At 48.8% G+C, this 576,716-nt stretch overlaps 1 protein-coding gene and 1 pseudogene across 2 annotated transcripts; both read right to left on the reverse strand.

Annotated features, from left to right (window-relative positions):
* Window positions 1–112,895: 112,895 nt before the first annotated feature.
* GRIK3 (glutamate ionotropic receptor kainate type subunit 3) lies at window positions 112,896–347,112 on the reverse strand (the record flags this gene model as incomplete). The annotated part of the gene is made up of 16 exons (XM_079696534.1): window positions 112,896–113,090; window positions 115,332–115,582; window positions 116,108–116,330; window positions 126,676–126,893; window positions 129,233–129,351; window positions 135,227–135,450; window positions 150,660–150,863; window positions 159,290–159,403; window positions 162,708–162,815; window positions 168,151–168,294; window positions 169,014–169,187; window positions 180,113–180,166; window positions 182,548–182,729; window positions 189,901–190,158; window positions 200,804–200,980; window positions 346,998–347,112. The coding sequence occupies 16 exons, from the start codon at window positions 347,110–347,112 to the stop codon at window positions 112,896–112,898; spliced, it is 2,760 nt and encodes a 919-aa protein (XP_079552660.1).
* Window positions 347,113–498,117: 151,005 nt separating this feature from the next.
* Window positions 498,118–498,706, reverse strand: LOC307066937 (large ribosomal subunit protein eL18-like; annotated as a pseudogene). Its single transcript has one exon. The product of its transcript is annotated as a large ribosomal subunit protein eL18-like (transcript).
* Window positions 498,707–576,716: the final 78,010 nt, after the last annotated feature.

Below are 576,716 nucleotides of genomic sequence, written 5' to 3' on the forward strand. Positions count from 1 at the left end.
AGCTTGGTTCAAGTCTGTGGGAATTTGGACATGCGGCTTGAATCTATTCATGCTGCTGGTTCCTCACCAGTGAAATGGGCACAAGTGTAGCATCCCGCCCTGCTCACACAGGTGGTAGTTAGAGGGACCTAATTGTAAATGTGCAAAGTTTTGTTGATGTGCTTGTCATTCTTAAAGTTGTTGACCCACACGCTACACCAGGCTTTTGGAGACCACACAACACAGCTGTTAAGAATGTGTGTGGTCCTGACAGCTGGGAAGAGTTTGGCCCTTGGCTCTGTTACTTCCTCACTGCCTCACTCAGCCTCAGTTACCTGATTTATAACATGGGGGTCATGATAGTGCCTCCCTCCTGGTGTAGAGAAGCAACTGCTCTTTTCAAACTATAGCTGTGTACAGACTCTTTCAGCTTTTGGGAAAGAGGCATCATTTTGCTCCAGGGTAGATGGAGCAACACACCTTGATGTTTAGCAACAGAGCTTGATGGCTGTTTTCAGAGTGAAAATTGCCTGCCCCCCACCCCACCCAGGGCATGGACTCAATGGGCTGCGTGCCATGTTGCCCATTCCATTGTAGCGGATGCTGCAGGTGTCCTGCTCACGTGCCCGGCAGTCAGCGCCGTCCTTCTGTGGTCCCTTGACCCTCCAACTAAGGGCTTTCTCTTGCCTGGCCCTCCACCAGTAATGGGTGGAAGTTGGAGGCTAAATACGGCTTCTTTGAACTTTGGGTGGGCCACCTGTGAGACGTGTCCCACACCACCTCCCAGAGGTCCCCAGCAGGACTGAGCCGCAGGTGCTCAAGGTGGTAACCTACTCATCATGCTCTGTATTGGCCTCCTCCACACCCCGCCCCATTCCCATCTTCCCCATTCCCCTCCTTCCACTTCCTCCCAGATGAACTGCTTGCACCCAAATCCTCATCTCAGTTCTGCTTCTTGGTGAGCCCAGCTCCAGACATCCAAGATGATGAGTGCTTCCCCAGGATATAAGGGAGGAGATGTAAGGAGGGTTTTGAGAGACAGCGAGTCTGAACAACATGGCAAGAACCCATGGGCTTGAAGAGAAAGAGTGGCAATGAAACGTTACTGGGGATGGCTGAGGTTCAAGACCGTTAGCTCAGTTCTAAGTCATGTACTGTACTGTCTAACCATTGTCATTGCCCTCAGACCTGCAGTAAGACTCACTCATGTGGAACCACATTGTGCTCCTGGTTGCTTTGGGGAATCAAAGGAAAGGCTGCAGGGCTCTTGGGGTTAGCTCGGGGCGGAGAGAAGACTCTAGTGGCTGAGGCAAGACCCGGCTGAGATGGAGCATTCAGCGAGTGACATTCAGGAAAAATACAAGTCTCTGCAGGCATTGCTGGGGTTGCAGTGTTTCCTACCATAGGTGGGGTGTGAGCTGGGGCCATTTTACTTATACATTAAAAGATGGGTGAACCCCCAAGATTGGACAGGGTGGGGACGTCCAGGTGCCTGGCAACACGAGGTTATGTGTGTGAAGTCCCCAGCTGCAGTATTTTCCTTCCTGTCACAGGACCTTTGCACATGCTGTGCCCTCTGCTCAGAATGCCATTCACCCAACACTGGCCCTCCTTGCCTAGTTAATTCCTACATATCCTTTGAATCTCAGCCCAAGTATGGCTTTACTAAGGAAAATCCACCTCAATTCCAGGTTCCTTTCTTACAGGCTGTGTTCTTTCCTTCAAATTTCAACCTATGTTATTATGTGAATAACATCTTGTAGGCCAGTAAGCACTTTGAGGTGGGTATCATATTTGATTCCAACCCCACTACACACCCCACTGTACTGCCAGCATCAGCACAGCTGGCCCAGAGAAGGCGCTCACTAGATATTTGCTGAAGAAATAAGTGAAGATTTTTTTGCCCCAAAGTAAAGGGATAAACTTGGACCCCATCTATGAGATGACCCCTTAAGAGCCATCTCTCTGCCTTCTGCCTCCACGTGAATTACTTGCCTGCTTAAAATGCAAACAGTCCCATTTCCTGGCTCAGCTTTTCCCATTGTGACCAGGAGTAGTAATTATGTGAGGATGTCAGAATACATTACATGGACAAAAGGTAATGTGGAACACAAATTTAGAAAGTTGAAAGGTAAGTGTTCTTTTTTTTGCTTTCTCTCTTCCTCCCTCCCTCCTTTCCTCCTTTTCTTCCATCCTCCCTCTTTCCCTCTCTCTCTTCTTTCCTTTCTCCTGTAGGTTTTCTCCAAGTTTTCAAATGCTAATGAACATGGCGAATCTCCAGGAGGAAAGTTTCACTCTGCAGCAGGTCCCAAATGCACTTGATCCCAGAACTTATTTATTATTATTTTTTTTTAGTTTCTGCTTTATAACAAAGTGAATCAGTTATACATATACATCTGTTCCCATATCTCTTCCCTCTTGCGTCTCCCTCCCTCCCACCCTCCCTATCCCACCCCTCCAGGCGGTCACAAAGCACCGAGCTGATCTCCCTGTGCCATGCGGCTGCTTCCCACTAGCTATCTACCTTACGTTTGGTAGTGTATATATGTCCATGCCTCTCTCTCGCTTTGTCACAGCTTACCCTTCCCCCTCCCCCTATCCTCAAGTCCATTCTCAAGCAGGTCTGTGTCTTTATTCCCGTTTTACCCCTAGGTTCTTCATGACATTTTTTTTTTTAATTCCATATATATGTGTTAGCATACGGTATTTGTCTTTCTCTTTCTGACTTACTACACTCTGTATGACAGACTCTACGTCTATCCAGAACTTATTGATTCACCGATTGTGCGGAGCAAATATGGAATTTGCGTTTCACAGGAAATTCTTGGGGAAGTGCTGACTTACAGAGAAAAGTCCAAGTTTCTTAGCTTCATGTTTAAGGTCCTTGAAGACATGGGCCCTGCTCCTCTCGAGGCCCCCACACCTACTCTTTGCTCCAGCCATCCAGTGAAGAACTGTCTTCCCATCACCACACACTCTCTCATGCCTCCATTCCCTCTGTCGGGATGTATCAATAGGTAAACCTATTGTCTGCTGACTGAGCTCTTGCTCATCTTTCAAGGCCAAGACCAAGTATCACTTCCTCTGTGAAGCTCTTCTTGACCTTTCAGTTGTGTTCCCAGAGCTCCTGATATATCTTTTTACCAGGACTTGACTGTGAACTGCTGTCAGGAGCTATTGATGTGCCTCTTCTCCTTTTATACTCCCCAGGGTCAAGGTCAAAATCAGTTCTTATTCATGGCCATGTCCCCAGTGACGGACACAGGACCTATCACAGAGTGGGAGAGCATAAATATTGATTTGCTGATTAAGGGCATGAATGAGGGTTGAAGTGGAGATGTTTCTAGTCTTAAAAATCATAGTGAGAGAGACAGCCCAGCCTCCCTTGCCAAGATCTGCAGCGAAAATCTTCAGCCCTCCAACCTCGTCTTCTGCTTTCGTGGTTAACCCCATCCTGAGCGGCTAGAAGTGATATATGACATTCTGGTGGGTTTTTATTCTAAAAAATCTACGACCTCCTTGGCTTTCTTTATCTTACCAATAAAGAGTGCATGAGAGGATGAAGGATGGGGTGAACACGGGGAATGGGTGAGGCTCAGGGGTGGGTGCTGCACATGACATTTGCCCTTCTCAAGGTCATGGTCACTTGTGGGTTCTCATCTCACGTGGCCTCTCATGGACGCTGAACAGAGGTCCACTCTCTCCTTCTTGAAACACTGTCTCTTCTTGGCCTCCAGGACACCACATTCCAGCTCACTGGTCCTTCCCATTTCCTCTTGGGATCTCAGCCCTGGGCCTCTTCTCTACAGCTGTTTTCCCCTCAGGAGAGCTCATCGAAGCCACTGGCTTTAAGTTTCGTCTCTACGCTGTATCTCCCATCCCACCCTCGTCACTGAGATCTACACCTGTTTACCCAGAAGCTCCACCTGGATGGATAATAGGCATCCAATACTAACAAGGCCAAAGCAGGATCCTTGATTCTCCCTGCCCTCCAGTGTGTTTCTTCTCTAATCTCCCGTTTCAGAAAATGGCGCCATTATTCCCTTGGTTGCTCAAGCCAAAACCCTTCTGCAAGTCAACCTGCCAGTAAGTCTTGTTTATCCTATTCCTAAAAATGCCTACATATACCCCTTTCTGGCCATTTCCTCTGCAGTCATACCACCGTGATCTCTCATCTGGACCACTGCAACAACATCTGAACTGGTGTCTCCACTTTCTCACTTGCCCCCTACACGCCTTCCCATTGCCACCGACCAAACTTGTGAGGGTTATTAAAAGAGTAAGGGCTTTGGAGTCAGACAGATATGGCTTTATATCCTACTACATATTATCTGTGTGACCTTGGAGGAATGACTTAACTTCTCTGAGCCTCAACTTCTTGTCTGTGAAATAGGATTAAAGCAGTCAGCTTACTTTGGAGATGAGGTATCCCCAGGGTCTTCTTTCCCATGGTTAAAATGATGACATGGGACTATGGGGTAGACCCCTTGGATTTGATTTTACCAGGAAAACAAAATCAGACTAAACATCATGGAAGAATTGCATTTGGAACTATGCACGTGCTAAGTTTTGTGACCGTTATAATTGTATCTACTATGTAGCAATCCCTGTTTTCGGGGATTTACATACACCCATGTGTGACATTTAAAGCAACCCAATAAAACACACCCATGCAGGAGACTCAGAGTAGTTAAGTAACTTGTCCAAAGGCACATAGCTTGTAAATAGCAGGGCAACATTTTGAACCTTGGTTCCACTCCTTGACCCCAAAGAAGTCTATGCTCCCCCTTTGTGTGACTATATCAGCATAGATATAGCCTCACCCACATGGAAGTGGTCTCATTCAGGAGAGAGCTCCCTGCCTGGGAGTTGGCCTTGGGTTTGAGTCTAGGTTCTGCTGTTCAGAGAGGTTGCCTCAATTAAGCCACAAAATCTCTCAGAGTCTCTATTACCTTGTGAGAAAAAACCCCTCAAGACAATAGCAGTTACCGCATCAGGTGGTGTGAAATCAAATGCAATAATATTGTGTGCTAAAGTGATCTGTAAACTGCAAACACATGAATTATCTTTTCCTCCCTCAGTATTTGTGGTCAAGATGGATCCAGAGAGGCTGCTGTGCTCTGGGGGGCTCAATTCTACTTTTTGGAGTGCTCTCGGGCACCGGGAGTCACTACAGTGCCCCACTGTCTCAGCCTCCGCTCCTAGTGTTTTCTTAGCTCAGTTTCTCCCTCAGGCTCCTCAGACTTTGTCCTTGGCTCTGTCTTTACGTTCCACTCTTCTAGCTTCCTGGGAAACCTGCCTAAAGGTTCTCACTCGGAAGAAAACATCTGCATATCTAACTCCCAATTTGTATTACTATGTTATTCTCACCCCAGGGAAGGAGGGCGTGTTTTTAGCCCACATGTAATAGTAAGGGTTTTCTTGAGCTCCCACTTAAAAGAGATGAGTTTCTTTGGGGGATGGGGCTATGAGAGACTGTCTCTGTCCATACCTGTGCATTCTTCTACTTCCTAATTTGGGTCCTGTCATGCAGCCCCCAACCCATCCTGGGCCTGACGAGTTGAGCACCTGATGGCCTGTGGCCAGTAGGGGGCAGCAGAGGACAGCAGAGCACGAACTAGAAGGGGTGGGCAGAGAGGGCAGGTGGTTCTGCAGCTGCTGGGGGAGGGGCTGTGGGTGGGGCTGTGGGTGGACCGCTCTGGTCACTGGGTCTGCCCTGCTCCACGTCTCTAGGATGTATCCTCTGGAGTGGTCTGGAGTAGACAGTAAAGATGTGGGAACTGGCTTCAGAAGGCCGGTGGAGAGAACCCGGTGTCTGCTACAGTGTGATAGGATGCTGGTTGCAAGTGACAGAGACTCATTTGGAACCAGTTAAGGCAAAAAGGGGACTTTATTGACTCCCAGAACCTGGCTCTCAGGGACGATTGCAACTAGGAACCCAGAAGCCATCAGGACCATCCCCTTCCTCTCTCGGTTCTCTTTCTTGTGTGTGTTGGCTTTATTCTCTCTTTTTTTTTCAATTCTCCTGCAGCCTGGTCCTTCTAGGGACTGGAACCATGGCACCAGCAACTCCTGCCTTACATCTTCCCTGATTCACCATCTTCCTTTGGTTCTTATTGGACAAACCTCGGGGGAAGACTTTTCATTGTCCTGGCCTGGCTTATGCCCTCCCATGTGACGGGGGATGGGGTGGGGGAGGGTTGGGGGGAGTGGAGTCCTCTGATTGGTGGCCAGGACTGCACCGTGTGGGGAAAGGAGCTTTCTCCAGATGAAGGACTTTCTCTTAGGGAGGGATAGACTGGAGCTGAGCAGACAGGACACAGTATGTATCTACCACCACCTGCAGTGCTGTGTGTGAGACACTTTTCCCTTGGCACAACGGCACCAATCAATTTCTCAGATTTATGATCTGACCTTCAGGGCCCAGGTTAGCAGCTCTCACCCCCTTCCCTCCTTCCTAAATGAAAGGATAGCGTCCCAGGAGGACTGCAGCTTGTTTCTCCACCTTAAATTCTCCTCTCCTCTGGCTCCTTGGTGAAGATGGACTCAGGTGGGCGTGACGAAGGGGTCATCATGAGCTAGTGTCTGAACTGCAGGGCAGAAGAAGAGAGGAGGGGTCTGACCACCTCAATGAGGTCTCAATTAAGGTCAGCAAATAAAGGATCATTTCAAATATTCTGCCCAAGAGGCACGGTAAAGAGTGATTCTCTCTGTGCCTGGCATTTCCCGCTAGCCCCGAAAGCTAAGCAGGGGCTGGCTGGTGCTGTAATAAACGTCACCATTAGAGCATTATTAGTGGTGTCTTCTGACCTGCGGGGTCATATGGTGACATAGGAGACAGGGGGCTCCGTGGAGGCTTGAGAAGACGGTAACAGCATCCTGGATCCCCCCTGGAGGAGGTGGCAACAGGGACGGGGGCAGCGCACCACACGCACCTGGCGCAGGTGCTGCCGTGGATCCTGTGGTGGGGTGGGGGTCGGGAGACAGGACTGAGGGGATTGGCCAGACCTTGGGCAGTGTTCACCCAGATTCCTTACATATGTAAATTATCTGCCTGCACTGCGTTGTTTGACCCTGATGGTCTTTGGTCCCATTTTACAGTTGAGGAGACTGAGGCTGAGAGAAAGTGACTTGTTTAGATTCCTGAAGTTAGCCGGCAGAGCTAGGACTGGGACCCAGGGATCCTGATGCCCAGTCCAGAGGGTGGAACAGAGGCAGCTGGAACAGGGAAAGAGAAGGCAGCTGATGGGACACAGTCACAGACCTCGAGGCATGGAAGCCCATCCATAGGGCAGCAGGTAGCACTGAGTCTAGGCCCACAGGGTGCACAAGGGGAATTCTGTAAAGTGAGTCATGGGGGTTGCTGTACTGATCAGGCCCTGTTGCTGAATGCTGTTGGAGCAAATGGGTGTGTGTTGACTTTTCCCATGGAAGATGGGATTCCACTTTCTGGCACCTTCTGCAGGCCCAGACCTCCTCCTTAGCTTCCAGTCTGCATGGGCATACAGGACATCTCCATTCCGAGTCCACAGCCATCCTGACTCCCTAGATCTCCATCCCCAAACTGCTCCTTCTCCAGAGTCCACAGAGTTCTCCTTCTCCACAGTGACTAGGACCATCTAAGCATCACCATCATCATCATCATCATCAACTCCAGTGTCCCTCCTCCCCGCATCTGATCAATCTTCAAGTCCCCTGGACTCCTCTTCCTTAATGTCATTCAAATATGTCCTGGCACAGCTGCCATCCTGTGCCAGGTAACCCAGATCATGGAAGTTGGGATGGCTCCTCCAAGCACACTTCCTCCAGGGAGGTGGTGAGTCTCCGCTTGCCAGCGCTGAGGGTGAGGCATGAGGGGAGATGCACCCAGTGAGGGAGGGGACAGCAGACTTGGCATCCTTCGGGGAGGAGAAGCAGGCATGGAACAGAACTGTTGACAGACTCCGGGCTGCTATATTGGGAAGATTTGACAACACACACAAGGAGAGAGTGAGGGCGCGCTGACGGCTGGTGAGAGGCGTGGGGGCCGGCTGGGGACGTGCCGCCACCACCCACGCGGGAGGAAGTTGGGAACAGATTGCTTGGGACCAGTGCCAACCTCCTGAGGAGCTGTCTGCTCCCTCTCTCCTGGTTCTGGCACCTACTGGGCAATTGGGGAAGGGGCTGCCTGGTTGCAGCCAGGTTGGCCAGGAACACAGGCTGCACAGTGTGTGCCCTGAGATGGGAGCCTAGCTTTGCACAGAGGGCCACTCTGCTTTGGGCCTTGGTTCTCCCATCCCACCCCATCCCATCCTAACCCATCCAAAACCATCCAATCCTGATATCATCCTACACCTTTACATTCCCATCCCATCTCTTCCCTACCCCACCTCATCCTCTTTCCTATCTCCAAACCCTCCACCATCTTATCCTATCCCATACTCATCAGCACAGGACTTTTCTTCAAGTTTGTTTGTTTTTATCTCACCTTGAGTGGATGAGGAAATAAGAGAAGCAGTGGTTTTATTTGTTTATGGTGGAGGGCTGTGGCATTCATCATACTCTGCCCCCTGGGCTGGTTTGGAACCAACTAGTCAATAAGTCAGGAGTTGGGCAGATAGAGTCATGAGACTCTGAGAATGTGCCTTAGAAGTGTGGCCACCATTGGGGCCCCAAGGCCCCTTCTCCATGCCCACCCCCAGGGGCTGATATATATGTTCCCTGTTCCTTCTCCCCAACTCCCACCAGAGGAATCATTCCCTAGGGAGTCAACAGGCTGTGTAAATTCAGCAGCCCTGGGTACAAAGTAGGATTACACTTCTTGGCCACTCATGGTTCAGCAAGACCTGGCTGTGAAAGGAAAAATGTAAATGATTTTTAATTATCAGTCTACTCTCCCCTGTGCCCCAGCCCAGGTGATATAGAGGAGTTGAGAGAACAGTGATCAGACTCCCACATCACTGACAAGATCTTAGGAAGAAATAAGGAAAGGAGAAATAACCTCCTTTTGGAATGCCTGACGTGAGCCCTCAATTCACTGAGCATGTGCTGGTGGTCTGGGAAGGATGGAACCTGGTGGTCTTTAATTTCTCTAATGATTGAGAGGCAGCTCTGCACTTCCCCTTCCTCTTACTCCTACCCTGTCTCCTGGAGTCCTCTGAAATGGACTGGATCTGTTGTCCCTCCTAAGGCAGGGAGCGTGGGGGAAGACAATGCCCCCTTCGTCTCTTCCCCTCAGTGGAGAGCACTGGGGGGTATGTCTGTAAGGGGCCCAGAGCCTGGTAGGGCTGAGTCCACGCTGCCCTCCCTCCTCCCCGGGCTCCCTTTCCCTCCTTGCCTCAACTCCCTCCCTCATTCTCAAATGCCCCCAACGGGGTTTGGTCGGGGGCGGTTCTCACCCTTTGCCTGTGCTGGCTGGAATCTGGGCATGTTCATAATGGCTCGGTTCTCTGAGAAACTGCTGGTGGGGATTGGCGATCGCTCTCTTCCATGCGTGCGCCTGGGCACGCGTGTGCGCACACATTCATACATGCCTTGGCTTGGTGGGGGGAGTGCGATCTGTGAAGGCCCCTAAATGGACCAGTTAATAACATCTAGAAGCATCTGAACAATGTTTGAGGTTTGGCTCCGACCATTAGTATCTGCGTGGCCTTGGGCAAGTCCATTCACCTTGTGACCTCACCGAGGCCCCACTGCACGGTGGGGTGCCTATGAAGATGTGATTCTTGCTGGGAGTAACCAATGAGATCAGGGCCGAGCAGCAGCCCTGGAGAGCCAGGCTGGTTCTCTGCGATTGCCAGTGTCATCACCAACTGGCCATTTGCACCAGCCATCATCTCCAACATTCTGGAAGACACCTGAACAAGGTGCCCAGGACAAGGACAGGGCTTCTGGCTGGGGACATCATGGACGGTTTTGGTGAGAAACTCCTCCCACTGATTGGGCCCTGGAGAAGGGTCAGGATTTCAACAAGCAGAGATGAGGGTGGCCTGGAGGGCATTTCCTGGGAGAGCACATGCACACATGGAGGTTGGAGGGTTGGGGGGGTGCCACCTACTGGTAGATGTGTGTGTGTGTGTGTGTGTGTGTGTGTGTGTGTGCAACTCAGGAGAGGTCAGCAGCGTGAGTAGATTTGCAGAACCACGGGCATTTCAGGCTGGGGAGGATAGAGAGCTCAAATGGGCCAATTTGCCCTTTTTACAGTTGGGCAAGCTGAGGCTTGGAGGACAGGCAGGGGCATCAGTGTTGCAAAGGGAATTAGAGCAGCTCAGCACTGAGACCATGTCTCCAGGTTCCTCGAATTCTGGAGGGCTTGAATGTCCGGCTAAAGCCCTGGATTGATCTTGCTGCCCTGGAAGTCACTGTTGCCTTTTGAGTGGGGGAGTGTAGCTGACCGATTGGATTTCTTCCCCTTGAAGCTTTTTGCCACTTGGGTGATGTTGGGAGCTTTCAGCCAATGACATGGTCATGCCAGGGTCTGCCTGGCATTGTGCCACCTCAGTCTGGATGCTGGGCTGAGCCACCGGCCTGCATCCAAGATAGCAGGTTCCCAGCCTTGGCCACATGTTGGAGGCCCTGGTGAGCTGAACAAAGAAAAGGTGCCCAGCCCACTGGGTTCTCGGAAGCCGTCTCTACAGGTGGTTCTTTCAGAGCCACGCTGGTCTTCAGGTCTCCATGGGGAGACCACAAAGTCCCAGTCAAAGAAGGGGCTTGGGGAATGGGTTTTCCTGAGCAGAGCAGACTGGAAGCGTGACTTGTTACAGCTGTATTGCCATGGGAACACGACCGGGGCAGGGATGGGAAACACGTGTCACATGCCCCTGCCGGTCCCTCCCTGGTGCATGGCTCCAGTCACACCTTACTGACCTGTCGGAGGAGCCTCACCCTGTGGCTGATTCTAATGACACAGCGGGCCCCACCATCTCCATTTGCCTTGAATTCCTAAATCTCTGCCTGCGCGGTATGGTCGTTAGCCACTCTACATTAATATCTCCCACGTCCATCACTGCGGTGATGATGATCCTAGACTTGCCTGCTGTCTCACAGGCCAGGGGGTGTGAGGTGGGTCCCCGGGGCCTGGCTGTCCTACCCCAAGTGGGTGGGGAAAGGAGGGGGACAGGTCAGCTTGTTAGATCTAATTACCTGGCTGCTGGCAGTGGGCCTGAGCTCGGCCCACAGCGTAATCCTCTGCCTGCCTTTCCGCCATAATGAGCCTGCCCGCCACTGGCTGCCGCACGGCTAGATGGGACTGAGTTTAATTGCTACCCAAAATGTCAGCCCTTTCAAACCCACAGTATTTCATCACTTACCTTTAAAGAAGTGGGGGAAAAAAATCAATTTGGACCATGAGTTTTGGCAGCAAAGCCTGCAGAAAGGGCTGCCCAGTTCTTCAGGGGAGCTGTTCTTTTCATTAAAATAGCTATTTTTAAAACTCTCTCTCCCTCTCTCTCTCTCTCTTAACACGAGATGAAAAATCCCAGCCACAAGAAGAAACCCTTTTATGAGGGAATAATAATATAAAAAAAGAGTTTAAAAAAGTCCACTTCTAAAATGGGTTCCTTTTATTTAACCTCTCAAAGGTTAAAAAAAGAAAAGAAAAGGGTTTTATTCTCAAAGGGTTTTTACTGGTATGATCTCACTTCACCCTCACAGCAGCTTGGGGTGTTGGGGGAGGGCAGGTGTGTCACTGTCCCTATTTTATGGATGGAGGAATGCCCCGAGAGGTTGAAGGCTCTGCTGGGGGGCGGTTACACATCTATTCAGGGAGCAGGAAGGAGGAAACCCATGTTCTGCTCCCCAGACTGGTCTCTTCCTATGGGTCCATGTATCCTGTCCCCGGATCCACCCACCTCCCCAGTACAAGCAATTTACCTACTAGTCAGAAAGTAAAAGTAGGGGTCATTAACAAAAAACCCAGCAGCCCGTTAGGGTTGAACACTCATTTAACTCTCCGTGAGATCACAGCCATCTTTTCTTACCTAGGGAGAATTTCCCCCCTTTCCTTTAGAAGAAAGGAATGTAATTCTTTTGGAGATTACATTCCCTGGAAACTGGTTTCTTAAGCTGCCGCCTGAAGAAGTGTTCCAAAGTGTGCAGACTAATTAACCCCATTGTTCAGAATTAATCACCTCAGGAATATTTGGAGTCAACAAGTGTTGTATCAACTGGGCTCTTAATAAACCTAATAAAACAACTCAACATAAAGGCATATGAAGTAGACTTTTTTTTTTTTTTTTTGCGGTATGCGGGCCTCCCACTGTTGTGGCCTCTCCCGTTGCGGAGCACAGGCTCCAGACGCGCAGGCTCAGCGGCCATGGCTCACGGGCCCAGCCGCTCCGCGGCATATGGGATCCTCCCAGACTGGGGCACGAACCCGCATCCCCTGCATCGGCAGGCGGACTCTCAACCACTGCGCCACCAGGGAGGCCCTGAAGTAGACTTTTAAAACATTAGCATAGACCACCAGCCTCCCCAGAGCTCTCAGCAGCACAATCAATCTTAATTGACACTTTATTAGCACCAAGAATTGCCATCAATTTGGCGAATCCCCCCACGTTGCCTACTGAAATGATAGACGAAGTTGTTTTTTGGGGGGTTTTTTTGTTTTTGTTTTTTTTGCAGTACACGGGCCTCTCACTGTTGTGGCCTCTCCCGCTGCGGAGCATAGGCTCCGGACACGCAGGCTCAGCGGCCATGGCTCACAGGCCCAGCCGCTCCGCGGCATGTGGGATCTTCCCGGACCGGGACATGAACCCATGTCCCCTGCATCGGCAGGCGGACTCTCAACCACTGCGCCACCAGGGAAGCACCTCCCCCACCTTTTTTTAAAGGAAAAGGAGAGAAAAGGAGGGACTTGAAGTTTTTGGTGAAGGAAGACAGAAGAGAAATTGAATCAGAGCCCCAGAGTGGAAATGACAGTGACAGGGTCTAAAGCATCCTCCCCACTCCCTAGAATCCAGTGGAACAGGGGGTCTCTGCTATCATGTCCTTCAGGGTTGAGGAACTGTCACTGACACACAGTTCCAGCTGTCTGCCCTGACTGGGTTGACCAGCAGAAGTGTCACTGCAGTGTCTGGGGTGGGGAGTCAGGCACGGAAATGGGTGAATCAAGAAGAGGTGCTTGGGGCTTCCCTGGTGGCGCAGTGGTTGGGAGTCCGCCTGCTGATGCAGGAGACACGGGTTCGTGCCCCGGTCTGGGAGGATCCCACATGCCGCGGAGCGGCTGGGCCCGTGAGCCATGGCCGCTGAGCCTGCGCGTCCGGAGCCTGTGCTCCGCAACGGGAGAGGCCACAACAGTGAGAGGCCCACGTACCGCAAAAAAAAAAAAAAAAAAAAAAAAAAAAAAAAAAAAAAAAGAAGAGGTGCTTGGAGTCCTTGAGTTTTCGCTTCTTTTATGATGAAACATTTGCTTTCAAAGGTTGGGGACTGTTTCAAATCATGCATTCTCTAGTCCCTCATAATTTCTAACAATTTTGCCTTGAGTTTTGAGCTAAATGTTAGAGGGGTTCCAGATTCTCCTTAGTAATCTCAAATCAACCATGAGCCAGGGAATGAAGTCCTCTAGGGTTTTATTTCAAGGGACTTCCCACAATTTGGTTGTCCATCCTGGGTGTTTGTGAGCACTTTGACATCACTGCCCTCCCACACCGCCTCTTCCTCCTCTTTCTCCTTTTCTTTCTCTCCTTCCTCCTTTCTGTAATTCTGGGGGACACAGTTTTAGGGCTCAGCCCAGCTAGGCAAGGGGCCCCCACGCTTTCTGGAGTGGCTCTTGCTTGCTGAGAACAGCCAGAGAGGAAGAAGTCCTGGGAAGAACACAGTGCTGTCCCGAGAGGGCATGGATAGCTGCAGAATGTCCAGCCCATGGACAGAGAGTTGGAGAAATAGAGGGGAGGCAGCTCATGCTTGATTTGAGACTGACAGGGGAGTCTGGTGGCTCCTGTCATATGTCCCCAACTTGGATTAGAGCTCTCCATTGTGCAGCTCTGAGGTGCACAGGCTCTGGGGCCAGACAGCCTGGGTTTGAATCCTGGCTCTGCTGTGTCTTACCTATGTGATTTGCTGTGCCTCAGTTTTCTCATCTGTAAAATGAGACAATAATAGTGGCTCCTAAAAGGGTTGTAATAAAGATTGAGTAAATAAGCGTAAAGTTCTTAGAACTGAGCCTGCCACAGCATAAACACTATATAAGTGCTTTGCTCTTACCATTGAAAAGGACACCTGAAGAAAGCCATGGCTAACATTTATGGACCATTTGCTATGTGTTGTCATGAAAGCCTAGGGTGGAAAAAACTGTGAGAGAAATGAGTCAGCAGGCTCAGATACTCCAGATTGAGAAGAGGCTGCCCCAGAGTCTCCCACTAAATCATTGGTGCTCAGTGGATCCAGACCTACTGGGATCTGATGCCAGAGTGAGCTGAAGATCAGGAACAGGTCTAAGCACTTCACATGCATTGTCTCATTTCATCCTCACAGAATCTTAGATGGTCTGTACCATATTTACCCTTATTTTATGCACAAGGGAACTGAAACACAGAGGGGTTAAGTATTTTGCACAAGATCACACAGAGAGTAAGTGACAGAACTAGGGTTCAGGCTCAGACAGTCTGGCTCCAACACCTGTAACCTCAACCATTTAGCATGGTGCTAGTTGGGACTTGGTGCTTCAACTCCGGAAGCACATCAAAGAGCACAGCCACAACGGTTTCTCTAGAAATCATCCCAGAGCTCAAATTTGGGAGTAGAGGACACTAGGTCTTTCTCTGAAGGCCATTTAGATTGTCCTTCTAGAGTAAATGAACTCAAGGAAATCTTTCTACAAAGCATTGCATCAGTTTTGGTCAAGCAATTGATAGTCAGCACTTAGACTAATTTGGATCCCTGTGACGGGTGTGCAGGAAGACTTCTAGAGTGTCATTGCACTTTTCCTCAAGTGCACTTCCTTTGCTTTGCCCAGGCCATATGAACTTCCCCTACTGACACTCTTAGCATGACATTCCAAACCTTTGTCTCACTTCCTTTTGCCAGAGTATTTAGAGTGTCTAAAAGAGCTGGGGTGTAATGTTGTACGCTGCCAGTAGGTGTCATCATCCTATACATGGAATCCTCTACCCTGAGATTTCCTTAAATCTAGAATTTGAGTTCCGTAAAACAGTAATTTTTTTCCTAACCCATGCTCAGTGATGGGGCATACAAGAAGATGCTCCCTCACAATGGAAAATAAAAGAAGAGGAAGCATTTCACAGAGGAACGTGGTAACTGGCTCTGGATATGATTGGTCTAAGAACATCTAGTCTATCTGAGCAGGGATATGTCTGCCCAGTTGGATTACCCAGAGAGCTTTTAAAAATTAGACATGATGAAGATCATTTTAATTACCTCTGAATTTTTCTCAAGGCTCATTTTCTGGCTCCTACTCCCATAAAGACCCTACTCCTAGAAAATTTCTCTTTATCATTTCCTTGCTTTCTTGCTTTAAATATGATCCCTAAATGATATATCCCTAAATAATATATTGTTTAGTTTGACCCCAAAATAGTACAATTTAATGGTCCTTTCCAAATGCAAACCTGATCAATCAATGTAATACACCATACTAACAGAATAAAGAACAAAAGCTAAAAGATCATCTCAATAGACACAGAAAAAGCATTTGACAAAATCTAACACCCTTTCATAATAAAAAATGATCAACTAGGAATAGAAGAGATCTTTCTTAACTTGATAAAGAGTATCTATTAAAAACCCACAGCTAACTTCATACTTAATGTTGAGAGACTGTATATTTTCCCTCTAAGATCAGAAGCAAGACAAGGATGTCTGCTCTTACCACTTCTTTTTTTTTTTTTTTTTTTTTTTTTTTGCAGTACAAGGGCCTCTCACTGCTGTGGCCTCTCCCATTGTGGAGCACAGGCTCTGGACACGCAGGCCCAGCGGCCATGGCTCACTGGCCCAGCCGCTCTGCATCATGTGGGATCTTCCCGGACCGGGGCACGAACCTGTGTCCCCTGCACCGGCAGGCAGACTCTCAACCACTGTGCCACCAGGGAAGCCCATCTTACCTCTTCTATTCAGCATTGTGTGGAAGTTCTAGCCAGGGCAATTAGGTAAGAAAATGAAAAAATGAAACAAAAGGCATTCAGACTACAAAGACAGCTAGAAAAAAATAAAAGCATCTCTATATGCAGATGACATGATCTTATATGTAGAAAACCCTAAAGAATCCAAAGAAAAACTATTAGAGCAAGTAAATGAGTTCAGCAAAGTTGCATGATACAAAATCAGTATAAAAAATCAGTTGTATTTCTATGTAGTAGCAATGAGCAATCTGAAAATGAGATTAAGAAAATGATTCAGTTTACAATAGCATCAAAAAATACTTAGTAATGGCAACTGTCCGAATCTTCTACTCAATTTTTCTGTGAACCTAAGACCGCTCAAAAATAAAGTTTATTAATTAAAAAAAAAACTCAGTAGTAAATTTAACCTAGGAAGTGCAAGAGTTGTGCACTAAAACCTAAATAAATGAAATGAAATTCATGCATCGGAAGACATAATATTGTTAAGATGACATAACAAACCAAAGCAATCTACAGGTTCAATGCAGTTCCTATTAAAATTTCAACTGCCTTTCCCTCTTCCCTCCCTCTCTCCCTCCCTCCCTCTCTCCCTTCCTTCCTTCTTTCCTTTCTCAGAAATATATACACATCCTAAAATTCCAATGGAAATGCAAGGCACCCCAAATAATCAAAAACAGTCTTGAAAAAGAAGAACAAAGTTGGAGCAGTCAAAACACTGTGGTACTGGCATAAGGATAGACATATACATCAATGGAATAAAATTGAAAGTCCAGAAATAATCCCACTACATCTATTATTTTTGACAAGGGTGCCCAGATCATTCAAGGGGTAAGAATAATATATTCAATAAATGATGCTGGGACAACTGGTTATCCACATGTAAAAGGATAAATTTGGACCCCAATGCCACACAATATAAAAAATGAATTCACACTGAACCAAAGACCTAATTGTAAGCATTAAAACTATAAAATTCTTAGAAGGAAACCGAAGTGTAACTCTTAGCAACCTTGGATTAATGGTTTCTTAAATATGACACCAAAAGTAACAACAAAAGAAAAAATAGATAAACTAGACTTCAACAAATTAAAAACATTTCAACATCAAAGGACACTATCAAGAGAGTGAATAGACAACCTACAGAATGCGGGAAGATATGTAAATCACATATCTGATAAAGGCCTAGTATCCAGAATATATGGAGAACTCTTACAACTCAATAACAAAAAAGACAAACAATCCAATTTGAAAATAGGCAACGGATTTGCATAGACATTTCTCTAAAAAAGATATGCTAGTGACCAATAATGACATTAATAGATGCTTCACAATATTAGTCATTAGGGAAATGAAAATCAAAACCACAGTGAGATACCTCTTACACCCACTAGGATGGCTATATAAAAAACAAAATGGAAAATAACAAGTGTTGGCAAGCACATGGAGAAATTGGAACCCTCATGCATCACTGATGGGAATATGAAAGTGGTGTAGCCACTGTGGAAAACAGTTTGGCAGTTCCTCAAAAAGCTAAACAGAGCTGCCATATGACCCAGTAATTCCATTACTAGGTATAGACCCAAGAGAACTGAAAACATATTTTTCCACAAAAACTTGTACAGGAGTGTTCATAGCAGCAATACTCATAACAGCCCCAAAGTGGAGACCACCCAAATGTCCATCACCTGATGAGTGGATAAACAAAATATGGTCTATCCATGCTATGGGATAATCTTTGACCATAAATAGGGACAAAACATTGATATTGATACATGCTGCAACATGGATGAACTTTGAAAATATGCTAAGTGAAAGAAGAAGGATACATATTAACTGCTTCCACTTACATGAAATGCTCAGAATAGGTAAATTCATAGAGACAGAGAGTAAATTAGTGGTTGTCAGAGGATAGGAGGAGGGGGGAACTGGGAGTGACTGCTAATAGGTACAGGGTTTCTTTTTGGGATGATGGATGCATTCTGGAATCAGACAGTGATAATGTTTGAATAACACTGTGAATACATTAAGCACCACTGAATTACACATTTTAAAATGGTGAGCCTCATGTTATGTAAGTTTTACCTCAATAAAACAAAATTGCAAAAGAAAAGTGCAAATCTGACTGTGTTAGTCCCCAGCCTAAAACCTCTTCACTGGTTTCCTATCGTTCCTGAGGCCCACCTGAGCTGCTCTCTACCATCTCCTCGGCCTCATTTCAGGGCACCTGGCCCTTTCGCCTTTGGATGCCAGCTGTCTTTCCCTCAGTCCCTTAAGGGCACATGCCAAGTTTCCCACCTCCCTCGGGGCTTTTGCACAGACTGCTCCTTCTGCTTAAAAATTTCTTTTTTCACCCTCTGCATGTTACATGGAGCCTTCTAAGACCTTCCAAACCATGTCAAGGCTCACATAGTCCTTGTTCTTTTCCTTCTGAGCATTTGCCTCTATTTGTGAGTTTGTGTACACGCACACATGCACGCGCACACACATACACACACAGTTTATTTGACTAATGTCTCCCTTCCCCACCAGCCTCCGAGCCTTGTTCCCAAGTTGACCCCTGGTCCTGCCCAGCACACAGCTTCTGTGTTAAGCCTCGGTTGATTCCTTCTCCTGTGGATTCCAGGGCTTAACTTTACCAGCCTCTTGATCTTCTTGCTCTTCTTGCATCTCATTCCTCTAGCCCAGGGGTTCTCAATCCCGGCTGCCCACTTGTATTACTCAGCGAAGCTGTTTTTTAAAGAACCACGTCCAGGCTCCAGACAAACAATTGAATCAGAATCTCTGGGGGTGGGATCTGGGCAGGGAGATTTAAAAATCATTCTGCAGTCCCCATGTGTAGCCATGGTTGCTACAATCTCACTTCCCTCCCTGCTCAACTCAACTCAACCTGCACAGTTCCTGGGCACCTGTGAGGTGTCCAGTCCTGGGTGAATCCCTGGAGAACCTAGAGACCTAAGACATCATTCCTGGGGACAGCACACCTCCCTTCTGAGTTTTCCTCGGGGATTTTGAATACCAGTTACCACCAAGAAACAAAGTAAAGTGAAGAAAGCAGCAAAACATTTCTGAGCTCAAGGTCATTGCTGGAGATTCCTCAGCGTACGGCTGTGATGTCTCCCCCAGCCTCCACCTAGCTCCTTGACCTTGCCTCACTTTTGCCCATGGCTGGGGGCTTTTCCAATGTTCTTTTTGCATCAGGCCTGCTTGGGTAGGACAGAAAACCCCTGTGGGTGGCTTCAGATGTTCAAAGTCTAGGTTAATACACACTTGTAACTCTAGTCTGGTTCTGCCTTGGCAGGCTTCCATCTCACGCAGAAACCCCTCAGGAGTGGCTCCAAGTGTCCTGGGTTCCAAGTGGGAGGGGGGATTGAGGTAACAAGGGGGTTGAAAGCAGTTTGGGGTAGGTGTAGGGATTTTGTATTGAAGCTACCTTTGCCTAGAAAGCACACAACTTTAATTTAGGTTGTATATTACAGATCAAAACAACTGGCAAACATTTTATTAAGATGACTTGATTTATAATTTACACGAGGCTGATAACATCACTTACTCATATCTAAGAACATCGCTGTTATTATTTTTTCGCAGTAGCTCTGGAGGTGAGAAGTTGGTGAAAATGTCAATGGGGCCAAAGCTATCCCTTGGCACTGCCTCTGAAGAGACTTTTCTGATCTTCCTGAAAAATGCTCTGTTTGTCCTCTGAGCTTAAAATGAGAGGGATACTCACGTCCTTTAAAGTAAGGGTGTGGCTTTGGCACGGGAAGCAGGGAGCAAAGGGTTTTGGCCTCAGTTTCCACTCCGCTATCGACTTGCTGTGGGCCCTAAGGAAATTATCTCCTCAGTTTCTTCTTCTATAAAATGGGAAAAATAATAGAACCTACCTCAGATGGCTTTGGGGAGACTTAATGAGATAATACATGTAAAGAACTTAGCACAGCGCCTGATACAGAACAAACTCTCAAGAAATGTTATTACGGCCAGACGTGTAGGCTGTACATGGATGTGTTTATCTGTGTGCACATGTGTCTGAGGGCCAAGCATTGTATTTCTGGACCTCTCCCTCATGTACCATATCATCTAATATACACAATCTCATGAACAATTGAAGAAAAGTTAGGCATTGATATTTAAAACATGCTCTATATCGCTGATGATTTATGACGTGGGGCTGAAATTATTATTATTTTTTTTGGTCTGTGGAACAACCTGATGGCAAACATTTAATCAATGGACCCCTGTGCTTATTCCACATGTCTCTTGCAATGTCCACCCCCCTGACTGGCAGTTTTTGATGTACCTGGACCATTATGAGGTCAGGCCCCAGGCCTGGGTCTCTGAACTTGCTTTAGGGTTCCCACTGCTGCTGGGGATGTGAACAGTTTCTGGGGTGATGGAAGAGAGCGCTGGCAGAGGAGGGGGCTGTGTAACGAGGAAGATGGGAGCTTTGCAGCCAGGGAGACCTGGGTCTCCATTCCTGTTCCACCACTCCAAGCCACGCCGAGGGAACTGGAGATTAGCAAAATGCAGAGCCAGTGCCTAGCTCCCGGAGATACCCCACAAATGGTAGCAGCTATTACTGTTGCTGAGTTTTGCCCTGTTAGTAGCGTCAGGGAGCAAACTTTCCAAACATCACAAGGAGACAGTAGCCTCCTTTCCGTGCACTGAGGACCCGCCCTCCAAGCTCTGAGGGTTCGAGGCTCCAGAGGGAGACGCTGCAGATATTGATGGCAGAGAAGTGTCGCCTCAGGGCCTCGCTCCGGTCCTGCTCCCTGAGCCCTGCCCTTCTGGGATGGGACGCCACACCAGTCCTGCCACGGTGCAGGCGTTGCCCCGCTCCTCGTCCTTTTCAGCAGAAAAGAGGCAGGCTTTTCTCCAAAGGAACTCAGCTCAGTGCAAAGGAAATGATCCCGAAGAACCTCCTATAAAGGACACGAACCCCATCGTGGAGGCAGAATGGTAGAGGGACCCAAGCATAGACTCTGGAACTGGACTACCTCTTGGCTGGTTCTTAAGCTCTTTGAACCTCAGCTTCCTTGTCTGTAATATGGGGATCATCGTAGTACCTTACTTGGAAGATTACTGTGAGGCTTAGAAAGGTATTAAGTGCTTACTAAGTATTAGTTATAATTATTACAAAGCTCGAGGCCTTATGGAAGCAGTGCTGAGCTTTCTGGGCTCCAAATCTCCTCCTCCAAAGCCCCCACAAGAGACTGGGTGTTCCAGAGGGAAGGGTCCATGGTTCATTCATCTTTGAATTCCAAGCGCCCATCACAGCCTGCCACACAGCAGGTGCCCAATAAATAAGTGAGGTTAAGCCTCTAAACAATCCTATGGTATTGGGGTTGTGATTGCCACTTTACAGAGAAGGAACATGAGACTCACAGAGAAGGGACCTGCCTCCGGCACATGGGATGGCCAGTGAAGATCCTGGGTTCGACTCCAAGTCTCTTGCTCTTTGCTGTCGACCAGGAGGGTGATCCAGGTTTTCCCAGCTGGCTGGCCAGCTCCACCCCACCCTGAAGCATCTACCTTTTGTGACCACTCCTTGCTCTCGCCTGTGGAAAGGGCCTTGGCAGAGTGCAGCCCTACCCAGGGGCCCAGCGTGGCAGCTCCATATACAGCCTCAAAGGCAGCATCAGGGCAGGGAGTTAGCCTGGCGGAGGGAGAGGATGGGAGAGCACCTTCCCTTAGGGGTGTGGAGGCAGCCAATAGGATGGGGAGAAGGCAGAGGTGATAAGATGCAGACACAGACCTCTGGGAGGAAGGGGATATTCCTGACCCAGAGTGGCTTTCGTGTGTCTTTCATGATGTGTGGTGGCAGAGGGGGATGGGAGGTGGCTGGCAGGTGGCCCAGAGGTCCTGCATAGAAGCCTGGGAATCTGGGAGGGCGGGGATGGTGAGCAAAGCCTGCTGACCAACTACTGGACTGGTCAGAAAGGATGGTGGGCACTTCCTACAGAGGGGTGGCCTCAAGGCTCCTCTCTCTCAGAGGTCGCTGCCACAGCCAGGGGCTTGCAGTGCATCCTGCTGGCAACTACTTGTGTGGGCAGAGCGCTCACCCTGTCTTCTATGCCCAGAGACCTGCCCTTCAGGCAGGGCAGTGTGTGCCCTTGAAGACGGCCTTTTCTCTCCAGGAAAGAACCCGGGTGATCTCCACTGGCACCTCTGAGTGTGAATACGTGCACTGCCAGCTAAAGAGACAGCCTGGTGTAGGGAGGGGAACCTGGCCTGGGCGCTCTATCGCCAACCTGCTGTGTGACCTTGGATGGTCCCCTTCCTCTCTCTGGGCCTCAGTCTTCCCATCTGTAAAGTGGGGAGATTGCATTTGATGACCTCTGAGACCCCTCCTTGCTCTGACAGTGACTGTATCCAGTGGACGCCTAATCAATATTTGTTGAATAGATGAAGGAGTCAATGTGGTTCCAGGTTGGTGATAGGAATAGGCAGGAGATGAGTTTTTTTTTTTTTTTTTGGCTGCGTTGGGTCTTTGTTGTTGCGTGCGGGCTTTCTCTAGTTGTGGTGAGCGGGGGCTACTCTTCACTGCACTGCGCGGGCTTCTCATTGTGGTGGCTTCTCTTGTTGTGGAGCCCGGGCTCTAGGCACGAGGGCTTCAGTAGTTGTAGCACATGGGCTCAGTAGCTGTGGCTCGAGGGCTCTGGAGCGCAGCCTCAGTACTTGTGGCGCACGGGCTTAGTTGCTCTGCGGCATGTGGGATCTTCCCAGACCAGGGATCGAACCCATGTCCTCTGCACTGGCAGGCAGATTCTTAACCACTGCGCCACCAGGGAAGTCCCAGGAGATGACTTTTGAAAGACAAATGAAGCTGTTTTAACCTGCAGAGCTAACAAGAAGCAGTGAACATTTATTGGCTGCTTACTCTGCTCCTGACACTGTGCTAAGCCACCTGAAACTAACACAACACTGTTAATCAACTATACTCTAATATAAAATAAAAATTAAAAAAAATTTCCCATTCCGCATAAGATACACTTAACAATAAATGCTTAATAGGTAAAAAAATCTTCATGGCCCTCCAATGATATAGGCACCATTATTGTTTCCATTCCACAGATAAGAAAATTGAGGCACAGAGAGGTACCCAGCACAACCTCACCTGGCCAGAATGGTGATATGACTCAGGACCCTTTCAGCTGCTTGGGGCAGAAATGTAACTCTTACAGGCTTAAGGATAAAAGAGAGTGTACTGCTCCCATATACGTAAAGTCCAGGATGACCCGACCCAAGAGCCCAAATCACAATTTCAGGAATTCCCCTCTCCCCTGCTCTCTTCAACGTGGCTAGTGTCAGTGGGGATGCCCAATCCAAGAAGAAATATGGTGTAGACGTTAAAGCCCCCATTTCTGAAGTCTGTGTATCTGGATCAAACTCTGGCCTTGCTGTGTGGTCCTGGACAAATGAATCAGCCTCTTTGGCCTCAGTTTCCTTGCCTGTGAAATGGGGATAGGAGTCGTACTTACCTTGTGGGTTTGTTGTGCAGCTTAGATGAGTGTCAAGTGCTAGGAATAGGACTTGACAGTCAGTATGCACGCGCTGCTGTTTCTACCTTTAGAAATCCCCAGTGGGGTGAGAGCCCTCCCTACCCTCCAACCTGAAAAAGCCCCATGTTTGACTAATATTGGGCTGACTTGGGTTCTGTGCCGTCTCCTAAACCAATCCCTGTGGCTGGGGGAGGGGATATGCTAATTAGGCCTGGTCACAAGCCCACCCCTGAGCACAGAGAAGGCCCGTCTTCCCAATACCATGGACCAAGGGTGGCGGAGGGCTGACCTGCTAGAGGAAAATCAGAGCCTGTCACCAGAGGGGGAGTGGATGCTGAACAGGCACAAACCGATAGGTGACCATGGATGTAGCTGACCTGGGACATGAACCCAGGCAGTTCTCCTCCCAAGCATGCAAGCAAGGATTCTTTTTTTTTTTTTTTAAGGGGAATTTTCTATTTATTTAAAAAATTTAACTTATATACAGAAAAATTAACTTAAAACATTTCTGTTCAATTCTATGCATTTCAACACATGCATTGGGTCTTGGAACCATGCCACAAACAGGATACAGAACAATTCCAATACCACCAAGGATTCTTTCATGCTGGCCTGTTGTAATCAGTCTCTCTCCCACCCCAGCCCCTTGGTAACCATGAATCTCTTCTCTGTTCTTATAGTTTCACCTTTCCCAGAATGTTCTACAGATGGAATTATCAGCCTGGAATCTTTTGAGACTGGCTTCTTTCACTGAACATAATGCATTTGAGATGCATCCGTGGTGTTGTGTGTATCAATAGTTTGTTCCTGTTTATTACTGAGTAATATTCCATTGTATAGTTATACCACATTTTAAAAATCTATTTACCCATTAAAGGGCATCTGTGTTGTTTCTAGTTTTTGGTAATTATGAATAGTGCTGCTATAAACATCTGTGCACAAGATTTTCTGTGAAGTTTTCATTTCTTTGTAAATAAAGACTTGAAGTAAGGCTGCTGAGTCATATGATGAACTTTAAAAGAAACTGCAAGACTGTCCTCTGGGGTCGCTGTACCACTTCACATTCGTACCAGCGGTGTAGGAGAATCCCAGTTTCCCCACGTCCTTCCCATCACTTGGCAACTGCCAGTAGTCTCTATTCTTGCCATTCTAACAGATGTGCAACCCAAGTATGGAGTCTTAAACGAAAATTTTAATAAACGGTAGTTTTGGAAGTCAGAAAGGCTTGCTGGGGTGAGTAGGAGTCTAATCATTGCATCCCAGACGCTAGAACAGTTGGGGTGGGGATGGGGGATTCCTGTGAGTGTTTGAAGGAACTGCCTTAAGACAGGTTGGTGATGGACCTGGGAGAGCAGAACGGCTGTCAGGGCTATAAAGGCCCTCAGCCATCACCCCGTATTATCCTCCACTGTACCAGTGAGGAGACCGAGGTCTGGTTGCAAGGGGAGGGACTAGCCCAGTCACAGGACACGTAGTAGAGTCTCAATAAATGGGTGAACGACAAAAGGAACATTTTTTTTCCAGATTCCACTGGGGCTGGGATAGATAGCTGTGCTTGGGCTGGAGGTTGAAGGTGTACAGACTGATCTCTCTTGGGTCCTTTGAACTTGGTTCTTGGAGAGGGGCACGACTCAGAACCAGTTCTTTGTGGCATTGCCTGGCCCAAGGGGGGGCCCCGTGCTCACTCTCTAGGAAGGAGGGCAGGGTGTGGGGTTGGGATGGGTGGCAATTGTCCACTCTGCAGATATTCATTGAACTTGTTGCATGAAAAGTGGGCCATTTTCTTGCCTCTGTGTGACCATGGCTGACAGCCCTGGAGTCTTTGGGGACTCTGAATCCTCATGAAAGCCACTAGGCCGGGAAATCCAGGCTGTTGCTCCCCCAGAACTACAGCTGCACAGACGACTCCGCTCAGCCCTCCTGTTCCTGAACTTCAGAGAAAAGTATAGAGAATCAGGGCTGAGTGGATGGACCACTGCCCCAGGTTCTGGGGGCAAGTAGGGAAAGACCAACGATTACCTTGTGTTCCAGGCCAGAGTGTCTTGCCCCCCACCTCAGCTCCTACAGGTGTGGGAGTGCTTTCTGACGTGCATCTAAAGCACTCACAGGGGGAGTGGAGGGGAGGGCAGAGAAAACCCCTGTTCAAGAAACTCAGGGCTGTACACCTTGGTCAAGGAGGTGGGCCCCTGGCATCGATGACTGTAGCCACAGTGCCATCTCCTCACCCCACCTCTCACTCCCTGCTCTGCCACACACCTAGAATTCCACCATTAGGGCCACTCATTTGATTAAAGCTTTGACTCTGGAGGAGCCCTGTGAAACTGCACATATTACCTGGGGAGGGCAGGTCATTTCGTGTGGTTTGATTAAATTACCTGCTTCCACTTAGAGAGTACCTACGTATAAGAGAGGTGAGGGCTGATGAGTGGAGGGGGGAAGAGTAGAAGATGAATTGGTCTGAGCAAAAGGCGTGGTCCAGCCATGTCAGGAGGGTGTGCGTGTGTGGAGGGGTCAGGTGATCCAGGTGGGGAAGCAGACTGCCTGCAGGACCTCCAGGGCAGTGGCATGGGCTCTGGAGGAGGGCGAGGCAGGAATGGGCCTGAGGGATCCTTTTTGTCTGCTGTTTTCAGACTCACACACGCACCTGACGAAGTCTCTGTGCTCCCGAGACCTTCAGATGCTGCTCTGGGGCTGCCCTTCGGGGCTTCCGGCAGAGTCCTCTAGGACCCTGGCCGTACCCCCTTTACCTTCCCTCAGAGCAGACTGTACCTGAAACAGGAGCTTGTTTTGGAAGAAGTTGAGTCCGGCCTCTTGGCCTCTTTTTCCCACTGGCAACATCAAAGGTGACTGTGCCCCCTCCTCCCAGTGAATGCATTTTGGGCTGAGAAGATAGACTGTGACACAAGCAACGAGGACAACAACATCTTGACAGTGACAGCAACAAATGCCATTTTTTTTTTTTTTTTTTTTTGCGTTACGCGGGCCTCTCACTGTTGTGGCCTCTCCCGTTGCAGAGCACAGGCTCCGGACGTGCAGGCTCAGCGGCCATGGCTCACGGGCCCAGCCGCTCCGCGGCATGTGGGATCTTCGCGGACCGGGGCACGAACCCGTGTCCCCTGAATCAGCAGGCGGACTCCCAACCACTGCGCCACCAGGGAAGCCCAACAAATGCCATTTTTGAGTGCTTACTTCCCACCAGGCACTGGCTAGCACTTCACACCACTGCATGTGATCACCACAAAGACCCCATGAGTACCCCATTTTATAAATGAGGAGATGGAAGTGCGGCTCGTTCAGGGTCATGCGGTGAGTCTGGAAAGGATGGGGAATTCACATGCAGGTCTGTCTCACTCTAAGTGGATGCTCTTGCCTACTGCTCAAGGTCAAATGAAATGGCCCTTCATTCAGGTCAACAGGGGAACATGGCAGGAGGAGCCCCTGGGGGTCCTGGACCCCATTGGGTGGGGGATAGGAGATCTGAGTCATGATCCAGACTCTGCCCAGGGGAGTCTCCAGTCTGTCTGGGGGAGAAAGGGTGGCACTGATGAATATCCCTGGGGGGGCAGCCCCTGCCCTTGGCTGGCATTTACTGTGGGGCTTCCCTGCCTTGTCCTCGTCCCTGCCTCCTCCTCGTCCTCCTCGTTTATCCAAAATTTACTTGGCTGTAAATTTTCCCAACTCCGTGGCCAGCCAGCCCTGGCCCCGGCCTTGGTCAGTGGACGCTGCTGAGCTGACAACAGATTCGTCATGGGTGAGTCCTGAGCCAGCACAGCTGTCAGTGGGGAGAAGCGGCTCTGGGCCACGGCCCTGGCAAGTTTACCCTTGAACGTGACAGGTGCAGACAGAGACCTCAGAATGTGTGGCTCTTCCCTGTGAGTGACGGATGACAATGACTGGCTCCTTGAGTCTCTTCCCACTACCTGCTGCCAGAGGAGGTGAGCCTGGCTTGAGGAAAGCACAGTGGATGGCAGTACGCACCTGCTGTATGCCTTTGGGGCAACTTGATCGGTGGGCAGGACTGGGCATGGGTGGGGTGACCCTGGCCAGATTGGAAGAAGGGACGCGGTGGTTGGGAGCTTGATGTCCGTCGCTTCTCCACCCTCCTGACAGCCTGTGCCCCCTCTCTGCACAGGGCACGATATCAGGGCACAACTCATCGTACCTTCTCTCTGGCCTCCTTGCTTTCTTTCAACCGATTCATCCATCCAACAAACAGTTATGGAGCACCCATTATTTGCAGGCATACTGTCAGGTGCTGGGGAAAGAGCGGTGAAGAAGACCCCCAAGGTGCCCACCCTTATGGAGCCATGAGGGGGGGGCAGAAGCCAACAAACTCAATAAAGAAACAAGAAAAACCCCAGGGAGTGACGAGGGCTATGAAAGGAATTCAGATGGTGAGAGAGTGACCAAGGGGCCACTTTAGTGTAGGTGATCAGGAAAGTGTCTCTTAGGAGGTGAGGCTGAGTGATAAGACAGTGCTGGCCAGGTCCCATCTATGGGAAGAGCCCTAGGCAAAGGAACAGCTGGTGCAAAGCGCCTAAGGTGGGAGTGAGCTCAGAGCCCTCTAGGAGCAGAGACAGGCTGCCCTGTCTGGAGGGGAGCAGAGCGAGTGGTGGGGACATGGCAGACAAGGGAGGTTGGCAAGGCAGGTGAAGGGCTGATGCTTCTCTAAGTCAGCACGAGGAATCTGGCTTTGGTCCTAAGTGAGATGGGAAGCTATGGGGGTTTAAAGTAGGGGAGAGGCATGCTCTGATTTATGTTTTGAAGTGATGACTATGGTTTGTGAGAGCAGATGCCACATTTCTCCAGCTGCCAACACACACAGCCTGCCCGGAATATCCAGTGCTGTTTATCCTTGTGCCATTCTGACGATATCAAATGCATTGTGTCTAAGGTGATTTTAAATGCGTAAAGTTTTGTAGTAGCGTCATTATACCCAGACACATACCTCATGTGCATTTCTTTTTGAGACATGTGGGCAAGGTCCAATCTTACCCAAGGAAGATACAGAGCCTTGAGTAAAATTGGCACCATTACAAAACATCCCGAGTCCAACAGTTACAAAGCCTGCTCTTAATAAATTAAGTAAAGCAGGGAAGTTAAATGTAGGAGCCTTAAAAGCATGGGCCCGTTGGCCCAAAGGGATATTAACAGATTGGCATTTAAGCGTTGATATTTCTCAAGCTTTGAGCAGCATCGTAATTTAACACATGGTTTGGTGTGACAACATTTAGTGTGATATGTTAAATGTGAGATGAGCATGTCACATATAAAAGAGGGGAGGAGAGCTAGATGCTCAGAAAGGGAAGGGAGTATAGAAATCGAGAAAAGTGTATTAGAGCGTGATAGGGAAGAATTTAGAAACCCTGGAATTGAATTGCAAAGAAGAGTGTGAACTTGCGACTTTTACATTCTGCTCAAACACTGAAATAACCCAGGCTACCTCTGGGCTGATGCACCTGCCCCAGGTGTTGCGATATAATTGTGCAGCCCTAGTGACCATGGATTAGTCTTTCAAATCACTTTGTACCAAAAGGAAGCAGGGATTCCCTGAAGGATAAATGTGCTGGATCTTGAGGTGGAGATGTCTTGGTGTTGGAATGCAATGATGCTTTCAAAGATGCCTGCAGGAAAATCGGAATGTGCACAGAGGCCAGCTCAAAGAGAGACTCCTTTACCCCCTGTTAGGATACCCAAGCAGGGACAATCTGAGCATAACAATTGGTAATTATGGGCAAGTGACACAAACTAACCCCGTATAAGAGTAAGTACATGAGGTTACCAAAAAATGGAAATCAATAGGAAGGATGCCAGGGGAATGCACACAGTTTTAAATATGGTTCACAGAGGGATATGGATCAGGTCATATGGCCAGAGGTTCACACTTACATTGTGGCCAGGAATCAGGTCTCCAATCCAAATTTTTGTTGACTTATTCCAATGGTTTGCTTAAAGGGTGAGAATGCATGCAAATTGTGCTATTCTTTAGGATGTTTATTTGGTGGTGCTCAGGGTTTGTAATAAGCCAGGGGTGGAGTGTTGTGACCTGCAAGGCTTGTTTCAGTCACTTAGTGAGAACATACACACACTCAGACACACAACACCTGGATTCTGTCATTGTAGACTTTTGTGTGGCACGTCCACACTGTCTTTTGCCCAAACAGGTCTTTGCCACCAGAAAAAGGGTGTATATTGTACCAGAAAGAAATCAAAATGTCTTGAGAAAAGGTGAAGCAGAGGGATGGTATTATGCCCTGGCCAGGACAACCAGCAATCCAGAGCTGATTTCAGTCAACAGATCTGTTTGTGCATCTGTGTGTTTTCACCCTGTATGGGTAAAAATGTAAATTATTGCAAAGTTTAAAACTAGAGACATTTAATATATAATCCTGATTTTCAGTTTCTTTTGAAAAATGAGGAGATTTGGAAGTGCTGAGCTAGTATTTCCATTGTTATGGAAGGCTGGGGTTGAATAGGGGCTTCTCCTTCTAGGCCTAGCTGGCCACTCCAGCTAGCGCTAGTCCCTACCATTCCCTATTGTATATTGTTTAAATTACTTTCTTGAGCTCTGTAGACATTTAAGTTTTTGACCCCTGTTGGTGATATCAATCAACAACAATAATAAAGGGCCATTATTACTATTTTACAGGTAAGAAAACTGAGACCCATAGGGCTCAAGCAAATTGCCTTTAGGTCACAGGCTGTGGGAGGGACTGCTGGATAATTATCCTACCATCCATTCTCCTCTTCCTCATTGCTAACAGAGCCCTATTTTATTTGGGCTGGCAATGTGTCCAGGCAAAAGCGTATATTTCCCAGCTTCCTTTGTAGTTAGATGTGGCTGTGTGATTAAGTTCTGGCCAATGACATCTAGGCAGAGTGTTATAAGGACCACTAAAAAAAATCCTTAAAATGCAGGGGCAAGTCCTTTTTCTCTCACTTGTCCTCATTCCTGATGCCTGGAATGTAGATGTAATGGCTGGAGCTCTTTCAGGCATATTGGGCCTTGAAGAGACGTTGAGGATGAAAGCCATGTATGTCAAAACAGAAAGATAGGAAGTGGATTTTGTGATGAATGTGTAGATCCACCCTACCAGCCCCGACCCACATTCCATTAGATTTCCTTTATGATGGTTCTCTGTTTCTGTAGTTGATACAGAGGTGAGGCCAGGATGTATTCCCCCACCCAACCTTCCAGTCTGTGCTGCCGTAACAGCTTTCCATATTACCGGAAGCTGGCTTCCACACTCCCTCTTGGCCCTCTGGCATTGGACAAGCAATAGTAGCACATGCTTGGACTGGCTAATTAAGCAAGTGGCCACCTTCCAGTTCCACAGAAACTACAAGACGGACCCAAGCAAGGACAATCTGGGAGTTCCTTAGTCGGGGACTGCAGTTCCATGTGTCACCTCACTATAAGAACAGTAGCCTCTGAGTGTCCTCTCTGGGCTGCTCTCCAAGGCCAAATGACAGAGAAACAGTGCCTGTAACAATGACCAAATGGAGGGGGTTCTCAGGGAGGCCCCAAAATTCTGCCAAGGCTGTTACCAGCTGGAATCCGATTTTTACTCATGTGAAGGGTATTCCTGCAGTGACAAGTGTTTTTTCCATTCAAAGTAATGGATCTCTCTGGTTTGGGTGGTTGGGATTTATTTTGCCTTTGGAAAAGAGAACCCCACATGGTCAGATATTGAGACTTTTCTGGGGGCCATGAATGGATACAGCCTGGAAAATTCTCAGGGTTTGGTGCAAGCCTGTCCAATCTTAAAAACAATGATGATGATGATGATGATGGCCATTAAGCCATTTTTCTTCTTGCTTTCACTTCTTCAATAAATGGTCTAAACCCCTTCCCCCATTACAACCTCTTTCTTTTACTGCTTATCCCAATGGGAGCTGCTTCCACCCTGGTCACCCTCTGAGGACTATTCTGGTTAAAGTCATCAGCTGCCTCTTGTTACTAATTCAAAGACTTTTTAATTTTTTAATTTTTTTTTTTGCAGTACACGGGCCTCTCACTGTTGTGGCCTCTCCTGTTGCGGTGCACAGGCTCCGGACGCGCAGGCTCAGCAGCCATGGCTCACGGGCCCAGCCGCTCCGCGCCATGTGGGATCTTCCCGGACCGGGGCACGAACTCGTGTCCCCTGCATCGGCAGGCGGACTCTCAACCACTGTGCCACCAGGGAAGCCCTAAAGACTTTTTTAAAAAAAGCTTTGATTTGATTGAACCTCTCTCTGGAGTTTGATGCTATCAGTCACTTTTTCCTTAAAATATTCTACTCTTTTGACTTCCTGACAATATGATCTTTCGGTTTTCCCTCCACCTCTCAGACCAACGCTCCTTTGGTTTTTGTTCACCAATCCTTGTTTCCCGGAGGTCCATCTTTGGTCCCCAGCCTCCCCCTCCATCCCCTCTCCTCTCTCCTTCTCTTCCTCTCACCCCTTCCACTCTCCTACACTTATCTATCACTATTCGCCCATGATGCCTGTCTTAGGTCAAGTCATCAGAAACAGGCTCTAAGATGGAGAACTGCAGAGTTGAAGCCAGGGAGCCCAGACTTTTTGTCGCTGCAGTGAGCTGGCCCCGGGGAGGGGGCATGGCAGTGGGTGAGGTAGCCTCCTTCTAAAAGGCAATTCCTGAAGAACAGCCTAGTGAGGGCAGACAACAGCAATGTTCTCTGTCACTTGGGGAAGTGAGTGCCTCGGTCCTGAAGCGGGGGCAGTCTGGGCAGCATCACAGCATCCACGGTACAATCCCAAGTCTGAATTTATAGTCCTGATCTTTTTCTGTGCCAGTACCACGCTTACCTAGCCAACCACTGCCGAACGTACACACTCATATGGTACGGTTCCCCAAATGCCATGTGCTGCATCCACCATTGCCTCTCTCTGCCTAGCATGTGCTATCCGTGTCTATATTCATTAATTCCACATACGTTTCTTGAGCGCCCACTCTGCTGTGCCGGGACCTGGGCACTGGCCAGGGGCTTGCTGGAAGTTAGCTCTTGGGCCTGGAATCAACCTGCCAGGTCCAGGCAGGCTCATTGGGCCGCCCTGGCTGATGGAAGGCTGGGTAGCACGAAGCCCACCCAGGCAGAGCCACGCTCGCCTATTCTGGAAGCTCCTTGTAGCCAAGCAGTGGGATGTGAAGGGAAAAGGTAATCCCAGGGGGATGGGGCAGACAGGGGCTCAGATGACAGGCCAGATGTTTGGGGACTTTGGGGAAAGTGGAGCAGGACACCCCCAACCCCGTTTAACCCCCGCTTGGCTTCCTGGAAAACCCACATCCCAGCTCCCCTGCTGTGGGAATTGGCCTGTAGTCCCTGATGGCCCCGTGAAGTCAGAATCATACGCAGATCTTGTGCACATACATGTACGTGTCCACAAACAGACCTGTGCCCCTCGTGCACACACACAGGATCATGCCTCCAATTCCCCCACAGGCGTGCTGTGAGCACGTCCACGCTCCCCACGTACGTACACACATGGACAGGTGCGTCACAACTGCAGGCACAGCCACCGCCTAGGGTCCACACTCAACACCCTCACCCGCCGTGCTCATCTTCCCGCTGGCACACGCAGAGAGCACGCAGGCAGAGACTCTCCCGACATTCTCACGTGCTGGTGTGAGCTCACGCTGGGCACGCTAGTGTGGGAAGCCTGAGTGACAGATGTCAGGCCAGTCCACGACTTTGCTAGGCATCTGCTAAGTCCCTGAGGCAGGCCAGGGAGAATTGTGGCTCCGGGGCTGCATCGTCAGCCTCCAGAGGGGAGAGGTGAGCCTTTTCTCTTCTCTCCTTTTGGAGCCCGCCTTCTGGAGTGCCACGAATAAGTATTCAGCTCCCTTCCCTCCCCAGAGACCAAGCTGCTCTCTAAATACCAAGGCAGGAAAGTGGAGACTTCAAAAGGTCATAACCAAATATCTGGGAGGGTGGTATTTAGTGAGGAAGTGGCTCCTGGAGGGGGAACCTCAGACCCCAGCGGGGAGCCTTTGTTAACAGCCCCATTTGCTGCCCTGGGTCCTGGTTGCTGGACCCGGAGTGGGAGGCGTGGAGGAGCAGCAGACTCCATCCTCCAGGGCAGGGCTGCCTTGGAGCTGGGGGACAGACCTCCAAGGGCAGGAGTGGGCCATTTGGGGTCACGGTCAGCTCTGGGTGGGCAGGAATAGCAGCCCTTTAAGTGGAGATCCCGGGGATGGGGGGCCCAATGGAGGTCTCCACTTTTTTCTGAGGGGCACATGGGAGAAAGCAGGACGTCAGTCACCACCCCAGGACCATGGGGGCCTGGCAGGAGCCCCAAAGCCCATCGCTCTGCTTCCAGACTTAGGCAGAGAGGTTTCTGGGACAGAAGAGTATCTCTTCCCTTAGGGAATACTCCCCTTCCTCCCTCCTTTCTTTTTTAAATAGTTAAGGTGAAAAAAATGGAAAAAAAAAAAAAGATTACTTAACAGCTTGACAGCACAATTCCCCTTAAGGTCTTTGTTTAGGGAAATACCTTGATAAGCTGCTTGGGCGAGAAGGTGAGCTCCTGAGGGCAGGTGTTGGCAGGAGCCTAGGCAATAAGAAAAACAAATTGGCTATACTGTTCTGCAGAGAAGGTGAGAGGAATTCGTTTTTGTCCGGAGAGGAAAGGAGAGAGAAAGCCATGGGGCAGGGGCAGGGAGAGGCAGGGGAGAGTGGGAGGCCGGCCACGCTGGGTCTGCTGCTTCCCGCCCTCCACGTCCTGTCCCATCCCTCCTCCACCCTGCCCTGTGCGCTAGCCTTACCCCCACCAGCCTCCTCTGTCTCTGGCTTCTGGTTGGCTTTGGCCAATGGGAAGCCCTGACAGGAGATAAGGGGGGAGAGGAGAGAGGCTGGGGTATTTACTCCCTGGCTCCCTGCCTGCCTCTGCCTGAAGTCACAGGTGCTGTTGGGAGGCCCCGTCCACTATGGCTACACATACAGTCCTGCTTCTTTCTTCCCAGCTCAGCCAGACCTGTTTACTGGGGTGCTGGGAGGACTTCACTACAGCTGGAGTGAGACTTGGGGACAGGATGCTACTGTCTGCTTCTAGCTTGCGATCACCACAAACAGAGTGTAGAGATGGAATGTTGTGCCCCCCCCAATTCATACATTGAAGTCCTAACCCTCAGTGAGATGGTCTCAGGAGGTAGGGCCTTTGGGAAGTGACTAGGTCATGAGGGTGGAGCGCTTGTGAATGGGATTAGTGCCCTTATAAGGAGACCCCCCACCCCACCCCCCAGGGATCCTCGCCCCTTCTGTCATGTGAGGGTGAGGAGTTCTCAGTTTGCAAGCTGGAAGAGGGCCTTCGCCAGAACCCGACCACGCTGGCACCCTAATCTCGGACTTCCAGCCTCCAAAACTGAGAAATAAGTGCCTGTGGTTTATAAGCCACCCAGGCTGTGGTACTTTGTTGTAGCAGCCTGAGCTGACAAAGGCAGAGAGGAAGGGCTGGCGTAGATTAATGCTGACAGTGACTGGAACTACCACGCCCCCAAACCCCTGGTCTTCCCACTCCCCTTGGCCTCCCCACCCCCAGCAGCTCAGGACCAGGTGGACCTGCCAGGAAAGCTGAGGTGGGGTGGGGGTGGGGGAGAAGGGAACTATAGAAGCTATAACTTAAGGATGAATTTATTTTTCTGGCTCCTACAAGGCAGTGAGGAAGGGGGGAAAGGCAGAGGAAGGGACTTTCAGGACTAGTTTTTTTCCGATTGTGACGCATAATGCAATCAGATGACATTTAAATATTCATAAAAAAGGGTGCAGATGTGAGTGTGAGACTGGTGGGCCCGTGGGGGAGGGAGGGAGAGAGAGCGATTGGGATTCACATGCTGCATTGAATGGAACCACAAGATCTCAGAGTGAGAAAGGGCATTTGGGATCATTTAGTTTGACCTTTAACTGTTGCAGGAATTTCTTTATGGCATCCTGATTTGGGAGGAGGTTACCCTCCTCACCACAGATAGGAAGATTATACTAGCCTAAAGCAAGGTTTTCCATCTCTGGGCAACAATCCTGGCTACAGGGAATTTTTCCTTAGAGTGAGATAAAATCTCCATCACTACTTCCATTTGTACCACCCCTCCCACCTCCCCAGGGGTCCTAGCTCTGACCCCTGGGATCACTCAGGATGTGGCCACTCCAGGTGTCCCCTGGCAGCCCTCAGGGATCTTCAGCAAGTGACAGTGTCTTCCTAGCTCCATGCTAGGCAGTCCTCAGCTCCCTAGGCATTTGGCCAGAACTTTCTCGAGGTGCTGCCACAGAGACCTCAAGAGAGAGGCAGGGAGAGCTTGCATCTGATGATTTGTACCTGTACAGTCAAGGAGACTCGGTCCTTATGTCTGGAATCTGCCATCTAGCTGGAGAGAAGATCAAGTCTGGCTTTCGGGGGAACCAGAGAGGGAGTGGGGTGAAGCGAAGCAACACTAGTTTCAGAATCAGGAGAACTGGGTTCCTGATCCAGCCTGGATACTTCTGGCTGTGTGACCTGGAGGAAGTCACTTTACTTCTCTGAGCTTCAGTTCCTTCATCTGCAAGGGAGGGACACCTCTTTTACAAGGATTCCATGAGGATTAATGAGCTGGGAGAAACAGTTTCCCTGGCTGGATGGACTAGGACCCTCAGCTGAGTGGTGGGTTCTCTGGATCAACTCTTGAGGCAGAGGGAGGGGAGAGCCGTGACTTGAGGGCATTTGAGCATCTGGGGCCCATCCTTGGAAGCTCCAGTTGTGGCCAGTTTCAGTGATTGTTATGGAGAAGGCTTGGGGAGGGGCCAGCTTCACTTCTCAGTCATGTGGCTGGAGCACTGATGCATCTGCTCAGGGCTGGGCAGGAGGTCTTCGAGGTGGGGGCATTGGGCCCAGCTGTGTAGAGTGTAATAGATGGGACACAACCCAGAGCCATAGGATGTAGTTTTACTAGCCGCTGGCTTTGTGATCCTGGGTAAAAGTCCTAACTTCTCTGACCCTTAGTTTCTTCATCTGAAAATTATAGAAAACAAATAGCCAGAGCCTCTTGGGATGTTCTAAAGATGAGGGAGGCCTTGATCAACAGAGTTTAACAGGAAATGAACTTGAATGGGCGGGGCTTCTCAGAATATCAGGATTGGGAGGGTGGGATGGGAGCTCCCAAGAGCCACGCAGGGCCATGGGGGCTGAGGAGAGTGTCGACAGGGCATTGGCCTGGCCGGACTCAGCATCATCCCTCCCAACCTGAGCGCAGCAGAGGGAGAAACGGACCCTGTCCCATGCCATTAGAACCCAGGGTGGGATAGGACAGTAGTGCCGGAGCCTAGCTTCCCTCCCAGCGTGGGAATCCCCATGGCAGAGCCCAGCTGAGCTCCCAGGCTTAGACTTCTTGACAACGGGGGACTCACTGCCTCCCACAGTGGCCCAGGGCATTGCCAGCTGCTCAGCTGGGGATTGTTCCTCAGCTAGACTGCGGTCTTCTTTCTCCAAGGTCCCATCAGCTTCCCTGGCCGCAGACAGGCTTGGGAAGGCTTAAGAAGCTGCTACCCTTGGGGCTGCAGGAAGAGGCGATCACGTGACAGAGCAGCAAACAGCTGGAATGAAGGAAGGGTCATTGCCGGGTCCCTGAGTGGCCCTTCTGTTCCTGCTCAGCAGTCTTTCCACCTCTCCCGACTGCTCCAAACCCTCAGTGCTGCCCCAGGCTCTCGAGGCTGAGGCCCTTCCTTCCCCCTCCTGGAAGCATTCTTGGGACACAGCCTGCCACTCACTCCCCCTGCCACCCCACATGAGGAGCTGTTCCTCTCGCCGTTCTGTCAACTTCCATCTGCGCCCTTGACTCCATCCCTTCCACCTTCTCTCCTGGGACCTTTCTCCACGAGTAACTCCTCTCTCCCGGACTCACAACTTCTGCCTCCATACTGCTTTTCCCCCTTTAACCTATAAACCTACGGAAGGCTCTTCCATTGTAAAGATTAAGCCACCAAAGAGGCAAACAAACAAACATCAACAACAACACCCCTCTTGAGAGTCCTGGTGGCTCCTGTGGCTCTGACCCTGTCTCTCCTTCTTCCCTTGAAGCCAGGCTACCTATGTGGGTAGTCTTCTGCTTCCACAAAGACCTTTCCAAGGTCAACAGTGGCACCCCTGATGCTAGATCCTACGGTCACCCCTCAGTCCTTATATGGCCCGACAGCCTGCAGCCTTTGGGACTGAGGACCACATCCACTTTCTTGGGACACACTTTTGTCTCCAAAGGTACCACACTCTCCTGGTTCTCTGCCCATCACCTGACCCTAAGTTCTCAATCTCATCTTTCTCGTTAGGCTCTTCAGTATGGTTGATCCTCACGGATCTGCACTTGGCCTTCCTCCCTCTCCACTCTTTGGGTGACTACAATTGCCACCCATGTGCCGAGAACTCTTGAATCTCTATCTCCAGTCTGGCGTCTATCTTGTACACCAGACCTGCGTATCCCACTGCCCGCCGGCCATCTCTGTTGGGATGCCCTTCAAGCTCACCATGGCCAACACAGAGTTCACCATCTTCCTCTCCAGGGCTCTCTGTGTCAGGGAAAGTCAACTCTATCAACCCAGGCACCTGAGCCAGAAACCTGCGACCCCTCCCCTTACGTGGACTCCTTCATCTCTCTTCCTGTTCTGCTTCCATCCAATCGCTAGGTCCTGCCAGGTCTCCCTCCCAAATATCTCTGGAATCTGCCCCTCCCTTCCTGTTTGTGGACACCATCATTCTAGTCCCGGCCAGCAGTATCTCGTGCCTAGATGACTGACGCAGAGCCCTGTGGCGCCCCAGCTTCTAGTTCCCTGATCCCAGCAACGCCAGCCGCGCTCTGTCCCCGGGAGGAGATGAGGTGTCCACAGATGTCACTGATAGAGTTCTCTTGAACTTGGGACAGACCTGGAGTTCTGGTTCCTTGTGAATTGGGGCCTGGCTTTGGGGAGAAGAGATATGTGCACACGTGTGTGTGTGCGCGTATGGGTGTATTGTGTGTGCTTGCGTGTGTGCATTGCATGCATGTGTGCACCCATGCTGGATGAGGGATGATAAAGGAGGGGCTTCTATCCCCATGGTCCCCAGAAATGTTTCCCAAGAGCCTGTCTCCTGCCCGTCACCCGCCCACGTGGGAGAACAAAGCTCTTTCCAGCTGACTGCCGCCCGTGTTTGCTGAGACAAGAGTTGTACATCTCAATTTTTATCACATGAAAATGAAATAAAGAATGCTGGAATACATCCCGAAGAGACAGTACTGCAGAGAGCGGCTACTCTTTTGCTGTAGAGTCCCCTTGTCCCCTCTGTACTTCCCTGGAGAGCTGTCCCTGTTGAGATGTCAGCACTCTCTCTCTTTGGGGCTTTCAAAGAGGGTGTCGTGGCTCTTACATTTTAAAACACAGGGAGACTTAAATGCGCCACAGTGGCAGAAAAAGCAGCTCCGAATCGCGTTGAGTGTTTGCTGCCAGCTCGTGCTGCTCGCCTCCACAGTCCCGCCTCGATGTAGCTGCCTTGACTAGACAGAAGATGTTTTCCTTCTCAATTAGGAAAAATCCACAGCTTCGCGCCCCACATGGGAGGTGGCAGTGCTGGAATTAGCACTGGGGAGGGGTTGGGAGGAGAGGTAACAGAGGTGACAAATATCTCCCTTGGTCCTGGATTCAGCTCCAGCCTGGCCTAGACGAACATGCTAGCTTCCCTTTAGGTCTTTCCTTTCCTCCTTCCCGTCCACTGCTTTGTGTAATAAACATGAACTTGAGTCTTGTCCTGCTTTATGCCAGGCCCCTTGGTAGATCTGAGGACACAGAGGAATAAAATACTGTCCCTGCCCTGGGGGGAACTCGGAGCTAATCAAAGAGATGATGCAAACATAGATAAACCCAGACACCAGTTAGGCTCATCCTGTTCCTTAAAATCCAGGTCAGATGGATTCAACCTCCCGTTCAACAGACTGCAGGCTCAAAGCCTCCCAAGATTCTTGCACATGCTGGAGGGCTTCTCATATGGACCAGTTAGGAGCTCAGACTGTCCTGAGTTCAAATCCCAGCTCTACCCCCTGCTAGAGGGATCCACATTACTCAACTGCTTTGTGCCTCCGTTTCCACATCCTTAGAAGGCACATAGCAATAGGACCTACTTCCTAGGGTGGTTGTGAGAATTAAACGAGTTAGTTCAGTGCAATGCTTAGAGCAGAGCCTGGCACATCGTAAGCGCTACGGAAGATTAGCTCTTTATTCTCATTGTCATTTCTAGCCTTGAGCTCCTGCTTGCACGGAATTAATTGTTTGTGCATCTTCTCACCCCCCACTGCTGGTGCTGTCAGTTTCACCCTGAGTCCGCCCGGACACGGACCTCAATCTTTTCTTTTTATGTTCCATTAAACAAAATCAGCCTCACCCCTGAAACAAAGCACGGCTGGGCACACAAAGTCTCTGTGGGTAGCAGACATTTCCAGAGGATGGGGAGAAGAAGGGATTTATAGATTGCAAGAATGCCAGCAACATAAAAGCTCATCTTTGATATTTCCATTCCTAAAAGCCCCTCAGCCATTTCCACCACCTGAGGGGCAGCCTCCTGCTACATTGTTTTATTATTTTCCCCTTTGCTCTCTTCCTCTCCCCTACCTCGGAATTCCCACTTATTTCCCATGCAGAGCAGTTTAACTATCGCTTTTGCTTCCTTGTCTCTGGTGCTTCCCTCAGAGGAATTCTGGTGTCAGATGTTATATCAGTTAGGATATAACCAGCCAGGCAAAGAGACACCTCAGTAAACCTTTAGGACAGAAGGGACTTAATGCAGGGCATTGGTTACACAGATGAGGGATGGGTAGAGAAACCTAACAGCACCAGTGCAGGATACAGTGAAAGACATTCATTCCGGTAAAGAGCTGCTGTCCCAGACGCCCAAGAGTTCCCCCAGCCCCTTTATTACGTGCCCCCTATCATCCCATACTAAAGGATAACTAAAGGGTTAATTCTGGGCACAGCAGAGAGCCTCCAGGGTTCCCTCCAGGGCATCTTTCTGATTGGTCTGTGCCACTCCCAGTGAATGATTGTTCCCTGTTTGGGACTGAACCCCTCTTCTGGATGAATGGAGCCACAGCAGAAAGAGTGTGGAGCAACGTGAAGCTTCTGGGAGATCTGAAGCAAAGGAGGAAAAAAATTAGGTGTGGAAACTGGAAGATGGAGCAGAACGCAGTGAGACTGGAGGCAGGCAGGTCTTTAGGAGGCTGTAGTCAATAGTCCTGGGAAAATCCCATGGCTGGACCCCAGCTTGCTTCTCAGTCTCTCTGCTGGATGGTGTATAGCAGCCTCACACCCCATCCCCTACCGTCAAGGATGAGATCTGGGTGAGACACGGCCCATCTTTTTACAGATGGAAAAATGGAGGCCAGGGAGACAGAGCCTTGCCCGTGAGCAAGCAGGGATCAGTGCCGGGGCTCCTGAAGCCCTGCCGAGGCTCTCCCCGTCCTCGCCTTCCCCAGACCAGGATAGTAACACCAGTGCAGCAGAGTCAGCAGAAACAGGAGCTGAGAAGAGATGAGGACGCGAAGGTGAGCGTTACCTTCAGATGCCGCTCCAAGGGAGACAGCAGAAACTAATGAGATCTCTGCAGGACACGACAAAGCTGGGGGAGGCCTTTGAAGGACTGCAAAGGGAAGGCACAACTGAGCAGTAAAGGACACAGAGAGCCCCAGTTCCGTGATAGGAGGGGTGAGCCGCAATTAGTGGTGGTAAGAGCATTTACGGGGTGGGGTGGGGGGAGGCGCAGCCAAGGCTCTCTGAAAACAAACCCGAAACAAGGGCCTTGCCCTCTGCCTGTTGACCTCCACTCACCGTGTAAACGCACGGCCCGTGAGAGCTAAAGGCTGTCACACGGAGGAGGAACACCCAGTCCATCTGGGGTCAGTCGGGGCCAATCTGGTTCTCGTTTAAAAGTACCATATGCTAACACATATATATGGAGTTTAAGAAAAAAAAACAAAAAGTCATGAAGATCCTAGGGGTAAGACAGGAATAAAGACACACACCTACTTGAGAATGGACTTGAGGATATGGGGAGGGGGAAGGGTAAGCTGTGACAAAGAGAGAGAGAGGCATGGACATATATACACTACCAAACGTAAGGTAGATAGCTAGTGGGAAGCAGCCGCATAGCACAGGAAGATCAGCTCGGTGCTTTGTGACCGCCTGGAGGGGTGGGATAGGGAGGGTGGGAGGGAGGGAGACACAAGAGGGAAGAGATATGGGAACATATGTATATGTATGACTGATTCAGTTTGTTATAAAGCAGAAACTAATAAATAAATAAATAAATAAATAAATAAATAAATAAATAAATAAGAGTAACAGAAATGGGCTCCGGGCAAGTTAAGCAGAAGGGCATTGGCCGGAAGTCTTTGAGGTTCTCTGACTCAAGAGGGGACATGAGAACTGGCCTCAGGGACAGGAGGGGACTAAGAGTGATGGGTAGTCAGGCTGAAAGGAATGTGTGGCTCCGTCTGGCACAGTTTGGGGTGTGCAGCTGGGGTCAGGACTGACCGCCATTGTCCCCTCTGCCGTGACATCTCTCCGAGAGTCCCACGGGAGAGTGAGCAGGGGTCGCACGCCCGTTCCCTGGCTGTGCTGGCTTCAGGAGGAGGAAGAAAACTCATCTTCCAGACCAGAAGTCCATCACCTGGAATTTTCTCTTTGCCAAGTCAGTATTCAACGTGGGAGAGGTGCTCTCACTCTGCTTTCCAGCCCCCCAAAATCTGGGTGATTAGGAAATGGGTCTTGGGAAATCAAAACCCAACAAATACTCACTGTGCCTCTTATTTAGAAGACACTGAGGCCCAGAGAGGGGCGGTACCTGCCCACCGTCACGTAGTGACCTAGTGCCTCAGCCCTGCTAATGGTCTAAATACATGTCTCCTTTCCAAAGGTGTATGTATCTCAAATCAGAGGCTTCTGAGGGGGCACAGGGGGGTGCATGGCCCTGCAGACACCCTGGCACTGGTTCTGGTCCTCTCCTTCCCTCCTCTCCTGGTTTACCTGGAAGACGTCCTTTCTTCAGAGACTTGGCAGCTATGGCAGAATCTGCACCTTCCAGTGTGATGTCTTGGGTGGGCTGGGGGTGGTGGCAGCAGGGACACCCCACTGTGGAAACCATGGCCCCTTTGAGGTGGCTGCCCCTATGTTGCCTGGAATGAGCAGAGGGGAGAGCTGGGAGGGGAGTGGGGGGCACTGACTGTGTCCTTGGGCCTGCCTGGTTCCCTGGGGACCCCCCTCTATGCTGTGCTCCCTCTCCAGGTCTCAGGGCTTCTCTCCACCTGCCCTCTCACCCTCCCTCTTCTCCCAGGGACACAGTTTTTCATTTAAGCAGCAGCAATGTCCTCATGGCCAATCCTCTCTCCCCCTCTGCTTCCCTCTGGCAGCTCATCGCTGTACACTCTGCGGCCAGGACATATTTAAAAGAGAGAAACTTTAAAGTTTGGCAGAGCTTAAATGAAAGAAAACACACCCTCACTATTATCAAAGGTAGGAAAAGGGCCTCTGGGTCCTGGTGCAGAACTGTAGGCTTTCCCTCGTCTTGGAGCCAGGGAGAAAATCACGGAGGGTTTTTCTAATTCCTTACACGCTGACACCCTCACCACCCCTGCCTGTCACATGCAGGTTAATTAAACAGGAAGCCCCATCCTTTCCAAGGTGGCCAAGTGTTGGCCCAGCTCCCTGAGGACAAGATTCCTCCTCACAGGCATTCAGGTGGGGCTTAGGGGATCTGCAGGGTGGGAGGGAGGTGGGGATACTTCCATTTTAGCATTTAAGCCTCTCTTTGCAAGGAGGGATAGTGGGCTTGGAAGGAAGGAAGGAGGCAAGCTCAGCCTCCACCTGTAGGCTCCCAGGGCCTTGAGGAGGTCCTGGGAGGGGAGGAGCAGGCCCTCCTGGATAAGGATCTCCTGGGCTGAACCAGTCTCCCATGGGTCCTCCCTTATGCTCAGCTCTGTCAAGTGTGCTGCTGATGGGCGGTGAAAGAAGACCCTGGTTGAGTGGTTCACTCCATTTCTTCCTCTACCAACCAACTTCCCCTATCCTGGGGTGGGATGGGATGGAGGACAAAGACATTCATCATCACCGTGCTGAGCTATGGCACTTGGCCATGCTGTCAACAAAGCTTCCAGTTCTCCACTATGTTCCTCCCCTGTTGCTCTCCCACTCTCTCTCCTAGCCTCCCTCTCCTGGTTTCCGGCTCTTGGAGCACAGATCTTAGGCTCATCTTGGGTGAGCAACTCTAGAGCATCTGATATGGTGAGACGAGCCTGGGGCTGCCTCTTGCTCAGGTGTTGCCTCTCCCGGGAGAGTGCGAGGTGATTGGCCAGCCTGGCTCTGAATCAGGCAGAGGGACCCATGGGGCAATGTCCTGCTTCTTTCCTTGTCTTCTTTCCTGCCGGTGGTGAGATTTAGAGGGCAGGGATTTGGGATGCAAATGGGGCAGAAGGTGGCAAAGATACTGCCGGGCCTGTTCACTGTTGTCAGCCTCAGGCCGGCCTGGGATGCAGAGTGAGCCCCTGAGGTCCTCGTGGTCTAGCTGGGGTTTGGGGCTGGGGCCTCAGTGCTTGGGGAAGCCCCTCTGCAGCCCCTCTTGTCCAGCCTATGGTGGCAGCAGGCTGCTCGGGGCTCAGAGTTTGTGTCCCTGCAATCTGTCTGAAACATTTGCGCCTATTACACGAACACTTACTATATGCCGGGTTCAGTACTACGAGCTTCACTTTTCTCTCTCTTCTATTGAGATAAAATTCACACAACATTAAATTGTTTTAAAATGTACAGTACAGTGACATCACCTTTATTCCAAGATATTTCCTCACTCCAAAAGGAAACCCCATATCCATTAAGCAGTCACTCCCCAATCCCTGCACCTCTACCCCCACCCCAGCCCGTAGCAACCACTCGTCTGCTCTGTCTCTATGGTTTTATCTACTCTCTAGCTATTTCATAGAAATGAGTCATACGATATATGAGCTTTTGTGTCTGACTTTTTCAGCTCAGCATAATGTGTTCAAGGTTCATTCATATTGTAGCATAAATCATACTTCATTCATTTTTATGGCTGAATAATATTCCATTGTATGGATATACCACATTTTATTTATCCATTCATCAGTTGATGAACATTTGGGGTATTTCTACCTTTTGGCTATTGTGAATAGTGCTGGGTGTGCATGATTTTGTTTGAACTCCCATTTTCAATTTTTTTTGGGTACATAGCTTAGGATGGAATTGTGGGTCATATGGTAATTCTATGTTTAAATTTTTGAGGAACTGCCAAAATGTTTTCCACAGCAGCTACATCATTTTACATTCCTACCAATGGTGTGTGAGGATTCAGAGTTCTCCATATCCTTTTCACTTGTTACTTTCCTTTTTTTTTTTTTTTTTTTGCGATACACGGGCCTCTCACTGTTGTGGCCTCTCCCGCTGTGGAGCACAGGCTCCGAACGCGCAGGCTCAACGGCCATGGCTCACGGGCCCAGCCGCTCCGTGGCATGTGGGATCTTCCCAGACCGGGGCACAAACCCGTGTCCCCTGCATCGGCAGGCGGACTCTCAACCACTGCGCCACCAGGGAAGCCCTCCCTCTTTTTTTTTTTTTTTTTTTAAATGTCTTGCAAAGGAGGTCAAAAGAGACAAATTTTCAGTTACAAAATAAATAATCCAGGGGATGTAATGTACAACATGGTAACTATAGTTAATAAAACTGTATTGCACATTTGAAAGTTGCTCAGAGACATCTTAAAAGTCTTCATCACAAGAAAAAAAATTTCCTAACTCTGTGTGGTGACACATATTAACTGATCTTATTGTGGTGATCATTTCACAATATTTACAAATAGCGAATCATTATGTTGTACATGTGAAACTAACATCATGTTATAGGTCAATTATACCTCAGTAAAAATTTTAAAAAATTATAGCCATCCCAGAGGTGTGAAGGCTGTTGTCTCTTTTCTTCCTTACAGTAACCCCATCGCACAGCTGAGGAACTGGAGACTTGGAGAAGGTAAGTCAATGTGTTCAGGTCACACAGCTTGTAATGACCAAGTCAGGATTTCAACTCAAGTGTGCTGACTGCAAAACCAAGGCCCCTAATCGCAGGGCTACAGCATGTCACACCTTCTCTGACGGCTGACTCTGCCTTGGATGTAAGGAGTGATAGAAACCCAGAGTTCACAAGCTGAACTTGAGCAAGTGACTTAATGTCCCCAAACCTCAGTTTTTTCATCTGTCAAAGGGAAATGATGACGCCTGCTCCATCGGGTCCATGAAAACAGTCCATGGGTGGGAAGTGCTGCGTGGCTGAAAGGGATGACTCATTAGCTGAGGGTCCAGACCGTCATTCCAACACAACGGAGGCAGAGCTAAGTTAGAGCTTTTGATACATTGCCTCCTAGGCAGACAGACAGACAGTCAGACAGACACATAGGATCTTTTTTTTTTTTTTTTTTTGCGGTACATGGGCCTCTCACTGCTGTGGCCCCTCCCGCTGTGGAGCACAGGCTCCGGACGCGGAGGCTCAGCGGCCATGGCTCACAGGGCCCAGCTGCTCCAGGGCATGTGGGATCTTCCTGGACCGGGGCACGAACCTGTGTCCCCTGCATTGGCAGGCGGACTCCCAACCACTGCGCCACCAGGGAAGCCCCACATAGGATCTTTTGAAGGACATTGTTGAGATGTGGAGATATGGAAAAGCATTAGCATTAGTATTAGGGTGCAGACACTTTAGCCAAAATTAAGTATACATTTATATATTCTTTAATGTTATTTGAACGATAAAAGTAATCCATGTTTATTGTTGGAAACCAGGAAAATACAGAAAAGTATAAAGAAGAAAATTAAAATGATCCATGGTCCCAACATCTAGCAATAAACACTATTAACAATATACTGTGTTTCTTCTTAGCTTTTTCTCTTTAGGCAAATATGGAGCGTTCAGAGGGCTTCCCAGCTTATGCCTGAGCTGTGTCCAGCTCTGGAATCCAGCCATGTTCCAGCATTTCTGATGAGCTGGTGGCACAGGGCCATCACCATTTCTCCCGGGACTGAAGTGTCTCCTGGAAGAAAACTTACCCTGAGAGAAGAGACAGCTAGGCAGGGCCAGCTCAGCATCTGTGAACGCCAAGCCAGAAAGGGCTGGGTCTGAATACCAGCTCCACCAGTGGTAGGTGGGTGAACTTGGGCCCATTTCCCTGCTTCCTAATCTATAAGGTGGGGGATAATTGTGGTGTCCAAGTCATCAGTTGTGGAGAGAATGAAACAAGATAACAATACATGTAACAAGGTACAAACTTCCGGATATGTTTTCATATCCAGAAGTCACCAGCTATTTCTCTGGGTAGACAGAGAAATGGAACAGGGCTTCCTTGTTTGGGGAAGCTACTCAGAGTCTTCTTCTGAGTGATGCAAATATGAGGCCAGTGGGCCAACTTACTGAGAGGTAACAAGACCTTTTGGGGTGTATGTGGAGGGGTACACATGCATAATAAAAGAGCTGGGACCCTGGTTGCCCAGGTGGTGCTGGCAGTATTCAGACCTGCTGGTGGACAGGTGTCCACTGGGCAGGCAGGACCAGCCTTCAGCTGGGAGGGGCATCCTGTTTCTTTCTCTAGTGGTGTCTGGAAGTAAATTTGACCTCTTTTGACTCCGTGAGCACCTAGGACTTTTGAATAATTCAGAAGGGATGGGGACAGAGGTCTTAAGATGGAGTCACCAGATCCTATTATTAAGATTGATGGACACTTAAATAATTGGAAACATACTCACAGATGTGTCTGCCTTTGTACCGCCACCTGCTGAGCTGGTCAGGCTGGTTATAGACACCCTAAGTACTTAGAGTGCTTGGCACATAGAAGGCATGCAATGGACGATAGCTAGTTACAGAGCCTCGGGGCCATATGGGAGAGGTGAGGCTGCGCGTCTCGTGGGTTCTAACTCCGATTTTTCCCATGGCCCAGCCCCATGGACTTCTGTGTATGTACCTGGGAAGGAGGGAGGGGACTTCAGCAAAAATAGAAAGGACCATTTGACTAAAACCTCCATAAGACCTTGGAGACATAACAGCATTCCATCAGCACTCCAATGAGAGAGAGGAGTTTGGCCCACTTGCTGCCCCTCCCTTCTTCTGGGAAACTGCTTCATCCCCTGCTCCAACCCTGTGGGTCAAGTGGGAGCTACCAATCACAGGATTCAGCCTGGTAGCCACATGGGCCCAGCCAATCAGGAAACTTCCCTGAGAGTTTTAAATTGGAATTAAGGGAAAAGGGTCAATCTTTCTCTGAAGGTAAAAGCATGAGATGTGGTCCTTGGAATTATTGGAGACAACCTCTTCTACCCTGTGGGAGAGCTCAGCCTGAGTAGGAGAGAACAGAGTCCACACATCAAGAGAAGCAGAGGTGGCAAAAGTTTGGAGGGCAGTCACAGCCCTGGCTCTGGTCATTTCTGCCATCCAAGTACACCTCTCTGCTTCCCATGGTTTGGTCATGTGAACCCGTAAATTCTTCTTTTCATCTAGCTATTTCAACTTACAAGTCCCAAGTAGGTTTTGGTACAGATGACTTCAGTGCATTGACAGTGGATCTGGATGGAGATGTTGGAAGCCCATGGGAGGTAAAGGCGCCTGCTGAGAGGGGCAGTGTCCATCAAAGGTGGGGGTATCCTTGGGGAGTGGCAGAGACACCAGGAGAGAAGGTGGTGGTAGGGAAACAAGCCACAACTGGCAGAAGCAGCAGAAAGTTGGGGGTGGGTGGAAGTAAGAACGTGTTATATAACTGAACAGACTTGTGAAATTTATCACACGATCAATACAGTCTAGTGTTCTTTTTATTTTTACTTGACTTTACACCTTGAGCATCATCCCTTAAAATGAAATATGATTGGAAATGTGATTTTTAATGACCTCATAGCATTCCATCATATGACTCTAACATGATTTATTAGACAGATCCCCTAGTGTAGAGGACTGTAAGTGAATTATCTTCATTTTTTTGGTTAGTTTTTATTCTTTTGTTATTGTGTACGACACTGCTAGGAACCTCCTTGCAAATAGATCTTTGCGCACATCTCTAATTATTTCCTTAGGAGAAATTGTTATAAATGGAATTGTTTTATCAAAGGATATGGACATTTTACAGCCTTTGATCCATATAAATAAATTGCCTTACAGAATGGTTGTGACAATTCTCACTCCCCCCGTAGAGCAAAATAGTTTCCTTTCCTCTCAACCTTTGCCAACTCTAAGTACTGTGATTTTTTAAAAGCTTGTCTAAGATGACAAGCAAAATACGTTTCATTGTTTTAATTTGAATTTCTTTTATTACTAACGATGCTGAAAATTTTCAAATATTTATTTGCTGTTTGTAGTTTTCTATCATTTCATATTTATGTCATTTGCTCATTTTTCTAATGGGATTTTCAGATTTTCTTATGGATTTGTAAGAGTTATTCACTTTACCTGTTTCTTAGTTTCCTACTTTGTTGTTTGATTTTTAATTTTGTTTATGAGATTCTGATTTACATAATGGTTTCATTTTTATGTTTTCAGATTTGTCATTCTCTCCTTCTGTGTTTTCTTCTAAAAAACTGTGCTTAGAAATACCTTCCTCACTACAAAATCAGATAAATATTCACCCATATATTCTTCTGGTTCTTCTAAAATTTAGTAGTTTAAAGTTATTTGGAAATTGAGAATTTATTTTGATGAGGGGGAGATAAGGATCTAACTTTTTTCCCCTCCAAATAGTCAACCAGTTCCCCCAATGTCATGTGTTAACTAATCCATTCTTTTACCCCACATTTGAAAGGGCACCCACCTTATGACCCACTGCTAGGATCTGTTTCTAGGCTTTCTGTCAGATTCCTCTTGTTTATTTGACTATTCCTGGACTAGAGTGCAAATGAATTTGTTTTTTTGACCTAAAGCAAGAGTCCTTGTTTTACAATAGGGAAATTTAATCCAGTTGTATTTGTTGTCAAAATTGATCATGTAATTCTGCATTTTCATCTTGTTTTCTGCTTTTTTTTTTCTTTTTCCTGCTTTCTTTTGTCTGTCTTATCCACTGCAATTCTTCTGTTTACAGTAGTGCCTGGCAAAAAGTAGGAATTCAATAAATGCTTATTAAATTGAGGGATATTAAGTATATTTAGTATAAGATAAATGTGGCCATTTAAATAAGCAAAGAAAAGATAAGCAATGTTGAGTCAACTGGATCACCATCTAGAAAATAAATACGTGTAGGGCTTCCCTGGTGGCGCAGTGGTTGGGAGTCTGCCTGCCGATGCAGGGGACACGGGTTCGTGCCCCGGTCCGGGAAGATCCCACGTGCCGTGGAGCGGCTGGGCCCGTGAGCCATGGCCGCTGAGCCTCCGCGTCTGGAGCCTGTGCTCTGCAACGGGAGAGGCCACAACAGTGAGAGGCCCGCGTACTGACAAAAAAAAAAAAAAAAAAAAAAGAAAATAAATACGTGTAGACTCTTACCTCATATCACGCACAAAACCAAATTTCAGATAAATTAAAAACAGCCTTTAAAATAAACTAAACAATTATTAGGAAAAAATGTAGGAAGATATGTTTATAACAGTGAGATAGGTAAGATTCTCTTAAGAAAGATACAAACTGCAAGAGTCACAAAAGAAAAGGTTGATTATTCTAGTTATATCAGAATTTAAAGTTTCTATAAGACAAAAATACCTTATGCCAAACTAAGTAAAGCAATAGACTGGGAGAAATAGACTGGGGGCAATACATTTAATATCAGGATCTAGAAGCAGGTCTGTTAACTATTGACAATTTGGAGTTAAGATAAGTGTAAACAATATTTTGAGATACTTACAATAACTATAATCTGATATGAAAATACCTGATTTTTATGGGTGACAAGGTGCTAATTCTACAGTTGTTTGGCCTACCGTATTTGCCTCCTATTGCTGCTGTAACAAATGACCACAAACTTAGTTTTATTTTCTTACTTTATGGAGGTCAGAAGTCCAAACTTAATGTCAGTGGGCTAAAATCTAGGTGTTTGGGGACTGCTTTCCTTTTGGAGGCCCTGGGGGACAGACAATCCATTTCCTTGTCTTTTTCATCTTGTAGGAGCTGCCCACATTCCTTGGCTTGTGGCCCTGCATCACTGACATCATCTTCCCTCGGCACATCTCCTCTTACTCTACCTCTTCAGCTTCCCTCTTATAAGGATCCTTGTGATTACATTGGGCCCATTGGAATAATCCAGGGTAATCTCTCCATCTCAAGACCCTTGATTCAATCACTTCTGCAAAGTTCCTTTTGCCTTGTAAGGTGACATATTCACAGATTCCTGGAATTAAGACCTGGGCATCTTTGGGGGCCATTTTCCTGCTTACCATGCCTACATTTATAACCAAAGGAAATGCTAAATTTCAATTAAAGTTTAGTAAAAATAAAGATGCAACAATTTTTCACTCAAGTTCATAAAAGATCTTCTTGAATTCCTCCCATGAACCCTAGATCTACAGTATTGATATCTATTAACAAATTGCCATCCAGAAAGGTAGAGATTAAATTTACGCTCTTTTCAATAGGTTATTAAGGGTATCCATTTCCCTCAAGTTGTCACCTACACCAGGTTTTATCATTAAAAAAAAAAAAGAAAAGAAAGAAAGAAAAAGAAAGGAAAATAAGGAAGGAAAAAGGAAGAAAGGAAGAAAAGAAATCTCTGCCAAGTTGAAAGGGGAAAAACACATGTAAGAATTTGGCTCTATCTAGACATTATACTACCTTTTAATCTCAAAATCTGTTTGAAATTTTCACATGATATTTTGGTGCAGAGGTTGTCAAACTTTCTGAAAATGACTCAGTTACAAATATTTTATGCTTTCAGGCTATCTGATCGCTCTTGCAACTACTCAACCTTATCATTGTAACCTGGAAGAGCACAGAAATATGGAAACAAATGAGTGTGACAGTGTTGCAATAAAACTTTACTTACAAAATCAGGTGGAGGACCAGATTCGGCCCACAGGCCATAGCTTACCAACCCCTATTTTAGAGCAGCCATATATGTAATTTAAAATTTTCTGGTATCCATATTTAAAAAGTAAAAAGAAATAGATAAAATTAATATATTTTATTGGATTCAGCATATTCCAAACATTGTCATTTCAACATATAATAAACATAAAAATTATTGAGATACTATACAATATTTCATTTTGTAATATGTATTCAAACACTGGTGTGTATTTTACACTTTTAATGTATTTCAGTTCAGTCACATTTCAAGTGCTCAGTTGTTGTGTGGATAGTGACCCCTGCAGTGGACAGCATAGCCTTATAGTGCAAATCTAAGCCTGATTTTGTTTTTTGTTTGTAGGAACCAAATTTCTTTTCCATAAGCCTACTATGAGGATAATTTTTTTTTTTTTTTTTTTGAGGTACGCGGGCCTCTCACTGTTGTGGCCTCTCCCGTTGCGGAGCACAGGCTCCAGACGCACAGGCTCAGCGGCCATGGCTCACGGGCCCAGCTGCTCCGCGGCATGCGGGATCTTCCCGGACCGGAGCACGAACTCACATCCCCTGCATCGGCAGGTGGTCTCCCTACCACTGCGCCACCAGGGAAGCCTGAGGATAATTTTTTTATACTAAAAAACTAAATTTAATGAGGATATGTTTAGGCCTTAATTTTTTTTCAATATTTTTATCTGCCATTTAGTGATTCCTTTCAAACTGTAGACTCAGTTTTCTAACAGAACACATTTCATCTATTATACCTTTGATCATTTCTTTGGTTCTATTTTTGTATGTGTTTTAGAAACACTAATAATTTGTATATCAGATCTCAGTTATTTCCCTTCCTTATGTGTCATTTCTCTTTTACTTTTTAAATCCCTTTCTCCTTTTCTTAAAGTTTGTCCTTCACATCAGTGATTCCATTTTTCTGCCATTTTTTTTGTCTTCATAGGCTTCTAATGAAGCCTTAAGTTACGACTTACAATCTTTCCTTAACTAGCCCTCTTTACATCTGCCTGCCTCTTAACCAATTAGCTCCCTTTTCATCTAACCCTTTTGTTTTACTTACTTTCCCCCCATATAAAAATTCAATTTATTGAATGTATAAATGAGCTTATTCACTTAACCCTCTGTTGAAAACCTTTAAATATGATCTGTAAATTGTCTACTGTATTAGTCAGCTACTGCCACAATAATGCTATGTAACAAACCACCCCAAACACCATGATAAATCACAATAAGTATTTATTTTCCTGCTCACAAATCTGAAGGTTGACTGGGGTGTTTTGCTTGGGCTGTGGGCGTACATACTGACTAAGGTGGCTGTACTCCATATCTCATTCTGGGCCAGTGGCAACCTGGGACATGTTATTTTCATGATGGAAGTCAAAGCTCCCTGAGAGGCAAGAAGAAACACTGGATGACTCTTAAGGCCGAGGCTCAAAACTCACACACTGTCTCTTCTATCCACATTCCGTTGGCCAGAGCTTGTCATATGGCCGAGGTCAGAATCAGTTGAGCGGAGTGTTATCATTTCACTCTTTTTCGCTTGCTTTAAAGATCCAACTTATAAGACTACAACAATATACTACTATACTCCTATTAGAATGGCTAAAGTAAAAAAACCTGACAGTACAAGTGCCTATGAGGATGCAGAGAGACTGGGACTCTCCTACATCGCTGTTAGGAATGCAAAATGATACAGCACTTTGGAGACTGCTCAGCAGGTTCTGATAAAGTTAAACATACACCCACCCTATGACCCAGCAATTCTACTCCTAGATATTTACCCAAGAGAAATGAAAACTTACACTAAGTTAAAGAATACAGATTCAAAAGGCGACATACGGTTTCATTCCATTTATAGGACACACTGGAAAAGTTAAGATTATAGGGACAGAAAGCAGAGGGTCAATTTAAGAAAATGATTGAAAACGAAAGCTGAGGACTTTCTAAAAACACCTTCTGTTTCCTTTAGTAAATTATTTTCACAAGAGGCCTCTTTCATTAGTATATCGTGATATGACCACTTTTTTTTTTACATTACAACGTATTTCATAGCCTATATTGTTCGATTTTTCTCCTGTCTGGTTTTGAATGAAAAACATTTCTGTCTAAATCTAGTGTTTAACCATAATTAGAGAGAGTGTCTCCTCCTTGGTTCTTCTAATTTACCTGGTTGTAATTTTTCTATCTGATTTCAAACAAGGTCAGTCTTCAACACTGATTTTCTTGTCAGTCATGGCTGGGCCTGGCCCAGCTAGCACCTATGCAGGCTCTGCTGACACCAGGAACAATGTCTAAGGGATATCACCTGAGGTGCCAGGGGAGCAGATCCCAGGTTTAAGAGATGATGGGTGGTACACTTAGTGAGGCTGGAAAGAGAACTCCAGTGGGGAGAGGGGCCCAGGACACAGGGAACTCAGGCCTCCAGATGGCTAGGCTAGGTGACAACCTAGCCTGCAGACATTGTAGTGCCTGAGGGGACAGGGCTGAAGGAGTTCAGATAGGGACACCCCATCCCCTGGCCTTGCCCCAGAAAGGAGCCAGGAGTGTGGCAAAGGTGGGGCCAGGGGGGGTGTTATCCAGGCTTGCCAGTTCTTGGGTCCCCACTCTGCCCTATTTCCTCTTTAATTGAAACCCTCCTTGCCCTTCCTCATCAGCCCCAGCATGGGTCCTCAGCAGGCAGAGAGTGCATTCATCATTAGCAGATGTTTGCCTGAGAAGGCTGCATAACTCTGCAGAGATGAGCTCACCAAAGGCAGCTGATGGGCTGGGCTGCTGCTCCTGGCCTCCTCCACTGGTTCTTGAAATTATCTCTGGACAATCAGTGACTTCCTTCCAGCCTATGGTCTGCTCTGGGTGTGCAGGCAGCCTGCTGGTCTCCTTGGGCTGACCTTCGGCTTGGAGGCTGCCACGGTGTAGTGGCAGCATCAGGGCCCAGCCAGGGCAAGAGCAGGGCCTGCTGCCACCCATCCTCTCCCAGATATAGAGCCTCCGTCCAGCTGCAGCGGTGACTCCGTTACCCTGCACGCCACTCACTTTCCCAGATCAAGCCTCCAGCTTGGCCTGGCTGGCATGGGATCTTCTCCTAGGCTCAGCGGTCCTCTGTCAACTGTCCAGGAAGTGACTGGTCCTGGGAGGGGAAATGAGGACTGGGGTGGTGGGTCTTGAACCAAGGGAGGGAAAGGCACCTTTTTCCTTTGGGCCTTTTGTCAGTTGGGTCTGGATTGAGCTGAGCTGGCCTTTGCCTTGTGGAGACAGGAGGAAGCCAGGCAGAAAACATCCATTAAGGGGCCTTATGTGTGTGTGCCGAGCCTGTAGATTCAGCCTGTAGATTACTCTGTGTGGAGCTTCCCTTGCATATCCTTGAACCTTCAGTGGAGCCTCATTAAACATCATGGTCTGTTAATCCCAACACATACACACTACTATATATAAAACAGATAACCAACAAGGATCTACCGTATAGCGCAGGGAACTATACTCAGTATTTCGTAATAACCTGTAAGGGAAAAGAATCTGAAAAAGAATATGAATATATATATAATAAACTGAATCACTGTGCTGTACACCCGAGACTAACACGACATTGTAAATCAACTATACTTCAATAAAATAACAAGCAAACAGACAACAAAAAAACCCATCATGGTCTTGTCTCAGACGTGCTGGGGAAATGACAAAAGAGCCTCCTCCCTGTTTGGGACCGAGTGGTGAAGGGGAGGATGGGGACCTGCTTTTGCTGAGGCCTCTGTGTGAGTGTGGCTGGAAAGGAGGTTGGCACCCCCAGTAGGGGTGACAGGAGGTGGTGTTGCTGTTTGTGGAAGGGGATCAGGGGAAGATGATGGGGTGTGTTCCTGAAGAAATATTGGGCAGCACACTGGGGGCATTTTGGAGGTGGGCCAGGCTCTTGTGAGGGCAGGAGGTGCTGGATTGTCCAAGTTATAGTCATTTAAGAATGCCTGGGAACGTGACCTCCTTTTGCAGCATCCGGCTGAGGAGATGGGGACATTCCGGCTGCAGAGGCCGCTGTTTGCTTTGTGGAGTTTCAGGGTGGAGGTTGAACATGGGGTGGCTGGAGCATCTCCTTCAGTCTAGGGGTTGGGGGGGACTGGGAAGGCTGTGGTCTGAGTGGATCTCAGAAGGCACACTATCAGTGAACACCTTCGTTCAGAAGCCTTTGTGCCTTAGTCTATTTCTTTAGGACAAATTCCTAGAAGTGAAATTTCTGTGCCAAAGTGTAAGGGCATCAGTCAAAAGTCTTTTGGCTGTAGTAGCCGAAACCCCCTCAAGCTGGCTTATCAAGACTAAACAAGTGTGGGTGGGGGTTTTCTTGACTCACCTGTGATGGAAAAGCTCACGGGGTAGGGTAGGGTAGACACAGCTTCCATCCTGGTGGGATCAAGGACTCAATCAGTGTCATCGGGGCTCATTCTCATGCCCTTCACCTCTAGCTCAACTGTATCTCTGAACAGCCCATGGATGATCCAAGCTTATATTCTGCCCACTCAACCATCTGCATTAAAGGAGAATATCTCTCTCCTCTTTGGTCCACACAAATCCTCAGCTGAGTCTCATTGGACCAACTGGTGTCCCTGAATCAGGTACCAAGGCTGGGAGATGCAGTGCCTCAATTGGTCAGTCCTGGGTCACACACCTACTCCTGGAAACTGGAGTTGTTACTCACCCAAACCAGTGGGTGGAAAGTGAGGGAAGGGGGCTTCCCAAGGGAAAATGGGGATCCTCTTACCAAATGATGCTGCCCAGAAACCCCCATAGAGGGCTTCCCTGGTGGTGCAGTGGTTAAGAATCTGCCTGCCAATGAAGGGGACACGGGTTTGAGCCCTGGTCCAGGAGGATCCCACATGCCGTGGAGCAACTAAGCCCATGCACCACAACTACTGGGCCCGCATCCCACAACTACTGAAGCCCGTGCACCTAGAGCCCGTGCTCCGCAACAAGAGAAGCCACCGCAATGAGAAGCCTGCACGCTGCGACGAAGAGTAGTCCCCACTCGCCTCAACTAGAGAAAGCCCGCGCGCAGCAACGAAGACCCAACACAGCCAAAAATAAAAACAAACAAACAAATAAATAAATAAAAATAAAGAAACCCCCATAGATGTCCATTACTAGCAGGCACCTTGCCAACCCTCTCAATATTTCATCAGATTTTATCTTAAGCACCCACTCACAGGCTGTGGAGAAACTGTTAGAGCACAGGGTCAAGGAAGGTCAGAAATCCTTGAGAATCATCTGTCTGCTGTGCATGGATTGAAAACCACTGCAGGTCATGAGAGGCTAGGAGCTCTGGGTGAAGAGCAAGTCTCTGGGCTGGGCACCGTTCTAGGCCCAGGAGATTAAGAGCAAACCCCATGATTACTGCCTTCAGAGAGCTTCCATCCTGTGTGGGAACCACACGTGAAGAAATATCAGACGGTCAGAGTCAGCAGGTCACAGGGTGCCCTGAAAGCCAGAGGATGGGGTGGGGACAGAGGGGGATGAGCCTTGGCAGAGAATACTGGGCTTTGAGATTTGAAGGATGACTGGTAAAGACATGAGGGGCCTGAAGCGGGGTGTTCCAGATAAAAGAAGCAGCCCAAGCAAAGGTGTGGAGACCTGGGAGGGGAAAGAGCATTTAGTAACTTCAGGTGGATGTGTGTGGCTGGTGGGTTGATGTGGGGACAGGGATGCGGTGTGAAGAGGGATGGTGAGAGACAAGGCCAAGATAAAGGAAAACGATGGGGAGCGAGGCCCTGCCAAGGGGCTTGGACTTGATCTCGGGCAACACAAAGCCGGTAGAGAGTTCTGAGCAGAAAAGTGGTTCCCTCAGGCTTGTGTGGTCCAAGGTACCTGGGGCAGTGTCTCAGTCTGCTGGGGCTGCCATAACAAACACATAGAATGGGTGGCTCAACAACAGACTTTCATTTTTCGCAGTTCTGGAAACTAAGAAGTTCAAGATCAAGGTGCCAGCTAATCCAGTTTCTGATGATAGCCCTCTTCCTGGTTTGTAGGCAGCCACCCTCTCACTGTGTCCTTACATAGCCTTTCCCTGCTGCCTGTGCAAGGTCATCTTCTTATAAAGCCACTAATCCCATCATGAAGGCCCCACCCTCATGACCTTGTCTAACCCTATTCCCTCCCAAAGGCCCCATCTTCAAACACCATCACATTGGGGAATAGGGCTTCAACATATAAATTTTAGGGGGACACAAACATTCAGTTCGTAACAGGTGGTTTGGGTAGGCACGGAGGCAGGGGGAGGGACCAGATGACCTGTGGAGGGTGAAGGGTAATACAGACCACCCTCTGTCTTCCTCTCCCTCCTTCCCCCCTCCCTTTTCTTCTCTCCTCCCTTTTGTCTCTTTGGAGGATGGGGAGCTGCCTTCCCAGAAACAGAAGTTTATGGGGAAGTTTATCCCTGGCACAAGAGACATCTGACTCACTCCAGAAAGCCCAGGATAAAATAAATCTAATTAAATCTGTTACTGTTCACAGAGACTAGTTTTGTGGACAATTGACCTGTTTTATTTATTATGTAAACCATCATGAAACTCAAGCTCCATATTATTTATGCTAATGGAAGGGAATAGGTAATAAATCCCACGTGAGGTTGTTGGCAGACCAGATGGTGCCAGTGGCACTTGATGGCTTGTGCTGGAGGATCCCATGCCAGACATCACTCTCAACCCCAGGAGAAGGGTTGGGGGGATGCTAGGAGGGGTGGCACTGAGTCTTGGGGGCAGCCTCTTTCTCAGCAAATTGCAGAGTGCTAATGAGATGAGGAGGGCTTTCTGGATCACCTCCCTCATCTGTCTTCTTCTCCCTCTTGGAGGAAACTCCAATCTGTATTATGTCCCTTGGGGAGATTGGAATAAAAATAGATGGTGCCCCTCCTGTGTGCTACGTCCTACGTGATCACATTGGATTTCCACAACAACCATGAGAAGTAGGTCTCATTTATCCCATTTTATAGGTGAGAAAACTGAAGCTGGTGTTTGACCCTGGGTGTGTTTGACTTGTAAGACTCAGGTATTTCCAGGGTGCCATGGCCTTGGATAATACAGGTCCAGGAAGGAAGGAGAGACATGAGCTGAGAGAGGGGAGTGAGGAAGGGAGGAGGAGAGATGGAATGGGAGGATAGGGGAGGTCAGCAAGGGGAGGATGGGACGGGGACATTGGAAGAGGGGGCAGGGAGGAGGGGAGGAGAGCAAAGGGAGGCGGGAAGAGTAGAGGGGAAGGGGAGGAGAAGGGAGAAGGGCAAAAGGAGAGAAACAGAGGCAGAGGTACTTCTCTCTCCTCCTGAGAGCAAGCCAGCCCTAGATCTTGAGGGGAGGTGAGAGTTAGACAATGATGTGAGGGCAACAGCAGGGACAGCCCGTGAACAAGTGTGAACTGTTTCTAGTTATGGGGGCAGCTGCCTCTTAGAGAAATTGAAAAGCAGGGAGATTTATTTACAGCTGAAAGCTGAGAGCATCGTTGTCTCTTCAAAGAAAGGAAGAAAGGAACACAGTTCAGGAGGCAATGGGGAGGGTCTGAGTTTACAGGAGCCTTGCAAGTAGGTGGAGTCCGCTACCAGTCTGCAGCCGCTCTTCCCCAGCAACTCTGCCCCCTGCAGGTGACACCAGGCAGACACATCGCTTTCTTCTGCATGCCAGGTACGAATTCTGGTTTTTATTGCATCTTGGCCAAAGTGGTCAAAAGAGAGGAATTAAGTGGTTGGGTTTATTTTCAAAACAGATAAGGCACATTAGAGAAATGTAGAGAGAAATGCAATTAGATAGCAAAGGCAAGGGGACTACTGGGTGGCAGTGGCAAAGAGTTGGGACTTGCTGTGCGAACTTGGACAAGTTACTTAGCATCCATGAACCTTGGTTTTCTCAGGGGACAGCAATGCCCACCCCCAGGGCTGTTGATGAGGACTGAACAGGGCAAGGCATGTATCAGCCTGGAGCCTGGCACAGGGGAGGTGCTTGCTGAGCTCGGGCTCCCTGGGAGGCACACTCTGAGATGGGGTGTTGTGAGCAGGAAGTTTTTTGGGAGGAGTGGGGGTGGGAAGGATGCTGGTTTAGGCAGAGGAAGGGGTTGAATGGTGATGCAGTTGCAACAGGGCCTTAGCTCATGGGGGAGCCCTGGAGCTGGAATGGACCTATAGTACTGTGACCAACTGACCCAGTTTGCTCGGGATCTAGAGGGTTCCCAGGATGCAGGATTCTCAATGCTAAAACTGGAAAATCCCAGGCAAAATGGGACATATTGGTTATCCTATCCTGCAGAGTAGTCCTATCTATGGCACAGAGGCTGGACTTTTGTATCTCATTGGATGTGGGCTGCCTACAAGGAGAGGGCTTTGAGGCCAATTCCTGGAGAGGGACTCAGCTGTGAGCCGTCAGTTGCCAACCCTCCAGGCAGTGGGGGAATGAGTGTCTTGTTTTTGATAGTGGAATCTGGGCAGCACACCACAGTGTCCACGACAGTTTCTTGGTAAATGTGCATTCTCTGCTCACTGCCCATGATACAGATCAAGGTCATTATAAAAAGATTTCCTAAGGTATCACAACTGGGGTTAGCTGCTGCCATCTTTTAGGAGCTCAGAGAGGTCTCTAAACCCTCATCTTGGCTTGTTCAAAAGGTAAAATCTGTACCTTTCAGATTCTGCACCCCAAGGCCCCAGGAGGTCCGTATTACCTGGACAGTCTCTTGGAATGTCAGCTTGGGGCAGTACAATCATCAGATTCTTCAGCAGGAGAATTATCCCTATTTACCAATGAAGAAACTGAAGCCCTGAGAGGTTAAGAACTTGATAATGGTCACACAGCTGAGAGGTAGCAAGGCTGAGATACAAACGCAGGCAGTTTGCTTCTGGAACCTGTGCTCTTACCTGCTGTGCAAATGGCACCACTAGATCGAGATGGCCAAGTGAATCCAAACTTACTGTCTGTTCCTGCTGGCAGCTCTGTCCCTGCGTACTTTAATAAGAATAACGATACTAAAATTAATAATAGGTGCCATTTGCCAGATACTAATTCTGGGTCAGACACCATGTTACCTGCTTTATCTTTATCATGACTTTAACTATTTTCACACACCTATGAAGCAGTCATTTTATTATCCTCACTTTATAGACGTTTGTTACTTACCCTAGGTCCCAAAACTTACAGGGCAGTTCAGGTTACTTACTTCTGGGTAAAAGCCTCTCGCAGTTAGTGGCTTGAAACAATCACTGTTTTATTACATCTCACCATTTTGTGGGTGAGGCATTCAGGCAGGGCTTGGCTGGATGGTTCTTCTGCTCCACGTGGCACTGACTGGGGTCCCTCAGTGGTACTGAGCTGATTGCTGGACTGGTCCGGAGGGTCCACGATGGCTTTTCTCACGTGCCTGGTGCCTTAGTGGGCCCAGCTGGACCCCTTGCCTGCCTCTATAGTCTCAGGGCCTCCTTGTGTGTTCTTTCCAAGATGAGCAGTTAGACTTCTTACGAGGCAGCTCAGGACTCCAAGAGCAATTGTTCCAGGAGGGAGGAAGTGAAACCTGCCAAAGCCCTGGCCTGGAAACTTCCGATGTGTTCTATTGATCAGATCCATCACAGGGCTCACCCAGATACAAGGGGAGGAACTGACGAACACCCCAATGGAGGCACGTCAGAGAACTGACCGCCATCTAAATCTATCACAGGGAGCGAGCGGTCCATCTCCAAAGCCCTGGTGTTTAACTGGCTCCCACGTGCCTCTCTGCCTTCCTCTACGTGCTTCTCTTTTTCCTGTGATCGCCTCACTTCAGAACAAACCGCAACCAGCAAACTGCTCCTTGGCCTCAGATCTCCAAGAGTGGCCGCCAGCATAGAATTTCTTGGCCGTCTGAGCCCATCTCCGTAACAGCCTCCGCCCTTTTTCTCCCCCTTTTTGCCTGCCTTCCAGGCTGACACTGTAGGCCTCCAGCTTGCATGGCAACTCTGTCCTGAGTTGGCGTGTGTGCCTTGGCAGAGGTCTGGACAGACCCACGGGGCAGCACAGTGGGTCAGAGGAGAAACCTGCAAATAAGGGCTGCAGCCCTGTGGGTATGGTGGGAGTGGAGAGGTCAGTGCTGAGGCTGGTCTTGGGAAACTCAGCTCTGTCAGGTCATTGTCATCCCCCTGTGATCACTTTTCCAGGGCTCTTGTTGCCCTCAGGCTAAAGTCCTGCTTGATCTGATCCTGCCTACATCGCAGCCTTGTCCCTCAGCACTCTCCACCTGTGCTTTCCTCTCTGGCCATACTTCCCTTTATCTGGGAGGATATAGGAGTTGGAGCTACTGTAGCCATCTTGAAATTACTAGAGGCGTGGGAAGGGAGCTACCAGTGAGAAAGTGGAACTAGAGAGAGATATATGTACAGAAAGATGGGGGGAGAGTGAGAGAGTGAGAGAGAGAAGATATACCCTGGAGAATTGTTTGAGACTTGGATCAAACCATACCTGAAGCTTTATCAGGCTTACCCAACTCTTCAGACATGTGAACCAATGTACTCTCTATATGTTGAAGCCAGTTTTGGTTGGCATTTCTGTCATTTGAAACAAAAGAACCCCAGTGATGGTGGGTTTGCTGAGACAGCCTGGATATTCAGCCCTGGGCAATGGTAAGAGCATAGAGCACCTGGCTAGAAGGCCCGAACTCTTCAGTGCATAAACAGGGAAACTGAGGTCCAGAGGCGAGGTCACACATGCAAGGAGTGAGGTCTCTTGACTTTAGTCCAGTGGTCCTTCTACCACTGGAGACGCCTCAGCAGGGAGGAAATTCCAGACCTGGACCTGCCTCCTGAGGCCCCCACTGGTCAGCGCAGGAGGCTGGAGGGCCACAGGCTGAGGCCTGACTAAGCAGGGTGGACACCACACTCTCCTGGTTAGCTCACTGTATTCCATCCATACTGGCCTGCTCTGATTCTAGAATGTGCCAGCATTTTTGCATGAGGGCCTTTGCATATTCTGTTCCATCTGCGTGGAAAGCTTTTTCTACCCTCTTTCTCTTTGCTTTGTTATCCCTTTCTTATTTTTCAGGCCTCAGCTTAAATATCACTTTTCTCAGGGAAATCTATTCTTATCTGCCTTCAGTAGTTCAACAAATATTTATTGAGTCCCTAATAGATGTCAGCTACTTTTTTAGAGGCCCGTGGTGAAGGAGACCAATTGGAGTTTATATTACCTCTGAAGTGGAGGTGGGTGGGACACACACACACACACACACACAGATACACAGACATACATACACAGGTACACAGACATACACACATATACACACATACAGACACACACAGACACATACAGACAAATATGGACTCACACACAGAATATGCACATAGACACACAGACACACACAGACACACACACACACAAACTATGGAAGGAAATCAAACAGTACAGGTGATGGATGCCTGCGGAAGGGGATGAGGAATTTCAGGTCATCTGGTGAGAAGGTGACTCTCTGGAGGTTATATCTGAGCACAAACTTGAACCAAATGAAGGGATGGGCCACTGGGATCTAAAGGTGGAGAGTTCCACGTGAAAGAAGCAGCAGGCCTGGGTGGGGGGAGTTGGCTAGAACGTGAGGAACTCAGGGGGTGGAGAGCAGTGAGGGGCGGAGTGGCAGGGGGAGAGCTTCCAGGGATGCAGGTCAGGGAGGGCCTTTTAGGTCCCAGTAGGGACTTGGAGTTTTATTCGGTTTTGCAGTGAGAAACCACTGAGCGCCTTTTAGTGGAGGTGATCTGATGATCTGATCCCCATGTTTCAGGCCCCCTCTGGCTTCTGTGTGGTGGCAGAGCATGAAAGCAGGGAGGCAGGCAGGGGCCAGGCCAAGGGTCTGGCAGTTGTGGTGGTTTTTGGGACAGCAGCTGTCACGGTGGAGTCAGGGGTTGGATTCTGAAGGACATGGTTTCAAGGTAGAGTCCACAGGATTTGCCCATGAGCTGGATACAGGGTGTGAAAGAAAGCAGGTAGCGGTTCTGGCCTGAGCAACTGGGTAATGCGTATTGGGACGTGGAAGACTTGCGGAGATGGGTTTGGGGGCAAGCCCAAAAGATCAGGGATGGGGTTAGGGATAGACACACAGATTCGGCTGCCCTCAGTTTATAGATGGCATCTAGGGACACGACCTTGGGTGAGATCATCGAGGGAGAGAGGGTGGAGAGAGAATAAGAGAGGTCCAAGGCTGGAGCCCTGGGGCCCACCAGCATTTGGAGGTCAGGACTAGTAGGGGCTTGCGTTATTATACTGTTTCTAGAGCTGTCATAACAAAAGTACCACAAACTGCCTAAAACCACACAACATGCCCTCACAGTTCTAGAGGGCACAAATCTGAAATCAAGGTGTCTGTAGGGCCGTGTGCCTATCAGTGGGTTTTGGGGTGAATCCTTCCTTGCCTCTTCCAGCTTCTGGGGGCCCAGGCATTCCTTGGCTTGTGGCTGCATCGCTCCAATCTCTGCCTTCATCTTCATATGGCTGTCTCTTCTCTTCTGTCTCATCTAAGGACACTTGTCATTGGGTTTAGGGCCCACTGGATACTTCAGGATTATTTCATTTTGAGATTGTTAACTTAATTACATCTACAAAGATACTTTTTCCAAATAAGATCCCATTCACAGGTTCTAGAATGTGGGTACATTGTTTTGGGGGCCACCACTCAACCCATTACAGGGGTACAGGCACAGAGATGGGGGTTGTCAGATGGGTGGAGACCAGGTGAGAGTGATGTCCTAGAAGCAAGCAGAGAAGATGATTTGGGGGAAGGGGGCAGTGGTTGACCAGGTTCAACGCTGCAGAGAGGTCAAGATGAGGCCCAAGAACTGACCATTAGATTTGGCCCCATGGAGGTCAGCCAGGGCCCTGATACATGCTCACAAAGCAGCCCTCACTGTTCCTTCTTTCCAGGCCTGGAACTATAGAGTTATTTGTAAATACCTGCCTTTCCAGACTGAGACCCCCCCAAAGGGCAAGAATCTGTCTTGATTCCCAGGGCCTAGTGAGAGAGTTTCTGTAATCGTTTTTAATAGATTCCCAAGGTGGAGGCCAGAGCCCTGTTGGGAGGGACAGCGGGGCTGACACCCCAAGGGAGAGCTGGACCCAAGAAGCCAGATCACCATTTTGAACAATATCTGCCTATTTCCAACTCACCATCTGACCTATGGGACCTGCTCCCAGGGAGCTGAGAGTCAAGGGTGGCAGACTCTGAGGAATAGTCAAGGGGTATCTGGGGCTCCCCAGGGACGCAGACGATGGCTTTCCAAACTCCCCTGGAGTGAGGCTGGGGCTGCTAAGGTATGAGCAGAGATGGCATCTACCTGCCCACCTTGCCTCTCCAGGTGAGGGTAGAGATAATCACAGGCTCACTGGGACCCAGGGCAGGGGTGAACCCCCGAGGCACGAGGAATGGCTGGGGGGAGCTTGGAGGGCTCTGCAGAGCAAGTTACTGGCCAGCTTGGGGTTGGGGGCTGGGGTGTTATGGGTGCTCTGGCCTCTTCCTCTTTCTGGATGGAAATTCACCCTCAAATCCTTCCCTCGCACGTAGGGAGTGCCGCCCACCCTCTTCAGCCAAGGTGCCAAATGCTAATCCTGGTCTGGGCCTGGATAAGCTGCTGTTTAAATAGTCAGAGATTAGTTTTCAAATTGACAAATAAAGCCCATCTGGAGTGCTTGGAGCCGGGCCCCTCGAGGGTCTGGCCGAGCAAACCCAGTTTAATTAGCCCTGGTGCTCAGCCGGCGGGGGGCGGGGAAATATGGGGTGGGGTGGTAGCGGATCCTGGCTCAGCTGCTGGCCACTCTGAGGCAGCTGGGCTAGTCCCCATCTGTCTGTCCACCCCAGCCCTTCTCCCCACCATGCTGAGCCCTCGAGAGCTAAAGGGCAGCTATGGGGTGGAGAGAATTCACTCTGTCGCTCCCCGCAAAAAGGACAGACCGGAACCTCCTGCTTCTCCCCACTTCTTCTGGGGCTCCAGCTGCAGGGAACCACCTAAGGCCCCTTCACATGCCTCCCGGCTTCACCTGTGCCCGTGCCTGTGCGCACCTCTCCCTCCATTTATTCACTTATTCACGCTCCCATAGAGCCATGACTGAGCACCTACTGTTTGTCGGCCGCTGTTCTGGGCACAGAAGAGGTGAAGGCTCTACTACCTGGAGTTTTAGTCTGGAGGTGGGCAGCAGATATTGGTCAAATAATCACACAGAAGAATATTTCATCCTAGGCTATGGGATGTGCTCAGAGAGAAGAGGGTGAGGCCCTGATGTGGTTGGTGGGCTGAAGGGCCCAGAGCGGTCCGGAGACTCCTGAGGAAATGGCATCTGAGCTGACATTTGAAGGGTGAGGGGGAGTCCACCAGGTGAGGGGCAATGAGTTTGAGTGTGTGTGTGTGTGTGTGTGTGTGATTTCCAAGCAGAGGGAACACTGAGCACCGAGGAGGACAGTGCACCTGAAAGAAGGCCCCTGTGTCTAGGGATGCTGTGGGGCGTCAGGCCAACAGGAGGCAGGGCATCCATTTCAGTCTTGGATCACAGAACAGCGGGAAGCCCTCGGGCTTCAGTCAGGCTGTGTGATCAGTTCGCATGTTAAGAAGGCAGAACACTCTATGACATAAATCACAGCAAGATCCTTTTTGACCCACCTCCTAGAGAAATGGAAATAAAACCAAAAATAAACAAATGGGACCTAATGAAACTTAAAAGCTTTTGCACAACAAAGGAAACCATAAACAAGACCAAAAGACAACCCTCAGAATGGGAGAAAATATTTGCAAATGAAGCAACTGACAAAGGATTAATCTCCAAAATTTACAAGTAGCTCATGCAGCTCAGTAACAAAAAAACAAACAACCCAATCCAAAAATGGGCAGAAGACCTAAATAGACATTTCTCCAAAGAAGATATACAGATTGCCAACAAACACATGAAAGAATGCTCAACATCATTAATCATTAGAGAAATGCAAATCAAAACTACAATGGCATATCATCTCACACTGGTCAGAATGGCCGTCATCAAAAAATTTGAAACAATAAATGCTGGAGAGGGTGTGGAGAAAAGGGAACCCTCGTGCACTGTTGGTGGGAATGTAAATTGATACAGCCACTATGGAGAACAGTATGGAGGTTCCTTAAAAAACTAAAAATAGAACTACCATACGACCCAGCAATCCCACTACTGGGCATATACCCTGAGAAAACCATAATTCAGAGTCATGTACCAAAATGTTCATTGCAGCACTATTTACAATAGCCAGGACATGGAAGCAACCTAAGTGTCCATCGACAGATGAATGGATAAAGAAGATGTGGCACAAATACACAATGGAATATTATTCAGCCATAAAAAGAAACGAAATTGAGATATTTGTAGTGAGGTGGATGGACCTAGAGTCTGTCATACAGAGTGAAGTAAGTCAGAAAGAGAAAACCAAATACCGTATGCTAGCACATATATATGGAATCTAAGAAAAAAAAAAAAGGTCATGAAGAACCTAGGGGTAAGACGGGAATAAAGACACAGCCCTACTAGAGAATGGACTTGAGGACATGGGGAGGGGGAAGGGTAAGCTGTGACAAAGTGAGAGAGTGGCACGGACATATACACACTATCAAATGTAAAATAGATAGCTAGTGGGAAGCAACCGCATAGCACAGGGAGATTAGCTCAGTGGTTTGTGACCACCTAGAGGGGTGGGTTAGGGAGGGCGGGAGGGAGACACAAGAGGGAAGAGATATGGGAACACATGTATATGTATAACTGATTCACTTTGTTATAAAGCAGAAACTAACACACCATTGTAAAGCAATTATACTCCAACAAAGATGTTAAAAAAAAAAAAAAAAGAAGGAGCTCATTCAGGGCCAGCTTGGGGCTCCCCTCCTCTCTCCTCACTCACCACCGCTGCTGCCTGTTCCTACATCTAAGGCTCACCTTGCACTTGGTCCATCTGCTCAGGGCCCCCCTTTGGGCTATATAAATGTGTTGAATGAATGAACGAATGAACAAATGAATGAATGAATGAAGATTTGGCCCCCCCCAGGCTCCTCCTTTGGTCTTTAGAAGGGACCCTCTTTAACTCTCGGGCACCCTCTTCTCTGTGGCCTGTGTTTACAGCCAGTGGCTGGAGCCCTCCTGCCTCCCTGTGCCCAGATCAGAGATCCCAGACCTGGTGGTCCTTTGCGGGGAGGGTGTTGGGAATCCACAGACACGGCTCAGATTCCAATGACTGAAATTCTGTCAGGGGAACTGGGATTTTGCACCGAGTCATAATTCAGGCACTTTTCATTATAGTAGCTTAGAAATGTTAAATATAATAAGCTGCAATTCTCCAGAAGATACTGGAAAATCCTAGTCATGCCAAGGAAACAAGGAAACCCAGGTGGACCAGGGCATGAAGAGCCTGCTGTGAGTTTTCTCATTAATGATCATTTACTCCTCATTCATTTGTTTCTTTCTTTCAGGAGTCACAGAGAGATAAGGAGGACCTGGATGTTTAAAAAATAATTAGATGGAGGGGTAAGATGGCGGAAGAGTAAGACGCGGAGATCACCTTCCTCCTCACGGATACACCAGAAATACAGCTACACGTGGAACAACTCCTACAGAACACCTACTGAACGCTGGCAGAAGACCCCAGACCTCCCAAAAGGCAAGAAACTCCCCACATACCTGGGTAGGGCAAAGCGGAGAGATTCCCGCACAGAGGATCGGTGCCGAGCGGCACTCACCAGCCCGAGAGGCTTGTCTGCTCGCCCGCCGGGGCGGGCGGCGCTGGAAGCTGAGGCTCGGGCTTCGGTCAGAGCGCAGGGAGAGGACTGGGGCTGGCGGCGAGAACTCAGCCTGAAGGGGGCTAATGTGCCACAGCTAGCCGGGAGGGAGTCCGGGAAAACTCTGGAGCTGCCGAAGAGGCAAGAGACTTGTTCTTCCCTCTTGGTTTCCTGCTGCGCGAGGAGAGGGGATTAAGAGCGCTGCTTAAAGGGGCTCCACAGACGGGCGCGAGTCGCGACTGAAAGCGCGGAGCCCAGTGACGGGCGTGGGACGCTGGGGCTGCTGCTGCCGCCGCCAAGAAGCCCGTGTGCGAGCGCAGGTCACTGTCCACACCGCCCTTCCGGGAGCCTGAGCAGCCCGCCACTGCCGGGGTCCCGGGATCCAGGGGCGGCTTCCCTGGGAGAACGCACGGCGCGCCTCGGGCTGGTGCAACGTCACGCCGACCTCTGCCGCTGCAGGCTCGCCCCGCACTCCGTGCCCCTCCCTCCCGCCCGGCCTGAGTGAGCCAGAGTTCCCGAAGAGGCTGCTCCTTTAACCCTTTCCTGTCTGAGCGAAGAACAGACGCCCTCCGGCGACCTACACGCAGAGGCGGGGCCAAATCCAAAGCTGAGACCCGGGAGCTGTGAGAACAAAGAAGAGAAAGGGAAACCTCTCCCAGCAGCCTCAGAAGCAGCGGATTAAAGCTCCACAATCAACTTGATGTACCCTGCATCTGTGGAATACATGAATAGACAACAAATCATCCCAAATTGAGGAGCCAGGAGTCAGTACTGTGCCTCTGAGGTGGGAGAGCCAACTTCAGGACACTGGTCCACAAGAGACCTCCCAGCTCCACATAATATCAAACGGCGAAAATCTTCCAGAGATCTCCATCTCAACACCAGCACCCAGCTTCACTCAACGACCAGCAAGCTACAGTGCTGGACACCCTATGCCAAACAACTAGCAAGACAGGAACACAACGCCAGCCATTAGCAGAGAGGTGGCCTAAAATCATAAAAAGTCTGCAGACACCCCAAAACACACCACCAGACGTGGACCTGCCCACCAGAAAGACAAGATCCAGCCTCATCCACCAGAACACAGGCACTAGTCCCCTCGACCAGGAAACCTACACAACCCACTAAACCAACCTTAGCCACTGGGGACAGACACCAAAAACAACAGGAACTACGAACCTGCAGCCGGCAAAAAGGAGACCCCAAACACAGTAACATAAGCAAAATGAGAAGACAGAAAAACACACAGCAGGAGAAGGAGCAAGATAAAAACCCACCAGACCTAACAAATGAAGAGGTAATAGGCAGTCTATCTGAAAAAGAATTCAGAATAATGATAGTAAAGATGATCCAAAATCTTGGAAATAGAATAGACAAAATGCAAGAAACAGTTAACAAGGACCTAGTAGAACTAAAGATGAATCAAGCATCGATTAAAAACACAATAAATGAAATGAAAAATACTCTAGATGGGATCAATAGCAGAATAACTGAGGCAGAAGAACGGATAAGTGAGGTGGAAGATAAAATAGTGGAAATAACTAATGCAGAGCAAAATAAAGAGAAAAGAATGAAAAGAACAGAGGACAATATCAGAGACCTCTGGGACAACATTAAACGCACCAACATTCGAATTATAGGGGTTCCAGAAGAAGAAGAGAAAAAGAAAGGGACTGAGAAAATATTTGAAGAGATTATAGTTGAAAACTTCCCTAATATGGGAAAGGAAATAGTTAATCAAGTCCAAGAAGCACAGAGAGTCCCATACAGAATAAATCCAAGGAGAAATACGCCAAGACACATATTAATCAAACTGTCAAAAATTAAACACAAAGAAATCATATTAAAAGCAGCAAGGCAAAAACAACAAATAACACACAAGGGAATCCCCATCAGGATAACAGCTGATCTCTCAGCAGAAACTCTACAAGCCAGAAGGGAGTGGCAGGACATAATTAAAGTGATGAAGGAGAGAAACCTGCAACCAAGATTACTCTACCCAGCAAGGATCTCATTCAGATTTGATGGAGAAATTAAAACGTTTACAGACAAGCAAAAGCTGAGAGAGTTCAGCACCACCAAACCAGCTTTACAACAAATGCTAAAGGAACTTCTCTAGGCAAGAAACACAACAGAAGGAAAAGACCTACAATAACGAACCCAAAACAATTAAGAAAATGGGAATAGGAACATACATATCGATAATTACCTTAAATGTAAATGGACTAAACGCTCCCACCAAAAGACACAGATTGGCTGAATGGATACAAAAACAAGACCCATATATATGCTGTCTACAAGAGACCCACTTCAGACCTAGAGACACATACAGACTGAAAGTAAGGGGATGGAAAAAGATATTCCATGCAAATGGAAACCAAAAGAAAGCTGGAGTAGCAATTCTCATATCAGACAAAATAGACTTTAAAATAAAGACTACTAGAAGAGACAAAGAAGGACACTACATAATGATCAAGGGATCGATCCAAGAAGAAGATATAACAATTGTAAATATTTATGCACCCAACATAGGAGCACCTCAATACATAAGGCAAACACTAACAGCCATAAAAGGAGAAATCGACAGTAACACAATCATAGTAGGGGACTTTAACACCCCACTTTCACCAATGGACAGATCATCCAAAATGAAAATAAATAAGGAAACACAAGCTTTAAATGATACATTAAACAAGATGGACTTAATTGATATTTATAGGACATTCCATCCAAAAACAACAGAATACACATTTTTCTCAAGTGCTCATGGAACATTCTCCAGGATAGATCATATCTTGGGTCACAAATCAAGCCTTGGTAAATTTAAGAAAATTGAAATTGTATCAAGTATCTTTTCCGACCACAATGCTATGAGACTAGATATCAATTACAGGAAAAGAGCTATAAAAAATACAAACACATGGAGGCTAAACAATACATTACTTAATAACGAAGTGATCACTGAAGAAATCAAAGAGGAAATAAAAAAATACCTAGAAACAAATGACAATGGAGACACGACGACCCAAAACCTATGGGATGCAGCAAAAGCAGTTCTAAGAGGGAAGTTTATAGCAATACAATCCCACCTTAAGAAACAGGAAATATCTCGACTAAACAACCTAACCTTGCACCTAAAGCAATTAGAGAAAGAAGAACAAAAACATCCCAAAGTTAGCAGAAGGAAAGAAATCATAAAAATCAGATCAGAAATAAATGAAAAAGAAATGAAGGAAACAATAGCAAAGATCAATAAAACTAAAAGCTGGTTCTTTGAGAAGATAAACAAAATTGATAAACCATTAGCCAGACTCATCAAGAAAAAAAGGGAGAAGACTCAAATCAATAGAATTAGAAATGAAAAAGGAGAAGTAACAACTGACACTGCAGAAATACAAAAGATCGTGAGAGATTACTATAAGCAACTCTATGCCAATAAAATGGACAACCTGGAAGAAATGGACAAATTCTTAGAAATGCACAACCTGCCAAGACTGAATCAGGAAGAAATAGAACATATGAACAGACCAATCACAAGCACTGAAATTGAAACTGTGATAAAAAATCTTCCAACAAACAAAAGCCCAGGACCAGATGGCTTCACAGGCGAATTCTATCAAGCATTTAGAGAAGAGCTAACGCCTATCCTTCTCAAACTCTTCCAAAATATAGCAGAGGGAGGAACACTCCCAAACTCATTCTACGAGGCCACCATCACCTTGATACCAAAACCAGACAAGGATGTCACAAAGAAAGAAAACTACAGGCCAATATCACTGATGAACATAGATGCAAAAATCCTCAACAAAATACTAGCAAACAGAATCCAACAGCACATTAAAAGGATCATACACCATGATCAAGTGGGGTTTATCCCAGGAATGCAAGGATTCTTCAATATACGCAAATCAATCAACGTGATACACCATATTAACAAATTGAAGGAGAAAAACCATATGATCATCTCAATAGATGCAGAGAAAGCTTTCGACAAAATTCAACACCCATTCATGATAAAAACCCTGCAGAAAGTAGGCATAGAGGGAACTTTCCTCAACATAATAAAGGCCATATATGACAAACCCACAGCCAGCATCGTCCTCAATGGTGAAAAACTGAAACCATTTCCACTAAGATCAGGAACAAGACAAGGTTGCCCACTCTCACCACTCTTATTCAACATAGTTTTGGAAGTTTTAGCCACAGCAATCAGAGAAGAAAAGCAAATAAAAGGAATCCAAATTGGAAAAGAAGAAGTAAAGCTGTCACTGTTTGCAGATGACATGATACTATACATAGAGAATCCTAAAGATGCTACCAGAAAACTACTAGAGCTAATCAATGAATTTGGTAAAGTTGCAGGATACAAAATTAATGCACAGAAATCTCTGGCATTCCTATATACTAATGATGAAAAATCTGAAAGTGAAATCAAGGAAACACTCCCATTTACCATTGCAACAAAAAGAATAAAATATCTAGGAATAAACCTACCTAAGGAGACAAAAGACCTGTATGCAGAAAATTATAAGACACTGATGAAAGAAATTAAAGATGATACAAATAGATGGAGAGATGTACCATGTTCTTGGATTGGAAGAATCAACATTGTGAAAATGACTCTACTACCCAAAGCAATCTACAGATTCAATGCAATCCCTATCAAAATACCACTGGCATTTTTCACAGAACTAGAACAAAAAATTTCACAATTTGTATGGAAACACAAAAGACCCCGAATAGCCAAAGCAATCTTGAGAAAGAAAAATGGAGCTGGAGGAATCAGGCTCCCTGACTTCAGACTATACTACAAAGCTGCAGTAATCAAGACAGTATGGTACTGGCACAGAAACAGAAAGATAGATCAATGGAACAGGATAGAAAGCCCAGAGATAAACCCACGGACATATGGTCACCTTATCTTTGATAAAGGAGGCAGGAATGTACAGTGGAGAAAGGACAGTCTCTTCAATAAGTGGTGTTGGGAAAACTGGACAGGGACATGTAAAAGTATGAGATTCGATCACTCCCTAACACCATACACAAAAATAAGCTCAAAATGGATTAAAGACCTAAATGTAAGGCCAGACACTATCAAACTCTTAGAGGACAACATAGGCAGAACACTCTATGACATAAATCACAGCAAGATCCTTTTTGACCCACCTCCTAGAGAAATGGAAATAAAGACAAAAATAAACACATGGGACCTAATGAAACTTAAAAGCTTTTGCACAGCAAAGGAAACCATAAACAAGACCAAAAGACAACCCTCAGAATGGGAGAAAATATTTGCAAATGAAGCAACTGACAAAGGATTAATCTCCAAAATTTATAAGCAGCTCATGCAGCTCAATAACAAAAAAACAAACAACCCAATCCAAAAATGGGCAGAAGACCTAAATAGACATTTCTCCACAGAAGATATACAGACTGCCAACAAACACATGAAAGGATGCTCAACATCTTTACTAATTAGAGAAATGCAAAACAAAACTACAATGAGATATCATCTCACACCAGTCAGAATGGCCATCATCAAAAAATCTAGAAACAATAAATGCTGGAGAGGGTGTGGAAAAAAGGGAACACTCTTGCACTGCTGGTGGGAATGTGAATTGGTACAGCCACTATGGAGAACGGTATGGAGGTTCCTTAAAAAACTACAAATAGAACTACCATATGACCCTGCAATCCCACTACTGGGCATATACCCTGAGAAAACCATAATTCAAAAAGAGACATGTACCAAAATGTTCATAGCAGCCCTATTTACAATAGCCCGGAGATGGAAACAACCTAAGTGTCCATCATCGGATGAATGGGTAAAGAAGATGTGGCACATACATACAATGGAATATTACTCAGCCATAAAAAGAAATGAAATTGAACTATTTGTAATGAGGTGGATGGACCTAGAGTCTGTCATACAGAGTGAAGTTAGTCAGAAAGAGAAAGACAAATACTGTATGCTGACACATATATATGGAATTTAAGAAAAAAAAAGGTCATGAAGAACATAGGGGTAAGACAGGAATAAAGACACAGACCTACTAGAGAATGGACTTGAGGATATGGGGAGGGGGAAGGGTAAGCTGTGACAAAGTGAAAGAGCGGCATGGACATATATACACTACCAAACGTAAGGTAGATAGCTAGTGGGAAGCAGCCGCATAGCACAGGGAGATCAGCTCGGTGCTTTGTGACCGCCTGGAGGGGTGGGATAGGGAGGGTGGGAGGGAGACGCAAAAGGGAGGGGATATGGGAACATATGTATACATATAACTGATTAAATTTGTGATAAAAAAAAAAAAAAAAAAAAGCTTATGGAAAAAAATTAAAGATTGAGAAAGCTGTAAAAAAAAAAAAAAAAAAAATAATAATAATAATAATTAAAAGGCAGAAAACGCTAAAGTAGGAGAAATTGTACCCATTCCTTTCATTATTTTCTTCTACAGATTTGGAAAAGACAGACACTATCAGGGCAGTTCTGGCGAGAATCAGGTGGCACTCTCAGGTGTTTGCAAAGGTGTGGATGGGGCCTGGGGGCCATCGAGGTGGTGGCAGGGAGCTGCTGCCACTCCTGGTCCCCCAGAGGCCAGGGTGGGTAGTTTCCAGGTTGCAGAGAGGTTGGTTAACTCCGCAGGGGATGCAAACAGTAGCCAGAGTCTGGCTCGGACTTGGTCCCCTTTTTTTTTTTTTTTTTTTTTTTTTGCGATACGCGGGCCTCTCACTGTTGTGGCCTCTCCCGTTGCGGAGCACAGGCGCCGGACGCGCAGGCTCAGCGGCCACGGCTCACGGGCTCAGCCGCTCCGCGGCATGTGGGATCTTCCCGGACCGGGGCACGAACCCATGTCCCCTGCATCGGCAGGCGGACTCTCAACCACTGCGCCACCAGGGAAGCCCTTGGTCCCCTTTTTGATATCCTGAACTAGGACCCGGGCTCCGTGTGACAGGAGGACTGGAACCTGGGGGACACACTGGGTTGCTTTGTCCTTGAAGCCCCTAATTTTTCTCCTCCTGAGTTGGCTTCAAGTCCCAGAGGGCAGGAAGGTGGCTGGGGCTTGTTGGAAGGGTGTCATCCATGAGAATCACATCTGAAAACAGTCCCAGGCAGCAGCGGTGGTGAGTGAGGAGGGAGGAGGGGAGCCCCAAGCTGGCCCTGAATGAGCTCCTTCTTTTTTTTTTAACATCTTTATTGGAATGTAATTGCTTTACAATGGTGTGTTAGTTTCTGCTTTATAACAAAGTGAATCAGTTATACACATGTTCCCATATCTCTTCCCTCTTGCGTCTCCCTCCCTCCCACCCTCCCTAACCCACCCCTCTAGGTGGTCACAAACCACCAAGCTGATCTCCTGGGATGCCTACTGGGCCTGGATGCACACACACCCAGTTGATCAGGGCTCTGCTGTCCTTCAGGACACAGAGGGGAGGTGACCCATGAGCCGGAAAGGTGGCAGTTGGTACAACAAAAGCAGGGCCAGACTGGGCAGAAACCAGGGCTCCCTGACGGGTTTGCTTTCTGCCTGGTGATTACCCATTACCTCCCGTCAGTGCTGATAAACCGTTATCATGGAATTATCTGCCGCAGGCTCTGGCATCAGTATGAAATCCATTACTGTCCATCAAGCTCTGTGGCTAATGGCGGATCTGCACCAGGCGGGGCTTGGACAGATCCGTTATCTGTCTATTACCTCAGCAATCACTCCTCAGAATGGAATCTTGGATGGGAAATGACAAGAAGTTCCAGGATGTGTCATGCTGATGGGCAGCTGGTGGGTGGAGTATGGCAGGGAGGTGACCCTAGGGATCAGCCCTGATGCCAGCCCCTGAGCTGGAGGGAAGCCCTTCACTTGTGGCCTGGGAGCAGGTTCCAAGTACAGAGTCAGCAATCATGGTGGCAGATAGAAGGATGGACGGCCGGATGGCCTGATGGGTAGAGTCTGTGCTTTATTTATTTATTTATTTATTTATTTTGCGGTACGCGGGCCTCTCACTGCTGTGGCCTCTCCCGTTGCGGAGCACAGGCTCCGGACACGCAGGCTCAGCGGCCATGGCTCACGGGCCCAGCTGCTCCGCGGCATGTGGGATCCTCCCGGACCGGGGCACAAACCCATGTCCCCTGAATCGGCAGGCGGACTCTCAACCACTGCGCCACCAGGGAAGCCCTGTGCTTCATTTTGTTCCAATGGGCCCCTCTTCCTGGGCTGAGTGCCATCCTTGTCCAAGCTTAGGGATCCACAGCTATAGCAGCTGGTGTGAGTGTGGGCCCTAGGGTCAGAGAGATCTGGTTTGAAGGCCAGCTCCACACTTCCCTAACAGCATGGCCTCAGACAACTGATTTAAACACTCTCTGCCTGTATCTCCTCATCTATAAAATGGGGCTAATACTAGAATAATAACAGTTGGCTGACATTCTGTGATGCTGAGTGACCACACCACAATCCCCTATCTTGTCCTCTCTGTTTATGCCAGCCAGCGATGGCAGGGGCATATACTCATTAAGTGCGCGGCTGTGGAACCAGCCCAGGTTTAAATCCTGACACTGAGGCACGCTGCACACTGACCACGGGCCAAGCGCTTTGTCCCTCCACGCCTCCCATGCCCTATCTGTGAAGTAAGGCTCATGGTAAGTGCCTTGAGTGTCAGAGAGGGGATTCCACGAGACACCATCACCTCTCCTACTTCACTGCCTTTCTCTCCTCCTATGCTGCTCCAGCCCTACTGGCCTCCTCACTGTTCCTCAACCATGTCAAGTTCACACCCATCTCAGGGCATTTGCACTTGCCGTTCCCTCTGCCTGGAATGCCCTTCCCCAGATCTGCTTCAGCTGATGCAGATCTTCACCCCACATCACCATCTCTGTGAGGCCTTTCCCAGCCTCCTGATCTAAAATGATAAACGCCCCATCCTGCCTCCCTGTTTGTTTTCCTCCCAGCACCTGCTGCCACCTGACAGTCTATATTGGTAGGTACCAATTGTCTCACTCACTCCCTCTAGAATGGATGCTCCCTGAGAACAGGGAATTTTGTCTCTTTGGTTTGCTGCTGTTTCCCAGCATCCAGGACAGCATCTGGTTCATGGTAGGTGTTCACTAAATATAAATATAAATATGAAGGAATAAATGACGGATATAAACACACAGCACACAGGGAGCTATTGGAACTGCCAGCTTCTTGGTGACCCTTCTTTGTTCTCATATCTCCCAAATTTGATGTCATCTCCTCCCTCCTCCCTGTCCCCTGTCCAGGCCACTGGCATCCCTCTCTTCTGGGCTCCACCAGAATCTTCCTACTTCCCACTTTGCTTCCTCTTCTTGCCCCTACAGTCCATTGTCTACAGAGCAGTTGAAATAGATTTCTTAAAATGTGAATCAAGGTGTATTTTCCCCCTGATTAAAAGCCTCCAGTAGATTCTCATTGTAACTAGAATAGATTCCAACCCCTTCTAGGCCCTCCAAGCTCAAGCCCCGGCAACATTTCAAGTCCTCTCCTTCCTGTTCCCCCTCACACAGCCCTCCCACCGCACCAAGCCTTCTTCTGCCACTCTAATCCACTGGCTGTCCCCCACTCAGGGATGCTCTCCTGCCTGTGTCTTCTGCCTGGAATGCTCTCCCCCAAGATCCCTACATGGCTGGCTCTTTCCCATCCCTGGGTTTCTGTGTAGGATGACTTTTCCTGGGCACTCTGTTCAATCACTTTCTTATTTTCTTTATGGAGTTATCACTAACTGGAATTGTTTTACTTATTTGCTTTTTAAAATTGTCTCTCCCCCACCAAAATGTAATTCCTTCAAGGGGAGTGGCCAATTTATCTAGTTCATAGCTAGAACCCCAGTGCTCAAGAAATATTGGGTTATTGAAAGAAAGAATGAATGAAAGGAAGGAAGGAAGGAAGGAAAGAGGAAAGGAGGGAGGGAAGAAGAGAAGGGAAGAAGGATGGGAGGAAGATCTCATGATGGCTTTGGCATATGATCCACCCCAAGTCCTGTCATGTGAAACTGAATAAAGGAAACCTCATTCGAAATGGAGCCAGGAGGCCAGAAGGGGGAGCTCCCATGCACTACCACTCCAGTCAGAGACCCCAACAGGAAGAGATCTACCTTGCATTCCCAGCAGGAAGTGTCTCTACTTTACCACCCCAGCAGGAGGAAGAAAGATTTCTCCTCACCCAGCAACAAGCCCAGACAATGGGAACCACTGCAAGTCAGCCAATGGGAAGCCATCACCATCCTGAATTCTCACTTCCTCCAATGGACTTTCGTTCAAACACCCATCCCAACATTCTTGTTTTGTCTATAATGTAATGTTCCTCTCCTTTGTTTGCTGAACTTGCCTGTAGTTTTCGCTGTAGCATGCTTGTCCCTAATTGCAGTTCTCTGCTACATCCAAATAAACCCATTTTGCTGGTAAAATACTTGCCTGTTTTCAACTGCCACCATCCTGGGGGTCTCAGCGGCCATGTGGACAGGCTGTCCAGTACCATGTCCTCTCTGTCATAGGTGCCATACCTTACACTTCTTATCGCTTAAGTCATATGCAGCTTTGCAATCTTAACTGCTCTCTCTCTCTCTCTCTCTCTCCAACCTCTCATCCTTTCAGTGTCCTTTTAAGTTACTGGTGGAAGTGATTAGTTGTGTGATTCCAGGAAAGCCACGGAATCCCTCTGAGCCTCCATTTCCTCTCCTCTAACATGGGTTTACTGATCCTACCTTGCAGGGCTGCTGCGAGCACTATGTGTTGATGCACGTCAAGTGCTTAGCCCTGTGCCCGGCACTTAGTAGGTCTCCTACCTGTTGGCTCTCAATTCTGCTTCCTCCTCATTTCCCCTTTCCCCCATCCCTCTCTGGCCCCTCTTTTTTTCTGCTCAGCCTGAGACCAGGTAGGGAGCCACCTGCCCCGCCTACCTGTGCCTTTACCCCTTTCCAGTGTCCCACCTGCTTGGTAGGGTCCAGCCTTGCATGGATTCCTCCCTTCTTCTTTTCCACCCCTTTCACCCAGAAGCTCTGCCACCTGGATTAGACCACATGCCACGGCCCATGGCACCCTGCCGATTCGTGGTCCCAGATCTCCTTGGGGCTGCAGGGGTCAATCCCGGTTCCCGGTCTCCTCACTATGTTCCGTGGACCCTGCCCTGCACCGGCCCCTCACTCCATTCAGTCCAGCTCTCCGTCTGCTGGACTAGTTAACTGTTGGGTGAGCATTAGTTCATCTTCCTGTGTCTGTCCCTCCCCGGAACCCCCTCCCCAAACTCACCCTCCCCGTCCCGCCCCCATGGGTGAGGGGAGGCCCCTCCTTCTCAACACTCCTCTTGTCTTCAGGCCTCGGCCCAGCTCTTCCTCTCATCCCTCCCTGTGACTTTAGCGGCCCCCCCTCAAATGCTGTTGACCCCCACTCACCTGTCTTCAGCTCCAGCAAAACCACATTGTTGGTGGTGGCTTTGCACAGTGATCCCTCCCTCCACATGTTTGCGCACCGTGTTCGCACCCCTGCAGCCCTTCACCGGCTTCTATATGTGCCTCATGCATTGGCTCAGGCATCACCTCCTCTGCAGCAGGACTGGGCCCTTCTCCGTGTCCCAGCTCCCTGTCCTGGGCCACCCCATCCAGCCTAAACTGTGTAGTCCTTGCCTCCTTCCTCCTCTGTATCTGCCACTAGATTCACCTCCAAAACATACTTCCACTCCCCCCTTAACATTCCCACACATGCACACATGGACCCCCTTCCATATACTCTCTGTCTGTGTCTGTGTCTGTGTCTCTGTCTCTGTCGCTCTCTCTCTCTCTCACACACACACACACACACTCATAAGTGTATGAGATATTAATGGGAAAGTTTGGGGCATGGGACACCCCTCCCACAGGATGGAGAAGGTAGAGTCAAAGGCTGGCATTTCAGGGCCTTGGGATTCTGCCACCCTATAAGAGAAAGAAGCCTATACTGGCCCAGGAACCAGGAAGCACAAAGCCAGATGCTGGGGCTACGGGGACCAGTCTGATGGAGGAGGTTGCATCAGCGACAGGACCTGATGTAGTCATGGCCCCTGGTCTGGAAAGGGGGAAGATGAAGACATGGCTTGTCTCATGATAGCAGTGAGGAACTGGGGGCAGGATCTGGCCCCCAGCAAGGATACAGACATGGACTCTGAAGGTTTAAGGCATGTGATCAAGCAGGATGGCTGCAAGGATACAGACATGGACTCTGAAGGTTTAAGGCACGTGATCAAGCAGGATGGCTCAGACCCAGCAGAGAAGGCACAAAGTACTTGATGGGAAAACTGAGACCCAAGGACAAGCCTGGGGCAGGGTCAGCAGTGCAGGCCAGAGAATAGGTGCTCACTGAGCACTTTACATGGATTATCTCATCGGGTCCTCACAACAGTAGTTTGAGGCTTGCGCTATTGCTATCATCTCCATTTTGGAGATGCCAAAACTGAGAGCTAAGAGGTTGAGTAAGTTGTAGAGAGCTGAGATTGGAACCCAGACAGCCTGACTCCAGAGCTGGAATCTTTAACCACTTCATGCTCAGTGGCACACACATGTACCCAGAGGCACACACACATGCACATGTAAACCCAAGCACACACCCATGCCCGCCCCAGCCATGAGAGTTATTTTGGCCCTAATTCACCTTCGGTCTCTGTATCCCCTGAAGTGTCAAGTCAAATTCACTCATGGAAGCAGAGGAGAGACCTTGAATGGGGAGAAACTGGGGAGCAGCTATGCAGCCTACTGGCTTGGCCAGGCCCTGAGGAGACTCCCAAACCCAATTAAAATTTTATTAAAGACAATTGGATTAGACGCCTCTGCAGGAAAGGTTTACTTGACTTTAGCTGGGGGGCTTTATTCATTTTTCATTAATGTGTCTGATCACCTCTCAATCGTTGGCCCTTGGAGCTCTCATCTGGCTGGACACACACCCTGACTGCCTCTCTCCTACACCTCATTTCACCAGCCACCTGCTTCCTCTTCAGCACCTAGGACAGCGACTTGGCTCTCCGCTCCCCTAACCAGGAGAAAGGGTTGAACTCAGAAGAGGGGAGCTGGAGGGCAACAGGGCTGGACTCTCTTCACTGTCCCCCACCACCCTAACAAAGGTCCCTTCCCTTGAAGCAAGGAGGGAACTTCACATTCCTGTGCTCCTGCTACCTGTGGAGAAATGTGCTGTGCACTGACCATATCTCCTTTATTATTTCCCTCCTCTGGACCTCCGCGCTTGTGTTCCCTCTGCCTGAAATGTTCTTCCCCAGTTTTTTGCATGGCTCCTTCTCACCCTTCAGGTCTAATCTCAAATGTCATCACTTCAGAGAGACCCTCCCTGACAACCATACCTCAAGTGACCTTCCCAAGTTACTCTTTAGATAAGCACCCTGCTTATTTCTTTTATACCTTTTATCCAAGTGGAAATTCTATTGTTTTGCATTTATTGGATGAGTAACTAATCCTCACAACTCTGTAATGTTAATATCATATTATTCCCATTTTACTGATTAGGAAGTAGAGGCACAGAGAGGTTAAGTAACTTTCCAAAGTCACACAGCGGGTTGGTGGTGGAGCTGAGAGTAAACCAAAGTTCAATGAATGCAAAGACCCTGCTCTTTCATTGCTATTCCTCTGTTTAATAATTGTAGGGTCTTGAGATGACACACTTGCATGCACAACCTCATTCCAACACAGAGAACACTAAGAGTCCCTGGTGGGTGGGTGGGTAGGCCAGCAGGTCAGCCTCCATGCCCCTAGCCTGCTGACTCCTGCAAAGCAGAGGTCAGGCTATGGACCCAGACCTAGGAGGAGCAGCCATAGGCCACGTGTCCTCCAATCCCCAGCCCAGTGTGGCCAGGAGGTTTTGCCACATTCAACAGTAGTATACTCCCTCCTGCTGCATGTATTAATTTGGGGGTTTATAGAAAAATCCATACTATGTGAGTTATCCAGGGAGGCGGTCAGAGGGAGAGGCACAAAATCAATAGTGAGAGATTGTCCTATTTCACAGCTTCTGTAAACAGGGCTAGCCAGGCCACTCCAGGGTAGGTGCAGGCAGGCGAAGGTCAGTGGGCTGCTTCACCCTGTGTGGCCAGCACCTCTGGCTGCCAGCCCTGGGAGGCCCATTTCAGCGCCTGCTGAGACTGATTTGTATTCTCCCTCGTCACTGTCAAAGGGCTTGGTAAATATTTATTAACACTTCTCTGCAGGCGAGAGCGCCTTCTTGGCTGCAGCTCCTTGGGCATCAGACTGTGGCAGCGATGCTCCGTCCCACACCCCATGGCTTGCCTGTGTTAAACAGCAAGGGGGCCCCAGGCAGACCAGGAAATGAGGTCCCTGCCCAGGGGTGGAGCAGTGGCTTCATCATCAGGGAGTGCTGGTGAGGTTTCATAAAGAAGTGAAAGTTGTGGCTGGACCACCCCACCTGCTGGCTCCCTCCTTCCTCCTCAGCTCCCTTCCCTCCCATGTCTGGGCCACTTGACTTCATGTGCAGGCTCAGTCCTGCTTGTGGCCATATCTAGAATCAGAGGTTCTAGAGCAGTGCTGGCCAATAGAAGTATAATGTGAGACACAAATGCCAGCCACATATGTAATTAAAAATTTTCTAGTAGCCACATTAAAAAAGGTAAAAAGAAAGAGGTGAAATTAAGTTTGATAATCTTTAACCCAAATGGCATCATTTCAGTACATAATCAAAATTAAAAATTATTCATGAGACATTTTAAATTCTTTCCAGCACGCAGGTCTTTGAAACTGGGAGTGTACTTTACACTTGGTGCACATCTAAATCTGGGCTTATCACAATTCAAGTGCTTGACAGTCACATGCGCACTTCATATTGGATAGCTCAGTGTCTGGGATTCATGTCTCCGCCCAGTACCAGCATAAGGCCAAGCCCAGGGCGGCATCAGGCACTGAGCGGATGGCGTGGCAGTCATTAGGTGTTGCCCATCCAATGTTTCCAGTTCTCTTGGGCACAGGATAGGATTGTATTTGCCCAGCCCAGAGGGTAGAGGTGAACGCTTGACTCACTCTGACCAGTGAAGGTGAGTGGATGTGGAATGTGTGATTCCAGGAAGAAGCTTTATAAGCCAGTGTGATAGTCACCAAGCTCTCTTTTCCTCTGCCACAGAGACCAGCAATGCTCCAATGGCGGCTGCTCTGCCAACCTGAGTCTTAGAGTGAGAGGTCAATGACCGAGATGGTCTGTGATGAACCCATGGCACAAGCAAGAGTTAGATCTTTGTTATTTTTTATTTTTTATTTTTTTTGAGGTACGCTGGCCTCTCACTGTTGTGGCCTCTCCCCTTGCAGGGCACAGGCTCTGGACACGCAGGCCAGCGGCCATGGCTCACGGGCCCAGCCGCTTGCGGCAGTTGGGATCCTCCCTGACCGGGGCACGAACCCGCGTCCCCTGCATCGGCAGGCGGACTCTCAACCACTGCACCACCAGGGAAGCCCAAGATCTTTATTATTTTAAGCCCCTGAAATCCTGGAGTTGTTTGTTGCTGCAGTGCGACGTGGCCAGTCCTCGCTGGCATAGGTGGATGGTGGTACTTCATTCTCCATCGTTCAGTAATATCGAATGAGTGCTTCCTACAGCCAAGAGCCTGGGGATACCGTGGAGAAGCAGCCAGATAAGGACCTTCCCCTCAGGGCACTTCCCCTATAATGGGGATCCAGACATTAACAACAGTTTCTCAATTATGTGCCTAACTGGAATTGTGATGAGTGATCTGAAGAAGAGTGAGCTCTGAGAACACCTTACAAGGAAGCAGGGAAGGCTCCTCTGAGCAAGAGATGCCTGAGCTGGGCATTCAGGATGAGGGGGATTAGGTAGGTAAAGGGTCAGGGCGGAAGCACATTGGAGGCTGTGGGAACAACATGTGTGAGGTCCTTGAGGTGGGAAACATGTCAGGGAGAACCCTAGCCCCCTGTCTTCATGTTTGCAGGAGGAAGTGTCTACTGCAGGGAAAGTAACTGTGTTCTTCTGTCCCCTTGCTCCTCCCTGACCCTCCCTGAGGGAGGAGGAGAGACTCGTGTCTTTGGTGAGTTTAGGAGAGTGACTTTGCTCCATTCTGGCCTTTCCTTTCACCAGACTCACACAGGAGTCTGAGACTGAACATAGAAAGAAAGAGGGTGCTATCCTTCCCTCAAGCCTCAGCTGGCCCAGGGTTGGGGGTGGGTGATGGAGATCAGGGTGGAGGGGTGGGCATGGGGAATCCACAGCGGTGTAGAGAAGCAGCAAATCTGAGTGATGTTAGGAGGTGGAATTAGCAGGACCCGGTGGTGGACTGGGTGGAGGTAAGGGACAGAGAGGAGTTCAGAAGGCTCAGGGCCCTTGGCATCTTGGCCTTTCTCTGGAACTGGGCACACCTCTGAAAACCTGGGTCCTGCTTTGTTCCTGAGTAGCCTCAGAATTGTTCTTAATGCAGCTTCCAAGCAGCCAACACAATGGACTGTTAGCTCTTGAGCTGTGTCAGGCTTGCTTCTGAGCCTGGTGTGTAGGGTGGGTGTCAGGCATCTATGTTCCATATATACTGGGTGTGCCTTGCTCTGTCCACCTCTGGGCTTCTGAGCTGCCAACCCCAGGGTCCCAGGACCTCACAGCAGGTTGTAGATGTGTGAAGTGATATCTAACAAATGAGAAGATTCCAGAGTGGCTCTTGAACTACAGTGGGGCGTGCATAGGTGCTAAAGCTCAACCATTTTCTGCCTAGTGGGGCTCTAGCCCCTTCTCACTAATGACCACTATTTGCTAAGACCCCAGATGAGTGCACATCTGGAAAAGCCACATCTGTCCCTGGAACTTTAAGGGGATGGGATTTCCTTGAGTCCTTTGGATATTTCCCAACCAAAGTCATGCTGGGACTTGTGGGAGTCTGGATGCCTAGCACACCTGTGGAAGAACATCCAAGGCCAGACTAAAAGCTCGGTATTTACCATGAGCTATTTGTAATGTTCCTTCTGGAAGCAGCCCCCGGCCCATCACTAAGGAGGGGAGGGTGCTTCAATGGTGGGCTCCTACCCCATGGAAACTATCCCAGCCAATGGACGTGGCTGTGATGATTCTGAGCAGCCCTGGTGACCCCCGTGATGGCTGGAACTGAAGTGGCATGGATGTGCCCAGTGACTGCAGTCATGTGAAATGTGCAGAGTGGTCAAGGGAACTTGCAAAACAGAAGGTCTGGCTAGAAGGGATTAGAAACGATTTTCTCTCTTTACCTTTATTGTTTGGGGGGGGGGGGTTGGAGGAGCTATCATTTACCACCACTTGGGGTTCCAGGTAGAGGCGTTTCTGTTGGAACAACCCTCAGGACCTAGCTCTGTGCTTGCTCAGCCTCTGATCCCTTTGCGAAGAGGAGGAACCCCTTTGATTGGTGGTTTGGGAGAAGGCACTGAGCATGCTCAGCTCAGGCCCCTGCTCCCTGGGTTCCCTTTGCCTGCAGGGAGGTTTCTCCTGCTTATGGTGGGTGGGCTCTGCCCACAGAGGCAGGTCTGCAGTTGAGGGGAGGAAGTGCAATGCAGGGATTTCATCTTGACAGGGCCACGTGGCTCTTACACCTAAACCATGTTCTCCTATGTATTCATACTAAGGCTGGTACTCTGATCTCCACTTGTCTAATTCTGGTGGGAAGAGAAGGATGCCATTTATTGGGTTTTCTTAAGCATTATCAGTGTCAAAAAAATGTATCTTGTTAAAAAATTTAAAAAGGAAATGGATAATTTTTTTGTAAGTCAGGGGTTTTTTCAAAACATTTGGCCTCAGATCCAGTGCCCACTGGGCATTGTCCTTGACATTTCACTTAGGACACCCCACTGAATGCCAAGGATGCCTGGACCACCTTACAGTATGACTGGACATAATAAAAAATGGCTGAATGTGGTCAGGCCAGACCTGTCACCCAGCCAGCAGGGTGCCAGTCTGCATTCACTGCCACATGACCTGGGACAAGTCACCCCCACAAAAGTGTGGAGTGTGGGCTTTGGAGTCGCACAGACATGAAGCTGGAGCATGGCTTTCCCACTTACTGTGTGATCTTAGGAAAATCACTTGACCTCTCTGAGCCTCAGGTTCCTCATCTATCAAATGAGAGTAACAAGAATTTCTTCTCCAAGGGATCCCAGCATGCATCTCGTGGCGCTGGGCATGCTGCATGATGGGTGGTGACCTTCACCACTGGTACCAGAGGGGTCAGATGGACGGAGGTAACCCAGAGACATGGGCCGAAGGCAGTTCTGGAAGCTCCGGAAATGGGCTTCCTCCTCCTCCCCTGTCCTTTCTCTTCCTCATCTGCCTAATATTCTTTCAAAAACCCACCCCATTACCCACCAGAGAGACACAGGATATGCTCCACGAATAGTGTTCAACCTCCATACTCAGTGTTTTGGGCTAATTTCACGCCAACATGTCTTAGCATTTTGACACCACCAGATTGAGTCTCTTTATTTCGTTGCAGAATTGTGGGTTTTTCTCATAAAGTGTTTACTAGGTATGTAGAATGTAATCACAGTTTTATGAATAAGGACTAGATTATTTTAATGATTGCAGGTAATTTAAAACTTAAGGGCAATCACATTTCCCAGCCACCTTACGGTGCTTAAAAGCACGAGTGAGAGTTTCTGAAGGGCCGTGTCTTGCACGTCCACTCCGCTCCCCGGCCACATCCCTGCTCCAACCTGGTGTTACAGTTTTCTGATTATTGTAATTGATGACATTAGGATAAGGAAGCTGCACAGAATAATACAGGCACCTGTCATGCCAGAGTGGTTTCATTCATTGTTAAAGAAGTTCATAAAGCTGAAAGCAAGCATTGACGTGGGATAGAGTAGCACCAGGCATATTTCAGTCCTTTCTTAATTTGTAAATAAAATGATTATTTCCCAAAGCCTGCTTTAGCTGAGAAATTGCAATAAGCCCTGTATACCCCCTCCCTCCCTCTCTGTAGCCCTGGGAGTTACTCGCTGTCACTTCATCTTGGCAGGAAACACTTGCCCTGCTTATCCACAGCCAGCACCGGGCCCCCTGCCTTTCCCTGTCCTGAGGTCTCCATCCTTCTGCTTTACTTGTCTTTAGGTCTGCGCTCACCCTCTCTCTCGGGGTCCCCTCTCCCCTGTTTGGCTACAGAGCCGGTCTCTTTTGGGTCTGACCACTGACCACAGACACAGGGAACTAGAAGCTCTAGCACCGCAGACCCTCTCTTTAGAGGGCAACTGTAATCTCTATGGATTTCTGCTGTTCATTTTATAATTAAATATAATAACCATCATTTATGAAGGTTACAATGGGCAGGTCTGGTGTTCTATGGCACGTGAATTTTTCAATGTAATGCCTTACCTCGTGTTGAAGATTTCATTATTCCCATTCTATAGACAAGGACACTGTGGCTCCGAGAGGCTGGATTACCTGCCTAAGAAAGTACATTTTAGTTGGTGGTAGGGACAAGATTCAGCCCCATGTGTGGCTCTTCTTTGCTATAAAGTAGTTTTTCCTCAGAGCCACGAGGGAGGAAGAAAGGAGGGGTGAGCATGCTGGAAGGTATGGGTGCGGGGTACAGAGGGGTCAGGGTTTGGAGACAGTCCTGACTAATGGCTTTGGTTTTTCTGGGAACTTGGAGGCAGGTCTTTGGCTGAGCAAGAGAGAAGGAGTTAGTTAAGCGGTAGATTGGAGATTTTTGGAGAGCAGAGGGATTTTGAAATATGGAGGGAGGGGGAAGGTGGGAGGGTTTATTGATCAGAAGCACTTAGAAGGAATTGAGAACTGAGGTGAGGGTGATATCTGGGAATGAGGAGACACTCCAGGTCACACGGTTGTGGGGAGTTGGAATGCGGAGGGGGGATGGATGGTGGTGAGGAGAGGTGTGCAGCCACCTCTTGTTCATCACAGCAAGGGTGGCAGGAGCACGTGTCTCATGGGTCCAGCCCACTGACCCTAGGGGACCACACCCAGGCAGCTTCCCCTGCCCCCGCACTCCACCTCCCCAGTCCACCCAGGGCTGCATTCTGCAGGGTGATTCTGCAGATTCCCAGCTCAGGGACATGGTAAAGGCAAGACGACTTTCCTCTCATTCCTGCTAATTTGCTGCTTCTGCTTAAGCTCGTAAAAAGTTTCCTAGCAAAACCATTCTGGCCTGAGTTCCTGCTGGAGCCCGCTGAGCTGCTGTAATTAAGCTTTGATTAGCTAGCTATATATAAATTCCTTTTTGGAAGCCAGCATTGCCCTTGAAGGCTTCGGCAGAGCATTCGGTGCATGTGTGCCCCAGAACTTGGGTCAAGTTTCCCAGTGTTGGTGGTCAGTGAGCACATGGTCAGGGATGAGGGGGTGGGGGTGTTCTGCTCAGGCTGAGATGGGGACACGCAGGAAAAGACCCAGGCTGGCCCGGCCTCTCCGGAAGTGGGACAGTGGTGAGCTGTGGTTCTGGAAGCGGAGGATGTAAGTAGACACAGCCCCTCCAGAGGGCCTTCCTTGGCTTCCGTTTTAGAACTCCAAACAATAGGCCCTGGCCAAATGTATTTTTCTACCATCACAAGCTCGTTGCAAAGTTGGTTTTATGGATGCCCTAAACCTGCCTTTTAAATTATTGTCAAGTGTAATAAAATGGTAGAAAATCATCAATTTTCAAATCATCAATTTGCAAATGGGAGTAAAGTGAAAGTTAGTTACATGTCAGCGTGGGAACTGTGGTCCAGCTGTGTCTGTGATCGGAAAGAAGCCCTGAAAGGGGAACAGCTGTTTTCCGATGCAACGCAGGCTTAGATTTTATTCTCAGGAGGTGAAGAGGTGGAGAGCTGGGGCCCTGCATGTGTAAACTCACCCAGAGGCCAATGAGGAGGGAACGAGGGGTTCAGAATATTCCCCCGCCAAGGTCCCCAACTCCCAATCAGAATCTCGGCCCACCAACTTCCATCTAGGAGCCAAGATGGTCTAAGATGGTCTGGACTATGTAATGGGGACCTGGCAGTGGGGACCTCTAAGCGTTTAGCCACTGGCTCTCAAAAAGCCACAATACAACACAACAAAACAAACTGTGATATGCAGCGTTTGCCAGGTAACACGATGTAAATACTCCCACTTTCCAAGTACCAAGGTGATGTCACTGGAAATATGGTATTTCCAGATTCAATAGATGTAAATAATCTCTGGATCATAGATAATAGTAAAATAATCAAGATGTGATGGGTTTTGAGCATTTATTACACTAGTTTATAATAAAGTTTATTTAGTTGTACATTCACATCATTTAATTTTTCATAGCATCTGTGTTTATCAGCCAGCTTGAAAACTCTTGAAAAATTAACGATCTGCTCTCACCAGCAGGTTTGAGCCCGTGCCAGCACCCCACTGGGAACAGGTCTGGGCAGTCCTGCTAGGTTGCAAGGTCTACGAGGCAGGGCCACCTCTGCCTTGTTCACTGCTGGACCCTTGCCAAGGAGCTCAGCATTCGGCACTCAGTAAAAGTTTCTAGAATTTATGAATAACAGGTGGCAGGAAACGTCCCTTGCAATACTTTTTTCTGTGGCAGGACTGAATCAAAGCCAAAGAGCTCTTGCCTCCTACGCTCAGAGCTGCCGGGATGCCACATCCATCCCCTCCGCTGTCCCCTTACTCGCATCCTTGGCTGGGGTCTGCTCCCCCCAGGATAGCTAATGCCGTGGAGAGAGAGTGGACTTTGGAGCCAGACCATCTGGGCTCAGATCCTGACCCCAGCTCCTCCCTGCTGTGTGACCTTGAGCAGGTTATTTAAATCCACCCCCTCCCAGACACATCAGATAAATAGAAATAATCTCTTCCACCTTCAACAAATATTTATTGAGTACCTACTAGGTGCCAGGCACTGTCATAAATGCTGCAGACACTCCAGAGAACAGAGCACAAAAGAAGGCAGGCATGCACATTTAACAAGCATTTAGGAAGCATCATAAATTGTGATGCGTGCTGCAAGGGAAGAGGACATGGTTTATGAGAGAGGATGGCAGGGAGCACGATGTGGAGATGGGCAAAGGACCTCTAATGAGGAAGTGCCGTGTAGCATGGTAGGAGTTTGTCCAACGGCAAAGGGGAGAAAGAACATTCTAGGCACAGTGAGCAACCAAGACCCAGGTGGGAAAGAGTCCTTGGGAGGTGCAAAGGGGTGAGAAAGTGCCTGGCATACAGTAGGAGCTCAAAAAATGTGCCTTCCTTTCCCTCCTCCCCCCTCTGATTCTCCGTGGGTCTCAGGGAGCAGGACTGCAACTGTCCTGGATGAGAGGCACACACCCAGTCCCTGGGCACCAGCTGGAAGGGCCACAGAGGGGGGATGTCCCTGTGGGCTCAGGTCCCTCGGGCTGGGATGCGGAGTCTGGATCCCTGCCATCTGTCCACCCAGGGGGTCAGGCTGCAGCCCCAGGGAGCACCGCCAACTCACAGGTCCTGGGCAGGCTTTTACGGTGGGACTTTTAAGTCACCTGTCATTAGGGGCATTCATATGGCTCTGTGGTCTCTAGACCAAGAACATGTGTGCAGCCTTTTTGCTTTTATCCTGTGGACACCCCAGATCCAGTGACAGATCCCATTTCCTTCTGCTTTGGCCTGGAACCAAATTCCTTCTAGTACCTTATGGTTTGTATTTTCTATCCTGACCCCATGCTCTGAATGTGCTTGTTTTCATTTCCCCTTCCCTTGATATTTGTTTAATGTATCTATTGTTTTAAGGTGCCTTGGATTCTTGACTTGAATGTGGTAGGAGAAATTGGGTAGGGAAGGAAGGAAGGGAGGGAGGGAGGGAGGAAGGAAAGAAGGAAGGAAGGAGGGAAGAAAAAAGGAGGGAGGGGAGGAAAGGAGAAGAGAAGGGAGAGAGACTGAGAAAGGGAGACATAGGGAAAGAAGAGAGTTTATTGCAGTTCAGCTCAAGAACTGTCCAAGAAAAAGCCAAATACCTGGACCACATGGGCAGCTCCCCCCATCACCGACTGCAGGTGAAGCCTTTTCTGCACACTGGAGATGCTAGGCAGGACAAGAGACAGAAGAGTTCCCAGGTGCACAGATCCTACATCCTACTGTTCAGAGTGTCTTGAAGATACCCCAGCTTGTGGCAGTGAGTGCAGCAGAAGGTAGGTGTGTGCTGCCCCCGGATCCACAGGACCATCCCCCTGCACCCCAGCTGGCTGAGCACTCCTGGACCAGCAGCAGATTCTTTTTTTTGCACTACATGGGCCTCTCACTGTTGTGGCCTCTCCCGTTGCGGAGCACAGGCTCCGGACGCGCAGGCTCAGCAGCCACGGCTCACGGGCCCAGCCGCTCCGCGGCATGTGGAATCCTCCCGGACCGGAGCACGAACCCGTGTCCCCTGCATCAGCAGGCGGACTCTCAACCACTGCGCCACCAGGGAAGCCCCAGCAGCAGATTCTTGAGCAGACTGGCTGTCCCTGGTGCCAGGAGTCGGTGCGTGAGCAGAGACTGAAGCAGCCTAGGCCAGGTGTGGGAGTGATTACCTGTGCAGCCCCATCCACACCTGCCCTGTACCCTCCAAACCCACCTCTAATCTCTTGCCTTCTGAGGTTCACTTCCCAGGTCTGACCTGCCCCTGCTCACCCCAACTTCTCCACGCAACTTCTGGTCTTCAGGTGCCGACTGCCAGCCTCTCACCTCCTGAGCTTAGCTGGGACCTCCCCCTTCGGGACCTCCCCCAGGTGCCCTGTAGTCCAGCACAACCAGAGTGTGTCAATGGCTCTCAGTCCATTCTCCAAGGATGGATCGTGGGAGCAGGTGGAAGGGTCAGTGACTTTGGGGTGGCCCTGCCTTCCCAGGGTTTCCTGTGGTCCAGTGGCTGCATCCACATAACACCAGAGCAAGTGGCCCAAGAGGGAAAAGTTCAGCATTGTCATCAATCACGAGAAAAGAACTGGCTTATTTTGACTATATACTTGAATGAATTCAACCAAGTGGTCAGTAAGTATGGAACTGAATTGACCTGAAAAATCTAATATCCAAAATTACTGTATATGGAGGACTAATGGGTCTGACGTGTCAGTTACATTTTTCATCTAATTCCCATAACTATATCTGGGAGAAGTACTATTATTTCTCTCACATTACAGCTGGGGAAATTGAGGTTCAGAGAGGTCAAGGAACTTGCCCAAGGACACACAGCCGGAAGATGGTAAAGACAGGATTTAACCAACCAGTGTGGTCCAGCGCCCACATTATTAACCTCACTTTCAATTAGTTCCTCTCATTTGAGTCTCAGTTTCCCCAGTTGTAGAAGGGGGATAATGACAGTACCAACCTCACGGGCTGCCATGGTGGTGACTGTGGAATTTCTCCGGGGCTCTTGAAGTGCCGTCTAGTCAGGATGATGCTCTCTTGACCTCTGATGCCAGGCCCAAGCCTGGGCTGGGCACCAGTTGCCTCTGGGTCCTCAGTGACACTGCTTGGCTCGTCTTGCCTGGAACACGCCATTCCCACCTCCCACGGCCTCCTCTGGGTTTGCTTTCAAGGGCTGCTCTGAGCCTAGATGATGCTCCTTGTGAAATGTTTGTCTCTGAGCTCCGAGGAGCAGGGCTGCCTGCAGAATGAGAAGCGCGGCCCACTAACCGCCCTGTGCCCACAGTTCTGTGCACTCCTGCCACCCCTGCCACCCCTGCACCTTCTCAGAAATGTTCTTTAAGTGGCAGATGCCACTGATGTCTCCCTGGTACCAAAGGGCACCAGGAGTGCTCGTAGCCAACACCAGTGTCTGCCCTGAGATTCAGAGGCTGCCTCTCTGGTCCTGGAAAATGCAAATGCTTAGGGCAGAGCTCTTGAGGTGGGATGGAGTCAGATTCTAGATCAGATAGGGGTCCACTGACTGGCTAACATCTATGGACACCGAAGGGCCCCACCTTGCCAAAATTCCTCCCCCATCCCTGTCCTGATCCAGTGCCTAACATCCCCATATCAGTGCATTTATGGTGAAGGGCTCAGCTCCTGAAGGCAGATGAGAAAACAAATGTGGTACTAAAATGTGATGCAATTAGCAAAGCGGGACCTGGCTTCTTCTGGGTCCTCCCAGGACTGAAAATGCCCTGGGCCCCACTGACAGAGGCACTGAGGCAGGGTTCAGAGCACTGACCTTGAGTTAGAAGTAACCAAGGCCTAACCTGACTCTGCTTCCTACCAGCTGGTGACCTTGGGTCAAGTTCTATCTTAGAGGTGACGTCAGTGTTAAGTCTTAAGTCTTAAGATGCCTTCTTACCCATGAGGTTATGTTGGGAAACATAACCTCATGGGTAAGAAAGCATCTTAAGTCTTAAGACTTAACACTGACGTCACCTCTACGATAGAGCTCACGGTGGAATCCATCTCAGAGAGCAGTGAGAGGATGAAATAGGAGAGTGAGTGAACATCAAGGGCCGAGCACAGTGCCTGCCTCCAGCTAAGTGGCCAATGACAGGCGGAGATGCTGGAGACCCCTGGTCCAGGGCCCGCAAGTTCTCTCCTGCTGGCCCCAGACCCCCTCAGCCAAGACACGGTGGTCTATCAGCCTCTGCTCATTTCTCTTGGCTCCAACCCCAGCTCAGACCAAACCTTCCCGGTGGGACAGGGGCTTCTCAGTCATCCCAGCCCTTTTCTGAGCTTTCAGGTTGCCCTGTCCTCCGGCTTGGATCCCCCTCTCCTGTGCTTTCTTCATCTTTGGTTCAGCTCGAACCTGTACCCAATCTCCTTGCCCTTGTGCATCAGCTTCTGACTCAGTGCTGGGTTCTCAGCATCTCCTAGTGTCTGCATCTCCCACGCCCGGGTCCGGGGATGCGGAATTCACATTCCACCTGCCTGAGGCCTGGGAGCCCTGGACGCTGGTTTTCTTAGATGGAGACCTTGGGCATCAGAGCTAGAGAGCACCCCCATTCCGAGATCTTCAGGCTCAACCCTCTCGTTGTGCAGAGGGGCACACCGAGTGCCTGGACAGGGAGGGACATTCCCCAGGCCCTGCAAAGTGCTAGGGACAGTGCCGGAGCCTTGGCTTCCTCTGCTGAAGGCAGGAGGCATAGCTCTGGGGTTAGACAGGGAGGATACCTGAGTGGGCCCTAGAATTCCTGGAGAAACTTCCCAGGGAATTAAGGGCTCCGTTGACTCTTCGGGGCCCCCGTCTCCAATAACTCGCTCTCCTGGTGATCTAAGTAGGAAGCTCTGCCTTCATTATCCCAGTTAACGTGCAAGGAAATAAAAATATTTCACTCCTTTGACATGGTTTTTGTGCTGTTTTGCTTTTACAATCATTCCCTTTAGTGCGTTTAGTTTTAAGCTCCTCAAATCCTGTTTAAGTACATGGGGATAAGGTGTCCATGAATGAAGCAATAAATAGAGAAGTAGGAAGGGCTGTGAGTTTGCTCTTCTTCCCCTCTTTGCCTCCCTCTCTCCCTAAAGCTCATCCCAAATGCCCTGACCAAATGCCACACCAGCTATCGGACAGTCCCCCAGGCAGGGGATCAAAGTTCACCTGAGGCCTCATAACTCAGTGTCTGGGCAGGAGGCCCGTCTCACTGCTCAGCTGGGGTCAGCCCCAGGTCATGACCAGCTCCAGGCCAGCCGGGACCACCTTAGATCTCATTTCTTGGACTCCCACTTGATATCTGTCTTGGTCAGATTCTCTAGAAGCAGAGCTTGAGAGGGGGACTCGAGTGCCCATAATGTGTTGAGAGGATGCTCTCCAGAGAAGGGGGATGAGGAAGCAGGATAAGGCAGGGGCAAGGTCATGGTCTCAGCAGGAGTCTACCTTCATGCTGGTCCTACTGCCAAGCTCTGGAGCATAGATAGCACCATGGCGTCAGTCCCATCTTAAGGAAACAGGGAGGCCTTTTGTACATCCACATTGCAGATCACTGGTTGTGAGCTGCCCCAGGTGCTAGGAGACGGGAAACATAACCTCATGGGTGAGAAGGCATCTGAGAATGGAACGGCTGGGAGCCATTCCCAGCCAACACTCACAGAGACAGAGGAATGGGTGCACCATCCAGGCAAAGGTGATCCAGGTGGAGAACCTACTTTGCCCATTATTCTGGCCCAGCATCTCCATAACGGGCCTTTGTCTCCCTCTCTCTAGGCTTCCACTCACCCCTGATGGAGGTCTTTCTGTGGGCCAAGCCCTATGCTGAACATGTCACATCCATCTCACTGCGTTTTTACAAAAAGCTCATAGTCAGGGCTTCTGAGCACTTGTTTACCACGGAGGATCAGAGAGGTTGAACAACTATTCCAAGGTCACACAACTGTTGGGTAGCAGAACCAGGAGTCAAATCCAGTTTCCAGAGACTATACCGGCACTGTGTTCTGGCCCCTGTATTTGTCAGGCCTGCTGGATTCCACTTTGGGGAACCTTCATTGTCTCCTGCAGCCCAACACTTTAGCATCTTTTAACTAGTTTCCCCTCTGGGCCGCTGGCTCTACTTCACACATCATCTGCTCACTTCTGGCTTCTGGTTCCCTGCCCTTCACCCCAGGCAGCCTCACATATCTTCCCGCTGATCCTACCTCCACTACCTTCAGAGGCCTGAGTTCTGCCAGGAGCTGGAAGTATCTGACTTGCCCACAAATGACATAACACTGGGGAGGGATGTGGTTCTGCCCCCACTGTCTTTGCTGACACCTCCATCAACGTAGATCTTCCTAAAGACAGCAGACATTTATCCCTGGCAGTCAGAGGCACGCCTGTAATCAGATGCTGGAGGCCTGAATTCGGGATTGTCAACAAATTGACGAGGGCTCTTCAGTCAGTGGAAAAGGGACTGGGGAACGGGTTGGGGAGGGCTTCAGAAATAGCCTGTCCTCTGCAAGAATCGCCTCCCCCTGGGCCAGGGCTGGCCTTTGGCTGGAGGGGCACAGGGTGGCCTGAAGCACACATGACAGAAATGAGGGAGGGAATAGGAAAATCTTGGGGAGTAGGGCTGGCTCTGGGTCTAGGGAAACAAACTTGGATATGGACGCAGGAAAGGGAGAATAACAATTAAGGATGATGGAAGATATTACCGGTTTCCAGTTCTTTTCTCCATCCTGGGTACATGGGAGACACACTCCAACCCATGATGGCAGTTAGTCAGAATCTAGTTCTGGTTGTCCTAGTCTAGGAAATGTGAGAGGACTTAATACATGTTACTTCTAGGCTGAGGCAGTAAAAAGCACTCATATGATGCTTCAGTCCTTTTATTTCTTTGTGGAAGTGATAACAGAGAAGGTCTCATGTTGAGATGCTGGAGCCTCATGATGGAAGCAGCCTGGACCACCCATTTTCACAATGAAGGACAGTCATCCCAGATGGTTGCCAGCCATGGAGAAATAAATGTACATGGGAAATAAACAGAATTGTGTTAAGCCATCAAGACGTGGAACTGTTTGTTGTTGTAGCTTAACCTAGCCTAGCCTGACTAATTGCAGTTTCTTGTTCACCTACTGTGTGCCAAGGATTGTGGTAAGTGCTTTACATCATCTCACAAAATCCTTGCAACCCCACTTCCAGGAAGGACCTATTATTAACTACATTGTACAGATGAGGAAACTGAGGCTTAGAGGGATAAGTAACTTCCACAAGTTATCACACAGCTAGTAGGTGGCAGAGTTGGAAGGCAAGCCCAGATCTGTCTGATTCCAGAGCTGGAATTCTTAACACACAAATTCCAGAGAGGCCACCTTAGTTTTTCTGCCCTTATTGGGATCTAGGCACCAGGGCTTGGTAGGACCCAGGGGAGCATTTGAAAGCTGTCTCCAGAGAGTCCCAGACATTGGTGGAGTCCCTAAATGGTCAGTCAAGGGCCACAAGCACACTGTGCTCCCATGGAGCTCACAGTCTGGTGGGAACCAGCCGAGCAAAAGCGTGGACGTTAGAATGAGTGTTGTGTGTGAGTGTGTGTGTGTGTGCATGTGTGCGCATGCATGAGGGAGGGATGGGATGGGTTCAGTAAGGAGGCTGGACTGGCTAGGGGGACAGTGTGCTGATGGGGAGGGAGGAGATCGCATGGAATCCCCTGGGCTCCTACTGGGGAGGTGCTGGGTTTACTGGGGGCTATGAGTCTGCCCTCTACCCATCAATCCTTCCCAAGGGGACTCTGGTCTCCCTGACCTGTTGAGGAGACAGGGGACTGTATCAGTATACCTCTTCCTGCTTCTCAGGTTATAGAGTGGGGCTAATGACCCCAAGAAGCAGAGTGATGAACCCATTTGTGGATTGCGGTCCTATCTACACTCTCAGAAGGCAGTGAGCAGTGATATTTGGCTCAGTTCTGGCTTTTCTAGGGTCATGAATTGAGTCCTGAGCTGGGGATAGGATGGTAGGTAGAATAGAAAGAGGCTGACAGATGTGGGTTCAAATCCAGCTTTTACCACTTGTTCCTGAGCGACCTGAACACGTCTCTTTACTTCCAATGTCAGTATCTTCATCTGATAAATAAGAACCGCCACATTTCCCTTGAAGGCCACTTGTGAGGACTAAACGGCATGCAGTAAGCTTCTTTCCCTCCTTCCCCTCCCACCCTTTCAGAAATTCTTCCTCCAGCAGTCCCTGGATAACAGAGGCCAGGCCACAGCTCCCCTCTGGCTGGGGAGCTCTCCTCGGACCCTTCTCTGGACCCACAGAGGAGGCCTGCCCGAGAGGGCCGCCTGAGACCCAGCTGTGGGTGGCCCTGCCTTCATCCAGAAAGAAAAGATCAGCTTGAACCAAAAACTCCCCAACGGCTCCCAGCAGCGCGTCCCCGGAGGGAGTTTGCAGGCAGAGTAATGTATGGCTCCATTTTTAGATGTTGCCGAATTCCATTTGCCGGAGATCTGTGTTTTATTGCCGTATCAGTGTTTCTAAATTGCACTATATTTTCTTAGCTTGATGGGAATTTACAGCACCTGGATTGGAGCGAAATTGGGCTCTTCCCGCAGCTCGGAAATCACGGGGTCGATTGCTATGGCTGTTGCCTCCCCCTCGGACTGTTTCTGCTAATTATTCATATTAAGAAGAATCCGAATCTGAGAAAGGACGCCTAGGAGGCCCACTTGGCGAGATGTTCACGAAGGCTGGAAGGTCTGTGGCTGCTCCCTATGGAGACCCAGGCTGCCCAGGACAAGGCAGGAGGGCTGTGGTGTGGGGCACTGAGGCAGAGATGAATTCCAGGCTGGGGAGCAGCCAGCCTCGGGCCTGGCATGTCCTGGGGAGCACTAGACATTAGGTTGACAACCAGAGTAACAGGAGGTATAATGTTGCACTTTTGGATATCCCTTTAGTGGCCTCAAAGTACTTCCATGTCTTCCTAATTCTCCTGTGAGGAAAAGAGAACAGGGACCATCAACCGCGTTTTACAGGTGAGAAAACTGAGGGTGTAGGGGACCAAAGCACAAAGTAGAGCTGGGATTAGAACCCAGGACTGTCTGGCTCCAACCTGGTGTTTTCTCCCCTCCCCCCCACACTTTGTAGGGTTTGGTTCCCTCTCCATTTTCACACTGCCGACCTTGAAGGGGTGCTCTTGTTTACAGAGCCCTCGCTGTGTGACAGTCACCGAGTTGAAGTTTCCCGTCATCGTCTCATTTAACCCTCCTAGAGGTGGGTATGATGTAATCCATTTTACAGAGTAGCTTCAGGATGTTAAGCCACTTTTGCAAGGTCACACCGGGACTCCTAAGTGGCAAACCTGAGATTTAGCCCCAGGAATATCTAATTCCAAAGCCCGTCCTTAGCCACCTTGCTCCACTGTTCCCAGGAACACCAGCAAATCCAACTTCTGCTGATGCAGGAATGAGCGGCCCCAGCCATGGGGTGGGAAGCCTGGTGCATTCTGGGAGTCAGATGGTGCCTGTCTGGTACTGCCATTCAGCAGGCTGCGACTTACATGGGGAAAGCCAGGGTGCTCAGACTGCATCCTGCATTTGAAATTCACAGTTTCCCCAGCTCCAGCCTCCCAGGAAGCTGCAGTCCCACCCAGGGTGTCGGGCAGGGAGAGGAGGCAGTCACGAGGACCCAGCTGGGGACCGCAGGAAGTTCTGGCCTGTCCCTCTGGCAGGTCCTGGCAGTTTATCTCACTTGGCAGTGATCCTCCGTCTAAAAGCACGTCTGACGTTTTTGCAATAAAGTTAATGGACTTCTCCATCTTAGAGCAGCTGAATTCTCTTGGAGCAGATGTTGAGGGTTATGGATGCTCTAATTAGGAAGCTGCCTTTGGCACTGAGGGAAGGAGGGGAGTCTTTGTGACGTTGGCGGCCCCGTGAAGACCCCCTGCCAAACTGCTTTCCCGTAGCTTGCCAGAGCAGACCTGCTGCAGCAGAGAAGAGAGATGTTCCTCTCTGCCCCCACCTCCCACTTCCCTTCCAGCACCAACCTCACTTCCAGAACGGGCTGTGGGCTCCCCAGGTTGGGCCATGGACTCCGAAGTCTGAGCCACCACCAACAGGCTTTAGTGTTGCAATCAAATAAAACTTACACCCAAGTTCATCTGACACATTTATTGATGTGCATAATTGTTATTGGACTGCACTGCAATTAGGCATAAATGGTAGGTCGTTCCTGTGAGTGGCTGTAATTAGTAATTCTCGTTTTTGGCCCAATCAAGTTTGGATTTTTGTTTTTTTCTATAAGCATGGAAGTTCCCCAGTGTCTGTAAACAACATTGATTATTGACTGTTTTCTGAGTCACTCTCATTCATTTAGTCTTTCACTCATTTATCAAATCTTTCACATGGAGGTCCCAGCTGGAATGCCTCATTTTCATGGTGATGCTGGGTAATTGTGGGTGAGTTATTCTACTTCTCTTAGCCTCAGTTTCCACATCTGTGAAATGGGGACGATAGCCCCTAGCTCATAGGGTTATGGTGAGAGTTCTGTGAGATGAGGTATGCAAAGTGCTAAGCACTGTCCTAGGTCTAGAGTTGTCGCTCAAGTAGCTAGAATGTATTATTATTATTGTTATTATTATTAATGAGATCTTCTCCTGGAAAAGAAAGAGCGGAGCACCAAGAGCTCTTACCCTTTGGTCCTCAGATGAGAGGGTGATTCTGAGTGCAGAGGGGACCTATCCCTTGGACTTTGCAGGGGACTGGAGGTCAGGGTGATGCAAGAGGTCACAGAGCCAGTGACATTTGGGTTATGGCAACTGCTGTGACCTTATTCCCTCCACACCCCCTTCAGGTGAGTAGGGCTGGGAAACTTCTGATTTTTCACATCTTTCATCTCATCACTGCCCAGCTCAAAGGAAATATGGGGGTGAGTTAGACCACCTCGTAGAGGGAAGTGCCCACATAGGGCAGAAGGCTCTTATTAAATGCTTGACCTGCTCCTGTCCCTGAAGATGCCTTATCAGACTTGAGAGAGTTCCAGAGGCTGAATTAGGGAGAAGGAGGGGAAGCTGGCTCTCATGGTATACTAAAAGTAAAGGCTTTGGGCCAGAGGGACTGGACAGAGGACAGACATTCTCAGAGGAAAATTTCTCCACATCTAGGAGCCTTTGGACTCACTGGGGAAGACATGAGCTTCGCCAACACACCTCACTGGGAGAAAATGTGTGAGGGAGGCTCACAGGGCCAGGAGATAGTGAGGCACTGGAGGCTCCTTGAGCTGGGGAGGCAGATAGCCCTGGAGCGTGGGCAAGTAATTTGGCTTCTCTGAACCTCAGGCTGTTCATCTCTAAAATGGGGTCATAGCAGATGCTGTCCGTGTCTTACACATATCTCCTGCCCTTACCACTTCTGCACAAACCCCCCAATTTCCTACTGCCACCACCTGCATTGCTTTCCCTGAGGCTTTATCCTACCCCAGAGCCCACCTTGCACCTGTGGCATGCCAGAAGCACGTGGGATTGCCAACCTCCAGAGAGCAGCCTAGACCAAAGCTCTCTCCCCCTTGAATGGGAAATTGAGTTGCTTATTATATGCTGTTCCCAGAAGTCCCTGGGGGGATGGAGTCCCAGTTGCTTCCTATCTTTTCCCTTGCATCCTGCTGGGTACTGACAACTCTGTCTTCAAGGAGCTCCAGCTACTGAGGAATTGGGGACAGAGGCCTGGGCCAGGCTGAGCTGACACTTAGGTCTTTGGAAATAAAGGACCAGGGCCCTGCTATGACAGAGGCAGGACCTGGGGGCTTGTCTGGCAGGAAGTCCTGTGTTCCAGGGTGGGGCATCTGTTCCAGAAGCCATCTCCACAGGGCCTCCTCTTCCCAGATCCTGTCTGGAGGCTAAGGCAGGCACTAAATCCCCTAGGTGGAGCTGGCCCCAGCATAGGCCACCCTGCAGAAAGGCTTCATCAGCGGCCTCATTTGCATAAGATAATGAAACTGCAGTAAAAATAGTAAAAGAAAAAATGGCCTGGCAACTTTGTTTCCATAATGACAGATGCTTCTTAAACACTCAGCTTCTGTTTCCCAAGGAAGTGCCATCAGGGCCCCAGGGGAGCCTCCTGCCGTGGCCCAGCCTGATTCTTTAATGGCAACCTGCAGCTCCAGGCTTGCCTGGGCCCTGACCTCCTGCTGCTCCAAACTCACTCCAGATAGACTTGGGGGTGGGGGGAGGTGAGGGAGATGGGGAAACTGACAGAAGGGCAGAGAAGGACCCTCACAAATAGTAGTAAGCCTGATGTCTCACACTTAACTTGTGCTTTCATAGGAAGATTTTTCTTTTATTCTCACATGAGCTCCCTGAGGCAGTCAAAATGGGCATCCCCACAGCACAGGTGAGAAGCTAAGTCTTATGAGTGGTCCAAGGTCACCTGCTTAAATTAAGGGGGCAGAAGGGCCTTGAAGCTTGTCCCTGATTCTTTTTTTTTTTTGGAATTACTCCTTTATTTAGTGCCCTGGAGGTTTTTATACCCTGGGACTTTGCACATATTAAGATTCAGAAGAGGTGAAAAGTATACGTTTCTTTAAAGATGGGGAAGGGACCATAGGTGAAGGAGACTTCTTTTTCAGATTCTTTCTCAGGCAGTTCAGATTCAGGGAAGAATACAGATGGAAGTTTAAGATCTTCCAGTGGATTCCCTTGAAACTATCATGGCTTCCTTATTCACTGAAAAACCTTCATGATTCAGGCCAGAGTTTTAAGACCATTGCTCTCTAGCATTTAGCACAGTCCTGTGTTTGCTAAATACTCCAAAAGGAGTAAATGAGTGCCTATATTAATTAGAACCATGGAATGGAAGTGTTACTACTAGAATCCTTGGGCTGGTGAGTCGTCGTCATCAGGGTGGGTTGGCTTAACTCAAACAGTTACTCCATCCCATCGGACTGCTGTTCCTGATTCTGACATGAATGATCAGAGGCCCTTGCTACAGGAGATGGCAGGAGAGAGGGCATGTCCCTGACCTGGAGGCTGGTGGGGACCTGTGGGAAGTCAAAGCCAGCTCAACGGGTCTCAGACCTCTGTGCTCTGGAAAGGGTGAGACAACCAAGGTCAAAGGGAAGGGAGCCCTTGACATTGAGGGTGCAGTTATCAGGGATGGGACTTCCCCAGACCTAGAGGCCAAAAAGGAGCCTAACCAGAATCTGCTCCAGAACCATCTTGGCCTATCAGCTCCAAGCCACCAGGGCTTCATGACTGCCTGGGGAGCAGAAATGACAACCACCACAATAATGATGATGGTGATGAATAAAACAATGGAGGAGGGGCTTGTTCCACAGCTCAGAGGGAAATCTCTAGTCTAGTCCCACTTGGTTGGAGGTGGGGAGGTGCCTTGACACACCATCACCTTCCCTCTAAGTGTTCAGGGCCGAGCCCTGATTTCCTGATTCAATAAAAGAGGGCTTGGCCACGTGGGCTCTGAGCAAATTCTCAGGCTACAGATGGCTCTTCATTCGTGCAAGATGGCCAGGGGCGTCACCTGGCTGCTAAGGAAGCTGTCCTTATGGAGTCGCTGAGAAGGATGTCTAGCGGGGCGCATGTGCCCAGGTCTGTACTGGCCTCATGCAGGTAGAGAATGGGGTCCACTCCCTGGAATCGTCTGGGACTGGCAACCTGGGGGTCCCTCCACATCTGACTCCATTTCTGTCTGGCAATCCCTCCCCAGGTTCCTTCCTCCAGCCTGTGGGATCTTGGGCCTAACTTGGGAAGTGGTGGAGGGAGAATGGGATCCTATGTCCTTCCAGAGGCTTTGGGTCTTACACCAGAACCCAGATCTTTGAACTTAAAAACTGAGTATTTGACCATCTTTGATTTCTCTGTGCCTTTGCCACTCTAACTCTTGGAATATGGGGGAGGGGTCCAGTTATTTGTTACTTTCCCTCCATGATAAAAGCTGCCATCGGTTGAGCTGCACAGATGCAAGGCAGCTACAATGTCACTGAATCCCTACAACAACCCTCTGAGATGGGTCTTAGCCTCTCTTTTCTGCAGGCAAGAAAACTGAGGCTTGAAGAAGACACAGCAAGGGGCAGAGCCTAGCAAGTTCAACTCCTGCATCCCTGATTGTACTGCTTGGTGGGGCTTGTCATCAGGCCTAGAGAGGGGCCCTGAGTGATCTGGTGTCCCCTCCAGCCTAGATATTCTAGGGCTTGATGAGAGGGAGGAAGAGGGCAGTGCAGTGGTAGGACTGAATTAATAAGCATTTCCGATGAGGCGAGAGAAGGGTTAAAAGGGGGCGGGTCCAGCTCTGTCCTGCTGTTGAATGGGGTGGATGGGCCTGGGTCTTCAGAGCTTGGAGCAGGAGCGTCCCCTGAGGCCATGCAGCACACTGCTCCCCTCTAGGGCTTGGCTACTCACTGTGCGGGCGAAGGACCCGCAGCCCAGGCAGCACCTGGGAGCTTGTCAGCAGTGCAGACTCTCAGGCCTGTTCCAGACCCACTGAGCCAGAGCCTTAGGTTTAACAAGATCCCCGGGGCATGTGTATGCTTCAGTGTGAGAAGTGCGGGTCTAGAGCCAGTTCTCAGATACACCCCTTTGCTGAGAATGTCCCCATCCAGCGCCCTCTGCTGAAGGGGTGGCAGGTGATTTGGAATTGGGACATTTTCATATTAGGTCATTGCTGTTGGGCCCTGGAGCAGGGGGGACTTGAAACCAGATCTGGGGTGGCTATTTACTGCCATGAACAAGGAAAAGGGTGCGGGGGGCGGGGCGGGGAGAAAGAGAGAGAGAGAGAGAGAGAGAGAGAGAGAGAGAGAGAGGGAGAGAGAGGAGCTTGGTTGTGCTTCCAGCAGACCCCATATAATGAAGTCTCTTTGGCTCTGGTTGGAGAAGGTCTCTGTTCTTGCTGCAATGATCCCTGACTGAGGAACCTTCTTGAAGGTTCTTCTCCTGGGGGCTCAGTGCATTGGAACTAGGAGCCAGTGTCCTGGTGCCTGGAGATGGAAGGAGCACGAAGGGCATTGATCAAGGAGAGGCAGAGGCAGAAATAGCCCTGCTAACAGCAGCTGGGGACTGAGCCACACCAGCCACCTGGCTGTGCACCCCCCCACCCCCACCCGCCGCCAAGGCCTGGCCTCCTGATTGCCTTCCCCTCCCTTCTTTGCCATCCCTCCTTCAAGAGGCTTCAGAGAAGGGAGGAGCTTCACATCTTGAGGGGGAATGTCCTGGGAGGAGCAGAATGGAGAGTGGAGGGGGTCAAATAGCCCCTTTTTGTATTCCAGCTCTGCATGTGGAAAGCCACACTGACTAGCTGTGTGACTTTGGGCAAGTCCATTCACTTCTCTGATCCTTTGCTTCCTTAATTGTAAAATGGGATATAACAGTGTCTCCTTCAGAGGGTCGTTGTTCAGTCCGTGGGAAGTGCGTATGAAGTGCTGGCAGTGATACTTGGCTGGTACTGAGTGCCTGGTGAAGTGGGCTCCATTTCCTTCCTTGGGGCAGGAGCGAGGAGCGCCCCCTCTGTGGGCAGAGAGGCAGCACACCCTGCTCTTGGGGGTGGGAGAGAGGCAAGGCCCAGCATCACTTCCTTTTCTCCTACAGACAAAGCTGTGGAGAGAGAGAGCTCAGTGCCAGCCAAGTGGAGATGGGCCGCGAGGTAGAGTCGGGGGCTTCCCAGAGAGGCTGCCCGATCCAGACACAGAGCAGCCCCGCTATCCCAAGAGGCCTGGCTGACCCTGGTCCAGAGCCTAGAGTGTCACAGACAGGCTTCTGGGCCAGGCTCTGTGTCCCCCAAGGGAGGAGTCTTGCCTCACTGCTCACCACTCTATCCCCAGGGAGGGCTCAGCACATAGTAGGTGATAATTCTCCTTCTCCTCCTCCTTTTTCTTAATAAAAATTGCTGTCACTTGTTGGCTTACGATACACCCAGCCCTATACTAAGTACTTAACTTGCTTTTTCTCATTTAACCCTTACAACCACTCCACTCATGATCATGCATTTTATAGATGAGGAAACTGAGGCTCAGGGATGTGAAGCTGCTTGTTCAAGGTTATACACATAGTAGGTGGTAGAGCTGGGACTCAGACACAAGTTATTTAAGTCCTCAGATGATGGAATAGGGGGGTGCGTATTTTAGGAAGCCTGCCCAATCCATAGAGCTGTTTTTTGGAATTTTCCAGTCTTCTCAACTCTCTTAAAGCAAAGACTCTGAGTATCATGATTGTATTATGTGACCGCGCCCCCCCACCCCACCCGGCCACAGCTGATTGGACTATGATTATGATGATGTTGTACATAGGGAAGCATGGAAGTTTCTGGATGCAAATTAGTCTCTGCCAATGAAATCTGTTTGCATGAGATTTGGAAGGCAGAAGTGAGGCAGCGCCCCTCTTCCTTCCCCCTTACGGGCTGTTTCAGACATGGGACCATGAGGTTTTTCCAGCGGCATCACTACCGTTTCCTGGGTGATGACAAGCAATTGTGTTGGGGATCGTGGTGGCCTCAACTTCTTGATCCAGGCTTTCTGAACCCTGGATTGTAGCTCTGGTGTGTTTTGCCTCTTGGTTCTAGTACCAGTCTCAGAGGGGGCTGCTCCCCTGGTGGGTCACTTCTGTATTGTTCTGGGAGCCACTGGAGGCCCAGCATGGCCTTGCTCCCCCATCTTTCATTGGTTTTGTAAATATCCATATCCAATCCCTTCCTGCTTAAAATGTCCTGCCCTGAACCCTTTACTATGTGTACGGTTTCCATCTCCTGAGAGTAACTGACCGAGCGCTTTCTCATTTCCAGTTTGAAAAAGCTCAGGCAAGATCTCTGATTGGCCAAGTTTGGATAAGAGGCTCACCCAGCCTCCCCAACTGTCGCCAAAGGGACAGGGTCACATCAGGACCTGGCAGCTTCCAAGGCAGCTATGTGGATGGAGATGAGTTGGAGAGGAATGTGCCCAAGGGAAGACAGAGGTCAGATGATGTCAATATTGATGTCCCATGTCAATATCTGAAATGGGAACCAGGAGCCTGGGCTGGAGCCACCCACCTGCTTGTCACCAGGGTCCCTTGCCCAGGACAGAGTCAGCCCCGGGTGAATGGCACAACTCAACTGCCAGCACCCTCTGGTTCTGAAGAGAGAAGAGAAGCGGGAAACACATCTCAAGGGATCCCTGTTTTCTAGAAACATTTCTTTATTTAAAATTTAAAACCATATTACTTCATACAGCAAACTGTGCACTTTGATATATCACAGTGTCTTAAAAAGGAAAATAATCGGATTTGTTTGGAAATTTATTTACATCAGCCTAGAATGATTGGCAAGTAACACAGTTACTATGAAACCCAAATTGTTACAAAATGTTTACAAAAAACTATATTCATAGAAATTCTGCATGTCCACAAAGGGCATCCCCTGAATGGCCCAGAGACCAGTGTGTGGGAACCATGTTGAGTGGTAGTGGGAGGGGCGTCCAGGCACTCTGGTCTGGGTGGTGGGACAGTGGTCTCACACGGGGCTGTCTGGGGGCTCAGCTGAGGGGCTGGGAACCCAAGTCCCCATCATGGGAGGCCCAGCCAGGAAGCTGGCCCAGGCAGAGGTGGGCTGGGGGCTTGGAGCACAGTGGCATGGGGGCCCCTGGAGCCTCTGATTCCTGTCCTGGAGCCAGGACAGACCCTTCCTCAGGGCACTGGGCTCAGATGTGCTCTGGCCAGGGCCCCAGAGGCAGACCCAGAGTTAAGTGCAGACCAGTCTGATGCATGGGGCCGAAGCAGAGGGCAGGCCGTTGAGCACACGCAAGCCCACTCCAGACCTTTTCTCTCCTGCATGCTCTAGGAATGCTCTGACCTGTGATGCAACAGGACCACTAGCTAAAGGATTGGAATGGGGAGAACAGACAGATCCGAGCGGGGCAGGGGTGGAGGTCTGCGGGTGCTGCGGGGGCGGGAGGGCTGCAGGGGGAAGTGCAGCAGGGGAGAGAAGGCAGACAGACGGCATTGGGCTGTGCTCAGAGAGGAGTGCCTTCTTGGCTTCGCCTCTTTCACCCCATGTCACTGTTCTGCTCACATCTCTGGCTCCCCGGTCACTCCCTGACAGCTGACCTTGGGGTCAAATGGGGCTGGGGAGGGTGTCTGAGGTGGGACAAACTCTTGGCTGGAACTGATGGGTCTATAGCTGCTGGAGGCCTCAGTTTTGATCTGTAAAACAGAGACACACTGTGGGGTGATCTGAGGTCTGTTCTAGAAGACAGGGGAGGGGGATAAGGTCAATACCTAAGGGCACAGGGACATCAGACTGGCACGCTGGCAATGCCCAGGGGGCCATTCTCTTTAAAAAGGGTTTTCCTTAGCTGTGAGCTGTGCCTTTGCATGTGGTTGAGAATGTGAGGCAGAGGCCTTTGCCCCCTAGAATACTCCATTCTTCCAGGGTATTCCAGGGAGAGCCTGACACCTCCCTGCTGGCTGGGCAGGCAGGTATTGAGAGCTGGTCTGGGCAGTGGGCCCCTCCTTCCCAGCCCTTCAGCTCCCTGGCAACTGCCCTGGGACCAGAGCTGCCATATCGACTCAGGAGCCAAGTACTGGTGTGACGTTGCTCCCTAGACCCAGGTCCAGCTGTTCTGCCTCAGACCCTCTCAGATGCAGCCAAGGCCCCTGGGCCACTCCTGCCCATCCCCAGGAGGCACTGACTGTACATGGGCCATCTGCCAGCCCCTCTTCCTCAGGGTCTGCAGCTGTGATGTACGCAGGCCCATCCCTTCCCCCACGGGGCTCTCCGCAGCACCTGCCCCAGGTGGCGTCCATCCCAGACTCCGCAGCTGCAGCCCCCATCTCTCACCTGGTCCCCACCCATACTGGCTGGGTTATGTACACTCTGTGTGCAGACGTGCGGGGAAGGGTGTGTATACACGTGGGCTACAGGTCATATATACACTGTGCATATATATATACATACAGCATATATATATATATATCTTTTTACATTCATATATATAATGTATAGAACATTAACTTTCTATCAAAAACAGTTTTGTGACTTTCATGTATGGCCTCAGCGCTGAACTTCTAACTCCAGGGCAAAGCCAGGACTGGATTGAAGGCTCGACTCAAACTGGCCGGGGGACAGAGGGCAGGGCCCTTCTACTGTGGCAAGCAGCTGGGCCCGCTCCAGATGTGTCCACCCAGGCTGGGGTTGTTCCAGATGTGTCTATTCCAGAGGCCCGCCTACAGAGCTGGGCTCACTTCCTGCCATCTGTCCATGGGGCCGGGCCCATCTCAGATGTTAAAAGTCAATATAGCTGTTTGTCCAGACCGCAAGGCCCTTCCCAGCTGGTTATCCACACAGGACCACGGATGTGGGCCAGAGTGGGTCCTATTTCCAGATGTTTGCACAGAGAGCTGGGAAGGGCTCGGGGAGGGGTGGGCTTCACACTGAGTGATGAAGCAGCAGCGTCCAGCCCACATGCAGCAGGCCAGCAAGAAGATGGGGGGAGGGAGCTTCCCACTGTTCTGGGTGGGTGCGTGCCTGCGTCTGACTTCTGACTTCCTGGAGTTTAAGGAGGGGAGTGACTTCCAAGCATCTGGAGCCTTCACCCACCACTGCCACCCTCCTCCATCCTGGCCCGGACCTGCCCTCCACCGGTGCCCGGGGCCTTGCGGGGAGCCTGTGTGCTCAGCTAGCAGAGGCGGAGTCCTGGCTGCGGGGTGGTGGCTCCCACACTTCAGAGATTCAGAGTCAGCTCCTCAGCCAAGGGGGACTTACGCCTCTTGAGAGACACTCGAAGCCACCTGAATGGTGACAAAACTCTCAGGGTTTTCTTAACTGTCCATAGAAGAGAGACCAATACAGGTCAAGGGGAGAGAAATATGGAGCCCTCATGGCCCCAAACCCTATGGTCTTAGCGGGGTGTGTGTGTCTTCACTGATGCCCCTCAATATGGCCAGTTTGATCAGGCTGAGGGGAGGCACTGGCTTTTTGGGGTAGGGGATGAGGGTAGAAGGTAGGCGAGTCTTTTCTTCAGGGCCGGCAGGCGGGGCCAGACAGGGACGGTCCAGCACCTGCTCGGGCCGGTCTCATCTCTGCTCCACCCAAACCAGCGTTGATGCCTCCATCACTCCCAGCCACTGACCTCAGTGCTTCCACGTGGGCGTGCTCCCCCTGCCCACGTGCACCTGCTGCGGCTCAGATCCTCGTCCGCGGGCAGGTGGGCCTGAACTTTAATTCCACATGACCCGCCTTGCTGGGAATAACTCCCTGGCCCCCATCCCAAGATGCAGTGGCACCTTCAGTACCCCGGGAGAGAGAGAGCTCACATGTGGGCAGAAACAGGCTCTGCTGCATTCTGAACGCTGGGCTGGTCTCAGAGACAAACAGGTCATCGGGCAGAGCTTGGACATTATCCACACACACGGACATAAGGCTTGAATGGGAGGCGAGATCAGGCCGCGTGTCCTCCCATCTCTGTGTAGGACTCGAGAAATCATTTCAGCCCCTTTCGGGGGATTTCCCAAATTGAACTGTGCCTCTGATTTCCAGCATTCTCTCCTCCTTCTTGAAGCTCTTCCTACCCACTCCACCTCCTTGTCGCCCTTCCCATCACAGTCTATCTATGTGCACAGCCTCAGAAGAAATGACACATTCATGGCATGTCACACACAAAAGCACACACGTGTGTGTGATACGGACATGGATGTGGGCACGTGCTATGAAATTAGACCGGATAAAGAGAGTGGTTCATGTCTGTGGTTGGTGAGAAAAAATCGGCAAATACCTTCATCAGAATCTGCTTATCGGGCAACTGCCAAAAAAATGTCATTTTCCCTTCAAACGGGCCACTCTACCGAGAGCAAAGGAGTCACTGGCCGTGAGTCCCTGCAGTGTTTCGCCTCCACTTGGCCAGTCTCCCCGTGCCCATGCTTATGCAATCTCGGCAAATCTTTGTGACAATGATCTCTCCACGACAGAAGTGTTTGCAGACTCTGGTTCCCTGCCTTCCTGATTGTCCGTCTCTGCTCCTGCTGTGAGCTGGAACATATGCGTGCATTTGAACACACGTATGTGAGCACACTCACACACGAACGCCAGTCCCATGTGGCTTCTCACATACAACATGCATTGCCCTGTGCTACGTGTCTGTCTGGTTCCGCCCCCCACTGCACACACACATGCGCACGCACGCTCACACATGGACCCCTTGATGACATGGCTTCTCCATTTAAACATATTTGGCAATGTTTGCAGGTGTTATTCTGTTCTCCACCCTCTGCCATTTGGTGCACAAACGCACACACACACAAGCGTACACATTCACGTATGCATACATATGTATACTCACCAGAACCCCATTATGACATGGCTTCTCCTGTTTTTACATGTATGGGGTCCTGCTGCTTGTCCAGATCTTTGTCTCCCTCATCCCCAGTTCACACACATGCACACACACACACACGTCAGAACCCAAAGGATTCTCCTATTATTGCACGCCTGGACTCTGTTACCTGCCCTAGTTTGCTCTTCATGCCCAGCCCCCAAAGATGAGACATACAAAGATACACATATATGCGCGCGCACACACACACACACACACACACACTCCTACACCCAGGAGCTCACAACAGCATGGCTTTTCCTATCATGACGTGTGTTGGCTACGTGGTATGTCCAGCCCTCTTCTCCCACCTCCAGGGCACACAGCCTATTGGAGCCACTGTGATTCTGGGAACCAGTCGATTTGGCCCTGCAGCTCAGTTTGGAGGAGGGACGGTATTTGTCACAGGAGTCCACTGTGCTCTCCTGCTTTGGGAGTCCTGAGGGGAGTCAGAGATTACCCTTCACCCCAGCTGAGAAGGTTCTTGAGACCTAAATGTAGCTCTTCCCTAACCAGGGTCCCCAAGCAGAAACAGGAGAGTGGTGGAGGGGTATGGCTGGTATCTCCTGGTCCCTGTCCAGAGTCTCCAGGCCCCTTTCCCTTGCTCAAAGCCTGCCCTCTGCCCTTGGCCATGGGCAGCCCTGCTGGCCCCATCGTGTTCTCTTTAAGGACACTTTGTTCCTAATCCCCCCATATCTCATTCTTCTCCAAGAATCTTAGAGTCACAGACCTCTAGGGTATCTGTCACAGCTAGCTGGAACCCACAGATCACCTGGTCAACCCCTCACTGTACCTCATCTGCTACTACTTCTCTGCTGAACCCCCAAACCCCACAAGGTCCCAACTACACTGGACAAGAGACCAGGGGTCATAACGGCCTTTTGGCAAGTCCAGGAGGCCAGGTGTTCTTAAGGGCCCTTCTGGCTTTCCCCATCTACCCCAAAGTTAGCCTGTGCCATAGGACATGATCCTCTTTAGAGGAGGGGTAATGACGTTCACTTCAATCTAGGCTACTGTCCTCCTTCCATGATGACAGAAGAAGGTCAAGGTCAACTGGCCAGGAATGGGGAGCTGCTGAAGAGTAGATGGCAAAGAGCTCAAGCTCCCTAATGCCACCAGGGTTTAGAAAACAGCTTGGTAACCAGCAAAGTAAAATCTGCAGGCTCGAGGGCCTGAGGGATTTCCATGGAATCCACTGTTCCTCTGGGCTTCAAATATTGTCTCAGTCTCTAGGCATCCTTTGCAAGAGATTCAGGGGGTCTTCTTTCCTCTGGCCGGAATGCGGGGAAGAATCTGCTCTGACCACTCCTCCATTCCTAGAGACCTCCTAGAGGAGTAGGACCCATTGGGACATTGTCCAGAAGAATTCAAAATGGCGGTCTCTGTGCATCCTCCTCTCCCCCAGCCTACAAACTCCTCTTTTCCCCTATGGGGCTCTCTGCCTTCAACTTTGCCCAAGCAGGGGCTGCCATGGGTGGTGTCAAGTCCAGGAGATCAGGACCACATAAGCAGCCCCTGGCGGATGAAGTCTTCCTTCTACCCAGGCATGTGGGGTGGCCATCCCCATCTTCAGCTCCCATTGGCGGCCAAACTATAAGATCCTTAAGGTACCCAAGGTTTGTGTCTCTGGTCTCACAGTCAAGTTCCAGGAGGCCTGGGCTCATGGGGAAGGAGTGGCAATGTAAGAGCTGTTTCCCATTTTCTTTGGCCCCTGCAGGGCCATGGTAGAAACTTCTGACTGTAGAAGAGAGTCGAGGGGCAGATGAGTTTGGCCTGAGAGAGGCATGTGCTTCCTTTGGCCTTGGCTGTCTTGGCTGGCAGCTTTAGAAACCCACAGAAGAAACAAGAGGAGGGTGAAGCCTAAGCAGCTGGCCTGGGGGCCTGCTGGTTTCCTGGTAGGTAAGGGCAGAGGACTCCTGACCCAATAGGCAGGCAGCAGCTCTGGTCCCCAAACTCAGTATGGGGACTGGGGATGTTCCTTCCAGTCTCCTTTGCTTTCCTCCGCCCTGCCTGCAGGCCTGCGGTCCCCACCCCACATGTGCCTAGGGGAACACGGGGGCCAATGACGTGCTGCAGGTCATGCTGTCCTTGCCCGGAAGCCGGCGATCGTTGAACGTGTGCATGTTGATGACGGCGTCAGTCTTGACCATCATGGGAGGCTGCGGCTTGTGCTTGACCCGACGCTGGCAGGTAAGGGAGAAGCGGATCTCGTCGGCCATGGTACTGCAGAAGGAACGCTGGGGTGGGGGTACGGGGTGGGAGGGCAAGGGGCACATGGGTGAGGCCGACCCTGCAACTCCAGCCAACTCCTCCCCTTCCTCCCAGAGCCTGTGCTAAAGCTACCGGGTCTCCCTCACACGTTTACCCCACCTGCTTTCTGCCCCCTGTAAGGTGACTATTTTGAGTAGCAGCCTACAAAACATCACATCCTTGTTTGGAGTCTAAGGTGGTATCATCTTAGCCCCATTTTACTGATGAGCCAACTGTGGCTCTGATTGGCATGCACATTCATGTTTGAGGAATTTACCCACCTGACTTTTCTCCACTAGCTTCTGAAGGCAGGAACCAGCCAGTTTCATCCCTATGAGCCCAGCCCCCAGCTTTAGGCCTGGCTCAGAGTCAGTGCTTAAGAAACATTTGATGAATATACGGATAACCTTGCTGGAAGAGCTTCCAACTGAGGGGACGGGTCACTGCGCTCCCACTCAGGGAAGTTCAGGACATATTTCTCAACTGGGAGGCAGGTCCTGTAGGCCTGTGGGTGGCAGTGGCCTGTTCTGGCCTGGGTCCCTGTGGATATCCAAGAGGGACAGCTCAAGTGCAGCACTGCCCACAGGTAACTGATGACAGTGGCTCCTATGAGACCAGCTGCCAGAAGTTGTCCTGCAGCTTGTCGAGAAGGCAGTGGGGCTGTCAATGCCTCAATTTGCCCAGGAAGGCCCGGGCATCAGCACTCAGACAGTTTGTAGGTAGGCTGTGTGGTGAAGGGGAAGGGGGACCTGGCTTTGAATTCTGTCCCTGCCTCTTACCAGCTGTGTGACCTTGCCAAGTGTCCCCTTGCTTCCCCACTAAATGCAGACATCATCCCTCCTCGCCTCCCTTTCTTCATTCTGAGACTATTTACTGAGACCCACTCTGTGCCAAGCACTGTTCCAGGTGTTAGGCACACAGCAGTGAAAAAGACAGATAAGGTCCTAGCCCATGGTCTAGGAGCCCATGGTCTAATGATGGGACAGAAATAGATAATAAACATGTGAACAAATAATTTCAGAGAGGAATAACTATTATTAAGAGAATAAAGCAGTGAAATGGGATAGAGTGGGGTGGGGAGGGGGATAGGTGGGGAAGACTACTTGAGCTTCAGCTGAATGACCAAAAGACTCTAAGAATATGGAGCTCTGGGGGAAGAGCATTTCAGGTAGATGGAACAGCATGTGCAAAGGCCCTGAGGCAGAAATGTGCTTGGTTAAGGACTAAAAATGTGGCCAGTGTGTACGGAGCAGAGTTAAGTGAGGGGGGAGGGTGGGAAGGAGGAGGTTGGAGACGTGGGCAAGGACCAGATCTCATAGGCTTTTCAGTGGAATTTGGAGCTCATTCCAATTGTAATGTAATTCTAATGTAACCCAAAGAATTTGATTGTTATTTTTAGATGTATCATAATTTTTTAAACCATTCCCTATTATTGGACATTTAGGTTTTTTCACATTATAGTTAACACTTCAACAAACAACCTTGTCAATAAAATTGCACATGTCCTTGGCCACTTCCATTGGGTGCATTTCTTTGGGGTTTTTTTTGTTTCTTTTTTTTTTTTTTTTTTTTTTTTTTTTGCAGCACGCGGGCCTCTCCCGTTGTGGAGCACAGGCTCTGGACGCGCAGGCTCAGCGACGATGGCTCACGGGCCCAGCCGCTCCGCGGCATGTGGGATCTTCCCGGACTGGGGCATGAACCCGTGTCCCCTGCATCGGCAGGCGGACTCTCAACCACTGCGCCACCAGGGAAGCCCTGGTTAAACTTTTGATTATGGAAATTTCCAAATATATGCAGAAGTGGAGAGAAGAGTATAATGAACCCCTATGTAAGCATCACGAAGCTTCCACAATTACCCTGGAGGGGTTTATGCGAGGGAATGACATGGTTTGAATTAAGGTTTAAACAGGGCACTGGCTGCTGTATGGAGAGCAGCTGGCCGAGAGGAAAAGTGGAGGCAGGAAGGCCAGACTGGAGGCTGGTGCATGATCCAGCTGGAGAGGATGGGTGTGGCCTGGTGTGGAGCTGCAGTGAGGGGAAAACATGCCCAGAGTCAGTGCAGAGGTGGGGCTGGCAGGGCTTCCTGGTGGACTGGATTCAGACTGGGCTACGGTGGGGATGGGATCAGACAGCACCTTGCACCTGGCACATAGGGGGCTTGAAACCAGCGCAGACCCCGTTCCGTCTCCTTCCCTTCCCCGCGCAGGCCCCAGCTTCTGGGGGCTTACCTGCTCTCGCTCTGCTGTCTTGCGGAGCTTGTATACAAACTCGCCCACAGCCACCAGCACAGACAGGACCAGCCCGGCGGCCAGGACGATGAAGATGCCCCCAATCTTCTGGACGCCCAGGGCGCTGGCCTCTTTGTTTTCCTCCTCGGGACACCCGCTGCCCCGCCACCACTTCTCCTTCAGGACGTGCAGCTTGTCCTCCTCCTGCAGCTGCAGGATGGCGATGGTGATCTTGTCCCGGTACGGGGAGCCTGAGTGCGGGAGAGAGGAACCTGGCTGTCAGCAGCCTTTGGTCCATCTGTGCGCCCCTGTCAGTACCCTGGTGGGTGCCAGACACCATCACTGGGCCTCTCAGTATGCTCATCCAAAGGGGGACCCTAGTGCCAGGAGGCCCCTCTTGAAATCCACCTATGGTGTCTGGGTGGCAGGGTTCTGATTGGGGGTGGAGAGTCTTGCCCACGAATCCCTGTCTCCATAGGCCTGCGGCACATCTGGGCGGCATCAGCAGGGGTGAGGTCAGGGAGAGGAGGCATGATCTCTGAATTGACCCCCCCACCTTTGTGCCTGCCCAGGTCTCCTCTGCTCAGGCCAGGGCTGACCTCGCAAGGCTTGTGGCTCTACCTTTTTGCTTCTGGGCTGAGGATACGCTGCCTCTTAAGGCTCAGTGGGGTGACCTGGGAGGGGGAGCAGGAGGCCATGTGTGCGCGTGAGTGGATGTGGTGGTTTCGCTCACCCTGTGTCGCCCGCCACCCTCCCGCCTGCAGCCCCGTGCTCACCCATGGGCGTGCCGATGCCGTAGCCCTTGGAGTCGATGAGGCCCCCGATCTGGGTGAGGTTGCAGTTCCTCTGGGTGACGTACTCGATGGTGGTGGACTCCATGAGCAGCGCGTAGTCGGCTGTCAGCGTCCGCTGGATGCCCTCCTCATTGTTCTTCACCAGGGCCGAGGGCTTGCTGCTCATGAAGGCCCACATCTTCTCGAAGGTGGAGATCTTGGATTTCTGGGCCGTGGGGAGGGATGAGGGGTGGGGACGCACACACAGAGTTACTGATCACACGGGGATCAAGCACAGCTCACCCCTTAGCAGGGCCCGGCTCACTGAACTCTGTGCACAGTCCTCAGAGCGAGGGAGTGCGACCCACTGCTCAGATGTGGAAACTGAGGGCCTGGGAGGATAGGTCCCCAAACACACAGCTGCTGAGTCATAAAGCTGAGAGTCAAGCCAACCTACCCGAAAACCCTGGGCTCTTTGCCACGGCAAAGTATTTTTCAGGCTGTTCTTTTAAAAATTAATTTTCTCTCTCTAAGATTTATTAAACAATTAAACATGTGCAGGCCCTGTTCTAAGTGCTTTGCCTGTATTAACTCACTGATTCTTCCCAGCAATCATAGGGGCAGGTACTGTCATTAGCCCCATTTTACAGATGAGAAAATTGAGTTTAGCTGCGCCTCAATTTGCCTAATTTACTCAGACACAAAGTGGCAAAACCAGGCTTCTAACCCAGGCCATCTGGCTCCAGAGTCCATGCTCCTAACCACAGAGCTGCACTGCCTCGCAGAAACCACTGTGAGGGTGGGGGGAGGGGCAGGGGCTGATGAGGGCAAAGCTCGGTGGATTCTGGTCCCCCCATCCCACTTCAAGCAGGTCGCTCTATGTACCATGCTCCAGGGGAAGATTTGTCTCAGGCAAGTGTTCCTGTCTGTTCTCCTTCAAAACAGTAAAAGAGAAGCAGGGTGAGAATTGCAGAGAGGGGAGAAAAGTGGGGGCAGTCAGAGCAGGTGGTCCACAGACCCCCCTCAGCCTCTTGTTCCAGAGCGTCCTGGGCAGGATGCTGCTCAATGAATACGGAACCAGCATCCCTAAGATCAGCCCTGGTGGGTGGGCTGCTGTGCTTGCCCCGCCTGGCTGGGGAGACTCAGAGAGGGCCTGGGGCCAGGAGAGGGGGCCATGGTTCCATGTTTCTTGCTGCCTGAGGAGACTGGGCAGACCTGGGTGCATGCACTCATGAGATTTCTTGGGAACTTAGTGCCTGCTCCCAGCAGGGATCAGCCTTGCCTCCGCTGATCCCAGGGGAGCAGGTGGCTCTGCAGGCCTCATTGTCCCTGGCTGTTTCCAAGTCTGGCCGGGCCTGTTTGTGATATCAGCCTGTCTGACTGGCACCCGGCCCAGCTCCGGTGTGTGTGATGGCATGGGTGCGCTCAAACAGGCTGGCGCGGGGCTGCGGGCGGGGGGAGGAAATGTGACTGCCAGGAGTGGCGGGGGGAGGGGGCTGGGAGGAAAGTGGACCTTCTCCTCTCCAGGTGTTTCCTAGCGCTAAGGGCTGTCCCCTCCAAGACTGGCTGCTGGAGACCCAAGCACGCCTGGGAGAGGAGGGAGCCCCGGAGCAGCAGGCAGCACCCCACTCGAGATTCCACCTGAGCCCCAAATCTCTTGAGTGCCAGGGATGCCTCCTTTGGGCACGGGGCTTGAGGGCACCTTCATAGACGAGCAGCCACTCCCTTCCTGCAAATTTATCTGCCCCGAAGCTGAAGGCCTGGAAGGGCTCAGATGCCCAGAGCCCTCAGTGGGTTCCATCGCAGCAGCAAGCTGGCTCCCGCCCGCTCCTGCCGTCCTCAGCCTGTCCCACTATCAGCTCTTCCTGCTCCCCAGCTATTCCATCCTCCCATGGCTCCCAGATGCTCCCCCCCCCGCCCCACTTAGCTACTCTTGCCCTTAAGAACATTCCTGATGTCCAGCTCTTCTGACTCTCCAGACATTTCTTATTTTCTAGATAATTTCTGATATCCAGACTGCCTTCTCCAGCTTCTCCCTTAGGTCCATTCTCACTCTGCTACTTTTCCCGCCCTGATTCTCTACAGTCGGAAGCTTTGAACTGGCTTCAATGATCCCCATCCCTGGGATTCATGCCCTGGTGTGATCCCTTACCCTTGAGTGTGGGCTGGGCTCAGTGACTTGCTTTTAAACCCCGCCCCCAGGAGTGATGGGATTGTCATGCCTGAGATTACGTTACAAGAGACTGTGACTTCTGTCTTGCTTCTGCTCTCTCTGGCTCCTCTGGCTTGCTGCTCTGATGGAAGCTGGCTGCCATGCTGTGAGCTGCCCCACGGAGAGGCCCACATAGCAAGGAACAGAGGGCAGCCTCCAGCCGACAGTCAGTGGAGATGGAAACCCTCTGCCCAATAGCCCAGGGGGAACTGAATCCTGCCAACCACCATGTGAGTGAGCTTAGAAGCGGAGCCTGGAGATGACCACAGAGTTAGCCAGCACCCTGATCCCAGCCTGTGAGAGGCCCTGCACAGAGGACCCAGCTATGCCAAGCTCATTCCTGACCCACAGACTGTGAGATCATAGTGTTGTTGTTTTAAGACACTAAGTATGGGGTAATTTGTTATGCAGCTATAGGTAACTGATACACTCTCTTACACACCTACTGACACAAGCTACTTTTATTCCCAAGATCGTTGCTTTTTCAGATAATCAGTTCCAACTCTTCTTCTAATCAGGTTATCCAAGTCCAACCATCACTGCTTGGCAGGGACACATGGCCTCAGACACTCTGCTCTCTTGGTTATTGTAACTAAATACTGTTCTCCAATCAGTGATTTTAGCACCTCAGCTCCTTTTCCATCCCAGTCTCTCCTGCTTTCCAAATTCTCCTTCTACTAGAGGTGGGAATTAGGAGTGTATGAGGCCATCAGGGCTCCTTTTACATCTCCTAATGCATGCATGCATGCATGCATCCATCTATCCAGCCATCCATCTACCTATCCAGCCACCCACCCATCCTCTCATTCATCATGTTCATGTTCTCACCCATTCACTCACACACTATCTACACACTAATTCATTCAACTAACTATCCAACTATCCACCCAGCCTTTTACTTACCCATCCATCCATCCATCCATCCTTAAACCTCACCCATCTTACCCACTCATTCTCTGACACAACCAGCCATCAGTAGCTTGAAAATGAACCACACAGGGAGCCTTGTCCCACTCCTTCTGTCTCAGAAGAGGATGAGAACTTCTCCTCTTTCTGCAAACGCCTCCCTGCATCCTCTCCCCAACACCCCATTCCTTCTATACATAGGCCTGCCTGACATCAAAATATATGCTCTTCCCAGTAACACCCCCATCATAAATGGAGATAGAAATTTCCATTGGAGGCTGGCGAGGGAGAGGCTGGTATTGAGGCTGATGGGCTTTGAGGAGAGACACGTGAAAGCCTGAAGCAGGTGAAGGAATGGAATGGGGAAGATGGGTAAAGACACCAGAGAGCTTGGGCCAGTTAAGATGAGAAGTGATGATAAGGCGGGAAGCTGGCTGTGACGCTGATTTCAAGAGGTTCTGCTCTCCCAGCTCCAGTGTCAACTAATTCATTACCTTCATCACCTTTAGGCAGATGGGTCTGAAATCTTCTTCCCTAGAAGGCCACCCCCTGTGTTTGTCTCATATCTTGGGATCCCTATTTTCAACAAAACCCACTGATAGTTTCTGATTCCCCTTAGGTTCTGTCCTTGAGTGATTCTGTGATTCTGAGAACATCCCTGAAAAGCTTCCCTGTGCACCTCTGAGGCAGGGAGGGATACAGCCAGGGCCCCTCCTGGAATCTCAGTCCCCTCTCCTATCTTCCTGGGCCTGGTCACAAGATGCCTGAGTTCCGTCACTGGCCTGAGTTAGTTACCCCCCCAGGGAATGGAGTCTCACATACCTACGGCTCCAATGCCATTCTCCCTGTCCCAGCCCCAGTGGGAACCTTAATAAGCGTTGCTTCAGGGCCAGTCACCCAAATCAATTAATGGAATCGTTTGGAGCAGCCGATACAGGGCGACATGCCAGGACGGAGAGGATTTTTTTATCAGTGAATTTGGCAAGAAAGTCAGTTTCAGACTCACGACTTTCAATTCTAGCCTCCTCAAAGAAGTAAATTGATTTTCCCCAACCGAAGATATTTAATCTTGAGAATTTAACATTTCTGTACAAGAAAATGTATATAGGTATATATATATATGTATAAAAATATATATCAATTCCAAAGCGAGCTGAATCTCAGGGAATGTGTGTGGGGAGGCAATGTGATTCCATGTGAGACCTTGGGTATTTTCCATACTGGAAAAGAGACCTTTCTCCAGATCAACTGTCTTTCTTATCCCTGGATGTGGAGTCTTTGGCCTTATCAGATCCACGTACCTGAGCAGTTAATCATGTCTCTTGGGTTATTCTCATGGGGACCAGAAGGCTCCCTGAATCCCCTGCCTCTGCCCACCTCGCCAGGGCAGACTTGCTGATCCTCTGGCCCAGCAGCTGCCTCTGCTGTCTGCATGTGCCCCTGAGGCTTGCCTGTGCGGGGGCTGCAGGCTGGCCCCTGAAGGGAGAGTTAGGAGGTGAGGGCTGCAGACTGACCCTTGCAGGGGGTAGTCGGGAGGCGAAGGCTACAGGCTGGGGATGGTGGTGATGGGAGGGTTGGCTCCACTGCATGGACTCTGGTGTCACACCTAGCTGGGTTCAAATGCCAGCTCCTTCTGTGACCACAGGCAAGTGATGTCACATCTCTGAGCCTTACTTTCCACATGTGTAAAATGGGAATCAGCTTAGCACAGAGCCAGGTTCTTAGGAAGTGCTTGATAAGTGGCTAGCGTCATTCTCTGTCTTTAAGTCTCCTTTATTCTCTTTAAGGCTCAGTTTTCTCATCTAGAAATTGGGGATAATAATTTCTAGAGTGCAGAGTTTCTATAGAAACTAAATGACATAGTACTCAGTGGCAGAAAATTCCAGTGCTGAGACAGGCCAGGCAGAGTACTGTAAATAAGTAAAGACCGCTGAGTGGAGTTCTGATAAACTGGAGACGGCCGTCGCCTCTTGGCACCTGACAATCTCTCTTCAGCAGAGCCAGCTCAGTGATGCCCCTTCATCTTTCACATTTTCGAGAAGCTGGATATGTGAATTTTTTAAATGCAAAAATCTCCCCATTTTAAAATGCTGGCCACTAATTAAAAATATATAAGAAATGTGCGGCCCCTAAAATCCTATCTGTGGGCTGAACAGGGCTGTGTATCACCAAGAATAAACAATAAAAATAGTTAACATTTATTGTATGCATACTCTGTGTCAGGTATGGTTCTAAGTTTTCTATATAAATTATCCCATTTAATCATCTCAGTAATCACCTCTACAAGGGTGTGTGTGTGTGTGTGTGTGTGTGTGTGTGTGTGTGTGTGTATATACATATACTATGATTATACCCATTTCATAGGTGAGAAAACCGAGGCACAGAGAGGTCATCAGTAACTGAGTCATTTTCAATAACTTCCCATCATCCCTGGGCCTCCCCTGCCCCTTTTGCTGCCTTCTGCCTGCCTGCTCTGGGTCTCTTCTATTCTGAGGACCTCTGGGCTCCCCCTGAAGTGTTTAGCTCTGTGCAGAGGTAGACAGCCATCCTGTGATAGAGGCACCAATGTCCTCCACAAAGCCCCCAGGCCCAATCTGGAGGGACCTGGAAGAAGAGAGGTTCTCCAGGTGTCCACTGGCTGGAGCTTCTCCATGGGACTCCAGTTAAACCCTTGCCTCAGGAGGGGACTACATGGCAAAAGAAGAAAAGGGGCCAGCCGGCTTGCCCATCTTCTGGGTCAGCCAAACAGAGGGGCATCCAGAGGAGAAAGCCTTTGCCTTAAATGTACTGTGTGCCTAGCACTGGCCTAACTACCGTATATACAGTAGCTCATTGAATCTCCTTGCTAACTGCTGCATGGTGGGAATCAGTATCCATGTCATCCAGGTGAGCAAATTGAGGCTCAGAGAAGTGAAGTGACTTATCCAAGGTCACCCAGCACAGACAACAGCCAAGACTCAAGCCTGGTCTGTCTGACTCTGAGACTGATGTGACTTGACTGCGGCAGGCTGCACCACACTGAATTCTGCCTGGTCACTGCATTTCTGTCCTATCCTGCTTCTGCTTGAAAGCAGGGCTAAGGCTGTAACAGAGAGGCCAGCAGACAGGTCAGGAGAAACTGGGAGCTGAGCTTGGGAGCACCCTCCTGAGCCTTCCAGCCCAGGGAAGAGTCTGCTGAGCAGCTGGAAGGTAGGGAGATGGACTGGATGACCTCTCCAGGCACCTTCCAGGCTCAGTTGCTAGGATGGGGCAAAGCTGTGCAAGGGGTGGGGCTTGACGGTGCCGGGGACCTGGGGAGCCTGGAACTCTTGGTCCCCAGTTCTATCTCTTTCCTAAGCGGCTGTCACTCACACACAGTCCCTCCCACGTGTGATGTGTCTCTCCCACCCCAACACCAAAGAGGGCTAAATCCTTGGAGAAGCTGTCTTCTGACATTCTCTGCCTTCAAAGCTGCCCAGCCCTCCCCGCCAAGAACACACTTTCCTAACGTCCTCCTTTACATTTTGCCTACATATTTTTACAGCCAAACAACACTTTCAAAGGCCTCCTTTTTCTTCTCCTAATTAATTTTTAGCTTCCAAGACGGAGGGAGAACAACACAGGAGACATTGTTTGTGATGTTTGCTGCTCCCTGACAACTCTTCTAATGAAATTTCCTTTGGAATGATGGGCTGCCACTAGCCACGCGTCTCCCAGGCTACAGGGTTGGGGAGCGAGGGAGCTGGAGCCCCCCGAGAGACCGGCGTCTTGCTTCCTGCTGTTGTCGTCTTTGGATGGGAATGGGCTCTCTCCCTCGAGTGCTACTCTCAGCCAGGGGGGCTTTTTAAGACAGTTTGCAGCTTAATCAGGAAACATGCTAACTGCAGAAATGAAGTTCATTTGCCCTGTGCTCTGGAACCTTCAGGGGTGCTACCTGCTGGGTTCCTGTCCTCAGCATGGTCTCCTGTATTTGCTTTACTTGGCCTCTGCTGCCTTTTAATTCCATCCTTTAATCCAACAACGGCATCCACTCAACGTGAATTATTTAAGCAACTACGATGTGCCAGGATGGTTCTAGACTGGGGATATGGCTTCACTCTTCCCCAAGGAACTCCTGGACTGTGGCTGGCTCCTTAGAGAAGCAATATGGACACGGGGACAAAGAGCCCAGGCATTAGAGCCAGACTACTTGGATTCGAATCCCAGCGCTGCATTTCACCAGCTGTGTGACGTTAGGCAAGAAGTATGAACTCAGGTTACTTTCTGAGCCTTCCTTTCATCATGTGTTAAATGGAGGTGATAAAAATAGTCTCAACCTTCTAGGGATGTTATAAGGATGATAGGAGTGAATACAGGTAAAGTACTTGGAACGTTGCCTGGCGCACAGTAAGTGCTCAATAAATGTTACTATTATTTTGACTTTGCCAATGTCTCCTAGACATCCAATAGCAACCTCTGGAGCTGATTCCTGTTCAACCCTAGTGCCAGTCTTGCCGTGTACACTCACGGGTGGGAGAGAGGACCACCCCTCCAGGAGAAGACCCTGGAGCGGCTGCGGGAGAGGGCAGTGTGTGTGCAGACAAAGTATCTGACTGTACATCTGGCTCCATTGATCCTTGATCTGCTGTTTGATCACCCGCAACTCACCCAGCCCCTCTGGACCTCTGTTTCTCTAGGTTAAACTCAGGTGTCCTTCCAGCTCTAACTTGAAAGTGACCATAGGAGGCTACCCCCAGGCCCAGTGCAGGGGTGGGGAAGGGGGAGGGCTTGGGGAGGGAGGTATGACTAAGGAGGGTGGGCTGGGGGTGGGGCAGGGAGGAAGGAAGTTTGTCCAGGGACCTTCTAGGAGGGTCTTTTCTTCTAGCTCATCATCCGAGGTGGGGATAATGCATCCACACTCAGGTTCCTCTCTGCCTACCTAACAGTCCCACCGCGGCTGCTGAAGGAAGGGAGCCTAGGCAAGAGGGCTTTCATTTGAACTAAAGCAGGAGACAAGGTGGCCAGAGAGCAGGCGGAACTCATTGGTGATCAGGAGGGCAAGGAAGGGGAGTTGGCTCTGCAGAGGGATGTGGAGTTGCTGTTTCTGGCCAAAGGCCCTTGTGAGCCTGGGCCCTTAAGCCCCAGCATCCCAGCTGGGTGGCAGCATCTGTGTCCCTCCCCTGCCCTCCTCACTGCACCATTCGCAGGGAAGGTGGGTGAGGGTGGAGCGGGCTGCGGGAGGTGCTGCTTGATGCCGAGGACAGCAGCTCGGTGGGGAGCAGGGACCAGGCTCTTGGAAGCCAATCTGAGCATCTTAGCATGGAGGGAGGCAAGGGCATCCAATCAGTGGCAATGAGCCTGCACTGGGCTTATTTATGCTGCTTCCCTTTGATTGGGAGCCCTGCTTAGAGACGGGCTCATCTGTAATGCATGAGGGATGCTCTGGCACAAAGGGCTGGGCCATAGCCTGCGGATAGGCAGAAGCAGGCTCAGCACACACACACACACACACACACACACACACACACACACGCACATGCACACATGCCCATCCCCCCACTCACACTTACCTAAGCACACCTGTTGGGACATTTAAGCAGACAGACACGTGCACTCTCCACCTACATATCCATGTAGACACTGGCACACACCTGTAAACAATCATAGGCACATATCCACATGCCCAGATCACAGAGACACATGCACACATATGCTGGTCAGTACATATATGCAGACACACATGTCCAAGCATAAAGACACACAAGCACCCAGACAGGCTGACTCTTGTGCATGGGCACACGTGTGCACACATACATACATGAATGTGCATTCACACGTTATATACCGCTACATGCGCACGTGAAGGCATTCACATACTCACATACTTGCTCGCCCTCATGAATACATACACCGGGTCCCAGAGAGCCCCTAGTGTGCTTATGACAATGCTTTGTCTTCCCCACACTCTAAATACATGGTGGTGACCTTGTAGGAAGACCCAGTTTGCCAGAAGCAACATCCCAGAGGGGAGTCTGTTTCCTCTCTCTTTGCTCTTCACTAAGCAGCTGCTTCTACCCTTAAGAAGAGGCACAGGGGAGGCCAGGGCCGGGGGGAGTGCTACTGGGGCTCCATGCCCAGGAGGTAGAAGGCTTTCCCACCCAACCCCTTCTTTCTGTCCTTCCTCAGGCCCCACTGGAGGCTCAATCTATCACTCAGAGGCTTAGCCTGGAAGGAGGCAAGGGCTGGGGGATGGGGAACCAGGGCCCGGAGGAAAGCAAAACACCCCAGGCTTTCAGACTGATTGACAGCAATTGACTACTGAACAAATACATGAATGAATGGACCCATAACCACAGAATTCCCAGATCCTGACAGTTCCTGAGAAATCATTAGAGCAGTGGTCCTCAAAGGGTGGGCCCTGGACCAGCAGTCTCAGCCTCACCTGGGAACTCATTAGAAATGCACATTCTCAGGCCTCCAGGACCTACTGAATCAGTAACTTCAGGGGTGGGGCCCAGCAATCTGGGGGTTCCCCAAGCCTTCCAGGTGATTTGGACACATACTCAAGTCTGAGAACCGTGGCTCAGAACATGGGCTTTGGAGAAAGGTAGGCCTAGGCCAGCCTCGGGCTCCTTCAGCTGTGAGTTCTTGGACAACCCGCTTAATGCTCCAAGCCTTAGTTTCCACATGTGTAAAGTGGAAACAATTGCAGTACCTACTTCAGGGGATTTATCACGAAGATTAAATGAGACCAAGCACGGAGCACCTGGCCCACTGTGACCGCTCAGTGGTGGTAGCTGTAGTTATTATTACTTTAATTTCCAGAAGAACATTTACAGCTATTGACGGTCAGGGTCACTCAGTTTCCTAAACCCTCAGCTACTCTAGGAGAAGGTGAAAAAACAGTAAGGAACTAAGCCAACGGTTTACAAAACAGGAGGGTGCAGCCAAGTCATGGCCAGATCCCCATGAGAGCAGTAACCTGAGCAGCCAGACAGGGGCTTTACATGGACACCAGCATTCCACAAGTGTAATATGCTAAGGAATGCTTGTAAATGCTTGTTCAAGTTTTAAGCCTCCTTCCTTCCCCAGAGGATGCTCCCCCTGCTGCTCTCTCAGTGGTGGAGAGCTCACCCCAAGCCCAGGCCAGCCTCTTGGAAGTGGAGGCTGCTGAGACGCAAAGCCAAGGGCAGGGAGCCCCCTGGCCCCAGGGCCTGTTTGTGTGTCTGGGCCATGCTTCTCCTTCCCCCTTTTCCAGCCTCTTCTCTCCACCTGTCCTCCTCCGATGATTTAAGGAAACACAGCATATTCATGCTGCTTGTCTCAGGTATGGAAACTTCTAGGATTTGTGCTGGGACCAATCCAGATGGCCACATCACTACAGCTCCCCAAAGTCAACTGGTCCCAAACGGGAATGGGCGGAGCCCTGGGGATTTCTGGTCCTTTGGCTCTGTGTGGTTAGGGAAGGACAGTGAAGGGAGGGAGAAGGTCTCACCTTGAAGAAGGTCATGGTGGCCCCGTCCTTGACAGCCCCATACTCAATTTTGGTTTGCTTGGCCAGGTCATCGGCAGAGTCGATGGGCGATTCCATGCGCTCCACGGTCAGAAAGGCAGCCAGGTTGGCCGTATAGGAGGAGATGATGATCAGCGTGAAGAACCACCAGATGCCACCAATGATGCGCGTGGACAGGGCTTTGGGCATCAGTTCAGACCCTGGGAGGAGGGAGGAGGAGACTGATGGTCCCTGACAATGCTCAGACCAGGGTTGCTCTGGTCCCCTGGGACAGACTCCACTGACAATCTAGTAACAGCTGAGACCTCTTCCCCAGACCAGTGGTTATCAAAGTGTAGTTCCTGGACCATCAGCATCACCTGGGAACTTGTTAGAAATGCACATTCTCAGGCCCCACCCCAGGACCTAATGAATCAGTAGCTTAGTGGTGGGGCCCAGCAATCTGGGCTTTGATAAGCCCTCCAGGTGATCCTGATGCAGGCTAAAATTTAAGAACCACTGCTCGAGAAAAACATATGCACAACATTTCACAGGCTTGTCAGACCCTCTGATGCCTATCTGTGAACCACCTGTGTGGTCCCAGGTTCTGAACACCTGGAAGTCTTGAGTGAATCCTGCTCTTAGTTCTTCAGTTCTCTGTGTGATCATGTGCCAGACAACTTCCCTCTCTGGGACTCTGTAAAGCATCGTCCTTCCTCTGTCCCAACCTCACGCAAACACCACAATGCTGCTGTAATGATATAATTTGAGGAGGAACTGTGTTGGAAATACAAGTGGTATACAAATATAAGATTGCTATAGGATGCTTTGCAGGAGGAGAAAAATCAACATTTTTTGAAGCTCTTTGCCGAAATAGATCACTCCTCCTCCCCGACCTTGGGTGCCAAGCACAATTTGGCTGAAACCTTCTAACTGAAGTAATTAACTAGGTGGCTTTCAAGGGATTTAAATAGCAAGTGACTCCTGAACTTTCCACAATATTTGGACCTGCCATCTGAAAAGCGTCTGCTTTGATATGGATGAATTTTTTTCTCAAAGAAATCACTCAAGGGAGAGTTTTTCAAATACATAACTATTTTTCTCCCTCCTAATCAAAACCTTGTGGGGAATACATCAGGGGCCAGTGCTTTGAATAGCAGCAGGAGGTGAAAGGGAAGCTATTACTGCATTGAGGGGCCTCCAGGTCCTTCCCAACTGTCAGTGAACAAAGACGATGAATGAAGAAGCAAGGTGAGGCTTCAGGACACTCATTAATGGTGGGGACAGAAAGAGGCACTTCCCTCTAAAGCTGCCTGTCACTTCCCAGCTGCTGGAGACCACGCCCCCGCCTCCACCCCCAGCTTCAGCTGCCTGGCCCTCCCCCAAGCAAGGGGCTAGAGTTGCCCCCAAAGGGAGAATGACTTATTTTAAGTTGTTTGCTTGGTGAGCTCTGCCAGGCTCTGTTGGGTCCCTGACCTGGCCTCTGTCGTGGCTGGGAGTTCGCTCAGGTCAGGGTCCTTCATTCAAGTGCCCAGTGCAGGGCTTGGCATGTAGTGGGGACTCAGGAGACATGGAGATAACATCAGTCATTCATTCCTTTGGCATTTGCTAGTATGTATCTACTGAGGACCAGGGTTTGTGCTGGGCCTTGAGGATACATACAGATGAGTGAGGGACAGACATTCTTTGCCCCTTGGATCTCCTTCCCTCCCTGGTGCCCTCTGTGGGACCCTAACTCAGGCAGAGGCAATGAGCACTTGGCTCCTGGCCATCAGGGCTTGGGGGTGGGGTTCTTCTGGGGGTCTTTCCTGGCTGGGGTTCCCTCCCCCTGTGCTTGCCCTCCAGCCCCTGGTGTTCCTGCACTATGCTCCTTGCAGGTACTCTGCTTTCTGAGGTATTTGAGCAAGTGCAAATCTTTCCAAAAGATGGGCTACCAGCCGGGGGTAGGTGCAGTATCCCAACCCTCCCTCAAGAGGATGTAAGAAAAAATGGCGTCCTTCTGTGTTTACCAGCTCTGATGCACTGAGGCTAATGTCCCCACCTCAGACATGCCCTTTTCGACTACCAGGCTCCCCAGAGTCCAGTTCCCGCTACATTCTGAAGTTTTCATAGTCCATCTCTGTCCTCCAGCCCCATGGCCACTACCCCGGCTCAGGTATCATCATCTCATTCCTGCAGTAGCCTCCCACCCAGCCTCCCTGCCTCCAGTCTCCCCTCATCCTCAGCCCAACTTTGCTCGGCCAGATTCTGCGGTGGTGAGGCCATCGGTGGGGTTGGCCCCAGCAGACAAGATGCTGTATGTCCATTGCAGCTGGAGCAGGAGGGGCTGGGGATGAGCCCTGCATGCCACAGGTGGGCGTGGCTTATATGCTTCAGCCTCAGACCGTGAGCCGGTCCAGCCACAGTAGTGATGGAGCTTGGGGACCTGGGAAAGGGCACACACCTGAGCAACCAGGTGTCTCCAACCTTCTGAGGGCTTGGCAGGTCTGAGGCTGCCCTGGAGGGTGGGGCTGGCTCTGCTGACACTGGAGAGGAGGCTGCTTGGGGAGGGCACACATACCTTGCTGCATCAAGGACCCCATTCCAAACCAGAAGCTGTTCAGCAGCGTGAAGTTATTTTCTACCACCTCGGAGCCAGGGTTGCAGGGGTGAGCATCATACCACTCATAAGGGCTGAACCTGCAGCAGAAAGAGGGGGGTAATGAGGCGAGGCTACGGGGAGACGGGAGGGAAGGAGTGTCCAAGCCACACAAGCCGGCGGTTTAGCAATCAGTGATATGCCGACAACTTTAGCATCAATTCCCTCATCGTTCTGCTGGGAAGGCAGGGAATGGGAAACCAGGGCCAGTTTGCTTCTCGTTCTTTATTGTTAGTGCCCTTTTCTGGTGATAAAAGTAATTCAGCAGTATCTCTTAGAATTAAAAGTGCACATGCCCTTCAACCTAGCAATTCTGCAACTCAGTATCCATCCTAGAAAAAACACTCCCACAGGAGCACAAAGAGAAGTGTGTGAGGGTGTTTATCAAAGCATTGTTTGTAATAGCGAAAAACTGGAAACCTAAATGTCCTTCAATAGAGGAATGATTAAATAAACTATGCCACAATCGTACTTTGAAATATCACGCAACTGTTAGAAGAGATGTGCCAACAGGGAAAGATCTTCAACACATATTGTTTGGTTTTTTTTAAAAAAGTGATAAAAATAAGAACAATATGATCACATCTGTATAAATAGATTCCTGAACACATAGTTGCATACCTACTTATGTACATTTGTATATAAATGCATATAGAGTCTGGAAGGATCCATATCTAAAAAAAATCACTGTTTACCTCAGGAGGGGTTGTTAGAATGGCAGAAGAAATTTCATGGAAGCCTGTTGCTTTGTATGTATTACATGAATTTTGAAAAATGAGAACAGGCTTTTGAATTACTTGTATACTTTAAAAAACCTTAAAATGGAAAAATAGTAAAATACACTCTTCACAAAATAGTCAAACAGTACAGAATACAATGAGAAAGTGAAAGTACACCATGATCCCACGCCCTGGGAAAAACAATATGTTATATATTTTTTTCAGATTTTTCTCTCTGAATATGCAAATACATGCATGACAGGAAAAAATATTATTTAAAACTCCCCACTGCCTTCTAAGGAAGAGAAGTTCTGATAACTGGAGGGGTCTTTGTTTACTGTGTGAATTCCAGTTGAGGAATTGGAAATGTAAGCTGGAGGAAGCTGGAACACTCTGGAGAGATTGAGAGAAAGTCCCCACCAGGCTGGAGTGGCTGCAGTGACTGGGGTGACTGGAGTGGCTGGTGTGGGGTCAGATGCTGAGATGAGAGACCCGGAAGGAGAGACATGTCTGATAGAATTTTGTTTTGTTTTTTAAAGTGTGATGAGCTTTAAGTGTGATGTTGTGACTTTCCATCCCCCTTCTAAAAGCTTTAGTAAATTAAACATTGATCACCAATGCTCACATGAGAAGAATTTTGTTTTCACAAAGCAGGAAGATCCTCCAGATAGGAAATTGCAAAGTGAGCCTTCAAACCAAGATGGGGATTTTCAAAGTGAATGACCATGAGCTGGTTAGAGGCTCTAAAAATCCACAAGAAAGAGACAGAGGATGAAGAGAGTAGAGATGAGAGACTGTTGTGAGAAGGGTTTTAGAGAAAGCCTTTGGTGAGCTGTGTGTTCAGGGGCCCCTGCATTGAAGTCTAGGGAGAGTAGCTTCCACAGGGTGGCTGGGGGAGCTCGGGGGTGGCTCTGGAAGGAGCGGATGTGGTGGACACCACCTGGGAAGTCTGGAGGGCAGGGGTCGGGCTGACGCGTGCTTCTTAGGTGAGGCAGGAGGGTGAGTCCTTGCTGCACGGCACTGGTCTGCAGGCCCAGACATGGCCAGGGCTAAGGACGTTTCCCTGGACCAGATGGGCCCATGTAGAAGAGAGATCCTGCCCAGATCCACCTTGACTCCTATCCGAGAAGGGCGATGGGACTCCAACAGGGAGAAGCCATGGAGCAGGGGCTGCTAGAGGACAAGGTGCTGAGCGGGGGAGTGGGCCGACCAAGGAGGCACTGCCAAAGGGGGCCTACATGGGGGTGAGGGGAGAAGTCTGATCTGTGAATGAGGGTAGAAATGTTGAGGACTATACTGGACTCAGCCTTCTAACTTTTGAGTTGAAACAGTGTGTTTGTGCTTTAGAGAGAGACCTGGGGTTTCTGAGCTCTGGAAGCAAGCCAAAAGTGACAGGTCCTGGCAGAGCTCTCACTGGGGCAAAGAAATTCACCTCTGAACGCACTGGAAGGTGGGTGAGAGACAAAGTAAAGATGATTTCTGATGAACTCTCATGAGCCCTGCTTTTTTAATGTACACACACATATACAAAGTATATATATGATATATGTGATAATCTTTTAACACACAAACAAATCATATCATATATCATAATAGTGTCTTAGATCTTGGCTTTTCACTCAGTAAGTCACCAGCCTCTTTCCAGATCAGTCCTTCCTGATCCCCTTTATTCTCTATAACTAATTAATAGGTGTTTTTTAAATACATTTTTAAATTGAAGTATAATTTACAATGTCATGTTAGTTTCAGGTGTATAGCACAGTGATTCAATTCCATATATGTTCTTTTTCAGATTCTTTTCTATTATAAGTTATGACAAGCTACTGAGTACAGTCCCCTGTACTATACAGTAGGTCCTTGTTGTTTACCTATTTTATACACAGTAGTGTGTATGTGTTAACCCAAAACTCCTAATTTATCTCTCCCCCCCACCTCCCCACCATCCCCTTTGGTAACCCTAAGTGTGTTTTCTATGTCTGTGAGTCTATTTATGTTTTGTCAATAAGATCATTTGTATCATGTTTTTAGTCAATAGGTGTTTTTAACCATTCCTCTTTGATGGCACTTAGGCTGGCCCTATTTTCCACTGTGGTACACTCTGCTGAAAGAAACATCCTTGGCCACACTTCTGTGGGTACCTAGGCCAAAGGGCAGCCTTGTCTAGGGCTTTGCTGAGAAGCCTTTCTAGATTTGGGGGAACTGTAAAGTGGGGCTCAGTGGTGACTTTCAACAGGATAAATTCCCAGAGGTGGAATTGCTTACCATGATAAAAATAACTGGTCTCAAATGGGCCTCTTGGTTATCAAGTACTGTTATAGACCTGGGTCCTCACTACCCCTCGAGAGGCCGACAATGCAGCAGGCACCCACTTTACAGGTGGGGAGGTGGCTTGGAGCAGTCTAGGTGACTGCAATCTTGCAGTCAGTGGGTGGAAAGGCCCAGATTTGAACTCCAAGGCCACAGGAGGGAAGAGGAGTGGGATGGGTGCTGGAAGGTGCCACCAAAGTGAATGATGGATCTCGGATTTATGCCTTGTGGCTACAACGGGTTCTCTCAGTCTTGCAAGTAAGTCGGAGCTGGTAGAGGCTGACCTGGAGATACTCTGTGTCCCCTCGGGGGAGAAGGCTAAACACCGGCCCCTGGGTAGAAGGGCAGACAGAGCACTGACTGACCAGGACCATCTCTTCCCTGGCACTCTCATCTGTACTGGATTTGGCCGGAATGTGACTCCTGGGGGCTGGACTGGCGGCTCACCCTCAGCCCTACCTCTGGGGTCAGGCACTTAGGATCATCTCCTCGTCATGAGTGCCAACTGTCCTGCTCTCTTGTGGTGAGAAGCATCCGCCCTCCCTTCCTTTTTTCTCACTGAGCATGAAGCAGAATATCCTGGTGGCAGAGAAATGCCTTGGTCAATGCCTGGACCCTTGATGCTAGACAGGCACAGGTCAGGCCAGTTTTTAGGATGGACAGCACTGTGCCCTGCTGGAGCTGCCTGGAGGGGGCCTGGGCACCTGCCCACCCATCTCTTGGGCAGCTGTGTCCAGCTCTCTGGCAGCCAGCAAGGAGTGGTCCAAAGGACACAGGCCACATGGAAGGGAGGGCACAGAGGGCCACGTCCACAGTACAGACGTGCTGTGCTCGACCTCAACAGGATTGTAAAACATCAAATTAGTGGCTACTTATAAAAGCCATGAGGCTTCACATGAAAATCTGAACCTCTCTCTAAAATCATGAACCCCACAGCACTGGTCTGTATTCCTGTTTAGCACGGTCCGTTGGAGCTGAGTGGTAGTCCCCCTTTTCTCCACGTGTGTGCTCAAGTTTGCCTCAGTCCCCACTACTCCCTGCCGCCTACCACCCAGCCTGCTTCACTCCCTCATGCTTCCTGTGTGTGCCACCCCTGATTTAAAGTCGGGCAAGTCTTGGTTTGAAGCCTAACACTGCACGGAAAGGCTTTCTGACTTTGGGCAAAGACTTAACCCCTGTGAGCCTCAGTTTCTGCTTTTGTAGAGTGGAGATAATTGTACTGACCTCACAGGACTGCTGTAAGGATTTGACAGGATGGGTGTGAATTGTGTTGTCAGAGTGTTACACTGTGTGACAACTGTCCTACGATGCTGTTCATGGCTCTGTGGCCAAGACCCCTGTCCCTCTCCTCTCTCTCTGGCATCCTGTGTCATTCCAGCAGCTCCAGAAATCCCATCTCTTCCAGAAAGTCTTCCCAGCCTAACCTTGGGAGGGGGGCTCCTACCTGCCTGGCCAGGAGGTAGTGGGTGGGAAGGAGGTTTGGCTGCCAGCAGCTGATGAAAGGCCAGGAATTAGAGGGGGATGGGAGGCACATCAAATGAGCAAAGCTGATGCTGGAAAAGCTCCAGCTGTTTGCAAGGGGGTGGGAGCCAAGAGGCCGGCTGGAGCTGCTAAAATTATGGTGAGAGCTCTGGAGAATGGCTCCTGGCTTTCAAAGGCTTGTTAGACCATTAAAGACAAGAGGCTTAATGAAGGTCTCTCTGTGGCAGGCTGGGCTGCCGGCTGGGCGAGCAGGCAGGCAGCACCAGGCCTGCCGGCAGCAAAGAGCTTCGGAGGCAGGACAATTTCCTCTCTCACATCCTTCCCTTTGGTCTGTCTCTGTGTGGGAGGAGGGAGTGAAAAGAAGCAGGGCTGGGGGAAGGCTTTCAAAGAAGACTCAGGAGAGAAAAAGGCCGAAACACCAAGTCCTTGGATCTCAAACTGCTTCTCTGGAGAAGTCTCGCTTCACACCGTGTTAGAATTTAGAGAAAAAAGAACCAGGGCAGGGGCAGGGGCAGGGGCTGGGGCTGGAGCCTGGAGGCAGGAGGCAGGAGGCAGAGGGCCCAGGGCCCAGGAGCCACCAACTTGGGGCGGGAACAGAACACAGATGTCCAGGTGGCCAGAGATGTGGGTTGCAGATAAAACACTTGGTGACCTGAGTTCACTAGCCGGATGTGTCCCTAATTGCTAGGATGGCCTTGGCGAGTACTGAGCCTTTCTGAGTCCAGATGTCTCCCCTTCATGGGAGGCTGTGAGAATTAACTAAGATAATTGGCTGTAAAGCACAGAGCATGGTGCTTGGCACACAGACGGAGCTCAGTAAACACTGAGCTAAACCTGTTTCCTAGTGACCTCTCCCTACCACCCACCAGTAAGGATGTGCTGTGTCTTCCTCATGTGAACAACTAAATATACAAGGGTATTGCTAGTACATGTTAGAGGCAGGTATGTGCGTGTGCCAAGTTTCTGCATGTGTGCATGCGTGTGAGTTTATGTGGCATTGTTCCCCCTGCTGTTGTGGACTGGATGGACACAGTCTGTTTGCCAAGTTTCAAGCTACCTGCTGGGCCACCCAATGTGCCTGGGTCTGCTGTACTGGGTGCCTGGCCCAGGTGGTGCAGCCTTGGGCAGTGACTTAACCTCTCCTGCTCATAGGACCTGGGATACAACTGCTGCCTCTCAGAGTCATGGACGCAGACCAGGGTGAAGACTGGGGGATTCAAGCTCAGAGGCCATGGAATGATCCCTGAGGGATATGAAAGGATCTGAGCCTCACAGAGGGAGGCAGGAGCAGGTACAGCAGTGGCCTGAACCTGGGCCTTCTGTGCCCATTGCTGAGGATGGGGGGACCTGCCTGGCTCCCTGAGCCTCTAACCCTGGGCCAGACCTCTGGTCAAGGCAGTGCCCTTACCTGGCGATGACAAAGAGGACACAGCTGACACCCAGGTAGGCGAGGAGCACGTACATCCAGATGTCTGGGGACAAGGGGTTGAGGAAGGAGAAGACACTGGGGTTGGTGCCATTGGGCTTGCGATAGAGGATGCTCACACCGAGGGTCATGAAGGGCTTGGAGAAGTCGATGGCCTTCTCGCGGACGTGGGTGATGGTCAGGGGGGCCACAGCCAGATCTGCCTTCTGCAATGAGAGACAGACAGACTATGAGCAGAGCCTAAGACTAGCAGGGGACAGAACACCCCTTCTTGAAGGGAGGAGAGACGAGGCAGTGAAGTGGAGTCTGTTGCCTGAGCCCTGGATCACTTCACCACTCTTTAGTTTCAATATTTACTAACCCTTCTTCTGGGCCAGGCCATGCCCAGAGTGCTGGGAGACAATAATGAATGAGACCTAACCCCTGTTCTCCAAAAGCTCATGGCCTCGAGGAAGAGGACAGTGGTAGCAACATGCAGAGAATGGAACCCTATTGCAGCTGTAACCCATGTGGTCCATTCTCAAAATGGTGCCTTTCAAATACAGTTCAGCAATCTTCAAACATTTAAAAATAGCTGGTGTTCTTTCTTTGTGACTATCAAAGGTCATGAAAAGGACACAGAATCCACAGCAACCCTTATTTATATCTATTTCCCTCTCCTATCTACTTCTTGCACGCTTCACCCCATTTTGGATATTCTATATATCCTCAAAGCCCCAAAAACCAGTTGGGCAAAAATAATACTCTCTCTGGAGGGAAAGGGTGGGGAAGAAACTAAACAGGCAAATTCAGAGCCCTCTTTTTTTTTTTTTTTGCGGTACGCGGGCCTCTCACTGTTGTGGCCTCTCCCGTTGCGGAGCACAGGCTCCGGACGTGCAGGCTCAAGGGCCATGGCTCACGGGCCTAGCCGCTCCGCGGCATGTGGGCATTTCCCGGACTGGGGCACGAACCCATGTCCCCTGCATCGGCAGGTGGACTCTCAACCACTGTGCCACCAGGGAAGCCCCAGAGTCCTCTTTAATAGGAGAGGGGAGGCAAGAGAACAGAGCAGAGGAGGAAGGGAAGGGATTGGGGAAGAGGCTAGGGATGTCCATAAGTTGATCAATCTTAGCCCATCACAATTATAACAAGGGGAATAATTAAAGGTCTGTATCTCTGGTCTGAGCTTTTTCTGACTAAAAATCTACAATCTCTCATTCCCATCTTTGCAGGCTTTCCTCACTGCTCTCCTCTTGCACAAGGCCCCACTGAACTGCTTCCCGTTTACCACATTACCTTCTTGACCTCCGTGTTTTGCACACACTGTGCCCTGTTGAGAATGTCTCTTCCTGCTGTCTAACTCTCACCGCCTTCCATATTCCTTTGCATATGCTATGCCTTCCAAGAAGCCCTCCCTGATATCCTCCAATTAGAAACTCCCATGAAGCTTGCGCTGTCCCATGGTAAGGTCTTAACCTGCTCAGTTGAAATGGCAGTATGTGCAGCCATGTGTCTTTTTGTCATATCTGCCTATTTACCTGTGAGTTGCTAAGCGCAGTTGGGACTGTGGCTGATTCACTGCTTTGTTTCTCTACTCCCAAGCCCCATCTCAGCCTTTGCAATATTTGTTAACTAATAATGTGTCCCTCTGAGAGGCTGTGCCTTGGGCTCCTGTGGATATTTACATACCAGAATGTGAACCAAGTTATCACTTCCCTTCCTCGGGTGGGGCAGGACAGAAAGGGAGGCTGAGTCCTAAAGACCAGCACTAAAGACCCTTTTGCTAAGGGCGGCAGCTGCCTCTGAGAACCCCCTTCCAAACAATAGTCTCTAGGCAATCATCCACTGACTTGGTCCAGCTTAATTAATTAATTGAGTATTTAAACAATTAATTGTTTTGTGAGCTCCACTAAGCACTAGGGATATGCAGCTGAGCCAGACAGACATGGTTTCTGCCCTCCTGGGGCTTACAGTCTAGTAGGGCAGACAGACGTTAATCAAATTGTTTTCTAAGTGGTAGCTATTAACACATCTCTGACTTCACCAATCCTAGAATAGGAACCAGCAACCAAGTTGAAATGAAACTTCAAGACAGGGAGGACTGGTATGGGTAGAACCCCAGCTCCTAAATGACTCTGCAGGTGCTCCAGGCTGCGGGGCACTGGCACTGGCTGGGGGGCACTGGCACATAACCCCAATGTTTCTCCTTCTAATGTCAGCCCCCACGGCTGATTATTGAAACTAGGAGCCCAAGGATTCGGTGAATCTTAGAACCTGGGAAAGTCAGGGAGGAGGGGCCTATTACAAGGGATGTTTCATACTGGGACCTTCTTTTTGTAAGCTTCTAAATGTGTGAGTTGGAACTTGCCTAGCTTTGAAGGCAGAGGAAGAAGAAACAGGCAGCTGCTGCCACCCTCGCTCCCTGGAGCCCTCTCATTTCAGGGTGTGCACAAAGGAAAGCAACAAAAGGAGAGAGAACTGTCAGGGAAGGTGCAGGGGGACTAATGTGTATTTGCTCAAGACCTGCTGTGCACCAGTTGTGGGTACACGGGTGAGCAAGAGACCCAGTTCTGCTCTCATGGAGCTTCTGGTGAAGGGGGCCCCTGTTGGAGGCTGTGGATAGGACTCCAATTGGAGTGGGACATTCTGGAAGGTCCCTTTCAGTCCTGAACTTCTCAGATCCTCTATAATGTTGGCATGACATCATTCTAGAACTTGGCCTCCCCTAGCCCTGCCCCACATTGCTTTGGGAGGCTCTGTTCTGACTCCAGAGTCATCATCACTGTTCAGAATGCATTTGGAACTGGTCTCTGGGAATGGCTTCTGGGGCTTGGAGTGGATTCTTGGGAAGAACCTCAAGGTCAATGGTGGCAAACCTTCCTTCGGCTTTTGATGGCAGGTTGGATGACAATGTTAGTAACTGAGGGGTCAGTGTGTTTGCAGCCAATGCTTTTCCCACCAGGAGTGTTCCAGGAGTGGCGAGGAAGCCAACCACAGGGCCAGAGGCCCTCTTTCTTCCCCCAGATGGTTTCAGAACCTTCAGAATCTCCCCACCAGCCTTTCTGCTCTCAGGTTCTAACGGTGTTGGAAGGCACCTGTGCCTACAGGAGCAAGACAACTGGTCAACCTGACCTTCTTCACAGGAAGTTTTGATGTGTGTTCTCCCTTGGGCTTCAGGAAGGCTGGAGTTCTCCACTTTGGTTTTGGTTTAGGCAGGAAATACTACATTTCACCGTTGGTTATGAGTTCCCTTGAAAAAGGCCTTATTTTGTCTAACTTCCCTTGAAAGAGCTGAACAGATGTCAAGCCTTTGCTGTTTCAGTTCATTACTCAGAATGAAAGGCCCAGTCTTGGCAGGCTCTTCCCACTTGTGCAAGTTTTCTTTGAGGATGATTCATAAAATCATAGGCTGTCAGAGCTGGACAAGAGACCTTTAGCAACATCTATTCCAACCCGTATTATTTATGGAGGGAAACTGAAGCTCACAGAAGGTCCAAGGTCTTTGTTCTCATATTTACAGTAATCATGTCCTTGAACAAACCAAACCTCTGACTTGTGCAACACATTCATTGGTCTTATGGGTGATTTGTTAGCCCCTTCTGCCTCACTGGAGACCTTTCCATACCTTTAAAAAAAAAATAAACCTCTGGACCAGGTAGGACAGCTCTTCCAGGACACTACTTCATCCCTATAAGCAGCTTTCCAGTTACCAAGAATCTGTCAGGACCCGCCTGGCTCCAGCTGTGCTACTCTCCTCCATGCTTGCATAAGGTCATTTGGCACCATTTGCTTTACCACGTCTCCACAACCAGAAGTGAAGGCAAGAATGACTAGCTGCAGCTCCACATTTCTGCCCTTAGTATCCAGGCCCTTTGGCTGCTGGTCAGATGCTACAGCCTCATACCCCAGAGTGAAACCTGGCAAGCCTCAGCTTGCTACCTGTGTCTGGTGGCCCAGTTGGCACCTGCCTACTTGGATTCCCAAGTATGGTCTCCACCAGATTCCCCATCTATGTGCTCTGCCTCTTGGTTGGGGATCCCCCAGGGCATCTGCTTGCTGACTGTGACCTGCTATAGTTAAAAGAGTAAGAACTACTATCTTTCATAGATGCTTCTTATACGCCAAGCATTGCTAAGTGTACTACCTACATTACCTTATGCGACCCTCCCAGTAGCCCCATGAGGCACTATACATGATCTCCACATTCCAGGTGAGGGTACTGTGGCTCATCAGGCTAGGAGGTTTGGTCAAGCTGGTGAGTGGCCAGTGGCATTCGTGGTACAGTGATGAGCATAGCCACCTTCCAAGCTGGTGAGTGGCTGAGCCAGTACTTGGACTCAGTTCACTGTGACCTCAGACCCCGATGTTTTACCACTCTACCATACCAGCCATGTGCAGTGTGGGATGAATTGGGCACCCCCTCCCCAAATATGTTCAAGTCCTAACCCTGGGTACCTGTGAACGTGGCCTTATTTGGAAATAGGCTCCCCCGCTCACCGCCACCTGAAACAGTATTTTATTATTGCCACTGGGACTAAACAACCTTGGAGAAATTCCTGGGTAGCGTAACTGGGGCTGTGCCTAGGGAGGACACGCTTTCTCTATCTTCAGTGGGCGTGTCCACTTCCGCATAGATCTGTTTCTCCCTGACTCCCGCTGAGTGCCCCTAAAGCCATCAGTGTGCAAACACCCTCTCCTGAGTGTGCAGCCTTGTGGAAGGCTCCTGGCATGAGTCTGTTTTTTATTCAGACTCTCTGTGTCACCGTATTTCCCTCATATGTCCCCTAGCAACACTCCCCAAGTGGTTTAAAATTCCCCTAATACTACTGCATACCTATCAGAAGAGCCAAAAGAAAACAATGTTGATAATACCAAGTGGCGATAAGGATGCAAAGCAACTGGCTGCCTCATAGGCTGTGGGTGGATATGTAAAATGGTGCAGCCACTCAACGTTACTAGTTATTATAAGAGCATAGAACTCAGGAAGAGCTAGATGAAGAAGATACATAGGGAAAGTTATGCAGGAAAGGGTGCGGAGCTTCCATGCTTTCTCTCTTTCTCTGGGCGTGCCAATCTCCCCACATCTCCATGTGTCCACCAACCCAGAGGCTCTGGAAATTAGGTCTTTGTGGAAGTCATCAAGTTAAGATGAAGTCATACTGAATTAGGGTGAGCTCCAAATCCAATGACTAGTGTCCTTATAAGAAGAAGAGAGGACACACGGATATACACAGAGAAGGCCATGTGATGGGAGGCAGAGACTGAAGTGATGCCGCTTCGAGCCAAGGATGCCAAGGATTGCCAGCCACACTAGAAGCTAGGAGCGAGGCCTGGAACAGATGCTCCCTCCAAAGGGACCAACTCTGTGGACACCTTGACTTCTGATTTCTGGCTTCCAGAACTGAGAGAGAATAAATTTCTGTGTTTTTTGTTTGTTTGTTTGTTTTTTGTTTTTTTGCGGTACGCGGGCCTCTCACTGTTGTGGCCTCTCCCACTGCGGAGCACAGGCTCCGGACGTGCAGTCTCAGCGGCCTTGGTTCACGGGCCCAGCCGCTCCACGGCATGTGGGATCTTCCCGGACCGGGGCACGAACCCATGTCCCCTGCATCGGCAGGCGGACTCTCAACCACTGCGCCACCAGGGAAGCCCAAATTTCTGTGTTTTTAAGCCCCCTAGTTTGTGGTCATTTGTTGTGACAGCCCTAGGACACTCACACGTGCCACCTAGGACCCTGGGCAGGGTGCATGCAACTCCCTGCACCTCCCACTGCCAGCCCTGCCCCTGCACCTGTCCTATTCTGATAGGCAGGCTTTACGGTTGGGCCCACCCTGCCCTGCCTGAGCCCACGCTGCATTCCCAGAGACCTGAACTTGACTCTGGCTTCTGACCATGACTGCCTGGGTCTCCCCAGCATACACTTCACATCACCTGGTTAGGCTTGGGAGCCCTATGGCTGCAAGAACATGCTGATTCGCCCCAACTTCTCTCCAGGTCCTTGTACTTCTACTGCCAAAGCCACCCAAGAAACCTAGTCTCACTCTTGCCACATAGGCAGGACTTGTCCCCAGGGCTCTGTCTGCTGGCTCTCTGCCCACATCTCTGGTGTGGGGGATCCATGGAATTCACCTTCCAGTCTTTTCCCAAAGTGTTGTTTCTCCAACTGGAATCTTTCCTGATTCCCAACGCTGCTTAATATATGTCAAGGCTTTTCCCTCTGCCCTTCAGATAAAAAAATCTTATTATGGGTTCATTAAGCCATTCACGATCTACCTGGTGCTGTCTAATAGTACTTTCTGCAATGATGGAAATGTTCTGTACCTGCACTGTCCAATATGGTAGCCACTAGCCATATGTAGAACTTGAAATGTGGCTTGTATAACTGAGGAACTAAATTTCTACTTTGATTTCATTAATTTTAAATAAAGTAATTTAAATTAATTTAACCAATTGATTTTAATTAATTTAAGTTTAAATTTAAATAACCCCATGTGGCTGGTGGCTAGTGCATTGGGAAGTGCACATCTAGCCCTGCCTGCCTCTGCAGCCTTACCTCCCATCTTGTTTTCCCCTGGTTCTCTTCCTACTGGCTTCTTTCAGACCCTCCAGTCCATGCTCACCTCAGGACCTTTGCACGGTATTTTTCTCTACCTGGAACTTCTTCCTCTCTGAACTCTTTGTTGAGCTAATGCCTGCTTCTCCTTCAGATTTCAGCTCCAACATCAATTCCACAGACAAAATCCCCAGGTGAAATCAGGGATCCCTGGTGATGACTCTCACAGCACCAGGTATTTGCAGTCCTAGCACTGATCATATTTGTGATTTTAGAGGTATTGGGTGATTTCTCCCTCCACTGGCCCATAAGCTCATGAGAGCCGGGCCTGAGCCTGTGTCTTTTCACTATTGTATTCCCCCCCACCTAGCATAGTGTCTGGCTCACAGCTGGCCCTCGGTAGAGATTTGGGGACTGAATGAATGGGGTGTTGCTGGTTTAGGAGAGACACCCAGCAAGCGTGTCCTCAGAGCCAGCTGGTTGGGGCACCTGGCACTTTCTAAGGGGGCAAAGCCAGTCACAGACAGTATCTGCTGATGAACCCTGGCCTCTCGAAGCTTAAGAAAACACAGTGCCCCTTGAAAGGCCCTGGACATAAGCCTGGCAGCCAACGGCCTTAACAACCCACACATCTGAACAGAGGGGAAACGTGTGCTAGTAGATTCATGAGTGCCAGTCAGTTGGTAGTGTTGGTCAACTACCAACACCTGTGATTCACAAGCCAGCTTCCTGAGCTGATAGCAACCTCATGGCCTGATGGTGAGGAATGATGCCATGCCTTTCCCTGTCCTGGAGAACTGGTGATTCCTGAGTCCCAAAAGGCTCCAAGCTGTGTCTCTGTCCTCCAGGAAGGATGGGTGGGTCCTCCCTGCTTCATAGCCACAGGGCCCTGGGGATGGACGTCCCACGGCTCCATCTCCTGTCTCTGGGGGTTCTCTTTCCCCATCCCACAGGGCCCTGGGGATGGACGTCCCACGGCTCCATCTCCTGTCTCTGGGGGCTCTCTTTCCCCATCCCACAGGGCCCTGAAGATGGCATCTGCCCAGAGAGGCCCTGCCCAGCCAAGCCCAAGGAGCTGGGGGCAGGGAGCCCTCTCCCTCCACGGGCTGTGAGGTCCCAGTTGTACGTTCCCTTAGCCCCTGTGCTGGTCCTCAATGCCCTTACCACAGATGAATGTTGATCTATAAGTCATTGCTTAATATCTAGCTCTTCTGCTGGTATATAAGCTCTAGGAGGGCAGGGACTACATTTATTTCACTCACTGATGTATCTCCAGGATTAGCACAAAGGCAGGCAAAAAGAAGGGGCTCAGTAAAGTTGTGTTGGAAGACTGAGCATCAAAGTACCCCCAAGAGTCCTGATCAACCCTTACTCCAGCCTAACGGGCTGAGCTTTGGCCTCTGTTTCCCTGTTCAGCACCCCCATTCTTCCTGAGGTCACTATGACCCCTGCCAGTCTGCTGGGGTCCAGCCCAGCCTGCCTGTCTCTCACCAGCCTCGCTCCAGTGTTTGGACCCTGCACCCTGTGCCCTTGTCCTTGACGGGTACCCTTACTTATGACCTATCAGTGGTCCCTAGCATTCACTGATAGCCCTCACCAGTCCTCATGGCTCTCCTCAGGCAGGTCCTGGTGACATCTTCAGCTCCACAGCATCCTCAGTGGCAGCCCTGGGCGACCTGGCTGCTCTGGGGATGGGGCCATCTCTGCGGTCCATCTGTTTCCTCCACCCCAAGCCTGCCCCACTCCATCCGGGACTCTGTCCTGCCCCCCAGGTGAGCTCCCAGCATGCCTTGCTTTGAAGTGCCCTGTTCTAGGCTGGGAGAATGGACTTAGGCAGAGCCTTTCCTGGCCTTGTAAACAGGGGTTGGGTCCAATGCATATAGGCCAGAACCAAGGTCTGTTTCCTGGCTGGAAGGTGGGACACAGTGAGGTAATGGTGGCGTCTTAGAGACCAGGTCTTCCCGTCCCATCTGCCGGCCTACCTGGAGGCTGGGAGACCAGAGTGCACAGTCTCAAGGCCATGGCTGATGTTGGGTGACATCTTTCCAAGTCTATGTCCTCCTTCATCTGTCCCTCATGTACCATTTTCTGTTACCCGCCAGGGAGCCAGAAATGACCCAGACCCCTTCCCTGGATTTCTCTGAATGCTGATGGCCAGGAGGACAGGGAAGGCATTTCCCACCTCTCACAAGTCTCTAGGACCTTCCTCCAGGACTCCCCACTGGTTTCTGATGCGCAGGGCCTCTCAGCTCAGGCGCCAGTCTGCCAGCCAGGGAAGCTCTTTCACCCGGCCACACTCCTCTTGCGGAATAGTTACATCTATTCATACATTCATAGATTACTGCCTGCCTGTTTCCTCCACTAGAATGTAAGATCCTGAGGCTCAGGGAAGGGATCCTGACCATTTAGTTCACACTGTATCCACAGTGCCTAGCATGAGGCTTAACTGAACAAATTGAATGAACAAGTGAATCCCTTATCAGGGGGAGCATTGGCTGGATCCACGCTCTGAGGTTTAGACGAGATCACCCAGCGAGCCCTCCTTCAGGGCCTGGGGCACTGCAATTCTTTTGGAGGGTACCCTGAGTCACAGGTGGTGTCCACTGCTGTCCCACCAGCCGGCCAGCGCCACACTTAACAATCAGCACTGTAGCCACCGATAACCTCGGAGCAGCCCATATGTATCTAAAGACATGGGACAGGTGCTAGAAAATTCCTAAGTGCTGACAAAGGGGTCGTGTACCCGTGCTTCACACATAGGCTTCCTGAGCTAATGGATGCCCGGCAGTGAAACATGAAGCCCGTGGCTTTCCCAGGCCTGGGAGAATGGCCAGTTCCTGAGTCCCCACAGGGCTGTCTTTCAGGACAGCTCAGCTGGCGTTCCCCGCTTCATGGCACACTATGGGGGATGCATCACACCTCCATTCGCACCTCTGTAAGATCCCCCCTTCCCCACTCCCTGACTGTCCACAAGGCCGGCGTCCACCCAGGGTCTGCCCCGGCATGGTCCTACCAGCCTTGCAGGACCCCTGATGAGGGCAGAGACTTCAGCAACCTCGGCGACCCCACCCAGGTCGGTACCTCCATCTAAGCCCTGCATATCTTTTCCTCATTCTTCAAGTCTCAGCTCCAGAGTCACCTCTGCAGGGAAGCCTGAGTCAGTTCCCTGTTTTACACTCCCAAAGTCCCCTGTACATATTCCTCTTCGCAGCACCGATCAAAATTTTAATGAAATTTAACTTGGTTGATCCATTGCTTGTTCCCAGAGGGGCAGGAACCATGTTGACCTTGGTTGCTCCTATATCTCCAGTCACCGCCCTGGGTCTGGCCCGTCATTTGTGCTGGGCTCACCCCTCTCATGCACCAGGTCAGACCCTCTGGCCGTGACCAACCTCATGCAGGCACAAGCTGCCAGCATCTCACCTGCTGCCCACCTGGACACATCTTGTCCCCTTCTTTCCTGTCTCTCCTGCCCCGCTTCCCCCCATAACTTCCTGTGGACGCTGCTGCAGGGCCCTGATTGGCTCCCATGCCTGCCCTGTCAAACCCAGAAATGCATGAAAGTCAGGTGCCAGTGGATAAACCTGTTCCCCCTTTTCCCCTCACCCCGAGAGGTGGTCCTGAGACACACTTTGTCAGGCTTTTCTGGGGTGCAGACTTGGATTAGGAGCACTCAGTGGTGACCAGCTCAATGCTGCGTCCTCGTATCGGCTTTCCCTCCCCTCTGCTCCTCTTCCATGCCCTGACTCCCTGGCATCACCCCCCCAACCCACGCAGTAGTAGCGTCTGAGCCTCATCAGCCTCTGCCCTCCAGAAGCCCAGGCTGAGAGAGGGTTCCATAAAGCTTTGTGGAAAGAATGAAGGGATGATCCTCAGCGGGAGGGCCAGCTTGTTCCTGTTGCTTCCTCCAGCCTTGTTTCCCTCCAGTAACCCCCTCATCCCTGCAGCTCTGTTGCTGCCTTGCTCCTTGTCCTTTCTTGCACTGGTTATCTGGACCCTGACCTCCGGCCAGGCTCTTTCCAGGTCTTTCCCAGGCTAGTCTCTGCTTGCTGGGTCCCGGCAGCTGACAGCCCTGCAGTGAATCCCAATGTAGCCCAAGTCCTTCCTGCATCCCTCACCTGCTTACTTGGTCATCTTCAGGTAGATCCTAAGCTTCCCCAGAGCTCCTCAGTCATTGCTCTGGGCAACCTGGCTGCCCTGACAAGAGGCTACCTTTTCAGTCCATCTGCTTCCCTGCCCTCACCTGCCCTGTCCCATCCAGGCTTCTGACCTGCCCCAGGTGAGCTCCCAGCATGCCTTGCTTCAAAGTGCACTGGGCAGCCTGAAGGAGGTGGCTTGGCAGAGCCTTTCCTGGCCACCCAAACAGGGATTTGGGGCCCCTCCTAAGACCAATGCATGCTGACCAGAACTAAGATCTGGTTCTTGGTTGGAAGGCAGGGGACACAGTGCGTGACGGGGTCAGTCACGGCCTTGACACCAGACCCTCTGCTCGCACACCTTGGGCGGGAAGCTCAGTAGTCATGACCCCACAGCCGTGTCTCTGAGGATGGTGTGCAAGTCCACGTGCTCATTCATACATCCTTCATTCATCAATGCCTGCTCTGCGTGCCCAGCCCCACGCCAGGTGCGGGCAGCGCCAGCACAGTCCAAAGGCACTGTCTGTCTGGAAGAAGAGTCAGGAGGGGAAATGGGTCCTTGGAGCTGTGCCACCTTCTCTGCTCTGCTCTCAATGTTACACGGCGACAGAGAGGGACACCTGGGCAGTGCTACTTCTTTCACAGGGAAGGGAAGACACGCCAGGGCTAGCCATGACCGTTCCTTGTCTCAGCCATCTTGGTCCAGCCGCCTCCATGAGACAGGGAAACCACCTTACATGCTCCAGTGAGATGTAACAACTTCGAGATAAAAGAACGAATGGCTTAAGTGAGAGAGTGGCATGGACATATACACACTACCAAATGTAAAACAGATAGCTAGTGGGAAGCAGCCGCATAGCACAGGAAGATCCGCTCGGTGCTTTGTGACCACCTAGAGGGGTGGGATAGGGAGGGTGGGAGGGAGACACAAGAGGGAGGGGATATGGGGATATATGTATACATATAGCTGATTCACTTTGTTATACGGCAGAAACTAACACACCATTGTAAAGCAATTATACGCCAATGAAGATGTTAAAAAAAAAAAAAAAAATGAATGAATGGCTTCCTGTGGCCTGGAGGGCGTTCATCCTCGCCTCCCCCTCTCTGTTCACAGGCCTGGGAGAGCAGCCAGGACAGGACTCCTCGGCCTCCGAAAAGAAGGCTGCAAGAGGCCAGGCCAGGGGTGTTCAAGGAGCCCGTGTGGGGCCTGACCCTGTACCCCCAGGAGATCACACTCGTGCCAACTCGTGGATGCTGTTCCATCTTCGTCTCCCTCCGCCTCCCCACCTGCTGCTTGAGGCCCTGTGTCCATGCCTTCCCAGCAGCCTCTCCTCCTTTGGCCTCCATCACCCGTGCTCCCTGCCCCTCCTCCCTCCTCTCTGGCCTCGCGGGCTCCGGCATCTTGTTGAGGCCTCCTTTTCATCCCCTCCTCACACTTCCATGCCATTCAGGGTCCCACCCCAGGTCCTCCTCTCTTCTCTCCCCAGCAATCCCCGCCTCTGTTTCTGTCTGCATCCCAAGGTTCCCCCGAGGCTGTGTTCGTGACTCCAAGCCTCCACCTCCAGCCCTGCCACCTCCTCTGAGTGCCCAGCCATATGGCAGCCACCCCCTGAGACCCCAATCCCCACATGATGTCTGAACCTCTACCAAATCCTGTGGGGATGACCTCACCACCGCCCCAGCCATCCAAGCTAGAATGTCACAACTTGTCCTTGTTCCCTCCCTCCCTTCTCCTTGCCTCCTTCATGCCACCAATCACCAACCTCATCAATTCTACCGTCATGTCTCCATCCTATTCCATCTACTTTCCTCCTTTCTGACCACAACCTTTGGAGGCCACCATGCTCTCTTCCACCCAGGTTCCTGGCCTCCAGACTGGCCCCAGTTTAGCCCGGCAGCACAAGTCCCAATTTGATGTCACCCCCTTGCTCTGCATCTTTCAGCTGTGCCTTGTAGCTCACAGGATTAAAACCAAATTCCTCACTTTAGCACCCAAGGCTTTTCAAGGCTTGTCTCTTGCCCCCTTCTCCAGCAGCAGCGTGCCCTCTTGGCTTCAGGCTCTCCAGACTTAGGGCTCTGTCTCCATAATCCCTAGCAGGATCCCAGGCACGTGGTGCCAGAACAGAAGCTCTTGACGGTAGGTGTCAGGAAAGGCCCCCAGCGTAGAAAGGGGGTGATGCCTTGGATGTGCCTCAATCCCCCGTGAGTCTGGTCAATATGAGCCAGTTCCCTAGGCTCCAATTTGGATTCAGAGGAGCAAGGACTAGATCCCAGGTCACTGTGGCCCACCAGGGTGACCACGGCCAAGGGGCCAACTCTCCCACTGCCATCACGGCCACCCATGTGCATACTTTAGACGGGAGGAAATGATGAGGAGCAGGATAGCTCCCGTGTGCTGAGCATTTTGTGCTGTAGCTTATTAAATCTTCCCAAGAACCCTAGGCAGAAGGCTTTTAAAATTATTCCCATTTCCTAGAGGTGGAAAGAGAGGCCAGAGAGGTTCAATAACTTTCCCACTGTCAGCTAAAATGTGCTAGACCCTGAATTTGAACCCATCTCTATTGAATTCCAAAGTCATTAAAATACATGGGAGGAAGTTAAGGCAGGGACAAGAGTAGGAGACTTTCGGGGGAGGGGGAGTGAGAGAGAGCAGGAAGTAAAGATGGAGAGAGTGACGATCTGGGAGAGAGATGGGGTGATGGCTGGAGAGATCGCTGCTCTGGCCAATCACCTTTTTGGTTCCCATAGTTGGAGGCAACTTCGGGGAAGGCAAGCATGTGAGCAGGAGAGGGACACACCCTCTAGGTACCATATCCTCCCCCGTAACCCTGGCTCCTTGGGAGGCCTGCGGCATGGGACAGAGACGAGCAGAGTGTCAGGGGAGGACTTAAGCCCTGTTGCTCAGAGGCTCCATCCAGGGCCTCCAAATGGGCCTCGGGGAGCAGATCCTTGCAAAGGTGGACATTCATCATTTTTACATCTTCGTTCAGATCCCTAATAAGGAAGTAATAATATTGCCAAGCTTTTGCCACGCTTTCTATGAGCTAGTGAGAAGACTAATTATCGGACGACACTAATAAATGGTTATGATGTTATTAAAAATGGCACCAAGCTAGGATTAATAGGCTCTTCAATTGTAGGGAGTCGGGTTTAACAAGGTACCCGCACGTGCCGTCAGGGGCCATGGTCTTGATGGATACTGGGTTGCATGGAGGCCATGGATGAGACCCCCTCTTTTCTCTAGCTGAGGGTCAGCTTAGGAAGGTCTGGCTGCTGCTGGATTTTCTAATCCACCCCTTTGCAAATGGCTCTGCAGAGCTCTCGGGCTCCTGGGGAGGCTGTGGGTGGCAAGACTGGCATCAGCCTCGTTCACTTCTGTATGTGGCCTCCACGGTCCATGGGATCCCCTCTTCCTCCCCAGCCCAGCTCACCTCTGCAAGCGACAGGCTCAGAACCTACCCCGAGCCCCATGCTCCAGAGCCCCATTCATGAAGCTCGGAGGGAGGGGGGAGCTGATAAATGGAGATGCTTGTGGGGCTTGCTGACTAATTTCCATAATAATTACAGTTACTACCAATAACGGTGACAACACCACTCCCTCTCATTTAGACTGAATTTCGCCTTCTAGGAGCTGTTTCCCCACCGGTAGTCGCCTCTGACAACAAGTGGGGAAGAACACAGGGCAGGTATCATTTTTCTCACCATTGAGTTAGGAAATGAGATCAGGGAGAAAAAGGGACTTTCTGAAGCCCCCTCCCCAGCCTCAAAGGAATAGCCGTAATGATAAAAATAAAAACAATAGAAGCAAGTACTGACACGGTGCTAACTATGTAGTACACATATGTGAACTTAGTCCTCACAACAGCCTGTGGGGGAGGGGGCTATTATTATCATTCTCATTTTACAGCTGAGGAAACTGAGGCACAGAGAGGCTAAGAAACTTGTCCAGGAGCACACAGCTAGTAAGTGGGAGAGTGGGAATCAAATCCAGCCCAAGTTCATGCTCTTTACCATTAGCCTCTGCCGCCAACCTTCCCTGGGAGACCCACTTCCTAGGGCCGAGGAAATGACTCCACCAGTGAGGCTCTGCTTGAGCCTTCGTGCTCTGAGCTCCAGCCTCCTTCCCTTCCCAGCTCCCCTCTGACAGGCGCAGGAGGGCTAACACAAGAAGGCCCTGATGCTGCCTGCCTGCACTTGGAGAGGCGAAGTGATAATAATCCTTTTGGCTGAGGCTTTTCTGGTTGCAAAGACTTACTATATGAACCTTCCCTGCCCTGGGTCCTGGGGTCAGATGGCTTTCTGCAGAGGTCAGAGCCTAAGGCTTCAGAAGCGGAGAGCCTCCAAAGATTCTTTGAGTCCGAGCTCCACTGCTTACTAGCTGGGAGCCTTCACCTCTCTCTGCCTCGGCTTCCTTGTCTGTTAAATGGGTGGTAATAACAGTACCTACCTCACTGGGTTGTTGTAAGGATAAACGAGAGAAGGAATATGAGGGGTCTGGTGGTACAGATCCATTGCATTCATTAACAGGTATTTGATAGAAAATGCTTCTGGAAAGTTGAAGGCTCTGAGCTGGAAGGCAGGCAATGTTTAGTCTGTGCTGGGTGAGCCTCTACCCATGGCTCCTCTGTCTCCATCTCTCCTTTCCCGAGGGTCACCCTCTGCCAGGATGCCCCACCCTGATGTGCACAGAGGACGTGGCCACGCCTCCTGGGGGGTCCTTGGTCCCTTGTGCTCCCGCCTCACTTACATGGTCAATGAGCTCCTTGATCATGCCGTTCCACTGGCCCTTGTCGTCCTGTGCCCCATATTTCCCATCCTCCACCAGCCGGATCTCGTAGGAGAAGCCCAGGATGTGGGCCAGTTCCTTGAGCAGGTCGATGCAGTAGCCCTCGAACCGGTCATTCCCGAACAGGGTCCTGTCGGACTTCCGGAACATGACAAAGGGCTCCTCCTGCGGGGACAGATGGGAGAGGGGCAGACAAAGGCTGAGTGGGTGGGGCAGGTCCAGCTGGGGCCAGAGGGCTTGGGCCAGGTCCTCTGCAAGGGTGTTCTAAGCCATCTTTAGGGGGTGCTCAGAAGAATGGCCTGCTAAGTCAGGAGAGGGAAAGCGTACTTCCTGAGAGCCAACTTTGTGCCTCGCAGATGGCCACCTACTGACATGCACACAGCACTTAGTAGGTCCTTATTGATTTGATCGTCCAATGATCACAGAGCTAGAAACTAGTGGAACTGGGATTCGAACTCAAGACTGTGATTCTGAATCCCAGGCTCTCTCTGTTGCACCGTCAACATGGGCCAGTGGTCCTCAAAGTGTGGTCCCCAGACCAGCAGCAACACCCGGGAACTTGTCAGAAATGCACATTCTCGGGCCCCAGACATACTGAACCAGAAACTCTGGGGTGGGGCCTGGCAATGTGTGCTATAAGAAGCCCTCCAGGGGTTCTGATGTCTGCTCCAGTGTGAGCACGCTGCTGCAGAAGGCCCTTCATTGTTTCTTCCCTGACTGCTCCCCAGCCCCTGTCTAACAGATGAGATCTCCTTGCTCCCTGACACCTTTCTCTTTTTCCAAGGATCTAGTCCCCAGTGTTAGGATCTGCCAGTGAGTGATTCCTGATAACTATGATAGTTTGCATTTGTACGTGCCAGGCGCCAGCAAATCAGCAGATGAGATGGTGCCCGTGGGGGTCCAGAGCAGAGCCCAGCAGAGCGGGAGGGCTCAGTGGACAGTAGCTGGTATTGTCTCCCTTAGCCTGAGTTTCAGCCTTCTGGGGGTAGATACGAGTAACTCCATTCTGTAGATGTACAAAGTGAATCCACGAGGATAACGTAACTCTGGGAGGTCACTCAGCTGCCATAGAAAAAGGATTTGACTCAAGTCGGTGCGGTCCCAGAGCAGGAGCTCTTAACCACCTCACTGTGCCAGAGGCCCTGAGTCACATGGTGCCTCTCCCTAGTGGGCAGGGGGTCCTCAGAAGGTGGCTTGTGGGTCCAGAGCATAGGTGACAGCTGTCGCACATCAGGTTCCCTCCCTCCCAGGTGATAGGGAGCCAGTGAAGGGCTTTGAAAGGGCATGACTGTCTGATTTCTCATTTAGAAATAACCCCCGGCAACCCTGTGAAGAATAACTGGGAGTAGAGGCAGGAAAACCTTGGGAAGAAGTTACTGACCTCATCCAGTATGAGATACACAGAGTAAGGAACGGAGGTGGATGGGTTGAACTCTCAGCAAACTCATCATTTACTGAGTTCCTACTATGCACCAGCCATTGATTTAAACACTTTTTCAGAGTGAAAAAGGCTCATAAGCTTTCAAGATAGGTGACATTACTGTATGCTAACACATATATATGGAATCTAAAAAAAAAAAAAACAAAAAACTGGTTCTGAAGAACCTAGGGGCAGGACAGGAATAAAGATGCAGACGTAGAGAATGGACTTGAGGACACAGGGAGGGGGAAGGGTAAGCTGGGACAAAGTGAGAGAGTGGCATGGACTTATATACGCTACCAAATGTAAAACAGATAGCTAGTGGGAAGCAGCCATATAGCACAGGGAGATCAGCTCGGTGCTTTGTGACCACCTAGAGGGGTGGGATAGGGAGGGTGGGAGGGAGACACAAGAGGGAGGAGATATGGGGATATATGTATATGTCTAGCTGATTCACTTTGTTATAAAGCAGAAACTAACACATCATTGTAAAGCAATTATACTCCAATAAAGATGTTTTTTAAAAAAAAGATAGGTGACATTATCCCCATTTGATAGATGAGAGAACTGAGGCTCAGAGAAGGTCAGTAAGTTGCCCAAGGTCACACAAGAGTTGAATTATAGTCTGACGGAGTTCATTTTCAGTCCTTCCTGCCTGTAGCTCCTTGGCCTCTTTCTGGGCCTTAACCTTCCCCCAAGCCACCTTGGCACCCCCTCGTGAAGGAATGCCTCAAGCCTTCAGCTGATGGGTGACAACCATTAGCTGACAGAATCTGCCTGTGGGGGGAAGCTCATGTCCACATGCCCATAAGAAGAGCACACACCTCTTCTGGAGGCGCATCATCATTCTCTCAAGTGGTGGGGCCATTCTTTTGACACTGTGGGCCCCTGAGCAGTGAAGGGCCCTCATCAGGGGTCCTCAGGCACAGAAACCCACCGGCAGCCTCTTGCCAGGTTCCTGCTGCGGAGGGCAGGCTAGATTCTCTGGCCCTGGTTCCCTGGCAACGCTACTTCTCAAAATCCCAACCCATGACTGATTCATTCTCAGTTTTCAACAGTCCTTTGGGATGCTGCAGAGAAAGGGCAAGGGAGTGTCTGAGTCCCCAAGGGGTTCTGAGAAAACCACCTCTCAGTCTAATTGGGTGAAAAGCTGGGTCCTTTGGCTAGACTCCATGCTAAATCTCAGTGCCTCTCACCCCCAATTCCAACCAAGCAGCTCACAAGTTTGGAGAAAAGAGTTGAGGAGGTGCCGGGGAAGGGGCTGAGACTACATGGAGGGAAGGGAACTTAGGCTATTGTGGACCCTGCCTTTGTGCAAATTAATCTCTGGGATGGTGCTGCCCTGAACCTTGGCACAGGGCCTGGTGAGAGGGCCTGGGTGAGGCTTCCATCCCATCTCAACTGTTAGGTCAGATGCTCTTGTGCAGTGAACGAACTGTACCACGGCACCTGGTAGCCCTGATGTTAGCTCAAGGAAAGAATTAAAGAGAAGGTACCTTCTTTGCCAGGTGAATCAACAACCACATATAGATTCCTAAGCAAAATCGACGTCCTTCTGTAAAATGGGGATAATAATAGAACCTACCTTACAGGATTGTTGTTAGGATAAGATGGGTCAATCTGTGAAAAGCACTTAGTGCCTGGCAAATGTAAACTGCAATATTATTATTATTATATTATTAATATCATTATCATCTTTCTGTGCACGGGGTGGCCTGTTATTGCAGTGACCTGTCCAGCCTAGAGACCATGCCCAATGTCACCAAAGGTTAAAAATCATAGCTAGCAGCGGAAAGCTATTTCAGGAAAGGTCCCTGAGATAGCTCACTTCCTGACCCTCTCTCCGAGACCCTCCCAGGCCCTATCCTCTAAAATTAGCACTTCATTTGCGAAGCCACCCCAGCCCCAGAATCTATACATCTTCATATAAATACGCTGCCTTTGGAGCAGCTGTAAAATGCCATTAATTTCAGGAAGTGCTTTGCGGATGGCATACATATTTAACAGCCAAAGCCCAGAGCATTAAAATGGTGCTCGCCTTAGTAACGTGTCTGTAGACCTGCAACATTTCCTAGGGGGTAATTCTGAACTCCACCAACTACTTATTCATGGACTATTTCACAATTTATTACTGGAAATGTCCAGACAGCCAATTCACAAGCTCTCTCGGCTGCTAATCGATTGCTCAGTGAAGGTGCCCTCAATTTCATAACTTCGCTCTATCCTATTACTCTGGGAGAACAGCCGTAGGAATGGGGGTAATATTTCTCTGCAACAAGTCGCAGGAAACAAGAGTCCAGAAAAATAACCTTTTCCTACTTTTCATTGCTAGGGCTTTTAGTCTAGTTTCTTAGTCTAGTTTCACCAGCGTGAGAGCCGAGTGACAGGACCTGTGGAGTTGGAAGAGGGTGTCTTGGGGCGGGGTGGGGAAAGCCAAGGGTTACCTACCTAAGAGCTCTGTTCCCAAGCCCCTTCTGGCTTAGGCCATCTCAACACACACCTGCACACGCATGCGCTGTGTATGCACACAATGCCACTGGCACGAATACACCGCATTCTCGGATGTTCTGACCTGCTCAGACACAGAAGCCAAGGACCCTGGTCCCCCCAGGCCTCGGCTTCTGCCAGTTAGAACCAGGACAGAGCATTAGGAGTCCGCTCCTCCCAGCAGGTGGAGCCTAGCGTGGTTCCTGGCCTGGGATGGTTCTCCCAGCCCACATCCTGGTCTCTCCAGCTTCTCGTCTCTTGTGCCAGGTGTGCAGGTCCGGCTTGCGTGGCAGTTGCGCCTAAATGGGTTACGATGTGCACATGGCACAAACACACCCAACGGTGCATGTCCAGACACCTGTGTGTAGCCAATCCCACACCTGCACAGGTGCCCACACACGTGCTGACACCACTGCTCACTTCAGTGGCCCCAAGAACCCTGAACCTTCCAAAGCAGGGCCCCCCCGGAGCGAGCTGAGTGTGTTTTCTTGGTGTGTGAGCAGAGCTTTGGGCAGATGAATTTTTCACGAGCTCATGGAAGAGCGGAACCTGAGCAGAAGCTGGGGCCTGGCAGGGAGAGGGTGGGGAGGGAAGGCTTCCAGCCTCTTGCTGCTGCTGCTGCTTCCGCCTCAGGAAGGGGGAAGAGCCCGTGGCACTGAGGGATCAGAGAGGGCGAGGTCTGGGCTCTGTCCATCTGTCTGTCCAGGGTAATGAGACCTTAGCCCCTAACCCTGGGATTCAGGATGGAGGAGGAGAGAGGGGGCTTTGGGGGCAGCCCCCATATCTCCATGTGTTCTCTGCCACATCCAGATTCCAGGGACCAGAAGAGGAGGAGAGAGTCCCTCATCAGGGTCTCAGGTCCAGCCCTGTTCTCCAGGGCAAAGCTGGTGGATGTTCTTGTAAGCAGGCTTGGTACCTGCCTGTCACTCAAAGCACTGTTGCCCTGACAACACACTTCCAGAGAGGCAGGGGCCAGTGTTCTCTGTGGGAGGTGCTGGCCCTGCTTTCAGGCTGCCAAGCTTGGGGTTGGGTTTTCAGCCAGAGCGTCTGGGCTGGGCCGGGCTGGACACTCCCCACAACTGGTGTTGCTGTCCCCAAAAGCCAAAGCTGAGAGCACTGTACCCCGACCAACCCCGCCCAGGGCTCTGGGACATGCAGACCACGCTGAGACTTTCAGGAGACTCCGAGGACAGTTTCAGCTGGACACAGAGAGTTTCTAGGGGACCAGTGTAAAGGCTGTGTGTCACATTCTCTGTCCCCGCTCTGCTTCCGAGAAAGACTGGACTTCTCTCAGGGAAGAAGTAGACCCAACCCTCCATGATCTCTGGACAGTGGGGCTGGAGAAAGCTGGATCATGGGTCACTCCCAGACCATGCGAGTATCTGACCCTGCATAATGGGGTTAGGATGGTGGGACATCTGCTTCAAGTGGGTCAGCAGCCATGTCAGAGGTCAAGGCAAAGGAGTCCAGGGGTAGGGGATTATCACAATGTCAGGGCCAAGGGCTCAGACCTTGAGGTGGTGGTTGGGATGTGGAGCTTTATGTATCAGCAGGAGATTAGAGCTATGAGGGGCTCAGGAGGTCACAAACCCTAGTGCTTGCAGGGACCGGTCAGGAAACACCTGTATAAGAAGCAGCCAAGAGTAAGCAGTATGGAATGGTGGGGTCTGTGGTGAGCCAGGGAATGCCCACCAGGCCTTAAAGACATTCAAATCCAAGCTCAGCGTTTATAATGCACCCTGACAGAGATAAGCTCTGTGACCATGGTCAAGGGTCAATCTTCAGTGAAGTTCAGGGCCCTGGTTGTGGATGGAAGCAGAGGTTTTCTCTAGAACTCTCATTCTGCTTATTTAAAACCCGAGCTTACTGGGGACTGGATTTATAATCAGTAATAACAGCAGCCATTACTTAGCACACACTCTGTGCCATTTATTTGTATTAATCATTCATCCTCTCAACTCCATGAAGTAAGGACAATTGTTATCACCTCTCTTTCGCAGATGGGGAACAGAGACACCAAACGACTAAGCAGTTTTTCAGAGTCGTACAGCTAGTGAACAGTAAAGCCAGGACTCAGACCCAAAGGTTTGAGTCTCTTAACCATCACAGTCTGGCCCTAGTGTCCTGGTCACACTTGCATGTCGCCAAGAGCTGCTGGGCTCATGTTTGCCCGGATGAAGGGCAGGGGGACCGATGGAGCTGCATCCAGGCTGCCAGCCAAGGGGGGCTTCTCTCCTTCCTTGGGGTGCTGAGAGCCAGCTGGATGATGTGGGCGGGGCCCTCAGTGAGCAACTGAGTGCAGCAGGTCGGGACCTTTGCAAGAAGCTTCCAGTATTGCCCAAGAAACTGTGAGAAGAGCACAGAATATCTGTGCAATTCTACCTCTGCGGGTGTAGATAAATCCCTTGTGGCTTTGCAGAAGGGTCTTATGCCCTTGAAACCAGGCTGCTGTCACTTTAATAAAATTTAACCCTGTGGTCACTGAAGGTGTGTGTATTTTGCATCCTTTTGGTATATTATCTTTAGCTCCCCTCTTACCGTTAGAGTATTGTTTTGTGGCTGAATCAACTCAGCTCATTTAATCATCTCTCCTAATCTCTCTGAGCACATCCGTTTTACCTTTATTTAATCTTGTCTTCTGAAAAGTGTTTTATTTATATCTCACATTTTATGCAGCTCTGCTTTTAATCTTTTACCACCTTTTTATTATTTTATTTTTACCCTTTTATATTTTACCTTTGTCACACTTTTATCCTTTTGCTTTCTGACATTTTGGTTTTACATTTTTCACCTTCTCTAGCCAGAGCTGTTAATTATTTATTTTATTTTTTTGTCTCTCTTGGTAGCTTTCCTTTTAATCTCATTCCTTATTTTCATTTTTCTCTTTATTATTTTCCTTTTAACCTTTATTTTGTTCTCTTTCAACTTGCCTTTTATCTCTTCTATTTTTATCCACATTAATATTCCTTTAATTGCTCATCACACTTCATTCTAATCCCTTTGCTCTTTTCATGGCTTTTTATTTTTAATCTTTATTTTTTGCCTTTCTTTTTCATTTATTTTTTATTATATGTTATAGGTGTACAATATAGTGATTCACAATTTTTAAAGGTTATACTCTATTTATAGTTATTATAAAATATTGGCTACACCCCCCATGTCGTATACTATATCCTTATTGCTTATTTTATTTTTCAACTTTAAATTTTTTGTTTTTACAACTTGTTCCCCTGTTCCTGATGAGATCTTTTGACTTACTGGTTTTATAGCTTGATATTTGTATTTTTTTAGTTAACAAAATGTCAATCAGGCAGGCAGGATGTCTGCTTTTGGGGAAGATGCCAGTGAGGGTCTCACTCCCGAAAGGTGGGTGTGGGTAGGTGTCTCCCCAGCCATCTCCTTCTGGCTCTATCAGCAGCATGTTCAGAGTTGCTAGGTCTCCATTAGCTTTAATGTGGATCCTCTTAATAGTCATAAGCCTGGAGACTGGGGATGACAGCCATAGGCTACAATTGCTCCCTGGAAGCTGATGGTGCCCCTGGAGTCTGCGGCTCACTGGATTCTTGGGAAGGTGGGGTTTAGCTATTACATCCCTTCTTTCTCCATGGTGTCCGCCACCCAGTCACTGAGCATATATATACCTGGCACTGGAGGGAGGGCATAGGACCATCCGGTAGGGCCTGGCCAAACCAGGTTGAGCTCCCTTTTCTGGTAGAGAGTGACCTCAGCACATGGTCCCGACAATCATATTTGCTTCATTATAAGGAGAAGCTGACCAGGGCCAAAATTGTCCTCGAAGGGCCTTTGGTCAGAATCCACCGGGCTGTGATCAGGCTGCCTCCCCACCACATGGCCCAGCTTGGGCCCCAAGAGCAGTGCTACGTCTCTGAGAGGGTGAGTCCTGAGCCTCCGGACACCGTGGAGGCCTTCCAGGTGGGGCTGGTGCACGTGGAGTGGGCACAGCGCTGGCCAAAGGAGGCCAGCAGCCTGGGTGTCCTTCTGCTCACCCTGAGTTTCAAGACTCACAGAGCCTGGGAGACTCCAAAAGCCATTCCTTGGGTTGAAATGGTCAGAAGAAGGAAGCACTATTCAGTCCTGGGCAGTGGAGGGAGGGTGGCAGGGAGAACGGTCATAGCCGTGGCCGAGAGCACTCGGGACAGGACACTGTGGGCGGTGGCACGTGTGCGGGCTCCCAGCACCCGCTGGGCTGGGTGGACCAGTGGGAAGGGCCTTTTCCCTGGGAACTGGGGTGGAAGAGGCGGACCCCAAGTCCTGGTGCAGAAGGCAGGTTACCCCTCCTTCCTTCTACCCATCACAGCTCCTATCAGGCATCAGGGCTCAGGACTGGGTGGGAGTGAGATGCAAACACACAGGCCTCTGCAGCAGGGCTGGCCAAGCAGGTCCCAGACAGGCAGGAGGGCTGGCCTGCTCTGCCTTATGGGAAGAGGCCACTCATAGCCACCTCCTGGGGTCTCTGGCCTGTGGCCACGAGCAGCGTTGCTGTCTCCCAACTGCTCTCTGGGGGCTTTCTGAGGGACCCTCAAGGTTTCCATCTTCCAGCCTCCCAGCAGCCTCATAAGAGAGGCCTGGTCTATGCTGGCTGGGGTGATGGAGGGGTCTTTCCAGCCCCGACGGCCAGCCCGCCCCCAGCTCACAGCCCCTCCTGCAGGGCTGCAGCTCTTACCAGCACAGTGGTGACGATGAGGGACCTGTTTGTCAGAGAGTCGGTGACATTAGGGCCTCGGCCTCTGGCAACCTCCGTGACGTTGAGCCCCTCGGCAGGACTCCACACCCCAACCTGGACGGACAGACGGAGAACAGGAGGCTGAGTCCGCAGTCTCTCCACCCTTTCTCCACGCCAGCAACCTCCTCGTCTCCTTCCCATCCTTCATGAGTATCGTCATCGCTAAGGTGTTTCGAGCCAACATTTCTGGCAACCCTGCTGCCTCCCTCCTTCCCAGAGGAAGCCCCCAAGGTGTTCAGTCTCCTGAATTCTGCCACCTCCCCATTTGCAAGCAAACCCGTCACAGCTGGAAGGGAAAATGCAGAGGGAGAAAATGAACATAAAGACGGCCCAGGGAGCGCAGTGGAAGCCAGCCTGGGGTGGAGCAGACGCCATGAGGAAGTCAGTTAGGGTTAGGGCTAGGTCCTGCCCTGGGACGGAGTCACCCTGAGCCTGGGGGGCCTCCCGCCTCCTGGGGAAGACCTGGGCACCCAGCTGCTCACTGGGTCTCAGCGTGTGCCAGCTCTGGGGCCAGATGCCCTCCAAAGCCCAGGACAGGGCCTAGAGCGAGGGAGATGTTTCCTAGGCATCTGTGGAAGGACAACGAGATGTGTCACGTGCAGGAAGGCAGGCGTAGCAGGACGCTGGTCTTTGCAGCTATTTTGGGGCAGAATAGAGTGGAAAACCCTCACTGGGGGCACTGGATGCCACTTGGTTAGAAGGCAGTTTGCTTTGTGGTTTTACACCTAAAGGTGGCAGACACTCTGGCCAAGGTGGCATAATCTCTGTCCCCATGGTGCCCTTGTGGATACGAGGCCTGGGGCTGGAGGGAAGCAAGGGAAGATCAAGTTTACAAATCGTTCTAAAGCCCTGGGCCTCTTGAAGATCCTCTGGGACCCAACTCTGCCCAGCTCTACGTCCATCGCAGTTCCTCTCCCTCAAGGAAGGTTCTGGCCTGCCCATTCTGTCCTGGTCCCAGTTGGGGTGGGGTACTCAGGACACTTAATCAATTAAACAGGGAGGCCGAATGCAAACATCCCGTTAAGAGAGCTATGCATAGCAGAGAGACATGTAATTATGCTTGCATAATTCTGCCTTAATCCCCCCAAAGCCACCGGCTGGAGCTGGCTGGATCAGTGATGACCCGGCTTAGCAAACAGAAGTGATGAGAGGCAGAGCAGCTGTGTTTGGGGGCTCAGCACCCTCCCCGGGCAGCATCTCTGTCTATGCAGACCCCGCCCCCAGAGCCAAGAGGAGAGCAGACAAGCAGACAGCATCAAAGAGGCTCTTCTCTCAAGGGGGCTGAGCTCAGAGCCCAGCCCAGCACGAGGGACCCTAGCGGCGGGCTTGAGTGCAGGAGGCGCGCCACAGACAGCTGGCTGGCAGCCAAGGGACCAGCAGGAGCCCTCATCCCAGCAAGCATCTACTGAGCTCCAACTGCAGGACATGCTGGACACCAGGTGCCGTGCGGTTGCGAGAACAGTTAAGACTGAGGAGGACCCAGTCTTCAGAGGCTCTCCGCCCTCAATCTGGTCACCTGTGTCTAGGTATAGTAAAGAGTTTTTCTCGAGTATGAGCTGTGGTTGATTTGTGTCATTGCCGGAGGGCTGGTGGGAGCTGCGGGTAGGCTCAGATGGCACGAGTGCTCTGATGGGCAATTACTGATGCCTGCCACAGGCGCAGGAGTGGGAGGTGGTGGCATACCTGCCATCTAATTGCCATCCTTAGAATTGTAGGCTATCCCCAGAGATGGAGAGCTGAGAGAGGAAGACTGAGACAGCGACTTGAGTGATAACTATTGCAGTAGTCCTGCCAGAGGAGGAAGGGGGCTCCCTGGCACTGCAGGAGTTTAAATAGGAGCTGTCAGAGGGCTTGATAAGCTATAGTTTGAATAGGGTTGGACCAAAGGGCCGCGATGATCTTAGGAGCAGAGGGCACAGCGCCTGGCCTTAGGGGACTGATGCTGTATGTGGCTGAAAGAGTTGCAGAAGAGTGGTTGCCTTGGCCACCCGGGCCCAGCACAGTGGCCCCATGAGTCGGTGGGAAACTCAAGATTGAATGAAGTCACCTCAGCCACAAAGTGCAACACAGGCAGAGCCAGGTCCATGACTGTGGGAGAATGAACCAAGGAAACAGGCTACTCCTACAACTGGGGAGCTCGCAAGGGCAAAGGCCTGGAGGTGCAGGAGGGAGTGGGTATGACTGGGCCATGGGAATGTTTGTGGGTGGGGCAGTGGAGACTAGGCCTGAAAACGCAACCGGGGCATTTCCTGGAGAGCCTTCAAGGCCGGGTGAGGGACTGATACTGAATGCCTTGGCACTGGGGAGCCATGCTCAGTCCCAGGGCAGGATAGAGCTTCATCTGTGTGTACGCTCAGAATGGCTGGAGGGCCTGGGAGTGGTGGTGGGAAGCCAGGTTGGGGTGTTAAAATAATCCAAGGAAGAGGCCCGGACCAGAGAGGGCAGAGGAGGAGAGGAGAGGAATCAAGGGTTCCTGAAGGGTCACAGGCATCGGGGTGGCCACTTCACTTCTGGCCTCTTTGCATTTTAGACCCACCCCCTACCAGGGCTGGAGAGGTGCCCTGGTGGCTCCCAGAGACCAGCCTGCTGTGGGAGAGGGTGTGGCTGAGCCCCTAGTTCTGAGGTCCCAGGGGATGCTGAGGATCAGGGGCTAATGTGAAATTCCCTTCTCAGGTCAGCAGCCTGACTGTCAGAATATGCTGAAGGTTCGCAGGGATCAGAATCGGCCCCATTACAGACATTTCTATGGTAGCCAGACGGGAGGCCCGGCCCCGTGAGCTTGCTTTCCGCATTGAAATTCCCCGGAATCACAGAGGCCTTGGAAGCATACAGTGGGGAGTTCAGAATCCACGTGCTTCAACCTCCCTCCAAGGGTAAGAATCACCTCCAGTCCCCCAGACAAGCAATCGCTTTGTTCAATCTTTGCTTAAATGTCTCCAGCGACCGTGAGCTCATTACTCCCCACGCAGGCATCCCCTGGTCATTAGAAAGTTTCTCTTACCCAAGGACACGTCTGTCCCTCTGCCCCATGACAGCCCTGCAGGGACTTAGTCTGTCTGCCCCTTGAGCCTCTCATCTCCTTTCCAGGGTAAGCATCTCTGATGGCCCTTGCTCACAGGGTGATGGTTTGGGTGTCTGCCATGGACAGGCCACTGGGTTCTGCACCTCTCCAGTCTGAGAAGGCCTTCATGTTCTCTGATGGGCCAAGGCACTGGCCACACTGGGTCACGTTGAGTCCCAAGGGGGCAGATGGACCGGGTCTTGCCCCCTGGCTCTGGGTCTCTGCCTGGGGTCTATAGTAGGGGATTTAAAGAGCCTCTGCTTGTTGGCCTGCCCTCCCACTCCTGAGCCCACACACCTTCTCTAGGCCATCTTCCTTCAGGCTGATGATGTCCAGATCGAAATCCGTCCGTAAGCCACTGGTTTTGTTGAAAACAATCCTTCCCGTTAATCCTTCCCATTGAGCCTGCCGGAGCGGAGAGGGCAGAGCAGCAATTCCTCGGGCTCATAAATCATCATTCGGTACAACTGTACAATGCTTCATTTTAATTACTCCTTGCACTGATACTGTTCCCCCAAGACCATGATTAATTAATAATCACCTCCATCATTGCTAGGGCTGTGGTACGAGCCAGCAATTTCCATAAATTCTATTATGCTCTTCAGCCAGCTTTACACTTGCACCTTCTCATGTACAACACCGATCATAGATGCGCTCAGATGAGCCCCCGCCTCGAAGCCACGAGAAGGGGGAGTCCATGTTGGGTCCCCAGAGACAGGCAAGGAGGCAGGCAGGCAGGCTGCGGCAGGCGAGACCTGCCGAGGGGCAGAAAGCCAAGGGGCCAAGCCAGCTCTGGCTGTAGGACCGAACACTTGGAGTAGTGCCCAGAGAGCCGGGGGTGACAGAGAAGGTCTCACACCCCTGCCCCTGCTCCACCCATGTCCTGGTTAAGAACTGGGGACAGAATACAGGGTCCAACCTCAGTTGGACCTGGGATTTCATTTCACCTCGCTGCCTCAGTTTCCTCATCTGTAAAATGGAACTAATAATATTACCCATTTTACCAAAATGCTATGAGGGCGAAATGAGTTAAGTCCCTTGAAAAACTGAGAACAGTGCCTGGTACAACCTGAGACCTGAATAAATGGTAGCTTTTGCTACTTTTTCTTGCCTTTAGCATCATTAACACAGAGAGAGGCAGGCAGAGGTTCAAAGAAGGTACAGGACCCAAACTAAGAAGGGCCGCATCTTCTAAAGCAGGGGTTGGCAAACTATGGCTGGAAGCCCAAATGGGCCCATTGCCTGTTTTTGTAAACAGTTTATGAGATCACAGTCACGCCCATGGGTTTACCTATCGTCTTTGACGGCTTTTGAGCTGCAACTTTGCAGTTGAATAGTTGCAATAGAGACTGGCCTGCAAAGTCCAAAATATTTACTACCTGACCTTTTTTATAGAAAAAGCTTGCTGACTCCCCTTCTAGATAACACCTTGCCTGAAGGCCCATAGTGTTAGTGATACAAGGTGCTTCACACTGCTCGCCTCATGAAGCCTCCACAGCAGCCTCGGTATGTGGGCCCGGTGGGTTCCTCACCCCACCGGGGTCATGACCCTTGCAGATTCTGGAGAAGGCTCCAGAGCCTTTCTGTGGCTGAAAGTCCCCCTTGCACTCATAATATGACACACAAGTTCATTGGTACCCAGATCCCTGGAGGCCTATCTATAGATTCCACATTAAAACCCACGGGAATCTCCGAGCACTCGGGCAGCTGTCCAGCACTGTCAAGTCTTGTGTATAAGCGTGTAGACAGGCATGTGTTATATTAGCTCAGGCGGAGGGGCACGCCTAGGAGGGTTCCGGGAGGCTGGAAATCAAAAGGGGATGGAATGAGTGCTTTGCACAAAGCATCCAACCTCTCTGAGCTTCAGGAAGAGGAAAATGACCTATTTCACGGGTGGTAACAAAAGTGCATAAAGGGGGCCTTCCCTGGTGGCGCAGTGGTTGGGAGTCTGCCTGCCGATGCAGGGGACGCGGGTTCGTGCCCCAGTCCGGGAGGATCCCACATGCCGCAGAGCGGCTGGGCCCGTGAGCCATGGCCGCTGAGCCTGCGTGTCCGGAGCCTGTGCTCCGCAACGGGAGAGGCCACAACAGTGAGAGGCCAAAAAAAAAAAAAAAAAAAGTGCATAAAGGGCTTAACACAGTGCCTGGCATACACAACCCCGGCTATTATTTTTCCTTAGTCAGCTTCCTTCCATAGGGCTTCCTTGGATTAGGGCTGGCCCTTGGCTGGAGGGGGAGGGATGGTCACTTGGGCCATGGCCCGAGGCCTCAGGAGAAACCCTATCACAGAAGGCTCATCCGTGATTAGCTTCCCTGCATGAGCTCATCCACTTCACATCACAGTCCTGCCAGGTGGGTGTCATGATTGCCCCCATTTTACAGTCATGGCCACTGAGGCTCGAAGAGGGACTGAGCTCTGTGGGTCCCAAGTAATGGTGGTGCCGGGCAGATCCTCACTGTGCTCAGTGGAGCTGAAGAGCTGGGGTCATCATGTCCAAGTTGACTGGGGAGAGTTTATGAAGCCCAGGGAGCTGGAGATTGGGGTTGGGGATGGAGATTTAAAGATGCATCTGAGAGAGCATCAGAGAGCAGATTGGTGGTTACCAGTGGGGAAGGGGGTTGGGGGATGGGCATACAGGGCGGAGGGGTCAACTGTATGGTGATGGATCGTAACTAGACCTTCAGCAGTGATCGCTTTGTAATGTATACAGATGTGGAACTATAATGTTGTACACCTGAAACTTACATAATGTTATACATTATTTTACTTCAATTAAAAAAATGTATCGGTGACGGTGAAGGCCACTGTTTATGACTTCACAGAGAGGCTCAGCTTCCTTGAGGCTGGCTCCCCAGCCCCTCTGCCTTCCCCCTCCTCTGCCTGGGGCCCCTCCCGCCTTGGGCTACCTCTCAGCCCCCAGGGAAATCACAGCAGGTGCCTTCAAACCTGCCCTGGAGGGAAGCCTTCTTCCCTGTCAGCTACAGAGGAATTAAATGTCAGCAGGTGCGTGGCCTGTCTGTGGGTGGTCGGGCAGGGGCAGGGCCAGGGCAGGGAGCCGCTGGCAGCTCCTCCCCGTGACATTTCCCAGCCCTCCCGCCCCTTCCAGCTGCCACGCAGGACTTGCTAAATGAAAGATGCTTCACACGCTCTGAACTCCGGCCTGGTATTTTCCAGCTCCTCTCGGAAATGCCAAGTCTTTAAAATGATTTACTGTCACGCAGGCAGATGGGGAGACAGGCAACTTGGGAATGGTCTGAGGGAAGACGGTGTACTGGGCTCAGGCAGGGTACCTGGGTCCCGGGGATGGCCAGCTGTAGGGCCATGAGGGAGCCCCGCAGCTGCTCTGGGCCTCGGTCTCCACTTCCCTAAAATGGACTGGAGACGAAGTTGTTTCTGAAAGGACTCTGTGAAGAAGAGTGAGTGGTGAGGGCTGTTCACTGGGCCGGGGCCAGGAAACAGGAGGGCCAGGTATGCCAGTGTGGGCCGGTCGGTGCCGGTGCGGGGTGGGGGTGGGTGGAGAAGGAGGCTACCCTTTCTGTGGCGCGACAGTGACTCATCAGCTCCCTTTAGGGCTTCAGGACTGAGCCTCGAGCGACGCGGGGGCGAGGGTGAATGGGTGGGGGACGTGCCTGGAGATCCTCTTTAGCTGGAAACCCACCGGGGAGCAAGAAGTCAGCGTGACGACAGTCGTGTTGATAGAAATAATAGTAAGAGCAGCCAATCAGCTTGGCACTTGCTCTGTGCCAGGCACTGTCCTAAGTGCTTCACACACCACAACTCACTTACACCTACAACAAACCTGGTATTATCTCCATTGTACAGGAGGACCTGCAGCACAGAGAGGTTCAGTAGCTTATCTAAGGCCACACAGCTAAAAAGTAGTTAAGCTTCAAAGACACTTACGTCTGGCTCCTAGGGTTGTGGCCTCCGTCATTGAGAAACCCATGCTAACCTCTAGCTACTGCATTGGAGCCTGCCGAGGAAGGAGGCTCACAGGGCTGGAAATCAGGCTTTCGAGTTCCCAGAGAACAAGCCGATGATTGCCCAGGCCAGCCAGGCCTTGCTCAGGGCATCGGACAATCGGACTTCCTCCGCAGTTCTGAGGGGTAGGATGAGAAGGGACCCTCATGGTCCTCTTCTACCATAACATCTGATACTGGAGCCCCTTCTAAGGGGGAGGGGACTGGTGCCAAGGATATAACTGCTCCCTCATGATGACTACTAGCTGGTGTTTGCCAGGTGAGGCAACTGACACTCGGGAATGTCCAGGAATTTATCTAAAGCCGCACAGCTGGGAAGAGGCAGAGAAAAGCCCAAAGGCAGTGCATCAGACTCTAAAGTTTTAGTGTCATTCTAAAACACAGGAGGTGTCACTGGCCTCGTCCCAAGCAGTCATGGTGAACTGGGACCTCCGGAGAAGCTGCCCTGTCTGCTGAGTGGTGGGTTTCTTTGCTATTTACCCTCACTGTGTTGCCTTCCTTTGCATATGGGATTACATTCATTAATGGGATGACTTGATGGACGTCTCCCTAGGCGGTGAGCTCTGTCCGTGCAGGGGCCCGTCTGTTTTAGCCCCGTTGGATCCCCAGTGCATGGCTCAGTGCTGGCCACCCAGCAGACCTGCACAAATAGGTAGTGAATCAATGAATGAACTCTCAAAGCAGCCTGCTTCATTCCTGGTCCATCGTGATGGCTACAAAGAGATGGTCTATATGGAGCCCTCCTAGAGGGCTTCCCCTAACTGCACTTGTTGTTGCCTTGGACAGGTCACTCCCTCTGACCCAGAGTAACCCTGCCTTGATCTTGTCCCCCTGAGCCTTCCTCACCTACCATTACTGGGACTTGACTCTGCCTAGCCTTGGGCTACAAGCTTCGCACATAGTTTTTCACACTGTTTTTTCAACAATGCTTTGCGGCAGGAACTCTTACTATACCCATTTTACAGGTGAGGAAACTGAGGATCAAAGAGCTAATCATCTCACCCAAAGTCACGCAGCTTGTTGTGATGGAGCCAAGGTACAAGCCCAGGCCTGAGCATCCCCATCTGTAAAATGTGAACAATAAACTCTGCCATCCATAAGAACAACAGTGGTGGAGAGTCTGAAACTAAACTTTGGCACTGTGTATTTCCATGGTCATCCTCTCAGCAGCAGGACAGGTTCTGCTCTCTGGTTCCTTTGAATCAGCTCCATGGATGGGACTTCTTCATGGTTGCCATGGTGCCAGGAGAGCCGGGTCCCAGCAGGGACCCTGGCTGGGAAGTTGGCCGATGGGCCCAAGAAGAAGAGTTAGTGGGGAGGCTGATTATTATTTACTGAGCCTCCTCTGCCCTCAGGACTAAGCACTGTCCACATGGTGCCTCATTTCGTCTTCACAGCATCCCCAGGAGGCAACCAAGGCTCAGCAGGTTTCCCTAGGTTGCCTGAGGTCACACAGCTGGAGGCAAAGACCCTCATCTGTTGTAATTTAAAGCCCAGTCTCTGTCCTGCTGACAATGCCGACCACCCACTGAACACGTACTATATGCCAAAGACTCAGCCCCTTAGTCATCCTCTTAGATTGGTCCCTATTGAGCCCATTTTCACCAGAGGAAACAGGCTCAGAGAGGTGAGGCAACTGGCCCAAGTTCACGTGGATTGGAAATCAATGCTGTCTGACTCCCAAACTTGGGCCCTTGACTGCTCTGTGGCCCCCAGGAGATGGCCCTGGTGCCGTCCTGGTGAGTGGGGGGGGCACTCACCTCCTTGATGAAGTTCATGAAGCGGCCGCCAAAGCGCCACGCCTTGTGCCGATGGCACTGCAGGGAGTTCACGGTCATCTGGGGTGCCCGCTGGTAGCACACGGACACGATGTGGACGGCGTCGTACAGTAAGGCCGCGTCAGTCTGGAGGGGAGGCCCAGGGTTGCCTGAGAGTAGCTCGGGCCCGAGAGTCCTCAGCCCACCCTGCCCTGTCTCCCTTCCCCTCCCCCCCCAGAGGCAAGGGGGTCCCGGTGAGGGACCCTGGAGGTGACCGTGTCCCTGCTCCGAGTGAGAAGCCAAGCTCGGATTGTCTCTGCAGCTCTGCAGACACCGGACTCCCTCCCTCTGCAGCTCAGACCTCCTCTGCCAGGCCCCGCCACCCCGTGCCACTGTCCCTGCTATTGCCTGCCCCTATGCACACCTTCAGCTTTCCAGCCTCCCCAGCCTCCCGCCAGCCACAACTGAAAGTCCCCCGTGCCCAGCACCCACTAGTCCTTATTCCTACTCTATGTAACCATCTGTTTCCGTGCCTGCAGTCCCACACTTGGGGTGGGACTCTGTCTGATTCCTCTGTGTGCCTGGCCCCTGGCTTAAGGTCTGGCAGATACAGGGCAGGTCTTAAGAAGGAAAGTGGTGGGAGGGAAAAAAGAAATAGGGAAGAAGGAGAGAAGGAAGGGAGGAGGAGAGGGAGGGAGGGAGGAAGGAAGGAAGGGAGGAAGGAAAGAAGGGAGGAAGGAAAGAAGGAAGGAAGGAAGGAAAAGGAATGGAAAGAGGGAGGGAGGAACGGAGGGACGGAGGAAGGAATGGTGGGAAGGAGGGAGGGAGGGGCGCCCCCAGGTCTGGCCCTCCCGGGGCTGCCGTACCATCATCACTCCATCCAACAGGCCGGACTCTGCCCGGGGAGCCGCCTGCAGCCGCTCCATGGACCACTTCTCCACGATGGCCGAGACATGGGGGTTGTCCACGTTGAGGATCCGGAATCCCGTCAGGTTCACCCCTGAGTAGCGGTAGGGCTCCAGGTCTAACGCATAAAGATCCTTGACAGAGAGAGTTTCAGTAAACAAAGGTGTGGCCTGGCTGTGAGTTCCAGCCTCACCTCCCACACTCCCTACTGGGGCCCCAGAGCAGCTGCAGCTCCCTGCAGAGCCCTGTGGAGGTGAGGCTCAGTGGTGAGGATGGAGCACCCATGGGAGCACTACACTTGGAGTCCACTTGAGCGTGGAGGAGTCCAGCCAGCCTGCCTGGTGGCTGACCCCACTTACTCTGCTGGACCTCAGACACACTGCTCGGCCTGTTTCTTCATCTACAAAATGGGGATCATGCCTCCTCTTTAGGCCCCAGTGAAGCAATAGACATCAAATGCCCAGCCTGGAACAGCAAAGGAGCTTGATAATGGTCATGACCATCATCCTCTGATGGGGGAGGTCCGCTTTGGGAAGACAAAGGGCATTGGGTCTGGGCATCTCCAAGTTACCCAGAGGGAGGCTGAAGGGAGGATTTTATCCGCCCAAAGAGGGTATTTTAAAACAGTCTCTTCTGAAAACAAACTTAGGGTTACCAAAGGGAAAGGTGAGGGAGGGATAAATTAGGAGTTTGGGATTAACAGATACACACTACTATATATAAAACAGATAAACAACAAGGACCTACTGTCTAGCACAGGGAACTATATTCAACATCTTGTAATAACCTACAATGGAAAAGAACCTGGAAAAGAATAGATATACAGATATACATGCATAACTGAATCACTTTGCTGTACACCTTACACAACACTGTAAATCAGCTACACTTCGATAAAAGAATTACATTAAAATCGTCTCTTCTGCCTGAGACTGAAGGAGTATAGCTGTCCTCTCCTCTACCCTTGCCCCACATCATCAGCCAGGCCCCCTGACCCCCTGCCTCCTAGGAGCACTCAGCCTGTCTGTCTGCGGGCCAGGTCATGTACGGTCTGGTGCAATGGCCTAAAAGCCAGGAAGACAGGCCTTAATGCATGGGGGCAGCCCAGCTTCAGACCCTCCTGCCAGCTTTAGTTCTGGGGCACGGTGAGCTGGTGAGGGCAGGGGGCAAAGGGAAAGAGGGGGGTTGGCTGCAGAGGGAGGGGCCAGGTGCTAGGCTGAGAAGAGCTGGCACGAGGTGGGGGCTGGTTGAGGAGAGGAGCGGAGCAGAGCTCTGTCCTCTTAAGAAAAACTACCCAAACTTGGAGAGAAGGCAGACGGAGAGCAGTGCGTCCTTTCAACGTCACATAGAAGCATCGCTTACCAGGCCCTCCGGGGTTGTGCAGTTCTCCGGGAGAATGCACCCGGGTTTGACTTCACTGTCGGCTACTGGTTAAAGGCCCAGATTCTGAGCTAATACGTAGATTTTTTGCCCATAGAAAAGATAATCCCCGAGGTGGTGGTTTTATTGCCCTGTAGAATACTAATCCATTTTTGTGTCTGACTTAGCCATCTTATTTTATGTTCCCCCTACACCAAATACCTATAAATACTCAATCCTTCAAATGCTCTTTGAGCCAGCGTTGTCATCCTACTGGTTCCTTTGTTCACGACTTGAATACATCTTTCACACGTGTTCATTCTATATTTGCACAAGAGTCGTGTTACTTTTTTTTTTTTTTGATGAACATAGGTCTTTATTACTATTGCTGGGTCGTATGGTAATTGTATGTTTAAAATTTTTTTAAACATTTTTATTGGAGTATAATTGCTTTACAATGGTGTGTTAGTTTCTGCTTTATAACAAAGTGAATCAGTTATACATATACATATGTTCCCATACCTCTTCCCTCTTGCGTCTCCCTCCCTCCCACCCTCCCTATCCCACCCCTCTAGGTGGTCACAAAGCACTGAGCTGATCTCCCTGTGCTATGCAGCTGCTTCCCACTCGCTATCGATTTAACATTTCATAGTGTATACATGTCCATGCCACTCTCGCACTTTGTCCCAGCTTACCCTTCCCCCTCCCGGTGTCCTCAAGTCCGTGCTCTAGTAGGTCTGTGTCTTTATTCCCGTCTTGCCCCTAGGTTCTTCATGACCATTTTTTTTCTTAGATTCCATATATATGTGTTAGCATACGGTATTTGTTTTTCTCTTTCTGACTTACTTCACTCTGTATGACAGACTCTAGGTCCATCCACCTCATTACAAATATCTCAATTTCGTTTCTTTTTATGGCTGAGTAATATTCCATCGTATATATGTGCCACATCTTCTTTATCCATGCATCTGTTGATGGACACTTAGGTTGCTTTTTGAAACGTGTTATGTCAACAATCTAGACGGGCCTCGTCCCACTAGTGGGGAAAGTGAGTCTTCAGGTCTGAGCTCCTCCTCATCCATTGTCTATTCTTTTGCGCACTCTCCTCTCATCCAGCTGCCTTCCATTCTGGCACCCCCCGCCCATCCTCTTTCCCGGGTCCCTCAACTCAGTCACTCTCTCCCATGCTGGGACAGAGTGGCCGGGGACAGTGTACTTGTCTCTCCATGGCTGCAGCCGTCAGGAGTAACATCTGGCCCCATCACAGTCCCAGCTTCATTTAAATCAATGATGGCTCACGGAAAGATAATGAGGGATAAAACCTGGAGCCCACAGAGCAGCTCTTTTACACCGTGCTGGCTTCCTCTGGTCTCTGAGATGTTCCTAATTCGTGCTGATCTCCTGCTGTTCCTCCTGTATCTCCAGCTGGCCTCCGTCTGGAATACACTGTGTTGGTTTCCTCTTTAAGGGTTTAGGGATTAGGGGAGAGGCTGGGAGCAGATTTGAGCCCAAGCAAGAAAGTCCAGTCTCAGCCTTGCCCAAACAAATAGGGCCCTGATTCAAAGCCAGGATTTGGGATGGGGGAGGGGCTGGGCGGGAGTAGATGGAGGAGTCTCCATGGAATTGACCAGAGGGTGTCTCTGCGGCTCCAATCTCATTGGGGAGTGGAGGGTGGGCAGTGTGCTCAGCCCCACGAATGGAGTGTATCATCTCATCTTCACAATCCCCTATAAAGTAGGTATTTAATAGTATTCCCTTTTTAGAGAGGAGGAAACAGGGCCAGAGGGGTGAGGTGACTTGCCTAAGGTCATAGAGCTCATGAAGGCAGCGCAGAAACCGTACCCAGGTCCATCTCAGTGGTATGTTGGAGCTGGGTTGAAATGGCTTGTAAGAGCTAAACGTCAGCCTTCCTCTTGACTCTGCACTCAGTGACATTCATTGGTAGCTTGATATTGGCCTTGGTGGGAGTATTGACACCATGAAAACTGGCAAGCACTACATATCTGGGTTTCCCCCTTTTTGGACAGCTGGTTGTACACATTTACTAGTACACCGTGTCTGTCCTATTTAAAAATCCCCGTGCTTTATGTCCCCAGTGGTTGTCAAGCACAAGATATGCACCAGAGTTGTTTTTGGAGCATTTTTTGGAAAGTATGGGTCATAGAGAATGTGGGGTGGGGCCTCAATCTGTGTTTTGAGGAGCCGCTAATCTAAGCTATTACTCCTAACTGGGAAACACACAGAGAGCGTCTGGGCTTAGACGGGGAGACCTGTTGAATCAGAGCGAGAGGGGGGAAACACACTGGAAGGAGGTCTCTCTTCCCACAGTTCCTCCCTGAGAAGAGCTCACTAGGCAGCCCAGGTGATGGTTATGAGCACAGACCATAAGGCCAGGCCATCTACTCTCCTTTCCTCAGTCGCCTCATCTGCAAAATGGGGATGATAATAGTACCTGCCATATAGGGTTGTCATGAGGAAGAGACGGGTTAATAGATGTACTTAGAATGTGTCTGGTGCATGGTAGACACCACGGAAGTGCTGACAAACATTCATATTCTGCCTTCTCTGGCAGCAGGTTGTGACAGCTATTGGACTCAGCCCCCAGGGACATGACTGGGTTATTGGAAGAGAGGAGAAGACATGAGTTGCATCCTCCTGACTTACCTCTCTTGACAATACAAAAACAATCGCAAGGAGCTAACATCTACGGAGTACCTATAAACCTCAGAACAGTTTCTGTGTGCCTTAGGTGTATTAACTCGCTTAATTCACATTTTCACCTTACAAGAAGGGTGTTATTATCACCCATTTTAGAGGAAGGAACTGAGTCACAGAGAGGTTAGGTCTTTTGCTCAAGGTTACACAGCTGGGGAGCAATGGCGTCAAACCCAGGCCACCAGCTCCCGAGCCCTCCCTCTGTCCTATGACCAGCCCTTGGTTCCCACCCCTGGATATCTCAGTCACCCACCACGCAGCATTCAGAGGGGTCTTTCTGAAGAATAAACTCAACCTTGTCACTCCCCTGCTTGGCATATTTCAATGGCTCCTTCTTGCCTTTTTAGAATGAAGCACAAGTTCCTTAGTACAGTTTGCAAGGCTCTCCAGCCCTCTGGCCTCACTTTTCTTCCCACCCCCCCTCTCGTATTTGCCCCAGGAACACCAAACTGCTTTTGTCCCCCTTCCCCATTCCTCGCTGGCCCCTGCCCCCATCATTCAGCTTCTCTAAGCCAGTGTCTTTGTGTGTGCTCTATCCCCGGGCTGGGATGCCTGTCTTCTCAATCCTCCTTGGGTGGGCTCACTCTGAGATTCAGCTGGTCACCTCTTTTGGGAAGCCTCCCCTGACTACTACTCTACACCCACACACAATAGGGTGGGTCAAGGGCGCTTCTGCTCTTATCTTGGGACCTCTTTGCTTTCACCCCACTGATAACAACTGTCCATGTCTGCATCTGTCTCCCCCAGGAGCCCCTGGGCTCCCATCACCCAAAGTGGAAAGAAGGGTCAGTCAGCTGGGTAGCTCCCTAGGGCACCTAAACAGCACTGGGAAGAGCCTGGAATGGAGAGGCTAGTGTTTTACAACCTCCTCTCAGGGGGAGATTTCTATGGGGCTACAAGTTAGGAGTGGTTTGGCAAATTGCCTGAAGTGGAGGATGAGCCCCTCAAGGGTACTGCTTTAGAGACAAGAGAGCTTCCCTAAACTGCCTTTGAAGGAGGTGGATCTGGGGAGATGGAGGGATTATGCCTTGTAGGGTGGTGAATGCAAGTTTGGGGCCAGAGCTGAACTGCTGGGGCCACTGAAGAGAAGCTGAGCTCTGCCTCCAGGGGGCGCCCTCCTCCCTCTACCTCTGCACGGGGCTCAGCCTCTTCTCCAATTCAGTGTTGACCTGATACCTAAGGCCTGAAAGATGCCCAACATGAGCCTGCCTAGAGCCTCCGTGACTCAGCTCGCTTCCCTGAGGACTAAACACCAGGGCAGCATCTCTGGCTTCGGTGGGGGCTCGGGTGCTGGCGACATCAGCCCTTCCGGTTTCCAGATGCAGCACTGAGTTGGCTGACACTCACACAGTGGCTGTGGCCAGTCGCAGCCTGGGAGGGGGCACGATGGGGTGTCACTGCTGGAGTCACCTTCATCCCTGTCACCCTGAGCCTGTACTTAGCTGCAAAGTGCTGTAGGGCTTGTGGCACTGAGTACCACCATGCCTGTGACATGAGGGCAGTGATAATGCGGAGCTGGAAAAGAGGCCTCTTTGTCCGGCTCCAATTTTTTGTCCAAACTGCCCTGGGCTGAGACCCCATGTGCTGTACACAGTGAACTGTGCACAACCTTGCCGCTTGGCAAAAAGTTGCTGTTCGCCATGCCAAATGTTGACACATTGAATTCAGTATCAACGAGGGACCTTTTAGAAACATTCAGCATAACATAATAGACTAATTCATTAGCACCCCATGGGTCTGACTGGGTAGAAGCTGAAGCTCGGAAAACATCGCCTTAAGGAATGACAGATGAAAATATCTTTCCCATGATATAACTGTTATTGCCGGGAAGCAGCATTAATTGTGATTGCTTATCTATTAATTTATTATAATTCTTTTTTCACCTCCAGGCTTTTACCTACACATGACATGTACCAGGGGCTCAGCTGGGGCTGATTAACACGGGGTTATCTGGGAATGGCTCAAAGCTGGCTGGAACAGATAATGGCAGCTGGGGTAATTAAAATGTCTTCTGCATGGGAGAAGCAAGTTTGGAGAATTTTTTAGACACAAAGAATTGGTGACGTGGGTTTCCTAAAGGGAAGGCGATAAATGCCAAATGCCACTGCCCTCCCACATACAGCCACGATGGACCAATGGGCACAAACATGCACAATCATGAGGTAGACTCTCAAGCCAATGGGGCTGGAAGGAGGAACCTGGAGCTGGAGCCGGAAGCAGGACATGGGGACCCAGGCGACATAGCTGATGCCCTGGCATATGGGGAGCTGCTGGGAGATACCCTGGTACCCGCTGCAGCCCAACCCCCCAACACACACACATATTCCACTGCAGAACTATTTGTATTGCAGGGACTGTGCCTCTCTGGAAGGATCGGCTCTTCCTGACCCTCAGAGAGGCATGGGGAGGAAGGGCAGTGGGCTGGAACAGAAGTCAGGAGCCAAGGCTTTTATCACTGATCTGCTGGGAGACTCTAGGCAGTTCACTCAACCTCTCTGGTCCCAGGTTTCCCCATCAATTAATGGGGAGCACAAACTGCCCTGTGAAGAGGAAAATCAGCGATGTGGAGAAAGGGCTTTGGAACCTGTGAAGTGTGAGTGCCGCTGAGATTTGTGGAGGCTTTGTTCCCCGCATTAGTGTCAATCACGTGATGTCTGGACCATCACAGCCTGTGGAATCTGAGCTGGAGCCAGTCAGAGGAAGCCAGGCAACACTGCATGCGGCTCTCAGCACGAGCTTCAGCAGAGGGCTTTGGAGCTGGATAGGTCCCGGCTGGTCAAAATCCTTGTTCTGCTCCTTTTTTACTGAGTGACCTCTTTGACCCTCAGTTTCTACTTTTCTGTAAAATTGGGAAAGTCATCCTCCCTTGGAGAGTTGTTCAGAATTTTGGATGAGATGGGGTATACTGAGCACATAAAATATATAAGCAGGAATTATTTAATTAATCAATTTAAGTCTTACATAGTAATAAATAACATTTCCTTAGTGCTTTACTGATGTCAACATACTCGCTTAATGCTCAGCATAAGAGTCCTGTGAGATGGTACTGTTCTTGTGGCCATTTTACAGATGGGGAATGAGATAGAGTGACACGAAGTAACTTGCCCAAGGAAGTGGAAGAATCTCGATTCTAACTCAGGCGGACTGGCACCAGAGTCGGTGGACGTCACTGTTGCTATGAGGATGTTAATTTCACTGATTACTTTCTACTTTGTATTATATTCATTCATTCATTCAGGCATTAATGAGCACCTACTGTATTCCAGGTGCTATTTGGGCACTGGAGATATAGAGGTAAACTGGGCACTGTCCTTGATCCTTATGTGCACAAAGGAAGCCTACCAGCTGGTGAGCTTTGTGTTGGATCCATCTCTAGACACGCCGTCTCACTCAAGTGCCTAGCTTGGTACCTGGGACCTTGAGAGCATATGTATATGCCTGCTGGATAAGTGAGTATATGAATGACTGAATTAAGGAAATGTAAAAGTAAGGAAAGCAGGGACTTCCCTGGTGGTTCAGTGGTTAAGACTCTGTGCTTCCATTGCAAGGGTTACAGGTTAGATCCCTGGTTGGCAACTGATACACCGCATGTTGCGCGGTGTGACCAAAAAAAAAAAAAAAAAAAACCCATAAAAAAGTAGGGAAAGCAGACACTCTCTTGGGCTAGGATACTGCCCCAGGGTGCAAGGATACTGCCTGGCCCCTCCTTCCGAAAAGTCCAACCCTGACCCCACACTGGCACTGGCATTAATGGGGAGAGCCACTGGCGTACTGGGGTGGTGCCTCCTCCAGAGTCTTGTCTAGAAGGTCAGGTCTGGCCTCAGGGCTGAGAGCTCCCTGAGGAGACACTCCCTCTGGCCTTGGAATGAGGGCACGAGCCAGGCACAGATGCTTTTAATTGACTGTCCGGAGCTAAGACGGGAAGCAAAGCACAAAGAGGACTTAACCACAGGCCCTGTGTGGACACAGTGGATGAGGGGTCAGTACTCAGGGTGGGTGAATGAGATCTGTGGATTTTGTTCCTGCCGCTTCTGAAGGGCTCTCCCAGTGCCCTGGACCTTCTGCTTGGTGGCCATGACTTAGATTCTGTGAGCCCATTGTACTCTGACCCCCACTGCCAGACCTCGGCTGACCAGCCAAGGAGTGGTCACCTCCCAAGGGGGGTTGCTACAATCTGGCTGATGACTCAGTCCCTATCCTGGGGACATTTGAAAATGTGTGGATGGCATTTATTTATTTGTCACCAAGCCTGGAAATTAGTGAGCAGGGACAGGGATGCTAAACATTCTATAGTGGGCAAGACATTCCGGAAGGATTAAATGTCCAGCCTCAAATGCCTATATAGTGCCCTGTTGAGAAGCACTGGCTGGTGCTTGATCAGTCTGAAATTTGACCTGGGGAAGGTGGGTAACGCTCAGAGAAAGACGTGGTGAGAAGCAGCAGAGGCAGAATGGATGGTCAGTTGGGGTGTGATGATCCCAGGGCAGCTGTGATGAGCTGAAGTTTCCAGGGAACAGAGACGGCGAGGAAGGAGCTGAGGCCGAGAGCAGGGGGAGGGAGCAATGGGCAGAGAGAGGGAAACGGAAGAGCCTGGCTGAGTCTCAGGGCAGAGGGTTGGAACTATAATCCTCGTGACGTCCAGGGTTGCTCTGGATCCAGAACCACTCTCCACATCTGCTCTTGTGGCCTGGTGGTTCATTCTTGAGTCTCTAGTGACTTGAGGTTACTTGAGTGAGCTCTGCTCCTTGAAACCAAAAGAGGCCAAATGAAGGCTCTGAAGCCCAGAGGCACCACAAATTATTCCCATTTTAGAGGCAAGGAAACTGAGGCCCAGGGAAGCTAAGCAATCTGCCCACGTGCACAGTCCCTGGTGCTAAAGGGACTCTCAACTTTATCTATGCCTCCAAGGCCTGCTCTCCTGTCACTGAGCTGGAAAGTAATGTGGAGGGGAGATGGGCACGGTCTGCAGGGGGACCACAGCCGTCCCGGGAGGTCTGCCTGCTCCTCCCTTGTCTATTCCTACATGGACTCCAGGGCTTTGTTACAGCAGCTCAGAGCGGTGAGGACTCAGGGAGGTGAGCCAGCAGGATGCAAGCGTGGGAAGAAAGTGCTGAGCTGGCACAGGGCTTGTGGGGACCTCTAAGGGCCCAGAGGTTGGACTCAACACCCTAGAAGCCCAGGGCTGTCATGCCTGGAGACAGAGCCTCGGGTGCCTGGAATGTGCCCCACCCCACCTTCCCAGCCTTGCTCCTCTGCCCTGCTCCTAGCTCCATACGGAGGTGGAATATTGGGGAACTGATGACCTCATCCTCCAGCCTCCAATGACTTTCCCAGGGTAGAAGCTAGCTTGGGTGGATAGAAATCCAGAAGGGACCAGGGCAGAAGGTACCTGGTCTCAGTCACCAGCTCCCAGCATCCCTTTCTCCCACCAAGGCTCCTGGCAGGTCTCCAGGTCTGGGTTCTGGATCAGAAGAGTGGGCAGGGTGGCCCCTGAGCTCTGCCATGGGCACAGGGTTGGGGGTAGAGAGAGGGTAACAAGCAGTTGTATGCTGGGAAATGCTTACTAACCAGCTCTCAGGGGATGGCGAGGAGGAACCTCTTATTTGTAGCATTTGCCAACTTCTATGGTCTGAATACACCCACCTTGGCCAATCTCAAGCTACCTGCATGATGTCACTGACTGAAAGTGGAGCCAGGAAGAGATGAACACAGCTGGCTCTGGCAATCAACCAGAGTGAGCCTTGAAGAGCTAACCTGCCTCCTGGCCCTTGCTTATGCTGTTCCTTCTATGTGGAATGCCCTTCCTCTCTCTCCTTGGTGAACTCCTACTGATCCTTCGAGGTCCAGTTCAAACATCTTCTTTCCTGTAAAAGACTGCCTGAAATTCCCCACCTTCCACCAGCTCTGTGGCACCCGGCGTCTCCTTCTGCTGTGCCCCGTGGCCATCTGATGTGATGGCTTGTGATGGCACAAGCCGGCCGAATGAGTTACACATAGAGATGCAGACTGGATAGGATGGGAGCTCCTTGAGGGCAGGCCTCAGTGCCAGTGGTCTTGAGATGCTCAGCTGAATACAGGTGCTGGGTAAGGAACGTTAGCTGGGTGCTGGATGAACGAAGGAACACAGCTAGAGGCTTGCAAGACTGCAGGGGCAAGTCTGACACAGATTTCGGGAGCTTGTTTCAGCCACAGGATGTTTAGTGATGCTGTCACTTGCCCCAGATCTGGGCTGGGTAAAAGAGTCCACCCGGGGCCCCAGTGACATCCAGGGCATCTGGCTCCAAGGCAGGGTGGCTGGGGGTTGGTGCCCCTTTGGCACAGGGATCTCTTTATTCTGCTGATCTCAGACCACAACTAATTACCCTAATGGGTTTAAATGGCCCTACATGTTCTCAAGGTGTGGACAGGACCCATCTGGAGCCCGCAGGTGGGCTGGCCCCAGCTGATAATGAGTGGGCAGACCTGAGCGTGGATGTCACAGGAATCCAAAGTGGCAACTCCCGTTGTTGCATGAGGCCTGAGGCCTGGGACCTGTGGGGAGGCGTGTGGGCTGGGGCCAAGGGTCATCGTCATAACAACAGCCCTTCACATGAGCAGGCACTGCTCTTAGCGCTTTAGTTCACGAACTCATTCAGTTCTCACAACAATCCTAGGAGGTAGGAGCCATGATCATGCCCATTTTGCAGAGGGAGAAGCTGAGGGAGGTTAAATGATTCCTGCGAGATCTCACAGCCGGCAAGCACAGGGGCTTGTGTTCACACGGGCAGGTTCTAGAGTCCCTGTCTTTAGTCACAACAAGATGTCACTTCTCAAAGTGGGCAGGCCACAAAGACAAATTTGTGCCCTTGCCTGGGGCCACACCTACAGCCTTAGGAAGCAAGTCCAGCCTGAATCTCCTCTAGCTGATGCAACTGTCTCCCCCGGGGCTGACCTTGTTCTGAGGGAGCCCCACCCCGACCCGTGCCAGAACTCGGAGGTACATTACCAGGGTGGTGAAGATGAAGTGATAGTACTCGGTCATCATGCCCATGGCCATGGCCTACGGAAAAGCAAAGTGTCAGCACCCTGCAGGGAACACCCGAGAAGCCCCTCCCGCTCTCCACCCTGGCAGGGGGAGATGGGGGGTGGGAAGGGAGGGGGGAGAGAGCGGTGAGGACCCGGGGCAGCACAGGCTGGTGGTGGGTTGGGAGAGGCTGGCCGCTTGGAGTGGGACATCCTCTGAGACCACCTCCCGACAGGGAAAATGACTGGTTGGCAGACAGCAGTGGATTTCACACTGGAGTGTGCAGCAAAATCATGGGTGACACATTAAAATGCAGAATCTTAGGCCACACTCTCCAAAGATTCCAAATTCTGCAGGGCCAGGTTTGCCTTTTTAGTAAGCATCGCCGGGCCTGCCACACTTGGAGAAACGCTGCTGGAATCCGCCCAACATCGCCTCCTCAAGTGCCCTGACTCTCCTCAGCTGAACTCACTGTCCTGGCTCCAGAAAGATGTCTGTGGGAGCTCGGCTCCCACCAGCCCAGCCAGGCCCGACGAGGAGGGTCTGTCCTCAGTCTGAGCCTCCCTCGGAAGGGCTGACACATCCCTGCTTCTTGGGTCCTGGCTGGCCACACAGCGGGCCACATGGCTGCTGTGAATTATTATTCTACACCATCATGAAATCTATTGTATTTTATTAGAAGCCTATAATCTATAATACTAATGACCATAATGCATTTTCTACAGAGTTCTTCAGAATGCGGGCCCACAAAGTGCTCCAGGAGGAAATGTCACTGGGTCAAGTACACTTTGAACATGCTTCACATTCCCTCCGGGTCTTGGAGGTTCACAGCCCGCATTCTCAGGTGAAAGGCTCAAGAAGTCCTCAGGACGCAGACATGCTCACCTTGGTTCAGTTCAGTGTCAGGCTGAGCACAGAATCTTCATTTTCAATTCTAGGAGTTTTCACGTCAGCAAACTGGGGAGTGAATTCTGACTTTCTGGCTGGATGACCTCAGGCCCATTACTTTCCCCCGGAGCCTCAGTTTCCCCATCTGAAACCGAGCACGATAGCGCCCCCACTTCCCAGGGTGGCGATAAATGAGGAGCTGTGTGTGTACCCGGCACCGAGTAAGTCCTCAGTGAGCCCAAGATGGGATTGTGTTTATTACTCAGTGGCACATGCCTGGAAGAGGAGGGAGGCACTGGCGCCATTGGCCGGGACATTGAGGATTAAGGGATTTCTGGGGAGCATGTACTTCCTCTACGCTGAGTGTAAAGATGTGCCGCATCCATGCTGACTGTGCCCTGGGCACTGGGATAAACTCTTTGCTCGGCTCATCTCACTGAATCCTCCAGAACCAGGGAAAGGAGGGATCATTCACTTCATCTACAGAGCAGGGGATGACTCCGGGGCCACTTGCTCCTGGGTATATAGCACCCATGGGCAGAAGCAGGATTCAAGCTCTCCAATGAGTTTTTAGCCCCTGTGTGAAGGGTCCTGGGGTGGGACTTCCTCTGGGGGAAGACAGAGGCTGCCGTTCAGCTTGGGCGCCCCTTGCAGGGTGTGCGGGGCAGGCCTTGAACACATTCCTGGCCAGCTCAGCACCTCTCCCCCTGCATCCCTGTGACCCTTCCCTGCCACCAGCATCTCCCGGGGTCATGGGTCAAGGCCCCACAGAATGCCTCCTCCAATCACCAGGTTCGCTTTCTGGGACCACATAATTGCCTTTTACACAAAGCACTGGTTCGAATCAGAGTGGTTTTGTTTTCGGCTGCAGTACCCTCGGAGTGGGGCTGTGAGCGATTTCGCTGTTTGTTTCTTAGGGGGCTGGCAGAGCTCGCCCTGGTTCCCAGCAAGCCACCCTGGGCTGTGTCGGGAACGGAGGCGCGGCCAAGGACCGAGAGCCATTCTCCTCCCCCACCGTTGCCGCGGAGCTGAGCAGATGGTGCACAGAGCTTCGATACACCTCCCAGTGATGGGAGAGTGACACCGAGTGCCACGGGCTGCAGGGAATCAGTGGCTGGAAGAGGAACTCTGGGGGCTGTTCCCGAGACCGCCAGGCCTCTCCGTGCTTCCCGCAGCGTTCTATTCCCTCTCTGTAGCCCCCGCCTCCCGCCTGCCCCGAGGTGGCGTGGAAACTAGCATTTACTCAGCACCCTCGGTGCTCCAGGCCTGGCTGGGGCAGCTCATCCTTCGTCTCATCCCATCCTCACACCAACTCAGTGTCAAGACCACTGTGTCCAATTTGCTGCTGGTGAAACTGAGGCTCACAGAGGTAAAGTGACCACCCAAGGTCATACAGCGGGAAAGAGGCAGACTAGAGGTCGAACTTGGATCTGTCTGACATCATGCCTGTGTTTGGGAAATCGGGGGGAGAGTGGGAGAAGTGGCAGGCACATCCCAACCATCCCTCCCGCTGGCCAGTGCTCACGCACCTGCTTGAGGATCTGGGCGGCCATGGTGTGGCTGCAGTCGAAGATAATGCGAAATTCCCGGCCTCGCTTCATCTCCTTGAGCAGCGGGCGCGAGTCATCAGAGTCAAGGGGGAGCTGGCGGATCTTCAGGCGGATGTTGTACCTTGATGGGGCCATGATGAGCTCCTGCAGTCGGATGAGCCCTGAGAGGTCCCGGGGCACAAAAGACACATGTGAGCCCACGTATATCTAGCTGCAGGTATCCACAGACTTGTGTGGCCACAGGTCTACAGACACACATGGACACTGACATGCGGCCCACGGAGAGAAGTTCATGGACTCAGCCACGCATGTGCAGACACAGGCACTAGCAGACTGCGGCACAGACACGTGCACCCAGCTGTGCACGCTGGCACATGCCCACAGGCATGTGTGCACATACAAACACATGCTTACATGCACAGACAGGACATACACTTGGGTTGATAAACACATGTGTACACAGGTAGGTAAAGGTGTGTACACACCTGTAGATTCAAAAGTTGGCACGGACAGCTAGCGAATCCCCACCGAGTCCACCCACCTGTACCTCTCTAACTCAGTCGGTGTAGAGACTTATGGAGCCCGAACCAGAGGCCCCCCACTCCTCCTCCCCCTGCCCCCTGCAACACTGTGAAGCATGGGACATAATCTTCCTAAACAGTCCCAGCAACCTGCTTCCAGGATGCGGCCCAAGTGGCGGCTCCAGGCTCAGCTGTACCAACGGTTGGACCAGGTAAGGCCAGGTGGTATTTGTGCCTGGCCTCCACCCCCAAGGGCAGGCTGCCCCCGTACACCTTAACCATTCTTCTGGGCTCAGTGCAGCCACCTCCTCCATGACGCCTACCTCTACTGCTCTGCCCAGACAAGATCTCCCCACCCCACTCCCATCCTGCCCCTCTCCCCCGAAACTCGGTGGCCTCGTCCTTCAGCACTAGCCTCTTCTGGTCTCATCTCACTCTCCTGGTCCTGTCACAGACTCCTCAACATTAGGGACTGGGTCTCCACATGTCCTAGCACGGGGCCTGGCACTTCAGTTGTGCTCAACACAAATTTCCAGAATTGGATTGACTACTGTGTTTTTTTCTCCCCACACTGAAAAATCCTCCACCTTGGCATTTTGCAAAACCACTTAATCTGGGGACTTCCAGGGAAAACTGAATGTCACTTCTTGGAGACAAATGGCTCACTTAGGTCTAATTAAGTTCATTTCCATCCTTAGTACAAGGTCCATTCTTGCTGACTCCTCTCTGCTTAGCCTGGAAGCAAGCTTGCTTGCTGTTCTCTCTTGTCCTACCGACTGCAGGAAGAGTGGAGGAAGCACAGGCCCAGGGTCCCAAGCAGGCCATCCCCTCCTACCTGCTGGGCTCCCTGCCCATACTCAGGGCTCGGTGTCTGCATCCTGGCTGCATTGTCCACTCAGCCATGCTCCATTTCCCTGCTAACAGCACTCTGGTTTTCCTTTGGGGAACAACTCCTCCCCCATGCTTAGTCCATGTGACTCAAGAGTCCCCACTCCAGGGACACAGAATCTGTCCCCACTCCAGGGACACAGAATCTGGCCCCACTCCAGGGACACAGAATCTGGCCCCAGCCTGGTCAATCAGCACACACATTGCTCTAGGCAAAGGTATGGGCTTAGTGACGGATGTGTGACACCAGCTGGCTCTATCAGATGACTCCCAGGAATTGTGCCAGAGCAACTGGTAAGAGACAACCCTCTTTCTATTTAACTCCAAATGGTGAGGAAGCAAGTCTGGGGTCACCACTTAGAACCTGAAAAGGATTCCCACAGGGGAGAAGTCAGGAAACACAGAAAGAAAATAAGCCTTAAAGATACTCATTTGCACCTCTCAAGCTAAAATTACTCCTGAACTTTCCAGTAAATGAAACCAACAAAATCCTCCCCCAACCCTCGCCTATTTTTTTTTTTTTTTTTGCTTAAGCTAGTTTGCAATGGACTAAAGTTCGCAATCAGCTGTCGCAGTGCCCCCTGTCCGGACAGAGTCCCCCCACACAGACAACCCACTTCCTGAGCCTTCCAACAAAAAGTCTGGATTTCCAAAGCCATTTCTGGTACACACACCTGGGTCTGTCCAGCCTCTCATTCCCACTCCTGAGGGCTGGACATCTGGAAAGCAAACCGACTGGTATCCATCACTCCACTCTGCTGGGGAGGACGGAGATATTTCTCTGGGACCTAAGCCTCCCAAAGAGCTCCCAAACAAGCTTCGCCATGGCTGTGGGCATCAGGAACCCCCAGCCCCCTGGAAGGTCTCAGATCCAGGTGTGCGGGCTGGGAGAGGGCTCTGGAGCCCTGGAGTGGTCTGGACCAAACAGGGGCCCCAGGGCTTTCTAATACCAGATTTGATGGGGGCAGGAAGGGGATATCAGGTGACCTTACAGAGGAAGGAGGGGTCACAAGCTCCCCCCAAACACACACACACACCCATCCTTACCCTCCCTCCTCAACTAATCCCAGGAGTTCTCACTTTGGCTGCATGATGCTGCCCGCTCACACCTGTTACCTTGCGAGGCCCTGAGTGCACGGTTTGCTCCTACTCTCTCAGTTTTCAGACCCAGGCACAGCATCAGTAGGCACACGGGCTCTGGGGACCCAGGACATGAGGACAGGGACAGTCTGGATGCTAGAGCAGAGGCCACCAGAGCTTTCTTGTCAGCCAAGTTCATTGCCCTGTGTAATACACAGTGACCCACATTCTCCAGCAGCAAATGTCAGACCTCCTTCCCATCAGTGTATTCCCAAAGGAGACCAGAGGCTCGTCTTGGCCCACCCCAGCAGAGGACTAGGCTCTTTGTTTGCCTGAGATGAGCTCTCCTTCCTGGCTGCTTCCCTAATCAATCTCTCTCAAAATATCTGCAGTGAATCATGGTTGTGGAAGTCATGCTTTTCACTTACAAAGCACTTCTGCATTCATTACCCTATTTAAACATCTCCCTGTCCTAGAAGGCATACAGAGTAGGGGCTTTTGTTCCAATGTTACAAGTAAAGAAACTGAGGCCCAAAGAGGTTAAGTGAGCCTCCCAAGATTTTGCAGCATGCCAGCAATGGGATCAAAATTCAAGACCAATTCTTTTTGGCTCTTAAGCTGGGCCCTTTTTCGTTACTCCAGCATTTTCTGAGCCCCTCCCTTTCACGGTTGATATAAATCTGTCTTTGTGCACGGGTTAGGTTAGGAAGGTGGCTATGTGGAAAAGCTCATAGGGCAAACACTGCTGGTCCCTGAAATAATCACTCTTGGTATTCTATAACTGATGAATTGGCATCCTGAAATCATGGGCCAAACTAATGACCAAAGTTGTTTGTATCCCTATTATCACTGGGTTTTTCTGGGCACACAAAAATCGTATTACAAACTCTCCAACCACAAGCCCTACAATCTGTGTTTTGCTTCCTGCCCCATATGGGATGTTTGCACCTAACAAATTCCACCTATAGTAATAACTAATTAATAAAGGCTCTTGCCCATGATTTCCCCTTGCTCCTACCTCCTGACCAACCCTCCATGTGGCCCTGGGTGCCATGGTGTGCCCCCTTCTTCTTCTAGGGAACTGTAAGTAACAACTCTTCTTTCTATGCCATTGGCCTCTTCATATCATCACTTGGTCGTATCTACCCTTTGGATCCCAGGTACAGTACATTTTAAAACAGTTCTCCCTGCAGTGGATTGCAGTGATGACCCCAATTCTTCACCCCTCTCTACATCCCCATCCTTTGCCATGTAATTTTGCAGTGCCCTCCAGCTGCGGGGGCAGGAGACTTGCTCTACCCACGATGTTGGGCTCAACCATGTCAACTGTTTTGGCCAATGGTGTATTAGCAGGCATGACATAAGCAAACACTTGAAATGGAATTGCACACTGGGTTTGTTCTTTTCACCTCTGCCATCATCATGACAACATGCCTGGGCTAGCCTGCTGGAGGATTGAGAGCCCAGCTACCCCACCATCTCAGCCAAGGCCAGTCTAGATCATCCAGCAGTCAGCCAACCCCCAAGCAGGTGAGTGATCCAGCTGAGACGAGAACAACTGCCTGGCCAATCTCAGTCAGTCACTGATCCCACAGGCTTGTGAGCTAAATAAATGCTTATTATTTTAAGTCGCTAAGTTTTGGGGTGATTTGTTACACAGAATTATTATAGAGATAAATAACTAATGTACCCGTTTCAAGCATACTAAGAGAACTATGATTTTGTTTGGGTGGCAACGTGCCAGCCCCAAGACGTGACTCGGGATGGGTGAAAGCCAATCAGTGGCAGTCCCATTCCTATCTGAATGTGTTTAGGGTGGTAGGCGCAGACTCAATGAGCTGTATAATGTGGTCTGTTGGAAGGTTACGAGACAGATTTTCCTCCCTGATAAGAGGCACGAATCACATTAAGAACAATCCCTTTGGCTTCTACCTCTTTCCTTACCACTTCCTGGGGTATCATCATGTGAGGATATGATGCTTGGAGCTGCAGCAACTTTATTGTGACTATGAGGGGGAAAGTCAAGAGAACTGCAGTGATACTGACCCAGCACGCTGACTCTGCTGAACTGCTAAACCAGCCCTGGAAAGGCCCATCTCCAGACTTCTTGTCAGTGAGATAACTAAGTGGCTACTGCTCCAGTCAATTTGAGTCGGGTTGTCTGTTACTCACAGACAAAACATCCTAATGGAAACAACCCCCAAAGCAAACATAGTCCAAGTCTGCTATAAAGTGCTTCCCATTCCATGGGTTTGATGACCCACAAGCTGTCCTGTCCCCTTGAAATATCCTGATTCTGGAAGCATACTTCTTACTACTCACTATTCTTCATCAAATTTATACTATTGTTTGACTGAATCCAACCCTGAATCCAACTGAATCCCTAGTACTAAGTTCTTCTTGACCAAACCAGCTCCATCACTGACTCCTCTAAGTTTTAAAATATTTGTTGAATTGAATTGAATTGAATATCAGGTTGAATCAAACTATAATTAAATACTACAGGAAAGAGAGTGTTGGGCACTGGAAAGGGGAAGAAATGAAGATGTTATTCCATCTTCTTTTGAGAAGTTAATAGGGGAGTGAGTGCCCACCCAGAGGTCACTGGTCATCAGAGCTAAGAATCAAGTGATGTGTAGACACAGTCAGAGCTAGACATCCTTGGGGAGAGGAGGCTCCAGGCCTCGGCATCCGCCCTGACCAGTCTCACTGGCATCCACCTTCATGCCACAGCATCTTTTCCTCTGCAAAGCCTCTCCTGCTACCCCCATCCAGCCTGGAGGCACCAGTACTGCTGGGCCGTGGTTTATGCCAGTGTCTGTTCTGACTACTCTGTGCCCGTGACCCTCCTACAAATTTTCAATATTACCAGCTCACATCCAATCCTTTTCTTCCATTCTGGCCCCCAGTTCTCTTCCAAGCAGCCCTTTTGTTCCTGCCTGGACCAACAGGACCACCCCTGCCTCAGTCTTCCTGCTCCAGGTTCTCCCTCCAACCCTCTGTACACTGCTGTCAGTGCCACCTTCTAAAACTCTGCTTTTATTATTCTGTTTCTTTGCTCAACAACACTCAGTGGTCCCTGGCTGCTTACAAGGTAAAGTCTGAACTCTGAAGCTAGACAGCAGAGACCTTGCTCACAGCCTTATACATGCTGTTTATCTGACCTTTTCCTCCTACCCTCCATACTGGGATCCTTTTCCCTGCCAGGCTGTCCTCTTGATGAGACCTCCACGCACAGTCCCACCTCCTCATCTTGCTCGCACTGTTCCCCCTCCTGTAATGCCTTCGTGACTCCTCTCCTTGTCCATCCATCCTCAAGGCCAGGCTCATGTCTCTCCTCCTCTGGTAAATCAGCCCAGACTAGCCAAGGCCACGGAGCTTCCTCTCCCCAGGTCCCTCTAGCTCTGACTGTATGTACATGTCACTTGTTTCTTAGCTCTGATGGCCTAGAAAGACCAGTGAGCTCTGGGTGTGCACTCACCCCACTTCAATATGACTAACTTCTCTAAAGAAGATGGAATAGCCACATCTTTATTTCTTCTTCCTTATCAGTGCCCAACACATCCTTTCCTGCCATATATATATATATATATTTTTGCAGTACGCGGGCCTCTCACTGTTATGGCCTCTCCTGTTGCGGAGCACAGGCTCCGGACGCGCAGGCTCAGCGGCCATGGCTCATGGGCCCAGCCGCTCCGTGACGTGTGGGATCTTCCCGGACCGGGGCACGAGCACATGTCCCCTGCATCGGCAGGTGGACTCTCAACCACTGCGCCACCAGGGAAGCCCCTTGCCATATTTAATTATAGTTTATTCCCATTTTATTTTCAGTTCCATTCAATTCAATTCAACTAAACATTTAAATGTCTACATTGTACCAGGTGCTGTGCTAAACCCTGGAGGTACCAAACACCCATGGTCTGGAGGCAGAAACAGACTCAAAGATAGACAATCATTCATAGTGGTATGTTAAGACAGGCAGAACTACAGGGTTGCAGCAACACTGCCATGACTTGGAGCTGGGCAGGAGTGGCTCTCAGTAACGGGGCACTGAGCAGGGCTCGGGGTCTCTGCCGTCCAGTATCTACTGTCTGGTGCTTTGGGTATAGCAGGAACTCAAGACATGCTTGTTGAATCCTGAGTTAACTAAATCTCTGATAGTCTTTTCTGAGGGATTCTCTCCCCACTATCCCAACTCCCCATTAGGAGGTAATCAAGAGCTGACATTGAATCACAGGCAGCTGAGAGCTGGAGGGCTCTCTCTAAGCTGGCTGCTGTAGCTCTTGACTTGTCATGTGGGAAGAGCAGGGCCAGATGGGTTAAGTGACTTGCCAAGGTCACTCTCTTAAGAGGCAGGGCTAAGAACTATCTTGGGACTTGAGTCTTTGGAAAGAAAGGGGAGGAGAGGAAACAGCTCCGTGCTGCCCAGCTAGTAAGCGCAGAGCCTGCGTGCACCACGTACTGTTTGGTTTGAGTCCAGAGTCTGCGCTCATAGCCAGCACGGAGTTGAATGCGTTTGCTGCAGAGGAGAATGTGTGAATGCAGGGTGCAGATAGGTGTGGGCGTGGCCGTGCAGGCGTGAGTGCAGATTGGAGCATGCTGCTGGGGTGGAGGCGGGAGTGTAGGGCAGGTGTGAAGTGGGCTGGGCTGGGTGAGTGTGGCTGGTGCGTACCGGGCTGCATGTGAGTGCAGGGCGAGCATCAGTGTGACTAGATGAGGCTTGGGTGTAAGTGTGGACTTTTTCCCCAGGGGCAGCTGAGTTGAGTGAGCAGCAAAGAGCCCGATCCTGGGGCTCTGCCACCCTCATCTCCTGCCCTTGGCCCAGCCAGGCCTGGCTACCCACCTGTGCTGTCATCATAGACCACGGTGGCCGACCGCCACTTGAGGTACTGGACCAGGTCGAGGATGGCATGGCTGAGAGAGGCGTAGTCCGGGTACAGGTTCACATAGAAGGTGTCTTTGTTATCCAGTGGGTGGTGCTTCCAGCGCAGCTGGATGTGGGGCACCTCCAGAGCGTTGCAGATGGACTGGACGGCATTGGTGCAGGAGCCCTGGGATGGCCCAAAGATCGCCACCACCCCCAGTGCCAGCTGGTCACAGGCTGCAACAGAAAGAGGGAGGGAAGGATGGTACAGGGGTCAGTGCTGTTTCATCAGGCATCTGGGCAATGGGGGCATGGGGAGCAATGATCTTGAAAACCCCTCTGAGGTGGGCGACTGATGAGCTCTCTGAATCTCAGTTTCCTCATCTGGAAACTGGGGTTGTAATAGCCCCCACCTTAGAGAATCATAGAGAAGTTTAATGAGTATACACTGTTGGTGGGAATATAAGTTGGTGCAGCCACTATGGAGAACAGTATGGAAGTTCCTTAAAACGCTAAAAATAGACCTAACATATAATCCATCAATCCCACTCCTGGGCATATATCCAGAGAACACTCTAATTCGAAGATACCTACACCCTATGTTCATTACAGCACTATTTACAATAGTCAAAACATGGACACAACCTGAATGTCCATCGACAGATGAATGGATAAAGAAGATGTGGCATACACACACACACACACACACACACACACACACACACACACACACACACTATGGAATATTACTCAGCCATAAAAAATGAAATAATGCCATTTGCAGCAACATGGATGGACCTAGAGATTATCATACTAAGTGAAGTAAGCTAGACAGAGAAAGATGAATATCATATGATATTGCTTATATGTGAAATCTAAAAAAATGATACAAACAAACTTATTTACAAAACAGAAATAGACCCACAGACATAGAAAACAAACTTATGGTTGCCAAAGGGGAAAGAGGGGTAGGGATAAATTAGGAGGTTGGGATTAACAGATACACACTACTATACATAAAATAGATAACCAACAAGGACCTACTGCATAGCACAGGGAACTCTACTCAATAGTTTATATGTATGTGTATATATATATGTGTGTGAGTGTGTGTATAGCAGAATCACTTTGCTGTACACCTGAATCTAACACAACTATACTTCAATTCAAAAAAAAAGGACACAGCATAGTACTCGTGAAATAGAAATGACGATTACTTTTGTGTTACCATCTCTGTGATTAGCATCACCAGCTCTGTACCTGGTCCTGTTCTGGGGGGAAAGTTCAGAAACACATAGGAATGAAACACCTACCTGCTGGTGACTCTTAAACCTCCAGCTCCACCTGTTCCCTAACATCCAACTTGTACATCTCACCTCTCACTCACCATCACTATTTGGATGTCTAAGTTGCATCTCAGACCTAACGTGTCCAAAACGTCACCCCCTCTTCTCCTCCCAGCCTCCCCCATCCCAGTAAAGGGCAGCTCCACTGTCTCAGTGCCTTATGCCCAAAACCCTGGTTTTGTCTTGACTCCTTTCCTCTCATATCCCACATCCCAGCCCATCAGCAACTCCTGCTGCCTCTCCTTCAAAGCATATCAGAATCTGACCACTTCTCTCCACTCCCACCCCCGTCCAAGCCACCATCATCTTTTGCTTGCCTTACTGCAGAAGGCTCCTCACCAGTTCTGGCTTCCTCTGTAATCCTCCTGCCATCTTACCTTTCACAACCTAGGGTGGATGACATCACTCCTTTGCTCCAAGGGCTCCCGCTTCACTCAGTCTCGAAGGCAAAGTCCTTACAGTGATTAATGAGGACCTACTTGTTGCAGCTCTTCCCCACCCTGTCCCCGTCACCACTACCACTTTCTGGCTTCCTCTCACATCCTTCTCTCCCTTCCTCACATTACTCAAGCCCCACTGGCTTCCACGATGTTCCTCAAACATGCTTAGCACACTTATGCCTCAGGGCCTTTGCACGTGCTGTCACCTTTGGCTGGAATGCTCTCCCCTCAGATTTCCACATGACTCCTTCCTTCCCTTCCTCCAGGTCTCTGCATCTTTGTGTCTTATTAGAAACACATCACTGCAACCTGTAACAGCAATCCCTGTCCAGCCACACTCCCGAAAACCCACACCTGCTTTGTTTCTTTATCTATTAAATGAACACTGAAGTCTTATTCATTTGTTGACTTTCTCATCCCACTAAAATATGGTAAGCTCCAGAGAGGCAAGGGCTTGATCTGTGTTGTTTATTGCTGTTTCAACAGTGCTTAAATCTGGTCTGAGTAGGTGCTGAGTGAATGGATGCTGAATCCCTGCCTTCAAACAGCTCACATTCCTGGGGGAGGCCCAAGGACTCAGGCAGGTCAGACTGCAGATGCTTCTGGGAAGGGCAAGCATCAGCGGGCACAGCAGAGCATGAAATGAGCAGAAACGAGGGCAGCTGGGCCTCAAAGCGGGGCATAGGCTTACAGGGATTGTGTCTAAAAGATCCATAAAGTGGGACCTCTCAGGGGCAGTCAGGGGCTCCCCAGGAACCACTGCCCTTTCTCTGGCAACTGTCTCTAGTTTTCCTTTGGGCTCCACTGCCTTTCCCACTTCCCATCCCAGAGAGGTAGTGCGAGAGACCCAGACCCCAGCCGACTGTTCACTCACTGCCCCCAGTTCACAGACATTGGTTTGGAGGATGGTCATGTGACCAGTTGGAGCCAATGGGATGGCATGAGACCTCCCACTGAAAAGGGGAAGGGGGAACTTCCTGCTATAACTGGACCTGGGAGGAGGTAAGATGTGGAGGTGGAGTAGCCCCGTGTGCTCACAGAAAAAGCATAGTGCCTGTCTGTGAACGGAGTCAGTGTCGGGGACAGAAGAGCTAAGAGAGAGAAAGAAATGTGAGACCCATGATCAAGTGGAGCCCTGGACTTTGGTTACATGGACCAATACATTCTCTTTTTGCTTAAGCAAGTTACGATTTGGCTTTCTGTCACTTGCAGACATCAATGGAGCATCAGCACACCCACCAGCCTGTGGCCATGGGAGTGACACTATGTGCACACGTATGAACATATGATGCATGTAGGAGGAGGCAAAACATGGACACACAGTGGATTCAGACACATCCTGGCTGCCTCAAGAGCCTTTGGGAATGACCTACTGGGCTCAGGCTCACCCCTAAGATTTGCGAGGCCCAGGGCCAAAGAACAAAGAGAGGCCCACATACCAAGTGGCTAAATATTTAAATGTTTTAAAGTCAAGCTAACAAACTGTTATATAAAACATGTGATTTTCTCCTACCTTGGCAAAGATGCCTTCCTAACAACCTGTAAAGTCAGGTGAGAACGGAGACTTCTCCTACTCAGTGATGTGGGGAGAGAAGGCACCAGCCTCTACACTGCCCCCTCCTCTTTGACCACTGGTTCCACCCTGAACCATAAAGGGCCTTGAACTTTCCATGTGGACACCCCACTTCTTATGTCCAAGCTCTGTCCACACTCCTTGCGAACAGCTGTCTCTTGGTCACCCCTACATAGGGCCTAGGAATGTGACCATGGAAGTGTGTTTCTCCCTCCAGAGGATAGGCTAGGGCAGAGGCTCGTGCAGGCCTAGAGATGGGCACAGAGCCAAGTGGGCAGGAAATTCAGGGTTCTAGATACTTGGAGCAAAGACTAGAAGGGCAGGGCACAGGCTCCTGGTGGGCAAGTGCCCTTGGTCTGACTGACCCCTTGTACTCAGAGGAGACATCAACCAGGGGAGGGTAAGGGCAACCCCTCCAAAGCACAGGCCCTGGGAAAGAGCCCCTCTTGCCTGGGCTAAGGGATCCAAAGATACAGGGTGGTTTGAATTCGTCATAATGTATGGTCTTCAGGGTATTTTTCCTCTCCACTGACATCCACCCCTCCTCCCTTACTGCCTCCTAGGAATAGGAGATATTGTATAATGTAGTTATTTCTCCTGAAATTTGTACTTCCCCCAAGAACATCAGAGAATGCCACTTATGGTCTGGGTGAAAGAGCACTCTGGGGGTAGGCTAGTTATTGCCAGGAGTCTGATGGAAGCACCTGGAACACGGGACAGCACAGCCATGTGTGGAAGGTAGCAGGCCCAGCACAGAGGGCATCTCCTGGGTGACCAGGATTCCTCATGGCCAATGCCAAGTGCAAGAGAGGACCTACCATAGGGCACATGGTGCCTTCCTGGTGCTCCTACAGTGGTGGGACTGGAGATCAAGTCTGGGAAGCACTGTTTCGTCCCTGCTATTGTCACCCTAGAGTGAATAAACCTAGGGCAGCACTCTGTGTGATTGTGTGTGACATAAACCCCAGAGATAATAAATGCTTCAAAAATTGGAACTCTAGGTTTGTTGGTAAATGGTCCAATTTGGGGACAGTTCTCCTTTTCAGGGCCTGTGCCCCAAGGAGGCCATGCCCTGACCTGTAGGCTCACTGTCCATTCATGCTGTTCTTCTGCTCTCTGGGTTTACTGAATGTCTCTCTGACCACTCGTCCCCTTATGAGCAGGTGCTCCCTGAGCATTTTGTAGCCATAGAGACTGGACACCAATATGGAAGAGATGATGATAGTGAGGGACAGCCATCCAGGCCTGGCCACTCCCTCTTGCCCAAACCTGAAGATGTAGGCACCCTGTGAAATCTGCAGGTGTCTCTCATGCTCTACCTCCTCTTTCTGTTTTGAACCTCCTAGCGGTCCTCTGATGTCCCTGGTTTCCAGTCTACTATCTACTGTCTCTACTCTTTCTCTTTTCCTTCTAGGACCTTCTGATTGATGACTTGGTTGAATAACTTTTATGTCTCATTCCCTCCCACTACCCCCTCCAAGAACCTGTCTTTTGCATTTCTTGCTTTTTATAACAATGGTGGGATGGTGATGAGGAGACTGATGATGATAAATATGTCAATGTCACGACAGTTATGGTGATGATGACAGTAGGAAAGATGATGATGATGTAAGTGCTGATGAGGAGGAGGTGATAACAATGTTGATGGTGATAATGGTAATGGTGGTGATGATGTTGATGGTGATGAGAGGTGATAATGAAGATGCTGATGCCATGACAGTGATGGTGATGTTGGCAAGGATGTGAATGGGGTTGATAACAATTCTGATGGTATTGATAAGATTGGTCATGATGATGTTAATGCCATGACTGTAACAGGGATGAGGAGAGCAGGAGTGGTGGTGATGATGCTGGTATTGATGAGATTGGTGATGATGAAGATGTTGCTGTCACTGCAGTGATTCTGATGATGATAGTAGGGGTGATGATGGTGGTGTTGATGTGAAGAGTGGAGGTGATACCACGGCTGACAGTGATAACAGTAACGGTGGTGATACTGCATTGGTTTTGATGGTGGGGACGACAGTGTGATATGATCATGATGAACACACTGGGCTTCATTCTCCCAGAGATGCAATGATTAGATCTCACTGCTGGGCGGCAGGAGGCATCAGTCCTGCCCGCCCTTCACCTATTTCTTCTCCATGGCCTCTCTCCACATCCCTTTTCCTATCCCTTCCATGTGCCTTCCACCCTCTGAGGAGCTTCCTGCCTGGAAGAACACTGCTGCCCCAAAGGGACCAGGGTAGGGTTATAGCAGCAGCAGCCACAGCAGCTTTCTCTCCAGATGTTTCCAGGGCAGCAGCCAACTCTTGTTCTGGCAGCCCTGAGCACACACAGCAGTAATTACATTATTTGTGGCTTCAGTTTTGAATCCATTTTCTGGTCATTTTATAGTAACTCAGTGGTTCACAGTCATTGCAGGAGTCCACAGCCTGAATGCAGCTCCCCCCACCCCCTTTGCATGGCAATTGTAGTCATAGCAAAAATTATCCCGATCAATTTGTGTCTTAAAAGGAATTGAGCAGCCCAGAGAATAAATGGAGGCAGAGCAGCCTGGGGAGGGCTGGGTCGATTCCAGGCCCACTCGGTCAGGCTTGGAAGAAAACACAGACGTTCTCTGGGCTGTTGGCTCAGGCACTACCTGGCAGTCACTGATCTTTTAATTTTCCACAAAACATTTAAAACTAAAGACAATAAATGAAAGTCCCTGTTAATGGGGAAAGGCCTCCTGGGCCTCATGTGGAGGAAAGGACTAATTCAACCAGAGCTGGCAGGGCAGGTGGTGCCAGGCTCCGTGCCTCTGCATCCCCTCAACCCACATGGCCCGAGGTGGCTGGATCCAGCTGTGATGAGAACCTCTGCCTAGGGAAAATGAATTATCATTGGGTTAATTAGAATGAGGCCCAAGTTCACCCCTCTGGAAGAGTCCTAATGATGCTCCCGAGGAATACATTTTTAAAAACCAAAGATCAAAAGAAAAAATAAAGATCACAGAACATGGGGTTCCCCGAGGGATGGAGGGTCCCCAGTGTGGAGCATGATCCAACAGCAGAAATGCCTCCAGGGTCAGACAGGGGTGCTTCTAACCACAGCAGGGGTCTGTCTTAGGTATATTATCAAAAGGACATTAAGGGAGAGTGACAGTAGAGAGGAGCCACTTACATTTTTTAATTGAGATATAATACAATTCAGTAAAGTGCATTAATTTTAAGCACAGAATTTTATGAATTTTTACATATAACCGAACTCATGTAACTACTACTTAGATCAAAACATAGAACATTTCCAACACCTAAGAAGGTTCTGTCTTCCCCTTTCCAGTTCATATCCCTCTTCCAGAAGTGATCACCGCTCATTCACTCAAAAATATGTCTGTGAGCCTCATCTGGGATGGTGTGCATAGCAAGAGCTGGTTCTGTTTTTATTGCCAATTCAATTCCATTGTATAACTGTACCCCCCACCTATCCATTCTTCTGTTGATGGACCTTTCATTTATTTCCAACTCTTGGCTATTATCAAGAAAGTGGCTAGGAACAACCTTCCAGACATACATTTCACCTTAGTAGATACTTCCAAACAGTTCTCCTGAGAAGTTGAACCAGTTTTCACTCCCACCAGCATTGTGTAGAAAAAACAAACCTCACCTCCTACCTCCCACCTGACCCAGAAAATCAATTTGAGATAGATCATAGAGTTAACTATGAAAGATAAAACAACAGAGCTTCCAGAAGAGAACATAGGAGAATATCTTCATGACCTTAGGATAGACAAAAACAGAACACAAAAAGCATTGGCCATAATGGAAAATATTGATAAATTGGACTCCTTTAAATGAAAAAGTTTGGTCCTCAAAAGATACTACCAAGAGAGTGAAAAGGCAAGCTCATCTGTAACAGATATATGCAATATGTATATCCAGCAAAGGACACATATCCAGAATACATAAAAGACTCATACAAATCAATATGAAAATGACAAGCAACTCAATTTTCAAAAGTGGTTGAAAGCCTCCAGAAGGCACTCCAAGAAAGGGAAGCTCCAAATGATCTATTAGCATCTGAAAAGATGCTCAATATCTCTGGTCATCAGGGAAATACAAAATAAAACCACAGTGAGACATCCGCCACATAAACCACCGAAAATAAAACGAACTTTACCACGAGTTAGCAAAGATGTGGAGCAACTACTACTGTCTCGCATTACTGGGGGGAGTGCCAACTGGTACAGCAACTTTGGAAAACTGTTAGGCTGAACATATGCACATTGGATGACCTCACATTTCCACTTCTGGGTATGTATCCAATGAAAAACGTGCACGTTTGTGCACCAAAAGACATTGATGAGAATGTTCATAGCAGAACTACTCTGTGGCCTTAAATGGAAACAACTCAAATGCTCAACAGTAAGTTTGATTTTTAAAAACTGTGGTCTATTCATATAATGGAACACTACACAACAATGAAGAACAAGAGACTACTGTTACATCCAACAACATAGATGAATCTCACAGATCTACTGTAGGGTGAAAGAAGCAAGACTCAAAAAAGTACACATTGGTATTTTATTCATGTAAAGCTCAAAACCAGGCAAAACTGGTATATGGCACCAGCAGTCAGAACCGTGATTCTACAGTACGGTAGTGAGGAGGAAAAGGGACGTGCAATCTAGTGGAAGAGATGGACGATAATCACATAAATATACCCACACACCCACACCCACACCCATACCACCAGGGGTCAGGGATGTGAAAAAAAGGTCCAGAGTGTTATAAGATGAAAGCAGGGAGACCTGACCTTGTCCAGGGACTTGCAGAGGGCTCCCCTGAGGACCAGAAGGCTGAGAGGAGGAGTTCTTTAGACAAAGAGGTGGGATGGGGAAAGGGAATTATAAGCAGAGGGAACAGCATGTGCAAAAGCCCTGAGGTGGGAGGAAGCATGGCACCTGAGGATGGCAGGGATAGCTAGAACCCAGAGACTGAGGGAGCCAGTGGCACAGATGTGGCTGGAGGGTCACGTCAGTGCTGGACTAGGTAGGCCCTCCAACAAACAAGGCACGTGACCTGCTGTGGGATGGGGAGGGGCTGTGGCTTTTGTCACTTGGACCCATTTGGCTGGACTTCCAGAGCTGAGTGTTTCTGTCTCGGGTCTACTCACCCACTGCCAGGCAACTCCACATAGCGTGGGACTGTGAGACCCTGCTGGAGGAAGTGCCTCAGCAGGCTCTGAAGCTCTGTCCTGGGCTCACTGTCGGGGAAGGTCCCTGTGCTGAGTGGCATGTGCACCACTCAAGAGTCATCTATTCCTTTAGTGAATTTTAGACAAAAGGGACAGAAGACACAACCCAGCCCTTAGGGGGGTGGTGTCCATACGGGCCTCTCTGTTCCGTCTCTGGGCATTTGTTCTGTGTCTTGACCTTTTCACTGAGCAGTTTTGAATGAGGTCAGTCATTTTCTAGCTGGACAAGGCTGGGCAGAGGATGCCAGCATGGACTCTCAGCAGGGAGATGGAGACCTGACCACACAGTGTTGGCCACAGTGCATGCTGGGAAAGAGCTAGGAGGATGTGGGCAGGGAGGAGTGCACGTCAGCACAGGGAGAGGAGGGATGGAGTGATGGGCCACGACCACTCTACAAGGCTAACAGGGTGGGGTGCCTCTAGTTTGTGTGCAGGTTGGCCCTGAGGCAGTGGCCTCTAAAATGTCAGTGACAGCTGTGTTCAATGCCAGGAAACCCTCGACCTTCAGCACACAAGGCAAGGAGAAGCAGGGCGGGCGAGGCAGGGACCAGCACTGGGAAAGTGCTTGAAGGTGTGAGGCCCCTGACCTGATGGCTCAGGGAGTGGACAGCAAGGAAGCCAATGTAATAAGAACAAGTCCAATGGTACTTCATATGTGCCAGGCACTGTCCTAAGCACTTCACAGAGGTGTGCCCATTTTGTAGACAAAAAAAGCTGAGGCACTGGGTGTTTTGTGCAAGGTCACACAACTAATATCAGAATGGACAGAGTGCAGTTCCAGGATGTCTGGCCCCAAGCCCACGCTACTCTGCCTTTCTATACTGAGGTGTTTACCCGCAATGGGGTTTTGGAAAACAGAGAGGGCAGCAGGCAGCACCTTGGCAGGTCTGTACCTGAGAGCCCAGGAGACCTTGATTAGCCACTGGGAACCCCTTAGAAAGACCAAGGGGATCTTGTGGATGGGCCTGTCTCCCCAAGATGCATGGATAATGCTGCCAGCAAGGATTCTGGGCAATGATGCTCAGCCTCCCATGCCCCATTCTCACACTACTCATTCATTGATTCATTCAATGGTCATTTCACTGAACACTTAATATATACCAGTCTTTTAGGTGCCAGGGCTATATCAGTTAAGAAGAAGGAGCCTTCCTCTCAGCTGTGTTGGAGAGGAGGAGAAAGACATTAAATACACACAATGATTTAATTACAAATTGTGATAAGGGCCTTGAAGAAGAGAAGCAAGGGGCTATGATAGCATACGATAGGAAGGATGACCCTGGGAATGAGATTCCTTAGGTCTGAGGGTTTTTTTTTAATAGAGTTCCATGGAACTCTAGGGTTCTATGGAAGTTATTTCCAGAGTTATCTAAGACTTTAAGTTAAATTCCAATTACACATATATATGAATGATATTTTTAAAGACAGCAAAAAAAAGAGCATACTGGTATACTCAAATGTGCTATGTATGCCACATTGGAACCTGCTAGCTCATTCAGGTATTGACAAGTTACCTTGTTTTTTTAGTGAGGATCTTAGAATAAAGTCCTTCGGTCCTTTCTGTGCAATTATTGGAGTTTATTGTAAATGTGTCACTAATGCGAAAGAACAGAGCCCAATATTTCATTTTTGATTTCTTAAAATTCAGGTATGGGGAAAACTATGATTGGATTTGCTACAATTATTTTTGTGAATTATGGTTTTCTTGTTATTATGCAGCCAAAAAAAAAATATATGGAAACGTACTGAATGCTGAGGCCAATGTCAGACTTCAAGTGTCATCCACAGCTGGGGTCAAATTGTTGTACCCATAGCAGCAGCTGTTTTTGTTTTTAGTAAGTCTTTTTATGCAAGTAAGTGTTGCATATTTGAACTTCTACATAATCTGTTTTATATATATTTTAAATACTGATATACTGGGCAGGATTCCAATGAAAGAAAAACTAAGTTTGAAAGTGCTGGCTTTGGTTCAGAGGCTTTGGAGAGCTGGGCTGGCCTCCTTACCCATCTCAGGACCCCACCCCTCATACCCCACCCCTTCCCAAGGCCCCCTCATTCCCTCAAGGCCTTTGCCTGTGGCCTGGAAACTCCTGATGGACAAACTGCCGCTCCCGAGAGATGACACGACCTAAGCGAACTGCGCCAGAGGCTGGTCCTGAAACCAGGCAGAAAAGGCTCTAGGCCCCAAACCCAACCAGAGCTTTGGCACATTTTAAGGACCTTGGACAGCAAACACAGCCTTATCCCTCCCAAGGCCAGAAAGAGAGCAGTGGGGGCGGCCCACTCACCCTTCTTGGTGGCCTCGAAGCTGTCGTGGAAGTGAATCCTCTGGATGTCGTAGGTCAAGGTTGTGTTGGGCAGCAGTGTCCTGTTTCTGTTGATGATGTTGGCAGAAAATCGAAAGGCATGCTCCTCGGCGTTCATGATCTGGGCGTTGGGGCCGTCTGCATACTCAAAGATTCCTCCTGCGAGAGATGGGTAAAATTGTGTGTGCTGGGGAGGGAGGAGGGCTGCCAAGAAAGACACTTGGTTCAGAAGGTTTTTTTTTTTTTTTTTTTTTTTTTGGCTGTACGCGGGCCTCTCACTGTTGTGGCCTCTCCCGTTGCTGAGCACAGGCTCCGGACGCGCAGGCTCAGCGGCCATGGCTCACGGGCCTAGCCGTTCCACGGCATGTGGGATCCTCCCAGACCGGGGCATGAACCCGTGTCCCCTGCATCGGCAGGCGGACTCTCAACCACTGTACCACCAGGGAAGCCCGGTTCAGAAGGTTTTATGGGCAAGATTCTTCCCCCAAATGTTCAATAACATGCCAGATTATTCCCATACGTAGACATTGTGTTGGAGCATAAGAAATATGAAAATCCTCCGAGTTCATTTCACTCAGCTAGTAAATTCCTAATAACAGAGACTGACAAACAGAGCGCAAATAAAATGACCAACTTATGAATATTGCTATGAAAATTCTCAATACAGTGCTGGCAAGTAGAATCTACCAGAATATTATTACAAGGATAACATGCCATGACCACAGAGTTGTATAAGCGTGGTTCAATATAAATACATCTATGAATATCATTCCATCACATCAACAGTTCAAAGGGAAAAAGATATGATCAACTCACAAAATACAGGAAGGCATTTGATAAAATTTGGTGGGAATGTGAATTGGTACAGCCACTATGGAGAACAGTATGGAGGTTCCTTAAAAAACTACAAATAGAACTACCATGCGACCCAGCAATCCCACTACTGGGCATATACCCTGAGAAAACCATAATTCAAAAAGAGTCATGTACCACAGTGTTCATTGCAGCACTATTTACAATAGCCAGGACATGGAAGCAAACTAAGTGTCCCTCGACAGATGAATGGATAAAGAAGATGTGGCACATATATACAATGGAATATCACTCAGCCATAAAAAGAAATGAAATTGAGTTATTTGTAGTGAGGTGGATGGACCTAGAGTCTGTCATACAGAGTGAAGTAAGTCAGAAAGAGAAAAACAAATACCGTATGCTAACACATATATATGGAATCTAAAAAAAAAAAAAAAAAAAAAGGTTCTGAAGAACCTAGGGGCAGGACAGGAATAAAGACACAGATGTAGAGAATGGACCTGAGGACATGGGGAGGGGGAAGGGTAAGCTGGGATGAAGTGAGAGAGTGGCATGGACATATATACACTACCAAATGTAAAACAGATAGCTAGTGGGAAGCAGCCACATAGCACAGGGAGATGAGCTTGGGGCTTTGTGACCACCTAGAGGAGTGGGATAGGGAGGGTGGGAGGGAGACGCAAGAGGGAGGGGATATGGGGATATAGGTGTACGTATAGCTGATCCACTTTGTTATACAGCAGAAACTAACACAACGTTGTAAAGCAATTATACTCCAATAAAGATGTTAAAAAAAAGAATGCTTAATAATCTAGCTCTAGAATAGATACTTCCTTGAAGCATCTTCAGCTCAAATTGGCCTTTAATATCACTAATGGTGAAACACTAGAGGCATTCTCATTAAAGGAGAAAAAAGAGGAGGTGTGTAGAGTCACACCACACCATTAATCAATGAAATAAGAAGGAAAAAGAATTTAGAGGCACATCCCTTGGAAAGAAAAAAATTCTTATTTGCCAATGATATAAATGCCTTCCTAAAAGCTCTTAAAATAATCCCTAAACATGAAAACTAGTAAGAACTAGTAGGAGACTCAAGTTCAATGACCAGTTAGCACAAATTAAGTGTTTCTTTAAACCAGCAACAACCAGTAAAAACTTAATGGCAAAAGGATTTCCTTTACAATATCAACGAAATAGTAAATAACTAATCATGAACCAACTCCAATATTAAAAATGACAAAAACACCTTAAGTGAGAGACATAAAAATAGATTTAAATGAGGAGGCATGTCATGTTCCTGGGTAGGTAGGGTCAAGGGTAGAGGTGTCAGTTTTTCTTCAAATTACTTTTTCAGCTTAATGTAATTCCAATCAGAATCATAGAAGAATATATGTGTGTGTGTGTGTATATATATATATATTTTTTTAACTTGACAAAATGACTCTAAAATACATCTGGAAGATTAAACAGGAGACAGCCTAAAAAGAGATGAGAGATGACTTGCACTGCCAGATTTAAAATATATCATAAAGCCAAGATAATTAAAACCATGTCCAATGGTATATGAGAACACAGTTAGGCCAATGGAACGAGATAAAAGCCCCCAGAAAAAGATTCAAGTAGAGATAAGTATTTAAGACATGATAAAGATGGCTATTTCCAATCAGAAGGTAGAAGATGAATTATTCATTAATTGTGCTGAGACAATTATTCAATTATTTGGGAGAAATTTAAGTTAGATTCCAATCTTAAGCTATAAAAAAAAAAAAAAGTTCCAGATGGAGAAAAGATTAAATAGCAAGAAAGTAAGGGAAGGAAGGGGGGCAAATAACTCTACAAAACTACCTAAAAAGACAATATAGGTGGATATTTTACAATTGAGGTGGAGGAGGCCTTCCTAGGCATTCCAGTAAAGTCAGAAACCATAGGAGAAAGATTTATAACTCCACAGAAATAATATAAAATGTGTAGATTTCAGCATTTCCATAAACAGAATTAAATAGCAAACAACAAACTTGGAAATAATATAGGTAACGTATATGGCAGTATAAAGGTTGATGTTCTTATTTTATAAAAAGCATTTAAAACACTTAAAAAAGACAAATGCTCCAATACAAAAATGTGCAAAGGGCAAGGATGGGCATTTCACAAAAGAAAAAAAAATAATACAAAGGAGCTATTAACACATATGAAAAAATGTGCATCCACTCTAATAGTCAAATAAACTCAATTTAAACCAACAGTGAGATACCATTTTTGCCTGTCCCAGCTTTGCCGAGGGTGTTTGGAAACAAACATTTGCTTAACTGTTGGTAGGAGTGGGAACCCGTACACCCTCCTTCCTTGATGGCCATTAGAAATGTATCAAAAGCCTTAAAAATGCTCACATCTTGAACTCATATCTTTGGCTTCTAGGAATTGATTCCAACGATGGGCATGCAGCTCATGTGTGAGGAGGCGGATCTAGAGATGCTCAACACCAGAGAAACAGTAAATAAATGGCAATTTGTTACATATTCCCATATAATAGCAAACATGTAATGATTGGGAAGTATCCATGGTATATATATATATCATGATATATATATATATGTATATATATATATATTTTTTTTTTTTTTTTTGAGGTACGTGGGCCTCTCACTGTTGTGGCCTCTCCTGTCGCGGAGCACAGGCTCCGGACGTGCAGGCTCAGCGGCCATGGCTCACGGGCCCAGCCGCTCCACGGCGTGTGGGATCCTCCTGGACCGGGGCACGAACCCGTGTCCCCTGCATCGGCAGGTGGACTCTCAACCACTGCGCCACCAGGGAAGCCCCATGATATATTTTTAAGTGAAAAACAAAAGTTGTAAAGCAGGAGATGCAGTGTGACCCCATGTTAGAAGAGGAAGAATAGAAGGAAGATGAGGAGGGATTCATATCATTGACAAGAGAAGAGGAGGCATTTCAAAACAACACAAGTGTACAGTCCTATGTAATAGATTTCTTATTTTGTTCTTTCTGCTTATTTTCCCAAAATAAACCTCTATTCTTAAAAAAAAAATCAACTTAATTGTGGTATTATTTACATGAAGAAATTTCACAAAATTCACTGTTTTAAGTGTACAATGATTTTTAGTAAATTTACTAAATTGTGTGACCATCACCACAATCCAGCTACTGAACATTTCCATCACCCCAATAAGATCCCTGGTGCCCACTTACAGTCAATCATTGTTTTCACCCCCTGTCCTCCGGCCTCAGGCAACCACTAATTTACTTTCTCTCTCTAGAGATTTGTCTTTTCCAGGCATTTCATTTAAATGGAATCATGCAATGTGTGGTCTTCTGCTTCTTTCACTGAGCATAATGCTTCTGAGGCTCATCTATGTTGTAGCACGTATCAGGACATCATTTCTTTTTATTGTTAAATAGTATCACTTTCTATGGACGTACCACATTTTATTTACCCGTTCACCACCAGTTGATGGGTATCCGGGTTGTTCAATTGTTTAAAATTTTTTTTAAAAAACAGTGAATATTTTTAAAAGTAAACAAATAAATCTGCTGCTCTCCCACCCCCGTGGGTATTCCAGCAGGCTTACAGTTTGTAACACATAGTGTGCATGCATGTGAGTCTGTGTGGGGATGCAGAAACACACTGAGCACATCTGTAAAACAAGACGAGAAGACTGCATCCCCAAATGTTAAGAGGGGGTCTCTCTAAGTGGGAGGATTACGGGTGACTTGAATTTCCTTCTTTGTGCTTTTTCTGTATTTTCAAAAAGTTCTGCAGGGAACATGTGTTATATTTCTAATCAGAAAAGTCATCATGTGATTGTGTGTATGTGTTTAAAGGAAAATAAGTGATCAAAATACCATAAGATCCAGTAATTCCATTTCTATGGATACAAATTTAGAAAAAGTTAGAGTAACACAAACATTTATGTATAAGGATATTCTTGAAATAGTATCTTGAAATAATATTGAAAAAAATAGAAACAACTTGATGTTCAAAAGCAGATTACTCAATATATTAAAACCCATCCATATGGCAGAACAACTTGCAGGCATTAACAGTCAGGGTATTGGATGGCAGGATATGGTGTCCGGGATTTGCTTCAAAATAATATGGGAGGGGTGGATGTGAAGGGAATGCAGATAGGGTAGGAAAGGCCATGGGTCGCCGATTGCTGGGTCCAGGTGGTGGGTACACAGGGATTCATTATACCATTCTCCCTAAGTATATATGACAGACGTCCTCCATAATAAAATAGTCTTTAAAATCATAGTATATAAGGCAAAAATAACAAATCATGGTCATGCAGTCAGAGAAAAGACACATTATTTGCAGATGCTTATTACCATTCTCTTAAAAACTCAAGAGAATCATATCAAAACCTAGTAGAAAGTAAACAGAAAGCTCATCAGGGGACCAGCATATAAAACATATAGAAAAATGTATAGCCTTCCTATAAATCAGCAATAAACAGTGAGGAATTACAAGAGAAAAAAGAGACCCTATTCACAAAAGCAACAACAAAAAAATAAAATACTTTACAATAAATGTGCTATTCCTATATCAAGAAAACTACAAACCTTTACTGGGGGACATAAAAGAAGACTTGAATAAATGGAGAGACATAACTTTCTCCTGGAAGGGAAGGCTCAATATTGTAAAGATGTCAGCTCTCCTCAAATTAATTTACAAATTTAATGCAATTCCAATTAAAATCAAAAAGGACATACCAGAAGGGCGTACACCAAAATGTTAACAGAGGTTCTTTCTATAAAGTAAAAAGATAATGGATTGCTTTTGCTTAGTGCTTTCCCCCACAAATGTTCTGCACGGAGCTTTGGTAATGAGGAAAAAAGCTTTTAAAAAACGCTCTTAAAACATACTTAATGATACAGGAAATGCTCATCCTGCCCGCCCCCAAAGGCAACAAAATAATATTACAGTATGAAACCTATTTATCAAATAAAAAGCACATAACTATGTTTATAGAAAAAAGACTGGAAGGATTTATACCATGGTACCAGTGAGTTTCTCTGGGAAGAAGAGGTTTATGGATACTTTTAATCTTGCTCTTTGTAGTTTCTTGATTTTTCCATATTATTTACAATGAATAAGTATTATTTTTAATATTTTAAAATGTAAACATCAAAAATATTCTTCCAAGAAAGGCTGGGGAGAAATCTAGTCATTACAGAGCCCTATCCCAAATGAGGGTCGAGGGTCAATGGTAATGGGACAGTGGGCAATTTCCTAGGGCTTCACACATCCTTGCTTGCCTCTCAGAGCTTGGCAGGTGGGGAGGAGAAGAGAGAGGGGGTCTCAAGCCACTGAGACCCAAGCCCAGAGAATACACAATTCAGTCCCATGAATACCCACTGGTCTCTGCCCACTTGTCACTGGGTGCTGGGATAAGAGAAGTCAGTCCTGTGCCTCTGTTCTTAAGAAGGACTCGGCTGACAATAAACAGATGACCATAGATGACCATAACCAGCATGTGCGTTAATCAGTTGTTCCCAACTCAGGTTCCAGAGACAGTCAGGCCTCAGTCCAAACCCTGGCTCTACCCACTGGAGGAAGTTACTCTCTCTGAGACTCAGTTTCTCCATCTGCAAAATGGGGTACACACTTCCAAGGGTTGATTGTTGCAAGGAAGAAAGAAAACAATGTAGCTAAATGCGTGGGACATGGTGAGGACTTAGTAAAGGACAGTAATTAAAGTAGGAGTGAAACAATGCTATTTAGAAAAACAAAATGAATTCTGAGCTTCTACATTCTAGGGCAGGGGTTGACAAACATTTTCTGTAAAGGAGCAGATAGTAAATATTTTTGGCTTTGTGGGCCAGAAGGTCTAATGGACTCTTCCATTGTAGCATGAAAGCAGTATATGTAAACAATGGATGTGGCTATGTTTCAATAAAGTTTTATTTACAAAAACAGGTGGTGAGCTGGATTTGGCCTGTGGGCTGTAGTCTGTGCCCTCTTCCAGGGGAAGGGCAGCCTTTATCTCAGAGGGAAAAGCACCTTAGGGCCTGGATGGAGAAGATAAGATGATGATAGTACTGAATTGCTGTGCAAAAGAAACAAAGATGAGATGTTGAATTTTTGTGTGGGGAGGATTGGAGAGAAGGGCCCAAGAGAAAGGGAATAGACAGGAAGTGGGCCCAAAAAGAGAGAAAGAAGAGGACAATATACCCCAGGACCAAAGGCGGGTGAGGCCACGGCAGGGAGGGCCGTGTTAACACAGTGATGTCTGGTACTTAGTGCCCAGTGAGCCTGATCTGTGTGTGCTGTCATCTCCCTCCTTACAGGAGCCCCATCATTTAGTAAAGTTGGTCACAGAAAACTGACCCCAGCTTGTGCTCTTTGGGGACAGTGAAGGAAGGTGGGCAGAGTCCAGCATAGGGCGAATCAGGGTAGAAAGAGGACAAGAGGGGCCGGAGGTGGGATGAGAGGGGATGGAAAATTCAGCAGAGAAGGAAGTTGGAACAAGAGGTGGTTAGGAGAAACCAGAAGGCCTGGGGTATCTCAGAGATGTTGCTGGGGAGAGGCAGTTCCCCCATCTCTATCCCCCAAACACAGGCAAGGATGGGTCATTTTACTTGAACATTAAGGGCAAGATGATCCCCCAAATTTGAATGTATTGGGACACCCAGGCCGCAAATATTTAGATACAGTGCAGAGGTTCAGAGAGTGGGTTCTGGATGTAGCAGACATGGGTTTGAGTCTTGGTTCCATTCACAGGCTGTCCTTCTCTCTAGAGAACTATTCTCACTTCTTCCCAGGGGGGCAGTGTGTAGCCAATGACTGGATGATACTGGGGCTCAAAAGGGTGGGTATAACTCTGTGGTGCAGGTATGCTCCACAGCCCCTCCCAACAGCCCCACCTTGCATCGGACGAAGACCAGATCTTACCCAAGGCTGCATCTTGGTCCATCCCTGTCCCCTTCCCTATCCTGCTTTGCTCACACCCCGACAGGGTTTTCCTAAAGAGCGCTCTTCCCTGTTATCGACCCCAGGTATCTGAATCCTTGACTCAGGCTCTGCATCTGGGGGACCTGACCTAAGATAGAGGTGATGGTGCTTCAGGGAGAGTATCAACCACACTTACCTTTCAGTTCTTTTGGAGGAAGGGAAGGGCGGCACCGAACCTCATCCATTGAAAAACCTTTGAGGGTTCTTCTACCCTCTCCCTTCTGGGTCCTCTTGCCCCCTTTCTCTTTTTTGCAGGGGGCTCTATAGTTCAGGGAGCTTTGGAAGCTCAGTATCTGATGGGCTGGGGTTCTAATTCAGGCTCCACCCCATGGAAGAAAGGCTGCTTTGGGTCTTGGCTTCTGGAAAGAGCACCCCACACCGCTTCGAAGCAGCTCCCCCATTCAACTGGCTCCTCTCTATTCTCTTCCTTCCCATACATTCCTCATGATCATTATTTAAAGAGGCTAATAAGTAGGTTGGCACCGTTGATTAATGCATAATCTTAATCATGATTGCATAGCATAATTGGCATTAATTTGAAGAGCTAGTTCATTATGAAAATAATTGTCACTACTTTCTGCTTTAATAAAATGGAGCAGAGACACCAGGGCTGCTGAGGAAATAGGATTGTGTGTGTGTGTGTGCATGTGTGTGTGCACACACGCGCGCTGTGTGATGGGTCCCAGAAGATGTTAGCAGGGGTGGAGCACAGGTGCAGTTGGATCATTTTCTTCCAACAAAATCTTGAGTGTAAGCCCAATGGGTAAAACAAATAACAATAATAATAACAATAACACAACTGATTATGTGCTGGGGATGATGCTGAATGCTTTCCACCTGCTTCATTTATTACAAGAACCTCTACAACCCCACTAGACAGAAATGATTATGGCCCCATTTTACACAAGAAAAAATGGAGGCCCAGGGAGGTTAAAGAGGTTGTGAAAACTACTATGTGGTAAATTCTCTTCTGCAACCAAAGCCAGCTTGTTAGTGCCAACTGTTAACTTTTCAAGAGTTGTGAAAGGAGTTACTAAACCACTGGCAGCTTGAAAGCAGCCACAACGAGAATGTTTACACCACAGAAATAAGCCGGTGCTACAAATTAGAGTTGGTTTTTTTTTTCCCCCTGGAGAGTGTGATTACCAGCACACCACTGCCCAAGCCCATTTCCATCATCTGGACTCTTAAAGACTGGATGCCACAGTTCCTGAGAAGGCTCTGTAACCCCCAGGGCTCCACCAGGCGCAGCATGAAAACCACTGCTCAGAACTAACTTCATCTACAGACAGCGAAACGCAAGGCCGGGGATGGGGGAGGAGCGCTCGAACTAGCTGTGCCAACCAGAACCGATTTCCTTCTTGCTCCTTCTACAGTGACATGTTGTCATATGTTTCGAGAAACATTCTGACTGCTCTAAGCATAAACACCCCCTTTTTTTTTTTTTTTGCGGTACGTGGGCCTCTCACTGTTGTGGCCTCTCCCGTTGTGGAGCACAGGCTCCGGACGCGCAGGCTCAGCAGCCATGGCTCACGGGCCCAGCCGCTCCGCAGCATGTGGGATCTTCCCGGACCAGGGCACGAACTCATGTTCTCTGCATCGGCAGGCGGACTCTCAACCACTGCACCACCAGGGAAGCCCCAAGACCCTTATTTTTAAGATTGCTTTTTCTGTCTCTGGAAATGTGCCCAAACAGTGGCATTGCCCTGCCTCCCAGGTGACCTATGGTGGCCTGTGACCTCAAATATGCGGTGCTGTCCTGCCACGTCTCATCATGAAGAGCAAGGAGGCACCGCCCACAGCCCCTGCTGTCCCAACACACACTCCCTCTGGGCAAGTGGCCCTAGAGACCCTCCAGCGCACAGGTCCCAGGGCAGATGCAAGCCGAAGACTGAGTCCCCTGATTAAGCCCATGACCTCATGACTGTCTAGGGCTGGTCTGGAGTCTTGAGATGTTCCTTTCTCTTGAACAACTTTGTGCTCTTGAATTTGACCCTTGCAAAGGCAGCCCAGCCAGCCCAGCCCCGACTGCAGTGAGCCTGGCAGACTGCGGCCAAGCCTGCAACGTGCCGCCACCTGTCTGTCTGGCAGCCGAGTCCCAGGAGACATTCACGTTCCCAGCACCAGGCCCAGGCACCGTCAGTCCTCTGGGGCCTAAGTCTGTTCTTTCTTTTCCAGTCTGCTTTGTTCTTTTTCTGAAGTTTCCAAGGTGTCGTAGAGATTGAGACGCTAATCAGTGAGATTGTTGCTAACAGCCTCTTCCCGGGCCACCTCCCTGTCTGCTCTGATCAGGGTTCTCCCTTCTCCCTGCCAGGGCCCCTGCGGCTCTCTGTAGCCTGTGGGTTGGAAGAACCAGGCTCTGCTTTCTACTGCACCTTAGCCGGCTCTTCAGGGCCCCGGCAGTGCCTGGGGACTTGCTTCTGGGCCTCTCTGTGCCCTGGTCTCAGCAGAAGGAGATGAGGGGACACAATGGCTGACTTCCCCCACTGGGCATAATAGGTGGTTTACAAAAGGTAAGTAGTGCCCAGTGGAAAAGTGCCAAGGATAGGCTTTCTGAGGTCCTGGGCAAGGGAGAGGAGACAAGGAGTCTGTGTGTCTCCCCTCCTCTGGGTTTGTTGATTCGTTCGTTCGTTCATTCATTCATTCATTCATTCCCCAAGCAGTTTATAGGCTACAACCATGAACAAGGAACCATGAGTCAGAGAGAGATTAAGCATACTCCCAGGCCTTCAGGAACTCACAGCTTGGAAGAGGAAATGAGAGAAGGGGCACACATAAAATCGCTGTGGGTAAAAACTCTCCATGTGATCAGAATGTCTGGAAAGCTGGAGAAGAGGGAGAAGAGGGAGTCATGGATGTCTCCATGGATAAGGCAGCATCTGCCCTGCTCAGAACTGAGCTGTGGAAGGAACATGGCACCGGCGAGGCAGAGAATGGCCGTGGGTAGATTCTTGAGGATGAGGACTTGGGCTAGGGCAGGGCCAGTGGGGAGGGAGTGAAGCAGGGGCCAGGCAGGAGGGGAGCTGCTGGGTTTGCTTCTCTAGGACTGATGTGTGATGAGATGAAGGAGGGAGGTGGGGGCCTGCGAGAGGGAGCATCAAAGAAGACCCTGAAGTCTGGACCAGAATGGGACTGCAGTCAAGCCTGTGGACTCCACAGTCAGGCTGCCTGAATTTGAACTGACCCCGCCATTTCCCAGCTGTGCAAACTTGGGCAAATCCCTTCCCTGCCCTGGGCCTGTGTTTGGTCATCTGAAAACAGGGATATTAGTAGCACTTACAACATAGCTCTATTTTGAGGCTTAAATGGCATAAATCATCGAAGGCACATTGTAAGCCCTCATAAGGGCAAGAAGTTACAATTTTGTAGTGACAGGGAAGCTGGGGCTTTAAATTAAATGGGGGTATCCAGAGAAAGAACAGATCTGAGGAGAGGATTGCAGTCCCGGAGGGCCCCAGGGGAGGGCTCCTGATGGAGTCCCGGAGCCTGGTGGCAGTTGTTTTAATTGATCTGATGATACGCGGAGCTTTGTCTGTACAACTCAGGGACGCGCAAGTCAAATATTGCAGAATCCGGGCTTCCCTGGCGGTGCAGTGGTTGAGAGTCCGCCTGCCGATGCAGGGGACACGGGTTCGTGTCCCGGTCCGGGAAGATCCCACATGCCGCGGAGCGGCTGGGCCCGTGAGCCATGGCCGCTGAGCCTGCGAGTCCAGAGCCTGTGCTCTGCAATGGGAGAGGCCACAACAGTTGAGAGGCCCACGTACCACAAAAAAAAAAAAAAAAAAAAAATTTTGCAGAATCCGCCATGTCGGGAGGATGGCTGGAGGCTCCCGTGCTGCCCAGAGACCCTGATGACCGATGGGCTGTCATCAGGTGGAAGCGCAGGAGCCAGGGCTGCTGGGAAGGGGGCTGCTGCGCAGGGGCCCAGGGGCCGTGAGCGCCCTTGCCGGAGGGGCCAAAGGAAAGAAGATCCTGAATCCCGAGTCCCTGGTGGGGCTGTCCCACCTCCTTGATGGGCAGAGCTGTCACACAGCCCACCCCCATGCACACCTGCCCACAGCAGAAAGGCCAGCCATAAGCCTGGCATTCGAGGCCCTTCCCGGGCCAGCCTGACCTCCTCCACGCAGGACACCCTCCACTCACACTGTACTTGTCACCCTCCCCTTCGTGCCTCTGTGCTTTCGAGTGTGCTCCCCCTCTGCCTGGCTCGCCTTTCCTTCTGTTTCCTCCTTCCAAAGCTGGCTTCCATATTTCTCTTCTGAGCCTTGTGTAGCAAACGCTGTCCTCGTGTCCTCCTCCCCCCTCCCCCTCCAGGGGCCGCCTACAGACATTTCCTCTGTGTCCCCCTTGGAATTCGCTGGCGATGGTGCAGCTGTGGTGAGCGAGGGCCGAACACAAGAGCCAGGGAGCTGAGCTCAGCAGAGCCTCAGCTGAGGAGGCAGGGAGCAGGCGGATGAACCCCGGCTTCCTCGCCCCTCAGAGGTGCAATTCCGAGGCATGATCTACCCAGTTTTTCAAAGGGCTGCAGTGGGGCTGAGCCCCAGTTACCCACAGCACAAGCCACCTGCGGACACACCTGCACTGGCTTTCCTCCTTCCCCATCTCACTTTCCTGCTCCATCGCCATACTTCCTGGAATCATCTCCCAGATAAGCTACTCGCACCCTAACTTGTTGCAGGATCTGCTTTGGGGAGCTCCCAACTAAGACGCCTTCCCTGAGCTCCAAATTCATCCTCTGTACCCACCCTCACCTGTGTTACGTGTCATGTCCCCCACTCCCTCCCTGTTAGGCTGTGGGCATCTGGAGGGTGGAGACACACCTTAGTGGTCCTGGCATCTCTTTCCCGCTCCAGTGTCTAACACTATCTAGCACAGAGAGGATGCTGAGACATGTTTATTAAATAAATACGTCCATAAGTACATGAGTGTGTGCCTGTATACACACACACACACACACACACACACACACACACACTACTTGCTTTGAAAAGCTAATTCCTGTTCAGGACTTTGATACTTAAATGACAAAGCAAAAAGCACACAAATATCCTCCAGACCACCTGCCAGGAAGATGCCCAGCAGGGCGGATACCCAGGTCCTGCAGTTTTCAAGCTCCTGTGTCTCCCCATCTCTGGCCATGATCGGCTCTTACTAGAGGAGGAAGCTGAGGCTGGGGTGCCCTCAGTAGGCAACCTTCCAGGCCCCTGCCCCTTGCAGGGGTAGATAGGGTGCCATGTGCCTGGTGACATGGCTGGATGGCTGTAGAGAAAGGACCTGATTCTGGCTGGGGGTGGACCCTCAAAGCAGCCCTAACCGAAGCTCCTCTCCAAACCCAGGGCCCTGCTCCACAGTGGTGTCAGCATATGGAAGATAGCCCTCCCTCAGCACCAGCTGCCTGCCCTCAGCCCTGCCCTGAGGAGGCCAGGAGGCCAGTCTAAGGCCACTGGGATGCGGTGTGGGCAGAGGCAAGGGGCAGGGGCAGGGGGAGTAGAACCTGGGAAATTAGCGGAGGAAGGAGCCAGCCTGTTCTGCATTATTAATCCCATCCTCATCTGTTTTAAATATCAATTGCTAGGCAGGTTAAATACTTATTCAGATGCCTTTTAGCTTAAAAGCAAGCTAATTGATCTCTGGAGATCCTGAATGAACAGTGAAGAAAGCGCACTAATTATAGGATCAACCTCCATTTCTCTGTTTTGTTTCTTCTCTGACAAAGCTGCTGGAATGACAGAAGGGGGTTTGGTGGAGCAAAACACGTGCTGTTTTGATTAGACCGGAACACAAAGTTGACCTGCAGGCCCCGCCCCCACCCCCTCCCCCATGGCTCCTGACTCTGGGATGAGCTCTCCCAGGTGGGCCTCCTGGGCACACCTCTCCCAGGTGGGAGCTCTTAAAGACAGGACTTCAAGGTGCTGAAAATATCAGTATGGTTGTCTGCTCTCAGCCCACCCATCCTGCAGGCCTGCCCTCCATTAAAGAAAAAACCAACACAAATGCAGCCCAAACCTCTCCAAGTCCACTTTCTGCTCACATACACTGACCTCCTCTGGGGTCTCAGCTTGTGATTTTGCACTGGCCTCCTGGAATTAGGCAGTACAGCCCAGCTGACCTTGGCACCCCTCTGGTCCCTCCCATAGCTCCCTATTCACTAGGGACGCCCATGCTGCAGCCCCGTGGTGCCTGGACCACCCCAGTTGAGGGAGCCGGGGTTCCTCAGCCAGGAGGAGTAGATTCCTCTCTCCTGCTCCAGAGACGTCTCCTGTCGCTTTCTCTTCTCTCCCTGTCCGGGTTCTGACTCCATCTACTAAGCTGCCTTGCGTAGAACCGAGAATGGGCACCTCTGTCTTGACTGGAGGGAAAATTGTGTCATTGCTGTTTCAGCAACGCTGGGAAACTACCGTCGGCGTGTAGGGAGGCTGAAGTCTTCCATATGTTTGGGAAAGTAGAAGTTAAACAAGATTGAGGACTTCCCTGGCGGCATAGTGGTTAAGAATTCGCCTGCCAATGCAGGGGACACGTGTTCGAGCCCTGGTCTGGGAAGATCCCACATGCCGCGGAGCAACGAAGCCCATGTGCCACAATTACCAAGCCTGCGCTCTAGAGCCCGCGAGCCACAACTACTGAGCCCACGTGCCGCAACTACTGAGCCCACACGGCACAACTACTGAAGCCCACGTGCCTAGAGCCCATGTTCCACAACAAGAGAAGCCACCACAATGAGAAGCCCGCACACCGCAACGAAAAGTAGCCCCCGCTCACTGCAACTAGAGAAAGCCCATGTGCAGCAACAAAGACCCAACACAGCCAAAAATTTAAAAAATAAACAAACAAACAAAAAAACCCAAACCGCCCCCCCCCCCCACAAGATTGAGCAGGTTCCTTTCCTGCAGAAGTTCTCTGGGCATTTGCTGTGCTCATGCGCAGCCTCGGAGAGGTGGGAAGCATAGGCAACATTCCCCAAACTTACTTGACAACCATGGAAGCCTCTTTTGGCAGAGCATCTCCCTGAAAACACGCTTTGGGAATTGCTGCGTCACAGTGATTTGGGCAAAAGTTTCTTTTCCCCTTCTGAGGAATGAGTTATTTGAGGTTCAGGGCTAAAGCCTTCACATCTCAGTCTGCCCCACATAACCTGGTCCCCAGCCCTGAGCACCAGAGACACACAAAGAAACAATGAAGAAAGTATAACAGAGTATACTTTGAAAGTATTTGATCTACTTACAGTCAGGGGGTCCATGTGACGGGTTTTGTTTTTACTGGATTGATTCCGGGACACAAGTTACAGGTTGTTTTTGTTTTTGTTTTTTTTTGCAGTACGCGGGCCTCTCACTGTTGTGGCCTCTCCCGTTGTGGAGCACAGGCTCCGGACGCGCAGGCTCAGCGGCCATGGCTCACAGGCCCAGCCGCTCCGCGGCATGTGGGATCTTCCCGGACCAGGGCACGAACCCGTGTCCTCTGCATCGGCAGGCGGACTCTCAACCACTGCGCCACCAGAGAAGCCCTACAGGTTTTTTTTTAACACAGCTTAGAGGTGTGATTACTCTGCTAGGCTCTCATTAGCATGTGTCTATGTGTGTGCGTGTGCACCTGGGCAGGTGTGGGCACTCAACTCACAGGGGCGGGGGCACAGCAGGGAGGGAAGCATGGGGAGCCAATTCACCAGCCAAATGCTTTGTGCCTCTCTCCCCAAGGCACTGGGTTGAAATAAGAGATTCTGACTTAATTATGATTATTTGCAAATGAGACTGCTTGTATCTTCACAAGCTCTAAGCTCCTACAAAGGAATTCCAAGTGACCTTGTCCCCCCACAGATACCACTGATAGAGCTGTTCACCTACTCAGCCCTTCCTTCGTTCTCCAAACACTCAGGAAGCACCTCCCATGTGTCACGCACCAGGCACACAGCAGATAAACAATAGAGGAGACCCCTACCCCTGAAATACCCTGCTTATTTCCCAAAGCTCTTAATGCAGGTTGAAATGATCTCAAATATCTGTTATCTAGTGTATAGTCTGCCTTGTCCCCCACCCTTACCACTATAATATAAGCTCTTTGAGCATAAAGAGCTTGTTCATTATTTTCTCTCCAGTGCCTAGAACAATGCCTGGCACATAGTAGGCACTTAATAAGTATTTCTCGATTATAAAGGAATATGTTTGGAACGTACAAGTTTAAGCAAGCATGAAATGGCTAAACAACAAAACTTCAGGGAGGTAACACATGGGTGGTGGCTTTTATGCCTTGACGTGATAGGAGGGGACACCACAAAAAGTAAGAATATAATTTGGGGCTTTAAAGTGGTGGGGGAGATCCCTTATAGGAAGGCTTGAGATCAGAAAGCTGAACACTTCTTACCAAAAGCCAGAAAGACTCATAATCCTCTCTAGTCACAGCCACTCAGAAAAGCCCAAGTTTATAACAGGCAGGACAGCAGGTGCATTCCCAGGACTGGAGCAAAATTGCACTCTCTTTTATTTTATTGGTTTATGATATTATATAAGTTTCACGTGTACAATATTATATTTCGACTTCTGTATACACTACAGCATGCTCACCACCAAAAGTTTAGTTTCCATCCATAACCATACAGTTGACCCTCTTCACCTGTGTTGCCCACCCTCCTTCCCTTCTGGTAACTGCTACTCCATTCTCTGTATCTATGTGTTTGTTCTTGTTTGGTCTGGCTTGTTCATTTTATTTTATTCTACACTTGAGTGAAACCATACAGTGTTTGTCTTTCTCTGTCTGACTTACCTCACTTACGTTAATACTCTCAAGGTCCACTCATGTTGTTAACAAATGGCAAGATTTCATCTTTTTTTTATGGCTGAGTGGTGTACCATTCTATATACAGTTGACCCTTGAACAACATGAGTTTGGACTGCATGAGTCCACTTACATGCAGATTTTTTTCAGTAGTAGATATCATAGTACTACATGATCCACAGTTTGTTGAATCAGCAGATGTGGAGTGGCAGATACAGAGGACCCACCTATATGGAGAGTCGACTATAAGTTATACTTGGATTTTCGACTGTGCCCCTAATCCCTACTTTGTTCAAGGGTCAACTGCATATACCACATCTTCTTTATCCATTCATCTGTTGATGGGCACTTAGGTTGTTTCCACATCTTGGCTATTGTAAAAAATACTGTGGTGAATATTGGAGTGCATGTATCTTCCAAATTAGTGGGTTTTTTTTTTTTTAATTCTTCAGTTAAATACCCAGAGGTGGAATTGCTGGATCATATGGTAATTCTATTCTTAATATCTTAAGGACCCTCCATACTGTTTTCCATAGTGGCTCCACCAGTTTTCATTCTCACCAACAATGCACAAGTGTTCCCTTTCTCCACAGCCTGCCTCTCCAACTCTTCTTTCTTGCCTTTTTGATAACAGCCATTCTAACAGGCATGTGGTGATATCTAATTGCTTCGATTCACATTTCCCTGGTGATTAGTGATGTTGAACATCTTTTCATGTTGGCAAAAATTGGCAAATCTGCCAATTTTCCAATCAAGTTGTTTGGTTTTTTTATTGTTGAGTTCTTTACATATTTTGGATATTAATCTCTTTTTGGATATATGATTTGCAAATACCTTTTCCCATTAGGTAGGTGTCTTTTTGTTCTGTTGATTTCCTTTGCTGTGCAGAGCTTTTTAGTTTGATATAGCCCCATGTGTTTATTTTTGCTTTTGTTTCCCTTGCTCGAGGAAACATATCCAGAAATATTGCTAGGACGGATGTCAAAGAGCATACTGTCTATGTTTTTTCTAGGAGTTTTATGGTTTCAGATCTCACATTCAAGTCTTTGATCCATTTTGATTTACTAGCAGAAAGCAAAATTAAGAAAACAATCCCATTTACAATTGCAACTACAAAAAAATAAAATATCTAGGAATAAACTTAACCAAAGAAGTTAAATTTATTAACCTGTACACTGAAAACTATAAGCCATTGTTGAATAAAACTGAAGAAACACCAAGAAATGGAAAGATATTTCAGGCTCATGAACTGAAAGAATTAACATTGTTAAAATGTCTATATTACCTAAAGCAATATATAGACTGAATGCAATCCCTATCAAAATCTCAATGACATTTTTCACAAAAATAGAACAAAAATTCTAAAATTTATATCGAAACATGAAAGGCCAAATAGCCAGAGAGATTCTGAGAAAAAAGAACAAAGCTGAAGATATCACACTCTCTGATTTCAAATTATATTACAAAGTTATAATATTCAAAATAGCATGGTATTGGCTGGAAAACAGACACATAGATCAATGGAACAGAACTGAAATCCCAGAAATAAACCCACACATATATGGACAATTAATTTATGACAAAGAAGCAAAGAACATACCACGGAGAAAGGATAGTCTCTTCAATAAATGGTGTTGGATATTTTCTTTCATTTTATCAAAGTAGATTTGATTTACAAAGTTTCAGGTATACAACAAAGTGATTCAGTTATATATATATATACATATATATATATATATATATATATAATATATATATATGTATATATATATATACACACACATATATACATATATATATATATTCTTTTCAGATTCTTTCCATTATAGGTTATTACAAATCTTGAATATAGTTCCCTTTACTATACTGTAGGTCCTGGTTATTCATCTATTTTATACATAGTGGTGGGTGTCTGTTAATCCCAAACTCCTAATTTATCCCGCCCCCACCTTTCCCCTTTGGTAACAATGTTTTTTTTTTTCTATGTCTGTGAGTCTGTTTCTGTGTTGTAAATAAGTTCATTTGTATCATATTTTAGATTCCACATATAAGTGATATCATATGAAAAAAATATAAATGGTGTTGGAGAAACTGGACAGCCACATGCAAAAGAATAGAACTAGGCCACTATTTCACATCATACACAAAGTCGCAATCTTAAAATCTGCATAGGCTGTCAGCAGCCATGGCAAAAAGAAATAGCTTGCATTTTTAAAATACTGGTTTAATAAACAACCTAAATGTACACATAAAGGAAATAGAAAATGAGCAAACAAAACCCAAAGTTAATAGAATAAATAATAAAGATCATAGCAGAAATAAATGAAATAGAGACTACAAAAACGATAGAAAAGATCAGTGAAAATAAGGGCTGGTTCTCTGAAAAGATAAATACAATTGATAAACCTTTAGCCAGAATTTCATCAAGGAACATATGAGATTACTACAAACAATTATATGCCAATAAAATGGACAACCTAGAAGAAATAGATAAATTCCTGAAAACGTATAATCTCTCAATACTGAATCAGGAAGAAATACAAAATATGAACAGACCAATTACCGGTAATGATATCGAATAAGTAATTTTAAAACTCCCTATAAACAAAAGTCCAGGACCAGACAGCTTCACAGGTTAATTCTAACAAACATTTAAAGAAGAGTTAATACTGATTTCTCTCAAACTATTGCAAAAACTTGAAGAGGAAGGAATGTTTCCAAACTCATTCTATAGGGCCAGCATCACCCTGATATGAAAACCAGAAAAAGAAACCACAAAAAAAAGAGAAAATTACTGGCCAATATCACTGATGAACATAGATGCAAAAATCCTCAAAAAAACATTAGCAAATCAAATTCAACAATACATTAAAAGGATCATATACCATGATCAAGTGGGATTTATCCTGGGAATGCAAGGATGCTTCAGTATCACCTCAAATCAGTAAATGTGCTATACCATATTAACAAATTGGAAGAATAAAAATCATATGATCATCTCAACAGATGCAGAAAAAACTTTTGACACAATTCAACATCCACTTATGATAAAAACTCTCAACAAAGTGGGTGTAGAGGGAACATACCTCAACATAATAAAGGCCATATCTGACAAACGTACAGACAATATCATACTCAATGGTGAAAAGCTGAAAACATTTCCTCTAAGATCAGGAAGAAGACAAGGGTGCCCACTCTTACCACTTTTATTCAACATAGTATTGGAAGTCTTAGTCACAGAAATCAGACAAGAAAAAGAAAAAAGGAATTCAGATTGGAAAGGAAGAAGTGAAACTGTCACTGTTTGCAGATGACATGACACTATATATAAAAAATCATAAAGATGCTACTAAAAAAACTATTAGAACAAAAAAATGAATTCAGTTAAGTTGCAGAATATAAAATTAATATACAGAAATCTGTTGCATTTCTAAACACTAACAACAAAGTATCAGAAAGAGAAATTAAGAAAATAATCCCACTTACAATTGCATAAAAAAGAATAAAATACCTGGGGGTAAATCTAACTAAGGAGGCAAAAGGCCTATAAAGGAGGTTAACTATAAAATGCTGATGAAAGAAACTGAAGATAACACAAACAGATGGAAAGATATACTGTTCTCATGGAATGGAAGAGTTAATATTGTTAAAATAATCATACTAACCAAGGCAATTTACATTTTAAATGTAATTCCTATCAAAATACCAATGGCATTTTTTCCCACAGAATTATAACAAATAATTCAAAGATTTGTATGGAAACACAAAAGACCTGAATATCCCAAACAATCTTGAGAAAGAAGAACAAAGCTGGAGGTATCACACTCCCTGGTTTCAAACTATACTACAAAGCTACAGTAATCAAAACAGTATGGTACTGACAAAAAACAGATATATAGCTCATTGGAACAGAATAGAGAGCCCAGAAATAAACCAACAATTATATGGTCAATTAATCTACAACAAATGAGGCAAGAATATACAATATAGGAAAAGACAGGCTCTTCAATAAATGGTGCTGGGAAAACTGGACAGCCACCTGTAAAAGAATAAAACTGGACTACTTTCTCAGACCATGTACAAAAATAAACTCAAAATGGATTAAAGACTTGAATGTAAGACCTGAAACCATAAAACTCTTAGAAGAAAACATAGGCAGTACACTCTTTGACATTGGTCTCAGGAATACCTTTCTGGATATGTGTCCTCAGGTAAAGGAAACAAAAGCAAAAATAAACAAATGGGACTACACGAAACTAAAAAGCCTTTGCACAGTGTAGGAAACAATCAACAAAACGAAAATGCAGCCTACTGAATGGGAGAAGATATTTGCAGGATTAATATCCAAAATATACAAAGAACTCATACAACTCAACACCAAACAAACAAACAACCAATTAAAAAATGGGCCAACAGGCACATGAGAAGAAGTTCAATATCACTTATCATCAGGGAAATGCAAATCAGAACCTCAGTGAGATATCACTTCACACTTGTCAGAATGGCTGTTATCAAAAAGACAACAAATAAGTGTGGCAAGAATGTGGAGAAAAGGGAACCCTTGTGTACTGTTGGTAGGAATGTAAATTGGTGCAGCCACTGTGGAAAACAGTATGGAAGTTCCTCAAATCATTAAAAATAGAATTATCATATTGTCCAGCAATTCCACTTCTGGGTATTTTTCCAAAGAAAACAAAAGCAATAATTCAAAAAGATATATGCACCCCCAATGTTCACTGTAGCATTATTCACAATAGCCAAGATATAGAAGCAATCTAAGTGTCCACTGATAGGTGAATGGATAAAGAAGTTGTGGTGTGTGTGTGTGTGTATATATATATATGTGTGTGTGTGTGTATATATATACACACACACACACATATATATATACAATGGAATATTAGTCAGCCATAATAAAGAATGAAATCTTGCCCTTTGTGACAACATGGATAGACCTAGAGGGTATTATACTAAGCAAAATAAGTCAGACAGAGAAAAGGAAATACTGGATGATTTCACTTATATGTGGAATCTAAAAAACAAATCAAATGAACAAACAGAACAAAAGAGAAACAGAGTCATAGACACAGAACAAATAGGTGGTTGCCAGAGGGGAGAGAGAGGGGTGGGGAGATGAGTGAAATAGGTGAAGGAAATTAAGAGGTACAAACTTCTGGTTACAAAAGTCACGGGGATGAAATGTACAGCATGGGAAATATAGTCAATAATTCTGTAATATCTTTATTATGGTGACAAATGGTAGCTAGACCTATCATGGTGATCACTTTATAATGTATAGAAATATTGAATCACTATGTTGTGCATCAGGAACCAACCTAACTGTTGGTCAGTTATACTTCAAAAATAAACAAACTCGTAGAAAAAGAGATCAGTTGCAGGTGACACTGATACTCTATGTAGAGAACCTTAAAGACTCCACACAAAAACTAATAGAACAAATGAATTCAGCAAGGCAGCAGGATACAAGATTAACATATAGAAATCTGTTGCATTTTTTTTACACTAATAATGAAATATCAGAAAGAGAAAGTAAAAAAAAAAGAAAAGAAAAAAAAGCCATTTAAAATTGGGTCCAAAAAAATACCTAGGAATAAACTTAACCAAAGGGGTTTCTAGATTATACACTGAAAACTATGAAACATTGATAAAGGAAACTGAAGATAATTCAAAGGAATAGAAAGATATCCCATGCTCTTGGATTAGAAGAATTAATACTGTTTAAATGGTCAAACTACCCAAAGCAATCTACAGACTTAATCTGATCCCTATCAAAATACTCATCACATTTTTCACAGAACTAGAACAAATAATACTAGAATTTAGATGGAATGACAAATGACCCAGAATTGCCAAAGCAATCCTGGGTAAAAAGAACAAAGCTGGAGGCATAACCCTCCCAGACTTCAGACAATACTACAAAGCTACAGTAATCAAAACAGCATGGTATTGGCACAAAAACAAAACTATAGATCAAAGGAACAGAATAAAGAGCCCATAAATAAACCCACACAGCTATGGTCAATTCATCTACAGCAAAGGAGAAAACGATATGCAATGAAGAAAAGGCAATCTCTTCAACAAGTGGTGTTGGGAAAGCTGGAAAGCTACCTGTAAAACAATAAAATAAGAACACTCCCTCACACCAAATACAAAAATAAACACAAAATTGTTTAAAGACCTAAATATAAGACATGACACCATAAAAATCCTAAAAGAGAACATAGGCAAAAAAAATTCTCTGACATAAATAGTAGCAATATTTTCTTAGATCAGTCTCCCAAGGCAAAAGAAATAAAAGAAAAATGAACAAATGGGACCTAATCAAACTTAAAAGCCTTTGCATGGCGAAGGAAACCATCATCAAAATGAAAAGGCAACCTATGGAATGGGAGAAAATATTTGCAAATGATGCTACCAACAAGGGGTTAATATCTAAAATATACTAACAGCTCATAAAACTCAATATAAAAAAAAACAAACAGGCCAATCAAAAGATGGGCAGAAGACCTAAATAGACATTTCTCAAAAGAAGACATACAGATGACCAACAGACACATGAAAGATGCTCAACTTTGCTAATTATTAGAGAAGTGCACATCAAAACCACAATGAGGTATCCCCTCACACTAGTCAGAATGTCTATCATCAAAAAGTCTATAAATAATAAATGCTGGAGAAAAGGGAACCCCCCTACACTGTTGGTGGGAATGTAGATTGGTGCAGCCACTATGGAAAACAGTATGGAGCTTCTTTAAAAAATAAACTACCATGTGATCCAGCAATCCCACTACTGGGCATATACCCTGAGAAAACCATAATTTAAAAAGAGTCATGTACCACAATGCTCACTGCAGCACTATTTACAATAGCCAGGACATGGAAGCAAACTAAGTGTCCATCGACAGATGAATGGATAAAGAAGATGTGGCACATATATACAATGGAATATTACTCAGCCATAAAAAGAAATGAAATTGAGTTATTTGTAGTGAGGTGGATGGACCTAGAGTCTGTCATACAGAGTGAAGTAAGTCAGAAAGAGAAAAACAAATACCGTATGCTAACACATATATATGGAATCTAAAAAAAAAAAAAAAGGTTCTGAAGAACCTAGGGGCAGGACAGGAATACAGACACAGACGTAGAGAATGGACTTGAGGACATGGGGAGGGGGAAGGGTAAGCTGGGGCAAAGTGAGAGAGTGGCACTGACATATATACACTACCAAATGTAAAATAGATAGCTAGTGGGAAGCAGCGACATAGCACATGGAGATGAGCTTGGGGCTTTGTGACCACCTAGAGGGGTGGGATAGGAAGGGTGGGAGGGAGATGCAAGACTGAGGGGATATGGGGATATAGGTGTACGTATAGCTGATTCACTTTGTTATACAGCAGAAACTAACACAACGTTGTAAAGCAATTATACTCCAATAAAGATGTTAAAAAAATAATAAAATGAGGATAATGATTGAAAAAAAAGATACCTTATATGATTTTAAAAAAAGATACATCTCTCAGGGGTGGTGGGATGAATTGGGAGACTGGGATTGACATAAATACACTAGTATGTATAAAATAGATTAATAAGAACCTGCTGTGTAAACTAAATAAATAAAATTCAAAAAAAAAGATACATACATCTCAATGTTCATAGCAGCACTATTTACAATAGCCAAGACATGGAAGCAACCCAAGTGCCCAACAGACGATTAGTTTAAGAAGATGTGGTATATTTACACAATGGAATATTACTCAGCCATAAAAAGAATGAAATATTGCCATTAGCAGCAACATAGATGGACCTAGAGAATATCATACTAAGTGATGTAAGACAGAGAAAAACAAAACAGAAATAGACTCACAGATGGAAAACAAACTTATGGTTCCCAAAGGGGAGAAGGAGTGGGGGAGGGATAAATTACGAGTATGGGATTAACAGATACAAACCACTATACATAAAATAGATAAGCAACAAGGATTTACTGTCTAGCACAGGTAACAATATTCAGTATCTTGTAATAACCTATAATGGAAAATAATCTGAAAAAATAACTGGATCGGGCTTCCCTGGTGGCGCAGTGGTTGAGAGTCTGCCTGCCGATTCAGGGGACATGGGTTCGTGCCCTGGCCCGGGAAGATCCCACATGCCGTGGAGCGGCTGGGCCTGTGAGCCATGGCCGCTGAGCCTGTGCGTCCGGAGCCTGTGCTCCACAGTGGGAGAGGCCACAACAGTGAGAGGCCTGCGTACCGCAAAACAAAACAAAACAAACAAACAAACAAAAATAACTGGATCACTGTGCTGTACACCTGAAACTAACGCAATATTGTAGACCAGCTATACTTCAATTTAAAAAGAAAGAAAGAAAGAAAAAGAGATCAGATACGTGGTTACCAGGGGTGGGGGTGGGGTGGGTGCAGGAGGTAGAACTGGTTGAAGGTGGTCAAAAGGTACAAACTTCCAGTTATAAGATAAATAAGTAGTAGGGATGTAATGTACAACATGATAAATATAATTAACGCTGCTGTATGATATCTATGAAAGTTCTTAAGAGAGTAAATCGTGAGTTCTCATCACAAGGAGAACTTTGTACTTTGAACAAACACAAAGACAGAATTTTCTGCATAACCATCCGGTGTGAATATGCAGGGGAACCAAAAGCAGTGCAGAAGTCATAATAACAGTAACAAGAATCACTAATACCTACTGAGTCTGTTTTCTAAGCCTTCTCTACTGATTAGCTCATTTAATTCTCACAACAACTCGATGAGGGGGATTCTACTATTATCCTCATTTTTTTCAGAGGAGGAAATGGAAGCTCAGAGAAGTTAGTGATTTGTCCAAAATTGCACAGCTTCTGCAGATCCAGGAGTCGTGCTCTGCTTTGGTTTTCCAAAGAAGACATACTAACACATACTAAGATTGTAAATAGCATACTGGTAATGAGCATCTAGCCCAGAACCAAGAAGGGATCTCCTTCCTAAGCCTCATCTGGGAAAGGATCTCACATGGTCATTAACACCAGTGCCCAGAGAGTCCTCAAATCTGTAGGTTATTCATAAATTAGTGTTGCTAGATTTATGTATACCCATTTAGTCCATGGTGTGTAGTTTTCTTTCTATGTATGGGTTCTGTCATTTCCAACTAATTCTTCCATTGCCTTAAAAGGTTATAATTAACAACAACAAAAACCTTTAGGTATCTCCAAGTAGAGGGAATTAGGCCACGAGAATAAAACAGGTGAAATCTTGTTTTCCACAAAAACAGACTAAGTCAATGCCCCCTTCCAGAATGGCCTGGTCATGCCTGGGTGGGCTGCCTGTCACCCTCGCCCAGGAGAGGGGTGTTCTGCGCCATTCCTACGTCCATGTGGCCTTTGATGAGAGGTTGGCAGCATCCAGGCTGTGGATAAGGAACGGGTTTTTGTCTGGGTAAGAATCCGTCTTCTGATCTACCTTCCAGTCCTCCATGATATCTACAACCCAACATTTCTGAAATCAAATACAGCATCTTCTCCCCAAACCTACTTTTTTTTTTTTTTTTTTTTTTGCGGTACGCGGGCCTCTCACTGTTGTGGCCACTCCCGTTGCAGAGCACAGGCTCCGGACGCGCAGGCTCAGCGGCCATGGCTCACGGGCCCAGCCGCTCCGCGGCATGTGGGATCTTCCCAGACCGGGGCACGAACCCGTATCCCCTGCATCGGCAGGCGGACTCTCAACCACTGCGCCACCAGGGAAGCCCCCCAAACCTACTTTTTACCTGGGCTTCCCATCTCAGGGAAGGGCACCAACGCCCTTCAGTGGTCCAGGCTGGAAAACTTGGTATCATCTTCACCTCCCAGCCCCATCTCCTGCATCACTCTTTGCCCCCAAGATGACTCTGTGATCTGTCTTTCCCATCTCTATCGTCACCCTCCAGCCCATGCCCTGCACCATGGCACCAGCCCCTTCATACTTTCATCCCTCCGCCCTCTCTTTTACCAGTCCGCCCTCCATGCATCAGCTCCAGGGACTCCCAAAGCTCAAATTCATTGGTGCCAGTGCTCAGCCTCACAGCCTACCTGACTTCCTCCTGCCCAGAGGATCAGGCCCCAGTGTTCTTTCTGGTTTTCAACGTCTTCATAAATCTGGCCTCTGCATCGACCTTTCTGCCTTATCTCCCATGAGCCTCTCTGGCTACATGTCTCCCCATCAGTTTCTCAACTACTCCATTAACTGCCACATTTTTATGCCTTTGCTCATGACATTATGTTCCTTATTAATGGTGACGAAGTATTTGATACCTTCTCATGCATTAATTAGGTACTGTGCCAAATGATTTATGAGCATCATCTTGTTTAATCTTTACAATATCCCTAAATATCATATTCTCACTATATTATGTATGAGGAAACTGAAGTCTAGACAGAGTATAGTAACTTCTCCTCCATTCACACCTGGATCCCAGGTGTGTCCAGGTATGTCCTCCCCATACACTATAGTGATTGGCTCAATCTTTGGTTTGATATTTACCTGTCACTGTTTCCATGTCAGTCCCCCAACTAGACTGCAGGGCCTTCAAGGAATGTGTCACCCTGTGCCCAGCACAGTGCCCAGCAACTGAGCAGGTGAGAATAAAACCCACATCTTGGGCCCTGTGTGTTTGAACACTTAGAGCAGCCTTTTTCTAATTCATGCATTAACTCAACAAGTATTCATTGAATACCTACTCTGTGTTAAAGGACTGTGTCCAGAATTGGGGAGATAGTGTTGATTTAAGCAAACAAGCTCCCTGCCTCTTAGGTGTCGACCTTCTTGTTATAAAAGCTATGAAAGGAACAAACACCTGAGATGATAGTGAGTGTCTATGGGGGACTGTTTTTTTTAATCACTCTCCCAAGGGAAGTTCAATGCAACAAACATTCATTGGTACCTTCTCAGTGCAGGGTAATAGATAATTGGATGAGAGTTGCTCACAGATTGAAGGGGGAAAAAGTCAAAGAAATAATTAACAATAAGGCTGATGACTGTGCTGTTGTGATTAATGTAAAGTGTTTTAGGGAATGAAAATGGCCAGGAGAAATCCCCAAAGGCTTCTTAGAGGAGGTGATATTTAAGCAAGGCCCTGAAGAGTGAGTAGAAGCTGATCAAGCAGCATAGTAAAAGGGCTGAATGGGCAGAGGAGCAGCAGGAGTGAAGCATGAAAGAGCCTAGTGATTTCAGCAAGCAGGCAGGGGCCAGGTGTGGTCATGGCCCCACCTGCCAGGGCATCTCATCTCAGGTATCAGTTTTCTCAGTCCCTGACTCAGAAAGACTTGTTGCCTCTAGGAAGTGCTACACATTTCTCCAGCGCTGCTGTGCTCTGCTCACAGCCAACACACTGTGAGTGCATCTCCATAGCATCTCCCAGCAGGCACTGGGGCTGCCAGTAAGGCTGGCAGTGGAGGACTGGAGAGTCTTGTGGGAAAGCACAGTGCCCAGGGCCTCCCAGGCCCCACCTACTGCTGGCAAGCATCCTCATCTTCAAAAGAGAGGCACGTGGTGCAGGGGAAAGGACGGAACACCCCTCCTAGCTGGACAGCCAGCTTCATCCTGGCTGTCAGCAGAAGCATGCAGGCTGCAGCTGTGGATACCTAGTGGATGCTGCTTGGCTTCCAGTTCTCAGAAGCAAGGCTTATGTCCCACCCCCGACTCAGCCCTGCCACAGACTACGGACTGAGGACCACAGCTGAGCAGGGCTGGGAGGGAATTCAGGAGCCGCAGCATACTAGCCCCTGAAGCTCGTCTGTGCTGATTGTGTGTCTGGCTCTGGGAGCTCATCTTGCCCTGCCTGGCTCGCTTGTCTAATGCCTCATTTCTGCAGAAGCACCACAGCATAGTGGTCTGGAGTCAGACTGCTTTGGGGCAGTTCAGGTCCAGGTTCAGCCACCAACCAGCCATTACTCACCCCCTCTGAATGTCAGTTTTCACATCTGTGAAATGGGAATTTCACCTCCCAGTGCTGCTGGGTGGGTTAGAGGAGATGATGCACCTAAAGCTCTTGGTCCAGTGCTGGGCACAGAGTGGATGCTCCTCTGATTCTCCCCCTCCCCCCACCCCCGCTGCTCTCTGTCTGCAGCTTGGGATAAGGGTGACTCCTGAATCTACAATTCCAGTCCCACCTCTGGCCCATGCCTGATCCCCAGGAGCCACTATCTGCTGTTGGGGTAGATTTTGGGTCCTCCAGCCCCGTGGGTCTGCCTATCCAGCACCTGCCCCTTCTCCCCACTTCAGGTGGGCCCTGGCCTCTCCCATCCACCTGAAGTTAGCTGGGTCAAGTCTCCCCCAGGCACCAGCTCTGTGTTCTTGTCCAGTTCTCCTCCGAGGAGGCTGGGTCCAGGCTGGCTCCCAGGGTCTCCCTGCCCCTCTGAGAGGGAGCCACGGCTGCCCTAATGCCATTCCCCATACCCATGCCTGGGTTTTGCTCCAGCCAAGGCCCTCACTCTGCTTGCTTGGTAATGGTTGGGGGAGTGAGCTGATGGGCAAAAAAGAGGCTCCATTTCTCTCTGGGACCAATTTGTGAGTTTTCGAAGGCAGCCCTCGCTCGCCGTTTCTGCCTCATCTCTGCCTGCCTGCTGCTCCCCCTCATTCTACTGGCTGTTAGGATTCTGAAGGAGGCCAGAGAGGTGGGAATCACCCTCTACCGGCCAGCCAGGAGGGAAAGCAAACGCCCATCCAGAGGTGGGAGGTGGGCAGTGCGGAGCAGCCTCCAGGGGACTGGGAGGGCCAGAGAGAGGGTGAGTCCTGTAGGTAGACACTTATGCAGAACAACCCGCTTTGGTGCCCTTTTCTCTTGAAAAGAGGCAATGATGCCTGGTGGTTAGGAGCACAGCCTGGACTTCCATGAGGCAGGGTTTGAGGCCCAGCTCTGCCCCTGCTAGCTGATAACAGGACAGTGGAGAGGTCAGCCCACACCAACTCGTCCACCATCTACAGGCTGCATGACCTCAGACAAGCTTGTCAAGCTCTGTGTGTCTCAAAGGCCTTAACTATAGATTTGCGGAGTGATCTTGCTAGTATTTCAGTTTAGTCAAACACTATGTAAATATTATTAGGATCATCTGTGTGACCTTGTAGCATTGCTTAACCTCTCTGAACTATATCTCGGCTCACAGAGTTTGGGAGGATTGAGTGAGATGCTGCACGTATAGCCCTCAGCAGAGAACCCTTGATAAACTGCAGTGAGGGTTGTTTTTATGACCATATTTCCATTGATTCCAAATCACACTTCTTTTGTCAACATTTTAACATCCCTGAAATGGAGATGGGTCTTGCAACAGATGATAAGAAAGCACTGTGCCATAGTTTAACTGGTGGCATTTTTTTCTTTCTTAGGGAAGTACATCAAATTATGTATCTTACCGTCAGTGGTGTTTCAGTATTTATGAAATCAAAGCAGACCAAGGCAAGGAGAGTTCTGAGGACCTGGTCCTGCTGTATCCTGGGGGTATCCCACATGCCCTGACCCCCGCCCCTGGCCCCCGGAACAAGTCCTGGTCACCTGGCATCCAGTGACTCCCTCCCGACCCACCCTTCTCCTGCCCCTCCATGACATCTGCCTGCTCCTTCCTCTGGGAGTGAGGTCGATGTTCTTCCACAGGGACGTTTGGAGTCCTTATTCAGAGGGGCGTCTGCTCTGCTTTTATGTTGCTCATGAGGGCCCTGAAGAGGTGAGGGTGGGTGAGAGCTGGATGGCCAGGTGGTGGGTGTGCACTGGGATTCCGTCCTCACTGTGCCACTAGGTAGGAGCACAGTTTCTTTGCCACCCTCCAGTGACCCCAGGGCTGTGGGAAAACAGGACACAGACCTGAACTAAGTGTCAGTCCCAGAGGGGAAGGTTCTGAAGTGGGATAGCTCTGGCTGCTCCATGGTTTCTACGGAAGGAGTACAAAGCTGAGAATCCCAGGAAAGGCCAGATCTAAGGGAGGTCAGGTCGCGGTTTCTGTCCTATGGCTGTGGCACCCGCGACCTCCTCAATCAACGCAGCATCCCCAAGCCTCTGAAAGTTCTGCTGTTGCCTCAACTGCTTCAACCCCTCCCTGGGCTCCCCCTCCCTGAATTTCCCATGATCCAGAAACTAAACAGTTAATGCCTGGCCCCAAAGGGGGTTTTGACTGGCTGCTGCCACCCGCCTCCCAGGCTGGTAGTTACTTATACAGAATATCACCCCTGATTCCCCCAAGATAATTCCGGCTTTCCGCTTCCTTGGGATCAGTCCCGACTGTATGGGGCCATGAGCTTATTTAGTCTCAAGGAAGGAAACCTTCTTATCTGGGGCACCCACTCTGTGCCTGGCCCTGTGCCTGGACTTCACACAGACTTTCTCACTGAGTCCTTCCCACAGATCAAGAGGTGGAGGAGGAAACTGAGGCTTAGAGTGCAGCTGCTCGCCCAGGGAGAGGCTAGGATGCAGTCAGAGCACGGATCTGTCTGCCGGCATCTCCTGGCTCACACAGCACCCTCCACTCCTTAACCTTTAAGCAGGGATCCAACCTGTCCTGCAACCCAGAGTCCACCCACAAAGCATGATCAAAGGTGGGGAGGTCGCGTCTGTCTGGAGCCCAGGGAGAAGGCAGGCCGTGCTGCCAGCTGCAGCCTGGGGCCCATGCCGAGCAGGGAGCAGCACCCTCCGCTCTCACCCTTGGTCTGCAAAGCCATTAGATATGCAGAATCTCATCTTGTTCCCGGGCAGCGGAGGGCTCTGAGTCACAGGAGGTGACACTGCTCTCCAACAGGTAAGTTGTTCAACAGATGGGCAGTTGAGTGGCAAAGAAATACATTATTAATGCTTCTGGTTAAATTAACTGATTAAAACCACCCCAGGTAAAAATGTACGTTATCAGTGCTTAGCCCATAGCTAATGAGGAATTAATGGAATACGGCTGTGTCTTTGTAATGAAACACAGACAGGGGCTGTCTGGAAAGGCTCTCTCTCTTCAGCAACAGCGGCAGGGGGTAGGGGTGGGAGGCCTGACCCATCTGTTAAAGGGATCTCAACTGCTTGGCATGGGGCAAAGTGGGGAAGAGAAACCTAAGGCGGCTTCGTTGGGCCTTACTGGAGACCTGAGAAATCTGGAGTCTTTGACCCTGATTTTCTGGAGCCTTGGAGGGGGCTCAAGGCAGAAGCAGTGGGCCAGTCATGAGGTGGGGTGGTGCTGGGGGTTGGGGGGAGGGGACACTGTGCAGGAAACAGGATCATAGGTGTGGCTTCGGCTCTGCCCCTGCAGACTCTACACAAGCCAACTTCCTGGCAGGGCCTCAGTTTTCTCATCTGTAAACTGGGGAAGAGAATGAAACAATCCTCAACACTCTTCTCCCAATTCTTGCTTCTCCCACATCATAGGCTTCTAGGATAAATGTCAGTGTTACCTTGTCCTTACCCTTAACAGATAACCTAGTGGGAACTGAGCCCCATCCGGAGTGTATCCAGACATGCCTTGCCCTTGTGTGACTATTGGGAAACCCCTGTTGTGACACACAAGCACAAAAGGGCGCTCATGTGTCTATGTTGTTGGTTACATGCACATGTGTGTACCTACATGTACACATATATGCACTGGCTGACCCGTACAGGCATGCATCTGCATCCAGAGACCCACACGTACAAGCAAGCCTGCACACACACAGACACACACAGACTCAGAGCTCCCACATGAAGGCACACACAGCTGCATAAAAGGTGAAGCCCTGTCCTGGTCGTGCACGGGCAGGAGGGTATCAGGCCCATTTCAGAGACAGCAGTGGGGTGAGGCGCAGGGAGGGCGCTGCTGGGGCAGAGGATCAAGGGCCACTTTTCTCATCAACGAAATAGAAACCTTGCCAGGGTTTCAGGAGCTCCCAGAGGCTGTGACCCAATTTAGACAAGAGTGAGGTTTTGCATAAATTAACAAGTAATCACATCCTTACTAGGGCTTCCCTTGATCCAGAGACCTGGAGCAGCTGGAGTCCCACAACCCCAGTCCTGGCTGCAGCTGGACTAAAAGCAGGGGCTGATGCTTTACCACTCTGCACTTACCCACAACATGGGCCAGGAGCTCTCCAAGGTGCTGATTGGCCGAGGGCAGGGAGAGATTGGCCAAGAGATGTTATTCTCTTCCATAGCTAGCCTGACAGCTTCAGGCAGGGTGGGGAGTGGCAGGGGTGCGGGTTGAGTACTGAGCCCCACTGTCCCATCTCACATACTTCTGGCTGTAGGTGCCACGCTGGGGGAGCGAGAAGGAGGCGCCAGCCAGGAGCCTCCTAATGACTCCGAGCCTGCAAGGAGGCCCTAGAGAGGGTCAGCGCTAGCATCACAGTATCATTAGCTGTTTACCCTAAGAAAGTTCACACTTCCGGAGGCCGCGCTCGAGCTGTCAGAAACATGGCACACAGTGCTGGAAGCTCTGCCAACTGTGTTCCCCAGGGCCCAGCAAAACAAATACTTAGCACGCGCCTGGCTCTCAAGCACACGTGCACGCACCTACTCGCACGGGGCACAGCATGCCAACACACAGATACAAACATCCACGCAGACTTACTCCCCAGACACACACAGGGGCCCAGAGGCACACATACCGTCAATACACAAACAGATGCACACACAAACCCATGGGCCCTATATACTGAGCGCTTACTGTGTGTGTGATTTCCAAACGATTAATATGCATCATCTAGTCCAACTCTCCCGACAACTCTCCCATTTTTCACATGATGAAATTGAGGCTCCAGTAGGCTGACTCCACAGCTAGTGTCCTTACCATTCACTATGCTGTCACACACCTGCCCACCCACACATGTACACATGTACACTCAGACACATACACTGACATGGACAAACAAGCACATAGAGATAAACCCAGACTTGCACACATGCTCAGTCACAGAAACATACTTGCACACACACACACACACACATGCACGGCACAAGCGCTTCCCTCCCAGCCCATGTTCCCTCTGCCTCAGCACCCCCCAGGGCACTGGACACACTGCCCCAGGGAGCCAGTCCATGCCCTGTGAGCACTTTCCCTGAAACCTTCCCAGGTTCTGGTCAGGCTACCTGGCTGATGTCAACAACAGCACTGGCAGCCAGCAGGAGAGAGCAGGCTTTGATGGGGAGCAAGTCCAGATGGTGGCGGTAAGCCCCAGATGTTGTATGGAAACAAACAAGCCTGCTGAGATTGGGAGCTCAGCTTCAGCCAGGCCCTGCCAAGTGGCCCTCCCAGAGGCTGGGGCTCTGCTGAGGGTGCAGCCAGTATGGCCCCCACCACAAGTCAAGCCTGGCACAAGAGCCTGGCAACAGAGTGGGAGGGCTCAGCTCTGGTGCCCAGACTTCTCTAGAGTCCTGGTCAGCTCAGCAAAAGGCTACTTGGGTCCTAGCAACCCAGGGGACAGAGGGGTTTCACTGCTGGTGTGGTAGGAGTCTGGCTAGGGAACCCTAAGCATCACCCACACCTCAGCCCCCACTGGTCTTGCCCACTTGGGCACCTGGCCTGACCCACTGCCTCCAGGCCTCTCTGAGCGCCCTCCCCTGGGAATCTTCACTCACTGACTCACCAGATCTCTAGTCACTGATTTCCAAGGTCACCATTTGCTGGTTCTCAAGGTCATTAAAGATTGATACTTTAGACCAATTCTCAGTAATTTTCAAGGTCATTGCTCACTGACTCCCAAGGTCACTGCATGATGATCTAGGTAGTCACTGGAAAGCGATCCTTAAGACCATTTCTGGCTGACCCCTGAGATCACAGTGATTCCTAGGGCCAGTGTCAAGCATTCCGGGGGCCGCACTTCTACTTGAGGAAGGCCTGTCTCTGTCCTCTGCCTTGGCCCTTTGGGATCCTGACAAAAATGCAAGCCCTGAGCAGTCAAACTTCCTGACTAGATGGTTAGTACCAAAGAACAGGGGTGGGGGAGGGGTGGAATGTGCTTCAGGTGAACTTGGTAATTTACATACAAGTTACAACACACTTGAGGTTCCTCCGTTCTTCCCTCTCTCGTCTTCTCTCCTGCCACCTCCCCCGCTTTTTCAGCAGGACCTCCCAGGCCTGTTGAAAAGGAATCTACTATGGTCTCTGAGCCAAGGCCAGCCCCCCCTCCCAACCTCTTAAATTCCCCAAGTTCTTATATTCACTCTCATTTTTTGCTCTTAAGAAAAGATCTGGGCTTCCCTGATGGCGCAGTGGTTGAGAGTCCGCCTGCCGATGCAGGGGACACGGGTTCGTGCCCCGGTCCAGGAAGATCCCACATGCTGCGGAGCGGCTGGGCCCGTGAGCCATGGCCGCTGAGCCTGCACGTCCGGAGCCTGTGCTCCGCAACGGGAGAGGCCACAACAGTGAGAGGCCCGCGTACTGCAAAAAAAAAAGAAAAAAAAAAAGAAAAGATCTTATTAACACACCCTCTGACCAGGTAAGTAACTGAGTCTGCATGGGGAATTTGTCTGAAGAGTTAATAAGCCAAAGAAGTGAACCTCTAAGAGTAGAATTTCAGACACAGAGCGACAAGGAAAGGCTCCTGCCTAGAGCTGAGCAGAGACATCTCCCTTCCCCAGGTACTGCCTGAATTGCTAAGCAAGGAAAACATACACAAATAAAGTGTCATGTCCTGACATTTGATAATTTAAGCCGAACGTCGAAGAGCCTCTGCTTAATTACACACGGAGCTGTGTGTGAACATGAAGAGACAGGCTCCAGGGGAGGTGAAGACCCCCGTTCAAGAGCGCTAACAGCCATGCAGCCCAGGATGTGCAGACAGAGAGATTTGTCTTTTGCGGTTAAATTAAAGCCCACGTTTCATTTCTGACGCAACCCAATCCATCTAGTTTTCCTCCATCTACCTCCCAAAACAGGGGCCGTAAGTGGAAAAAGATGCATTGAATAGCAAATGCAATCCAACAAATATTATGACTTGCTGTTCATCATGAGGCCTAAATATTTAACAGTTCAACTTTATGGGGTTTTCATTTTGTTTTATTTTCTTTTTTTGCCAGACGCGATGAATTTAGCACTAACAGGCCCCATGCCGTGGAACTGCCAGTATCCTAGTTTGCAAAATGAACAAAGTGAATTTCATTCAGGTATCTGTGACCTCAGTCCACGTGGGCCACGTTGCCTTATCTCAGCTCTGCCCAGCTGGCTTTCTATAAAAACATAAAAGTGATAAAGAGGGAGAGAAGGGGAAAAAGGAAGGCAAGAACCGAGAGGGTCGCAAAGGCTCCTCTGCCCAATTCATTTCTGTTTAATCCATCTCCACGCTGCAGAAAACCCCTTTGTGGTGATGAGACCAAAGGTTGGTAATAGATTTCAACAGGTTCCGAGAGGCTGTTGACTGCTTGCAGTCGAGCGGGAGAGTGTGAGGCTCCCCGAGAGGCAGGGGGAGAGAGATAATTGGAGACTCGGAGCCCTAGTTTGCCCTCTGGTTCCTGATTTCACAGATTTAAGAAAAAGAGACTGTCTAGAATTCCGCCTGCAGAATTGTGTGTGAGAGGGAAAGAGAGAAGAGGTGGAGGCATCCGGCCTCGCCTCGATCCCCCGGGAGCTGCTGGCACATGGCCACTTCTTCTGCTCAAAGAGAGTGGGCTGGGAGGGAAGTTAAGGAGCCTCGGAGCCAGGCCTGCTGGTTGGGAGCTGCCTCTGGGGAGCTGGGAGGGCCTTGGAGTCATCTGGAGGCTCCTTCAGAGCTGTATCTTGATGGAGAGGCCACCCACTCAGGGCGCTGGAAAGGGCTGGGGGAGGCAGATACTGAAGTGAATTTACCAGCTGTTCTCTGCAAAACCCCTCTGAGTATGCACTGCAGCTGCAACAAGACAAGGGACTCCTACAGCCACAGTTCAGTCCCCAGCTCCCTCCACCCCAGGGATGCAGGCCCCAGGGACCGAAGGGGTTTCCACGCCATCACTCGAACCTTTCACTGTGGCTGCCCAGGTGAACAAAGGAGGGTATTACCTGGTATGCTGGATATGTCTGAACAAAAGTGGCCGTGCCATGGGGTGGTGGGAGCAATGATGTCACACTCTGCCATGCAAAACCACTGGCTGCCAACACAGGGCTTAGAAACAGGATTCTGCTCATGAGTGGGTAAGGACCGCCACGTAGGACATCATTTTGATGGCAGGCTGAGCCAGGCCTGGGGGTGTAGGGCCAGCTGGCCACACCCTTCCTTGTAACCCTCCCTGGCTTCCCATCTCCCAGGGTATCTAGCCTAAACTTCAGCCTGGCAAAAAAAAAAAAGGCCCCAACACTACCTCTTCATTCATTCTCTTATACTCTCTGCTTCGGTCATAGCAGGCCCCTCACTGTACCCAGTTATGCAGCAGGAAAATGCTGTTGATGGAGGTAAGGTCATGATATTCTCAAGGAAGGAGAGAATAGGGGCACCTTAATCAGCTTGGGGGCACGCTGCCAGAGAACAATTCCTGGAGGAGATGGCACCTTTGTTGAACTCTGCAGAGGGGACAACAAACATAATGAGAACAGCTCATGTTTATTCAACACTTACTATGTGCCAGGCACATAATCAGTGCTTTACCTCTGTTATTTCACTGAATCCTAAAACCTTCCCTGTGGGATAGATACCATGATTATTAGTGCCAACTTACAGATGAGAGAACTGAATCAGAGAGGTGAAGAAACTTGCCCCAGGTCACACAGCTTGTAAGGGACAGGTCTTGGCTTCAGAATCAGGCATTATGACATCTGAGCCCTCATCATAGCCCCTCTGCTAAACCCCACTGGACTGTGAGCCTTTGAAGACAGGGACTATATGATTCATTTCTGTACTCCTGGTACCCAGCATGGGTTCCTGCAGAGATGAGGCATCTGTGAATGTGGTTGAGTGGATGGATGAATGAATGTAGATGTATTTTGAACCCAAACAGACCTGGGGGTAAAAAGGATGTAAGATTACAGTGCATTAGTAAAAATCATACCTCGTGTTTGTCCTAGAACAGTAGCTCCCAAAACATATGACATGGGGCATGAATTCCTTGAAATGTTAGGCACAAAAGCGTGTCCATAGTCATGTGAGCTTAGAGAACTCTGGGTTAAACAAAACTAAACAGGCTTCTTTATTTAAGGGCTTCTTAAGTTCTTTTGGTTGGTGAGCATCTCCTGGGAGCAGAGCCCCAGCAAACAAAATTTGGGAAGCACCATCTCTGAGTCACCGTTTTTGGAATATAAGGAATGGTGGGTGTATTAGTCATTGACTGCCATGTAACAAATTATCTCAAAGTGTGACAACTTAATACAACAATAAATACAATCACACACATTTTCCATAAGTCAGGAATTCAGAAGCAACTTAGTTGGATGACTCTGGCTAGGGGTCTTACATGAGTTGTAGTCAGGATGAGTCTAGGCTGCAGTTATCTGAAAACTTGACTGGGACTTAGGATCCACTTCCAAGATGGCACACTCACGTGGTCGGCAAGTTGGTGCTAGCTGCTGGCAGGAGGCCTCAGTTCTTCACCATATGGACCCTTCATAGAGTTGCTCAAGTGTCCTCATGACATGGCTTCCCAAGAATAAGTGATGCAAGAAAGCAAGGTGGAAGTGGCAATGTCTTTTATGACCTAGCACTAGGTTATAGACAAACTACTGAGCCCACCACGTTTTAGTGGTCACACAGGGCAACCTTGATACAACGTGGGAAAGGAATACATAAGAGTATGAATGCCAGGAGGCAAGGATCACTCTGGGACCTTCTTGGAGGCTGGCTATCCAGATGGCCTTCTGGTGTAAGCTTCTGGAACTTGGTGATAAATGTGTGTCTCCTCTCTTTAGGCCTGCAGGTATACACAGACTTCTATTTTGAACTATCACAGCCATGCCCAGTGACTACTTGGTTTTTACACTGTTCTCTTTAGCTGCCTCTCTTGACCTCCTAAAACTCTTCACCTCATGGAATCATAAATCCTAAGTGTCAGAGCTGGAAGCCATCTGGTCCAAACTCTTATTTCAGGTTTCCTCAGATGAGGAAGCTGAGGCCAATAAAAGCAAAGAAATTGTCCAGGGTAATAGAAAAGGTTAGTGACAAGCCATGACTTGCAGTTTTTGTGTTCCTTCTCCATCACACATGCCTGACAAGATGTGAATGTAAATCCACTGGCCGGAAATTCCAGGGGTACATCACATCCCTACCCAAAGCCTTGAACTTTCTGCAGACCTGACTACACTGGGTCAAGGGTATGGTGGGCTCTAGGCCAGGGATGGTGGAAGTAGAGTTCTTACTTAGTGGAGTGGAAGTGGGGTATGAGAGAAATATTACGAGACGGGCTCCTGGGAGCCCGATTCATATTGTCTCACTTCTCTGAGTGACTCACTTCTCTATTGTTCCTAGGGAACAAAAGGAACTAGGAGCTTTCTCCTCAAAAACTGAATTTGAGGGGCTTCCCTGGTGGCGCAGTGGTTGAGAGTCTGCCTGCCGATGCAGGGGACACGGGTTCGTGCCCCAGTCCGGGAGGATCCCACATGCCGCGGAGTGGCTGGGCCCGTGAGCCATGGCTGCTGAGCCTGCTCATCCGGAGCCTGTGCTCCACAACGGGAGAGGCCACAACAGTGAGAGGCCCGCGTACCGCAAAACAAAACAAAACAAAAAAAGCTGAAAAAAAAAAAGCTGAATTTGAGACCCACTCTCCTCTCCAAACATGAGCTCAGCCACCTGTATAGCAGAACCAGTTGCCCGTGTAGGTGGGAGAGCTGTGTACACCCTAGATGCCTGCTGACCCTGTATCTCTGGCATAGCTTGAATTTGTACAGCACACTCCCAGGGACTATGTCCTTCTAGACACAGAGGTTGCCTTTCTGGTCACTGTCACAAGCGGCTGGTGGAGCCAGTTTTAGCAGGGTCTCCTCTGCACTCAGCCGTTGGGACTCAAAGTATCTGTCACAGGTTTCTATAAGCATGTTCTTTCTCTCTAAAGCAAATCTGTCAAATTATTATAGTCAACCCAAGATGACAATAACATCAAGATAAGCAGGAGAATTCAATAAGGAGCAAGACTGAATAGAAATAGAAACACCTCCCTTGCCCATACTGATGAAATAAGCTCCTTCTCAGCCTCAGTCTCCCCTAAAGAGAGGCATGAGTGGGTCCTCATCATTCTGCAGCCCTCAGCTTAAACCTCACCCTCCTCAAAGAGCCTTCTCTGATCACATCTTAAGGTTTCATCACCTATTATTCCTCATTCTGAATCCTGTTTGTTTCCTTCATAGCACTTAATACATTCTGTACTTATCCATGTCTGTTTGCTTGTTTATTGTCTATCTATCTATCTCCCTTATAAGATTGCAAGTTTCATGAGGATGTGGACAATGACTGTTTGATTCCCCACGCTGTCCTCAGTGCCCAGCACAATGCTGGCACTCTATAAATGACTGTTCTTGCCTTGGTAGAAGAGGGTTTTCCTTTGCCATATGCCCAAGAGTATAGACATCTGGAAGAGAGTCCATCTTCCTAATTTGGCATCAGGACCAAATGAGAGCTTCTCCAAGCCACTTCCACAGAGAGGCGTGCACGTCTCCTTCTGTCTGGGTTTCAGATGCTGTGTCTCTGGCATCTGGCAAGGAGCGCTGCCTGTTCTTCAGATGGCTGGCTGGGCTGACTTGCTGACCCCACTCTTGTCAGCCCCCATTTCTCAGGAGTGGACTGTCCATTTCTTCTTCCACCTGTCTGGTTCTGGTTGGATCTTTCAGAGGCTTTGCATCAACCCTTTTGTCAGCCTACTTTTCACTCTCCATCCTGTCCAGCCCCCTGAGACAAGAGCCATTTTGGCCCTCGATGCTTGCTGGGACAGACTGGATTCTTCACTCTCTCCCCTTCCTGGGTGAACCCACTTTATGCTTGGGGCTTCTTTGGGAGCCAGCATATCACATAACTATTGGCCTCTCAGCTTGTTCCTCCTTCCCTTTCCAAGGCAAAGATGAAGGACCCTTGGACTTGAATTCTGATGCTGGCAATTTCCTGATGATTGACATTAACTCTAATTGAGTGATGTTAGCTTCTACATTATCTAATTCTCATTTTAACTTTTATCATGCTATAGATCTCCCAGGCATAGAAAGCCAACCCAGGGTTTTGGTTTGCGCCCAATCTCTAGAAACTCAGTGAATGCCACTCCCAAGCAAGTGATGCCTACAGTCTGCTCTGGCCCTTGGGGCTTAGATGTGGCACAGTTCCCTCTTCCACCAGAGAGAGGCATTCAGGAGACACCTGAGCATCTCCAAGGCCTTCCCTGCCTTTCTTTGCCATTGCTACCACAGACACTTGGACAGTGTTCTGCATAGTTTCCCTTCTGGCCTCTGAAGTTGGAGGATACGGAGGCAATATTCTCCAACAGATGCTCAGCCACTGTGATGACCACTTCACAGCCAGTGGTACCTCCTCCACTAAGAAGCTTCCTGGCTAAAATAAGATCCACACTGTCTTCCAAACTGTCACTTCATATCCATCCACTCCCCTTCCTAAATGAACTCTACCATTTCCTTTCATTTTGAAGAAGAGTAGAGAGGCAGTCACACCTGGTCACTCTCCCAGGTGCATCTATAGTCAGCTCTTGCCTGTAAACACCCCGAGGCCAGGTACCACGTCTGTTTGCTCACTGTTGCATCTTTAGCCCAGCACCTGGCACATACATCTATTTTGAATGAATGTCCTGGGATAATGGAGGGGAAAAAGTCACAGAGAACCCCAAATCACTGTTAACACTAAAACTCAAAACATGCCAAAGGACACATGTGATGTCAGCTGATTCTGTTACAATCACTTCCAATATGTAGAAACACATTTACCATTCATTCTGCAGTCTGTTACACTGTCTGTTTCTATCTGAGCTATCTTTTTTGTGTGAGAATTGAGAACAAAGCTTACACTAACACGGTCTGTCACCGAACAGGCTGAGCTCTTTGCTTTCTAAACAGTCTGGCAGCCTGCCTGGGCCAAGGCGACAAAGCCCAGCAGCTTCGGGGTCTTGGTTTAGTGAGCAGCCCCTACCCCCCAACCTATGCCATCCCCCACCTCCTTGCCAGGTGACCCCACTGGGCTCAAGGTGTCAGACCTCAGTCCACGCATGTCACAGAGAGTCACTCATGGAGTCCTCACTGCTTTACTTCTATCCATGTGCTGCCCAAATGAATTGCTGATGGAGGGGGAAGTTTCCACGCTGCCAAGGGCACAGTGTGGACCTCAATGTAAGTATGTGGTTCCACACAGCTGGCATCTTCTGAAAGAAGGATGTTGTTACTGATTGGTAATCCATTTGACTTTTTTTCACATCTGCCCCCTGACCCATTATTTTCCTTATTATCATGTGTTTTCCATGGTTTACCTGCAAGCCCAGTTAATCTACCCACAGATAACTGAGTGACTCTCTCCTAATCAAAGGTAGAGTATCTCCAGTTGCTTTGGTTGGCTTAAAGCAGCAGAAGTCCTTCATGTATCTTACACACTTTTCTCCAATATTACTTCCAAGTTCAGGGGCAGCAGAGTACAGTAGAAGGGGCACAAGGCTGACAGTCAGAACTCACTAGCTATGCCTTCTCCTTCATTTCCTTATTTCCTAGATCAGGTACGGGGGAGGGGAGAATCCCTGCCCGTCTCCTCATGCTTCTGCTTTTTCCCAGAGGAAGGAGGAACTTCCCCGGGAGCTTCTTGCCCTGCTCTGCGCCCTCCTTATGCCCCCCGTGGGATGAGGATGGTCAATCTGAGTATTCAGAGTCTACTGGGCCACATTTCCAAGAGGACAGGATATGTGCTTTAGAGGTCAAGACCTGAAGAGTAGGGGCACTGGGGCTGCCCTCCAGCTCTATTCCAGTGTTTCTGTCTGTGAGTGGGTGGGTGGGTGAGGACAGGTCTGCCTTGAGGGCCTGGCCATACTGGGTGAATGTGAAATGAGGAAGTCTCACTCACTCAACAGATATTTACTGAGCCCCTACCATGTGCCAGGCAAAGTCCTGGTCCTCATGGAGCTTACAGTCCTATGGGAGGAGAAGAAAATAAACAAGTAAATACAGTTGACCCTTGAACAACAGGGGATGAACTCTGTGGGACCACTCATACATGGATTTTTTTCCAATAAAAACATGTAGTACGACATGGCCCGCAGCTGATTGAATCCCTGGATGTGGGACTGCAGATACAAAGATCTGACCATGGGACTTGAGCATACTTTGATTTTGGTATCTGCATTAGGTCCTGGAACCAATCCCAAGGACACCGAGGGACGACTGTATATGTGTGTTGGATGACATGAACTGCTATAGAGAAAAATAAAGCAGTCAATGGGGGATGAAAATGATGAGGGGTAGGGTTCGTGAGCAGGGCTATATTCTATAGAGATCAGGAGAGCCTTCATCAACAAAGGTGCCCTTTCAGCAAAGATCTAGTACATGGTGAACCCATGCTGGCTCCAACTAATCACTGCTCACTTTCCTAAGGTCTCACAACTTACATCTTTTAAAAAATTGAACCTGAGATTTTTCTATGATCGTCATCCAATGCCTTGGAATTTATGGACTCCATCTTTGCCACCTCCTGTGTTCTAACCCTTTCCTAGTGACTTCCTCAGTCTCACAGTCTCACCAGGACTTAATTTGTACCTTATGTGCCTCAGGCTGGAATTCAGCCAGGACAATCAAGTTGTTCTAGTCTGGACAAGCAAGGCGTGTTCTTGCATTTTCTTCACCCATCTCAAGCTTTAGCTCTCTCCCATCAAGGCTTGCTTTCCTCTCTTCAGTCTGAAGATGTTTATCTTTGACAAAGAAGAATTGAGAAGTTCTTCCTTGCATTATTTATCTCCCCGTGTAGCCAAAATACAGGAATCTGGAATCTGTAGTTTTCTTCCTCTCCTCTTTTTTTTGTTTCACTCAAGTTTCCAGGGGGGCACATTTAGGAAGTGAAAACAAGAAAAGTACATGGCAACAGTGTTTCCCTTCTAAATTTGCAGAAAGTAATCTGAGGGAGTCGAGCTGGGGGTGTTGAGTCTTCCAGTGCGCCATCAATTTGCGGTTAATTGGTTTAGAATTCATTAACCACATTTTCCTGCCTGCCTCTGCCTGTCTCTGGAACGGTGCTTGAGTTTTCCGATTCTCTGAGTCGCCAAACTAATAATTCACCTACTTTATTTCCTGACTCACAGTTAGTTTGTTTTAGTCTAAATAATGCATATTCAGCCTCATTAGCATATACTTGGATCATTTCCGACTCAAATGTATTCAATCCCATCAATTTACCATTAGCGGGATCATTCAGGAAGGAAGTTTCCATAACTTTCATGCTTGTTCAGTCATTCTCTTTATCTTTACGGGGAGTCAGGGCAGGGCAGGGCAGGGCAGGGGAGAGATGATAGGGGAGGGGAGGAGGAGAGGAGATGGTTTTTCCCATTATCCCAGATGCAGAGGACCCCTTACCTACATGGAATGAGTGTGATCCAAACGTGGTTGGGAGTTCTGGATGCTAATGCCTGTACCAGGAGATTAAAAAGGCCAGAAATGTGCACAGTCTATGGTAACCCTGAAGGGTTTTTCCCTCTACCCAACCAATTCTCTGATTCTCCAATACCAACTGGGTGTCCAACAATTCAATGCAATTGTGACACTAACTACCCAGAGTTAGTGCAGACCCCATGGGTTAAGGGTTCCCACAAGACTGTCCCCACTTCAGATGACAGTTGCAAGTCCTGGGCTACCTGTACTTCTAACACACTTGCTATACAGGAGGGGTTCCAATGATCCCCTGATGTATAGAACAGCTACAGAACTCAGGAATACGCTTTACTTACTGTCACTGGTTTATTATAAAGGATACAGCTCAGGAATAGCTAAATGGAAGAGATGCATAGGGCAAGATATGGTGGAGGGGCAAGGAGCTTCCAAGCCCTCTCCAGGTGTACCACTCTCCCAGCGCCTCCTTATATTCACCAACCCGGAATTTCTTTAGACCGCATTGTTCAGAGGCTTTATGAAGGTTTCATTATGTAGGCATGGTTGATTAAAGCATCGGCCATTGGTGATTGAACTCAATCTCTAGCCCCTCTCCCTTCCCAGGAGGTTGGTGGGACAGAAACTTCCAAGCTTCTAATCAAGGTTTGGTCTTTCTGGCAACCACCCCTCATCCTAAGCTACCAAGGGGCCCACCAAGAATCACCTTGTTAGAACAAAAGATGCTCCTGTCACCCTTACCACTCTGGAAATTCCAAGATGTTTTAGAAGCTCTGTGTCAGGAACTGGGGACAAAGACCACATATCTTTCTTATTATACCACAGGGACATTCTAACTGGGTATATGGGTACCCAGGATTAGATATCCAGGGGCTCCCAACATTCAAGCTGAGATCAGTAATGAGTTTCAATAGAGAAACACGATATTCTTTCATTCTGTCAATATTTATCGACCCCCCTACTACATGCCAGGCACCATGTTAGGCACTGGGTATACAGTGGTGAGAAAGCATCCATGAAGCCATGAAAGTGTCATGGAACTTACAATATAGTAGTGGGATGTCATCAAACAAATACACCTACGTGTATGTAATTCAATACAAATCCATCTATTAGATACTCTCTTGCTCCCTTTACACCTTTTGTTTGGCTGGTGGGCAATGGGGAGGAGGAAGGGATTTAAGAACCAGGAGAAGATCAAATTACTCCAAATACAGTAGGAAATCAAGGCCTGAAAGGGAAGGTACCAAATACAGAGAAGAAAAGGAGGCGCAGGCACCAGGACGGGGAGCCAGGAGAGTGGCTCACAGGTGAGGCTGAACCAGCATGGCACTGGGGGAGATCTGTTACCCTTGCAGCATTCATATATGATTACAGTTTGTTGTAAATTCTCTGAAGGAAAAGAACAAGGAGTGGGAGGTGGGAGAAGGTTTATCTGAAGACATGACATTTGAGCTGAGACATAAGAGTTAGCCGAGATGGATGGCTGGAAGAGCATTCCATCAGAGGGAACAGCGTTTTGAAATCTCTGAGACGGGAAGAGCCTGGCTTGTTTAGGAACTGACACAGAGTCATCGTGGCTAGGGCTGGAAAAACGATGGGGTTAGGACCAGGAAGAAGGTGAGATTCAGAAAGGTTTTCAGGTGACCAGGAAAAGAGAGTGAGATGATGGGCGTTGGCAAGCAGTAGAGCAGAGGCTCTGAGTCAGGGTGGGTAGAGAGGCCTCTTGGACATCTGTCTGGGTTGTGCCCCAGGAAAGGAAGGCTCTCCCAAACCCAGGGCATCCCCAGGGAGGGGGGTGGAGGAGCAGTTGTACAGGCTGGATACAAACTCCTGCTCAGGAAGCCCAGGGTGAAAGAGCTTTCCTTCCTTGCCACACTGTGTGCTTGTAAGAGAGAGGTGCGCAGGCCTGGAGGGCGGGGAAGAGCCAGAATCTACAGACTGGGTGATGGGGCTGAAGGGGCCTTGGGTTTGGGGGTGCCTGGGACTCCTGACCAAGGAAGGGTACAAGCATGTGCATCGAACAGGAGAGGAGGTACTGCTTAACCAGTCAGGAGCTGCACCAGTGTCCCAGACACCCCCGTTCCTTCCTCGTTCTGTATTTTCCCTGGAAGTGTTGTATTGGAAAATATAACTTAAGCTAAGAGACCTAAGATGGGCTTTCTGTTTCTCCCCCAACTTGTCACCAAATGAGGGGCATGTCACAAAGCCAGAAGGATGGCACTGGGAATCGGGATGGAAGAATCTTGGCAAGCAGGGACAATGGATCAGCTCTACAAGATGAGCTCTCCTAGGAGGAGTACACTGAAACCCATCCTTGGACCACAGCGCAGGATGGGGAGACGTAGCTTAGTGACACCCCCTTCAGTGATCAACCAGCCCAGGGTGAATTGGCTTCCAAGAAAGCTACAGAGATCAGCAGGGAATCTAAGAGGAGGAGGAGGGTGAGATCTTGCTTCACTCTGAATGCATGGATGGAATTAGACTCAGTTTTGAGGTCCAAAACTCAATGCTGGAAGCCAGAGATATTATCAGGCCTTGTGCGCTGTTCCTCATCATGGGATGACTATCTCAGACCTCCCAGATAAATAAACTCAGCCTGAGTTTATTGTGATTCAGTGAAAGAGAAATCTCGGTTGAGAAAAATGACCCCAGAGTCATGCCCTGCCCTCTTACATCCCTATACGATTAGTGTAGGGGATGGAAGTGGGGCGCGGGGATGGAAGTGGGGCGCAGAGACGGTTAAGGCCCAGTTCCTGCCTTGCGGAATCGACAATCCAGCTGAGGAGATGAGGCAGACTCCAAGGAAGGAAGGAAGAGAAAGAGAGAGGAAGAAAGGGAGGGAGGGATGGAGGGAGGGAAAAACTAGGTCTTAAATACAGCCTTTCCAACTGCGATCGCTTTAGGTTTATAATGAACAGTCAAGTTCCACATCTACTCATAACAATCCAAGGGCCACTACAGCCATGAACCAACCCAGTTGGAGGGCAATGCACTTTGTAGTCAGTCTGGAAGGCCCTCAGATAAATGCTAGTCAGGCTGCACTGAGTGCTCTCTGCTGGACACCTCGCCCTCTGCCAACCCAATCTGCCTGCATGCCTTCCGAGCGCATACACATTCTTTTATTAATAAATAATAAATAAGCATCCCCTTGAGGATGTTCTGGGTGCCTTACCCTATGTCACGTGTTGGACAAACCAACAAACAAGACCTAGTCTGTGCCCTTCAGGCACTCATGGACCAGCAGGAGAGAAAAACGCGCACCATTTCAACACAGTCTGTAACCACAGGCAAGGCGGCAGAGAGACTGAGGGCACAGGCTGTGTCTGGTGGGCAGGGCACAAGCAGAGGGTGGCCTCTCTAATGCAGAAACGGATGGGCACCGCCTCCTGGGTCCACTGCCGCTGGCTCTCACCCAGCCCAGGCCAAGGGAGAGGATGGGGAGACAGGCCCCACTCTGAGCTAGACGAGGGGATACCTGACTGAAGTCAGGGAAGACCTGACTTCCTTTCCTAGAAAGGGCACGGGGTGTTTCTGCTCAAGGCAGGCTCCCGGAGCCCAGAGCTGAATCACTGACCACAGAGCAGGGGTTTGCCTTGATTAAACAGTGAAGGCTCGCCTTGCTGCTGCCAGGGAAGGAATCGATGGTGTCAGTCAGGAATTCCATGGTGCCTGCGTTTCTGTTCATTGGAGAAATGTTTTCAGCCTGGACTGACGCTCCAAGTTCTTCCTGCTGAGAAGCCAGGAGATGAAACGCCCCTCATGTGTCAGTCATAAACTGGCATGGTTTTGCCTGGCTCACCCCATCCCCCCGGCAGCAACATCTGCATCATCCCGCACTCCACCATCTTCTTAGGCGGCAGGGTCCCTGCCTCCCACTCCTGGCCTGCGTTCCCAAGGCGGACGCTTATCCTCTTACCTGAGCCGACTCCCTGACCACAGTCATTGGCTGTGGGGTCAGTGGCTGACCCAAGGTGAGCCACCGGAGTCCTTTCCTGGGGTCTTTCTAACAGGAGATGGGAGAGAAAAGACATTTTATTTCTACATAAGACTATAACCAGGGAAAGCCTGGAGTTCCCGGAGGCTGTGATTTGGGCCTCACGGAGAAGCCAGCTAGACAAAGTGAAGCTGACTCACAGGGAAAAGCAGGACACGTGAGCCAGAGCAAAATGGGGAGAGAGAGTGTGAGAGAGAGACAGAGACAGAGACAGAGGGAGAGAAAGGGAGAGACAAAGACAGGGAGAGACAAAGACAGAGAGAGACAGAGAGAGAGGGAGAGACAGAGACAGAGGGAGAGAGAGGGAGAGACAAAGACAGAGGGAGGCACAGAGAGAGGGAGAGACAGAGACAGAGGGAGAGAGAGGGAGAGACAGAGACAGAGAAAGACAGAGAGAGAGGGAGAGACAGAGAGAGACAGAGGGAGAGAGAGAGAGGCGGAGGGTGAGACAGAGGGGCTGACGTGCCCCTGGCTCTGGCTGTCCCTAAAGCTAGGCCACCCTGGCCTGCTCCCCTGGATTTGGCTATATGAGCCAATAACTACCTCTACTGACATGTCAGCCACTTGATATGAGGTTTCCACCACTTGCCATCAAGCCCTAATGTCCCTCTAACACACGGCGCGTAGAAGTGGAACACGGAAAGCTGATGGTGCACCCACAGAGGGAGCTGGTGGGAGAGGCCCAGTCCCCGAGGGATAACACAACCCGAGTGGGGAAGACCCAGTCAGAACAGCAGGCTTTGTCCTGGCAGGTTGCTGCAAAGGAAGAAACTCTCCCAAACAGAACAACAGAGAAAGACCCTGCACTTGGATTGGTGTGTTTGCAAGTGGAGGACCAACCCCTTCTGCAAACAGTAAGAGGGCCATGCTGACACAAGGCTGCACATCCCAGCGCAGAGTGGTGGGACTTGGACCACACAGAGAACAAAGAGAGTCCTCACTGGGGGAGCGGGGCGGGGGATGACTCGGGTAGAGGAGCAATTCAGACGGTACAATGCAGATCTCAGGCAGGGGTTCTCACCAAGCAATCGAGGAAGAAGAAAAGAAGTGGAAATGAATATCAGAAGCCCACCAGGGTGAGCTACAGCTGCTCTTCATAATGCTTTTTAAGTTAACTGGTAGAAAATGATAAATAGCATTTTGTCATTGTCAATAATCCTATTGTCATTGTCACAAAGTTTTAAGTCAGGGACCACTCTGCTCCATCCCACCCACAAACCTGCCTTAATAATTGCAACCCAGATTCTGTATCCAGAATGTTATGCATTGGAGGTGGAGGAATTCCATGTGAGTCAGAGAGGGGGACAAGGAAACAGCAGCAGAGAGCAGGAAGGAGCTCCCAGAAGACAACTGGTCTACCACCTGCCTTTGCCAAAGCTGCCCTGGACTACCCTGACATAATCTTCCTGAACCTGAAAATGTGCAGATGAGACCCCTCAGAGTTTCCTCAAGTCTGAGTCCCACTTGTTGAGTGTCTACTCATTCTAGGAGTTGGGTACACGTCAGTGAATAAGACAGACAAGGCCTCTGTTCTCAGAGATTTACATGGCAGGTGGGGACACAAACAAGTAAACAAATAAAGGAATAAGACAATTACAGGATGTAATCAATATACAATACCTGGACAATCAGCATCTCATGGAGAGGAGATGGAGGCCCAGAGAGGGTAAATGACTTGCTCTAAGCAGCAGCCCCAGGAGATGGAACCCAGCCCCTGACTGCTCTACCCCAGCTGCTTCTCCACCTCCAGTCTGTGGCCCTGGTAGCCCCCAAAGATGTCCTGTGGCTCTATCCAGAAGTATACAATGCTCTTTTTGGCAACTCCTGGGAGGATGCCCTTTTGGCCTAAGTCCACATCACACCTGGTACCTGGTTAGGGTAATCATATGTCTGCTTCACCAGGGACAGTTCTAGTTTACACCTGTTGTCCTGGAGTAATTAATAGAACCCATTTCCACTTGCAAAACTGTCCAGGTTTAGACAATAAATTATATGCCCCCCATCCATAAAGTACTTAGGTACTCTGTATCCCTGGAGCATGTTGATGCCAGAATGAATGTTTCACATCTTCTCCAGATGTTGGACAGCACAAGGAATCCTACCACATTCTGCCCCGGAAAACCTTGGGGCCCACCTCCCTGATCACTGCTCAGCCCTTGAGGGGCCTGGCAGAGGGGAAGGCATCTCTTCAGATGGCCCTCCCTGCCTGATGCCACTTCTATCCCCTGGTGGCTTTGCCTTGGCCATTAACTCCCACCCCCTGCCAAGGATTTCTCCTGAAGATGGGGCTCACATTCACTGCATTACGAGCTTCTGGAGAGAACAAGCCATGCCCTGGGCACAAGTGAAAATCAACCAGTGTCTGCTGAATTGGAGAGGAAACACAACACCCTTAGGTGAAATACGTCTCAAAGAGGAGCCCAGCGTTCCCAAGTTGGCCTGAACACACATGCAATTTAAATACCCCTTCCTCCTGAGAAAACTTACTGATGTTTGCCCTGTATGTGGGGCCCCTGACCTTACAGAGCCCTTGGTCTCCTGTGTTTTGCCCCCATGATTGTCTGGCTTCGTGGCCCTCAACCTCCTGGACTAGAATCCCTGACCTGTCCCAGAACGACAGATGTGGGGCAGGTAGGGGTCTCCTAAAATAGAATGATTTCAACTCAGTGTGCCCACCGGGATCAGACCTCTGGGACCAGGAACGCAACAACCTGGGAGGCAGGCCCTGAGCCAGGGAACGCCTGTGCCTACCTGTGCACGCCCACTGCATGCCACCAGCAGCCCTCCCCCCAACCCAGCCGGCACAGCTGGGCGGCAGCAGGCAGCCTCTTCATGCAAATTAAATAAAACAACCTTTTTATCTGTTGGCTGATTCCCTCTTTTGAAGAAATCAACTACAAATTCATTTTTCAGGAGAAGCAATTATGATGATGGATGGAATGTCAGGGAGAGGGAATCAAACAGCAACCTAGAGCCCCAGGCCAGGGGGCAGACAGCTTCATGGGCCGGGAGAGTGGGGACAGGCCCTTTCAGCTCCCATTTTGCTGGCTCTCTCTGCCCCCTCCCACTCAGTTTTGTGGGGTAGGGATGCTGCATAAAGGGCCCCTCCCACCATAGCTAACTGTTCACTGTGGCTCTGTAGGAAGAGATCAGAAAAGGCACTATAAGAAGCATAGGGGCTTCCCTGGTGGTGCAGTGGTTGGGAGTCCGCCTGCCGATGCAGGGGACATGGGTTCGTGCCCCGATCTGGGAGGATACCGCATGCCGCGGAGCGGCTGGGCCCGTGAGCCATGGCTGCTGAGCCTGCGCGTCCGGAGCCTGTGCTCCGCAACGGGAGAGGCCACAACAGTGAGAGGCTCGCATACTGCAAAAAAAAAAAAAAGAAGAAGAAGCATAGCTGTGTTCAATAAATCCGAGCACTGAACTGTACCAGGCACTTTCTAGGCATTACCTGGTTTAATCTTCACGATGGCTCTGCAAGATAGAGATTATTTTAACCTTTCCATAGAGGGAGAAACTGAGGTGCATTCACTGACTTGCTCAAGATCATGCAGCTTAAAGGGGAGAAGAATTAGGACCCAACCTTCATTCCACTGCAGTATGAGCCCTTCCCAGGACAGTGAGGTTTAGCTCCAAGCCCTAGAGATCAGTTAGCCCATTCCCTTCCCACCCCACCCGTCTCTAGTTTGCAGATGGGGAGATGGAGGCTAGCTCCAGGCCACGGGGTCAATCACTGGAGGAACCCACACATTTATTCGACTAATAATTACACACAGTTTTAGGCACTGTTTAAGGATGCAGGAGGTCCAAGTTCATAGTCAAAGGCTTCAGCTGCCCTAGCCTATGGGTTGAAAGATCTGAAGAGCAGAACAATCCCGCGGACTTAACCCAGGACGCGAGTGGGAGCCCAGCTCCATTGTACTACCCATGGTGACAGCAGCCTTCTGTGCTGGAGATGGACACTGGAGCTGCCACACAGAGGGACTCACAGGAGCCCCTGGCACCCAGGGAAGGACTGAGCTGGTGGCACTATCTGCCAGCCTGTCAGTCCTGGAGAAATCCTTCACATCCATGGGTCTGGTCTTCTACTTCAAAGGCTCCTCTGGTAAAGACCTGCTAATTGTTTGAAACACGTCTTCAGTGAAGTGTGAATTCTCTCCAAACCTTCTGTGAATTCCAGGAGAGCTCAGGCTGGAAGGAGCCAGGGAGGCTGCTCCCTTTCCTGGAGCTGGAGGGGAACTGGGGTGTCAAACCCCACCCCCATTGTTCCACCTCCCAGGGACTCTTGGGCACTGTCATCGCAGGAGAGTTGAGGTGACACCCTGGGAGCTGTTGACCCTGGGGAGGTGGGGACTGAACCCCGAGGGCTCAGTGTGTTGAGGGTTTGGGGCTCATTGCACTCTCTACCCACCTTCAGGTGATAATAGGTCCCCCAGCTATTGAAAATAACAGCTAACACATCCACGAAGGGTACTAGGTGGTAGGTAGCATCCTAAGTGTTGTATATAGTCTACATCCCTACTCATTTGAATCCTCCCTGCAACCCATGAAATGGGGACTGCTCTTTTGTCCCTTTTTACAGAGAAGGACACTGAGGCACAGAGAGTTTAAGTAACTTGCCCAAGGTCGTCCCTTAGCAGAGGAGATGGGACCAGACCTTAGGTAGCCAATCTGTGCTCAGGGTCCAGGAGATGGGGTGGAGGAGAGCATAACTCGTAGGAGGAAGTGGCTGCAACTCATCCTCCCTCCCCAGTACCGGGGATCCTGCTCAGCCGTCAGGCAAGGCAGGGAAACTGAGCACCAGTCGGAGGTAGAAAACAAAGGCACTGGAGTCACACAGATCTGGGAACAAATATTTACCAGCCAAGTGACCATGGGAAGTAATTAGCCTTTGTCTGACTTCATTTCCTCGTCTATAAAATGGAAATTACAATACCTACCAGCAAGGCTATGTTCAGGAACCGAAATTATCAGGCACTCGCATGACTCCTTAAATTTTGTGCCTCAGGCACCTCATTAGTCTCTCCCTAGTCTGGCCCTGGAGGTAATTACACGTTAAAAATCTGGACCAGAAAATTCCTGGCAAGAGTAGACAATGAGTGAGCAAGTGAATAAAAGAAAATGAAGGACTAGCGGCTGAATGAATGATACTCAGCTACCGTTCATTCATTCTTGGTCTACTGCTACACCCCCCTGCAGGACAGCAGTCAAAGAGTCTAGGAGGAGGAGGCATGCGCCCTGCCTTGGAGGAGCTTATAGTCTAGTAGGGAGCCCTGCAAAGCCAGGGATGCTGTCTTGGCCTTGTGCCACCCATATGGGGGCTGGGCTTGTTCAGGCATTGGCCCCACCCTGTTTGAGGGACCTGCAGATACCTGCCAGGCTTGACTCCCAGACAGAGACCTCGGCCTGGCCTACAGATGCAGCAGTTCTGGGGGAGGCGAGAGTTCTGCCCCTCCGCGTCTTCTAGTCAGGCTGTAAGCCAGCTCACAACCCGCATCTCATACAGGGCATCGGAAGAATCCACAGAACTGAGTCCCGGGGCTTACGACCCACCCCCTTCCACTCGGGCTGTACACAGCTGGCCCAGACCGGGAGCTCTTCAAAGGGCTGCAGCCCTGACGTATAAATCTCACTCCCCATCCCCCAGGAGGAGGGCCTGGAATAACCACAGGAGGAAATAAAGGAGAAAAGTGACAAGAGCAACTGTCCCTGCTAGTAAACAGAACAGCTGGGAGGTACTGTGAATTCCGAACTTCCGAGAATGTCGTTCCCTGGAAATCGATATGAGAGATAGCAAAGGGGCATCTTTGCTGGAAGGCCCTTCAGGTAGAAAGGGCTGCAGGCCTCCCATCGGCTTCTGTAGTCCCCGACTTTAGGGATGTGGGGTGATGGGGCAGGAAATTGAGGGTTGCAGGGTATCAGAGCAGGGGGAGGGATGGAAGGCGGGGGAAGAAAAGAGGAAGGCAGAGGAGGGCGACGAGGAGAGGCTGCAGAGAGCCTGCTCCCAGGGCTGAGGCCACAGAACCCACGGGAAGAGGAACAGGGCCTTGGAGACATCAGGGTAACGGTTCCTGTGACCTTGCATTTCTGGCAGGAAGCACATGGCTCCTCATGCTCCACTTCAATCCCCTTCCTCCTGTCCTCTCCCCTTGACCTCCATGAGCTTCTAAATCAGTCTCCTCATCTGCAAAATGGGTCCACAACAGCCCCGACCTCTCAAGGCTGCTCTAATTTTCAGTGAGGTAATGTCTGCAGAGAGCTCAGCCCACTTGGCAGAGGATGCAGGAAGCGCCTACTAATGGGTGGCTGGTACCATCTTTGCATTATGGCCATTAGCAGTGACAGCTGACCTCAGTGTCCTCTCCAATCAGAAGGGCAGGCTGCCGAGCAGAGGTCCAAGACAATGGGACAGTGAGGTCACTCCATCCACTCCAGCCTCTGGGCAGCAGATGTGCCCAGACGGTCCTGCCCACTGGCCGCTGGCCACACTGTTCATTAAGCAAATGGCCTGCAATGGCCAATGGTCAGTGGAGCACGACGGCGGGTGCCTCTCCCAGGCCAGCCTCATCAAAGGCCAGTGCTGAGCTAATTTAAAGATCTAAGTGGAACACATTTCTCCTGATGCGGCAGTTTCAATCGGCTTGTATTGTCTCCAAATAAACACTGGGTCACAGCAATCAGTTTTCTGGACAACACATCTGTTTAGGGGGAAAGGGGCAGAGGAGGGGAAGCTGGGGGGAGCGGGATGAGACTGGGCAGCTAGAGGGGGCCCTGAGTCAGTGTTGAGGACCAGGTCTGGGCGGGGATGGGCTCCCAGGGCTCAGGGTTTCCACTGCGGATGGAAATATCCAAGTGTCCATCACCGACTTTCAGAGCTGGCAGGGACTTGTGACATGATTAAGACTCATCCTGCAACACCATTTAAACTGATCCTTCATACAACAGACAGGAGGACACTGGGGACCCGAGAGTGAGTGCTGATAGTTCAAAGTTTTCCATCAAGTCAGAGGCAGGGCCTGGGCCTCCTGACCCAGGTATTGATCCATAACCAATATTCCCCAGCATGCTACAGCTCTCAAGGTGCTTTTGGTGTTTATAATCTCATTTAATCAGTACACTGGCCCTGAAACGATGGAATTACTAGTCTTACTTCAGAGACGAGGAAACAAAAGTTCAGAGAGGTTAGATGACTTGCCCAAGGTCACACAGCTGATGTGTGGTAGCACTGGGTGTTCTGCTCTTACCACCCCATGCTAGATGGGGATGCTTCTCTCATTCCTCTGGGTCCCCATGGACAAAGCCTTGTTGTGCCTCAAAGAGTCTCACCTTCTAGGGTACCCTGGTTTCTCCAGGGTGACAAATTCCTGGTCCCCAGAAGTTCCAGTCTGGTGGTAAAGGTAAAGAGTCAGCGATTCTTGGGCCTGTGGTCAGTGGAGAGCACAGGTGCCAGAAGTTCCACCATTAACGCTGTGGCCCAGCCCAGCCCAGGCCAGGCCAGAAATGAGCTCTGCATCCAGAGCCTCCGTGGAAGCCCTGAGGACTGGGGCATAGGGCTGAGAGGCAGGGCTGCACCCCAAGAGAACAGAGGGGACACCTGTCCTTTGCCTGAGGGGACACGGGTCCCGGGGGCACCACAGTGCAGGCTGAGGTCCTGGCCTTGGGGCAACCCAGAGTGTGCAGCTCCAGCTGGCAGCAAAGGGTCTGCAATGTCTGCTGGGCCTTCTGCAGGGAGACTGAGGATCTGGTATCTACTGGGGGCTGAAGAAAGGCCACCCTGAGTGGCTACTGGGCAGCCTGTCCGGAGTGGATATTTTGGACACTTGGGTGTGCCCAGCATCAGGAGTGACTTGGGCAGATGGGCCTGATTCCAAATGACACATAGCTCCCTGAAGGCGGCTCTGGCATCTGAAGGATCCAGCTAGGTGAACAGCCTCACATTTGGTGAATAAATAAAATAACAATAGCAACAGCCACACTCACTGACCTCGGATTTTGTGCCGGGCCCTGCGCTTGCACATGCATCTTCTCATTTTACAGCTGAGGAATCCGTGGTTCAGAGATATTAACTCAATCAACGTCGTGGTGCTTGTCAACAGCGGAGCTGGGATTCAAACCCTATTCTGTCCGACACAAAACCAGGGCACTTAACTACTTCTGATGTGGTCCTCACCCCATCAGGCTGTCAGGGGCCCCACAAAGACCTTGACAATTTGATTTTTAATATTCCTCCAAGAAGATTGGCTCAGAAGGGGTTTGAAGGACAGAGGAGAAGGAAAAAGGGACACTGTAAGATGGAAGAAGAGGAGGCAGGGTACTCAGGACCTGGATTGTGGAGTTTCTAGGCTGTAGGGGAGGTGCTGGAGGATGAGGAGGAAGAGGAGGAGGAGGAGGAGGGAGAGGAGGAGAAGGAGGAAGAGAAGGAGGAGGAAGAGGAGGAGGAGGAGGAGGGAGAGGAGGAGGAGGAAGAGGAGGAGGAGGAAGAGGAGGAGGAGGGAGAGGAGGAGGAGGAGGGAGAGGAGGAGGAGGAGGGAGAGGAGGAGGAGGAGGAAGAGGAGGAGGAGGAAGAGGAGGAGGAGGAGGAGGGAGAGGAGGAGGAGGAGGAAGAGGAGGAGGAGGAGGAGGTAGAGGAGGAGGAGGAGGAAGAGGAGGAGGAGGAAGAGGAGGAAGAGGAGGAGGAGGAGCAGAAGAAGGAGGTCGAGGAGGAGGAGAGGGAGGAGGAAAGGGAGGAGGAGAAAAAGAAAGGATGGGGAAGGAGAGGACAGCAGCTCAGGAAGGGGAGGAGGAGGAAACAGCAGTTTCAGAGGGACCGACCATCTGCTCCCCCAGCCCACTCCGCGTGCTGGTGTTTCCGTTTCTCATCTCGGCCCCAGTTCACTCTCACAGCCTTTCTGTTTTTTCCCCTTCCCTCGACCTCACGCAACCAATTCCACCACTAAAGATCCATGGCATCTGGCCCTCTCCTCCCCCCTCCCCCCACCAGGCCCATCATCTCCCACCAGGACCGCTGCCACCCACCCCCTGCCCCGGCCTCAGCCTCCAGTTCTGCGGGTTCTCCTTCCTAAGGCTCTGACCATGTCCTTCCTCTGCTCAAAGGCCCTCCAAGGCTGGCCGCCGCCTATAGAATCAAGTCCCAATTCCTCACCCTGGTGTTCACGGCCCTTCTAAATCTGCCCCCCCTCCACCTGCCAGCTCCCCCCACCCCGTTAACCTCATGCCCTTTCCCTCACTGGAGTCAGGTTCCAGCCCAAATGTCATCACATCATGTCAAACCTTGCGAAAGAGCTCACCCCCTCCCATCTTCCATCCCCTTCTCCTCCTTTATGTTTCCTCAAACACGGATCAACAGCTGACATCTAATACACTGGATTTTCCATCCCCTGCCCCCATGAAAGCAGGGATGGTTTTATTCTGAGCCATGTCATCAGGGCTCAGAGCAGTGCCAGCGTATCATAGGCACTTGACACTTATTGAATAAATGAATGGCCACCCTGCCACCCCACGGTTTGTACTCTTTGCTACACTGACCAGTGACACTTCACAGCCGTCCTAACCGGCCCCACCCACTCTCTATCACTCGCCTTTTCTCTTTAGATAAAATGGGAAACTTGCCCCGTCTCCAGTACCTCCTCCTCCCCCATCTTACACCCAACTCGGTCCGCCCTGTGATGGGGGGTTTGTACAGGGCTAGTACCTCGTCATTCGGCTGTAGCCTCCTTAAATAGGAATGAAAGGTCTGTGTCGTACCTACCCTGCTCCTCTCACAGTACCTGGTACCAAACTGGGCACATACTAGGGACTCAGTATTTCTTGAGCGAGCGTAGCAGAGCGGATGGAAACGTGATTCAGCAAACATTTGTCTGAAACTTACCCACTCCCAGCCAAACTCTGGGTTGGCTGAGGCCCTACGATGTGTCCAATGCCATGCTGGATGAATTTCTACTGTGGGCCAGGTCCTGCACTCGGAGAGGCCCTATGCTGTGCCAGGCTCCGTGCTGAGAAAGCATCTACCGTGTGCCAACATGAGTTGGCCGAAACCCTACTCTGTATAGATCTTGTCTGGATGAGCTTCTAAGATGGAGGGATGCGGGACGGGCAACTGTGTGCCTGGCTTCATGCTGAGAGCGCACCTACTGTGTGCTAGTCCTGAGCCAGGCACCGGGGCAGCAAGAAAAATACAAGTCAGGACCTGCCTTCAAGTGCCTCACAATCAGCCTGGGATGAGCAGATAATGGGAGAGGAAGGGGGAGAAGAAAAGCACAGGGGAGATCAATAATAACTATTTATTCTGGCAAATTATGAGCGCATGTAGGGCCATCTGTGCACGCAGCTCCGTGCCCGCTCATCACCACTGAGGCCCAGCGCAGGAGCCCAGCTTGGCTCTGGGGAGCATCTGGGCCTTCCATCAACTTGTCATTGCCTGGGGGAAGGGGTGCCCGGCCTCCATACCTCCAGCCCACTGTCCACCAGGTGGATAGGCAGGAGCGACTCTGAAAATACAGCTGAGGCTGGGCACAGGTGCAGTGGGCGTGCTCCTGCCTGAGCTGAGCTGGCCTCTCCTTGAGCTGGAGGGTGCTCAGGGATCAGCACACAGAGGGCAGCTCCTGGGGACTCCCTGGGGAGGATGGGTCAAGGGCACTGCTGGCTGCTTCAGACTGCCTGGGAAGGAAAGTACCACGTGGCCTGTGGGGAGGCTGAAACAGGTTCAAGGATGGATTCACCCAAGGGGTAAGGCTGGGACCCAGGGAAAGGCCCTTTCTGGATGCACAGCCAGCAGCATGGAGCAGACCCCAGACTCTGCCTGGTTCCACTGGAGAGTGAGAGACAGACCTGGGCCCAAACCCCAGAGACCAGATTCCTCCCTCAAATTAGTCCTGACCCTGAGCCCAGACTGAACCTTGACTGTCACCCCAGTCTGACCTCTGACCCCAGCTATTACACTGAACCCCAATTTTCCTGGTGGCCTCGAGCCCCTTGACTAAAGCTCCCAGAGGACCCCTGTCTCCTCGACTCTGAAACAGACAGGTGGTAAGAACCCTCTCTGAGAAAGGTGAGCCTGAGGCCCCTCTGGGCTCTGAATCCTAACAGCCTGGAAAGAAAGTGAAAGGACACATATTCAATAATAAAATAATAAGAACAATAATAACAGCTAGCCCTTATTGAGCACCTGTTGTGTACTCTATTAAGTGCTTTGCATATATTAATCCCTTTATGCCTTTTAACAACCCCATTTTACAGACAAGAAACAGCGGCACAGAGTGGTTAAGCAACTTCCCCAAAGTCACACAGCTGGTAAGTATCAGCATCAGGATTTGAATCCAGTCCATCTGTATGTGCCCATCATACTGGAGTTGCTCTAAACATGTGCCGGCTCCCGCTTCAGTACGTACACACACACACACACACACACACACACACCTCATTTTGTTTCTCAGAACAATGCTATGAAATGACTTTTATTACCCATTCCTAGAGGTGTAGAAACTGGAATTCTGAAAGGAGAGTTGGCTGGCCAAAGGCAGCACAGCTGAGACTCGATCAACTTGGCATTCAAACTGAGACTTTTAAATATACTCATCCCAGCTTACAAAATACACATCCACTGAATAATATGAAGAAAAAAAGTAACAACACTTATAACTGCACCATCCAGAAAAATCACTGTCTGTACTGTGGTGCAGGTCCTTCCAGTCTTTTCTCCATTTATAAGATAATATTTTTCCATTAAATATTTTTCTATAAAAAATGTGGGCGCTCTGTAATTCCCTTGACAAATCCCAACAGTTGGGCAGTCGGGTTGTGGCCAGTGTTTCCGCCCATCTTCCTGCACTCCGAATGGATCAGATTTCCAGAAGCAAAGCTAGAACAGACTCAGCAACCTGCTTCTGGGCTGGGCTGTGCCAGGCAGGCTGTGAGGCTGGCGAGCTGTGCAGAGCAGAGGCATGCGTGATGGAGACGGTGGCCCAGCTGGTACCCATCAGCCCGCTGCACAATTTGCTCTGGGAAAGGCAAGAGCCTTCACGACATTGTTTATCCTCAGGGACTGGATGAAACTGTGACGTTTCCCTCACTGCAGAACTGAACTAGGGCTTTGGGGGTCACAGCCTGCAGAAGCTGATGTCATGAATGATCATGTGCGCTCACCTACCAATTACACACTTAATCCCCTGGGATGCTGGGGCCTGTGATGCTATCATGAGCAGGGCAGGTGAGGCCTGAGGTGGGGCATGGCAGAGCCTCAGCTACAGGCTGGGGTCAGAGGTTTTCCTAAATATTAGCCAAGGCAGGACAGAGGATATGTACTCAGCCCCAAAGGGAAAGTGTCCCAGAGCAGCGCCCAGGAGAGGAAAGGTCTGGAGCATGCAACTGGGGGGAGGTGACTTTGTGGAGGGAGCCAGCTGAGCTGGGAGCCCAAGCTGCTCTGGGTCACCCAGCACTCCGGTGGCAGAAGCTCGCAGCCGCGAGGCTGGACACAGGAGTCCTCTGAGGGTCTGTGCATGTGAGCAGCGGCAGGGACTGGTGACTCTGAGCTCCACAGCATCCTCTGAAGCGGGGGGCCAACACAGCCCTGCATTCAGGGTGAGGAAGAGTGGACCGTGGTCACAGGCACATGCAAGGAAGGGACGGCAGGAGCCCGGGGGTCCTCCGACCAGCAGCAAGGACACAGGGAGGAAGGGACAGCAGACACCCTGGGGTCTTTACTTCTCCTTCCTTTTCCTTTGTCTTCCTCCCACCGCACACCGGGGGTTGGCCATGTGACTGCTGGGGGCCAAGCGGCCAGAGCCCAAGGTCCCTTCTCCACAGCAGCCTGGCTTCTGCCCTACTTACATCGGCACCGCCAAGGCCAGTCTCGCGCAGATTAATGAGGCCATGGCTGACGCCCTGCGCCAGGGGACTGGCCTTGTTTCTAGGTGAACAGGTACTTGAGCCTCAATTAACTTTGACTACCCTTCATGCTCTCCCCCTAGGGCAGGGCAGGATGAGAGGAAAGGGAGGAGGCCAAGAGGGGAGGAAGAGGAGAAAGAAGGAAGGAGTGGGATGGAAAGGGGGAGGGGGAAGGGGAGGAGGGGAGGAGGGGCGGGAGGAAGAGGAGGAGGGAGTAGAAACAGGGAAGCAGGAGGGAGGGAGGGAGGAGAGGGCAGTGGGGGGCAGGAGGCAGGGCGCAGAAGGGCAGGAAGTGAGAGGCTGCCCCAGGGTTCTCCCACTCCACCAAACAGCCCCTCCCTCCAGGACCTTTGAAAGGGGAGGAGCGAAGGAAAATGAATGTCCTGCCCATCAGCCACTTTGGGCCACGCACTGGCAGAGAGGACCAACCACCCTGCTTTAGAGATGTGGAAGCAGTTCGGGCAAGAAAGTGACTTTCCCAAAGCCATGGGTGGGGCGAGTGGTAGATGAGTACAGCCCAGGCCTCCTGACTCCCCATCTGGTGCTCTTTCTGCTGCCCAATATGCACCACGCAGTGACAAAAGCCTACTCATCCCTCAAAACCCCACTCAAAGAGTGCATCCTAAAGCAAGTCTCTGCACGGACCCCACGACCTCCTCCAGTCCTTCCCAATGACCATCCTCTGAGTCATATCCCCTGCCAGCCTGAGACATCTCCCAGGCAGCAACTCTGATGACTCACCTCTGTGCCCCAGTTCCCGGCACAGAGCAGGCAATGAATGAATGAGTGAATGAATGAATGAATGAATGAATGGAATTAGGCTTTCGGGTGACACAAATCTGGGTTTGAATCCCCACTCCACCTCTCATGAGCGCTGGACAACTGGTGAGTTTCTCAGCCCCTCCGAACCTCAGTTTTCTCATCTCTAAAATGGATCCCTTGCAGAGTTGAAAAATAAGTTACATAACACAATCCCTCATTCATTCATCTACGCACTCATTGAGCACCTACTGTGTGCCAAGCAAGCTCTGTGATAGGCTCTGGGTAAGCAATGGTCTATATCCTCACGGAGTTTGTGGTTTGGTGGGGCAAACAGACAATTAAAATGTATGCGAATGAATGAAATTCAATTGCATAAGTGCTTGGAAAGAACAAGCCAAGGTGAGATGATACAGAGTGGTGGGAGGGGTCTAATTCACGTGTGGTGGTCAGGGAAGGCCTCCCCAAGGAGGGAACATTTACAGCCAAGATCTGAAGGATGAGAAGGGGCCCAGCCATGTGACGAGGGAAAGCTCTCCAGGTAGAGAAACAGCATGTACAACTGTACAAGGCAGGTGGCAAGGAGCATCAGTACCACCATCCAGGTGTCCACACGGTCCTCTGAAGGGCTCTGCAGGCTGACCCAGGACTGCTTGGAGGAGGAGGAGGAGGAGAAAGAGGAGGAAGAGATGTTCCTCACTCCACTCGTCCTCCCTTCCACTCACCCATTCGTCAGAACATGTCTGCCAAGCTCCCAGTCTATAGATTGCAAAGCTCCCTGCTGGCATTAGGCAAACCTTGACACAGACCTGGCCTCACAGCCCTCAGTCGGAGGAGGTGTCAGAAGCCAGTGAAATAAATAATCCACAATAAGCATCTTACTCTGGCTCTGGCAAGTGCTAAGAGGTGTTCAGTGTGATCAGAGCAGGTGGCAGGAGGACCTGGCCTGGCACAAGTTGGGAAGAAGGAGAGGAAGGTCAGAGGAGGCCTCCCTGAGGACGTGATGCTGAGCTGAGATCTGCAGGATGAAGAGAAATTAATGGGCTGAAGCGGCTGGTGGGCCAAGCACAGGGCTTGGGTCTTATCCTAAGAGTGATGGGGAGTCATTGATGGCTTTAAGCAGGGGGTCTCCATGATGGAATCTAGATACCACGTGTGGAAGAGATGGACGGGTGGGGCCAGAGCAGATGCAGGAGAGCAGCGGAGGTGCTGATCACAGTGGCCCAGGGCAGGCAGTGGTAGAGGGGACGGAGAGGAGAAAACTGACCTGGGCACCCTTACAAGGCAAAACCTACAAGACAGTGTGGGGCAGGGCGGGGGAAGGGGCAACGGACAGGAAGGAGTCAGCAGTGAAACTGTGGCTTCCCAGCCTGTGCAACTGGACACCTGAAGATGCCATTCGCTGGGGAATTGGGTACCTCTGGGGTCTCCACATGGAGACGTGGAGCGAGATGCGGGAGACTAGGGTCTTGGACCTCAGAGGAGATACTCGTAAGGGCTTTGTTAGCTCAACAACAATCAACGTGTGGCCCTGGAAGAGCTCCCTGGAGGAGAGTACAAAGAGGGGCCCTGAGAGTCAATAGCTCGAATAAGGAAAACTGCAGGAAAGCACAGCCAGAGGCAGCGCCCCCCAGGACGGCGCTGAGGACACCGGGAGCCACGGCTGGGCCCCTCTGCGCCCAGGGTGCTGCCTCTGCAGTCAGACTGCCCGTGGCCTCCCTCCTCTGTGCTGGCTGCTGGGCGCAGCCCTCGCGCAGGAAACCTGTCCCAGGAGGAAAGGGATCTCCCAGGAGCACGACGTCTGATGCTGCCATGAAGGCACAAGGAGGGTGAAGGGCGTATCTTCCGTTGGGGCATCGGAAGAGAATTCCCCGAAAACGGGGCTGTGGAAGGAATCCTCAAAGACAGAGGGGGCTCCTCCAGGCCAAGATGGAGGGCGGGCACTCCTGCTGAGAGGCCCTGGCCCTGGGAGAGAGCTCCTGTCTCTCCAGCACGCCTTACATCCCGGGTCTGGGATCCTGTCACTGCACTAGCCCGAGAGGCTTGGGGATACAGTGCTGTGCTTGCTGCTGCCTGCATCTCACAGGACCCAGCACACATCCGAGAATTTGCTGGAGAAAGGTTCGTGGTTGCCCTTCAGGGGAGGAAGCCACAGCAAAGGCAGAGGCCCGAGAGCTCATCCGAGGGGCAGTGACACGGAAGCCTGGAACAGACCTCGCCTGGAAGGCAGGTGGTCTTTAATGAGGAAGCAGCGGGAGCCACGAGAGGATTTTGAGGGGGGGGCTCCAGGATGTTTGGGGGTGGGGAGAGGGGCTGAGGCTGGAGGCAGGAAAACAGGGAGGAGGACACGTCTGTTCCCAAAGACAGGTGCCCAAGGTTTAACCTGATTAGTGTAAGGAGGCTGGGGAAAGAGTGTCCACACAGTCACACAGCCCCACACATACACAGATCCATGCACACACGTGATCTACTTGCATACACAGGTGAACATGCACATACCTATCACAGATAAAACGAGGCAGACACGCAGGGACACACAAGTGCAGGTCACACAAAAGCACTTTAACACACAAGTGTAGAATGGACAATGGCCTGCAGGTGTGCACAGAGGGACACACTCCTACATGTATCTGAATGTGCACACACACAAACTCACACACACACACACAGAGACTCGGGCCCATAGAAGCCCTGGGCAAAGGCTTATTCCTTCAAGAGCAGGCAAGAGCCCAAGCTGACTCTGCATTGGATGGTGGTGTTTCAGGCAGTGTAGACAGAGGCTTCACCCACGTGGGCCCCCAGCCCTGGGCAGCCCTCAACAGCCCTCAGCAGAGTGAGGGGGTTGCCCAGAATGTGACTTGAGCTCACCGATTTGCTGAGGCTCCGGCGAACATGTCAACCCGCCAGCCAGCTGCTTCCCCTCCTAAAATAGCGGCCGTAGTTAAGTGACAGCCTGCCTGGCCAATGGCAGGGCCTGGCCGGGCTGGCCTCAACCTGCCAGCAGGATGGGAAGGGGGCACACATGGGATGTCAGGGCCGGGCCTGACCAGTCACTGCCCTGACTGCGCTTCCCCAAGCCCCCTCACCCCAAGAAGCATCACACATGTACACGTGGGCAAGCATTCAAACACATGGACAGACACAGAGAGGCCGACAGAGGCGTGAATACACGCGTGGCCCCGACACATAGAGAAACACAAGTACTGAGTCATCACAGACACTCATGTCACCAAACACAGTGGCAGAGGCACGTGGTACACAGACTCACAACAGATACACCCCAGATCGCACACACACACACGTATGCACACACCACACACATTGCCCTGATACATGGAAACTCAGGGCACACGCACACAACCACACACAAACATTTTAGGACAAACACAGATTCATACACAGCAGTCTCACAGAGCACACACGCACACGCTCAAACATACCGAGATATACCCAGAGCACACAAAAAACACACACGCCGAAGCACACGTATATGTGGACGCAATAGCAGAAGACTCAAAACACCCTGGTACATGCTGTATAGACATGGATGCATCAAACGCACCAAGGCATATAGGACCAGAGACACACACGTGCAAACACTGTGCACATGCACACACACACAACCACAGAGTGTTTGTGGGCCTTCTGCATGAGGGTCCCCGCATTGCCAGGGCCTGGCGTTCCTGCTGATCACCCCTGAGGGGCTGATACGGCCAAGGCCTCCACAGCAACGGCCTGGTGTCTGGATGGGATTCTCAGGACTGGTGATGACAGCGCCCAGACACAGAGTCTGTGTGCCACCTCCTCTCCCAGGCCGCCAGCCTCCCTCAGCAGCCAGCGGGACATGTGGAGGGCCTCTGGGCAGGAGTCCTGGGGCCCTGCTCATCCGTCTCAGCCCTCAACCTGGGAAGCAGGGCCTGAGGAGCTCTGATACCCACCTTTTGAACACCAACCTCTTCCCTTTCCAGGTAAGCCAGCGTGGGGCTGAGCCAGGGCAGCAGAGGGGGAGGAAGCCCTGGAAGACGAGGGCTGGAGGTGGCGGCCTGCGAGAGTGGTGGGGTCTGGCAGCCACCTTGCCTGGATACCGGCCGCCCTGCTGCATAAGCACAAGCGCCAAGAGAGGAAAGTTACTTGGGAAGATGAAATGAGTCAGCGCAGCATCTCACCAACGGCCCCATGTAAATGACGCAAAGCCTCGATTGCAAAACCGTCACAATTTACCAGGACGGCAGCATTCCAACTGCACATCAGAGACAGAACTGCCACCAACTCCTTCCACTCCGGTGTGTGGCTGATAGGCTTCCGACTTCGGGAAAAGGGCTGCCAGGGTCACGTCCACCACCCCTCTCTTGGCCAGGGCACTGCATTGCCAATCCTTACACAGTCTTGGAAGATTCCTAAAATGAGCCTGACTCGGAGCCCCAGCATCCTTGGGAAGGGACAGGGAGCACAGAGCAAAACCTGCTGCGAGTGCCCCTGTCACTCAGAGGTAGGCGGGGCATCTATGAGACAGGACCGGCTGTGAGCTGACAATTCAGGGTAATGGGCAATGAGCACATGAGGGCTCGCTGGGCCAGTCTCTTCTTTGGCATATTCTGAAATTTTCTGAAATAAAAGGGTGTGTTTGTTTGTTTTGTTTTTAAGCTCTGGATCCCCTCTCTTAGAGATAACACTCATCCATCACTAAGTCACGGCATCACGCAGTCATTCAACCCATCACTTTCTTGGAGGCCCTGCCCTGAGAGCGCTCACTGTCCAGTGGATTCATCTGCATCGCTCTGGGTGAGGCTGAGCACCCATGGGGGTACGAGAAGCAAGACCTCCCCCCGCACCTGCTACAACTGGAGTGGGTCACAGCCGGAGGCCTCAGGCTGGTCTGCAGCGACAAACGGGAAGACGCCTGGAGAGTGAGGGGACGGGGCAGCATTCCAGCCAGAGGGGTAAGCATGGGGTTGGCCCTTTGGAACCTGGATGCTGCTTGGCAGGCCGAGAAGAGGGAGGGGGTGCAGCGGGCAGGGGGTGAGCTGGTATAGGGGAGGCTAGGCTTAAAGGCGACTTGCTGGACAGGTCTTTTATAAGAGCCAAATGCCAGGACAGGGCAGAGGGCAGGATGTGTGTGTTGGGGGTGAGGGAAGCTTGCTGGTGGCAGAGGGGAGGGTGGTGGGGACCACCACGCTTTGAGCACCATCCCTCCACTGCCTCATTTACATTCCTGGGAGGCAGGGAGCATGATGCCCACGTGACAGAGTAGAAACTGAGGCTCTGACAAACAAGCCCCTGAGTAAGGCTGCGCAGGGGCCTGCACTCTTCCTAAGAGAGAGAAAAGGAGACGTTTACACTGCAGGGAGCAGGGCAGAGAGTGGTGGCGGCTCTGAGAAGCTCCTGAGGGCCTACAAGCTTCACGAGGCAGGCACCCTGTGTAACTCCAGCGCTTATTAACACAGTCCTTGGCACATGCTACATGTTCGATAAATACCGTCGAGTGAATGAACGTGAGAGGCAGGTGAGGGGACTGGAGGCCCCTGGAGAAGGAGGGGGACCCTGAGGGCAAGAATGTGGCATGTGAAGGGGGCCTGGATGGCTGAGCAGTGGCCTCTGGGGCCCTGGCTCCACTCCTGGGTGAAGCCCATGCTCCCCTGGCGCACTTCAGAAACTCAGAAAAGCACGAGCAGGCAAGGTGGCCCAGCAGGCAACGTCCAGCCCCTGGGCTTGCCCCTTCAGCACTTCCAGGACTCCCGCTTCTAAGCCTGGATCCTCAGGAATCAGTCTCTTCACACCCTGGAGGCTCCTGGGACACAGAACTGCCCCTCTGGCCCCGCTGCCTGGCATACCAGCCCCATTTCCCCACGCAGTCATGACCGACTGCGCCCAGGGAGTGAACACGCCAAGGCCCCTTCTAGGCCAGGACTGGCTGCGGTGGAGGAGGGGTCCAAGGCCCCAGAGAAGAAAGGGTGCTTATTTGGTCTGTATCAGGGAACCACCATGTGCATGTCACTACTATCACAGCTTTGGGGCTGGTCACCCCAGAGTGGGAGCCAGATGCACAGAGATGACCTGCCTTCAGCTCTCATGTCCTAGGGACAGCGGCTCTGATTATCCTCTCCACGTCCTGCTGGTTTCTGCAGGCATCTCATGCGGCATGTGCCTGTACAGAGGTGAGCCCTGTACAATGCATGTGCGTACCTACGCACTCATCCACACCCTCATCCAGCCATCTGCCCCCGAGCATCTACCACCCTTCCCTCAACCGACCTGCCTGGCTCAAGCCCTGAGCCGGGGGTCAAGGGGCAGGCAGAGGCAAGCAGGAAAGGGGCCTCAGCCTGAATTCCATAGTCTGAAATAGCCCATCGCAAATTACCTTTGTTCTGACAGACTGATTAGCATAATTATCCCATCAGAGGGGAAAAAAAAAAACAAAACCCAGGAGAGGACGAGGACAGTGGCAGACAGAGAGACAGCAACAGGGTCCTCAAGAGGCGGCATCTTCGAGGAAGCAGCCCCCCAAAAGAGGGAGCGGGGATGCTGGCCCCAGGCAGAGCCCCGCGGGGAGCCCCTCCCTTCCCCACTCCCACTCACTACCCCAGGCCCAGTGTGAGATTCAGGCATCCTGTCTGTAAACTGGGAGGGACGGACAAAGTGAGGTCAAGGTCCTGCCGTTTCCAACACTAATGTCTTGAAATGGCAGAGCTGGGATGTGCTAGACAAAACCATTTTGCTGAAGGATGCCAAGACCCTTGCATCAAGGTTGTCCTGCTGTAATTCAAGTCATAGCTTCTCATTCCCCCAGCGTCTCTCATGACGAGCTCAGAATGGGCCCCTTCCCTGCACCAGGCTCTGTGCTAGGCATGGGGGACTCTGAGGGACCAGAAAAGCCAACTGTCCTTGCTCTTGGGGAGCTCCCAGCCTGATGGGGGAGGACAGAGAAATCCAGCCAGGTGATTTCAATACCTGAGTATAGGTGCCCTGGGAATGCAGATGAAGGACACCAGATCCGGGTTGTCGGGGAAGACACGAAAGGAAGGGAGACCTAAGGAAGGACTCAGGGAGGGGCTGGGGCTGGCCAGGTGGTAGTGGGAGCATCGGCCCGGCCCTGACAACTCCAGACCCCCTGGTGGATGGCTCTTCTCCCTAACTGTCCAGTACCTGCCTCTGAGTAAGTTCACAGGTATGTATTCGCTGCTTGGCCACAACTAGATAGAAAAATCCTTGCGAGTGGGCACTCTCCCATTTCTCTTCTATCTCCCACAGCCCTGGGCACACAGCGGGCTCCATATATCCTCACTGAATGGAAGCTCTGTCCATGCTCAGAAAAGGGCCTCAGGTGGAGGGTCCTAGGGTGAGGTCTTGGCCTTTTCTGCTCCAAAGGACTCACAGTCTCCCCCAGGTACCTGCTGCGGAGGTCAACTCCAGCCCGGAACCCATTTCTAGGAAAGAATCGAAGTGATGCCTCTGGCTTCTGGGGGAAGAGGCAGGGAAGAAGAAAGAGAGCCCAGCAGCCCAGCAGGTCTAGGAGAAGACCCGGGAGACCTGAGCAGAGCCGGCACGTCCGCGGTGCAGGCTCATCAACCCTGAGGGGAGCAGGTCGGGGGTGGGAGAGGGAGTTCGTGCAGAGGGGCGGGTTGGGGGGAGGAAGGATGGAATCTAAACAAATTAGAGAAAGAGACAGAGAGAGAAAAAGAATGAGCCAGACAACTGATGAGTGACAGAGACACATGCAGAAACAGAGAGGCTAAGACACAGAGAGACAGCAGCGCAAAGAAGATCAGAGAGAGATGGAGAGGCAGGGAGGGGGATAAAACCAGACAGAGAAAGACTGTACAAAGGGAGAAGAAAGGAAGGAAGGAAAGAGAAAAAGCTAGAGAGGCAGATAAACAACCAACAGTTATCTGGGGTGGGTGGAGGTGAGGGGAAGCAGTGGCAAGGACAGGAAGGGAAAGAGACCGAAGAAGTCAGGGTCAGGGAGGAGGAAGATGCAGGAAGGGGAGAGAGGAGGAGGGTCTCGATCCAGGCCAGGCCAAGCCTGGGGTCAGCGCGCCAGGCAGGGGGGCCGCGTGCCCAGTGTCCTCTGATCCATCTGTCTGTCCACAGGAGCTGTCCGCAGTCTTCCACTCCATCAGGCTGGCAGGTCTCCCTAGCGCCTCCTGTCCCCTTGGCTCCTTAAGTATGTCTGGGGGAGGCGGGCAGTGGAGAAAACAGCTTCAGGAGTAAACAATCCTCCTGCTCGGCCTCCTGAGACCAGGACACTCAGGATGCCAGGTTGAACATGAAAGTCACACCCGTCACGCTTCCCGATGGTTTCCTGCCTGCCCGGAAGGAGGCTTGGAAGTTCCATGAATAACCACAGTGTCGGAAGGCATGCTTTCTGTGTGGCAGGCCCCACTTTAAGCTTCTTCTACGCATTATCTCAGTGAGGCCTCACAACCGCTCTCTGAGCTGTGTATCGGTACTCACTCTCTTTGAACATCTGAGGCTCAGAGAGGTTCAGGAGCTCGCCCAAAGTGCCACAGCTGGGAAGTGGTGGAGCCAGGATTTGAACCTCTGCTTTTAATATCTATTTCTTGGGATGTATAAGGAGGAGTGGGAGGGTGCTGTCCTCTGTGGGAGCTCCTCACCTACCAAGGTGGCTCAGGCTGCTATACCTCAGCCCTCCGGATAGCCCTGAAGTCCTTCTCTAGACAGTATTCCCCACCCCCTTATTTTGCCCAGAGAGGTACCGGCTGAAGGTTCAGGATTGGTCAGAGCTCTGGTGACCTCCCTGTGGAGGGTGTCCACGAGCTCTGGCCCGGCAGCCTCAGCTATAGCATGGCTGATGAGGATCCCAAGGACAGGAAGTCAGACCCCAGGCTCCATGTGACCAGGGATGCCCTCCACACAGTTATCCCTGTCCCTCTTCTTATACATAGAGCCTCCTTAGACAAGTTCAGGTCACTTAAAACCAAAAGCCCCACATCTCTGCCCTTCTGATACAACCAGCATGGATGAGGGTTCTCTATGTGCCAGGCCCTGACCTAGATGCTTTCTCATGCTGTATCTTTTATAGTCTTCATAGTAACCCTGCAAGGGAAAGCTCCTGATGCCCATTTGATGGATGGGAAAACTGAGGCTCAGGGAGGTGACCTGGCCAAGAGAGTGGCACAGCCTGGATCCAAGATTATTTTGTTTTTTGTTTTTTGGTTGTTTTGCGGTATGCGGGCCTCTCACTGTTGTGGCCTCTCCCGTTGCGGAGCACAGGCTCTGGACACGCAGCCTCAGCGGCCATGGCTCACGGGCCCAGCCGCTCCACGGCATGTGGGATCTTCCCAGACCGGGGCACGAACCTGTGTCCCCTGCATCGGCAGGCGGACTCTAAACCACTGTGCCGCCAGGGAAGCCCCTGGATCCAAGATTATTCATGTCCTTTCCACTCTCCTCCCGGCAACTATCCCACATGATGTGATCAGAGCAGCCATAACCAACAGCCTCAAATTCAAACCTCAAGTGTCACTTTGAAAAGTGGAGTCTGGAAGGCATCTGACAAAAATCATGTGCTGGAGCCCATAAGGAAGGTCCCACCGCAACCAAGGGCTACCATCGCAGCCCAGTTTCCTAGAGAAGGTTTTGAAATGCTACTAATTCTCTCAATAATCAGACAAAGGCTTGTTGATCCTGTTAAGGTTCATCACGCAGAAGAGCTGTACAAGTGACAGCTAATCCTTGCACTATGGAGTGGAAGGCGTGCAGCACTTGAGAAAGGAGGCTCACTTCTCATCCCAGAGCTGCCCTTACTCAGAGTGTGACCTTGGGCAAGTCACTTAACCACCCTAGGCTTCTATTTCTTCATCTGTCAAAGGAAGCAGTTGAATTATGTGGTCCCTAAGGTCCCCTGAAGGCTGAACCTTTTAGGAGGCCGTGATTCGTGATTCAATTAAAGTTTACTAGGCTGCCTATCAGCAAATTTAATGACTCTTCAAAGTTGACCAAGGCAGGCAAAAAGATTATAAATGTAATTTCATTGAAATGGGAAAAAATGAGAAAAAGCCAGCAAATAGCATCTTAACACAGAGGCCACGCTTACCAGAACGGAGTGTGAGTCATTGCCTTTGCGTGGGGGATAAGTAGGAATGAAATTGGATTCTCTACAGCTCACGTGAGCTTGTCTTTCCAGAGCCTTGGAGAGGATTGGCTGTAGCCGGGGGGCCAGTTGAGATCCTTGGGGTTAATGTGAAATAAAGCCGAGGGCGGGGGGTGGGGGTGGGTGGGAGGGGAGGAGGTCCCAGGAGAATGTGGATTAAGCCTGCCTAAAAGAGGAATTTACGACAACCACAGTCAACTCTTCTCCATTTGACCCTAAGGTCTCCAGACCAGCTGGGATGTGGCTTTGAAAGACTCTGAGATGGTTTATATTGAGTCCCAGTGGGAATTTTGGTCCCAGGGAGGTTAAAGGTCCTCTATGGAACCTCAGTTCCCTAAGAAACACTGCAAAGAGGGCAACTTAAGCAAAAATACTATTTGTTTGCCAATTTACAAGCACTTACACATGATTTACAGCCCAGCCTGCCTCTTGCACAAGCAGCTCTGTAATTTACAAGACCATAAAGTCGGGGGCTCCCATGCTCCCGCCACCATAAATCTGGCCCAGATGGTGACTCGGGACAGAAATGATTAATCTGCCTTTCCAGGGATGAGCCTTCACACTGCTGTATTAGCCGGGGAAACAATGTGCTGAAACGGCACGTCTCAGCCACACCCGAAACATGAGTTTTGCTCTGGAAGAGACATATGGTCCATGATCCCAAGAAATGCTGGGCCAGTCAGAGGCACCAGCCAAGGGTGCAGATCCAGCCGGCTGTGCATCGATGCACCCTATCTTTTGTCCTGAGGGGTCACCTCTGACTTCATAAGATATATTATATTTGGTCTCCGCCCCCAGCTCCTGCTAATATTTGATCTTTGACCCCAGTTCCTGACACAGAGTTCCTAACCTCCTTGTAGTTTCCGCAGTGATGGGGTGAGAGGAGCATCTTACACAGAGCTCCTAAATCCTCTGGAATTTCCTGGGTGATACAAATATCTTTTGTTCTAACGAGGTGACTTTTGGTGGGCTGCTGGATGGGGGCTGGTCACCAGAAAGACCAAGCCATGATCAGAAGCTTGGAGATTTCAGCCTCAACCCCTATCCTTCAGGGAGGGGAAAGATGCTAGAGGCTGAGAAATAATTGATTGTGTCTATGTGATGAAGCCTCCATAAAAATCCCTAGAGTGTGGGGTTCACAGAACTTCCAGGTTGGTGAACACATCCATGTGCCAGGAGGGTGGTACACCCCAAATCCATGGGGACAGAAGCTCTTGTCCTATGTACCTCTGACTGTTCATCTATACCCTTTCTCATATCCTTTAATTTATAATAACCTAGTAAACATAAGTAGGTGTTTCTTTGAGTTCTGTGAACTGTTAGAGCTAATGATCAAACCTGAGGAAGGGGTTGTGGGAACCCCTAATTTATAACCAAGTCGAACAGAAGTGTGGGTAACCTGGGGACCTGCTACTTGTGATTGGCATCTGAAGTGAGGGGGGTCTTTTGGGATTGAGCACCTTAACCTGTGAGATCTGATGCCAACTCCAAAAAGATAAGGTCAGAATTTAGTTAAATTGTAGGATACCCAGTCGGTGTCTGCAGAGAAGTGGGGAATTGCTTGGTGTAGGGGGAGAAAAGAGTTTGGTGTCAGAAGTGTGAAGTACTGAGGATAGAAGACAGAGGAAAACCCGTGCATGTTCCTTTCATCACCCCAATCCCTCCTCCACAGGCCCAGTGTGTGCATGAGCTGAGGCAGCTTGTGGCAGATTTGGGATGTCTCAAGTAAGAAATGGGACCAGACAGGGTACCAGACAAGTACCAGAGAGACAGGCTTTGGCCTGGACTGAGCCTAAGCAACCGGGGCCTTGGGAGGTTCAGAAGAGCAGGCCGGCTTGGGCTGGGTCAGTCTGGACAGGGCCTCTTTGCCAGGAGAGAGGTGGGGGCTGGAGGGTCAGCACCATGGATAGCTCCTAACAAGGCTCTGCTTAGCCAAGGCTGGGAAGGACCACAGACTTTTGACTTCCACAGTTCAGGTTAACCCCACTTGGGGAGAGCAGATGAGAAAAATCCCTAGCTGAAAAGGCCAGGATGGGGAAGGCAGGTCCTAATCTTTTTGAACAGGTTAGTCCTCACCCATGCAAGAGCCCTCTCTTCCTTCCTCAAGAAGCTAGGTATCTTTGGACAGGCATGGATCACTCTGGATACCACTGATCCCTCATGGATTCAGTGGCAAATTCTTTACCAGCATCCTCCTTATCAGAACTTTCTTCCAGGGTAGAGTCCACCCCACCACGCTCCCCCCACTCCAGCACTCTCACCTTCAGGATTCTGACCTTCAGGGAAAGAAAGCACAATAGATCCTGGCGTTGTGAGTCTCTCATTCATTCATTTAACATATATATATTAAGACCCGCTGTTTGCCAGACAACCGTGCTTGTTTCTTGGAACACAACTGTAAAAAACAAATGTATGGAATCCTTCTTAATAGGTGAGAAGGAAAAATAAGTTCATGAGAATTATCATTAATATCTGTTGAATTCTTACTAAGTATCAAGTCTTGTGTTGAGCCCCTCTATAGACAGCATCTCATTTAATCTTTTAAGAAACACTATGAAGTAGGTGACATTATTATCTGGTCACACAGCTAGCAAGAGGAAGAGCTAGGATAGGACCCAGGCATCCTGACTCCAGGATGCCTGGGTCCTATCCTAACCACTAGAAAATGCTCTCCTAACCACTAGAAAATGACAGTATAGTTTGATCTGTGTTGTGATAAAGGGTAGAAGAGGCCTGTGAGTGTATAGGAGAGTTTTTCTGGTCCTCAATTCTCTTTCCTAGCCCCTGGTATTCCCTTCCCCACTGAGAACTGAGAAACCAGAGGCCATGTGCTCGGGCCTAGGTCCCTTCTACTGGGCACCACAAAGCCCTGAGAAGTGCTCCTGACTCTGTTGTTTTCATCCAGCCTGTCCTGGCTTTCTGCTCCCACCTCCATGTCCAGCAGGAGTTGACTGCTCGCCACTTAGGGGTCAGTCCATATATACATCTCTGGACCTTTGAAAGACCTGACATTGGACCTAAGGGAGCAGAGACTCCTGGGTAATCTGTGGCTAGCTGAGAAAAGCCAATACCAGGATGCAGAGCCACAGCCTATGGTATGGGAAGGTGGGAGGTGACAGGACAGGAGGTAAAGAGGTAGCAGGAGGGAAAACCAAGACGGAAATCCAGCAGGACAGACACAGAGTGGTGTGAGCAAGGGAAGGAGTCTTTAGGTAGTGCCCTTAGAAGGTATATGATGTGAGGTAAAAGACAGAAGTGCAAAGGAGATGCACTTAGGTGCCAGATAGGCCTGGGTTAGAACCCAACTTTGCCACTTATAGGGAGGTTACTTCAACTCTTGAAGGCTCAGTCTCCTCATCTGTATAATGGAGCTAATAATAGCAAAAATATAGCCTTGTTGTGAGAATTAATTGAGATAATGGATCTATGATCCACAGTAACCACTCAATCAGTGATAGTAATTATGGGCTTGTCAAGTATATGTCATTCATACATGTGAGCCTGCTCTTAAAGACCTGGCTCCCAGGCACTTGGGAACGGAGGCCCAGATTCAGCTCCAGGCTCTTTGTCTCATTGAAAGCAGCGTGCAGGCGTTCTGTGATGGTAGCAGACCCCTCAGTGCCCCACCCCACCCCCATCTATATCTGTCTCTTGCAGGTAGGAACTTCCACCATGGGCCACGGGACCACTATTAATCACTTCCCCACAGTTTCACCTGTTGGTATGTCTGTTTCTCTGTGTCTCTTCATTTTGTCTCCCTCTGGTCATGCTGTCTCTCTAGCATTATTTTTCTCCCTCTCTGTCTCTTTCTGTCTCTGCCCCCCCTCTATCATTACCACTGTCCTGCAGGGAAAGGTAACTGCTGGCCCTTGAGATTGACACATGTTTCCATAAGGCAAGTCAGAAGCTCTTTGTTAAGGGGGTTAAGTGTCCTTCCCCCAGGTACTGAGACTCCCCCAAGAGCAAGGAACATTTTAACCTGTTTCCAATCAAGCTTTGGGCAGCTCAGATGCTGTCTTCACCTGCCTTTTCAAAGGCCCCTGATTTATGAATCCAACCCCCCTTATGTACACACAGACACCCCACCAGTCCACCAACACTGGGACACAGTCGCAGTAGCTACATCCCCCTCCCAGCCTGGAGCCCCTACCTCCCTATCTCCCAGACACAGCCCCATACGGGGCCAGTCTGGCCCTCATGGAGCCCTTGCCAAGACATTCAGGCCAGTAACTTGGTAGCAGCATGGCCTCCAATTCCCAACTGCGGGTGTCTCCAGAACAGCTGTGCCTGTCAGGACAGCACTGACCCTTCACCCAGGACGCACTCTCGACTGTGGTTTGACGGTCGACAATTTGAGCAAACAGAATGACTCATCCTGGAGACAAAACCAAGGCAGAGAGCCTTTCCAACCCTCTCTCAAGGGAAGCAAACTAATTAAGTGGCCTCACCAGAGTGCCCGCTGCAGACCTGCCCCCACTCTCCACTCCCTCTGCTCCCCACAAGGAGACCAGATTAATGGAATCGACTGCAAATGCTGCACTCTCTTCCCCCAAATTACTCTGGCTTCCAAGACAAAGAAATCTTTCCAGAAAACCATCCTCCAGCTCGTCTCCTCAATCAGCCCTGGAGGCTCCCTTGCCAAAAGCCTCCTTGGGGCTGAGCAGATCCCTTCCAGGGAGAAGGGGAAGGAATAGATTCAACTCACGGAGGTCACCCGGGGCTATGCCTGGTCATCCTCACTCTGTGTGTCCCTCGTGAGGCCAGTGGCAGAGGTTAACAAGGAGAGTGGGACCCGTTTCTGAGTTGGGTTTTGTGCTATCAGGGCTTTTTTGGAACAGTTTACAGAGTTTGGACCTTGAAAATTAACCTTCTCACACACAATCACTAACATATTCATTCAGTCATTCAACATGTGTTGGCACCAACCATGTGCCAGGCCTGTGCCTAGGCCTTGGAGGTGCAGAAATGAAAACTCTAACAATGGAATTAGTACTAGGGTAGAGCTAGTGCCCTGTGAGCCTACGGTGGGGAAAGAGTCATTATTTTCAAAGGGTATCAGAAAGGGCTTCAAATCCAAGGGAACATTGGCATAGGTACTAGAAGGATGAGTAGGAATTCATCAAGGGGAGACACAGAGCCCATAGAGTTCAATAAAGTCCTGGATTCAGGCTGCAGCACAAGTCTTCTCAAATGCATCTGGGTATGGCATACCCAGAAATCACAGCGCCCTCTGTGGAATGCTGTGAAAATGTGGATGGATAGAACTCTATTGTGTAAGCTAAGATCAATCCAGCCAACAGAAATTATGATCGTGTCAAAACAATATGAAGTACTGTTAAGAAATCCCATCTTGGGCTTCCCTGGTGGCGCAATGGTTGAGAGTCCACCTGCCGATGCAGGGGACATGGGTTTGTGCCCCGGTCCAGGAGGATCCCACATGCCGCAGAGCGGCTGGGCCTGTGAGCCATGGCCGCTGAGCCTGCGCGTCCAGAGCCTGTGCTCCGCAACGGGAGAGGCCACAACAGTGAGAGGTCCGCGTACCGCCCAAAAAAAAAAAAAAAAAAAAAAAAAGAAAGAAATCCGATCTTGGCAGGGAGAAGATACATAACACAAGTCTTCTCACCAATGACAGTGTGAAGGGTAAGGTCAACAGGCTGGCAAGGATGCTTGGTGTCAGGTGTGCTATCTGAAAACTGAACAGTCACTGGTCATGTCATCTGCTACCACCTCCTGGGGACCAGTGTTAGTAGGCACCAAACGTTTAATAAAAATGCATTAGGGTTGGGGTGATTGAGAAAATCTTATCAACTGACTGTATAGTTCCTGTGATTTGGGAAAAGATCACCCTATGGTTAGAGCAGTGGAGGGTCTCTCTGCTCCTGAAACCCCTAATCTGACCTAGGAGGCTGTTCCCATGGCATCCATGGGTGTTGAGTGGGGTCATCTCACCATGCCAGGCCTGGCTGCCCTCAGGAAAATCCTCAAATACCTACGTCTGGTATTTGAGGCCCCCACACTCTGACCCAGACTCCATTTCCAGCCTTCTCTTTCACAATACTCTCTAACCAAGCTGGGTTGTTTTGCTCACCATTCACCCTACATGCTCTCCTGTTTGCATCACCACTGTAAGTTTAATTCCTGACATATACATTGTACTCAATAAATATCTTGTAAAATGTGTAAATGGGTCAGTGGCTGGATTAATGGTTGGATACATCCTACCACCATGCCATTTGCTTTGCCTGGAATACCCTATCCAAATGCAGCTCATCCTTGAATATTTGACTCAAAAGACTTCTCCTCCAGGACCCCTCCCTCCCAAGCCCACTCCACTGCACGGTGATTACTTGTTCCTCTTAATTCCTGGCAATGGATCTGCTGTGCTCACTGGGAAATGAATCATGCCTTAATTCTGCAAACTACCCTTCAAAATCTCTTAACTCCTCTTGGTTTTGCAATTCATTTTTCACATCTGTTCTTCAAGTAGCCTACAACTACCACAAGAAGAAAGACCATGTGTTTTGTTCCAAGACAGCCTAGATCATTGGCCAAGTCCCAGTAGAAACTCACTTAAGTGAATGTGATCATAACAAGCCCTCACTGGCTAGCCACGCCAAGCCATGAGAAGGTACTAGCCAAGCAAAGCATACCTGGTCTAATCTCAGCTCTGCTGCTGTGTGACCATGGCTGGCCACTTCTCTCTGCACCTCCAGGACACGCTTGGTCTGGCTCTTCTGCAGCCCCTCCTTTGGAAAACTCTCTACTCCTTATGGTTCTGGTGGGGCTGTCAATCATGGTGCTCTCTCTCCCAGCCACAGGGATGGCCAAGTGTTCAAGCTGGCCAATCAGCATAGTCATTCTCATGGCCACAGAAATCAACTCTAGGATGGACACATGATCAAGTCCAGGGCCGTTGGAGGATTTATGCTAGAGCTAGCAGGGGAAACATCTTTCCCACATCAATGGAAGAAAGCCTACGCTAGAGAAGAGAATGAGGCCACATCTAGGCCTTACAGAAGCAAAGTCAAGGGATGGCATGACCTGATCTTCTAGGTCTAGCTATGTCTGAAGCCAGTCTATTCCCCAATTGTCCAATTCAGAGAGCCTGCCAATTCCCCTTTTATTTAAGCTACTTTGAGTTGGGCTTCCAAAATCAAGAGACACCAACGTCTAAGTTGTCCCTCTGTACCATGAAGGGGATGGGAGATGAGCAAATCGCTGTGCTTTCAGAAGGGGCTGGGGAAAAAGTTTCTGCTGGGACATCAGAAGCCTCTTAGAGGTTCCTGGAGGCTCCTAGCCCATTTGTGCTCTCTTGCTCCAATCCCAGGCAGGCTCTTGAGTGGTCTCTCATGGCTCTTGCTCTGACCTTCTATGTTTGAAGACCTCCAGATGAATAACAGAGTGAAGGAGACCACTGCCTGGCATCCTCTCTCCAGCAGAGCCACAAACACCCATGTGCCCCCAGATGACACCCTCCTTTCCTCCTGCTCGTCTTGCAGCCACATTATGCAAATAGACCCGGTAGTCACAGAGCCCTGAGACACCCACTTGAAGGGAGCAGGAGAACGTCTCCAGCTTACCTCTCTGCAAAGTACATCTGCAGCGGAACCACTCCCCAGGGTCAGGCACCATCTGTTGTTAGAAATCCCCTTTGCTAATTACTAAACTTCTCTGAATGGAAATGAATCACAGAGCCAGGCAGAATGGGGCTTGAGGAGGCGCTGGCAATTTACTTTGTGGCTGTAATCATCCCAGCCGGGCCTCACGTGGAGGCTCCTGATCCATCTTTGGTGTGGGCTCTGCCATGTGCTCAGCATCCCAATGAGGCCGTTATTTCTGAAGGGGAATCCACAGGGCCTGGGAGCCCTGGGAATTGCCTGTCAGAACCTCCCTGGGGCTGGGGCTGCCTTAAAACCCCCCCAAGGACTCCACTCTTTCTAGGTCCAAGGAGTAGAAGTGGACAGATCCTGCTGGAATGGCCCAGCCCTTCCTGGCTTCAGCACCTTCATTTGGGAAACCTCACCCTACATGAAATGAAACCCCCACTACTCCCAAAGCACCCTCCACTTTTGCCATTTTATAATACTCATCACACCTGTAAATGCTTATTTCCTTGTCTGGTTCCCCACTGGCCTATAGGTCATGTGAGATCAGTGACTCATCTTTCCTGTCCCTCTCTGTATCCCAGCACATAGGATGTGGAAAGTACTCAATAAATACATGCTTAATTAAACAGAATTGAATCAGAAGTTATCAGGAAGTCCTCCTGGAAGGGGAGAGACTCCAAAAGTGAACAACATTTGCTCTGGCAGAAGAGATAGAAGAGCATCCCAAGCAGGAACCCAAAGTAGAGAGACCCGTGGCATGTTCTGGGACAGTGAGCTGTCGTGCTGGGCTGCAGCAGAGGACAGCATGTGGGCAGTGGGCAGTTTTGTGTGCTGGGCTGGTTAGAGGGGAAGATGGAAGGTGAAAGGAGCCCTTGAATGCCAACCTAGGGCAACTGGATGAATCCTGGTAAGCCAATGGGAGGGCTCCCTACCTCTTCCCTTTTGCCAGGGTCTCAAGTCTCAGCTTCTTTCTCCCCATGACAGGCGGTTCTACCTGGGGTTGGTCTTTAGGGCACCTTTGACCCTTCATATTGTACATAACTTATTATATGAATGCGCATTTTTCTGGGGAAAGGGTCCATAACTTTCATCAGATTCTAAAAGGATTTGTGATCCCTCAAGGAGTGCAAAGTTCCTGGCTCCGGGGGGAAAGCCAGTGGACCCCAGTCAAATTGTCCCCCAGAATTTGAGTGGGGGGATTGAGAATTGGATTTGCGGAATGTGAAATCAACTGTATTTCAAGGGTACACTGTGGTCAAGGGGATGGAAGGGTGCTGATCCCATCCCCTACCCGTGGTTCCTGGATCTCTCAGATCTTCACTCCTTCCCAGGGCTCTGAGTCACCACATGGCTCTGAGTCCCAGCAGCCTTTCACCTCCTTCACTCCATACCAGCCCAGTCCCAAAGCACCAGGGCACTCAAGTGACCTCCTCCGTGAGCTACACCCCAGGGGTCAGGGAGGTCTGATCGACCCCCTCCCCAGTTACTCACACTTCCAAGCTACATGCTTCCAGCCAGAAGGGCCCCTGGCCACAGGACAGATGAGAGTCATTCCTCTCTCAGTCCTGACCTCAGCTGAGCATGCCCAGAACAGGCTCCCTCAGACAATCAGGGTCATATGTAAGAGTCCCAATGGGTGTGACCAGGAGCAATTGTAGATCATTCTCAGTTTGGTCTGTGCCTCCAAAGGCTGGTTGACAGTCGCTTCCTTTCCCCTCAAGAAGCCAGTTTACATTATCCCTCAGGTGTCAGAATCAGGGAGATGTGGATTAAAATCTCACCTGGGCCATTTGCCAGCTCTGTGCGAATTACTTCTTTGTGAAGCTTCCATTTCCTTAGCTTTAAAATAGGGTTAATAATCTTTACCTCACTGAGTCCTTATAAAGTAACAAATGAAATCATGCCACCTCTCCCAAACCAGGTTCCACTGTTTTAAAGCTTTGATACCCTTATGTCTCCCTCTTGGAGACGCATAAGATTCATTATTATACTAGAGGTTCTGAAAAGTTCTACAAAAAAGAAACCTGTTTCACTCTGTTTAGCCCAGGGCTGGACCATGAAACCCAGCATCTGTGCACAGCTGGCTGAGAAGTTTAGAGCTCAGGGCCTGGCAGGCAATACATACTATTAGCAGGCTCTCTCTTCCCCAAACACTTCTCCTTTGAAGAGCCAGATATGCAGAAAATGTAGAAAATTCAGGTAACAGAGCCATCCTCCAGCCTCCTCATGACGCTCTCTGTGACAGCTCTGCCAGTGCTTTTAGTGGGGGAGGCTGGAGAGACCAAGGGCCCAAGGCACTGCTTCCTGGGATGAGTTGGCTGATTCTGTAAAGGCCGCCTTGCCCTGCTGAAGGGGGAGGGTGAATCCTGCCAGATTTGAATGCTTCCTAATTCTCCTGAGGATTTCTCTTCTGACAGCCAAGACCCACCCACCCATTAGCAGGATTCGGTGGCCAGTGCTGTGAGAAGAGAAAATCAGTGAAAGGAAAACAAGCCAATAAAGAGTCCACCCACTGACTGAGCCCCCAGGGCCCTTGGAGCCAAGTCGAGGGCGTGGCTTGCGGGGCTGGGACCTCCCCTGCACAGTCACAGGGACCCAATGGAGCTGCTCTCCTAAGCTCCCAGGCCACTCTCTACAGATCCCACCCCTCTCCCCCACAACCCCCCCCCATTGTGTCCACTGATTAAGGCAGTGTTCCCTACTACAGCATAAACGAATGCATTGTGTCTTTGTTATGCTAATGTCATAACAAGACGCAATTTAAATAGCACTTCCAGAAAAATTAAGTATGTTCATTGACACAGTGAAATGTTTTCACCCTCGATGTAACCTTCACAGATTCTGTACAAAATCCATCAGTCAGTGAGCTATTCATTTGCGAATGCTTAGCAATTATTATGCTAATGCATCACAATGCATTACAGCAAATTCTCTGTAAGTGGCAGGAAGTGCAGCTGCCTGGCACACACCGCACCCAGATTAAAGGGCATCTATCAGTATAGAGTCACCATTGCAACTTGAGACTGACCACATTTCAAGTCCTGCCTTCGAGGAGTGGAACTCCCAGGCTCAGGGACTAAACTGGAAAGCATATATTAACACTTCTTAGAGGTCTCCCAGCATGGAGGTATATCAGTTAGCTATTGCTGTGTAACAAACTACTGCAAAACTCAGCAGCTTGAACCAATAAGCATTTGCTACTGCTTAGGAGTCTGCAGATCAACTGAATGGCTTTACTGATGTGGGCCAGGCTAGGCAGGACTAGGCAGGACTCACTAGTGTGTCAGTGGTCTATAGGGGCTAGCTGATTTAGGATGACCTCATTTAATGACTAGCAGTTGACTATCAACTGGGGCAATGGGGGTGACTTGGCCACCCATCTCTCATCACCCAGTAGGCACCCAGGCTTGTTCATATGGCAGTAGCTGGATTCAGAGAGAGAGAGAGAGAGAGAGAGAGACAGTAAAAGCAGGCAAGGAGTCTTTTTTTTTTTTTTTCCCATTTCTAACATGCTTTTATTCTGTTTGTCACTCATTCCTAAAAGATTGTATTTTCTTAACTCGGTTATTCATAAACTTTAGTACCAAACCTAAAGATCTTTAAAATATCCAAATGGAATGCTTTCTACAAAGTTAAAGCCCATCAGTGAAGAATAGTAGGTCATTATGCATAACCTTTTGCATCCTATGGCTATTCTCTTTATGTTCACATAAATTCAAGATTCGTTGAAATAGTACATGGATGAACAACCATCCTCAGAGACGATTTTTCACCTGCCAAGTGTGGAACAATCAAGGAGAGCAAAAGTACAAAAATAATAAATTATAACAATGATTTTGTGCTTGACATCCCGATACATTATTTTCTTTCTAGCTTTTTTTTTTCCTTTGTAGCTCTTTTTTTTGTTTGTCTGTTCATGAACTGAAATACTTTATATTGTTAAAATTACTACTTAAGGTGATCTACAGATTAAATGCAATTCTTATCAAAATCACAATGGTATTTTTTTACAGAAATAGAAAAAACAATTCTACAATTCATATGGAACCACAGAGGACTCTGAATAGGCAAAAACAGCATCTAGAAAGAACAAACCTGGGGGCCTCACACTTCCTGTTTTCAAAATATATTACAGAGCTACATTATTCAAAACAGTATAGTACTGCAGGCAAGGAGCCTTGAAGTCAGGCTTAGAACTGGCACAATGTCCCTTCTGCAAATTCTATTGGCTGAAATAGATATCACCTCTTGATGGGAGATGCTGCGGTCATATTGCATACATCATGGATACAGGGAGGAATGAAAACTTAGAGCCATTTGCCATCAACCTACTACTGGAGATGTTGAACTATACATATTTGAAGATCAAGAGAGGCTGGCATTGGCCATGCTCAGGTGTCACTTCATAATGTTGGAGCCCGCTGGGTGGGTCAGGGACAAATGAATTGCTATTGGTTATGATGACCTCTGTAAACTGAGTTGTGTCTCTAAGTGTGGTATCCAGCCCCAGTCTAATAGGCCAGTCACCGAGACAGAAGGGGCTCCAGATCCACCAGCCCTCAGTACAACATGTGCTCTGATGGTGGGGTTGGCCTGCAAGGAACCATTCAAACTCCCTTGTTGAAACCAATGACATAGGCTCATAGGTCAGAGTTAGGTCTTACCTATAGCTGGAGATCATGTCCAGTTCTGTCCACCTAGAGCTCAAAGGCCTGGGTTTGGTCTCCCAGCACAACCGATTGAGCAGTCAGATCTAGATGGCCTGGCATAGGAATGCTTTAGGTCCAGAATAAGCAGGTTATGTGCCTGCCTATGTGCACCCTCTCCAAGGGGAGTTGCCCCATTCATAGCCATTGCTGCCTTGGAGCCATGCTTTGGATCACATCCTCCTTAGACACAGCTGATTGGACAAAAAGGCAGGTACTTGACCCAAAGACAAACAATCTATGACCTGGCTCATAAAGAAGAGTTGATCCAATCAGATTTCTTCTCCTGGGCACCTGAACTAAGAAACAGAAAAGGTTTGCTGGTCAGTGGCAGAAGCTACAGCTGAAAGATGGTGAGATTTTCATCAGGCCAGAGAGGAAACCAAGTGATGGGACAGAGAAGCCATGGAGTGCAGAGGGTGGAGGTGGAGGGAGAACAGGGGGTCTCACACTTCACAGGCCTGAAACCACATTGCCCCTGAGATGGGGTGGGGGTAGGAGGAGGGAGAGAGAGAGAGGGGGACTGAGATAGGGAGAGGCTACTCTCCAGGGTGCCCTGGATTTCGAAGGCTTTCCAGTTACAGTTCCAATCCACATGCTTCTTGACAGTGAGTCCTCCTAAGTGGGCTTTTATTCCTTGCAACTTGAAAAACCTGACCACAGTGCTCCACAAACTCATGAGTTCCAGCGTGTCTGGGTCTCCTCATGTCCTCAGTTTCCTAGTAAATCTCCCTTTGAAAGAATCCAACTTTGTTGTAGCAGAACCAACAGGACCAAACCATGGACCCCCAACCTGTTCTCCATGCAGTAGTCAGAGGGACATTTTAAAAATTCAACTCAGGGGGCTTCCCTGGTGGCGCAGTGGTTGGGAGTCCGCCTGACGATGCAGGGGACACGGGTTCGTGCCCCGGTCCGGGAAGATCCCACATGCCGTGGAGCGGCTGGGCCCATGAGCCATGGCCGCTGAGCCTGCACATCCGGAGCCTGTGCTCCGCAGTGGGAGAGGCCACAACAGTGAGAAGCCCGCGTACCACAAAAAAAAAATTTTTTTTTAATTAAAAAATAAAAATTCAACTCTGGCCATAGCCCTGCTTAAAACCCTTGGACACTTCCCATTGTTCTTAAGAAAAACCGCAAATCCTCCTGAGGCTTACAGAGCTCCACGTGGTCTGACCTCTGGCCAGCCCTGCAGCCCACCTCCTGCCACACTCTCCTCCCTTACTAGCTGGGTTCCTTGCGGGCATGAATGTGCCCCTGCTTCTTTTCACTCAGGGTCTTTGCCCCTGCTGCTCCTTCTGCCTGGGGCACTCTCCCTCCTCCTGGGGTGCCATATGCCCCCCTGGCTACTGGGATCAGTTTCTGTGGTTTGGACGCTAGACCTGCCTGGACATCCTCAAGGACGAGTCCTTCCCACGCACACTCAGGGACTGGCCTCACCACATCCCGCAGGTGCTAATAACAGGCACCAGGGGAGCTCCAGGCTCCACCCACCTGGAGTCAGCCCCGCCCACCGCAGTCCTGGAATGATCTGGCTTCCCTCAGTGGGACTGGCTCTTCTCTCCCCCATCCTCCACTCCCAGGAAGAGAGTACAGGACATAGCAAAGGATACGAACACTAAGTTTAGGGTCCATAGCAGCAGGAAATGATATGAAAGATCGTCTTGCTCTTTTATTTATAGATGAGGAAACGAAAGCTCCCACCATCCGTCCATCCTCCTCCCGATTTCTGTCCCACTGGCTTGGCCCTAAGAACAATGAGCTATATCCAAAGATAATGACCACAGCTGCAATCTACTGAGGTGCTGAACATACACCAGGCACTGTGCTCAATATCTGACAGGTGATTTTATTTCATTCGTACAATACATTAACCAGATGAAGAATCTGGGGCTCAGGGAGGCTTTAAGCATCCCTCACTCGCTAAGTGGTGGTGGGATTTAAAACCAGGCAGTCTCGCTCAAGAACTAACGCCTGCTCCGCTAACCTGAGCTGCCTCAGCTAACTCAGGCTAATGTGGGGCTTCTCCATGGAAGCAAGTGGCTGGGGTACATGAAGAAAGATGGGGCTAGGCTTCCCTGGTGGGGCAGTGGTTGAGAGTCTGCCTGCCGATGCAGGGGACACGGGTTCGTGCCCCGGTCCAGGAAGATCCCACGTGCCGCGGAGCGGCTGGGCCCGTGAGCCATGGCCGCTGAGGCTGCGCGTCCGGAGCCTGTGCTCCGCAACGGGAGAGGCCACAACAGTGAGAGGCCCGCGTACCGCAAAAAAAAAAAAAGAAAAGAAAAGAAAGATGGGGCCAGCAGGTGCTCACCTGCCTTCACCACGAGCTCTGAGCTGGGTCTCCAGGTCGGGGAGTGGGTCAGGCATCAACACGCCCCCTTAGTTGGTTGCCTAGTGACCAGGGAGGTGGGGTGGCCAGACAGCCCGCCAGGATCAGAGGTGACAAAAGGAAAGGTAAAGGGAACTATCACTGCAGCTCCATTTAGATGATGCTCTCAGACTCCTTATCAGCACAGTGAGGTAGGGATTACTGTTTCCCTTTCACGGTTGAGAAAACTAAGTCTAGGAGACTCACACAGCTCGTAAGTGGCTGAACCGGGAGCAGAGCCAGGCCTGTCTGACCAGCCTCTGCTTGTCATCCGCTCCATTTTACTTCCCAGAAGCCAGCCTGGTCATTCCTCCAGGAGGGATGGGGATGAGGGGTGACTCATGCCTCTTCTTTATTACTCCTATTTATTCTTTCTAGGAGGGTATACAAACTGCCTATGGCATCCATGCAGTAAATGTTTTCAAGCACCTACTATATACCAGGCACTGTTCTTGCCAGTGGGGATACGACATTGAAAAAAGTCCATCCTGGAGCCTAGAGTCTCATTGAGGGGGGTCAGACAATAAACCAATGAATGAGGTTGTAACATCAAGTAGCAAATGACACCAGCCCAGGTCAGCCCAGGTGCGAGGAAGCCGCGTGTCTGAGTCTCTCCGGGCTGTGCCTGCAAAGGAATGGGATACGGCAAGCGCACCTGGAGGAGGCACTGCAGGTGGGAAGGAGTCCTCCCCAAGGTCCTTGACCTGCTGCCAAGTCCTCCCCACGCGCCCAGCTCCTGAATCCCACTCTTGCTGTCCCTCCCTCAGGCAGCTCAGCCAGCACAGGTGAGGATGCCCCAGAGGGCATGTTTCCTGCAGACTCTCAGGGCAACATCCCAGTTTGTCCAGCTGAACTGGGTGGGGCAGGTGGAGTGTGTAGGTGTGCTGGTGAGCGGCAGCTCCCCAGGAGAGGACCCTGGTGATCGGATGCCCAGACAGGCTGGCCAGAAGCACCACCGTGCACTGTGGCTATGGCTGTCCAGGGCTGGGGTCTCACGTACAGCTACTAACTCTACAGCTGCCAGGGGAGGTGGCCTGGCTCAGCCCACCACCGGAGAGGACGGGTGGGGAGGACACGGAGTCCTTGAGAAAGGCCACTTGGTCCGCAGTTGGCCCCTGAAGGCCTCAGGTCCTTGCTACTCAAAGCGTGGTACTCAGACCAGACCTTGGGGGGCTTGTTAGAAAGGCAGAGTCTCAGGCTCCACCCCGGGCCTCCAGAATCAGATCTGCAGAAGAATGATCCTTCTGTTCAAGTTGGAGAATCACTGCCTTAGGACGGTTTCCAGTGGGTCTGCAGGGAGGGAGTCAAGCCGCTTAAGGGAGGGTCCTGGCAAGTCACCGGCAGGGAGGATGGAAGAGGCAGCCCAGGGGCTGGAGCATCTTTAAGCCGTGGAGGAAGGCGAGGGGGTCAGACATGGAGCTCGGAGGCTGAGACAGGAAGAGAGGGAGGGAGGCGAGCAGGAAGTGGGGGAGGACGACGAAGGAGGAGGAAGGAGGGGCAGCCACTGCCAGGCAGGCGAGCTGAAGGATGTTGGCCAACAAGTAGCGCGAGGAGCCGACTACAGCTCTCAGAGCACCGCTGACAACTCCCCAGAGCCCCATCATCTCCATGGACGATTAAAATCCGGCTGTCTTGAGTGGGCCCTGGCAGCCCTGGGCCCACCTGCTGCTGCAGCAGCGGCTCCAGCTCCAGCCCTCTCTCTCCTTGTCTCTCTCTCTCTCTCTCTCTCTCTCTCTCACACACACACACACACACACACACGCCTGCTCTCTCCCAGTCACTCCATCACTCATTCCCCCCAATCTTGCACATCGGTGTGCACCTGCAGCTAAGTGCACCGAGCAGCAGACATTTTCTTCCCCACACAGACAGCGAGGGCTGCCAGGGCTCTGGGAATGGCCGTCTCTCTGGGCCTGATGCACACACACACACACACATGCACGCGCACAGCCTCCTCTCCAGCCACATCATAGTTGCTCTGTCCCACACACGAGAGTCACGCAAACACACGCGCTGGCATGTGTGGACCCATATCCCCACACCTGCTCCGTCACATACACTCTCCCATGTGCGCACTTCTACTCACACCCCCATGTACCCATGGTACATGCATGTACACCCCTTCCAGCACCCGGGCTGGAGTGGTGGGAATAATAATTCCAGGGAACACTCACCGTGAGCTTCCTATGTGCCAGGCACTGTCCTAAGTGCTTTCCATGGCTTTATTCCTCACTGCCACCCTAGGAGGTAGGAGCCATGATCATTTTCATTTCACATGTATGGAGGCACACAGAGGTCAAGGCACTGGCTCAGGTCAGAAGCTAAAAAGCAGCAGAGCTGGGCCTCAGATCGGAGCTCTTGACCAGAACTCTATACGGCTCTATCCCATGATGCTCACGGCAAGAAACATTCAAAGCTGAGGCCCTCCTTGACGTCCCCGTTTAAATTAGTTCCTCTGACATATGGTCTTGGGGTACCCTGGGCTTTCCTTGAAGTCGATGATGGCAGTTAATGATACATTTCTGGGATTGTCTAACTTTCACTCATTCATTCTACGAGTGCTGATGGAGCATCTCCCAGGCCCCGGGCACTGTTCTGGGCGCTGAGGCCTGTTCCAGTCTGTCTCTCCCACTGTTGTCCACCCCGTGGGGCTGGGGGTTCCTTCCACACTGCCCCCGGGTACCTCTGGCACAGAGCAGGCCCTCAGGAAGAGTCCAAACTGAATTAATGGATGCGTGAAGTCTGTCGACAGCACTGCAACCGCCCAGTCTCCCGCTGCACACACCTGCCTTGGGTCCCAAGCCTCTCACGCTCCCAGTGTCACACAGCCTTCACACCCACACGCCATCACACGTGCTCACACACACACACACACACTCCCCCAAGCACCCTCTCATTCCATATTCACACCCATGCACACTCACACCACCCACTCCCACACTGGTGGGGACAGGGCTGTGAATCCAGGAGCTTCACCAGGAGACAGAGGGCACAGGAAAGGGGAGAGTTGTAGCTCAGCGCACCTGGTCCCAAGAAGTGACCCTCCCAGGCAGCCAGAGATCCTGACCCCAAGTCTCTAAGCGGCTACTCCCTGTTTGCCCAAACTCTGGGACCTTAGGGGCTCTGGGGTCAGTGTGGGGAATGAGGTGCTCTCAGGGTGGGAAGGGTGGGTGTGGGGATGAAAGAGAGGGGGCGTTGGCAGCCAGGAGGGAAGGGAGAAGGAGGCAGTGGCTGAGTGTTGGGGGCCTGGCCTGGGGTGAGGACAAAAACCCCTCCCTTTCAGGGCCCCCTCTAGCCCAGCTCAAGGGACAGCACCTCCATGTCAGAATCGTCTGGCTCTGCGGGCAGCGAGGGCGCAGGGCCCAGGCCAGCGGGGCTGCAGTGAACGCTGAGAGCAGGCCGAGGATGAATCAGGGTGATCCAGGCCTCAGGGACATTTCAGGCAGAGCCTGGTGGATGCAGAATGGGCGGAGGAGTGGGGGTCGGGACCAGGCTGGACAAGAGGCCGGGACAGCTAAAATCGGGCAGGGAGCAGCGAGATGGTTACAGGCTCCAGGAAGTGAGAGCAGGAGCAGAAAGAACTTGCTGGGCACTGACACTCAGAGCACCCCCAAACAGGGACACCCCCATGGCGGAAGTTCAGGATGCGGGGGAGAGGGGTAACTTCTAGCCCTGGAGACCAGGACGCAGGCCAGAGGGCTCAGAGGGAAGCCTGGGATCAACAAGGAGGGAATGGGGAAAAGACAGAGGGTCAGGGTGGCAGCAGGTAGAGCCTTTCTTTTGAGCTCTGGGAGGAGAAGGAGGCGGAGGGGTTGGGGTGCTGCTCTTGCTCTGCCCGTCCCCCTCCTCAGGCTCCAAGGCAGGCCAGGATGTCCCTGTCTGTCCCTAATAAAGCTGCCTGAAGTCCTGAAAACCTGGTGCACCCTCCCTACCAGCCACAGCCCATCATGTCTACCTGCCTCCCCAGGGGCGGCCATCACTCTGGGACTCGGACCTTAGAGCACAACCTTCATGGAGCTCGCCTTGATGTCTGTGGTGGGGCAAGAGTAGGCAGGGTGTTTCATACCCCAGCGCATGATGCCCTGCCCAGAAAGGTGTGGGCAGACTGGGCATGCACATGGGCACACATACCTCTGATCCTCTCTGGCCTCCTTTGTCATTGCTGGGCAGAAGGTGTGGGTGTTGCCCATTCTCAGGGTGGCCGGGATGAGTCTCAGGTGTGGCAATGGGATGACCTTTCCCACTGCAGCACCTCAGGGCGGAGGAAAAGCTTTGGGGCATCAGCCTTCCTCCCACACGACAGCAACTGCCAAATGGCAGACAGCGGCTCTGCAGAGGCTGCGCCCCAAGCCCCCAGCTGCTGTCATCGGACCTCAAAGACACTCCTGCTTCCGGCCCTCTATGCTGTTCTTGGTCTCTGCCACCCTGCGGACCTCCTGCCACAGAGCTGGGGTTGTATGTGGGCTCCTTCTCCCCGCCTTGGGCATGTCACGCTTGGGGCCCTTCTCTATCTGATCTCCCCCAAAGTGGGACCTGCAGTGGAGGGTCCCACGGGGAGGGGAACTCAGCCCCTCCCAGCTGATTTCCCTCTCCCTCCCTCGCTGTGGTGTCTTTGTAAAGCTGTGGGAGCAGGGATAGTGGAGGATGCTGGCTTCAGGAGAAGGTTGGGAAGGAAGTTTCCCTGGACCGCAGCTCCCACCCCAGCTATCCCTAACCCAGCCCAAGAGTAAGGGACCTCACTCTTCAGCTTTGAGGAGCCCACACCACGCCCCCGGGACCCAGATTCACTATCTATCTCCTCCTTTCTGAGCTTCCAGGGAGGATCCTAAGGGGCCAACTGCTTAAGAATACAGAGTCACTGGAAAAAGTGGATGTTTACTGGTTCCGAAGCTCGAACACAGAATACCATGCTACGTCAGCCTCCACTCAACAATCCATCCATCCATCCATCCACCCACTCATCCACTAGCCCATTCTTCCCTCCCCCACATCAGTCCTTCCATCCATCCACCTCTCAGTCCGTCCATCCATCCATCCATCCATCTACCCACCCGTCTACTTATCCCTCCATTAATTCAGGTCATGCTCCCTGAGCTATGGCTGTGCCAGACCCTGGGCTCTGTGGACAAAGAGGATGAATCAACACAGCCCCTGCCCTCGATGGGCTCCCTGTCTGGTCAAGGACCAGATGTGAAGACAGATACATGACAAGACAATGTGATAAGTACAATTACCAAGCTACGAACAAAGAGCTGTGCAAACACATTGGCCAAAGCCTGGAGGGGCTGGGGAAGGCTTGGCCCAGGAGGTGCCATTCAGCTGAGTCTTGAAGAATGAGTGGCAGGCTCCCAGCCAGAGATGAGAGGGGGAGCTCAACCTGACATCTCTCAGGGGTCCTGTGACGGTTTTAGCTCCCCAACTAATAACTTCGGAGTTCAAGCTAACTCCTCCCCAGCCACTGAGCTCAAACTTGATGCAGTCATTTAGACATTGAACTAAGAATCAGAGCCTCACAGAAAATAATCACCAGCCCCTCCCAAGGACATGATCTTCCCCTAGAAATCCCAGCACATGCATTTAGGGGGCTATGCCGCAGCTCTGACTAGCTGAGCAGACCCCTTGCCTCTCACAGAAATCCTGATCAGAGCTGAACCGTCAAGAGCAGAGCCCCAAGCAGTGGACATGCCATGTCCAAAGTCAAAGTCAAGCCAGGGAGTTGAGGCACAGTTCGAGGGTCACCGCTCCAAGCCCAGCCGGTGGGCAGTGCTGTGATTCAATTGCACTTCTGCCTAGTAGAGTTTCACCTAGGCCTGAGACAAGGACTTGCATTCAAGTAGTTTATTTGGGACACAATACCAATAAACACTGATGAAGAAAAGGGATGTGAGGCAGGGAAGGGAAGGAAGCCCCAAAATGGAGTGTTGCTGAGTACATTACAGCCAAGGACCACTTGGGCTCAATCTCGCTGGGTCATTCTGTGAGACGGTGCAGACAATGCCCCAGAATGATCCCCCCAAAGGAGCTAGGAATCTGGGGTACTTATCCTCCAATTTCTACCCACCATTGGCTGAGGGCTGCTCCTGGGGCATCAGCACCCCAGCTCTTTGGCCTGGGGAAGGAATCTCAGGTACTTACAGCAAAATCCTGCCAGCGTGACTGGAATGTTGTGTGCCAAGGGGGCAGGGGCACAGCACTAACAGCTTCTGCTGCAGTGCCCAAGCCAGGACCACCTCTGATCGCGGCCGAAGTAGACTGGCTATCTTCTATGAGGGAAGTGTTAAGTTTCAGACGCTTGAAAGAAATCTGAGTAATTGGGAAGGTTCAACTCTGAACAGGGATCAGTGACAACTCAAACAGATAGATGACATCCATTTGACAAGTGCCTGCCTAATAGGACTCAGGTAGGGTACAAAAGGTACCAGGACAGAGGTTCCAAAGAGCTTTAATGCAAATAAAAACCCGTGCCTGGGCACCATCCTCCTGGCTCTGGGGCATCACTGCGCAGTCAGTGGCAGGGATGGTGGCAGCGCAGTGCTGTGGTTGGCAGATTTCCCTCCCACCTCCAGGGCAGCAGGAAGCGGTCGGGTTGGTTTGGCAGTAACAAGCACCAGAAAGCTTTGCTAAGCACCCAAGTCCACCCAGAGACCCTGATGGCAGGGCGAGAAGAAGCTGTGGTTGTCAGCCAGACAGGCAACCATCAGAGTCCCTTCCGCGGGAGGACTCGCAGTGGATCCAGAGCTCCCGTTAAGTGCGGAGTAACTTTACTCCTGAACATTACAGAATGAAACTCCACAAAGTGCAGAGTCACAGAAAACGCCAAGATTCTTCACACATGGAATAATGAGGTAATAAAACTCAACTATAAAGTTAAATAATTTACCATAAATATCTAAAGCTCTCAAATTATTCTCTACATTAACTGCCTATGTTTAAAATGATCTTTGCATTCACTATGTCACAGATGGCAAAAGCAGACAAGAGAGTCCTTGACAACTCTAACTGCAATTAGCCCTTCCCAGCTGCGGTGATTTAAAGGCCTTTTCAGTTACGCTGAATGAAACACCCGTGCTTTATAAATAAAGGCTTCACCAGGGCTGACAATGAAGTATTTGAAACGTACAGCCCCGAGCTGGTGGAGAGGGGGTGGCGGGAGCGTACAGTCACTACGTCCTAAAGCTGAAGCCCTACACACCCCTCGCCCCATCTCCCCCTCCCCAGCCTCCTGCTCACTTGATGCTCAGACACACTCCCCCTCCCTCCCTGAGTGCAGCTCCCTGTCTCCTTCAACACATGCCCCACCCTCCAACCCTCCCCCCACAGACACCCCCCCTCCCTCCCCACTCCCTCATCCTTGGTCCATCTTCCTACACCAGCACATGCACCCACGCCCTCTCCCCTCACACAGGCACACAGGGGTCAACACCCCTGCACGTCTATGCACACACACACCCCCATCCCTTCTCCCCCTGCACATGCGCACATACGCATGCGCGCGCGTGCACACACACACACACACACACACACACACACAGCTGAGGACATCGTGTATCTCCAAGAAAGGTGCCCAGGACACGAACAATTTCTCAGTGTGTAAAGGCCAAATGAGGTCAACTGTCCCAGGTGGGAGACCCGAGTGCCAGTGTTTGCAGCCAGGCCCAGGCGCCCTTGCTCACGGCTCTGGCTGGCAGGGGAGCAAGGCGTCCTGTGCTGGGGAGGAGTTGCCCTTCAACAGCGCACGAACACCTTGGAGACAGGAGGTAGGAGGCAGCTGCGGCATCGTGCAAAGGAGGTCAAGGTTACCCTCTGATTGCCACAGAGTGCTCCTCCCAGGGGCCTGGCTGGTTAATTGCTTGGAGTCTGGTGTGACGGAGGGAGCTGTCTGCAAAATGGCTCTTTGAATCACATGCTCCAATCTCTGGGATCCTTCTAGGAAGACCAAGCTCGGTCCTTCACTGCTTCCCAGCCCAGCCTTGCCCACCATGCAGTGGACACAGGCCAGGTCCCCGCCCGGCCCAGAAAAAAAAAAAAAAGACAGGCTCAGAGAGGTGAAGTGACTTGCCTAAGGCCAAGGGCTTGGTTACCCCTCATGCTCACCCACTTTGGGGTCCACAGCGTCCTCTTCCTGGAGGTCCTGCTGGAGCCAGAGCTTGTCCCAACCTCAGCCTCAGCCTGAAGTAGTCCTAACTCACAGCCTCACCCACCTGGTACCCACAGCGGGGCAACCACATCCCCCTTTGCTGAGCAATTACTTCATCCCAGGCACCATGCCAAGCCTCTTCCAGACTTTATCCCCTTTGAGCCTCACTGGCATCCCACAAAGTAAAGACTGTTATTCTCATCCTCAATTTTCAGATGGGAGAACTAACACAGGGAGGTCAAGGAACTCGTCTAAGACCTTACACCAGGGGGGTAGGCATTCAAACTCCAGCAGCCCAGCTTCAGAGCACACCGCCTTCGCCACTACACCGTAACAAGGCTCTCCCAGCTTGCCCTCCAGGTCCCTGTCTTGACCGCAGCCCTCAGACCAGCCAGGCTGAGCCCTGAGCCCCTGCCCAGCCCTCCCAGCTGCCTACCTCAGGCTTGGGGTCCTGTTTCTGAAATATAAGCCGGCCCCGACAGTCATGACGCCCCATCTGCCTGGGCACCACCTGTCCTCACTCCATCCTGCTGTGTCTGCTGGGCTAGGCTTCCCCTGCACAGCCACATCCACACCATCTGGGTCCCCCATCACAAGATTCCTGCTTCATTTTCCAGCATTGTGGGGACCAGCAATGTCCCCCCAGCCCTGAGGACTGGGAGAATTCAGGTGGAGCAGGCTCTGGACAGCCTCTGAGGCTGTTGAGAGGACCGGCTAGAAGTTCTAGAGACGCGTTTGGACTGCTGGAGGGCTCCACCCAGACCAGTTCCCTTTAATTTGCTGTTTTTAATATTTGAGTTCCAGGGAGCTGCCTGGGCTGGTGCCCAGCTTACAAAGGAGGAAAACAAAACTCATTTCCTCTAATAGCAAATGAAGGCATCTACAGGATCTTGAGATCTGTTAGGGGAACGGATAACACCATTCCCTTGTAAGCATGGGTGTAAGCATGGAGGCATCACAAGGGACTGGTGTGAGGTCTGGAGCAAATAGCCATCAGATTTCCTGATGGGCACCTACAAACCGCTGAGCCCAGGGCCCTGGCTACTGGTGGTAGCCAGAGTTCCTGGAAGTGGGGAGAGCGGCCCCCGGGGGGCCACTGGGACCAGATAAGAAGGAGAATTGCTTAGCTGCAAATTCAAGTCCAGGCTCTGCTGGGGCCATGTACCTCCCGGAAAAGGGCAGTGATTTTGCCTCTATAGCCATGTGCCTGTGGAAACTGGGTCTTGGGTCCCCACCCACCTGTCTATCCCTCTGCTCCTCAGCTGCCCCCTCCTTGGCTGTGGGGGGCTGAGGTGGGGTGGGGCTGTAGATTACCCTGAGCTGCCTGAGGGAAGCACATGGGCTTCAGAGTCAGCACTACCATGTCCTTGTTGTGTGACAAGTCACTTCACCTCTCTGAGCCTGTCTTATAACTAGGAATAAAAGCTCTCACTTCACCTGGAGGATTCAATGAGCTCACGCAGGTGAGGCACCTAGCACAGTGCTGTACATCACAGGTGCTTCATAAATGTCAGTTCTTTTACTCCTTCTCCCACTCCTGGACTCCTCTTCACAGGAGTCTTAGACCACCACAGGTCAGAGCCCGAAGGGGACACAGAAACCATCTTCTTTAACTCCTGAGCTTTACAGGCCCAGGGAGAGGCAATGAGCAGCCCCAGGCACACAGTAGGGCAGTGACAGAGGCCAGACCCAAACCTAGTCCTGTCCCTTCCCGTGGCACCACGGCTGCCCCCATCAGCTCACCTGCACAAGAGGCTGCTTTATGAGCTTCCCGGCAATAGCTGTCATTTTACAGAGGAAAAACCAGGCTGGGGAGGGGAAGGGGTGTGGGCCACACCACCAGCAAAGGAAGAGGCGGGGATCTGAATCTAGATCTCTGGGGCTCTAAAAAGTGCTCTTCCCGGGAATCTGCCTTTCCCCAGCTGAACGCTAAGATCCTTGAAGGCTGCGGCCTCAGGTTGTTTGCCGCTTCTAAATTCAGCCCTTGGCCAGCCCCAGAAAAAGTGACAGTAACAGCGAAGGTTCTCAGCCAGGTGGTGGGGAGGGCCTGGGACGGGCGTATAAGCCTCTGTCCAGAGGAACTCGTATCCTGTTGTGGGCTGAGAGGCACACCTGGTGGGAGAGGCTTGGCTGGGGGCCCCATGCTGGGAGAGCTGGTGCGGCCAGGGCTCAGCTGTTCCCCACGGAGGTGGTGTGTGGTCTGGTGGGGAGGGCAGACTGGGCTGCGATGGGGCCTGGGAGTCTGGGCAGGCCAACGTCTGGCAGGAAGATGGGGGGCTGACAGGGACGGCTCTCAAAAGAAAGCTTACTCCTGCTCTGCAACAGAGCTGGCACCTTCCCCACTGTTTACTTCTCCTCGTGGCCAAGTTCACCAAACACCTGTAATGAGTGGACCCTGGGGCCCGGAGGGGAACAAGATGCCGTCTTCTGCCCTTTGCAGAGTTTGGGGAAGTAAGGGAGGCTGACTTCAAGGAAGGAAGGTCACCCAGGTGAGAGAGGTCATATAAGGCAGGATGAGCAAGGGAGACAGATGGCGTTGAGTAAGGCAGGATCCCAGGGTGGCTGGGGCGGGAGAGGGAGGCGTGGGTGGGCTGGCAGGGGGCCTTGAACACCCACCTCAGGAAGCTGGACCTTAACCTGAGAGCAATAGGGAGTCATAGAAGGAATGGTAGCAGAAGAGGGCCATGATCAAATATTCATGTTAGAAAAGTCCAATTCTGGTGGCTGAATAACAGAGGACGGATCGGGCGGACCTCCTAGGAAATAGTGGGTCCTGGTGGAAGACGAAGCTGACCACGACTGAGGCAGTGGTGATGGGGAAGGCCAGGGGTGGACGAGTGCCCAAGACGTGGGGAGGCAGAGGCCAGTCAGATGAGGAGGGTGAGGGAGCACGTGTTCCTACCCAGGACTTGGTGGATGGGGGTACTTTTAAGCACCACCATGAACGGTAGTCAAAACAGCTCAAGTTTCTGGAGCTCTGACTATATGCCAGGCCCTGTTGTCAGCACTTTATGTGCATTAGCGCAGTTGATCCTAGCAGCAACTCTAGGAGGTGGGCACACCATCTTTATCCCCATTTTATGGATGAGAACGCTGAGGCACAAAGGGCTAAGCTGCTTCCCAAGGCCAAAGGAAATGGTGGGCTAGGATTAGAACCTAGTCTGACCCTGAGGCCTGAGCTCATGCCACCTTACTGCCCTGCAGCCCTGGAGTCAGATAAGAAGGTCAGTGCTGGACATGGCAAGTTCAAGGTGATCCAGGACATGTGGGTGGGCTAATAGGGCAAAAACATCGGCCTGAATCTCAGGGGGAATGGAAGTTCTGGAGGCATCAGCATGACGTGGTAGATGAAGCCTTGGGGGTGGGGTCCTGGAGGGGACATCCAATGGATCAGCTGCAGAGAAAGAGCCGGGGAGAGTGATGGAGTGTGGCAAACCTAGGGTGCCATCTGCACATGCGCCGTGGGAGAGAGCCGGCTGGGGGCTGGTGCGAGGAGCACTGGACCTGGGGTCAGGAAGCCGGATTTGGTGAGTCTCCGTGCTGCCTCTTGCTGGATGTACATCCTTGAACCGATATCTTAACTTTGAGCGTGTGAGCCCATTCTCTATCAAGTGGGGACGTTAATAATGCTCTGTGCAGAGGGTATTCAGGAGGATAAAATGTGACAGAACTTTCAAAAGCCTTTTGTTAACAGGAAATCTGATGGCTATTTGTAAGTACCCTCACAGTAATGGTTATGGGATGTGAGCCTGGGCAAGCTCTGCATAGATGACACCTGGAAGATGGGGAGGGGGTGTGGTGGACGCTGAGACACGCCGCCCAAATCCCCTTTAGGAAGAAAGGTTATTCCCCTTTACCCCCACTGCCCAGAACAGCCCTCCTCCAGCAGCCCCCTTCAGGGACTGCCTCAGCCAAGGTCATGCCTCCTTCCAGGGGCGCCCCATATAGAACAACTGATCAGCACAGGGGTATACCAGCCAGGCACTCTCATCCCGGTGCAGTTCAGCTCAGAAGGGCCATCCCAGCTCCAGAGCTTCTTATGGGATTCGCAGAGGCCCCGTGTCCCACTGCGTTGCGGCAACATTTCTCTCTGCCAAACCCTGCTTCCCCTCCCTCCCTTCACAGGTGTGGGTCCTGAGAGGAGTCCCTAATAAACACCCGGCCAGAAGATCACCAAGCCCACATGTCACCCAGACCATCGGTGGACAGTGCTGGCCATTATCTGGTTCTCCCTCCAAGGGAGCTGCATCGACCTCCCTGATGGACCCACACACCATCCACACCAATGTGTGATCCACACCAATCAGGGTTATCCCCTTTTCTTAGCTCTGTGGCCTAGGACAAGTTAATTCACCTCTCTGAGCCTTGGTCTCCTTCTTCATCAAATGGGCATAGGAGCCCCCACTTCACACAAGTGTTGTATTAAACTAGGAAACACTTCTTACGATCTTCACGCGCTGCCGGGTTATGTAACACAGGCCCAGACCTTTTGACCGTTAAGTCTTCTCATTCACAATTTCTCCAATAATTATACAAAGGTCTAGGCTTCAAGTTACTTTAAGCTGAGCAACCTTAAGCAAGTTACTTAAGCTCTCTGTTCCTCAGTTTTATTATCTACAAAAATGGCACCAGTCCCATAGGGTTATTATAAAATCGAGTAGTTAATCCACAGAACACTTGGGGAATAGCGTTTTACCTGAAGTAGGTTTTCAATAGTTGTCGGCTGTTGTCTTCAAACTCTTTTATCAGTTGGTCCCGAGAGCTAAACGCAGTACTATTGGCTACGGCCTCTCCCAGGCAGAGCAGTGGGGTACTATCACCTCCCAATTTAGATCTTTTCCTTCTAATCATGCTGCCCAGAATTTTTGGAGAATGATTCTTTTCAGCCACTAGTTGCCACACCACACCGAGCATCATTCTAAGATTCCTGGGGGAAAATCCCACCCCTAAAACTCTTTCACATATACTTTCATAGCATGTCTTTGCTTTTTTTTTTTTTTTTTTTGCGGTACGCGGGGCTCTCACTGCTGTGGCCTCTCCCGTTGCGGAGCACAGGCTCTGGATGCGCAGGCTCAGCGGCCATGGTTCACGGGCCCAGCCGCTCCGCGGCATGTGGGATCTTCCCGGACCAGGGCACGAACCCGTGTCCCCTGCATCAGCAGGCGGACTCTCAACCACCACGCCACCAGGGAAGCCCTGTCTTTGCTTTTGGACTCTTGCCAGATTCCGAATCTGTGTGTTAGGCGCCACCTTCGTCTCTGTGACAGTTAACCTTCTTCGTTTCGGTTCAGCCTGGGGAAAGCCCTTCACAAACAGAAGAGCAGAGAGAGCTTGCAAATAAGACAGAGAGACGCTGCCAGTGACCTCCGCAGAGTGGCGGGGATGGAGTAGGGGCTGCTGAAGACTGGCCTGGGCAGATGTCCACCAGGGGGAGGGAGCGGCTTCATGAAGACCACAGAGCCGTCAAGATCCTTAGAAACACTGCTGCTGTCGTCCAACGTAATTGCAATTTCCCACAATTTCACATCACATGCGAAATTAATAAGCATACTTATACCAGCCACACCATCAATAAGGACAATTATCACTATTGTTCATGGTGGTCATGTTCCATCCACCACATCTGTCGAAAGGGCAGCCCTGGGGCACCCCTGTTTTGTATCTTGTGACCGTCCAACCCTCCTCCCTTTGGGCTTCAAATGCTTGCCTAAGGCTGGCAGCCCATCCACAGGTTGGCCAAAGCCCACGAGAGTGGCCTCAGATGAAAAGGTGATGGTCCCACCATCTCCCTTCTCATGGGAATCTGAACAAGGCCAGGCTGAGCACGAAGCGGTGGGCAGCGGAAGCTGAAATGTCGTGAAGTTAGGGAGGAGGGTAGAGAGGTCATGACAGACCACACGCAAGTGACAGGCACAGGGGGCAGGAACAACGTGCGAGCACAGGCGCCAAGGCAGAGAATAGGGTGAGGAGGCAACAGGCAGGAAAGCAGGGAGGAAACCAGAGAACCTGAGTCCAGTCTGTAGGGCGCTCCTGTGGCTGAGGTCCCCAGGTACATCCCGGACCCCAAGTACTCTTCAGCCTCTGCTCTGCTGGAGTCCTGGTTCTTTCACTGTTACTGGGTCCCACACACGTACCCTGGCAATAAACCCTCGTTACCTGAGATCACCAGAGGGAGTCTGCTTCTAGCAACCCATATCCTCTGCCTATGAGCCAAGGGCAGAGCCCTGTGGCACTCCAGCAGAGACCCCTTTCCGTGTGGACCGAATATTGTCAGTGCGCAGTTACTAACCCACCTTGACATCTGCTCTTCTCCATCCTGTCCACGAGGAGAGCTTGAGAAGCTTCTCCAAGCACCTTGCTGAATTCAGGCACAGGTATTCCCCTGGTCTAAAGTTGGCTGACCCCTCCAAGAAAGTTTCATCTGGTAGAACTTGGCCTCACACCTAATATAGCATGTGACATGTGACAGGTCTGCAAGAAAACCTGGTTTTCGTTTATGGTGAACCCATGTTCACCAACCTCAGCTTCAAGCAAGCTCCCTGATCAGTAGTTTCTGGAAACCACTCTCCCTTTTGAAATCTGCCCGTCCCCAGTCTCCCAGGACTCTCCCATCCTCTGTGCTCCAGAAGTCACTGGCAGTGATTCAATCATCTCAGTGGCAAGTTCTCCCAGTGTCCAGGCTGGGGGGCTTGGGTAAAGCCCACCCTGGGGCTGTTTCTCTCCCTGAGGCCTGGGCTGCCCCTTCAGGCTGACGATGCTTCCCCTCAACAGTAAAAGCAAAACAGGAGTGAAGTGTCACCTCTGTGTCCCTCGTCACCCATCAACGTGAAACCCTTCTCTCATTCTGAATAGAAATTGAAAAGACTTTTTACTCTCCTCTGGCCTGCCTTCTGCTCCCTTCTTCCTCCACTCCACAGCCCATTCAGGTGCTAGTACTGCATTACTCTTAAAGGGAAGGGCAATCCTATGTATTAGACAGGAGCTACACACTGATCACAATGGAAATAGCACATGCATGAATTCTTCAAGTCTCACAACCTCCTTTCCAAGAAAAGAGAAGTTGATAACTGATCCAAGGCCGCACAGCAAGGAAGAGAGTGGCCAAACCAGACCTTGAACCCTAGTCTGTTGAACTTGAATCCTGCCTCCAGCACTGACCACCTGTATGACTTCGGGCAAGTGTCATAATCGGCTTCAGTTTCCTCATCTGAAAAAAACAAGGTGACCAACATTTCCTAACTCATGGGCTGCTATGAGGATTATTCCTGCCACTATAAGAAGGATGCTTAGCACCGTATCTGGCACTCAGCAAATAACAGCCATTTGTATGATGTAAGGTTATTTTCTCTATACATATTCTATGTACTGCCGTAAAGTCTCAGCATTCGAATCTGGGGAATGATGGGCTCCAGGAATCACAATCACACCCTTTCTGATGTGCCTTCTTCTTTTTTTTTTTTTTTTTTTTTGCTGTACGCGGGCCTCTCACTGCTGTGGCCTCTCCCGTTGTGGAGCACAGGCTCCGGACGTGCAGGCTCAGCGGCCATGGCTCACGGGCCCAGCCGCTCCGCAGCATGTGGGATCTTCCCGGACCGGGGCACGAACCCGTGTCCCCTGCATCGGCAGGTGGACTCTCAACCACTGCACCACCAGGGAAGCCCCCTGATGTGCCTTCTTGATTAACCTCCTTTCTTTCCATCCTTGGAACACGACCCCTATAAATCCAATCTCTCCAGAAAGCTCCCTATGCAACCGGGCAGGTTTCCTTAGGAATCACCCGACACCTTCTTATTTCTATTTCCTGGGGTCAATTTGCAACTCTACCTTTGGAAACAGAAGCCTGAAATTTTCCCAAATTTCTGAGCTCTGTCTCAGGCCACAGATCGCTGCTCATGATATGTCCTCTGAGCCTTAAAACATCACTTGCTAAAGCTTGGGCTGCATCCTCCTCTGACATCACACACAGAGCTGGACCCCTCCGTGCCCCTTCATCAGTCACCTCCTTGTTGATCAGAATTAAGTCCCAGGTGGCTCCTCCGGCCATGTTCTCTTTGTTCTGGGAGCTGGAACTGTCACCAGGCAAGTCAAGAACTCATTGGAGGCTATGTGCAGGTCCAAGGATACACCTAGCTGCTGTCTGGAGGTCTGGTTCCCCCATCACCACCACGTCTGCCTCTGCATCAGCCCACGGCCAGCACCAGGAAAGCAGCTCCACTTCCTCCATTACCAGGCCAAAGCCAAAGAGATGGGAACCCCAAGTGTCCAAGTCTTCCCTTTCTGGGATCTTGTGGAAAAGGCCTCTGATAGCAGAATGGGGAGAGGCAGGTCTGGTTTGGATTCCGGCTCTCCACTTGCTTACCTGGTCACCATGGGCAAGTCTCTCTGAGCCTCAGTTTCTTCACCCACAAAAAGAAGCAAATCCCAGAAAACTCACCAGGTTGCAGGATAAAATGAGATGATGCTCGTAGGGCACATGACTTAATGCTAACAGCTCATTATCCAGGGCAGGTACTTCAAAGACCACTTGGTGAGATGAGCAATGGGCAGGCCTTCGCCATCATCCTGGTTTGCTCGGACTGAATCTCCCAGCATGTGGGATTTTCAGTGCTAAAACTGGAAAAGTTCCTGGCAACCTGGGACAAGTTGGTCACCCTACCTTGAGGATCTACCTGGAGGACGAGGCTACTCAAAGGGACCTGGCTCCGTTTGGTCCTAAGCTGAGGAGCGAGTGGGACGAGAAGGGAAGACCAAGAAGATGTGAAGCCAAGAAGGTTCTTCAGGCAGAGATGTGTGTCAAGGCAGGGCTCCTCCCCTTAGCTTCCCCACCGGGCACTTTCCTGGTGTCAGGACATCCCCGCTCCTGGACGGGAGCAGAGGCATCTGTCGCCTGTAGCTCCCCACTCAGTTAGAACTCAGTTGGGGGTATGAGGCAAGAATTAGCTTCCAGGGGGGCTGACTGTGTCCCGGCTTCTGAATACATGGTGTTGGGTGGTGCCTCCCTCTGAGACAGTGGTTCTCAACAGGGGGTTGTTTGGCCTCCCTCCCTGGGGTGGAGGACACCTGGCAACGTCTGGAGACATTTTTGGTTGTCCCAACTTGGGGGGAGGGTGCTTTTGGGGGTCCAGTGAGCAGAGGCTGAGGATGCTGCTAAACATCCTACAATGCACAGAACAGCTCCCACAGCAAAGACTTATCTGGCACGAATGTCAAGAGTGCAGAGGCTGAGGACCCCGGCTCTGGGGGAGCCTGAAGAAGCTAATTCTGGATGGGGACCTGGGAACCAAGGGTTCAAGGACCCCCACCCCCACCCCAGATGTGTCTCCAAACTGAGCTGTGTGTGCCCCACCCCACCCACCAGGCAGGAAACTGGATACTCCCACCTGTACCAAGTCAAAACCGGGAGCAGCAAACGCCAAGGGCAGGCCCAGCAAAGTGGCGGGTGGGTGGGGAAGGGACAGGCACTTCTGGCATGAGGCTGGCAAGGAGGGAGCTTTATGGCTTGTTCTGTTCCGAGTTTTAATTAAGCGTCTCAAATAAGGATTTAATTGGGCTGTAACAAGCCAGGCTACTGTATGCGAGAGAAACACCTGGGGGTTATTAGAAAACATTTTTAAGGCAGTAAAGCTGCAGCAAACACTTGCAGTTGTTAAATCAGGAATTGTAATTCCGGAGCTCAATGCCACACACAGGGAGGGGCAGGCTGTAACCACACCGGGAGCGGTGAAGGAGCCCCGGGCAGAGGGACTCAGTCCAAAGCCCTTGCCAGCTCCTGCCTCTCAGGCTGCTTCTGGGAAAAATAAAGAGTGGCCAGGCCCAGCCTGGGAGGGGCCAGGATGACCATACCCAGCCCGAGTGGTGCCATGAGGGTCAGGCCCAGCGTGGGTCCTAAGAAAGATCAGGAATGACCAGACCTAACCTGGGTGGGGTCAAGGTGGACAAGCCTGAGTCCTGGAAAGGACAAGACCAAATCCAGGCTAGAAGGAGCCAGGGGTGGCCACACCCAGCCTGGGAGGAGCTTGGGGTGACTGGCCCCTTTTTATTGGCCATCTCTGCCCCCACTAGAATTGAAGCTCTATTAATTCAGGGACCAGGATCTGTTTTGCTCTCTGGTGTAAATTCAGAGCATAGAATGCCTGGCACACAGTAGACACAGCTGAATGAATGAGTGGGAGGGGGCAGTGGGGTCTGGGCCCATCTTATAAGGGCCAAAGCTGGCCATGCTCAAGCCCAAGTTTCTGATTAGAGGGCACCAGTAAAACAAGCAGTCAATAACCTGATCTAGATTTGGGGATGGGAGGCCCGGGCCAAAATGTTGCCTCCTGCTGGGAAAGTGGCCTAAAACTCCACCATTAGGGGCCCTTTTCCACCAAGTTCAAACAGGAACCCTTTCCTGACCATGCCCTACTGCTGATGTCCCTGGCACCCCATCTCACTTTTGTTAGGGCCTGACCACAGGGCCTGGTAACTTAACACAGACTCCCCGGTAAGACTGTGGCCTCCCCAGGAACCAGCCGCATGTCTAGGGTCCTCTGCATCTCCAGCATCGGCCAGGGCCTACACGCAGAAGACACTTAGTAAGTATCTGTTAGGGTTATTCACGGATGAACTGATGACTGACGGGCGAGTACTAGGAGCATCTTCTTCATCTCGGCTGTCATTTACCGGACTCCCCACCATATGCCAAGTGCTGTCCTTAGCGCTTCACTTGCACCATCTCACCCAGCCCTCCTGATGGCTTTGTGATGTGGCATATTATCAACTCCATTTTACAGAAGAGGAGCCTGAAGCTCAGAGAAGCCCCCTTTACCTCCCACAGATCCCTAACACCCTAGTGTTGAAGGGAGCCCTTCTCCCAGCCTGTGAATGGCAGTGAGAATCTCAGTTCAAGGCAGTAGGGAAGCAAGGCAAGTCTGTGGGCCCCCAGAACCACTGAAGGGCCCTTCCCAGTGGCTCAAGCCCAAGGGGCTTCTGAGGCTCCTGTTACGTCCTTGGACATCCACCTGCAGGGACTACAGTTCCCATCACACCCCCTCTAACCCTGCCCTGCTCAATTCTGCTGAACTTCCGAAGTAAGGGGGGTTATGCATTAGGAGTGGGGATGAAGCAGCAGGGATGAGCGTCCCACAGATACCAGACCTGGGAGGGCAGCTCAGGTGACCTGCTGGGACTTGGGAATCAGACTGGAAGGCTCAGGTGGCCAAGACTGGGGGCTTGAATGCGTAAGGGCGGTGGGAGGTGAGTCAGTTACGCACGTTAGGACAACCCAGGAATCAGAGCACACGGTTCGGGGACAGAGGTGCATTGCCTGGGGAAGCAGCCCAGGTGCACCGAGGTGGGAGAGGCAGCTACAGGGGCCGATGGAGGAGCAGATCATCTCTCCAGACCAGGGCTGGATGTTGCTTTCTCAGGAGGAAGGAAACTGCAAGTCAGGCACAGGTGTGGGGAGCCAGGTGAGCACCAGAGCAGGTAGAGAGCTCAGCATCAGCATCTGACCTTCAGAGTTGCCTTCTGAAAAGATCCTTTTCTGGGAAGCACCCTGAGGCTCTAAGTCTAAATCTATCTCCCCGGTCTCAACCAAGGAGGCTGCAGCAGCTGGAAAGGGGCCTTAAGGAATGGTCACCTAATCCGCTCCACCCAGCTCAGACTTTTCAGCTCTCCCCCCAGCAGCAAAGGCTCATCACAGTACAGCCAGGTCCTCTGGCTGGGCCTCGGGGCAGCACACTCAGTTCACTCGCCACAAAAGGCATCTGCAGGGCAGGGACCAATTGCTGTCCTTCGAATGTGGGTGATACATCCCAGCTTCAAAGTGCTGTTTCAGGACTTGTTCAAACATCCTTCTCACTGAGGCCCTGGGGACAGGACCATGATTTCACATCACCTCTCCTCCCCCCTCCTATTCCTCATCCCTGCTTACTTGTCTCCTAAAAACTTAGTATTATCAAGCACCCTCTACAGTTTCCTTTAACTATGACGCTTGTGGTTAGTGTCCCAATAAAATGCAGGCTCTCTAAGGGTAAGGATTGTTGCTGTCTTACACTCTGCTCACTCTCCAGCGCTTGTTGGAACAGTGCCTGGCACATAGTAGGCTCTCAAGAAGTACTTGTTGAATGAATGACCTTCAGAAATCCATCATCTCATTGGATCTTTTGGCCCTCCTATCATTCAGGTTGACAAGACAGGTATTATTTTTATTACTTCACCCATATAAATGAGTGACTAATAATTACAGTAGTAACAGCCAACTTTATCGAGCACTTCCTATGTGCCAGGTCCTGTGATAAATGTCTCACACCCATAAATCTGATCAATTCAATCTTCACAACAACCCTAGGAGGTAAGTGCTATTAACCCAATTTGACAGATGGGGAAAATGGAGTTCAGAGAAGTAAGGTAACTTGCACAAGGTCGCACAGCCACGTGCCAGGCACCACGCCAAGTGATTTATGTGGATCCGATCATTTAATGCATATATCTATCTTGCAAGGCAATAATTCTATTTTATGTAAAAGGAAACTGAGGCCCAGAGAGACACAATGACTTGACAAAGGTCACCCAGGCAGCAAGGTGCAGAGCCCAGATGCAACCCCACATCTGTCTGAGTCCAAACTCAACCTCCTTCCCGCTATGGCCACCTGGGCAGGGAGCTTCCCACCAGAAGTGAGCATTCAAAGGGACCTGAAATCAGAGTGGAAGAGAAGGCGAGTCTTGAAAACAGTGGCCTAGGTCCCAATTCCTTTCTTGGGTCAAAATGCCTGTGGGGAGTCTTCCATCTCTGAAATCCACATGTAACAAACATCCATTGGTAATACATACCAAAGCATTGTACTGGGCCCTGATTTGACTTAATCTTCAGCGGTACCCGGCTGCAAAGGTTAGGGAGTAAAATGCATAAGTAGCATCCTACTTCAATTTCTGTCAATAACTATCCAAGGATATTCCTGGGATCACCAACCAGTAATTTTCATTCATACTTTACAGAATTGAAATGCCTTTGGATGCTGTGAATGGATCTCCCACGTCCCCCACCCGTGCTGCCCGTCGTACTCAGAAAGATGAGCTCCCATGAGCCAATGGCTTCATTTTATTGTCACAGACCAGGAGTGGTTGAGATAGACAAGTGTTCCTTCATCTGCCTATTGTCAGAAAGAACTGTGTGAGATCAATTGTTCTAAAGCAAAAATCAATTGTGTTTGGCAGTGGTCCTCTTAAATTTAACGAGTTTATATTCAATAAGGCTATACAGCAGGGAGCTTAACTTAGTTACTTGGGGGGTGTTCCACACCTGATCCCCAGGCAGGAAGCCGCGAGCTCTACCCCGGCCCTCCTCGGGAACACTGGGGAATTTCTCTCCCCTCCTGGAGGGCCCTGTGCTGGTTGATAAGAAAAACTTCCAGACCAGAATCATCACACCAGGAATAGAACTGTCCATCTGTTCCTTTGTAGGAACCGTCACAGGACTGGTTTTGAAGAAAAAACCCGGGGTCCTTCTCCATGTTGAAGTGAGAAGAAAAGTTTCAATAGGGTCTTCAATTCCCTCAAAAGAAGGCTTTGAGGGAATTTGCATTTCCCTGGGGACAGAACCCTAGACAAAGAGTTGAATGCTGGTAGTTTATTTGGAGGTGATCTAAGGATACCTGGGAGGGGGGAGGAAAGGGAGCCAGGGAAAGGAAGGCAGATGATAAATGGATGCATCACCAAGCAAGTTGCCACTGTAGGCAGGTGGAGCTCAATCTGGCCACTGCCCGCTGCTGGGGACCTCTGGGAGGTAGTGTGGAACCTGCCACAGTTATCCCAACTGACGGGAGAGGAAGCTGGGATCCTGGTGGATCCATCCCTGTCCTCGCCTCTGTAGGAGGAGCTGCAGGTATTCTCAGTGAGCAGCCTGGGCTTGCAGAGGAATCTAAAGGGATATATGCTCAGCTAAGGAGTGCTCAAGACAACCCACTGGGGAGAAGAGGAAATTATTAACTCCCACCTATGTTGATTTGCATCTCATCCTTTTTAATTACCTATTTTCATGTATGATTTATTACATACACAGCAGACTGACCTGGGTGTACTTGTAGACAATCTGTAGAGGATAAATCACATTTATTGGGATACATGCTAAATTTTGTTACTAATGGGTGATCATCATCAATCAAAGAAGCCTGGCGATCACTGCTCGAACTTAAATGGGAGCTGACTCCATCCAACTGAACACCTGGATGTCAGGTCTTGCCAGAGATGGTCGCCTCAACTGCCTGTTGCTCAACACTAATCCAAAGTCTAATGGAGAAAAATGGCATTTTGGAGAACAGGCAGAAGAGCAGGCTGGCCACTGATGTCTCCAGTTATTCTCCAATTTATCCTTGATCAAGCTGTGCACTCGGACCTCATACCTAGGCTCCTGGCTCAGTTTTGTCATTATATGTTCTGTTATTACGCCTTCAGCTGACAGGAAAAACAGACAGGATACCAGACACATCTTAGGAAATCTGCTACTGCCGTTTGTTAGAAGGATGCTGTCTTTCTCAGCATCTTCCTCATAAAGCCCCAGATGAAAAAGTTATTTTCAAATGACAGGTTAATAAAAGCTTAATTTTTGTCCCAGAGATACTAGGGTGATTTTTTTTCACAAAGGTAAAAGTATATAACTAGTAGTATTTCTCTTTTCCCTTTGGCCACCAGGGAGTGCAGAGTCAAATGTTCAGGCCAATTATAGCAACTGTAATGGACGTCATGACTTAAACATAGCATTCTCTTTTTCTTCCTAGGAAACATTATATTTCTAATTTATATCTTTTCTTTGTCCTGAATTCTTTGAACGATAAGCTAACTATCTTATTATGTAATTCTTGTAAACAACTTCAAATTACTTTCGCGGAATGAGATGAAGTAGTTACTAATCCACTGATTAAAAATTAAGCCCTGCCAATGATGGTCCAAACAGCACTTCTGGACACAAAGAAGAAACATCAAAGATGCCCTCCTGAGTCAGTGCCATGATATTTCAGCCACTGAGTCTGCCTTGGACTTGAGAAAGAGGAAGGTCCTTTGCTCCACCTCCACGATATCAGCTTCAAAAGGTGAAGGCGCTGGAGATTCAGGGTCTGGAGTGGGGCAGGGTCTGGGGTCTGGGGTCTGGCCGAGAGGCTCCGAGCCTCCACACCTCCCTGACCCTCGCCCAAGTGGAATCACCTCTCCTTTTGTTTTCATTTGTCCCCTGAATCAACTCCTGGCCTTTCTGGGCAACTGACTATAAACCCACATCTCTCTCCAAACTCCTCTGAACCACTTCTTTGAACTTATCCTAAAACGTGTCCTTTCCGGTCCCAGGCCAGACCCCTTCAGTGGGTACTAGAGAGCCAGGCTGCCCTCCTTCTCTGGTCCCTCTGTCTGTACAAATTCTGAATCCAGCCCCAACAGCTGCCACCCTTCTGGACTGACGAGGCCATCTCTAGGCATTCCTTCCACCCTGCCCCCTCACCCCACTGGCTCCCCAGGTGGGCAGAGGAGGGGAGAGGAGGCAGGGAGTTGGGAGTGGCTGCTGCTGCCTGTCAGGAAGCCCAAAGCCAACCTGAGGGAAGGTTGAAGGGAGGAAGATGGAATTCATGAAGCAACACTTGGCCAGCCTCTGGCTTCAGCACCCCTCAGACACACGCAGGCCGCAGGCACACACGCAATGCACACACACATGCACACATCCAATACACATACACATATACATACACATGTACACACACACACACACACACACACCAGAAAACACCAAGGAAGCATGACCGGTGGAAGCTGCTCTCCAAAAAAACCACACATCAGAGGGAGGAGGAGAACGGGACAGGGAACAAAGTCACACCTCCTGGGTCTAATCCCCGCTCCACAGCCCACCCTCCAAGGGGGCTTGGACAAGCCTGGCACCTTCTCTGAGCCTCGATTTCCTTATCTTTAAAGCAGAGATAAGGATCCCAGCCTATCTCACAGAGGGTGGATCAAATTGAAAACGCTGCCCAAAAGGGCTTTGAGAAGGATAAGGAATCACACAAAGAAGCAGAGGATTGTTCCTGCAGTTGCTCCCTCTGAGAGCTAAGTGACCCCAGAAGAACCAGGGAGAAAGTGAGCTTCAAGATCTGGGGCAGGGCGGGGCCTGGAGTCCCCACCTCCCTGCCCTTTCGCCCAAATGGAATCAACACTCCCTTTGTTCTCATTTGTCCTCCTGAATCAACAGGCTTGAGTCCTCAGGGAAGGGGTCTCCAGGGGTCATCAGGAGGTCATCTGGTCCCTCCCCACGCTCCACGCCTGGTGTCCCTTTGTTGTCACTTAACTGTGTGTGTGTGTCTGTATGTGCATATATATCTCTATGTATGTGTGCATATGCATGCATGTGTGTGTCTGTGTGTGTGTGCACGTGTGTCCTCTAAAGCTTTCCAAAGGGGGAGATTTCACGTGTGACTTAGCATGGTGACCACAATGGGGACAGTCATCATCTGTAGTGGCTGAAGCCCCCATTTACAAAACACCTACTGTGTGTAACCAGAGCAGCCTCATCTCCCTCCCCCCAAGACCCCTGGATTCCTCCCATAGGTGCAGGCCCTTCAGATCTCTGAGGCCCACCCAAGTTGAGACAGAAAGGACTTAACCAGTCAACCCTGTGCCATGGAGAGTGGGCCCACCATCAAGAGCCCCCTTGGCCAGCCTGGAGCCTCAACCTTGTTCCCTGGGTATAGCAAGGGATCCTGCTTGTTTTCTGGGCTTGAGTGCTGGTCTCAGGCACCCGCCTAATAGCCTCTTCCCTCTAAGGACAGTTAATCCAACGACAGAACCCCCAGTCCTGGCCCACTTTTGTCTGCTGCCTTGGACCTCCGAAGCTTACCTGCCCCTGGGATTCCCCCTCTGGGTTCTATCACTTTCTGGCCATTCCACTGCCCCATGTTGTACCTCACTGGCGGCCCTGTTTGCCTGGGTCCCTACCTGACCTTGGCTGCCAGCCGCTCTGGACATCACGCTCTGCCCTGAAAGGACCAGGCCCCATTCCCTACCTGTGGCTGCATCTCTGTCCCCAGCCTCCACCCCCAGGAGGGGTGGCTCTGCCCTCCCGAACAGTCCGAATCCCATCCTAGCAGACCAATCTGCCCTCCCACATCCACTAAAAGCCACAGAGGGTCTCTCCAAGGTACAAGCACACCTCATTTTATTGTGCTTCGATTTATTGTGCTTCGCAGACACTGCATTTTTTTACAAATTGAAGGTTTGTGGCAACCCTGTGTCGAGCAAGTCTATCAGCGTCATTTTCCAACAGCATCCGCTTACTTTGTGTTTCTGTGTCACTTTTCAGTAATTCTCACAATATACCAAACTTGGTCATCATTATTGTATTTGTCATGGTGATCTGTAATCAGTGATCTTTGATGTAACTATTGCAAAAAGATTATGACTCGCTGAAGGCTAAGATGATGGTCAGCATTTTTTAGCAATAAACTATTTTTTAATTAAGGTACATACGTAGTTTTTTCAGACATGATGCGATTGCACACTTAATAGACTACAATATAGTGTAAACATGACTTTTATATGCACCAGGAAACCAAAAAATCTGTGTGACTCTCTTTATTGTGATACTGGCTGTGTTGCAGTGGTCTGGAACCCAACCCACAATATCCCCGAGGTCTGCCTGTATTGAGAGGCTAGGGGTTAAAGGCACACTCCCCTGTCCTAGACCTCAGGGTGCACAGCCAAGTGTAAGAGCAGGTGTGGCCTCTGGAAAGCCAGATAACAAGGCAGGCATTGGGTATCTGACAACAAAGGTGCCAAGTTAAAAAAAGGGATCACTGGGGCTGGGCCACCAGGGTGGTACACAGAGGAAGCAGGACCTGATCTGGGCCTTAAAGGGTAGAACACAGATGGGCAAAGAGGGTGGGAGGGCTGGCCAGGCAGCAAATGGCTGTCAGAGCAAAAACCTGAGGGTGGGAAACTGTAAATCACTGCATTGTTCATTCACTGGTTTAGTCATTGACTGATTCATTCATTCATTCATTCATTCAGCAAATATTCACTGAGCACCTACAGTGTTCTAGACACTCTCCATGGCACTGGGCATAGTGTGGTAAATAAAGAGACAAAGGACCCATCCCCATGGAGCTCTCTCTCAAGGGGGTTACAGCTGCAGATGAGGATGGAAAGGTAGGTGGAGGCCAGATCATGGAAGGCCTTGAATGCCAGGCTGAGGAGGTTGGGCTTTATCTTGCAGGCACTGAGGAGCCCTTGAGGGTTTCTGAGTGAGGGTAATGTGACATGCAAAGACATATGAAAGACTGAGAATCACTGACAAGAAAGGTGGGAGCGGACGCAACAGAGGAGGGCGTGGATGTCAGTCAGTGGGGAGCAAGATAAGGAAACAGGAGGCCTGAGGCTGGTGGGAGGAGCCTCCTCTCATGGACCACTGTCTGCTTCCTCGGGGCCTGTGGCCCTCTAGCCTGCGTCTAAACACACAGCTGTCAGAGCCAAGTATGAATTCCAGAACTTGCCGGGCAAACTCCAGCTGCGTTCACTGGGGCAGGGCTTCTCCCGCTGGCCTCCGGGCCTCAGGCCTCTCAGGCTCCCAGCAACCTTAATAATGCAGTGGGGGAGGAACTCAAAGACCTGGCAAGGCCTAAATATAGCCAGCCAGGCCACGTGCAGAAATGCTCCTGTGAATTTACTTAAGAGCAGAGGTTGGCATGTTCCACTGGGGACTGCACTGTTTCCAGATCAAGCCAGCCAGCCTGAGCCTGATGGTCCCTCGGAGCTTTCTTTAAACACAGAGAAAACATTAAATGATTTTCTGCAAAAGCCTCGGCATGAGAGGAGACAGCTAATGGGAGGTTGGAGTCAAAGGCTTTTCCTGGTCAATGCTCTGCAGGACTCAGGTGAACTTATTTGCTAAGAATCTAAATCCCTCCGGATCAAGGGCAGGCTCCATGCCAACCAGGCATGTGTGTTCTATCAGAGCACTGTTCCCTGTCACCGGCGGGACTGTAGGGTGAGGGAGGCAGGGCAGTCAAGACCAGGCCTGAGATGAACCGTCCGCAGCCGCAGAACAAATGCCAGAAGGGCAGTGACTATGCTGTGCTGAGCTCCTTAGGAGGTGGGGACAAGCCTGTCTCCATTTCACAGGAGAGAACACTGAGGCCTGGGAGGGCCTAAGGAACTTGCCCAAGGTCATGTAGCAAGCCAAGCACAGCCAGGAGTTGAACTCAGGGCTACCTCTCCCCAGAGCACTTCTTAGGACCAAGACTCTGTTCCACAGCCCCGAACCACCAGCACTTTGGCCCTGCAAGGCCATCTCTTCACTGAGATGCCCCCCAGGCAGGAGAGAGGTCCCTGCCTCAGCCCAACAGTGTGCCCACTCCCCACCCCAGCCTGCCAGCTGCCCTGAGTTCTGCCTTTCAGAGCAGCCTGTCCATTATAGAGCCTCCTCCTTTCTGAGTCTCACACATGGAGGCTGAACTCAGAGTCACCTCGACTCAGCAAACAAGCACGGGAGGCCCCACCATGCACATGGCTCCGAGATGCTATGTGCAGGCACCATGTGAATGCTCTTTCATGTGAGATACGGTGTGTTAGTTTTTGTGTTTTTTTTTTGTTTTTGCGGTACGCGGGCCTCTCACTGTTGTGGCCTCTCCCGTTGTGGAGCACAGGCTCTGGACGCACAGGCTCAGCGGCCATGGCTCACTGGCCCAGCCGCTCCGCGGCGTGTGGGATCTTCCCGGACCGGGGCATGAACCCGTGTCCCCTGCATCGGCAGGTGTACTCTCAACCACTGCGCCATCAGGGAAGCCATTTAGGTCTCCCAATGAGGGAGGTACTATCATCACACCCATTTTGCAGATGAGGAAACTGAGGCCTAGAATAGATAGACAACTTACCCAAGATCACGCAATCAGTAAATGACAGAGCTGAGCGTCAAACCAGACAGCCTGGCACCAGACTCTGTGTCTCTAACAACGGAGCTCAGGTGCCAGGGAAAGGCTGAGCAGGGAAGAGTTGTTCCTACCCGGGGGACCTTGGAAAACCTCCTGGAGGAGGTGGGAGCTGACCTTGATGGATGTTGGCAAGGGTATCCCAGGCAGAGAGGACCAAGTGAACAAACGGCTGAGTGTGTGCTGCCATTTGGGAGCCATCGGGTCTGGCTGGGGACAAGCGTACAAATCTTGTGGGGAAGCTGCACAGGGAGGACCCGAGAACAGCTCCACGCTATGTCCCTACTGTGCGTCAGGCCCTGGGCTAAGCACTTTCCAGGCATTTTCTAAACGCCGTCAACCACACGTGGTTGGTCCAATGATTACTTCTTCACTTCACAGTTGAAGAATGGCAGTCCTGCAAAAGAGGTGAAGTGACTTGTCCAAGGAGACCTAGGTAGGGGGCTGGTAGGAGCCAGGCAAGGCTTCCGAGGAAGGCAGTGATGGGACACAGCCCTCATCCAGCCTTCACTGTGTGGCAAACCAAGCAGGAAGCCAAAGGAAGGTGGGAGTGGACCTGTGACAGGAGGACCCTGGGACCTGGGAGCCACCCAGCCCGCACTGGGGGCTCAGCTGCTCTTTAGAGCCCTGGGTCCCTGGTGGGCCAGGAGCCCCAGCAGTGGGAGCCATCACCATAAAGGTTAATGTGCCCAGTGCAAGCTTGCCCGAGACTAACACACCGTATCTCACCTCCACTTCTCATTCCATCCTCTGACCACTATGCACCTCTCCTCCCTGCACCCAGAGCACCCTGGGTGGGGAGGGCTCTGCCTTCTACTATCAAGGGGACTTCTGGAGTCTCATGGGGATAACAGAGGACAGAGTAGAGAAAAAGAGCAGCCTTGGGGGTCAGAAAGCTCTAAGGGCAACTCCTGGTTCCACCCTTGGGGAGCTGGGGGGCCCTGGGCAATTTTCTTCATCTGTCTGAGCCTCAGTGTCCTCATCTGTACAATGGGGGTGAGAAGCCCTACTCCATGGGGTCTGTGTGGGGACTGAAATGGCTGTAAGGGCACACAGGATGGTGCCAGAGCACAAGGCAGATGATGATTAAAGAAACACCATGTGAGCATATTGGCGGTCATTGCAAAATTCTCTCAACTTTTCTGTACATTTCAAATGTTTCATAATTAAATGTTGGGGAAAATAAATACCATATTTTTTTCCCCAGATGCTGCAAACCCAGCATCAAACTCAAACAAAGCAACCCACCTAGATGCATCTTTCTGGCTATTCCACATGGGGAAAGACACAGGGTTTGGGGCAGGTGATGGTGAGAGCCTGGGGATGGCGCAGGGCTCTGTGCTCTTACTGTGTCCCCCACCCGACCCCTGGGTGAGGGATGGCCCAGCTACCAGGTTTGATCAGAGCTCCACCGCCTCCAATAGAGCCTGGTCAGAAAACTCAACCTGCTGATTTCTGAGAAATGTCAGGGAGATGAATGGTGGCCCATACCTTGCCCCTGAGTCAGGTGAGAATTAAGTCATTATCATAGAATTAGAGCAATGAGATAATTCCAGCCCATCTCTCCGATTCTTTCTTTGGTAAAAAGGAAGAGGCAGATGTGTTATAGTTAAGACCGGGCTCTGAAGTCAGATTGCCTGGGTCCAACTCCAATCTCTACCATTTATTCACAGTGTGACCTTGGGCAAGCTATGCGGCCCTCTGAGCCTCAGTTTCCTCATCTGTAAAGTGGAGATGTAATAATTATAATAATAACATCAACCTCAAATTGTTGTTGTGAGAATTACAGTCGACCCTTGAACAATATGGGTTTGAACTTCATTGGTCCACTTATATGCGGAGTTTTTTCAATAAATGTAGTACCTGTGTTTTCCTTCTATAGATCTTTAAATTAAATGTGGGGGAATATTTGTGTTTGATTAGAGATCACAATATGTGGAATCAAAAGAAATAGGGTTGGAGTTCTGATTCTATCCAGACTGTTTCTGCTTCCTGCCCTGCGGTGAGTCATGTATCAGGTCCTTTGTTTTTAAGGCAGAGATAGCAGTATGAGGATTTTCAACTGTGTGAGGGCCCGTGCCCTTAACCCCCACATTATTCAAGGGTCAACCGTAATTAGTTAATGCATGTAAAATGCTTGACATAATGGTGAGCACTCAAATATGTTATTTTATTTATTTATTATTATTTTTTTTACATCTTTATTGGAGTATAATTGCTTTACAATGGTGTGTTCGGTTCTGCTTTATGACAAAGTGAATCAGTTATACATATACATATGTTCCCATATCTCTTCCCTCTTGCGTTAACAGACCTTATTTTTTACAGAAGTTTTGGGTTCACAGAAAAAAATGAGCAAAAAGTATAGATGCCCGTATATGCCCTACCTCTACACATACACAGCCTCTCCCATTATCAACATTCCCCACCAGAGTGGCACATTTGTTATAGTCAATGAATCTACACTGACACATCATTATCATCCAGAGCCTAGAGTTTACGCTAGGGTTCACTCTTGGTGTTGTACATTCTATGGGTTTTGACAAATGTACAATGACATGTATCCGCCATTGTTGTATCATACAGAGGAGTTTCACCGCCCTAAAGATCCCTTGTACTCCACCTATTCATCCCCCCCTCGTCCCAGCTATTTTATTTTCAATTGATTAAGGAAAAAAATGTCCACATACTTCATTTCATATTGCCTGAGGGGCAATGGGCTGAGGATAATGGTGCGACGGGGGACTTGAGAATTTTAACTCAGTGATCTCAAGAAAGAGGGGGAACTGAGGGAACTGAGGCCAGGGCAGGCTCAGTGACTCCCAGAGGGAGGGAGGTCGAGGCTGGGCCACAGCCTGGGTCCACTCACCCTCCCATCCCAGATTCTCATGGAGCCTAGCTCTGGCAGCCTCTCCAGGCACAAGCCCCGAGGGGGCTCACAGAGCTAAGTCTGCATACAAATCATCTCGGAGGACTTCTTTTTCATTTTTTCCTTTTCATTTAAAAAAAAGAATCCATTGAACTGGGGCTGAAATGGCAGTATGTGTCTATGACTGGAGGGGTGTGTGTGTGCGCATGCGTGTGTGCGTGTGTGTGTGTGTGTGGTCCATTTGTGCATAGCCCATGTTACCAGAGTTCGGGGAAGTGTCAGGTTCTTGGAGAAGGAGATTTTAATTAGGTTAGAGTTGCCTCCAAAAAATACTAAAATTAAATATGAATCCATAATGCATGGCTTCATAGCTAATGGTATGCAAATGGGGCTGGGCCGGGCCAGGCTGAATCAGGAACTTGGGTGATCGCAATAACTGGGAAAAATATCCCCTGGCCTGCAGTCACAGTCCTGAAGATGCTGATGGGAGGGGGCAGGGGGCAGGGTATGGGGGGGGCAGAGCTTGGATAATGTCTCAATAATAAGGAAGAGGAGGCAAATACTGGGACTGCTGAGCAGGGCAGGCAGCTTGCTGAGAGCAGCGCACGTGCTTGCTGAGAGCTCACCTACACCTGGGAAGAGGGGAGAAGCCGCGTGAGAGGCCAGCTCTGCTGCATACCAGCTGCTTTGCGGGTGGTTGGGTTTCCCTGCAGCGGGGCCTTTGCAAAGGGGGTGGGTGTAGTGCAGGGGAGAAGGCTCCTCTGCATAACCATGGATGTGAGTTTGGGTCTTGCCTCTCTCACCAGCCAGCTGTGTGACCTGGACGAGGCACCCAAAGAGAGCTGGACCTCTCTTTGCTCAACTTCTCAAATTAGGAAAGACGAACTCTACCCTTTCCATCTCCCAGAGCTGTCTGAGGGTCAAAACAAGCTGTACATACATTTAGAGCTCTACATATGGATATTTATTCTTTTCATTTTAGTGCTTATTCTTGGGAAGGATAAATAAGAGGTAACATCTACGGATGTAGAAGCATCTGAGTGCTTTTGGAGCGCCAGGCATCTGATCTCACTCGACCCTTTCTACAGGCTGGGGTAACGGAAGCACAGAAAGTATGACTGATGGGGAGTGGTGGATGCAGGCTTCAAACCCAGCGAGTGTGAGAGCTCTTAAAGACGCTCCTGGGGCTTTCCTGGTGGCGCAGTGGTTGAGAGTCCGCCTGCCGATGCAGGGGACACAGGCTCATGCCTCGGTCCAGGAAGATCCCACATGCCGTGGAGCGGCTGGGCCCATGAGCCATGGCCGCTGAGCCTGCGCATCCGGAGCCTGTGCTCCGCAACGGGAGAGGCCACAACAGTGAGAGGCCCACGTACCGCAAAAAAAAAAAAAAAAAAAAAAAAAAAAGACACTCCTGGAATGAAGGGGGCAATATTCATAATCCCCCAGGACAGCCCAACCACCTAAGGACACATGGTTACTGGCTGTGATGGATGCAGGAAGCACCCAGGAGTCACTGACCCAACTGTCCGTGTGCTCTCAGGCAGGTCACTGCACCTTCCTGGGCATCAGTTTTCCCATCTGTATCATGTTTATTCTGCCGGTCCAGGCATCTTCTAGGTGCTTTCCAACTCCAGAGCGCTATGATTGCATCAGGCGGTCCAGCACTATAGAAAGATGTCTGAGGCTGGAGTCAGACCAGCTCTGTTTAACTGTCTGTTCTGAAATCCTGAGTGATCTGCTTTCTCACCTGTAACACGGGGAGGCAGACAGTTCTTGCCTCACCGCACTGCTGTGAAGATAGTACACTGAGCAGTATGGCACTTTTTTTTTTTTTTTTGGTACACGGGCCTCTCACTGTTGTGGCCTCTCCTGTGGCAGAGCACAGGCTCCGGACGCACAGACTCAGCGGCCATGGCTCACGGGCCTAGCCGCTCCGCGGTTTGTGGGATCTTCCCGGACCGGGGCATGAACCCGTGTCCCCTACATCGGCAGGCGGACTCTCAACCACTGCGCCACCAGGGAAGCCCTACGCTGAGCGGTATATATCAGACACTGTTCTAAACACTTTGCATATAGTAGCTCATTTAATCCTCACCAGCTAAAAGCAGCCAACACTTAATGTGGTGCTCATATGTGCAAAGCACGTGGGGCTTAGCCACAGTAACTCCAACTATTCTACAACCCTGTGAGGTAAACACTGCTTCATCCCCATTTTACAGAGGGAGGAAATGAAGCACAAAGAAGTTCAAAACTTGCACCCAAGGTCAAGAGGCAGGACGTGAACCCAGGCAGCGAGGTCCCAGTGTCTGGGCTCATAACCAACGTGGCTCCCCTGCTTCATCCAAGGCCCGTGTCCTAGCCCAGCACCGGCCTTTTCCAAGCATGCCACGCAGGCTATTGTTATGTCTAAGGGGGTGAAAAGTTAACTTCAAACACCTGCCTTTTGGTAAGGATTCAATAAGATTACACATGGAAAGCTCCCAGCACAGAGCAGGGTCTCAAAAAATGTCACGTGAATAAATGAAGGAGGGAAGTTAAGAAAAGACCGTGGGCCTGTTGTGGCTCCCGGTCCTTCCCAGCAGGGAGGCTGGTGCCGTGACTGGCTGTCACTCCCCCAGCAGGGCAGCTAATGATGAGGGGATGCCAGCAGCGGTGGCGGCTGTGGGCCCACAGTGCCCCTGACAGTAAAAGTCTTCTGTGAGGCAGGGGTAGACGGGTCGACCCCCGCCATGGAGCCCCCACGCCCTGGGCCACAAGAATCCCGGCCAGTGAGCCCAGAAATCTCCAGACCCTGTCCAGGCAGTGCTGGCCAGGGCAATGTCCCCTGGGAGTGGCATAAAGGAGACAAAAGTGGGACGGGCACCGGCACCAAGGTTTTTGAGATGTGAAAAGTGTAAAGTCCTTCCTTTGTGTGGGAATGAGTGCCAGGGGGGCACTGCCTGTTGAGTTTTCATCAAAGTAATTTACTGATCAATACAGCTAACGTGGCTAGTTCAGTGATCTTGTAAAAAATAACCATGTGTTGGATGCGAACAGCACTTTGCTGGATTGCGGCGAGCAGGGCCGGGCAGAGCCGCCTGTGTTTTATGGCCTTCTGGGATCTGGGCCCTGGCAGTTATATCTCTGTGGCTTTATCTTCATGACACCAAAACACTGGGGTGGAGAGGAAAAAGATGGGCCAATCTTCCAGATGTTTTGTCTACCTGGCAGCAAATATCAAGATGTTTCTGGGCAGGGTCACAACAATGAACCTGAAACATTCGTGCCTCGGAAGAAGGTGATGGGTTAAGAAACACCAGCCCAGGGTCAGGTCAAAGGCCAGAAGGAAATGGAGCTGTGCATTTACTAAGCACCTATTGTTTGCCAGGCCCTGAGCTAAGTGCTTTAACACTTACCATGTTTCTCTGTATTTTCAGATGAGAAAAATGAGGCTGGTATTGTGTTCCCAAGGTCTCAGAGCAACCAAAGGGTGAAGGAATGATTCACGTTCAGATCTGACTTCAGGACTTGCCCAATCCAGCCCTTACTGATATGCCTTTGAAAGAGTGACTTGGCCTTACTGAACCTAAGATTCTTCATGTGCATATGGGGAAGCCTCAGTTCTGCCCTGCCTGCCGAGCGCACACCTGAGAGTGTTAAACAAGACACAGAGGTGAACGCACTTGCACACAGAAGAGAATTCTACTACTGCAGTCGGTGGTCTCTCTTCCCAGAATCCCCCAAAGCTCCTAGCCTGGGCCCGGACACTAACACGTGTTGAATAATTCATCAATGGCATGAACCATCAATGAATGGCCTGGTGTCCCATCCTCGAATCGTCTGGGTGATGGGTGTGTACCCTTCCTCCAGATGTGTGGGCCACACCTAGCTACGAACTCTGCCACAGGCTTCATGGACGGAGCCAATCAGAATCCTTGCCGCTTAACTCCCCACCTGCCCCCAGAATGATTCGGCACCTTTAGGCTTCCATGGGTTCACTTACCCGGATGCTAGGGATTTGCCAGGAGACATAAATCTCCCTGGAAGAGAAGACCCTCTCCTGCAGAGAGTCCTGCTCCCCAGTGATGCAATATGGCTCCTCCACCACTGGTTCAAGCACATGCTTGGGACAGGCTTTGGTGAGGTCCCTTGCTGGGAGGGGACATCATTCACCAAAAGCAGCTCCAAGGAAGGATGCAGGGAAGGGAGAATGAGGCTGAGCTCTGAAGCCTGAAAGGGCCAGAGGAACCCATGGTCTGCGGTGGGCGTGAAATGCGGGATGAGGCTGGTCAGCCCTGGGACGACCCTGAGCAGGGCTTTGGAAACCCACCTCCCCCACCACATCTTATGCCACGCCCCACCCCTTGCTCACCAAGCCTCAGCCACGTGGGCCTGCTCTCTGTTCTGTGACCACCCCACACTCCTCCCCACCTCGAGGTCCTCACACCTGCTGTTCCATCTGCCTGGAATGCTCTCCCTTCTTCACCTGGTAGATTCTTCCCATTCTCCAAGCCTCAGCCTAAATGCCACCTCCTCCGAGAGGACTTCCCTGATCCCAAACCAGAGTGGCTTCTCCACCATCCTCATGCACAGCTTTTGCTGCAATTCACAACTATGTGTTTACTTGTTCGCTTACTTGTTTATTGTTTGTCACCCTAAGTAGAGTAGACAAGATCCCATGAAGAAGGGAATCTCGTCTCTTTGGCCATCACCCTAGACCCAGCACCTAGTCCACCTGGCACACAGTAGGTGCTCAACCAGCATTTATTGAAGGAAGAAGAGACATGAGGAGGGAGGGAGGAGGGGAAAGAAGCCAGGCAAGATGAAATGCAGACCAACAGGGATGCGTGTGTCCACCTACAGAGTTCTTTTTCTGGCAGATTCCCAGACATCTCTTCACATGGATCCCATTTAGATGATCTGGTTCCTCCAGGAAAACTGCCTCAGGTAACTCACTGAACCCCACCCTGTGCCAGGCTGGTACAACCTTAAGCATTTTACATATGGCCCTCACCCGCCAATAGGAGATAGACCACGCCCAGTGGCGTCTTTGCTGAGAAGCCGGAGATGAGCAGGGGGCCCAGACACACTCGCGGGAATCAGAATGAAGTGATCGCTGGTGGGTGTCTGGGACATTTGAACTTGCCATTTAGACGGTGAGGATATTTTGACCCCACCAGGGAGCTTGGTCATCCCAGTACCAGAAGCCATTTAGTCTCCCTTTCTTCTCTCTGTCTTTGTTTCCATTTGTCTCTCCCTCTCTCTCTCTCTCTCTCTCTCTCTCTCTCTCTCTCTCTCTCTCTCTTTATCTCTATCTCTATCTCTATCTCTCTCTCCTCTTTGTTTCTCTCTACCTCCTTGTCTCTGAGTGTCTCTGTCTCAATCACTGGCTTCCTCTTTCTGACTCACTCTTTATCTCTCAATAAGAATTCAGCCAGGACTTCCCTGGTGCCGCAGTGGTTAAGAATCCACCTGCTAATGCAGGGGACACGGGTTCGATCCCTGGTCTGGGAAGATCCCACATGCCGCAGAGCAACTAAGCCCGTGCACCACAACTACTGAGCCTGTGCTCTAGAGCCCATGAGCCACAACTACTGAGCCCACGTGCCACAACTACTGAAGCCCGTGTGCTCTAGGGCCCACGTGCTGCAACTACTGAGCCCGCCATGCTGCAACTACTGAAGCCCGTGCACCTAGAGCCCATGCTCTGCAACAAGAGAAGCCACCGCAATGAGAAACCCGTGCACTGCAACGAAGAGTAGCCCCCATTCGCCGCAACTAGAGAAAGCCCGCACGCAGCAATGAAGACCCAGCACAGCCAAAAATGAAAAAAAAAAAAAAATTCAGCCACATTGACTCATTCAGGGATTAAAACAGTGGGGTCAAAACGGAGTCTAAACATCCTGTTCCCATCTTAGCATCAGGGGAGACTGAAGCCCAAGAAACTCCTACCCACATTCTCTTAGGACTCTGGATTCAGAAATCTGGAAAAAATTACCATTTAAAAAAAAAAGTATTGGGCTTCCCTGGTGGCACAGTGGTTGAGAGTCCGCCTGCCGATGCAGGGGACACGGGTTCATGCCCTGGTCCGGGAAGATCCCACATGCCGCAGAGCGGCTGGGCCCGTGAGCCATGGCCGCTGGGCCTGCGCGTCCAGAGCCTGTGCTCCGCAACGGGAGAGGCCACAACAGTGAGAGGCCCGCATACAGCCAAAAATAAATAAATAAATAATAAATAAAAAATAAAAAAAGGATTGACGTATAGTTGATTTACAATGTTGTGTTAATTTCTTCTGTACAGCAAAGTGATTCAGTTATACATATCTATACATACTTTTTAATATTCTTTTCCATTATGGTTTGTCACAGGATATTGAATAGAGTTCCCTGTGCTATACAGTAGGACCTTGTTTTTTATCCATCCTACAAATAATAGTTTACATCTGCTCATCCCAAACTCCCATTCCTTCCCTCCCCTACCTCCCCTCCCCCTTGGCAACCACAAGTCTGTTCTCTGTATCTGTGTGGAAAAAGTTACTATTAAACAATAATGCAGGTTTTCTCTAAGTATATAGAGACATCCTAGGGTGAGACAGCTAAGGGCCAGGGCTTGGAGCCTGAGCTCCTGGTTGGAATCCAGGCTCTGCTGCCTTCTGGCTTCGTGATCTCAGGCAAGTCCTTTCTTCACTCTGAGCCACAATTTCTTCATCTGCAAAATGGGGCATTGGGAGGATTAAAGAATGGATACAGAGAAGGGCTCTCTGGCATAGTGTGTGCCCAATAAATACCGGCTCTAGCGTTTTCCTGGCTTTAGTCTACTAGTTCTCTTTTTGTTTGTTTGTTTTTAGTGCGGGCCTGTCCCCTGGTTTGGGGCAATGGGGAAAGGTAGTACTGTCTACCCTGAGTAGGACAGAGAGGAAAAGCCTTATCTCCCTACAGGTCATGGGCTAAAGCAGAGACCCCAAGGGACAGACAGAGCCTGTAGGCCTCTGAGAGGCCCCCGCCTGCACTATCTTCCTGCAAACCCAGCAAGGGGACCTCAGTCTCACGCTGGCCTGTGATGGAGCCACCTCCAGCAGGCCCAGGAAGCATGGAGCCTGAGGGTGGTGGTATGCTTCATGGTCCTCTTTTGGTTGTAAGCATCAGGAAGTGGAGACACCAGATCCGCTGGCCCACAGGCAGGGCTGATGACCCCAGCATGACCTACTTGGGGCTGGGAAGAAAGAAGGCCATGCAGACAGAACTTCACAGAAGCTGAGCCCCCAACCTGACCTCCAGGTCCGCTGCAATTTCCAGGAAGTAGAGCCTTTCAGTTCCTACAGTGGGCAGGACTGAGCTTGGCCCAGGGAAGTGGCCTCTGGCACCCTCCCAGGTGGTATCAGGACTAAGCCCCTCTTCATCCCTGCTGCAACATCCAACACCATCAACCAAGGATACTTTCCCTGGAAAGGGACCTGCTTCCAGGCCCAGGAAGGCTGGATGTCTAGAATCTCAAACTAGAAGTGTGTTTGAGTCTCAGGATCCCAGAGTCTGGATTTGGGGGGATAATCCATATACCCAAAGCATATCGCAGCAGTCAGAAGGCAAAGCCAGCCCCAAATACCAGGAAAGTAGGCACCCCCATTAGTCCAGAACTTTATCCACTTGTACAGAACGCTGTAGGTTCTGCAAAGAAAACATCTCCCAAATGAATCTGAAGCTTCCCGTTGCCACCTGGTGCCGGGGGGCCGACGGAATAATGAGATCTCAGGATCTGCGTGAGGGGAATTTACAGACACTATTCTAACTCTCCCTCCGACAGCCACTCCTGAAAACGTCCACAGGGGACTCTTTGACACCAGACAGCCAACGCTATCACTGTAGGTGCCCCCCGCCCAAGGCCTGGCCAGGACGAGGGTGTCCAGCACCCCATGCCTGCCTGGGTTGGGGGCACATCCTCTCCCCTCCATCCCCATTCTCCCCCAAACCCCACCAAGCAGAAGTGGCAGCTTCGCAGAGCCTCCTACTTTGCATCCCACCTCAGAGCCTGGAGGGGGATGAGAAACGGCATATGTCTGTGTGGCCTATTATCCAGGCCCAATTAGTTGCTGGGACTGTGTCGGAGTGATGGGCCTGTGGCCACTGCGAGCGCTGCAGGGAGCGAACAAGGACAGAGGTTGTTAAAATCCTCCGGCAGAGCTCTGATGCCCGCACCACGTCCTGGCGCCTCAAAGACATCGTAAAGCGAAGGAACCATAGCAGATTTCTCTCTTGGCTCGTGTTCACTTAACTCTGGGTGATGCTACCCTAGAGATACACAGCACCAGCTCGTGGAGCCAGGTGTCAAAAGAAGGAAGGAAGAAGCGGGAGCATCCTAAACGTGTCACTGTCCACAAGGGGTGGAGGTTTCCCACCCGGTTCCATCCCATCTGTGACTCTGGAATTCAGTTAGATTCGTTGGGCACTTATTAATTGCTTACTGTGGTCGTTGCTTGGGGCAGTTGCTGGGAATACACAGGGAATGGAGCTGGAGCCAGGCAGATGGGTGTTCAAATCCCAGTGGCGACACTGTCACTTACTGAAGGGGTGCCCTCATCCCACTACAGCTGAGATCCCTTCCCTGGAAAATGGGGAAAAGTACACCCACCTTAGGGCCATCGTGAGGGTTAAAAAGAAATGGCGGGGAAAAAAAGAAATAAAAGAGACAGAAAAGGGCTCAATGAACAATAGCTGCTTTTAGCATGATAAATAAGAATGAGATAAGGTCCTTGACTTTGAGAAGCTCCTGGTCCAGGGGACACAGTGTCTGCAGGAGCCAAAAGGAAACATAAAGTGAAGTAGGGCCGGTGAGAGAGAAACATTCGAAATAAACGGCCCTCTTTGTCTTCTGTTTACTCCTGATAATAAACACACAGGTACACAAAACATTTTACTTTTTCTTCTTAACTCTACTGCAAGAAAAAGGGCACCATGCACAACAATGGCCCTGGCACAGGGGAGGCACGCTAAGGAGAGGTGGCGGCTGTGACATGTGGGGGAAAGAACCTGGAAATCCATCAACCTGGATTTTGTATAAAACATCCCCACTTTTGAATGTTGGCTAACTCACTTAAAAAACTAATGGAACTTGCAATTAAATTGATGCACAGTGAGGGCAGAGCCTAGAAACAGAGTTCAGAAAGAGAATTCCTTGAATTCCAGGCCACAGAGTTTGTCTTCAAGAGTGTAAACTATCAGAAGGTGTTGTAGTTTTAATAACAAGATTTGAAAAAAGTCTGAGGCAAATACAAGAGGTCTACAAGCCTCAACATTATAAGCCCTGAGGTCATGAGGGAGAAGAGTGGGGAAGTAGGTATTTCGGCACCGATAAAGGGGGGCTAGAGCAAGGCTCCGGGGAGGCTTAGGGACGGTTGTAACCCACTGCCTGGGTGCATCAGAGGAGGCTTTCTGGAAGAGGTGAGACGTACAATAGCACATGAAGTATGAAAGAAAAAGAGAAAGAAGAAACTCAGCAAGAGGCCAAAGAAGGGAGGGCACAGATGGGGAGCACAGAATAGAAGCACGGGAATCAGAAACAGCCCTACCTGCCTTGAGTTGGTAATGGTTCTGCAGGTGAAGTGGTTTCTGTCTGGCCGGGTGAAGGGAGGGATCTGCCAGTGGCTGGGGACTGGGCCAGCCAACCACAGTGTGAAGACCTGAAGGACGGGGGCCTTGTAATCCACCCTCGCTGCCCAAAGAGGGGGTACTGAGGGCTGTCCTTGTATTACTCGCAGCTGCCAGGAAAGGGCACCCAGGGGGGCCAAAGAATCCAGGTGCCCTGGCTAGAGGACTGGGGGATGGGCTACGTGCATGAGAAAGGGGAGGGACTGGGCTAAGAAAGTCCCGGGATAGAGGAATGAGAGCCAGAGATCCGCAGGAACTGAGAGGGTTGGGTAGAGCCTTGTTCCAAGCTGCTTTCCCTATCCAGCCCACTCACCCCATTTTCTGCCCAAATCTGTATAAAGAGATTCAGTAAATACTTCTGGGGCTTCCCTGGTGGCGCAGTGGTTGATAGTCTGCCTGCCGATGCAGGGGACACGGGTTCGTGCCCCGGTCCGGGAAGATCCCATGTGCCACGGAGCGGCTGGGCCCGTGAGCCATGGCCACTGAGCCTGCACGTGCGGAGCCTGTGCTCCGCAACGGGAGAGGCCACAGCAGTGAGAGGCCCACATTCCGCAAAAAAATAAATAAATAAATAAATAAATACTCCTGAGCACCTACTATGAACTGGGCACTCTGACAGGTCTCTACGTCCATTATTTAAAATAACATCAGCAATCATGACGATGATGATGATGTGATGATGATATCGGCCACCATCTATGGAATGCTTCCTCTGTGTGCATCACCCCAAGTTCTGCTTCCTCATCTACAAAGTGAGGATAAAGTCTTTACCTCTTACATTTGCTGCATTAAGTGACTGAATGCCTGGAAGATGTTTAGCACAGTGTCTGGCACGTTGTAAGCCTTCGAGGGGAAGGATCGCTATTATTATTTTCATGAATTTAGTAACATTTCATCAGCTCAGAGCGCTGAAAGCAGAGCCCAGCCCGATCTGCGCGGGGCTGCCACTCCCACCCCTGCTGCCACAGTCCTAGGTATCAGTGACCCCTGCACCTGTCCTGCAGGCTGAGGTCTCCCTCCTCCCACCACATCTGCCAAGGAAAAGTAGGGCAGCTCCACCCTCAGCGGGAGAAGGGGTTTCAGCTCAGCCACAGGGAAGCTCCTGGCCCCTTGGAGGCTTCTAAGGGAAAAGCCAAGACCAGACAGAGCCCATTTCCCGAGTCTCCCTGCCAGGCTGTCAGAGAGACCAAAGACTCACTGAAGGCCTGCCTGGGCAGAGGCTACAAGGGGAGCAGCCACCACCACCCCCTGAGGAGTGCTCGCTGCCTCCAGGAGACGCAACACGCCTAGGGTTTTCTGGTCAAACCAGGGAACCATGAAATGGGGCTGGAGGCCCAGCTGAGCTCGCAGACAGCGGATGTGGCATCCATCGATGGAGGACTCAAGAAACAGATGCGTGGGCTTCCCCGGTGGCGCAGTAGTTGAGAGTCCGCCTGCCGATGCAGGGGACGCGAGTTCATGCCCCGGTCCGGGAAGATCCCACATGCCGCGGAGCGGCTGGGCCCGTGAGCCATGGCCGCTGAGCCTGTGCAGCTGGAGCTTGAGCTCCGCAATGGGAGAGGCCACAGCAGTGAGAGGCCCACGTACTGCAAAAAAAATAGAAAAAAAGAAACAGATGCATGGCCCCGGGAAGGGTGGCTCATGCCCATCATGGCCTGGCCTCCAGTGCTCAGGCCTGGGGCAAAGGGGATGCCCAGGCTTCTGGGGAGAGTCCTGGACCAGGAAACAGGACATTTGTTCTTTAACCAACCCTCCATGCTACATCATCCTGTCTTTTCTTACCTAGACTATTTAAACAGCTTCCTGATGCCTGTCCACCTGCCCCCAGCTTCCAACCTTACACTTGCAGTCACATCACACAGCCACTAGAATGACTTTTCAAAGCTACAATCTGGTTTTGTTGCTTCCCTTCATAAAGTCCTCAATGGCTCCCCAGTGCCCTGGGGCTAAAGTTCAGCTTCCTTACCTTGGGTTATCCAGCCTTCCATAACCCCACTACTCAGGTCTTATTTTTTTAACATGCCCTCTGTTTGCTCCATTCACATCAGACTTGCTTGAGTTTTTTAAACACTAGTTTCAAACATATGAAATTGTTGATATTTGACCATGTTTGACCTCCAAAGCTCATAGAGTTTCAACTTAACACAACTGTCTGTGCCTTGGGCATTTGTACATGCTGCTCCCTCTGCCTAGAACATACCCCTCAGTCCTCCCCATCGCCATCACCTAACCACCGCTTTCTCTTCCCTCAGGTCAAAGCACAAATGTCACTTCCTTGGGGCAGCCCTTCCTGATGTTCCCCTGGCAGCCTGCACTTCCCTCTGCAATACACTTTGAACTCGTAATGATTCTTTTTTTTAATTTTTTTATTTATTTATTTTTTATATAGCAGGTTCTTATTAGTTATCTATTTTATACATGTTACTATATATATGTCAATCCCAATCTCCCAGTTCATCCCACCACCACCCACTCCCCACTTTCCCCCCTTGGTGTCCATACGTTTGTTCTCTACATCCGTGTCTACTTCTGCCTTGCAAATCGGTTCATCTGTACCATTTTTCTAGGTTCCACATATATGTGTTAATATACAATATTTGTTTTTCTCTTTCTGACTTACTTCACTCTGTATGAGAGTCTCTAGGTCCATCCACGTCTCTACAAATGACCCAATTTTGTTCCTCTTCATGGCTGAGTAATATTCCATTGTATATATGTACCACATCGTCTTTATCCAGTCATCTGTCGATGGGCATTTAGGTTGCTTCCATGAGCCAGCTATTGTAAATAGTGCTGCACTGAACATTTGGGTGCATGTGTCTTTTTGAATTATGGTTTTCTCTGGGTATATGCCCAGTAGTGGGATTGCTGGGTCATATGATAATTCTATTCTTAGTTTTTTAAGGAACCTCCCTACTGTTTTCCACAGTGGCTGTATCAATTTACATTCCCACCAACAGTGCAAGAGGGTTCCCTTTTCTCCACACCCTCACCAGCATCTGTAGTCTGTAGATTTTCTAATGATGCCCATTCTAACTGGTGTGAAGTGATACCTTCGTAATGACTCTCTGATGTCTGTCTTTCACTAGATTGCAGGCTCCATGAGGCCAGGATTACGTATGTCTTGCTCACCCTGCAGTCCTGGCAGCTCACAGAGGACTGGAATACAGCATGTGCCGAGAAAAGGCTCACTGCACGTGTGAGAATGACCAACTGCACGTGTGAACCAGAGGACAAAACTCTACCCTGACCAACTGTGTGACTTCGGACCATCCATCTCCCTCAGACATCAGTTTCTACATCTGCAAAAGATGGTCACCATCCCTACGTCAGAGAGACGTGCAAATTAAGTGACATCGGGCATGCCAGTGTATTTGGCATTATACTGCTCATATATGTTGATGGGCCCTCCCTGGAGCTGGCTGCAGCCACCAGGTTCCTTTATGACCCAAGGGTACTGCCAAGGGATGAACTGCTGTAGAAGACATGCAGAGAAGGGTCTGACTTTAAGAATATTCTTTGCAACCACCATGCTGAGCTCAGCCTTAATGGAGTTTATGTAACCCAGAGCAGGCACAGTCCTGGTCTTTTAGGGAACCCAGAAAGCCCGAATTGTTATAGCATCTCTAACTGCACAGTTGAGGATACCTAGAATTTCATATAGTGAAAGGAATTCAGAGCCCCTCTGAAACATCCAAGGCCAATCTGTTCTTGAACATCTCCCATAGCAAGAAATTCACTACGCCCAAGGTATCTCACTTAATCTTCAAAGATCACTGACTACAAGACAGCTGGTGTTGAACCAAATTCTGCCTTCTTGGACCATAACCCAACTGGCATCAATTCTCTCCTGGGACCTATAGGATTAGGTTTGCCCCCTCTTCTATGCTGCAGTCCTCAAAGATTGAGAGATAACCCCTCCTGACTTCACGTCTCCAACCTCTGGTCTTTGAGCATCCTCTCTGGCACTCAGTCTCCATACCTGTATGTAGCATATACTACACCTTACTCCTCTTTGGGTGGGGCTAAGACTGATGAGGAGAAAGAATTAGCATCTTTGTTGTGGCCTCTCCCGCTGTGGAGCACAGGCTCCGGACGCGCAGGCTCAGCGGCCATGGCCCACGGGCCCAGCCGCTCCGCGGCATGTGGGATCTTCCCAGAGCGGGGCATGAACCCGTGTCCCCTGCATCGGCAGGAGGACTCTGAACCACTGCGCCACCAGGGAAGCCCCTGAATTAGCATCTTTGCTCAAAGAGTGAGGCTGCAGGAGCTCCACCCCTTCCTTACTACAGGCCTCAGATCCAGATCTGGGATCACATTAGCTCCCGGAAAAAGCTGCCTTCTGCTGGGTGACTCAGGCTCAAAGGCTGTCCACTCCCCCCCAGCCTCTGGGAGAAATTGATGCCTACACTGATAGATCACGCCCATGGACTAGGTAGATAAAGAAATTGATTATTCCATAAATCATTGTCTCCATGAAAAAAAAAATCCCAATTTTTTAAAAAAGAAAATATTATAAATCTGTCCAAACCCATGTGAGTGAAAGTGCAGCCATTTCGGCTTAATTGTCTGAGAGCTTCTTTGCTACAGCCCCAGGAAAAAAAGCCCCTGAAGCTACTAGCTCCCAATTACCTTACTCTGTAGACGTTTCCTCCCAAACCCCATGAATGGCCAATGTCACCTCGTGGATGAGATGGCTTTACACAGCAGCAGGAAGACTCTGAATTGGCCAGAAAGAAGAACTTTCTCACCAAGGAGACAGAATCGTATCCTTTGGAAACATGAAAAATTGGATACTAACCCCTGTTAACCTTTTCCTTCCTACTGACACATGTACCCACGCTATCTAGGAAAGTTAAGTCACTTCTACCAAGAGACCGAGAACTGGCCAAAATGAACCTTGGGTGGGGCTTGAGGATGGGGTTTGACAGCTCAGGGGTGAAAAAACTCTCAGAACAATATTAATGATGAAATGATTTAGGAGCAAGGGCAGGACTGAAGGGTAAAAGGGAAGAGATGTGGCTTCCCAGCTGGCTCTACTGTGTGATTTTTACCTTGTCTCTTTTCTTCTCTGAGCCTCAGTACTCCTCCCCAGAACAGGAGAACAAGGAAGATCTAAGTGCAGGGCTCTAGCCTGAACTATATGAACCTAACTGTTCAAGGAACCATGGCTATCACTTAAGGTCACCTATTTGGACCTATCATGAGGCCATTCAGATGCCACCAGGTCCAGAGATGCTGAGCCAACCCCCCAGACTCCTGCAATCCCCTGCCCTGTGTACTCTGCAGTACACAGAGTGGGCGATCCAGAAGTGTTTGGTGAATCAATGAGTCAGCCCAAAGAGCATGTGAAAAAGACAGGAAATAAACACTAAATTACAAGCAGCATAAAAATAGCCACATTTCCAAAGCAGATTTTTCTGATTCTAAGAATCCAAGCAGGAGCAGCAAAAACCCCAATCCCCTCTCACTAAGCTGTCTCAATCCAGGGTCCCCGGAGTAGCCTTACTCTGTACATACCATAGCCCACGTCTTTCCTGCCCAATCCAGATCTTTCTATCTGCAGTATGACTTCAAGGTGCCATCTTGCCTCCTAAAACCTGGGAGTCCATTTACCTAAGCCTCCCTCCTTGTTCAGAGGCCAATGCCAATTCATCAGACTCTATCTTTCTAACGCTCTCAGCCTCCTATGCCCTTGGCTTCGAGTCCAGGTGTTTCAGCCACTCTCAGTACCCCAGTGATGGACAAAACTCCCCCTTTCTCTGAGGTATGCTGAGGTCGCTCATGGCGTGACTTTCCTGGCTGGGAGAGACCTTTGTCAACACGCAGCCCGATCACAAGGCTTCTCAGACACATCCAGGTGGTGGAGCACCTGCTTCTGCTGGGGTTCTTTGGGGAATGCCACAAAGCTGTGACACATTTACCTGAACGAGGAGTAATTTTATTTACTAGCATAAAATATGGCTCTATTATAGGTATGCACGGCTCCACGATTCAGGAAATAATAACACACAAAATACTTTTAAGAAATCACATTTAGCAGGATAAAAATACATAACATAAGCCTACTTACCAAATGCAATGTGAAAGATGATGGTGACAAGCTGAGCAAAGATGCTTGGTATCAGGTGTGATATTTGACAACGGAATGTTCACTCATTTTGTCGTCTGCTACTGCTCCCTAGCAGACAAGCCATACAAGGCACCAAAGGTTTAAGAACAATTATGTGGGAGGAAACAAAAAAGGAGAAAATTCTATCCATTCACTCCATTTTCTTTTACTGTGAGCTACTCGATTTGAACGACCACAAATAACAGTTCTTACTAGCCTACTGTGTACCTGTTCAACACCTCAGTCTGGTTTACGAACAGCAAAGTCCTAGAGGAATAGCATTTGGAAAAAGAATGCCTGTTTAGCAAGACCTCACAATAACCACATCGCCTCCACTGTAAGAATCAGCATGCAGGTGGTGCCCACTCACCACCCCAGGGCCTGGCTGCCCTCCGTGGTGCTGAAAGCAGAGGTTGGGGTGGACCTTAATTTCCCCACCACTCCCAGGACTACACAGGGTGTTATCATTATCTACCAGCTTTTATAAACACATATGAATGTGATTTGTATCTCTTTCTCAATGTGAAATAGAGGTTTTGTAGGTCTGTTTTGCCACACTGAAAAATCTAGTCTCTTAAGACTGCAAATTTAAAGCTTCAAATGTGTGCAGATTTGTGTGTGTGTAATAGGAAAGTGGATGCGATTTTCTTAATAGACTGGGGTTGGGTCAGGGACCCATGTTTTTTTTTGTTGTTGTTGTTGTTGCTGTACGCGGGCCTCTCACTGTTGTGGCCTCTCCCGTTGCGGAGCACAGGCTCCGGACGCGCAGGCTCAGCGGCCATGGCTCACGGGCTCAGCCGCTCCGCGGCTTGTGGGATCTTCCCAGACCGGGGCACGAACCCGTGTCCCCTGCATCGGCAGGCGGACTCTCAACCACTGCACCACCAGGGAAGCCCTGGGACCCATGTTTTCATTTGATTTTTCCATGGCTCACCAAGGGATGTGGCACAAGTTACTTCCCCTTTTCATTCCTCAGTCTCCCAACCTGTGATTGTGTTCTGGTTCTTCCACGGACTCAGAGACTGTCAAACAGGATGAGTCTGCCTGGCCTTCTCCAGCACAGGAAGATTTTCTGGATCCAGAGGAAGAGACAAGGCTCAGCTTCTCTTGTAAGAAGCCAGGGATTCAATCTCTCTGCTCAACTCTCCCCCAGCCCTCAGTCCCCATGGACCAGCCATAACTAAACCTGAGAGTTCACCCGTATTTTATTTACTGATTCAATGTTATGAGACAAGTAAAATAGACGGCTCTCACCTCTATTAAACTGGGCTGGAAAAATGGCCATGTAGGCAACAGGCTCTTTCTGCTCATAATGTGTCACCTGTTTCCTTGGGGAGAGAAGCAAGAAAGGGGAGGTCCTAGTCTCAGGGGAGAGCCCAGTCCTGTCACGTTCAAGAGGGGAAGCTCGGTGCTCCCCTGCAAACCTGTCCCACCCTCACTTTCAGCTACACAAATTCTGTAGACAGGTCAGCCCAGTCAGCCGGGAATTGGGACCATCACTTAAGCCCTCAGTTTCCCCACTGATCCAAAGTAAAGTCACTGTAGTCACTCATCAGGCTTGGGATGAAGAATGGCTGTTGAGCCCCACTTTGGGAGGCTTGTGCCTGAGAAGCAACCCTTCCATTGGTCGTCTCTTACAAGTACACAAACACACACACATGCACACGTTCACACTCTCTAAACCCACTGTGGATGGCGTTTATGCTCCCCAGGTTAAATGGCCCAGGCTGACTGTCTATACAGCCTGACTCTCCAGGTTAACTGTCAACACATCACTTGACACAAACCTGTCATGTAAACCTGTTGTCTACACATCCTAGCAGGATCCAGTGATGTGGCATAAACAGGAAAAGGAGAAGCCTGACCTGTGGCTGGTGGTAGCACAAGTGGCACAGCTGCAGCTCTGCCTGGAAGCTAACTGAGTGATCCGTCTGTTGAGGATGGAACCGCAGAAGTTCTCTTCCGTGGTTCAGTTCCCAGAGGGAGCAGCAGAGATACTGAGGGGCAAATGGGAAGGAGAGAGGGAAGAGGTCAGAAAAGACAGGAGGATCACGGTCTTTTCTTTTGCCTCTTCTTGAAGTCGACAGCTTGTGCCTCTCTCGAGAAGAGAATCGTCATGATATGAACCAGACAATGGATGTAAAGACGAGTTCTAGGCCTGAGAAAGAAAGGCCCACTCCCCTAAACACTCCAGCTCTGCCCAGCAGACCTCACGGGAGAGGTCTTGGCATAGAAGGTGCTGAACTGATGGAGGAGAACACCACCGTGACAGCATTAGGACACTGACTTTACAGAAGAATCTAACAATGTCTTTCATGAATTCCTTGTTGACAATATGGAAAAAGTGTTGAGCTGAATGAGAAGGTTGTTGGGTGGACTTATATGCAAATGACTGTATGTATCAAGGCACTCATTGATTTAACAGATAGTTATTAATCGCCTACTGTGTGCCACACACAATGCTAGATGCATTGGGAAAGTGGTGAATAAGCCAGCTGTGGTCCACGCTTGTCTCTAAGATTCTCTAAGAGAGCTTCGCTCTAAGGTAACCAAGAATTACAATTCAGTAAGTGCTATGACAAAGGAAGTTCAGGGTGCTGTGGTGACCCACAGAAGGAGGTGGGAGTCAAGAAAGGCTTCCTGGAGGACAACACATGTTTGCTGAGACCTGAAGGATAACTAGAAGTCAGCCAGAAAGAACAGCAAGAACAGAGGCCAAGTGTGAGGGAAGGCACAGTGCTTTCTGGGGACTTGGATGTTTGGTATAGAGGAGCAGAGAGTGTGTGTGAGGCAAGGAGGGACAGTGCATGGGTCTGGAGATGCCGACCACGGCAGGTCCTAAAGGGCCTGAAAGCACGAGGAACCCAGTGGGATTTCAAAGCTGGTTCAAGTGTAGGGTAGTGGATCTAAGACCACTGAATAAAGCCAACAGACTCTGACATTGGTCATTTCCTGCCTAATGTGTTGATGGCCGGGATGGCTGAAGTGAGGGAAGGCATGCTCATCCCAGGCTCAGATGGCACGAAGCATGCCAGACAACAGAAAGGAAGCCACAAAACTCCACTGTCCACATCCGTGGTTCCCAACCTCAACCACACTGCAGGCCAATAACCACTTACTTCTCTATCACAAACCCCTGGAGCAGGCCAAGGAGGAAGAAGAGGGTGAAATCCATGCCCACCTCCCAAGGATGGATAGATGGGAACAGGCTTTGGTGGTCCAGAAACAAAGAGCAAGAATAACTGCCTGAAGGTTCAACGATAGGATTTACCAGGGATAAATGACAGGTCCTGCCTTCAGGCTCAAAAGATCAACTGCCAAAGAGAGGATGAGAGAAGTGATAGATCGGCAGCGGTGCCTGTGTAAAAGACCTTGTGATCTCATGAGACCACCAGCCCAGTATAAATCAACAGAGTGAAACAGCTGCAGAAAAGCCTGAAATAATCTGGGGGTGTAGAAGTAGACACCAATGCTGAGATGTGAGGAGAGGATGAGTTTCCTGTTTTTAATACATAAGCAGGACTGTGGTTAGCTCTGGACACCATGCTGAAAGAACTGGTTATCTTTAGTCCGGAGAAATGTCTTTACATTTCTGTAGGGTTGCACTGTGGGACAGGGTGCAAATCCAAACCAGAATCAGGGGGCGGGGTAAGCATAATAGTAAGAGCAATGGACAACATTTATTGAGTGCTTACCATGGCTGTAGTCTAAACATATTATGTGCATTAACTCATTTAATCCTTATAAAAACCCCGTAAGGCAGGTATTATTATTATTATTATTATTATTAGAGATTAAATAATTTGTCCAAGATCCCACAGGTGGGAAATGATGGAGGCAGCCCTCAAACTCAGGCTGTTGGATTCCAGAACCTGTGAGCTTATCCACAAGTTAGACTGCTAAAATGTATTCAGAATTTCCTTTGGGCCAATCATGTTCATTCTCACAATGATCCCATGAAGTCAAATCTATGACTATCTCCATTTTATAGGTGAGGAAATCTAGGCTCAGAGAAGTTAGGTGACTTACCCAAAGTGACACAGCCTGGAAGGAAGGAATGAGAGCTCAAACTCAAGACAGATGGATTTCAGAACCTATACTCTCAACGTCCAAGTCATATTGCCTTCCCCAGAACTGCAGGAAAACCAATTTTAGGGGAAATTTTGCAACAAAGATTGGAGTGGGCCCGTATATTTGCAATAAAGAACAAAGCATGGTTGAAAAGTGGTGAGTTTCCTGTTACGGGTGGTATTCAATCAGAGATATCCGCCTATGGGGGACGGGGGAGGTCCTCCCGTGACTTAGAACAGTGCTACTTAAAGTGTAGTCCTGGGCTTCCCTGCTGGCGCAGTGGTTGAGAGTCCACCTGCCCATGCAGGGGACACGGGTTCGTGCCCCGGTCCAGGAAGATCCCACATGCCGCGGAGCGGCTGGGCCCGTGAGCCATGGCCGCTGAGCCTGCGCGTCTGGAGCCTGTGCAAGGCCACAACAGTGAGAGGCCCGCGTACCGCAAAAATAAAAATAAATAAATAAAGTGTAGTCCTCAGATGAGCAGCATCAGCATTATCTGGGAACCTATTAAAATGAAAATTCTCAGGCCTCACCCAGACCCACTGAATCAGAAGCTCTGGGGGTGGGACCCAGCAGTCTGTATTTTACTGAGCGCTCCAGGTGATTCTGATGCATGTTAATGTTGGAGAAGCAGAGGCCTAGACTGACCCCTGGGGTTCTTTTCAGCGTGGATTCTGTGATTCTTCACCACAGACAGGAAATGTGATGCCTGGAGCCCTGGGAAGGCTTTGGCTCCCTGCTCCTGCTTTTCCGCCCAATTGGGCAGGCTTTTTGGAATAGCATATTTCAGTTCTGCAAAGCAGATGCAGGAAGGCTTTGCAGAAGTCTCTCTCATTCCTATATTTAAAGAGCTCATCCCTGCAGTGGTTCTGAGAACTCTACAAACCCCCTTCCATCGCAGCCTGTCTGCATCAGTCCCTTTAATAGCACAAGACTTAATTGTATCTTATGGATTGGAACCCTCTTCACACAAACTGGAATCTTAGCTCCATCTCCCTCCTCTTTTTCCCTCTGCCTTCCTTAACCACCATTCAGCATAGCACCAAAGGATTTGAAGTGGAAGCTGCCACTCCCCCCCAGATATCACTCCATCTCATTATCTCCGATCTGTTAAGATCACCATGGGGACTCTCTCCTCCCCCGCTTTTGTGGCCTCATTACCTGGTGTCTCCCAGCAGAGCCAGCAGTGTCTATCCCCTGGGGCCCAGCCTCCAGCTGCAGACCCTCTCTGCACTGGCTTGCTCCGGAAGCAAGCTTGGACTCCACATCCAAGAGGACTGAGCAGGACTCCCTGGACCAATCCCTCAAGAGCATCCCATAACCAGGGTCTTCCCAGCTCTGCATACATGCAAAACACATTTCAGTTAAAACACTGCAAATGTAGGGAAGGACCAACACCCCGCGGGCTTCAGGTGTGTGATAAATAACAGGCCAGGAGGAGTCTGGGAGCTTCTGGACATATAGAAGCCTCCTCAGAAGAGCACCCCTCTTGCTCCCTAGCAGGGAGCAGGTAACTGTGGCAGGTAACTGTCACAGGCTGCCGGAGACATCCATTCCACTGCTGGGCATATGGGTATGTCAGAAATGGGCAAATACCATGTACTGAGCTCCATGGGGTACTGATCACAAGGCTGGCACAAGGCAGAGGGTATATAAGAAGCAGAGAGCCTGAGAGCTCAGAGCCTGATGGCGGAGACACAGCCTCCACTGTTGGGGAATCCTTTTTCTCCTAACATTTATTATCAGGCACTGTGCAAAGAGCTTTATATACTTTATCTCCTTTAGTCCTCACAACAACCCTGTGAAGACCCTATAAGGTTCAACCATATGTGGATGAGGAAATGGAGTCTCAGAGGTGAAGTGACTTGCCCAAGGTCACACAGCTAGCACGTTAGACTCCCACTCAAACTCAGATCCACCACATTTCATCAAACCCGAGACATACCATCATGTTTAAGGTGCCAAGAAAGAAAAAAATCCTGCAAGTAAACTTGGACTTGACATGTCAGACACAGACTGATTTCAGAGATGTGAAAATGTGGGGCAAAGAGTCAATCTTAGAATCAATGAAATATATTTTTTGACTCCAAAAACTTCTTTACTAGAGAAAGCCCTGCACATACCCACAAGCATAGCTACAGCCAAGGCCAGTGAGCGTTAGTGAACAAAGTACAAAGGTCAAAGGAAGCAAGAAGAGGAACGTGGGAACCCGAGCTTTGTGGGGAGGGGAGAGCCTGGCTGGCGCTGAGATAGTGTGGACCCTGCTGGTAATTCTGAAGGAAATAAATCAAGGTAAGGTGGGGGCCGAGTGCTCAGGGGCCCAGCAGGTATAAAATGTGGCTGAAGGGAAACAAAAGCAAAATCAGAATGACCTGTTGTCCTCAAACCTAGTGCCCTGGCCCTCAATCCAGTCTTCTCCCCTCTCTCAATCACACTCAATTAGGATTTGGTGTCTGGAGCACAAAGAGAAGCAGAAGAAAACAGGGACTTCAGAACAAACACAGGTGCTAATAGGTACAGGCCAGTGAGGCACCTGGGGCACAGAATTTAAGGAGGTGCTCAATGTCACGTTCAGTCATGCAAGAGCAGGGTCACCACTTGACAGCCTCCTTAAATCCTGCTCCCCTGTCGCCTCCCTCACCTCACCCCAGTCCCACCCTGTGCTGGTGTCAGACTCCTCTCCTCCAACAAAAACAAGAAGAAATGCTGACATTTGAACAGCATCTAAGCTTTTTTGAAATGACATCCCATCTATTTGACTCCGTGAGGCAGGAAGTCTCATCCCCATTTTACAGATGGGGAAACTGAGGCCCTGGAAAATAACATGACCCCTCCAATCGTGCCTGTTCCGAATCTGTCACTTCTGTGGGCACTCTGAGCAGTGCAGTTTCCCCACTTCGAGAACAGGTCAGTCCCTGCAGCCACCACAACCCAGTCTCCCTATGTCCCCTGGAAGAAGGAACAAGGTGTAGGAGAAGGGTAGGCGTGGGTTTTCCTCTGCTCTTGCAGACGTGGCATGGGGAAGGGGGGACTGGGCAGCTCTTGCACCCAGGTCCCCACATCCAACCCACAGTGTCTGTGGGACAGCAACACATATTCCTGGGCCCAGTGTCAGAGGACTTTACCCTCCTATTGTCCACCAGTCTCAGTTCACAGCAATGCAGGCTCTATTTAGAAGGCTGGAATGTGACTCTTGCTTAAAAATAAAATGACCATAAAACCTATTAGCCTGGAAAGGATGTTGGAGGGGAGATGGGATTGGGAAGGAAGAGAGGACAAGAACTAATTTGCTAACCACCTTCTCTGGCCAGGCCACTAGCTGAAGAGGATGGAGGGAGACACAGACACAGGGCCCTGGGGTTTCCTCAATGCTCTGATGATGTCTTTGAGGACAGCCTGGTGGCTGCCAGGGTGACATGTAGGCTGGAGTTTCTAGAGTAGAGGGATTCCTGTGGGTGGACTGAACACAACCAAGGGAGAGTCCAACCTCTATTTGGGGCTCAGATTAAAGTGTCAGGCAGAGTCCAGACGCCCGGACAAGGTGGGATGTAGTCAATGTACGGTTGTGCATTGCACATGCGGGGAGGGCGGGAAAGACCATCCATACCTTTCCTCTACAGGAAGCATAACTACCACTTGGTCCATCAGCAAGGACAGTCTGACGCTGAAAACCGGCACTGGTAGGGTTAAATGTTGCAAAGCCCATACAGCCCAGGCCTCTCAGGCCACACTCAGCACCCAGAACCATGGGGGGAGGGGGCGTTGCACTCAGCGCCTATGAAAATCAGTGCTTCCCATCTTCCGACTACACAGACAGTTAAAAGCACAGGATCTGGGGTCAGGCTGGTGGGAATTCTTATCCCACATCCACCACTCACTGGCCACGTGATCCTGGGCAAGTGACCTCACCAAGCTTAGTTTCCTCATCGGCAAAATGAGGATAACGTCTGCAGGGTGTTTGTGAAAGCTAAACCAGATGGTGAGGGGAAAAAAATGCGACAGCTACATGTCTCGAGCACTTACTAGTCACATTACCAGTCACTGTTTGAAAAGCATAGTTCCTGGCAGCTAGTAAGTGCTCAATAAACCAGGGCCATTGCATTGCGGTTGTGTGTTGTTTTCCTATTTTGATTTCGCTCCAGACCCAGGTGGGGTCCCAGGCAAGAGACGCACGGCCACCTCAGCACAGGCACACTGCCCCCTGGCGCTGCTGCTGGGGAATCAGCACCTGCGAGAAGAGCTATTCCAGCCAACAAGTCCAAGGCCTGTCTGCACCAGGCCCGCCCCTGGCCCACCTGTCCATCCAAAGCACCTCGGGAGGACAAGCCAGGGCCTGCTGGGGGCAGGCCCCAGAGGAAGGGCCCTGCTCCTGGAGTTTCAGTCCCCTCTGCTGCCAGGCAGGGCCTAGGGAGCCCAGGGCTCCTCTCTGCTGCTGCCCAGCCGAGAGGGAACATCAGCTCTCTTGGTTCCCTCTGGAGGGTCCTGAGCAAGCAAGGCAGGGTGCAGGCGGAAGCAGCAGGAGGCAGAGGCTGGGGCAGCTGACTGTGACAGCCTGGACGAAGCCTGGCCTCAGCAGATCAGAAACAGTCCCAGTGGTGGAGCACAACCAGGTCTTCCCCTAAAAGAGCAGCCCTGAGCCTCCTCTGCATGTGACCTTGAACGCCCCCACCCCCGAGGATGGGGTTGTTCTTGTACCCATAGGGCATCGGTGCCTCCCCCCTCCCCACGGAGGTGGCTGTTTCCTGGGGCAGGGACACGGGGCCTGTGGGAACGTGGGGACTCATCTAGCTGTGAAACCTACAATGGCACTGACAGGGAGGCTCACAGGCCCCACGAAGGATCCTAAAGGCAGCCAAGCAGCCTTGCGTTTTGAAGGGTGGGATGAAGAGCTGCTCCTCAGAGCCCTTTTGAAAGAGCACAGTGGGCTGGACTTCTGAAGTCAACTGTCATGCCGGCAGCAGGGGGATGCGAGTGACCTTGGAAGGGCCTGGTCGGGACACTGTGCTGGCTCACCCCGCATCAACCACCTCTAAAAACCCCAGATCATCCTGACGTCAAAAGACTGTTTAGCACAGATGCAAGGCAGGCATCAAGAAGAAATGAAACTCCAGCTCGAGAAGGAGGGAAGCCCGGGCTGACAGGAGCAGCTGGGCTAGAAAGTGGAGGCAGAAATTCCTGAAGTTAATGCTTTCTAAGGCCCCTCGGGCCACTCCCAGGTCTTGTCTGGAGCTATTTGCTTCCAGGGGGGGAAACCCTATTGATCTTCATTCAGCGCCTGTCTGCTCAACACGGCGGGATGTTTCAGCGCATCACCAGTCACTGTGAGAAATTTCTCATTGTTTTACGCATAGCAGCTCCCAAACTCAGGAGACGAACGTTCAGGACCATTTGGATGAACTGATCGCAGGAGATGCAGACAGGGCTGACTTGGGAACTCTGGGCGAGGGGACCTCACGCCCCTGGAACAGACTGCAGTACCCGCTACCCCGCGCCACCCCTCTCCACCACCCCTGCCCCCAGCTCAGGCTCAGAGCCTCGAAACTCTTTTGCTCTGTCTGTAGATGCTCCGAGGGGCCGGTGCTGAGCCAGCCTTTCCCTCCCACCTTCCACCCCTCCACACACACCTGCTTTATGTCTCTGCAGTCGTTTGGCTCTGAACCTCCCCACCTGGCTGGCTAGAGATCACCATCGTCCACTCGAGCTCCCCAGCTACCGCCCCACTGTCTGTTTCCCTTTTCAAATTCCAGGCTGGCCCTCTATCCTACAGTATGTATGTAACACGACGGATGATCTAGCCGTGAAACCTACTATGGCACTGACAGTCCCCACCAGCCTGCACTAAAGGGAACTTTGAAACCACAGAATATCCCCAGCCATCACGGCCAACTCAGTAGTTTACAGATGGGAAAACTGAGGCTCCAGGTTGGTGGGAGAGTGTAATTTGACCAAGATGGCTCAGGAAATTGGTGGAAGGCAGAGGAGAAAACCCAGGCCTCCTGGCTCCCAGCCCAGGGCCCCTCCACTTCAGCTTCTAGGTCACATAACCAGGAAATCCAGGTCCCCACATGAGGCCACTGAAGCACTGAGAGGACCCACGCATTAAGCTGCTTTCTGTGAGTTAAGGCTAGGATCCATCTGAACAATAATAACGATTATAATAATAATAATAAAATGTTGAACAATATGCCTTGAAAACCTTCAATAAGCAACACTTGATAACCACACGCAGAATACATCTTCCACATATTCATATAAAATAATCAATGATCATTTTTTTCCTGCAGACTACAATCCAATTACTCTCTCTCCCTCGCTCTCTTCCTTACTCTCCTTTGTTACTTGCAAACCATCCAAGCAATCAATGCCTTGACCTCTCCCTCTGATAGACACAATTACAAAAAGACAGAGCAATGCAATTCATCTATTCAAGACGGATTGTTTGAACACTCTGTCACACTGCTGAGCTATCCATCTCCTTGTCTAAGAGGAAATTTCAGCCCCCAAAAAAAGGCACAAAGAGAGGGAGTGGGTACGCTGCTCCCCAGCCCAGAGAGCCCCTTGCACACCTGCAGGAAACCCCTCTCCCAGGCTGGTGCTAGGCGACGCCTGCCTGCTAGGCAAGGATTCGGCTGTCAGCGCAGCCAGCTCAGGCACCAGTCTTGGGAACCAGAAGCACCCAGCACACGCCGGAGCCCAATTTCCAAGGCCTCAATTCCTGTGGCCCTAGCCAGAGCGCTGAGAACCCAGGGGTGGGGAGAGAGAGAAAAAGGGAGATGGCATCAGGCCCAGCCAAGATGCTGTGTTTGGGTTTCAGCATGAGATTCTCTGTGTGTGTGTGTCTCTCTCTGTGCCAGGTCCGCTGTAGCCCCTGGCTCCAGCTGAGACTCCAGCCTTTGCTCAGAAGGACAGAAGTTCAGCTCCCCAGGAAGCTCCAGAGAAGCCCAGGGGCCTCAGAGCCTTCCCATCCTCCATCCAAGCTGGCACAGCTCCGGCAGTCACGTTCGGCATCGGCCCAACACCCCAGTCCTCGGGCTGGGAATCAACTGGGGCAGGGCTCTTGGATATAAATGGCTTGGACCAACACGCTAATTAATCCTGGGGCTTAATACGAAGAAGATTAGAAGAGAGGAGGGCTTTGCCATCCTTAATTGCATATTACACGGTGAACCCAAGAAAGGGCGGGCAGGCTTCGGGCTTCCCCTCAGGGCAGTGAGGAGTCCCCCAGTGCAAGTCAATTTCACAGTAAGAAGGAGCGGGTGAGGATACATCATCCTGCCACTCCTCAGCTCAGCCTTCCGGGGCTTCCCGCACCTGCTCCTTCTCTTCCTGGGCCCCCCAAAGACTGCCACCCCTGACGCTGGGCTAGGAGCATGCCCATCCCACCCCTGTGGAGGAAGGACCACGGAAGAGGGAACTGCAATGCATGGGCTGGGTGCATAGCACCTTTTGGGTCCCCCTCTTTTCTCCCAAGGGCACCCTACCATGCAGGCCCACAAAAAAACAGGGAAAGAAGCAGGGAATAAAGGAAGAACTGGTCCACTACTAGGGGGCTGCCTGCTCCTGGAATGGTGACCAAACTGGGCGCTGGGGCAGGCAAAGGTGCAGGGATAGAAGAGATATTTTTGTCTTGCCAGGAGCAGACTGGGCTGCAAGGGGTTAAGCCTGGTCACGAGGGCTGTCCCCAGAGTCGGGTGCCTGGATTCCTCTGCCTCCAATGTCTGCCTGCCAGGGTCCTGGGCATAAACGGAAAGACCCCAGCGTGGGCAGAGCTGAGGACTGTGCTCTACCCTCGTCCAGATGTCCAGTTCAAGAGGATCTGGAATCCAGGAGAGAGACAGATTTCTGACTGCCTCCTAGGAAAACCTAAAGGAGGGAAACCGAGCTCGACAGTGGTTCCCTACACCCCCTCACGGCGCTGGCAGCGCAGAGTCCGTGCCTAGATTAGAGCCACAGGGGAGGAAGGTGGCCCTGGCCCAGCAGAGCTCTGGCCTCCTTGCTCCAGATGCTGGTGGTGGCGCCTCGCGAACCCAGGCGGCCCAGGTCTCCGGCCTGGTGGCGGGCGCAGGGCCTGCGTGGCGGAGGCTCCCGCGTGGCCAGGCCGGGCCCAGCCCTGGCGGTCTCGGGCCTGGGACACTCGGAGGCATCCCGCACAGCCCGGAGCGCTGCCTACAGGATGCCTCAACAAAGTTAAAGCCCCGAGTTAAGAGCCTCTGGCGAGAAGAGACGCGGGGACGCCAGAGTCCCAGAACGCCGCACGCAGCCCCGCCGGCCGCCGCCAGCTGCGGAGGGATTTCGGCTAACTTTAAAATCCACTCGCATCCCTCTTGTCGCCTTCCCTGGCTGCGCTGGGCGGGCTCCGTCGTTCCCTTCCCCCTGCCTGCGCTGCCCCAGGCGAAGGAGAGGCCTCGACCGCGACGGATGGCTGGAGCGACCGGCGGGGGCCGCCCCTCCCTTGCCCCGCGCCACGGGGCTGAACGGGGGCCACCGAGGCCGAGGGCAGCCACCGGGAGAGGAGACCGGCCGCCCTTGTCATGCGAAGCCGTATCCTGCGTCCCCGCCGCGGCCGCTCGAGCCCTGCCCCAGGTGGGGGAGAGGGGCCCTCGGGGAACGAGGAAGGAAGAGAAGTTGGCGCCTTCCCCAGGGTTCCCGCTTCGCGGAGAAGCCGGGTCCCAGAACTCGGTCTGCGGCCGGTCCTGCTGGCAGTGGCCGGGAAATGCGCCCGCGACTCGGGCTGGGACCGGAACGCTTCGCTACACTCCGCCAGCTCTGGCCTCCCAGGAGCGCGCCAAGGGCCCCTCGCCCGCCGCACCCCGTCTGCCTCCTCTCCAATAAGTAAGGCCCATGACCCCGGCTTTGGAACTTTGTCCTCACCGGGACGAGCTCCTGGTGGTCACCCGGCCCCGGCAGCGTGGAGAGAGGGTGGGAAATCTCTTGGGATCGCGTACAGTGGCCCCCCGTTCCCGCCCCCGCCCGGGCGCACGGAGACCCCCGGCTCCGGGGAGCCCTTACCGATCCGGATGACGTGGGGCATCCCGCGCGAGTCCGGGATCCAGAAGGCGCACACGAGGAGCCCGGCCCAGTATTCCCAAACCAGACTCCGGAGGCGCCGCCAGGGAGCGGTCATCGTTGGGCGCCGCCGAGCGTGCCCGGGGCGCGGCCGTGGCGGGCTCCCTGGGGCGGCAGCTCTAGGCGCGGGCGCGCAGCAGCCCCCGAGGCGCCGCCTGGCCCAGCAGCCCGGCTCCTGAGCGCCGCTGCGAGTGGGGGGCGCCCCGCGGCGCCGCGCACATCTTACTGGGGGGCCGCCCCGCCGGCGCCCGCCCAGCCCGGCTGCCGCCCACGGGCCGCCCGCGAGCGAGGCTCCTGGACTCCACTCGGGTTCCTTTCGGACTCGGCTGCGGCTTGCGTCGGCTCGGCTCGCGCGCGGGCTCCCACCTGCCCCGGCTGCCGGGCGCTGGCGGGCGGGCTGCACGCGTCTCCGGCCGCTCCTCCTCCAGCCGCCGCGGATGCTATCGCCCGGGCTCGCACAAAGCCCCGGAGTGGAGTTGCACGCGCGCACACTCTCCCTCCCAGCCCCCTCCCCCGCGCCCTGCCTCCCGCCTCCCGCGCCGCCCGCCGCCCGCGCTCCCTCCGCACACTCCCCCGCGCACACACACTTCACACTCACACCCGCCGAGGCGTACACCCGCGAGCTCACACCTGGGCGGGGAAGGGGACCCGGGACCCGGTTTGGGGAAACGGCCGGAGAACGAGGACTCTCCTCGCTTCCCAGACGTCCGCATCCGCCCTGCCGCCCCCAGTCCCTTCGACTGCGAGGGCACGGAGCCTGGGAGCCGGGCGTGGAGCACGAGAGCTGGTACCGCGAGCTGGGAGACGGCGGCAGCCTAGCGGCCGGACCAGCTGGAAGAGACGCGCCCGCAGGGAGCGGAGGGACCTGGAGCCTGCCGTCTGCGGAGTCTCGCCTTCCAGCGCTCACGCAGCCGTCGCTGGCTGGACGGCGGCGGCCGGAGACTGACCCAGGAACCGGTTTCCCTCCCTAACCCCATCCCTCGTGGAAGCAGAGTTAGAGTTGGGGCTGGGACTCAGGGGAGACGGAATTCAAAGCGGATTGTCCACGCTGGGCTAGGGGAGCTGCAGGAGCTGGTAGGGGTTGGAGAGCCCAGGCCAGACCCTCTGCTGTGGAAAGCAGGACTGGACCATGCCCCACAACTACAGGGGCTTGGCAGGAAGATGGCTAAATCCTTAGCAAAGGGGCGGCTGAGATGCACGCTGGTACTTCCCGTCCCTCTTCTTCAACTCTGCAGGAGTGGCTGGCCCCCTCCCCCATTTCTCCTGAGAAAGAATAAAGAGAAACTGTAATTTTCCGTGGGGTGGAGCAGGACCCGTGGGGGAGCAAAATAGAAAGGGTTAAAAAAAACTTGTTTATTAGCAATAATAAATTTTTTTTTCAAGTGGCGCTGGGTGTCGAGGGAAGGGAAGGGCTGTGGAGCGAGTCTGGAACAGGAGGCAGCGAAATACGCAGTTAGACGAGTTTAATGACCTTTTTGACAGAGACAAAGTGGTGCCGATACAGTAGATAAATAAACGGATCTGTCACCGGGCAGCGGCTAGGCTGTGTGTGAATTTATTTTTCTCATTTAAATAATTTGATCTGTTCCATCATTCCAATCTCTCCCATTTGCCAGCTGTCTGGTAAAAGCATGGCCCCAAACATCTGAAAGGCAAATCTTTAATTTTCTTACAAATAGACCATGAGTCGGCCTCTATGTGGCCTGTTCATTTCCCGGTCTTTTCTTTCCCGCCCTGTCCAGGCATAGGAGACTATGGCATTGTGTGGGGATGTGAATATCGCAGCATGGCCAATCCTGCCGATTGCGGAGGGACTCCCTCCCACCTGAAATGGAGGTGACTGTGGCTGTGGAAGGAGCAAGAGGGGAGATTGCCAAGGATCTCCTCTCAAAAAGAGAAAGAGATGTGCTGCTCTTGAGGACACCCCCAAAGATCCGCCAGCAAATGGAGGTTACCACTTCTTTTGCCAGACTTTGGGCCTTCCTCATTCTCAAGCAGGAGTGGTTGGTTTCCCAAGCAGCCACTGAAAAATGTTGCCCAGGGGACCAGAGGGAAGGACATGCAGACCAGAGCCAGAGAAGCAGCAGCTGCTACCTCTTGATAGAGAGTAACGGGCCCCAGTGGGCACCGGCAAGGAGGAAGTGCAGGAGGAGGGAGCAGAAGCGCCGCCCCCCCCCCCAGGATAAAGCTAAAGGAGCCTCTTCGTTCAAGAGTAGACGCCCCATCCCCATCACTTATCAGCTTCCACAGCTGGTTTAGTTGCTCCAAGGAACCAAAAAGTCCAGGCTGTTCACTAAGGAAGAAAATTCTGGTGCCCTGATAGGGAAATGGAAAGGGAATTGGCAGGATCTGAACTCAAGGCAAAGGACGCAAGGCTAAAAAGGCATCACCAGCAATGCCCAAGGATGGTTAGGGGCTGGGTAGGGGGGAGAGCCTGGATGCGAGGTCTGTATTGGTTATCCTGCAGGCAGCCTCTTGCCCTGAGAGGGGCAGGGTGCAGGGAACAAGTGGCCTGACGGGGAAACTGAAAAGCAGAGGGGTAGAGGTGTGACTCCAGGCAATGGGCAGATCTGCACCCCAGACCAGAACCTGGGAAAGGCCAGTGGGAGAGAGGGATGAAGGGAGGGGAGCAAGAAGAGGAGGGTCAGCAGCCTCCAAAAACGCCAAGAAAGAGAGTGGCGCCGGAGAAGTGAATGGAGGAAGGCAGAGGAGCAATCTGAGGGTCCCAGGGCGTGAGAGTGTGGCCCTGTCACCGTAGCCCCCTCAGCACCCCCAGGGAAACAGCATCGGTGGGCCCTTGCTCCTGCTGCATCCCACGGTGGGTGGGAGTTAGCCAGCGCTGCGGAGGGAGGCTTTCCTCTACTGCCACGTTGGCTGCGTTGGGAAAAGCCTCCAGCTGCAGAGGCAGTGGGGCTCGGTTGGCAGGCCTGGCCGCCCAGCTGGAACCGTGGGGTCAAAGGGAAGCCGGCTTCCCCCAGCCGAGGACAGGGCCTTATTCTGGACCTAGCTGCAAGTCATTCTGTAACACAGAGGTCTCCCCAAGCTGACAGCAGCCTGCTCCCTCCCAGTCAGGGGAGGCTGGGAGGCATTACGACAAAAACATTAGCAATGATAATAATGACCACTAGTACTTACTACATGTTTTCTGTGTTCCAGATGATGTATCACTCAGCACACCTTATATGCATCCCTTCAGCTAACCATCTCACAGCCCTCTGTGATAGGATCTGGGTGATTTTTGCATTTTACAGTTGAAGACTCTGAGCCTCAGAGAGGTTGAGAGGTCCAAAGTCACACAGCTAGTGGGTGACCCTTCTCCTCCCCCTCCCTCTCCCTCCCTCCCTTCCTTCCTTCCTCCTTCCTCCTCACTCCTTCCCTCCTCCCTCTGATTATATCACTGCCAGGCTCTGTGAGTGGGGAGCTAGGGTCCCCGTGCGGGCCTCTCTGCATCCTAAGCTTGCAGGCCTGACCCTTGTCCTATCCCACCTGGGCTAAGCAGGGGACAGGCTCTAGCAGAAGATCCTCATCACCTCTGCTGGAGACCCACTGGGGCTTCTGGCTGCTTGTAGAAACGCTAAGGGTGGAATAGGATTTGTGTCCTTTACTAGAACAAACAAACTAGGGAACTCCGCTGTCCCCAGCTCACGAGGAGGAACCCACAGACCTCCCTCCCCGCCGTCGTGCACCTCTCCGGGCTGCCTTGCCACCAGCAGGCACCAGGGCTGGCACGATCTCAAGCTGCATCTCCGAGGATCGGGAGCCGCCAATCCCGGCTTCTCGAGTTGTTGGTAAACAAGTCTACCCACCAGCCAGGCCTCCTCTCCTCACTCCCCCTCGAGGCAGTCAGAGCCGGATTTATGAGGCCTCCCAACCTCATTCAGACTAATGAAGCTTTTCATTCCAAAATAAAAGGGGCCACTGTCTGTATGGACAAGTTCTCCCGCATTTCATTAACATCCCCCCCAAAAATGGCTGAGCTGGCCCAAGTCGCTGCCAGCGAGGTTCGTGTCTCCCACCGGCTCATAGGTGGGGATGGGAGAGGAAGAAACCCTAGGCTGCTGGCCCCCTCCCAGCCCCTCCCGAAGCTCCTCCCCTGCTTCTGCCGGGTGGGAGGGGGCCCCCAGCGATGGCAAGCCGGCTCATTTGGAAAAGTCCCCTGTGTGTGTGTTTTGTTTAGACTAATCCACTCCATCTCTCAATCCCCTCACAATCACCGTGAGTGATGAGGCCCTGGGCTCGAGTTACCGAGATTCATGATCTCCGCTTCCCCAGGAAACCACCGAACACAGGCATATGGTTGCTGAGTGCAGATTCCTAGGACTTGAGTGCCCTCTGCTGAAGCCTGCCTACCTTCATCTCCCTTCAGACTGCCCGGCGGGCAGGCTGCTGGCGGGGGCTGGACACTGAAGCCGGGGCTCTCGCCACTCCCCTAGGTGGCAGCTACGCAGCAGCCCGGTGCCGGTGCGCCCTCAGAGGGCCCTGGTGAGAATGGGGGGAGAAACTACCTCGCCCCCATCTCACCCTGGAGGGCAGCCGGGACAAGAAGCTGCCAGCCCTCGCCTGATCTTTGTCACCTGCCTGAGCAGGAGGTGGGGTGGGGGGGGCGGGAGAGGCCTTCCTCATACCCACTCTTTGCTTAACATCCTCTCCTCAGCAAAGTTCATCCATGCCAACCGCAAGAGCTAAGCCTTGGCCCTTCTCAGGACACTGGGACCTGCCTCTTCACCCAGGGATGGGAACCCTTTCATCATCCTGGGGCCTCCCTCCTCCCTGTCCCAAGAAGGAAGAAGCCCAGCAGCGGCCGGCTGCCACCTGAGCAAGCCCTGTGAGGGTTGCATCACCTTAAATTTTTGTCAACAGTCAAGCAAGTTCATTCCCACTGAAGTCAATTACTGTGTTTATTGTCAGCTTAACCCGCTGCTGCGAGTTATTTCTCAGCAGTGAGGGGGACAGGTAGACAAGCCACCAGAGATCTGTTATTTTCCTGACATCTGCATTTCAATAGTTTGGGTGCAGTTCCGGTGGAGAAGTAAATGCTAAGGCAATCCTGTTTGTATCTCTACATAAACAGTCTCCAGTGGTTCAGAAGCCGAGGGGGTTCTGCTGCTGCAGGGGGAGGGGAGGAGGGGAGAACTGCCCGTGAAACCATCACTTCCCCGGGTCCGTGGGCCCCGGTACCAAGGGTGGGGGTGAGAGTCACTTGCTCCCTCATTGGAGTCATTCAGTCATTTCCTGATTAATTTATTCATGGGATCCCTCAGTCATTCACTAGACATACCTGCAGCCACACTAATTCATTCATTTGTTCATAGGGTCATGCACTCAGTCATTCACTCTTTATTGATTCATTCACTCAGTCCCTTACCCATTCATCCTCTCATCCACTCATTCGGTCCTTCCTAATTCATTCAACCACCTAATAACTCTTTCACTCATTCATCCATCTAGTCAATCTTTTGCTCAATTATTTGCTCACCTATTCCCTCACTCATTTGCTCATTCATCCCTCACTCATTCATTCACTCACACTTGCCCACTCACTTATTCATTCATTCATTTACTTAGTCATCTACCCTTCCATCAGTCACTCAGTCGGTCTCTCACCCAGTCATGTACTCAGCCCTTTGCTCAATCACCCACTCACTCAAAGACTCACACGTTCATCCACTCACTCACTCACACATTAACTCTGCCATTCATGTGCTGCCTCCCCCCCACAGACTGGACAGACACTGCCTGCTTCTCTTGTCCTCAGCCTTCAGCCTGAGCATCAGATTCCATCCAACCTCACAGCACAACCCAGGGCACCCCAGCACTGCACTGAGCTCCCCAGTCAGCCATCCAGTCTTCATGGCCCCTTCAGAGCACCCAGCTCTCATATCATCCGCTTTATCATGAAATTCAGCAACCTTCAGGATTCAGCTGACCTACCTGACCCTGGAGATGGTCTGGGCATTTGACTTGCTAGCAAAGACCAAGGCCCAGAAAGCCCCAGAGCCAGGGTCTAATGATGGATGTCATATTAGAGGTGCCCCATGATGCTACCACACCGAGCCAGAAGCCACACTGGCTTCCAGTCACATGATCTCTTTGTCCTTGGAACAACCAAAAGATGAAGAAATGGGCTTAGAGGAACCAAATAACTTGCCCACAGAGAACTTGCTGGGGTTGGGGGTGGGGCAGCAGCAGGGGTGTACTTGGCTCAGAGTGATGGGGTGGGGGGGGTAGATGAGCAATTGAATGATGGGAGACTGAATGCATGAATGAATAAGTGAGAGAAAGCAGATGAATGAACAAGTGAATGAATAAATGAACGAATGACCCGTGCCCAACAAATAGGCAGCAAAACTGAGCTTCTGACTCAAGTTTCTGACTCCAAGTCCAGTCCTCTCTCAGCTGCTTGACACCCTGCTCCCACACCCTGACCTTAGGTTAGAGGGGGAGGTGGAACAAAAGTAGAGCATAAGTTGGGCAACGGTAGATCTTTCTGGAGAAGTACCCCTTTGGAGGCTGTGGCGAGCAGTTCTGTGTGCACCTGTCCCCCCGCGGGCAGGAAGCTGCCATCATCCCTCCTCAGAGAGCGAGAGACAGAGTGAAATGCGAAAATCCAGTCACTGAGCGGTAAGAAAATAAACAAGAGAACTTCTGCAAGTTTGCCAGACTTCCCTGCCTAAGGCCAGCGTAATTAAAGTTGATGTAGAATTTTTTTTTTTTTTTTTTTTTTTACGTTTCAGTGACCTGATGTAGAATTTTAAAGTGGGGAAATAATTAGGGCAAGTGGTAGAAAAGAGAAAGGAAAGAAAACATTGTTTTGTTTTGTGTTTTGCTCACTCTTAATTATGCCACAGACTGTCTCTCCCGTGGATACCATCCCAAGTCCGCCCTCCGCCAAGATTCCAGCAGGTGGTACGCTGTGTGAGCGGCACGGGCACACCTGTGCCTCTCTGGCACGCAGGTATGGCGCTTCTCTGCCCGCAAGACAGGCGAGGCGGCAGGCAGCCAGGCTGGGAGTGGAGAGGACCACGTGCCCTCTACACTCAGGTGGAGGACCCGGGGGGAGATGGGGACAGCAGGCTGTTGGGAAGAGATGCTGCCTCCCTGCCCCAGGGCCAGAGGGGCACGGGCACTGGGTCCCTGACTCACCATGACGTCAGACCTGGGCTCTGAGTGGGACAGTCTCAGCCCCCACCTCATGACACAGTGGATCCCCAGTGACATAGCCCCTATCCTGCCTGGATCTAGGAAGAGATTTTCCTCCAGCAACTGTCAAACGTGGAAGGAAGTACTGGTGTTTGTGCCCAGAACGGGGCTGGGGGTGGCCAGAATTCCAGCTGCAGCAGGTGCTAGAAATCCAGCTCATCCCACACCCAGTCGCTCAAATGTGCTTTGCTTTCTTGCTGCTCTTCCTTCTGGTGCCTCGTCCACAGCAGTGAGGGCACAGAGAGGGTGAGCACCAGCCTCAGGGAGCTGGTCAGAGGCAGCCTGGAACGAGGAAAGCTACAGATTCCTCTGGGGGAAGGAGAAGTGGCAGATTCCTCAAGATTTCATTGAACGGGGTTGGGCAGGCGTGCGTGAGAGCACACCTGTCCCTGGTGCTTTACACACGAACACTCGAGTACAGGAAGATGCCTGTGCTACTACACACACACACACACACACACACACACACACACACACACAGAGCTAAGAGCATCCACGTAGGGCTAATGAAAGTGGGAACTCTGGAGCCAGGCAGCTGGCTTCACATCTACCCTGTCTCTTACCTAATTTTCTGTGCCTCTGTTTCCTATCTATTACATGGGGATAATAATAGTATCTTCCCTGCAGGGTTGTTGTAAGGATTAACTGAGTTAATACATGTAATGTGCTTAAAATTGTGCCCAGCACATGGTCAGGGCGTGTTGTACTTAGTGATTAGCTCTCTCTGCTTCATGGACGGGTCGTGCTCCTGAATCAACCCTGGGGAAAAAAAAATCTCTTTCCTGCAAGCCTGCAGTACACGTGCATACTCCTCACTCCAGGCCCTCCAGGGTTCACTGGATGTGTGTGAATGCAGTAGGGAGGAGATCAGAGGAATGATGCATGTCAAGCCATCCCTCCACTCCCCTCCCGCACACACCCACATGATGAGGACTGCACCCACAGAAGCTGTGGAGTTGCTGAGTGTGTGTGTGTGGGGGGGTGTCTCTTTGTTCATGCAGTGGGCAGGCTGGCTGCCAGGGGGGGAAGGGAAGCCTAGGGCTTGGACCCCAAACCTGCTATCAGGTTTGGAAAATTCTCCAGGCTTCCTCCTCCCCATTGAGCCCCCACCCCTACCCACTTGGGCTTCCTCCTGGTCCTGTCCTTGGTGATGTGCCTGACCCCTCTCTGCATCTCAGTCCAGGATCTTCTCACCCCCAAGGGCACTTCCCAGCCTCTAGCCTGAGACTTAATTCAGGAGATTCATTTAGAAAGAGAAGAGGCCCTTCCCAGCCTCTAGCCTGAGACTTAATTCAGGAGATTCCATTTAGAAAGAGAACAGGCCCTTCCCACCCCATCCAGAGCAGGAAGACTTCAGAAACCTCAGGGAGGTCCCGAGGCTCAGGGGCCTGGTTTCCTAGCTGCGAATGCTGTTGTGTCTCCCAGAGGGCAGAGGGAAGGCAGCTTCGGACGGCAGCAGGGAAAGGAGGCTTGGGTGGGAGCCCTGGACTGGGGATGGAGGAGGCCAGGCTGCAGGAGCCAGACACAGCTCTGTGTTATCTCTGAGGCAGCAGGAAGACAGAGCGTTGGAGAAGCAGGTTCTGCCAATCAGTTAATCCCAGGCTCCCCTCTTCCACCTGGGTTGCGTTGGGTTGAATAAACAGGACACGTGCCAGTGGCCACAGCCTCATTTCTCTGATTTGGCTTCATTTCATTCTATTGACTCAGCTGGCTGAGTCCCTTTGCTTTCAAGCATGTGTGTACGTCCCTTCCAAGCACCAGGATGTCAGAGACACTTAGAGAAGCCCAAAGCTCTGAATGGCTTGAGGACAGATGAGAACCAGGGGATGGGGACAGAGAACAAAATTCTGATTCCTGTTCTTTAGGGATACGGGGGACTCTGACACGGCCCTCTGGCTCTCCCTGCCAAGTGCAGGAGGTTCCCTACACATCAGGTCAGGGGACTGGGGCCTTGGATGGTGGCCTTAGTGCCTGGGGAAGAGAGGAGCATGACAGCAGCTAGGATGGGGCCCTGGGTGGCTGTTTACACAACTCTCCTGGGTGCCCCTGAGAGAACAAATGTGTAGGATGTGCCCCCAGGGGGTCAGGAGACCTTAGCTAGAAGATTATCATCTTGCTGATTCTTGCTCGTGTGAAGGAAGGGTAGGAAGGGTAGGGGTATGGTCAAGAATTCCACAGCCCATGGTGGGGAGTTGAGGGCCGGGCCTGCATCTGCACACATACCATTGAGCAAAAAATAGAAACAGTTTTCCAGATAATTCAAGGGAAAGCACTTTACACCAATCACACTTCAAGCTAGTTGCAAATATCTGCACAGCTGTATCCTTCATCCATTTGCTTGTTCTTTTGCAACCATCATTACTGGAGACCCACTGTCATGGGGAGACAAGAAGGGCTGAGGTGACATGGGAGGGCTGCAGGGTCACAGGTGGAGTCCGTGGGGATAAACGGTGGAGGTCAAGGGGCACAGGTAGTGACGAGGAGAGGCAGGTAGGGAGCGTGGGGTGACAGAAAAGGACAAAAGGAATACGTGGAGAATCTGAGGGGACACGTGAGAACTTGAGAATCCACAGCGGGGACAAAGGGACAAACTAGGGTTGTCCAAAGAAGGAGCTCTTGGGACCCAGACTAGAAAGACAGGTAGGGGCTGTGGTGACCCAGGGAAGAGCAGAGGGAACAAAGCTGGGGGCTTGGGAGGAGGACCTTCCCCTCTAAGCAGCTCCCAGCCTTGAAGAGGAGAAGAAACACAGATGAAGGCTGTCAGAAGGAGAAGAGGTGGGAAGGAGGAAGGGGGAGGGGGAGGAGATGAAGAAATATCTTAGCAAGAGTAGCTTCTGAGCCACTAGGAGTGGAAGGCCAAGCTGAGCATCTGCTCCTGAGAAGATGTTTGCAAAGCCAGATACCTGGGGTCCCACCTAGGTTCTGAAGCGCCATCCACACCCCACACAGAAAGGAAGCCCGGGGCGGTGCATGCACAGGGCACCCACTGTGTGCTAGGTGACCCAGTAGTCTGTGCCCCCCTGTCTACATGCCTTCGAGGAGCTCTCAGGACTCCTGGCGAGCCAGGCCTGGAAGCAGCCCACTCCACGGATGGGGCCAAGTGCTGTTATAGCAGGCGGGCGGAGCCGGCGCTGTGGGAGCCCCAAGGAGGGAGAGCCCTCAGCGAAATCCAATGGCTTCCTTGATAAAGATGAGAGAGCAGTTTAAGCCCAGCGAAGCAGCCTCAAATCCAGGTGAGCACTGCGCAAGCTGCTGCAGGATTTATCCCCATCGCTGTCCTTTCCGCTCACCTCATCCACCAGCCCTGCGGAGTCAGGCTCTGAGTTCCCCGCCCCAGCCTGCCCCGACCTCCGACGCTGAGCTGTCTTACAGAATCACCTGGGGGATTTTTTTAATGGCTTTATTGAGGTTCATTTACATGCCATAAAGTTCATCTGTTTTAAGTGTACAATTTGATGATCTGTAGTAAATTCACCGAATTGTACAACCATCGCCACGATCCAGTTTTAGAATATTTTCTTTTTTTTTTTTTTTTTTTTTTTTTTTTTTTGTGGTATGCGGGCCTCTCACTGTTGTGGCCTCTCCCGTTGCGGAGCACAGGCTCCGGATGCGCAGGCTCAGCAGCCATGGCTCACGGGCCCAGCCGCTCCGCGGCATATGGGATCCTCCCAGACCGGGGCACGAACCCGTATCCCCTGCATCGGCAGGCGGACTCTCAACCACTGCGCCACCAGGGAGGCCCTAGAATATTTTCATCCTCCCAAAAATATTCCTCCCGCTCTGCGGGACTTTGACTCAGTGATTCTGGGGCAGACCTGTGAATATGTATTTGCACAAGTTCCTGGGGCATTCTGGGACTGTGGTGGTGTTTGGGGACCTATCAAGTCTAAACCATTTTTGGAGGTATCTTTCCAAAGTGCAACACACGAAAGGATGCTGCTTTTCTACTCAAACCCTCCCCATGGTTCAGGGAGAAGTGTGTCAGGTGGAGTGCTGATAAGAAGTCAGTAGTAATCAGACACATTTATTGGTTCTTGCTATGTGCCAGGCACCACTCTGGGCACTTTACAGGTTTTCACTTTTTTTTTTTTTTTTTTTGCGGTACGTGGGCCTCTCACTGTTGTGGCCTCTCCTGTTGCAGAGCACAGGCTCCGGATGCACAGGCCCAGCGGCCATGGCTCACGGGACCAGCCGCTCCGCGGCATGTGGGATCTTCCCGGACCGAGACATGAACCCGTGTCCCCCTCATCGGCAGGCGGACTCTCAACCACTGCGCCACCAGGGAAGCCCGGTTTTGACTCTTTTAATCCACACAGCTACCCTATAAGGTAGGTACCATCATTCATTCTGCTCTGCCATTGAGGAAACTGAGTGAGACACAGCTAGGAAGTGGTGGAGCCAGGTTTTGAATCCAGGCCACCTTCTCCAGTTCTCTTAACCACTAGACCACATCACACTTCATGTGCTGTGCGCTATTTTCCTCTCTTCTGTTACCTCCGTGGCTCCCTTCCCCTCCCCGACTTGCCTCACCCCTCTCCTCTTCAGCCCAAACAGGCCATCTCCTCTTTCATGCCTTCGAGTCTTTGCACAAGCTTTCCTAATACCTAGGTTTTCCTGTGCCCTTTTCTCCACTGGGAATTCCTAGCTAGGCTTCAAAACCCAACTTCCATGTCAGCTCCTTGGTGAGCCTTTCTAGAACTACCCCAGACAGAGTTAACTGTTCCCATCCCTGTGTTTTTCCTGCACTTTGCACACATCTCGATTAAGGAGTAGTTCTCTTCATGCTGCATTTCATGCTGTGTCCCAATCTGTCTCCCCAACTTGACTATGAACTTCTCTAGATTGGGGCGGGTGCGTGGTAACTGCTTTATCTCCATCCCCCCCTACAGTGCCTGGTGTATATAATAGGCTTGTTGATCAGCAATGGTTCAGCCAGGATGGGGAGGGTGGGGGGCCGGGGTACTGCCCTCCCATCTCATTTTAGACCCCAGCCCCAAAGGGTCCTCTCCCAGGGTATCGGGCCCTCCTCTCACTGGGTCACAGCTGCCACTTTTAAAACTGCAAAGGACAACATGTCTCAAACTGCAAGCGATGTTGTTTATTCTCCTCTACACCCTGGACACTACCAAATGGCCCATTGCATAAACACTCAGTAAACACTTGTAGGAATGAGCCAGTGCATGAGTGAGTGAGGCCCCATCCTCTGGGTTCCCTGACAAGGACTCTGTCTGGCTCGCATCCTCTTTCCACTTAAAGACGCCTGGATCTTTCCTAAATCCACTTATGCAAGAGGTTAATTCAAGTGCTTTCCAGCTTACCAAGCAATAAACAACTTGGTGTTGCCTGAGTTGTTCCGCGCGTGTCATATTTATGGATCGGAAGGGGGGCAGGGGCTGGGATCGTTATTAAGTTACTGGGAATGTTACGTGCCCTTCCTTAATTACTTTCTTCCCTTTGATTAGATGTTGGGGAGAGGACTGTCCCAGGGAGGGGGACCGGAAGTCACTGCAGAGAAGAAAGGTGTTGGTGGCATCCTGCCATCTGATAGGACAGCAGGCATCTGCTGGAGTCAGGTGGAGGAGGAGGGGGCCATTCCCTCTCTAGAGGCCCCTGTGAGAGGGGAATTCTGAGAGCTTTGTTCACTCCCTGCTGTCTCTGTGGTCCTTCTCTCCAGGAGCCCTGTTTTCCCACCCTATGCTTTCCCTCCCAGTTTCTCTCTTTCCATGTGCTGGGAGCTGATCCAGCCTCCTGCCTGCTGCACATGGCTCTCTCCTTCCTGAATGCCCTCAAAGGTCATAGGGTAAGCTACTGTCTGGGACACACAGCCCCTTTTGCAGTGGTGTAGCCTGGGGATCCTGGACACCTGTTCCCTTGGCCTGGCAGGCCAGAAGCTTGAGGACAGTGCCTTCTCCCCAGCAGAGGTCCATCTCTATGCCCCAATCCTCTCTGGAGCATCCCTAAATCCCTTGCCTGGAGACATCCAAACCAAGTAATAACGTGTGCAGGCAGAGTGCTTGATTGACCCATTGATCTGCAATGGTCCCCACTGACCCCATTGGCCCCACTGATCAGCAGTGGTCCAGCCTGGTGACTCTGGGAGGCACGAACTACGATCCTTGGTGAGTGGCCGGCCCGTCTTGCACAGTGAGGAAGCAGTAGCAGCAAGCCTTTGATGTCCTCGAATCTTTCCCTGGCACCACTGCAATCTGAGTTGCAGCAGAGTTTCTGCAAACTGAGAGCGTGAGCCGCTGCTTCCCAGGATGGACCAGAAGCCACAGGGGCAGCCAACACAGCTGCTCTGGCAGCATCAGGCATCTGACAGTGGGGAGGGTTCCTGCAGGACCCAGCTGATGGGTGCCCGGCAGGGCCCAGCATCCCTCACACAGGCTGGCTGCCGGTGCCAAGTCTCTTCCTCCTCTCCACAGTGCCTGTGGGGAGACGCGCTCCAAACCCAGCCCATCTGCTGCATTTTCCCGAGACTCCCGAGATGATCCAATTCCGCACACCAGATGGGAGATAGCATGTACATTTTGGATGGTGATTAGTGTTTTTGTTTTTTTCCCCAAACGCTCGCATTAATGGAGCTCCTTCCTGAAAGTAAATTGGAGAGACTTCAGTTTGATGGAGTCTCGTTGACCTCCACTTCCCTGCCCCCGACAAAAGCAAGCGTGAATTTCCCAGGGTCTAGGTGCAGGGGCCTCCCCCGACCTCAGCCCATCTGCCATGGCCAGGGCCTCACGCTCTGCAGAAAAAAGCTGCACAGAGGACAGGTCTGCCAGGCTCTGCGGAGCCTGGTGATTTCCAGGGTAAATAATTCCAGGTGAGGGGTCCCTCAGCGATGGAGGGACAGGGCCAGCCAGACATTCTTGTAAACATTATTACACACCCATGAACTCTGACTGAGCAAGGGAGTTAGGATTTGACCACAGAATCTGGAATTTTCTCAAGTATTCTGACTTGAGAGGAAGTTCACATATGATGCCAAATTCTTAAGGGCTAGAACTTGGGTCTTTCTATGCATTTGCACCCACACATGGTACGTGGCTGGATCAACAGATGCTTGCTTGCTGAATGAGTGAATGAATGAGAAAAATAAAAGGATTTCAGTATATGCAGTTATATGCAACACTCATTTTCCTTCATATTTGCAAATTTACGCACACAAACACATACACACTACTTCTCCCCCCAAACCAAGGAACTTTAAGGAAATACATATTTTATATAATACTATACATATCTATACAATATATAGAAAACATATATATATATAACATATATATTACATAAAAGACACTTTGCAGTACTTTCACATGTTGTTTTGCTCCGTTTTCATCATACCTCTATGAAAACCATGTTGTGGCTCAAAGAGGTCGAGTAGCATGGCCAGGGGCCCACAGGTAGCGAGCATCAGAGGGAAGAGTTGGGTTAAGGCATAGTTGGCTTCTAAGACACGGGAGGAACCTAAGTGTCCATTGACAGAGGAATGGATAAAGAAGATGTGGTACATGTATACAATGGAATACTACTCAGCCATAAAAAAAGAATGAAATGATGCCATTTGCAGCAACAGGAAGGACCTAGAGATTATCGTACTAAGTAAGTCAGACAGACAAAGGCAAATATCATATGATATCACATATCATATTATATGTGGAATCTAAGATAAATGATACAAACAGAAACAGACTCACAGACATAGAAAACAAACTTACGGTTACCAAAGGGGAAGAGGGAGAGGGATAAATTAGGAGTCTGGGATTAACAGATACACACTGCTACATATTAAGTAGATAAACAACAAGGACCTTCTGTATAGCACTGTGTACTGTATAATATCTTCTAATAACCTATAATGGAAAAGAACCTGAAAATTTTTATATATGTACATATATATGTATATAACTGGATCACTTTGCTATACACCTGAAACTAACATTGTAAATCAACTATACTTCAATTACAAAAAAAGAAAGAAAAGATACAGTTGGCTCCAAAGGCCACAGGAACCCAGTCACAGGTTTGGAATGGGAAGTGATATGATCTGACTCATGCTTTTAAAAAGCACTCTGCTCCTCCGAATTGGGTGTATTAGGGCCAGAGAGCCTGGATGCAGGGAGACCAGGTAAAGACTGGTGAGTGGAACAGGTGTGTGGTGGTAAGGGCTTGGCCTAGGATGGCGGTGGTGAAATAGAGAAGGTCATGTTTCGCAGGAAGGAGCCGCCAGCCTCTGTAGGGTGAGATGGAAGAGATGAAGGAGGCTGAGAGGGCAGCGGTGCCCATCTCAGGCATAGTTAGGGCTGGAGGGGAACCTGGTCTTGGGAAAAGGGTGATAAGGGACAATTTGGGACCACTGGGTTCGAGATGTACACAGATTATCAATTGGAAATGAGGCTTTACAGCTTGGAAAAGAGGTCAGAGGTTGGAGATACAGATTTGAGAGTTTCATCCTCATGAGGGAAGAAAAGAAGCTATGAGCAAGAATGAGATCCTCTACAGTGTGTAGACTCAAGAGAGAAGAAGCCCAAGAGCAGTGCCTAGGAGGCCTTGCTACCCAGGAGGGGAAAGGAGTTGGGAGGAGGGTGGGCTGAGGAGGCACACACACATGCAAACGTGTGTTGTACACGGACATCAACATGCTCACATGTGCAAATACATACGTATGTATATATTCAAATACATATAACATATATACACACACACACATGCACATACCTCTTGAGAAATGTGCACTGACTTATATAAGCAGATGTGACCAGAGGAGGGTTGGGGCAGAATCTCTCACACACTGATGAGAAGAATCTTGCTGGTAAAGTGAGGGAAGGAGGCTCCTCTGTTCCTGGGGCCTGAGCGAAAGAGGTGAGAGTGAGGGAGCTTCAACCAAACAGTGACTCCCAGCAAGCTCATCTTTCTCCGGGGTCTGCACGCATCTCTCCTGCGGTCCCCCTACCTCCACCACCCCGGGTCTGGGATGAAGGTCCCAGACCGGCTACACCACAGGACTGCATCTCCTGGCACCTTGGAAGGCACATGTCTCCGTGTACCTCTAGCTGGGACACTTCAGTGTGGAGGTGCAGACTAGCAAGCCAGGCACCCCTCCAACCCCACCATACAGGCGCCTGTGGCTTTGCTCACACACAGGATAGTGGAAGGAGAAGGCTGCTATTTGGAATGGAAATTCTGCAACCTTGGTCTGACCAGGTCAGCCTCGACCTGGTGGCTTCATCCGTCTGTGTCCAGGCCTCCAAGACACAGGAAAATCAGCCTCGCAGCTGCCCAGTCCCTCTTCTCGGAAGGCCCACTCATGCGTTCTCGATGGTCTCTGACGCAGGTGCAAATAAAGTTCATGTCCTTTGCTCTAGGCCCCTGAAAACTGACCTGGGAGATAGTCAACAGACAAAGGCAGTTAGAGGCAGGAAGGGTGCCGTGGCTCCAGCACTTTCTGAGTGGGCAAGGAAGGGCCCTGGGGCTGAAGCGTCGGATGCCTCGGACCCCATCACTGGGTGTTTCCTCTGCCTTCAAGGCAATGCGTCAGGGAAGCCAAGATGAAAGTCCTCAGAAATGCATCACCTTGAGTCCTTTTAGGCATTGCCAAGTCTGGCTAGGGCGCTTCTTCCTCAATGTATCAGTTCCACTCTTTCTCACAAGGAAAAGAACATTTCTCAACATTGGAGTGGGGTTTTCCTAGAAGGAGTATTCAGAACACTCTCAGCTATCTCAGACATTCTGAATCTCCAGTCTAGAATTTAACATGGACCAAGCAGCTTAAAAATCTCATTAACTGTAAGTATGTACATAACCTGCCAGTCTCATAACAATCCTGTGTAAGAAGTAGAAGAGGTATGAGTTTCTATTCTGCAGATGAGGAAACGGAGCGTCCGAGAAGGTCATGAGGTTAGTAAGTAACAGAGGGACAGTAACTGGTCTGCATTTTGGCCGAACTCTGGCAGATCTGGTTTGAATCCGAGCTTTGCCTCTTAGCTGTAGGATGTCAAGCAAGTTACTTGATCTCAGTTTCCTAATCTGTAGAATGGGATAATAATACCCACTTGAGCATTTGTTGTGAGAATTGGAGGATATAAGGTGCGCCCTGCACATGGCACAGTGCCAGGAGGGTGGGAGCGCACAGCAAATCTTAGCTCTTAGCTGGGACTTGAATCCAGGTCTCTCGACTTCAGGTCTGTGCTCTTCCTCTATGATGCTCTAGCATTCTGTGATGTAGCAGCTCCCAGGCAGATCCCCGAGGACCTTTAGCTGGGTTTGGAAGTAGCTGTCCTGCCACCTTCACCCAGGCATAGGATCAGAACCCAGCCCACTGTACCTGCATGTGTAGACATGGGTGCATGCGTGTGTGTGCCCAGCAGTCCAAGCTACTGTCATCTGAGTTCTGCATGTTCATTTCACTAATGGGAAATCACAGAGTGGCTGGGAAAGGGAGCTGCAAAGCCCACGGTGCCTTGCCATTAGAGTTAACGCCAGGCTTATGAATACCAGATGAATGCGCCACTGCACAGAGCAGCCACTCAGGCTAAAGTGGGCCTGCTTTTCATCAGGAGAGCAATTTCTACCCGGGAGGCTGGGAAAAGGCCCCTTTCCGCTCAACTCATCTCCACCCATCCCCTCCACCTCGGGGTTCTCTTTGGGGTCGCTGATAGCCATCTAGGTCGTCTGGGAGACTGTTTGAACCCAGAATCCCGCAGGCACTTCATGTGGCTGTCTTTCTGGCACCGCGTGCCTGTTCTCTCTCCCCTCCCCCTCCTCCTCCCCACCAGTGCCTGCCTAATTACAGGGAGGGGCTGGGACTTGCCTGTGAACCCAGGTCTGGCTTCTTAGCAGCCTGACTTCCAGTCCCACCTCTGCAGAAGCTCCAGTGCCTATACAGAAGCTGTGTCTCTGTGACAAAGTGAGAGAGTGGCATGGACATATATACACTACCAAACGTAAAATAGATAGCTAGTGGGAAGCAGCCACATAGCACAGGGAGATCAGCTTGGTGCTTTGTGACCACCTAGAGAGGCGGGATACGGAGGGTGGGAGGGAGGGAGACGCAAGAGGGAAGAGATATGGGAACATATGTATATGTATAACTGATTCACTTTGTTATGAAGCAGAACCTAACATACCATCGTAAAGCAATTATACTCCAATAAAGATGTTAAAAAAAAAAAAAAAAAGAAGAAGCTGCGTCTCTGGGAGGCCCTGAATCGTGGGCTTCCAGCCAGGCTGGGTGGCCTGAACAGGGAGGGGCCCTAGGCTGGGGAGGAGAGGGTAAGAAGAGACTGCGCGGCTGGCTCTGAAAGGCTGCCGTGAGCCGAGTCCTATCCTGGAAATAAAGAACATTTTTGGAACAGGAGGGTGCTGGGGGTAGGAGGCTGGAAGAGAAGCTGCATGGCCCACAAGCCTGCCAGTAGGACATCAAGCAGCAGGGCCCGAGCTCTTCTCACCCAGAGACTTTCTCTCTAAACACCTGGAAGAGCCTCTGCTGTCTCACCATGTCTGCATATTTTTCTTCCTGGTCATTAAAATGCAAATAACCCCGAGAATGGAATCCAGTTAAGTCTCCGGTGCTTATAAAAGGATCACATCATTTCCTGAAAGCAGGATGGTTTGGGGCAAGGTTGCCATCCAATGGGAAGAAGGGTAGGGGCCCGGGGAAGGGGCAGGGGGCATGTCCAGGACCCCGTGGTCCATCCTGTTCCTACTGTCAATGCCCTGAGCCAGGAAGAGACCTGGGTTCTGATTCAGAGGTGGGATGCCTCCCAGACACACACAGAACACTGTCCTCTGGGTATCAGGCTCCTCCCCCTCCTAACTTCCTTTGAACTCACACCTGTAAGGGGCTGGTTCTGTAAAAAGCCTACTTTCCCTCTTAACCTCTCCATGCATCCATCTAACCATCCATTCATCCATTCATATATTCAGTAAATCAATATTGAGTACCTATGGTGTGGCAGCTGTAAATACAAAGGTGAACTGAATTGGTTCATATGGCCCCTGGCCTCAGGGAGCGTGCAGTCTAGTGAGGAGATTAGACATGAACAAATAATCACCTAAATAAATTAGTCATTACAAAGAGTGAGAAGTGTGCTCTAAAGGAACGTCACTCAGTTCTCTGAGAACTATAACAGGGCTCTTGAACTGAATAGAACACCTGGGTGGCCTGGCAGGGCCATGAGCAGGACTGTCACCTCCCTTTTCCTAAATAGTATGTTTCTAATTATGCAGCCCAGGGTTTTAGGAGCCATCCAGTCCCTCTTACTCCCACTTCCCCTGGGAAGATGGCTGTGACACTAGCTGTGAATCAGAATGAAAATAGTTTCAGAGGAAGGACCTGGGACTGGAGCTAGGAGCTGGGGGACAAAGGGGCAGGACCAGCCAGGAGCTGGCCAACAGGAGCAGTGTGGGGGCTACGGCAATGCCAGGAAAGAGTCTGGATGGACATCAGATCAGGGGCTGGCATGGAGGTGGGAAGATGGCATCAGGAATTTGGAATTGGAGGGAAGCACTTGAGTGAAGGTGGCTGGCCTCGGAGGAGAGGGAGGGGCAAATCCAGGACGAGAAACAGCTGTCTCCACCCCCCACCTCCCACCCCAGGCATCAGCAGTTCCTCCCTAAGGGTCATGAGGATATGTTGCTGGGTGAACCAGCTCGCTCAAAAGGCTGGGGAGGGGAACAGTGGCTTTCTTGGGGGTCCATCGCTGTCCCTGCTCTACATGGAGAGGTCCTGCCCTTCTTCCACAGGGGTGAGGGGAAGTGAGGGCTGTTCATCCTATTACAGAAGGAGAAATTAAGGCTCAAAGAAGTCTGTAAACAAATGGTGGAGACAGGACAGGCTGGGCCTCCCACCACCCAGCGGAGGCATCAAGCATGAGGCAGCCATGGTTCCTGGTCTCAGGTAAGGCTGGGGAAGGATGGAGAGACGGCCCTGGCTGCCTGGCCTGCTGGGCCAGTGATATTCAGCATTCTTGGCCCAACATGAAGCTTCTAGATGTGATGGAAGGAGATGATCCACAGTGGCCAGGAGGTTTGGGGAAACACCTATAGTCAGTGAGCCCGACTTTTCCAAGGGAAAGGAAAAAGCAAGGGAGGAGGATTCTCTGTGCTTGCCAGAGTTTTTTCTTCCTGGTCCACCCTCAGCATCCAGCCACACCCATCCAGCCCAGTGTCAGCTACAGGAAATCTCTCCAGCAATTAACTAGCTAGGTCAAGCCAAGTAGAGTCTACACCACTAGAAATCATTGAGTTCAATTTCCCACCATATGTTTGGGGAAGTGCTGTCCAGAGAGGCAAAGAGGCTTAGCTAAGGTCACACAGCATATCCATTACAGAGTTGGGGCTGGGAAACTTGCATCATCTGGGTGTTTTGTTGCCTCCCCATCCCCTGCCGCCCTGCCAGAGTCCATCGTGAGCGCTCTGATCTTTGTCATTGCTTTGCTGCCAAGACCTTTGTCAGACTCTCCCTCAGCCCAGCCTAGTCCTGGGAGGCGTCCAGGAAATAATCAATAACATTTACTAGTAAAAAAATATGAACAACCATAATCACAATAAACAGCTACTATTTACTGAGCACCTACAATGTGCCAGGTCTTGGCTAAGTGCTTTACACACATCCTTTTAAGTAACACTTTCTTAAATGTGTCTGTGTGGTAGGTCCTATTATATCCTCACTTTACAGACACAGCATAGAGAGATTATATGATTTATAGCTATTTCCTACTAATAGTTATCATTCATGTTAATAGTGATACTGGTTAATGCTTATTAAGCATACTACAGGCTAAGCATATGGACTACTGCTTTACCTGGATCATCTTGTAATTCTTTTAGGTCGATACAATTACTATTCCCATGATGAGGAGGAAACTGCAGGTTCGAGAACTAAGGTTACTTTCCCAGGATCACACAGTCTTCTAAGTAAGAAATTAAGGTTTATCTGATTCCAAAACCCTTGGCTTTGCATTCATAACCCAAGTTTCATAGTATCTGATCAATTTTCTAGAGAAAAGATGAAGAGCCTGCATCAGTGTTTCGAAGTGGTCCACGACCCAAAAGGGGTTGAAGTCCCCTGTGCTCCGCCAACATGCATAGGGCTGCTCCCATGGGTTCCTGTAGCCAAGTGGCCACATACCAAGAATCTTGGAGGAATATTCCCCACAAGGGAATTGCCAAGCTCTATCCCACCTGTCTCTGGGGCACTTAACACCCAGGGGCAACTACAGAGTTTTATTCACCCAACTTAGATATCCGTGTTGTGAAGACACTTGTCCCTCACATTCTTGATTATAATAAGAAGCACTTTATTTTCTGAACTCCTGCAAGTCCTAACCTAGACTCTTGGCCCCTAAGACTGCCAGTGCCAGGGAGACGTATAATTTAATCAATAGTAAGCTCTGCCCTGGCTAATGGGTCCGAAAACTCGAGAAGCCAGGCTTCTGCATTAGAGCATTCATAACTTCTGCATCCCAATGACTCAAGTGATGGGCAAATTCCGTTTTCTTCTGAGTGATCATTGGCGAGTGTGTCACAGGAGCCAGCACCTGGCCAACGCCAACCTCCTGGTAATAGCTCATGATTGCCTGAAAGTGCAGCTGACGGAGGGAGCGAAGCTGTGCAAGATAACCGACTGTTCATAATTGTCGACCAAATTGCATCCACGGTATTGAGCTTAAAAAATGGACCAGAAAAGCATCTCTTATTGATCCCTTCAGGTTACAAACAAGATACGACTGCTCCTCAGAACCAGAGACTGGGTCTGCATTGATTTTTATTCTTTTTTTTCCTTTGAATAACCTAAGGTGGAATTTAAGGGCTGATTTTTAACCTGAAATTTCTCAAGGCTTTGCTCTTCTGGAGGTGGTCGGGGAGGGGCTGTCAGAGAAGTCAACTGTTCTGAGATGTGCCCACACAAGGTGAGAAGTGGCTTCCTCACTGGATGGTGGCAAAGGCTGTCCACTCCCTCTGACTTTCACAGTGACCCCCACCCAACCTCCTGCATCTCCAGTTCCAGGACCTCTCTGCCATGTTGAAAATCCTCCCCAAACCCCAAACTCAAGGGACTCATGGGCCAATAAGTGGCCTGTCACACAGCTGGTTCTCAACTAATATCTTGTCATTGAGTGTCCAATCAAAACTGAAAAGCTGTCGACCCTCCCAGCGTTTCCACATTTCCAGATGTTTGGTGATACAGAGACTAGGGCTTTGTCACATCGGGAAAAATGGTAACAGAGATACCTAATAATCACTCACATTTGAGGACTACGATTTTATTTTATTCTCTCAAGAGTCCTATAAAGTAGGAGCTATCATCTCCCCATTTTACAGTTGAGGAAACTGAGGCCCAGAGAGGTGAACTCATGTGTCCAAGGCTGGAAAACACATTAATGGGACCCAAATTGGCAGGTATCTGACATCTGACCATTTTCCAGGCAGAAAGACAGAGGAGCTCTCCGAAACAGGAAGGGTTGAGACCAAAGTTGAGTAGCCTATTGTGTGCCCAGCATGTGCTGGCCAATCTCCCCTACTAGCCCACGCAGTTCTCACGGTCACCTTCTGAAGCAACTGTTATTACTTCTGTGTTATCGATGGGGAAATGGCAGCTCAGAAAGGAGACGTGGATCAGTCGTGGTCACACAGTCACTAAGTGGAAGAGCTGTGATTTGAACCGAGGCCAGTAAGTCCCCAAAGACCTGTGCTTTCCTCATTAGCGAGCGGCAGCAGCAGCAACTTCCAGAATTTAAAACAAAACAAAACCAAAAAAACACTGCAATGACTTCAAAAATCCATCTAATATGTAAGACTTACCAGTTACAACCCACAGTCTGTCCCTTTTCTCACTGGACAGGGATTGTTACTCCCGTTTTACAAGCAAGAAAACTGACTCACGCCAGAAAGTCAAAATTACTTTTCTGAGTTCTTTGCTAAGGCATTCCTCAGGACCATCCGATTCTGGGAGAGTTTTTCTACCAATGGAGAGCTGGATGGGAGATGAGAACTGGCAGACACTAGCGATTGCCTGGGCTTCAGAACGGGGAGCAAAATGCCCTCTCGACAGATCTCCACTCGACATCAGCTGGAGGATGTCTTCCAAGACCTGGGGAAATGGCCTGGAGTTTATTTCAGAAGTCTGGGCTCGGCCTTGGGCTAATGACCACACAGCTTGGCAGGGCAACAGTGAGGATCAGGCAGAGCCCTCTCGGCGGCCCTTGCTTAATGAAATGGCCAGCTGGGAGGTGAGCGGCCAGCCTGCCCTCTAGATCCATCTTTGCAGCTACTGAGGCCCTCTGCCCTCCGCCTGCTGGCTCGGCCCAGACAGCAGCTGTCTCTTTAATAAACATCTCAGCCATTATGCTCTAAAGAACAGAAACTGTGAGAAAAAGCCTGGAGCTTTTCAGCTTTTCCAGCAGTGCTAGGGGGATCTCCCAGGCTGCCTGCAGCACTGAGCGGTCCCCACAGGTGACAAAGTGCTCCAGAGACATTCCTCCTGCCAGGTGGTCCTGTCAACAAAGGAAGTACTTCCTTAGGTCTGACCAAAATCTCTCCTGCTTTTCCTTAGTTTCTTTTTTTAAATATAACATTTATTAATTAATAGTTCTTATTTGGTTTGGTTTGGTTTTTTTCCACCTGTCTTACTTGAAAACCACTTTCTTGATCTTCACAGATATGGACAAATGGGGATGCTTATTGTGCCTTATTTTTGATGGCCAAAACCTGGAAACAATCTAAATATACCAATTACAGAAGATTAGTTAAGAAAAATACAGAACATCTAAAGGATCCATTCTTAAACTTTAGCCTGCATCAGAATCACTGGAAAGCTTGTTAAAACACAGATTCTGGGGTTTCATCCACAGAATCTCTTATGTAGTAGGCCTGGGTTAGGGCCTGAGAATTTGCATTCCCAACAAGTTCCCAGATAATACTGGAACAAATTTTTGAGAACCATTGCTAGTCTAAACTGCAGCATACTATGTAGACATTAAAAATAATGTTGGAGAAGAATAGATATTGATTTGAGAAAATATACATGGTATGTTGCAAAGTGCAAAAGGTAAACTGCAAAACAATCTGGGTTATGCAGTCAGTGTATGTGTAAATCTAACTAAATGCATGTTTATGTATAGAAAGGCAGACTACAAGGATGTGACCCAAGCCGGAATCTAACTGAGTGGTGATCTGGGTGCACTCAAGATCAGATGGGCTTGGATTCCAGCTCTGCTTCTTCTCACCTCTCAAAGTTTGTGAATGGGGGCTTCCCTGGTGGCACAGTGGTTGAGAGTCCGCCTGCCGATGCAGGGGACATGGGTTCGTGCCCTGGTCCAGGAGGATCCCACATGCCGCGGAGCGGCTGGGCCCGTGGGCCATGGCTGCTGGGCCTGCGCGTCCGGAGCCTGTGCTCCGCAACGGGAGAGACCACAACAGTGAGAGGCCCACGTACCGCAAAAAAAAAAAAAAAAAAAAAAGGTTTGTGAATGACTTTGAACAAACTGTGTAGCTGCTCTAGGCTTCACTTTCCTCATCTGTGAAATGGGAATAATAGTACTACTTTAGAGGGTTGTTGTGAGGACAAAATAAGATCGAGTATGTAAAGGTCAAGGGCAATGGCTGTTATATATTATTATAAGAGCTCAAATTTATATTAATACTCTTAATACTATACATTAATACTATTAACAGTGAGTGTGGATTGTGGGTTTAGGTCAATTTTTTAATTTGTCTTTTTCTGTGTTTTACAAGTTCTCAGGTTAGGCATATGTTACTTTTATAATTAAGAGAAAAACAAATAAATATTACATGTATATTAATTACCTCCCAAATCTCCAAGTTCTTTTGTTCAGATTTTTTCAGACATAGGCAGCATTTTAAAAACAACCCCAAACATTTGAAATTGAAAAACATAATTTTTAAAGGCAGATTAAAAGTTTGGGATCTTTGGGCTTCCCTGGTGGCGCAGTGGTTGAGACTCCGCCTGCCGATGCAGGGGACACGGGTTCGTGCCCCAGTCCGGGAAGATCCCACATGCCACAGAGTGGCTAGGCCCGTGAGCCATGGCCTCTGAGCCTGAGCGTCCAGAGCCTGTGCTCCGCAATGGGAGAGGCCACAGCAGTGAGAGGTCCGCGTACCGAAAAAAAAAAAAAGTTTGGGATCTTTGAGAAGCCTAAATACTCTAAACCCCGTTTAGACCCTGAGGTCCACGGTCCTTTGATGCTAATCTCTGAGGCTCCCTGGAAGGCTCTGCCCATTGACTGCATTCTTCAGAGGAGGCCTCAGAATCTGGTGCCGGGTCACTGCATGAGGAATAAGGTCTTCATTCTTTAATTCAAGCTCCAAAGCTGAGGTCATTAGAGGGAGATACCAGGACACCTCCTCTGTCCTCCTCCCTCATGGGAAACACCAGCCAACAGTCCAACCACTAGTGCCCACCTGCCTGCTTGGCAGGTGGGAGGAGAGATGGGAATTGAGGTCCTGGGACTGTGGTGGCAGAGCCCGGGGGACCCTGGCCGTGCCCTCCCCAGGATGCTGCCCCTGACTCCTGCTTTGCCTCTTACCAACCCTGGTCCTCCACGGACCCCAACCATCCTGTCCCTAAGTCTCAGCTCTGCTGTGGGGCTCCCTGTCTGGGTGCCCTGTCCCAGCTTCACAATATTAATAACAGACTAATAATAGCTTTCTAATATGTTTTCACTCACCACATGCCGATGCTCTGCTAAGGGCATCCCAGGCACTGTTTCATTCAATCTTCACAATACCCCACAAAGTTAAAGTTATCTTGGAGGTGTGAACCCATGTGACCCACTCACAAGTCAGTTCCATTTTCTCCATCACTGCCTCAACCATACATCATCTTGAGCCTGCTGTCCTTGGCAATGAACAAGTCTCCTGCTCTTTCCAGTCTCTGGCTTCGGTCTCTCAACTCTGCTTCCCACCCAGACTCTGAAATCTCCATGAGGTCCCGTGTGGTCTGTCCCTTGCCTTCCTTTCCAGATTCATCTCCTACCAGGCTTTCATAAGCTGTCTCTGCTTTAACCACACTGCTCTCTATTTCTCAAACTCACTCTGCTCCCTCTGCCACAGGGCCTTTGCACATGCTGTTTCCTCTGCTTGGCATGCTCAGTTTCCCTTTTGTGCAGTTAACCCCAAGTCACCCTTCAGGTCTCAGTTCACACGTCATTTCCTCAAGGAGGGCTTTCCTGGTCTCCCAGCTTAGCTCAACCATCTCTGGTGGGGATATCACAGCACCATATCCCTAGCCTCATAGCACATGCAGTTTTCATTATAAATACATTTACACGTTCTTTGTTTCATGTTTTCCCAATTGACCTGTAAGCCCATGAGGGCAGACACCAGATCTGTTGCACTCATTGCCTGTTACCCACACCTAGCGCAGCGCCCAGCACGTAGAAGGTCTTCAGTTACATTTTCATAAATGAGTGAATGAATGAATGAGTGAATCGCCTCCGCTGAACTACCTCTAGGGCTGGCCCCACCCGAGGACCCAAGGCATCGTCCTTGCTCTGTGTTCTCTGCGTCCCACTGTCTCCAGGCTCTGTCTTTGTGTGGTGTCTTTGGCCTCTGCCTCTCTCTGCAGCTCTCTGTCTTGCTCTACTGAGGGTCCACCTTGTTAAATGGCCTCAGGGCAAGGTGACATAGCCAGTCTGGGCTGTGAGCAGGCAGGAGAAGATGACACTCTTCCAAACACTGCCTGACCCTGCTGAGTTCAAATACCCTCCACAAAAGAGAAACGATAACTGCTCAGAGCCCCAAAATCCCTCCAGGGCCCACGAAGACCCTCAGCGCCAATTCTCCTCGGGAGCTCGAGGTCTGATGGGGCTGTAGAGTTACAGGTGTGTGATCTCAGAGACCGCCCCCAGGGAGCTCTGAGCTACGGAGACAGGTAATAGCTCTGAGATAGTTATGGGGCATAAGGAAATCTCATGGCTCCCAGGCTTGCCATGGATGGTCTTTTGACACTTTCCCAAATGATTTCATTGACCATGTGGCAAACGTCTTTGTGTTTGAAGAAACTGCAGGGCGTTGTGGGAAATGGAACAGTTGCTTGGCAGTGCATCAGGAAATTTTGCTCCTTTCTTTAGTTTCATGTTGTGTGTGTGTGTTTTCTGATGAAAATTGCATGTGGTTTCTAGGCAAAAACAGATCCACATGGGCTGGAGTGAGAACTTGTCAGTTGAGTCTTTGCAGAGAAACTTGACACTTATTTTTGATTGGGAAAGCCCAGAGACCCTAGGGAACAGCTCTGGACCGTGCTTTAGGAATTATGTCATTACCTGGGGGCAACACCCCATTGCTGTCCTTCTGTCGCAGCTTCATAGAAATACAGGGCAAACCACAGACGTGAGCCCCAGAGTAGCTGTAGATTTTCTAGTGGCTACATTTTTAAAAGTAAAAAGAAACAGGTAAAACTGATTTTACCTCTATATTTTATTTAGCCCAATATATCAAAATATTATCATTTTAACATGTAATCAATATACAAATTATTAATGAGATATTCTACATTCTGGTTTTCATACGAAGTCTTTGGAATCTGCTCTGTGTTTTACACTTACAGCACGTGTCAACTTGGAACTGGTCACATTTCAAGTGCTCGGTAGCCACATGTGGCTGGTGGCTGCCTTATCACACAGTGTAGTCTCAGGCTTCAAGGGTCATGGAGCTTTGTTAATAATGAACTCCGCCTCTGGGATTGGACAGACGTCCCTCCCTGGCACCTCAGCCTCAGACTTTTATTGGCTCCTCTAACTCCAGCTGACTGCCAAATGCCATGGTGCCCAGGACTCAGCCCTGTGCCTCTTCCTCACTCCCCAGGGGATCGCATCCTGTTCCTTTAAAATCATAACTATAGGGACTTCCCAGGTGGCGCGGTGGTTAAGAATCTGCCTGCCGATGCAGGGGACACGGGTTCAAGCCCTGGTCCGGTAAGATCCCACATGCCGCAGGGCAACTAAACCCGTGCGCCACAGCTACTGAGCCTGCACGCCACAACTACTGAAGCCCGCGTGCCTAGAGCCTGTGCTCTGCAACAAGAGAAGCCACCGCAATGAGAAGCCCGCACACTGCAACGAAGAGTAGCCCTCACTCACCACAACTAGAGAAAGCCTGTGCACAGCAACGAAGACCCAACACAGCCAAAAACAAATAAATAAAAATAAGAAAAAAATATCATAACTATATGCTGGCCATGCCCACATCTATGCTTCCAGCCCTGAATTCTGGCCTAGGACAGCCCACTGCCCACTTAACAGCTCCCCTGGATGACCCTCAAGCCTCCCAAGGCAAGCATGTCTAAGGCAGAACACCTGCTTTCCCCAGGTCAGAGTCCGGTACCACCCTACCCAAGGTCACATAAAGGTCATCCTTGAGTCATCTCTTTATCTCATCCCCACCTCCAAACCTCCAGTGAACATGTGGCTTCTCCTTGTAAAGTATATCTCAGGTCAGTTTCCCTTGCTTATTTCCACCTGACCACCCTGGGACCTAGCCACCATTCTCTCCTACACTCTACATAGTTGCCAGCTGAAACTCTTGCAATCCTTCTCCATACAAAAGAATAATAACTCTAAAACCTAAACCCAAGCACATCTCTCCTCTGCTTACAATCCTCCATGAGCTCAGAATAAATTCCCAAGTCCTTACATGGTGCAGATGACAAAGCCACGTGTTACCTCGCCTTCTCACTCTGCCTCATCTTCCACTATGCCTCTCACTTCCCTCCAGCCACACTGGGCCCTTTTCCATTCCTGAAACACTCCATGTTTGTCCTAGCCTCTGGCCTTTGCATTTGCTGTTTCCTCTGCTTGCCATGCTCTTCCTGTCTCCTTCCACAGCTGGCTCCTTCTCATCCTTGACAGCTCGAGGCAAATGTTACTGCCTTCAGGGTCCTCTCTAACTATCCTTTCAAAGCTAGTCCCTCACCCCTTCCCCAGTCATGATCACATCACCCTATTTTATATCCTTCAAACAATCTAGGACTACCTGAAATTTTCTTGCTCATTTATTGGTTGACTGTATTTCTCTGTTTCCACTCACTGGAATGTAAGCTCCATGAGGGCAGGGCCTTCTCTACGTTTTCAATGTCTGCCACTAACTGTTGAATGAATGAGTGGTTCTGCGTTTGAATTTCATCTGCACTGCTTAATTATTGTGTAACCATGAGCAAGTAACTTAACCTCTCAGAGCCTCAGTTCCTTCATCTAGAAAATGGAGATAATGATAGTAATAATAGCTGTATTAGTCAGCTTTGCTCCAATAACAACAACCCCCAAATCTCGTGGCTTATGCTAACAAACATTTATTTCTCGCTCTCATTACATGAAAGTTGAAGCTCACTTGCACTTGGTCAGGCTTGCCTGGGCTTCACGTATCTTTTTGTCCCAAGTCCAGGGCTGAAGAAACAGCCATTATCTAGACTCTGCTGTTCTCATGGTGGAAGCAGGATGAAGAGAGTGAGCAGAAGATGCTCTTCAAAGCTCTCCTGGGAACTAGAACACGGTCCCACCTGCCTCTATTCCATTTGTCAAAGCAAGTCTCATGGCCAAGCCCAAAGTCAATGGGGAGAAGTTGTATAATCCTCTTGCAAAGAAGAAGGAGTGAAGAGTTGAGGACCATGATCCAGTCTATGATAACAGCTAACATTTATATATTGCTCACTATATGCCAGGCTCTCTTCCAAGCATTGAGGTAGATACTTTTTTTGTTATTACACAGATGAGGAAACAGAGCCACACAGGTTAAATAGCATGGTCAAGGTCACAAGCCAGTAAGTATCTCATCAGCATCATCCTGGTTCTATATCATTACCTGTTCTCTGGTTCATAGCGATTGTTGACCTTGGTGATTAATAAGCTCAGCCTCAGTGAACATTCTCTCTGGTCTTCTCTGCTAGTATTCAGCAGTGATTCTTTCTAGGAAGTTCCCTTCTTCATTCCAAGAAAGATGTTTTCTGAATACTCCCACCCTGGCCTGGTCCAGGTGATGTCAAACATTCACCAGGAGCTAGGATGGTAAAGGCAGAGGAGCTGGCAGTGTCCTCTGGGTATATCCCTGTACCTGCAGATGTCCTTCCACACAGAGAGGTGATGCTCCCTTGGAGCCCAAAGGTGGCCTTTACCCACCGTGCTGCTAGGCGACCTTCAGCCACTCCTCATCTGGCCTCAAAGGTTATATTTCCCATTGACCTGAAACCCTCACCCTCCTACAGGGAGACAAGACTCATACCTAGCAAGTGCCTCATGTTCAAACCCCCAATTCTCCAAACAATCCAAAAGATAGGTACCCATTCATTCCACTTTACAGATGAGGAAACTGAGGCTTAGAGAAGTGAAGCAACTTACTCAAGGTCATAAGCCAAGAAATGACAAAGCCAGGAATCAAACCCAGATAGAAGGCTTAGGTTCCAAAGCTGGCGCTCTTCCGGAAGATGGTGGAGCTTTTGTCATTGACAAGGAATAAACACAATCTCCCTTTCCCGGTGAGATTGTCCATGGAGAATCAATGTGCACAGTTTCACGTTTACTGGTCTCCCCTTCAGTGTCAGTGCACACGCTTTACCCTTGGGCACAGACGCAGAGATGAGATTGTTTATTCACTTGGTCTCTCATACATTCAGTCACTCATTCACTCACCCATTCACTTATTCACATGTTTACTATCTCACCCACTTGTCCGTTCACTGATTGATTTATCCATGTATCCATTCATTCTGCAAATCCTGCCCAGATATGCTTCACCATCTGGATTGTGGTATAGAAATTCAAGTTTCCGGAGAGGGGGACCTGGGTCAAGTCGAAATGGAGGTGTTCCAGGTGTGCATTAGCATCCAAAGGGAGTGGGGAGGAAGCCTGAGAAGGGCAGGCACCATGGTGGAGGTGGAAGAGAGTGGTCCAGCCCCAAACCATGTTGTATGAGGAAGGAGGTATGGTGGGAGGCAGGACAGGGAACGCTCACTCCTGGATCTAGAGAATTTGGAGGCCTGAAGCCCTGAGTACCCTCGGACCTTGGCACAGAGAATGAGATGGGTGTCCTCCTCAGGGGCTACTGAGGAAGCCAGAGGAGCTGGATACCCCACAGCCGCTTCAGCCGTCAGCCATAGAGTGATGGAGAATTATTGTCTCCCCTGGCCCTGGCTGGTGGCATAGGGGCCCCTCATCACTGTCTGGTTGGCTTCTCTTAACCAGCGTTTAATATAAGCAGCTAGAATGGGACTAGGATAGGGCAGGGGCTGAAAAGACCATGTCTGCCTCAACCTCAAAGATCCAGATTAAAAGTCATAAAAAAACAATGTTAACACATCAACCAGATGCATGTCTGCACCAAGCTCACCAAACTTTCCCTTCCTGCCCAGATGCTGGGTGTCACAGAGACCCAGACAGAGACAGAGAGCGAGGTGGAGAGAAGAGGAACAGAAGCACGAGGGGAGGGAGGAAGGAGCCGTTTGCCAAATGATTAAAAAATTAAAGGGATTTTTATGCAGAGAAAATATTTAGCTTGGCATTGTCTTCTCAACCAAACGTTGGCTTCCAAGAGAAAACACTGGTGCTGGCAGCAACCCTTTGCTAAATGGAAACAATTGTCGCCTTCCCAGCAGCCACAGAAAATGCCTTTGTTTGGGCTCATGGTGCCTGGGCCAAAAACAGCGTCTTCAGAAGTCGCCCCCAATTCTGAGAGGCTGCGGGAAGGAGGGAATACGCTAGAAGTCCACTGTCCCCATAGCACCTGCTAGTCTCACAGGTGATGCTGTGCAGAATGGCTACCTCCCTCTCCAGGGTCCAGGGGGTGGGGGCTGAGAGGAGGCAGGTGAGAAGCAGGGAGGGGGGGAAGGGGGAGAGGGTGAGGAGAGAGGCAGACAGTCGCAGCTGCATGGAAAGTGCTTGAACACAGAGAGGATGTTGGAACAGCTCAGTGGAATCCTACAAGAATGGCATCTTCAGGGTAGTGGTGACCTCTCCGCTACTTGTCCCCAAACCTGGCTCCACCTGCAGGAGACTTTTGCTAGAGACAAGAGAGAACAGTCACAGCTGCGGTGCTTTGTCTTGCTGAATTCTCACCTGCAAACAAGATACTGTCAGAATCTTCATTTTTATAGGACAAAACTGAGGCTCGGAGGGGGTGAAATCACAAACCTTAGGGAACAAGTTTGGAAACCTGGAAACAGGAAGCCAAGAGCTTACCCATTAGGCAAAGAAGACCCATGGATTCAGAGTCTCCAGGGTGGAGCCTGAGAATCTGCCATTGCTGAAGGTAACCAGTCCCTGACCAAGCACTGGGGACACTGCCATCCTCCAACCATGATTTGTGGAGCCTGGGGTTCACTGTCCCTGGGAATTCTACTCCTGCTGACTCCCATTAGTTCCCACCAGAGCTCCAGTCCTCTGCAGTAGACCCCACAAAGGGGATAGGTCACTGTCTCTACAAGACCCCTCTGAAAATGTGCCCACAGTTATGGGACACATTTCTGCAGCTCCTCCTCTTCGGTGGTATGTAGGCATCTGTGTCAGACCAGCAAGCTGACACTCTTGTTCTTTGTGTATTCTTTCATTCTTTCTTCACTTATTCATTCATTCAACATTGCCTGTGGGACAGGCTCTGTAGTGGGCATTGAGAAGCTGAGATGCCCAGGAAATGATCCCTGCTTTCTTTAAGCCTGTAGGTCCTGTGAGACATGATCGATAAAGAACGTTAAGTATTCTGGACCAGGGCTCTCCCCTCCCTCCCCACTTACCCTCTACCTGCCCACTGACCATCTGCTTGGACATCCCACAGTCATCTTGCCTTAAACATCCAAAATGGAACTCTTGCTCTTCCCCAGACCTATGCCACCCACAGGTTTGCCATCTAAGTGTATGACAACACCATCCTTCCAGGGGCTCAGGACAAAAACCCTGGCATCACCATTGATACTTTGCTCACACCCCAATCTGTCAGCTCTCCCTTCAAAGTGCACTCAGAATCTGACTATTTCTCACCACCTCCACTGCTACCAGCTTCATCCAGGTCACCACTGATTACTGCCCAGGTGTCAACTTTTAGTTTCCCTACCTGTCTGCCTTGTCTCAGCCCTTACATCACCTCCTCCTCCTGTCCCCAGCTCCCCTCCGCCCAGGCACTCCCACCACAGGGCCTTTGCACTGGCTGTTCCCTCTATCTGGAAGGCTCTTCCCCATGTCCTCATGGCTCACTCTCTTACCTCCAGATCTTTACTCAGATGTCATCTTCTCAACGAGGTCTTCCCTGGACTCTCTCTAAAACCGCAGCCTGCCCCTTATCCTTACCCCTGATCTCCTCTCTCATCCAGCAACACTTAGCACCACCTGTATAACACACTACTTCTTATCCACATTCATCAGGTAGTTGTCAGTCTCCCTGCCTGCCCTCCTCCCACCAAGAAGACAAGTACCACAAAGGCAAGGATGTTTGCTCCCTTTGTTCACTGCTGTGTTCTCAGCGTCTAGAACAGTCCCTGGCACACAGTAGGCCCTTAGTAAATATATTTGAATGAATGAACAAAAGGAAGAGACGCCATTGACGTGGCTGGAGCAGGGACCAGGTGGGGTCGGGGAAATTCTATGATGTCTGAGCCTGCAGAAATCAGAATTGCGGAGATAAGTTCCCCCCGGCCCACCCCATCATGGGTAGAAAGGTGCAGCGAGGGAGGTCAGGAAGCTGCTAAGAGCATGAGGAGGGCAAGGACCAAAAGCAGACACAGGAACGGCCATTTCTCCCCTCACTCTTGCTGAATGTCCAGCATCGCTGCCCTGTGCTGGGGTCTCGGGTCACAGCAGCGAATCCGACAGAGCTGGCCCTTCATCTCAGGGGTCCCCTCTTTCCATGGCCTGGCTTCCTCAGCACCCCCTCCGGGCAGAGCTCAGAGAGATGCCTGGAGGAAGTGATGGAGGGATGATAGGAAGGAAGTGACAGTAGGAAAGGAGCAGGGTGGGACCTGGGGACATCCTGACAACACTGGCACTTCCAGAGGGGTTCCACACTTTTTTGTCCCTTAGAGCACAGAACCAAATTCGTCACAAGCTTTTGTTCATGAAGCATTGCTTAGTCATGACCCTCTTTTAATGATTTTTTTAAAGTTTTGGTTTAATGATCATAAGGCAACAAACAACCATGAACCCACTACTCAAACCCCCGGATTAGAATTTACGTCTACCTACGTGCTTTTCCCTAATCCTGCGGTTCTGCCCCCTGACCTTCCTTTAGATCATTACTACAACGAGTAATTTTTCCTTCCTTCCTTCCTTGCTTCCTTCCTTCTAACACATGATACACCCTAAACAATTATCATTTAGTTTGTCTTCTTTTTGATCATTATAAACAAGGTATCAAATTTTATGCAGTCTTCTGAGACTTGCTTTTTCACTGCACATTCTGTGACCAGGATTTTTCCAGGTTACTGCGCGTGGCTGCAGTTCATTCATTCTTCATTGCTCTGTATCATTCTACAGTGTGAGTTTCACCACAGTTTATTTAGCCATCCTTCCAGCACTGGACATTTGGGTTGTTTCCAGATCTCAGTGTCTTTATGTTTACTTTTATGAGCACTGCTGCTCCGAGCCACCGTGTATGCGTCTCCGGGGGCACAGGTGCAAGGGTTTCTGAGCATTCATACCTGGGAATGGAATTGCTGGGGCAAAGGGTATTTGAATTGCTCAGTTTTACAAGACAGTGTCAAATTGTTTTCCAGGGGAGTCGTGCCAATGTGTACTTCTAGCAATGTCGGAAGTCGCAAGCTCTTCCACACGTGGTATTGTTAGGCTGCTTGGTTTTTTCCGATTGAATGGGTGTAACTGGTATCACTTGGTGGTCTTTCCCCAGGTTTTTCACAGTTCCTCCCACCTTCACGGTTCTGCCACCAATCTGGGGTGGGGGAGTCTGAGTTTGTTTTTCTAATACCTAAACAAGAACTGCTAAACTCAGCCCTCAATCCTTGATCACAGAGGGCCCAGGGCCCCCCAGCCCTACTGTGGGCTGCCTTGAAGAGCCCCTGCACTTCTGGCCCTTCAAGGCCTTTCTTCCTCTCTCCTCCCCTCCTCTCCTGGAACCATATGCAGAACTGCCCCCCACCCCCGTCACCTGCACACCCTCCTCAATCCACATAAACATTTTCAGGGAAATAGGCCAAAGCGCCTATTTCAGAGAGAGAGAGAGTGCGTGTTCCTGCGTCATTTCCATGCCGTCTAAACAGCATCACTGGGGAAGGATCCATTGGTTTGGGGTTTTGCCACTTCTCTTTTCCCCGTCTGCCCAGCCTTCCTCGGCGCGTCCTGCTCACTCACTTGCCAGGTCCCTGACCCCGGCCTCACCAGGCCTGGCTGAGGCAGAATGGAGATCGGGACCCAGGCCAGGGCTGTGCTCAGCTGGCTCTAACGTGCCGACCCTGCACCTCCACCAGCTTCTCAGGATGTTTCTGCCCCTGCCCAGGAGCTGACCTCCCTCCCGTCCCTCTGTCTGTGCACTGTGCCCGCCCCAAGCACTCTGGGGCAGCACAGATGGAAGCACAGGCCTGGCGTCTTCACACCCCTGGCCCCCGCACCCCCTGTCTGGCGCTCTCTCTGGACACCGCCAGGGACCTCCCAGATGCACAGCAGCCCTGCCTTTGGCCTCACCCTGTGCTCTTTCTCCCCGCCAGTCCTCTCCTCTCGTCACCTCCGGCACACATCTGGCCTTGCTCAGCTGGTCAGAGCGTGAAGGCCTCCATCACTGTCTGCAGAGGTAGTTGGCACCAGCCAAGGGCACGGGCACTCCTGCTGGCTTGGCACAGAAGGCTCATTAGTCAGGCTGCCACAGACATCTCCAAGGTCATTTCCTACTTCCACCTTTGGCTCCTCTCCCTGTCCCCACCTCCCTGTTGAGTCAAGGATTCTTCCTCTGAGCTCTCTTGATCAAGAGGAAAGGAGAGCACTTGAACTTGGGACTCCAAGTTCACTCTTCAGGTTCAGGTCTCTGCTCTTTGTGTAAACATTCCAACCTAACTGCCCTCCTGAACTCTCCCATGATTGCTGAGAACTGGCACATAGCAGGTGCCCAGTAAATATTTGTTGAATAAATGAATCAGCTGTTTTCCTCCCCTTTCCTGGGAACGCGGCCCATAAGGAGTTTCTTCTAAACTGCTGCCTGTGTGCTGCCCACTCCTTGAGACTTCCTCTCTGATCAACCAGCATCAGATCCTCCAGCCCCATCACTCCCGTTTCCTGCCTCTCCCTTTTTTGAAGGTTCGCTCCCCAGCTCAGCCTGAGCTGCTGGGTCAGGGACAGCAGAGTGCTCAGTGCTTTTTTGTTGCTGTTGTTTTGTTTTGTTTATAATTTATTTATTTTTGGCTGCATTGGGTCTTCGTTGCTGCACGCAGGCTTTCTCTAGTTGCGGTGAGCGGGGGCTACTCTTCGTTGCGGTGCGCGGGCTTCTCATTGTGGTGGCTTCTCTTGTTGTGGAGCACGGGCTCTAGGCACACAGGCTTCAGTAGTTGTGGTGTGTGGGCTCGGTAGTCGTGGCTTGTGGGCTCTAGAGCACAGGCTCCATAGTTGTGGCGCACGGGCTTATTTGCTCCGCGGCATGTGGGAATCTTCCTGGACCAGAGCTCGAACTCATGTCCCCTGCCTTGGCAGGTGGATTCTTAACCACTGCACCACCAGGGAAGTCCCTGTGCTCAGTGTTTGTGTGTGTGGCTTTGTTGTCGGGAACTGGGTGGTGTGAGTCAGGAACAGCATGTGTAACCTGAGAGACGCATTTGCATCCCCTTCCCTGACAGGCCTTCTTCCTGCTCCATCACTCTGCCTCTAAGCTGAGCGTAATTGCTCAGTCTAATTTAATAGACATGCCGAATGGCTGAGGCTAGTGTACTCTGCTCAGCTTCCCCAGGGGCAGGATGATGGGCATGTTTGGAGCCTCCTGCACACTGTGTGGACCCCACGGGAGGGAGAGGGCGGGAGAGGGGCTGTAACAGAGGCCCCTGCATGGGTTAGAGTTGCCTCAGAGTCTCAGCTCACGATGGCCAGGGGACAGAAATGAACCACGCCCTGTTGGGCTGTCCCTCCCCTGGATCTGCAGGTCCCCTGATGGGCCCCATTAGCTGCAGGCTCAGCTTGGTCAATCTTCCCTCTGGGTTTGGGGTACCGCAGTGCTTCTCCAAGTCCTCCTCCACTCTGAGAATTAATCCAAGCCCTCCTACCTCCCCCGGGCGCAGGGCTTCTTCAGACTGCAATTCCTATTATCGCCCTATGGATCTGGAGGTCGAGGCTGCTCCTAGATTCCTGGCAATTCGTGGAGACAGGGTCTCAGGACCACCTGCCCTCAACTTCCTCCTGGACTCTAGTTCCGCCAGGCATCCCTCTATGGGAACCGCAGGCTTCTCCCTCCTGGCATCGAGCACAGCCCCTTTCACTGGTTTCCTCCAAGCACCGCCAACAGGCCAGCATCGCCAACACGCATCCGACTTTCCTGGGGTTTGGGAGGTGGGCATGGAGAGGCTGATGTGTTGGTTAGCACAGTGTAGATTGGAAGTCTGCTGGGCCACGTGTCCCCAGAGAACCGGGCCCCCAGACCCTCCCTTGTTCACTCTACAATGGAGAGGGATGTCCAGACCCTCCCCGACTGGAAAAATAAAGGCTTCAGGCCCCAGGGAGCTTTGGCGCGCCTCGGTGACCAGTGGGACACTGGTGTAATCTCCAAAGAAAGGCAGAAGAAAATGGATTATGGAGCCCAACCCCCCTGGAGCTCGAGATCATCTGCATACAGGGCAGCAGACGCCCCTGCCAAAAAGACTTCACATCAAGGATCTAAGATCCCAATCTCCCTTCGCTTGTCCTCACCCTCCAGAATCCTTTCAAAGCTGTGCAAAAACGGAGGAGGCCACGGATTATGCCCCCAAACGTTCAGAGAATTGAATGAGAGATTAACTACTTAACGGCAATTGACTTTAATGATCCCGGGCTCAGGAATCACTGATCTTTCTGGCGCTGTGGAGCACATGCTGTTTCCTTGCACGTATCCTGTGTGTGTGCGTGTGCGCACATGTCACGTGCAGAGGGTGTGCATGCACATCTCGGGTCTGTGTGCATGCAAGCAAACGTGTGTGTGTGTGTGCACGCCCATCCATGTGCAGTGCCCCTCGCTACATTCCCTAATCGTTTGTGCTTGTCTTTACCAAGGCCATCCTGATGCACGTGGCTGCGTGTGCTGCTGCATACTGTCTGTGTGTTTACACAGGTGCGTGTGTGCGTGTACTTGTCCACACAGGTACGTGGGCCTCAGAGTATGGTACATGCCCTGCTGAAGTGTGTTTGATGCATATGCTCGTCTGTGTGTAGGCTTCTCTGCATATACATAACGTGCGGTCTACGTTCATATGAACATTGATGCCATCTTTGGATTCCTTAAATGTCCCAAGCTCTTTCCATCCTCAAGGCCTCTGCATGTGTGCTCCCATGCCTGAAACGCTTTCCCTGCTGTTTATCTCATCCAACTCAAAGAACATGTTCTCTGCTATTTTTTCTCACAATGTCCAATTATTCTCCTTCCATGAGCTGATTTCCATTTGTAATTGTATATTTATTTGTGTGTTAACGGTGTCTATTCTTTGTCTCCATGAAAGTAGGGAATGTCTCTTTGTAACCCTCATATCTTCTGTGCCTTGCACAGTGTTCCGTTTATAGTAAGTTTTCAACAAGAATTAAATGACTGGATGAATCTCTGTGTGTGTATGTTTGTGTGTGTGTGTGTGTGTGTGTGCCACATACCTCTGAGTAGGGGAACATGCCTTTCTGGATGCCCATGCTTATCTGTGTGCACAAGTCTGCATGCAGGTGTGTATACTAAGTACCTATACCCGTATGTATGTGTCTGACAATGTGCATTAAAAATGGCAGGCACTGTGTTTCTTCTGCTCATCCCTGCCCCAGCTGGTATCTCTCAGGTCCTGCATAGACTTCAGGAAAGGAAAGCTGGGGTACCCAGAATGGCCTGGGAATGGAACATTGCCCTGAAGGCAAGCAGAGGAACACCCCCAAAGGACTGCCCTGGCCATGGAGACACTCCTCGGGATGACTGCAGGTCTGGGGAGAAACCAATTGCAGACCTCAGGGAAAGGACCGGGCACGGAAGTGATGGGCTGATGCCACTCGTATTTCCTTGTTCAGCATCACTACCAAGCCATCCTCTGGGTTGAGCCCTGAGCTGGGTGCTGGGGTGCAGTCTGGGTGAGCTGCTGCCAGGACCCACAACAAGAACCTTCCGTCGTGGCAGCAATACTCAGTTTCCCAGGACTGGCTTAGCTGCCCTACCTACCCCCACTGGACTCTGAGTTCCACAGGGTGGAAAGCAGGTCTGTCTCATCCACCGCTGTACACTCACTGCCTGGGGGTGCTTGATGAATATCAGTTAAATAACTGAATGAATAAAGAAATGCCCAGTCCCTCCCAGATATGTACAGAGAAAGAACAACTTCCATTTTTCTACAGCCTTAAAGCTCTCAGGAACTGCAACATCCCTCTCCTGGGTGCTCCCTCCCCAATGAGAGGCCCCTTTGAGTCTCTCTCGTCACTTATAAAAGGGGGGAGAGTATAAAAACAAAACAAAACTTAAGGGGAGATGTAGCTAATAGAACAACACACTGCAGCTATCGAATGCTATCAAAGTAAACCCAGTCAGAAGGCAGCACAGGAACTAAGGTCTGCTGATAAGACCTATGTGGGGGAAACAGCTAACATGGTTTAAAGAAGCTGCTAATAGCCCAGCCCGAATGCCAGCAGAATCCTTTTAGCTAAAATGGCTATAGAAACCCCCGCCCAGCCAGGGTCTGGTCTAAGGAAGGTGGAACCACATTGAGACGTTGCCCAGGTCAATCTGCCGCTTGGAGCTGCGATTTCCTCCCCTGCAAAATGCAGACGAGAATCCACATGCTGATTACAAAGATGAAATAATAAGAGGCTGGCAGGCATTAGGGGCTCAGTCCATGCAGTTTCTTCTTTCCTTGCAGACAGACTCACTGCAAAAGAATTTCTGATGGGTGTTCTTGGGGTTGGGATTTAGCAGACCCAAGTTCATAATATTAGCAACACTTATTGACTCATTATGTGCCAGATGCCATGCTGGCACTTTATACATGACCTCGTGTAACTTACAGAACAAATCCATTATGATTCCCATTTAATAGATGAGGAAACCATGTCTTGGAGGGGTTAAGCAGCCTTAGCTCAAGGTCACACAAGCTAGTGAATGAAAGAAGCCAGTTTGGGGGAATCAGTGGCAGAGCCTGAGTTTCTAACCTGTGTGCTTTACAATAAATTTACTTAGCAATGTCATTTTTCTCTGAGTCTCAAATTCCCATCCTGTAAAGCAAAGAAGTTAGATGAGACTGTGGGTTTTCAGAATTTTTTACAACCTGAACCTTTTTATTCAAACAGAATCCCAATGTGTAAAATAAGTAAAAAGGGAGCTGCTCTGATAGACACATGGCAGAGCCTTGCCCCCAACTGTTTGTTGCCCCCTAAAGCAGACCCTGAGGTATCTCTGGGACCTCAGGGAACAGACACTAGAAAATGCTGGAACAGTCCTTTTTGTTTACTTTTGCTTTTGGGGCGATTATTTCATAACATATAACAATATCGAATCACTATGCTGCCCACCTGAAACTAACATAATATTGTATGTCATGTATAACTTAATATAAAAAAAGGAAAGAAAAATCCTGGACTAGATGATTTCTATGAGCCTTGCTAACTCAGACATTCTGGGATTCTATTCACTTAATGCGTGTCAGTTGATGGATGCTCTGGAAGGTGGGAAGATGAGGGAAGCTGGTTCTAGAAGCAGGAAGAGAGGAGGTGAAAACACCATCACCCTCCACGCCCATCTATAAAGTGGAAATCAACTCAAGCACTAAGATAACAAGAAAAATCTAGCCTGGAGAGCACTGAAAGGCCCCAGGGCAGATGGAAGCTCCAAGCTGAGGTGTGGCCTGGGTGGGGTGGGGGGCAGGAAGCCCAGCTCCCCTGAGAAAGGGGCTCACCAGCCCCTCTCAGATGTGCCTGGGAGTCCCTCGCCTGATTGGAGAGCCTTTATTTGAAGTCCTGATTTATGTAGCTTCTCGCTGCAAACTATGGCATTATGTTGCCAGCGAAGATTCAAAATTGTAAAATAATTGTGGTAGTGAAATTATTCACAGATCCATCCAGACCCAGCACTTCGGGAAGGCGGTCAGATTTACACGGAGCACATGGTGAACACGTAATTCAGGCTAAACAGATAAGCTTGTTCTGCTCCTGACAGAGGCAGTTCCCCGGAGACTGCTGGGTAATGCCAGGCCAAGTACACACCCGTCCCAGGGAAGGCAAGGCCCGTCACCACTGAGGGTGACACACAGTGACAAGGGGCAGGTCATGCTTGAAAAGAAGTGTCTACATGGTACCTGGGCAAGCATAGGAAGCCGGGGCTGTGGCATCCTTGTTCTTAACTCATGAGGCCACATGGGAAGTGATTGGGGTGCCTAGGAAGGCCCTGGGTTTGCGTCTAGCTCTAAAGCCAACCAGTGAATCAGCTGGCCAGCACATTCATCAAGCTGTATTTGGTAAAAAAAAAAGAAAAAAACCCCAAAAAACACTATATTTGGTCCATGGAGGAGGCAACAGCATCCTTCAAATGACAAAATGGGCTCTGCCCCTTGGGGCGGGCTGCATCCATTTGGATTGGATCAGGTGCAGGTGTCAGGTGTACCATGATGGTCTTGTCAATATCTTTCCCCCCAGTCTTTGCCTGAAAACTTTTTTTCTTTTCTTGCAAGTTTAAGTTGCTTTATATGGCACTTTACCAAGGAGACAGGTGTTTTTTTTATATTCCCCACAACAGTATTTTCATTCTCACCAAATAAAGCTGGTCATGATAATAGCTAACATTTGTTGAGTGCTATGCTAAGAACTTTATAAACATTATTTTATTTTATTTTAACCCTCTAAAGCAGTGCTTCTCAAACTTTAGCCTGAATCAGAATCATCTGAGGGACTTTCTAAGTCACAGAAACTCCTAGGTTTCTAACTCAGAGAAAGCATCTGGCTGCTGTGTCCCAGCTCCAAAGTTTCTGATTCAGGAGGTTAGAGTGCAGACTGAGAATGTGCCTTTCTAACCAGTTCCCAGGTAATACTGATGCTGCTGGTCGGGGGACTACTCCTGGAGGACACTGCTCTAAAGAAAGGTAGGTATGATGAAGCTTAAGAGGGACTTGTGTGTGCTTGTTCTGCAGCCAGATTGCCTGAGTTCAGATCCTGAATTCCTCCACTTCCTGGCTGTGTGACTTTGGGCATGTTGCTTAACCACTCTGTGCCTCAGCTTCTCCATCTGTAAAATGTGTATCACAACAGTAACTCCCTCATAAGGCTATTACGAAAAGCAAATAAATTTAACACACTCTCAGAAGAGTGCCTGGCGCATGGGAAACACTTGATAAACGTGAGTTACCACTATAATCCCGTGTTCATATGGGTAGTATGTAAATGGCAGCGAAATCTACCTCCTGTTGCACTAACCTTGAACTATGAACTAACTCATGGTGGGCCCACAACATCTCTTCTCTCCATCTCAGGGATGTCACCGTGACACTGTCTGATGAAGCTGGAGCTGGTGGCCTTTGGTAGAAAGTCTCTGTGAGTGCTGCAACCTCCAGAGGCAGCATGGGGGTGAGTCAGGAAATCCAGGCTTGCGTTCTGATGCTGCTGTTAGCTGTGTGATGCTGGGCAAATCAGTTTTCCTCTCTGAGCCTGAGTTCTCTCACCTGGGAAAAATAGGGCCACCCTGGAGGTGAACCCTGATCATAAAATGTTCTGAATGCTGGGGAATTAGCGCTTGGATCCAAATGTGAATGCTGCTCAAACTTGTCAGCTAAAGGACACCTACCAAAAGGGAGCATTGCTCAGAGCCAGGAACTTTCTCTGATATCCTATGTTTTCATCTTAAAAGTGCACACATAATTTGTATTCTACTCCATAGTATTGCCATGTTTGTTTGCACATGAAGATAATAACATTTTCTTTCTGAATCTTCTAATAAAACAGGCATCCAGGAGACATAGATCATGATTGCCTAGGGCTCTGTATCCTCCCTGGTGCGTGTCTGAACACATCCGTGGCGGGCTCAGCTGTGGAGAAGGGGCCAGTGCCCAGGCTCCTGGAGGAACCAGCCAGGCAGTGTCCTCCCCGGGATGACTTCCTTGGAGGGCTGTTGCCGGAACCATGCTCAAGGCTGCTCTGTCCCTTACACACAGGGGAGATGCCATCAGCCCCGCACAGTCTGAGGTTCCTGTTCACGGAGAGATTGTACATCAAGTGTTTTTCATTCAGAATTGGAAGCTTTAATATGTTTTACGGGAAGCCCTTTTATGTGCAAATAAAAAATGCACGATTATAGCAGGCAACGTAAAGCAGTGAGCACCTCGGAGCCACTGTATGTTTAGAAAGAACGGATACACTTCCCCCGAGAATGACACAACCGCATCCTTTCCTGTTCGTTACGGAATCAGGCAGAGAAGGGCTCTTGTGTAAAAAAGGCAGAGCTTTTCACAACACTGTACACACATATGTGTGTTTATTGGGAGGGAGGGCAGGCAGTGGGCGGGGACACAGAACGAGCAACCCTCTCTGGCTCTACTAGTTTAATATTGATACCTTCCTTTCTTCTTTGTAGGAGAAGAGATGGACAGAAGCCAAGGGCAGTGGCCATGACCCGGGGGGCGAATAACTTGACATTTTAATTACGAGTCCTTCTCTGCAGATTCCAAAACCCTCACCATTTCTAGACTCAACAAAAGCCAGAGTTGATGAGACCTTGAAAGGTCATCCCCTCCCCCGATGAGCACAAGCGGGTATCTCTCATGTTCTTCAGGAGAAAAGGTGGAATCCTTGCCCTTTCTCTAGGAAACCATTATAGGGGTGGGCCACGTCACCTCCTGTCCTGCCAATGAGATGCTAGGGAGAATCCTGGGGTGTACTTGTGAATCCAGGAGCTGCGCCTGGCCAGGCAGCTAGGAGTCATGGCCACAGCCAGGAGCTGTGCAGGGGTGGAGAGACTCCGTGCTTTTCTAGAAAGTGTGCGCCCCTCCTTCCAGTGCCCAGTTAGCACAGCTCGGTGTAAGTAAAAGGCCAGGATGGACATTAGATTCCACAAAGTATAGACTAAACTTTTAGCCCTAACTTTGAACTTGCAGAGCAATACAGATTCAAGCCCAGAACAGGCATCAAATAGAAGGAAGGAGTAGCCCAGGTGGAGACTTCCTGGGCTCTAATCTTGGCTTTGCCACTCGCTACTGTATGATCTTAGGCCAGTGGTTCTCAACTGGGGTGATTTTGCCTCTCAGGAGACCTTGGCAATATCCACTGGAGACATTACGGGTTGTCACCACTGAGGGAGTGGGAGGGGGGTGGCTACTGGCATCTAGTGAGAAGAGGCCAGGGATGCTGCTAAACATACTGCGATACACAGAAAAGACCCCACAAGAAGGAGTTATCAGGCTAAAACGTCAATAGTGATGAGGCTGAGAAATGCTGCCTTAGAGCACTATTTACAACAGCCAGGACATGGAAGCAACCTAACTGTCCATCGCCAGATAAAAGGATAAGGAAGATGTGGCACATATATGCAATGGAATATTACTCAGCCATAAAAAGAAATGAAATTGAGTTATTTGTAGTGAGGTGGATGGACCTAGAGTCTGTCATACAGAGTGAAGTAAGTCAGAAAGAGAAAAACAAATACCATATGCTAACACATATATATGAAATCTAAAAAATTAAAAAAAAAATTCTGAAGAAACTAGGGGCAGGACAGGAATAAAGACGCAGACGTAGAGAATGGACTTGAGGACACGGGGAGGGGGAAGGGTAAGCTGGGACGAAGTGAGAGAGTAGCACTGACATATATACACTACCAAATGTAAAATGGATGGCTAGTGGGAAGCAGCCGCACAGCACAGGGAGATGAGCTCAGTGCTTTGTGACCACCTAGAGGGGTGGGATAGGGAGGGTGGGAGGGAGACGAAAGAGGGAAGAGATAAGGGGATATATGTGTACGTATAGCTGATTCACTTTGTTAGACAGCAGAAACTAACACTACATTGTAAAGCAATTATACTCCGATAAAGATGTTAAAAAAAAAAAAGGAAATCCTGGCTTAGGCGAATTATTGAATGTTTCTGGTGCCTTAGTTTCCTCATCTCTAAAATGAGGATGTGAGCCCTCCTAACATGGCTCTTGTGAGGATTAAATGTTCCAGTTTATATAAAGTGCTTAAACAGTGCCTGGCACAGAATAAGCACTACAAATGTGTGCTGTCAATGCAATGATTGCCACCCGGGACAGTAGAAGGAGCCAGGACTAAGGGAGGGAACCCGGCAGAGTCTGTGCAAGAAAAGAAGTCCAAGGACAGAAGCAAGAGGAGAGGTCAAAGGCAAGGTTGAACTTGGTGTCCTAAAGTTGAGAGTTCAGAGCTGGGGAGGCAAGATGGAGAGGAAGTGGGTTGAGGGAAAGGGGTCCAGCTTCCTCACACCCCAGCTGGGATTTGAGGGTCTGCTTTATACAGGGTGGACAGCCAGAGAGCAGGTGAGTAGAGGGACCCACCACAGTCCACAGCTGCAGTGGCTCATGGTCACTCTCCTCCTGCCCTGCCTGCCCCATAGCCAACCTCACCTGCCCCTTGAGAGCTGCTGGGCACAGAAAGGTCTTCAGCCTCTGGCACTGGGCAGAAAATGGAGTTTGAAGCAGCCCAAGCTCTGAGTTCCAGGGGACACAGAGTTGTATTGGGTCCTGGGAGGGTTGTGGCCCCCCAAAATAAGTCTACCTGGAACTTCCGAATGTGACCTTATTCAGAACGAGGGTCTTTGCAGATGTAATTAAGGTAAGGATCTCAAGATGAGATCATCATTCTAGATGAGAGTGGGGCCTATATCCAGTAACTTATAAGAGATGGAAAAGGAGGAGACACAGAGATGCAGGGAAGGGAAGGTCATGCGATGACAGAGACAGAGATTGGAGGGATACAGCTATAAACCAAAGGCACACCAAGGATCTCTGGCAGCACCCAGAGGGTGGGAGAAAAGCCTGGAACAGATTCTCCTTCAGAGCCTCTAGAAGGAACCGACCTTGCTGACACCTTGATTTTGGAGTTCTGGGCCCCAGAACTGTGGGAGAATGATTTTCTCTTGTTGTAAGTCACCAGGTTTGTGGTAATTTCCTACAGCAGCCCTACAGTTCCCCAGACAGAAAGGCCTCAAGGCCAAGAGGTACCATCAGACCCGGCAGCTGGGCAGGGAGCTCGGAGGTTAGTCCTGGCCCAGGGTCACTTTTCAGGGCCTGGACCAAAGCTTTCAGCATCTTGTCCTCAGATAACTGTTCCCTAATGGGACCTTTTCTTCCCCGAATCCCAGAGCTCTCCACACTTGGCAAGATCTGAGTCTCCAGAGCAGTCAACAAGGCCACTGGACGGTCAGGTTAAGGCAGCATAAACAGCCAAGTGTGTGGGAAGAAAAGAAGAAAAGAGAAAAACCAAGCACAAGCGAAGCTTTATTAATTGTCCGAGCTATTTAGCAGTAGGAATTGAAAAGAAAGTAGTTAGCTGTTGAAGGAAGAAATGGAAAACTCTGGTCTTTCATTAATCTCCCTGCCCTCCGTGTCAAATGCCCATTGTCACAGGGGGCACAAAGGCGGCCACAGTTTGCGGCAGAAACTTTAAGGGCCCAGCAAATGGGAACTCACAGACCTGGGAGAGAAGACTTCAATGTTGAAAGTGTTTTCTCCACAGCCAGAGGTGCCCATTTCCAGTCCTTTTCAATCTGCACATTTTTCTTCAATGACTCGGGAGGGTAATTACAGTGCTGTTCGCAAATGAAGTATGGAAGATATGAGAGAGAGGCGAGGCTGTCAATAGTCCTGCAGGAATACGCAGTCTGTCTCCAGGAGATACAGAAAGCATCGATCCTCCTGCCTGGGGGACTTGGAGCGTGAACGGAAGGCGCCCCACGAGGGAGCCTGCGGTGAAGTCACCTTCACCTCCGCGGGGCTGGCTGGCTGAGGAGAGGAGGTTCTAACCCCAGGGAGGCACCTGGTATAAGAGATTGGTCCCCTGCCCCCCACTGCCCCACTCCCCAAACAAGCCTTTGAAGACCCAAGGGCTTGCATTTTTTGTGTTTTCCTTCCTTGGATGAATGATCCAAGGGTCCCAGACCCAGGTAGCATAAGGAGCCCCAGTGGCCAAGAGCCTGCCTTTCCATCAGTGACTTAGAGATCGCCAAAAGACACTAGCTTGCAGACACAGGTACACAGGACACAGTTGCAGGAGACTTTGGAGGTGCTGCCAGGGAGGTGGGATCAAACAGATGTCCTTGGGCTGGACCAACAGACAAAGACTTACAAGATGAAGTGACATAGTATAATCATGCAATTTTGCCCTTGGGTCCTGGACCCAACCGCTGGCTTACAGCGGTCCCACCATGTAGCTCTAGGGCTATGAGCTAAGAGTAATCTCAGCATCAGTCAACTCTCTGCTGTGGGGACCAATGACAGCTGACATGTGTGAACACGTTCTTCAGGCCAGGTACCTTACCTGGTGTTTTATGGCAATGTCCCATTTGACCCTCATAATGGCCCTATGAGACACATAGTATTATTATTCCTAGTTGGCAGATGAGGCAACTAATGCTCAGGGCAGTTAAGTGACTTTTCCAAGACCTAAAGAGTGGGGGAAGCAGAATTTGAAATACAGACAAGCTGGCTGCAAAGCCCATTGCTCAGGCTGCTGCAAGCTGCAAAAAAAAAAAAAAAAGACTATTTAAACTTGGGCTGCTGCAGTGGAAGCATCTGCTCTACCCCGCTCAGGCCACAACACATTGGGACGGATGCTCAGGCCTGGGCACCACGCTTCCAGAGAAACACTGACAGTTGAGGACATGAAGGTAAAGGAACCAACAGATATAATACTTCCTCTGACTGTCCCTAAGACCCTCACTCCCACTGTGTCTTGACCTTCTTGAGACCCCTACTCTCTGAACCCTCCTCGGTGTCCTGGTCCATCAGCTCCTCCCCAGTATTGCTTCCTTTCCTGCCCATCAGAGATGCCACCGCCATCATACTTATCCCATTCTTGTCAAACTCTCAACCTTCTTGTCCTTTTTCTCATCCCGTCCAGCAAAATGCCAAGTCTGGTTTAACCCAGCTGTTCTTTTCTTTTTCTTAGGGACTTGGGCTTCTGAAAGGAGCAAGATGGGAAAAAAATTATACTGTAGACTAGGACACGACCAGTTCACAGTCTCCATCCTGACCTGGACCCTCAACTCTGCCACCAATGACCTTCCACACATCAGCTTTGTCTACTGCCTCCTCTACTGATGTTTTAACACTCATCCCTTCTTGACAAGCCCCCTTACCCCAGCGCTATACTCCCCACTGTCAGTGTATGACCTTCACCTCCATGGGAGAGAAAAAGGCCAACTGGGGGCGGGGAGGCATTCTGTTAACTTATTGCCCCAATTTTTTTTTAAATAAATTTATTTATTTTATTTTTGACTGTGTGGGGTCTTTGTTGCTGCGAGTGGGCTTTCTCTAGTTGTGGCGAGGGGGCTTCTCATTGCGCTGGCTTCTCTTGTTGCGGAGCGCAGGCTCAGTAGTCATGGTGCACGGGCTTAGTTGCTCCACCGCATGTAGGATCTTCCCGGACCAGGGATCAAACCCGTGTCCCCTGCATTGGCAGGCAGACTCTTAACCACTGAGCCACCAATTTTTTAACAACTTTATGATGTGTAATTTACATACCAGAAAATTCATCCACTGAAGTGTACAATTCAACAATTTTTAGTGTATTGACAGAGTTGTGTAACTATCACCACATTCTAATCCTAGAACATTTCTATCACTTCAAAAAGAAATCTTGTGTCTATTCACAGCCACTCTCCGTTCCTATCCCCAGCCCTAGGCAACCACCAATCTACTTTCTATCTCTATAGCTTTGTCTTGTTGGATACGTCATATAAATGGAGCCATATAATATGTAATATTTTGTATCTGACTTCTTTCACTTAACATAATATTTTTGAGGTTTGTCCATGTTGTAGCATGCGTCAGTAGTTGGTTTCTTTTTATTGCAGGATAGTGTTCCATTGTATGGCTATAACACATTTTGTGTAGCTGTCACCAGTTGATGGAGGCTTGAGTTGTTTCCATTTTTTGGCTGTTATAAATAACACTGCTGTGAATATTTGTATGCACATTTTTGTGACATATATTTTCATTTCTCTTGGGTAGATACCTAGGATATTACCCCAGTCTTACAAGCTAATCTGGATCCTTCCCTTGTTCCTCTTCAGCATCCACGACTGGGGTGTCTCTCTTCCAATTACAGGAGAACTATTCAGCTATACTCTGCATTGTCTCCTTCCCTGTTGCCTTGGGGGTCTTGCTCCATTAATTATCCTTTTTCTCTCACTTATCACCAGCATTCTCCTACATAAAATGGTGATAGTAGTAAGACCTGTCTCATAGTGTTTTTGTGAGGATTAAATGGGTTAATACACATTAAGGTGGACAGACTCTAGGGTGGCCCCATAATCCCCATCTCCTGCTGTTCAGCCTTCTGTGTGATCCTCTCTGGTGGTGTGGATAGGACCTGTGATGTGCTTCTAACCAAAAGAACATGGCAAAGAGATGAAAGGATGTCACTCGCATGATTATGTAATATTATATAAAACTCCATCTTAGAAGACAAAAACAGAGATTCCCTTGCTGGCTTGATGAAGTTAGCAGCCACATTAGGAAATTCTGGGCATCCTCTAGGGACTGCAGGTGGCCTGTAGCCACTGCAAATGGTCTCCAGGACCTAAGGGAAGCCTCTAGCCAACAGCCAACAAGAAGTCAAGGCCCTCAGTTCTGCAACTGCAAGGAAGTGGATTCTGCCAATAATCTGAGTGAGTTTAGAAGTGAATTCTGCCCCAGCTGAGGCTCCAGATGAGAATACAGCCCAGTTGACACTTTGATTGTAGGTGTCAGTCTGCAGTTGACTCTACGAGACCCTAAGCAAGGGGACCCAACTAAGCTATGTCAGGACTCCTGACCCACAGAAACTGTGAGATAACAAATGTATGTTGTTTTAAGCTGCTAAATTTGTGGTAGTTTGTTACATAGCAATAGATAATGAATACACACAGAGCTTAGAAGAGAGTCTGACACAGCCTGTGAGTGTCACCAGCTTGTGCTCGTGGTGATACCAGATCAGCAACTTTCCCTTAGATTATAACAAAGCAAAGCCCATCTCAAAAAATCCATAGAAACAAGTGATCCTTCTTTATTTTCCACCCCTGAAAAATATCTTCCTAGAGTTTTCTGTATTCACTACTTGCTTTTCTATTCACTCCCTTTTTGCTGCAGTTTAATTCCTCTGCTTCCTTTACTCCACTGAAGCTTTCTCCTCAAGATCACCAATCATCTCCTAGTTACTAAATCTGATAAATGGTTTGAATCCTTCCTGCACTTGACTTCTCTGTGGTCTTTGATGTTGGCGACTGAAGTGGCTCAGAGCTTTGTCCCCCAAAGACACTCACAGAATCTAAACCTCTTTCAGGAAGATCCAAGAGAGATGAGACTCTGACAGGCTGGCTCCTGGCAACTTTCATTATTCATTCATGTATTCATTCATTCATTCATTCATGCACTTGCACACTTCTGGGTCCTGCAGATCCAGCACTAAAACATTCAACAGTACAGGCACAGTCTCTACTCTCAGTGGAGATTATGTTCTACGTATAAGGGCACCGATTAAAATAAGTCAAAAAATAGACAGTAAGGTTTCAGAGAGTGGTAGGAATTATGATGACAGTAAGACAGGGTGAAGTGATAGAGGATGCTACATTGAGGGGCTACATCAACTGGATGGTCGGAGAAGGCTTCTCTAGGGAGGTGACATTTGAGCTGAGGTCTAAAAGAAAATTGGGAGCCATGGGAAGATGTGGGAGAAGAGAATTCTAGGCCAGAGAAACACCTAATGCAAAGGCTCTAAAGTGGGGGAAATCTTGGGGTGTCCAAGGAGCAGAAAGAAGGCCAGTGTGGCTGAATCAGAGATTAGGCCAGAGACAACAGCAGCAGGGCAAGACCACACAGGACACTGTAGACTGTGGTGGGGAGTCTGAATTTAATTCCAAGTACAACAGTAAATGAATAGAGGTTTAAAGCAGGGGAGTCAGTGATGTGGTTTTTGTTTTATAAGATCACTCTGGTTTCTACATAGAGAATGGATTGTAGGGAGGCAAGGGCCAAAGCAGGGAGATTAGTTGGCTGGTTACTGTGGTGGTAAAGGGGAGCAATCATGGTGGTTTTGACTAGAGTGGTATGGATCAGATTTCCCAAGAGATAGACTCTGAAATTCTGTGATTTGCATGCAGGTAATTCACTGAGGAATGCACTCAGGAACAGCACCTATGGGAGAGTGAGGCAAGCAGGATTGGGCAGAGGGAGAAATCAAACTGATGAAATTGCAGCAAACCCTCTGCCCACCCCAAGGGAAGCTGCAGAGCTGGGACAGGCCCTCAAGCTGTCCTGAACTGAGGCAAGAGGGCCAGGCTTTCACACCCTAGAATCAGCCAGTCACTGGATCTGGGATCTGGCTCAGGGAAGGGGGCATAGCCTCAGGAAAGGGGGTTTTCTCTTCAGCTAAGGGGAATTCCTAGACAAGGACTCAGCAGCTGGGAGAATGTGTGCCTGGCCACACCACAGCATCTACTATAAGTGGTAGCCGTAGAAATGTAGAGAATTGGACAGAGCCAGAATATAATTTCTAAGTAGAACCAGTGGAACTCATAGTTGGCCCGGTTGTAGGAAAGAAGAACACAGGAGAAATCACAGGTGACTCCCAAGTATCTTGTTTGAGCACCGGGGTAAATGGTGGTTCTATTTCCTGAGATAGAGCATAGATTTTTGTGAGAAAATGAAGAGTTCAGTTTAGGCCATGTGACATCAGAGAGGCCTGATGGACATCTACAGGGCGTAGTCAACTATGAAGTGTGACAGGTGAGTCTGGGGCTCAGTGGAGGTCAAAGCTGAAGACACAGTTTGGGGAGCTATCAGATTTCCAACAAATACAGGATGAGGAGCCTGCAAAAGTTGCTGAAGAGAGGCACATGAAGTGGGAGGGTATCAAGGAGGGTGGGTGTCCTGGAAGCTCAGAGAGGAACTGTTTTAAGGAAGAGGGAGGAGTCATCACAGTGGAGAGCCAATGAGGAGCAAGCATTGGATTTGGTCAGATGTGGATCCCAGGTAATCTTGACAAGAGCAGTTTTGGTGGAGTCATGGGAAAGGAAGCCCAGGTAGAAAATATCAAGGGGAGAATCATAGGTGGAGAAGAGATTATAGTGACTGTAGACAATTATTTATTTGCAATGTTTTGCTGTTCAAAGAAGCAGGGAAATGGTACAATACCTGGAGGGAGATGTCTGGTCAATGGTGGGTTTTTTTAAATGGCGGGTCATTCTGGAACATGCACATCTGCAGACGAGGATGCAGGTGAAGATTAAGGGGGGGAATGGAAGGAGCAAAGTCCTTGAGAAGGCTAGGTGGGGTGGAGTCATGGGAATAAATGGAGGATTTGGACATAAGCACAGGAGTCCTTCATCCATGTAACAGAAGGGGAGACTCTGAGTGTAGGTTTAGATACCAGATATCGGCAGGTCAGTAGATTTGGTAGGGGGAAGGTGAGGGAGTTTCATTTTGTCAATGAAGTGTGAGGCCAGGTGAGGAGAAGAAAGGTCATGTGGGGGATTTGATGAGCAGCTTGAGATAAATACCGAATTTCCAACTGGGAAAGGCTGGGCTCAGGGCCTGGCATCTTAAGAGCAGATCTACAAGGATTCTGGAAAGCTGCTTGAGGAGTAGAGTTGGAACAAAAGAAGCTGTTGAATGAAGGGACCAGAGGCCACCTCAGCCTTCTGCATCCATCCATCTTGCCCTTGAGATGGTCTTGCCACAGACACAAGACAAAGTTGTATGGCCCTCTGTCTCTGTCCTTAGGGACAGAATTTTCTGAGACTGAAAGCCAGTTTCCTCTCTTCTAGACAGCCCTGGGGGTGGGCATGGCTCACCTTGGCTGTGGGGACTCTTCTGCTCTGTGACCAACTCCCTTATTATTTGAGATTTCCTAGACATACAATATAGGTTATAGTCCGGTGCTCCTGGCCCCAGAACTATTTTTCATTTTTAGATGACCCAGCAAGTCTCTGCTCTAGTTCATTGATTCAAACTGGCTCTCAGAGACTTATCTGTTTCCCTCATTTCTGAGCTCCCCTGTGCCACTCTTGTACAGAATAAGCCTCTCTCCCCACTTTCTAGCATTCTCCTTTCACCCAGTGTCCCTCTCTTCTCATTTCCACCTCCCTTTCAGAACATGCCTTCTCATCTCCTCCAAGGTCTTTCCTCCCCTCAGGCATTGGTATATTTGGGGGTCTCACTTTCACAGCTCTTTTCCTCTGAACTTGACACACTCATCCCTGAGCTCCCTTGGCTTCCACAGTGTTTGCTGATGAGCTGATGAATTCCCAATCATTATCTCCTGACTAGAGCCCCCTCCCAAGCTATAATGGACTGGTAGATCCATTATCTCCATTTAATGCCTTTCACAAGTCAAGGGTCACCTCCATGATGAAGCCCTTTCTGACTGTCCCTCCCCCTTTAGAATTCTATTCCCTATACAGATTTCAATCTCAGCATCTTGTAATACTAATTTTTAGAATAGACTCTATTTTTAGAGCAGTTTTGGGCTCACTGCTAAATTAAGTAGAAAGTACTGATAGTTTCCATATACCCACTGTCCCTACACATGCACACCTCCCCTATATTAACCTCCCCCACTAGAATGGTGCATTTGTTACAATTGATGAACCTATATTGATAAATCATTATCACCCAAAGCCCATAGTTTACATTAGGATTCACTATTGATGTTGTACATTCTAAAGGTTTTGACAAATGTATAATGACATGCATCTACCATTATAATATCATACAGAATAGTTTCACTGCCTAAAAATCCTCTATGCTCCACCTATTCATTTCTCCCTCCCCGCTAACTCCTGGCAACCACTGATCTTGTTATTATCTCCATAGTTTTGCCTTCTCTAGAATGTCAAATCATTGGGATCATACAGTATGTAGCCTTTTCAGATTGGCTTCTTTCACTTTGTAGTATACATTTAAGGTTGCTCCATGTCTTTTCATGGCTCGATAGCTCACTTCTTTTTAGCATTGAGTAATAGTCCATTGTATGGATGTACCACAGTTTATCCATTCATCTACTGAAGGAAATCTTGCAATACGAATTTTTTACACTTGACAATTTACATATCTGTTTCCCTCTACTAGACAGAAAGCCCCTCAAGAACAAAGGTGACCAAGGTTTTACAACCTTAGCACCTAGCAGAGTGCATGGTACATAGTTAATCCTCAATAAAGGCTTGTTAAGTGAATGAATGAACAAACTAAATCAATGCATAGTATCCCACTGGCATCTACATTCCATATGTTCAAAGCTGAAAGTAATTTCTCCTTCTAATCTCTCCTTCTCATCACCCTCAAATGATCCAGATACTCTTCTTAGACTTTCTGTCTCATAGAATCCACCTGGGACAAAAATTTGGAGATAACCTGGCTTCTTTCTCCTTCACCTCCCATGTCCAACTACTTTCCAGGCTCTATAGATTTAACACTTGAATGTCTCTCACATTATCCCATCTGCCATACCCTTTACCATCGCTGAAGTTTAGATCTTATTCATTTCTCACCTGGATTATTCCAACAGCCTCCCTGCCTCATTCTTACCTCACCAGGGCACTCTTCACACTGGTCACCTGAGTGGTCTTCCTAACATATCCTATCTTCTACTTAAAATTCTGCAATAAGCCCTCATGCCTTTGGGATTACAGTGGAACTCCTTATGAAGACATTTCAAAGCTGCTCATGATCCACCCCTGAGACAGAATATGCAAAGTTCTCAGCACAGTGCCCGGAACAGGAAAGGCACAATAAATATTCACATTATTACCATTATTACTATATAGCCTAGAGATGAAAAGAGTTTGGGAGGACATGAGAATTGTCATCGAGTATCTGATGATTGGGCATATGAAATATGCATCAGACCCTTTCTTTCTTGTCCCAGGAGACAGAATTGGACTGATTGGGTGGAGACTGCAGAGAGGCAAGTTTCATTTCAACTAAAAGGAGAACTTTTTAACAGTCAGAAGCATCCAAGAGTCAGAATAAAATGAACACCCCTGTGCTGGAGGAGTGTGATTGGACGCTGAGGTGATTTTGAATTCTGGTGGAGTCATTCATTGGATTCCCAAAGCCCAGGTAGTTTACAAGGAGATTCATGCCTCAAAGTCAGGTTCACAGGAGTGTGGACCACATGGCCTTATCCTGCCCATGGGTTCTGTGAGATGGTGGGGAAAGTTCTACAAGCACCAACCCCCCACCCCGATCCTGCCTTCACCAAGCTCTGCTTCTTGCATTCTTCCCATACCCTCCATTGCCATTGCCATTGCTCCTTCTCTCCAGCCTGGGCTATTGTGTAATCCACTGACAGATCTCCCACCTCCTCCATCCCCCACTATCCTTATAAGATGATCTTCCTTTTTTTTTTTTTCTAACATCTTTATTAGAGTATAATTACTTTACAATGGTGTGTCAGTTTCTGCTTTATAACAAAGTGAATCAGTTATACATATACATATGTCCCCATATCTCTTCCCTCTTGCATCTCCCTCCCTCCCACACTCCCTATCCCACCTCTCTAGGTGGTCACAAAGCACCGAGCTGATCTCCCTGTACTATGCGGCTGCTTCCCACTAGCTATCTATTTTACGTTTGGTAGTGTATATATGTCCATGCCACTCTCTCATTTTGTCCCAGCTTACCCTTCCCCCTCCCCATATCCTCAAGTCCATTCTCTGGTAGGTCTGCATCTTTATTCCTGTCTTGTCCCTATGTTTTTCTGACCATTTTCTTCTTTTTTTTTTTTTAGATTCCATATATATGTGTTAGCATATGGTATTTGTTTTTCTCTTTCTGACTTACTTCACTCTGTATGGCAGTCTCTAGGTCCATCCACCTCACTACAAATAACTCAGTTTTGTTCCTTTTTATGGCTGAGTAATATTCCATTGTATATATGTGCCACATCTTCTTTATCCATTCATCTGCTGATGGACACTTAGGTTGCTTCCATGTCCTGGTTATTGTAAATAGAGCTGCAATGAACATTTTGGTACATGACTCTTTTTGAATTATGGTTTTCTCAGGTTATATGCCCAGTAGTGGGATTCCTGGGCTGTATGGTAGTTCTATTTGTAGTTTTTTAAGGAACTTCCATACTGTTCTCTACAGTGGCTGTATCAATTTATATTCCCACCAGAAGTGCAAGAGTGTTCCCTTTTCTCCACACCCTCTCCAGCATTTATTGTTTCTAGATTTTTTGATGATGGCCATTCTGACTGGTGTGAGATGATATCTCATTGTAGTTTTGATTTGCATTTCTCTAATGATTAATGATGTTGAGTATTCTTTCATGTGTTTGTTGGCAATCTGTATATCTTCTTTGGAGAAATGTCTATTTAGGTCTTCTGCCCATTTTTGGATTGGGTTGTTTGTTTTTTTGTTATTGAGCTGCATGAGCTGCTTGTAAATTTTGGAGATTAATTCTTTGTCAGTTGCTTCATTTGCAAATATTTTCTCCCATTCTGAGAGTTGTCTTTTGGTCTTGTTTGTGGTTTACTTTGCTGTGCAAAAGCTTTTAAGTTTCATTAGGTCCCATTTGTGTATTTTTGTTTTTCTTTCCATTTCTCTAGGAGGTGGGTCAAAAAGGATCTTGCTGTGATTTATGTCATAAAGTGTTCTGCCTATGTTTTCCTCTAAGAGTTTGATAGTGTCTGGCCTTACATATAGGTCTTTAATCCATTTTGAGCTTATTTTTGTGTATGGTGTTAGGGAGTGTTCTAATCTCATACTTTTACATGTACCTGTCCAGTTTTCCCAGCACCACTTATTGAAGAGGCTGTCTTTTCTCCACTGTATATTCTTGCCTCCTTTATCAAAGATAAGGTGACATATGTGTATGGGTTTATCTCTGTGCTTTCTAAACTGTTCCATTGATCTATATTTCTGTTTTTGTGCAAGTACCATACTCTCTTGACTACTGTAGCTTTGTAGTATAGTCTGAAGTCAGGGAGCCTGATTCCTCTAGCTCCATTTTTCTTTCTCAAGATTGCTTTGGCTATTCGGGGTCTTTTGTGTTTCCATACAAATTGTGAAATTTTTTGTTCTAGTTCTGTGAAAAATGCCAGTGGTAGTTTGATAGGGATTGCATTGAATCTGTACATTGTTTTGGGTAGTAGAGTCATTTTCACAATGTTGATTCTTCTAATCCAAGAACATGGTATATCTCTCCATCTATTTGTATCATCTTTAATTTCTTTCATCAGTGTCTTATAATTTTCTGCATACAGGTCTTTTGTCTCCTTAGGTAGGTTTATTCCTAGATATTTTATTCTTTTTGTTGCAGTGGTAAATGGGAGTGTTTTCTTAATTTCTCTTTCAGATTTTTCATCATTAGTGTATAGGAATGCAAGAGATTTCTGTGCATTAATTTTGTATGCTGATACTTTGCCAAATTCATTGATTAGCTGTAGTAGTTTTCTGGTAGCATCTTTAGGATTCTGTATGTATAGTATCATGTCATCTGCAAACAGTGACAGCTTTACTTCTTCTTTTCCAATTTGGATTCCTTTTATTTCTTTTTCTTCTCTGATTGCTGTGGCTGAAACTTCCAAAACTATGTTGAATAGTAGTGGTGAGAGTGGCAACCTTGTCTTGTTCCTGATCTTAGTGGAAATGGTTTCAACTTTTAACCATTGGGGATGATGCTGGCTGTGGGTTTGTCATATATGGCCTTTATTATGTTGAGGAAAGTTCCCTCTATGCCTACTTTCTGGAGTGTTTTTATCATAAATGGGTGTTGAATTTTGTCAAAAGCTTTCTCTGCAGCTATTGAGATGATCATATGGTTTTTCTCCTTCAATTTGTTAATATGGTGTATCACGTTGATTGATTTGCGTATATTGAAGAATCCTTGCATTCCTGGGATAAACCTCGCTTGATCATAATGTATGATCGTTTTAATGTGCTGTTGGATTCTGTTTGCTAGTATTTTGTTGAGGATTTTTGCATCTATGTTCATCAGTGATATTGGCCTGTAGTTTTCTTTCTTTGTGACATCTTTCTCTGGTTTTAGTATCAGAGTGATGGTGGCCTCGTAGAATGAGTTTGGGAGTGTTCCTCCCTCTGCTATATTTTGGAAGGGTTTGAGAAGGATAGGTGTTAGCTCTTCTCTAAATGTTTGATAGAATTCGCCTGTGAAGCCATCTGATCCTGGGCTTTTGTTTGTTGGAAGATTTTAAATCACAGTTTCAATTTCAGTGCTTGTGATTGGTCTGTTCATATTCTCTATTTCTTCCTGATTCAGTCTTGGAAGGTTGTGCATTTCTAAGAATTTGTCCATTTCTTCCAGGTTGTCCATTTTATTGGCATATAGTTGCTTGTAGTAATCTCTCATGATCCTTTGTATTTCTGCAGTTTCAGTTGTTACTTCTCCTTTTTCATTTCTAATTCTATTGATTTGAGTCTTCTCCCTTTTTTTCTTGATAAGTCTGGCTAATGTTTTATCAATTTTATTTATCTTCTCAAAGAACCAGCTTTTAGTTTTATTGACCTTTGCTATCGTTTCTTTCATTTCTTTTTCATTTATTTCTGATCTGATCTTTATGATTTCTTTCCTTCTGCTAACTTTGGGGTTTTTTTGTTCTTCTTTCTCTAATTGCTTTAGGTGTAAGGTTAGGTTGTTTATTTGAGATGTTTCTTGTTTCTTAAGGTAGGCTTGTATAGCTATAAACTTCCCTCTTAGAACTGCTTTTGCTGCATCCCATAGGTTTTGGATTGTTGTGTTTTCACTGTCATTTGTTTCTAGGTATTTTTTGATTTCCTCTTTGATTTCTTCAGTGATCTCTTGGTTATTAAGTAGTGTGTTGTTTAGCCTCCACGTGTTTGTATTTCTTACAGATTTTTCCTGTAATTGATATCTAGTCTCATAACTTGTGGTCAGAAAAGATACTTGATACAATTTCAATTTTCTTAAATTTACCAAGTCTTGATTTGTGATCCAAGATATGATCTATTCTGGAGAATGTTCCATGAGCACTTGAGAAGAATGTGTATTCTGTTGTTTTTGGATGGAATGTCCTATAAACATCAATTAAGTCCATCTTGTTTAATGTATCATTTAAAGCTTGTGTTTCCTTATTTATTTTCATTTTCGATGATCTGTCCATTGGTGAAAGTGGGGTGTTAAAGTCCCCTACTATGATTGTGGTACTGTCGATTTCCCCTTTTATGGCTGTTAGCATTTGCCTTATGTATTGAGGTGCTCCTTTGTTGGGTGCATAAATATTTACAATTGTTATATCTTCTTCTTGGATTGATCCCTTGATCATTATGTAGTGCTCTTCTTTGTCTCTTATAATAGTCTTTGTTTTAAAGTCTATTTTGTCTGATATGAGAATTGCTACTCCAGCTTTCTTTTGATTTCCATTTGCATGGAATATCTTTTTCCATCCCCTTACTTTCAGTCTGTATGTGTCCCTAGGTCTTCAGCATGTATATGGGTCTTGTTTTTGTATCCATTCAGCCAGTCTATGTCTTTTGGTGGAGCATTTAATCCATTTACATTTAACGTAATTATCGATATGTATGTTCCTATTACCATTTTCTTATTTGTTTGGGGTTTATTATTGTAGGTCTTTTCCTTCTCTTGTATTTCCTGCCTAGAGAAGTTCCTTTACCATTTGCTGTAAAGCTGGTTTGGTGGTGCTGAATTCTCTTAGCTTTTGCTTGTCTGTAAAGCTTTTAGTTTCTGTGTCAAATCTGAATGAGATCCTTGCTGGGTAGAGTAATCTTGGTTGTAGGTTTTTCTCTTTCATCACTTTAAGTATGTCCTGCCACTCCCTTCTGGCTTGCAGAGTTTCTGCTGAAAGATCAGCTGTTAATCTTATGGGGATTCCCTTATGTGTTACTTGTTGTTTTTCCCTTGCTGCTTTTAATATTTGTTCTTCGTATTTAATTTTTGATAGTTTGATTAATATGTGTCTTGGCATGTTTCTCCTTGGATTTATCCTGTATGGCACTCTCTGCGTTTCCTGGACTTGATTAACTATTTCCTTTCTCATACTAGGGAAGTTTTCAACTATAATCTCTTCAAATATTTTCTCAGTCCCTTTCTTTTTCTCTTCTTCTTCTGGGACCCCTATAATTCGAATGTTGGTGCATTTAATGTTGTCCCAGAGGTCTCTGAGACTGTCCTCAATTCTTTTCATTCTTTTTTCTTTATTCTGCTCTGCAGTAGTTATTTCCATTATTTTATCTTCTAGGTCACTTATCCATTCTTCTGACTCAGTTTTTCTGCTCTTGGTCCCTTCTAGAGAATTTTTAACTTCATTTGTTGTGTTGTTCATCTCTGTTTGTTTGCTCTTTAGTTCTTCTAGGTCCTTGGTAAAGGTTTCTTGTATTTTCTTCTTTCTATTTCCAAGATTTTGGATCATCTTTACTATCATTATTCTGAATTCTTTTTCAGGTTGACTGCCTATTTCCTCTTCATTTGTTAGGTCTGGTGGGTTTTTGCCTTGCTCCTTCATCTGCGCTGTGTTTCTCTGTCTTCTCATTTTGCTTAACTTACTGTGTTTGGGGCCTCCTTTTCGCAGGCTACATGTTCGTAGTTTCCATTGTTTTTGGTGTCTGTCCCCAGTGGCTAAGGTTGGTTCAGTGGGTTGTGTAGGCTTCCTGGTAGAAGGGACTAGTGCCCGTGTTCTGGTGGATGAGGCTGGATCTTGTCTTTCTGATGGGCAGGTCCATGTCTGGTGGTGTGTTTTGGGGTGTCTGTGGCCTTATTATGATTTTAGGCAGCCTCTGTGCTAATGGATGGGGTTGTGTTCCTGTCTTGCTAGTTCTTTGGCATAGGGTGTCCAGCACTGTAGCTTGCTGGTCGTTGAGTGGAGCTGGGTCTTGGCATTGAGATGGAGATCTCTGGGAGATTTTCGCCGTTTGATATTACATGGAGCTGGGAGGTCTCTTGTGGACCAGTTTCCTGAACTTGGCTCTCCCACCTCAGTGGCATAGCCCTGACACCTTGCTGGAGCACCAAGAGCCTTTTGGGAGGTCTGAGATCTTCTGCCAGCATTCAGTAGGTGTTCTGTAGGATTTGTTCCACATGTAGATGTATTTCTGATGCATTTGTGGGGAGGAAGGTGATCTCCACGCCTTACTCTTCCACCATCTTGAAGCTCCTCTACCTAAGATGATCTTCTTAAGGCAATAGTTGAGGCTCTTCTAGTCTTCTCCTCAAAAATCTTCAAGGCCCCAAGCCCCACCACCCGACTGCCTCCATCATAAACCCCAAATGCCTAAGCCTGTCATTTCTGGCTGCACCACCTCTGGGGTCATATAGACTCAGGCTCGAATCCCAGCTCTGCCACTTACTGTCTGATCTTGGACAAATCACTTGTCCTCTTTGGGCCTCAGGTACCTTACCTGTAAATTAAGGATGGTCATGCTGACCTTGAAAGATAGCCATGAAGATAAAAGGAGAGTTGTGAAGCCTCTAGCAGAGTACTGAACCCACAGTGGCCTCAGGATACTGTGGTTCTGGGCAAATTCCAGCCCCACCCTTCCCCGATCGAGCCCACTCATGGCCCCTAGACCACCGTGCACATCAGGTCAGTGAACATCTTTCAAGTTGGTTTCCCTAGGCTGGCTCACTCCTTACCAGCTTTGGCAGCTTTTAAATCCCTGCCCATCCTATCAGGGGCAACTCAAACACCACTTCCTTGGTAAGCCTTGCCCCAAAGTTCTCTGTCAGAATGAATTGTCCCCACGTATTCACTCCCACAGCTTTTTCCTCATGTCTCCATTGGAGCATCTGCCTTGTTGACTGTTTCCATGTCTGGTTCCCTTTGGATTGTAAGTTCCTTGAAGACAGGAACCTCGTCTGATTTATGGCTGTGCCCTTCATCAACCCAATGCATGGAGGTGTGATTCACTTGGAAGGTAGGGAGATTATTTAAATAGCTTGGAACCTAAGGATTTTCATTAAGTATTAGTTAAATATGTGGATGGATGGGGGAAAAAGTGGTCAGCCAAACCCAAGCTTTTATCCCAGCAGCCTTCGGTCTGCTTCTTCTGAAGCCCCTGGGGTGGGTGGTCTTGGGGAAGGATGGCTGTAAAGGCAGATTTACCACCCACATTTTACTGCAGGTTGACCACCCTGTAGGAATTCTCCACTTCTAGTCTTCCATATCCCCTTTCTCTAAACCTTCAACTCCAAAGGCTCTTCTCATTGAACATTTCCAGAGACAGGAGAGATTGATCCTTCTCTTATAGATCAGACACCTCCTGCCCTATAGAAGGAGAGGTGGATGTGGCTGCCTCAGGCCTCAGAGCAGGAGGGTCTGAGCAGCTCCTAGGACTGAGGGCTGGAGCTGGGATTCCCTGGTAACTGCTGAGAAGATTGATGGTAGAAATGCAGACCACCAAGGGGGCAGCTATAAAAGGGGAGGGCAAGGAGGGTGGCCAGACTCAGCCTAGCCCAGTTGAGCCTGAAACAGCTCAGCCAAGACCCAGAACCTAAGTCAGAGCCATGTCCATCCAAGAAGATGGTGACCAGAGCTCAGAGCCATGCCACGGCCATGCATGCATACATATATACTTAGACTAACTCAAGCCATACACACACGCATGTGCGCACGTGCACACACACCCCTTTCCTCTTGCAGAGAGGAGGTGTAGAAACCTGACTCAGGGCCTGGAGGGTCCAAATTCAATGGCAGCCCTGACCACTCACATTCTACAGCTATTACCCCTCCAGCCCAGACCCCAAGTATCCCCACAGCAGCAATCCTAACTAACTCTTGTTCCCCATGTGATCCTCAGAGTGCTGGGAAAGGATTGACTAAGCATCTACCCCAGAACTGTATTTTTCCCTCATCTATGGGACAGACTAGGCTGCCTGGAGCAGTGGCCCTCAGAATCCAGCCACTGCAGCGGTGTGAACTTGGGCCAGGAAATTCATCTGTCTGAGCCTCAGTTTCCTCATCTGTGAAAGAGGCTGACAGGACCCACCTCCCCAGGCAGGTATAAGAATAAAAGAAGTGACATGTACAGTGTTTGCTCTGTTCCTCTACAAAGGAATTACTCCACCCGTCTTCTCTCGTTCTATCAGCATCAGAACCATGTGCCAGACACTATTCCAGAGGCTGGAACTACAGTCATAAATGAGAGACTCTTGTCCTCCCCAGGGAACGCACAGCTCAATTTTCCTACATTGAATGGAGAGGTAATCACGACCCAAGGATTAAATGAGATAATTCTGAATGTCGGGATGTCACATATTAGGAGCTTAGCAGTTACTGGCCTCCTTTCTTCTCTGCTGAACAGCTTTTTAAGGGCAGAGACTGTGAATTGTTCACTGCCAGATTTTCTGTGCCTAGTACAGCCCCTGGAATGCAAATAGGTGTTCAATAAACGTTGAGTTTATTCTCTAAATGGGCATTCAGGGTAACAAAAGCCCAAGACACCTCTCTCTCCCATTCCTCCCTCTTTTTCTCCCCCATCTCTCTCTCTCTCTCACACACACACACACACGCACACGTATGTGCACGTGCACACACACAGCAGTGATGAGCTGGGCTCCTCTCTCCCCCGCTCTATCCCACAGTCCTGTCGCCCATCACAGGTCAACCCTGGGCTGAGGGGGAATGAACAGGCTGTGGACCCAGGCTATTGTTTATTCATAACTGGCCGCAGGGGTGGGTCTCTGAAGCCCTTACTGCCCCCCGCCCCACACTTTCATTTTAATGAAATGAAGCCACCCGACAGCCCCCACCCCAAACCTTCCTAAGGTAAGAGTGAAATTGATTTTCCCTTTTAACTCGAAAGCAAGATAAACACATGGCACCCTTAGGGGCGGAGGGGAAGCACTTAAAATAGCACATCTCTGGGAGCAGCCTGCTGCATGCAGAGTTCGTCACAGACAACCGCTGAATGCAAATCGCAGAGGCAGCAGCTGAGGCCAGCCTGCCCCCGAGGAGCAGGTGAGAAGCAGCACCTTCGCCCCTCTGTACCCTCTGCCTCCCATCAGGCTGGCGAGCAACCACAGGCTGACCTCTGTTCTCATAGGCTTGGACCTGGAAAGATTTCTCTCGGGTCATCTCCACCCGAGTGCCTACAGCAATGGGCAGTGATGGGGCGCTTATTACCCCTCGAGGTAGCACATTGAAGCTCTCCTATTAGAAACTTCTGCTCTTACTGACCCATCCTGGGTGTCCCAGCATCTTCCCCCATTGATGGAGGTCTGATCCTGAGTCCTTCATCCCTCCCTTGTTCATTTGCTCCCTGCAGGGATTGGAAAACCAAGATCACCACCCCAAGTCTTCTTCTCCTGTCTGACCCCCAGGACCCCCAGCCATTTCTTGGAGAGCCCACCCCTCAATGCAGAGGCTCTTCTCCATCCCTTGTTTGTCTAGACTGGTGTCAGAAAAAAGCTGCAGGTCTCTCCAGAAAGAATGAAGAGGAGGAGGAAGGGATGTTGAGGTGGGAGGGGAACTGACATTGACTGAACACCAGACAGTGTATTCAGAGCTGGTTTCAATGATCTCATTTAATCCTCTCAACAGCTCTGTGATTTAGGGACTATGATTATCCCCAGTTTACAGATGGGGAAACTGCATTGAGGGAATTTTTACCCACTTGCCCAGGATCACAAAATCAGTGAGTTGTGCTTAATCACTCACCATACTCTCTCAAGAAATAATTGGCTTCATTTTTCTGTCGTGCATGTTTGGAATATCACAGCTGCTGCATAAAATGGAGATGACTGCCACGCCATACTGGGGCACCTCAGAAAGCAACCCCAGGAGAGCTGGGTCTGTGAGGATGGCAGTGCCTTTCTGGGAGCGAGTTGGGGCCACTGATTCTCTCCAACAGAGAATCTGCTTGAGGCTGCTCTCCAGAGCCTAATTTTGCAGGAGTCCACCTGGTGTGACTTGATCTCTGATGGGGTGAGTCTGAGACCCCTGGCCCTGAAGCCATAATGTCATGGCTCAAGGCACCCAGGCTGCCATCTGAGCATTGTTCCACTAACACCCACTTTGGGAGCCAGGGGACCCAATACCTCTTTTGCATTTAAAACTCCCGTTCGTACATGTGATCGAATATCATGCAGTCATTTAACACAAAGCTGTTGCTTTATATTTATTGGCATGGAAAGATGTCCACAACATATTGTTGGGAGAAAAAAAAGGACTTTACACAACAGCATGTGGAGTCTGCTCCTGTTCATTTAAAGCCGTGTGTATATGTGTTTACAATCAGACAGAGGTGTCTGAAAATGTTCACCAAAATGGTACTAGGGGTTGTTTCTGGGAGTAGAATTTTGGATGATTTTTCTTTCTTCTTACTTCATTTCTATGACTGATTTGTATAAAGAATGAATGCATATCATCTTTTACCAAAAAAAATTTAAAAACACATTCCAAAAACTCACAGTGCTATTTAGTCAGTTTTATAATATAGGACAGGGGTTGAAAGAAAGCCCACGCTTTCCCTTCCTCCTCCCTCTCTACCCGGCTCTTTCTTCGTGTCCCCTCCAAATCCTCCTGCAGGGGCCTGTCTGTTGTGATGGCTTTGGAGCGAAGTGACCAGAGTTGTCATGTCAGCTCTGACCCCCTGTTTAAAACGGGCATGAGAATTTCGACCCGGTAAGGTTGTTTGAAAAATAAATAACATCAGTTACAGGGAGGCACCTGGACCTCGCCTTAGCCTTGGACGTAATCACTGCTGAACGAACGCTGGGGACGGGGTGGGGGAGTGGAGGCAGGGAGTGGGGAGGGTGGGCAATCGTAGCACGCTGATGAAAAGGACAGGAGTCCAGAAGCCTCGGGAACACAACCTCTGACTAGCATGAGGGGAAAATGCCTTCAAGTACCTGAAATTCCTGACCCAGAGCCATGCTGTGCTCTCATTCACAGGCTTGGGAACATTTGCTCAACATACATTTTTAACATAGTGTGTGTACTTGTCTCTCCAGGGGTCAGCAAACGACACCCCAAGGGCCACATCCAGCCTGTTTTGGAGTGACTGTCAAGCTCAGAATGGTTTTTCCATGTTTAAAGGGTTGAAACCAACAACAAAACACGGAGAAGAATATGTATCAGAGATCATAGTTGGCCCACAGAGTTTAAAATATTTCTTATGTGGCCCTTAACAGAAAACGTGTCCGTGGTGGATGAGGAGCCGGGCTGCGGGAGCCCGTGTGTAGCACCCTGGCTGCAGGAGGAGTGACAGCTAAGAAGAGGAGGAAGCAGTGTAGCCCAGCCCCGGGTGGCTCCCTGCACAGTATGGTGGGCACCAACACTGACCCTGAGTCACTGAGAGAGAGTCTGTCTTCAAGACCCTCTGGCTAGGGGGGCAGGGACATGGGTAAGGCCTCCAGGATGATTTCCATCCCAGAGAGGAAAATGGAGTTAGTGGATCACAGGGAAGAGCTTCGATTATGCAGAAAACTTACGCTATGAGTTGGGAACTCTTACTATCCCTGCTTTCAGAGGAACACCCCGGGCTTTGGGGAAGCTAGGCAGCTAGCCCACAGGCATGCCGCTCGTGAGTGGGGAGCAGGGACCTGAGCCCTGACAGTGCGACTCTAGGTCCTGTGTCCTGACCTTTGCCTTCAGGGTTGTTCTTGGGGACAGAAGGATCTGTTAGATGTGGGTCCTCAGGTAAAGTCACCTGGAATATCAGTGACTCACCTGAGGGGCCACTGGTGCCATCTACCTAATGACTCAACCCTGATGGTGGCCCGGCCTCTGCAGAGAGGTCAGAGGCTCTTTGTGGAAAAAGAGGGAAGGGGCCACCCATGTTCCAGGCACTGGCCAGGTAAGCCAGGTAAGCCAGACACATCCTCACACTCACCCACAGTATTGGGACAATGACTCCATTGCGCAGAAGGGAAAACTGAGGCTCAAGGAGCTTACACAAGGTCATGCAGTCTGCAAAAGGCAGCTTCTGGACTTGAAACCAGCTCTCTCTTCCTCCAGAGTTCATGCCTTCCAAAGCTGCCACTTCTGTTAGGGGGGTGGGGCACCTCCTCCACATCTCCTCTGGGGGCACCCCCTGTTGCACCCCCTTCTAGGAGGTACATTAGCAAGCAAGCGACCTGCCAGCTCCCACCAGCCATGTTTCAGAGAATCTGAGCCAGCCAAGTGTAGCAGGATTTGGTCTGCCGAGACAGACTAATGAAGCAATTTAAAAACAATTGTTTGGAACACACAGACACCTGGGTGATAATAGACTACAAGAAAACTGACCAGTGAATTTTCCCAGGGCCACTAACGGAGCAAGATCTACCTCAGCACATGCAGATGGCAGGCGACTTGCTGGAAGGTCCCACAGGTATCTCGGTGAGAGTTTGACTTACTTTATAGGATCGGTCCATTCTTTCTCCTGGTATAGACAGGCTGAGTGCTGCATGCGTGTGTCTGAGGGATGCTCTTATGCAGACACACACAGAAACACAGGTACATGCTCAGCTTGACATTCCATGCATGTACACAGCTACACACACATTTGCATACATGTGAAATGGTACCTGTGCACACTTAGAGCTATATGCCTTCATGCACATGCACAAACACCCTGCCCACATGTGCACAAGCCTATGCAAACATATATGCGTGCATATGATGGCAACATAAAATATTGACCCTCCCTGGATTCCCATCCTTTGCCATGTGACTTTTTGGTGATTCCCACTAAGAGGAGCAGAGTATACTTCCCTGCCCTTAACTTTGCATTCAGTCATGTGACTTGCTTTGGCCAATAGAATAAGGCAGATGTGATGGAGTGCCAGTTCCAAGGCGAGGCCTTAAGAGGCCTCATGTGTTTCCACTTGCCCTCTGGCCCTTGAAAAGAACACGCCTGGTCTAGCTTGTGGGTCCCAGCAGGAGGGTGAGAGACGTGCAGCAGAGCCACTCCAGCAGAGCCCAGCCTGAATCAGCCAAGCCCAGACAATCCACAGATGCCTGGGCAATGATAAATAGTGTGATCTCTTATGCAGCAACAGCTAACCAATAGACACATCCAGGAAGACACATGCACACAGAGAAGCAGAGACTTGCATCCAAACAGCCCCCGTGAATACACGTGCATGCATCTGCACACGTGGACACTCTTCTGCACATATTCAAACACCAACACCCACAGAAGGGCTTATAGGAGACAACAGTGTGAATTAAATGCTATCTTAGCCCCCTTCCATCTCTGGGAGACTCTTGCTGTTGTCAGTAGAGAGTCTGAGGGTGTGAGGTGTTTGTCCAAAACCCTTTTCACAGATGTCAAGCCCCGCAGGCTCTGGCTCCACAGTGGCAGGGTTTTTCTAGATCCTCCTCTGAGCAGCTCTGACAGAGACCCCTGTGTTGACTCAGATGACAGCTCCCTCAGGAAGGAGGAACAGGCTGTCACCTTGTGACTTGGGAGCAAGAACAAAGGGAACGGCAGAAGCGGAGGGGGTGCGGGGGGGCTGCTTCTCCCCACCTGTGGGAGCATAGGAAGGGCACAGCCCCAGGTCCTCTCACTCTGTGTCCTGGGCCATTCATCCAGGTGAGTGGGTGTCCAAGGGCTCAGTAAGTCTGGTCCCATAGGAGGCCCCAGGTGATGTCTGCCTCTGGGCTGGGCCGGGACCTCCTCACTCCCTCTGTGTGTGTGGGGGGGGGGGGGCGGATATGAGCTCTAGGCAGGTGTCACGTACCCCTCCATCATTAGTAACTGGGTGTGAACATGGGCCCAGCAAGGTGGTACAGCTTAATGGGGCAGGGGTGGGGGGTTGCTCAGGCTCTTAAACCAAACGATCTGGATTCCCATCCTATCTCTACCATTTCTAGCTGGGCAAGTAACTTTTAGCCCTTCAGCTCTTAGCCTCCACATCTACAAAATGGAGACAGTAATACGTGAGGATGAAATGAGCTCTTCACGGTGGAAGCCCCTAACTCAGTGCCTGGCACAGAGCCTCAGTAAATGGTCATAGCCATTGCCACCCACTAGACCACTCGCTCCTAAGGGCTGGAGTTATACCGAGTTTTGTTCATTTTGTACAATTGCAGCCTCAGGGCCTGACACATAGTGGGCATCCAATAAAAGTGTTGAATGAATGAGAAGGTAGAGGACAGAATAAGAGTATGAATGAAGGTCCCCAAGGTCTTTAGGGATGTGAATCAGGGTTAGATTACAAGGCAGATGGTGGCTGCTAGACATCGGGGACGATCACACACAGAAACTTTGTCTGCAGCCCTTGCCATGGACACAGTCCCATGTAGCTTTCCAAGCATGTTCACATCTGTTAGGTTGTTAAACCGCCCCCATTTTAGAGATAGGGAAACAGGTTTGCAGAGGATGAGTCAGTTCTTTTGATTCCAAATCTCAGGAGCACTCCCCTACCCCCATAGCTCCTCTCAGAGTGAGAAAGGCTTTTAAGATCCATTACTCCCACTTCTTTCTCATGGAAAGATAGATCCTTAGGGGAAAATGACCATCTCAGGACCACATAGTGAAGAGAACCCTGTTTCCTGAACCTGAGCCCAGTGCATCCTCTAGGGTTCCCTAAACATCCTATGACATATTTATGATCTAATCTGTATACCCACAAGCTGATGACACACAGAGCTCAGAAAGGATTCCAACTCTCGAGTCTCAGGCATGGGAAGCCATCAGCCTGTGTACATGGGGGTGAAAAGGGGAAAATCCAGCCATTCAATCAATAAACATTTATTAAATACCTACTGCATGGCAGTCATATGCTAATAGCTAGGGTCATAAAGATAGAAACAACACATACCTCACCCTCCAAGAGACCACAGTCTAGGCGAGGGATACAGAAATTCACTGTGCATGGCAGTTCTTGCTGGAATAGAAGATGTTAAGTGAGTAGAGAACTCAGGGCTTCTAACCCCGACTGGGGAGCAAACAGAGCCCAGTGAACACCCACAAGAACCCCTGCCCAGGAAGACACAATCCGGTGCCTATTCTAACCAATATCTTCATCTGTTTTGATAAGAGGCTCAGCCTGTCCCCTGGGTCCTGAGCAATTCAGCTCTGCCCCCACATTTGCATCCTACCTCTCAAAACAAAAGCCCAAAAGTAACAGACCCTCCCACTCTCCTTTCTTTTTGAGGGTCTTGCTCCCCACCAACATCCATACCCCCAGCTGCTTATCAAAGGACATCTCCCAGGACTCTGTCTGAGAGGAGTTCTGCTAAACAAAATTTCCTTCAGGTCTGTACGGTTCAGTGATGATTGAGGGCCTCTTAAAAGATGTGCCCTGGGCAGTGGCTCGGCTGGTGCACTCCTTAGTTTGGTGCTGCAGGGAAGTAGTCCTGAAGGAGATGACACCTGAGTTGGGCCTTGAGGGAAGAATATACAAGCAGGGTGAAGGATAACAAGGGAGGTCCAGGCAGACTGGCAGGTGTCAAGGTGTAGGGGTATGAAAAAGCCTGGCCTGCTCCAGAAACCATCAGCAGCTCCCACGGCTGCCTTGGAAAAGAAGATGGAAAAAGGGGACAGCCAAGTACTGGGGAAACCAGCAGGGCCTGGGTTGGTTGTCAGGTGGATCTCATGAAGGACAGGGAAGGGGCTAAGAAGATCTTTGGGGGCAGGGAGCGTGAGGCAGATCGGCCTGTGGAGGAAAGGATGGCGATGCTGGCTTGGCCATGAGTGCTGCCTCCCCCGCTGCCCACCCATTTGTTCATTTAACAATTTGTTTGGTGATGACATCAAAGGGACTTGATCAGGTGTGCCTGAGATGACACAGAAGGGCTTGATCACATGTGTCTCTGGGCTGCAGTAGGGACTTTGGATTTAAATGAGTGACCTGGGGAAGCCACTGGAGGGTAGGAGGGTAGACGGAATGTCCTGGAAAGGATCAGGCAGGGACTAGGTATAGACAGGGAAGAAGAATGGTCTGAAGCCTGAACCCTGAGACCCCTTGATGTTCAGGGGCTAAGAAATGGTGAGGAACCTGTAGGGGGGACTGAGGAACAGCCAGCGGAGGAAACCATGTGAAGAAAGGGCTTCAAGGGAGAGGACATGGCTGACGTGTCACCTGCTGCTGCCGAGGGTGGAGGACTGACTGCTGGATTTGGAGGTCCTCGCAGCAGTTCTGGTGGGATGGGTTCAAGAGAGAAATTGAGTAACGGGCTTGGACCCAACAAGCACTGACACCCTTTCTGGGGCTTCGCTGCAATGGGAAAGAGAGAAATGGGCCTGGAGCTGTCGGGGAGGGTGAGGTCAAGAGAAGTTTTTTTTAAAGATCGGGTATATAATTAGAGCATCGTATTTATGACGGGAATGATCCAGTGGTGATGGGAAAAGCTGATGATGCAGAGGACAGCTACAGTGCCATGCCCACTAGCAGGTTCAAAGGGGTGAAGTCCAGTGGACAAGTGCAGGGACTGGCTTTGCACTGGAGCTGGGTGGCTCCTCTGTAGTCACAGGACAGAGGACCAGACCACGTGGCCACAGGGAGCTCTGTGGAGGTGGTGGTGGGAGTGTGTGACATTCACTTCTGATTGCTTCTGTTTGCCCAGGAAAATAAAAAACAAGGTCTTCGACTGGCCATGAGGAGCAGGGACGAGGGGTTGGGGGTGATTCCTCCCCAAGGTGATTTCATCCCAAGACCACACTGCGTCTTTCCTGACTTACTAGGGGAAAAAAGGACACAGCTGCCTCTGCCCTGAGCTGTCTGTCCCTCCCACACTTGCCAGGACCCCCAGGGGACCCAGACAGCACTCCACCAGCCCCAGGCCCTCCACAACACCTCTCAGCACTCTTTCTGACTAGGTTCTCCAGAAACGGGTCGTGAGGACTCAGAGTGCCCAGGCCCCATGCAGCTGCCCCCCAGGCAGTCTGGCCAGCCCAGCCCCAGAGGGCGGGGGGACCGGCACGGAGAAGGTGTCTGGGAGTCAGGTGGAAACCTCCTGCAGGTGTCTTCTGGAGGCATTGCCTGCAGCCAGCCCTGCTCGCAGCCAGCGACAGATCTCGTATCCAGGGACTCTTTAGTGTCACTGCTAGACTGTGTGATTACACTTGTCAGACCCCTCAGAGGAAGGCAGACAGGCTTCCCGTGCCTTCAGGTGCCTGCACGATGGAAAAGGAAAAGCAGCCGTCAGCTCGGGCCTCTGTCTCCCTCCTCCACGCCGGCTCCAGCTCTCAGCCTCCCTGCGACAACCGCACTGGGATGTGACGTGCAGGCACAAATCTCTGACCCCGGCAGCTCATGTTTCCAGGTCAGGTGTTGTGCCCCCTGACACACATTAGCTTGTTTAATGGTCAAAACAGCCCTGAGTCTGAACTAACATCCTCTACACTTTACCAATGATGGCACTGAGGCTCAGAGATGTTAAGGAACTTGCCAAGGTCACCCAGCTGGGAAATGGAAGAGACAGGATTCGAATGAAGCCCAGTCTCCCTGTTAAGAAAGCACTCTGCAGCACCTCTCAGTGCTTTTTCTAATAAGGTTTTCCAAAAACAGGTCACTAAGGGCCCAGAGGGCCCAGTCCTGTCTAGCTCCCTCCCCAGGCAATCTGGCCAGTGTCAGACTGCTCAGGCTCAAATCCTGACTCAGCCATTTACTACTTTAATGCCCTTGGACATGGCACATGAATCTCCCTAAGTTCTCCCATTTTAAATGTAAAATGGGGGTGTGACAGTACCTCCCTCCCAGGGTTGCTGCAATAGCCTTTGCCATGCTGAGCCAGATTCTCTTCCTCCCAACATGCCCCGAGTATGGTGTGGAAACTCCAGGCAAGGGCAGGGCAAAAACAGGCCATCTCCTCCCTCTTTGTGGACATGAGACCTCTGTTGATACATCCTCACATCCATATCACTTCCTTGGCTCACATAAAGGTATAGTCCCCTCTGCCTCCTAGATATTTTTAACACAAATATAAACAAGCCAACTGGACTTTGCTGTAAAGAAAGTGAGTCACCCTGGGCTGGGAAAGAGTGAGATGCGAAGCCCCTTCCCAGAGGCCTGTGTAGTAGCGCACACTAGTTCCCGTCATCCAGGACCCATCGAATGGGCGTTCTATGCAGATGAGGTTGCTTGTAAATGCAAATTGGGAGTGGGCTGGAGATTGGAGGAAGAAAAACAGGGGGTGAAGAATCAAGGCCTGGAGGAGGAGAGAAAATGAAGAGAAGAAGGAGGAGAGGAGACAGAGCTGGAAGCCAGGCCTGAGCTCATGATTGCAGGAGATGAGGCTTGGAAAAGCTCCCCTGCTGGTTAAGTAAAAGCTCTTCAAGGATGAAAACCAGAAGAGCCCCAGCAGAATCCTGCCAAGCTGGGGTGGCCTCTTAGAACCAGAGTGGGTGCCCTAGAGCCAGAGGGGCCATCAGCTTCTGCAGAGACCAGAGGGACCCAGTGCACACTGAGCACAGTTTATTCTACCCACACAACAACCTTGTGAGGCCCCTTTCACATACCAAGACAATAAGGGCACTTGGCTTTCTGCCTGGTGAGAAATCCCCAAGAAACCATTTGCCATTTTGCTTCTTGCAAACCTCCAGAGACAGGGAGCTCACAACATTATGAGGCTCTATAGCTAGTGCATGGCCACACCAGATTCACATGCAGGTGAACTTGACTCCACAGCCCACAGTGTATAGGACTTGGAAACCTCCACCTGGACCTTTCTGCCTCTCAGTATAAGGATTCCTGCCAGATGCTCTGAATACTACATCATGGCTTTCCTCACGCCCAGTGCCCCAGAAGAGGGCTTAGTTAACCAGATGGTGCAGGTTGGGTGGGGTGACTGCAGTCTGCCTACCCAGAGACCTCAACCTGGGGAAGGGAGACATTGTTACTCTGGATTCACTTGTGGGTGGAGAAGAGACTGGGAAAAGCTGGAGTGAGAGAGACTGACAGAGAGATAAGAGGAAAGAGAGAGAGAGAAAGGGAGAGAGAGAGAGAATGAGCTGAAATCCTAAAGGCTCCCCTGAGTAGACTGTCCTACAGAGCCCAAGAGTATATCTGTTCTTTCCTCCACCTGAGACAGGAAAAAAAGGTAAGAGATCCCCTGATTACAGGGGGACCCTGACTCCCTCAGCAGAAAGTTGGCAAACAAGTGAGGCTAGTTCCAGAGGGCTTGGGACCAGGGAGATGGAGCCCAGCAGATGACACACTCACCAATCCTCCACCCTCTGCCTATGGCAGACATCACTAATCAATCATGGCACTCTATCTTGATAAGGCTGGATGGTGGTTTTCTTTCAGACAACAACACACACTCTGAGGGCCTTGGGCCCCCAGTGGATACAATTTCTAACTACAGGAAAACTATGGAGAGCTTTGAAGGCCAGAATGAACTTGACCCTGGAGGTCAAGGGCAAACCTCTAACAGAGGTTTAAAACACTTTCACAACTGGTTGGTTTATGGGCCAATTAGATCATTTGGTGCAATTTTCTTCTTTCTCCTGGCACTGGTCACAAGTAGCCAGCGTTTGAGTCCTGAGCCCATGGAGGACAGGACAGGACAGAGACCACATCTGTGCCTCCTGTCTTTGCCAGCTTTGGGCCCAGCACACCAACAGCAGCAATCAGTGCTCAGGAAACTGAATGATCCAGGCTGTGATGTTAGCTCCACTCAGCACCCAGCTCTCTTAGTTTCCTGGAACAATCCAGTCAAAGACTCAGGACTATTTTTAACTGATTAAGAGGAAAGCCTAGAACCAGAGTTTCTTTTTAGCAGCCGTGCCACCAAAAAGATGCTACTACAGACAACTACAGTTATTCCAGAACACACAGAGCAAGCATCATTTGGGCTTCTATTGGGCTTAATAAAACCTCTTGTGTTATTGGCGTTAGCTCCTCAGCACTTGACCATTAGGATGAATTAGGGCAGCAGAAGAGAGTCTGCTAAGGATGTCCTCAAAGCCTGAGCCACGCAATCAGCCAAATCATCTCAGCATCACTTATGGGACAGCAGGTCCCCATAGCAATGCAGTCAGGATGTGATTGGCTGACTTTAAATAAAGAAGCATTTACAGATCCATGTGCAGACCTGAAGCTGTGATCCTGCCTGGGAAATAGCCATTGAGAATACAGGGGAGGTGAAAAAGAGGAATCCCTGAAAGGGACCTTGGCCAGCTGTCTACTCAGAGACTAGCCCCTCAGGCAAAGCTCAGCAACAAACACCCCAAACATGCTTCTCCAATCTGGCCAGTGTTTGGAGCTCCATCCCACATTCCCTTTTATTATAGAGCATTTTAGAGCAGAAGTGGCACACTCAACCATCCTCTATACTCTGCCTATGGCAGACATCACTAATCAATAATGGCACTCTGTCTTACTGAGGCTGGGTGTAGATTGAGACTACTTCAACCAAGAGCTATAGCCAGCCACTTGAAGGTGAAATAAAACTTAATTGCTAGTCTGCTTTGTAAGCTCCTTTTATGATTAAGTTGGGTCAGAATAGGAATTATTGACCTTCTCACTACTGTCCATGAAGACCATCTTGGCATTTGCTTTAGCTTTGATGTACTGATACAGGGCAATCAAGAGTATGGTTACAGTTCCAAGCAGTAAGTTTGGCCCCTGGAGGCTGGGAGTACCTGATACACATGGGACCTTATTCAGTGCTGATTGGATGGGGCTTATTTAATATTAAGTCTGCCTAGCACCCCACTGGTCTGGGAGCAGCTGCCCCTTCTTTTGGTATAATGGGTCCTATTCCCTCTCCAGCAATGTGAGTTTAGGAGGCTGCTAATCATAGTACCTACCCCATGGTTATACTGAGTACTTCAGGTGTAGACTAATCATGGATGAGAAACGTGCTGGGCCAGACAGAAGCCTTCCCTGAGAGTTTTGGACCCAGAATTAAGGGAAGAGGGGGTGGTCCTCCCTGATGGTTAAACTGAAGGGTGCAAGGCATGGAAAATACCAGTAGTCATTTCTTGACATATGGTCTGAGGGGACAGTGCTGACACATAAAGATAAGAAAGATGGAGCAGGAGAGATGGAGAGTGAGAGACATAGAGACATAGAGACATAGATATAAATATAGTACAGATATAGAGATAGGTATAGACAGAGAGAGATAGAGAGAGAACCTGGTAGTTCTAGTTCTCCCCAAGACCAAGCTACACCCCTTCAACAATTACATGAGTCTTCTAATAAAGAAGTTACATTTTAAAGTTGAGTTTCTGTCACTTGCAACCAAGAGCCTGGACAGAACCCTATGCATAGCAAAGACGTACAAGAGGAAGATAAGACTACTGAGTGGGACTCCTGGAGGCAAACATGAAAAGCTCACTGGGAAAAGGGTTTGTACTGTCTATCATGGGATGCAGGTAGTCATGGTGATGGAAAGAGCCTAACCTGGCCGGGAACCACCCATGAGGAAGGGATTTGTACAATTCTACTTTTTATGAAATTTATTCCTGTGGGTTGTTCCTGGGATGCTGTGTTGCCTAGACCCATGATTCTTGGGTCTGTGAGGCAAGCTGATCTCTGTGATCTCTGTATATTTTGCTCCAGGGTTCCCAAGGGGTGGGGCAGTGTCATGGATACAGTAAGGAATAAACATATTCCTGGGAACTGCAAGAAATAAACACATTCCTGGGAAGAGGGGCCAAATCTCTGCACTGCCCTCAGGTCCAGAGAGCAGCAGCATCCCACACACTTCCCTGCAGGACACACACTTCTGAAAATAGCTAGGATAAGAGGAGGTCTTCTACAAACACCCATATAATCACTCATGCTTTCAAAATAGGACTGTTGGTGCCTACTATATGATGGCTCACATGCTGGGCACCTCAGATACAGATAAAAACACATGGTCCTGGCCTTAAGGAAGACTTGGGCTAGTGGGGCATGGGGATATGTACATAGAATACAGTGCAGTGATTTTCAGCAGTGTAAGGGATTCTAGAAGGGCAGGGAAGAGGCATGGTGAGTCAACCTGAGGGAATAGAGAAGATTTCACATCTGAGAAGAGACGTGTGCTGAGCATAAGAGCTTATTCAGAGGATAGGATGTTAGGATTTTCCTTAAGTTCCCAGAGGTTCCCATGGTAAGCACTTCATTCTCATCCTTAGAGATGTCTTCCTGTACAACGGAGACTGGGAAGTTAAAAACTACATTTCTCTGACACCCTCTCTAGGCTTTTGCATGTAACCTAGGTTTTGCCAAGCAGACAGGTCTGATGAGATGTGGAAGGGGGAATTGAGCCCAGTGAGGTGGTGGCTATGGGATTGTCTACAGAAGCTTTGGCTAGGGGTCCTCTGTGAAGTCCCTAGTCATAGGTGCTGATCAGTGGGAGGGAATGGCCAAGGGATTTCACTGGAACAATTATATTTCACGACGGGACATTCTCCTGACTTTATTTCCTGACTCAGCAATTCTGTGTGCTACCTGATCCCTATAATAAATCCCTTTCTATTAAAACCAGCTGGAGTAGATTCTGTCTGCAACTAAGACTCCTGAGTATGGCATCAGGTTCTGCTTTGGTCTTCCTTCCACTCTAGCAGTATGGTGCTGTGGTTAGGACCATCAACTCTGGCTTTAGAAAAACCTCGGTTCAAGTTCCAGCCCTAACACTTTCTACCAATGAAACCTTGGGGCTGATAGCAGTTTCTCCACCTATAAAATGGTGGTAATTATTATATGTACTTCATGATGTTGCTATAAATTTCAAATGAGATGATATATGGAAAGCACATAATACTAGACATATAGCAAGTGCTAGATAGGTGATTATTACTATTACAGCTTGGATTTCTTCACCAACCAACCCAGACTTTACACTGATTGTGAAAAGTCGATTTAAGATTCAACAAAAGAGCATTCATGGCATAAAAAATGGAGACCCTGACAATCTGGAAGGTCAACTGAACGAGATGAAATAAAACAAGAGTCAATGCACAGTCCCAATCTCAGTAGAGAAAATCTGAACAAAGACAGGGACGCTGAGACACAGGGCTTGGGTATGATATATATGAGACAGATTTGTGACATTAGAAAACAGATCGATATGCCACTCTAGTGTGATATCACCAAAAAACTAATACAGTCGTTGGCTGTATTCATAAAGGTAGAATGTAGAAAGGGGGAGGTGGAAACTCTGTTCTACTCTGCCTTGATCAGCCCACATCTACAAAGTTGAATCTAACTCTTGGGGATCTTACCGTGAGAGGGATGCAGAGATTATCCTGAATTCAGAGAAGCCACCTGGGATAATATCTAACATTTATTGATCTTTTCCTATATGCCAGAAGCCATTCCTACCCCATGCTTAATACTTCTCCCAGCAGGATAGACTCCAACTTACAGAAGTTGGGGTAGACTGTGCAGAGTCAGTTCAGATAACAGCCATGATAAAGATGCCAGATATGCGGCATTCACGCCACCACTCACTCCTCCCATACCACAGCAGACATCACTACTCAATCACAGAACTTACTGAGTCCAAATGTAGCTTCCAAAATATCCTCTTCATCCAACATTGCATTCAACCAAAGATGAATCTTATAGGCCAGTCCTTCACTATATGGACAGGACGGGTGAGTGGTGACCATGCTGTGAATTGAATTGTGACCCACATGAGCAGGGATTGAGCTTCTTTCAAAATGGGCTAAAAGACATGAAAGAGAAGCTGGCAGGGCCTCCCAGGGTCAGGCACAGACCAGCACTTTTCCTCAGCACTGCAGCTGCAGAAACTTGGTATTATTAACACACCCAGAATGGATCAAGCTTTGTGACAGAGAGAACACTATACGTATACCAAATCTCATTTCATTTTCTCCTTCCTGGACACACAGGAAGACTACATTTCCCAGCCTCCCTTGCAGTTAAGTTGAGATCATGTGATGAGGTCTGGCCAATGGGTTATGAGCAGAATTGGTATACATCACCTCTAACCCAGACCATAAAACCCCCATTTAAGTGATTATCCATGCCCTTTCTTCCCCTTCGTCAGCGACCTTGGAGGCCATGCACTGGGGATGGCAGCATCACAAGATAGAAGAAGCCTGGGTCCCTGAGTCACCACTAGGAGGAAAGCTCCAAGGCTTGCTGCCCAAACCTCATCAGACTACAATATGAGCAAAAACTAACTTTTGTTGTATTAAGCTCCCAAGATGTCGGAGTGTATTTATTAATGCAACAGAGCCTGGCCTAGCCTGACTATAGAAGGTTAACACCTAGTGTCTCTCCAAGTGTGGTTTGGATCTGCCAGGTTTAGAATCACCCAGAAATCTTATTAGAGCTGCACATTCTTGGCTCCACCTCAGAGGACCTGAAACCATAAATCCTGGGAAGGACCCAGGAGTTTACAACTTTAGTAAGCAGTCTAGTGATTCTTATTCTCCCTGAAGTTTCAGAACCTCTCACTACTCAGCCACACCCACAGGAGCCAATTTATCACTTTGTGGTGAGAAATAGAACAGTCAGGTAGAGTGGGATCCTGGTCAGGACCACCTTTCCCATGGACGTACGTGGGAAAATGAAAGAAACTGAATTTCCATCTGAAAACCACTTGGGGCCCTGGAATCAGCCCCAGGGATTTGAGAAGGGGCATCTTAAGGGTCTCAGCAGAAGCCATGTGGCCTGAGACTCTCCAACCATCACTGCACGTTCCCCTGCACAGACCAAATAGGGCACCTTCTTCCCTGGACCGTGCTGGAAGCAGCTAGCCAACATCCTGCTCCTGCATCACTCTCTTTAGACTCTAAAGGCCTCCGTTTTACTTTCCCAGTCACTCCTCAGGCAGGAGCCAACAGTGAATTAAGTGATGCCCTTGAGGATATCCCAGGAGGATTCACACAGCATCTCAGTATCCCCTTACTATCTGTCTCCAGCAACCTGCTATATATGTTGACTCTTAACTGTCCCCTATCTGTAAGGTGTGAGGGCACCTTCTCCCCCCGTCTGCCCACCACATGGGCTTGAGGGAACAAGGTGGATTTGAGTCCCAGCTCTGCCACTTACTGAGTGGGTGGATTGGGGCAAACCATTCCATCTCTCCAAACTGCAGTTTCCTCACCTGTCAAGTGGGGATAAAACAACAACCACCTTCCACAGTGATGGTTACATGACACATCTATTTTTGACAGCCCCAAGCCTTACCCCACATATAAAATGTCGTTAATAAAACGTCAGATGAATGAGGACCTCCATATGTGATGTTTGTAAATGACCACCTGTGTTTGTGGGAAGAGGGGCAAAGGGGGTGGAGAGCATGGAGATTAAGAGCCTGCCTTTTGAGAGGCCTCTGTTTGAATTGTCTATTACTGACTGTGTGGCTTCAGTTTCTGCATCTATAAAATGGGAACAGTGATGTCTCTGTCACTGGGTTGTTATAAAGATTAAATGAGTGAAACAAATGTGTGTGCTCTGGTGCGCAGATACGTGTTTGTGCGCCTGTGAGTGTAATAATGTGGTAGCTGACATTTATTGGGTACTTAATACATGCCAGGCACTGTTCTAAGCACAGTTCTCTATTAACTCATTAACCCTCACAGCAACCCATGAGGCAGGTATTATTACCCCATTTAATAGATTTAGAAGTTGAGCCATAGAGTTTACATACATTGACAAGAGCTCTCACCAGTAACGTATCAACAATCCTTCCATTTCTCCTCTAATACTGATTTTTTTCTCTCCCTGGTGCTAAGAGGAGGGAGGGGCAGATGCAGTGCCCACCACCCATCTTGCCGGAGGCTGAGCCCACTCACTCAGCGACAGCCCATGGACTCACCTTGCTTCACCTCCCAAGGAGTTCCTGTCCTGGGGAGCTCCATGCAGTGCTCAGGGTGAAAGGGGGACAAATAGGGCAGAAGCAAATGGGTTGGCATTGATTCTACAGCATCCCAGAGCCCTGAGAGGTCGTATGTCCATGTCCTGTCCTCATCTGCCGGCAGGACCAGGACTGACCTAGTCTGATTTCACTGTGATTTCAGATGCATCTAGGGATTTGATCAAGCCATAAAAAATGAGGCTGTCTTACGCTAGGACCCTGAGGTCCCTCCCACATTCACATCTTAGAGAAGTGCTTGCCATGTGCACCTGGAGACACAGCCAGGGATGTTCCCAGCAGCAGTGATCATAACCAAACACTGGACGAACAAGGTGTGTCACAGGCACACTCTGGGACACTATACAGCCTGGAGAACTAAGGCACTGTAGCTCCACAAACAACCTGAAGGAATCTTTAAAAATGAGGTTGAATGAAAAAGTTGCAAAATAATTATCTCTTTTTGTTATCAAAAATCCCCTCCTCAAACCTAGACTTGATGTTTTTGAAGAAAACAATGGAATGATAAATACAAAATTCAGATAGAGTTACCCTTGACAGGGGGCAAGAAATTACAACGAGGGAGAAGCACCCCAGAGTCTCAGTGGTTTGGGAATGTTCTAGTTCTTGGGTTGGGGTGGAAACATTGGTGTTCATCTTATTATCTTCATAATACACACACACACACACACACACACACACGTTTTTATATAAATCAGATGAAATTTTAAAAAGAGAAAAGAAGACAATAAAACATCTTCTTGTGTCATATGATCAATTGCTATTAATATATGAGTATATATTAATATAAGTATATATATGAGAGTAACAACCACAAATCCGCATCCTGCTTGTCCACTGAGTTCTTACCATCACATTTAACATATAACACTTAAGACCAGTTCCTGCTTTGAACACTCTACATGTACTTACTGTATGTGTATTTAACCTCCATGGAAACCCTATGAAGTAAGGTACTATTATTCTCTGTGTTTTGCAGATGGGGAAACTGAGCCAGAGAGGTCACTTTGCCGAAGGACATGCACTTATTAAGTGGCAGAGCCAGGATGCACACCCAGCCCACCCGGCTCCGGAGCCTGTGTCCCTAACCAGCAGACCACACAGCCTTTCCTGAACCCATGGTTTGCCTCAGTTATCCTGTTTAGTTCTTACACTGACCCTTTCAGTGGCAAGTTATTATTCCCATTTTCCAGAGTAGGAAGTCAAGCTTCTGCTGGCAGGCAGGGATCACATTTATAAACCACTCCCCTGGCCAGGTCCACGGCAGACCCGGCTGAGGGATCACGGCACCAGCTCAAGCCCCGCCCCTTGTAGGCAGGTGTCATTAATCAGTCAGAGTCGCCCACACTTTGAAACCTATTTGTCACCCCTCAGCATAAACAACCTCCACTTCTGCAGGCCCTAGAAGCCCTCCCAGCCCTTCTGTCTGAAAGAGCTCTGCCTGTCTCCCTCCGTGTCACCCTCCTTGGGCGTGGACCGCACCTGACGGCCACCTGGGCACTCCTGGCCCCAAGGGGCTGGTCCTTCCCCCATCCAGTGCTCCACACCTGTTACAAATTGAAACTGGCCTCGAACAAGTCTCTGACGCTCCCTGCCTCAGTTTACCCGAATGTGAATAGGACCAATTCTGCATGACCTGTACCCACCCTAAAGAACATCCGTGCCTCTGCTTTCTGCTCCTCTTGGAGGAGGGGTCAGTCAAAGACCACGCCCACCGGGGGCCCCCATTTCTGGAGAAACAAGGCTTTGGGGCACTGTTGGCCTCGCCTCCCTGAGCCTTAGATTATACTCCAAGCAGCTCTCAGCGGCAGCACATTGCAACAGATATTAATTGCTACATTAAATTCTAGGATACTGCCTAAGAGAATGTTCATTTAATTTCCCTGCAACTGTGGTCAACCTGATCTTTAATCGAAACTGACAGGCACAATTTAAATCAGATAGCAAACTCCCCTCTCTTTAAAGGAGCCAAGAATGGCATGAATATTAAATGGGTCAGGACAGTTGGCAACACTAATACCATTTAAATCGGAACAAGCCTCAGCTACAGCTTTTAATTATTCATGTTCTCCTTGTAAGTTGGGCCCCCCTGATAGCAGTGTCACCAAGAGTTCAGGCAACTTCCTCGACGTGACGTGAAAGACAAGGTGGGGGCAAGAGTGGGACAGCTGGGTCCTGGGTCCTGGGTTAGGCCCGAGCCGTCTGAGGAGGGTAGTCCAGCTTGGAGAACATGCTTGAGAGCTGTCCTGGCTGTCTTGGGCATCACTTAAATGCTGTATACAAAATCGGGGAGGGACAGGAGCGGAACTACAAAGCATGGGCAGAGACAGAGGCGCAGCCAGAGAGAGAGAGAGAGAGAGATGGGCTGACAGGGGCATACGCCAAGCTCAGAGATGGAGACAGATGTACAGAGAGACAGAGGGACATGCGGAGAGACAGAAACTGAGCTAGAAGCAGAGATGCACGGAGGCAGAGCCAGAAGTTACATCAGAGGCACAGAGAGACAACAGAGCAGGGACACCTGGACGCGGGGGGCGGCTCAGAGCCGGGCATCTGTCTGTGAGTACCAAGGTGAGGACCCAAACCAACAGAAGAAAACAGAAACACGGACCACGTCCCAGAGACAGTTGCCTGGGGACTGAGGGTGGAGTTTGCCTTGCAGACACCAGCTCCTGGAACAGCACAGACTCCACTCAGCATTTCTTGGGCTGAGCAGGTCCGTAAATCACTCGGGACAGGAAAAACCTGTGTGCAGCCTTAGAAACAGCATCTGGCAGGAGAAACGGTGGCAGGAGTGGAGAGGGGCCTGAGGGAGAGAAAGGACAGACAGAGAGAGCAGACAGGAGAGATCAGAGATGAGCCAGAGAGATGGAAGGGACAGGAGAAAAGACTGAGAGAGATAGTGGTGAAGAGAGTGGCCCAGAAGCGTGGGAAAGATGCACACATGGAGGCGGGCGGAGGGATACACCGGGAGATGGTCACAGGCAGCAAAGATGCTGCAAGGATTGCCTCTGCACGCTGACCTTTAAAATGTTTGCTTGGAACTTGCTGTTCTTAAGGATAGCACGTCTTCCTATGTGTGAGGCACTTACGGTCTACAAGACGTTTTCCCGTCCACTAGGACATCCCATCCTTGCCCCCTCCCCAGACTCCCCAGTTCTAGTGGGGCATTCTAGAATATTCATTCCCCAAAAAGCACTGTCCCATGCTAAGCTAGGCCACTTAATTAACCCACATGGTCAGTTATGAGGCATTTGTCTAAATTCTCTCTTCCTGGTCATATCTTCAGATGACACGAGTGAAAGTGTGAGGACTGTACCCATGAGAGAAACTGTCAGGATCTGCAGTAGAAGGACGCTTCTTCCTTAGGCACTTTGTAGAAGCTGGAAAGGGTGCCTGGATTGCAGGGTATATGCCCCAAACTTAGTCCTCCAGAAAGGCAGGGTTCCCTTCCGCTTCCAAAAGGACAGGGTCTGTCCCCGCTCCTCCTCACCACAGCCAAAGCCTCCAGGGGCCGCCCCGGCATCACTCTTGGTACAGACACTGTGGCTGAAATTTGCATCCGGTCTCCTGGGTTGGCTGATCTCCAACCGGAGGGGCAGGTAAATGGAAAGGCGGCCAGGCTTCCTGAGCGTGTTTGCCCTCCGCAGCACTTAACATTTACACACGCGGGAGGAGGAGGTGAAAAGTCTTACTGCCAGAGGCTGGCGTGTCAGCTCAGAAGGAGAACCAACTCTCTGGCTGGGCTGGGCTGGAGGAATGTATGAGGATTTTCCTGTGGAGTATATCCTCCTCTGGGTGGACATACTTCACTGTCACCTCTGAGGACAAGCAACAAACCCTGGTGGACTTGGGGAAGTGGGTATGGACTCTGGTGAGGAGAACATGCCTGGACCCTTCCACCCAGGGCCAGCCCTGCTAGAGGAAGAGTGGGCTCCTGTCACCCCCTCCCACGTGCTAGTGTGTGTCCCCACCAGCCCCAGACAGCCAGGATCATATAGCACCATGTCCTGTTGTTGCCTTGACTCCCAACTGTGCTGGAAAACAAGAAGGACAGCAGTTACTGTTTCCTTCTGACAGCCGAGGCCCAGAGAGGTGACGTGACTTTCCAGAGGCCACACAGCAAGTTGTGGTGGAGCCAAGTCTCACATCTGCTTCTCTGGAGAGTGTCCCAGCCAAAGGCATTGCCCATCACAGCTGTCTTACATTGGCCCAGTGCCCTTGAACTCAAGGTGCTGGGGATCCAAAAGAGAAACTATACCCATGACTTGTCCAGTAAGATATCACAGCCCAGCAGGGGAGACGGTGGGATGAACACCCTATGGTAAGACTGGCCATATAACTTGGGGGGCCCAGTGCACAATGAAAACGCAGGGCCTGTTATTCAAAAATTATTAATATTTCAAGGTAGTGATGGCAGAGCATTCAACCAAGCATGGGGACCATCTGCATGTGGGGCTCCACGTGACTGCCCAGGTTGCATGCCCATGAAGCCAGCTCTGCCCTATGGCTATAATAATAGAAATTTTAAAAGGCAGTAATAGAGGTGTTTATAGAGACCGTGGGAGTGTCACAGGGAGGATGGGACCAAGGACTAGGAATGTGGTACACAGGAGAGTGGACAAGAGCTTGGACATGGGATCCAACAGATCCTAACTGCCGGACCTTGGGCAGCTTACTCAACCTCTCTGATCCTCGGTCAGGACCATAGCCTATTGGCCTGACCAAACGCTATACAAAAAGCAGTCACAGTCCTTGGCCCACAGTAAGCTGTAAATGGTGATTATTGTCCTTTATGACTGATGACTATGAACAGGGTGAGACACCTGCAGTTCCTCCTTCTGGAAGGTCAGTGGTATATTGACCAGGCCACGTGGTGACCAGACAGCTCCACAGTGGGAGGGCATCCATCTGCTGGGGGCTTTTTCTTGAGTTTGAATGATGTTGGACATTAGCCAGTATAAGTGGACAATGTTAGATGTTAGCCAGAAGTACTTCTAGCTGTAGGACAGATGATACAGCCAGCACAGGGTGTCCATTAAGTGTTTCTTTGTTTAAGCAATGGGAACTGAGCACTTTGCAAGAGTCAGGCGCTGTCCTAGGTACTTAACCCACAACTCAGAAGCAGCCAGCAGCGTCCCCTCACCGTCACGGAACTCACAGGCTAATTTTTGTCACAGCAGAGCCAAAATCTTACTTTTATAAAATAATAATAACAATAATTATAACAATGTCAGGGACCATTTTATTGAAGACTTACTCTATGCCAAGCATTGCAAGTGCTTTATTTGCATTCATTTATCTTTATCCTCACAACACTCCTAAGAGGTAAGTACTCTTGATAATCACATGTTACAAATGGAGAAATTGAGGCTGAGAGAGGTCAGGTCACTTGGCCACGGTCACAAGCCTAAGTGGCATTCATTCATTCAAAACATACTTGTTGAGCATTTACTCTCAAGTGTGCTAAGGGAAACCGTGGTGATTCCAGACAGGCCTGCCCTCATACCAGTGGGGAAAATAGATAGATAGAGAATAGGAAAAATAAATAAAACAAGAAAATTACAGGCTTTAATTAGAGCAAAAAAGGGGGGAGGATGCTAAAGTAGAGAATAGCCCAGGCCCAGATAAATGCCTAGTACACAGTAGGCACACAATAAATATTTGCTGACTGACTAGATGAAAAAGGACGTCATGCGGTATCATTTTTGCCAGCTCCTAAGAAATGAAAAAGAGCTAGTCAGACAAGGAGTGGCTGGCTCCGGGTAGAGTGAGATGCACGTGCAAAAGCCCTGAGGTGGGAAGAGCTTGGCATGTTGGAGGAACTGAAAGGAAGCCAGTGAGGCCAGGGCACAGTGAGCAAGGTAATGAGTAGCAATGAGATAAGGTCTAGAGGGGTAGGTATGGATCAGATCCCTGGAGGCTACCAGGGTAAAGGAGTTTGGAACGTCTCACAAGAGCAAAGGGAAGCCAATGAGCGAGTGATACAATACTATCTACATTTTAGGGAGATCACTGTTTGCCTTGGGAGGTGTGGTACCTTTAAGATGGCCACAAGTTCTTTGCTGCTCCTCTCATCAATAGGCAGAGTCTGTTTCCCCTCCAATCTGGCCCTTGACCTATTTTGACCAATAAAATGCAGCAGAAGTGATGCTGTGTAATTTCCAAGACGGAACCTTCAAAGATCTTCAGCTTCTGGTTTGGCCACTTGGAATTCTTCCTATTAGAGCCCAGCCACCTTGATGAGAAGCCCAAGCTACAAAGAGAGGCATGTGGCAAATGGAGGCATTCCAGCTAACAGCGCCAGCTGAGCTTCCAACTGCCAGCCAGGTCAAGCCTCAGAAGACTGCAGGCCAGTCTACACCACATGGAGCAGAAGAACCGCTCAGCTGAGCCCAGTCAACTCGCAGACCTTTGAGACACAGATAGGTGTGGCTGTTTTAAGCCACTAAGTTTTGGGGTGGTGTGTTACACAGCAATAGATGACTGGAACATGGAGAACAGATTGAAGAGATAGAGAGACAGGATTTGAACCCAGAACTCAATGACTCCAAGATCCTGCTCCTATCCACCATGCTATGTAACACCAAAGCCTCTCTGATCTCTGGTGCTAGGTTAACTCTCTTGCCCGTCTGCCAGCCTAGCTCTCAGACTTGGGTCCCCTTCTCCCTCCAACTCTGATATCCATCAGCCATCTCCTGGTCCTGACCCTTCCTTGGGGGTCCAGCTTGGCTGAGGCCTACGAAGATAGTGGGGCATGTAAGGATCCCTGTCCATCCTACCTTCGCAACCGTGCCTGTATCTTTCATCCCAGCCCCACAGTCACAGCTGGCCTGAGGGGAGAGCTTCCTCCCTCCCAACAGCCCTGGGGAGCAGGCCGCTGCCCTACCAGCTCTCCCCTGCACTCAGATGTGACTCACTGACCTTTACGAGCCTGAGACTTGATGGGCCTGGTGTTTTATTAACTTAATAAAAAGGCAGCCTTGTTCAGGGGCTTAACATTTCTGGAGAGAGGAAGTCTCTGCCCCCCGGGCATTGGAGGAAGAAATACTGTCTTGGGCTGAGCTCCCCAGCACTGTTCTCTGGGACCTCTTACAGGGAGGCAAAGAGCAATTCATTGTATTTCCCATCAAACAGCAGCAGCAAGCCACGAAGCTTAATTTAATTTTGTAATCAGTGGAAGCACAGGCAGAGGAAGACTGCTCACTGTTTTTTCCACTTTGCTTTTTAATAGGATATCTGACAGCACACATAATACAGTGGCTTTTTGCAATAAAGAATGTGCACACACACACACACACACACACACACACATATGCATGCATGGCAAGGCAGCTGCAGGAGAGAGGAAAGAATCTGAGTTTTGGAGGCCTGAGAACTTCTCCCTTGCTCACTTTGTGGCTTTTGGATAGTCACTTCACTTCTCTGTGCCTCTTTTGATAACAAAGCCATTTCCTTATCTTTCTCAAATTTAGTGAAAATAATAACTAATATTTATTGTGGGCTTAATATATGGGCTAAGGAATGAGCAGAGTGTCTCACTGAGTCTTAGTAACAAGACTAGGAGTAGCTACTGTAAGCATTTCATAAATATACACAATAGAGGGCTGATTCGAGGCACAGAATGGTTGAGTAACTTGCCCAAGGACACACAGCCAGTAAGTGGCAGAGCTGTGTATCAAGAGGGCTTTCAGTTACAAGCAATGCAATCTGACTCTAGATGTCTAAGCAGGAATGATGATCATCCAAAGCATGGTGAGTGGCCAGAGAACTGGTTTAAGGCTGAGCTCCCAAAACCACACAACAGAGCTGTTCTGACCAGGAAGCCCCCTCTGCCACTTCCTTCACTGCCAAGGGCCATGGCCGAGAACTTGCCTTTTGTGCACCTGCTCCTGGGTCCAGCACCGATGCCACTTCTGCCCCCAGGAATTCCACCCTGTACCCCTGCTGCCCACGCAAAGCCAGCAGCTTTGACAATCCTGCTCAACAGCAAAATGCATTCCACTGGAGCCCCCATTCCCAATTTTCTCACAATTTCCTCAGAGAGTCTGCACAAATAAGTTTGGCTGGTGGAGCCCAGGTTATCTGCCAATTCCCTGGCTGCAAATGGGGCTGGGAAAGCAAGAGTCCTCCCTTGGAGATGAAGAGCAGGTGGGCCTGGAAGCTATCCAAATATAAGAAGATGGGCCAAGGGCCCATACAGCCAACAACAAGACAAATGTCTACTACACACTGGATTCACACCAGGCAGAAAGACTTGGAGCCTGCCTTTGACTGGATCAGATGAGGAGACGGCAGTAAAGAGCTTTGTCTAGTAAAAGGGCCTTTTTTGAGGGGGGAGCCGGATGGGAGGGGGTGGGGCAGGACAGATGACACTTCACTGTGGTGGCAGCTGGAGGAGAGACTCAGGTGAGTGGTCAGTAAGTGACCACAGTCTTTACCAAATGAACAGATGTGCGTTCAGATCACCATCAAATCCAGTCAGCTTGGACTCAGCTGGTTCACAGTGCATGATAATATGGACAAGCACCGGAAGGGAGGCCCTTTAAGCCCCACCCATGGAGATGTCTGCATCCTAAGAACCTCATCTCTAGATGTGGCCCCGCCTCTGACCGGCTGCCCGGCCACACCAAGCGGCTCACCATCTCCTGAACACACCCTGCTCTTTCTCATCACAGTGCCTTTCCACGTGATTCCCCCCTGCCCAGAATGCCTTCTCTTTCTCTGTGTGGCAAGCCTCATACCCTCTCAAAATAATAACAATAGTGTGTACATGTGTATGTTTTAAATTTTTTTCCTATATGCCAGGCACTGCTCTAAGTATTTTCATATTTTAACTGACCTCATACAACAATCATATAAAATAAAGAAAATGATCGTCTTCATTTTACAGGAGAGGCAATCCAGGAACAGAGAGGTTGAGTAACTTGCTTAATGACACACAGCCAATGGCACTGGGATTTTAAGCCAGTGCCCTGACTCCAGAGACCGTGTCTGCCACCATTGTGCTTCCCATGCACTCAAACAGCACCTCCTGTGTGAGACTTTCCAAAAGGGCTCCATGCCAAGTCCAGCCTTCTCTCCTCTGGGGTCCCACAGGCCCCGGCCTATTCTAGCAGGATCCGTTGCTTTCATTTCAGTGGTCTGCTTTCCTGGCTTTGCCTCCCCCACCGGATTGTGAGGCAAAGACTGCGTGTGTGTTACTTGCTTTTTAATCTCTGAGTCTTCAGTACCTCTCCCAGTCTGGTGCCAAGGAGATGCTCCATGCTTGCTGAATCAGTGAGTGGGTTTGTTGAGTAAATACACTGCTACAAACAAATCAGGGCCAGAAGATCTGAATTACTGAAGAGGGGAATTGATTCAAAATGCTCATTTCCTAACCACCGCCCCCCAACATCTGCAGACTCACTCCTCAGGCGATAGTCTTCTGAGGACCTTGCCAGGGCTTGCTGCCACCCTGGCCTAATGAAAGAGGTGCCCTCAACAGCAATCAAGCAGTAATTCTCTCCAGCCTTTGAGTATTGGGGACTTTTCATCAATTAAGCTTGGTGACCTTCCCTATTAATTAGGAAAAAAGGAAAGAAGAAATGATATGAACCTTGATTGAGAGCTTACTTTGACATATTTCTTTTTTTTTAAAGTGGTTCTCAAACACTGTCTCTGGATCAGCTGCATTGGAATACCTGTGGACTTTTTTTTTTTTTTTAAAATACAGATTCTCGAGCTCCTTACCATAAAAATTCTGGTTCAGTTGGACTAAAGTGGGGCATGGCACCTGCCTTTGTAGGTGACCCCTGGGGTTTTCCCCTCCCAGCTAGGCTTGGGAACCTGTATCTTACATCACATTTTCTACCAGAATGCCATGAAGAGTGTTGTTAATTCCTCTACACAGATGGGGCTGGAGAAGCCAGGTGCTTTCACAAGGTCAGCCACTAGAAGATGGCAAGCCTGGGCTGAGAGAGAGAGAGACAGAGAGAGAGAGAGAGAGCGAGGTCTTTGAGGGAATGGAATGCCCAGTATGGAAGAAGCAAGGAAGAGGATTGGAATAATAAGAGATGACCATGCATTTCCTCCTTCCCAAGTCACGGTTCCCTCCTTCTCTTGGGTCAGCCTCCTGGGCCCCAGCTCCCATGTCAGCTCTTGTCCTTAGCTGAGACAACCTGCCCCAGCCAGCCTTGGCCCTAACCCCAGCCCATGTTACCCTCCAGGTAAGGGATCCTGCTCTCCTGCCATCTGACCCCTGGCTGGCAGCCTCTTCCAACTGCTTTAGTTGTCACCTCCACCCACCACTGCATCACCTGTCTCCTAGCAGTATATATGACAGTGTCTTTAAGAGACTGTCCACCGTCTCAGCTCCAAGCCCAGAGGACCCCCTTTAAGAGTGAGCAGAGTGACTTACCAGGCCAGAAGGGGGCTCACGTTATAAAATATAAACCTAACAAGTGTTTGCAAAGCACCTACTATGACTCACACAGAGAGATAAGAGAGGGTCCCTGCCCTGGGAGTTCCGTGTCTTGCTGAGGATTGAGACACTCTCAGAAAGAGAGAAGAACCCTCATGATCAAAACATCCTATGACTCAAAGAAATGCTTGGTGTTCCTTTGAGTCCAAGGGGGAAAGACATGGCTGGAACCATCCCTGTGAGTGGAGGGGGTCACGGAAGCAGGAGGCAGAGTCCAACTAGAATGTTTACTCAGGATGTTTAGAATTTCAGGGGCTGTTAGGGTGAGGAAGGCAGTTGGGTGGGGGGGGGTGCCCCTCACCCAGCAAGTGGGATGAGGAACACGAACAGCTCACACGAACAGCACTCAGCAGGGCCAGGCCCAACGCTATGGCTTTACGGGTATTACCTCATTTAATCCTCACAACAATCCAAATGGCAGGCCATATGGCAGATGCGGAAACCAAGGAGCAGAGAGGCGATGGAACCTGTCCAAGGTTGCACCGCTAAAGTAGCAGCCCTGGAATTTGAGCACAGACAGCCGGGCTCCAGGGTCCATACGCCTGACCACGCTTCTGTCTTCCCTCTCCGAGCAGAAAGGTGTAAGAGGTGGGAGAGGGCGGCATGGATTTGGAACGGGTTCAGATTCCACTGTGGCCGCTCCCTGGTGGGAAAGGAAGGGAAACCGGAGCTGAGCTGAGACTGCATGTTGGGCTTGAGCAGAGAGGGCCTTGCTGGCGTAGGGAGTGTGGGCTCTCCTGCAGATGGTGGAGAGCTGCTGGGATTTCTGAACCAGGCAGCAGTGAGTTCACAAGCCCACGGCTGCGGGAAACCAATCTGGTCCTACTGTACAGGGTAGACAAAGATGCAGGACATTTCAGCAAAGCAGGGGCAAGATTAAGGGCCTGCACCCCAGAGCTGGGAGGGGATGCCAAGAAAATAGAGAGGAGGGGCACTCCAGGGACACTCCTGGATGGTGGCACTCCCCATCCCAGCCTTCCCCTGGCCCTGACACCGGTCACCTGCGTGCCTTTGGGCAAGTGGCTTTGCCTCTCTGGCCATCTGTAGAATGAGGGGAGACTTTAGAGGTCAAATGAGGCCAGGATTGTCAGGACTGAGCCTGGCAAACTGTAAGCACCCTTCTAATAGGAGACGACGCTTCTGTGTCGGATGCCGTTTTCTTCCCCTTCATCTATTTGGTTGTTGATCTCCCTAACATCTATTTTGAATCTTCCTGTAGGCTTTTATCAGTATTTTTGTAGCAAGTGACCTCGCATCATTTGCAGATGTAGGCAGGATCATAAATTATAGAGGACAGAAGGAACACGCTCTCAGCCTGTGCCTCGGCACTTCCCCTCGGTCCCTGCCTCTGGTTGCACACCTGTTTGTCTGCTCGGTGGCAGCCGCTGCCCATTCCCTGTTGTGGCCTGTGGCCCTGCCCAGACCCCAGACCCCTTCGTGGAAGGCTAACCAGTCCCTCAAGAAGCCCATGGGGCTCTCAGCCACTCCCCGCTCCTTGGTGGTCTCCATGTCCTGCCTCGGCATCCCACTTCCCCAAATGAGAGTGCATGGAAAGGACTAGAAGGAAGACCCAATGATGCAAGTTCACTAGTTCCATCCCTGGAAGGCATATGGGGCCTGACGAGGCCAGGATCAGCCCAAGTTTGGCCTGGGATACCTGAAAAATACGTAGGGGCAGATGTCCAGGGGGCAGTTGAAGACACATATTGGAAGAAGGGAAAGAGTATAATCAGTGAGTGCTGGCTGGAGGTGCAGGCCTGGGAGTCATCTCCAGAGAGGGTTATATTTGAAATGGAAAGCTTTTGCTATTTTGGTCTCAGGTGACTTGCCTAATGTTGCAAATTAACTGTTGCTAAACATTCATCATGATACAAATAATCTTAAATACATCACATATTCCATTCACTCATTGACACATACTGAGCCCTCAATCTTTGCCAGGCACTGTGCTGGGCCCTGGGGCCACAGGGGTCAATAAAACAGACATGGTCACCGCCCTCTGGAGCTTAGAGTTTGGGGGTGGGGGGAAGGGTGGAGTGCAGGTGCAATTACAATTTTGGAGACTACGGAGGAGAGGAAGTTTAGCTACAATTTTGGAGACTAGGGAGGAGAGGAAGGATGAGGAAGCTAGCCTCGTCTGGGAGTAAAGGAAGTTTTCCCTGATGAAGTGACTTTTAAGCCGAGATATAAAGAATGAGCAGAAGTTGGTGACGTAAGGAAGTAGGGGGAAAAGCATGCCAGCAGAGGGAACAGCACCTGCGAGGGCCTTGAAGCAGGGAGGAGCTTAGGTAGAGGGGGAAATGCAACCAGGCCCACATGGTTGCCAAGTACTGAGCCAGGGGAAAGGGCCTGAGGCGAGAGCTGAGCGGCGAGCGTGGCCTCATCGCATAAGGTGTTAGAGGCCATGATAAAGATTTTAGATTTCATCGTAGGAATGCTGCGGAGTCATTGAGGGTTTTGATGAGAAACGATGTGGTCAGACCCATGCTTTAGAGCGATCTCTCAGGCTCTACATGGAGAAGAAATGTGGGGTGGGGTGGGTTGTGAGGAGACCTGAGTAGAATCGCACCTCAGTCCCATCCCTGGTCCAGAGACATTTCTGTTTAATTCATTTAAGAAACATGCTCCCCGAGACCGCTCCATGCCTCTGTCTCTACCTTCACTTTCTGTTTCAGGGACAGACACCACCTCGGTCCATCGGTCCGAACCAGAAGCGGGGAGTCCCCACCGCTCTACCCACTCCCTCACCCCTGCGTCCATCTTTCTCCAAGTCCGGCCCTTCCTTCTCTTCCCTGCATTCCCACGGCCACCTCCCCCTCCCCCAGGCGGGCCACCGTTCCCTCCCTTCTCAGGCACTGCCACAGCCACCGAGGGTCTCCCTGCCCTCAGGCGACCCCAGCCCAATCCACCTCCACACCAGGGCGACCCACGTGCATCCCTCACACCTCCCTCTTCCTCATTGCCCCAAAGGGCCCCTAAGGCCATGAGCCCACCATGCTCTGATCCTGTCTGCCTGGAGCTTCATCTCCTGCACCTCTTCTTCCTTCCTGACCCACCCCATGCCCACCTCCACTCCCCCAAAGGTACTAAACCAGTGCTCTTTCTTGCCTTCCAGCCTTTGCATATACTGTTCCCTCTGCCTGGAACACCGCTTCCACGCTCCTTCGCCTGGCCGGCTCTTCATACTTCGTATCCAGGCTGGATGTAACTCATCCATTCCTTCACCAATTGGACACCTATTTCTTGACCTTTAAAATGTGCAAGGGGATCCAATGCGACAGGATGGACATGGTCCCTGCCTTCATGGAGCTTACAGCCTGGCCCCAGGGTGTAGAGCTATACGTCTGCTATATGCTTCCACAGCTCCCATATTTCTGCATGAGGGAACATATCATTTATTGTTTCTGTGGGTTGTTTTCCCTCCCAGCTTACAAGCTCTATAGGGGGAAGGGTCAAAGCACCTAGAACAGTTCTGGACACATAGTAGATCTTCATGTGCCACTAGATGGAGGTAACTAAGACATTCTCTGCCCTGAATGGGTGAATGTGAAGTTGCTTTGAATAACTGGATGTGGCTGGGCTGTGAGATCATTGCCACCGGCACCACAGATCCCCACTGTGCAAATTCTCTGCCCGCCCCCGCCGTCAGCCAGAGCACTAGCATCTTCCTTGCACTCTCCTCCCAATACCCGCTGCCCACCCCCCGGACTTATACAGAGCTGAAGAGCCAGAGGACCCTTTTCCCTCCCAGACTAGAGCAGAGGCACTGCCACCCCCTTTTCCATGCGAAATGTTAATTACAAAACATATATATATTAATTAGCCTGAATGTTAATCCACCCAAACTCACACCCTGTGCCCAGCGGCTGAGGCAGGTGACTCAGCCCTCCTGCCGGCCACTCACCCCACCCTCCCCGCACCGCCCTGTGGCATTGGACTTTTCCTGCCATTTGGGATAAGAAAGAGTTTAGTGCTCACTGTTGAAGGGGAGCAAAAGAAAGAAATTGCCCTTGGTGAGAGGAGATGCGTGTTCACTCGCTAAACACAAAACCACCTTCATTCCTAACCCAGCTCCAGGCTGCAACCGCTGGGTCGCAGGTCCAGGGTGCCAAAGGTGGATGCTGTGACTTTCAACATTGTGACATGCTGCTCCTGGCCTCCTGCCCCATGCCCTGCTTCTTAGGGCTGGGGCTGCTTGGAAACTGCTTGGCCATCCCCCCACCAAGTCCTACCCCCAGTCCTGGGATTCCAGGGGCCCAGGTATAGCCCACTGGGCACTCTCAGGCATGGCTAAGCTCCCTAAGCCTTAGTCTCTGCTTCTGTAAATGCAAATGCGAATGCCACCACGTGAGTTCTGGCAAGCCCTCAACGAGATCACAGACGCGTGGGCCCGGTACACATCGGCGAGCGTCTGTGTCCTTCCTTCGCCTTCCTTCGCCCCTTCACCTGCTCCTCTTTTTTTTTTTTTTTTTTTTTTTTTTGCGGTACGCGGGCCTCTCACTGTTGTGGCCTCTCCCGTTGCGGAGCGCAGGCTCCGGATGCGCAGGCTCAGCGGCCATGGCTCACGGGCCCAGCCGCTCTGCGGCACGTGGGATCCTCCTGGACCGGGGCACAAACCCATGTCCCCTGCATCGGCAGGCGGACTCTCAACCACTGCACCACCAGGGAAGCCCCCACCTGCTCCTGTTGATCCTTGATTCTGCCCCTGCAGGTTCAGGCCCACCCAGGTCCCCACCTTGTTCCCAGAAGGAAGAGTAGCAGGATTATGGCTTGTCCTGCCTGGACACGGCTGCTTGAGGGACTCTTGTGCGCAGCCTCAAGTCCCTTGCTATGCCAACCTGACTCAGCCAGGCAGCCAAAGCTGGCCCCAGGAGCCTCCACCATCCCCAAGCCAGAATCTGTCCATCCCTTTGCCACTGGCCAGTCCCTGAACCAGAGCCCTCCCGTTCCCCACCCCCAGTTAGCCCAAGCTTTCCTCCACTCTGCTATTGGCCAGCCAACTCTATTAGGTATCTGCCTTAGTTCCCAAACTTATACCTACGTAAGGTTTCCAGCCTCGGTCACTGGTCAGATCTTAGTTCCTACCACGCTTCTGTGGCTGTCCTTCTCCAAGTTGGCTTTGTGTCCCCGACCCCAGATTCTACCTCTGGAAAGGAGAGCTGCCATGGATGGGGGAGCAGCATAGGACACAGTTTATGAATGGAACACTTGAGTCCTAAGTCTAGCTCTTCAATTAATAACCTTGAATAGGACATTTTATCTCTATGGGGGAAAAGTCTGCTTTCCAGGGTTGATGGGGGAATTAACTGCAATAACACACATATGGTGCCTATCCCAGTGCCTAATGCATAGGACCATAATGGTAGCTAACACATCTAGTATCCTAAACATTTTACCTACATAATTCATTGAACTCATGACCACCTTGAGGTGATGCTGATATATTCCCATTTTACAGACAGGGAAACCAAGGCACAGAGAAGTTATGCAAGTTGCCCAAAGCCACACAGCTAATAAGTGGTAGAGCCACATATTCAAACCAAGCGAAGCTGGCCTGAGAGTCTGCTCTGAATCCCCACACTGCATCTACCTTCTATGTGGAAGCGTCATTCTCTTCTGGGTATTATTGTTTCTATCATCAGAGGTCCTGATGCCAAGGCTGTCTGCCAGGCTTCTGAGTTGGACCACCTCCTAGAATACCTCACTGGCCTGCTCCATCCCTCCCAGGTCTCCCACCCTATAGATCAGAGCCCTGCCACTGACCGGGGCCTGCATGGCTATGTGTGAGAGGGGTGTGTGTGTGCAGCCTCACAGGCCTCTGCATGCCTGTGTGTGCAGATGCCGTGGGCCACAGGGAGCAAGCCAGAGAGGCTGACGGAGACAAAGTCAGAGACAAAGAGATGTGGTTGCCAAATTCCCCTCATCTCCAACAGAGAGAGAGAGCGAGACAGAAATAAAGGGAAGAGCAGAAGCAGCTCAGTGACTAGGGTGGATGCGCAGAGTCTGTGTGTGTGTGCACGTGTGTGTGTGCACGTGTGAGTGTGTCTCCGACTCCATGGTGAGTTTGTGAGGGGACCTGTGAATGTCAGAAGATGTGCAGGAGATGGGCTGCCTCTCTGCGTGTGAGAGTGTGGCTCTGTGTGTAGTGTGCATGGGGAGGGCGTGTGTATGTGGGTTTGGGAGTGTGCACCTGTGAGCCGTCAGCTGTGACAGTCCCACCCCGGGACGAATGGCAAAAACAGTCTGAGTGAGCTTCGAACAGGCCTTTGATGACTTTGGCAGCAGGGAGGACGGGCCGGGGTTGGGGGGACAGAGGCTGCTGGAAGGAGAAGAGGCAGTGAGCTCATGCACAGAGGGAGCCGGCACGTTGGACTCCCTCCACCGCCAAACTGTCCTGAAAGCCGTCCCATCCAGTCAAATCACAATCACAGAGCAGACCCCGAGATGAGAGGCCGGCCTTCCCCAGGGCAGGAGGCCCGGAGCCCGCTCACAGGCACTGATATTTTATTGATTATATAACAGCCTAGAGGCGATTGCAGTTGGGGCAGCGAAAGAGCAATTTTCCTCCCCTCCTTCTGCTTTCCTGCCTGACCTCCTCTCTGAGCTGAGGCCAGCCTGGCGTGGGCAGGCAGGGTATGTCCGGGTCGTGCTAGCAGCAGAGCAGAAGTCCCTGTGCTCGGTGGCCTCCTCAGATTCACCGGGTGCAGGTCCTGCTCTGGGGAGCACCTCATGGAGGGACAGACACATGACTTAGGCCGGGAGAGAGTGGTAGGGGTCTGGTCAGCCCTCTTCTCCCTGTCCTTCCCAGGCCATGGATCACGGTTCCTGCCAGGCTTTCAGTTTGGGGCAGGAATGGAGGGGGCAAGTGTGGATGCACCAGGCATGGCTGGTCCCAGGCATGGTGGCAGGAAGGAGTCCCACGCCTGATTCCAAAGTCAAAGTAAGCCAGCGTCAGCTCCTTGGGGCCATGGTTAGTTCACTTGGCCTTTACTTTCCTCATCCGTGCAGTGGGTGCAATCCCTCTTGGGATTGCTGGGGGAGATAATTTATCCATCACCTGGTTCATGGGAGGACCTCACACAGCCCGGTGGTATGCGCCGGAGGTGAAGGAAACACAGCTCAACCAGGCTTGACTCAAAGACAACAATTACTATTTCGCAAGATCCAAACATAGTAAGACCTAGGGAAAGGAAAGGTTGGGGAGTAAGGGTGGGTGCTCAGTATTTGTGGAAGGCAGCCTGCTGAGAAACCGAGGTGTGCACGGTTATGTAGGAAGCAGAGCCCCGAGAAGGGCGGGGCCTGAGTATCTGTGAACCAGGGCAGGTTTCACACAGGAGTTACCCTTTAAAACAAATCTTGAAGCGAGTGGGAGTTTGCCAGATGAGGGGTGGAGGGAGGGAGGTCGTGAAAATGGAATATTCCCTGCAGAGGAAACAGCATGTTCAAAGGCAAGACTGAGCTGCTACATAACTACTACTGGTGACGAACCTTTATTGACCGTTTCTCATTGTTCCAAGTGTTCTCCACATATCCACTCATTTATACTCTTTGAGTATCTACAGGCAGACCTCGCTTTATTGTGCTTTGCTTTACCATGTTTCACAGATACTGCATTTTTTACAAATTCAAGGTTTGTGGCAACCTAGTATTGAGCCGGTCTATCGGTGTCATTTTTCCAACAACATTTGCTCATTTTATGTCTCTGTGTCACATTTTGGTAAGTCTCGCAACATTTCAAACTTTTTCATTATGATTATATTTGCTGTGGTCATCTGTGATCAGTGATCTTTGATGTTATTATTGCAAAAAGATTCACAACTGAGCTGAAGGCTCAGATGATGGTTAGCAAATTTTAGAAATAAAGCATTTTTTCTTTTAACATCTTTATTGGAGTATAATTGCTTTACAGTGGTATGTTAGTTTCTGCTTTATAACAAGGGAATAGGCTATACATATACATATATCCCCATATCCCCTCCCTCTTGAGTCTCCCTCCCATCCCCCCTATCCTGCCCCTCTAGGTAGTCACAAAGCTCCGAGCTCATCTCCCTGTGCTATATGGCTGCTTCCCACTAGCTAGCTATTTTACATTTGGTCGTGTATATATGTCCATGCCACTCTCTCATTTTGTCCCAGCTTACCCTTCCCCCTCCCCATGTCCTCAAGTCCATTCTCTATGTCTGCATCTTTATTCCTCTCCTGCCTCTAGTTTCTTCAGAACCTTTTTTTAAAATTTAGATTCCATATATATGTGTTAGCATATGGTATTTGTTTTTCTCTTTCTGACTTACTTCACTCTGTATGACAGACTCTAAGTCCATCTACCTCACTACAGATAACCCAATTTCATTTCTTTTAATGGCTGAGTAATATTCCATTGTATATATGTGCCACATCTTCTTTATCCATTCATCTGTTGATGGACACTTAGGTTGCTTCCATGTCGTGGCTATTGTAAATAGAGCTGCAAAGAACATTGTGGTACATGACTCTTTTTGAATTATGGTTTTCTCAGGGTATATGCCCAGTAGTGGGATTGCTGGATCGTACGGTAGTTCTATTTGTAGTTTTTTAAGGAACCTCCATACTGTTCTCCATAGTGGCTGTATCAATTTACATTCCCACCAACAATGCAAGAGGGCTCCCTTTTCTCCACACCCTCTCCAGCATTTATTGTTTGTAGATTTTTTGATGATGGATATTCTGACTGGTGTGAGGTGATACCTCATTGTAGTTTTGATTTACATTTCTCTAATGATTAATGATGTTGAGCATCCTTTCATGTGTTTGTTGGCAATATGTATATCTTCTTTGGAGAAATGTCTATTTAGGTCTTCTGCCCATTTTGGGATTGGGTTGTTTGTTTTTTTGTTATTGAGCTGCATGAGATGCTTGTAAATTTTGGAGATTAATCCTTTGCCAGTTGCTTCATTTGTAAATATTTTCTCCCATTCTGATGGTTGTCTTTTCGTCTTGTTTATAGTTCCCTGTGCTGTGCAAAAGCTTTTAAGTTTTATTAGGTCCCATTTGTTTATTTTTGTTTTTCTTTCCATTTCTCTAGGAGGTGGGTCAAAAAGGATCTTGCTGTGATTTATGTCATAGAGTGTTCTTCCTATGTTTTTCTCTAAGAGTTTAATAGTGTCTGGCCTTACATTTAGGTCTTTAATCCATTTTGAGTTTATTTTTGTGTATAGTGTTAGGGAGTGCTCTAATTTCATTCTTTTACATGTAACTGTCCAGTTTTCCCAGCACCACTTATTGAAGAGGCTTTCTTTTCTCCATTGTATATTCTTACCTCCTTTATCAAAAATAAGGTAACCATATGTGTGTGGGTTTATCTCTGGGCTTTCTATCCTGTTCCATTGATCTGTATTTCTGTTTTTGTGCCAGTACCATACTGTCTTGATTACTGTAGCTTTGTAGTATAGTCTGAAGTCTGGGAGCCTGATACCTCCAGCTCTGTTTTACTTTCTCAAGTTTGCTTTGGCTAGAAATAAAGCATTTTTAAATTAAGGTATGTACATTATTTTCTCAATCCATTATTTTATTTATTTATTTATAATTTTTTTAAAACTTTACACAATTTTTAAAAGTTACTTTCTATTTATAGTCATTTCAAAATATTAACTATATTCCCCATGTTATACAATATATCCTTGATCCTATCTTACAGACAATAGTTTGTACCTCCCACTCCCCCACCCCTATATTGCCCCTCCCCCCCCCACTGGTAACCATTAGTTTGTTATATATATCTGTGAGTCTGCTTCGTTTTTTTAATATTCACTAGTTTGCTGTATGTTTTAGATTCCACATATAAGTAATATCATATAGTATTTGTCTTTCTCTCTCTGACTTATTTCACTTAGCATAATGCCCTCCAAGTCCACCTCTATTGTCGCAAATGGCAAAATTTAATTCTTTTTTATGGCTGAGTAATGTTCCATTTTATATATATACCACATCTTCTTTATCCATTCATCTGTTGATGGACACTTAGGTTGCTTCCATATCTTGGTGATTGTAAATAATGCTGCAATGAACATCGGGTTCATGTATCTTTTCAAATTAGTGTTTTTGGTTTTTTCAGATGTATACTCAGGAGTGGAATTGCCTGGGTCATATGGTAGTTCTATTTTTAGTTTTTTGAGAAATCTCCATACTCTTTTCCACAGTGGTTGCACCAATTCACATTCCCACCAGCAGTGTACAGGGGTTCCCTTTCTCCGCATCCTTGCCAACATTTGTTATTTGTGTCCTTTTTGTTGATAGCTATTCTGACAGGTGTGAGGTGATAATCTCATTGTGGTTTTGATTTGCATTTCTCTGATGATTAATGATGTTGAGCATCACTTCATGTGCCTGTTGACCATCTGCATTTCCTCTTTGGAAAAATGTCTATTCAGTTCTTCTGCCCATTTTTTAATCAGGTTGTTTGTTTTTTTTATGTTGAGTTGTCTGAACTGTTTATATATATTGGATATTAATCCCTTATTGGTCATATCATTTGCAAATATTTTCTCCCATTCAGTAGGTTGTCTTTTCATTTTGTTGATGGTTTCCTTTGCTGTACAAAAGCTTTTGAGTTTAATTAGGTCCCATTTGTTTAATTTTGCTTTTATTTCCTTTACTTTAGGAGACAGATCCAAAAAGATAATGCTGTGATTTATGTCAAAGAGTCTTCTGCCTATGTTTTCCTCTATGAGTTTTACGGTATCCAGTCTCACATTTAGGTCTTTAATCCATGTTTAGTTTGTTTATTTTTTTGTATATTGTGTTAGAGAGTGTTCTAATTTCATTTTTTTTTACTGTAGCTCTCCAATTTCCTGAGCACCACTTATTGAAGAGACTGTCTTTTCTCCATTGTATATTCTTGTCTCCTTTGTCATAAATTAATTGACCATAGGTGCGTGGGTTTATTACTGAGTTCTCTATTCTGTTCCATTAATCTGTATGTCTATTTTTGTGCTAGTACCATACTGTTTTGATTACTGTAGCTTTGTAGTATAGTTTGAAGTCAGGGAGCATGATTCCATGATTTTTTTAGACATAATATTATTGCACACTTAATAGGCTACATTATAGTGTAAAGCTAACTTTTACATGCTCTGAGAAACCAAAAACTTCATGTGACTCTCTTTGTTTTGATATTATCTTTATTGTGGTGGTCTGGAACCAAGGCTGTGATGTCTCCAGGTCTGCCTGTACTCTCATTTGCCCCATTTTATGGTTGAGGAAACTGGACACAGAGAGTTAATCACTGAACCACAAGCACACAGAGCAGAAAGAGCAGGACGTATTCAGCCAGTCATGCAGTCCAGAGAGGTTGGGGGGAGGCAGGTCTTGAGTGTCATTCTGAGGAGTTTAAACTAGGTGCTGTGACCAGTCGGAAAGATGAGTATAAACTCTGGATCAAACACTCTAGTGGCCCACATGAAATGTAGATCAGAGAAGGCGATGCCGGAGGCAAAGCTCATGAGGGAGGTTCCTGTGGGCTCTGAAAGCACACACACAGAATGATGATACATTCTGCTCAGCATTGCTGCCTACAAGGCACTGCCACTCCTATTAGCACTGTGCCAGCCCCAGGGGGCAGAATTCATAGTGTCTGTGGCACATATGGGGACACTGAGCCTCTGGGAGCTCTGACGATTGTCACATAACTGGTATCCAGCGGAGACCAGACTCGAACCTAGGTCCTGTGAAGATACTAAATTCTCTGGTCTTCACGAGTTGTCTCCCCTACTTTGGCTGCAACTCTTAGCAAGTCTGACCCACCAAGTACATGGTGAACCCTCCAATTGGTATATCAAATGAGCAAATGAATGAATGAGTGAGTTTTCAATCAAGAGTGTTGGTCCCCTCTGGCTCTAGAGAGTCCTCAGATTGTATGATAACAGAGACAACAGAAATCAACCCTTGCGCTTTTTTTCCATCAATCCAGGGATGATTCTTGGCATATGGAGATGAGGGGAGCTGGGTCATGACATGGGGGCAGAGTAGGTAGCAGGACCCCCTTCCTGGTGACTGGACTCAGGCTGTCTATCACCCGAACCCTGAGTTAGCCAGACAACACAGCTCACCACCTCCTCTAACTCCCAGGCTGGTGAGAAAGACACCCCATGTAGTAAATGCCAGCCCAGGCTGTGCGACGGGCCGAGGAGCTGCCCTGAGGAAGTGCTGGACAGCTCCGGAGACAGGTCCTTTGTGGCAAACCTATGAGAAAGTGAAGGCACCAAACGGACTGCAGACCTAGAGGTTTAGGGAAATCTCACTCCTCCACGATTGCTGTTCTGGAGGAAGCCAATGCTGACACGGAAACCCATCTCTGATATAATGTAAATGATGGAAGTGCTCTTTCCGAAGTATTTTTAAAGTAAGATCAAATGTATAAATACGAGAGAGAGAAAGAGAGAGAATGACAGATGGACGGGGTAGTCAGTGGAGTATTTTTAATCCTGGAGTCAGGATTACGTAACTATGGGAAGAGAAAAGCTAAGGCAAGTGGTGAGTCATCTGGAGCAAAGACGGGAACAAGTTTCACCCAAACCTCCTTCCCTCTCTGCCATCATCTGCAGGTGCTGAGATCCATGGGACCATGTCAAAGTGCCAAGAGAGGTGGGCTGGGGTGGTGAAGAACCTCGATGAATTGGGCTCAGGGTATAAGGTGGAGCTCGCAGGCTTAGTAGGCGTGCTGGAGATGGAAGGCGGGGCCCAGCCCAGGCCATGCGTAAAGGCTGAGTCTTGGAAACACTCATCAATTTCCTGGAAATTGGAAAACGCGTTGGAGTTATTTTCGAGCGAGTTCTTGGCTCTGCACTGCAGACTCCGTGTCATCTTTTACTTCCTATAATTTGGAGACTGTGAAGGCTCCCATCTGAAGTCACAGCCACAGCCTGGGAGACACTGTCTGAAGGGCCACCGTGTTGAATGACAGCCTAGGGCTCTTCTCCAGGTCTGTGGAGCGCTTGCCACAAGCCACCAGGCCAGGGTGAGAGCAAGAGTCTTTAGATGGGAACATCAGAAGCTCATCTTGACTGTCCAGGAAGTAAAGAGATGGGTGATGGAGGGAGACTGTGGTGTGTCTGCCCCTGGGGAATTTCTGAAAGAGACAACACCTTCCACCTGCCCCAGGTGGTCTGCAAAGTCATCTGCCTGAGGCAGAGGGCTGGACCAGATGGTCAACCAAGGCTCCTTCTCCCTTTAGAGTTCTTCAACCCTGAATGCATCACTGCTAAAAATACACGCAGCTGTCATAGGACTAGCACCCATGCCTCCTTTCTTCAGCAGAAAAACTCCTGTGTATACCCTCTGCCTGCCACCATTTCTAATAGCTACTGTTTATAGAGCGTTTACCACAGACCAGACACGATGCTTGCCAGGTATTACAACATTTAATCCACTAACCACACTCTAAGATAAAGGCCAATGTTCCCATTTTACAGATGTGAAAACTGAGACATAAGGTCAGTGGCTTAACTGGAATTTTAACTCAGTTTGTGTGACCCATGCTCTTAATCCTGATGACATGGAGCTTCATCCCAAAAGATTTCATTGCTCCAGAGTTGACCTTCCCCAGGGTTTTGCCCCCTGCAGTATGTTTGGCTGAAGCCAACAAGAGTTATGGGTCCAGAGAGGCAGCTGCTAGTTCCAAGAAAAATGTAGTTTGTCTATGACTTAGACCAAAAGCAGGCAAGAACTTGCTGAGAAAAGGGTCCCCATACCACAACCCATCCAGGGGCCAGCCACCTGTAGTCACTGCCCAAAGATGCTCTTCAAAGCTCTGGCCTGGTCAAAGCAGCTGCGGGGAGGGAGGAGGAAGAAGATCAGAGACAACCTTATCTGTCTTATCAGGGGCCACCATGACTGGCTTCCAAGCAAGCAAAGGGACCTTCTCTTTTCTGTGGTTGCTGTTGGAAGGTCCTGGAGAGAGGCCAAGCAGCAGGCTGTGCACGAGGCAGGGTCTGGGGACAGTAGCCTGGTTTCTGCACTGGCCCAGGCTGCCCGCAGCCCCATCTCCTGCTGCTGGGACAGGAGAGACACCAGGAGGGAAATGCCAGGTCATACAGAGACCATGAGAAAGATTCAAGAGTTAGGGAGAAAGAAGGACCATGACAGAGAGTTAGAAAGCCCAGAAGAGCTAGAGACAGAGATAGAGAGCATAAGAGTGAAGAGTCACAGAGACATAGACAGACAAAAAAAGTGAGAGCGGGGGCCTGGGACAGAGAACCCAGTGAGTTAACAAATATTTACTGACCTCCCCCTCCATATGCCAGGCATTATTCTAGGTGCTGAGAATACAGCCTTGAGTGAGGCAAAGCCCTGCTCTCATAGAGCCTCCTGTCTGGTCCAGTAATGAGGTCAGGGTAGGAGAGACAGACCATCCACAAGCAAACCCCCAAAACATGATGAGTTCAGAGAGCAGTGAGAAAATAAAACGGGGTGAGGGGATAGAAAAACTGAGAACCAGGGAGATGGAGATACCAGGAAAGAGGTAGACAATGTCACCGGGACCATGAGTAGACCAAGGAGGGTGGGAGGGAGGAGAGAGGAAGATGAGGGAGGAGGAGGGGAAGAAGCAGGAGAAGGGAGGGAGAGAGAGGCACGGAGGGAGACGTAGGTAGAGGAACCACAAGAAAAATGACACCAGAGAAACCAGGAGATGCAGAGGCCGTGAGAGAGATACAACAGTTATGATTCCCGAGAAACTATGACAGATGAGAAAGGAGAAATCAGGGAGGCTGGAGATAGGAACAGAATGAGACAGGCATAAACAGAGAAAATTAGAAACCTAGAGTCCGGAAGACAGAAAGGCTGGACAGAAACCCAGAGAGAGAGAGACGGAGACAGAGAGACTATTGCCATCATTTATTATGGGGTTGAGTTTTCAAAATTGTGCCTGGATCCATGAACTCCAACCTTCTCATCACTTTCTCATCGTTAGTTTTAGGATCCTCCCCGATGGGCCGCAGAGTGTGAAAGATATTTGTCTACCAAAAACTCTGCATTTCATAAGTAATAATTAATTCATGTTCCCATTTTTTATTCATCAAAGACATCTAGAACTGGCAATCAGAGCTTCAGAGCAACAGGAGCTCACTCATGTTGCCATACTGAGTTGCTGTACTTCCAGCCAAAAGCAAAGAAATCTGCCGTTTGAGTCATCAAGCCTTGTGCAGCGTGATCACAGGTAAATGCATCCTTTGTGTTGAGTTGGGGGGGATGCTGACAATAGTTCAAAGGACACAAAGAGGAGCCCTGCTGTCTTCACAGACTCCAGCAGATCCAAGGGCCCAGTTTTCAGATGACAGTCCCAGGAAGTTCCTTCATCCTGCCCATCATTGGGCTGTGCTACCTGTGCTGAGGTCCTGGTGAAGGTGGGTTCCTTCCTCAGGAGTGCATGGCCAGAAATGGATGCACACCATCTATCCAGGTAGCCTTTTACATGCAAACAATAACGATTAAAATAACAACATAAAAGCTTCCGTGTAGCCCTCTAGCTACTGTCCTAGTTCTCGCCTTCCTCCAAAGCCACGCTTGTGGAGGGAGCACGGTTCTTTTCTTCCAGCCTCCTGTAACTTGGGTCATTACTCTTCTTCCTCTCAAACACTTCTCCGAAAGTCCTCCTTTGTCTTCCAAATTGTCCAAGTCAAGGACTTGTTCGAACTCAAGTCTCGATAGCATTTAATAATGTGGACGTGGCCCTTCCACATGAAGTTTTCAGATGCCAGACTTAGATCCAGAAGGCTTTAGGGTGAACGTAGGTTTGTCCATGTACCTGTTGGGGCAGTCTCAGGCCTCCCAGGACATCCCTGCCTGAGGCCAACCACTCATCCCTCTTGGTCTTGGTCTTTGTCGCTTGGCTGCCCTTGTCAATTTTAATCCCTAAAATGACCTTCAAATGCAGACTGGCATTACTTAGTGTGCCATCCTGGTCTGTGACCCTGGCCATGCTCCCAGCTCTGCTCACATCAACTGCCCTCCTCAAACCATACTCTCTCACAGAGCACTAGCCATGGTTGGAATAGACACCATGCCCAAATCAACACTCTACCTCTGATCTCCCACTCAGGTGTTTACTAACTCTGTCCCTCACTTGGAAAAGTTTATGACCTGTCCATCATTTCTGCTTATTAAGCTCCCATTACCCTTTAAGGCTCACTTCCCTCCTATCCCCTGCTGCAGGGAGCCAATCGGATAACACATGTAAGATCTCAGGGGTCCTCCAAAACATCCTGTAGCAGAGAGAAGCTGATAGATCTGAACATTAAGAGATTCCAAGAAAACAAGCATAGAGAGTATATCTTCTAAGCAAGCATGAAACCAGGAGGAAAGACCAAATCAGAAGAGTCGGAAGCCAGAGAGACACTGGGACAAACCAGGGATGAGAACAGGGGTGAGACAAAACGAGATACTGTTTCACTGCCATGGCCAGAGCTGAGGTTCCAGAAACTCAGCGTTTTAGTCACCAGTCGTGGTGCATGAGCGGGCACCATGTGCGTTAAAAGCATGGGGTCAGGGTAGACAATTCTTAACTGCTACAAAAGGCCTCTCTGTCATCATGCTCAATAGCAATCTCTCTCTGTCTGTCTCTCTCTCCTCTATTCTCCCAAAGCACTTCATCTTATCACCATTCATATTTCACTTATGGTTGCCATTTGTGCACAGGGACTATTTTTCTTCTATTGAAAGCATGAAATTTCACAAATATTGGTGACATTAACTCCCCAATTATGTATTAAAATTAGGAGAAAATTCTATTTGAAGAAAGACTTAAACAAACGTAGTGTCAAGGGACAGATTTATGCCCTCTGACTTTCAACCTTGTCTATAATTAATTTCAGCTTGGAAATCTCGGGTTCATTTATTCAACAAGCATTTACTCAGTGCCTATCATATGCCAGGTACCATGCTAAGAACTTGAGGGCCACAAGAAACAAGACACAGTCCCTGCCCTCTAGGAGCCTACAGTAAAGACAAAAAATGCCAGGTAAATAAACAGTTACAAGGCAAGGTGATAGGTGTTAATATAGAGATATGTGTTGAGTGTTTGAGAAATACATAGTAAGGGCAATCAGCCAAGACTCTGAAGGAGGTGGTGGTTAGGAGAGGCAAGGGTAATCCTTACCTGAATCCTGAAGGACATGAGGTAGTTGGAAAATGGTAGGAGAGAGAATTTCAGTCAGAACGATTAACCCAGAGAAAAGGGAGGGCATGATACAAAAATGAGTGGAACAGTGGGCTGTTCAGAATGTCTAATAATGGACTGCATGTTGGGGGAGGGGGAGGGAGAGATGGGACTGTGGCTCGTGGGCAAGGGGAACTGGAGTAAGATCATGAAGGGCCTTGCATTCAATCCTAGAGAGTTTATATCATGTATCCTTGTGTTATGTTAAGTATCCTTATCCCTTTGAAGAGGTTTAAGCAGGCAATGGGGTGACTAGACTTGAGTGGTGAGTAGAAGCCTTCTGGCCAACGTGGAAACAAGTTAGGAAGATATTGCAGTGGCTCAGGTGAGGCATGATAAAGTCTTGGGTGAAGGCAGTAGGGATGGAGAAAATGAACGAATTAAAATGGTATTAAATATAAAGAGTCTACAGCCTTCAAAGACTGACTGGATTGCAAATTTTCTTTGAACATGTCCTTATGTCAGCAGCCTTCCTGGGTTGTGTTTGCTCTGCCTTGGGCTCTGGTTTTTGGAGCTAATGAACGACACAGACTTAACTCTATCTAATTGTCTGCACCAGCAACTCATGGATTAACCAGCCTCTGTATTCAAACACACCGAAACTAATTTTTGCTTGCTCTTGGTTTTATTAGAATTGGGTGTCACTCCTGCCTTCTAGTTCCTCCACTTAGGTCCAGACCAAATTCCATAGTCCAAAAGGACAATTTTCTGCAACTAACTTCAGGTTCACTATCCATCCCTACCCTCTTCCCCCTTCCATTATTGTCTTTCTCCTCTTCTCATTGCTTCAAAGAGCACTGAATATGGCTGTTTGGACTTAATTCCATCCTTTCCTTGACTGTTTTTAGCCAATCAGGATCAAAGTTTATCTTAGTTGCCAAGGGGAACCATGCTATTAGTTATCTATTCACCCATCTTTGAAGCTCACCACCAGTGTGAAAGTTACTTTGCATTAAATTCTAAGGGGGTGCTCATTAACTCGATTATGCTAGAAGAAACAGTTCTAATGCAAGCTACTCTTAAAGGAAACTTCTTTCCATCTTGAATACTTTAGACATATTTTGTAAGGTAGAATTAATTTTTAAAGAAAATTACATGGTGTTTTTGTGACAAGCAAAAGTAGATTGAAGAGAGAGAGCGGGAGAAGGGAGGAAGAGAGAGAGAGAGACTACCTGAGCACAGAGAAAAACAGAGATAAACAGAGAATGAATGTGACAGAGACAGAGATAGTGTGGGCAGAGATTGCGTCCTATCGGAGTTGCTATTTGCTAGATGCTATCAGGCAACATTTTGGAGACAGTCTGTAGAACAGATCATCAAAGCCTTTTTTTTTTTTTTTTTTTTTTTGCGATACGCGGGCCTCTCACTGCTGTGGCCTCTCCCGCTGTGGAGCACAGGCTCCGGACGCGCAGGCTCAGCGGCCATGGCTCACAGGCCCAGCCGCTCCGCGGCACGTGGGATCCTCCAGGACCGGGGCACGAACTCGTGTCCCCTGCAACAGCAGGTGGACTCTCAACCACTGAGCCACCAGGGAAGCCCAAAAAGCCATTTTTTTACACTTTATAAAAGACACCAAGATTCTGTGGCAAGTATAGATTAGGGAAGCGGCACCAGCACCAACTGTTGATCCTTTAGTTTTTCACTCCTGATTTCAATGCTTCCAAAGGCCACTATGACTTAAAACTTTTGCTTCCTGCTCAATATATGGTATGTCTTGCTGCCATTAACCAGGATCGTAACTCAGTCAGGGCTGACGTGTCATCCACCTTCCCTGGCCCCAACCTGTAACTTGTTCTAATTCCCTTTCCTCCCAGCTCCAGAAATCCCAATGTTTTCAGTTCTCTCACTGATGACGACCATGCTGAAGTTGTTATCATAAACCTAGTTTCAGGGAGGAATGGAGTAGGACAGGGGGAACCTCAGCCCCCTCCAGCTTCTCAAAGAAATAACCACCTACTGCACGTATGTGCAACCATGATTCAGGACCATGGACCACAGATGAGCCAGCCCTCCTTTCCTTCCCTTCCCCATCCCCTTAAACATTAGGTTTTGCTTTGGAAGAGACTAGGGAAATTAAAACACTTAACACGGAAGATGGATGATGGAGGAGGGGTTGGTAAGACATTCTGTGGAATTAAAATGTATTGAGAACTTTATCTTCTATACCTGATTGCATTGACCCTGAACTTTTGCAACGTTAGGGGTGCTTGCTCTTGGTCAGGCTCAGGGTTATATAGCTACTAGTAATAGAACTGGATTCTGATCCATGCCTATCTCACTGCAACACTCATACTCTTGACCACAATATAGAGGCTTTCTGTCTGAATAAGGCCCCTTAATACGAAGGAATCAGAGTCCCCAGTCTAGGGGGCTTCTCAGAGTCTGACCTTGTCTAATCTTATATTCTGTATGATCTACACCAAGACTGAAACATTATCTCAAAGTAAAAAAAAAAGACTAAGCAAAAAAGAATAAAAGAGAAGCAAATCATTTTAAAAGAAAAAAAATCCATCCTTCCTCCACCCTAACAGTCATTTTTTGCCCCTGGTCCTGCATATTATCTGCCAGCCCTTGTTGACACACTGACATATTTTCCATCATTGTAATTAAGGCAGTTGTAGTACTTGCATTGTATTTTCCCTTAGTGTCTTATCATAAACCTTTCCCCAAGTTGCTACCCAGTCTCTGTAATGATCACTTTTAATGTCTGTATAATGTTCTAACAAAGGGATGCATCATGATTTACTAAACAACCCCCCTAATTGTTGAACATTTAGGTTATTTTCAGTTTTTTATTTCATAGACTGTGCTATGATGAGCATTTTTATGTGAAAACTATGTGGGGTGATTGAAAGAGCATGAGCACGGAGTCAGACAGAATAGAGTTAAAACTCAGCTTTGTCCTCTAACCATTAGAAAGAATTCTCAGAGGTTTCATCTCGGTGGTGGAGAGAATGGACATTGCGAGAGCAATGGGGTGAAGGATTGTGAGGCAGAGGCAGGCAGCCCACAGAGACAGTTGCAGAAGGAGTTGGGAACTACTGATGAAAAACTTCCCCGACTTTACAACCTCGCCTCCTCCAGTCCAGGGCTGAGCAAAAGCAGTTCACCCAGAAGAAGGCACGTAAAGGGGATATTTTTCCTTTGTTCATATACTTTGGACCTGGGGCCTGACCTGAGCAATATATATATGAAATCAGCTGACAAAAAACTCCTTCAAGAATATATGATAACAGTAGAAAGCTGAGAAACATATCCCCGCCAAACCCCCCCCATTCCTCTAGGCTCGACCCCCTGGGGTTAAAATCCTGGGGTTACTCTTCTTCCCCTGATCAACTTTCCCTGAATTCTTTCTTTCTGAAAAGCCCAAGGACACATCTTGCTTCCTCCATCTTCTGGAGCCACCAACATACCTATGAACCCTGATCAGATAGGAGTCAGTCTCCCCAGCTCCTCCTGTCTCTTTCTTCCCAAGGGCAATCCCACGTCTTCCTTTATTATAACCTCTTCTGCTGCTCCAGGAGGGTAGACAAGCCTGGGACTTACCAGGTTTCTGGAATCTCCCATGGTTGCTGTCATAGTCCTTGCTTTAGGAAGGCTGTCATCCTGATGGGATGGTCCTGGGCTTTTAGATGACCTCCATGTGTCCTCCTTGACTCTTGAGTGTGGACCTACATGTCTTCAGAACCAAGTCTGAAGATGCATCTACAGAAGGCCATTAAATAGATCAGAACCAGTGGCCATTCAAGTGCTTCAAACTCCAGATGGTGATTTGTTCCCAGGGCACCTCCAGACTGAGCAGCTCCTTCTTTGGTGTGGCCCCTTTTCCACACCTATATATTAAAGGAAGGTCATCCTTTAAATATCCCCCAATCTCCATGTTCAACCCTACTTATGGTACAGGGGTAGGCAAAGGAGTGAAAAGAGAATAGGAGCCTGGAGACAAGCTTGCCCGCCAGATTCCTTCCAGAAAGCACCCCCATCACACTCCCCACCAGCATGTCTTTGAAACTTCCAGTATGTAGCCAAAAGGGGAGGCCGAGCTCTTGCAGCCCCCCAGAGCAGTAGGCCTTGACAGGGGAAAGTTGCTGACCAGTCCCTTCACCTTGGCTGTCAGGGCTAATCAACATCAGGGCAGTTAATGGGGAACACAAAACCTATTTAAAAGCTACATTTACCACTTGGCTGGTTCCATTACAGTGTGTAATATCCAGGTGTCACCCTTCCTCTCAAAGTGTCTGTCTCAATGCTTCCTTGAGCTTCCAGGGTTAGGAAGTCACTGCCAAGAACCCCCTGAGGAAGACTCCCCCACTCCCGCTCCACACCCACCCTCACAATAGGCTTCCCTGCAGGCTCCTGAGGTAAGAGATTCCCCAGCCCAGCTTCTGGAATGCTTCTAGGCTCTCCTCACAGCATAGGAGGATTTCTTGCCACCTGCTATAATGGCTATGGTGCCCAGCCGATGCCCCATCCAAGAATCTGGATGGCAACGGGACATGATCTACTGGCTTGAGACCTCAGTTTCTCCAACCTTCCCTTTAAGTCCAAATGAGCAGGATAACTTGCCACAGCTTCCTGACATGTGCACCTCCTCTTCCCGCCCCTGAATCTGTCTCACTAAGGATCTGACTGGGGGCAGAAGAAAAGCCAGGGATTCCATTTGATGAGACCCACAGCTCTCTCCTCTCTGCTGTCCACCTACCCCACAGCTCTGTCATCAAATTCACCCCACCCCACCCATCGGCATTCAAGCATTTTATATCCCTTAAGCCAACAGTGTCTTCACTTGCCTGCCCCTGACCAGCCATGGGCAGTGGCTGATCTGTGGGTATACAATCTTTACTCTAAAGGGGAAATTCTGGGACCTTGAAGGGAGCCCATACTCTGATCACCAAAAGTGACTCTCTTTTTATTCATCCAATAAATATCTTATGAGTACCTAGTATGTGCCAGGCACTGTACTTGGCCTGAGGATACAGTAGTGAGCAAAGCTTGTGATTTAGAGGTAGACACAAGCAGAAGCCAGATAATCGCACAAATACCTAATTACACACTATTGCATGTGCTATACAGGAAATGCACAGGGGTTCCCAAGAGCAAATAACAGGGGTCTTGACCTGGACCTGGGGTCAGGGAGAGCTTCAAGGAAGCCCCTTGAAGGAAGCAGTTGTGTCTATCTTTGTTCCTGGTGCCTGGCAGCGTCTGGCACACAGAAGCTTCTTGGGTCCTGTTTATGGAGTAAGCAAGGAATGCTTGTCACCTCCCCATCACTGTCTCCATCACCTGCTCCACCCTTTCAACCACAAACGTCCCCATCTCTATAGCTAGTCTCAAATCTGACTTTACCCAAACAAGTGTCAGTCTTGTAGCAGAAGCAGGTCTGGCTGTCCTTCCCTCCTCCCATATAAGTGGTGTGAACACCCTTTGGATGAGCCTGAGAAGAAATCTGTTTCCGTGAGATGAGCAAAGTATCCACCCCACTGCTACTCTGACACTCTCCGGCACTCTCCTCTGAACACGCACGGCCAGAGGACGTTTCTCCAGAGGAGCCTGGGGAACGCAGTAGCTCAAGTTGGTGATGGCAGCTTCTGCTGCATGGACCTCCCCCCGGGTAAGGTGCTGGGAATATGGACTTCCCAATGACCAAGGGCTCCCCAGCGTGAGCTACTTCCAGGGCAAAGAGCAGCTATTTCCCATTCTTGCATAAGGGGAGCATGCTTATGCTAAGAAGGTGAGGGGGGTTTGTCTCCCAGGAGGTGCTAGAAATGTTCAGAGTCGCTGTAGCCCTGTATCGGGTGGATCTCAACAGCACAAGAGGCTAGGCTGCCCTGTGAGGGCATCTGGTGCCCACACATCTGGCCACTCCCGATGGCACCTGCAGGAGCTGCCCACACAAGCTGCTCCACGGCATCTCTGCATCTTGCACACGACTAGGTCACAGTGAAAACAGAAGGCCTGGCTTCTGCCTCTGCAGCCAGACAGAAGCTGCCAGAGCTTTGCTCACACAAGTGCATAGCCCCAGACAGGGTGGAGAAACATGAAATATACATACTGTGGGTCAGGAGATGCAAAGCCAAATCCAGACAGCCTTCACTCACTGTGTAACCTTGGAAGTACCTTCCTTTCTCTGAGCCTTGGGTCTCTTCCATGAATGAGGAGGGCTGGGGCTGAGTCAGTGGCTTTCCAGTGGTTTTCCATGGGCCTTAGCATCCCCTACAGGCAAAGAGGAGGCCAAGGTGCAAAGATGTGAGCTCTTTGCAACCTCGCTGCAACCAAAGTAGCACCTCTTTTACTGCTTTGTACATACAGCTTCTGCAGAAAAGTTTCACTTAGGAAAAAAAGTTCATCGCACAGAGCAAGTTTGAAAGCCACTGGAGTGATAGTCCCTGAGACCCCTTCTAGCTCTGACATTTTATGATTTATGAGTAAATAAAATGCTATATATGAAAGAGGCCTGGAACATGGTAGGGATGCAATAAATGGGCTCCATTATAATTGCTCTGTTTGCCATGTGTCATGGGAGCCCCTGATAAATGCTCGGCTGAAATCCAGAGACTAGTCTTACACAGGGTCTTCAAGTCGAAGAACCACACTTGGAGAGGCTCAGTAATTATGTGCTGATGGATAAATGCAGGAAGAAAGGAGGGCAGAGAGTGCACGAAGAGAGAGGAAGGAGGGAAGTATAAGTGCCAGAGTCAGGGCCTAGGAGCCCTCAGGGAACAAGTTCCAGGAGAAAAGGGGTGAGACCCAGACTCCCGGCCGCCAACTCCATCATTTAGGCCTCACATACTGGTTGCCATGGAGATGGGGGATCGTGGGCCCCGAGCACTGGTCTTTCCACCAGGGGCAGCATCTGCTCCCCTTGATTTTATCCCATCTAAGAAGGCATGGCGGGGGAGCCTTCGCACTGCCCTCTCCCTGTCTCCCCATTGCCTCCTCCCCCGCTCCCACTCCCCTCCAGGACTACCCCGGGCAGGCGAAGGCCGGGTCTCCTTCGGATGGAGGTCCTGGCACCGCATGCGGGCTCACGTGTTGCTTGAGTATATGAGGGGAAAGGGACAGATGTCGTGGTCAGAGAAGCCAGGTTAGGAGGGCTGGGTGGGGCGGTGGGATGTGAGCCCGTGAGCCAGGGAACGACGTGCTCAGAGCAGCAAAGCTAGAAGGGATAGGTCTGCCAGGCTGCAGAGGGCGGAGCAGAGGCAAAGAGGCGGCAGCTGGGAGGCTGTTGGAGTAGTTCAAGTGAGAGAGAATAAAGGCCCAGCGTGGGACAGCGGCAGGGGAAATGGACTGGAAAACTGAGCCCTGGAAATGCGAGGGGGCAGCAGAAGCTGAATTTGTTACTTGGATGGAATACCTCAGAACCTCCAAGCAGAAAGGCATCTACGAGATCTCCTAGTCTGGCTTTTCCTAAAATACCTTGCCTGGAAAACTGGCCCCATGAAGAGGTTCCACCAGAAAGATGTCCAGGGTCAAGTTAGCTATGGAAATGCCAGCGTAGATGACACTCGTCAGCAAGTAAAGGCCCAGACAGGCCCTGCTGTAAAGAAGTTCTTATCTTAACCTTGTTTGACTCAACTTTAAATTTTCACAGAAGTCCTGATTTAAAGACACATATTTTGTTTAACCCAACTTTTTTTTTTTTTTTTTGCAGTACGCGGGCCTTTCAGTGTTGTGGCCTCTCCCGTTGCGGAGCACAGGCCCCAGACGCACAGGCTCAGGGGCCACGGCTCACGGGCCCAGCCGCTCTGCAGCACGCGGGATCCTCCCGGACCGGGGCACGAACCCGCGCATCGGCAGGCGGACCCCCAACCACTGAGCCACCAGGGAAGCCCTCAACTTTGTATTTTAACTGACCACAGAGCGTTTCTCATCTCCTTCAGAAACACCTATAGGGACTTCCCTGGTGGTCCAGTGGTTAAGACTCCACACTTCCACTACATAGGGCACTGGTTCGATCCGTGATCAGGGAACCGGCATGCCGTGAGGTGCAGCCAAAAAAAGTAAAAAATAAAATAAAGATGCGTTGGTGGTCACTATTTTAAAAAGAAAGAAGGAAAGAAAGAAACACCTGTGTACACCTTCTGGAACATTAGGAAATTACTGATCTCAACAAATATATACCACACACAATGCACCATGTTGGAGAGAAGATTCAAGATGCTTGGCTGTCCCAGAGCTAATCTCGTCTCAGAGTCAGGAATCCAACCTCTGGGATCAGGCCTAAAAACTGAGTGCTTAACACAGAAATAACTACATGTATGACGTCACATCTAAACTATGAAAAAAGTAAAATACCTGAAAATTCAACAGCTAAGTAACCTATGGTATAATTCCTTGACGGAACTCTTGCATGATGATTATGAATATTATGTAGTTACACAGGAAATCACTTAAGATTGGATATATTGTAAGAATTGTTGAACTGCAGTTTGTTAAAAAGAAAAATACCTATGGTAAAAATAAGGACAGGAAGGAAATACACAGCAGATATTTTTTTTAACCATAAGGGAGTTTCTCTGAATGGTAAATATAAGGGTTCTAAAGTCCCCCTATAATAAGTGGCAACTAGCTAGTACATCAGGTTTCTATGAGTCCAGTCAGTTTGAGTTGGTTCCCTGAGTCTCATTCCCTGCAGGCATATTGAGTATCTGAACCTGTCCAGGTGAACCCTGGCAACCACGTCAAAGTATGGCCCCTAAGGAGACCCTTCCAGAATAGCCACACATCTGATGGCCTCACCTCACATACTCAACTTCACCAGGGCAAACGGGGCTTGTAAGAAAGAATGACTGGAGAATGGGAAGGGTGGGATTTGACTCAGAGCAGACCCTCTAGGAGAGTTCTACGTTGTCTGGTTCTGGACCTAGGCTGCATATTGGTCTCAATTGAAAATATTTTTTTAAAAAGTACTGAGGCAGAGGTCCCTCCCTCAGATACTGCGATTTAGCTCATGTGGAGTGTGGCCTGAGCATTGGGGTTTTTCAAAGCCCAGGTGATTCCAGTGTGCACCAGGGCCGAGAACCCTGATGTAAGATGTCCATGAATCTGGGCTGAGTTTGGAGGGATGGAGGTGCCTGTCCCTTCCTAAGGGCTTGGCTTAAAGTTGGCACTCAACACTGCAAGGCACAGAGCGGGTGCCTCTCAGGGCCCGGGGTCAATGTGCTGGGAAGGGCATGTAGGTCAGGCCTTGTGGAGTGATGCCGCTGGGTTCCCTCTGAGGGAGGGGCTCTTAAGTCAGACAGGGGGCTAATCCCTGGAGCCTTGCCTGCTCCCCGGCATCCCTGGTTTGGGAGAAAGCTCTGGCCCAAGGCTCAGGGGCTTTTCAAATGAAGACATTGCCACTCGCCGAGTGGATGGTTTGCAGGGCTAAATGACCTCATATTTTTGGAGTACAAGGAACAAAACCGCCGCAAGACACTATTGTTTTCCCTGCTGTAATTGATGGGGCTCACTCTTTTCTGCCGTTAAAGCACAAGCTACAGCTATTTTTCTTTTTTTAACCAAACACCGCTGAATGTGAAACATCGATTTTATTTTTTTTTAACTGAGTTTCAAACTGAGAAATGTCTTGATTCCAGAAGTCAATCACCTTGAGCGTCACAGGAACTTCCACTGGTGCCATGGTATGAAGGACGAGGGGCTCCAGGGAAGCTGATTCCTCACGCCCCGCCCCCACCCTCCCGGCTCCTGCCCCACCTCCAGCTCCACAGCCACTGCCCCAAGGAGAGGCTTGTGCCCCGTTCTCCTTCTGAAGGGCACAGGAGGATCGTTCTCTGCCTTGTGTGGTTGTCAGCTTCTCTTCAGGAGGGTCCAAGGGGTCCCTCCCTGCCCTTCCAACCACGCCCACACCCAGAGCACAGGCCCAGGCAGGAAGGACGTTCAGAACCTCTGCCCCATGGGGTCACTCAGGACCACTGCGTACAGTTGTGCTGGTTGCTCACTGCTCACCTCTAGAGAGCGTGTCCCCATTAGTGCTGCTCACCTGCTATTTAAAATCATTTCTTAGGGCTTCCCTGGTGGCGCAGTGGTTGGGAGTCCGCCTGCCGATGCAGGGGACGCGGGTTCGTGCCCCGGTCTGGGAAGATCCCACATGCCGCGGAGCGGCTGGGCCCGTGAGCCATGGCCGCTGAGCTTGCGCGTCCGGAGCCTGTGCTCCGCAACGGGAGAGGCCACAACAGTGAGAGGCCCGCGTACCGCAAAAAAAAGAAAACAAACAAAAAAATCAATAAATAAAATCATTTCTTAACTCGCTCATTGTCTGCAGGTAAAGTCCAAACTCTTCAACGTGGCTCCCAGAGCCCTGCCTGGCCTTCCTGTTCAGCCACCTCAAGCTTTATCTCCCCCATCTCTAGCTCTGGAATCCTGGATTTCTGTCCCTTTCCCAAAGAAGCATGTTTTCTCTGCCCAAGTCTTTCCCACATGCTATGCTCTCTGCCTGCAATGCTGTCCTCCCCCTCAGGCAAACTTTACTCCTTCAGCTCTCAACTAAAACATCACTTCCTCCTAGAAGGCTTCCCTGACTCCCCCCGCCCCATTGGGTCCCTCTGCCACGTGTTCTGTGGCATCTTATACTTCCCTTGGCACAGCGGTCCCTTCATATAATTGAAATTTACTCTTCTCTGCTAGAGTGCAAGCTCCCGAGGGCATGAACCATGGTCTCTTGTTCACGGCCATCTCTTCAGTGTCAGCCCAGACACTGGCAGGTGGCCGGAGCTCAATTAAAGAGTTCTGATTGAATGAATGAATGAATGAATGAGTGAGTGAGTGGCTGTGATTAGAGGCCTCCTCGCCTTACATGTGGAGCAGTCCTCCTTCACCTCTCATGTATTTGCTCAATCTGTACCTCAGTATCCCTGATTAGACCAGGAGCCTGCCTGCCCCAAACTCTGTCCTTCTCAGCTGAAGCTCTGGGACCTGCTGAGCTCTTTCCTGTCCCCTCTCTTGCGGCAGAGCAGACACCTGCATCTCAGTCCCCGTAGGGCCAGTTGCCAGTTGCAAAGAGGTTGATTTGATCATAGCCAAGGTGCTGATGCCTTTGACCTAGACTCTCCTGGGTTCCTAGACTCTCATTGCCTGGCCCCACCCCCCCAGGTCACAAGAGTGAAGAGCTTTACAGAGTTACCTCATTTCAACTGTGCAACCCTTTGAAGTGTTATTATTATTTATCATCATCCTTTTACAGATGAGGAAAATGAGGAACAGAGGTGTTAAGTAACTTACCTGATATCACACAGCAAGCAGTGACTGTGCTGGAATTTGAATGCAGTTCAGATTAACTCCAAAGCCTTTGCTTTACACTCATATTCCCTGAACTAAGCTCAAATTTGCTACAGTGTAGGACTCAGAGCCTTAGATGGTGACTATCCCTCCAGAGCCTGCCTTCCCAGGACCCCACGTCCCTCCATGTGCACTGACTCTGTGGAAGGGGCCCTGGCAAGTCTCTGGCTCAAGACTGAGGATGCTTCACCTGTCTCGCCAAAGGGGTCTGGGCTCCCTGTCTTGTCCCCTCAGCCTGTGTCCCTCCCCAGCTCTGAGCAGGCGTGGAGGACAGCTGTTCATGGCATCTCCTTGGATGATCCTTCAGCAGCCACAGTGCTCCTCAATCTTCCTCTCGATGTCACTACACTTTCTCAGCACTGGCAGTGTCACCTCGGACTGTGAAGGCACAAACAGTCCTACAGTCATGGGGAAAAATAGGCAAAGAAATTACATTTCCTCCGAGACCATTGTGAAACATGTGTGACTTACCACCTTTGTGTTGAATTGCTTCAGCTCTGACTTGCAGGACCCAGATTCCATTTTTGTTGGAAAAATGAAGGCAATTGGTACAGGGAAAGGAGCTGACTGGGAGAAAGGGCACCTGGGTTCCAGTTCCAGCTTGGTCGTCAGCCTGTTTTAAAACCTTCAGTGGCTTCTTTTGCCCTTAAGATGATTCCCAAACTCCTTGAAGTGGGGAACAAGGTCCTGCACCATCAGGGCCTAGACATTTCTTGTGTATCACTCTTCCCATGGATGACCCACTGTTCCTCTGAAGGCTGTGCTCTCTCTCCTACCTCTGACCCTCATAGTTGTCCCTGGAGCTGTCTTTTTGCTCCCCCGTTGCCCAGAAAATCCTTACTCATCGTTCAGCTTAAATGTCACCTCCTCCAGGAAGTATTCTATGATCATCACTGTTAGACAAGGTCAAATTGCTAATATTCCCACATCACCGTGAATGTCTTCCAATGGAGTATGTATTGCAATTTCATGTATTTTTTCCTGTCCATTTGTCTAACCATCTGCAGTGGAAGCTTCCAGAGGGCCACTTCATCTGTCTTGTTTACCACTGTTTCCCTAGTGCCTAGCACAATGCCTGACGCAGTAAGTGTTGGAAAGCATAGACTGCATTAGTGAGTGACTAAACAGATCAGTCAGGATTCTTCATTGCAAGCAACAAAACCATACATGCCAAATTTAAGGAGAAAATAAATTTATTATATGGCGCTGTTGGGTAGCTCAGCAAATCACAGCACTTTCTGGAGAACCAGGCTCAGGATCACACAGCAGAACAATGGCCAGCCACAGTGTAGGACTTGTTTGGTGAAGACACCACTGCCACCTTCCGTGAGAGCAAACCCCCGTAGCTGAGACCACCACCATCCCCAACCACGGATCCTGACCGCTCCGGCAAGAATTGTGCCCCAGATCCTCTGGGAACTTGAACTTGCTGAGACACCCCCCTCCCTTTCCTTTATGTTATTAACTCCTGATTGAGGGGCTGAGGCTGGTGGCCTGATGGGCAGAGCCGGGGTCATGTGCCCACATCCTAGCTGCAGGGGAGCCTGGGAAAGGGAGCACTTGGTATTTTCATGTTCTTGGGTGGGGGATGGGCTCGGTTTCCCAGCAAGAGTCAGTGGGAGGGGAATTCCTAGGAATGGAGCACACATGCTGGGTAGTTCACAAGAATGGGAAACCACTACAGCAATGATCCAGTGAATGAGTCAATAAGCAAAAGGCCTTAGGCAATTTCTGCCCCTTGTCACGACCTCAGTTTCTTCATCTGCAAAAGGAAAACTTACTAGTCATTCAGCCCTTCTGGCATTAACATTCTATGGTTCCAGCTTGGAGTTGTTTTATTCTTCTACCACCTGATGGCACAGAGGGTACAACCTGATCCAGGGAGAGGGGAATCTCCCCAGAGTCCTCCTATCAGACAGGACAGCCTGGGTTACACCACAGTAGGAGACTAACCCCCAAATCCTGGGATGGAACGCACCAGAGGAGACTGCTACAATAAAGAAAGGGCTTTGCTCTCTAGAAAAGGGAGGGGCTTTTCACCCACTTCTGTTGGCACTTTCTTCGGCTCATAGGAAGCAGTGTTACCTTGAACTCTTCTGAAGGAGCATCGTATCAGAAAGGCTAAAGAAGAAACTAGCTATTTCACCAAAGAGGTCAAATTCAAAGGCAAGTAGCTTCACAGAGGAGGGGGGTTTGTGAGCAATAATACTGATGATGATTTGTTCTTTGATTCATCCCTTCCTTGAGGAAATATTTATGGAGCCTCCCCTATGTATCAGGTACTGTGCTAACCACAGGGGATATGATAGTGAACAAGACAGAAAAGGTCTGTAAAAGCTCTTTGAGCTTATATTCTAGTGGGGAGGAAGGAGAAGAAATAGGTAAATAAGTAATTAACAAAGATGCTTTCAGATCGTGATCAGTGTTATAAAGGCATTAATCAGTGTGGTACAACACAGAAGGAAGTGTATAGGCAAAAGGCACTTTAGCACGATGGTCAGAGAAGACCCCCCTGAGATGACATTTCAACTGAAACCTGGTTAATAAAAAGAGGGAAGAACAAGCCAGGCAGAGGGAACAGCCAGATGAGAAGACTCAACAATAAGAACAAACGTGGCTGGAAGACTGTAGAAGACAAGGTCAAGGAAGTGGGTAGGATCTTTAAGCAAGGACTCTACATTGATTCCAAGTATAACGTTTTGAGGGGAGGGTGAATGGACTGGCTTTAAGCAAGAGAGTGACACAATCTGACTTGATTTTGTGTTTTTTCAAAAGATCACTTTGGTTGCTGGGTGGAGAATGCATTGTAGGGGAGCAAGGTAATGACAGAGCAAATACAATCCCCAGTTCAGTAGGAATGAAATAGCCAGCAGAGAGTCTTGGCTTTAGTTGCTGCTGCAGACAGTAAATGCTGCTGGTACTATAAAGAGTTATCATGACCAGGGGCAGGGAGGAGGTCTTTGTCTGTGAATCCCTAGAGGAGAGTCATCTAAAAGTCCTTGTAATAGAGGAGCATAGGCTACACCACAGTCCCCAATTAAGCCCCAAGCCTCAGAAACTTCATGAACAATGTTTTATTACTTGCTCACATCTCATGCTCATTGTGGGTTGGCCTGAGGTCTCTGTTTCTCACAGTCACTCAGGGATCCAGGCTGACTAAGGTGCCACCCTCTGTAGCCTGGTCTTTGTCACTGAGGCAAGCAGGGGAAGAGCACGTGGGGAGATCTCACACATACCCTTCTGTATTTTGTCACCATGTCTCACCTCCCATTGCCCAGAACCAGCTCCATGTCTCCACATAACTACAGTGAATCTAGGAAGTGTGGTCTTCTGTGTGCTCGGGAGGAAGGGAGGACTGGATGTGTATCGGCACCAGCGATGTCTGCTGTGGACCTGAAATCAGAAGTGAGTTCTCTTCTGGTAAAAAGAAAAAAAAAAGCAGGGAGGAAGGAGGTGGGTGGAATCCATAGAAGAGAACCACAGAAAGATGGATGAGAGACCAAAGAACTGCCCAGAGGAAAAATAGAGCTGCTTTTCTGCTGGGATCTCCAATGTGAATTGGGAGCCAAAAACCCACTTGTTTTAGGATGGATATGGATCTGGCTGTTACATGATAGGAGGGGCCAGGCACTCGGTGCTGGAAAGTCATTGAGTACAGAGTCTCCAGTCGCCAGAAAAGTGCACTTACCTCCATGGCCTCCCTCACCAAGCTTCAGTTTCCTTGCTTCTTTCTGAGGTTTGCATAGGTACGTGCACATGCTGGAGACTTCTGTAAACCTTTTTGCATTATTATGTGATCTTTCTATTTGACGCTTGCTCTGTATTATCAACAATACCATTTTTCAGTAATAATCATGGCTGCATTTGTATCACTACCTTCTGAGCATTTCACATGTCCTAGCTAATTTCATCCTCAAACAATCCTATAAGGTAGATACTATCATCATCACCATTTTACACATGGGGAAACTGAGGCACAGAGAGAGTAAATAACTTGCTTAAAGTGTAACAGCTAAAGGTGGAAGAGCTGGGAATGAAACCCAGAGGGCCTGGCTCTGGAGCCCCTGCTCTCAAGCTGTAGACCACACTGTCTTTGATACAGAATGTGCCACATAAGACACGCCAAGACCCATGCTTGCTCCCAAGAGCGCTTTCCCCAGGAGGAGTGGAGGAAAGCAGAAAAGCCTCTTCAGCCACATTCCTGAACTGGTGACTTGTGACTTCATAGGAGAATGAACCATCCCCATGTATATCCACGCAGAAACCGGCCTGAACACCATAGGTAAATAGCAGGCCTCTGTGTACTTGAAAAACAGCCAATAATAAAATAAGTAGAGAGAAACAAAGCAAACAGTTTAGAAAGTCTTCTTCTTTTTCACTTTTTCTACTTCATATTGGGTTTTTTTTCCAAAAAATATTTTCAAACATCTCCTACAAGGAAGACACTCAGTTAATGTTGTAAAGGAAAATAAGGACAGGAAATTAGGAGTATATATCATCATCTCTTCCCTCCAAGGATTCGCCATCTACTGAGGGAGACCAAACAGAATCACATGACAAATGTAATCATTTTAAAAGAAGAGATAGCCGTACAATTAATTCTAAACAAAACAGTGTGATTTATTGTTGAAAAAGTGGTTCAGGGGTTTCCCTGGTGGCGCAGTGGTTGAGAGTCCACCTGCCAATGCAGGGGACACGGGTTCGTGCCCCGGTCCCAGGGGATCCCACATGCCGCGGAGCGGCTGGGCCCATGAGCCATGGCCGCTGAGCCTGAGCTTCCGGAGCCTGTGCTCCGCAACAGGCGAGGCCACAGCAGTGAGAGGCCCATGTACTGCATAAATAAATAAATAAATAAATAAATAAGTGGTCCAGATGATGGGAATTATGGAGGGCAGGGGTGGAAGCAGACTGGGGGTGGTAACACTGAGCTGCGCGAGCAAGGAAGGCTTGGAGCAGGAAGAGGAATCTGAATCAGGTTTTGGAGGATGTGGCAAGGAGCAAATTAAGCTGATGCTGGGGCTGGCTGCGCTGGGGCACTGACACTGGGAGGACTCTGTCAGCTCTATCTAGGGTTGGAGGCCACTGGACAAAATATTCACCATACATGGGCTGGGCAAGGGTCCCTGGACAGACCCTGCCCTCAAGGAAGCTCCCACCATGGGCTGAAAGTTCTCAGAATAGCAAGTTAAGAAAAGATGCAGGAGCAGGCCAAAGACAGGAGAGAGAGATGGAAGATGAGTTTTATGAGTCCACAGGCTCTGCTGAGCCCCTGTTAGTTGCTCTTCTTGTAAGAGCAGACTCCTTGTCTCAGGGTAGCCATGCTCAGCTTAGCTGCCTGAGCATCTGCAGAAGCCCCTAGAGGATGCCCAGGGCTGGGAACAAACATGTTTTTAACTCTAATACCTACAGTCCTAAGGCTGCCAGCTTCTATGCTTTGGAAAATTTGTTTCCAACACACACACACACACACACACACACACACACACACACACATACAAATTAAAAAAACCAACAATAACAAAAACTTACACATTTCCCTGTTGCATGAGTCAGAACCCTCATCCCACTCTAATTGGTTTTAGAAAGAAAATAAATGTATCAGAAGTTATTAGACAGTTCATAGAATTTAGAGAAGGCCAGAGAGTTGGTCTTCTATCGTGCCTAGCCCATTTAAGGACAGGGCCCTTGTGTTCAGGGCCCAAGCCCTGAAGCTTGCTTCGTAGACCTGAGGCATGGAATCCCATTCCCAGAACCTCGGTCACTGCTGCCTCTGAAACCTTGATGGCCCTCCACCACTCTCCACCTCTTGCTAATAGCATGGTTTCCCCATGGCGCCTCCTTCCTCTCTTCTGAACTGCTTCTCTTAGAAGCAGCTGATTGCAGGATCCCAGGTCACATGCCTACTCGGTAGCTAGGACAGGGGTTGAGAAAGTGAGTTCTGATTTCTGTCTTGGGAAAGCAGGGTTCATAATGGGGGTAATTACCAGGAGGGCCACACATCCTGTTTTCTTAGGAGTCTCAGTTTTTGCCTGTTGTCCCAATATAAGTATGAATAATACCCTTTTTACTCTCCGAAGTGCTTCAGCTTGGATCATAAATTATATCAACATCCTAATAATTGCCAATAATAGTCATTGGGTTCGATGATCACGAATGTCCTGCTTTCTCTTCATTCCCGATACTTTGCCCCTCTCTTTCGAGAAGCACGTTCTGAATGTGTGAAACCCCTTCTCCTATTGCAGAGCAACGGGAGCTATTAATATTTGTACTCAGGGAAAGCTCACAACGGGCATACTTCAGGGACCAAGCCTGCTAGAATGAGAGGGAGAAGTTTTCTATGTGAGGAGGAAAAGCCAAATGGAAATTCAGAGGAACAGAGGAAAACGTGAGCCACCCGCTGGCCGGTTTAGTTGGAGATCCAGGGTGGGGACAGCTCACGGGGGGGCCTTGAATAGCAAGGGAAACACTTTAAATTTTATGCCTGGGAAATAGACATACGAAAGTTCTCTGAACAGGGAATGACTTGACCCAGTCCAGTGAGGGAGAAAGAGGAGGGCCAGACAGACCTGAGTTTCAAGCATGACACTGTACAGAGTGAGAGATAGAACAGAAAGTTACTTAATGTCTCTGAATTTCTCCTTTATGAAAATGGAGAAAATTAAAGCCTCCTCATGATATTGTTGGGAGAATGAATTAGAATGTAAAGTTCTTGATACAGCATACAACTCCACAGTGAGTAATTGACAGATGTTAGCTACCTGAACTGATCCTCAGGCAGTATTTTGCTGAGCATAATACAGCAAATGTGTGCAGAGCAACAGAAAAGGGGAAGAAGCTGGGGGCGGAGAGGCCCGTGGAGAGGCAGCAGGGTGGAGACACCCATGCGGGAAGGATGCACTGCTGGGAGCTGAGATAAGGAGTCAGGCTGACAGCCAGGCTTCCCACCAGGGTGACCAATAAGCCAGTGGTGACAGCCCCAAAGTGCAGGGTGATGGTAGGTGGCTGGTTTAGATAGACGCATGAGGAAGAGAGAGATTAAGAACTAAATTTGGGACATACAGGATTTAAAGGTCAAGACTATCATCTAGGAAAGCTCTCTAGTAGGAGAGCTAGAGCTCAAAAATTGCCTGCCCAACCCCAGATCAAAGAGGAAGTGTAATGAATAATAACAGAACGTGTATCATTAAATGCTGGGACAAAGCTGCAGAGCTTTTGTCCATGGTCCTGGCAGAATAGCCTATATACACACTTGAATGGCAGAGGCCCACTGAGGTCTTAAAGGGCAGGAAAGGATGTTCTCAGTATTTAGGCAGGGTACCTGGGAGGTCCACTTGGTTTGTAAAAAGCAGAAAGCTCATATTAAGAGAGGGGGAACATTATAAAAAAGATATAGGGCGGGCTTCCCTGGTGGCGCAGTGGTTGAGGGACCGCATGCCGATGCGGGGGACACGGGTTCGTGCCCCGGTCCGGAGGATCCCACATGCCGCAGAGCGGCCGGGCCCGTGAGCCATGGCCGCTGAGCCTGTGCGTCCGGAGCCTGCGCTCCGCAACGGGAGGGGCCACAACAGTGAGAGGCCCGCATACCGCAAAAAAAAAAAAAAAAAAAAAAAAATAGATATAGGGCATCTCACAGAATGAAGGATCAGAGCACAGCTCGGTCTCTCCTTTCTCTCACCATCATTCTTGCACTCTCTCCCTCTCTCCTGGCCAGCTTCTTTTGGCTACTTGTCCCATTCCTCGACTCTACCTGGCTTCTCAGCTTGAGAGCCCACCACCACCCAGCCAGTTTCTGTGTCTGCTAGGTTAAGTTACCAATATTGAGTAAATATCTAATAAACTTGAGATCACTAGGAAAACCTGTGGGAAAGGCAAGCCATGAAACCATCCATTTTAAGAGGTCAACAAGCTTTACAGTGCATCCTTCTGTGTTCATAAATGGAGCTCACATTGGTCTGGTCTTTGTAAGGCAAGGAGATTGCATGGTGCGGGAAACAGCATAGGCTGCAAAGCTAGGATGTGAACCCAGATGTGCCTGATTCACAGGCCCCTTTTCAAAACCTCTACATTGCAAATACAGTGCAGAGGTAAAAGCTTGGGAGGCATATTTAGGGATTAGTCATTAGGCTGGAGCATTAAATGCTGGGGGGTGGGGGCCCGGGCAGGGAGTAAGATATGAGGCTAAAAGGGGCAGCAGTAGTCACATCCTAAGGAGACAGAATTCATCCTGAGAGCAATGAAGAAGCCATGAAGTTTTTTTTTAATAGCATTTTTATTGAGAAGTAATTCACACAGCATCAAATTCACCCTCTTGCAGTGTACAATTCAGTGATTTTTAGTATATACACTGAGTTGTGTAACCATGTGTCTAGTTTTGGAAAATTTTAATCACTCCCAAAAGAAACCCCATACACATTAGCAGTCACTCCCCATTTTTCCTTCCCCTCAGCCCCTGACAACCACTTATCTATTTTCTGTATCTGGATTTGCCTATTCTGGACATTTCATATAAATAGAATCATATAATATGTATAATATGTATCTTTTGTAACTGACTTCTTTCGTTTAGCGTAATGTTTTCAGTGTTCATCCATGTTGTAGCAGGTATCAATACGTCATTCCTTTTAGTGGCCAAATAATATTCCACTGTATGGATATACCACATTTTGTTTATTTACTCATCATCTGGTAGACATTTGTGTTGTTTCCACTTTGGGTCTATTATGAATAATGCTGACATGAACATTCATGTACAACTACTGTGTGAACATAATATTTCATTTCTCTTGGGTATATATCTAGGAGTGGAATTGCTGGATCACATAGTAACTCTATGTTTAACTTTTTGAGCAGTTACCAAACTGTTCAAAAAGTGGCTGCGTCATTTTACAATTCAACTAGCAATCTGTCAGGGTTATAATTTCCACACATCCTTGTCAATAGTTATTGTCTTCCTTTTTTATTTTAGTGATCCCAGTGGGTATAAGGTAGTAGTTTATCATGGTTTTAATTTGCATTTCCCTAATGACTAATAGTATAAGTATATTTTCATGTGCTTATTGGCAATCTGCATATCTTCTTTGGAGATATGTCTATACAAATTATTTGCCCATTTTTTTAAATTGACTTATCTGTGTTTTCATTATTGAGCTGTCAGAATTCTTTATATATTCTGGATACTAGTTCCTCACCAGATATATGCTTGGAATATAGTTTCTCCCATTAGGCTGTCTTTTCGATTTCTATATGGTGTCCTTTGAAGCACAAAGGTTTTAATTTTGATGAAATCCAATTTATTTAATTTTTGTTTTGTTTTGTTTTGTCACTTGTGCTCTTGGTTTCAAATCTAAGAGACTGCTGCCAATGCCAAGGTCATAAAAATTTACTCTGTGTTTTCTTCTAGGATTTTTATAGTTTTAGTTTTTACATTTAGGTATTTGATTCATTTTTAGTTAATTAATGTATATGATTGAGGTAGGGATTCAACTTCATTCTTTTGCATGTCCCTGTCTAGCGTCCAGCACTATTTGTTGAAAAGACTATTCTTTCCCCCATTGTATTGTCTTGAAATCAATTGACATTCATATACGGGTTTATTTCTAGACTCAATTTTTTCTATTGATCAATACATCTATACTTATGCCAGTACCACACTGTCTTGATTACAGTTGCTTTGTAATAAGTTTTGAAAACTGGAAGTGTGAGTACTATTACTTTGTTCTTGTTTTTCAAGAGAATTTTGGGCATTATGAATCTCTTGTAATTCAATATGAAGTTTACAATCAGAATTTTAGAGTTTAGAACTTTGTCAGTTTCTACAAAGAAGTCAGCTTAGATTCTGATATGGATTACATGTAATCTGTAGATCAGTTTGAGGAGTACTGCCATCTTAACAATATTAAGTCTTCTGATCATGAACATGGATGTCTTCCCATTTATTTAGGTCTTCTTTAACTTCTTAATATTTTTTTATTGAAGTATAGTTGATTTACAATGTTGTGTTAATTTCTGCTGTACTACAAATTGATTCAGTTATACATATATATACGTTCTTTTTCTATATTCTTTTTCACTATGGTTTATCATAGGATATTGAATATAGTTCTCTGTGTCATACAGTAGGACCTTGTGGTTTATCCATTCTATTCATAAAAGCTTACAACTGCTAAACCCAATCTCCCACTCCATCCCTCCCCCAAACCCCCTCCCCCTTGACAACCACCAGTCTGTTCTCTATGTCCATCATTCTGTTTCTGTTTCATAGATAGGTTCATTTGTGTCATATTTTAGATTCCACATATAAGTAATATCATATGGTATTTGTCTTTCTCTTTCTGACTTACTTCACTTAGTATGATCATATCTAGGTCCATCTACGTTGCTGCAAATGGCATTATTTCATTTTTTATGTCTGAGTAGTATTCCATTGTATATATGTACCACATCTTCTTTATCCATTCATCTGTCGATGGACATTTAGGTTGTTTCTATGTCTTGGCTATTTTGAATAGTGCTGCTATGAACATAGGGATGCATGTATATTTTTGAATTATAGTTTTATCTGGATATATGCCCAGGAGTGGTATTGCTGGATTATATGGTAATTCTATTTTCAGTTTTCTGAGGAACCACCATATTGTTTTCCACAGTGGCTACACCAACTTACATTCCCACCAACAGTGCAGGAGGGTTTCCTTTTCTCCACACCCTCTCCAGCATTTGTTGTTTATAGACTTTTTAATGATGGTCATTCTGACTGGCATGAGGTGGCACCTCATTGTAGCTTTGATTTGCATTCCTCTAATAATTAGTGATGTTGAGCATCGTTTCATGTGCCTGTTGGCCATCTGTATGTCTTCTTTGGAGAAATGTCTATTTAGGTCTTCTGCCCATTTTTGGATAGTGTTGCTTGTTTTTTGTTGTTGAGTAATATTTTTCAATTGTAGTTTTCAGTGTACAAGCCTTACATTTTTGTGAAATGTATTCCTAAGTATTTTATTATTTTATTCTATTATAAATGGAATTTATCTTAGTTTCATTTTTGGATTATTGATTGATAGTGTGTAGAAATATAATTGATTTTTGTATATTGATCTTATGTCCTGCAACCATGCTGGACCCATTCTAAGAGTTTGTGTGTGTTCACTCCTTAATATTTTCTATATACAATATCATCTACAAATAGAGACAGTTTTACTTCTTCCTTTCCAATCAGAATGCCTTTCTCTTCCCTTTTTTTCCCTATTTGCCCTAGCTAAAACCTCCATTACAATGTTAAATAGAAGTAGTGAGAATGGACATCCTTGTCTTATTCCTAATGTTAGAGGGAAAATTATCAGTCTTTCACCATTATGTTAGCTGTGGGTTTTTGTAAAGGAAGGTCCCTTCTACTCCTTTTTTTATTGAGTGCTTTTATCTGAAAGGAAATTGTGTTTTGTCAAGTACTTTCTCTGCATCTGTTGAGGTGATCATTAGTTTCTTCATTCTATTAATGTGGTACATCATATTGATTGATTTTCAGATATTAAAACAACTTTGCACTCCTGGAATAATCCCTACTTAGTCATGGTGTATAATCACTTTTATATATTGCTTGATTCATCTTGCTGATATTTTGTTGAAGATTTTATGTCTATATTTATAAGAGATGTGGTCTGTAGTTTTCTTACAATGTTTTTGTCTGTTTTTGGTATCAGGATAATACTGGCCTTATAGAATGAGTTGGAAAGTGTTTCTTCCTCTTGTATTTCTTGGAAAGATTTGTGAAAGATTGATATGAATTCTTCTTTAAACATTAGATAGAATACACCAGTAAAACCACATGGACCTGGGCTTTTCTTTCCCTTTTTTTTTTTTTTCAACATCTTTATTGGAGTATAATAGCTCTACAATGGTGCATTAGCGTCTGCTGTATAACAAAGTGAATCAGCCATACATATACACATATCCCCATATCCCCTCCCTCTTGCTTCTCCCTCCCACCCTCCCTATCCCACCCCTCTAGGTAGCCACATGCACCGAGCTGATCTCCTTGTGCTATGCAGCTGCTTCCCACCAGCCATCCATTCTATATTTGGTAGTATATGTATGTCCATGCCACTTTCTCACCTTGTTCCAGCCCATCCCTCTCCCTCCCCATGTCCTCAAGTCCACTCTCCATGTCTGGGCTTTTCTTTATTGAATGTGTTGTTGTTTATAACTAATTCAATCTTTTTAGTTATAATAGCTCTATGCAGATTTTCCATTTCTTCTTATGTCAGTTTCAGTGGTATCTGTCTAGGAATTTGTTCTTTTCACCTAGATTATCTAATTTGTTGACATGCAGTTGTTCATAGTATCACTATATAATCCTTTTTATTTCTGTAAGGTTTGTAGTGATGCCACATCCTCTTTCATTCATGGTTTTAATAATTTGAATCTTCCCCTTTTTTCTTGGCCAGTTTACCTAAAGGTTTGTCAACTTTGTTGATACTTAAAAAGAACCAATTTTTGATTTCATTAAATTTCCCCATTGTTTTTCTATTCTTTATTTCATATATTTCTGCTCTGATCTTTAATATTTCCTCCTTTCTGCTTGCTTTGGGTTTAGTTTGCTCTTCTTTTACTAGTTTCTTAAGGTGGACACTTATGTTATTGGTTTAAGACATATCTTCTTATTTTTTAAAATTGAGGTATAGTTGCTTTACAATGTTGTGTTAGTTTCTGCTGTATAATGAAGTGAATCAACTATATGTATACATATATCCCCTCCCTCTTGGACTTCCATCCCACTCTCCCATCCCACCCATCTAGGTCACCCCAGAGCACCAAGCTGAGCTCCCTGTGCTATACAGTAGGCTCTCATTAGTTATCTATCTTATACATAGTAGTGTATATATGTCAATCCCAATCTCCCAATTCGTCCCACCTCCCCTTCCCCCACCCTGTGTCCACATGTCTGTTCTGTACATCTGCTTCTCTATTCTTGCCCTGCAAATAGGTTCAATATAGGTGCTAATAGCTACAAATTTCTCTAGACACTGCTCCAATAAGCTTTAGCATTTTGTGTTTTTGTTTTCATTTCTTCTCAAAGTATTTTCTAATTTATCCTATGATTTTTTTTCTTTGATCCATGGGTTACTTAGAAATGTGTTTAATTTTCATATATTTGTGAATTTCTCACATTTCCTTCTGTTATTGATTTCTAATTTTATTCCATTGTGGGCAAAGAGCATCATTTGCATACTTTCACTTCTTTCAGGTTTCTTGAGGCTTTTTTTATGGCCTAACGTGTGGTCTATCCTGGAGAATGTTCCATGTGCACTTGATAAGAATATGCATTCTGCTATTATTGGGCAAAGTGTTCTGCAGATATCTGCTTTATAGTGTTGTTCAAGTCTTCTATTTCCTTGTTGATCTTCTTCCTAGTCATTCTATCCATCATTGAAAGTGGGGTATTGAAGTCTCCAACTATTATTGTTTAGTTGTCTATTCTCCCTTCAATTGTATCAGGTTTTGCTTCATGTATTTTGGGGCTTTTTTGGGTGCATGTATTTTTTTTTAACTTTTTTGATATTCTCTATTTGATGGCACATTTTTCTCATACTTTTATTTAATTCTTTGTAAGAGTTTTCCTTTAGTTCTTTGAACATTTTTTTTTTTTTTTTTTTTTTTTTTTTTTGTGGTACGCGGGCCTCTCACTGTTGTGGCCTCTCCCGTTGCGGAGCACAGGCTCCGGATGCGCAGGCTCAGCGGCCATGGCTCACGGGCCTAGCCGCTCCGCGGCATGTGGGATCTTCCCGGACCGGGGCACGAACCCGTGTCCCCTGCATCGGCAGGCGGACTCTCAACCACTGCGCCACCAGGGAAGCCCCTGAACATTTTATAATAGATTATTTATAGTCTTTGTCTAGTAAATCCAACATCTGGACTTCCTCAGGAAGAATTTCTATTGACTGTTTTTTTTCCTGTATATGGACCATATTTTCCCCTTTCTTTGCATGTCTCAAATTTTTTGTTCTTGTTGAAAACTAAACATTTTATATAATATAATATGGCAACCCTGGAAATCAGATCTCTCCCACCCCAGGGCTTGCCATTGTTGTTGTTCATTGCTGTTGTTGCTGTTATTGTTTATTTAGTGCCTTTTCTGAACTAATTTTGTAAAGTCTATATTCCTTGTCATGTGCAGAATCTGAGGTCTCTGCTCAGTTAGCTTATTGATTATCTAATGATTGAACAGAGTTTTCCTTAATGTTTTCAACCAATAAAATTTCTCCCATCTTTTTCTGAGGGGCTCTGTGTAGGTATTGATGCTCACCTTCAAGGATCTGGCAATTTACAACTCTGCATGAATGTTTCATTCCCTGCTTATTCAGAGTCCCAAGACCTGCTAGAAGTAAGAGATTGGGGCCTTCTCAAGTCAGTCCTGGGGACACACACAGCCCTGCACATGTGTGTGTAGCCTTCTTAATCCCCAGGAGTATGTCAGAGCTTTTCAAAGCTCCCTATGGACATCTCATTCACAAGATTTAAGGTTTGAGGCCAGGCTCCTATTTGCCCAGCAGGCATCACCACCTCAGGTAAGTGTGATCTTAAACAATTGCCTATTATTATTTTTGACAAATACTCTGCAGATAAAGTGTCTCACTGAGAAAGCTCTGAGTCAGATCAAATAAAGACAAGTCCTGTGAATTAGACTTTTCCAGGGAATTGCTGTACAAGTCAAATCATGGCAGTTCTCCGACAATGGAGCTTCTGGGGATCTCCAAACTCATACTTCCCCATTCAGTGACAGCTAGGCTGCTGGTTTTCACAGCTACTGTGGTTGTGGTGCTGCTGATTCTCAAGGCTACCACAGAGCTGGGGAAAGAGGCATGAGAATACAGCAAGTTAAAATGTCACAAAGCTCGGGACTTTCCTGGTGGCACAGTGGTTAAGAATCTGCCTGCCAATGCAGGGGACACAGGTTCGATCCCTGGGCCGGGAATATGCCACATGCCGTGGAGCAACTAAGCCCACATGCCACAACTACTGAACCTGTACTCTAGAGCCCGCCAGCCACAACTACTGAGCCCACGTGCTGCAGCTACTGAAGCCCATGCGCCTAGAGCCGTACTCTGCAACAAGAGAAGCCACTGTAATGAGAAGCCTGCGCACCACAACAAAGAGTAGCCCCTGCTTGCTGCAACTAGAGAGAAAGTCGCACACAGCAAAGAATACCCAGCACAGCCACACACACACACACACACACACACACACACAAACACACACACATACACAAATGCCACAAAGCTCATTGTTCTGCTGAGATTACACCATTTTTCTTGAATAAACACTCTGGATAGTTGCAAGACTTTGATTAACTTCCAGAGCTCTGAAAATGTAGATCTTGACCATTTTTCCAGTGTTCTTGCTGCTTTTATGGAGGAGCAGGTTTGGGGAGGTTCTTACTCTGCCATTCTGAACATGTTTTCTTTCATGAAGTGTTTTAAGTGGGGGCCTAACATTGTCAGATCTTCATTTTGTTAAAATTTGTCTGGTCTCAGCATTGAGAAGCAATTGGAGGATGGGACAGGCAGCAAGAGGATGGTTAAGAGAATCTTACTGGGGATAAGTAACGGTTGCCATTCCCAGGGCAGTAGGAGTATAGCTGTAGAGAAATAGATCCATCCAGGAGACTCATGTAAGATACTCTTTTCTTTCCCCCGGTCTACTCAGCCAACCAGGAGCTGAAATAGGACTCACACTCTATCAGACAAGCAGGCCCAGAGGGAATCAGCCCAGACACGATGCAGGGAAGAGCACTGCTTATCTCTGGGCAGCCCAAGAAGGCTTTCTGAGCAGGAAATCCCCAATGGCGGGTGAAGTAACTCTTGGGAAGGGGCAGTGAGGGCTGACATGAGGGGCTGTGGCCTGCGTGCTCCTTGGCCTCTGCTGCAGGGACAGCTGGGGGGCTGACCAGAGCTTTGCCATCCGGAATCCTCCAGAAGCAGAGATTTTCTCAAGAGGCATCCCCCAGGTGCATCGTGTTCCTGGATACCAGTAAGGGAGCCAGGTAAGAGTGAAGTGGGCTACTTTCTTCATTTCTTTCTTTCCCAGGCAATTCTCTGAACAAACTTTTGTATGTCCCAGATGTTCCTGCCTTTGTTCGGATTTAATCCTCCCTATTTATTCCCCCCAGTACCTGTTTATTATGTTCCATTTCTCTTTAGGAGCTGGGGCTCAGCCGATCTGCCAAGACTGATCTTATCTGCACTTGGGCAAACACAATCGTGCCATGCCTTGTCATCCAGCTCCCATGTGAAAGGGCCAAAGAAGGAGAAGAATTAAAAGCAGCACCCCAAAGAGATTTAAAAATAAACATGAAAACTGCTCCAAGCCCCATTCAGAGGCTCTCACAAAGTCCTTCACTAGAGACACAGCGAAGCCCACTCTCAGGGCCCTGTCCCTCTGCAGCTGCAAATCATGTGGCCTTGGATCTTCATTCCTGCCTTGAAGAAGGAACTGCAGCTTTGGCCAGGACTGTGAGGACAATGACACAGAACTTCTTCCCTGCTCAGATTCAAAATTTGGGAATGTCACAGCCATTGGAGATCATAGCTTTTGGCCTTTGATGGGGTCCCTGAGGCCAACAAGGAGAGGAGGGTCCAAGGCCTCAGAGTGAGCTGAGTCCTCAGGAAAGATTAGGACACAGGCCTCCCGACTGACCCTCTAGTCCTTCCTCTAACAGCTGCTTACGCAGACATGGACGTTGAGGATCCCTGCAAGAGTGGAGGATTAAACCACTGAAGAAAACAAGAGATTTTATTTCTTATCACCCTTCATCAGACAGATCTACGAAGGCCAACCAGCCAATTGTATTGTCTCTAACCCGGACCTCTGGGGATAGCCCTGGACCTGGAGCCATCAGGCCCTGCCAGCCCCACTTTTGGGAGCTGAGAGCAGACAGGGTCTGATTCTCCACCATGGGTTGGAGCAAAAGCCTTGGAGGCAAGTCATAGTGAACCCATCCCCCCACCACCTGGGGGAGGAGGAAGGGCCTCTCCTAAACTGTCTCTTGAGCCCTACTCAGGCTCCTTGTCCAACCCTCCCACATCCCCATCTCAGCCTAGGACAGGAGTGAGATGGGGTCTCAGCTGGGCTTAGGGCCAACTCCTTGGCAGGAAATGTGTTAGTTCCCGTAACCCACTGCACCCTAGCTCCTTTAATCCTCACATCAGCTCTCCAAGGTAGGAATCAATATCTCTGTGGTGGGCGTGAGTCTACCAACACTATGAGAAGTTACACAAGTTGCCCAAGATCACACAACTAAGAACTGGCAGCTCTAAATTTGAGCCCTGGTCTATTGGCTCCTAAGCCGAAAACATGCCCAGGAATCTCCAATACACCAAGGTTCCCGCTGGCTGGGACGGACAAGCCTTGTGGCTGCACAGCCCGGGTGGGGTGGAGAGATGTGGGGTGCTGCAGTGTTCTGCATGCATCCCTCGGTCACCACAAATGGCTCGTTTTATAGCGGTGGCTGTGGCAGAAGCTTCAGGCGCCTTTGCCTTGCAGGATTGACATCAATCCTCGTTCAAATCAAACTCCTCTGAAACATGCTCCAACGGAGGGGAATTTTCTGCTAAGTAAGGTGTTATTCACCCAGCTCCCAGCTCTCTGGGCCCGGGCTGAGCTCAGCAGCAGCAGGCGCTACTCCACACTGATGAACCCACTTAAATACCGATTAATAGGCATTGCAGCACTGGCCCAGGCAGACTCCACGACCTCCCAGGCTCCTCCAGGCTCCTCAGGCCACAGAACCTAGAGGCTCAGCCATATTCTCTCCGACTCTCATTCCAGCCCAGTCACTGAGTAGCAATTGGATGCTCTGTGGTCTGAAGATGAGGAGATGGCAGTGGAGGATAAAAAAGAGGAAATTATTATTCCTTTTTTGCAGCTTCTTTCTTACCAGGCTTTGCAGCGTTTCTGAGGATGGGGCGGACAAATGACAAGCCCCACCGGGAAGGAAGAGGAGCAGCTCTGTCCTGTACCATGGCTCCCAGCACTGCACACAGAGGACTGGGTGACTCCGGCCACACTGAAGGCAACAAGAGAAGTCATCCAGACTTTAGGTTGAGACTGTACCCCAACAAAATGCCATTTCAGCTCTAGTGTAGCCCAAAACATGCTTTGATGTCCAAAATCCAATCATTTCAGCCATATACAAGTTCAATCTATGTAATTCTCAGAGTTTAAACTTTTACAGCTGAAAGAATTCTTAGAGAGTTGCCGGTCCAAGCTCATTTTACAGCTGAGGAAACTCAGGACCAGAGAGGGAAAAGGTCGTGCCCAAGGTCACACAGCTAGTAAGCAGCAAAACCAAGGCTCATACCCAGATCTCCCGACTCCCCGTGCATTGTTCTTTCTCTTATTCCATTTCTCCCCCTCCCAAGAATACAAAGATATCACTGAGAGCCAGAAACTAATAACCACATTTACATGATTTCCCAGTTTACATATTGCAATAGATATCAAATTGTTCTTAAGTGATTTGTTATTAAATAAGATCAGAGAACTCAAAAATAGATTTCTGAACTCTGGTAAATAAGAATACACCACCCTTATTCATCTGTCTTTTTGACAAATGCTAGCTAGGCACCTGCTGCTTGAATGACATGGTTCTGGGTGCAGGGTCTACAGGGTAAATGCATCAAGCGTGGTCCCTAGCCTCACCAAACTTAGAGTCTAGTAGGGGAGACAGGACAATCTCACACACACACACATGCAATTATAAATGTTGCCATGCAGAGAACTGCTATGATAGGGCAAAGGGCCAGCACAGAACCTTGGGGATGACCTGCTTTATGTTTGGAGGATTGTGGAAGTCTCCTTTGAGGAGTGACATTCAAGCTGAGACCTGAAGGGTGAGAAAAGGCCAGTCCTGCAAGGGGTCAAGAAGGAGTGAGCCAAGCAGAAGGAATCAAAGTTGGATTTCTTATCATAGACAATGAAGTGAAAATATTTTTAAATTAATACGAGCCCATTATTTTAGAGACTGGAAAGCTATTCCATTTCTTCACCTAATTGCTCTGCTTCTTGGAGATGGTGTTTTATTGATCAGCCTTTCTGCATTGCTTGTCACAGTTTTGTATCATTTGCTCAATTTGTGGCTGAAAAGAGCCCTCTCAGAGGTTTGGGGGGACTGTTCATGTCTCTCCCCAAACCCAAACAATGGTTAGCAGAGTTGTTCAGCACATAGACTCCAATAAGAAGATCCAGGTTCCATCACTTCTTAGTTGTGTGACCTTGGGCAAGGCGCTTCCTCTCTGAGCCTCCGTTTCTTCATTCCTGTAATTGAGGATAATAAAAGCACAATCTCAGAGGGCTAAAATAGTGTGTGTGAAGAACCTAGCACAGTATCTGGCACATTGTAATTGCTCCAGAAATATTATGCACTGTTATCATGGTAAGCCACATTCAAACAAATTAAACTACCTTGTACATGCAAGGGTGTTGGTTAACGTTTCTTCAATTTTTTCTTTCCATGCACATTGCAGCAAGAAGCAGATCCCTCTGTGGTTGTGACTGAGGGCTTGTGCTTAGAACTACATGGGTCCTGGCCAGATGGGTAAGAAGACTTGTGTGGGAGTGGGGTGGAGGTCTGAGACCTGGAGTCAGAGGTGAGATCTTTTAAACTGGGCGAGTGTTGCTCAGGGCAGAAACCCAGGGAAGGTGTCAGCCCTGAGGGCTACCAACATGGTGACACTTACAAAATAAGGAAAAAGAGAAGATTCAAGAAGTGGAAGCCAGAGCTGGGCTGGCAAAAGCCACAGTTGCTGAGCTGGACTGTTCAGGACTCAAATACAAGCCAGCAGAGAGCAGGAGATTCCAGCCATCGAGGAAGATCCAAACAGGGCCTTATTCAGGATGAGGGAGAGTGCTAAGGAGGCCTGGGAAGCTCTGAGCTGCCTAGCAGGTGGCCTCCCTGAGGGTCAGCTTCTCTATGCATCAAAGAATTTGGTTAGAACTTGTCCTCTCCACCCACCTTGGAGACATTTATATCTGTGCCTGAAGAAACAATCACATCTGACAAGAAAACTTAGGGTTCATCCAGGAGATCCTTAAAGTAATACACTTTGTTGGATATGTTTTTATATTCTCTCTCCATTGAATGATACTTGGATTTCCTCTCTCTCCCCCAACCCCCAGCTCCCCAGCTTGGTCCATAGCATCTTCTAGGTCAGGGGTCCCCAACCCCCGAGCCATGGACGGATACTGGTCTGTGGCCTGTTTGGAACCGGGCTGCACAGCAGGATGTGAACAGTGGGTGAGCGAGTGAAGCTTCATCTATATTTACAGCCGCTCCCCATCACTTGCATTACTGCCTGAGCTCCACCTCCTGCCAGCATTATGGTGAGTTGTATAATTATTTCATTCTATATTACAATGTAATAATGATAGAAATAAAGTGCACAATAAATGTAATGCGCTTGAATCATCCTGAAATCACCCCCACCATCCCCCATCCGTGGAAAAATTTTCTTCCACAAAACCGGTCCCTCCTGCCAAAAAAGTTGGGGACCGCAGTTCTAGGTCATGCCTGGGATTTGCCTTAACTGACTCCCAGATCTTGCCTCTTACTTCATGCACCACCTTCTAGGCTTGCCAAAAGCTTTTATAATTACCACACCTCCTTCCCTGGCATTAGCCAGATCCAGGCTGAAATGCTCCAAGTCCAGCTCATCTAAGTGGCTCTCCTGAAGTCAAATGCAAGGAAGATTTTCTGCTTTAGCCAGCTGGCAGGATTAGCATTCGTTAGGATTCCTTTAGCCCACTCCTTTGGCCTCCCCCTTCACATACCCACCAACTCCTGGGACATCTCCACTAAGCTCTGGAGCTCCTTGGAAAACCATTTGAGAGTTGCTGCTTTGATCCAATGCCTGCATTCTATCCTTAGGAAAACTAAGTCTGGAGTCATGGTCTCAGCTTCATCACAGCCTATACTCCATGTTCAATCCTTCCTTGAAGTTCAAGCAAGACAAAGACAGAAGAGCCAAGTAGGGAGGCCTCCATCTCCACGGGGGGTTGCCCATCTTCCTCCTTTCTCTGCCTTCCCAGATGCCAAAGCTACCTCTGCTCATGGTAGACCAACCAGTACATGAGTCAGTTCTGCACTGTGGTTCCAGATACACCCTCAGCACCCAGCTGGGGAGACTCAACAGTGAGTCACTGTGCTGGCCAGTCCCCCAGATCAACTCTATTTCCTTTTCTAACCTGCTCCCTGACCCAGGAATCTGACCCTGATACTGGGTTCAACCAATGGGAGTCACTGCAAGGTAGGAGGAGAGAGAGATCGGGTCATTTCTCCTCCACTCCTTCCTGCTTTGGTGCCATGCCTCTGGAAGTAGCTACAGCCCTCTGTGACTAACTGCTCTCACCATCCGCACCAGCTCCAGCTCTCACTGGGCCCCAGTAATGTTATTTCCTCCCTTTGTTTCTTTGACCCTAAGTGGTGTGAGCTCTCTGCTGCTGTGCCTCTCTGGGTGGCCCCTTGTTGATTCCTTTAACTCTGCCCATACCTCTATAAGCAGTATGTTCATAAGAGTGTCTACATTCGAATCACCCAGGATGAATTCTGTTTCTCACCAGGCTCCAAAATGATGCAATCACATTCCCCAGACTCAAGGCCTAATGGCCCAGCCTTGGCAGCATTCAGCCTGCCTGTCAAAGCCCCAGGCTGCCCCAGATCTAAGCTCTGCTACAAGACCTCAAGCCTGGGGTGTAGGCTTCCCTGCCCTACATCTGGCATCACATCCTCCCCAAGACTGCCCTTTGATGCCCAGTTACTTCCCAGCTGGCCTCGATCTAGTGAAAGGCCTTGCCTCCCCAGTCCTACCCTCTGGACTCTCCTCAAAACTCCATGTTGTCCAGGCCAGAGCCAGCATCATGTCCTCATGGCCTAGGCCTCCATGTGGCCTTGGCTCAGACACACCCCATTTATGCCTTTTCCATACCCTTTGTTGGCCCCCCCACCATGGACTTTTCAACCAGTGCCCCAGGGCACTGCAAAGAAGGTATCCCCTATGGAGTTGTCAGGATACTGAGAGGAAAACCAGATGAGTATAGTATATGGAAACCAAGGCAGGAAAGAGTCTCAAGAAGGGGGCGATCAGCACAGAGAGGGTATATAGAGTAAGTTCATATCCAATCACAGTAGACTCTGCAGTCTGGGTTTGGAACCTGGATCCTCTGCTTGCTAGATATATATGACCTTGAACAAGTCCGATGGCCTCTGAGCCCCAGTTCCCACTACGTACAAAAGGAACAATGATGGTGCCCACCTCCTAAGGGTGGTTCCATTATGTAACCAAGTTGTAAAGCCCCTAGCACAGTGCCTGACACATTCGAAGTCTTTGGTAAATGGTAACTCTAACTCTGAATATTAATTCGCTCAGCAAACACTCGTGGGCACTCACGAAATGACCCTGCCAATGAGGAGGCTGAACCAAGATGGGCTCTAGTCTCAAAGAGATGACATCCATCACTAAACTTCAAGGGAGCAAATGCTGAGTGGCCCAAAAGAGGCCCGGAGGGTGACTAAGAAGGGAAAATCCCTGTTGTTGCCAAGGTATGTGTTAGCAGAGCTCCAGGCACAGAAGCTCACCACGGAGGAGAGACCCTTTGAGCCAGGCCTTGAAGGATAGATGGACCAATAGCCGGGAAGACAGAACAGCCTGGACAAAGGCCCAGAGGGAGGACGCTGGACAGCCAAGAGAGGTTCTCAGGGCTCCCTGCTGCCCTCTGGTGCCAAGCTCAAGGGTAAATGGTCCCGAGTACAGACGGCAAATTCATGGCAGCCACAGCTCCCAATCCTGCTCTCCCCCACCCCGTCACAAACGCTGGGACAAGATCATTAGGTGATTATATTTTTAAGACCCAAATTGTTTTATTTGTTTCCCTGCCAGCTTTCATGAGGCCATCAGTCATTCCCCACACAGATAACATTTCTTATGTACATTGACAGAATAAATTACATGGTTCTCATCCGGCAAATCAACATTACAGGGGAACATTATCTTTTGCAAAACGCTGCCTGGGCACATCATAAATCCTAAACAGGTTTATTACATCTGTCTTGTCATACATTCATTTTATTGAGAAGTGGGTTTTTTTCCAGATTAATAATCACATTAATAGACGAGATTCTTTTTAGAGGATTGTTTTCTTGGAGAAACCAAAGGAAGAATTTCACGGCTGCAGAGCCTTGTCTCACGGGTGAAGTAAGGCTGTCCTTGTCATGCTGACAGTGTCCTCCAGAGCTGGGAACTGGTGGGAACTTTTGACTCACCCGGGGACTTTGAACCAGCCCGTGATTCCTCACCTCTGATTTCACAGCTCTCTCCAAATGACATATCCAGAAGCTTCCAAGAGGGTGTCAAACATGTATTGTTATATGAAACCAATCAAATGAATATTTAATGAGTAACTAGCCTGTGTGCAACCGACAAACCAGTGGGGGAGAGAAAGCTAACCCACATGGAACAGTAAGAAAACAATTCAGGAAGAAATATGGAGAATCAGGCTTCCGGCCTCCCTCCATGCTTGGGTGGCTCAGCCACCCCGGGATGGGTGACTTATTGACTCTGGGCTTCTTTCTCCTCTTTTTGTTAAGTGAAGGGATTGATATAGATCAAGGGCTAGCAAATTATGGCTCCCGGGCCAAATCCAGGCCCTCACCTGTTTATTAAACGAAGTTGTATTGGAACATGGCCACACCCATTCATTTATATTTTGTTTATGGCTGATTTTGTGCAGCAATGGCAGAGGTGAGTGGCTACAACAGAGACCGAATGGTGTGAAAAGCCTGAATTATTTACTGCCTGGCCTTTTAACAGAAAAAGTTTGCCAACCTCTGGCCTAGGTAAACTCTGGGTGGAAGATTTGAGAGCCGAGTAGTGGGATCCGTACTGAAGTGCTCATAGTAACATTGACTTGAGCCCACCATGCTAAGTGCTTTCCTTACGTCATCTCATTTATTCTCAAAATGCCTCCATGACAAGATTCTATTCTATGGATGAGGAAACTGAGGCTTAAGTGGTCTGGTGACTTTTCTAACATCACCCAGAGGCAGAGGCAAGCTGGGAACTCAGGCCTGTCTGAAGCCAAAACCCTTGTCCTTGCCTCTCCAGTGAACGTGTTGCCTGGAGTCTGGAGATGGTAATCAGTGAGGGTTGGGGAGGTTTCTTAGAGGACCTCAGATTTGGCACATAGGACTTTGACGCGTGGAGAGGAAGGAGGGGGAGCTCCCGGCAGTGGGAAGTCCTGGGGGATAAAGGAAGCGATCGTCATGTATCACAGAGCTAGCCCTGGTGTAAGGTGAGAGAATGGCCTCCCACCAGTGTGCCGGGTGGGCTTCGCCTCACTCAAACCTTGCAACCACTCTGAGGTGGGTGCTCCTCTGCCCGCCTCCCAGCCCCAGAGGCAGGCGTCTGCCCACAGTCAACGTTCCCTCTTCTCTCACATGTATTGAGTGTTTTCACCATGTCTGGCTGTCACCTGGGCTAAGGGAGAGAGCTGGTGGGATACTTAGGCATTTAAAGTGAGATCACTCAACCGGGAGGCAGGAGGCATGGGGGTGGCAGGAACCAAGGGGAAGGCTAAATTCGGGGGCAAATTGGAGGCTATCAGAGTGGCTGACCATGACCTTCTGGGGATCATCTCTCAACCCCTTCTCTGTTCCCATCAGAGAAGACTTTGTGTCCGTATGATGGGCAAAAAGGCCCCACACACTCAGCTGCAGTTACCCCTCTGACTGATGGTCCCTATTCTCCCCTCCATCACTCTGCTCCAGCCACACCTCCCCTGTCCCCCACACCAGCCCCCTCGCTACACAACCCCAGGAGATACTCTTCACATGGTGGCTTTCGTGAAAGCTGTCCGTGGAGTTGGGCGACTCAGCACCCCTTTGCACTTGCTGTTCCCTTAGCCTAGAATACTCTTCCATAACGTATTCAAGGGCTGGATTCCTCAGCTCCTCCAGGTTTTTGCATAAAAGTCATATTCTCAGTGCATCCTTCCTGATGTTTTATACAAAATTACGTCCTCCACACCACACCCTCCCTTCCCACCTTCCCTGCCTTAGTTTTCTCTATAACATTTACCTCCACCTGGTTTATTTGTTTACTGTGTCTACCAGTGCTCCCTCTCTGCCCCCAGTAGAACATAAGCTCCAGGAGGGCAGGATTTTGGCTCTTCTATTCATTACTGTATCTCTAATACCTAGAATAAAGCCTGGCATGTAGTAAGGGTTCATTATATAATTGTTGGTTAGAAGTTTAATACATCTTAACATTGTTCTATAACTTGCTAGATTTGGTTTTTTGGACAAGCTATTTCATTTTTCTAGTACATTCTCAGTTTCCTCCTCTGTAAAATTAAGGTGAAAACAGTATCTTCTTCACTGCGTGTTATTAGAAATAATTGAAAAACAAAACAGAGAAATGTAACATGCTTGGCGCAGAGTGTAGCCAGAGCTTCACACACAGCAGGTGCTAGGAAGATGTGTCCCTTCCCTTCTGAGGACAATCACTGAAGTCAAACATGACTACACTGGAGTCAAACATACCTGCAGGTATACCTGCATACCTGACTGAAGTCAAACATACCTGCACTCATACCTTGACCTTGAAGTCAAAACCAAGACTGCGTCCATCAGGCTCTGGTGTCAGACCATGGGAGAAACTCAGCTTCACTACTTACTAACAATGTGACTTAGGAAAGGTCCTTCACCTCTTTGCATCTCAGTTTGCTCATCTGTATAATGGGTTATAACAAAGTCGACTTCATAAAGTTGTTTGGGACATTGAATGAGGTAAATCATGAGAGTTACTTGGCATAAGACATGGCCCATATGATCTCAATAGGTGTTAATGATGAGGAGGAGGATGATAAGAATCCCCAAGAAGGCTGCCTGGGAAGGTGTTGGCCCAGCCTTCAAATCCTCTGGTCCTTGTCCTCTTGGCAGGGAGTCAGTTCCTGACAGATCAGACCTGAGCAGGTTAATGTGCAATGGCTTCTCCCCCCATCTCCTTTTTTAGCACAGAAATCTGTCCTAACACCTCTCATTATCCACTTCATCAGTCTCAAACCATTGGCTAATTGCACTCCCCAGCACCCCCCTCATTCCCTGCCTCTCCTACAAGCTCAATAACACACAGCTGCCTCCTTCTTTGGGGCCCCATTGGGAAGCTGTAAACAAAATATAGCAGGCGATACCCCAACTGCCTTCTCCAGGTTCCCTTTCCCCCATTGGCCCCTGCTCCTCTCCCTCATCCGCACCTGCAGGAAAATGGCCCCACGAGAGCCATGTGTGGAAGAGGGATAAGGGAAATGGAGTTGCAATAAGATTTCATGGTTCTCTCTGGCTTTTATGTCTGCAGCACTCTAACTCCTAACTGGTTGTGAACCTTGAGAAAGGAAAACACAGGAGCTTGACATTTATCCCAGCTTTCTGCCAGTGGGCACTTTCCAGACCTCAGCACAGAGAGTGGCGCCCAGAGAGAGAGCAGAAGTCCTGCTGGGGGAAGAAACAAGAGACTGACATTTGAGGCAGCCAGGGCAGCTGGAATTTGTGGGGCAGGTTATAGGAGAGTTGGAAGAAGCACAGAACAGGAGAACCAGGATCTGCGTAGGGGTTTTATTGAGTCTTTGACTGGGTACAAAGCTGGGTACGTACAGAGTGAGAATTTGTGCTGCCTGACAGAGAACAGCTCCCAGCATAGTGCGAGCCAAACAGAGGTTTTGGAGGTCACACGGTGCTGGAAGATTGTGGAGTCTGACCATCCAGAGTGGAGAGATCTTCCTGAAAGGCCCGGGCATTCAGCAGAGACTCAAGGAAGACCAGACATTAAGGACTAGTCTATACTCACCCTATCAAAGCCTAAAACCAAGAAATGGCAGACCCAAGCTGATGTACCAGTACATTAGCTATGCCTCTCAGAACAAAAACACAACATTCTTTAAAGGAAGACAACAAAAATATAGACCTCAACAATACAGCATCCACCACATCAAGTATACCCTTTTTGTTATACAGGAAAATGTAACCCATAACCAGGAGAAAATTTATAAGTAGAAACAGACCTAAAGATGACACAGGTGTTGGAATTAGCAGTAAAGGACTTTAAAACTGCCATTATAAATATGTTTAAAGACTTAAAGGAGAGTACTATGTAGTGAATAAACAAATAGGAAATCTCGATAGAACAATGGAAACTACAGAAGGAACCAAATAAAAATAACAGAACTGAAAAATGCACTGTCTGGAATTAAAAATTAACTTGGTGAGTTAAACAACAGATTGGAAAAAATTTTTTGAAAGATCAGTGAATTTGAAAACACAGCACTTGAATCATGAAAGCTGAAGTACACAGAAAAAAAAGAGTGGGAAAATGGCCTGTGGAACAATACCAAGCAGTGTAACATAAATGGAATTGAAGCTTAAGAAAGAAGAGAGAGAAACTGGGGTTGAAAAAAATTGTTTTAATAATTACTGTCAAGAGAATGAGAAGACAAGCCACAAACTGGGAGAAAATATTACAAAAGATGTATCTCATAAAATATACCCGAAACTCTTAAAACTCAACAATAAGAAAACGAACAACCCAATTTAAAATAGGAAAAATATCTGAACAGAATTGTCAACAAAGATGATATACAGTGAGATAGCTCTATAAAACAACAATGAGATATCACTATACACCTATGAGAATGGCCAAATCCAAAACACTGACAATACCAAATACTGGTGAGTTTGTGGAGCAACATGAAATCTTATTCATTGTTGGTGGGAATGCAAAATGGTACAGCTACTTTAGAAGACAGCTTGGCGGTCACTTACAAAGCTAAATATAGCCTTACCATATGACCCAACAACCACATTTCTTGGTATTTACTCAAATGAGTTGAAAACTTACACTTATCCCAAAACCTGTACATGAATGTTTATAGCGACTTTATTCGTAATTGCCAAAATTAGAAAGCAGGACTTCCCTGGTGGCACAGTGGTTAAGAATCTGCTTGCCAATGCAGGGGACACGGGTTCGACCCCTGGTCCAGGAAGATCCCACATGCCACGGAACAACAAAGCCCGTGCGCCACAACTACTGAGCCTGCGCTCTAGGGCCCGCAAGCCACAACTACTGAGCCCAAGTGTCACAACTACCGAAGCCTGCATGCCTAGAGCCTGTGCTCTGCAACAAGAGAAGCCACCGCAACGAGAAGCCTGCGCACTGCAACCAAGAGTAGCCCCGATTCGCCACAACTAAAGAGAGCCCGCGCACAGCAACGAAGACCCAACGCAACCAAAAGTAAATTAATTAATTAAAGGAAAAAAAACAAAATTAGAAAGGAAACAAGATGTCCTTCAATAAGTGAATGAATAAACATACTGTGATACACCCAAACAATAAAATATTATTTAGTGATTAAAAAAACAAGTTATCAAGCAGTGAAAAGACATGTAAGAAACTTAAAAACATTACTAAGTGAAAGAAGCCACTCTGCAAGGCCTGCATATTGTATTATTTCAACTATATGACATTTTGGAAAAGGCAAAACTATGGAGACAGTAAAAAGGTTAGTGGTTTCCAGGAATTAGGGGGAGGGAAGGATAAATAGGTGGAGCACAGAGGATTTTTAGGGCAGTGAGACTGCTCTGTATAATACTGTAATGGTGAATACATGTCATACATTTGTCAAAACCCTTAGAATATATAACACCAAAGAATTAACTGAAATGTAAACTATGGACTTTGGTTGATAAAGATGTGCCAATGTTGATCGTTTTTAAAAACTTTTTTTTGGAGTATAGTTGATTTAGAATGTTGTGTTACCTTCTGCTCTACAGCAAAGTGAATCAGTTATATATATACATATATCCACTCTTTTTAGATTCTTTTCCCATATAGATCATTACAGAGAACTGAGTAGAGTTCCCTGTACTATACAGTAGGTCCTTTTTAGTTATCTATTTAGTATATAGTTGTGTGTATATGTCCATCCCAATCTCCCAGTTTAGCCTGCCCGCCTTTCCCCTCGGTAATCATAAGATTGTTTTCTACATCTGCAAGTCTATTTCTGTTTTGTAAATAAGTTCATTTGTACCATTTTTTTAGATTCCACATATAAGCAATATGAAGCAATATTTGTCCTTTTCTGTCTGACTTACTTCACTCAGTACGACAATCTCTAGGTCCATCCATGTTGCTGCAAATAGCATTATTTTGTTCTTTTTTATGGCTGAGTAATATTCCACTGTACATATGTGCCACACCTTCTCTATCTATTCCTCTGTCGATGGACATTTAGGTTGCTTTCATGCCCTGTCTATTATAAATAGTGCTGTAATGAATATTGGGGTGCAGGTATCTTTTTGAATTATGGTTTTCTCTAGGTATATGCCCAGGAATGGGATTGCTAGATCATCTGGTAGCTCTATTTTTAGTTTTTTAAGGAACCTCCATACTGTTCTCCATAGTATCAGTTTACATTCATGTATCAGTTTACTTTCCCACCAACAGTGTAGGAGGGTTCCCTTTTCTCCACACCCTCTCCAGTATTTACTGTTTGTAGATTTTTTTAATGATGGCCATTCTGAGTGGTGTGAGATGATACCTCATTGAAGTTTTGATTTGCATTTCTCTAATAATTGGTGATGTTGAGTATATTTTCATGTGCTTTTTGGCCATCTGTATGTCTTCTTTGGAGAAATGTCTATTTAGCCCATTTTTTGATTGGGTTGTTTGTTCTTTTGTTATTGAGCTGCATGAGCTGTTTGTATATTTTGGACATTAATCCCTTGTCAGTCACTTCGTTTGCAAATATTTTCTCCCATTCTGTTTGTTTTCTTTTCATTTTGTTTATGGTTTCCTTTACTGTGGAAAAGCTTTTGAGTTTAATTAGGTCCCATTTGTTTAATTTTGTTTTTATTTTCATTACTCTAGGAGGTGGGTCAAAAAAGATCTTGCTGTGATTTAGGTCACAGAGTGTTAATGTTGGTCATTAACTGTAATAAATAAACCACACTGATGCAGAATGTTGATGGTGAAGGAGGTTGTGTGTGTATGATAAGAAGGGATATGTGGAAACTCTGGACTTTCTGCTCAAGTTTGCTGTGAACCTAAAATTGCTCTAAAAATAAAGTATATTAATTTTTGAAAATACTGAAAAAGTTTCATATATCATGAATATGTCCACCCACATATCCAAGAAGTTCAACAAACCCCAAGCAGTGTAAACACACACACAAACACACACAACACCATCAAAGCACATAACAAAATTTCAGGAAAAAAAAAAGAGAAAAACAGCCCCCTCTCCCCTGCAAAAATGCCTACAGATAGGAGAATGAGATAAAAATATACGACTTATCACTGATTTACCACTAGACACAAGTTAGAAGGCAAGGAGAACTTAAAGTGCCAGAAAAAAAAAAACCTATCACGCTAAAAGCCTATATTCAGAAAAAAAATCCTTCAAAAATTAAGGTGAAATAGAGACATTTTTAAATAAGCCAAAGCTGGGAGAATTCATCACTAGCTGATCTACATTATAAGAAATGTTAAAGGAAGTTCTTTAGGTTGAAGAGAAATGGTACCAGATGGAAACTAGGATCCCCATCAGGGAATAAAGTACACCAGAAATAGTAATAAATATGAGTCAGTGTTAAAGACTTTTCTTAATTCTTAATTTCTTTAAAAGAAAAACTACTGTTTAGAGCAAAAAATGATACTACATTGTGGGAGTTAACATATGTAAAAATAAAAATAAATATCAAAAATAGAACAAAAGAGGGAGGAAATTAAAATCTACTGTTGTAAGATTCTTACACTGTATGTGAAGGGGAATAATATTAACTCAAGGTATACTTTGACAATTTAAGAATGTATATTACAATTCCTAGAACAATCTTTTTTTTTTTTTTTTTACCATCCAAAATCTTTTTAATAACATGGTAGGATCTGGGGTTAGTTTTTGTAGCCATGGCTAGCCCATCGGCCTCTGGCATGCTCAAATTTCCGGCCCTTGGAGCGTACATAGGATTTGGTGTGGCTATGCGGGGTTCCTGGGGCCTTGCTGAAATGCCTGTACACCTTTCGGCCCTTGTGAGGACCAGAGAGGAGGACAGTGCCACAGCCCTTGGGGGAGTCCAGGGCCAACTTGTCGAAGGTGAGGATCTTGCCCCCGGCCTTGAGGTTGCAGCTCCGGGCTCAGCTGCTCACTCAAAGAGCACACACCTTCAGTTTGGGCACCTCCTGGATATGCACATCATCGGTTATAGTCCCCACAACCACAGCTCTTTTGCCTTCCTGGCCAAGAAGCTTCATCTTCCAAATCATCCGGGAAAGGGACAGAGGTGGCCAGTTGGTGTGACTCAGGTACAACCTCTTCAGTACAACTTGATTGAAGGTGAAGTTGGTTCATCTGGCCAGAAACCTGTACAGCTTGACCAACAGCCTTAGGTAGATGTCCTGGCTCTTGGGCTCCTTGCGTGGAAACTTTCGGTCCTTGTTGTGCTGGATGTCAACTCCCATGATAGCTCTTCCTCCTTAGTCAGGTCCAGAAAGATAGAGCTAGAACAATCATTTAACAAGAGATGTAGATTTTTTTTAAAAACTTGATGAGATAAAAATAGAATACTAAAAATTCTCAAGAACCCAAAAGTAAAAGGAAAGGAGGGAAGAAAATTTTAAAATAACAAAGTGGAAAAACAGATATCTAATGGCAAAATGGTACTTCCAATCCAACCAAATCAATAATTATATTAAATGTAAATGAACTAAACACTTCAATTAAAAGGCAGAAATTATCCGACAATAAAAGAGCAAGACCCAATTATATCCTTTTATAATAAGACACACACTTTAAGTATAAAAACACAGAGAGGGGAGGGATAAACTGGATTTGGATGGACATATACACACAACTGCATATAAAATAGATAACTAATAAGGACCTACTGTATAGCACAGGGAACTCTACTCAGTTCTCTATAATGACCTATATGGGAAAAGAATCTTAAAAAGAGTTGATATATGTATATGTATAACTGATGCACTTTGCTGTAGAGCAGAAAGTAACACAACATTGTAAATCAATTATACTCCAATAAAAACTTTAAAAAAAGATTTGGGGCAATTGCAGTAATGACTGTAGATTAGATTAAAATATTGTATTAGTGTTAAATATTCTAAAATTGCTAACTTTTTGGGTGACGTAAGAGGATATTCTTGTTCTTATGAAATGCATACTGAAACATTAAAGGGGTAAAGAACCTAATGTATGTAATCTACTCTCAAATGGTCCAGAAAAAAATGAATATAGCTAGAGAAAGGTAAGGCAGGTTCTGCAAAATATTAAAATTTGATGAAGCTGGAAAAAAATTCTTAAATAAAAATAAATAATAATATAAACACAGAGAGGTTAAAAGTGAAAAGATGCACTAATTAAACGAAAGGGTATATTAATATCAGTTGAAGTAGATTCAAGACAAGGAATACCACTAGAGGAAAGGAGGAAATTTTCATATGATAAAAAGAGTCAAATAATCAAGAAGACAGAACAATCCCAAATCTGTGTGCATCTAATAACAGAGCTTATGAACACATGAAGCAAAAATGGACAGAACTAAAGGTCCATGTGTTTCACTGTGTGTAAATTATATCTCCATAAAAACCTAGAAATTTTTTTTAAAAGACAGGTTCTCTGGCACAGAAATAGGTCTGGGGCTCCAGGTCAAGACATTAGCTGCAGTCAGAGTCCCAGAGGGTTGTCCCAGAGCTCTGAAATCCCTCCTGCCTGCAGTCAGGGAGGAGCCCTGGCAGCTGGCTCAACACAGAGCCAATGGTCACAGAGGAAGGTAAGAAATCATACCTGTGAGGGAAGCAAGGGACAAGGGCAGGGAGCTGGTCAGAGCTTAACAGACACCACTAGTAGGTAGAACACAGTGTAATGTCCTATCTCAGCCCTTTTATTTACCTCATAATCCTTACTACAACTTGTAACCATTGAGTTTATCTATGTGTTATCTCAGTTGGTGTCCATCTCTCCCCTAACCTGTAAATCTCATGAGGGCAGGGACCATGTCTGTCTTTTCCACCATCTTATCCTAAGCCCTGGGCACAGCGGCTGACATATAGGAAGACCCTTGACAGTTGACATTGGATAAATGAGTGAATAAATGAATGAATGAGGACATAAAAGAAAGGGAATGAGAGAGGAGGGAAAGAAACAAAAAAGAGAGAGAAACAAGAAAAATCTATGTCCTACTCCCCCTAGAAGGGCTAAGGCAGTGTCATGAAGAATGGGAAGTCAACGTACAAACCCTCAGATCTCTTTTTCCATCCCAAAGTTTCCCAGGAACCCCTGCAACGCCTGACTAGGCTGCCCTGCTCCTATTCCTGTCCTGCCACCTGAGCCCCTGACCTCAGCAAGACCCTGAGGACCAAGGGTCTCAGTGGAGATCCTCTATGGCTCCCCCCAGGACGTTCTCTCTGACTTCAGTGTGTCCTGTGCTAAATCAGACCTTTGTCTGCCAGAGCACAGTCTCAGCTCCCCAGGGAAGGAATCAACAGTCCCTAATTTGCTGCCTCCCTACCCCATCTCCACAGAAGGCCATTTCCCAAACAATAGCCATTGTCACTGCCTTTGTGCAGGCCCAGGCATCCTGAAATTGAGTCTCTAATCTCCTCGCAGACGTGCACAGGAAATGGAAAATCCATGCCAGTCCCTGCTGGCACACCGGCAGTTGATTCCAAAGCACACAGAACACCTGCTCCCTGGGGTACAGAGTGGACAGATAGATAACTTGAGACAGCCTGAGCAGAGGGAGATCTAACTCCCATGGTCAGCCCTCCAGGGTAGGATCAGCAACTTCCTGGGAGCTGAGGACCCCCACGATCCCCTACTAGTATCACCACTCACAGCAGGGCCTGATCAGCTAGGGTCATCCCTGGAAAACCTAGGGACCCCAGAGTTCCAGAGTCCTATTTATTAGAAGGCCTCCTTGCTTCGTGGCAGAACAAAGGATTCAAGGAACTAGCAATCCTCAGAGAGGAAGATAGACCATAGATGCTCCCACCCCCAGAAACAAGCCTCTGAAAGCGCAAAGCCAACCAGCGGTAGGAGAAACCCCTCCTTTCCATTCCTCAAAGGGCAGCCTGCAGATGCTTCTGACTCATGCTTTAAAAACTCTGACTATTGGTCCACAGCTGCGTTAAACATAATCCTAAATATTTCGAGACAATCAGGGAAATTTTATTATGAACTTGGTATTAGACAATACAAAGGATCTTTTTTGTTGTTAATTTTGTTAGGTGAGATAATGCCTTGTTGTTATGTAAGAAAACATCTATTTTTTAAAGAAATGTATCCTGCAGGATTATAATGCAATATTCAAGATTTGCTTTAAAATACTTTACTACAGAAAAACGAAAGAAGGAAAACTATCATAAGGCAGAATCCAGGTTTAGCAAGATAAGATGCTATGATTGATTGAAGATGTCTGCCCTAGGCAGGGGATATGCAGCAAGGACAGGAAGTGGAGGGGAGTACAGGATATCAGCTACATATTTGCCATCCTGACTGGCCCCTTGTCTGTCAGACAAATGTCTACTTTGCCTTTCAGGCCTGCTTCAAAGAATACCTTAGTTATGTATTGATTAACTGGAAGTTAATATGTTCTTACACAATTCAGTCTTTTTTTTTTTTTTTTTTTCTGTTTCTGCTCTAGGACAAGCCAAAAATGAAAGCCAACAGGGCCTTGACCTAACAACTGCTATCATTAATTAACTTTTATATGAAAGTACTGATTTTATATTTTAGACTCAGCTAAATGATTTCCCGTTTCCTTACTTCCCAGCAGGAAGTGATATTAATAACTGTAATTTATTGGAGGTCCACCATTGTGCCAGGCAGTGTGCCAAGTGCTACACACACATCACCTCATTAATCATCACCTGTGAGCTAGGACTGTGTTACCCCCGCATTTCAGGTACAAGTTGGAATCATTTGCACAAGGTCATACAGAGGATAAACAGTTGAGTCAGGCTCTCTGATACCAAAGGCAGTTCTGGAACGTTGTAAGTTCCCACCTCCCACTGAACGCCTGGACTGGGCTCTTATAAATTTTTTAGCCACAAGACAGCCGGGACTTTGTGGACTAGAGGGCCAGAGAGAAAAGAGGAGATCAAGTTCCAAAGCTCAGCTGCTGAGAGCCGGTAACCCCGGGGGAATCTCTGCTCTAAACAAGAGAGGGAAAGAAGAAACACCATCTGCTAAGGGCTTCCCCAGCCCCCCGTGGAACCCCTCTCCTCCTGGCACTCAGAGCAGCTGCTCAGAAGCCACCAGGGAGGGACTCCCTGCTGTGAGGGTTCCAGGTGGCTGGGGCCCCTTCCCTGAAAACTCAGCCCTCTCTGGGGCCAGCATTCTGTGTATTAGCAAAATGATGGGTGAAAACTTGGGGATTCAATCAATGAAATCGGGGAGACAAATTTGGGGTTCCATTAACATAATTCTAATTGGATGCAATCCTTAGCTCAGGGTTTTCTTATTTCACAATGGCGATTTGAATCAAAACTTTTGTGTGAGTTTGGTTTTTTCTGTGGGTTTTGAATTTTTACCAGTAAACAAATATCTTACCTGCCATGCTGTGAGAGGGGTGTGCCGTCCACACAGAATGCAAAATTCCAATGTGGGCATTAAACGTCTGGCTCATGCAAAGAATCTGATATTCTAACTGAAATGATATTTATTTAGAAAGAAGGAAAGGTTGGTTGCTTTTCTCTAATTCTCTGTGGTTTTCTGCTTCTGTTCCCCCCCACCCCCTTACAAAAGGACTCCAAGGTTTTCCCAGGAGTCAGTGAGAATTGCTGGTAATAATTTGGGGGTGGAAGCTAGTGAATGTAATATGAAGGAGTTCACACTTAAGCAGTCCAGGGATTAAAGCTGAAATGTTGGGAATGAGGCTTGAGCTTGTGGGAATTGTCCAGTTTGAACTGGCTCAGTGAGTATGTCCAATTGCAGTATTGGGTACAATACAGATAACCTGCTGCATTGAAATGCTGTACCTGCATTTGTGTGGGTTGTGGTCTTTCATATCCTTCATTGGCTATATGGCTCTCCATTAAGAATTTGGGAAAATACTGAACTAGAGAAACAAATGGTTAAGACATCAGTTTGTCCCACAACTATACTCAAGGTCTTAAAAATAAGCCCTCCATGCTCCCAAGTTCTACAGCCTTCCAAAAGTCATCCTTCCCCTGAAGATCTAGGTAGCGATAGTCTGAGTCCCCAAGCAGCTTCACTGTAAGAAAGGCTCACACTTTCTCAGGTTCTCTCCTCAACGATCTCTGAAAATCCCTGAGGAATACTTCCATGTCCCAGGTCCCATGTCCCCTCAAAGCAACCCTGGTTGTTGCTAGAACATTAAGCAGCTCTCTGACTTCTGGTCACCTTGTTCCTTCATTCCTGTGTTGCATTTCTCTGGATTATGTCCGCTGTCTTAAAAGTCCCATCCCAAATTCCCCCCAAGCACAGAAACCAGATTGTAAACCAGATGGTAACATTTAACAAAATTTTACTGAAGCCTTAGGGGGAGCAAAAGGGAATTACAGTGCAGAGGGCTATCTCCCTCCTTGGGCTCCATTGGACTGCATCGCTGGAACCACCAGCTCCCTTTCCACAACAGAATTGTTTGTCTCTATCTTCCCTACATTAGTTAAGATCCTCACCCCCATCCTAGTCTCCTCTGGGGTCCAGCAAGAGGGGGCCAAGGTGGTGTGGGTCGGGGGAGGAAGACTTTCGGTCTCTGCTTCCCATGATCTGCAGACGCGCTAACTCAACCCAAAGTGAAGACATAGCCTTAACACCATCGTGAAGAGCAGCTGAATTCCTCACTGCTCCCAAGATGCCATTTCAGCAAAGAATGTTTTGCCTTATAGCTGTGAAACCGAAAGTCCCATGAAAGGATTTGTCTTAAATTTGGACGTAATTTGCGCTCAGATTTATATACAAGTCTCCCCTTGTTTAAACAGAAAGTCACTCGCTTTTAAAACTGAACCCTATCTGGCCACTCTTTGTCATCAATAATGGGGTTTGCCTTTATAATTTGGAGGTTATCAAACACAGCAGCCGGGAAAGACTGTCGTGCCTAAACTACTCTCTGTCTTTGTGGTCTGTCCTTTCACACCTAAGTCTTCCCAAGGGGGAGATCCTGTATGAGTGCGCCCCTGTGCTCCAGATATGGCTCTTTACATGATGCTACCCTGCTGGGTCCAGGGTCCCAGGAGGAATGAACAGTTTTCCATCAGGCTGGTGACACAAACTAAAGAAAGGGCCTTTGAGCGTTGCTGGAGCAGCATGTATGGTCTAAGGAGAAACAATACAAGAAGTGAAACTGTCTGTGACAAAAGGAGGGACAATGTAACAGAGTTTAGCCCACACTGAAAGCAGAGTGCCAAGGCAGAGCTCTTGACAACACCCCAAAACCAGCATCTTTTTAGCCTCTTCTTTGTGTTGTTGTATTGTGTTACGCTCACAGGGGACCTGGCCTTGGTGTGCCTCTAGGGTAAAGTATGAGTTTTTCCTTTTTAAAACCTTTCAGATTCTTTATCCTGATGTGTCTTAATCTATACTTCTCAAACTAGGGCATATTCTTTCCTTCCCCGGGGATATGTAGCAGTGAGCTAGAGGTGCAGGAAATCACAGAACACTGCACACATCCATGGCATGTGGATTTAACTAAAAAATGGCTGGGGGTGCCATTTTGAATTTTTGCACTTTTACATGTCTTTTTCACAAGGCAAAGTCGGCAACCTCCTGCTTTTCCATTTCATATAATTTCATGTTTTTTTCATGATAGCTTGGAGATTTTTTAAATGTTTAATCAAAGTAATGCATTTGAGCATAGTTTTAAAATCAAATCATACAAAAAGCTTCTCATGAAAAATCATAGTGCCCTGCCCTATTCCACCCCATCCCCAGACTAACTGCCCAGATGTAGTGACTTATAACTCTTTATAACTCTCGCAGTTGTTTTTTCTACTAGCTCCATCCACGTGTCTGAATAATATGTTTAAACTGTTATCTATTGATCCATAAATTTCAGACATCCTCTATTGATTTTAAATTATGATAGATGTTGGTTTGGCTCCTTTATTCCACCAATCTGTATGGTCCCCTCCAGCTATTTCACAATTTTTAGTTAAATAATTGGTGTTGTAAAATAATCATTTGCTGTTTGTTGGCAACATAACCTCCGTTCTCTTTCCCCTTTTAACTGTACCTTGATTTCCATTTGGGTACCCACTGTTCCCCTACACAGTCACCACTTTCCCTGGAAACTGACATGATCTCTGGCTACAGGGTTGGGCCCTGATTGGCTAAAGCCCATCCCCCAAGCTACAGTGATTGATCAAGAGAAAGCATGTAACCCAATATTGACCAATGAGATGCTTTCTGGAGGAAACTGGGATAGGATTTCCTTGTTTTTCTGCAGAAGCCTCTAGGGAACTATTCTCTCCCTGATGGACTGAACCCTAGAAACCCCTAGAAGGTATTGGAAGCTACCTTGCACCCATGAGGAAAGCCGGTGTTACTTTGAATAGATATTGCCAAGGGGAATGATGGAAATTAAAGATTTTAGAGAGCCCCTGGATCAAGCCTCATCTGGAGCCTAAACTACCTTCTAAGTTGCCAATCATGTGAGCAAACTACTGTAATTCCCTTTATGGCTTAAGCCACTTTGAGTTTTCATTTACTTGCAAAGGAAAGACTTCTCACCAATGTAAGGGTTTGCAACACTATGATCACAATGCAAATTATTTGTGGATTCACTGCAGAGCTGAGCAGTGTACAATTACATATCCTCTCATGTACAGGCTTTTCGGTAGTTTTTAAAAATTATTACTTTCACTTGCAAAATTTTCCATATGCGTATTCTTAATTCTTTCCACATACCCATCTCCAACCTCCTCCTCCACTCCCAGCTGGTGGTCCTCCCTGCTGTCAGCCTGTACCTTCTTTCTCTTCAGTGGTTTCCTGAATTGAATCCCTTATTTCCTGGATGCCATGACATCTCCTCTTTTGGATTACTCAGGATTTGCTGGGACATTTTCTCAATGTTTTCTATGAAAGAGTTTTAAGCAGGCAAGTTGTCTGTGGATAGGTGAAGATGTCTTAATTCTGCCCTCACACTGGACTGATAGCCTGGCAAGGTATAAAACTCCTGGTTGAAAAGTATATTCCATAAAGTTTTTGATGCTATTGTTCAGCTGCTTTCTGGTACCCAACGTTGCTACTGAGAAGTCTGATGTCATTCTGATCCTAGTCCTTTGCGTATGAATTCTTTTGTATTGTTTTATATTTGGAAGCTTTTAGGGAATCTCCTAATCCCAGGTTCTAAAACCTCTCTATAATGTGCCTTAACTTGGGTCTTCCTTCTCTCATTCTGATGTGTCCTCTTTAGGAGGTGGGCCTTTTTAATCAGGAGGCTGGCATCCTTCATTTGGGAAATTTTTTTCATACAGCTTTTCCTCTGTTTCCTTCCCTGTTTCTTCTCTTCTTCCTTCCTGGAAACTTCTTAGTCAGAGGTGGGGTTTTTAGGGTTTATTCTTTATGTTTTTTCTCACCATCCTCATATTTTCCAAAGCTTTATCTTTTTGTTCTGCTTTTTGTCTTATTTCCTTGACTTGGTCTTCCACCCATTTTTATTTGAACTATCATTTTATTTCAATGAGATCTTTATAGTATCTTGTCCTTGTTTTAGAGATGCAATACCTTCTCATTGCTCTCTGAGAATATTTATTAGAACTGGGTTGGTGGCAGTTTTGGAAGTTTTCTTCTATTTGCTATATTATCTCTGCTTCTCCCAGATTGCTTTATTCAGTTTTGCCTTTTTACTTTGGTTTCTCTCTTTCAGGATGAAGGCTTTCCTCATTTGTCTGGTGACATTTGATTATCTGTCTGTGTTTAAAAACTGACTGAAAATTCAGAGACCTGGCAAGATTCATGCATGGCAGGCTTATATTAGGGTGATGAGGAAGGAAGCTAGCCATTGCATGGGTGGATTCCCCAAATCAGTGCATGGAGGTCTTTTCTCCAGGGCAATTCAGCTTCTCCAGAGAAAATACTTCTTCTTTCCTACCTTGTTGGGGATTAAGCTGGTCTGCACACTAAGCAGAGAGAGGTAAGGCTGATGGTAGAATTATTTCACCTGTAAACCTTCAGTTAATTTTGCTGAACCTCAGTTCCAAATTTCTTGGGTTTAATTTCTCCAGATAGTCCTTGGAGACTTCTGTGTACTGGCATTATGTACACAGAAGTGGGAAATAGGGCTTGGGGAGAGGATTCAATGATTTATTCCACATTGAATCCTCAACAAATCCTCCAGTTTGTAATTCCACCCCTCCCCCCTAGCCGGCTCAGTAACCAGTGCCTCTTCATCCTGGGCCATCCAGAATTCCATAGGATGGGTCAGCTCACTTCTCATTCACACCCCACTCTGCACACACTGGATATTGAAGCCTTTTGTGTTATGTAGATAGTGACTAGAAAATAAGTAGTTTTTGTTTTTCCAGGGACTTCCCTGGTGGTCCAATGGTTAAGACTTCGCTTTCCAATGCAGGGGGTGCAGGTTCAGTCCCTGGTTGGGGAGCTGGGATCCCACATGCCTCACAGCCAAAAAACATAAAACAGAAGCAATATTGTAACAAATTCAATAAAGACTTTAAAAATGGTCCACATCTCTATATATATATATAGTTAAAATAATATTAGGGTTAGATATTGCTAAGTGATCAGGGAAAGGGCAAAGACCGTAGAAAGCACAGTTAACGCTGACATCACTGGCCCACGTGGCTAGCCCAGGATACCAGAGAAATGAAAACTATAGGGTGGAATCTGCTCAAAGGTCACAGAAAAATGCATACCTAGATGTTTTAAAGTAAATTTGTCATCTTTTCTTTTTAACCTTTAACACATAAAAGTTAATTATACAGATCATTTAACTTCCTAACAAAAATATACTCTGTTAAATATTTTATTTTCAAGATGTGGGAATATGCTTATTTCAATATCCTGCTGCAATGAATTCCCAGGGAACCCCCAAATTCTGGATCATATGGCTTTGGTTTCATTCTTCTTATATCATTTCATAACACAATGATTTAAAAGTTATATCTTCAAATGGGATCATGGATCAAAACAGGAAAGCTGGAGCATTAGTTTGAAATTAGTGGAATATTCCAGCCAGATAATGAGGAAAATTCAGAACTCCAAAGCATCAAGGGTTGTGGTAACTTTGTTCTAACCGCTGAAGTTCCCCATGAAGATTTGAGGATTATCAAGATGTTACCACAATGTAGTAGCAATTGGGGGGAAGTGCAGGATGGCCTAAAGCTATATTAAACTTGAGTTTTATTGTTGTGAACGGCAACTGAGCCTAAAGTTTAGCATCTCTGTTTCAGGAAAACCTGGAGCAATAGCTGTGTGAAACCATCACTCTTGAAGTGACATTTTAAATCCAATGTACAACCTATTAAGAAAGCTAAATTTAAAATTAGTGACAGTACCAAACACCAAATGCTGATGAGGATTTCTCATACATTGCTAGTGGGAATATAAAATGTCACAGCCATCCTGGAAAATAGTTTGGCAGCCTCTTAAAGCACTAAACATACACTTACCATTTGACCCAGCAATCACACTCCTGGGCATTTAGGTCAGAGAAATGAGACTCATGTCCACATAAAAATCTGTACTTGATTGTTCACAGCAGGTTTTTTGTAAAAGCCAAAGACTGGACACCACCAAAATGTCCTACAATCAGCTAATGGTTAAACACACATCTACACCATGGAATACTACTTAGCAATCCACAAGAAAGGGACTGTCAGCACACACAACAACCTGGTTGGATCTTGAGAGCATTATGCTGAGTGAGAAGAAAAGCCAGTCACAAAAGGTCACATACTGTATGATTCCATTTATACAAAATTCTCAAATCACAAAATTACAGAGGAAACAGATTAGTGGTTGCTAGGGGTTGGGGAGGGGGAGAGGTGTAGGCAGGACAGTGGATAGGACAAGAAAAAGAGAGCACAGAGGATCTTTGTGGTGATGGAACAGTTCTGTATCATGATTGCAGCTGTGGTTATATGAATAATACATGTGATAAAATTGTATAGAACTAAATATACACACATAAGTGAGGCCATGTAAAACGGGTAAACTCTCAGTAAGGTCTGTGGATTGTAACAATGGTTTTGTTACAATGGTTTTCTTGTCTTGATATTGAACTGTATATAGTTACATATGACCATGTCTTTGAAAGAACCTGGATGAGGGGTACAGAGGATCTCTATATGTTATTTTTGCAATTTCCTATGAATCTATTGTTTATTTTTATTTATTTTTATTGTAATATAGTTGATTTACAATGCTATGCCAATCTCTGCTGTACAGCAAAGTGACTCAGTTATACACATATATACATTCTTTTCCATTATGACTTATCCCAGGAGATTGGATATAGTTTCCTGTGCTATACAGTAGGACTTTGTTGTTTATTTGTTGTTTATTGATTCTAAATGTTATAGTTTGCATCTACCTACCCCAAACTCTTAGTCCATCCCTCTCCTTCCACAAAGCTTTTTTTTTTTTTTTTGCCATGCTGCATGGCTTGTGGGATCTTAGTTCCCCAACCAGGGATTGAACCAGGGCCCTCAGCAGTGAAAGTGCCAAGTCCTAACCACTGGACCACCAGAGAATTCCCTAAATCTATAACTATTTCAACTAATCCTCACTGAGTTAGAGAAAACAGAAGGTCTGTAGTGGCCCACATTAAGCAAGAGCCCATCAATACATGGCACAGTTAACAGTCAAACATGCTACAAAAAGAAGGATTAGGAGAGAGAGGAGGAACTGAGGGAGGAGGCAGAAAAGAGGAAGGTAGAGGAAAAGACAAAAATGATGGTAAAATATTGAATATCCTGACAAAGTAAGCAAAAGTCAGACAAACACTTCAACATGGAAAAAGTACAACTCAAAAAAATAAAAGCATATTTCCCATCAGTGGTGAGTGTTACAGATCTTAATTAGAGTAAGAATCAATAAAATAAGAGCTCAAAGATGAGATAAAATAGCAGATTTGGATGAAAAGGGAAAATGAGGAGCTGGGGGGAAAAATCAAGAACCAAAACAACAACGTATGAAATCTAACAAATAAATTAGAAAGAAGAAGGAATGGGGCTTAAAATTTAATTAATAACATGAAGAAAAAAATCATCCCAGGACAATAAGAGAAGAAAACCAAAAAGTTTAGAGCAAAAATGCACCAAAAGAAGAACGATATTGTCCATGACATAAAGAACCCAACATAGGTAAGATAGAGCTAACTCAGAGATATAATACAGAAAAAAATCCCTGAAATAAAAGAACTAAATTTTCAGATTGAAAATGCATATCATATACTAGGGGGAAAACTGTTACAGAATATACAAACAGAGACACAATCTAGTTAAATTATTGAACTTCAAAGGTGAATAAGTAACTCTTCAGGCATTCAGAGAGATAAAACAGGTCACCTCCAACTGCTCATAGCAAATTCAATGCCAAAAAAAATGGAGAGGTAGCTAAAAAAGAAAAATCTGAGGGAAAAAATGTAAGCATAAGAATATTATACCCAACCAAATTATCATTCAACTATAAAGGCAATCAGCTGACATTCTCTAACATGAGAAAACTCAAGGAGTATAGTACCTCTGAATCCTTCCTGAATAAAATACTCTGTTGAAGTTCACAAACACAAGAAGGAATCAAAATACAGAGTATGGAGATGGCAACTTTGAAAAAGCCCCATGGTGAGCACCAAATTCATATAAATATTGAACAATAACGTAAATGGTCCACAATATCTACTTTATAAATTTGGACAAAGAAAAAATAGTAAAACAATTAAAATCAAGGGATGAGGGAAGAGGTTGAGAGAAAGTGTGAGGTGCTAATTACCTTATCTAAAATGTGATAAGACTTCTGTCCACAAAATTTTAAAAACAGGATTATGTAAGATCTACATAATGGCTCCCATCTTTTAAAGATTTCCATATATTTCTTAATCTAAAAGGCACTTTAGGAACTTGTATATCTCAGAGTAAGGAAATATTTATCTGAAGCTTAGCATGTCTTCAGTTTTTTTTCTGTTGAATTAAAATAAAATTAATTTCAATTTTTTATTTTATAATAATATGTACAGTATAATCCCATTTCTATAAAATTATTTCTATCAACCCATTTTTTTCTGTCTCTCATATGCAGAGAGAGATAGTTGGAATAGTATCTAAAGTATTAACACTACTTATTTCTGGCTAGTAAGATTTGGGATGATTAGTTGCTCTTTTTAAAAAAAAAACTTTTTTATAGTGCTTCAACTTTTCAATGAGGGTATATTACTTTTATGAAATGACAAAGTTACTTAAAATAATAATAAATTCACACAGGTACATTTTAAATAATAATTGACAGATTTTTTTTTGCAACTTGAAAAAAGAGAAAAGGGACCCTCTGGTGAAAAAGCACAATCAATCAAGCAAATTTAAAAAGTGTCTAAAGCCTCCTTCAAGGTCAGTTTAAAAATCACCTTGGGTGCTTGCTCCGGTAGCACATATGCTGAAATTGGAACAATACAGAGAAAATTAGCATGGCCCCTGTGCAAGATGACACACAAATTCATACAGCGTTCCATACTTTTGGAGCCGTTGCTGTGGAAGACGGTATGGTAGTTCCTCAAAAAAAAAAAAAAAATACATATTCAGGGAGACTTCCGGGTAAGATGGCAGAAGAGTAAGACGCGGAGATTACCTCCTTCCTTCCCACGGATACACCAGAAATACAGCTACACGTGGAACAACTCCTACAGAACACCTACTGAACGCTGGCAGAAGACCCCAGACCTCCCAAAAGGCAAGAAACTCCCCACATACCTGGGTAGGGCAAAGCGGAGAGATTCCCGCACAGAGGATCGGTGCCGAGCGGCACTCACCAGCCCGAGAGGCTTGTCTGCTCGCCCACCGGGGCGGGCGGCGCTGGAAGCTGAGGCTCGGGCTTCGGTCAGAGCGCAGGGAGAGGACTGGGGCTGGCGGCGAGAACTCAGCCTGAAGGGGGCTAATGTGCCACAGCTAGCCGGAAGGGAGTCCGGGAAAACTCTGGAGCTGCCGAAGAGGCAAGAGACTTTTTCTTCCCTCTTGGTTTCCTGGTGCGCGAGGAGAGGGGATTAAGAGCGCTGCTTAAAGGGGCTCCACAGACGGGCGCGAGTCACGACTGAAAGCGCGGAGCCCAGTGACGGGCGTGGGACGCTGGGGCTGCTGCTGCCGCCGCCAAGAAGCCTGTGTGCGAGCGCAGGTCACTGTCCACACCGCCCTTCCGGGAGCCTGTGCAGCCCGCCACTGCCGGGGTCCCGGGATCCAGGGGCGGCTTCCCTGGGAGAACGCACGGCGCGCCTCGGGCTGGTGCAACGTCACGCTGACCTCTGCCGCTGCAGGCTCGCCCCGCACTCCGTGCCCCTCCCTCCCGCCCGGCCTGAGTGAGCCAGAGTCCCCGAAGAGGCTGCTCCTTTAACCCTGTCCTGTCTGAGCGAAGAACAGACGCCCTCCGGCGACCTACACGCAGAGGCGGGGCCAAATCCAAAGCTGAGACCCAGGAGCTGTGAGAACAAAGAAGAGAAAGGGAAACCTCTCCCAGCAGCCTCAGAAGCAGCGGATTAAAGCTCCACAATCAACTTGATGTACCCTGCATCTGTGGAATACATGAATAGACAACAAATCATCCCAAATTGAGGAGCCAGGAGTCAGTGCTGTGCCTCTGAGGTGGGAGAGCCAACCTCAGGACACTGGTCCACAAGAGACCTCCCAGCTCCACATAATATCAAACGGCGAAAATCTTCCAGAGATCTCCATCTCAACACCAGCACCCAGCTTCACTCAACGACCAGCAAGCTACAGTGCTGGACACCCTATGCCAAACAACTAGCAAGACAGGAACACAACGCCACCCATTAGCAGAGAGGTGGCCTAAAATCATAAAAAGTCCACAGACACCCCAAAACACACCACCAGATGTGGACCTGCCCACCAGAAAGACAAGATCCAGCCTCATCCACCAGAACACAGGCACTAGTCCCCTCCACCAGGAAGCCTACACAACCCACTAAACCAACCTTAGCCACTGGGGACAGACACCAAAAACAACGGGAACTACGAACCTGCAGCCTGCAAAAAGGAGACCCCAAACACAGTAAGATAAGCAAAATGAGAAGACAGAAAAACACACAGCAGGAGAAGGAGCAAGATAAAAACCCACCAGACCTAACAAATGAAGAGGTAATAGGCAGTCTACCTGAAAAAGAATTCAGAATAATGATGGTAAAGATGATCCAAGATTCTATTTCCCAGATCCAAAATCTTGGAAATAGAATAGACAAAATGCAAGAAACAGTTAACAAGGACCTAGAAGAACTAAAGATGAATCAAGCATCGATTAAAAACACAATAAATGAAATAAAAAATACTCTAGATGGGATCAATAGCAGAATAACTGAGGCAGAAGAACGGATAAGTGAGGTGGAAGATAAAATAGTGGAAATAACTGCTGCAGAGCAAAATAAAGAAAAAAGAATGAAAAGAACAGAGGACAGTCTCAGAGACCTCTGGGACAACATTAAATGCACCAACATTCGAATTATAGGGGTTCCAGAAGAAGAAGAGAAAAAGAAAGGGACTGAGAAAATATTTGAAGAGATTATAGTTGAAAACTTCCCTAATATGGGAAAGGAAATAGTTAATCAAGTCCAGGAGGCACAGAGAGTCCCATACAGAATAAATCCAAGGAGAAATACACCAAGACACATATTAATCAAACTGTCAAAAATTAAACACAAAGAAATCATATTAAAAGCAGCAAGGCAAAAACAACAAGTAACACACAAGGGAATCCCCATCAGGATAACAGCTGATCTCTCAGCAGAAACTCTACAAGCAAGAAGGGAGTGGCAGGACATAATTAAAGTGATGAAGGAGAAAAACCTGCAACCAAGACTACTCTACCCAGCAAGGATCTCATTCAGATTTGATGGAGAAATTAAAACCTTTACAGACAAGCAAAAGCTGAGAGAGTTCAGCACCACCAAACCAGCTTTACAACAAATGCTAAAGGAACTTCTCTAGGCAAGAAACACAACAGAAGGAGAAGACCTACAATAACGAACCCAAAACAATTAAGAAAATGGGAATAGGAACATACATATCGATAATTACCTTAAATGTAAATGGGCTAAATGCTCCCACCAAAAGACACAGATTGGCTGAATGCATATAAAAACAAGACCCATATATATGCTGTCTACAAGAGACCCACTTCAGACCTAGAGACACATACAGACTGAAAGTAAGGGGATGGAAAAAGATATTCCATGCAAATGGAAACCAAAAGAAAGCTGGAGTAGCAATTCTCATATCAGACAAAATAGACTTTAAAATAAAGACTACTAGAAGAGACAAAGAAGGACACTACATAATGATCAAGGGGTCGATCCAAGAAGAAGATATAACAATTGTAAATATTTATGCACCCAACATAGGAGCACCTCAATACATAAGGCAAATACTAACAGCCATAAAAGGAGAAATCGACAGTAACACAATCATAGTAGGGGACTTTAACACCCCACTTTCACCAATGGACAGATCATCCAAAATGAAAATAAATAAGGAAATACAAGCTTTAAATGATACATTAAACAAGATGGACTTAATTGATATTTATAGGACATTCCATCCAAAAACAACAGAATACACATTCTTCTCAAGTGCTCATGGAACATTCTCCAGGATAGATCATATCTTGGGTCACAAAGCAAGCCTTGGTAAATTTAAGAAAATTGAAATTGTATCAAGTATCTTTTCCGACCACAATGCTATGAGACTAGATATCAATTACAGGAAAAGAGCTGTAAAAAATACAAACACATGGAGGCTAAACAATACACTACTTAATAAAGAAGTGATCACTGAAGAAATCAAAGAGGAAATTTAAAAATACCTAGAAACAAATGACAATGGAGACACGATGACCCAAAACCTATGGGATGCAGCAAAAGCAGTTCTAAGAGGGAAGTTTATAGCAATACAATCCCACCTTAAGAAACAGGAAACATCTCGAATAAACAACCTAACCTTGCACCTAAAGCAATTAGAGAAAGAAGAACAAAAACATCCCAAAGTTCGCAGAAGGAAAGAAATCATAAAGATCAGATCAGAAATAAATGAAAAAGAAATGAAGGAAACGATAGCAAAGATCAATAAAACTAAAAGCTGGTTCTTTGAGAAGATAAACAAAATTGATAAACCATTAGCCAGACTCATCAAGAAAAAAAGGGAGAAGACTCAAATCAATAGAATTAGAAATGAAAAAGGAGAAGTAACAACTGACACTGCAGAAATACAAAAGATCATGAGAGATTACTATAAGCAACTCTATGCCAATAAAATGGACAACCTGGAAGAAATGGACAAATTCTTAGAAATGCACAACCTGCCAAGACTGAATCAGGAAGAAATAGAAAATATGAACAGACCAATCACAAGCACTGAAATTGAAACTGTGATTAAAAATCTTCCAACAAACAAAAGCCCAGGACCAGATGGCTTCACAGGCGAATTCTATCAAGCATTTAGAGAAGAGCTAACACCTATCCTTCTCAAACTCTTCCAAAATATAGCAGAGGGAGGAACACTCCCAAACTCATTCTATGAGGTCACCATCACCTTGATACCAAAACCAGACAAGGATGTCACAAAGAAAGAAAACTACAGGCCAATATCACTGATGAACATAGATGCAAAAATCCTCAACAAAATACTAGCAAACAGAATGCAACAGCACATTAAAAGGATCATACACCATGATCAAGTGGGGTTTATTCCAGGAATGCAAGGATTCTTCAATATACACAAATCAATCAATGTGATACACCATATTAACAAGTTGAAGGAGAAAAACCATATGATCATCACAATAGATGCAGAGAAAGCTTTTGACAAAATTCAACACCCATTTATGACAAAAACCCTGCAGAAAGTAGGCATAGAGGGAACTTTCCTCAACATAATAAAGGCCATATATGACAAACCCACAGCCAACATTGTCCTCAATGGTGAAAAAATGAAACCATTTCCACTAAGATCAGGAACAAGACAAGGTTGCCCACTCTCACCACTCTTATTCAACGTAGTTTTTGAAGTTTTAGCCACAGCAATCAGAGAAGAAAAGGAAATAAAAGGAATCCAAATCGGAAAAGAAGAAGTAAAGCTGTCACTGTTTGCAGATGACATGATACTATACATAGAGAATCCTAAAGATGCTACCAGAAAACTACTAGAGCTAATCAATGAATTTGGTAAAGTAGCAGGATACAAAATTAATGCACAGAAATCTCTGGCATTCCTGTACACTAATGATGAAAAATCTGAAAATGAAATCAAGAAAACACTCCCATTTACCATTGCAACAAAAAGAATAAAATATTTAGGAATAAACCTACCTAAGGAGACAAAAGACCTGTATGCAGAAAATTATAAGACACTGATGAAAGAAATTAAAGATGATACAAATAGATGGAGAGATATACCATGCTCCTGGATTGGAAGAATCAATATTGTGAAAATGACTCTACTACCCAAAGCAATCTACAGATTCAATGCAATCCCTATCAAACTACCACTGGCATTTTTCACAGAACTAGAACAAAAAATTTCAAAATTTGTTTGGAAAAACAAAAGACCCCGAATAGCCAAAGCAATCTTGAGAACGAAAAATGGAGCCGGAGGAATCAGGCTCCCTGACTTCAGACTATACTACAAAGCTACAGTAATTAAGACAGTGTGGTACTGGCATAAAAACAGAAAGATAGATCAGTGGATCAGGATAGAAAGCCCAGAGATAAACCCACGCACATATGGCCAACTTATCTTTGATAAAGGGGGCAGGAATGTACAGTGGAGAAAGGACAGCCTCTTCAATAAGTGGTGCTGGGAAAACTGGACAGGGACATGTAAAAGTATGAGATTAGATCATTCCCTAACACCATACACAAAAATAAGCTCAACATGGATTAAAGACCTAAATGTAAGGCCAGACACTATCAAACTCTTAGAGGAAAACATAGGTAGAACACTCTATGACATAAATCACAGCAAGATCCTTTTGGACCCACCTCCTAGAGAAATGGAAATAAAAACAAAGATAAACAAATGGGACCTAATGAAACTTCAAAGCTTTTGCACAGCAAAGGAAACCATAAACAAGACCAAAAGACAACCCTCAGAATGGGAGAAAATATTTGCAAATGAAGCAACTGACAGGGGATTGGTCTCCAAAGTTTATAGACAGCTCATGCAGCTCAATAGCAAAAAAACAAACAACCCAATCCAAAAATGGGCAGAAGACTTAAATAGGCATTTCTCCAAAGAAGATATACAGACTGCCAACAAACACATGAAAGAATGCTCAACATCATTAATCATTAGAGAAATGCAAATCAAAACTACAATGAGATATCATCTCACACCAGTCAGAATGGCCATCATCAAGAAATCTAGAAACAATAAATGCTGGAGAGGGTGTGGAGAAAAGGGAACACTCTTGCACTGCTGGTGGGAATGTGAATTGGTACAGCCACTATGGAGAACAGTATGGAGGTTCCTTAAAAAACTAAAAATAGAACTACCATATGACCCAGCAATCCCACTACTAGGCACATACCCTGAGAAAACCATAATTCAAAAAGAGACATGTACCAAAATGTTCATTGCAACTCTATTCACAATAGCCCGGAGCTGGAAACAACCTAAGTGTCCATCATCGGATGAATGGATAAAGAAGATGTGGCACATATATACAATGGAATATTACTCAGCCATAAAAAGAAATGAAACTGAGCTATTTGTAATGAGGTGGATAGACCTAGAGTCTGTCCTACAGAGTGAAGTAACTCAGAAAGAGAAAGACAAATACCGTATGCTAACACATATATATGGAATTTAAAAAAAAAAAATGTCATGAAGAACCTAGGGGTAAAACGGGAATAAAGACACAGACCTACTTGAGAATGGACTTGAGGATATGGGGAGGGGGAAGGGTAAGCTGTGACAAAGGGAAAGAGAGGCATGGACATATATACACTACCAAACGTAAGGTAGATAGATAGTGGGAAGCAGCCGCAGAGCACAGGGAGATCAGCTCGGTGCTTTGTGACCGCCTGGAGGGGTGGGATGGGGAGGGTGGGAGGGAGGGAGATGCATGGGGGAGGGGATGTGGGGGCAGATGTATATGTATGACTGATTCACTTTGTTATAAAGCAGAAACTAATAAAAAAAAAAAAAGAATCCAACAGCACATTAAAAGGATCATACACCATGATCAAGTGGGGTTTATTCCAGGAATGCAAGGATTCTTCAATATACGCAAATCAATCAACGTGATACACCATATTAACAAATTGAAGGAGAAAAACCATATGATCATCTCAATAGATGCAGAGAAAGCTTTCGACAAAATTCAACACCCATTTATGATAAAAACCCTGCAGAAAGTAGGCATAGAGGGAACTTTCCTCAACATAATAAAGGCCATATATGACAAACCCACAGCCAGCGTCGTCCTCAATGGTGAAAAACTGAAACCATTTCCACTAAGATCAGGAACAAGACAAGGCTGCCCACTCTCACCACTCTTATTCAACATAGTTTTTGAAGTTTTAGCCACAGCAATCAGAGAAGAAAAGGAAATAAAAGGAATCCAAATCGGAAAAGAAGAAGTAAAGCTGTCACTGTTTGCAGATGACATGATACTATACATAGAGAATCCTAAAGATGCTACCAGAAAACTACTAGAGCTAATCAATGAATTTGGTAAAGTTGCAGGATACAAAATTAATGCACAGAAATCTCTGGCATTCCTATATACTAATGATGAAAAATCTGAAAGTGAAATCAAGGAAACACTCCCATTTACCATTGCAACAAAAAGAATAAAATATCTAGGAATAAACCTACCTAAGGAGACAAAAGACCTGTATGCAGAAAATTATAAGACACTGATGAAAGAAATTAAAGATGATACAAATAGATGGAGAGATGTACCATGTTCTTGGATTGGAAGACTCAACATTGTGAAAATGACTCTACTACCCAAAGCAATCTACAGATTCAATGCAATCCCTATCAAACTACCACTGGCATTTTTCACAGAACTAGAGCAAAAAATTTCACAATTTGTATGAAAACACAAAAGACCCCGAATAGCCAAAGCAATCTTGAGAACGAAAAATGGAGCTGGAGGAATCAGGCTCCCTGACTTCAGACTATACTACAAAGCTACAGTAATCAAGACAGTATGGTACTGGCACAAAAACAGAAAGATAGATCAATGGAACAGGATAGAAAGCACAGAGATAAACCCACGCACATATGGTCACCTTATCTTTGATAAAGGAGGTAGGAATGTACAGTGGAGAAAGGACAGTCTCTTCAATAAGTGGTGCTGGGAAAACTGGATAGAGACATGTAAAAGTATGAGATTAGATCACTCCCTAACACCATACACAAAAATAAGCTCAAAATGGATTAAAGACCTAAATGTAAGGCCAGACACTATCAAACTCTTAGAGGAAAACATAGGCAGAACACTCTATGACATAAATCACAGCAAGATCCTTTTTGACCCACCTCCTAGAGAAATGGAAATAAAGACAAAAATAAACACATGGGACCTAATGAAACTTCAAAGCTTTTGCACAGCAAAGGAAACCATAAACAAGACCAAAAGACAACCCTCAGAATGGGAGAAAATATTTGCAAATGAAGCAACTGACAAAGGATTAATCTCCAAAATTTATAAGCAGCTCATGCAGCTCAATAACAAAAAAACAAACAGCCCAATCCAAAAATGGGCAGAAGACCTAAATACACATTTCTCCAAAAAAGATATACAGACTGCCAACAAACACATGAAAGGATGCTCAACATCTTTACTCATTAGAGAAATGCAAATCAAAACTACAATGAGATATCATCTCACACCAGTCAGAATGGCCATCATCAAAAAATCTAGAAACAATAAATGCTGGAGAGGGTGTGGAAAAAAGGGAACACTCTTGCACTGCTGGTGGGAATGTGAATTGGTACAGCCACTATGGAGAACGGTATGGAGGTTCCTTAAAAAACTACAAATAGAACTACCATATGACCCAGCAATCCCACCACTGGGCATATACCCTGAGAAAACCATAATTCAAAAAGAGACATGTACCAAAATGTTCATAGCAGCCCTATTTACAATAGCCCAGAGATGGAAACAACCTAAGTGTCCATCATCGGATGAATGGGTAAAGAAGATGTGGCACATATATACAATGGAATATTACTCAGCCATAAAAAGAAATGAAATTGAGCTATTTGTAATGAGGTGGATGGACCTAGAGTCTGTCATACAAAGTGAAGTAAGTCAGAAAGAGAAAGACAAATACTGTATGCTGACACATATATATGGAATTTAAGAAAAAAAAATGTCATGAAGAACATAGGGGTAAGACAGGAATAAAGACACAGACCTACTAGAGAATGGACTTGAGGATATGGGGAGGGGGAAGGGTAAGCTGTGACAAAGTGAAAGAGTGGCATGGACTTATATACACTACCAAACGTAAGGTAGATAGCTAGTGGGAAGCAGCCGCATAGCACAGGGAGATCAGCTCCGTGCTTTGTGACCATCTGGAGGGGTGGGATAGGGAGGGTGGGAGGGAGACGCAAAAGGGAGGGGATATGGGAACATATGTATATGTATAACTGATTAAATTTGTTATAAAGCAAAAAAAAATTTTTTTTTAAATTAAAAAAAAAAATAGAATTACCATATGATCCAGCAATTCCACTTCTGAGTACATAAACAAAAGAATTCAAAGCAAAGTCTCAAAGAGATAGTTGTACATCCTTGTCTATAACAACATTATTCACAATAGACAAAGGTGGAAGAAACACAAGTGTCCACTGATGGATGAATGGATAAACACAATGTGGTATATACATATGATGGAATGTTATTCAGACTTAAAAAGGAGCTCAGTAAAAAGGAAGGAAATCTTTTCACATGCTACAACATGGATGAACCTTGAAGACATGCTAAGTGAAATAAGCCAGTTTCAAAAGGACAAATAATGCATGATTTCACTCATATGAGGTACCTGGAGTAGTCAAACTCATAGACACAGAAAGTAGAATGGTGGTTATTAGGGGCTGGGAGGACAGAGGGATTGAGATTTATTGTTTAATTGGGTATAGATTTTCAGTTAGGGAAGATGAAAAATTTCTGGAGATGGAGGATGATGATGGTTGCACAACAATGTGAATGTACTTAATGCCATGAAATGTACACTTAAAAGAAGGCTAAAATGGTAAATTTTATGTTATGTATATCACATTTTTGTTAAGATCACCCTGAAAGGAAAAGCCCACGTAATTGGGGAGGGGGAGAGAAGATGAGGGACTGTAGATATGACTGAAGGTTTTGTGTCAAAAGAGGCAGCCAAGCCAGAAAAAATGCCCTTATAGACTGAACTGTAAAATAATACATTTTATTTTTTTAATATTTTATTTATTTATTTGGTTGTGCAGGTTCTTAGTTGTGGCAGGTGGGCTCCTTAGGTGTGGCTCATGAGCTCTTTAGTTGTGACTTGCCAGCTCCTTAGTTGTGGCATGTGAACTCAGTTGCGGCATGCATGTGGGATCTAGTTCCTTGACCAGGGATGGAACCCAGGCCTGCTGCATTGGGAGTGCAGAGTCTTAACCACTGCACCACCAGGGAAGTCCCAAATAATGCACTTTAATGTGTTCAGAAAGGCATGTTTGAGCAGCCAGTCAGGAGACCAAGGTGGAGTGGGTTCTTTAACTTAAAGTCATGTGACTGAACAGATGTTGATGATTAGGGCATTTTATTGGTCTTTGTTCACAATGTTTATAACGATGATGCCTATAAGATGTTCAGTGCAAATTTCCTGACATGAAATAACTGGTTAAGAAAATTTTAACAAGATAATATGAGCTTCTGAGCAAACCACGGTATCAGCTGGAGAAAGTGAACAGATGGAGGTAAAATTCTGCACAATTACAGAAGTGGCAGAAGCGGGCTCAGACACATCCTGAATGAGGCAGAACCATTGCCTCAATTATGGTAGTGCTTCCCCTCAAAGGGTCTGCCTCTTGATTCCTTAGTGTTCTCAGTGGGGAAGCAAAATGGGTAAATTTTGTAATAAGGAGTGGTTTGAATACTTATCTTGTGGAGAGTGCCTTGAAAAGTTTGTCCTAACTCACTGTCATATGCCAGTTTTGCAAGGAGAGCTGATGGTCAGTGTTTCTGAGACATCAAAACCTAGTGTGTGCATGTCGCAACTACTGAGCCCATGCAGCACAACTACTGAAGCCCGCGTGCTCTAGGGCCCACATGCCATAACTACTGAGCCCACATGCTACAACTATTGAACACCACATGCCTGGAGCCCATGATCTGCAACAAGAGAAGCCACTGCAATGAGAAACCCACACACTGCAACAAAGAGTAGCCCCTGCTCACCGCAAACAGAGAAAGCCTGCACACAGCAGTGAAGACCCAATGCAGCCAAAAAAAAAAAAAAAAAAAAAAAAAAAAAAAAAAAACCTAGTGTGAAAACATCAATGAGTTGAATGTTTTTCCCCCTTCATGATAAAGTGACTTGCAAAACCAGCTTATTGAGCAAGTTTCTTTTTTCAAGGTTGAACCTACTCAATCAAAATCTGTAAGGCCAAACTATGGAGGTACTCTATTAATAATCACACCAAGGCCTGGAATTAATTATGGGGATGCTCAGAACTTCAGGCAAACTGGTTCTCCAAGTTGCTGACATAGCTTTAGGGCAAAGTAATCAAAATGCCCTAACATCTGCAAAAAAGCTTGATCTGATTTTTTCTTCCTTTCTTCAGTCATTGTCTTAGTAAGTGAGATTAGACTTCTGCTTCCAGAAAGATGGTGTAGACATACTTTTCCCTATCCCTCCTGCTAAGTATAGAAACCCTGGACATTATATGCAAAACAAACATAAGACTCTGAAAGGTGGAGAGAAGATGACAAGCTGGATAGGGACTTCAGGACCCAAGGAATGACTCAGGTGAACTCCCTGGATTTTCTTTTTGCCTCATATAACCCACTGGGTGTTGGAGAAGCTGGCAGCCTGGTAATGTCAATGGGTGAAGATAAAAGAAACCTTGAGAAAAGTCGACTCTCTTTAGACAAAGGATCAAGAAAGGTCAGCCTAGCAAGGCAGAAAACTTCTAGAGAATAACTGCTCTACTCCAACCAAACATCAAAGAAAAAGTTTAGCCCCATTCCCACACCCACCAGCAAAGGATGAGTGGGGAGCCTAGACTTTCATCCTCATCAGGTGATAATGAGGGGTTCAACCCTCTCCTATCCCCCTCTGGGTGGTGTCAGAAAAGGTCAAGTGGAGAACTGGAGCCTTCACCCCCACTAAGTTGGAACCTTCACCCCCACACTATGCTGTGTCAGTGGAGATAACATGGGCAGCCTGGACTTCGGCCCCCACCCAGCTGTATCAAGGTGCTCCTCCACCTTCCTGCAGAGTTGGTGTCAGAGAGACCTAGTGAAGAGTCAAAACTTTCACCACCATCCAGAATTAATGAGGCCTCTCTACCACCACCTTGACCATCACCATCACCACCACATCATGTTAGTGGAGGCCACATGGGGAGCAGAAACGAGGCACTTCTACCTCTTCCAGCCGAGGTGGTATCAGTAAAGACCTTGTGGGGAGCCTGTACTCCCACCCCCACACCATGGTAACAAGTAGTCCTTCCCCCACTATGATGTCAATGTATGTTGAATGGGAAACCTGAACTTTCATCCTCACCACAGTAACAATATTGTACTCTCTTTCCCCCACTAGAGCTGTGTCAGATGAAGCCAGCTAAAATACATCATTGAAATAAGATCCAGACTCTCATAACAACCTACCCAAAATGTCCACGTTTCAATTAAAAAATCACTCATCATACCAAGAACCAGGAAAATTTCAACTTGAATGAGAAAGATAATCAACAGATGCCAACACTGAGATAACAGATGTTAGAATCATCTGACAAGGATTTTATAGCAGCCATCATCATAACAATGTTTCAACAAACAATTACAAACGCATTTCAAACGAATTTTGTAAAAAAAACAAAAAACTCAGCAAGTAAATAGAACATATAAAGAAGAACAAAATGGAAATTTTAGAACTGAAAAATACAATAACTAAAATTTTTAAATTCAGTGGATTGGCACAATAATGGAATTGAAAGAACAGAGGAAAAAGCCAGTGAACTTGCAAAACAATAGAAATTACCAGATCTGAACAACAGAGAAAATAGACCAAATATAAATAAATAAAAAAGGAACATAAGCTCAGGGTACTGTGGAATTTTAGTAAAAGATCTAACTTTCATGTTATCAGAGTCCTAGAAGGAGAAGGAAAAGTAGGTGGGCTGAAAAAAAATATTCAAAGAAACAATGACTGAAATTTCCTGAATTAGGCAAAAGACACAAACGTACAAATTTAAGAAGCTGCAACCTCAAACAGGAAAAACCCAAAGAAATCCACACCAAGATACATTATAGTCAAATTTCTGTAAACTAAAGATAAAAAAAAAAAAAAAAAAATCTTGAAACCAAGAAAAGAAAAACCTTATCTATAGGGGGGAAAAATTTGAATGACAGTGATTTCTCATCAGAAACCATGGAGGCCAGAAGAAAATGGCACAATTTTTCATAGTGCTGAAAGAAAAGAGATATCAAACTAGGAGCCTACATCCAGCAAAAATATCCTTCAGAAATGAAGAAGATATCAAGATATTATCAGATGAAAGAAAATTAAGAAAATCTATAGTCAACAGATATACCCTTAAAAAATGACTTGGAGATTAGACAATAAGGAAATACAGAAATGAAACAATAAAATAATGTATCTTGGAACATCAGGGGAAAAAAGAACAATGAAAAGAGTAAAAATATGACATTCTTTTTCTTGAAGTTTCTAAGTTACATTTGATGGTGAAGTGAAAGTCGTACAGTGCGAATCACCAAAGTTAGAGAAAATTTTTAAGACAATTATATTATATATGGGGGAGAGTGGAGGGATACAAAGAGAATTATCACTCTCTACGCATCACTCATACTGACAAATGTTGACACCAGTGGACTGTGATAAGTTATAGATACATAATGTGGTACCTAGAGCCACCACTTTAAAAAAATTATACAAAGATATACACTCAAAATAGCATAGATGATTCAAAATTAATTCTTAAAAATGCTCAAGTAACACACAGGAGGGCAGGAAAAAGGAAACAAGGAAACAAAAAAGCAAGAGAAAACGAACAGAAAACAAAAATAAATAAATAAAATGGCAGGCTTAAGCCCTAACATATTAATAATTATATTAATTATAAATTATCTAAATATACCAAGTAAAAGATGGAGATTAGCAAGAACACGTTAAAAAAATGATCCAACTATATGATATCTGTAGGAAATTCACTTCAAAAATAACAGTATAGGGCTTCCCTGGTGGCGCAGTGGTTGAGAGTCCGCCTGCCGATGCAGGGGACATGGGTTCATGCCCCGCTCCGGGAAGATCCCACATGCCACGGAGCGGCTAGGCCAGTGAGCCACGGCTGCTGAGCCTGCGCGTCCAGAGCCTGTGCTCCACAACGGGAGAGGCCACAACAGTGAGACGCCCGCGTACCGCAAAAAAAAAAAAAGAATAACAGTATAGGCGTGTCAAAAGTGAAAGGATGGAAAAAGGTATATCATGAAAACTTTAATCAAAAGAAAGTAGAAATGGCTATATCAATAACAGATAAAGTATACTCAGAGCAAAGCAAATTATGAGAGACAGAGATAGACATTATATAATGATAAAAGGGTCAATCCACCAAGAAGATATAGTAATCCTAAATGTGCATGCACTAAAGAAAAGAGTTGTAAAATATGTGAAGTACTACGTAAAAGGAATTGTATACCACGATCAAGTGAAGTTTATTCCAGGGATGCAAGATTGGTTCAATATTTGAAAATCAATCAATGTAATTCACCATATTAACAGGCTAAAAAATGAATACAATAGTCTTTTCAACAAATGATGTTGGGACAATTGGATATTCACCAGCAAAACAATAAACCTTGACCTAAACTGAGCACTTTGTATAAAAAATTAAATCACATGTATCATAGACTTAAAACATGAAACTATAAAAACTTTTAGATGAAAACATAGGAGAAAATCTTCTGGATCTGGGGGTCAGTGAAGAGTTCTTAGACACGACACAAAAGCATGATCCATCAAAGAAAAAAGTTAATAAATTGGACTTCATCAAGATTATAAAATTTGCCTTAAAAAGAAAATGTTAAGAGGAAAAAAAGATAAGCCACAGACTCAGAGAAAATATTGCAAACAACATATCTGTATGTCAAAGCCTTTCCCAACATCCTTACCAGATAGCAGCTTATAAGTTTGGAATATTACTGTTTTCTCAGCATGCATTAAAAAATATTCCTAAACTTCAAATATGAATAAACTAAGGGGGACAAAAACGTGTCCACACAAAACATGTACACAGTTGTTCATAGTCAAAAACTGGAAACAACCAAAATGTCCTACAATCAGAGAATGATTAAACAAAAGGGTATGTCTATACCGTGAAATATTATGTTAAAAAGGAATAAATTATTGACACATGCAACAAGTTGGATGGATCTCAAGGACATTATCTAAGTGAAAAGAGCCAATCTCAAAAGTCTCATACTGGAAGATTCCATTTATATAATGTTATTGCAATTACAAAATTATAAAGAAGGAGGATAGGTCAGTGATTGCCAGAGGGTAGAGACGGTCACAATCAGGGCATGATTATAAAGGGGTAGCATGATGGAGATCTTTGTGGTGATGGAATAGTTCTGTATCTTGATTGTGGTAGTGGTTACACAAAGCTACACGTGATTGGTCTTCCCTGGTGGCACAGTGGTTGGGAATCTGCCTGCTAATGCAGGGGACACGGGTTTGAGCCCTGGTCTGGGAGGATCCCACATGCCGTGGAGCAACTAGGCCCGTGAGCCACAACTATTGAGCCTGCGAGTCTGGAGCCTGTGCTCCACAACAAGAGAGGCCGCGATAGTGAGAGGCCCGTGTACCACGATGAAGAGTGGCCCCCACTTGCTACAACTAGAGAAAGCCCTTGCACAGAAACGAAGACCCAACACAGCAAAAATAAATTAATTAATTAATAAACTCCCCCCAACACCTTTAAAAAAAAAAAAAGCTACACGTGATAAAAATTACATTGAACTATATACACACTATCAATGTCAATATCCTGGTTTTGATATTTACATAAGGTGTAAACAATGGGGGAAACTGGGTGAAGGGTTCACTAGACCTCTCTCTACCATCCTTGCAACTTCCTGTGAATCTTAACTATTCAAAATAAAAAGGGTTTTTTAACATAAATAATACTGATAGTGGATCTGATACCTTTTCAGACTTCTGTAAGAGTCTAGTAAATTGACCTCTTTGCAAGATACACCCGTGGACATTTCCATGCATGGCAACCTGAAAATCCTGCCCATGCCACTTCTTTGGCAAAATTCTAGGCATCTTTCTTCAGTACTTATGCCAACATAGCTCATAAAGCAATAAAAAACATAAACTGTTGCCATTTGTGTCCATGTGTTTAGGCAAGCCTGAGTGCACATTGTGAGAGCTAGGCAGAGAAAATAAATTGCCTGGATCCTTAAATTGATGGAGAGTGTTGATTCATTATCTGTGACATCTATTGGTGGCATCACAAATACAGTACCACTAATACAATTGCAATCTGCTGCCAATATTCTTAAATGGAAAGAAATGCTAAATTTCTGCTCCAGGTTATTTAAAATAAATATTTTTTTCCTGACCAAGTTCACAGGGTCCCTGAATTCTTTCCCCAAGTTAAGAATACCTGAGTATTCTTTCAACTGCCTTCCCACAAGTTTTGATTTGTTCCAATTTTTCATTCCTGTTCAAATCAAAATATTTTTCTATTTCCATTGTGATTTCCTCTTTGACCTGAGGGTTATGTAGAAGACTATTGCTTTGCATCTCCTTCAAACCCACCATTTATCCCTTGCAAATGTGCTTTAGAGGTGAAGTTCTGTAGAGCTTGGAGATAATTGAAGCTCCCTTGGCAAAGCTGACCCAAAAGTGTGCTGGGAAAATGCCAGTGGTAGTTTGATAGGGATTGCATTGAATCTGTAGATTGCTTTGGGTAGTAGTCATTTTCACAATGTTGATTCTTCCAATCCAAGAACGTGGTATATCTCTCCATCTATTTGTATCATCTTTAATTTCTTTCATCAGTGTCTTATAATTTTCTGCATACAGGTCTCCTTAGGTAGGTTTATTCCTAGATATTTTATTCTTTTTGTTGCAATGGTAAATGGGAGTGTTTTCTTAATTTCACTGGCATTTTTCACAGAACTAGAACAAAAAATTTCACAATTTGTATGGAAACACAAAAGACCCAGAATAGCTAAAGCAATCTTGAGAATGAAAAATGGAGCTGGAGGAATCAGGCTCCCTGACTTCAGACTATACTACAAAGCTACAGTAATCAAGACAGTATGGTACTGGCACAAAAAAAGAAATATAGATCAATGGAACAGGATAGAAAGGCCGGAGATAAACCCACGCACATATGGTCACCTTATCTTTGATAAAGGAGGCAAGAATATAGAGTGGAGAAAGGACAGCCTCTTCAATAAGTGGTGCTGGGAAAACTGGACAGGTACATGTAAAAGTATGAGATTAGAACACTCCCTAACACCATATACAAAAATAAGCTCAAAATGGATTAAAGACCTATATGTAAGGCCAGACACTGTCAAACTCTTAGAGGAAAACATAGGCAGAACACTCTATGATATAAATCACAGCAAGATCCTTTTTGACCCACCTCCTAGAGAAATGGAAAGAAAAACAAAAATAAACAAATGGGACCTAATGAAACTTCAAAGCTTTTGCACAGCAAAGGAAACCATAAACAAGACCAAAAGACAACTCTCAGAATGGGAGAAAATATTTGCAAATGAAGCAACTGACAAAGGATTAATATCCAAGATTTACAAGCAGCTTATGCAGCTCAATAATAAAAAAACAAACAACCCAATTCCAAAATGGGCAGAAGACCTAAATAAATATTTCTCCAAAGAAGATATACAGATTGCCAACAAACACGTGAAAGAATGCTCAACATCATTAATCATTAGAGAAATGCAAATCAAAACTACAATGAGATATCATCTCACACTGGTCAGAATGGCCATCATCAAAAAATCTAGAAAACAATAAATGCTGGAGAGGGTGTGGAGAAAAGGGAACACTCTTGCACTGCTGATGGGAATGTAAGTTGATACAGCCACTATGGAGACCAGTATGGAGGTTCCTTAAAAAACTATAAATAGAACTACAATACGACCCAGCAATCCCACTACTGGGCATATACCCTGAGAAAACCATAATTCAAAAAGAGTCATGTACCAAAATGTTCATTGCAGCTCTATTTACAATAGCCAGGAGACGGAAGCAACCTAAGTGTCCATCATCGGATGAATGGATAAAGATGTGGCACATATATACAATGGAATATTACTCATCCATAAAAAGAAACGAAATTGAGTTATTTGTAGTGAGGTGGATGGACCCAGAGTCTGTCATACAGAGTGAAGTAAGTCAGAAAGAGAAAAACAAATACCGTATGCTAACACATATATATGGAATCTAAGAAAAAAAAAAGGTCATGAAGAATCCAGGGGTAAGACGGGAATAAAGACACAGACCTACTACAGAATGGACTTGAGGATATGGGGAGGGGGAAGGGTAAGCTGTGGCAAAGTGAGAGAGTGACATGGACATATATACACTACCAAACGTAAGGTAGATAGCTAGTGGGAAGCAGCCGCATAGCACAGGGAGATCAGCTTGGTGCTTTGTGACCACCTAGAGGGGTGGGATAGGGAGGGTGGGAGGGAGAGAAACACAAGAGGGAAGAGATGTGGGAACATATGTATATGTATAACTGATTCACTTTGTTATAAAGAAGAAACTAACACACCACTGTAAAGCAATTATACTCCAATAAAGATGTTTTTTTAAAGTATATATATTAAAAAAAAGAACATGTATAATGGGCTTCAAACCATTGGAAAAAAAAAAAAGTATGCTGGAAGGTTGTCTGAGCCATTGCTACCGCAGCTAGGACGAAGTGTTTCATGTACACATTTTATTGCTTTAAAATTTATCATTTTTTTAAAAAAGCAGTAATACAAGCTCAAGCTTCAAAAATGCAGTGGCTGCCTGGAAGGAAACCTGAAGCCTGGGCAAAGATTTAGGGCAAAGCTCTGGCAGGAAAGATTTAGGGCAAAGCCCTGGCAGGAAACCTGGGGCTCAGGCCAGGAGAGGGTGCCCACGTTTGGTCGGCCCTTTGTTCTGTTACCTGGCTGGCCTCTGTCCTGCTTTCCTTCAAGGTGAGGGGAGCCCCTGAAGGATACCAGGAACACGGCTGGAATCTGCTAGCTGAGCAGGATCTGTGGCAAGCCCTAATCAAGCTGCCCTATAACCACTAAAATCAAAGAGACACCTGGGGAGGTGGGAGAAGCATGGGGAATCGGGCAGAGAAGATGGGTGTGGATGCCAAAACAGTCTGCAAGGGTTTGGGCACTGACTGTGAACACACCAGATTGGGAGGGTTTGTCCCCAGTTTGGAAATTCAGGGTGTACTAGTCAGGCTTCTGTTGGGTTATGCAAGGTAGATAATGGTTGGAAATTAAATTCAATGGGATTTATTTCCATTACTTAACTCACTGTGGGACAGTGAGTACACACTGCAACTTTCCAGCCCTCGGTTTCCCTATGTGTGCAGCGAGGAGGCTAAAACAGCTACGACGTCCGTGATGCAAACTGCTGAGTAAGTGACGTAGCCACTCTGAGCCTCGGTTCATTCAGACACACATGCGATGTGATGATGCCTGTCTATGCCCAGGATTGTTGCGATGACCAGGTAACAGTGGGCATGGGAAAGTGTGATACTGGGCATCACAGAGATGTGACATGTTTTCCAAGCCACCCCAGCCTGAGTGGTAGGAATAAGCTCACAGTAATGGTGATAAGTTGGCATTTCTTGGCTCTGCCCTCCACCCACTCTAGGAGAATTCCACACCCACACCCACACCCACACACACCCCACCTTAAATCCTCCCAAAACCCCCAGGACCTCCCAGGAGTAACTCGTGTATAGTCATACCACTGTGTGGCCTCTGCTACATTATGACTCATTGAAATGATGCCCCCTTTTACTGCCAGCCCCACACATGACAGAGGTGCCATGTACCCCCTCTCAGGGCATTGGCACTACCCTGTGGGCATCCACTGTCTTCTCTGAGGGTGCCAATATCCAGGGCATCGCTGCTGCATGTAGCAAGGCGTGCAGACTCCCTTGCCAGGGTGCAAAATTTAAGGCTGTGCTCGCTCTCAAGGTCATGCAGGGGCCAACCATGCACTTTCACAAGACCCACTGTGAAGGCCTCCTTAAATTTTACTTCCTAGGTGTCTTGCTTATGTCACTCTAGTCCCAGTCCTGCCCATCACAGCCAAAAATGTTGGCCCACGAGGTCAATACCCTGAATGCTCGGCATTTCACAGAAATCATGGACGCAACAGTGACTCCAGGAACCTGACGTCAGTGATTGACTGTAAGAAGTAAGCTCCGATAGCACAGAGAACTATATTCAATGTTCTGTGATAAATCATAATGGAAAAGAAGATTGTTTTAAAAGAATGTATATATATATTAACTGATTCACTTTGCTGTACAGCAGAAATTAACACAACGTTGTGAATCAACTATACTTCAATAAATAGGAAAAAAAGAAAATTAAAAGAAGTAAGCCCTGGAAGCCACTTTTGTAATGATGCCGTGCCCCCAACTCTAGCTGACTGGGGCAGGGGAGACACCTGATCAAGTAAAACCGGTCAGATCTCTATCCCAGGAATTTGGAATGAGGATTGTCAAATGCCAGTTGGTTTCTGCACGTGACTGGAACTACGCACATAAACCTGGGGTCTGGGAAGTGTCCTACTACACTCTGGATATGAGGAAGCACAGCAAGGTCATGTACAGGGAGATGAGAAAGGAACAGAAGTGAGAAGTGGAGGAGCTCCTGATTCTTGGTCCTCGGGGCCCAACTGCATTCCTATCTTTGGCTTCCGGGAGACACCCCGTGGCTTTTCAACATAGTTTCCACCCAGGCCAGCCCACAGGGGCTTCTGTTACTTGCAGCCTAAGAAAGTAGAGAAATGGAGTATTTCTCTCTCTCTTAGTTCAGCCTCCTGGCCCCAGAACTCGAGCCAGGCCCAGGGGCTGTGCTGAGAACTACTCTAAGAGAAGATGTCCCTGAGCTCAGATCTCCCCCACAGTCGGCCCATGGCCTCAAACTGATTTTACCATCTTCTCCTTCTTTTAAGGTGAGTTTTTCCAGGAGGCTCTTGAACGTTTGTGTAGGTAGAGCCCCAATCCTCTTTCTTTCTTTTTGTCTACTTGCAGTGTCAAATGGGTCTGAATCCCAGGGTCGGGACCACAGCTTAGGCGCTAGCTGGGGCCTGGACACTGTGCTCCCAGGTTTAAGTGCATTCTCTGAGTGGCCTCACCCATTAGGATTCTAGGCAGGGTGCTGAATGCCTCTCCCCTTGATGAAATTACCCACTTATATAGCTGCCTGTCTGCCTGCTGGCATGCTGCTGGAATTCCAACAGGCCTGCAACCTGCTCTGAGGGGCCCAGCAGGCGAGACACCAGGCACCAACCATTCACTTACACTAAGGTAAGACCAAGCCCCGGGTCCTCCCACCCAGGCTGGGTGGGAAACAAAGAGGGAGGGCAGAAAGGGGCAGGGAGAAGTGGCTTTTGCCTTCCCCAGTACCTGGTCTGCCCCTAACTCCCTCACACAAAACTACCCCACCCCCTGCAGGTCAGGAGCCCTTTCCCGTGTGGGGCTGGAGAGATGGTGAGAGTAACTGTTATCCAAGTATTTCAATTCTCTATGGCAACTAACAAACCACCCCCAAACTTAGGGACCCAAGACATCAGCCATTTTGTCAGGGTTGATGCTGAGGGTTAACTGGACTCAGCTGGGTGGTTCTTCTGCTGGTGTAATGCGCTCATCTGGGATTAGGCTGGGCAGGGACATGCAAGCTGGGTCATTCACATCTCGTGCTCGGTGGCAGTGGATGGAAGGCTGAGATTCTTGTCCCTTTCTGTGAAGTCTCTGGTCTTCTCCTCCACGTGGTCTTTTCTCATGGTCTCTCTGGCATGGTCACCAGCTCAGGACTCCAAAAAGCACAAAAGGAGAAACTTCAAGACGTCCTAAGGCTTAGGTCAAGACAAGGCACAGCACTCCTTCTCTGCATTCTCTTTGTTAATTGAGTCACAGGCCAGCCCAAACTCCAGGTGGGAGAGGATATGCAAGGGCACGAGTCCGAAGAGGTTTATTAGGCATCATCTCTGGAGACTGGCTGCCCCTCCAAGAAGAAACCCATGATTTGACCTTGGAAATTTACAAGCCATCTAAAGAGACAAAGACTTGCACAAATACTCAAATGTGGGTGCCCTGTCATCACATGTACCTGCTCAGTGGGGACACTTAGATGCTGAGATACTCACCTTCACACACAGAAGAACATTCACAAACACCCTCACCTTCACACTAATAGGGCCATGCACACACATACACACACACCCTGACATCCCATGTTCTATACATCTCTATCCAACCTCTCACTTGTGAGCCTTCAGTTAAGACAGGGATGATACTGTATATACTCACGTTTGCAGCTGAAGGAGCAAACACATTTTGTAACAGACTCAAGATTCAGTTGGGTTGGATGGCTAACAAGATAAACTCCAGTCGGGATAGGTATAGAATGGCCATATAATTTATCTGCAAATAGGTCACATTTAAGAGTAAAAAAAACACTAAAACACTCTCTAGGTTGCTGGGACATGTCACCTTAGAGAGGTATAAAGTCCTGGATGTGGATTTAAAATATCAATTTCACAAGCACAGGAGAGGCTAATGTAAGAGGACCCACATCTGTGACATCCATTCAGGTACATGTTCCGATCAGGAGACTCCATTTTTATTTTAGAAATGTCCCATCTACTCTGCCGACCCTCAAAACATATGAATATCTGAGAAAATCTGTACAGGGGGGTCCTTGTCAGCAAACACAACCTCGAACTCTCCGCTGCCCCTGCTTTATCAAAAACTTTGCTGAGAGAAATGATATTCATGGTGGACTGCCTGAAAGACAAATTGCCCATCCATTCTTTTAGCTAATCTAAATTCTACCCTTGGGTAAAATTCAGTGTAGTCCATCAGAAAGCCAGGCACGTAACTTAGACTACTTACTCCAGCCTGTCTCTCCTACCCTCCCTCACTCCTACCCCTGAATCACTTTTTAAATTGTACTTTGGTGCTAGAGCTTTGGAATTATCGCTTTAGTTTGCTTTGGAGCACTATAAGAAATAGCTGTATGTAACATTCTACTGCTTTGAACGTGGGCGTAGGACCTGGAAATGGTCCATCACAATATCTTACCTATGAAGACCAATGGAGAAATTTTCAGATGTCATATCAGAAAAAGTTGGGATTCGGGAATTCCCTGGCAGTCCAGTGGTTAGGACTGTGCACAGTCACTGCCAAGGGCCCGGCAGTGCAGCCCACCACACCCCAAAAATGTTGAGATTCTCCTAAGCAACTGGTTTATTTAAAACTTATGGGCATTCTAAAATTCTTAACAGTTTACATTGTAAACATTTTAACAGTTTGGCTTCCCCTTTTTGCCTTGGCTGCTGGAAAACTCAGAGTGAAATTTAGGGCCACCTCCAGCAACTATACAGAATCACGTGATGTATATTTCTGCGTATTTCATGGTATTTATGTCACCTTGCCCCAGCTGTCACGAGCATTATATTCGATGCCCCAGTATTTATTCCAGCCCATATGATTAGTAAAAGCCAGCCATGAAAATTCTGTTTCCCTCGTGCATGATTTGTTCAGGAGTGGTCAAGGGACCTCTTTCCAGCTAATAAGAAGTAGTCAGGGAAAGTATACTTGGGGGATCTGGGGAGAGTTTCCACTCTTAAGAAGAGGTGATCTTTCTTCTTCCTTTGGGCATTATGATGTCTGGGTATGATTCCCAGAAGTGCTACGAGTCTGAAGATTAAAAAAAAGAAGATAACAGGACAGAGACAGAAGGAATGTAGGTCCCTGGGTCACCCTCTCTGGACTTCCTGTTACATAAGGTAATAAACGGGATCATTGTTTAAAACTTACAGCCAAAATCAGCCTAACTGACACACCCTGGCTTTGTTCTTTACTCACCTCGTTTCACACTTGAACTTGGTCTCTCAGCTCATTTTCTATCGTTCTACATTGTAAGTATTTTTGCAGGTCACTGCAAAAGACCTGGATGTCCCATAGTAAACAAATTCTCTCCTCCAGGGCAGAGGGACAGATAGGAAATGTGTAAAAAGAAACAAATTAATTTCCAATAGTGAAAGGTGTCATGGAGACAAGCAGGATCAGGGAGAAGGATGGGGTAATGCAGATCCTTTAGACGGAATAGTCGGGAAGGACTTTTTGAGGAAGATTTTTTTGTTTTGTTTTGTTTTGTTTTGTTTTTTGCAGTACGCGGGCCTCTCACTGTTGAGGCCTCTCCCGTTGTGGAGCGCAGGCTCAGCGTCCACGGCTCACAGGCCCTGCCGCTCCACGGCATGTGGGATCTTCCCGAACCGGGGCACGAACCCGTGTCCCCTGCATCGGCAGGCGGACCCTCAACCACTGCGCCACCAGGGAAGCCCGAGGAAGATGTTTGATCTGAAACGTGAAAGGAAAGAAGGAGGCAGCTGTGAGGTTCTCTGGAGAAGGAACATTCTAGGTGATGGAACAGCAAGTGCAAAGGCCCTCACGTGGAACTAGTTTGATAAGTTGGAATAATGTTTGTCAAATGAGGGGCCAAAACCTATTGGTGGGCTGCAAAATTGACTGAGTGGGTCAAAATGGGTATTTTTCAAATGAAATAAAATAGAACAGAATACACTAAAAATACCAGAGTGCACTGAACCTAGTAAGGATTAATATTTTGTTTAGTTACACTTTTGTTTCAGTTGTATAGAGAAGGATGATTCACTGGATAGAATATAAAATGAATTTCTTACTGAGAATTGTAGTTTTAAAAAAGAAAAAGAAACACACTGGGTGGGGAGAACAGAAGATATACCAGTGGCTGGGACACAGCGAGCTAAGGAGAGAATCATGACGCTGAGGCTTCTGTAAGAGAAAAAGATCCAGCCCAAAATGAGAGACCTGAGCATCGGGAGAAAAGGCAGGTGATACTGGGATCATGGAACCCAGAGAAGAGAGCCTCCGAGAGGAGGAGTGGAGTGAGGGCAAGAAATGGCCATGGGGTCATTTAATGAGCTTGACCAAAGTGATTACCATGGAGTGACGGGGCCCGAGCCTGAGTGGAGAGGGTTAAAGGGAGTATGAGACGTGAGGAACTGAAGTCAGCAACTGAAGAAACTCTTTTGAGAAATTTTGCCACACAAAAGAGCAAAATAAATGGGGTGGTGGATGAAAGAGGCATGGTGCCACTTGAGAGGGAGTAATTAACCCCCCACCTGGCTTGGTCCTATTCAGGTCCCCTTCAGATCATGTTCCTTTCAGTTCTAGCCCTGCATCCCAAGGGACATTGAGAAATTGAGGAGAATCCTCCAGCATCTCTTTCCTCCAAACCATGTGATCTCCTCAAAGATGTAGGATGGGGTGAGTTTTATGATGGAATAGGAAGAAAGATAATGTTGGAAGAGTGAGCCACTTTTGCTTTAGAGCCACATGAGAGTCCAGGACCCAGACACAGACCAGGTGACCTTGGACAAGTCACCCGACATCTCTAAGAGTTAAGCCTTCTCAGTATTAATGGCATGGTCAGACCCATGTTGCAAGAAGAAGTAACACACAGAAAGGGTTTCACAGTGTGTGAAGCAGTCACTAGGCACACCTTTGTCCCTGATTGTATTACTGCTGGGACAATGCACATAAGGGGCAAGTATATGGCACAAAAGACACCCCAGAGGCTAGAGGACGAATGAGAAGGCAGCAAAACCAATGTGCATACCCCCGCAATGGACAAAGCCCTCACTCCTTAACCAGAACAAGTGGGTAGCTCAAAGTCAGGATCTTCTCTTGGGTGTGCATCCACACCAACTGCAGAATAAAGCTCAGCTCCTTAACTTGGCATCCAAGCTCTTCCCAGGCTGGCCCACAGCCTGGCACAATGGTATCATGACAAAGAACACAGCTCTGAGTCATCACCAACAGGTCTTCCCAGCTTTGTAAATTCTGAGTCCCAGAATCCCCATCAGTACAAGCAGAGGATAATAAATCTTGGGGTGGGGGTGGATGTGAGGATTAAATAAGATAACTAGGGTAAGACATTTGTCACAGTGTCAGGTACACAGTACATGCTTAATAAATATGTTGTTGTCATGAATGTTTTTGCCACTCCTCCTAAACCAGCCTTCTCACCCTCACCCAAGTCTGCCAGAGCTCTTGGAAATGCTGGCCCTTTGTTCCTGCTCTGTCCTCCCTGGTGGGGTTTCCCTTCTCCCACTTTCCTGCTCAGCAAGCTCCTACTCATGCTTTTAGGCCCAGTTCTAATGTCACCTCCTCTAAGAAGTCTTCCATGACTCCCTGGGCAAAATGAATCTGTCAATATGATGTTCTCAGAGTACTTGGTTTATACCTCCATTATAAGGCTTTTGACGTTGTGTTATAAGTAATTCTTTACATGTCATCCTCCCGCTCCCCAACTAGATTCCTCGCGGGTAAGAACTGTACCTTATTTATCTCTGTATCCTCAATGGCTTGCACAAAAGAAGATGCATATTGAATGAATCAATGAAAAAGTTCATGGATATGGACAGATGGACAGATGGATGGATGGATGGGTAAATGGACAGTGAGCAATCTTCCTGTCCACATCAGCCACAACCTCAACCTTATCCTCAAATGTCTCAGGCTGGCCCAAGACCCGGTGATCACACAGCTCACCTGGACTGAAGAAAAACTGTGGACTCAGAAACCTGGGAAGCAGAATTTGAAGCATCCCTCAGAGCCAGAGAAAACCACTCAGGAAGAGCCAGGCTCGGCACAAACCCGCAAGAAGCCTCAATGGGAGAAAATGATTTAATTATCAGAGTGTCACCAAACAAATCGTACGCCTCATTTTGGGGTTCTTAATGCTTATAGTAATTAACATGACGAATATTTTTCTTCTCTCTTCTGTTTATATTTAGTTTAGCCATTCACAATAGAGCTAAAATTATTTCAACTAATTTTAGGGGCTCTCTCTACCTTGCCCCTGCGTTTCTTCCCCAGCGCTGCTGCCCAAATGCAATCTTTAACTTCAGAGACAGCCAAATGCAGGACAAATTGGAATCAATACTGCCTTTGTCTTCGCTAATAAGTGGCTGCCACGCAGAGGAGTGCGGAAACACTAATTGGCTGATCTCAACAGGGAAGACACAATGGTGGCGAGAATGCTGGGGGATTAATTATAGGGCCGCCTCCTGCAAGCCCCAGCTTCCCCTGCTCCTAGCTGGCAGTGCCACAGGGGTGGGCTTCTCCACCCATCTTTAGAAACAGCAAGTTTTCCAGCTGGAACTCTCTGGCACTGGAGAGTCAGACCAAACACCCAGCACACACAAAGGTTAAGGGAGAGAAAGGGGTATAGTGAGCAGGTGGCCACCCACGAAGGAGAAGACCAGAGTGTGTGTGTTGGGCGGAGGTGGGGGGCGAACGAGGGGCACTTCCAGGGGTAGGGAAGCTGTGTGGGCTAGTTCCTGAGGGAGGCATGATTATCCCCCTTCCACATGAGGAAGTGGAGGCCCAGAGAGGTGTGGGGCGTGCCCCAGGTATGATAGGTTAGCTCTCAAAGGAGGCACAGTGCCCCCAGCGAAGCAGCCAAGCTAAGAGTAAGGACTCCTCTGAGCCTGGATTTGAACTCAACTTTGCCTGGTTGCAAAGCCCATGCTCTTTGCACCACTCTGGAAGTCTTTCCTCCACCATTGGTCTGTCGCCTCTGTGACCTCATTTCATTGTCTTTGGGGTAAAAGAATTACCTCCTAAATGTCCCTGTTAAAATGTAAATACCTCCACTGAGTGGCGGAGCCCATGCATCATGCATCCGTTAGCCCAGACTTGCTGCTTAAATTAGGCACCTGAAGGGGAGAGCAGGTTCCTGAGGGAATGAGACACAGGAGTTTTGATACGGGGAATCGGGCCCAGAGGGAACTCTGGGGTCATCTTGGGAAGGGGGTGGGGAAGCTCCAAAGGGTGGCATCTGGACAGAAAACACCAAGGGGATTGCACCAAAGGCAAACTGGGCCAAATCCAACAGTTCAAAACCAAGTTTGGTGTTCTCATCCCAAAAGCCACTCTCCCTCCCAATTCTACATCTCAGTTGCTTCACCAGAAAACCTGAGATGGGTCCCTGACTCCTTCCTCTCCTCGACCCTGCCTGATCTTTCTATTCTACCTCCAAAGCCTGCCCTTGCCTCTCCATCCTTTCCATCTTCTTAAGCTTGACTTGACATTTGCCCTGGGTCAAAGTAAAATTGTGCCGGACACTTGCTGAAAATGGCAAGACAGATTTTATTTGGGCAACTGCAGTAGGGGAGAAAGACTTCAGTACAGCTCAGCCCCAAATACAGCAGGGGCACCTGGGGATTTATAGCCAGCAGGTAGAGTGAGAGGGTCAATGGATAGAAAATTACCAAGAGGAACTTGGTTACATAGCAAAGCTGGGGGGATTCTTGCTAAAGTGACTTGGCAGAATTCTTGCTCCCTGGGCCTAGCAGACCAAAGATGGCCAACCAAGGACTAAGCCAGTGAAGAAGAGGGCTCCAAGGAGCCTGACTAAAGCTGGTCAGAATCCTTCTCACTTATCTCTGAGCCCTCTTCCCCCAGGCTCACTCCTCCAGCCCATCCTCCTCCATACACAGTCAAAATGGTCTCTCCGAACTCAGTCTGATCCCATCTCTTTCCCACTTTACAGCCTCCACTGGCCTCCCATCATCCTCAGGATAACATACAAACTCCTAATGGGATGGGCCACATAAGGCTGGTCAATCACAAACAGAGTCCCTCCCAGAAAACCTGACCCAAAAGGAAAGAGGACTCCTTGGTGGTCATTCCTGATTCCACTTGGATCCTGGGCCTGGAAGGGTTAAACACATCAGAACAGAACCTCCCGTAACTGGGACCTCACTATGTTACAGCAGAACTCTTTCAAGTTTCTAAACTCTTCCTTGTGTTTTACCTCCTTGGTTTTCATAACCTCCCTAAGTGAAGAGTGGCAGAGTTTTCTTACCATTTCACAGATGAGGAATCAGGATCAGGGTTGTTAATTGACTTGCCCAGATCACACAGCTAAGAAATGGGTTCAGCCAGCATCCAAACCCAGTCTTTTGGGCAACGTGATGTTGTAATTGCCCCTTTCCCCCCCTTGATGATAAGCTTGGGGAGGAAAGCTCCCATGTTTGTTTGGTTTACCCTTTTGTCCCCATGCTTAGCAGTGCCTGGTACATAGAAACCCTGCATAGAAAAGGCAATGACATCACTACTATCTGCTGAGGGCTTACTTTGTACTGGTCTTGGGCTAAGTGTGTTGAAAGGTCATTCTTTGCCTAACACTATTATCAATCCCATTTTACAGATGAAAAAACTGAGGCCCCCAAGCACTTAAAAAACTCACTCAAAGCTGCACAGTTAATAAAGTGTTGGAGCAGGGATTTTCACCTAGGTCTTCTTGACTGCCAAGCCCATGGTTTTCATCTGTACTCTGTACTGATGGCTTAATAACTGCCATGTAAATAAATGAAGGACATGGGTTCTTGAGTTCTTTCTAGCATGTTGTGCTTTCATCTGAGCACATCACCTTCTCACTTTCCCCCACACCTGACCTCTGGGCTCAGCTGAATGTAGACACTTTGTAGGCAAAAAAAAGGATTTCCCAAATATTAATGCTTATAGCCAATGTCCTTTGGTAAAGATAATTTCAATGTTTTAAGATATTAATGTTCTTTTGACTGGTCTCCTTTCTATGCACTTCTGAGTAAACACATCTATCTAGGGCTGATTGATTCTTGCAATTGGGCTATATTAACCTAAACTAGGACATTCTGAGTCACATATTGAAGAGGAGAAGTTGTTCGGGGTATGTATATGTGTGTGTTAATATTATTTTTAAGTTTCCTTTTGTGCTCAACTCCAGAGAAATATTTGAAATTCAAATAATGAGGTATTCATAGTGAGTTGGCTTTCCTTATGCCCAGGGTAAAAATCAAATAAAATGCTAGACCTTTTTTTCCTGCCATTATATGGTGCTGACTTTCCTTTCTCATTATGTTTACCTCCAAAATTTGAATGAGAGTAAAATTTAAAAGGAATTACCACAGTTCTTCAGTACATTTGCAAATCAATTAAGAGGAGCCCAATTATGCTCCTGCTTTTTGCAGGGAGCCAGTCTTCCCCAGCTCCCAGGAACACTGCAGCCCACAGCTGCCTGGCAAACAAAGAACAGCTGTCAAGTCTAGAAGCAGGTTTGACATTTCAGCGCTCACCTCCAGCGGCCAATGCCGCCACCCCCCCACCCCCACTCTCGCTAAACCAACCCCTCACTGGGCAGCTCCACTTACCTGCCAGGAGCTGGGTCTGCCACAAGGTGTTAATGGTGCCAAAAAGCGCACACTGTCTTTGGAGTCAGAGACCTGGCTGCGCAGTCCCCATTCTGCTGCCTCCTGGCTGTGTGACCTTGGCAAATCACTTCACCCCTCTGAGTCTCACTTTCTTGGGCTGCGCAGTGGAAACAATAATGCCTCTCCCAAGGTTGCCCTGAGAATGTGATCTACAGAGATACGCCTCCCACCTGCCTGGCGCACACTGGACCAATGGGGTTTACCTTCTTTTGTCGGAGCTCAGAGGGAGGGAGGGAGGAAGGTGAGATCATCTATTCATTGATTACCCCAGGCCCCTGATGTAGTTTTTGTCTCATGCGCCCAGGTCCTACAGGCAAGGAGTTTCCAGCAAGACCTAGAAGTTAGGATACTACCTCCTCCAAGAAGCCCTGCCAGATTGCACCTATATCATCTCCTCTCTCTCTTTTTTTTTAATATGAACCATTTTTAAAGTCTTTATTGAACTTGTTACAATATCGCTTCTGTTTTATGTTTTAGTTATTCGGCCGCGAGGCATGAGGGATCTTAGCTCCCAGAGCAGGGATCCAACCCGCACCTCCTGCATTGGAAGGCGAAGTCTTAAACACTGGACCACCACGGAAGTCCTATTTCCTCTCTTCTTCATTCCCGCTGAATTACAGGATTCTTACTCTCTCCTTTGTATTTAGTACCATATGCATACGTCTTCTCTCTCCACAATGAATCAGTTCCGCTAGGGCAGGGACAAAAATATGATGCCTCTTTCAGCCGACCAGAATTTGTTCTGGCTTCAGTCTACTTTCTGGCCAGCAGGGCTCTACTCGTGCTGCCCCTCCCTGACTCGTGCTGAAACACCCCTGACTCCACTTTAAAATGGATCAGCGTATACGCCTGGACCAGCTATGGGTTTGCCCCTGCAGATTCAGGTGTGGAGAAAATGTCCCACGTTCTGTTTTTCTTTGACTCAGTCTAAACTCAGCCCCGAGCTGAAGCTCAGGGGCTGACCTGGGAGTCTGCCCATCTCTGGACAAGCAGAAGCAATTTATTCCTGAGGACCCAAGGTGCCTCCTGCGAGGAGACTTGAACTCAGTCTACCCTGTCGCCACCCCCCCCGCCCCCCAACCACCACCGGCAAGGCTGCCATTCTGTCCTGGAGGAGGAGGGAGGCCCCAGAGTAGTGGGGTTTGGACTCTGTGACTTAGAGGAGGAGGTGGCTCCCAGGAAGAGACTAGAACCCATGCATGCTTGCATGCAGGAGAGCACGGATGGGGTAAGCCTGACGAATGAAGGTATGGGATGGGGCGGCAGAGCCCTAAGGAGAAGGCAACCACTTAATCCCAAGCACTAGAGCAGGGCCTGGCTGACCACGTCCAGGGTCCGGGCCCTGAGGAGAGGCCAGCTTGGGAGGGAAAAAAGGTTAGAGCACAAAGGACAGGATGCTGCAGGCCACTGGGCTGGCCCCTCCCTTCTCTGTACTTCAGCTTCCCATTCAATTAGATGATTTTTGAATAGGTGACCTCCAGGCATCTTTGTAACTCTAACATTCCTGGATCCAAGAGGGTGGGCACAGCATGAATGAAGGTGTGACTAGTAGGGCCAAGACACTTCCCGTTCTCCACCCAAGCAGCCAGATGACCTTGAAAGCATCTTCATGCCCTCACACTCCCAAGGGCTGGGTGCAAAGCATGGTCCAACTGCTTTGCTGCTACTGAGAACATGTGTGCTAGATACCATGCCAAGGGCTTTGCAAGTATCCCTTGTCAAAGGAGGTGGGCAGTTAAGCTCTGATGGGCCCAGAAATGCCCAGGCATGGCCCCTCTTCTCTTCACAGAGGCTCCGGGCTGATGGGAAGAAAAACAGGTGAAAGACAGGACTGGCCCACCAGGACCTCTTCTCTGAGTATATGGTAGTCCTTCCTTCACCGGGGCCCAGGCGAAGGGAGGCTCCTGCCCTCCAGCCTCCTGCCCTCCTAGCATGTTGGGAGCCTGGTCCCCGGTCCCCAGTAAAGGCGGGCCCAGGTCCACAGAGACGCCCTGGCCAGGTGTGCAGTGCTGTGCTAAGCAGCCTGCCAGCCCCAACAGATGGCAGAGCGGAATCGCCATCCATCACAGCCGTAAGTGGCCAACTCCCCTCCCGGAGCCCCAGACAAATGGCTCCACTCCCTCCCCCAGTCCGTCCATCCACCACCCCTGCCAGGCAGCCGGGTGGAGCCATTTACTCAGCGAGTCCTGCGTGCAGAATGGGGGGCAGGCAGAGCTGAGTGGCAAATGGAGACACATCCATCATCGCTGAGAGCCAGCAGTCCGCTCCACACGGCAGTGCAGAGGGTGCCAGCCCGTGTGTGTGTGTGTGTGTGTGGTGTGCGCACGCCATCTGCCCAGCAGACCTCACTGGGCTTCATCCTCACAAGGAAGGTCATGTTTTTGCCCCTCACCAATGGCCTGTCTGTCTGCCTCTGCCCTGGCTTAAGCCCCAGGGAGCAAAATGAGCAGACAACTTGAGGCTCTGGGATGGGCTGGACTTCAGCTTCTGTGTCCATTTGTCTACAGGTTAGGCCCTGTGGCAGGGTATGGGTCAGGCCAAGGAACTACCAAACAGCAAGTCATGTGCCAGGCCTCTTGGCAGGTCATATGGGCGAGAACATGGGTCAGATCATGAGTCACACCACTTAGGCTACAAGCCTCCAGTTGACATCCAGAAATTAAAGCCATTGAATGGGTTAGGTGACTTGGAATCTCCATCCAAAGGCTCTGCCTTGAGGAGGAGGGAAACGTGGATGGGAGGTGGTGCCAAATCCCACTTCTCAGCCCTGGAACCCTGGGCTAATGACTGAACCTTCCAAAACCTCAGTTAACAAACTGGACGAATTGAGTGATACCTACCCTGAGGGCTTTGTGTCTACCAGGCACTTAGCTGAGGGCCTAGACAGGAGAAAGTACTCAGTACATGGCAGTGATGAGCCCCAGGGCACCAAGCGACTAGGGTGCTGGCTAAGCACCTGTGAGGTGGGGAGGGGAGCTGTCAGTGCAGTGGGCAAAAGGGGGGCTTTGGTACCCCCCAGTGAGGGGACAGGTAGGAGGCCATGTGGGGCAAGAGTGGGGTAGAACAACAGACATGAGCAACTGAGCCACTGAAAGAACCTACTAAAGACCCTTAGGCTGGCCTTCTCCTAGTTACCGTGCTCCTGTGGGGCACGTGTGAGGACATATTAGAGCACCTGGGTCAATTCTGTGAATGACCCAAAACAAGACAGGGAGCTCATTCATTTGGATGGCACATCCCAGGCTCACCACTGATGGATCAGCACTAAGACAGCCCCTTAATTAGAATAAATCAAACATCCTGCCCCAACTTTCAAATATCAGAGTCTCCAGCACAAAAGATGGAGGGGCCTGAATTGGCAGAAGTTCTTGTAAACAGGAGCTGACAAAGTCCTACACATCCTTCAAGGCCCAGAGCATCCCTCACCTCCCAGGCGAAGCCTTCCACAGACACCCCCTTCGCACATGCTTCCTCCTAGCGCCTGACAGGCTGGATCCCACCCCCATTCTCTCTCCTTCACCGTATGTTCTTCTGAGGCTGGAACTAGGTCTGATTCACCTCTTATTCATATCCCTAGAGACTAGCAAAATGCCTAACACAGTAGGGAATGAATGAGTTAATGAATGAATGAATTCACTGCAGTTTTGGGGGTCCCAAGCTCTAAATGATCCAAGAGAGTTATATGGCTCCTTTAAAAATGTGACCTTAGTTAGGCTGCATCAAGAGAAGTACTGTCACCAGAGCAATGGAAGAGAGTGTCCCTCTCTGATCTATGCTAATCAGAAAGAATGCCCAGAAGAGGGAGATGAGAATTGAGGTAGAGTCTGAAAAATATGTGCAGTGACAAAAACAGAAATATAGATCAATGGAACAGGATAGAAAGGCCAGAGATAAACCCACGCACATATGGTCACCTTATTTTTGATAAAGGAGGCAAGAATATAAAATGGAGAGAAGACAGCCTCTTCAATAAATGGTGCTGGGAAAACTGGACAGCTACATGTAAAAGTATGAAATTAGAACACTCCTTAACACCATACACAAAAATAAACTCAAAATGGACTAAAGAACTAAATGTAAGGCCAGACACTACAAAACTCTTAGAGGAACACATAGGCAGAACACTCCACGACATAAATCACAGCAAGGTCCTTTTTGACCCACCTCCTAGAGAAATGGAAAGAAAAACAAAAATAAACAAATGGGACCTAATGAAACTTCAAAGCTTTTGCACAGCAAAGGAAACCATAAACAAGACCAAAAGACAACCCTCAGAATGGGAGAAAATATTTGCAAATGAAGCAACTGACAAAGGACTAATCTCCAAAATTTACAAGCATCTCATGCAGCTCAATATCAAAAAAACAAACAACCCAATCCAAAAATGGGCAGAAGACCTAAATAGACATTTCTCCAAAGAAGATATACAGATTGCCAACAAACACATGAAAGGATGCTCAACACCACTAATCATTAGAGAAATGCAAATCACAACTACAGTGAGGTCACCTCACACCAGTCAGAATGGCCATCATCAAAAAATCTACAAACAATAAATGCTGGAGAGGGTGTGGAGAAAAGGGAACCCTCTTGCACTGTTGGTGGGAATGTAAATTGATACAGCCACTGTGGAGAACAGTATGGAGGTTCCTTAAAAAAACTAAAAATAGAACTACCATATGACACAGCAATCCCACTACTGGGCATATACCCTGAGAAAACCATAATTCAAAAAGAGTCATGTACCAAAATGTTCATTGCAGATCTATTTACAATAGCCAGGACATGGAAGCAACCTAAGTGTCCATTGACAGATGAATGGATAAAGAAGATGTGGCACATGTATACAATGGAATATTACTCAGCCATAAAAGGAAACGAAATTGAGTTATTTGTAGTGAAGTGGATGGACCTAGAGTCTGTCATGCAGAGTGAAGTAAGTCAGAAAGAGAAAAACAAATACCATACGCTAACACATATATATATGGAATCTAAAAAAAAAAAATGGTTCTGAAGAACCTAGGGGCAGGACAGGAATAAAGACGCAAACGTAGAGAATGGACTTGAGGACATGGGGAGGGGGAAGGGTAAGCTGGGACGAAGTGAGAGAGTGGCATGGACATATATACACTACCAAATGTAAAATAGTTAGCTAGTGGGAAGCAGCTGCATAGCACAGGGAGATCAGCTCGGTGCTTTGTGACCACCTAGAGAGGTGGGATAGGGAGGGTGGGAGGGAGACGCAAGAGGGAGGAGATATGGGGATATACGTATATGTATAGCTGATTCACTTTGTTATAAAGCAGAAACTAACACACCATTGTAAAGCAATTATACTCCAATAAAGTTGTTAAAAAAACAAATAAAAATTTAAAAAAATGTGCCATGAAAGTATTCAAGAAAGCCAGGGAGAGGAGCCTCAGAGCTCACAAGAGCTGTCTGCAAATACCTGATAGGTTGTCAGCCCTTTCCTCTACTGCCCTGCCTCATCCCAGCCAATGTAGATATCAGACCTTCCAACATCCCCCTGGGAAGGGCGGAGCAGCAGGTGGAGTCTCCAGGCTCAACGAGTAGCTTCTGGACCAGAGAGTTATCCTGACCCACAGGCAGGCAACTTGGCATGGCTGGGTCAAGCAAGAGAATTGGCAGATCTCCCTAAACAAATAAATCTACATTCCAAATGTCACTTCATTTCAACTTTATATCCCAAACTTACATGTTTACTTCAGGGAGAAAGTGCTATTTTGTGGCTTCCAGGACAATGAAGTTCATAATTTTTTCACACCTTTCCTTGCAGGTGACAGCTTGCTTACGAAACCTAATTCACTGCCATGCAGGGCTCCAAGCTGCACTTTAATACATGCACCAATAACACATCACAATAAGATTAGAGACAGACACTCCTTCCCTCCGCCCCAAATAGGCATATTCTGGATCCAGCCATCCAAGAAGAGAGCCATGCCAAGTAGACACCTCCAGCGAGTCCTCTGAAAACCAGCAGTAAGACAGGGCTCCCTGTGTAATTTCCTCTTGGACCAAGCACCGCCTCCTCAGCCCCTCCCCAACTTAACTGCAGGAAGAATTGTTATGCTAATTAGCATTATTCACAGAGTTAACAGAGCACAGGGTCTAAATTTAGATCCCCTGTTTCTGAGGGCTCTGAACTCACTGGGAGCTGGCAAAGATGCTGGTGGGAGGGCAGGTCCCTGGAATGGAGGATGCTCAGCTAGGCTGTAGGATGGTGGAGGGGAGAGGCGAGCAGGGCTTCCCCCCTATCTTCGGGCCCACCTGCATCTTTAATTGGCAATGGACAGCCTGTGGCTCTTGGCAGGGAGGGCTCTGAGAAGGGACAATTCTCTGCCAAGGGAATATTGAGCAGAAGAGAAGGGAAACCCATGTGTGCCAGACCAGATACTCAGGTTACCGCTGGGGAGCCCAGTGTGGTGAAGGAGATCTGGCTTTTATCCAAGTCTGACCTTTGGCTTACAAGCTGAGTGACCTCAGGGAAGTTGCTGTGCCTCTCTGGGCCCCAGTGTCTTCATCTGTGGTGGGAATCAAAATACCTACTTTGCAGGGCTGCTGTGAGGGTTAAAGGGGTAATGATGCATAGCCCCGAGAACAAGTCCTGGCCTGAAGGTAACAACTGCTGGCCGGGATAATGGTGATGAAGGAGAAGGGGGATCACCACCACCAGCACCACCCTGGGAGGAAAGAGTTATTAGTCGTGTTTTATGAATAAAGAAACTAGGGGCTTCCCTGGTGGCACAGTGGTTGAGAGTCCGCCTGCCGATGCAGGGGACACGGGTTCATGCCCCAGTCTGGGAAGATCCCACATGCCGCGGAGCGGCTGGGCCCGTGAGCCATGGCCGCTGAGTCTGCGCGTCCGGAGCCTGTGCTCCGCAACGGGAGAGGCCACAACAGTGAGAGGCCCTCGTACTGCAAAAAAAAAAAGAAAAAAAAAGAAACTAAAGCTCAGAGAGGTTAGGGAGGCTGCCCGCAGTCAGGAGATGACAAAGAGATGGTTCTCAAACCAGAACCTGTCTGGCTGTACCAGCGGCGTGGTTCACGGCCCCTGTCCCAGAGCCCGGAGCCAGGCTGGGGGGAATGGCAGTTCGGCCCAACTCTGGCCTGCCCTCCTGTGTACCCACAAGGCCTCATGGGAGGGAAAGACCAAGATGGATTCAACAAAGGCAAGGAGAGGCCAGGCTGGGACAGTCCCACCTCCTACCTCTCCATCCCTATCACCTCAGGGGTGAGCAGAGGGGGCCTGGCCACCAGTACACCTGGGTTCCCGTGTACAGGTGCGCCACCCCTTGTCATAGAGAGTCTGTGGAGCATGATGGGTAAGAGGGTGAACTCAGCCCAGGCTGGAATCCCAGCTCTGTGTGACCTTTGGGCAACCTCTCTGGGCTTCAATCTCCTCATCTGTAAAATAGGGATAAAAACAGCACTGACTTCCCAGGGCTGTTGTATGAATTTAGTGAGTTACTCTGTGCGAGGCGCTCAGAACAGAGCATGGCATATATTAGAGACCATATTATCCTAGTTGTCCTGAGATTCTGGAAATCTGGAGGCCAGCTCTCTCTAGGACCCTTGCCTTGAGATCCCACCTTGAGGTTCCTAAGCCACTTTTCACTGTCGGCTCCCGATGGGTGTCTAAGATTAAGGAATGTAACACTCTCCTTTCCTCTGAGAAGGGAGAGGATCTTGGATCTGAAGTCATATTACTCATCCCTGCAGTTCCCCAGGCTCTGAAGACACCCTGGGCCCCGTGGGGCTTCCCTGAATTCCCAAAGGATGCTAAGCACCATTGCCTGGGTTTGTAGTCTGGGAGCAAAGCTAAGCCTCAGCCTCACCCAAAACTCAGCGGAAGAATGCCTGCCGACTGTGCAGACCTGTAAAAGACCTGTGTGCACGTGTCTGTGGGGAAGCTCTGGATCCACGGCGGTCAGATACGGGGTCAAATCCCCGCACAGATTCCTGCTAGCTATGGGCCTCCAGCAAATCTCTGGGCCTCTTGGAGCCTCAACATCCTCACTTTAAAGTGAAAAGGAAAATCCCTCCAGAGCAGGCTGTTTATGCAGATTAAGCAAGATAATGTGATGTTGCTGATTAAGGTGGAAAATGCCCCCACTGTTATCCCAGAGTGTGGTGCCAGGTGTGATTTACGGATGACATAACTCCGGTAGGTCCAGCTGCGTGGGGATGAATGTAGGGGCTTGCATTCTGGGGCCTCCCCAACCTGGGTGGGTCCACTGTCGTTGACTACACTTTAGTCCCACGAACACTGGGGTTTGCCAGTATCCATCATCCGTCCCTCTACTTCTCACCCCACAGTGATCTGACCCACCCACCAGGCCCTCGGGAACCACCCCTAAGTTGAGAGCTTGCTCTCAAAGCACTGTCTCTAGTCCAGTCCTCTCTCCTAAGCTGCAGACCCATGTATCCAACACCCCCTCAGACATCCTGCCCTGGGCATCTCATTGGCATTTCCAACCCAGCAGGCCCCGAGCTAGACTTATCATTCCCTCTTTGCTCCCTTGAATCTGTCCCTCCTCCCAGTTCTCCATCTTCAGAGAACAACCCCAGCTGCCAAAACCAGAAGTGGGAGTCATCCTGGATTCTTCCCTGCCTATCCTATGCATCCAATCAATCATCAAGTCCTCCTAATTCCACCTCCTAAATAGCTCTTGAATCCAACCCAGCCCTCTTGGCCCTGGTCCAGGTCTCCTCATCTCACCTGGACTAAGAGGCAGCCTCCATCCCGTTCTCCTGGCACTTGCTTTGTCTCCTCCAACTTGTGATTGGCAGGTTCTTTCTACACACCAAATCTGCCAGGGCCCTCCCCTGCTTTAATAACCCCAAGGGCTTCCTACAGCCATGGGTCTGAATCCAAACCCCTGAGTGGGCCCTACAAGGCCTCTACCATCTAAACCCCAGGATCTGGCACATTCTGTCCCTGAGCCATAGAAGGACATGGAGGATATAGGCATATTCAGAGGAGTCACACACGGGATGGATATTTGACTTACTGAGCTCCAACTGTGTGCCAGGCTCTGTGCTCAGTACCTGACATGCATTTCCTCACTTGACCTTTACTGCAACCCTTGGATATAGAACTATTATTATGTGGTGAGCAGAATGATGGCCCTCAAAGCTGTCCACATCCCAACTCCCAGCACCTATGACTATGTCACCTTACTTAAGACAAGAGACTTTGCAGATGTGATCAAGTTAAAGATCCTGAGACGGAGAGACTATCCTGATTATCTGGATGGGCCCAGTGTCATCACAGGGTCCTTATAAGAGGGCAGGAGGGTCAGAGTCAGAGAAGAAGATGTGATGATGGAGACCAGAGCCATGTGTTGTGAAGATTGAAGAAGGGGCCACAAGCCAAGGGATGCAGGTGGCTTCCAGAAAGGCAAGGGTGTTCCTGGAGGCTCCAGAAGGAACACGGGCCCTGAGACCCCTGAATTTAACTCCTTAAGACCCATGTTGAGCTTCTGACCTCCAGAACTGTATGATAACAGATCTGTGTTGTTTTAAGCCTCGAAGTAATTTGTGACTGGCAGCCATAGGAAACTAATACAATTCATCTCCTTTTTACAGATAGGAAAACTGAGACACAGAGGCATCAGTTACTACTCAGAGTTAAACAGTGAGTAGGTAGCAGAACTGGGTTCAAACTCAAGCCTCTGGCACCAGACTCCTGGGATGGGAATCTTGTGCAAAGGAGGGTAGAGGAAACTGGGTCTGACGAAAATCCTGGAATGAGTTCCCTGTCCTCAGGGGTGTTCAAAAGAGGCTGAACAGTTATTTACCAAAGTGTCCTAAGGGAGATTTCTCTGTCTCTATTATCTGGAGCATGTTAGCTCCAGGACAGTGGTTTTCAAACCACTTAGTAGCAGAACCCTTCTACCAGAAGAGAGCTTCCTGGGATTCCCAATTAATACAATCCAGATCAAAGAGAAGCTCCCCTGGCTGGACGGGGCAGGGGGGTGGGGCATGGGGGGTAGGGTCTACCTACAGGGCTGTTCCTCCCTGCAGGCACTGCAGTGCTTCTGCAGGACCCTGGGGTTTCATGGAACAGTGTTTGAAAGCACTGACCTGCAGGCTTTCTGAGGTTCCTCCAGATCTGAGGTCCCGGGAACCTGAGAATTTCTAGGGAGACACATGACAGGGAATACGTGATATCTCTCCGAGCCCCTGCCGCGGGGGGCGGGGGCCAGGGAAGTTTTAAGAGCCTGTCACAGACACTACTAATGATTTTTAGTTACTTAATTCTCCTAGAGAGCTGACAGGTCCCCATAACTTAGGGTTTATTTGCTTTCTCTTGAATGTCACATATAATTCTTGTCGAAATGTTTATTTGCCTAATGCATCTTTTAGTACCCGGGTAATTTATTCCCCCTATTTGTCAGCCAGGAGGAAGGAAGATTACTTTTAGCCTCTGGCTGGATTATAGAGAGTAATACAGTGGTCCCCGATCTTCCATCTCCATGACATGACGGGGTGCCTTGGCTGACGCACACCTTTCCCTGAGAAAAGCAAAGTCCACTCCACTTCACGGTCTCCTGCCCCTCCTGCACAGTCTGCAGGCTCACTTCCATCCAGAAACAGGAGTTTTGTTTTCTGTAAAAAGAGCAACCAATGAGGAAGTGAATTGTATCATCACACGTCCTTGGGGGAGTCAAAAATCAGTTCTCTGGATTCAATGTCATTTCCAAATTGAATCAATTGCATGAGTGGTGAGGGAATTCAATTCAACCAACACTAATTGAGCGCCTACTATGTGCTGGGCCCTCTGCCGGGCTGGGGATTCAGCAATAAATAAGCCTGTGTCCGTGCCCTGGGACACAAGCATGCACACCAATAAGTGCAATGCAATCGAGCTGTAATACGGAAGCAGACAGGGTGCTGGGCGAACATGGGGGCGGGTGGGAAGCGGACCTGTTGGAGAGGAGCTGCACTGCCCTGGGAGCCGGCAAAGATGGCAAGGCGGCAGGAGACGCAGCCTCACGTTGTCTAAGGGAGCCCATTAAAAGGAAAGGCAGATTGGTATGGAGTGTGCTGTGAGGGGGGTCAGGGGTCATGGGCTGGAGAGGCGGAGGCCAGATCATGGCAGGTCTTGGGTGCTGTCCAAGTGACTTTGATGTCCCTCAGAGGTAACAGAGAGCCCATTGACAGTTTGTGTTTGGAGATCGCTGTGGCTTCAGTGTGATAGTGAACCAGGAGGAGGCCGGTGCCAAGCGTGTTGGGCCACCTCGGGGGTCTTTGCAATAATACAGGAGACAACCACTGAGCTAACCCCAGGCGTGTGGATAGAGGGGGATGAGGGAGAAGCGGGCACTGGAGAGATTCAGCCTCCATTCGACGTGGAAGTGAGGGATGGGAAGGGGGTCACAGATGCCATCCCTAAATGGGGAGTTGGCAAGGGGAGCCAGCCCTGGACGTGTCAGGCCTCAGTGACCTAGAGTTGCTCCAGGAGGGAGGATGACCCGCTGCATGTTGAAAAGGAAAGTCAGGGAAGGCCTGTCTGTGCCTGGCTTGCCAGCACAGACAGGCCTTCCTGTCTGCAGAGACCTGGGGTCCCCTGGCTGGGCTCGGCAGCTGTTCTCCCCACCCCAGCACAACTGCTCTGGCCCTACAAGGGGGTGCTGGCCACTCCATATCTTGTCTGCCCACCTGCTTGGTGATAGAAGCACACCTGGGGCAGAAATGATTCTTCTGAGAACTTCCCTGATGCTTTGCAGTCCTTTCAGAGGTGGGGGAGGGAGTCACATTGGGGCCCCAAGCCTCCCAAAGGACAGGAGAGAAATGGGGGCACAAGGAGAGATCGTGGGTTCTCAGAAATCTAGAGATGGCCTGGGCTGGGGGATGAGTTATGAGGGGGCCCAAAAGGCCATCTCAGAAGTTCCCCCAGGACCCCTTACCCACTCCAGACCCAGATGTCCCCACAGTCTGAGAAAGCGGGCTGAAATCAGTGTATAGAAGCCTAGGAGTAGAGACAGGGCCACCCTCCCAGGGTAGAGAAGGGACTGTCAGCTTTCAGAAACTTCTGGAGAAGCTGGAGCACACCAGAGTCTCGGTGGTGTCACCCACGCATGGGCAGGGCTGTGCATGGGCAAGACAGGAATGTGAGTGCAGGAAACAGTCACTGCTGATGCATTCATGGGATGCCCTACAGGGAAGGATGGGACTTGCATGGCTTGGGTTCACAGCATAGACTTCAGAATCAAGCCAGGCCTGAGTTCATATCCCAACCCTGCTACTGACAGAGACATCCTTGAGAAAATCACTTAACCACTCTGGGCCTCAGTTTCTGCTTCTTTTTGTCCTTCAGTTTTATTGAGATATGACTAACAGACAGCACTGTAAGTTTAAGCTGTACGGCATAATGATTTCACTTACATATATTGTTAAATGATTACCACAATAAATTTAGTGAACATCCATCACATCATTCTGTTTCTTAACCTAAATAGAGATGATAATAATAGCGCCCACCTTGTATAAGTGTTAGGAAAGTTAAGCGAGGTAATAACATGAAGCAGTAGCACAGCATCTGATACTTAGTACGCACTCGCTAAGTTAGTGCCTCTTTTTTTTTTTTTTTTGGACCATCATCACCTTTATAAGAGGAGCTCCAAAAGCCAGGGTGTGTGCTATCCCCAGCCCTGTCCAGAGAACACCTGAATCTGGCAGAACCCATCGTGTATTCTAATCCTGGAAGGAATATCCTTACTATAAACTAACACACCAGACCCCAGCAGGAATGAGACTGCTTGAGACTCTCACCACCATACCTCCTGGTGACCCACACAGGCAGAGCCAAGGTCACACCCTCAAACCTTTGTGATGCCACCGGTCCCTAACAGGGGCAGTCCCATTGCAGGAACCAGCTGTCCCAGGACCACCCTCCAGCTCTTTCTTCTTTAGGTTCAGCTCTAGCCAGGAAGAAAGGGCCCTCCTCCCCTCCTGGGGAGCCTTATAACCAGTGAGGGTCTGCTCCCTAGACCTCCTCCACATGGATCAGCTCAGGACCTGATTGGGAGACCCACAGCCTTTCCCTGAGGGACTGACAGAGGAGCCCCCTTCCCAGCGCCCAGGGCTGCAGGCCTCTCTCCCCACTTCTGTGTTCACAAGCTCCCATTTCCTGCACACCTACTAGGAGTCACCCCAGTGAACATAGCAGCCAACTCTCCACATTTGTGCCAAGGAACTGAAACTCTCAGATAACAAAGAACCCAAAAGTCGTTGCTAATCATATTTGCATAACATGATTTTTTTCAGCAGATTTACCTTCCTAATTACTCTTGTCCCTAGCCAATATTAAAGTGATTTTGCATTCCCTGAGCATACTGGTGATGAGTGAGGCTGCTCCAGAGGTGGGTGGGGAGCCAAAGTAAGTCATCCTGGAGGCTGAGGTTTTGCCACTAAGTGGATAATTCCAAGTGAGGAATTAATAAGGCCCACCTACATTCCTAGTGGGGAAGAAAAGTAACAACTGACATTTGTATGGGATTTTACAGCTCGCAAAGGGCTTCCACAAGCATCACCTCATTTGATCTTCACTATAATGCTGAGGTCACATGTCCTAGGACATTTAGGAGCAAATCCAGGACTTCAACCCAGATCTCCTAGATCCAAAGCCCTTTAGGGAGGGTCTCCCTAAGAGACCCTCTTCTTAATTGCACATCCTCTACCTCAGATGTAGATACTAAAGCAAAGTCATGGCCCGACTTGTCCACACCTCCCTAGATCTGTGCTCCTGGTGTGCCCCCTCGCACATTAACTCTAGAATTGGCCACAGGACTTGCTTTCACCCGGGGGACAACACAGGAAACACGTCACAAGCAGAAACTTGAAAAGTGCTTGCTCCTTGCCTATCGCCCCATGCTGTCCTTGGATTCCTTCAACTACCACGTGAACAACCCAGATTAGCCTATTGGAAGATGAAAAACACGTGGCTCAGTTACCCTCATCACCTGAACCAACAGCTGCCTAACCACCAGATGTGTATGTGAGGCCATTTGAATCCATCCAGGCCCAGCTGACATAAGTGATTCAGCTGAGATTCGCCTAGCCAAACCCAGATCATAGACTTGTCCTGCTGCCACTAAGTGCCAGGATTTGTGGCACTGCAAAACTGATACAGGTAGCACTAATTCTCATTGTAGGAAAACTGTTGGCAGGGAGTGTTTCCATACGTAGTCAGGCCCACCATCTCTCCCTGTTCTGCCATTTTTGAGCTTTGATCCAGCCTGGGTGATTTCTTCACCCCAAAGACCTGGAGTTGCTCAGTTCTGAATTTCTGTTCTCAGAACATACAGAAGGCATATTCCTTGATCCACCACCTCACACTCCATAAACTCCCTTCCCTGGTAAATTCTAATTACTGACCTCACCCACTCTTTGCCCCTAGAAAAACCCCACAGGAAGTCAGCTGGAATTTCAGAGACAGTTGCCCAAGAAAACTAAGTCAGAGGTTGGAAGGCTCATAGGCAAATCTAGACAGCCACCAAGGTCAGCTATAACTAAGCCCAGGCACACAGGGTTCTAAATCTTCCCACTGGCCTTATGAGATAGCTCTGCTTGAGGTTGGACATGGATCCTTATCTCCAGACAGTGCTGGCCCCAGTCATGCTTCTTTAATCAGCCCCATTCTTTCTGGGAGGTGAAGAGCATGCATTGTGGAATAAGAGTGCATGGCACATAGTAAGTGCTATATAAGTACCAGCTCCCACTACTTCTACTGCTACGTCTCCTGTTATAATTATTGTGATTGTCATTTTTGTTCTTGTTTTCCATGTCTCAGAGGGAGGACCCTGGAAGGAAGAGATCAAGCTCCTGCTCTTGGCTTCAAGCCCTCACTTTAGCCTCGTGGAGGCCCCTTTAGCCTGTGCAGAGTTCTCAGATTCAGGTCCCACCAAGTGCCATTCTCTTCCCTGCCTCCCTTTTCCTGGACCTAAGCCCAGCAGGTGGTCTCTGAAGGTTTCCCTTTCTGACTCATTAGCCCTAAAGCTGTTCTGGAATTCACACACAAGACTGGTTCTAATTCTGGGGCAACGACAGGCTTTCTTACCATAGTTCCACCTTAGAAGTCCTGTCATCCTTTCACTTGAAGGTCAGTGAGGTGACTTGATGCTGTAAACCTGGAGTCAGAGGGACCTAGATCCAAATCCTGGCTGAATCACCTACTAATTGTGTAATCTTGGGCAATTAATCACTTAACCTCTGAGTTTAGATTTCTTCATCTTTAAGATGGGCTCTTGACACATACTCCCTAAAGGTTGTTGTGAATATATAAATGAGATCATGTACATATATTAGTTAGGGTAATAGAAGCTGCTGTAACAAATAAGTCCTGATATTTCAGTAACTTAACACAATAGAAGTGTATTTCTCATTCACATAATAGTTGAATGAGATTGTTTCTGTTTAGTTGGTGGCTTGGGGTCCCAGGCTACTTCTAGCTAGTGGCTTTGCCATCCCCTAGAGGCATGAAGCTCTCTGCATCCAACCAATGGACAGGAAAGAGAATATGGAGAAGACACACGATATTCTTAACCACTTTGGACCAGAAGGAACATGTATTATCTCTCCTCACATTCCATTGATGAGACCAAGACAGGGTCCTCATCTAGATGTAAGAAGGATTAGGAATAGAAACCATCCCTGTCTGGGTAGCACTTCCCAGTGACAACTCTACAGTATGGAGGGGGTGTAGGGGAGGTACAAGCCTATGGTGGACAGACACCCTGTCATGTCTGCTTATGACTACAAGTGCTTACAAAAATATCTTGGATGTATGGTACATAGTTACAACAGCTACTTCTGCTACTGCTTGCCACCATGACCACCCCACTGCTATTATTGCTATTTTTATTAATAGTTGCTCTATAAAATAGAGATAATAATACAAATCTTATGAGCATTAAATAACAATGTGAAAGCATGAATGCTACTACCTGTCTCTTCCTCCACCCACATCTAAGTCCCCAACTACCCCTAGAGTACTTCTTATGGTCAGGCCCTCCTAGACTGAGCTCCTGCTGGGGAGGCACATGAGGGGCTCAGTGCCCTTATAAATTGGAAGCCAGTCCCTCTCACAGGCTGCACCCCCACCAAGGTTTTCTAGACCACTTGTCCCTCTCCCTTACCCTCCTAAGAACCACTACAGATAGTTCCCCAGGTCAGGCTGACCATGATGTATTCATGGTCAGAACAGAATGTTCTCTGCCCACTTCTCTCTGGGGGCAAAATGGACTCAAAGTAAGAAAAACTGGGGTTTCACACATTACTTCCCTTTCCGCCATGACTATTTCTTTTCCGATACAAATGACATTTCAGGTAGCTATTTTCCAAGTCCCCTGTCCCACCATCCGACTTGCTCAAGTTCTATTAATTTCCACTCCACCCCCCCTTTTCTCTGGACTGTTTACTATGAAAAGGATTTTATTTACAGGAGCAGGTCTCCAGAAGTTTGGGGCCACCCATTTAAACATGGCTTTTCCTAAGATCAGATTATTAAAAGTCAGAATGGGCTTTCTGGAAAGGCTGTGGGGCAGTTTACATGATCTTATATTTTCATCACTTTACAAAAGAGGAAAAGAAGAGGCCTGTGTGGGAGATACATATGCAAGGGGAGGAGGGCAGGAGGAGAAATCCAAAGAGAAGGATGGATGAGGTCAGATAGGATTCATCAAACATGCATTCCATGCCATCCTCTTTCTCCAGAATGATGTAGTAGATTTGAATTCTTGTTCTACCTCCCTGGCTATGTGATTTTCAGTAAATCATTCAACTTCCCTGAATCTCAGTTTCTTAATCTAAAAAATGGAGTCCCAATGCCCACTCCACAGAATTATTGAGACAATTAAACAAACTTAACACACGCAGTACAGCCAGCATAGTGCATGATGCTTACTAAAGTAGCCAATAAATAATAATTCCGTAGGCTTTCCTCCTTCCAAAAGAAATGCAGATTAAACTTTCTGAGTCTGAGGTTAGCTGTAATTTTTCCAATTTTTTTTAAAGCATTTTTTCTGAGTATAAAAGTAACACATCATTAATATATCTTTATGTAACAGAACCTTTGCAACACTGCTGAAGCTGAGTCAGGGCCACAGGGTAGGAAAGAATGGCCACAGAAGAAAAAAAAAATCTTGCTGTATAAACTTCATATCAAGTTGCCAGTATTGAACTCTTTAATCTACAAAACAGCAATTTTACATGGTTCAACCTAAATCAAATAATAATGATAATAATAATAATAGTAAATGCATATACAGTGCTTACTATGTATTAAGCATCTTAGTGTTCATTAAATCCTCACAACATCTCTGCAGGGTAGGTACTACTATAAATCCATTTTATAGCTAAAGAAGCTTCAGCACAGAGAGGTTAAGGGACTTGCCTGAGATCACACAGCTAGTGAGTGGCAGAGCTGTCATTTGAACCAGGTAGTCTAGCTTCAGGGGCCACGATTTAAGCTACTAGATTTTACTGCATTCTGTGTGAACTTTTGAGAGGCCCCCTGAGGAGGATCCCACATATCCATTCTGCTCTCAGATAAATGGGGAGGAAGGAGGCTGCAAAGCTGGGTCACCAGGGATGCCCCAAGGAAGGAGATAGCGGCTATCAACCAGCAGACAGCCTGCAGTCCTGAGCCCACGCTAGGAAGGGTGATGATGCACCCTCCAGAACTACAAAGCAGGTATTGGCAGGTGTCCAGCCCCGCCCTCTCTCTTGAGCATCTCATTTCTCTGTCCTTTGTGGCAGAACCCTCATAAAACTATTCATTTCTTAATTCTGATGGCAGAAAGGAATTTAATCAAGTTGCTTGAATATGACGACAGCCTCCCGCTCAGCCAGCTGCCTCCCGAGGGTCATTGGGAGACAACGCCCTGTTAATATTTAGCTCCAACAGCAAACATTATGGCTTTCAATTTAGAAGATTATGCTTCTGGTTAGTTATGTATCATATGTGCACGTGCACACTCGCTGGGTGGCTCATCTCATCAATGCGGGAGCATTCTGCCAGGGTTATAAAAAATGCCATTTTCTCTGTGAGCCCTTTCCACTCAGTGATCCAGTGAAGTAACATCGGGATCAAAACCATTCTGAAAAATAATTGGTCTATTCAGCAGCTAGCAGGCCTGCATTCCAACCGCCCAAAAGAGCCATTTTCAGGGGAAGTCAGGGGCCAATGTGGGAGGGGGCTGCAGGGAGGGATCAGTGTACTGACTGCTGCCCTAGTCTGGGGAGCTTGAATCCGGGAGGGATGCTTGGAGCTGTCCGAGGTGCTGAAACCAAGCCGTTTCAGAATTGCCAGGGAGTGGGAATGAATGCAGGCTAGAGGGACTGGCTGACTGTCTGGGGAGCTGTGCCTATTCTAGAGTCTTGCGTTATTACATTTTCCTTCTTTGCAGGGCTCCCAATCCTCTCTATAATTCTGGATCCAACCCTCAGGTGCCTTCTCCCATGCTTGCTCTCTCTGGTGGCTGCCTTCGTCCTGGGGAACACATTCTTACTAGCTATTTCGTGATTTTTCTTTGTTTTTTTTTTTTCTTTTCTTTTTTGTTTGGACTCTTCCTTAAGATAGCACAGAGTCTCTGGTGGGTCCAAGAAGCTCAATATTTCAGAAATACAGACCGTCTCTATTCCCTTTACTCATGCTTCCTCTCCTCATTTTCTCTTCCTGTCTCATCATCAACTCCACCCTCTACCTTGGTCCTTCCCTCTTGCCTACCCACTTCTTGACACCCTCTCAATCTCTTTTTCACTCCCTCCTCTCCTCTCTCTCTCTCCCTCTCTCTCTCTCCCTCTACGCCCTCTCTCTCTCCCCAGCTGTCTCCCTCATGGTCTGTCTCAGGCTTTCCATCTCTGTATCTCTGTCCATTACACTTCCTCTTTCCCCCTCTCTTTTCCTCTCCCACCATTTTCTCTTCCTCCCTATTTCCCTCCCTCACCGTAACTAGCTCCCTCTATCTCTTCCTGCTTTGTCACTTTCTCTCTGTCTCTCTCTCTCTTTGCCTCCCTCTCTACCCCTCTTTCCTAGCCATCCCCTCCCTCCAACCCTCCTTCTATCTCTCCCCATTTCTCTATGTGTCATTTCTCTTCCTCTGTCTCTCCCTCCCTTTCTCTCCCTCCCTCTCTGCTCCCTTCCTCCCTCTCTCCATCTCCTTCCCCCTCCCATCCTCTCTTTCTCTGCACACAGATCTCCTCTCTAGGAGCCCCCAGCTGCCTGGTGAATTTATTTCAGCAGCTATTAGGGATCAGCACCTGCCCTGATACTTGGTGGGGAAGATGAGTTTGAGATAAGGTGGGCTGTTTCAATCTCAGCACATCTGTAATTGCATTACCATTAAATTGCACCATTTTCCAAAGGTGAGAGCCCAGAGCCCTTGTGCTAGAGTCTTCTGTAAATCCACTGCCAAGTCCTGCGTGATGTGGAGGCCCCAGGCAGAGAGGAGAGTAGACCCAGCTTGATTTGACCATCGTATTAATCTCTCTTGTCTTCAGGGTTTCTTACTTTCCATTTTGTTTCGAAGGTAAAAGAACCCTGGGAATCATTATTTCCAACCATCTCATCTCACAGATAAAGAAACTGAAGCTCAGAGAAAGGAAGGGGATTGCCCAAGGTCACTCAGGCATGAGCCACTGAGTCTGCAGATGTCCCACATTCTGCAGCCTTCCTGCAAGTTAGGACTATAACAGGGGAAATGAGGGGAGGGAAAAAAACAGGAGCCAGAATTTTCAGTTTCCAGGAGGAGTGACCTTGGTCCAATATGCAAGAATCTATCAGATCTATTGGGTGGGATACAAAAATAGCACATGGGGCAGAGGATGGCAACATCATGACTTCTTGTGGTCGGTCAGGTTTGGCCAGGGATACAGAAAACAGGATTCAGCCCCGAGGAGAGGACAAAGCTGGCAAAAGCTGGATGGGGATTGGGCGCATTAGTGCTCCAGACAGATGGGCTGGTATGGAGGGCAGGACTCTATTTCCAGCTAGGACCTGGGAGACACAACCAGGAAGTCAATGCAGAAGGCAGTACATAAACCCAGGCAATAACACAGGGGCTGGCAGCAGGGACTGCAGTCCAGGGGCCTACTGGGATTGTGACTGTGTGAAAGGAGAAACTGGGAAGGATGGAGCCTGGAAGAATGGAGATCAGGATGGGCTGGAGCCTGGAAGCAGAGGAGGCAGGACACACATGCTGGCTGGGGGTGGATTCAGAGGGAGATTCAACACTATGGGTTGGGTATCAGGAAGGGCTCCAGACAGGAGGTTATGAGAGAAAAGCAGATGAGCCTGGGGAAGGGTCAGTATAGGCACAAAACACTGAGCAGAAGGGCTCTAGGAGGCCAGAGAGGGTATTACCTGGCACAGAAGTCTGTCCTCTTGGGCTCTGCTATCCCTTGTTGGTGCTTTGTTTCCTGCTTCTTAAGGAAAACAGATGCAGGATCAAGCACAGCCCAGGCTTGTCCTGCACTAGAGGACCATTCCCAATGCCCACATACTGTTGACTAGCCTGGGGAAGGACAGGTTTGGGGCTGGGGAGTGGGGAAGGCAGGGAGATTATCACCACCGTGGCCTCTGATGGGTCTTGGAGCCCAGTGTTGCCCACTCCCCAGCTCCTGGCACCAATGGCTGTAGGAACCAAAACAGGCAGGCTGAGCAGATGCAGATCTCCAGCACATCATCTCTAGCTCCAGGGCTGGGAGGCCAGCAAGCAAACAAACAAACAGCTAGTAAATGTGTCCCTGTGCCCTAGAGTCATCCTGCTGCAGTGGCTACACCTGCTTTGGCAAAGCAGTTACTTTGAAGCCCAGCCTGATGCAGAGAGAGTGTGCAGCACCCAGGGACAAAACAGGGGGGTTTAATGATGTGAAATAGCTCCGTGTGTAATCTGGGAGCACTACAAGGGCTGCTGAGAGCCTCTAAAAGCTTCCCTGAGCCGGCCCGTCTCTGAGGCTGGCCCATTATGTTGTTTGTTGCCTTGTGATCAGGATGAAGTCAGCCCTTGCCAGCCCTGGATCTATCCACACTACTCCTTTCTCCCAACTCCAAGCACCCATGGGATCCCCACCATGGGTCGGCGGGCACAAGGCCAGCTGCCCCAACGATTATCAGATAAATCAATCAGGATAAATGAGCTTAGTGATGTACGATGCCCTTGCTCCACTGCGTGCCTTCTGGACTATTAGTTCGCCAGAGAAGATTAATTATGGGAGTGCCATGCTAATGCTCTTTTAATGGAATCTGTTATTTAAGCTTAAGAAGAGCGGGTATTGAATGTACGGGAGTTAGATACCTGGTGTGTGTATCCTAAATCAGGGGCAATGAATGGAGCTAAACTCAGGATAGACCTGTTGAAACAGAAGGAGAGCCAGTAATCACTCTGAACCCTGCAGAAGGTTGCACCAAGTCCTGGAAGGTTTTCCTGGAATTGATTGCATGTGTTTGTGGAATTAACTTTTCACTCTACTTGAAGAGACATTATTATGTTGGTGGAAACATTAGAAAAATAAAGGAGGATCTGTTGAAGGGAAGAGGCTGGGTGACTTTAAATAAGTCATGGAGTGGGGTGTAGACAGAAAGAGCTCATTTGATTTGGGGTCATATTAGTAGAGGTATAATATCATGAGCAAAGGAGGTTTCAGTCTTGACCTAGACAGTCACATATAAAGCGAACAGTGGCTAGAATGATGAAAGTCCAAAAACTGAATCCTATGAAAGTTGCAGGTAGCTCCTGGCAGATGAGGATGGGAAAAAGCAAAGCTAGCAATCATTCATTCTCTAAAGCAGTGGTTCTTAGCCCTGGCTGTTTCTTAGAATCATCTGGGGGAACCTTCAGAAAACACCAATATCAAGACCTCTTCCCCAGAAATTCTGTTCCTACTGGTCTGAGGTGGACCCAGGCATTAGTGTTTTTTCAAAGTTCCCCAGGCGGTCCCAATGTGCAGCCAAGGTTGCGAACCACTACTCTAAAGGATGCCACAGGTAGGAGGGATGCACAACCCCAGAGAACAGAACACACATGAGTGGATGGAAGTTTTTGTCCTAATACACTGGAATCCCATGGTGGGTGAACCAGCAGAGGATAGAGATGGAGTGAGCAGCGGGGACGGTGTTGGGCCAAGGTCTGGCTCCTGGGTAGAGGACGTTAGCAGCTGAGGCACAGCGCTGAGCACGTAGGACAATCAGAGAGCCACGCAGAGCTGGAGTTAATCTGCAACCCACACTTGTTTACTGAACCTTCATAAAGGAGAACACAGAGGAGTCAACAATGTCACCAGGATTCCCGCCCCCGCAGAGCCCAATGGGGGTTGCAGACAGTGCAACAGGTGTCTCTGGACAGAAGCAACACTCAGAACTGGCTGGAAGGGTTGGAGCATTACAGGCCAAGGCTGAGGACATTAAGGTCCCTGGTCACTTGCCAGGTGCCCAGGAGGGGTATGGTCCTGTCCCGAGGAAGGAGGAATCTGGCAGGAACTGGGCAGAAGACCCAGGACTCCACCCTCCTGGACAAAAGTTCAGGGCTGGGTTTCTGTCCTGGAAGAATCGGTCAGAACCAGAAGCCCCTCTGACCGGGAATAGTGGCAGCATTGTTGGGTGAAGGGAATGAATATTCCCTAAACACCTACTAAAGGCCAGGACCCATGTAGGGGCTCCAGGTCTATCATCCCGTTACTCCTAACAATGGCCCTGCAATCACGGGAAGTTATGAACAAATTACGGATGTGAAAACTGGGGCTCAGAGAGCTTGGTCACAGCCAGGGTCTGGCTGCAAAGCTCTTTCCATGGCCCCAGGCTGAGGGGCCATGCTGCCCTGTGGTGGGCCATATGTTCTCAGGACTGAAGCCAGAAAGGCAGGCACTCTGATGGAGGGTGAGCAACACCAATCTCCTGCCAGGCCATGTCCTCACCCACCCCTAGAATGGAAGAAACAGAATCTGAGGGTCTTCAGAGCCCCAAGAAGTCAAAGTGGGGGTTACAGGATGCTATGTGACATGGAGGCTGAGCTAGGAGCGTGGTGCTGTGTGGTGCTGCTTTCTCTAAGCCAGAGATTCTGAAAAACCTCCATGTCATCTGCCAAATGGGAACAGCAGCCTCTGGGCTGTCCCCTGAGGGCTGTGCTGTGCCCTGCAGGGTGATAGGGTGATGGCTGTAAGAGGTTTGGAAATATTACAGACCCCAAATAGGGCAAAGTCACCTTGCCCCCTGCAATGAAGCATGATTCCCTAACACCTACACACATTCACACACACAGACAAATACGCACATATACACATAGACAAAGACATGTGCACATGCTCATTTACACACAACTTACAAATTATGCCATGTTTATTTCCCTGTTCTCATCCCCAAGCCTTTGGTAAAGTTTTGTTTAAATATTCCAGCCAAGTCTCAACTAGGCCAAAGTCTTTCTATGCTTGGGCCAGAATAACAGATCGGGAGTGGGGTGCCCTTCAATGCATAGAGAAGGCGCATGATAAATATTTGGTGAAGGAAAGGATAGATGAATGAATAAATGAATGACCTTGCACTGCAACTGCGATCCTAACAATTCATATATATAGAACACTTTATAGTGAACAGTGAGCTTTAATGCATTTTATCTCAGATAATCCTGGGACAGGTATTATTCCCACTTGACAGATGAGACATCTGAAGCTCAGAGAGGTCAAGTCACTGTCCCAAAGATACACAGCTAGCAATTAGAACAGGAGCGGTAGAGCAGAGAGCCAGGTGAGGCCTGCACTTACAGCATCTCAAGAATTATTTAAGTCCCCAGTGACCTGTCAGGAAGTTCTCCTAGCCTCCCCTTTACCCACTCACTGCCTTCTTTTCTCCATAGCACTTCTCACTACCTGACTTTATTACCCAAGTATTCATGTATCCATTTTGGTCAGTCTCTCCCACTAGTAAGCATGCTCCAGGAGGACAGGGCTCTCTCCCTTTTGTTGACCATCACATGCCCAGTGCCCAGAAGATTGTCTAGCACACAAATGACCCACCAAGCAACAATTCGTGCCTGGCTGAGGGATTGCTCTGGGGGACATACTGGGGACGTGGTGGGTATTCCTGGTGACACGCTGACTCCTCCATGTCCTCCTTTGAAAAGTTTCAGTAAACAAATGTGAGGTTGGTTACCAATTATTTCTGCCATTTTTCATACAATGGAGCTAACAGCTGGCTGAGCTGCAATATATCAATTGTGTACGTTTCAAGGACATTTTCATGTTTCAATCTCCTTATATATTTCTAGTTGACCAAACTTGTTCAAATTACCAGTAACTGCAAACCCATCACCTGGCTCACTGGGCAGGAAAGCAGTGGCTTGGGTTCAATTCCTCGAGGACCCTGGAGGGAAGAGGGGAGAGGTGTGGGGCTGGCAAGGGGTGGAAAGGACCCGCTATTAAAAGTCAATCAGCTTCTGGGATTCCCTGATGGTCCAGTGGTTAGGGCTCCGCACTTCCACTGCAGGGAGCACAGGTTCGATCCCTGGTCGGGGAACTAAGATCCTATATGCCATGTGCCACGGCCAAAAAAAAAAAGAGGGAAAAAAACATCAATCAGCTTCTTTAATCTGTAGACCTCATTCCTTATTTTCCACCTGGGCCTCTAACCACTTTCCATCCGACTTCTGTATCTGGTTAGATTCTTCTCTCGAGGGACCTTAAGGCCATTTCCTGCTACGTTTCCACCCAAACCAATCGCTGATAGAACCTCTCCTTAACTACAGTCATACTTCAGATTCAAAGCCATGCAGTAGACACAGGGAAGGAGAGAGGCTGAGAGAGCGAGGGCTCTACTAGGGAAAGTTATAATCCAGTGGGAGTCGGAGGAGAAGGGAAACACTAAAAGCATTTTAGGGCTGCAACAAAAACTTGCTCATCGCTCTGTTCCTAGTACCTGGCACAGAGGCTGGCACATAGTAGGGACTACACAATATTTCTTGAATAAATGAATGAGTACATATAATATAAAGACCATGCGTAGGCTTGGGACCAGATAACTGGCTTCATAGCCTAGTTCTACCATTTTGTGATCTTGAGCCAATCACCCCCCTGAATGGCAGTTTCTTCATCTTTAACACAAGCAGAGCATTCAGAGTGAAAAGGTGTCACATGAACCCTCCCCCAGAACCCCGCAATTTTTCAGAGGGAGAGAAGATCTTCTAACTGTCAATAACATGTAAGAACTGCCCAAAGTACACAGAGGAGCCACGTCAATCGTGAAACAGAAGTCACAGTTCTGTTTATTTTGCGATGATGTAAACTTCACAATTCTTCCTTCCAGATAAAAAACATCAATCTTCTACGGCCACAGCCAAGAAATCTGTAAACCTCAAACATTGTAGTTCCACCCTGCCTAAAGTCTATGAGATAGAGACAATGCCAGTGGAGTCTTCGTGACTGTCAGCGCAGCTGTGGGCGGGTGCTCCCTTCCCTGCAAACAAGGAGGGGGCATTCAGGGAAATGCAGCTCACAGGTGATGGGGGAAAAGCTTCCTGGGGGAGGAGGCATATGAAGTGAGCCCAGGGAAACAGACAGGATTTGACGACAAGGGTAAGCAGTTGGGTGATCTTCCTTGGTGTTGGGCCAGTGAGAACTGGGGATAGTTGTTGGAGTCTGTCCTGTCAGCCTCAGCTCAGCCTGGCTTTGAGAATAAAAACAACACCAATAATAACAGTAGTCAATTTATTGAGCATAAACTATGTGCCAGGCACCATGTTAATTACTTACATGCAGGATCTCATTTCATCTTTATGACTTTCTGACAAAATAGATATAATTATATTCTGAGATGGCTCCCAACGATCCCTGTCTCCCAGTATTCATTCCCTTGTGTAATAATCTCCCTGCCTTGAGTGTGTAGCAACTTGCTTCTAATGAATAGAATAGGGTTAACATGATGGCATGTCTGAGACTCGGTTATTAAAGGCTGAGACTTCTGTCTCATTTGCACTCTCTCTGGCTCTTTGTGATGAAGCAAGCTGGAAAGGCCCATGTGGCAAGACACTGAAGTCAGTCTCCAGCCAACCACCAATGGGGAACTGAGACCCTCAGTCCAACAGCCCTTGAGGAACTGAGTCTTGCCAACAACCCGTGCATGAGCTAGGAAGTGAGTTCTTCCCCAGCACAGCCTTCAGATGAAACTACAGCCCAGTAATACCTTGACTACAGCCTGTGGGAGACCCTAAGAAGAGGACTCAGCTAAGTCATACCCAGATGCCTGACCCACAGAAACTGCAAGATAATAAATGTGTATTGTTTTCAGCTACTAAATTTAGGGAGATATTTGTTACACAGCAACAGATAACTAATACAATTATTATTCCCATTTTATACATGAGGGAACCAAGGCTCAGAGAAATCACCAAGTTTGCCTGGGCCACACAGTGAGTAAGTGGAGGACCCCAGATTAGAATCGAAGTTGATCTGACCTCAAAACCTGAATTCTTATCCACCAAGCACTCCTGCCTCCTCTCTAGGGCCCAATAATGCAGAAGTCAAGTGGCCTTCCTGACACAGGCTCCATCATCCCCCTCATCCACCTGTCCAAGGCTCTCCTGTTCAGGAATTTGGCTTTATTGGGTTTTGAGGCTTCAGTCACTTCTTGGCGAGACCCAGTTGAAGCACATTGATCCCATGACTTCTGGTGCTACCTTGGATGGACACCCTGACCCTGACCCTGGAGAAGGTGATCATGCACAAGAAACAATGGCAAAGAAGAGGCGAAGGAAGGAGGTGTTGGCAGTGGTGCGAGAGCCAAAGGCCATGTCCTTTTTAAAGCAGCCCCATCACTTTCCTCAGCAACTCCACCCCTCACTCCCAAGCATAGCTTGGTACCCACTCCACTCACCTTCCCTATCCCCACCCTCATCCGCAGTTCCTCAAGGCCCTCAGAGCCATCTCAGCCCCCACTGCTGCCCACCTATGCCAGAGTGCTGATTGCTAAGGTCTGAGCAGGTGAGGACCACATTTGCCTGGTTCTTGGCTCTTCCCCAGGGCCCAGCACAGAGGAGCTGGACCAGTGGAGTCCTATGCTGGTCAAGAACCCACAGAGCTGGAGTCGGCCAGACTTGGCAAGTCCCTGCTCCACCATTTATGCTCTGTGTGACCTTGAGTAACCTCTTCAGCCTCAGTTTTCTCATCTACAAAATGGAAACAATAACAAAAATAATAAAGTTCTTAATCTAGTGCCTGCCATGCTATCAACACTTAACAAATGTTACCCATTAATACCATTGCCATTAAATTATTTCCTTATTTGTAAAATTGGAATAGCTCCATATTTCATGGAACTATTTGTAGGCTATAAAACCGCGATTGCATAGACCACTAAGAAAGAAGAATACTATCACTTTTAAGCCCATCAATCACATTTCCCATTTCTAACAGTACATATCAGAATCAATGAAACACAGAAAGAGCGTGCACCACCCAGAGCTGTGTAGGGACCAGATAGGTTAATAATGGGATAATAGCAAGGTGCTCAATAAATGTTTATTGACTAAATGGAGGCTGGACTCCCACCCAGGACCCAAGACTCCCAGTCCAGTGCTCTTCTGCCCTGCAGTCTCCCCAACACTGCCCCTCTGCAGTACCCATGAGGCAACAGGACTGAAAGCAAGGAGGTGGCTTCCATCAGCCCCCTTGCTGCACAATCTCTCGGTTCCAAGACCCCCAGCCCTGCAGAGCTGCCATTCTGCTTACAGCCAAGGGGAGCCTCGCTCTGACCACCCTGGAGGGCCTTCCTCCTCTTGCAGCCATAGCCCCAGGCAGCAGCCTTGTGGCCAGCCCACCACGCCGTGGGACAGCACACAGGACTCCATGCCTGAAGAGCTGCATCCCCATCCTGGCTCCCTCCTCCTGGGATTGCCCTCCCTGTGACTCAGCTTCCTCATCTGCAGAATGGGGATGATGGTTCCTCCTTCTCAGACTGCTCTGAGAAGCCTGTGGGACAGCGTCTGTGAAAGCCCTCCACTTGCTCAGACGAGTTTGTTTCACCAGAATGAAGTCCCCTAGACCTTTCTATTGCCCATCTGACCTCCTTCTAAGCCTAAGAAAGTTCAGCATCTTGTCCTTCCCGGGGCCTGTCAACCTCCCAAGGCCAGTGTCTGCTTGGCACTCAGAGCCAGGAAATGGGGCATCAGACAGAGGCCTTTCCTTACAGACCACCAGAAGCTAGGATTGCACTGGCCCCTCTTGATGCTTCCTTAGAAAGTTCTTCCTAAGATCTGCCCTGCATCCTTTGGGCATCAGGAGTCCAGGCCCCAGGCTGAACAAGTCCCAGTAATTAAAGGCAGCTGGATCACTCTCCCCTGCCCCTGAGATGTCTGGGTGAGAGGAGTGACTAAGGGAGAGGGACAGATAAATGGCGGCCCAGCCTCCAATTTACAGCTGTGCATCCCTTGGGCAGGACAGGCCTTCACAAAGCTCATAACTTGTCCAATTTTCAGAAATAGGAGTCCAGGCTTCTCTGTGTCCGTGTCTCTCTCCCAAGCACCTCTGTCTAGGAGTATCTGTCCCTCCCTGCCACCTCCCACCCTGGTGACCAGGACTGAGATCGCCTAGTGATGGGCCACTGAGGCAGAGTGAGCTCAGGCATCCCACCCCAGCCCAGAGAGTCTGGCTCACCAAGGACCAGCTCACAGCAGCTGCTGGGGGAGAGCACTACCCCCTCCCTCAGGCAGGATGAGCTCCTTATCTCTCTCTGCACATTAGGAGCTCTTCATGGTAATCTAGCCCTGCTCCAAGCCTCGGCAGACTCTCCAAGATAAAAGAGATGGATCTGAGTCATCGAACATTTACGTTCCCCCATCACCCCATCCCTCCAGCAGTCACGCCTATGAAAGGGGGTTGGATGATGCTGCATGTCGTCTGAGCCTTCCCCTGAGTCCAGGCACCCAGAAGTCCATGACCAGCCTCCCCATGGGTCATATGGGGGCCGCCCCTGAACAGGGCTCACACCCTACAGAATGCACCATAATATTAACACCCACCATTTATGGAGACTTCAGATGGTCTAAGCACTGGGCCATGAATAACCTCATACAAGCCTCAGGACAGCCCTGTGAGGTGGGAGCTTTAGTCCCATGTTTTAGACAAAAGGCCGAGAGGTACAGTGCCTCGGCCAGGGTCGCAGTGCTGGCCAGTGGCAGGAATGTACTGCAAATCCACCCCCATCTAACCACGCTGCTAACGTTCCTGGAGAGAGTCAGTGGATGTCACTGCAGCTGGACACATATACTCCCAGAATACACCCACTCACATACTCATGTGTCCGGGACTCAAAGTCTGATTTTTTTTTTCCCTCAAGTGGACCCAGAAGGAATGCGAGACAGACTGAAAACTACAGCCCCAAACTATAAGGCAGAAGATCAATTTGTAATGGAGGAAGCCACGATCTGATCTCCCGCAGGTGCCTGGGAGGACCGGGCAGCCAAGCACGAGGCACCAGCAGCCACTGCAGAGCGTCGCTCTGCCTGCTGCACTGGCTCCCTGCTCAGGAGGCAGGACCCGCATAGCCCTGCACTGTTTCCAGATTGCTGCTGCCAACAGGTTCCTGCTTCCGTTTCTCTCTTCCTGGCGGTGGCTCCCTCGCAGATGCTAAATTCCAAATGCAGCGAAAAATAAATATTTTAAGACTCTGTGGCCTGAGTCACTAGAGTTGGTGGCAGCTAATGCTTTGCAGCTGGCCCTGCCCACGGGCTTCTTAGCATGCAATTATGATGCAGAATAACACCCCTTAAAAGCTCCCCTCCAGGCTTCTTTGCTTCTCCCTTCAAGGCCCTAGTGGATTAAGAAGATTCAGGAACAGTGGGGAGGGCTTCTCCAAACACCTTTATTGGCAAGAGTTCTAGGCTGGGCGCATGGGCTTAGCTCAGAGCCAGTTTAGGACTGGGACTCTAGTCCTCAGCTGTCCCCTCCTCCTGGCTCCCTGCAAGCCACCTCTATACCAGAGCACACACAAGATTGAAAAAGTAAACCAGACTGTATTCCTAATTAGAACCCTTCAGTGATGCCCCATTGACCTTAGCTTATATTCCAAACCATTGACAGTGACCTCCAAACCAGACCACTTGATCTTCTCCCTCCCACCCCTGAATCTGACCTTATCTCCCTCTACTCATCCTCTCTAGCCACAAAGCCCTCTTTCAATTCCCCAGAACAAGCCAAGATTTTTTCCTGCCTCAGGGCCTTTGCACTTGCTGTTCTACTTTCTCCTGATCTGTGCATGGCCGGCTCCCACTTAACCTTAAATATCACCTCCTCAAAGAAGCCCTTTTAGACCACCCCAAGTAATAAGAACTTACGATGGGCCAAGACTGCACCAGGTACTTTATAACAACCCAGGGAGTAAGAAAACTGAGGCATGAACTGTTCACTTGTCCAGGGCCAAATAGGATTTGAACCCAGCTATTCTAGCTTCAGAGTCTGGGTCCTTAACCATTGTGCTCTATACTGTCTCTGACTAAAGTGGCTTCTTCCCCTCTATCTTTATTTGGTTATGTTGTGTGTCACCCCAGTTGGATGTCACTAGTCCATGAAAACAAGAGCCTCTTCTATCTTATTCTCTCCTGTTTCCCCAGGACCACAGCAGTACCTGGCCAAGGTGGTTACTTAATACATATCTATTGAATGAATGAATAACCAACGAATGAATGAATAAAGTGTTCCAGTTGACTCCACCTCCTCCTGCCCTTTCTCTGGAGGGCTTTGGAGTCAGGCAAATGACACAGGCAAACAGAGCCTTGGCCGCTGCATGGCATATGGGTAGGTCTTCAAAGCCTGGGCGCTAAAGTGACTCCTTGGGAAAAGACAGGTTAGCATTTGTAGCAGTTTCCCTAATCTAGATATTCTCTTGCTGCAGCTGGTTCCCAAAGTACAAGGGAGACAAAATAGCAAGTAGAGTTTGTAGTTCCTGAATTGTGATGGGCAGCAGGGAACAGGTAAGACAAAAAACGCAGAGGGAGCTCCACGCGTGCTAAAGAGAATGTACCGACAGGCTATCGAACAAGGAAACTGCAGAGATCTCTGAGGCGGTACAATGCAGGAGGGAAGAAGGAGGGGGCCCCACTTAGCACGTGCCTTAGGACTGTTGTGGAACAAAATCGTCACCTATTAGGACTGTTACATGATAAGAGCATGTGTGAGGGCAAAGCTCTGGTGTCCGTAGGTGACCATGATATAAACATGGGCCAGCAGAGTGAGGTGACTGTTGAAGAAATTTCGTTCACTCTTAGGCTATATCAATAGGAGTATGAGGTACAGATTAAAGGTCATTGCCTCCCTGCACCTGCTCTGGCCAAATTTCCCTGGAATGTTGCATTCGGTTCTCACTACACTTCATGGGGGAAGTTACCAACTTTGAATGTCCACAGGATATAGCCCCAGGCCCACTGAAGGAACTGTGGTCACCCACCCAGGAGGAGGTAAACACAGAAGACCTTGACCTTTGTTTGCAATCCCTGAAGGCTACCTGGAGATGGAGCTCAACCTGGCAGAGAAACGAGGATTGGAGTTATGGGATTTGTATGGTAAAGGAACCTCACCCTGTGGGTGGTAACATTCCTGCCCTTAGCAGGGTTCAAGACACTTTTGTTTGTGGGTAGTGGCAGAGGGGATGGTGGGTCTATGAAGGTTTAGCCTGAAGACAGGAGCCTTGGAACTCAGAGTGTGTCCACAGGCCAGTAGCATCTTATTGCCTGGGAGCTTGTTAGAAATGGAGAATCTCAGCCCCCAGCCCTGCAAAATCAGAATCTCTGTTTTAACAAGATCCTTGGTGAGAGGCACTGGGTTAGAGGGCTGGGAGGAGGAGTGAGGGCTGTGGAAAAGAGAGTGGCTCGGTCACCTGTTTGGAGGACACCAGCTGAGCACCTCCCTGCTGTCGGGTCCCAGCAGCCCCCCTGGAGGGTGGTCCAGTCTGCGGAGGAGAAAAGAAGGAGCCCCAGAGTGCTGAGATCAGGGCGGTACAATGCAGGTGGTCAGCTCCGGGGCAGGGAGAGATGGGGGCAGCTACCAGAAAAGGCTTGAAAATAACAGGCGACCTTGCTCAAGGTCACAGAGCAAAGATGTAACAGACACAGAACTCCAGGGCGCCTGGCCCCCAGCTCGCCTGGTTGTGTTGTGTGTGTGTGAGTGTGAGCTGTGTGTGTGTCTGTGTGTGCATGGCTGGCGAGTCTGCTGGGTGTGAGTGTGTGTGTCTGTGTGTGAGTGTTCACATCTGTGAGCTGGGACATCTGTGCTCCTGCGTCTGTGTGTGAGTTGCGTGTAAACGGGTGGGGGCGGGGAGTGGCCGTGTGTCTGTGAGTGTCTGGGTGCAGGAGAGTTTCCGCAGGCCGGCGCCCAGCCCTGCTGACCAGCACCCCGCCGTCCACGGCCCTTCGGCCACGTACAGCAGGGTCTCCCGCCTTGCAGTTCACACAGCCCCAGCCTGAGTTGGCTGCTATGGCTGGCCCTGGGGAAGCAGGGTCCTCTGGGGCTGTCAGCTGTCAGGCTGGGGGCCAGGACACCAGGGTCCTTATTCCTGACTAACTGCCCTCTGTCCATGTGGCCTCAGTTAGTTCACAGGACATCTCTGTTCCCCAGCTTCCACTCCTAAGTGAAAGTAGACAGGAGCCACTGTGGCTGTCCTTTCCAACCCCTCTCACCGCCACTGCAGCCCCACCACGGGGGAGGGCTCGCTAGCAAAAGCAACCAGTCCCCAGGTCCCACTCTGGTGCAAGAGAGCCCTCAGCACCTCTGCCCTTCGGCTTCTAGCTCAGAGTCCTGACCCAGCTTCATCCCCGTGTGCCTGGCCTCTGACTCAGTTTATCCTAAAAACCCTCTCCCTTCCCCATCTCACCCCGTACGAGCCATCCAGGCTTGGACGTGTGACAAGAGCTCCTCAGATGAGCTTGATCAGGAAGGTGCCTCCACCCAAACAGATAGCCTGGGTTCAGGGTTCCAGCCAAATCAGGGATGGGGAGGTGAGCTAGGGGGCAATGGGACAGCACCTCTTTCTATCTCCAGAATGTGGACTCTGGATTCCAGAAGATCATCTCTACTTCTTACCTTGGTCAAGCACTCACGCTCTCCAAGAGTCAGTCCACACATCTGTAAAATGGGTATGTGATACCAACTTCCAGCATCATGCACAGACTCTGTGCCAGTGAGTCAGCGGGGTCTTCTCTGATGCTACCTAGGTAGAGGATGAGCCTGAGGGTCAGGATGGGTCAGGAGAGGAAGGGTCAAGACCAGATGTGGGTGAGATAGCCCAGGAAATGCCCAGTGCTGTTGGGCAGTTGGCCCTTGTGGGTCCACGGAGGCTGCTAGTGGGAGTCAAGAGTCAAGAGTCAAGAGGTGTTGCTCATGGATCTGGGATTCCAGAGCCTCAGCTCCCCTGGGGGGACAGGGGTCCCCAAGGAGACACGGGTCAGGAGCCACAGAGCTCCGGCCAGCACCTTGGGTAGAGTCTGGGGGCAGCAGCTGGTTAAAAGGGAAAAAAAGAGGATGGGCAAGCTCAGGGGCAGAATCTAAAGGCCTCTCCCAGCTGAGGCCCTGTCAGCCTTCTCTTCATGTGTGCCAGGTGGCCCTCAGGGACAGCTCACAGCCCAGAGTGGTCAGACTATGAAAATGTCACTCAGAGACATCAGGATTGGTGACCCACACGGTCCGCTGCCCATAGGTCTCTGAGAGGGCCAAGGGTAAGCATAAGACTGAGTGGCCTCAACAGCCCAGGAGCCAGCCCCTGGGGCCCCCTTGGGGGTGGGAGTGAGGTGCTCGGGAAGTCAGCTCTGAGTCTCACAAGCTGCACAGCACTGGGCGTGTGACTTGTCTCTTCCGAGCTGCATTGCCCCATCTGGCAGAGGGGGTCCTAAGCCAGCTTTCCGGGGCCACTCGGGTGACGAAATGACATGATGAACAGCAAGTGCTTTGCAAAATCTCCAGTGCTCCGGGCATGCTCAGGGTCTACCTAGCATCCCTCAGCAGTCCCTTTATTCTTCTTCCATGGCACACATCACAGTTTGCTAGTGTATACTTATTTGTATGGTTAGTAAATATGCTGACCTTGTAGCCAAGCAGCCCAGGTTCAGAAGCCAGTTCTACTACTTCTTAGCTGGTCTAGGGCCAGTCGTTTAACCTTGAGGTGCCTCTATTTTCCCATCTGTAAAATGGGGAGAACAGGAGCACCACCAAAGGGCTGCAGTGAGGATTAAATGAGGTGATAAGAGCCCCATCAGCATTGGCTACAATCATTCCTGCCAGTATTGTAATTAACGTTGCCCACCTCCTCCCACCATGCACACATGCCCACGCACATGCACGCATACACATGTACACACTCACACACACGCACACTCACACACACATGCACATGCACACTCACACACTGGGCATAAGTAAGAGTGAGCAAGCAGTCTGCTTGGCTCACTGAGGTAGCTCAGAGCCTTATACACAGCACTTTCCCAATAAACACTTGCTGGCTGAGAGAC

The sequence above is a fragment of the Hyperoodon ampullatus genome (genome assembly GCF_949752795.1).
Source record: "Hyperoodon ampullatus genome assembly, chromosome: 2".
Lineage (NCBI taxonomy): Eukaryota > Metazoa > Chordata > Mammalia > Artiodactyla > Ziphiidae > Hyperoodon > Hyperoodon ampullatus.